Source organism: Symphalangus syndactylus, chromosome 19 (genome assembly GCF_028878055.3).
Source record: "Symphalangus syndactylus isolate Jambi chromosome 19, NHGRI_mSymSyn1-v2.1_pri, whole genome shotgun sequence".
Lineage (NCBI taxonomy): Eukaryota > Metazoa > Chordata > Mammalia > Primates > Hylobatidae > Symphalangus > Symphalangus syndactylus.
The window spans coordinates 64961746-65538461 of NC_072434.2; the positions used below are offsets into that span (position 1 = coordinate 64961746).

The 576716-nt window shown below is 40.4% G+C and overlaps 6 protein-coding genes, 3 long non-coding RNA genes, 4 other non-coding genes and 3 pseudogenes across 27 annotated transcripts; 6 read left to right on the forward strand and 10 right to left on the reverse strand.

Moving 5' to 3' along the window:
- Window positions 1-12617: 12617 nt before the first annotated feature.
- SLC30A10 (solute carrier family 30 member 10) lies at window positions 12618-60187 on the reverse strand. Of its 3 annotated transcripts, none has more exons than XM_055234465.2 (4): window positions 59657-60187; window positions 29949-30026; window positions 20701-20940; window positions 12618-18115 (listed from the first exon to the last, which is right to left on the reverse strand). In XM_055234465.2, exons 1-4 carry the CDS (start codon window positions 60105-60107, stop codon window positions 17616-17618), a joined length of 1269 nt encoding a protein of 422 aa, XP_055090440.1. In that variant the 5' UTR covers window positions 60108-60187; the 3' UTR covers window positions 12618-17615. The 3 variants fall into 3 exon arrangements, with proteins under 3 accessions (XP_055090440.1, XP_055090439.1, XP_063470018.1); XM_055234464.2 differs by lacking the exon at window positions 59657-60187 and adding an exon at window positions 30762-31646; XM_063613948.1 differs by lacking the exon at window positions 59657-60187 and adding an exon at window positions 30762-31058 and having other exon boundaries at window positions 29949-30064.
- Window positions 60188-63020: 2833 nt separating this feature from the next.
- LOC129459005 (small nucleolar RNA U3) lies at window positions 63021-63230 on the forward strand. The gene has a single exon (XR_008649827.1). It is a non-coding gene; the product is annotated as a small nucleolar RNA U3 (small nucleolar RNA).
- A 5669-nt stretch (window positions 63231-68899) lies between these two features.
- Window positions 68900-151099, reverse strand: EPRS1 (glutamyl-prolyl-tRNA synthetase 1). 2 transcript variants are annotated; one of them, XM_055233685.2, is made up of 33 exons: window positions 150772-151099; window positions 144661-144745; window positions 135977-136076; window positions 134555-134711; window positions 133471-133610; window positions 131464-131558; window positions 125938-126064; window positions 125071-125263; window positions 122832-123003; window positions 120492-120725; window positions 119500-119584; window positions 118943-119002; window positions 118620-118640; window positions 111412-111522; window positions 107742-107878; window positions 106649-106856; window positions 105816-105928; window positions 101659-101776; window positions 97502-97861; window positions 89127-89360; window positions 87687-87949; window positions 84757-84808; window positions 83741-83950; window positions 83320-83392; window positions 81925-82004; window positions 81309-81410; window positions 80636-80791; window positions 79964-80161; window positions 79102-79275; window positions 73789-73949; window positions 72610-72688; window positions 69358-69422; window positions 68900-69256 (listed from the first exon to the last, which is right to left on the reverse strand). In XM_055233685.2, the coding sequence occupies exons 1-33, from the start codon at window positions 150815-150817 to the stop codon at window positions 69106-69108; spliced, it is 4560 nt and encodes a 1519-aa protein (XP_055089660.1). In that variant the 5' UTR covers window positions 150818-151099; the 3' UTR covers window positions 68900-69105. The 2 variants fall into 2 exon arrangements, with proteins under 2 accessions (XP_055089660.1, XP_055089661.1); XM_055233686.2 differs by lacking the exon at window positions 118620-118640.
- LOC129459090 (small nucleolar RNA U13) lies at window positions 88056-88159 on the reverse strand. Its single transcript, XR_008649897.1, has one exon. It is a non-coding gene; the product is annotated as a small nucleolar RNA U13 (small nucleolar RNA).
- A 10391-nt stretch (window positions 151100-161490) lies between the features above and the next one.
- On the reverse strand, window positions 161491-197318 carry BPNT1 (3'(2'), 5'-bisphosphate nucleotidase 1). Of its 10 annotated transcripts, XM_063613951.1 has the most exons (12): window positions 196914-197052; window positions 192396-192669; window positions 191011-191087; window positions 183085-183212; window positions 177669-177773; window positions 176569-176676; window positions 173607-173655; window positions 171519-171610; window positions 170270-170314; window positions 166942-167139; window positions 164100-164205; window positions 161491-163408 (listed from the first exon to the last, which is right to left on the reverse strand). In XM_063613951.1, exons 4-12 carry the CDS (start codon window positions 183202-183204, stop codon window positions 163260-163262), a joined length of 972 nt encoding a protein of 323 aa, XP_063470021.1. In that variant the 5' UTR covers window positions 183205-183212; window positions 191011-191087; window positions 192396-192669; window positions 196914-197052; the 3' UTR covers window positions 161491-163259. The 10 variants fall into 10 exon arrangements, with proteins under 10 accessions (XP_063470021.1, XP_055090842.1, XP_055090843.1 ...); XM_055234867.2 differs by lacking the exon at window positions 191011-191087 and having other exon boundaries at window positions 192406-192669; window positions 196914-197250; XM_055234868.2 differs by lacking the exon at window positions 191011-191087.
- Window positions 196873-252474, forward strand: IARS2 (isoleucyl-tRNA synthetase 2, mitochondrial). Its single transcript, XM_055234865.2, has 23 exons — window positions 196873-197263; window positions 198873-198995; window positions 203185-203344; window positions 204829-204977; window positions 205063-205112; window positions 205195-205304; window positions 205387-205477; window positions 206160-206275; window positions 209032-209201; window positions 210200-210290; window positions 213935-214086; window positions 217102-217262; window positions 228027-228129; window positions 229562-229655; window positions 237519-237627; window positions 240509-240611; window positions 241623-241748; window positions 242716-242847; window positions 243986-244092; window positions 245912-246057; window positions 247041-247231; window positions 249602-249746; window positions 251919-252474. Exons 1-23 carry the CDS (start codon window positions 196997-196999, stop codon window positions 252059-252061), a joined length of 3039 nt encoding a protein of 1012 aa, XP_055090840.1. The 5' UTR covers window positions 196873-196996; the 3' UTR covers window positions 252062-252474.
- LOC129459091 (small nucleolar RNA U13) lies at window positions 240864-240966 on the forward strand. The gene has a single exon (XR_008649898.1). It is a non-coding gene; the product is annotated as a small nucleolar RNA U13 (small nucleolar RNA).
- On the reverse strand, window positions 248013-248447 carry LOC129458714 (small ribosomal subunit protein uS8-like). The gene has a single exon (XM_055234871.2). The coding sequence runs from the start codon at window positions 248445-248447 to the stop codon at window positions 248094-248096; it is 354 nt and encodes a 117-aa protein (XP_055090846.1). The 3' UTR covers window positions 248013-248093.
- Window positions 252475-255487: 3013 nt separating the features above from the next.
- On the reverse strand, window positions 255488-379945 carry RAB3GAP2 (RAB3 GTPase activating non-catalytic protein subunit 2). Of its 3 annotated transcripts, none has more exons than XM_055234863.2 (35): window positions 379666-379945; window positions 343884-343948; window positions 324215-324338; window positions 323265-323346; window positions 321331-321378; window positions 321177-321252; window positions 320763-320864; window positions 316257-316356; window positions 312738-312836; window positions 306689-306837; window positions 305742-305821; window positions 305525-305614; window positions 303669-303808; window positions 301504-301720; window positions 300814-300957; window positions 300501-300583; window positions 300145-300209; window positions 296066-296156; window positions 294445-294572; window positions 293126-293343; window positions 292660-292753; window positions 276839-276944; window positions 276095-276255; window positions 275099-275327; window positions 271733-271906; window positions 271524-271630; window positions 268965-269031; window positions 266577-266647; window positions 263773-263808; window positions 262200-262274; window positions 261668-261886; window positions 258356-258445; window positions 257564-257785; window positions 255999-256157; window positions 255488-255800 (listed from the first exon to the last, which is right to left on the reverse strand). In XM_055234863.2, the coding sequence occupies exons 1-35, from the start codon at window positions 379778-379780 to the stop codon at window positions 255645-255647; spliced, it is 4182 nt and encodes a 1393-aa protein (XP_055090838.1). In that variant the 5' UTR covers window positions 379781-379945; the 3' UTR covers window positions 255488-255644. The 3 variants fall into 3 exon arrangements, with proteins under 3 accessions (XP_055090838.1, XP_055090839.1, XP_063470008.1); XM_055234864.2 differs by having other exon boundaries at window positions 292660-292757; window positions 293130-293343; window positions 379666-379935; XM_063613938.1 differs by having other exon boundaries at window positions 324215-324350; window positions 379666-379901.
- On the forward strand, window positions 256889-259055 carry LOC129458715 (uncharacterized). Its single transcript, XR_008649717.1, has 2 exons — window positions 256889-257213; window positions 258818-259055. It is a non-coding gene; the product is annotated as an uncharacterized lncRNA (long non-coding RNA).
- Window positions 311001-311131, reverse strand: LOC129459081 (small nucleolar RNA SNORA36 family). Its single transcript, XR_008649889.1, has one exon. It is a non-coding gene; the product is annotated as a small nucleolar RNA SNORA36 family (small nucleolar RNA).
- Window positions 330924-333679, forward strand: LOC134731999 (uncharacterized). Its single transcript, XR_010114784.1, has 2 exons — window positions 330924-331084; window positions 331570-333679. It is a non-coding gene; the product is annotated as an uncharacterized lncRNA (long non-coding RNA).
- Window positions 372420-379666, reverse strand: LOC129458711 (aurora kinase A-like; annotated as a pseudogene).
- A 39080-nt stretch (window positions 379946-419025) lies between the features above and the next one.
- Window positions 419026-420797, reverse strand: LOC129458710 (X-ray repair cross-complementing protein 6-like; annotated as a pseudogene).
- A 971-nt stretch (window positions 420798-421768) lies between these two features.
- Window positions 421769-422747, reverse strand: LOC129458713 (large ribosomal subunit protein uL10-like; annotated as a pseudogene).
- A 121149-nt stretch (window positions 422748-543896) lies between these two features.
- On the forward strand, window positions 543897-550542 carry LOC129458926 (uncharacterized). Its single transcript, XR_008649773.2, has 4 exons — window positions 543897-544161; window positions 546900-547055; window positions 547201-547503; window positions 550487-550542. It is a non-coding gene; the product is annotated as an uncharacterized lncRNA (long non-coding RNA).
- Window positions 550543-576716: the final 26174 nt, after the last annotated feature.

Here is a 576716-nt window from a genome sequence, read left to right on the forward strand (position 1 = left end):
AAATGAATTAATATATGTAATGCATGCACTGTAGTAAGTGTTCAATCCATGCTAATTAGCATTATTTCAGAATTTCTTTTAAATTAGGCTTTTGCTATGTCAGTAAATGTATTAAAGGGGGAGGTTTTTGTAGCACAACTATGAAATTACAAGTTTGATGTGATAGCTATATTTCCGTAAACATTAAAATAAGTATATAATATTCAAAGAAAAGATATTCAGTCAAGTATCACCTAAAACTCATCTCTCATACACAGGTTCTGTTTTGAGAATATGACCCCACACTAGGCTGTTTTCTACCAGTAGAGAGAATATAGAATGTTGGATATTTAAAGCTTAAAGATAATCCATAGAAAGTAGTTCCAAGCTTACTAGATTTATGCAAAATGAGAAAAAGGAAAGAAAACCAAAGAGGAGAAATGGAATACAATGGAACAGATGCCAAAACCATTTAGCAAAGGAAAGAAAAACCAGTTTGGGCAAGGTTCCTGTTTCCATGGACCCAGCTATCTCGTGGGAAGAGCAGGTCCTGAAAGAACACAAGTAGCCTTCAAAACAGACCTTAGGCCTATCTCCTGACACTGGGGTCACAAAGAGGTCCTGTGTGATGGAACTAAAATGGGGATACGAGTCCAGAAAAATCAATGCAAGAACACAGGCAAAGAATGTAGGAGAAAAAAATCTTTAGACAAACAAACAAATCAGCAGGAAGCTAAAGGGAAATACAGTTAGCCAAGAATAAAATCAAAACACTCATCATGTGCCACAGCTGTACAAACAGAGAAGGATAACACAGCAGAAGAGCAAGAAACACTCAAGACTCTCAAGAATAAGGCCAGAAAACTCACAGCATGAACCATGGAATCCTAGGGTGGACGTGCTGGAAAGGAGATCATTCAGCCCACTTTCCTTATTTGACAGGGAGAAAAGAAGGCCCAGACTGAAAAGACATGCCCAAGACTCAAAAACCAGGGGTTCCTTCTCTAAAGTCAGATTCCACATCCAAAATGTGGCAGCAAAATAGAAATTCATTGTTTCATCTGAGGAAAAAGGAGAAGTCGCCTAAATGGGCAGGAGAAACTCAAGACCTGATTCTTAAAGAGACAATCATTTAATCTTCTTTTTAAGTTTTTACTTCTCAAAAAAAAAAATGGGATTTACAATAAACTTGATTGAAAACAGGCTACACAAAAGTTGAAAGGTTGGAATTAAAATAGGAAGGAAAGAAAGAAGGAAGGAAGGAAGGAAGGAAGGAAGGAAGGAAGGGGGGGAGGGGGGAGGGGGAGGGAGGAAGGGTGGGGGAGGAAGGAAGGAAGGGAGGAAGGGACAGAGGGAGGGAGTGGGGAGGGAGGGAAGGAGGGAAAGAGGGAGGAAGGAAGGCAGGAAGGCAGGAAGACAGGAAGGGAGGGAGGGAGGGAGAAAGGGAGGAGATGACATAGGGCCACATGGTAAAAGATGTATTAAGTAGGCAAAATAAATCCAGGGCTTGTGGCACTTGTTAAGAACTTAAAAAGTTAAGAAAATACTTGAGGCTTCCTAATATAATGCAAATGTTCTGTTATTCCCCCAAGCCTGATTTGCAGTAAAATTTTGCATAATAGTTTTCATCTATTTAAGTCCATTTTTCCACCTGTAAAGTGGATCGAACTCTGCCCACCACCTTGCATGAGAGTTTTAGTATGAGATGACAATGTATACACTGTTTAGCCCCAAGTATTAATGAGGCTATAAAAACTCTTGAACATAGATAGATTTTTCCCTGACTTTCACAGAATATCTTTGTCTCCTTCAATATAAAACACAGAGAAATGATTTTAGATAGATAAAACAGCCTATAATATGGATATATAATATAGATATCAATTTAAAATATTGTGATTCTTGAAATATGACTTGGGCCTGTAATCCCAGCATTTTGGGAGGCCAAGGTGGGTAGATCACTTAAGGTCAGGCATTCGAGACCAGCCTGGGCAACATGGTGAAAATCCGTCTTACTAAAAATACAAAAATTAGCCAGGCATGGTGGCATGCACCTGAATTCCCAGCTACTTGGGAAGCTGAGGCAGGAGGCGGAAGTTGCAGTGAGCTGAGATCATGCCACTGCACTACAGCCTGGGCAACAGAGCAAGACTCTGTCTCAAAAAAAAGAAAAGAAAAAGGAAATATGACTTGGGAATCCGTAAGAATTAAAGACAAGGCTGGAACAATATACACTCCCCATAGGCACTATCAATTGCTAATACAATTCCATGAACAGACTCATGTTTGCTAATGAGGAAATAAGAAAATTACAATACTATGAATCAGTTAGGAATGCTTCTAGCTTCAAGTAACAGAAGACTTTCTAACAATGTATTTAAAAGAGTACAAGTTTACTCTTCTCCTATGAAAAGAAGCCTAGAGATCAGCAGCTGCTGACTGTGGTTACACAGCCCAGCAATATCACAAACTGCATCCCTGTGATCAATTTCTTTTTTTTTTTTTTTTGTCTTTTCCTTTCTTTTGGTCACAAGATGGTTATCATAGCTCTGTACATCTAATCTGCATTCAAATGAAAAAGAAGAGAGAAAGGGAAATAAGAGTTATATCTCTTCTTTTTGTGAAGAAAAAAAATGAAAGCCTTCCCAGCACTCTTTCTTTCCCAAACCTAAAAACTCCTCCATTCTCGCCATCAGCCAAAATTGCCATATGGGAATCCCGAACTGCACGTGAAGCTGGGAGAGTAAGCAGGTGGCCTTTCCAGCCTTTACAGTGGAGGCAGGCAGGAGAAAAGGGAATTGAGAATGGGGATCTAAGTAGCCCAACAACAAATTTTGTTATAGTTAAATGTTTCAGCTCAGTGCAAACTACCTTTTCATTCAAGTGAGGGCTGCATTCTCGAAACGTCTTTAAATGAAGTTAATGTGGCAAATTTGCATTTTTGGTTATTCTTTTGTACCCATGCCTACTTTTTGTTGTCGTTTTTGCATCCTTTTGATGTTATTACTAGTCATTCATAAAACAGAACACTCTCCCTAAACAATGGTGTTGGGTATCTAAAAAGTTTCCGGATAGGAGAACTTTTCAGTGTGGGACTAGAAGAGGACTTGAAACGTTATTTATGAAATTTCAATTGAAGGCAAAGGTGAGAATGAAAGGCCTAGTAAATATTATACATCCACTGAAATAAACCCACAAAGAAAGTGCAAAATATAAGTGACAGTAATAATAGTTATACATCGTAAATAAGTAATAAAGGTGCCATATTTTTTCATGCTATCATCACTTGCTTGCTAGAAAAGGTCCATGATCTCCTTAATTTTGAAAATAAGTTGTTGGTCCATTTTGAGTTGTTTTCTTAAACAGATAGTCCTCATATTGCAATGTGCTTTTTTTCTGAGCCAAATGTTGAATGCTTTTCCAAGGTTAACACATGGCTATGTTAACCCCTGACTTCCAGGACTCACCATTCAGTCTCACCCCAGGCCACACATCTAGCCTTTTATCCCCTTAGCCCCTCTCCTGGTCTCAGCACTTCAAAGTCCCTGACCTTGCCTACTCCTGGCTCCTCTGACGCACATGCAGTCCCAAGGCCAAGGTTTCATTTCCCTCATTTGCTTTTATCTTTCCTAAGAAGTCCATGCAAAGGGCTCTAATTCTGCTCTGTCAACTATATCCTTGTCTCTATTCCAAATACCTAGCTCCCTGTTCTTCCAAATTTCCCTCGCAGGAGTTGACACGCAATTTGCATGTTCTAGAATCCAAATTCTCCCAGATATTAAAAAGGTATACAGAAGCAAATCTTCTTATGTTAGAATTCAGTGGAGTAAGAACTTGTAGTTAAGGACGGATTTACTATATATCTAAAGTACTTAGAGCTTTCATAGAGAAGAGCACCGTGGAGAAAGAGGGAAGACCACGTCTCTGCTGCATGACCTGCCTCTAAATGCGTGACTTGCTTTCCAGAGATCTGATGAGATTGCCATGAGGTGTGGTTGCTTTCATAAAGAGTAGGCTGTTCAAAAACATTAAAAAGTCCAGAGTTTTCGCTTGCCCAGCAGTTCAAAATGCAAGCCCTCTTTTATGACAAGGCAATTATGAATTCTAATAAACAACTTTTAGATAAGGGTGACAACGAATAGGCACCCCACATTTCAATACCAATCAATAGCCTCAGCTCTGTAGGAGTCATTCCCTTGAATCTACTGAGCTTCGGCCTCTGTCTTCCACCATACGTTACTGCTTCAAGAAACCACTTCACCTTTTCCCCAGTTTGCTTTTCTCCTTCCATGTTGTGATCTGTCAAGGCCAAATGCTGAAGAGAATCCAGTGGTTAATAATATAAAAAAAGAAGCATCACTGGTCAGGACATATCATATAGCATTGGTCTTTGAGGAGACTGGCTTGGGTATGCTGACCAGGTTATGACTTTAGAGAAAGTGATTGTCCTCAATAACAGTTGAACCAACATGTTTTAATTAAACATAAATTGTGTGTCCATCCCTGTGTTGGGGACTTCAGTAGATTCTGAAGTGGAGGGCATCACAGAATAGTGAAAAGAGCAGAGGCACTGGAATCAAAAACAGCTTGGTTCTAATCCTGGCTCCACTGTAACTGAGTTGAACAATCCATTTAAATTTTCTGAGCTGGCTGGGTGCAGTGGCTCATGCCTATAATCCCAGCACTTTGGGAGGCTGAGGTAGGCAGATCACCTGAGGTCAGGAGTTTGAGACCAGCCTGGCCAACATGGTGAAACCCTGTCTCTACTAAAAATACAAAAATTAGTTGGGCGTGGTGGCACATGTCTGTAATCCCAGTTACTTGGGAGGCTGAGACAGGAGAATCGCTTAAACCCAGGAGGCAGAGTTGCAGTGAGCCAAGATTACGCCACTGCACTCCAGCCTGGATGACAGAGGGAAACTCTGTCTCAAAATAAAATAAAATAAAATAAGCTCTCTGAGCTTTATTTTCCTCATTAGTAAAAAGGGAACCGACTCTTCAGGGGTTTCGTGAGGATTAAATGAGATCATATGCACAAGTCAAGTACCTCCCACATAGAGGTACTGAGTCAACGTTATTGTTATTTTTATTATTATTAATATATATTTTGTGTTCTCAAGAAGAAAGCTATTTATTTGAAGATATCAAACATATAATCAAATATTAAATGGATTAGTAGTAGCAATAAGTGTCACTGGAATCAGAACTCAAGAAAATATTTATGAGATTAATACTATTTTTAAATAACTTTTTCATGATATTATATAAGTAGTATATACTCATTATAGGAAACAAAAGAGCAAAAAGCATAAAGAAGAAGTGTTTTAAGGACATTAAGACAAAATCCGCACATACCTAATACCAGAAAGTGTCAGAGTTATGCCAATGGTACTTAAAGCTTATATGATTTTCTAAAGGAAGTAAAATTTATCAACAAGAGAGTAGATATTTAAGTTGATATGGCTGCATAATGGAATACTATATAACTGTTAATAAAAATGAGGTAAATCTTTACGACTTGTCTGGGAAAGATCACCAGAATATATTGTTAATTTTTAAAAGCAAGTTGAAGAACAAACCATATGTGTTATCTTGTTAAACAGGTTTTCCTCTGAGATTTGGCTTTCTCTCAGTTTACTTGCTCCTGCACTCTTTTGTTCTATTGCCACTTAGTAATAAAAAATGATCTAAGAAAGGCAAAAAGAACATATAAAGGGAGGTGACAAAGGAAAGCAGGAGATATCACGGAGCCCCAAAATAAAACAAAGAATACTTTCTTATCAATGAGCAAAGAGGCTAAAAACATCTGTTCCAAATGTGATGGCCTGAAATGGATGTGGGTGTGGTAGCCTGAGTCCCAGGCCGTGTAAAGGGAGATAGGAGGCCTGCCCTGCTATGTGCTGTCGCCTCTTGGGAACCACAGATAACTCACTCATAGCATTCTTTCCACTGAAGTGTTGGGCATCACTCAATAACTGTGCAGCAAAGCCCCAGTGGAATGTTGATATCAAAGAATAAAGAAAATACCTGCTTGATGGAATGTGAGATGAGAAGTAAACTAAGCTTCACTGTTTACATTCATTCATTCATTCATTCATGTGTTCAACAAACATTCATTGATGAGTAGATAGCCAGGATGATAACCCGGTCCCTCACAAGCGGTGTGAGCTCCCGTGCTATGATGAACACTGTGGCCGGACTCTCTCTGGCTCTGTTGTTTGACACCATCATAGCAGTAACCATGACAGTAATGGCTGCAGTAACATAAGATTATTTCCTAGAAGTCAATACAAAGGAAGAAATAACCTTATGCATCTGGCAGGCCTTCTGATCATGATACTTAAAACTTAAAAAAAAGGTCACATGATGCAAGGAAATAAAATGAAGCAAAATGAGAGAATGCAGGCAGAGTGCGGTGGCTCACGCCTGTAATCCCAGCACTTTGGGAGGCCTAGGCAGGTAGATCACCTGAGGTCAGGAGTTTGAGACCAGCCTGGCCAATATGGTGAAATCCCATCTCCACTAAAAATGCCAAAATTAGCCGGGCATGGTGGCTCGTGCCTGTAGTCCCAGCTACTCAGGGGAGGCTGAGGCAGGAGAATCACTTGAACCTGGGAGGCAGAGGTTTCAGTGAGCCGAGATCATGCCATTGCATTCCAGCCTGGGCAACAGAGCAAGACTTCATCTCAAAAAAAAAAAAAAAAAGAGAGAGAGAGAATGCATTCGATCCATGTCCTAAAATCAGAAAGCCATGGAGGCCAAACTATACAGAGGGACTCAACAAAAATAGCTAAGTTTTTAAATCACTATTTGTCAGGAACACACATTATCTCATTTAATCTTCACAGCACCCCTGGGAGGCCAGGTATAGACCTCACATATAAAATGTGGAGGATACTGATGCCTCAAAAGGTGAAGTAACTTTCCAGGGTCACACAGCTTATGTGTCCTTTCAGCCAGGATTTCAATGCGCATAGCCTGCTTCATTAAAATGTACCACGAATATATTAAGTACTGAGAACATAATAAAAAGAAAAGTACACCCCTGGCATCTGGAAACTGATACCATACAAGACCTTGGTATTGGTGGGACTGGCCTGGGTCTCACAGCTAAGCCCTTGTATTCTCCTGTGGGGCACAAATCATCTCTCAGAACACCAGCACCAGACAAGAGGCTACTGTGACTGTGATGAAGTGAGGTGAGAAACAAGATCACTCTGTAATACCTTCTAAGCACAGACAAAAACAAGAGCACTGCGCAAATCACTAAAATTCCAGACCCCACCCTGGATAAAATGAGTGACAGCAGCCTCAGCCTACCAAAGTGCTGGGATTACAGGTGTGAGCCACTGCAGAGGGAGGCAGAGGCAGGAAGATCACTTGAGCTCAGGAGTTCAAGACCAGCCTGGCAACATAGCGAGACCTTGTCTCTAATAAAAAAAAAAAAATCAAAAAAACTAGCCAAGAAGTGGTAGTCCAATCCTGTAGTCCCAGCTACTCAGGAGGCTGAGGTGGGAGGATCACTTGAGCCCAGGAGATGGAGGCTGCAGTGAGCTGTGGGCCTGCCACTGCACGCTAGCCTAAGCAACAGAGCTAGACTATGTCTCAAAAAAAAAAAAAAAGTGACAACAGCTTCCAATTAAAACTTGAGCCTTGCTTCATTCCTGCCCGCTTCCCTTAAAGATAGGATTTATTAAGATACCTAGTCAGAGTTATCCCCACTTGCTGACAGCATCCAATCCAAAGCAAAGCGTCATTTCCTTTAACCCTCCCCCAAAATCACTTAACATGAACCCAAATCCTCAAATAAGTTTGTGAACGCCCTCTTGCTGATATGCCCCATGGTTCCCCATGGTGTACCTTCTCCTCTTGGCATCAATTATTAAACTCAACTCATTCAACCACAGGTGTGTTCGTCTCTAGCTGGAAGGCATTGACAGAATGGAGGTTCACCCAGAGTCAGCTGAAGACTTCACTGCCTCTGGCTGGAACCCTGGACTCAGTAGCCCTCTAGCAGTGACATTACTGTTCAGGATGCCACTTGTGTATGGCTGGGAGGTGAGGTCCTGTTGTATCAAGCCCTGGTATTTTGTTGAAGCCCTTCAGCATTGAATTGTGTTTTCTTAGAAATAAGGGCCCTTGGAATTTGGGGGTGGAGATGCAGGGTTCTGTGTCCAGGTCTGTATAGTTCTTTGGTAAAGTCATGTAATACAGCCTCTGCCATTTCAAATCTAACTGGATGCTGACACTCAGGCTAATCTACACCATATATTTTTGACATTTCATGAGTAGTGAGTTAACAATTGGAGTAACTCTGGCTCAAATTGTACTTATTAATTAAAGTTGTCATTTAAAGAGGATTTGTTAATAGCATTCATGGAGCATTTAGAGACCCAGGCTCTGTGTTGAGCATTCCGCGTGGGTCATTTCCTTTAGTCTGCATGACAATCTCATGAGGCAGGAACTCTAATTGCCTCCATTCCACACATGGCACAAATGAGGCCCAGAGAGCTTTTTAAATTCTCTGGCAATTTACTTTCACAGGTCAAATAACTAACAAATAGTAGAGCTAGGATTTGAAAGCAGGCAGATTTCAAGGCCAGAATGTTTAAACCTTAAACTATAATTCATAGTATATATTGATTTTTATAATAAAATCTCTCTGTAAACACTTTCCTATAACTTAAGATTAGTCATACCATGGGTCAAGTCATGTCTCTCCACTCAGGAAGTGTTATAAAGTGCAATTATTTTGTTTTTGTTTTTGTTTTTGAGACAGAGTCTCTCTCTGACACCCAGGCTGGAGTGCAGTGGTGTCATCTCAGCTCACTGCAACCTCCGCAACCCAGGCTCAAACGACTCTCCTGCCTCAGCCTCCCAAGTAGCTGGGATTATAGGTGCCCACCACCACACCTGGCTAATTTTTTTATTTTTAGTAGAGATGAGGTTTCACCATGTTGGCCAGGCTGGTCTTGAACTACTGACCTCAAGTGATCCACCCACCTTGGCCTCTCAAAGTGCTAGGATCACAGGCATGAGCCACTGCACCCAGCCAATAGTGCAATTTTTAACAATAGAAAGTAAATGCTATAAAACATTCTCAATCATCACGCCTTCCAAAACAGTCAACAGCTTTTTTTTCTGAATGCTTTTGGGCATCAGATGACATCTGCAGACTCATGGTCTTCTTTTGGTCCCAGTTTTCTGAGGCAGATAGGAGACCTGGTTGTTATCAGCACCACTGCAAGCCTCTATCGACCTTAGCCACTGGGACAATTTGCTTCCCCACCTTCACCTCGTCCCCACCCAGCCCTGTGGTTATAAATCCCATGCAAATTTACTCTCTCATCTTCAAGCCTAAAAGAATCGTGCAATGTGCCAAATATTTTGGCTCTATATTGGAGTTCATTATTATGTCACAGCCACATATGTGACCATGTGGTGAAAATATGAGATAAAGGAAAATCCACCCTCTTTTTTGCCTCACGCAAGATGAGAGAGGCCACGGCTCTGCTTACGCTCACAGGATATGTCGATATCAGAGTGTGCTCTGGAATCAGGACACTAGTCAAGAAAGGTCACAGTTGGCCATCCACAGGAAGTCAGTTTTGGGGCAAAATGACACACTCACATAGAAAAGGAAGTCAGCCAGAAAGAGAAACCAGAAAAGAAATAACTTGGTAAATGTAATGTAAAAATCAAAAAATTAAAAAAAAAAAATCAAGAAGAAAGTCTTTTGGCATAGAAGAAACACACTACTCTATAATACTCTCTCCCCAGCTCATACAAAACTCGATTCACTAGCCTACAGAGAAAAAGCATCCTTGCACCCTCTCACATTCTAACTTCCTTAGGTATCTTTGTGCTCTGCTTGTCTGCTGAAGAAGATAAACCCTGGGGGGTGCTGGGGTGAGAAGGAAACCACAGTGACAGGCTGGGGGAGTTTGTCCCTCCTCCTGGAGCAGAGGGAAGCAAGAGGGTTGACAAGAGGAAGTTTAGGGGTGGCTGGGAGCTGGCCAAGAGGCCCCTGCAACAGTACAGGCTGAGGTGTTACAGCTGAACCTGAGGAACAGGCAGGAACGGAAAGGAGGCGCTGACATGAGTGGTACTTTGCGGGGAGCATTAGTTGAGCATAATGATGAGTTAGGCATAGGATAAGAGTAAAGGCAGCATTAAACATGGCTGCAAGGTTTGAGCTGGTTTGTAGGGATACGCCGGGGGTAAGGGGGAATCGGGGGCAGCATGCTCCCACTGAAAGGAACAGAGAAGAGTCAAGGAAAGCTGATTTTAAAATTAGGATAGGCCGGGCACGGTGTCTCACGCCTGTGATCACACCACTTTGGGCGGCCGAGGTGGGTGGATCACCTGAGATCAGGAGTTCAAGACCATCGGGCCAACATGGTGAAACCCTGTCTCTACTAAAAATACAAAAAACTTAGCCTGGCATGGTGGCCTGTCCCTGTAGTCCCAACTACTTGGGAGGCTGAGGCAGGAGAATGGCTTGAACCTGGGAGGTGAAAGTTGCAGTGAGCCAAGACTGGGCCACTGCACTGCAGCCTGGGAACAGAGCCACATTTGATTGGCCAAAACTCAGTGACTGGCGCAAGTGTGGGCTACAATCTGGTTCCACTTCCACTAGCTATAGTTCATGATTTACAGAGAAACCTTTAGGCCGAAGTTAAATATGTAAGAAGGTAGCTTTAGGCTAAACTTGACTTAACAACAGTGAGTCCTTCACTGATGGAGCTCAGCATCCTGGGCAGGACTGGAGATGCTAGTGGCTCAGTGCATGTCAGGTGAAACACTCTGTACAGAGCAACATAGAACAGCTGAGGAAGATTTTTGGAGAAAATTGTCTTCTGAAAATATTCTATTCTTGGCATTTCCCCAATTGGCCCTCTCACACTCCTCCCACCAAAGCTTTAAGGGCAATTGCCTAAAGAATTAAAACTAAGCTCTCAATTCGGAAGGTCCTTTCCCTCTTTCTCCACTCGCTGAACCACTCCAAGGCTGATTTCAAATGCCAGCTCTTCTGTGAAGCTGTCCTTGACTCTTCATTCTTTCTTCTTCACTTTCACCCATGTTGCTTATACTACCATTTAGTGCTGTTTAGCATTGATGTTTAATTAATTGACAAGATGGAGTTACCTAGACGGCAGGAGGCAGGATAAGAACAGGAAAAATATAAATGCCAGATTGAAAGTGTGAAAGAATAAGATCCATTGACATTTAAATCTGTTCTCATATGCATCGTCTCCTTTAATTCCTACAACCCTGTGGTAGGTACCACAGGTTTTCATCATTAGCCTCATTTATAAATAACAAGACTGAAGCTCAATGAAATTATAGAATTTGTTCAAAGCCTGTAACTACTAACACCAAGAATTGAAATTTTCCTTCGTTCTTGTGTTTGTTTCATTCATTCATTCATTCATTCAGTAAATATTTATGGAGCTACCACTATGTGCCAGGTACTGTTCCAAGTACTGTGATGGGGCTGAAGAAAATAGTGGTGGATTATATAAAGCCTTATCTAGTGAGGGAGACTGAAAATAAGTAAAAGCATAACTTAATGTTACAACATAAGAGTGGTATGAAAAAAATATTCTGCAGGGTAGGAGACAGAGGGTAGGTGGGATTCTCTGTGGAATAGAGAGTCTGTACTCTAACTCCTGGGTTCAGTTCTCTGCTTCATGCTACAGACTCTTATTGTTGAAAGAATCTGATGGTCATGAAATGTTGTGTAGCCCCCTTTTATTGCAGAGGCTAGCCAGGGGTTGGAATGTGCACATTTGAGCACCAGAACGCATCCAGCACAAGGTTATCTCAGCAATCACAGGCTATACATAGCTGCCCTTAAACTCCCACTAAGTTGCACGGCCTTACTTAACTTCACATGTGGACTATAAACTCCTTGAAGACAAGAATCACTTGCACACACTTTGCAATAAGTGTATGCTGATAAATCAATTAATTGATAAAAGCAATTGAAAAAACTGGAAGACTGTTCCTCTAATCCAACATTTATAAAGATTACAGTCAACCCATTGGAGAGATTTCAAATCCAGAGACCCTCTCCCAAATAAGCCAGGCCTCTCTATCTTCCCTGAATCCAAACAGATTTCCCTTCTACACGAAGCCTACTGAGCCAAATCGGTCAGAGCCCAGGGCCAAATCGGTCTTTCTAGAAAACCAAATCAGGGCGGGGCGTGGTGGCTCATGCCTGTAATCCCAGCACTTTCGGAGTCTGAGGAGGGTGGATCACTTGAGGTCAGGAGTTCAAGACCAGCCAGCCAACATGGTGAAACCCCGTCTCTACTAAAAATAAAAAGTTAGCCGGGCATGGTGGCGAGCGCCTGTAATCCCAGCTACTCAGGAGGCTTAGGCAGGAGAATTGCTTGAATCTGGGAGGTGGAGGTGGCAGTAAGCCCAGATGGTGCCACTGCACTCCAGCCTGGGTGATAGAAGAAGGGGTGTGAAGGAGACTAGCAAAACAGAAAAACAGAAATAAGCCCAAATTATTAAAACCAATCCAAGGAGTTACTGAATAATAAACTTACCAGGGTAAATGACAAAGACAAAATGAGTTCTGCTACTTGAGTTATTTGTTTAATTGCCACAGACATATCTCAGTCATGTTTCTATTTTTTAAAAAAATTTTATTTACAGCACCATTGAACATCTTTGAAAGATATGCTCATGTACATACATTACTGGGGGATTCACATGCAATTATTGAGTTATTTAAACTTTATGTCTTAGAGTTTTGACAGTTCTCTCAAATGTGAGGATTGCAACTCTAGCAAAATTGCCTGTGAGGACAGGAGGAGAATTTTAAGCAACAAAACTCCACAATACTGTAACATAACCTCAGATCTCCAGGAAGAGGTCACTCTCCCTTGAAAATCATCCTTTCCGGATTGTTCTCATTAGAGTGCAGAGTAGGTTCAGTGTCTGGCATGGCTTTGTACTAAGAGGTGACAGTTGATCATCTAGCAAACATTCAAGAAAGTTACATGTAAACGAAAAGGTACGAAATAAAACACATGAAAAGAGAAGCACCAGAAAATGACTTGTCTGCGTTATCTAAACTCCAGATGGGTAAGAACACACAGACTACATTGAGGATTATCGTTCAATGCAATTTCCACTTGAGAAACTAAATTCCTGGTTTGACAACCTCATTTCTACCTGTGGCTATTCGAGGGTAAATAAACTAAGAAGCATAAATAACGCGACACTTTATCAGGTGCATGACATCTATAGAGCAGGCATGCAGTCCGTGATCATTCATCCAAATTCAAAATTCAAATCAGGTCATGTTTCCTCATTTTTTCTACATCAGTTTTTTTTTTTTTTTTTTGCAGTCTTTTACTACAGGAATATGAAGATATATTTAAAAGCCGAATACTTTAAAATCAGGAAATGTATTTTGCTCTCTTGAAGAAAATAGATATGATTTGGCAAAGGATAAAATTAGCCATAAATGATAAAGATTTTTTTAACATCTGAACTTGTCATTAGCACTAAGATGAGCTGCTTACCAGGAACTAAGAAGAAGAAACATCATCAAGTTTAAAATTGATCATTTTAAATATGAAGGAGATTTAAACATCTTAACCCCATGAATCAATTGTGCTGATAACTATCCAGTCTCATTTGATAGTGGGCTCATCAAATTGAGGATATTCAGGAGTTAAAGAGATCAGCACAGAAGAGTGAGACCAAATGCTTTTTCTTCATTTCATTTACTGTTATAATGACTGATATGTATAAAGGGATTTATAAGGGCTTTTCATTTCAAATTACATTTTTCTTTAAATATCCAAAGTTCCTATGTGGAAACAACTGCAATTTTTATGGATAGGCTGGTCTTGCCTTTAAAAATATGTTTTTAAAGAGCAAATTCTGCAGAATTAATTATTAAAAAGACTATGGGACTTTGGAGAGGCTTTCATTAACATTGTCCCTAAACTACCCTTAGTTCTACCCAGTGGCTCAGAACTTGGGGCAATTTTTTTTTTCCCAGGTTATATGTGGCAATGTCTGGAGACATTGGTTGTCACAACTTGGGGGGACAGTACCGGCATTTATGAATAGAGGTCGGGGTGCTGCTAAACGTCCTACAATACACATCCCACACATCAGGAGCAAGAACACATCCAATTCAAAATGTCAATAGTGCCAAGACTGAGAACCCCTGGAGTAAGCCTCACAAAAGCTCTTACGACCTCACAGGGCAGCTGTCTTATTGTAATCCCAAATCTACCTCAGTGATTTCCTGGACATTCAAAACACCTCTTTCTACTGAACTTTAGAGTTCTTGATTTACCACCACTGGAATTTGCTCTGCCAATGGCAAAAAAAAAAAAAGAACTAAATATGGAGAATATTCTTAATTCTTCCTCAAATAATGTCTCCCTACTTTATTGATATTTTATCAAGAAGTTAGAGAGTAATTTTATTTTCTGTCAACAATGGAGCCTGTGGGTATTCATAATGGCCCAATATCATGAAAAAAAATTAATTATATTTTCAAAAACAATGTTGAGAGTCAGAAAATGAAGCAGACATAGTATTTCCTATGGCCAATGCTAAAATAATGTGGAAAGGACTGTTTCTGTAGAAACAGAAGTGCAGTAGGGCCGTGTAGAAGGCCAGGTTAGCACACAGGACAACTGGTCCCTGACCTGACACAGAAAATATGCAGTAGACTTTAAAAATTATGGCAGTTCTGGCCAGGCGCAGTGGCTCACGCCTGTAATCCCGGCACTTTGGGAGGCCGAGGTGGGCGGATCACGAGGTCAGGAGATTGAAACCATCCTGGCTAACATGGTGAAACCCCGTCTCTACTAAAAATACAAAAAATTAGCTGGGTGTGGTGGCGGGCACCTGTAGTCCCAGCAACTTGGGAGGCTGAGGCAGGAGAATGGCGTGAACCCAGGAGGCAGAGCTTGCAGTGAGCCGAGACAGCACCACTGCACTCTAGCCTGGGCGACAGAGCAAGACTCCGTCTCAAAAAAACAAACAAAAACAAAAACAAAAAATTATGTCAGTTCTTTAAAAAAAGGCGGAGGGGAGGGGATTTTCTGTAAATAACCTAAGTATACATGAGCACCAAACTGAGTGCCAGTGTTTTTCTAATCTTAAAGGAAAACAGTGGTGTTTTAAATCTATTTATCAGCTGCTACTGCCACCAAGCAGGGCTGATTTAAAGGGAAAAAGAAAACTCTTGTATTTCCTTGGGAGAATTAAAAGGCAAGACAATTAAAGAGAGAGTGAAACCCAAGTGAAAATAGCATACAGCAGGCATCACAGTGCCACAGGTGGCAAATGCAAGCCACTCAACCCAATACAAAATTATTGCACTTAGCATGATTGGACATTATTAAATGCAGTCAGCCAAACTGTCTTAAAAAGGTATTATTTCACATTGACTCCAGGCCATAATCTGGTATAACTGTCTATCAAGATACTGTTCTGAAGTTAGGTTTAATTACAGTGGAATTAAGTGCCTTTTCTTACCCAGAAAAATATTTTAGAGATTAAAGAACAGTGTTTAAATGCAAACTAATATCCATTCCTTCAGCCAGTTGCACAAAAACTGTGAAATTATAATTTTCCCTTTTAATAAAGGCAGAATGATGTGAAATCAAATTAGACCTTCAGATTTGGAAGTCAGAGAAAAATTTCTTTTTTGGCTCTAAGGAATTTCAACCAATGTTTATGTAGGAGAATCTGGCCCACTGATCTCCATGCTGAGTTTCTTAAGAGGATCCACTGTTTTGTGTGAGTACATGCCACACTTTTAATACTAAAAATAGAAATTCCTACTTATTAACCCCTTTGAGCTTATAAAGTGCATATAACCTAGCCCAATAAGCTCCTAGAAATAAAAATATTTTTAGGCATTTTTCTATTTACCTACTTCACAGCCAATTTAAACTCAGATAAGACATTTTCAAGGAATAAAGAATTTCCTGGCCAGGTGCAGTGGCTCATGCCTGTTCTCCCAGTGCTTTGGGAGGCCAAGGCAGGAGAATCACTTGAGGCTAGGAGTTCAAGGCCAGCCTGGGCAACATAGCGAGACCCTGTCTCCACAAAAAAGAAAAAAATAATAATTTCCTATCCTACGGATCATAGCTGCTTATTTATTTTAGCCTTCAAATTTAGGACGAAGATAAATTGTTTAAATATGATGTTTGTTCTAAAAAATTGTGGATGCTGCCTTCATTATCAACCCAGCACCTCTGATAAATCCTGTGCAGATTCTAAACAGGACTTTACATACTAAGAGATGGTTATTTTCCGACAATCTTGCAGTCTACCAGAGATGATACTAGTTGTCTAGTGAGGCACCTCCCATTTTCTCATACCTGTGAGACTGTTCTGATTTAAATACTGATGTCTGAGCAATGTGTTAAATACATGACAGATGCTTCTCTACTACCAACATAGTTTGGTTATGGGTCTGAATCCGATTATAAAAATTTTATTTGAACTTGGTAATATGGATCAGAGACATGAAAGAAAATTTTAAGTTCCTCAAAAACACATTAAAGGCAGCAATTAAGCTAATTCTCATTTCTCCCTTGGACATCAACTTTTCCATTGAGTTACTAGTTGACAACTATAATAAATACTTCAAATATGTCTAATTAAAGAGAAGGCAGTCTAGCTTATTTATTTCGCAAGAATTAACACTCAGTGTTATGCATTCTGCTATCCCAGGAATACTCTTTTCTGGTAAATGCTGCATAGATCAATGCAATTGTATGAAAGAAAAGTCAAAGGAAATTTGGAAAAATAAGTAAATCATTATCAAAGCACTAAATGAAAACAGCTCCAACTATACTGACTCTAAAAGACAGTATATGAGTATTTGTGTCATACTTAAGGAAGCTTAAATATTCTCTCACTTCCATGTGAAAAAAAATGTATTATATATTTAAGCATTTGAAACATTCTATAGCTGCAGTTCACAGCAGAAAGCAAACATTAGTTTTCTTTCACCTCACAAAATGTAGAGATGGCCAAAGCCCTCCTACTAACCTTTACCTCCTCTAGAATGTTCTGAGAATATTTTCTACCTTAATAGTTATTCATTTTATATTTATTCAAAAATGAATCAAAGAAAAAAGATATTTCTTCAGTGCCAGAAATACTTAACTTGCCTGTTTTATGATCATTAAGGGGATTGGGAAATATACAGCTATTGTGGTACTTTAGTTTTTTCAATGTATTTAAGCTATGATCTCACCTGAGCATTAGCTAGAAGTTCTAATCAGTTTAGAAACAAGAACTTCTTTGAACACTGTATCCGCAGCTATTGAGCCTCAGTCCCAGACTTCAATGTCCCTGATATATACACTAGTGCAGTTTGCTTTAGAAAATGCATGTTCAAGCTGAAACAGTCAAAGAGCAGCATGAGACACCCAGGGGAATGGAAAGGAGTTAGTTACATAAAAATTCACAGGCATGTTTAGCTAGAATTCCAAACAGCCAACCCCTAGTGAACACAGAGCATGCACACTCCAAGTCTGGTCTGAGCCTGCAACCCAGAAAGCTCTTTTTGTGAGCCAAGCTGGTGGTTCCAAAGTGCCTCGTCTATACGGTCTGATTATGTGGGCACCAGACTAAAAATGCGTGCTGTTGACATAACATTGGTCCTCCTGAGTTTTGTTAAGAGTTTGTCCGTGGTCACTCAGACAGCCATCCAAAGACACTTCAATAGCCACTTCTGTTGCATCTCTTCTACTGAGGCCATCACTTCCATATGTGTCTAGACAGGGCCCACCATTGTGCTCAGCACAGCCATTGACGTGGGCCAGAGGCAGTGCCCCGGGGGGACAACACAGCTGCTTAGCACAGCCCTTGGAGATGCAGGGTGAGTTGCAGAGCAACAGTAAGTCCTTCTGCTCCAGGGGTTCCTTCAAGTCCACATTTTCAAACTGGATGGTCACATTGTGGATTCCCGCACTGTGGAAGATTTCTCGAATTTTTGTGCTGGCATCTTGATATCCCCTGTCCTTAGGATACTTGATGTGCAGGGTGGCAATAATCTTTCCACTTACAAGTTCCCAGATGTGCACTTCATGTACACTGCTAATTCCAGGCACAGCAGAGAGTTTACTCACTGTAACAGAGAAGAGCAAACAAAAGCCAAGGTGAGAGCTGCATTTGAAACATGGAACTACAGGAGGGATATGGTCCCGTTAGGCATTCTCACCAAAATGGCTGCATACTTACTAAGAACAGCAGGAAGAAATTAGTTCTACCTCTATGGGTACATTTGCCCTTAACCTTCTTTCTCCACACATTGTTAGCCCACACAAAGTCATTTAAGAAAATAAGTCTAACAACGACAAGAAAAAGGTCCCCAGGGTTGCTGAGTATACAAGGGAATGGACACTTGAATGAACTTCCCATAGTAGTATAAAGTGCAATGCCTTTTCTTAAAAGGGATGATTTGGCAACATGGATCAAAAAAACCTTTTCTAGCAATTCTAGTACTAAAAGTTTAACCTAAAAGAAATAACCAAATATGTATGTACAAGAACAGTTTGGACAATGATCCTTGTATTCATTAAAAAGATGGCACCAACAAGGAAATAGTTAAACCAATTATATAATGGAATAGGAGACAGTTGTTTAAAAGTAAGTTGCATATTTAAGGATATGAGAAAATGTACATAAGGTATTTTTAAGTGAAAAAGCAAATTGCTAAACTGTGTATATGGTATGATCTTTCTTTTTACACTGCATATAGAAGAAAATATTAACAGTGGTAGTTTCCACAGTCAAATTATGAAAGATTTCTATTTTCTCATTTAGGCTCCTCTGTATTTTCTTTTTTTTTTATTATACTTTAAGTTTTAGGGTACATGTGCACAATGTACAGGTTTGTTACATATGTATCCATGTGCCATGTTGGTGTGCTGCACCCATTAACTCGTCATTTAGCATCAGGTATATCTCCTAATGCTGTCCCTCCCCCCCCACCCCACAATAGTCCCTGGAGTGTGATGTTCCCCTTCCTGTGTCCATGTGTTCTCACTATTCAATTCCCACCTATGAGTGAGAACATGCGGTGTTTGGTTTTTTGTCCTAGGCTCCTCTGTATTTTCTATACTTTCCAAAATGAGTATGTATTTAGAGAGATGGTATTCAATACTGATTTGAGCAAAGGCTCTGCAGTCAGCTAGTTTGAATCCTAGTTTGGACATTTACTAACTGCATGAGGTTAGGCAATTACCTAACCTCTCTGTGCCTCAGTTTCCTTATCTGTATAATAGAAATGATAATAGTACCTTTTTGTATTATTTTAAGGATTAAAATGCATTATTATGAGTAAAGCACTAAGAACACTTACATTTCTAGCATGTAGTAAATGCTATGAAAATATTGCTATTGTTATTACTATCTTGCGGGGGGGTGTTTTTGTTTTCTTTTTAGAGACAGAATCTTGCCCTGTCTCCCAGGCTGGAGTTCAGTGGCATATTTATGGCTCTCTACAGCCTCAAACTCCAGGGCTCCAGTGATCCTCCCACCTCAGCCTACTGAGTAGCTGGGACCACAGGCACACACTACAACCTTTACTTTTTTATTTATTTATAAAAAATAATTTTTTTTATTTTTCTAAAAATGAGGTCTCACTATGTTGCCCAGGCTGGTCTTGAACTCCTGGCCTTATGCAATCCTTCCACTTCAGCCTCCCAAAGTGGTGAGATTACAGGCATGAGTCACAAAAAGTAGCCCTCTATTTTTAAAAATATCTGTTTTTAAATATATTACTTTACTAAAAACATATCCAGTATATATCACAAATTTCTTTGTATACGTTTATCTTATTTCCTCAATTGGGAAACGAACTAGCTCCTGGGAAGGCAAAGGCAATGCTGTATGTCTGCTCTTCTGTCTCCTTCCCTCTCCCACCACCTGCTCTGCCTGCAGCTCTGGGCAGTGTTGTGAGAGACACAGTGACTTGCATGCCCACATTAACTAGAAAGCAGGGTCTAGAATATGAATGATTCATGTTTTTAGAATAAGGAGAATAAAATGAAGTTCTTGGCAGAAATGGCCTTATTTGAATTAAAATAAATCTTTGACATGAAAGTAAGTAGCCCAGGAATAGGTATTATCCAAGCATTGCATTCTTTTCTTTTTTTCCTGTTTTTTTTGTTTTTTTTTTTTTTTGAGTCAGAGTCTCGCTCTGTCACCCAGGCTGGAGGGCAGTGGTGCAATCTGGGCTCCCTGCAACCTCCGCCTCCCGGGTTCAAGTGATTCTCCTGCCTCAGCCTCCCGAGTAGTTGGGATTACAGGTGCGTGCTACCACGCCCAGCTAATTTTTTGTATTTTTAGTAGAGACAGGGTTTCACCATGTTGGTCAGGCTGGTCTTGAACTCCTGACCTCAGATGACTCACCCGCCTCGGCCTCCCAGAGTGCTGGGATTACAGGCGTGAGCCACCGTGCCCAGACCAAGTATTGCATTCTTAAAAATTTGCAGTTGAGTCAGAGAATCACGGATTGTAAAGGACCTTTGGTACTTGGAGCTGAGTCATCTTAATAGGCAATAAAACATATGATGACATCTCTACCACCTGGTGATTTAAGGTGTTTCAGAATACATAACTCAAACACTGCTCTTGAATAATGCTTGTCCTTTGGCCTGAATAACATTAAATTGAGAGTGGTTCTGGATCAAAATTCAGTCTACTTACTCAGCTCTTCCATGTTGACTCCTTTTGGGACCATCTGTAGCAGAATGGCAGCAGTCTCCTTGATGAGCGGGAAGGCAGATGACAAAATGATGATGACCATGAGGACAGTCAGGCTGGGGTCAATGTAACACTGCCAGTTACACGGGTCCTCGCTCTTCAGGGGAAGCACATAGAATATGACGGCCGTGATGACCACAACCACGGACCCCAGGGCATCTCCCATCACATGCAAAAGTACACCTGCCGGGAAGAAAGAAAGACTACTGCCACGTGACACTCACTGACTTGGATTTCCGGGTATATGAATATCTGTTACCATTTGGAGATTTTTGGTTTTTGTTTTGGTTAGAACAGTAGGATGAATCAAAATAATGACAACTACTTCTTAGGAAACAAAACCCCAGGCCACCATCTCAGGACTCAGAGTACCTTGGAAGAGCAACAGCCTAGGAAGATTCTGACCTGCAGGAAGAGTGACTGTGCCGTCTCACTGGGCCACATCATTACCACTCACCACCCATCAAAGGGCACCAAGCTGGCAAACAGATTTCTTTTTCTTTCAGACAAGCATCTGTGCTTTACATTGTTTTAAACATGTTTAAGGGGAGAGAGAACAAGTTCTATTAAGAGTGTTTAAAACAAATTGTCTTTCTTCTACCTTGATCCACTTTCCCCTTTCCCTGTAAGCATTTACCTACTTTGCATTTAGTCTGTGGTCATTTAAATGGCATTTGGTTTAAGAGGTGCCCAAGAACAGGGACTCTAGCAACATTTCCATTGCATAAAGAGCCATTTATCACAATAAAATAAAATTAAAATTCTACAGATAATACTAAAAATTGTGAGTGCCTTTAATTAAGGGAATTGTTTCTAAAGATACTGATTATGATATAGAACACATGCATTCCTCAGCAAAGATTTGAGTGCCCAATTGTTAGCCAAAGACTAAATCGGGATTTAGTAAGTAAAGTAGGTAAGAATTTGGTCAGAAAAATTATAAAATATATACACAAAGTTTTGGGTTTTGGTTTTGGGGGATTCTGTTTGTTTTTTACAAAAAGCAACATCAGAATCTTGCAATTCAAAGTATAGTTTGCAAACTAGCAGCATCAGCATCACCTAGGAGCTTGTTAGAAATGATGCATCTCAGGACCCACCTCAGATCTGTAGAATCTGGACCTGCATTTTAAAAAGATGCCCAGATGAGGCTGGGCACGGTGCCTCACTCCTGTAATCCCAGCACTTTGGGATGCCAAGGCAGGTAGATCATCTGAAGTCAGGAGTTCAAGACCAGCCTGGCCAATATGGTGAAACCCTATTTCTACTAAAAATACAAAAAATTAGCTGGGCATTGTGGGGGCATCTGTAATCCCAGCTACTCAGGAGGCTGAGGCAGGAGAATCGCTTGAACCCAGGAGGCGGAGGTTGCAATGAGCCGAGATAGTGCCATTGTACTCCAGCCTGGGCAACAAGAGTGAAACTCTGTCTCAAAAAAAAAAAAAAAAAAAAAAATGCCCAGATGATTGGAATGCACATAGAAGTTTCCAAAGCACTGCTCTAGAAGAAAGCATATATATTAAGAAAGGTCTGCTTTGTCTCTCCATGTATTCCACAGACTTATGCAGTAGAATTAATAATAATCCAAATTACTAACAACTTACTCATGGCTAAGTCTAAACAGTCTCATTTGGAAGGTGCTTTAATTGAGCTAATTCCTCCTCTTGGCAACAACTCCACAATTCTAAATAACATCGTAGGTAAAACGGCATGTGAACACTAAATGTAATTTGAGGCAATTGCCTCAAATTTCCCCCAAAAAAATACGAGAATAAAAAGAATTCCCATATTTCCTTTTGGCTGAGTGTTTACTTATGATAATAAGATCTTGATTCAATATATACATTAACATTCCCATTTTCTAAGGCTGTGCTCCTTTCTCCCAACACCCCACCCACAAAGGAGCTTTTAACTCCGCAGTCCCTGTCCTGAACCACTGAAGGGAAACTCAAAAATTCTTTGTTCCTCTACAAGGAGCTAAGAATCGAAGCTTTAACTTGCTTCCGGACAGTACAAAATGCTACCATAAAAATATGAAAGCCTAATATTTCCTATACACATGTGATGTCATGTTTACTGCATGAGACAGTCTGTTATTCTCTGATTGTCTCATACATGTTAGGTCCATTTTCCTCCGTAAGTAACATGAGGATCAGGGCCATACTCCAAATTGCCTTTGTTTATATAATAGCAATGTAGGCATTCAATAAAACAGTAGCTTCTGGGTGATTGTCATAACTCCTATGACATACAGTAACTCTTGTCTTTAATAATAATAACTATGATTATTATTATGCTAACTAACACATATGCTCCAGGCATTGTTTTAAGCGTGTTACACTTACCCATTAAGTCCTTTTAAGGACTGTAAGGTGGTTACCCTTGTGAAAATAAGTAATGCAAAATCTAAGCTGTTGGGACTCGAAAGTATTTTGAGCCTTCAAGGAATGTGAATTACAGGGCCTGAGCTACGTGACAGGCAGCTGTAAGCTGTTGTATGTCTGAATTCAGTCTTTTTCCTTACCTGCATTGCTCTGTAACATGTTGTAAATGGCAAAGGGCCCCAGGGAAGACCCCCTTCTCTCTTACTGTTGATTTTCATTCTCCCTCTTACCTTTTTCATAAAAGACATCATGGCTATCACAGTCCCTTAATATGGAATGTTAAATACACTCTTTTAAGTTGGAAAGGAAATGAAAACCAGCTATAAAGAAAACAAGCCACATGGAAAAGAAAACAAATTGTAACTAATTTTTTTAACTCCTAAACCAGGCTTGTATACAAAATGTTGTAACCCTGCTAAATTTCTTTGTCTTATATATAAGCAAGAATTTAGCTTTTAACTTTGGAACCCTATCCCCATTTCTCTGGAGTGATGAGTCCCGGAATGGCCGTTGCCAACTTTTCACTTGAATAAACTCTGGAAAATTGGAATCAGACCCTTTTGATTATTTCTGGCTGGTACTCTCTTCATTTTACAAATGAGGAAACTGAGGCACAGAATACATAAGTAACTTGTCCAAAATCACACAACTAAAAAGTGTTAACTGGAGATATCAATCTGGGTGGTCTGACCAGAGATCTACTGTGCATCCCGCCTCATGTAAGTTCTAAAATTCAATTTCAGCTTTTCCTTCTGAGAAATCCCACTATTACTCCCTAAGAATTATATAAAATAGTAACTTTTGAACTTGTTTTTCCCATAATCCACAGTAAGAATTATGTTTTGCATCCTAGCACAGAGATACAAATTGAAACAAATAATTCATGGGAAAGCAAAACTCATCCTTATATATGACTTCTTAATATTATCTATTCTATTTCATTCAATTATAATTAATTTTCTACTAAACTAATTCTAGGGCCCAAATTGTCACAGCCTTCAGTTTGAAAAACTGTTTAAAGCAGTATCCCACTCAATTCCTGACATTCAATAATGCAATGTGTCTTCTAGCTGCCCATGCAAAGATGAAGAAGGCCTGGTCATGACCATTAACTACAGTGCACTGGTAAAATTCTGTGGGGTGTCTGTGAGTGTGCGTGTGTGTGAAAGAGAGAGAGACAGAGAGAGAGAAAAAATGGGGTCTCCCTCTGTCACCCAGGCTGGAGTACAGTGACACAATCATAGCCCACTCCAACTTCGAATTCTTGGGCTCAAATGATCCTCCCATCTCAGCCTCCCAAGTATCTAGGACTACAGTTGTGTGCCACTGCACCGGTTAATTTTTTACTTTTTAAAAGAATTTTTTGGCCAGGCGTGGTGGCTCACGCTTGTAATCCCAGCACTTTGGGAGGCCGAGGCGGGCGGATCACGAGGTCAGGAGATCGAGACCACGGTGAAATCCCGTCTCTACTAAAAAAAATACAAAAAATTAGCCGGGCGTGGTGGCGGGCGCCTGTAGTCCCAGCTACTCGGAGAGGCTGAGGCAGGAGAATGGCGTGAACCCGGGAGGCGGAGCTTGCAGCGAACCAAGATCACGCCACTGCACTCCAGCCTGGGTGAGAGAGCGAGACTCTGTCTCAAAAAAAAAAAAAAAAAAAGAATTTTTTTACCCTTTTTTTTTTTTTTTTTTTTTTTGCAGAGACAGGGGTTTGCTATGTTACCTGGGCTAGTCTCAAACTCCTGGCCTCAAGTAATCCTCTTGCCTCAGCCTCTCAAAATGGAAGATTCTGAGATAAATACATCAATAACCTCCTCAGAGAGGAAAAGAATCTTCCTGTGATGAGAAATCTCAGGAAAGTCTTGTGGAGAGGTAGGTAATTTGGGCAGGACTCTGGAGAGGAGGAAGACTTCAACAGACAACCACAGGTGAAGGCATTTCAGACAGAAACACCTCGCGGGAGTCTCGTGGGAAACTGAAGATGGAGGACATGCTCGTGGGGCAACGCTGGAGGCTGACGCGCTAAATTCGGACTCACAGACCCTGACGCTGTTGCTATGAGCCAAGGACCTTATTATGAGAGTCAACCTCTTGGAGGAGCAAGATTCTCATCTGTGAAATGGGGTAGTGATAATATCTGCCTCACCTCCCTCAGAGGCTAGTTCTGTAGACTATGTAAAAAAATGTCTGAAAACCCTCTGAGAATGACCAAGAGGTGATGATGATGATAACAGGCACCATTTGTTGAGTGGGTCCTCTGTGCTATTCTAACCACCCATGTGATCCGCACAACACAGGGATGTTGGTCCTGTTATCTCCATTATACAGATGAGGGGACTGAACATTAAAGAGATTAAGTTCCTTGCCCAAGGTCACCTAGCTAGGAAAAGGGAGAGGCAGAACTCAAACCAGATCTGCCTGATCACAGGGTCTAAGTGCTTCTCACCTCACTACAGATGTACATTAAATGTTGACGGGTATGCTGGGAGACAGTGAACAGCTGATGGGGGAGGCGAGGCCATGAAGGACTGAAGAGAAGGGCAGAAATGTCTAGAAAGGAGTACTGGCACCAGAACAGCAAGCTCTGAATGTCAGCAGTGTATCCTGGATGCAGTGAAGGATTTGAGCTGACTCCGATGTGATCACATCTATGATTCCGAAAGATAAATCTGGCAGCATTATCTGAGACACAAAGAGCACTACTTAGTAGACAACTCAATCACCTGCTGAGTCACAATGCTCTCAAGGTAGCTTTGAAAGACAGCAAACCTCTGTACTTGGCCTTCACTTGCTGCCTTTAGATTAAAACGAAACCCCCCAAAAACTGGCATATAACATAAATTGGCAATTTGACACAAGTTGAAATCTGATGTGTCCCAGCACTTAGGAAAGCCATCAGTGCTGTTGAATTTGTTGAATGACTGGAAATAGTGCATCTGCACTGGGCAAATGGTAATGAAAAAATGAGCTCTTTCTTATTGGGAAAAAGTAAGAATTACAAAGACGCATCTCATCAAAGGGGATTTCTTTTCAAGGGATGTCAAGATGGCTATTCATCTATTTATGTTTATACCAAACTTTAAAAAGCTAATTGTCTTTCTGACATATTGTTACAACATTTTTAGTACATCATGTTTGATTCTATTAAACAAAATTGACCACTACAAAGCACATTGATGAGAATTTTAAGAGGATTGTGTTTTTACCATACTTTACAGTAGAAGACAGAGTGTGTTCCTTAGAACCCATTTTTTTGCCAGGCATGGTGGCTCACGCCTATAATCCTAGCACTTTGGGAGGCCGAGGCCAGTGGATTACCTGAGGCTGGGAGTTCAAGACCAGCCTGGCCAACATGGCAAAATCCCGTCTGTACTAAAAATACAAAAAAAAAATTAGCCAGGTGCAGTGGCGCGCGCCTGTAATCCCAGCTACTCTGTAGGCTGAGACAGGAGAATCGCTTGAGCCTGGGAGGCAGTTTGCGGTGAGTCGATGTCACGACACTGCACTCCAGCCTGGGCTACAGAGTGAGACTTCGTCTCAAAAAAAAAAAAAAAAAAAAAAACCTCATTTTTTTAATTCCCATTGGAATAAGAGAAACAGTAAAGAAAGTGAAGAAATTGTTTGTGTTCACAGAGACCCCCGTAAGCTGTTTCCTCTGCAGATCTCCAGAGTGGGATACAGTCCTGCTTTCTAAAGCAGTTGCTTCAATGTTAGAAATATAACCATTCAGCCAGGCGCGGTGGCTCACGCTTGTAATCCCAGCACTTTGGGAGGCCGAGGTGGGCGGATCACGAGGTCAGGAGATCGAGACCACGGTGAAACCCCATCTCTACTAAAAATACAAAAAATTAGCCGGGCGTGGTGGCGGGCGCCTGTAGTCCCAGCTACTCGGAGAGGCTGAGGCAGGAGAATGGCGTGAACCTGGGAGGCGCAGCTTGCAGTGAGCCGAGATCGTGCCACTGCACTCCAGCCTGGGTGACAGAGCGAGACTCCATCTCAAAAAAAAAAAAAAAGAAAAAAGAAATACAACCATTCAGTGGACTGTGTACTAGAGAAGCAAGCCCTCTCTGTCTGGAGGCTAGAGGCAATGTGTGATCACGGAAAGGGCCAAAAATGTGATGTAGGAGCCCAGGATTCCAGCCTTGTCTCTGCTATGAGCTGGGGTGACTTGGGGAAGTCATCAAACTCTCCGCACCCTGCTTCCTCATCTGTGAAGTGAAAGGTTGAAATCCATTTTCCCTAAGGTCCTTCCAGTTCTAACATTCTGTGATCCTTCACTGAACTGTGGCTCCAAGATAAGAACACAGCACCAAAGGGGAGGCCAGCCTCACACTTAGCCGGGAATATGGAAAGGCTCCTATTAGCCACAGCACAGGTACTTGCCAAAAGCAGCAGGAATGATCTCAGCTAACACGGAAGCACTGTGGATTGAGCCGAGTAATTCCACCCACTAATTAAACCATAATTGTATCCATTCAGTAAGATTGTTGTGACTACCAGTTCACTTATTCATGAATGGTACCAGGGACAAAGTATGTACTCAATAAAAATGTTAGCTAGTTTTCCTACTATAAGCCTATACACTTTATATGTTTCATTTATTTCAAAGCAATCCCATAAGGTGGGTACTGTTATTATCCTCATTTTAAAGATGAGGGGATTGGAGGCTTACAGAGGTTCAATAACTTGCCCAAAGTCACATGCTTCTTAAGCGGCAGGGCTATGATTCACACTCAGGCAGTTTGAAGCCAAATCCCAACCTTTCAGCCACTGCACTATTCACCTCTATCAGAAGCTAGAGGTGCACTGGTGTCAGTCCCTATAAACCAAAGGCCCAGCCAGGTATAGCAAGGCATTCTACTACTGAAATTTTTCTACCAAGAAACTTCAATAGCTTAGGACTAAAATTTGGCAAGTTCATACAAGTTTCCCAAACAAGATCACTATATCTATGAGGGTCCACTCTTCTTCTTCTTTGCTTCAGTCCACCTACCTATTCTCTTTCTCAACTTTGTAACATAAGAATGAGGATAGTTGGCTGGGTGCAGTGGCTCACGCCTGTAATCCCAGCACTTTGGGCAGCCAAGGCGGGCAGATTGCCTGAGGTCAGGAGTTCGAGACCAGCCTGGCCAACATGGTGAAACCCCGTTTCTGCTAAAAATACAAAAATCAGCCAGGTGTGGTGGTGCGCACCTATAATCCCAGCTACTTGGGAGGCTGAGGCACAAGGATCACTTGAACCTGGTAGGCGGAGGTTGCAGTGAGCAGAGGTGGCGCCACTGCACTCCAGCCTGGGAGACAGAGCAGGACTCCATCTCAAAGAAGAAAAAAAATGAGGATACTTAACAGAACAGGCTTTGAAAAGTTAAAGTCTCTGATGGTGAACTCCACCTTAAAAATTATGTATGTGTGTGTATATATATATATATATATATATATATATATATATATTTTTTGAGACAGAATCTAGCTCAGTCTCCCAGGCTGGAGTGCAGTGGTGCAATCTCGGCTCACTGCAACCTCCACCTCCAGTATTCAAGCAATTCTCCTGCCTCAGTCTCTCCGAGTAACTGGGATTACAAGCACCCACCACCATGCCTGGCTAGTTTTTGTATTTTTACTAGAGATGGAGTTTTGCCATGTTGGCCAGGCTGGTCTGGAACTCCTGACCTCAGGTGATCTGCCCACCTCAGCCTCCCAAAGTGCTGGGATTACAGGCATGAGCCACCGCGCCCAGCCCAATGTATATATTTTTAAACTGGACCTTAAAAAAGAAAGATAAAGGATGATTTTTTTTTCATTACAGATTCTCTTTTAAAAGCTCACTACTAAGCTCTTTCAGAGAGCAAATTCCCCTGTTGCCCTTAAATTTATTTGATTAATTTAGAAATTTTTAGGAGCTCATATGTTATTATTGTTATCTTCTGGATTTTCCCTATAGGTTCACTCTGACAATTCCTTTGTAAAACAGATGTGAGACACTCAAAGCGAAGGTATCTCCTGAATTATTAATTTTTCATTATATTATTTCCATCAAAGCCCCACTTATAGGCTTTCCCCAAACCACAGGAAAGTAGAGGGTTGCTTAATCCTTGTTGGAATTCTCAAAGTCAAGATTGGGGATTAACCCCTTCTGGAATCACTCAGAAGCAAAGTCTGTGCCCAAGAAGTTGGAAAGGAGAGATGTTGGATACAATGGTGTCCAGAAAGAAACATATCTCAAAAAGCCCTGGGCTGACCTTAGTCCAGTGCTTCTGACCTTGACCACATGGTGAGAAGAATGCTAGCTAGGTGCTTGCCTTGGGCCTCACCAGAACACTCCCTTTGGTCCTGGGAGTGGAGGTTTTAGTGAGCCAACAGTCCCTTCACAAAAGCAGATTTCTGACAGAAATAGCTGATGCAATAGGGTCACTCAGCAATGCAAGATAGGGCACAACCTTGGATAGCAGCTCACCTACTCTTTTCCTACCTTTATCAAAATCAATTCAATTAAAATGGGTTGCATGATTTGTTAGCAATACCCACGGACCAGTAAAACCAAGTAAAGTAGTAACATAACATTAATATGTGTAGCTCTGGAGCAGGCAGTATTAGCATGGGTCTAAGTGGAGCTAAGATAAATCATTAGCAACCAGTTTCTCCCTCAGGATCAATGCAGTGATTACGAAAGGGAGTTGGGTCATAGTCTATGCATGTAACTGGCCTACTTTCAAACACACCTTTGCCTTATTAAAAGTCAAACAGAAATAAACAACACAGTCCATATGTGTCATAGAAGGGGATTTCAAATAGGCCCAAAGTCAATCCTACCTCTGATATTCAGAGCTTCAGACTTTTTCTCTTTTTTCATCATCTCTTCTGGCTCATTCTGGGTGTTGAAGGAATCACCTGCATTCAAAGAAGAAACCTTGTGTTGTGTATAAGTTCTACAAACAAACAAACAAAAGAAACCAATGGACTCAAAATAAAGTTTTGTTATTTTAAATTCCTACTAGCTTAAGGGATACCCTTCTTCTGCACACCCACAGCTCAGAACAGTACATTTTGGCCTTGAAATAGCCTTGTGATCCACCTTTGGACTTCATTCACACACCCTTTCAAGTTAAAACAAAAAGAGGGCGAATGGGAGCCCACCTGCAGCCCCTAAACCCGTAACACCCAAGAAGACAAACGGATGGGCAAAGCGGGGAGGGGGGGAGAACAACAAAATTCAGATAGCAAGTAATGAGAGGGAGGAGGGGTTGGAGAGTGCTGCCTGTTGCCCAATAATAATTACTGATTTCCAAGAAAATCAATACTCATATAGAGAGAATAGGGTAAGGGAAAAGACGCCAGGGCTACCCGAGGATCCAGGAGAAAAAAGAAAGGATGGGGAATATGTTAAATTGGCAGAAGAGAAGTAAAGCAGGATTGTAAAGGGAATGGATTTATTAAAAAAAAAAAAAAAAGAAAGAAAGAAAGAAAGAAAGAAAGAAAGAAAGAAAGAAAGAAAGAAAGAAAAGAAAATAAAGAAAAAGAAAAAAAGCCTGCAGAAGAAAAAGAGGGCGTGGGATGAGAAGAAAGGGACCGGGTGGGAGGAGGAAGGAAGGGCCAAGTGGTCCAAAGGATGCAACCGAAAGGCACCTGCTACGTTTGAGAACACGGTCGCCCCCTTCTCCCGCTTCCTTTCCACTGAGGTCCCCCGGAGGGTTACGGCCGAGTCCGAGCCTGGGGCTGTCGGGGCCGCAGGGCGCCGTGGGTCCTCCGCACCCTGAGGCCCCCCGAAAGCGCCGGGGGCGCAGCCCTCCGCCAGCTGCTGCCGCTGCTGCAGGCGGCGACTGCGTCCTCGGAGGCAGCACGCGAACCAGGCGGCGCAGTCCTGGAAGATGAGCAGCCCCACCACGTTGACCAACAGCCCCAGGACGCCGACGATGAGCACCAGCTCGGGGTCATCCACGCGCTCGGGCCGGGCCAGGCGCAGCACGGCCTCCACGAAGATGGTGAAGCAGAGCGCGGTGAGGAAGACGGCGTTGCTCAGCGCACCCACCACCTCGGCGCGGGCGTAGCCATAGGTGGCGCTGAAGCCCCCGGTGGGGCGCCGAGCGATGTAGCCGGCGCTCAGGCCCACGCACAGCGAGATCAGGTCGGAGAGCATGTTGAAGGAGTCGGAGAGCAGCGCGATGGAGTTGCCCAGGTAGCCGGAGACCAATTCTGCCACGAAGAAGGCGACGGTGAGCACTAGCATGAAGAGCAGCCGGCACGTCTTGCCCGAGTAGCGGCCCATCTCGCCACCAGCCCCGGGCGCCCAGCGCCGCACAGGGGAGCGCAACCCGCCCCGCGCGCAGCCACAGGTGGGGGGCGCGACGAGGCGCCACGCGGATCCGTGAGGGCCGGTACCCGCCTCCCAGATTGTCTCGCCGGCCCTGCCCCGCCGCTTTTTATAACGCGAGGCCGAGCGCCGCCAGTCCCCGCACGTCCGGAGTCTAAAGGAGTGGCGGCCGCAGTATCTGAACAGCCCGTGCGCCGCCTCCCGCGGCCCTTTTCCCTCCCTCGCGCCCTGGGCCTGACTTAGCAGGTGGCTACGAGCCAATGTCTCTCTTTCTGGGACAGGACTGTGCAGAGGGGCGCTGCGGAGGAGAGGGGGCGTGTCTGGATGTCAATCTTCACAGACTCCCTCCCCATGCGGAGGTGGGATTCACCCAGACACCGCGCTTCTCCTGGCCCTCAGGGTCGCCAGTGTCCTGTTGACTCAGTGATAAGGGCCTTGGCTGCTGTGGGGTGTGTTGGCTGCTGTGGGGTGTGTTCGCTGCGGTGGACTGGGACACCTTCGCGTACGTGCCCCGAGGCACCTTGCGGTGCAGATTCCATATTAATCAGGTGCAAGGCCCTGGAGCACAGGCTTGGGGCAACTTGCCCTTGAGGGTGCTTCCTGCTTTTCATTTCGTGAAATGTGACCTCATCCTTCACTCAGCCCTCCACTGTCATTCCACTAACCCCAGGATAAACCTATTTAATCCTCTCTTGTTCCTCACAGCCATCATAAATGGTGCAGGATCGTTCCTATTACCCACTCATGGCACAGGATCGTCCCCTTTCCCCTTCAGGATCTTCGCTGTCAAGGCTTCCTTCCCTGAGTGAATCGCAGACAGCCCTCCGGAGAGCAGACCCCACTTCTGTAAGCATGCACTCCTGCCCAGCACTCGAAGGCTGGTCTACTCTGTGGTAGACACAAGTCCCTTGGCCGCCAAAGAAACCAGGGCTGACCTACCTCCTCTGTGTACTTGTCTCATTCTCCATTGAAGAGAATATTCTCCTCACCCCCATGTGTCCCTGACAGCATGACCTGATACGCAGTACAATCGACTGACCTACATGAAGGTTTATTCCAAATAAAGACTCTTTTTTTTTTTTTGAGACGGAGTTTCGCTGTTGTTGCCCAGGCTGGAGTGCAATGGCGCCATCTCGGCTCACTGCAACCTCCGCCTCTCGGGTTCAAGCGATTCTCCTGCCTCAGCCTCCAGAGTAGCTGGGATTACAGGCACCATGCCCGGCTAATTTTTTATTTTTTGTATTTCTAGTAGAGACAGGGTTTCACCATGTTGGCCAGGCTGGTCTCGAACTCCTGACCTCAAGTGATCTGCCCACCTCAGCCTCCCAAAGTGCTGGGATTACAGGCATGAGCCACTGCGCCTGGCCAAGACTCTTCTATTGACAACAGGCTCTGTTCCAAATAAAAGTTATCCAGAAGGTAACTGTCTCCAGGACTCTGGAAGAGGCTGAGGAAGGGACCCTTGAAGAAGGGTGTCTGCTGCTGGTCTCTTCCTGCTGTGAAGGTTTGGGAGGCCTGGCTCCTAGGTTTCTTTGTTGGTTTCTTTTGTTATCTCATTATCTCATCCCATAGAGGATTTGAAGGTGCAGTCTGGTCATCTCTATTCTCCTTCCCCATCCCCAGCCCCTGAACTTTAACCATTCCTGAAAAACACACATGTAGTTTTGGCTTGGAAATGAATAAAAATGTCTTATTCCAAAAGCAACAACAAACAAACAAACAAACAAAAACACAGGCCAGGCGTGGTGGCTTACACCTGTAATTTCAACACTTTGGAAGACCGAGGTGGGAGGATCACTTGAACCCAGGAGTTCGAGATCAGCCTGGGCAACATAGGGAAACCCCATCTCTACAAAAAATAAAAATAAAAAAAATTAGCCAGGCATGTGTGCCTATGGTCCCAGCTATTCAGGAAGCTAAAGTGGGAGGAAGGCTTGAACCCAGGAAGTCGAGGTTGCAGTGAGTCGTGATGGTGCCACTGCACTCCAGCCTGGGTGACATAGCAAGGCCCTGTCTCAACCCCACCTCCTCCCAACCACAGAACATCCTAACCTCTAGCCCTGTTCATTGTCCTTAGCCTTGTAAAACATAACCTTGTCTTTCAGTATCTCTGAGGTCCATAACAGCCATGCTAAAGCATCCTCGATCCAAGTCCCACCTTACACCAGATAAGCCTCCAAACTCAGAGAGCTTATTAAATATTCACACCTCCAGGAAAATATACTGAGAATTAGAGAAAATTGATCATTAGAAGTATTTTCTAAAAATCAATATAAAAATAATAATGTAGAGGTAAGAAGATACAGACTACAGTATTTTTCACTAGTGTAAAATGGGAATAATAATAGTATAGGGAAGATTAAATGAGTTAATATGTGTAAAATGCTTAAAATAGTGCCTGGTACACAGTAAGCACTCAATAAATGTTCTATTATTGTTGTCAATAGTATTAATACTACAGCACATGTGTGATGGAATTACTATTGAACAACAGATGACACACTCTAATAAACAAAAGAGATTTATCAGAGTACTGTACCCATTACAGTTTCTGGCTTAGACTGTCTTCAAACTGTAAAGCTTCTGAAACATTTAATATGACAGCAAGCAAAACAGTCAAAATAAGTGAGGGAGGCCTTGTGGAACTAAACTTGACAAACTAAAGCATTCCTTGCTAATTGCATTTCTTTGTCATTCACCACTGAAAGAAAAACTGAAATCAGCAGAAATGTATCACTGGAGCAGATTGCCCAATTATTTTCCTAACCAAAGGCAGATAAGAATTGTGTCACTGCCCCAGGAGTGCAGTGGATGGAACCGGAAAGCCAGTGGCTGAGGAAGCTGGAGGAGCTGGAAGTGGCAGAGACGGCCTGCCTGGGAGCCCCATTCCTGACTTTAAGAAAAGGTAAGTGTTGCCAGATGGTGTCAATAAAAGGCACTGTAGGAAAATGTTTGTACTAAAACTACACACACACACACACACACACAGTATATATAATCTAAAGTTAATTGATAAAAAATAGGCTGCATTTTATTTTTATTTTTTTAAGACAGAGTCTCACTCTGTCACCCAGGCTGAAATGCAGTGGCCCAATCTCAGCTCACCACAACCTCTGCCCCCCTGGGTTCAACAGACTCTCCTGCCTCAGCCTCCCAAGTAGCTGGGACTACAAGTGTGTGCCACCACACCCTGCTAATTTTTGTGCTTTTAGTAGAGATAGGGTTTCACCATGTTGGCCAGGCTGGTCTCGAACTCCTGGTCTCAAATGATCTGCCTGCCTTGGCCTCCTAAAGTGCTGGTATTATAGGCGTGAGCCACCACACCTGGCCAGCATTTTATACTTAGCAACAAATTGTGAGGTTTAAATAGCTTTTGTTTATTGATCTCTTACTCTGCCCAGCCCTGTGCTGAGAGTTTTATAAGCATCATCTCATTTCATCCTCATCACAGCCCCATAAAATAAGTACTATTTTCTAGGAAAGAACCTGAGATTTTAAGTAACTTATCCAAGATCACACAAGCTGTAAATGATTGATAGATTTGAGATCTGAACTAGGCATCAAACTCTAGAGCTTACACCCTTTACTTCCAGATTATACTAACTCAATCTTTTTTTTTTTTTTTTTTTGAGACTGAGTCTCGCTCTTGTCACCCAGGCTGGAGTGCAATAGCGTGATCTCAGCTCATTGCACACTCCGCCTCCCAGGTTCAAGCAGTTCTCCAGACTCAGCCTCCTAAGTAGCTGGGATTATAGGCACCTGCCACCACACCCAGCTAATTTTTGTATTTTTAGTGGAGATGGGGCGTGAGCCACTGCTCCTGGCCTTTAATGCTTCTTTTGTTCTAAACAAATGAAATGGTTTTTAAAAGTTCTCTTAGTATTGGTGCAAAATTTGATATGCTACAATTCATAAATTCAGAGATTATGACACTAAAAATTATTTTTATACTGGTATTTGACCAGAAATTAACAATTAGTGTGTTTTTTTAGAAACTGTAAAAGCATCTGTTTTTGTTTTTAGTTCTACTTGACAAGAGATGACATTGCCTTTGGAGAAGAGAATGGACATCTTTTCAAAGCACCAAATTCTTATTGTGGATGAAGTCAGCTCCTCATTGGTGAATTTATATAATGTGTACGTCTGTAACCCTTTGTACAAAGGTAATTTTTGTACCCCAAAAGTATGCATATTGACCCTCCAAGTTTTTTAGAATCCATTAAACTTAAGAGATTCTTGACTTGAGTAACCATTCTTTTTTTTTTTTTTTTTTTTTTTTTGGGAGGCTGAGGTGGGCACATCATCTTAGGTCAGGAGCCTGAGACCAGCCTGACCAACATGGAGAAACCCCGTCTCTACTAAAAATACAAAATTAACCAGGCGTGGTGGTGCACGCCTGTAATCCCAGCTACTTGGGAGGCTGAGGCAGAAGAATCACTTGCACCTGGGAGGCAGAGGTTGCAGTGAGCCGAGATCATGCCATTGCACTCCAGCCTGGGCAACAAGAGCAAAACTCCATCTAAAAAATAAAAAGAAGAAAAAAGAAAAATGAGGTAGTGGTCAATACTAATTTGAGTGGGCTATATTTATAAGGGAGTTGTGATTTGCAGCCCACCTAGAAGGAAGCAGCTCTAATATGAATATAAAGCTGTGCCCATCAGCCTGCAGTGTCCTCACCCAAATGCCACCTCCATGGTTTCTTCAAAATGCCACTTATTCTTGCAACAAAAGAGTATGTCTCCTAATAGCCCTGGCCCAGGAAGTGTTAGGAGCACGAGCATAGCATCACATGATACCACCTACTTACTAAGGAAATACCAGACTCTAAATAATTTTAATTTTGCACTCACTTTGAGAAAACTTAAAAGGCAGAGTAGTGCTGCAGTTAATAATTTGAGCTTTGGAGTCGGACAGATTTGGAACTAAATCTGGGCTGTGTTTCTCACTTGCTACTGCTCTTGTGACCTGGGGGGCACGTTCCTTACTAAACCTTCTCTTTCCTCACCTGTGAAATAGGGATAATAATAGTATCTACCTCATGAGGTTGTCATGAGACTTAAGTGGGAAAAGGTATATAAATTGCTTAGGATAGTGCCAGATTCATAAGAAAGGCTCAGTGAATATTAACAAAAAATAACCATCACCTGGAGTTTTAAATCCAAGTTAGAGAGCAGAATATTCTCCTTCACCAAAGGATTCGCTAAGGATTACTTTCAGAGAAAATATACATTTAAGGATTTGTTTACAGCTCCGTCTTGGGAGCAGTGAAATTTATGAAGACATAAGATAAAACATGTTTAAGTTTCTGCAATTAGAAGAGAAGTATAGGCCAGGCGCAGTGACTCACGCCTGTAATCCCAGCACTTTGGGGGGCTGAGGCGGGCGGATCACCTGAGGTCAGGAGTTCAAGAGCAGCCTGGCCAACATGGTGAAACGCCATCTCTACTAAAAATACCAAAAAAGGCCGGGCGTGGTGGCTCACGCCTGTAATCCCAGCACTTTGGGAGGCCGAGGCGGGAGGATCACGAGGTCAGGAGATCGAGACCATCCTGGCTAACACGGTGAAACCTGGTCTGTACTAAAAATACAAAAAATTAGCCAGGCATGGTGGCAGGCACCTGTAGTCCCAGCTACTCGGGAGGCTGAGGCAGGAGAATGGCATGAACCCAGGAGGCAGAGCTGGCAGTGAGCCGAGATTGCACCACTGCACTCTAGCCTGGGCAACAGAGCAAGACTCCGTCTCACAAAAAAAAAAATATCAAAAAAGTTAGCCAGGCATGGTGGCGGGTGCCTGTAATCCCAGCTACTCAGGAGGCTGAGGCAGGAAAATTGCTTGAACCTGGGAGGCGGAGGTTGCAGTGAGCTGAGATCATGTCATTGCACTCCAGCCTGGGTGAGAAAAGTGAGACTCCATCTCAGAAAAAAAGAAGAAGAAGAAAAGTATAGTTTGAAAGACAAAGTTCCACATATACAAAATATAGGAACCGAAGTTACCATCTGTTGAACGCATGGATATAAAAAGATGACATCAATTTTTATATAACACCAGGATGATGCCTTTTTTTCTCTAAGTATTTCAGAATGCATTAAATTTAAGAGATTCTTGACTTGAGGTGAACGCTATTATTTTAGCGGAATGATAAAAGCTGGGTAATGGTTAACACCACTTTGAATGGGCTGCTGATAAAGGAGAAATACTTCCTTGGGCTGTTAGATTCATTTGAGAGCAAAGAGGCCAACTGTGGTATCTGGGGTCAGCTTGTCATTATTGACACTATAGCACTGCTTTCTGTGTTTCTTACCATCTCCAGGTCAAAAGGACAACCCCAGAGATGCACTCACAGAGAAACCCTGTGCTTGGGGTTTGTCAAGGGGACGAGGGTAAGTGAAAACACAAAAATGAAAGGGGTTATGGCTATTAGGAGGAACAGGGGAAAGGGTTAAAGGCAGAACTGGCAGTTTAAGGAACACTTTTCATTCAAAGTTCATCATCATTTATTGGTATCATATGGGGTCTGAATCCTTCTGATGGGTGAATAGTGAGGGGTAAAAATCAGCTTTTAGACTATTTCCAATTCAAATGGAAGCAAAAAGAACTACAAGTTGCAAGAAATAGAGAAAAACTCCCCCTTGATGTTGATTCTAGACCTAATTGTTTTAACTATAAGTTAAATTGTGTTATTTCGTAAGTTACAACAAGGTTTCCTACGTGTTCTTTGGTGCCATCAGAAACAATCCAACACAGATGGTAACCTTCTTCACTGCTAGATTTCGCCTTAAGTTTTAGACTATATGAACATGAAAAAAGTCATTTGCCCAAGAAATTGTGGAAATAATTTTGTGTGAAGGGGAGAGAGGGTCAAAACCAAACATATTAATAAATGTCCTTAACTTTATTTGCCAAATGACCTGGTTAAATATATAGTGGGAGAACACAGGCTTTGGAGCCATGCACATCTAAAATCCAGTCTTGCTTCTGTCAGCTCTTCACAAGTGAGCAAGTCACTCAACTTCTGAGCCTCTATGTTTTCATTTCTAAGCTAGATATAGAGGTATCGCTCTCTCAAACAGTAGTTATGAGAATCAAATGAAAAAGCTTATGTGAAGGGCCTTGCATAGTTCTTTTAGTGGATAATCAACAAACATTGGCTCCTTCCATTGATTTCTGGCTGTCGTCATACCCAAAACTATTGTTGACTTCCAGTTGTGGAATCTCCTTCATAGTTATCTAGAGTATCCTACTTTTTATAAAGTCATGTATGTCCCCTTAATCCAAATAATCTACTTAGCTAATTATCTTAAAACAAATTAGCTATTGACTAATAAAATATTATATGAATATAAAATATTGATTAATAATATGTTACAAATATAAAAATATTTAAAATAAAATCTTTTGTAAATCTAAACCCAAACCCCCTAGTTTTATCATTGACATCCTTGTTTTGCCATCATGACCTACTTGCTAGTCATGTGGCAGAAGAGTAGAAAGAATCAGGGTATCTGGACTGGGAGACACTATTACTATCACAAAATGAGAGGCTATTTTGAATATTGAAATGAGATCTGGAAGAGAACTAAGATTCTTGACCTCTGACATGAAGTTATTGTACAACTTGGACCAGTTACAGAATTTCTGAGCCTTAGTTTCCTAATCTGTAAAATGCAAAGAAGAGCCTCATACTACTTAGTGTATCTAGTTGGTTTGAATATCAAATAAGATAATGAAGGTACAAATATATAGAAAAATAAAAGGCATTATTGCTGTAATTATGAAGCCATGGACCCACAAGCAGCATGAGTTCTAGAAAGCAAGCACTGTATTTGTGGCCACCAGTATTTAAATGGGTCAGCTTAAGTTTCAGATTGCCCAGACCCCTCCCTGAAGCCCTCCCTGCTTTCTTGTGGTAAGAGATCCCGTCCCCTTTGTCCCCTTGGATACAGAGGTAGGCATGTAAGCCAATCACAGTCCCTCGTGCCCTGGTCACAATGCTTGGTTCAAGAGATGGGCACTTGACCCAAGATGGGCCAGAGTTCTTCTTTCGGAATTTTTCAAATGAACCTGGGAGAGAGGTTTCATTTCTTGTCTGGTCATTAAACATGAGGATGTGACTTGGAGCCCCTGGTAATCGTGTCTTCCCCTGCTTCTTTACAATACCCTTCAAACTGCAATAGGAGAGGAAGCAGAAAGAGCTGAGAGGCAATGGTAGAGAACCTTTGCTTTCCTTCTTCAATTATGCTCCTAATTTGACTTTTGAACGCTGCACCCTCCTGGTTTTCCTTATACTTCATTGACAGTTTCCAAAACACTTACATTCTATTGTGTACTTGTAATTCTGAAAGTGGCTTAGCCACAGTTCTATATTTAAATTGATTTGATGCTCACCAACAGTCTTTTCATACCATGGCTTTCCGATTTCTGAGCTCATCTTGATTCACATTTTGGTTGACTGGATTTCATCTAGTCTTTTTTTAAAAAAAAGAAGAGCTCTTGGGTTATCTACATAAATATATTTGTTAATGTCATTATGTTGCCATTCATAAATGAGCAAAACTTAGATTAGATGGGTATGAAATTCATAGGTTCGTGTTTTATTTTATTTCTGAGAACTGTATAGACATCTATCTCATCATTGTATCTTGACATTGCATGTCACTGTGGAAAAATCTGAATACAGCCTGAAATTTGTCCTCAGGCTTTTTCTGCGTAGATGCCTGTGGGATTCTTTATTTTTGATATTTAGCAACTTCTCCAGAATGTATGTATGAATTATTCCATATCAATTTTCCCTTTTGGTATGCAAATTTTTATCTTCATTTAGTTCAGAAAAAAAATCTTCTATTATATCTTCGAATTTCTTTCCTGGGGCACTTGTCTGCTTTCTACATCAGGAAACACCTAGTGTGTATATGCCGCATGTCCGCTCTTTGTTTTCCACATCTATTATCTTTCTTCTAGTTGCTTTAAATTACTTGATGAGGCCAGGCGCAGTGGCTCATGCCTGTAATCCCAACACTTTAAGAGGCCGAGGTGGGCGGATCACTTGAGGTGTGGAGCTCAAGACCAGCCTGGCCAACATGGCAAAACCCCATCTCTACCAAAAATACAAAAATTAGTCAGGCATGCTGATGTGTGCCTTTAATCCCAGCTACTCGGGAGGCTGAGGCACAAGAGTCGCTTGAACCTGGAGACGGAGGTTGCAGCGAACTGAGCTCGCGACACTGAACTCCAGCCTCGGGCAACACAGCAAGACTTAGTCTCAAAAAACTAGAATAATTCCTTAATCAATTTCTCTACCCCGTCTTCTATATCACTGATGGTTTTCAATGGTGCTTATTTTATGCCTCACTGCTTCCTATATGAGTTTCATTTCTGTAATGTTTGTTATTTTTTCCCTGGCCACCGGAGTTCTGACAGTTCATGTTCATTGTTTTATCTGAAAATTTCTTCTGTCGCCTGGGGTAATTATTATTTTTCTTCAATGTATTTTTTCTTCTGCCTTTTTTGCTGATTCCTTTTTTAACTTTTTCTTTGTAGTATCTCTATGTAGTTACTATGTTGGATCTTTGCTGATTATCATGCATCTTTGAGTGGGGCACTTATATCCAAATTTGCTAACAATGGGGGAAGGGGTTGAGGGAGAGACCCAAATATGCTTCTTCCCATCAGGATAAGTCACTCTGGAGATGGTCTACATGGTTCACAATGGAGCTGCCCAGTGCAGTTTTTGATTTGTGTTAGGAGAACGCTCCATTCCCCCAAGCTTCACATTTCCATGAGGGCACCTCCAAAGGCCCATCACTCTAGACATCTTTCTACCACTCCTCTGACTTTTCCCAGAGGCAGGATCGCTTCTCTGTCCGGTAAGCTTGGGAGAAAGAGTGCAGCATGCTCAGCTGTCCTCTTCTGGGACTTCTTTTTCAAATTTGCCTTCCCCGGGGACCTGCAATCCTGCTACATGAGAGAAGCTAACTGGGGCAGGTTTTGCCCTGTGGAGGGAGCCCTGGGACGGGCGAGGAAGTTTAATTCTGGGGTGGACGATTAGGAAGCTCTTTGCCACTACACGTCTAAGCCATATCCTTCAATATCAGTAATCAGGTTAATATTTTATGTTCAACTGTCATCTGTATCTTCTGTATCAGTTGCTTCCAAACATAGGAGAGTAAGAAATGGGTATTGTTTGTGTGTCCCTGAAGCCCTAACATATTGGTAAGTTGGCAAGAACCTTGAGAAAGATAAAGATGAGTATGTAGAGGCCAAAGTAACCCATAGAGATTGAGCCTGTGGTAAGCAGCTGCCAGGTTTTAATGCTTCAGTAAGAGTGAGTCAGGAAGTCAGGCAGTATTTCAACCTTGACAGGTCGCAGCAGCTTATTGCCTACAGAAGAATGCTACTGCCGTAGCTATGGGGCTGTTTTAACAGACCTTAGTAAGCATGAGTTTTTAAGACCAATTTTTATTACATGCTACACTATTACTGTGCAGAGAAAATGAGAGAGAGTAATTTGCTCTCAGAAACAACGGGCAGACTAAGCTAGAGGATTGGAGAGCTTTCTTGGGGCTAGAAAGATACAAAAAAGAAAAATGCCCACATATGTAAATACTCTTAAAAGGGGGATGAATTGGATGAGACTGGGGACTAGCAACCAAATAAATCTTTCAGAAGCAGGAAGGCAATATTTCAGATAGTTGCCTGGGATTTGGAATGCACCTCTACCATCAGAGGGATACAGATCCAGGCAGCTATTAAAAGCTACCCTCTCAAAGCTGTGAATGCCATCCAAAATAAATGCAATTGGGGAATACAACAGTTATTCCATGCCTGTCCTATCATTATATGTTGGGTGTGTGGAGGGCAGGTCATGTGTTTCTTTTTTCTTTCTTTTTTTTTTTTTTTTGATACCAAGTCTCACTCTGTCGCCCAGGCTGGAGTACAGTGGCCATGGTCTTGGATCGCTGCAACCTCCACCACTCGGGTTCAAGTGATTCTCCTGCCTCAGCCTCCCAAGTAGCTGGGATTACAGGTGCCTGCCACTGCGCCCAGCTGATTTTTGTATTTTTAGTAGAGAGAGGGTTTCACCATCTTGGCCAGGCTGGTCTTGAACTCCTGACTTCATGATCCACCCACCTCGGCCAGCCAAAGTTCTGGGATTACAGGTGTGAGCCACCATGCTCGGCCACTTCACAGATCTTCAAATCAAGAGGGAGACAATTCAAGGAGCTGTATCTGAGGAATTGTCCCAGAAGAGCCTCTTTAACCACGGACCCATTCAAGGTGACAAGATCCTAGACTTGGAGCTCATGCCACATGGACTGAGATTTTAGGGATCTTGGGGAGGAGTGAGAGTCTTTTGCATGTGGAAGTGATGAGAATCATAGCCAAGGGGCAAACCGGGCAGATTGTTTTTTCTAAAGATGGCCATAATCATATCTCTACTCCACATTCTCCTAGTCCACATGTTCTTCTACAGGGTGACCTTGATACGCCTTCCATTCAAAGGCCGACTCTTTGTGCTCGACACTCGTTCCATCTTGTCACTTGCTTGCAATCCATAGACTCTAAGGTTGAATCAGAAAAGGCAATGGAACTTCTACCTTGTTCGATGGAGCACTCATGCTTGAAACCCTGAGCCACCACACCCAATGTCCTGAGACCACCCTAGTGTGAGGAAGCCAAGACACAAGGAGCAGTCACGTGTAGGTGGTCCAGCCAGCAGTCCTATACATTGAGACCTTCCAGCCCGGATGCCAGACCTATAAGTGAATGAGCCTTCAAGTGACTGCAGCCTCAAGCCATCAAGTCACCCCTAGCCTTTGAGTCTTCCCAGCTGAGGCCTCAGACATTGTGAAAGCACACAGCCTGTTCCCACTGTGTGCTTTCCAAATTCTAGCCCACTGAACCCCTGGGTTCATAAAACAATTGTTATTTTATGCCAGTACATTTGGGATGGTTTGTTGTACAGTAACTGGAAGGGAGAACCACCATGTGAACGATTGGGAAGCCGTACAAAGAGTCTATAAAGTTTGGAACTATTAGAGATGAGAAGACAATGGATATTGGCATAGAATATTTAGGGTATTATTAGGTGAGCTTCAAAACAAAACAGTTATTGTGGGGCAGGGTTTTCCCATGTCCTGAGTGAACAGATTAAAAAACAGACAGACGTAGAATTCTCCTGATGGGCACAGGAAGGCCGAGACATACTGAATGGGATCTAGGCAGGACAATAGTAGTTTGAGTCCAGGCCTGGGTCGATTTTTGGTTTAACTGGAAAGCCTTTCAAGTGAGACTATCTAACTCAGAGAGGTGAGGGTTGATCAGATTTGTTTGGACAACAGTTGCCTTTGGCAGACCCATAAAACCCTGACTTCATTGCTCTCACTGAGAGTAGAAGAAAAATCTGTTTGAATAATAAATATCTGACCCAGAAAACCATGACAAAGTAAAAGGAAGAAAGTCCAATGAAAACGCCAGCCTACATGAGGTAGAGAAGGAAAGAGACCAGCTTACAAACTTGATTAAACCATTAACAACCTAACTGAGCCTTCCTGAGAGGAGAAGCAGAACACAGAAGGAAATGAAACGGGAGAAGCACGTTCCAAACTTCAGAATGAGACATTCAGTTGAATGATATGCTTGCCACCTTCAAAAGCTGTGGAAAGATAATGTTTGGAGGAGCATAAAGCAGAAACAACAAGACAAACTTGAAGCCTTCAAAACAGCTTCAGCTCAGCAGTTTGCTAAGGCTGAACTTCAGATGGAAACAAATGTGAGCATGAGGGAGCAGCAGGATTAGAAGCAGGATTCACAGGTCTAAGCAGTCCTAGAGCTACAGGCAGTCGCAGCAGTGAGTGTAGACGGTGCCCGAGTGTAGACAGAGCCCGAAGCAGGGGCTCTAAGTGGAAATGGAACTAGGGACCTTCCTTCCCTTCCTTCCTTCCTCCCTTCCCCTCTGTCTTCCTCCCTTCTTCTCTTCCTTCTCTCTCCATTTCTTCCTTCCTTCCTTTTTTCCTTCCTTCCTTCTCTCCCTTCCTTCCTTCTCTTCCTTCCTTCCTTCCTTCCTTCCTTCCTTCCTTCCTTCCTTCCTTCCTTCCTTCCTTCCTCCCTTTCTGTCTCTCTCTCTCCCTCTCCCCCTCTCCCTCTCTCATCTCTTTCACATGCTGATTGGAAATATACCACAAATAAAATCTGCAGCCCAGGATGTCACTGCTGCACATATCTAAACTCTGCAAGCAAGCAAGAATGTTTTCAATGTCACTCACTGGGAAAGGATACCATGTGTTTACCCAGATAGGAAAACTTGGTGCCATAATCGATCTCCTGTTGTGAAAGCTCTGCCAGTGGAACTTAGTACCCAGGTCTTGGCCCTGGCCAGGTCTGGCATATACTGGCTGGTATCTTTGAGAGGCAAAAACCAAGAAGACTTCTTTCCTTTCTGAGTCTCTGCTGTGGCCATAAAAAGCAATAAAGATGGCCTGGTTTATAGTAAGTGCTAAATTGTGGGAATCTAAATTTTCCTATAAGTGTTCTAGCTCTGGGATAAGGCTTCAGACTTTTTGAAATCTTCGGAAAGTGTGGCAGAAAATAGAAAACGTACTCAGAGGCCAAAAATGAAGTAAAAGTCAAAATCCAGAAAGGTAAGCTGAAGTCAGGATCTGATTTAAGAGCATCTGTCCAATAAAGACAAATGCTGTAGCCTTGAGTTTTGACAGCCACATGATCATGGATGGTATAAGAGACAAAACAGATCTATGCAAGATGGAGAGTTGGACCAGAGATCCCCTTACAAAGTTTGATTCCTTGGTCAAAGGTTGAACCAAAATGAAATGAACAGGTTGAACCAAAACGAAATGAACAATCAAATAAACAAACAAAAACCCACTGCCCCAAAGGCGACAACAAGGAAACTTGAATCTGTTAGCCTTGGTTGTGGACATAGGGAAAACTACCTCCCATGGGAAGTTGAAACTATAATGTGGTCTTCATGTGGTAATGCAGTCTAAAGTCATGCTATGTATGTAATAATAATAACTCAGGCAAATAATTTTTTAAGTATTTACAAGTTGATAATGCCCTCAGGCACCTGACAGAAGCAAATGCAAATCTTCTTGGAAAAATGTACCAACAATCTATTCTTCAAAGAATTCCCTTGGAGAAAGCTTTGTTGAACATTAATTCACAATCAAATATCATGAAATGGCTGGGCAAGGTAGCTCACACCTGAATCCCAGAACTCTGGGAGGCTGAAGAGGGAGGATCACTTGAGGTCAGGAGTTTGAGATCAGTCTGGCCAACATGATAAAACCCCATCTTTACTGAAAATACAAAAATTTGCCAGGAGTGGTGGCAGGGGCCTGTAATCCCGGCTACTTGGGACACTGAGGCACAAGAATCACTTGAACCCGGGAGGCAGAGGTTTCAGTGAGCTGAGATTGTGCCACTGCACTCTAGCCTCAGTGACAGAGCAAGACTCTGTCTCAAAAATAAAAATAAAAATAATCATGAAACACACAAAATGTGAGAAGGTAAACCACCTTGAGAGAAGCAGCAAAAATAATAAACAGAATCAGACATGCAAAAATTGCAGATGTTGAGAATACCAGATACATAATATAAAGTAAGTATGTTTAATAGAAGGGAATAAAGGAAGGACTGGAAAGTATGAGTAAAGAACAAGTCATCATAAATGAAAAGTAGATTAGTTAAAATTAAAAACTCAATAGAAGGTGCCTCTGCTCCTTCTAGTCAGGATGCTGTCAGTGAAGTCATAACAGAGACCCTGATGTCCCGCACCTGCTCAGCAGTAATGAAGCACTCCCCATCTCAGGGTGTCAACAGAGGCCAAGTGGGAAACCTGGACTTCCATTCTCATCTTAAAATAACAAGCAGCACCCCTTCCACCAGCACAGTGTCAGAGGAGACCTGCTCAGACAGAAAATTTAATAAGATCGACAGCCTCATAACTCAGAATGTCCAGGATTCAACAGAAAATCTACCATCATAGCAAAGCTAGGAAAATTTTAACCTGAGTGTGAAAAAAGACACTGACATTGAGGTAGCAAAATGTTACAAATTTTCTGGCAAGCAGTTTTAAAGTAGACATCATACAAATGCTTCAACAAGCAATTACAAATACATTTGAAACAAATAAAAATACAGAAAGTCTCAGCAAAGAAATAGAAGATAAAAGGAAGAATGAAATAGAAACTTTAAAAATGAAAACTACAATAACTGAAATAAAAACTCAATGGGAGGCCAGGTGCGGTGGCTCACACCTGTAATCCCAGCACTTTGGGAGGCCCAGGTGGGTGGATCACAAGGTCAGGAGATCGAGACCATCCTGGCTAACATGATGAAACCCCATCTCTACTAAAAAATACAAAAAATTAGCAGGGCGTGGTGGTGGGCACCTGTAGTCCCAGCTACTCCGGAAGCTGAGATAGGAGAATGGTGTGAACCCAGGAGGCGGAGCTTGCAGTGAGCCGAGATCGTGCCACTGCACTCCAGCCTGGGTGACAGAGTGAGACTCATCTCAAAAAAAAAAAAAAAAACCTTCAATAGGGCTCTTGGCAGTGAATACAAAATTTAAAAATTAAAAAAAAAAACTGGCCGGACATGGCGGCTCTCACCTGTAATCTCAGCACTTTGGGAGGCCAAGGCGGGTGGATCACGAGGTCAGGAGATGGAGACCATCTTGGCTAACACGGTGAAACCCCGTCTCTACTAAAAAATACAAAAAATTAGCCGGGCATGGTGGCGGGTGCCTTTAGTCCCAGCTACTCAGGAGGCTGAGGCAGGAGAATGGCATGAACCTGGGAGGTGGAGCTTGCAGTGAGCTGAGATCACGCCACTGCACTCCAGCCTGGGCGACAGAGCAAGACTCTGTCTCAAAAAAAAAAAAAAAAAAAAAAAAATGGATGGGCCCAGTAGCAGAAATGGGGAAGACAGAGGAAAGAAAGTATTCTATCTGAACAACAGAGAGAAAATAGAATAAAATAAGTCTCAGGGACCTGTGTAAGTATAACAATTATAAATAGGAAAAGATAAATGGAGGTAAGGTTTCTACATTTTATTCAAACCAGCAAAGTATTGACAGCATTAGCCAGTGATAAGTTATGTATGTGCAATCTAATACCTAGAGCAACTACTAACAAAGCTCTATAAAGACATACTCAAAAGCACTACAGGGAAATCAAAATGAAACTCTAAATAATGTTCACAGAAGCCAGGAAACAGAAAATAGAGATATAAAAAATAGAAGGAACAAACAGAAAATGAAAAGTAAAATAGCAGTCTCAAGCCCCAACCTTCAATAATTGCGTAAATGTAAATGGTCTAAACACACCACTTAAAAGACAAAATTGGCAGAGTGGCTAAAACACATATCTAACTATATCCATACCATGGAATCCTTTTTAGCAATAAAAAACAACAACTGATACATGCAACAAGTTGGATTAATCTTAAGAGCATTATGCTGAAAGAAAAAAAGCCCATTTCAAAGGTCACATATGTATGATTCCATTTATTTAACATTCTTGAAATAAAATATTATAAAGATGGAAAACAGATTATTAGTTTCCAGGGCATAGAGATAGGGAGTAAAGGTAGGAAGGGTGGCTATGACTACTAAAGGGTACCATGAGGGATATTTTTGTAATGATGATTTTGGTGATGGCTATACAGAACTACACTTGTGACAAAAATCTCACAGAATTACATAACTCATTGTATGAATGTAAATTTCTTGGTTTGGAAATTGTACTATCATTCCATTGGGGAAAACTTGACAAAGGGTACATGAGACCTCTATGTACTATTTTTGTAACTTACTGAGAATATAAAGTTATTTCAAAATAAAATTTTAAAAAACTGAATGGGCAGGTTAATGAGAACCAAAGTTAAAAAGCAAAAACTAGAAATAAATGAAGGTAAATCTGAAAAAACACGTAGAATGCAACACAGAACAACAAAAAAGATAGCAAAATGTGAAAAAAGAAGTTACAAAACATGGAGGACAGAATAAGATGAAATATTATCTAATTAGCATTGCAGAAGAAGAAAGTACAAGGAACAGGGGAAAGCCAAAACTAGAAGAGATGTTTGAAAAATCTTCTGGAATTTATGAAAGACATAAATGCTTAGATTTAATCCTCAGATGGGATTTTTTAAAAAAGAGTCCACATATGGAAATATGATTACAAAACTAAAGAACATCAAAGACAAAGAGAAGATCTTTAAAAGGTGGAGAACATGAAAGTCTTGGTGCTAAACTTATGCAACTTTGGATGCCCTGAAGGAATGGCATCCATTCTAGTGGAAAACAATCCAGACTAAAACTGCTGAAGGAACTCCAACTCCACCAGGCATGAAACTATACTCAAACTGAGACTGTGCCCAAAAGAGGAAGCTTGGGGGTTTTACGGTTTTACTTGCCTTTGGTCTTGCCTTTAGATTAATAACCAGTGGTTTTGATTTCTTTGGCTATTAATGCATAAGTTCAAAGATATTTAATTTTGAAATTTAATTTTCTGTTATAATTTGATATTAGGAAGGGATTCATATTGCTAAAATTTGGGGCATTTTTATATTGCTGACGTTGAATTGTTAGCATATCTTGATACTATCACTTTATGTCACTATATAATTGCCAATGAGCAATATTGAACATTTGGGGGCCTCAGAGTTAATTTAACTAGTATACTTACTCTTCTAACCCATTTCGGTCATTGAGGGTATCTAAATTGCCAAACCTGTTCCAAAGGATGAAATCCAAAGGAAGCAGTGGTTGATATTAGGAGTACAAGCTTTATGGAAATGCAGCAGTACAGTCCTGATAAACTGTTCATCTAGTCCTTCCAGGGGAGCCAGGAGTGAAGGGAACATAAATCTGGAGAGGGCTGGGGGAGACTGCCATTCCTCTTGTCTTGTGTTTCCATGAGACGACCACCAGTGTAGCCTCCATTCCCTCCCCAATCCCCATGTAAGTAGTCACTCCAAGGGTGGAAGGGTCTTCTCTCACTGGCGGGTTAGGTTGAAGAAATGGATTAAGCCTGGCTCAGCCCTTCCTGGGCTTCCTCCTTCCAACTGCCTGCCCACTGAGAATGCACATTCTCTCTGCTCCTGGGCCCACCTCTGCTCTTCCAGTTATTGTGCTCTGCGTGTAAGAAGATAGGTGAGTTTACTCCACAGAATTAGTATTAGGACGCCAATTGTGATATCCAAGCTACATTCTCCAAAACAGCTTTTACCAAACAAACACTGAGCTACTGTTTTCATTGCTATTGGACTTTTATTCCTTATTTCTCAAGCAGTTCCAGATTTATGAATGAAGTTGTATATTGGCCCCCAAAAGTCCCAACAATGTGCTCAATTGGCTCTGGTCAGCATGTGTGGAGCTAGTTGCTAGTTCTCCTCTTTCCTCTCCTTCATGACCTTAAGAGAGTTTCTTCAGGTAAAGAATTCTACAGAAAACAGATGGTCCATTCAGCCAGTTGCCCCTTCAACCTGACTTCTCTGCTGTTCCTCTGTAAGGAGCCAGCCCCTACCTCCCATTGGCCTGATGTAAGCATCAACTTTATTTTATTTCCTATTAAGCTGATACATTTTTAAAGATGTCATGGCAGATGAAGAACAAGAGCATAGGTTCACTTTATCAAAAACCACATCCTCAGGGTGCAGTGGCTCATGCCTGTGATCCTAGGATTTTGGGAGGCCAAGGTGGAAGGATTGCTTGAGGGCAGGAGTTTGAGATCAGCTTGGGCAACATGGTAAGACCCCCATCTCTACAAAAAAATGAAAAAAATTGGTCGGGTATGGTTGGTAGGCACCTGTGGTCTTGGCCTTACTTAAGAGGCTACTTAAGATGGGAGGATCGCTTGAGCCTGGGAGGTTGAGGCTGCTGTGAGCTGCGGTCATGCCACTGCACTCTGGCCTGGGTGACAGAGCAAGATCCTGTCTCAAAAAAAAAATTACCTCCTCAAAATTCTCTAAAGACACCTATTCAGGTGTAAACAATATATATCAGGACATGGACTATGGAAGGCATTCTAAGGATAAGGAATCTCCAGATATTATTGCCTCTCATTAAAAAAAGATGAGGCCGGGTGTGGTGGCTCACACCTGTAATCACGCCTGTAATCCCAGCTACTTGGGAGGCCAAGGCAGGAGAATCACTTGAACCCAGGGGGCAGTGGTTGCAGCGAGCCAAGATCGCGCCATTGCACTCAAGCCTGGGCAACCAATAAGAGTGAAACTCCATCTCAAAAATAAATAAATAAAAATAAAAAAATTTAAAAGATGAAAAACTGGTATATTTCATAATCATCAGAGACAGTTGTACACAATGTTTTCAAAAAGCCACAATGACTATCGTCTCCATCAAAAGAACAAGAAAGAGGCAAAAAATTACAAATATAATGTCTACATCTTGTAAACAGCTGGCCAAGAAGAAAATCAAAATAATAAGCTTACTTTCACCCTACTTTCCTGAAAAATTAAGCTTCTCAGCAAAGAAAATGGGGAGTATCATTATTCACTAGACAGGACTGCAGGAAAATGTTCAAGAGGCAAAGCATCTGTTGACAGAAGAGAGGTGCAGTAATACAAAGTCCAGTTCTAACATCAACTTTGGGTTAGCCATAAAACAGTTGGTGCCTCAGTTTCTTCATCTGCAACTTGGAAATTACAGTCTAGTATATGAGCCACATTTGCATTATTTCAATGAGCTACACATTGACATTGTATTACCATTAAAGCAATTTAAAATATATAGTTTTAAAAGTACAAGTAATGGCCTGCTACAAAATGCCATCTTGAGCACTGAAAGATGGGGAAGCTGACATTTACAAGAGCCTTCTTAAAAATTTGGCCGAGCGTGGTGGCTCACACCTGTAATCCCAGCACTGTGGGAGGCTGAGGCGGGTGGATCACGAGGTCAGGAGATCGAGACCATCCTGGCTAACACAGTGAAACCCCATCTCTACTAAAAATACAAAAAATTAGCCAGGCGTGGTGGCGGGCGCCTGTAGTCCCAGCTACTTGGGAGGCTGAGGCAGGAGAATGGTGTGAACCCGGGAGGCAGAGCTTACAGTGAGCCAAGATCGTGCCACTGCACTCCAGCCTGGGTAACAGAGCGAGACTCTGTCTAAAAATAAGTAAATAAATAAATAAATAAATAAATAACACATAGGCTGGGCATGTTGGCTCATGCCTGTGATCCCGGTACTTTGGGAGGCCAAGACGGGTGGATCACCTGAGGTCAGGAGTTTGAGACCAGCCTAGCCAACATGAAACCCCATCTCTACTAAAAAACACAAAAATTAGCCAGGCGTGGTGGCGGGCCCCTGTAATCCCAGCTACTCAGAAGGCTGAGGCAGGAGAATGGTTTGAACCTAGGAGGCAGAGGTTGCAGTGAGCTGAGATCATGCCATTGTACTCCAACCTAGGTGACAAGAGCAAAACTCCATCTCAAAAATAAATAAATAAATAAATAAATAAATAAATAAATAAATAAATAAAACAAACACATCATGAAGGTGTTGTTATTTGTCAAAAGAAAAACAGATTCTTATGACTCACTGCAGCCTTGATAAGAAGGTGCATCTGTCCTCAGGCTTAGGTGATCCTCCCACCTCAGCTTCCCAACTGGCTGGAACTATAGGCATGCACCACCACATAATAAGGTACTATAGGCATGCACCACCACAAAAATAAGAAAATAATTTTTCTTATTTTTGTAGAGGTGAGGCCTCGCTATGTTGCCAAGGCTGGGCTCAAGCAATCAACCCACTTCGGCCTCCCAAAGTGCTGGGATTACAGATGTGAGCTACCGCCCCAGGCTGTAGAGTGATTCTTTAAAGTAGGTGTAATGATACCTAAGATGAGGCTCAAAGTGGTTAAGTATCTTTTCCAGTGTCAGAACCAGTGGATGAGGAAGGATGTTCCAGAACATGTATTTTTCTTTTTTTAAGTTAATTTATTGTGTAGTTATTTATTTACTTTTAGAAACAGGGAGTTGGGGGCCAGGCGCAGTGGCTCACGCCTATAATCCCAGCACTTTGGGAGGCCGAGGCGGGCAGATCACGAGGTCAGGAGATTGAGACCATCCTGGCTAACCTGGTCAAACTTCGTCTCTACTAAAAATACAAAAAAAATTAGCCGAGTGTGGTGGCGGGCACCTGTAGTCCCAGCTACTCGGGAGGCTGAGGCAGGAGAATGGCATGAACCCAGGAGGTGGAGCTTGCAGTGAGCCAAGATCGCACCACTGCACTCCAGCCTGGGCGACAGAGCGAGACTCCATCTCAAAAAAAAGGAATGGAACGGAAAGGAAAAAGGAAAGGAAAAAGGGAAGGGAAGGGAAGGGAAGGGAAGGGAAGGGAAGGGAAGGGAAGGGAAGGGAAGGGAAGGGAAGGGAACAGGGACTTGGTCTGCCACCCAGGCTGGAGTGTAATGGTATGCTATCATAGTTCTTTGCAACCTCAAACTCCTGGGTCCAAGCTATCCTCCTGTCTCAGCCTCCCAAAGTGCTGGGATTACAGGCATGAGCATTGTGCCCAGCTGAAATATGTATTTTTATTGCTGGTCTATGGTCCTTCTGGTTCATCCCACAAGAGATGCCACTAACCCATCATCAAAACAACACGTGTTTTGTATGGTTTGTAGAAATAGTGATGGATCTGCTGTAACCACATATATGATTAACAATAACAAGAGTCTTGGCAAGGATAAGGTGGGCTGCCAGTTTGTGGATGTGAAATAGAGCAAAGACCTTGTCTGCCGAGGGAACTTACTAATATTTCATTTGTTCCTCGTCCCTTCAGCCCTTGGACAATCACTACCAGCCACCACCACCACCACCAATGTTACCATTTATCGAGTGTTCAGTGTATTCCAAGTACTGTGTTGAGCACTTTACACAAATAATATAATTTCATTCTTGCAACATCTCTAAGAGACAGATATTACCAGCTTTATAGATGAAGAAACTGAGGTTTAGGAAGTTTAAGTAACTTTTTGGAGGTCATCTAGCTACTGGAATTAGGATTCAATTTATGGTATGTTCATTTGCACATTTTAATATGCCCTTTTGTGATTATTGCCAAATAACTTTTCACAGTCCATAACTGTTTTCCTCTCTGAGGGGAGCCAAGTAGAGTCGAGTCTTTAATTAAGGGCCTGGACTCAAAGTTTTAATTTCTTTGTACCCTACTATTAACTAGCTGTATGATTGTGGATTTGTCTCTGAACCTGTTTTCCTTGTCTAAACAATGGAAATAAATAGCAAGTATTCTCTCTAGCTAATTATTTTGTAAAACATGCAGTTCTTCAAATGTATGTGATATGATGCTCTAAGTATTCTCTCTATACTCTGACAAAGACTGACAATGCACAGATGTTAATATAAACTCATTTTTCATTAAAATTTACCTGATATCAGTCATAGCAGCCTCTGCACATTGGGAAAAAAAACTTACTAAGAACAAAGAGATGGTCTCTTTAGCTTCTTTTTTTTCTTCAGTTGAATTTGGTTTCACAAATGTGAAATAGCACCTATTTTTCTATCTTCCTTTAATCTTTCTTATTTACTCTCCATAACTGATCCAGACCCCTTCACGGGGCAACAAGAGAAATGAGAGGTTAGGCAAGCTGTCAGGAACGTAGCAAAAGAGCGGTGAGGGAATTTATTAGGCCTCTACCGTGGGACAGATACTGTGATCTGTGGCGTGTGCATTCTTATCACCGAATCCTCATGTGGAAATTAATTGATCAACAGCTGTGATGGTGCTTGGCAAACAATGGTTGCTGTCAGATATAGACAAAATGCAAAGTAAAGCTTGTGGGAATTAAGCATCATGTTTCTTTAAATTATTTAATAATTATCACAAATTCCCAATCATTACCATTCTGCCTCTGATCTAGAAAGGGAACTCAGGTAACCTATGCCTAGAAAACCTTCCCTTTTCTAGTTTGAAAAGCTACCTTCAGGCCAGGTGCGGTGGCTCATGCCTGTAATCCCAGCACTTTGCGAGGCCGAGGAGGGCAGATCATGAGGTCAGGAGATCGAGACCATCCTGGCTAACATGGTGAAACGCCGTCTCTACTAAAAATACAAAAAATGAGCCGGGTGTGGTGGCACATGCCTGTAACCCCAGCTACTCGGGAGACTGAGGCAGGAGAATCGCTTGGACCAGGGAGGCAGGGGTTGTAGTGAGCCCGAGATTGCGCCACTGCACTCCAGCCTGGGTGACAGAGCGAGACTCTGTCTCAAAAAAAAAAAAAAAGGAAAGAAAGAAAAGCTACCTTCAATTATGCAGTTTCTCAAATCTTATTATTTTATTTTATTTTATTATTTATTTTTGAGACGGAGTCTTGCTCTGTTGCCTGGGCTGGAGTGCAGTGGCACAATCTCGGCTCACTGCAAGCTCCGCCTCCCGGGTTCACGCCATTCTCCTGCCTCAGCTTCCCGAGTAGCTGGGACTACAGGCGACCACCACCACGCCCGGCTAATTTTTTGTATATTTAGTAGAGACAGGGTTTCACCGTGTTAGCGAGGATGGTCTTGATCTCCTGACCTCATGATCCGCCCACCTCGGCCTCCCAAAGTGCTGGGATTACAGGCTTGAGCCACCGCACCCGGCCTCAAATTTTATTTACTCCATAGTATTTGCTACTGGCAGAGAGACAGCAAATTCCCCTTTGCCTCTCCTAAAATTCTTGGCCTTGCCTACTCTGCTTGTCACTGAATAAAATTTCCTTCATGACAAAAGGAAACCTGACTTGTTTCAGCGTCTACAGGACTGTCCACGTGAAAAGCCCCTGTCAGGCTATAGTACTGAGTCTTAACTAGAAGCTTGCATGAGCAACTAATCAGCAGTGTGTTAAAACCTTCTGCAACAATACACTTTGCTGGTTGCTGTGCTGTCACTGCCTCTAGCGAGTTGGTTGGAGAAACATAATGCCAGAACCGTGATTATGAGAAAGAGAGGGAGAGAGAGGGAAAGCAAACACAATTTGGAATCAAAACAAAACTTAGCCGGGTACGGTGGTTCACACCTGTAATCCCAGCACTTTGGGAGGCTGAGGCGGGAGGATCACTTGAGGCCAGGAGTTCGAGACCAGCCTGGCCAACATGGTGAAACCCCATTTCTACTAAAAATACAAAAATTAGTTGTGCATAGTGGCGCACGCCTGTAATCCCAGTTACTTGGGAGGCCGAGGCATGAGAATTGCTTGAACCCAGGAGGCGGAGGTTGCAGTGAGCCAAGATCATACCATTGCACTCTAGCCTGGGCAACGGAGTGAGACTCTATCTCAAAAAAAAAAAAAAAAAACAAAAAAAACTTAAATTCAAAGGAAAGGCATTTTGTTTTTTTTTTTTTTAAGAAAAAAACTTTAAAATAATTAACAGATATTTCTGATATAAATGTATCATTTGTAAATGATATAAATGGCAGGCCCGATCTATCCCAGACAGAAAAAGATGCAAAATAGAGCAGAAGCCATCCTACTAGAAAAGCAAGCTGTACAAGATTACCTTTAGCTTAAAATAAAGGCCACTGTACAGCAAGGTTATTCATACAGTACAAGGCAAGGGCATGGAGGGTTTTAGTAGCTTGATTCTAAAGAAAACTCAGGTCTGAAAAAATAACTAAAAATAAGACTTAAACATGAAAGATAACAAGAAAATCAAGGAAAATCAAATAAAGTAAGCAAGGAATAGGAAAAAGTATAAACGTAACAAATTGAGTCTCTAAGCCTAGAGAAAGATACTGGCTCGTGACAAGTATCTCCTGCGATCTGCACCTACATGTTATTTTCACCCCTTCAACCTTTCCCCTATTCCCTTCCCCGAAACATATGCACACACAAAGCCATCGACCATTGTGGACTTTAACCCTATTTTATTTGTTTGTCTTTTATTTAATGCTTGTGTTTTTTACTTTTTTCACTTTGCCTCGCACTTTAGCCAAAAATACTGGCTCTACCATCACCTGAACTTCCTCACACCTTTTAGAGTCGGGGTGGCCTCCCACCGGCTAGATCTGGATCTAAGACTTTCAAGTTTTCTCATCTCAGCTAAATCTTTCAGACATTCTTTTCTCCCAGGTTTTAAAAATGTTCTGGTTCTGTATGTCTGATTCTCCAGTATAACTTTTTTCATGCATCCCAGGGATATTTAAAGTCTTACCTATATATAAAGTTTGTTCTATTGTATTTAATTTAAAGTTAGTGGTCTTGATTTTTTTACTTTCCATGATCTCAAACATCAAATATTATGAATTCAATTTCTACACCAGATAGATAAGCAGAACAAGTAAAAGATCCACAGAACCTGGGGGAGACCGAAGGCTTGTTAAGCAAAAAACTCTAGTTAGAGATTCCACAAAAGGCGTGATACATTACTGGATTCTGATCATGAAGCCAGGTGGTACCAGCAGTTGTTTTATAGGCACTGCCATGTGCTATAAGCTAGGATTCTAGACTTACAGAAATTCTTTATCCTAAGTTTAGGTTGAATCTTTTGAAATCAAGAGTCTTTTGCTCTCATAGTTTATAACTCCTTTTATAAATATGGATGGATTAATCATATTTGTTCTTAAAATGTGAGCCAATTGATAGCAGGTTAATGTCAATTTATGAGGTTCATCTGATGCAATATTTATTCTTTTCTTTAAACTAATTTAGATGATGGGAAGAATACCAAAATGTATGATTCAGAAAAGGTGATAAATACATAACTGTAGACATAAATGCTAACAAGCCAAACAGCTATCCTAAAGGAACTTGGCAAGTTTAAACACTAAAATTTCTTTTTCTTTTTCTTCTTTTTTAGTGACAGGGTCTCATTCTATCACCCTGGCTGAAGTGCAGTGGTGTGATCACAGCTCACTGCAGCCTCAAACTTCTGGGCTCAAGTGATCCTCCTGCCTCAGTCTCCTCAAGTCTAGGATTACAGGCATTAGCTGCTGGTACAGCCTAAAATTTCTAATAGAAGAATTTAACAACACCAAAAGCTGCCAAAATAATAATGGTAACACAGAACATGAATCTTAAAGCGTGAGTCACATGTATATTGTACCTATCACTTATTTAAAGTAGAACACTATATAGCATCAAATACTTCAAAAGAAGCTAGATACTCTAGAATTAAGCCAGCAGAAACCCATATGGCTGGACCAGACACTGTGGCACACACCTATAATCCCACTGCTTTGGGAGGCCAAGCGGGTGGATCACTTGAGTTCAAGAGTTCGAGACCAGCCTGGCCAACATGGTGAAACCCTGTCTCTACTAAAAATAAAAATTAAAAAGAAGAAAAGAAAAAAAAGAAACCCATATGGTTGGAGTGAAACATTTGTCTTCAGCCTCTTGTTGTTATCTCAGCATAAACATACACATTGGAAAATACCACTTCCCAAACAAAAGCTTAACTAAGATCTATCCAGTAATAATTCAATTTTATAAAAATAGAACTATGGTGTGTACCAAGTTTCATACTGGTCAGAGTCAGACTGTTTACATAAATTGCTTTTGTTATATGCAGGTAAATATTGTATGTCAAGAATAAGGGCAAAATCAGAACTGTTATGTGACAATCAAAAATATAATGGTAATGTCAACACTAATCATTTGAAATCATCTCTCTTGCCTTAAATTTATACCTAGCAATAAAAAATATATATTTGTCTTATATCAAATATGTGAATTTCATGATCTGGAAGCTCTAGTAGTAATTTTCACATGATGATTGACGTAGCCATAGCATAGGGTCTCAAGTTAACAATGAATTTTCCTTTACAAAAGATGAGGCCCAAATTCAGTGATTCATTAACTCAAATAAAAATCTAGACTGTAGTTTCTAATTTATTTTTATGTTTACCACATCCTACAGACACTCTCATAACATATGTTCTACCAATAGGAAAATTGACACAGAGGTAGGATAAAGGACCAGCTCCAACTGACATAATTTATAATGGTAGCAAAGACAGGGAATCAAATAAAAGATGCAACTTGGCCTCTGAGGTCCCCAGACTCAGTTATATAATGGCCCAGCTACTGAGAGAAAACTCTTCAGCATCAAACAAGGAAATATTTGAAATTCTTAAAGATTCATATGAGCTATTAGAATTAAATACTGGATTGCCATGTAGTTTAAAGGCTTGCATTGTGATTTAGAAAATAATTTGTATTTATCAAGTGCCTACTAAATACTAAATAAGTTACTTAGCATTTCTCTCAGTCCTTATTAACTCCATATTACAGATAGGGAAACAGGCTAGGTGAAGTAACTTGACTATTGCCCTGTGCTAGAACCATAATTTGAATCTATTCATGCTATACGACTTATTTATAAAAGAAACACTGAAAATTTCTCTTCTGTAAGAACTTTCTGATACATATGTACTTACAAACACCTCTTGTGGCAATAAATTAAAGAAACATGATTCCATCTAAAAAAAATAAGCATCTTTTAGATATATTGTTCTCTTCCAAGATTTAATTCCATTCTTTTGACAGATAATCCAAAAAGTTTGGTACTCACACTTAAGTCTCTCTTAAAGATTCACATGTAAATTGTCCTGTTTCTCAAACAGAACAGATGTGTGCAATAAATAAGTGCAAATTTTCCTTTCAAAAACTAGCCACATTTACTGGACTATCTTCTTTATTTTTTCTCTCTCCATTTTACATAACATTCCTCAAATATATTCCTAACAGTTAATCAGTGTACCTGATTATCTGATACTGTGCTCTTTGTGAGTTGGTTATGTAGCCCAGTACCTTTAAACATATTTTATGAAGACATTAAATTTTTTTAAAATTCAAACATAGCCATGTCACATATGGGTAAACAACAGTAAATCACTTAAAGGAGACTGCCACATCCACCGTCTTTCCAATTGCTCTCTCTGTGGCTACGATTAGTGCCTTTACTTTCTCTCTGCCTGCCTGAAGACACTTTTTCATTCCCTGAGTAAAAATTCAAGAAATGCTGCCAACATTGAAGCAACCTGCTGCTACCCTACTCACAAAGAACCTCAAACTAAAGGCAACTCTTCTGAGAAAGGTCGATTGTAAAATCACAGGGACAAGAGGCTGACCCAAAGACTCAGGCCCCTTTGGATATCACCACAAAGGCCCCCTCAGACAGCACCCGCCAGGACTCTCACCAAATTTACTGCCACCCTCTGAGTAGCTATTTACCTGCTTCCATGTCTCCCTGGGGCTTGGGTGCTGCGCAGTAACAGCAGTCCAAGAAGATGACATAGTTAATAACATTGAAGAACAGACCAATAATTCCAGCACTGAGAACCAGTATCGGCTCCTCTGTCTTCTGGGGATTGATGTACCTTTTGATGGCTTCAACCAGGATGCTGAACATCAATGCCACCGCAAAAATGGTGTTCCCAAATGCTCCCACAACATCTGCCCGAAGAAAGCCGTAAGTGCTCTTCTTGTGCTGTTGTATGTTGCTGGCCCTTACACCAAAAAAACCTATGATCATGGACACCAAGTGGGAAAGGACGGCAAAAGCATCGGAGGCCAAGGAGAGGGAGTTGCCAACGTAAGCTATCACTAGTTCCATCACAAAGAGGAGGACGCTAACGACGCACATGAGGATTAAACGGAAGCTTCTTCCGGAGTATCGCCCCATGGCGGCTCGGTGACCTGGCAGTTCCTCTCCCTTTCTTGGGAAGGCTGAGCTGCTAGGGGAGCAGCTATAGATTCAGTGATTACAACTCCTGGGTAACTCTTCCCTTCAGCCCTCCGGTGCTTGTCATATTTGGAAATCACCTTTTATAGGTTGCTATAAAGCCATAAAACAGTTTAAAGGGCAATTAAGCAAGAGATGTCACGTGAACCAGGATTTATGGAAATACAAGACACTGGCTTCAGATATAGACTTGAGAGACTGTTTTGTTTGTGTATGTGTGTGTTTAATTACAGACATCAAGAGCTTCTGTGTCCTTGAGTAATGTAGAAGCTCATCAGTGGCAGTGGCCTTTCCAGCTTCCATGCTCCATGTGTGCAGCAACAGCTCAGGTGAAGCAAGTCATTTGACATAAGCAATTACATCTTGTCTACCTGGTGTGCAGTTCTGAATGTCATTTACTGTGTGAAGTACGGAATTTTCGAGGGGTCACCCTACTTCCAAACATTCTCTGTAAGACAAAAGAAATATTCCTCATATTCAGGAAACCTTTAAACTGGAAGAGCTGAAGATATAATTCCAGTTAGTTTCCAGGAAGACAGACAAGTAATAATGATTTCACTGATGCAAGGAAGTTTTTGTTTTTATTTTTAAAAAATCTTATCTGTCAAACACTCATAGCCCTTAAAGGCCTATCAGTTCCAAAATGACTAAAACAGCAGTGGCCTCTAATCTATTGTGAGCAGCCTGACTACTGTCAATCTTTTAAAGAAACACAGAGTGATATTACAATCTCTTTTTCTCCCAAATGTGATGTTAATTTTGTATGTCAACTTGACTGGTCATTTGGTCAATGACATGCAAGACTTTCTGGCTTTGTCTGTGAGTGTGTTTCTGGATGAAATTAACAGTTGGATCAGCAGAGTGAATGAAGGAGATTGCCCTCACTAATGTGGGTGGGCCTCCTCCAATCAGTTGAAGCCTGAATGGAACAAAAAGGCTGAGTAAGAGGTAGCTCTTCCTGCCTGACTGCCTTCAGCCTGGGACATTTGCTTTTTCCTGCCTTCAGACTCAAACTGAAACACGGACTCTTCCTGGGTCTTGAGCGTGTGGGTCTTTGATTTGGGCTACACCATTGGCTCTCCTGGGTCTCTTGCCTACTGATTCGCCATCAATCTTGGGACTTCTTAGCCTTTTAATCATGTGAACTAATTCTTTATAATACATCTCTCTCTATATATATATATATATAGAGAGAGAGAGAGAGAGATGTGTATATATATATATATATATAAAACTATATATAGAGAGAGATGTTTTGTATATATATAAAACTATATATATATAAAACTATCTGTGTACCATGCATACACATTCTCATTGGTTCTGTTTCTCTGGAGAACGCTGGCTAATAGTCTGACTTTGACTAAAACCTGATAATTTAGACAGTAGCCCTAACAGCTTCCATAGTATCTCATAAATTATCTCCAATTCAGTTACTATTCTGACAGTTAGACTTCCAATACAACCATATTGTGAAAATTATTGCTCTAAGACTAGCTCTTTCATCCATTCATGCCACAAATACTTACTGAGTGCCGACACGCTGGACAGAGTTCTAGGCTCCAGAGAGACAGCAGTCAACAAAACAGGCAAAAATCTCTGCCCTTATGAAGCTTGTATTCTAGTGATTGGTGGGGGGAGATAATGATTAATAAAATAAATTATGAAATGTATTGAATATTAAATGGTGATAAGTATGATGAAGACACATAAAGCAGGGGAAAGAGATAGGGATGGATTGTAATTTTAAATAAAGTGGTCAGAGAAGAATTTTAAATAAATTTTAAATAAAATGGTCAGGGAAGAATTTACTAAGATGTTCTTTGAATAAAGATCTGAAAGAGGTAAGAAACTAAACCACACAGACATCTGAAGGAAGATCTTTCTGGGCAGAAGGAACAATGAGCATGGGAATTGAAGGGACACCAAAGAGGTTAGCAGGGCTGGAGAGGAGTAATGGCGGGGATGAGAAAGAGGAGATGAAGCCAGAGAAGTGATGGAGCAGGGGCAGATCATGTGGGGCCCGGAGATGGGAGAATATTGAGCAGAAGAATGAGGAGGTCCTGTATATGTTTTAAAGGAATCACTGGATGTGTTTGAGATTACATGAAACCAGAGAGACCAGTTAGGAGGCTACTGCAATAATCTAGAGACTGTGGTTTAGACAAGGTGTAAAGTGGAAACACCCAGGCAGGACCGGCTACATAATTCATGGGTTCTACTGCAAAACGAAAAAGCAGGCTCCATTGTTCAAAAATTATCAAGAATGTTTTAATTTTTTGAGATAGTCATGCTCTATCGCCCAGTCTGGAGTGCAGTGGAACAATCTCTGCTCACTGCAACCTCTATCTCCTGGTTTCAAGTGATTCTTGTGCCTCAGTCTCCCAAGTAGCTGGGACTACAGGCATGAGCCACCATGCCCAGCTAGTTTTTGTATTTTTAGCAGACACAGGGTTTCACCATGTTGCCCAGGCTGGTCTGGAACTCCTGGCTTCAAGTGATCTGCCTGGCTTGGCCTCTCAAAGTGCTGCGACTACAGGTGTAAGCCACCATGCCCAGCCAATTATCAAGAATTTTTAAGCCAGGCGTGATGGTGTGCATCTGTAACCCCAACATTTTGGGAGACCAAAGTGGGAAGATCGCTTGAGGCCCAGAATTCAATATCAGCCTGGGCAACATAGCAAGGGTCTGCATCTACAAAAAAATTTTTTAAATTAGCTAGGCATGGTGGCACACTCCCTGTTGTCCCAGTTACTTGGGAGACAAGTAGACGGGAGGATTGCTTGAGCCCAAAAGTTTGAGGCTGCAGTGAGCTATGATTGTGCCAGTAAACTCCAGCCTGGGTGACAGAGAAAGACTTTATCCCCCCACCCCCCAAAGAAAAGGAAGAAGAAGAGTTTTTAAATGGCGCAGCCCTGGAATCCACAAGGAGGAGGTTCAGTATTCTCTCCTGAGTGTGAAGTTGGTTCTTGGAGTTGCTTCACTGCAACTGCTATTTGCCATTGATGATTGTTCTTCTCTTTCTCTGAGAGAGTAAGAGGGAGAGGATGCAGTCTGAGTGATTTCTCTTAAAATAAATAATAAATAAAACGGTGCAACCACTATGGAAAACAATATAGCAGTTCTCTAAAACTTAAAAATAGAATTGCCATATGATCCAGCAATTCCACTTCTGGGTATAAAAACTTGAAAAGATTTGACAGCAGGGTCCTGAAGAGGTATGTATACCCCACGTTCATAGCATCGTTCACAACTGCCAAAAAGCAGAAGCAATCCAAGTGTCCATCAACAGATGAAAGAATTTTTTTAATGGGGTCTATATACATACAAGGACATATTATTCCACCTTAAAAGGAAGAAAATTCCAATATGTGCTAAAACATAGATAAACCTTGAGGACATTTGCTAGGTGGAATAAACCAGCCACAAAAAGATGAATATTATATGAGTCCACTTATATGAGGTATCTACAGTCAAGTTCAAATTCACAAAAATGGAAGGGAGAATGATGGTTGCCAGGGGCTGAAGGGAAGGTGACATGGGGCAGTTGTTTAACGGGTACAGAGTTTTGGTTTTGCAAGGATAAAAAAAGATGAGACTGGTTGCACAACTATGTGGATATACTTAACACTATTGAACTGTACACTTAAAAATGGTTACGATAGTAAATGTTATATGTATTTTATCATACTCCAATTTTTTTAAATTATTAATAATTTCAAGACAGCAACAGCAGAGCACTAAACCAAGCACAGAGCCTGGTGCAACTGCTCAGGTCACACACACATGAAGCTGGCTGGTATCCAGGAGATTTTGAAATTAGAGTCAACAGCATGTGCTGAGTAATTAAACATAAGGTAGGAGAGAGGCAACAGTCAAGACGGCACTGGGGCTGGGCACGGTAGCTCATGCCTGTAATCTCAGCACTTTGGGAGGTCGAGGTGGATGGATCGCTTGAACCCGGGAGTTCGAGACCAGCCTGGGCAACATGGTGAAACCCCTATCTCTACAAAAAATGGAAAAATTAGCCAGGCATGGTGGTACCCCTGTAGTCCCAGCTACTCGGGAGGCTGAGGCACAAGAATTGATTGAATTCGGAAGATGGAGGTTGCAGCGAGCCGAGATCACACCACTGCACTCCAGCCTGGCGGCAACAGAGTAAGACTCTGTCTCCAAAACAACAACAACAACAAAGATGGCACTAGGGTTTTGACCTGGAAGAGTGATGTTGCAACTGAGATGAAGGTTAAGACGAAGTTGACTGTTATAGGAGCAGCATGGGGCGAGGGGTGGAAATGATGTTAAGTTTGGGGTATTTATTAGCTATCCAAGTTGGAAGCTAGTTGGGAGTTGAATGACCCTGGAGTTCAGGGGAGGGTGAACTCAGGAGTTGATAATTTATAACATTAAAAGCCATGAGACTGGATGAGGCCACCAAAAAAATGTGAAGAGAAGAAAATATGAAGGGGTGAGAAGGAAGGACTAGAGAGATAAAAGGAAAAAATAGGAGAGTATAGTGTTTTGAAGGCCAAGGAAGAGTGTGTTTCAAAGAGGACGGAGAATCAGCCGAGTCAAGTGCTGAGAGGGCAAGCAAAATGAGGGCTGGAAATGCCGATGGGATTGCACCTTATGGAGGCCATAGGTGATCTTCACAAGAGTGGTTTCTGGAGAGTGCTGAGGGTAAATGAGACGGGGGCTCAAGAGAATGGAGAAGAGAAATTGGAGCTGGCAAGTGTGGATAATCCTTTTGATGAGTTTTGCTCTACACTGAAAGGGATATGGAGTCAAGAAAGGGTATTTTTAGGTTGGGAAAAATAACAGCATGTTTGTAAGCTGATGGAAAGAACCAGGAGAGAAAGAAAACCTGATGATACATAGGGGAGAATTACTGATGTGCCACGACTGAGAAGGCAAGAGGGGATGAGATTTAGTGCACATGTGGAGGGGCTGGCATCCACTCTGAGAACAGACAGTTCACCTGAAACAGCAGAGAAAGTGAAATGTATGGACATGGGTAGGTAAGTAGATGTGGTGGGAGGTCCCAGATGTTCTATCCTTATTGCCTCTGTCGTCTCAGTGAAAGAGAAATCAAGATAATCAACTGAAAGTCAAAAAAAGGAAGCATTCGTATTTGAGGAGAAAAGGGTATGAAATAATTGTCTTGAAGAGTGAGAGAATGAATGAGGGAAATATGGTATAATTACATATTTACCCACATATAAATACTGATATTATCATCATCACCAGCTCCTGTATCCCTCAACCTCCTCATCAACAGGTATTTCATCACAAAATTTGGTTTTGGTGACATACTTCAAATGTATTTTGGAATATCCTTATTACATGATGCTTTTTAAATATTAATATTTTATATCATTTCAGTACTTTCGATGTTCCAAACTCATAAATTTTCCAGTAAAATTGAACAAAGACATTGGTTTAAAATTGCTTACTGACCACAAGATGAATATGGTTCTACCTGTTATTTTAAGCCTGATGGTGTGGCAGAGTAATTTTCCAGGCATTATCTCAACTACAAAGTTCTCAGTGTGTTGCCACTGGTGACGGGGATAATCTCATGATTAGATAAGACCCTCTTAGTCAGGGTCACCCAGTCTATGGCCTCTTACTGACAACACTCAACCCAATTCAGTGCCCCATCTCACTTTCCACCTCTGAGTGATTGCCTAATTTGGCATCTCAAACAGAACTACTGCAAGGAGATACAGCCAAGAAAAAGAAAAATCATGTTTCTCCTTACTCACTACTGTATCCTCTGGCACTGTGCACAGAGCAGGCACTCAAATTTGTTAAATGGCTAGCACTTTCTAGACATAGTAAAAGCGACAAGCGAAGGACCAAATTTATGTTTGAAAATAACAGGGTAGTGGTAGCTACTTCCCCCAACTTTTTGATGGTACTGGCAACCCCTGAACACCACAGTTATATGGCAGATAACTAATATTAATAACTAGAGTCAGACGTAAATAGGGTGATCTGTCCATCTCCAGTCAAAATGCCTTCCTCCTTGCTTGCTTTATGAATATTCTGATGCTGCTGTTATCAAGACTTAAATCCTCTTCACTGGCAAGCCAACTGTTATTGTCCAATTCTCATTAAGGATTCATGTGATTTACTGGCATAATGAAAAACTGTATTAAACACACTCTCATGGATGAACTAGAAATTGCTAAGATGTAATGTCGTACACTGGCCCCAGTGAATGGAGTCAGTAGTAAATATGCCTTGACCTGCTTTCTTTTTGCTGCAATGAACACGAGGCACATAATCACAAACTGTCAGTCATACATCTACTTTACAGCTGTCACCTGCAAATAAAATCGTGTTCATTTCCTTCAGGTTCATGTGCTCTTTTGAAAAGCACAGACACTCAAGAAAATATTTTGATATTTTAGCTGAACCTCAACTTATGAAAAAAGGCCAATGTGCCAGAGGTACATTCTGGGTAAAGGATTCCCTGCTTAACAGAAGTACTTAATGTAGAGTTTCTTTAAATAGTGACTTCCTTTAAAGCAGCAAACTTCAAGCTTTTCTGTCGTTAGTGTTACTCATCTGAAGTTTCAAAACGTAATACTAAGGATTTGTCTTTGCACCAGAGATGGCCACCTCCTCCAAAATGGCCAGTGGCTACAGGGAAAAATGTGAATAATCTCTAATGTACTTTTCGGGCTTTTATCATGGACTGGTTAAAAAAAAGCCTTGTCCCCTAAAAGCATTTATGTTGGTTTGCAGAAAAACAATTAGCAGCTAAAGTAACTACTATAGAATTATATATTAGAAGCAACTTCCAGTTGACCCTACGTAATGGTCATAACCAACAACAGCTATTTATTATGTGCTGGGCATTGTTTTAACTGCCTTCCTCTATGAGGCAGAGTAACTGAGATAGCTGTTAGACTTTTCTCCATTTTATAACTGAACTTAGGCAGTTTATGTAGACACTAAGGATAGAAGGCAAAGCATTCTGAACTTCCATAAATGAATACAAAATTATGATTCTGAATATAAAAATGTGACTATATATTTCAGTCAATTGAAATCAATTTCACTAACTTAGGTATATGAATGCACATATTCAAGACATGAGTCTTGAAAGCATGCTCTATTTAGTCTGCTTTCAACTGAGAATTTCCTACCAATGTTAAGAACAGTTCTTGTGTTCTCATACAGTGTGTACTTTTGTTCTTTTCCATCTCTTGTTCCCTCTACCTGGAATGTCCTTCCTCCTTCCTCTACCTATTGAAATTGTACTCATCCTTCAAAGCACAGCTCAAAATGCAAGTCCTTTCTGATGCATTTTCCTTTACTGGTGTATTTATCACTACGAAGTGTAAAAGCATATTGGAAGAGATTTACCAAGCGGACTGGAAATATTGGTAAAAGATTGACCAAGTGGACTAGAAATGAGGGAGGAAAGGCATTTTCCCAGCAAAGGGCACAGGCAGGAAATAGCCACGTTGTTTACAGGAAACCCCAAATGGTTAGGTTGCAAAGGACTTTGCTGGATTGAAAAGGAAACTAGATGGGCTAGTTTAAATTTCATCTTTTAAGTGATGGCGAACCACAAAGGGGTGTTAAGGGGAAGAAAAAATTCTTAATAAACTGTTAGGAAAAAGAAAAACAACACTGTGAAAATGTGGACTGGAGTCCACTGCAGTAATCAGCACAAGAGGTACCAAGGCCTGCAGGCAATCCACAGGTTTTTGAAAGGGAATACCCAAGAGGAATTAGAGGTAATAGCAACATGTTTTGCTGGCCGAGTGAATATGGATGATGGTGTTGGAGGGACTGCCCAGGGGGGCTCTCAGGTTTCTGGTTTGGGTTATGACGAACATTTTGGCAATGCTAATCTTCCAGGAAGGAAATACTGTAGGAGGAGGTCTGGGGGTAAAGGGCGAAATGAGCTTTTTGGGACATGTTGACCTGAATGGCTGATGGGACACTCAAGAGAATTCAGTATGCAGATGGAAAAGGTCTAGAACTCAGACATACAGATAAAAATATTGGAGTCATTAGCCGATTAATGCTATTTGAAACTGTGGGATTAGATGAGGCTGATTAGGCATGAGAAGACAGCCAAATGTGGAAGTTTAGTAAACCAATATCGAAGAAGCATACCCAGGAAGAAAAGCCAGTGAAAGACATAGAACTAAAAAGGGTCAGAGATGTGGGAGGGCAGGTCACAGGAATAATTTTTTTTAAAAAGTATCAAATGTAACAGAGTGATATGGTAAGACATGAAACTAAGAAGTCAACATGAGCTTTGCTCAGGAGTATCCTTCATGATCTCAGTGAAAACAGTGGTGTGGTGGGGGCAGAAGGGTGAGGAAAAGTAGAAAGTAAAAAGAAGGGAGGAGGGCTTATCACTCTTTCAGACAGAAACTGTAACCCTTATTTCAAAGACCTGATAGTAACTAAAGACAGAAGTTCAAGGGAAATCTTTATTATTGTTGCTTTTTCCATTTGTGGGTTTGCTTTGTTTTTTAAACAGAAAGATTCAGGGCAATTTCAGATTCTGTATTAGGAGCTATGGAAAGAAAGTGCTTCAAGACCTATCGACATAGGGTATAACCGGTGGTTCAGGGTCTGAGACATGTTGGGAGTGCTTAGATCAACAACAGATATCTGGCTTTCAACTGTCTTCATCTCTTTGTAGAAATTTCCTCATAGTACATAATGCAGGTTTTTCGGAAACGAATGCAAAAACCATATTAGTTCATGATATTTATTACTGGGGTTGTTTACAGAAAAGTCTTTTATCCACTGTTAACTTAGGCATAAGAATAATTGTCTTGTGTGACTTCATTTTAGAACTTTTACTCTTTAAAAAATCATAAAACGGTCTGTATCTGAGAAGATACTAATATCAATGCTTTAAAAAGTGAGAGGAGTTGAAGAGGGGGGTTTCGTTCATCCCTCAGTAGCTGCGACCAAATAAGGTGTAGTACTTGGCAGGGTTCTTGCCACAGACACATTTGGCTCCAGGCTGCAGTTCACAGAGTGGTTTGAAGGGGATGCAAAGGCTTTTAGCTCCCATGGATGGAGCACCAGGTTCAAGATCTTGATCCCTGAAATTAATAACAAATAAGAATTCCACTCATTTATGCTGCACATTGCTATTCCTTTCCATTGCAATACTGCAAAAGTTTTATGAGTTAATTAGGTTTACCTGGCAGTGGTCTTTTTGATCCAGTCCTCACAGTCAATTTCCCCACAGAATGGAATCTGAACAATCTAATTATGAAAAGGAAAAGCATTCAGTATTTATAACTCCTTCAATTCTATTCTGTAGAAGGAACATTTGAGTTCTATATTAAACTTGCAAGCAAAAAGGATAGGTCTCCCAGCCTTTTTTCAGGCCATGGTACCTTTGCAAACCTGCTAGGAAATTTGCTCAATTATAAAAGATAGGAAAGAATGTTTTTCCACTATCCAAAACCCATGCTCACAGCACATGACACAACAAACACATATTTGCAGTACCCTCAAATCTCCCCATAAACTGGCTAAAACATAGTGGCTGAAAAGAAGTTGAACTCCAGTTATATCTCCCTCATTTCAAACCTGGACTACACCTGCTCTACCTATCTAAATAGTTATCAGGAGGATAAAAGGAACATCAAAAATAGCAAACTGATTCTTAATGTGTTGTTAACAGTAACAATTAACAATCACACAAATTTCACTTTATGCCACAATGTTCCTAACATGTTATATAGGTAAGCGGATCATTTTTAAAGTCCGAAAATCATTTTGTGTAAGGAAAAAAAAAAAAAACAACCTTTCAATTTTTCTTTCTTAGACTACATAAAACAAAGGCCAAATCAAGATACTTAGGATTTTATTTTAATTTTGAAATTTGCCACGTGTTTGAAAATCTCTAGCTCTGGGTTTTCTTTTAATAAAATGTGGATGTTAGACTAGACAAGTATTAAAAATTTTTTTTTGAGACACAGTCTTACTCTGTCACCCAGGATGGAGTACAGTGGCACAATCTTGGCTCATTGCAACCTCTGCCTCTTGGGTTCAAGCAATTCTCATGCCCCAGCCTCCTAGTGTAGCTGGAATTACAGGCGTGTGCCACCATGCCCAGCTAATTTGTGTAATTTTAGTAGAGACGGGGTTTCGCCATGTTGGCCAGGCTGGTCTCAAACTACTGGCCTCAAGCAGTCTGCCCACCTTGTCCTCCCAAAGTGATGGGATTACAGGCGTGAGGCACCGGGCCCAGCCAACAAGTATTAAAATTTCTCCTAGTTGTGAATGCTAATTTTTAAAGCATGTCTATTTCAAAATCAGGTTTGTCTTCAATAACAATTATATAGTAGCCCTGCAAAATGTTCCTGGAGAGTTAATGAGGGGAATAGCAAAGTTGTGAATAATATCCACATATTAGAAATACAGTATAAAGCAGCTGAAAATCTAGAGAGCTATGGAAGTGGAGACCCAAGAGACGTTGGCAGTAATAGCAACATGCTTCCAGCTTCCTCAGCAGCTTCTCATCAATTACTCCCAGCCACACAGTCCACACTCAAGAGTTCCTTCTGCAAGCCCTTCCTTGCACTTGGGATTTGGTTTAACATGTTTCAAAAGACATCTCTCAGAAGTGAATAGAGATTAGGAAATTACAGAAAAACAAGTAATTCATTAGGTGAACATTAATGCAGGGTGATGGAGCGTTAGTTTTCTAGGTATCTTATGCTCCTTCAGTAAAATGTATTAGCAAACATGACTACAGTATTTCTACAATAAAGGAAAATTTTAAATTCATAATAGAACAAAGAAAATCATAAATTAGAGTGAAAGAAAAAACACAGTGCTACAGATGGCTACCCACTGTCTAGCCTTCTATTAAAAGTAGGAAGTTTGAGGCCAGGCACAGTGGCTCACGCCTGTAATCCCAGCACTTTGGGAGGCCACAGCAGGTGGGTCACCTAAGGTCAGAGTTCAAGACCAGCCTGGCCAAAATGGCAAAACCCCGTCTCTATTAAAAATACAAAAATTAGCTGGGCGTCGTGGTGGGCGCCTGTAATCCCAGCCACGTGGAAGGCTGAGGCAGGAGAATCGCTTGAACTCGGGGGGCAGAGGTTGCAGTGAGCCAAGATCACGCCACTGTACTCTAGCCTGGGCAACAAAGCAAGACCCCGTACCAAAAAAAAAAAAAAAAAAAGTTGGAAGTTTGAGTCAAGTGGAAAATTACAGAACCCAAAAAGGTGAAAAATTACAAAAGCAATAACCCAATAAGGATAGAAGGCTAAATACTGAAGAATTATAGATCTAAAGAGGATTTTGATATTATCTATTTTGTACTCATTTTATAGAATAGTAAAATGAAAGCCAGAGAGATTAATTTTCCCAGCTCAAGAAATGAGACATATTAATACGCTATGACCATAAAAATTAAAGCTTTACATAAATTCATGCTCATTCTCAGCATGAATTTAAAACATAAAGATACAGAGGAAAATGCATTAAACCTAGTCAGAAGAGTGATCTAAATTCTGTATAGTTTGGGGTATTCATTTAGACACTGGCCCCTGGTTTTCTCACTTGTAACCTGAGGACACAGGATTGGCTATATATTCAAACATGTATACCAGAATACTAAAGTCCATAAGTGATTCATGCCAACAATTAAATAATTCTGCAAATCTGAAATTCTTCTTTATGAAACTTTAAAGTTTCAGCTCACAACAACTGCATATGCCCAATATATAAAACCAATTAAATCTTAAAGAGCCATTAACTACCTAATTAGGAAAGCCTAAGGAGTTCTAAGGAGCCAGGTAGCCCCACATTATGAAAAACAGGCTTAGAATAAGCAACACTTTTCTTCTCACTATGCAGAAAGTTCAATCAATTGAGAGCTGAGTGTGAACGGTCAGAGAATGGAAAGAAACTGACTTTTCACCTTGTTTTAGGCAGCCGCATATGACAGCTCTAAAGCTAGAACAATGGTTACTTTAGGAACTTACAAGAAGCTGAAATAACAGAGATTTTCAATAATGAAGAAATAAGGAGACATACAGAATTAATGTTCTTTGGAAAGTAGCATATCAAACATGGTAAAAAAACTTACATAATCAGTTCACAAGTATTACCCCAAAATAGTATAATGTTGTAATGCTTTAGAAGAGCCAGTAGAAAACAAAGACTATATATATATACACACACACACTATATATGACATATATAAATATAAAACAGACTAGATTATATATTATATATAAGACATATATAAATATAAAACAAAGACTATATATTTAGATTATATATTTATACATATATATAAATGTTGAGTAATGTACTATCTTTTTATGTGATTGGCTTAAAAAGGTATCAATACCATGCATAAATTCAATGAGCCTTAAAATACAATTTACTGAAATATTTTTATACTGAAAAGTTTTCAGAATTCTCTGACCTTTCCAGAATCTAGTATCTTCTGAAAGTCTTCCATTGTATTAGCCACAACCATATGAGTCTTAAGGTCTTCAGAAGCCCTACCAAACAAAATTAGAAAACACTACATAATTGTTCTCACAAATATGACAGTTTTATGAAACACATAAGCACAATTTAATGAAAAGATAACCTGGAAGTCAGAAGGACTCAATTTGAATCTCAAGTCTGTCACTTATAGTGACCATCAGTATATCAGAGTTACCTTATCATTGCACTATTGCGAGCCTTAAATGCATGGGAAATTTGTTAAGCACACAACAGGTAATCATAACTTTTGTTACTGCTGTTAAATCTCTAACGACCAACATTCTTTTCCTGGCATTAACACATTACCTATGGGAGTCTGTGTTATTTTTTAAACCTCCCTGGTCTTAAATATTTCCAGATTCAGAGGAAATATATGTAAAAGATATATATATATATATATATATATCTTATATCAATATATAAGTGCCCTTATATAAGATGCAGGCATTACCCTCTCCCAAACTGCACCTCTATCGTCAGTGGTAGTGGGCCTTCCTCTCTGCTTTCTGCCTCAGAAAGAAAACAGAATGCCACGCTAAGCCACTAATCTTCTGGTGCCTCTGCCTTGACTGCCTTGAGATCTGTGATTCCAAAAGACTCTCTCCATAGGTGAGGGCAGCCCTAAGGCCTTCCTCTATCCCTCATTCCCAACCCCAGTCAGGAGGTTCTCAGCCTTGGCTATATTATAATCCCCTGGGGGAGCTTTTAACAGTATAGTTTCCAGGCCCTCTCCAGTCCAATTAAATTAGTATCTCTAGGAAGGCACTGGTAGTTACTAAAGCTTCCCAGGTGCTGCCAATGTGTACCCAGCAGATGACAGTCAATGCCTGAAGCCCTCATATTTATATCTCATAAAAGCCTAGATATAAATTAACCTCAATTAGTCCAGGGGACAGAAACTTCATTGTTGCAAACCTAGTAGGAAGCAGATGGCACTTAGAAAAATAACCATAATACAAGTAAAAAACCCAGAGAGTGGTGAATTAAGTAGCACGGGGGTTCAGAGGGAGGGAACAATTGCTTCCAATTGGGGCAACCCCAAAAATTCCTTGGTAAAGATCTCAAAGGTGGTGGAAGATCTGGAGAGACATAAGCAATTTTAAGAAACTACCTTGTGAAAAGGGTGACCTGGATGTCTTCCAAAATAGCTTGAAGTTTAGTCTCTGCCTCATTTTCAGCAACTGTCAGCTTTTCTCCAGTATCTCGTCTGACAGCTACAAACTGACAGCTCTTCATATCACGTGGCCCAACTTCAAGTCTAATGGGAACTCCCTATAAGATAAAAAAGGCAGTTAAAATGATATATGAATGTCTCCAGTTGAATATACAGATGTAATTCATGGCTTTATCTACAATAAATTATAAGAAACCCAAAAAACAAAGGCAAAGCCAAAAAAAACACAGTTAATACTGCTGAGATACTGTAGAAACCTATTCCAGTAAGAAGGCATAAACCCCAAAAAAAAAATCTACTGCCCCAGTGGCTCTGAGCTAAGGAAGTTCTTCCTGGAGAAACAAAGTAGTTTCTAGATCAGCATTCCCAACTTTTCTCACAAAATAGCATCCAGAAAACGTATTTGCATAGGAATGGGGCTAAACGAAGACTCAGGGGCTAAACGAAGACTCAGAGGCTACAAGCCACTGAGGTGATCAGTAACATGACACATTTTTGACTCATTGCTGATACAGTGGTATTCTCTAGTTGAAAAGTCCTCATTCTGGATACTCTATCTTTAGCATGCATTATGATCACCTGGAAGGATTGATAAAGGACAGATTTCAGGGTCCCGCCTCCAGAGTCTTTTATTAGAGTAGGTTGGGGATGGGACATGAGAATTTGTTTTTTTGTTTGTTTGAAGACAGAGTCTCACTCTGTTGACCAGACTGGAGTGCAGTGGCATGATCTTGGCTCACTACAACCTCTGCCTCCCAAGATCAATTGATTCTCATGCCTTAGCCTCCCGAGTAGCTGGGATTACAGGCACCTGCCACCACACCTGGCTAATTTTTGTATTTTTAGTAGACACGGGGTTTCACCACGTTGACCACGCTGGTGTTGAACACCTGGCCTCAACTGATCTGCCCGCCTCAGCCTCCCAAATTGCTGGGATTATAGACGTGAGCCGTCGTACTTGGCCAAGAGTTTGTATTTCTAACAAGTTTCCAAGTGATGCTGACATTGCTTGTCCTAGGACCACAGTTTAAGAACCACTCCCCTATACTCTTTGGTTTTTCCAAAGCAACTTAAGGACAGACTATACGCAAGTTTAAGACTTGGGAATGTTCAATCTTGTGAATGTGTATCCTGTAAGGGGATTAACATCCTTAAGGCTTAGGGAAACACCACATTTTTAGGGCCCAGAACCTTATCTGAGAAATAGTAGATTTTAAATAATTTTTTTGAATGAATAATCCTCTAAAATTAACTTGGGATTCTCCTAAGTTATGTGCTTCCATGTACAATTTAGATGCCGGGTGGTACACCCCAAAAATGCCACAGGAAAAATTTTAAATATTACTCTAGAAGTCCTTATTTACCCCTAGGGAAGACTTATTTTACAAAATGATATTTAAAAAAACCACAATGGAACAAACTGTTGTATGCTAAATATTACATTATTTTATTGCTTTAATTATTTATCCAATGTATTATACTGGATGTATTACATGCATTTGTAAGATACAGTGCTAAGTGCAATGACATTTACAAGATGAATAAGAAATACATCTTGTCCTCAAGAAGCTTCATGCTTTGTAGGGTAAATAAGGCACACGTATAAACAATAAAAATTAATACAGAAAGTCAGCAGTGAGAGAATATTCCTCAGCTGGAAGAGGGAAGAAATGTTACTGGAAAAGGTAAAAATTAACAAGTAAATTATTCATCCGAATTAAAGAACATTCTATAAAAAACTGACCTATAGTTACAAAAATGCCTATGTCATAAATGACAATGAAAGTCTGAGGAACTACTTCTGATTAAAGAAAACTAAAAGGACATGACAGCAAAATGCAATAGGACTGGATCCTACACTGAAAAAGGAGAGAGCCATTGGTAGCCCACAGCAGGGTGTCTGAGCCTGAGTCAGGCGAGAGGGCATCTGCACATGAGAACAGCTTTGTAGAGTGACAGAGCCCACGAGGGATAAGGAGCTCATTCACACAGAGGAGGGGGTGGCAATGGCAACGAGAGATTGGTGGCATACAGGGTGACTAATCTAATAAATTCATGTACTAAGGATTATTCGAGCTAGGTTTTTCATTGTCAGAAAAGGGAATGACAAGCACAAAATGGAGAAAAACTAGAATGCATCCTGTGGTGGTTTTTGTTGTTGTTGTTTTTCTTGAGACGGAGTTTCGCTCTTTTCGCCCAGGCAGGAGTGCAATGGTGCAATCTGGGCTCACTGCAACCTCTGCCTCCCAGGTTCAAGCGATTCTCCTGCCTCAGCCTCCTGAGTAGCTGGGACTACAGGCATCCACCACCAAGCCCAGCTAATTTTTCTATTTTTAGCAGAGACAGGGTTTCACCATGTTGGACAGGCTGGTGGCGAAATCCTGATCTCAGATGATCCACCTGCCTCAGCCTCCCAAGGTGCTGGGATTATAGGCATGAGCCACCATGCCAGGTCCACCCTGTGGCTTTTTATTGGAATTTAAAGTATAGATACAAACTCTTGGTTTTCAACATACATAAATAGATACGGAAATATGATGGTAAAAGTGTACACCTATCTGTATGTGTATATGGATATCTACATGTATATACATATTCAGTAGCTCCATCTACTAAGAAGGACTGGGAGAAGTGATAGCTCAAAAGCAATGAGCATAACCAGCACTAAATACCATTTTCCACTCAAAAGAACCAGAGCTTCTTAGAGATATGGCTAATTCCTGGGCCAGGGTAGAAAAAGTACAAGATAAGCCTACAACATCTTGTGCCAAGCAGCAAGGAAGTGTTTAAAGAACGATGGAGAATGCCAAAAGGACACAAAAGCCAGCTTTAAGGGATCCTAATGGTCAAGCCGGAGACACTTTGAGCATCAAAACAAATAACCTTAGTACCAGATTCTATAACCCAGTGCTTAATACTGGAAATCATGGATCCATAAAATATGAATTAGCTAATAGAAAGGCTAATAAAAAATGTGCTGTGTCAAGATCACCATAATCAAAGAAAACCTGAGAAATGACTGCAGACTGAAAGAGACTAAAGATACATAATAACTGCATGCAACACATAATTCTGAACTAGGTCCTTCTGCTATAAAGAAACACTAGTCAGACAGCTCCTGAAAGCTGAATGGGAGTCTAGAATTAGACTATAGTAATGTATGAACATTACTATACTGACTTGTGTTGTGTTATGTAGAATATGTTGGTTGTACTATGTTGGCTGTGCTGTGATTATGTAGGAGAGTATGTTTGTAGGGTGATGGAGCATCAGGTTAGCATCTTATTTTCAAATAATTCAAGCAGGAAAATTTATTTGTATTGGACTTGCTTTATTGTAAGTTTGTGACTGTTGCATGATAAAAAAGATTTTACAACCCAGGTAGAAGAAATCGCACAAGTAAAGACACAGAGGTGGAAAAACAGGCTGTCTGTGAAGAGAGAAAAGGGCCTATGAAAGGGGATAATGAAAAGTGAAAGTTGGAAAGGTAATCTGAAGCCAAATCAAGGAGGAGGCAAATATTTTGTTGATAGTTTTTTTCTAAAACTAGTTACAAATTTAACTTTAAAAGATTTGTGTTTTGTTTCGACAGCAACACAAAATTATCTTACTCTTTCCACATAGTAAAAAGTAGTTAATTCACTCAGATTATTTTCCCCTTTATATTTTCATAATATAGGAAGGGGTACCAAAGAAGAATTACAGGAGTTGCTGGGTTCTGGCCTCACAATCAAACTATATTACAGCTCATTTATTAATCTGAATGTTTCAAAATGCGCGTATACATAGCTCACACACTTTGGTCAATCGCTGTCAAATAAATATAAATCCAGATCTCCTAAAATATTTTTTCTTAGAAATTCTTTGACTAAATTTAGGAATTAAAATGGCATTAAAAAGTATAACTAATACCTTCCACTAGATAGTGAACTCTCTTTCTCAATGTTCTTTAACTTGAGGCATCAAGTTTAGAACTTAGGTGCTTTATTTTCTTTCCTGAGGAATACAACGAAGCTGTAGAAGACCCAACTCATACTAAGAATACCTCCCCAACATAGTATAGGCTCACTAGGGTACTAAAAGAAGAGTGACAAAGACAAAGCCAAGACAGTCTAAGGATGAGAAATGAATAAAAGAGGAAAGGGTACAAAGAATTCAGGAATGAATGTGGATGGTTTTTTCTTTTTAATCCCGCTAGTAGCCAGCAATAAATTTCTCCTTTAACATTTTATAGCCCAGGTTAAGTAGAAATTAGTTTAGAGAAACTGCTACTGGCATCACACAATAGCTATTTATAAGTAAGCAAAAAGGAGTGCAATCAAAAAGGAAATGACATGGAAAAAAAATTCATGTTTGGGAGAGCATATAAAGAAGCTGGTATATTACATAAAAGGGAAACAATTGTCAATATAATTACCATTCCTCAGCACAGGAAATTTACCTCAGGGGCCATTCGAAACAAATAAGATGATAAATATTAGCAACTTTGGTAACCCTAGATGTATAAATACTTAATAATCCCAATATTGCTGAGCTTCCATAGTTTGAAAGCATGTGGCTGCAATCTCAATACATTCTCTCATTCCATCGCCTATGATATCAGTTTTTATATTCTCAATTCCTAATTTCTAGATCCAGTAAGATTCCCTCTTTCAGCATAAGAAAAAATGTTATAAGTTTATAAAACAAAATTAAGGGCACAGATAATAATGACAATGTGCAATAAATGAAAGTTATATTACAAACAATAAAGCAGAATTTAGACTGGCTTTAATAAACAAAATAAAAATCAACAAACTGGTATGAAACAATGTGGTGTGAAAAACTCAAGAATAAAATTAATCTCGGATGTTTCACTATTAGCTATAACAAAGACAGCTAAGTGATGTCCATGTACTGTTATTCTGGTGGTCTTACTATGTAAATAACTTATTTATTTTATGAATTCCTGGCATAAACATTTTAGCATACCAGCTACGTGAGGGTAATCATAAACAAGGGCTCGAGATTGTTTTTATTCTAACATAATAAAAATAAGCTTCCACAAAAACTATTTTAAATTTAGGTATCACTATTGCAAAGCTATGCACTGTGTCAGTACTCAACAGTTTAAGTGAAGAAGAAAAAAACTCGCAACTACCAAAACAGAGGAAAGTAATGAGAAACCTCAAGTTTTATAAAAACACGCAGAGGAAAATCTAAACTCAAATTGCAGATGTTGGGGGTAAAAGATAAAACTGAAGAATTTACCTTGAGCTCCCAGTGATTGAATTTCCAACCTGGAGAATAATTATCTCGTAAATCAGCTCTAACGCGGATGTTAACACTGAGTAACCGCCTTCGATAATCATTGCATTTTGCAATCAGCGCTTCTTTGTCTTCTTCAGAAAGTGCATTGGTAATGCCACAAGGAATAATCACCACCTAGAATCCAGCACAATGTCCCAAATTTATGCAAAGAAACAGATATAGAAGTAATGAGCTCTCAGAAGTCGAAACATACCAGTGGCTACATTATCAACACAAATCAGCTGTGTGATTTCTAATCTATATATGTCTACTAATTACCTGCAAATCACTTACCCGTGTTAAATGCATTTTCATCTGACCTACTATATTTCACTTAATCTATTTTACATATATACATATACATATATCTTTTTTCCCCCCAGCCTCCCAAGTAGCTGGGACTATCAGTGCATGCCACCACACCTGGCTAATTTTTTGTAGACTAGATTTTGCCATGTTGCCCAGGCTTAGTCTCAAACTCCTGGGCTCAAGCAATCTGCCCGCCCTGGCGTCCCACAGTGCTGGGATTACAGGCATGAGCCTGCATGCCCAGCTCATTCAACATATTATAAACCGTTTTTAAAAAAAGACTTCTAAAAATGTTTATATAAGTAGCTTAAAAATTAAAAGAGTAAGAAACAATAAATAATGTAAATGATACACATAGTTACAAAACACTAGGGTCCAGACTGCATTCCACGTTGTTTTTATTATCAGAGAAATCTGCCTGAATGATATTCAGAAAATCACCCTTTCAAATTTCCTTTAGTAAATATGGCTTGTATTTTATAAAATGAATGATGAACAGGAATATTTTCCTTACCTGAACACATGCTACACGGGGTGGTAATACTAAACCCATGTTGTCCCCATGAACCATAGTCATAACACCAATAGTTCGAGTTGTCAGGCCCCAGGAGTTTTGATAGGCAAATTGCTTCTCTCCTGGTGTCTTTGGATCTTCAAAAACGATTTCAAACATTTTGGAAAAATTCTGCCCTAAATGATGTGATGTTCCTCCCTAAAATAGAGAGAGAAAGATAAGCTTTATTTTTAATAACCTATTATGCCCTTGAAAATGATTACTATAAGATCACATGCTTTAAAATGGCACTAGACTTGTTTTTTCTCCCTTTTTTTTACATTAAATAAGGTTTTTAATTATAAGCATAATTACCATAATAAGAGATTAAGATTAGTCAAAAAATACTATTTACAAGCATTTTGCTCTGGGCAACCCCTTTTATAGCAGTAATTTTACCCACAACAGTTAAAAAGGAATTCATATTTTAGTAGTAATTCAGAATACATACCATGACTTAACGAACCATGGAGACGGAGGAATGGGATAGATTTGTTTGAAATCATTATACGAAAGTACATGAAACACTTATTTTTTAAAACAGTCTACTTCTGTGATGACAGAAGAAATTATTGGATCTGTCCATGGACTGTGCTTACAGTGACCTATGAATTCTATGTGGCAGTTTGATACCTGGATAGCTCTTCCACTAGCAGATATAAATGCTTCTATTGTAGTTGTATAGTCTCCACCTGCAAATTTTTCCTTTTCTGTCTTTCTTCCTTTTACAACGGGAATTGCCAGGAGTTCTTCATATACCTGAGCATATAAGTCAAGTATCTGCAAGACCTGTAACATTTTAAATGTAAATGGGTTCAAATTTAGGGTACATTTATTCATTAAGATCTACAAAACTGCACCACTTAGGACTCATTGTGTGGGAAAAGCAATTTGAACAATAGAAACCTCTTTTTATGAAAAGGTTAAAGCAGCCAGTGTGAATTTATTAAGAAAGATATTCAAGGAACCAATGTAAAAAGAAGCCAAATAACTTTTTAAAATGTGTATGTATGTTTAGAATATAAGAGAAAATAAATGTTACAAAAGATATACAGTATCAAAATGAAAATTTCCTGAAAAATAATTTTTTCTACACATTAAAGTCCAGAAGTATTTTCACTTAAAAATTTAAAAGAGCCTATTTCCCTTATTAATAATATTCCAATAAGCAGTTACTTAAATCCATGTACATTTGAATTAATTTGATTTTGCTTTTAACAGGTGTTACATACATTTTAAATAACAAAATTGCAAAGCCTGAACAAAAAAATGGAACATAGTTAATATGGAAAATAACTTTTTATACCTCTTCCGCTGCCTCTTCCATGGTAGCAAAAGCACTGTGCCCTTCCTGCCAAAGAAATTCACGAGTACGTAGGAAAGGCTGAGGGTGCTTGAATTCCCAACGCTGGAAGAGGCAAGAAAACAATTTAGTCATTATAAAGAGCTTTTCAATTTTTTTCTGGAGACAGGGTCTTGCTCTGTCCCCCAGGCTGGAGTGCAGTGGCGCAATCATGACTCACTGAAACCTCTGCCTCCCAGGCTCAAATGATCCTCCTACCTTAGCCTCCCAAGTAGCTGGGCTACAGGTGCACGCCAACGCAGCTGGCTAATTTTTACATTTTTAGTAGAGATGTGGTTTTGCCATGTTGCCCAGACTGGTCTCAAAATCCTGGGCTCAAGTGATCTGTTCACTCGACCTCCCAAAGTGCTGGGATCATAAGCATGAGCCGCCATGCCCAGCCACTTTCCAATTTTTATTACCATTTTATATAATAAGTATCAAAAATCACAATTTATCTTAAACACTTCAAAATCAGTTCCATACTCCCAATACTTTGAAAATAAAAACAAAATATGCTTTAAAAAAAAAAAAAAAGAACATGAATAATAATGGAATACAAGAGGGGGTGAATACCTACCACCACATTGCACCACTGATTGAGCTTGATGGGCAGGTCTCTGTGTGACTGCACCCATTTTGCATATGCAGGATACATTACTGAAAGACATGGGAAAATAGAGACAGTCATTTAAGGCTTTATTTCTCCTTTAAGGCTGTAAGAGCTAAACCAGCAAGATAATTAATAGGAATTAAAATGTAATAAATAAATTTGAAAAACAAAACGTATGTTTGTATAAATATATTTCCAACATTTATAATAAGTGAATAGTATTATCTATTTCATAAAGTGTATTACTCAAGGATACAAATCTAAACTTGATCACATTTTGCATTCTTCACAGATTTTACATTTTTCACATAACAGTTAATGTACTTTGATGGTTTTCACGTCTTGTTTTTAAAAACACAAATAAAGGTCATGTTCTATGTTAAGTTCTCTGCATTCATTGATCTGTTCAATTCTCACATTCAACCCATAAGTAGGTATCATAATCTCAGTTTTAAAGACGTGGAAAGCTGAGTTTATAGAAGCTAAACGATTTTCTGAATCCAGCAGTTATGTATGAGAAGCAGAATTAATTTATATCTGATGCATCTATTCAAAGTATGAAAGCTCTTGCAATGAAGTACAAAGTGAAGATACCTGTCTTAGAATAGCCTGCTCATGATCTATAATTAGTAAACCAAAACAAACAAAACTTTGCCAAACAGTCTGAGAGAAAAAAACTGGTATCAAAATATTAATAATGTATTATACAAAAGTATCACTAGAAATATCAATAAGAACAGACAATCCTGAACTCTACAGATGAATGATCACTTTGAAAGACACTGTAAAGCCCAAAACCTCAAATTTTCCACCAGCATTTCCATTTACCGTACGTAATTTTAGAAAAATCATTTAATCTTTCAGAGACTTTTCTTTACCTGCAAAATGGAAATGACAATAACTGCCCCTGCCTTCCTCACAACACTGTTGTAAGAATAACACAAGATGATGTCAAAGTACTTAGCAACCTATGAACACCCTACATGAATGCAAATCTAAATGTATTACTAAAATTTAAAAATAATTATGGCATAAAAATTTGTATTTGCAATATTATAATCAATTCCAACAACAAAAATTATTCTAAGAATAAAATTCCTTGAAAAGTCCTAAAAATTTACAGCATAAAAATGAGTATTAAATTAAAAATCCTATAATTTAATGATAAAGAGCTCTGCAATAAATATTAGAGAATAAAACTCTAGACAACTTAAGTCTGCATTCAATCTTTATCAACACTCATGAAATTTTATATTGTCAACAGAGATTATACCTATCACAAAGCAAAAGCTGAGACTCAACTCTAGAAGCTGTCTCTATCGTTCAGCGAGCATTCTCCTGCACTCCAAGGCCTATTCTCACCTGTTTCACTAGTAGGACGAATGGCGATTGGTTCTGCCAACTCGGTTTTGCCAGATCTTGTAACCCAAGCAACCTAGTAAGAAAAAATCATTTTTCATATATTTTTTTTCAACAGCATTTTGCAGCAACAGTACAAATGCAGGCAAATCTCTGTTTTAATATTTGCTATATCAATTTAGGCAAGTTAAAATAGTCGCTGCTGTTCACTGTGAGGAAAGGTACGCACTTACTGACCTTCTAAATATTAAAAGTCAGTTAATTAATGTAACAAAATCATTACTTGCTATAAAGGTAGAAACAGAACTTTTTAACAAAAATGGCTTTATATTTTTCAAAATTGGCTGTTAAACTCAAAAGTTGAAAATATATTTTTGAGTTTGTCAGAGAACACTGCAAAAAATAAAAAAGCAAGCTCACTTACCTCCGGGGCAAAGTCAGCAATATGAGTCTTCTCTTTCTCTAATGCATTTTGAGACACAAACATGGGGAAGTAGCAGTTTTCAACACCAAGTTTCTTGATCTCAGCATCAAAAAAGTCCTTGATGGCTTCCCAAATGGCATAGGCCCAGGGACGAAGAATATAACAGCCACTTACGTCATGGTATTCAATCATTTCTGACTTTGTGATGACCTTTTTAAAAGAAAAATAGTCTTTAAAGCTTACATTGAACCAAAATTCTAGTGTAAGTGGCAAGAGTATGATAACTGAAATTCAAATCTGGGGGCTTCTACTGTTGATACATTCCCTTAATGTGGGAGGTCATAATGGAAGCAAAACAGACCTGACTATACTGAAAAACAACATATAACAGGGTTCCAAACTCTCCATAAAACTTGAATTCCACCGGGCATGGTGGCTTAGGCCTGTAATCCCAGGACTTTGGGAAGCCAAGGTGGGTGGATTGCCTGAGGTCAGGAGTTCGAGACCAGCCTGACCAATATGGTGAAACCCAGTCTCTACTAAAACTACAAAAATTAGCCACGCATGATGGCGTGTGCCTGTAGTCCCAGCTACTCGGGAGGCTGAGGCAGAAGAATTGCTTGAACCCAGGAGGCGGAGGTTGCAGTGAGCCAAGATCGCATCACTGCACACCAGCCTAGGCAACAGAGTGACACTCTCGTCTCAAAAAAAAAAAAAAACTTGAATTCCAATCCTGCCTCTGCTATTGACTACATCTTTGTGGCTTTGAATTAATCCCTTTACCTCACCATAAAAAAAAAAAAAAAATCAATCACTATCTCATGGTACTACTTTTCAATTCAAGACTTTATGTTAACATGTTGAAAAATAGTGTCATGTTAAATGACTACACTGTGTATTATTAAAGGCATTATACAATATTATTACTATTGCCTTTGTGCCTGTATTTTAGAATCTAAACATAAAGCAGCCATTCAGAGACTTAAAATGTAAAAATCAACTGAATGCATACTCACCTGAGAATACCAATCAGCAAGATTTTCTTCTTTTTTTGCCTCAAGACCCAACCTGCAGGTATGAAAAGTAAAAGATAAATCTCTTCATTCAGCAACTGCTTTCAGGTCGAATGAAAATAAACTTCTAAAGTTCAAAATAGATTAGTTTTTCTTCAGTATGAGTTATTTCTGTATTTGTAATTCTTCTATATTCATTCCCAAGATAACGTTGTTGTTTTCTTGTTTTGTTTTTGAGACAGGGTTTCACTCTGTCACCCAGGCTGGAGCGCAATGGTGTGATCCTGTCTCACTGCAACCTCGTACTCCTCAGCTCAAGAGATTCTCTCGCCTCAGCCTCCCAAATAGCTACAACTACAGGCGCATGTATCTGGCTTATTTTTTTATTTTTATTTTTTGGTAGAGTCAGGGTCTCACTATGTTGCCCAGGCCAGTCTTGAACTCCTGGCCTCATGCAATCCTCCTGTTCCGGCCTCCCAGAGTGCTGGGATTACAGGCATGAGCCACCATGCCTAGCCCCTAAGATAATGTTTTAACCTAAAAAAACAGTAGAAATGCCGGGCACAGTGGCTCATGCCGGTAATCCCACCACTCTGGGAGGCCGAGGCGGGCAGATCACCTGAGGTCAGGAGTTTGAGACCAGTCTGACCAACATGGAGAAACCCTGTCTCTACTAAAAATACAAAATCAGCCAGGCGTGGTGGTGCATGCTTGTAATCCCAGCCACTCGGGAGGCTGAGGAGGAGAATGAATCGCTTGAACCTGGGAGGTAGAGGCTGCAGTGAGCCGAGATTGCGCCATTGCACTCCAGCCTGGGCAACAACAGTGAAACTCTGTCTCAAAAGAAAAAACAAAAACAAAAAAACCACAACAGTAGAGACATCTCTTAAAAAGTTGAGAGATATTGTCCACAAAATCTAGGAAAGCCAAATGTAACAAAAGCTATGATTCTATGCAGACATCTCTTTTACAAGGTTCTTTAGAAGGCAATGTATTTGTAATAGAGACACAGCCTGTTCATACCTATTCTCCCACTAAAAAAGAATTGTATGCCAGTTAAAATTATAGTAAGATCACTGTTTCAGTGAAAGTAACACCTAAAAAGTAATAAAAACAATGGCTATAAATACACACACATGTGTGTACTTATGTGTGCATATTAGCCAAATTTGTGTAAGTTTTTCTTTTTCTTTTTTTGAAATAGTCTCACCCCATCGCCCAGGCTGGAGTGCACTGGTGCGATCTTGGCTCACTGCAACCTCCACCTCCCAGGTTTAAGCGATTCTTGTGCCTCAGCTCCCCCTCCCCAACCCGAGCAGCTGGGATTACAGGTGTGTGCCACCATGCCTAGTTAATTTTTTTGTATTTTTAGTAGAGACGGAGCTTTGACATGTTGGCCAAGCTGGTCTCGAACCCCTGACCTCAAGTGATCCGCCCACCTCAGCCTCCCAAAGTGCTGGCATTACAGGTGTGAACCACTGCGCCCGGCCTCAAGTTTTTCTTTTAACTAGAATAAAAGTTGCAGAGATAGATGCTTGTAAAATAAACTAGGTCTGCAATAAAAAACTATTTCAGACAATAATCATTTTCTTGAAATATCAACAATTATTCAGGATAGAGTATGGTCTCTTTTTGGAGTTTAGAAACAAGGTTTTACTGGCTAAAAATTTTAATGTGTTTGCATTTGCATTCTCCATTGTTTCACTATGACATACCTCAACAAAGTAACTCTATGAAACCTAGCACTTTCACAAGCACTAAGAAAGTAAAAGGTGAGAAGTTCTACATTCTCTTCTACCCTGCTATAACTGTGGTTATTCAGTTTAATAGTCAAAAAGAAAAATAACTGTTTCATTCTCTTGTTTAAGGAGACACTGTGTGTATGACATGAGAGCTAAGAGGCAGCAAAGTTTGATACTCGGCTAAACAAATGTAAAACCAAAGTATCTCAGTAACAGCTTTTTCTTCTTATTAAGCCATTGAGGGAAACCCATCAGAAAGTTCACTCTAATTGTGGAAACAGACAAAAAATTACAATCATGCGTCACTTAATGACATGAATACATTTTGAGAAATACGTTAGGTGATTTCATCATTGTGCAAACATCATAGCTTGTACTTACACAAACCTAGATGATATACGTATATTTTTATATGGAAAACCAAATATCCCAGCAACATTACTGAATACCAATAATTTCCCCACTTGATCTGCAATGCCAATATCAAGTGCCATATATCAGGTTTCCATACATGCTCCATTATAATCTTATGGACCAATGTCATATAGGTAGTCCACTGTTGATTGACACATCATTATGTGGTGTATGACCCTACATTATTCATACAGATTGGAAGATCCTTAAAGAGCCCTCTATCCCACTGTTTTGTCTTTAGTCAGTTTTGTCTTATATTTAAACTATCAATTTTTAAATTGAGAATGAAGCTCTCACTTAGTCCCCACAAAAGATCTTCATTTGAAAAAAATCTGCTTAAGGTGCAAAACAATGTGTATAATTAGGCTACCAATCATGTTTAAAAAGGAGGAGAGAAAATATGTATGTAGGGGTGTGTGTGTGTGTGTGTGTGTGTGTATCTGTATTTACTTGAATAATAAATGAAAATCGCTCAACAGATACAGAAGAAACTGTTAACAGTGGCTACCGACTGATTACGGTGGTGGGGAAAACCGGAAAGATGGGAAACATGCACAGGAACTTCTTATATTCTGAGATTCTTGAGCCAAACAAATGTGTTACCTATTTTTAAAACTAAATGGAAAATCAATAAATGCTATCTGCTGACATTATAGCTTTAGCGTTCTCTAACTTAATGTGATGGTTAAACTAGTCAAAATTTGTTTTAAAAAACATTAAGAGTTGAATTCATTCACAGCTCTGCTTTGCTTCAAATGAATTTCTGCAATTCATTACCTGGTCTGTTTCTTAGGCCCCTGCCCTTCTCCTGCTCCACTTGATGACAGCCCACCTCCTTGGTTTTTAGAAGGATCTTTCCTTTGGGCATCATTTTGTTTCTGAGGCTTATTCTGCTTTTCAGATTTATTTTCTTTTTCTTTCTTCTTCTTATCTTTGTCCTCAGCTCCAGTGGCCGACACAGGCTTATACTCTACTCCTATCAAAGACTTGTACTGTGCCTTTAGCTGAAGGAGTTCTTGTACAGCTATATCTACTTGATCCTTTAGTTTAACAAAAGAGGAAAAAGAGAAGACAGTATTTAATTCAAGTCATTGTCTAAGCACACATAAACAAATACAATGCTCAAAGCTTTCTTTCTTGCCCCAACATCAGATGGGGAATGTGCCCAGGTGGTGATAAGGTTTGAAGGAGGCATATCTCACATATGAGTGTGAAAACCCAACCATCACACTTAGGGACTACAAAAGGATCTGTCCAAAGCTTAAAAGTAGATTTGCAAACACAATTAAAGACAGGGGTTTGGGGACAGAGGGGTCTGGGGTAGGTGTTACACCAACTATTGAAATTATAAAGATTAATAAACAGGGATAGAATTGTGCAAAACTGTGACTGGAAAATAGCACAGTCTACAACTGCATTATCCAAATAGTAGTCATGTGGCTGAATTTAATTTAAAATAAATAAAATTAAAAATTCACTTCCTCAGTCACCATAATCACATTTCAAATGCTCAATAGCCACATGTGGCTAGTGACTACTGTATTAGACAATATTGTTATAGCATATTTCCATCACTGCAGAAAGTTCTACTAGAAAGCACTGGTATCTAACATGTATTCCATAGGAATCTAAGTTCAGAGCCATTAAACTACATAAGTTGAACATTTCACAATTATAAAGAGGAGATAACGGTTATCAAGTTCTAATAAAGTTAAATTTCAAAACTACAACAACTGTCTTCCACTCATGTGAATCTGTACAAAAAAACCTACTCCTAAAAAGATAACAGAATTCACACTTACAGAATTAGCACAAACTACTAAGAGCTCAAAATAAAACTTACTATTTCAGTTTGACAGTGCTTTAGGAGAAAGAATGAAAAACAAGGTAAATATCAAGGGCCTTCAATGCGTGAGCACTGTGCTAGGGTCTAGGTCACTATTCTGGATCTTACAGATTGGAGGGAAACAAACAATTTAACAATTAAAATACAGTCTAAGTACTATGTCAGTGATGGGCAGTGTCATATGAAAACATCCAGTCAAATCTAGTTTGGGTAAGAAACAATCAACAAAGTTTCTCTAAAAGGCAAGGTAAGAGAATTGAGAACTGAAGTATGAGTAGAAGTTAGCCAGATTTGATGGGGCAGAAAACACTTGAGGCAAAGAAAATACCCTGAAACATAAAAAACAAAAACACATAAACTAACACACTAACCTTAGGGGCTTTTTCAGTTTTAAGTTTCCGAACTACTTCTCCCTGAGAAGCTACTTTGTCAAAAAGTACTTTGGCTTCTGGTGTTTCTAAACCAGCAGGCTCAGAATTTCTGGTTGGGCTTGAATCTGAACTTTGAGATAATGGCGGCTGACCAGGTATGTACTCCTTCCCAGTTTTTTCTTTATACTGAGCTTTCAGGGATAGTAAGCATTCTACAGCTTCATTTATTTTAGCCTAAAATAAAAGAGAGAAAGAGATATTTATAACACTTTGGAAATTTCTGGAAATTTCAATGCCATTTAAAAATCTTTATCAGCAAATCACTCCCATAAGTTAATCATGGGGAAACCTATGTTAAATCATCAGCCTAAAATAAGAGATAAAGCTAAAGAAAAATTAAAAACATAAATTATATATAAGCTGAAGAAATAAACAAAAATACAATTCAACATACAACAGTATAACTTTCTATTTTACCTAAGTAAACAGACAAATAATAGAACATCTAAGTAAACTGTCAGCGTCAAGACCTGGGTCTATAAATAGTGAAGTCAGAATTTACAAAATCAGAATAAAGATCAGATCAATGGCTTTGCCTATACAAACCTTATTTTCCACAGCTTATTAAACAGAAATTAAATACAACTTTGGGGAAAAAAGGAAGTTTGGGTCCAACTAACGAATAGTTACATCAATTTTACAAATTGACAATGAGATGAGAAAGCATGTTGAAGTTTTTAGACACTTACCTATATATTTTAATCTCTGATACTTCAACATAATAATAAAAAAGAATGATACACTCAGCCCAACCGAGACACTTGTGACTCTCTAGCAGAGAACGACAGCAACACAGGCAAAGGACTTAAGCTGGACACCTTACCTGAAATGGTGCTACTATCTCACCACAAACCAGTTACCACTGGGAACTTGGAGGTATCAATCAAAATAGATAGGAAAAGTGTCTCCAAATCACCCTATCCAATTTTTACTGCTACATTCAAATAATGCTCCAGATAGCTAAATGAAACCAGGCAGAAGCCATGAAGAATACTCAAATGGGGGTCAGAGGAATGCAGGATACCAATGGTATACCTTCAAAAAATTTGCATCTATGAGGCAGCAAAGCACATTTCCTTGTCCAGCTATGTTGTAACAATTTCTGCCTATTAGAGTGTCATACCAGGCACCACACAAAGGCAGTAAAATTAAGAGAAAATGTACAAAGAGAAGATGAGAGTAGATTGTCTGATTTGTACTCTTGATGTGTCCTTGTTTATTCTGTTTTTAGGAAAGAGTTTTCACAGCAGAAACTACTTTATCTTAAGAAAAAGAGCCAAGTTAATCAGACATACGAGAATCAAGGGGAAAAAAAGGGAAATTTCCACCAGCTAAAATAAAAATGGAAAAGAAGGAACTTCCCTGCAACTATTTCTAGAAAAAGATGACTATTTGAAAAAAGCTCCATTTTACACTATAAGCAGGTATTCATTAGAGCTTGAAGTCAGATGGCACACTTTTCACACAGAAAAAAAAAACCCGTTTGCCAAGATTATAATTTGAAACGTTATAAAGGAGAAAATTAAGGTGAGCAAACCACTGTTATTGAATGAGATACTCTTAATAAAGCTATATATTCATATATTTCCCCGCCCATTAGGAAATGGAATATTCTAGACAACTAAGTAAATTACTCAGGTTATTTTTCCAAAAAGAGTAAAATTATACTAATCACCACTATGCAATCTTCCCTGATGATTCAGAATTTACCTAAAGATTCTTGAGAGAATTTGAATTATAATATGAAAAGTATCATTATCATTTTATGGCATATTTAGTCTGTGCCAGACACTATACTAAGTGCTTTACATGGTATCTTATTTAACTCTCAAAACAACTCTTAGAGAAGTTGTTAAGTTTAGAAAGATTAAGTTCCTTCCCCAGAGTTACACAATAAGTAGTAGAGCTAGTATTTGAATCTCGGGTTTATTCCAGAGGCTGTGATCTTGACCACTACAGTTTGCTAAGGATTACAGAAAACAATGATCTAAATGTGCCTTTTAATCCTACTAACATGCTAGGAAAACTGCTTTTTGAAAGAGATGTTTGACTATTACCTTGAATCTGTCTCTTAGAATACACAATGAAGAACGGATGGGTGGAGAACAAATTATCTCTTAATGCTAGTTTTCTGGATGAAAAGGCATTTACAAAGAGAAATTGGGTGGTATACTGTGATTTAGTAAAATATCATACAATAGAAGAAGCTGAAAGAGCATTGCTAGTACATTTTAAGTTGTTAGTGGACAAAGACTGTTTTAAACTTACCTAATGTATGCCAATACAAACAGAAAAGGTTTTCAGATGATGTGGATTAATGAGAAAAGAAACAACCTATACAAAAGACTTTGGTAAAGGTTTAAGATGGGAATTGGAAATAAGTAGAAGTGATGCTAATGTTATGACTAAAAACTGGAAAGTTAAATAAAATGGAGAAAATGGGCAATTTTTTTATTACATTCTGATTACATTCAGAATGAGTACTCAAACAGCTATTTTTTCAGCAGCCACTAGATGGAAACATTTCTCCATGGGGAAAGGAGTGAACTTTAAAAAAAAAAAAAAAAAACCTGGAACATTATCCATTTGAAATAATAGAACCTTTCAAAATAGCCTGGATATCTCGATTCTAAATGAAAAAACTTTTTTCAAAAAACACTTTTTTCAAACTTGTTTTTTCCAATTTTCTTACCAGTCACTCACCTTTGCTCCTTACTGGCATATCTAGGAGAATTATATGTACACACATTAGTAATGATGACTCCTGAAAGCAGAGATTCTCACTTGGTGGGGAGGGGGATGAATGAATGGTAATCAGAACAGAAAATCCTTCCAAGTAAGTGAGGGAAGAGAGTGATGATGCTTGTATTATATTTTTTAAAGTCTGCTAGGAGATTTAGTAAACTAAAAGTTCACAGGTTTCAAAGAAAGGCATTTTAAGAAAATAACCAATTGTGCGTAGCTTAAGTACCTACACCTGTAAGGAATAACCAATTACTGAAACCTGATTCTAGGAGCCAATACAGCACCAGGTAGAGCCCAGATCCTGATGTCAAACCTAAATTAGAACACAACACCTGTTCTCCTGCTTATCAACTGGGCTGATTCGTTTACCTAAATCACAATTTACCTGCTACTTTTCTCTGATACAAATCAATTAACACAAATTCTCAAGATTTTCCAGAAGATCCCCAAGCTGATGTAAGTCTTGTGAAGTATCCTGAACCATAATCTGATGTAAAATGTATTTATATTTGTTTAGATCAAAATCAATTTTGCATTAAGTACTAAATACAGATATAGCTGGAATTCACTACACACATCCCAAATAAGAATTACAAACAACATCAAGAAAAAGATAGGCTTTTTTCTTGTTTCCTTCCCTGCAACATTTATCTTTTGGCCTGAGACATCTTAAAGCTATTTGGGGTCAGAGTGCAGGGTGGCGGTTTCCTAGAACCACCTGCTTAATGGACAAAGGGGTACAGGGATGTATGTCCTTTCCTGATAAACTATGGTGTGGGTTTTAAAAAACAATAACATTGGTGTAAAAAATAAAAGAGCAAAGACTGGCAAGATGAATTATTGGGGACATAAAATACAAGGTGCCATGAATTAAAATGCTGCAACTACAGAAGCAGATGGTGATTCAACTCCCCTCCACGTAGACTGGGTATGGCATAAGGAGAGAACATTAGTGACAATTGTGAATTGTTTTTATTTAATAATCATTTGATTTTGTTGTTGTTACTTGATTTTTTAAACAACTGTTAACTATAATGGTTCTCAAAACTCTTTCTTCCACGGGGGGGGGGGGGGGGGGATCAGCAAACTTTTTCTGTAAAGGGCTACATAATAAATATTTTAGACTGTGTCTTGGTTGCAACTATTCAACTCTAACTGTAGCATGAAAACAGCCATAGACAATATGTAAACCATGAGTGTGGCTGTATTCCAATAAAATTTCATTTACAGGCCAGGCATGGTGGCTCATGCCTGTAATCCCAGCACTTTGGGAGGCCGAGGCGGGTGGATCACCTGAGGTCAGGAGTTTGAGACCAGCCTGACTAACATGGTGAAACCCTGTCTCTACTAAAAACAAAATACAAAATTAGCCAGGTGTCGTGGTGCACGCCTGTAATCCCAGCTACTTGGGAGGCTGAGGCAGGAGAATCGCTTGAACCTGAGAGGCGGAGGCTACAGTGAGCCGAGATCTCACCATTGCACTCCAGCCTGGGTGACAGAGCGAGACTCCGTCTCAAAAAAAAAAAAAAAAAAAAATTCATTTACAAAGAACAGGTGTACAGCCAGGCCCATCAGCTCATGCCTGTAATCCCAACACTTTGGGAGGTCAAGGAGGGAGGACAGCTTGAGTACAGAAGTTCCAGACCAGCCTTGTTAACACGGTGAAACCCCATCTCTACAAGCAATACAAAATTAGCCAGGCATAGTGGCATGTGCCTGTACTTCCAGCTACTTAGGAGACTGAGATGGGAGGATTGCTTGGGAGGTCAAGGCTGCAGTGAATCATGATCAAGCCACTGCACTCCAGCCTGGGCAACAGAGCAAGACCCTGTCTCAAAAAAAAAAAAAAAAAGATTTGTTTTAAAGTGACTTTAATTTTTAAAGTAACTTAATATTCAGTGTTATTATATCTTTGGTGTATTCTCTGTTATGCACCTCACACTACATCAACTTGATTCATTATTTTATGCAGCAACCTACTGAGCAGGAGAAAAAGAATAGAAGGAGCAAAAGATGGTAGACTTGATGGACTTCAAGTTTTTATTACTTTCCCGTCTTTTTGCTTATACTTTGGCTTTATGCTTAAAAGTTCTTTCATAGAAGCATCTATCTGATCCTGAAGCAGGAAAGAGAAGATTAAAAACAAAACAAAACAAAAAACAGAGCAAGAAAAGTCTAGTTGAAGCTGGTAACCTAAAACTTCAGCTGGTCACCTTCCTTGCCATTTAACATGACATAGTAAAATAACCACCTTTGTAGAAAACTGAATGGTTAAGAAGCTTAGGCAAATTATTAATGTAAAACAAGCACCGACTTGCTAAATAATGATAAACTAGTAAAACTGTAACTGTCTAGCGCTTTCAATGGAATACCCCACTGTCACCACCTCTCAAGGTAAATAACATGGGAATCAGTCAATATTTTAACCTAGGCTTTGCAAATTTCAGGAAGTTACTTTCATATTCAGTTTCTCCTCTATTGCTAAAGCAAGCAAATAGAAAAAGTAGCATTCTTTGAATATTTTTGTACATGGCTCTTGGGAGGACTAAAAAGTGTATAGTACACAGTGTCAGATGCAGGCTAAATGCTAGTTCCATTCCTAGTAACTGGATTCGTTCTTTAGAAGAAACATTTGCTATTATTAGCATTCAGAGAAAAAATATATGCAGTACAGCAGGTCCTTGAATAACATTGTTTTGTTTGATTCATTTCATCATAACGTTGAAGAGAAAAAAAACGTGATTCCCAGCCAGAGCCACTGTCTGTGTGGAGCGTGTGCATTCTCCCCATGTCTGCGTGAGTTTTCTCTGGGAACTCCAGTTTCATTCCACATCCCAAAGCTGGACACGTTAGGTGAACTGGTGAGTCTAAATGCTCCCAGTCTGAGTGTCGGTGTGTCTGAGTGTGCCCTGCAATGGAATGATGTCTTATCCAGGGCTGGTTCCTGCCTTGAGCCCTGAGCTACAAGGATGGGCTCTGGCCACCCAAAACCCTGAACTAGAATAACTGGGTAAATAATTATCTTACTTGTCTTTATTAACCTTTCTTAAATGTATATACAGCTCACATTTGTTTCAATTAGAAGTGTTTGGGTCTTTATTAGAGGTCTGTGTAATGCAAAAATAATAATTTTAAAAAGAAAAGACAAAATATTAAAGAAAAAATGAATACAACAACAACAATAAAAAAACACAAGAAGTTTGTGTAATGCGATGTTTTTGAGATCAGAAATATGCTGTGGTAAATTAATTCTTTTTTTTTTTTTGAGATGGAGTCTTGCTGTCGCCCAAGCTGGAGTGCAGTGGCACAATCTCGGCTCACTCCAAGCTTTGCCTCCCGGGTTCATGCCATTCTCCTGCCTCAGCCTCCCGAGTAGCTGGGACTACAGGCACCCGCCACCACACCCAGCTAATTTTTTGTATTTTTAGTAGAGACGGGGTTTCACTGTGTTAGCAAGGATGGTCTCAATCTCCTGACCTCATGATCTGCGCACCTTGGCCTCCCAAAGTGCTGGGATTACAGGCGTGAGCCACTGCACCCGGCCTACTTAATTCTTGTTTATCTCAATTAGCCTATTGTTGTTATACATCATTTTTCTTAAAGTCTCAGTTTCTAAGAACCTATGTACAACATTAAGACTTACTATATTTTGAAACACAGATATGGTATACAGTAGGCATTCAATAAATGTAAGTCAGACTAAACTGAAGACAGATTTATTTCAGTATCACATTTATTAGTATTAAAATACCTAATAAAAGTACCTGCCCAATTACCAAAGAAATTTAGATCTTTTTACCTTAAGCTGACTTTTTATAACCTCAACAGTGTTATTTCATGAAAGCATGATGTAACCCATTAACCCAAAAGGATGGGTGATGGATTCATAGTTGACTGTCACTCCAAGTACAATGGTTGCTTCTGTTACTATTCCACCCATAATTAAGCTGACCAAAAATTGGCACAGAATCTCAATATATTCTACTTATACAATGAAGAAATTTGAAGACCAAAGCCCTTCCCTTCAAATTACACCTAGAAAGGAGTACATATTTAGTGTCCAACAGATACAGTGCAAAATGCTCCCAACCTCCCCATGAGGTAGGAAACATCGGGAATTTATATCCTAAACTCATACATCCAGCAGCATTTATTCCTCGAAGCAAAGCTGTTTTAGATAATCATGGTTCTGCGGGATCTCAACAAGCTATTTAGGTTGGTGCAAAAGTAACTGTGGTTAAAATTAACGGTAAGAACCACAATTACTTTTGCACTGACCTAATAAAGGATTTCTCACAGTTCACAATGGAGAGACAGAAAAATATTAACTCCTGGGGCAAGACCTCAAAATGTGAGGTCAAACATTCATGAATGAAAGTATCTTAGGTGGCAGGGTTTTGTGTCAGATGCCAGCAACTTGTTGATGAGGTGAGGAACTTACTGAATTCTCCATCCTGAGCCTAGGACCCTGACAGGACAACAGATCTGACATTTTAGAACAAATCCTCTTCCTGCCACATAAGTCAAGCCTCGTGGTGTACCGTACCTCTCTGTGTATGTGCCAGAGCCTAAATTCTACAATTTTTGGCAGCTCATCGGGGCTGAATTGTTTTTTGTTGCAGTACTATTTATCTGATCATGTCTTAGAACTAAGCTGCTGTTTGAGTAGAACTACCTACCTTCATTATTAAATATGATCTTTCAGTCTATGCAGATGCCATTCCCTTTGTCTCTTACCTACATCAAGTAAGCCCATTTCACACTAGGTGCCACACTCACTTGGCTGAATGTTTTGCCTAAGGACATACTGAAACAAGAATATAATTTATACTTCAGTCAAAATTTCATATAATTTGAAGGCTCTGCTATGAAAAGTTGGAGATAATCACAGGTCAAAAACCTCTTGACAATCCATTTGTTATTCCCTGAATACGCCTTGTACCTTCTGACCTCTACCTCTGATGGTACTGTCCTCTACACCAGGAGTTCTCAAAGCATGGTCCCTGGGATAGTAGCATCAGCATCACCTGAGAAACTTTTTAGAAATGCATATTCTCCACATGCTCTGAATCTACTGCAGAAGAAAGTCAAGCGGCAGGGCCTAGCAATCCATATTTTAGCAAGTCAGTAATTCTGGTGCACAGTAAAGCTTGAGAACCATGGATCCACACTTAAAGAGTGCCTTGTTGTGATCTTTGTTCCCCCATAATGGCTGCTTCTACTTCAGGATGATTTTAAATATCCTTTATAAATTGTTTCCGCCTTTGTTGCCACTTAAAAACACAAAACCTTTATATAGCAACTTATACATATCACAAAGGATTACAGTCACATCACACAAGAGTACAGTGAGTCTGTATGTTTCCTTCCCCAGTAAGCCACCCCTCAACTAGATTATGAGCTTCTTATATATATTTTCAGAGCTTGACACATAGCAGGTATCAATCAATGTTGATTATTACATCAAAATATGAGCAGTCTATGTTTTGTAAGAAGATGAGACTACCCTAAGCAGTTTGAATTCACACACTTACTGAAAATGTGGTCTTGACTTTCTCTAACATACTGACCTTAGGGGCTTTTTCAGCTTTTAGCTTACGAACCACCTCCCCTTGTGCAGCAACTTCATCATACAGAGATTTACTTTCCAGAATACTTGCTGATGAATTAGAAGAAATATTCTGTCCTATTTCAGCAGGAGGGTTTCCAGGTTTATATTCCTGGCCAGTTTTCTCCTTATATTCAGCTTTCAAAGACAAAAGCTGTTTTACAGCTGCATCTATATCTTCCTTTGGTGCTTTCTTGGCTTTTAATTCACGAACCACATCTCCTTGAGCAGCCACTCTATTGTAAAGGACAAAGGAATCCTCAGATGTAGTACAATTATTATTCAGAGAAGGTGTTGGTCTTTCCTTAAAAGGAGCAGAGGTCTACAAAGAGAGAAAACCAAAAGTAAAACAATTAATTCATATTAAATGTTTTCCCACAAAATTATTTCAAACTGATTGTTTTATAATGTTTCCAATTAAAAACAGAAACTTTATACTTCAATCCCTTAAAAAGCTTAAATGAATAATCTCATTCCAAAGTATTTATCCTAATGAAAAATGACAGGAGTAAACAAGAATAGAGGTACCTACATACTCACTGGAGCATTTTTACTATAGTAAAAACCTGAAAATACCCTAAATCTTTGTCATTAGGGGACTAAAGAAATTATGGCATATCCATCAAGTCTGAGAATAAATCACTCTCTACCACATACTCACTGTGCAACTTTGAGTTATTTTAAGCTGTTTCCTTACTATAAAAGGCGGATAACCATACTTAACCCATCAAGTTGATGGGAAAATAAAAAGTAATCTTTACCCTTAGTCACAAAGGCTGAGAAAAAGTGAGTATCAATAAGCATTAGGTATCACTATTAATTTTTTCAGGGATGAAATACATCTAGATTGTTGATAAGGCAAGAGCTCCACGAAATTCTGTGATATAATTGTAACTCATTGTTGTGGAACAGTTTCATTTGTGCAAAATTATAAATTTACAGTATCTATTTGTATGTAAGTAAATGCAACAAATCTAGAGCTATGTTCACTAAAATCAACCCTGAAGAGTGAATAAAGATACTATTTTTATTCATGCTTTCTGCTGCCTAGACTACATTCTTCCCTACTGAAACCCTTCTAACATTAAAACCCAGCTCACATTATACCTTTCTTTCAGCTTTTTTCTTTTAAATAAACTGCCACTTAATTTTTCAGAATAATCTTATCCATATTCACAGAGTCTTATGTATAAATTCCAAAAATTTTCATCTCTATTCCAGAATTCTGTCCTGATTCCAGACCCGGCATTTTCAATGTCTTCAAGACATCTTTACCTAGACACCTAACAGGCATCTCAAGCTGTATCAGAGTTGCATTTTACACAGGCATTGGGCTCTCAAAGTGGGCATGTCAGTAAAAAAACCCATCACTCAAAATTCCTTCCCCATAATTCCTTAAATCACTCATATTTATTTTTAGTGAGATTCTATATATACACTCATAAACACTAATATGCATATGTAAATGCATATACATTAAATAAATAATACAATTCATGTAGCCACCCTGTATCAAAAATATGTATTTGTTCAGCTACATTTTTTTTTTTTTTTTTTGAGACAGAGTCTCGCTCTGTTGCCAGGCTGGAGTCCAATGGTGTGATCTCAGCTCACTGCAACCTCCGCCTCCCGGGTTCAAGTGATTATTGTGCCTCAACCTCACGAGTAGCTGGGATTACAGGCCTGCACCACCACACCCAGCTAATTTTTGTATTTTTAGTACAAACAGGGCTTCACCATGTTGGCCAGGATGGTCTCAATCTCCTGGCCTTGTGATACTGTCCGCCTCGGCCTCCCAAAGTGCTGGGATTACAGGCTTAAGCCACCTCGCCTGGCCTGTTCTGCTACATTTAATTTGCAACATAAATCATCTCATTCATGGTTAGTAAACAGGGGAACATATAACACCAAAAAAAAAAAACACACTGCCTTGTGTGTGATTTTTCCCTGTGTATTCAAGTTTTAAGTCAAATAAAGAAGCAGGCAAGAACAAGCTTTTCATAATTAAAGAGAAAACTTTAGAAATACATTGACAACCTGAAGAAAAACCCAAAAACCTTTTGTATAAGTGCCTTCCTTTAATGAGAATGATGCTTAAAAAACATTTTTTACCATAACATTAAGCCCTGGGTGAGAATTTAATTTTGATAGTATCAGCTTCTATTGGAGACAAATATCCTCAAAGATCTACACATCACAGGGAAAAGCATTATTATCCTTCAGGTTTAAAGCTGCAAAGGATCTCTGACTGCAAAGTTGGGTATAAGTGCCAGTCAACTGTACCTGAATTTTGAATTTCTATTCAAAAGTGTGCAGGTTTCAAAGCATGTCCACAAGTTTTCTGACTTTCCTCCCACCAAGAAGGGGGATCTCTGTGCACTTTCCTGAATCTGAGAAAGCTTGTTACTGATTTGACCAACAGAGTACAGCAGAAATGATGCTATGTGAGACTTACAAGTCTAAATCCTAAAATGCAGTGCTACTTCCACCTCATGTACCGGACACTCACTTTTGGAGGCCATAAATGATAGTTAAGAAGTCTTATTACCCTGACACTGCCATGCTAGAGAGGCCACTTGGAGCTATTCCAGTCAACTATTCCACCTGAGCTCCCAGCCAACACCAATATCAACTTGGCATCCAGGTGAGGAAACAATTTTAGAATCCAGCCCAGGCCAGGTGCAGTGGATCATGCCTATAATCTCAGTACTTTGGGAGGCCGAGGTGGGCAGATCACCTGAGGTCAGGAGTTCAAGACCAGTCTGGCCAACATGGTGAAACCCCATCTCTACTAAAAATATAAAAAAATTAGCTGGGCATAGTGGTGCGTGACTGTAGTCTCAGCTACTTGGGAGGCTGAGGCAGGAAAATCGCTTGAAGCCAGGAGGTGGAGGTTACAGTGAGCCGAGATCATACCACTGCACTCCAGCCTGGGCAACAGAACGATACTCTGTCTCAAATAAAATAAAATGAAAATAGAATACAGCCCAATTGAGTCTTTGATGACTGCTACCCAGCCACCATCTGACTGAAACCGTATGTGATACATAGGTTTTTAGTGTTTTGCCTCAACTCTGTTTTTCTTGAAAAATCAGCTGTTATTTTTGGTAGGTGATTTTGCAGAACATGAAGTTTTTCAAGAACACATACTAACTTACAACATAACAGCAGTTATCTTTCTAGGATATGTAAAAAGTGAGAGGCACAGATGGGAACTGGGAACAATGAGGGAAGAGCAACCAAATTTCCCATCTCATGCTTACTCCATGAGTTATTCAATAATATATAGTAGCAATTTTCAAGGTGTGGTCCACAGACACTAAGGGGTATATAAAACCTTTTTAAAGGGGATCTGCAAAGTCACAGCTATTTTCACTATAATAAGATGTATTTTGTCTTTCGCTCTCATTCTCTCGTGACTGTTCGTACAGGTTTTCAGAAGCTATTAAGTCAGATATTAAAGAGATCTGCAAAAATTTAAAACCATATCACTCTTTTAACTAAAAGTTTTATTTTGGAAAAATTTTCTTTAATAAAAACTTTTTAATGTTAACATGTAAATGGATTATTTTTATATGAATTAAATCCTTTTAAAACTTCTCAATTTTTAGTATGATAAATACTGATAAATATAACCCACATAAGCAAATCATTTTTAAGAGTATAAGGGGTCTGGCCAGGCACAGTGACTCATCCCTGCAATCCCAGCACTCTGGGAGGCCGAGGTGGGAGGATCGCCTGAGGTCAGGAGTTCGAGACCAGCCTGACCAAAATGGCAAAAGCCTGTCTCTACTAAAAATACAAAAATTAGCCGGGCGTCATGGTGCACGCCTGTAATCCCAGCTGCTCAGGAGACTGAGGCATGCGAATTGCTTGAACCCGGGAGGCAGAGGTTGCAGTGAGCCCAGATCACACCACAGCATTCCAGCCTTGGGCGACAGAGCAAGATTTTAAAATCTTACATGAAAGGATAACAATCAAATGCAAAGAGCAAGACTTAATTGTCTTCTTCAGTCTCCACTACACGAAAGATAATCATTTGTAAAGAAATATATTCTAAACCCTGGGATCTAAAGACCATTTATTTTTATAGACATATCTGTAAAAGTCATTACTTACCTCATTTTTTGTGGCTTCTACTTTGGTCTTTTCCTTTGACCCTGATGTTGGCATTTCCTTTGTGTGTCCATCAGGAATGTATATCAAAACGCACGGGGCTTCCTTGCAACTATATGGGCTAAAAAGAAAATAAAGGGACAAAATAGTTTATTTGAACAAAATTATCTGAACAGCAATAAACATCGAATTCCTAGATAAATTCAATGGCACTAAGTTAATGCTTTTCTTTCTTTTTTTCTTTCCTTTTTGAGACAGAGTCTCGCTCTGTCGCCTGGGCTGGAATGTAGTGATGTGATCTAAGCTCACTGCAACTTCCACCTCCTGCGTTCAAGTGATTCTCCTGCCTCAGCCTCTAGGTAGCTAGGATTACCAGCCGCACGCCACCACACTAATTTGTGTATTTTTAGTAGAGACGGGGTTTCACCATGTTGGCCATCCTGGTCTTGAGCTCCTAATCTCAAGTGATCCAGCCACTTCAGCCTCCCAAAGTGCTGGGATAACAGGTGTGAGCCACTGCGCCTGTCCAGCTAATGCTTTTTGAAGTATAAAATAGTCCATTGTCTTACTATTCAAATCAGAGGCTCTTCAGAATAGTTTTACAAACAACAAATGCATAAATAAAAATTGACAGTCTTGGCCAGGCACAGTGGCTCACCCCTGTAATCCTGGCACTTTGAGAGGCCAAGGCGGGTGGACTGCCTGAGCTCAGGAGTTCAAAACCAGCCTGGGCAACACGGTGAAACTCTGTCTCTACTAAAATACAAAAAATTAGCCAGGCGTGGCGGCGGGTGCCTGTAGTCCCAGCTACTCGGGAGGCTGAGGCAGGAGAATCACTTGAACCTGGGAGGCAGAAGTTGCAGTGAGCCAAGATCACACCACTGCACTCTAGCCTGCATGACAGAGTGAGATTCTGTCTCCAAAGAAAAAAAAAATCGGCTGGCCATGGTGGCTCATGCCTATAATCCCAGCACTTTGGAAGGCCAAGGTAGGTGGATTACCTGAGGTCAGGGGTTCGAGACTAGCCTGGCCAACATGGTGAACCCCTGTCTCTACTAAAAAAATATAAAAAAATTAGCCAGGCATGGTGGTGGGCGCTTGTAATCCCAGCTACTTGGGAGGCTGGGGCAGCAGAATCACTTGAACCCAGGAGGTGGAGATTGCAATGAGCTAAGACTGCATCATTGCACTCCAGCCTGGGCAACAGGAGCAAAACTCTGCCTCAATGAAAAAAAAAAAAAAAAAGAAAAAAAAAATTGACAGTCCTTATTACAAACTTCCAATCTATGAACTTTCATCCACATGAACAAACTAAGCCCAGGGCAAAATTATATCTTCTATGCCTGCCACTAGAAAGGGTGTTAGTGAATGTTAATGATACTCTTGACTTCAAGAAAATTTGTCTACATACCACACCTAATCTGCTTATAAGTGGAAAAATTTCTGTAAAACATTTATTTATTTTAAAATATTTAAGGGTGGGTATGGTGGCTCACATCTGTAAACCCAGCACTTTGGGAGGCCAGGTGGATCTCTTGAGCCGAGGAGTTCAAGACTAGCCTGGGAAACATGGTGAAACCCTGTCTCTACAAAAAATACACAAATTAGACGGGTGTGGTGGCGCACGCCTGTAGCCCCAGCTACTCAGGAGACTGAGGTGGGAGGATCACCTGAGCCTGGGGAGGTCACGGCGCTGCACTCAAGTCTGGGTGAGAGTGAGACCCTGTCTCTTAAAAAAATAATGAGAAGAAATTCTTAGAAGAATTTCTCAATTCCAAAGGGTATAGTAATTAGCAATAACCTATTGCCACTTTCTGGCAATTATGAATAATGCAGCTGTAAACATTCATGTACATATTTTTGTGTGAATGTGTTCTTTTTCTTTGGCAAATACGCAGGAATGGAATTGATGGGTCAAATGGTAACTCTGTGTTGAATTTTTGGAGGAATCATCCAACTGTTTTTCCAAAGTAGCTGAACCATTCTACAACCCTACCAACAATACATATGGATTCAAATTTCTCCACATTTCTAACCCTTGTTATTGTCTTTTTTTTATTTCAGCCATCCTAGTGGTATGCAATGATATTTCATTATCATTTTGATCTGAATTTCCCTAACAACTAATGATGCTGAGCATCTTTTCATGTGCTTACATGTGTACATCTGCTTGAAGAAATGTCTATTTAAACCCATTGTTAATTGGGTTCTCTTCTGGATACAAGTCCTTTAACAGACATGTGCAAATATTTTCTCCCATTCTGTGACCTATCTTTTCACTTTCTTTGAAACACAATATATGTTAATCTTGATGAAGTCCAATTTATTTTTTTTCTTTGGTTGCTTGTGATTTAGGTGTTATATCCAAAACAGCATTGCCAACGTTACAAAGATTTACACTCACATTTTCTTCTAAGAGTTTTATAGTTTTAGCTCTTACATTTCGGTCTTTGATAAATGTTGAGTTAATTTTTGTATATGATATGAGATAGCACCCAACTTCACTCTTTCATGTGTAGCTGTTCAGTTCTTCTAGCACTGTTTGTTGAAAAGTTCAAAAACTTTCTAAGAATAAAATGAGAACCTACTCTGTTATTTTAGTTGGTGGTACCACCACCTTACTAAATACTTAAGGAGGGCTTAGCTACTATTAGGCACTATGCTACACTGTATGCATGTGTGAGCATATTTGACTAAAGGAAATGTGATATTAAAATGAATAAGGTTACTCATATGACGAAAAAGCCACAAGGCCATTCTAGAGAAAGGCATCAAGTGCTTTTGAAAAGCCCCAGGCAATTTGGTATATACGTTAAACAGAAAGGATCAGGGCGAGAAAACTCCAACACGTATGGCTCAAGAGAACCCATAACATGAAAAATCTTGCATGTTAAACTCCAAAGTTTAGCTTTTACACTGAAACTAACAATAATTTTTTTTGTTTGTTTTTGAGAGAGAGTCTTGCTCTGTCACCAAGGCTGGAGTGCAGTGGTGCAATTATAGGTCACTGTAACCTTGAATTCATGGGCTCAAGCAATCCTCCCGCCTCACCCGCTTGAGCAGTGAGGATTACAGGTGTGTACCACCATGCCTGGTTAATTCTTTATTTATAATTTTTTGTAGAGATGGGGTCTCACTATGTTGCCCAGGCTAGTCTTGAACTCCTGGCCTCAAGTAATCCTCTTGCCTCAGCCTTGCAAAGTGCTGGGATTATAGGCAAGCGTCATAGTGCCTGCCCTACTAATAGAGATTTTTTAACAGTAGAGAAATGTGATAAAACTGTTACTCTTAAATTTTCAGACTGGTGGGCATGTGAAACCTGAAGAGGAAAAGGATGAAATTGGAGGCAAGGAGATACTTGAGAGCCTGTTTTGGCAATCAAGGAAGCAATGCTACAGCCTGAAATAAGGCAGAGCAGTGGATCCACAGAGATGGACCAGATGGGCAACACAAACAACAGAGTTTGCTGAGTGAAAAAAGGGATGAAGGGGAAGAATAAGTCAAAGATGACACCTAGATCCCGGAATTTTGAACACGTTGAGTTTGAAATGCTTGAAAGAATCTATTCAGAGATATCTAAAAGGCAGTTAGATTCACAAGACTAAATCTCAGGAGAGGCGTTTTGACTACACAGTTACAGAGATATCACTTAAAAAAATAGCAGAGACAAACAGAACAGGAACAAAAGGTACAAAAATTTACAGAGTTCTCCTTCTAATAATCCTATTACTTCATGGTTAAAAAAAATACAAATATTGATCATTTTTTTCCCTCTAAATGTACTGTTTGTACCTTTTATCTAGTGAAAATACACTACAAAGAAAAAGATTATGGTAATAATTTTCACCCAAAGATATGTAACATACAGTACTGAAATTTTGTTCTTTATACTTGGGCTACAAGAAAGTTAATTATAAGATGGTTTAATTTCAGAAATGAATAATTTATTAATGTTCAATGTGCATGTTGTTTCAAAGATCACTTGTTAAAATAAATTACTTAAGTCTAAAATGTTAAATATAAAACAAAGAAAACTGAGAAAGAGACTGAGAAAGAAAACTGTTAGGTACGTTATTTTAGTGAAAGTTCAATTTCTAAAATATTACTCACTATAAGAACTTTAAGCATTTTCATTTAGACGTTCAGTTACATTTACTTACCTAACAGGTTCATATGGTTGATCACATATGAAGAATCCTCTTCTCTGGAGTTGTATAATATCTCCTTTTTTCAAATCCTTAAGGCAGGGATCCCCTAGCATTAGTTCTTCATGCTGTAAAGATGATGTAAAACCAAAGTATACTTCTCAAAATCAGAATAGTAAAACAACTCTAAAATGCAAGCAGTTTCCACTAACTAAAATATTCCCATTTTAAACAGATATGTTAAAAAGTTCACTACTTGAGGACACATAATAAAACGGTGAAGTGTTAAATGACAATTCATCACATTTGTAAAAGTTAACGTACATAAACTGGCCTTAAAAAACCTTTTAAATAACTTGATTAGCATTCCTGAAGAAATAATTTCCCTGCTATAAATATGAAATATGATGCAAGAAGCACGTAATAGACTTAGGTGAAAGGCATGCTGGCGTAGCACTTAAACACAAGGGTCAGATTTGAATCCCAACTCTACTATTTACTGTTTGTCCTCAGGTAAGTAACTCAACCTCACTGTGTTTCACTTCCTATCATCTATAAAATGGAAACATTACTTACATCTTTTTTTTTTTTTTTTTGTAGAGACGGGGTTTCACCATGTTGCCCAGGCCAGTCTTGAACTCCTGAGCTCAAGCGATCCACCCATCTTGGCCTCCCAAAGTGCTAGGATTACAGGCATGAGCCACCATGCTTGGCCAACTTACATCTTTTGATTTAAATAAAATTCTACACATCTTAACCATTTTATCTGAGGATCCGAAATATATAAAATTTTTTTTAATTCTAAAGAAAAATTTAAAAGGTGAAATATGGTTTCTTTGGGAGGTTACCTTACTGTTCTTGTTGACATACTGCTTAAAGTCCTCGTCTTTTCCTAGCACTGGCTTTGTGATCAAGTGCTCATAAGTGACACAGATTGCTGGAATAGGAAGAGCATGTGTAGTCTCTGCAAGCCAAGTGATCTTAGTGGTTTTCTTGTAGTCTTTGTTTTCCAAATTCAACTTTGCATCAAGAGATACGATTTTTCCATCTGCATTTCTAGATATAAGATTAAAAGTATTCAAAGAAATATTAACCACAGCTGCCATAAATTCATTATTTTGTTCTATAATAATTATTTTATATTATTATAAAATAATTTATTGTTTTATTTTGTAATAAATGGATGAGAAATTTTCTTTGGAAAAATTCCACATCAAACATTTGAGCTTCTAATATGGCAGACATATATTGGTTAATAAATACAACATAATCACTGACATCGAGATACTAATAATCAACTAGAGAACAATTCACATACAATTGATGAGGAACACGTACATATTTATTAACTTAAAGTCACCTGCATTAAGCATTATAAAATTTGAATTACTATGTTTAAAAACATTCGGCAGTTACTTGCAATCATATGTAATAACTGCGCAATTAAGATTTCAGAGTTTGCATAAATCAATCTTAAGCATACTATGTTTCATTTATAGAATCTGAAGATCAAATTCCTAAGTGTAGCACACTATGGTAACTAGAAAGTCAAATTCATTATTAACCAATCAATTTTAAAGTAAATTTAGTATAAAGATTATGTTATATATATAAATTCTGTCTAAAAGATCCCCATGTCATGCAACTGTATAGAGCCCCTTTTTATCATGTAATTTCTCATTAAAGCATTACAACTACATTTTATATCCAGATGTAGTAATTTTCAACACCACAAATAAAAGACATCTTGATAGCCTGTTAGTAAACTGAAACACATATGGAAAAAAATTTAATTTGCGTCCAGAATTTGCAGTAGCTATGTCTGGGCAGATTTACTAGTCAGCAACATGTATGGGTCTGAATTTGGTAATGTTTAATAAGTAAATACGAATAAAATACTTTTCTTCCATGTTTATTTGAAAACAAACAAGAAGTTCTTACTTGTGTATTTTTGTAATGTTGAGGTTGCCCCAATTTATAAATGTAACCATCTCGCCCTCCGAAAAAGTCTCTGCATCAGCACCTTCAATGAAAACTTTGGGACTATACCACACAGGCTTCAAGCCAACCTCAGGATTCTGATTGATAAAGAAAAGCAGAGTGTCTGTTGAAACAACAACTTATTGAACCCAGTATGCAAATTTATACATTCATTCTATTCTTTAACCATACAAAAGTCTTCTGTGTTACTCAACTGTTAGCAGTTCACTGCTGTATTAGGAAGAAAATGCTTTACTCTTTCTCCATCTATGTATTTTAACATAAACATATTCCCAATTCTGTTCTTAGCATTTAAACAATACATAGTCGGCCTCAATAGAAATCAATAGTTTGAATTCCAGCTCTGCAACATCAGATCAGCAACCTGACCACTAAGGCTAATGGAATTAGATGAGGTAGCCTGCCCCTAAGATTACTTCCAGCCTAAAAGAATCATTCATTGATTTCATAGCTAAGACAGTATAATTTATCATTTAGTATCTCTTCAACTAGAATCTGTTTCCTATCCTTAGAATCCCACTGCTTTGCCGGGTGCGGTGACTCACGCCTATAATCCTAGCGCTTTGGGTGGCTGAGGTGGGCAGATCATGAGGTCAGGAGATCGAGATCATCCTGGCTAACACGGTGAAACCCCGTCTCTACTAAAAATACAGAAAGTTAACTGGGCATGGTGGCATGCGCCTGTAGTCCCAGCTACTTGGGAGGCTGAGGCAGGAGAATCACTTGAACCTGGGAGGCAGAGGTTGCAGTGAGCCGAGATTGCATCACGGCACTCCAGCCTGGGGCAACAGAGCAAGACTCCATCACCAAAAAAAAAAAAAAAAAAAAAAAAAAAAAAAAAAGAATCTCACTGTTTCTGCAGCAAAGGAGAAAATACGTCATTCTTGAGCAGTGGCTATGGGACGTTATAGGACAACAGATGCCACCTTAGCAGGAAATTATGGACCTTTCAGATTTTAGAAGACAAACTTTAAAGAAAGTATTATCTATATAGATATAGATAAGTAAATTTTCGGCCTTTCTAGTGTGTATGATATGGAAAGAAAAAGAGATGCGGAGAATAAAAAGAATGCTATAATTTCAGTTTTTATTGGCAGAATTAAAAAAAGAAAAGTGCAAGAAGGTGTTTTGAAATAAACATTAACCAGCATGTGTTTAATAACTGTTCAATGAATTCACCAATGCATTTGAGAAAAATCAGTATGTTTTAACAACAGATAACATACTAAGCTCAGAATAGAATACTGACAGGCTAAATAAAAAATACTTTGTGGTGAAATGTTATAATGAAAATTCCACAGAGCAAACCGAGTAATCCAGTCACAATTTAAGAGTGTGCTTCCTTAACAATTGGTTCTTATTTTTAACAATGAGCAGTACTTAGTAATTTAATTTTCTAAATTTTATTTGAGGTAGGGTTTTGCTCAGTCACCCAGGCTGGAGTGCAGTGGCATAGTCATAGCTCACTGCAGCCTTGAACTCCTGAGCTCAAGCGATCCACCTACCTCTGAGATTATAAGCATGATCCATAATGCCTGGCTAATTTTTTTATTTTTCGTAGAGACAGAGTCTTGCTATGTTGACCAGGCTGGTCTCGAACTCCTGGCCTCAAATGATCTTCCCACCTCCACCTCTCAAAGTGCTAGGATTACAGGCATAAGCCACCAGCCTACTAATTTAATCTAAATTATCAGACCACAACTGTCATTTTAAAAAATAAACACTATTCAAAACTTTTATTCTCATGATTCAAATTTTAAAATATTCAGAATGCTTCAGATTTATGCTAACTGTACGGTAGGTGATATGGCAGGTCAGATACTACTATTTACCTGGTCAAAACAATCAGATATAAAGAAAGACAAAGCCAAACCAATCAACCAAACGCGCACCCCACATCTTATTAGGATTCAAATCTTTAAAATTAAAAAGTAGCTAATGACATACATGGGAAGACAATCAATCATATAAAGCTACGATTTAGAATATGTATAACTCTTTGCAATGCACACCATCTTATATGTGAGTTAGTCTACGAACACAGCTATAAGCTTGGCTACTAGTATATGCGTTAGTCTGTGAACGTAATTTTCAGTATATAATAAAGTTATTTATAGACAACTTGTAAAGCTGAAATAAAAGAACTCTTTCACCAGCCTGGGCAACATGGTGAAACCCTGCCTCTACAAACACCAGCCTGGGCAACATGGTCTAACCCTGTCTCTACAAAATGAGCCAGGTATGGTGGCATGAACCTGTAAGGTATTCAGGATGCTGAGGTGGAAGGATCACTTGAGCCCAAGGTAGAGGATGCAGTGAGCTGAGATCAGGCCACTGCACTCCAGCCTGGGCACCAGAGCAAGGCCCATTTCAAAATTAAAAAAAAAAAAAAAAAAAAAAATCTTGTTTTGCTTCAAAATTGTCAACTAAGCAGTCATAAGAATCTGGGATGACCACAGCTTAACAAAGAAGTACTCTATGGTACCTGTATTTAAGATTTCTATTCAGGGCTGGGCACAGTGGCTCATGCCTATAATCCCAGTATTTGGGGAGGACGAGGCAAGCAGATCATTTGAGGCCAGGAGTTCAAGACCAGCCTGGCCGCCAACAAGGCAAAACCCCATCTCTACTAAAAATACAAAAATTGCTGGGTGTAGTGGTACACACCTGTAATCCCAGCTACTCAGGAGGCTAAGGCATGAGAATCACTTGAACCCAGGAGGCAGAAGTTGCAGTGAGCCAGAATCATGCCACTGCACTCCAGCCTGGGCCACAAAGCGCAACTGTCTCAAAAAAAAAAAAAAAAAAAAATTCTATTCGGAATTTAGATGGACCCTTCACTTATACTTTCCAAACAGAGGAAATGACAGTGTAAGAGACTCTGAAGTCAAGCTGTGTGTTTTGGCTTAAAGACAAAGGTGACAGGGAATACCCTAGTTAATAGAGAATGCACTTCAGATTCCATATAAAGATAGGAGCTTGAATTATAACTCATCTTTCAGGATTACTCTAGGAAGAGATAAATTCTTATTACACACTAATATGCTAACTCTACACAATAAAAAATAAGCACCAACTGAGCATAACAGTTCTGTGTGATGTACTGTGGACTGTTACTAAAATAAACTTTTTTAAGGCAAAAAATCCACAAAAAGATTTACTTCAATTAGTATCAAATCCTGACAAACAATGTTGAATAGAAAATCACCTCGGCCGGGCGCAGTGGCTCACGCCTGTAATTCCAACACTTTGGGAGGCCGACGCAGGCAGATCACAAGGTCAGGAGATCAAGATCAACCTGGCCAACATGGTGAAACCCCATCTCTACTAAAAATACAAAAATTAGCTAGGCGTGGTGGCGGGCACTTGTAATCCCAGCTACTCGGGAGGCTGAGGCAGGAGAATGGCGTGAACCCGGGAGGCAGAGGTTGCAGTGAGCCGAGATCGCCCCACTGCACTCCAGCCTGGAGACATTGCAAGACTCCGTCTCAAAAAAAAAAAAGAAAATCATCTCAAAATCATGCCACTGCCATGAAAGCACATTTTCCTTTTTATTTCCTGCTCCTTCTTTTAACAGAGAGAAACACATCGGTGAAACTGTAAGAGCGACCTTTGGGTGTTTGGCTACTTCTTTCATCTCCTCCTGAGCTTCAGGTACATTCACTGGGATCACTTCTTTCTTCAGTAATGTAACATATCGTGGAGCCACTGGGTCAATAACCTGCAACAAATACATCCTCATGTTAAAACACTGCAATATCTTATAGAGCGCCATAAGCAAAATAAATAATAGCACAGGAATACTAACTGGCTTTCTTGTTACTGCATTTACTAATTTTTTTTCAACTGTTAACTCTTTTCTGATATTTACCATTAAGCAGAAAAAAGAGAAACAACTGTAAACCAAGACTACATGAAGGATTTAGACTTCTTTCACAAGAATAGCTACTGGCAGGTGAAAAGAAACCAATTAAAGCATAATATTAGAGTTATTTTCAAAATAATTTTAAAATCTCGTATTAGAAGGTAAGGAAAAGTTTTCCAGTGGGGTTGTATCTTAATCCTAAGGGTAAATGTGATATTCAATTTTATAGTTTGGAGAAGTCCATTTTAAGAGAATACGGATATTTTTGTTTCAGTATTGTTTTCTTTCATCAGTGTTAGGGTAACACATCACCATCAAAAGCAGAATAGCATTTGGTCACTATAATAAGGCAATTCTATAGATTAAAAGTATAAATGATATTTCTACTGGTTTACATGCTATATATAGAGGCCAGTATATATAGACCAGTATATTCTCAGTATATTCCCAGTACCTAGCTAGGGTCTGTCTCATATAGGTAATCAATAAATATTTGCAGATTGACTGAATAAATGGTCATACACATTATGGTCTAACCTATTCTACTTTTCCAAATCAGCAGTAGCATCCCCTTCTGGAGCTGATGTATTTTTCTCACTTCACTGTTCAGTGTAAAATTAGTCATGACGACCAATCACAAGAGCAATGTTTAGACACTATATATAAAGCACATGTGAGAAAAATGTAGATGAAAGCAAACAGAGTCAAATAGCTAAGTAACAGAAGTTATTTTTTCTCATTAGAAGAATGCAGAAAACAGTGGCATAATTAAATTTGTTTTTATTTTTCCATTGTTACCATTATTGGGTTGGTTTTCTTGTCAGTGTTGAAGGTAGTTTTCAGCTTCTGAAAAGAATGATATCGTGGAAATTCTGAATGAACTCAGAGAGGAAGCCATCCTCAGAGAGGTCATTCATGCAAAGTTTGGAAAGCTATTTAACTTCTCCTCATCTGCTAATCCTCATCTGCTTATATTTCATGCTAATACTAAATCAGTACCAGCCTTTCTCAAGTTTACTGTTTCATTCCTTCCTTGAAGCTTAAAGGTCATTCTTACTAGTTAAGGATTTCTCCTTTCAGCTTCTACTGGGCTGGAATAATCAAAGATTTAATTCGTGACTGACTACTCAGTTCAGTATTTAAGTCAGTAAGATATAATTTCTTTTAAAAAGCTAAAACTAGACAACCCCGCCTAAGAAACTTAGTTCATTGCAGCTGTTTCCTCCACTGACAAAAGGAACAGAAGGATGTTTCCTATACTTGACTAATTTTAATCATCACTTGGGGCAGTTGTTAGCACAGATTCTGAGACAACTTGGTCTGAAGTAAATTTCAGAAATCTAATTTTTAACAAGCATTCCATAGGATGGTTAGGATCAGGAATATTTGGGAAACTTGGATTAAAGGACTTAAAAGGTATTTTTAGCTCTAAAAATATGCAATTCTAAAAGTCTCTGGATCAGTGGTTTTCAAATTACTCCAAAGAGTCCTAAAGATATCAAAGAGGTGCCCTGGTAGCACTAAGTGGAGGGGGAAGGACCAGAGGGCCTCCAGATCCCCTTCACATACTTCAACCAGGACAGCTATGTTTTTGTTTTATTTATTGGGGTTTAATTTTCAAGAAAACTTTCACTGGAAGGAAGTCTCCTTATTTGTGGAGAGAGAAGTCTCTACACACTTTATTAGCTGGGAACAGATGCAAGGGGGTTGAGATGAGAGTTGGGAAAAACTATATTATACTACTGAAATACATACATTTTAAAACTAAAGTAGTCAATATGGGTTCATAGAGATTGATAACAGCTCTAAAATGAACATCTTAAACCTGTGACTCTTCTGCCTTGACTGAAAAGTTAAAATCTTAACACTTAAGTAAAAGCAAGAAGAAAACTAGTGAGGTTAATGCAAAGTAAGCTCTTGAAATGTCTCCTACCATTATCAAGGAAAAAACTATTTATAGATATATTCCATTTAACTATGATACACAAAAAGAAAGTACTAGTTTCCTATCAAGATGAAAACTCAGGCTAAGAAAACAAGGATCACGGTATTGTCGAAGGGATATTGAGATAACTAATCATCCCACGTCTCTTTCCCCTTCATCCATTTCTCCCTTCTTTTCTTTACCATGTATAATTCACTCCTAAAATAAGGCTCTTTCTCCAAAGAATCATGCAAACAAATCTAGCTAATTTTTTTTTAAAACAGAACCTGCTTTAAAAAAAAAAAAAATGCTAAGTTAGTTAAGAGTAGGAGAATGTCCAAAGAATGATGATTTAGCTCTGCCAGTAACACTTACTTCACAACTCCATGGCACTAAATTTAGTTCACTGATGCTTCACTTAAATCTTACCTGCAGAGCTTGAGAAGAAAGACAGAGCAAGCTAGAAAACAATAAAGCAGTAATTAGAGATTGAGAGTGCCATGAACTCTAAATAAGAGGGATATGTACCTCAAGAGTTGAAGGGAATGGGTTTCAGTGTATGAAGACATCATGAAGGCCAGCAATAGAAACAAAAAGTAATGATCAGAATGATTTCCTTTTTACTACCAGTTGACTAAAAACAATGCTATGTTTTAAAGATGGTGTTTAATGATTAAAGATCTCACAGGATTTAGGAGAAAAAAAGCAGACTGAAAATATTCATCAACTTTCACTCTTTCCCAACCCCCAACTTAAAAGAAATGAAAGGTTTTGTTTTGTTTAAAGGAACAAATCCAGAAGGATTCATATAATAAAAGAAGAGAAGGCTGGGCACGGTGGCTCACGCCTGTAATCCCAGCACTTTGGGAGGCCAAAGTGGGCGGGTCACCTGAGGTCAGGAGTTCGAGACCAGCCTGGCCAACGTGATGAAACCCTGTCTATACTGAAAATACAAAAATTAGCCGGGCGTGGTGGCAGGCACATGTAATCCCAGCTACTTGGGAGGCTGAAGCAGGAGAGGTGCTTGAACCCAGGAGGCGGAGGTTGCAGTGAGCCGAGATCACACCACTGCACTCTAGCCTGGGTGACAGAGCAAGACTCCATCTCAAAAGAAAAAAAAAAAAAAAAAAAAAAAAAAAGAAGAGATAACAGCAACAAAATTCTGGGAGCTGAAAAACATAGAAGCATCCCCTCCCCACTCCACATAACCAGGCAACTGCCTCTCCCCCACCTTGACAAAAGAATGGAAGTTTACTCTGTGAATAAGAGGGTATCTAGATCCTGGCAGATACCAGAAAGAGCCAAAGGAAAGGGTACTGCATGAGAGACAAGGGGAATAAGTGAATGTATGATAGCAGATTTATAAAACCCTCAGCAGTCTTCCCCCTTTTGGCTCCAAAACCTGGCAGCCAGGTCTTCACACTTCAGGAAGGCGATTCAATGAAGCCCCTCTGGGAGAACTGCCTAATCCTTGAGAAAAGATATAAAATTACTGACATGGAATTTCTCCAACAAACTAGCCCAGCCAGATCATTGTATAGTGAAGCTCAGTTGAAAGCCCAACTCTCGTTCTTCAGGCTTCCAATCACGCTTTATTTCCCCATATTAAACATAAGCAGATAACCAAGGCTCTAACCAGACATCTGAGAAATACCTTTAATGTGAAAGAAACCAAAATAAACAAATTGGGGAGAAGAGACACTACTATGCAGAAAACCCTACTATTAATACCATGAAACAAGAATAGAGAGTTATTTTGAAAATTCAGAGAAGAGAAACACTGGAACTATAATAGCATAAATAAAATTCAACAGAAAGGTGGGAAGATAAAAATTAAGTAGATCTGTAATAAACTAAAAGACAAGAAGGAAAGTAAGACAGAACACGAAACAAGAGTACCAGTCCAAGAGGCCCAACATCTTCCCAAGAAGAGTTCCAGGAGAAGAAATACACAATAGAGAAGAAAGAAAAAGAATTCAAAGCCGGGTACAGTGGCACACACCTGTAATCCCAGCACTTTGGGAGGCCAAGGCGGGTGGATCACGAGGTCAGGAGTTCAAGACCAGCTTGGCCAAGATGATGAAACCCCGTCTCTACTAAAGCTACAAAACTTAGCCAGGTGCAGTGGCAGAAGCCTGTAATCCCAGCTACTCAGGAGGCTGAGGCAGTAGAATTGCTTGAACCCGGGCAGCAGAGGTTGCAGTGAGCCGAGATCGTGCCACTGTACTCCAGCCTGGGTGACAGAGTGAGACTCCGTCTCAGAAAAAAATAAACAAAACAAAAAAGAAAAGACAAGAGAAAGAAAATAAAAGATGGAAAGGGAAAGGGAGAGAATTCAAGAAAATTTCCCAGAACTGAAGGAATGAGTTTCCAGACTGGAAGCCATGTTCTTCCAATGATGTGGATGAAAACAGACCCTCACCATGGCCTATCATCATGAAATTTCAGACTAAAAACACAGGTCAGATACAAGGTTTCAAAAATTTTCTTCATCCCATCCTCCCCTTGTCAGGGAGCTAGACCAAGTGTCCAAAGAATGACGTATTACCTTCAGGAAAGCAAGAAGGTAATATAAAATAAAAGAAGATCCAAGAATGGGGCAATGTTCTATAACGTCCATTACAGAACAAAAGCAAAGGGAATTCCTAGGAAGATGATGAAGAGACCTAGGAAGATAGCTGTGCTTCAGAAGCCAATGGGCCATGAATCCAAATCAGGTTACAGAGCAGCACAGAAGGCTCTGGCAGATGTCTCCAAAATGAAACTGAAACTATACCTAAGGCATCTGAATATCTTAGGGGGAAATTTGCATATCTTGTGGAGACAGAAAAGTATGCAGGGGGGCTGGGCGTGGTGGCTCACACCTGTAATCCCAGAACTCTGGGAGGCTGAGGTGGGCAGATCACGAGGTCGGGAGTTCGAGACCAGCCTGGCCAACATGGCAAAACCCCATCTCTACTAAAAATACAAAAATTAGCTGGGTGTGGTGGTTGGCGCCTATAATCCCAGCTACTCAGGAGGCTGAGGCAGGAGAATCGTTTGAACCCGGGAGGTGGAGGTTGCAGTGAGCCCAGATTGTGCCATTGCACTCCAGCCTGAGTAACAGGGTGAGATTCTGCTACAAAAAAGAAAAGAGAAGAAAAGAAAAGAAAAGAGAGGAGAAAAGAAAAGAAAAGAGAGGAGAAAAGAAAAGAAAAGAAAGAAAAGAAAAGAAAAGAAAAGAAAAGAAAAGAAAAGAAAGAAAAGAAGAAAAGAGAAAAGTACACAGAGGTGGGCAGAGGAAAAAAAAATTTAATTTTTCTTTTTTTTTCTTTTGAGACAGGGTCTCACTCTGTCACCCAGGCTGGATTGCAGTGGTGTGATCAGGACTCACTGCGGCCTTGATCTCCTGGGCTCAAGTGATCCTCCCACCTCAGCCTCCCAAGTAGCTGGAACTATAAGCATACACCACCAGGCCTAGCTAATTTTTTTTTTTTTTTTTTTTTTTTTGGAGATATGGGGTCTCACTATGTTGTCTAGGCTGGTCTCAAATCCCAGGCTCAGACAGTCCTCCTGCCCTGGCCTTCTGAACCGCTGGGATTAGAGGCATGAGAACCTGTTTTTTTGTTTGTTTGTTTTTTAACAGAAAAACAAAAACAAAAAAACGAAAAATAAGCAAATGAGAGGGAGAGACAAAGCAAGACAATCAACTACAAGCAAACCAAAAAGGAGAAAAAGTAAAAGGCTGAATTATTTATCTTCCCCCATGGGAAGTCAACTAATATGTCTAAACATAACTAAAAAAGTAGTAACACATATATTTCATTCAGCAATATAAGCAATAGGCCGGACACAGTGGCTCACGCCTGTAATCACAGCACTTTGGGAGGCAGAGGTGGGAGGATCACAAGGTCAGGGGTTTGAGACCAGCCTGGCAAACACAGTAAAACCTCATCTCTACTAAAAATACAAAAATTAGCCAGGCATGGTGGCACATGCCTGTGGTCCCAGCTACTCGAGAGACTGAGGCAGGAGAATCACTTGAACCCGGGAGGCAGAGGTTGCAGTGAGCCTAGACTGTGCCATTGCACTCCAGTGTGGGCGACAGCAAGACTCTATCTCAAAAAAAAAAAAAAAAAGAAAAGAAAAGAAACATAATAAATACCAAAAGAACTATCTAGAAGAGATGAAAGTGCTTTCTCCAGGGAGACTATGAAAGAAGATAGAGGAATGTGTTGTTCATCTTAACAGACCTTATAGAAATATTTAACTGTAGTAAAATATATTTCAGATATCTGAAGTATCCATGTTTAACTTTATTAAAACTTAAAATCAGTAAAAATTGTATTGTTAATGAAAAGTACACCAATGTTAACTTTGCCAGCAAATTCTACTCATATTTATTATTAGTAACTGCAGCAACAGAAAGAACCAATTAACAATTCCTTTATGTATCAAAAACTAAACACGAAAGACCAAAATAAAACAAATTCAAGACACATGCGAAACAAGCAACTATATCTTGAGGCAAGACATCAGCACCATCAAGCAGCAATCCCAAATAAGAATTTACAGAACACAATCACAGAAACCATAATTTAAAACATGGCATTTGAATGGTTTGCCTTATTATAGTGTCCAAGCATCTGCTTTCCAATTAGTAATTAACAATGTCAATAGGCAATGTTCCTCATTTGACTTACAGTTAAGAAACAGTTAAAAAAAAAAAAAAAAGCTGGATTCAGTAAGACAAAGGAACTGTAATTAATGAAACTTCAATACAACTCAATGAAATATATACTTTTAAAATTCTATGTCCTCTCAGCACACAAGGGAATGGGGTAGAATAGAGTTATCCCAATATTCCCTTTGGCACTAAGAAAACCAGAGGACATGGTTTTTAACACCAGGAATAATGCGTTTTCAATGCGTTTGTATAAGCAAGTCTTTTATATAAATGTGATTGTGCTTCAAAGCCATATAACATCTCGTTTTAACATGTAATATGCTAAAAGCTATGTTTAAGGCAAATAAAAGCATTAAGTAATACCTTCTTACAGAGAGCTCGCAGCTTGAAAGCAGAAAAATGAAATGCAGAGTGTTCATAAAAAATTTAAGGAAAAAACTATTACTGTTCCCCATAATTCCAAGTTTGTTTGTTTCAATCATTGTCACTTATTTGGAATAGTTAATAGGCTTAATTAATGCTCTTCATGTATTTAAAAAAGGAAAACATTCCATTTTCCTGAAAGTCTGCAAAATGTTAATATTCTTCCCAAACTTTTCTCTATCATGAGCACAGTAATGACTTCTACTTGTACATTATTTGGGACTTAGGCATGAGAAAAGAAGAGAGAGAGTTAAAATACATACCTTTTTGTTAAACGCCCAGATTTTGTCCCACTCCATGTTCACAACTGAACGTGAAGAGCCCTAAAAAACAATAACAACATGATTTTAAGGGCAAGAAGTATTAATTAGAACTTTGCCTTTATTTCATGCTAAGCATGTTTAGAAAAAAAAAAAAAACTCGATAAATACTTTCAAGTTTACTTCTGGTGAAATATAAAACTCAGTGTATACAAACTAACTTGGTAACCCTTAACAGTTCACTGTAAAGGTTCAGTCTACAGACTGGTCACAGTAAAGTCATATAATTCACTGCTAAAAATACTTCAGCTGCCTTTGTCCAAACCTAGCTTAGGGGTTTAGGACATTTCAATTTTTCACTATTACAAGCAGTGATAAACTTTAAAAAAAAAAAAAAAAAAAAAGTTTGTTTTTTTTAAAAAAAAAAAAAATCTGCCCTTGGATCATAAGGCACAAACAAGGAATAGAAAGAACAATAGAGATAATAAAGACTAAAGGGACAGTAATAAAAGTACCTGAGATTTCAAACAAGACAAGCTGGAAAAGAAACTGTAACGCACCTGAGCAGCAATAAACTGTTTCAGTCCTTCAACTGTCATCCCTCTTCTCAGTACACCACGAACCGTAGGAAATCTTGGGTCATCCCTGGAAATATGTAAATTTTAAGTACCAAGGAAATTTTGTAATGTGTAGATGTTGAGAGTAGAAGATACTTAATGAATAATAAATTATATTCGGCTTGATAAACATTTGGCTAAGAGCTGGTTATACTAATTAGGTAGAATGCAATACTAGTGAGCCCAAGTTCAAGGAACAGAGTAACTGCTGACCTGCCAAATACTGCAGTAAAATAAATGCACTACTGGGAAACAGTAGAAGCACATTTGAAAAAAAAAGACACAATGGTGACATTTTCAAATATGGAAATCCCATGCATTAATACATTTTTATTTATCAAACATTTTCAAGGTCCCTATTCCACACAGGACCATGAGAATCAGAAAAAAGATGGTATCCTGTCATTCACATATGAATATACTTTATAAAGCCCTTTAGAATAAAACAAAAATATATGTAGGAAATTAATATTCTGCAGGGATTTGCAAACCTCGGTAAGTATGCAGTAATACCCTTTTAATGGAGCTCAAGATAAACTTTTACATCTTCACTTCGACTCAAGGGTATTTTGACCTTCTTGGGACCTAACCAAAAAGAAAAACCTCCTCAGCAGAGAGTAGAGATCAGTAATCAAATATACCAAGGACCAGAAAGTCAAAACTATTTTTCTATTAAATGCTAAGACCTGCAGAGAATGTGCCCTCATGTGTGTTTTTCATTCCACGATCCCCAGTGGGCACTCCATTATTTGTGGCATTAAAACAAGAAGGGGGAGCCCTAATGCACTGGCTGAGAAGAAGATAAGAACCAGGAATTCTATAGGCCTACCCATTCCCCCTCCTCCCAGTCACCTTCCCTATCTCTCAAGCAGTTTAAAAATCACTGATCTACTATGTCCTTACTTCTTGTCAATTCTAAGTAACATTAAACATACCATCCATCTACTAGTCCTTCATTGACAAACCATGTGAGTTTTCTTTTGGATAGCACTGTGTTGTTGAGATTTAGCCGACTATATTCCCAAATATATGGCTTTCTTATGCCTAAAGCTTCAATAATCCAGTAAAACTGCTCATCTCTGTCATGGTATTCTGTTGTTCTCAGGGCATGTGTAACACCTTCGATGCTGTCAACTATGGGGCAGGCAAAATCATATGTTGGATAAACACTAGAAAAAAAGAAAATAAAATAAATAAAACATTTTACCCTTTCTCTCTTAGATTAGGCATTATAAACAACAATACTAACTTAAAATGTAATTCTGTACAAGTTAAGAGATTCTTAAAAACCAAAAGGTTTTATGACTTTTAATACTCAAAGTATATCAAAACATTATCAGCCTTTGAGAACAATGAGTCAGTTATCAACTTAGCAGTCAAACAAAAAAGCAAATTTGCAATCTAATACAAAATTAGGTATTGGCTTGGCAAATTGTATAATCATAATATTTCTGTAATGGCCAATGTATAACATAGTAGGAAGCAATAAACAATACATGTAATAATTTTAAGGAAATTTAGCTTTTGAACATCTTTTTTTTTTGAGACGGAGTCTCACTCTGTTTTGAGTAATCCCTTACTCAAGTAAATCCCTAAAAGTCTTAAAAGTAGTAAAACACACTCAAAAACAGTGCTTCATTTACTGTGTAAAAAAAAAAACCGACAAAAGACCAGAAAATCATTAGGTTAAAATTACATTTAAGATGAAATAGTCTTAAAAACAGTTTCTAAGATAATGTATACAATTTACATGTAGTATCAACTTGAATTTATATATATATATATATATATATATATTAGTGCATTATGCTTTCTTTCTTTTTTTTTTTGGAGACAGTCTTGCTCTTTTACCCAGGCTAGAGTGCACCAGTGCGATCTCAGCTCAGTGCAACCTCCGCCTCCTGGGTTCAAGTGATTCTCAGCCTCCCGAGTACAGATGGGATTACAGGCATGCACCACCACACCTGGCTAATTTTTGTATTTTTTTTAAAGTAGAGATGGGGTTTCACTATGTTGGCCAGGCTGGTCTCAAACTCCTGGACTCAAGTGATCCACCTGCCAAGGCCTCCCAAAATGCTGGCATTACAGGCATGAGCCACTGCACCCAGCCAATGCTTTCCTTTTTGTTTGTCTAGAGACAGGGTTTCACTCTGTTGCTCAGGCTGGAGTGAAGTGGCATGATCACAACTCACTGTAACCTTGAACTCCTGGACTGAAGCAATCTTCTTGCCTCAGTCTTCCAAGTAGCTAGAACTACTGAAGTGTGCCACCATGCCTGGCTAGTTTTTTTTTTTTAATTTATTTTTTTGGTAGAGACAGGTTCTTGCTATGTTTCCCAGGCTGGTTTCAAACTCCTAGCCTCAAGAGAGCTTCCTGCCTCACACTCCCAAAGTGTTGGCATTACAGGCATGAGCCACAGTGCTCAGCCATTATACAGTCTAACTTTTAAGATACAACTTGATTAAGATGCTACTGCATATGCTTTGCAATTATTTGATACTGAAAATGTGTATCCAAAGTCACTTTTCCAAATGTATTGAAAGGATTTGCTTAGTAAAACAAGGAGTAATCCTGGGAAAAATGGTATGTATGCACATATAATCACATGTGTGTATTTGTCTATATATGGACAGACATGTCAGCACCCACGAGTTTAAAGTAAGTCACATCAGCTAACCAAGTAATCATTTACATTTACCATTATCTTCAGAAGTTTTAATTCAGCATTTACGTGTAGTACGCTTCTTCAAAGTATTAAAAAAATACATTTTATGATTTATTTTATAAAGTAGGGTTTTTTTTTTTTTTGGAAAAGGTCCATTTAAAACAAAGATTCGTTAACCTACAAATCCACATTGAAAACTAATCTAAAAACATGTTACTTTCTTGTATTGTTCATATTTCTGGAAGTTTTCAATACTCTTAGGAATAAATTTGTGCAAAGTAGACTCAAAGGTTATTACAGGAAGCAAAGTATCTTCACCTAAAGATGTACATCACAGTATACCTAATCAATACAAAAAAAGCAACTCTAGGCAGACTCCGGACTTTCATAGATGGAAGTGATCTTAGAAATAATGTGGTATAACCTTAATTGACAGGTGAGTAAACAGCCCCTGACAGGCTACATGCCTTTACAGAAGGCCACCAGCCAGTGAACCCATGGATGAACAAAAGGCCAGGTTTCTTGACTATTTTGCTTGTACTCCATGTTTAAAGAAGATCAAAACAAAAGTACAGAAGGCTACCTAGCATACTGAAGGAGATATACTTACTTGTATTTATTTCCAGTTCTTGGATGTGGTTGAATTTTGCAGCGATAAAGGGTTGGATCTCTCATGCATCCATTGTTACTACTCATGTCAATTTTTGCTCGCAAACAACAGGACTGACCAAACTGGCTCCCTTTTTTCATTTCTTCCCACATTTGTAGATTCTTCTCAATAGCTATAAAATGATAATTATATTACAGTTCACTAATCTGGTTAAATTCAAATTATTCTCATAGTGCTATAATTTGATATAAATTTTCATGTTCCTGTTTTATAACCACCCTGTGTTAGTTTGAAAACACTGTAATAGTTCCAGTATCCAGTACCAAGAGCAAATGTGTCATTTTTTAATGAAAGAAGTTTCACAATACATTTAGGAAATACAAATACGTTTAAGAAAAGGTAACATCAATACATTCCACTCATGTAGTATCAATTAAGCATAAGAAAAAGTACAAGGCCTGAAGGCTCTGCTCACCTAGTGTTTCCCTTCCCATCATGGCACAACGGGTCAGCCCCTTCTCTTCTCATCTCCCTCAAATTTAACATTCTGCCTTTAAAGCAGAAGCATTCTCTTATTTTGCCACCTCATGCCTAAGGGACAGAATGGTTTGGTCCAGCCCTAAGGTCCCACAGGCATTGGCACTACAGCCCATGCCTATCTAAAGAACACAGCTCAGGTTGACAGTCTGAGTTCATGGGCTCCCTGAAAGCCCCTTCGTCATCCCAATGAGAAGCAGGATACTCTTGGATCCAAGAAAATAAGAGGTGATAGAAAATAGTGATACAAGAAAGAGAAGAGTTTAATACTAGAAAAAAGGACTCTATATTCCAAGTGGCTATGGTTCCCCCTATATCACAATATCTAGCAAAAACCTGCCCCATATGCATACAAACTGTTAAACAATAATTTTCTGTGGAAGCTACTAGAAATGTAAGACACTTGCCCTCAAATAATCAAGATAGGTCTAAAAGTCCATTGGTTAGCCACCTCTGAAAATGTAGACAACCTTTTCAAAATAAAAAAGACTCATTATATAACTATTTTAATTTACTAATACTTCCCAAATGTGACACTCAAGGTTTAATTATAGTGAAGTTCTGACAACATAATTACAGAATGAAAATAGCCCAATTTAGAAGTTCAGCAGAGAAGTCATGAATAAGAAAGATATGCTCTTTAGTCAAGTGATATTTCAGAGACATAGGTTAATACTGAGCTTGTATTATGTATTATATTCACATTTACCCACATGCCAAAAGGAAGACTTGGGTGACAACATTATCATCAAACATTGTATTATAGAAAGGCTAAGTATTTAAAGTAAGAAAACTGTAAAATGTTGCAGAAGGAATCCTTCAAATGGAATGAATACAATGCAAAAGACTACACATAATAAGGGAGATACTAAGGGCATATTCATATGCGGTTGTGATGTTAATAAAATAACAAGAACATAAAGTTAGAGAAAGAAAAAAGATTTCTAAGACAAATGAGTCATACACCCAAATGTGTTTAAACTAGCAGCTTTTGCCGGATGTGGTGGCTCATGCCTGTAATCCCAGCACTTTGGGAGGCCAAGGCAGGCAGATCACAAGGTCAGGAGTTCGAGACCAGCCTGGCCAATATGGTGAAACCCTGTCTCTACTAAAAATACAAAAATTAGGCCAGGCGCGGTGGCTCACGCCTGCAATCCCAGAACTTTGGGAGGCAGAGGTGGGCGGATCACGAGGTCAGGAGATCAAGACCATCCCGGCTAACACAGTGAAACCCCATCTCTACTAAAAACACAAAAAATTAGCCGGGCGTGGTGGCGGGCACCTGTAGTCCCAGCTACTCGGGAGGCTGAGGCAGGAGAATGGCGTGAACCTGGGAGGAAGAGGTTGCAGTGAGCCGAGATCACACCACTGCACTCCAGCCTGGGTGACAGAGCAAGACTCCGTCTCAAAAATAAATAAATAAATACAAAAATTAGCAAGGTGTGGTGGCGTGCGCCTGTCGTCCCAGCTACTTGGGAGGCTGAGGCAGAAGAATCACTTGAACCCGGGAGGCGGAGGTTGCAGTGAGCCGAGATCACGCCATTGTGCTCCAACCCGGGCAACAGAGCGAGACTCCTTCTTTAAAAAAAAAAAAAAAAAGAAAAAAAAAAAAAACTAGCAGCTTTCACAAAAAAGAAATCACATTCTACTAAAGAAGCACAATATAAGAATATCAAGTAAAACATAAAACAATGTGCCTTACAGTTTTTTCTATGTTTAGATTCTATCCTCTGTTCACGTTCTGCTTTCATCTGTTCAGCAGGAGTATCATCCACATAAGCCTTCCCTTCTTGAATTAGCTTCTCTGCATACTTCATTATAGTTTCAAAATGATCCGAAGTATAAGTAAATTGATCTGGTTTGATATGCAACATTGCAACATCTTCCAAGATAACCTGTAATAACAAACCAAAATAACCATCAGTATATCTTTTGCATTTTTTCGTGCATTTTCAACCCTTGATACTGCATTTAGGCAAATGTAATAAAGACCATCAGTCTTATTTAGCCTGAAAATGGTTGTGGAAGTTACATGATATTAGATCAAAAAAGAAAAAAGAGATAGATACTCATTACATTAGCCTCCAAATTTCCAGCTGAGAAAGCTGATCTCACGATGGAGTTTTCCATTTACTTTGGAAAAGCTGGTCATTAGTGGGAGAACTGACAATCATTTGCCCTCTCTTTGAATACACTGCCATACTTCTGAATAAAGATAGAGGCTAGGAAACCTTCACATTTTCCAATACCTACTTAGTGTTTATTTCATTCATAAACTTAAGATTATATGACCAAAAAACCTGCCTCCAGTGACCATTTAATAAATTGGTATTATAGGAAAACATATCATTCAGGTAAATTCTATAACTGGGGAAAAGAAAAATGAATTTTAAGTTTTTTGGTATGGGAGCTTGACATTTCTTGGCTTAGGTCTCAGATATGAAATATATAGATAGGGAAAAAAGCAGCTATGAGAACAAAATTTATTTTCATACCATGAAGGTATTAGGTAATCCTGTAACTTTAATTCACTTTTCTGACAAAGGGTCATCACTACACTTTTAATTACCTTCTCAAAATCTTCCTTTTCTTTTTCAGGATTTGTGTCATCAAATCTCATGATCAGTTTCCCTTTAAAGTTAACCTGGTAGTGCTGGTTCAGAAGAGCAGCTTTTGCATGCCCAATGTGTAAGTAACTAAAACAAAAACATTTCACAAAGAAACTCATTAACATGTTTTAACTAAATACTTAAACTTAACCTTTTTGAGGAGATGAGAACTAAACAAAAGTCCTTCTAATTGGTACCCAAGTCATATTTTATTTTCTAACAAAAAGTACTGTGATAGAAAATCTGACCCTGACAGGAAAAAAAAAAAGACTATACCATACATAAAACAATTATAAGAAACAACTTCATATGTAAAATCTCACAGAGGGGACAAGGTATTTACAAACATTGCAACCTTAAGGAGACTCTCCTTTTTCTTTTTATCAAAAAGAATGATCATTTAAAGCAAAACTGCTTCAAAATTGTTTCCAACGCTACCTTCCAGTTTGTCTTTAATAAGACCTACTACTACTGAGAACTGGGTGCCCACCTATGCCACTGGAGAGAAGCTCTTCTGAGACTGTCACTGTGATGACTAAATGAAAAGAGCACATGACAATTAGTAAAAGCTGCTTCACTTCTCTAGGCTTTGGTTTTCTCAGATGCCAAAATAAAAGTTTTTTTTTTTTTTTTTTTGAGACGGAATCTCGCGCTGTCGCCCAGGCTGGAGTGCAGTGGCACGATCTCAGCTCACTGCAACCTCCACCTCCTGGGTTCAAGCGATTCTCCTGCCTCAGCCCCCCAAATAGCTGGGACTACAGGCACGCACCACCACGCCCAGCTAATTTTTGTATTTTTAGTAGAGACGGGGTTTCACCATGTTGGCCAGGATGGTCTCGATCTCTTGACTTCGTGATCCGCCTGCCTTGGCCTCCCAAAGTGCTGGGATTACACGTGTGAGCCACCGCACCCGGCCAAAAGATTATTCTTTAACTTTAATTTTTTAACTTTTATTTTAGGTTCAGGGGTACATGTGAAGGTTTGTTATATAGGTAAACTCATATCACAGAGATTAAAAATAAAAGAATTTTAGCTAAATAATCCCAAAGGTCTCATCAGCACCAACCCTCAATGAATCAGAATCTACAAAAACACTGTTCTGCTGTTCCTATGAGCAGCTGACAATTGTAAGGAAGAATACAGATCAGAGACACTGTTGATAATATCACACATCAACACCCTCCTATCAAGTACATGAGTAGAAGAAAATATGTTACACTACTATGTTGAAATACATTTGATTGGGCTGGAAACAAGGCATGAAGCAAGGAAGTTTAATCAGCTTTCACCAACTTGTATTAGTTTCAAATTATAATGATGGCAGCAGTGGTACAGTTTTTTTTGTTGTTGTTGTTGTTTTTTGAGACGGAGTCTCGCTCTGTCGCCCAGGCTGGAGTGCAGTGGCGTGATCTCAGCTTACTGCAACCTCCAACTCCCGGGTTCACACCATTCTCCTACCTCAGCCTCCCAAGTAGCTGATACTACAGGTGCCCGCCACCATCCCGGCTAATTTTTTGTATTTCTAGTAGAGATGGGGTTTCACTGTGTTAGCCAGGATGGTCTCAATCTCCTGACCTTGTGACCTGCCCGCCTCGGCCAGCAGTTGTACAGCTTTAAGACAGTTACCTGGTTTCCCACACAGGTTTGATCTCAGTTGATATCAATATGGGAGGGGGAAAAGTACAACCTCTTTTATGAATTTATACTATTTCAAATCAATCAAGTTTTAAAAAGTCATTAGCATCCCAGATCAATGATTCAACTTTAAGAAGAGCTTGGGCCGGGCACGGTGGCTCACGCCACCTGTAATCCCAGCACTTTGGGAGGCAGAGGCGGGCAGATCATGAGGTCAGGAGTTCAACACCAGCCTGGCCAACATGGTGAAAACCCGTCTCTACTAAAAATACAAAAATTGGCCGGGCACGGTGGCTCATGCCTGTAATCCCAGCACTTTGGGAGGCCGAGGCAGGCAGATCACAAGGTCAGGAGATCAAGACCGTCCTGGCTAATATGGTGAAACCCTGTCTCTACTAAAAAAAATACAAAAAAATTAGCCGAGAGTGGTGGCGGGCACCTGTAGTCTCAGCTACTCGGGAGGCTGAGGCAGGAGAATGGCGTGAACCCAGGAGGTGGAGCTTGCAGTGAGCCAAGATCGCGCCACTGCACTCCAGCCCGGGCGACAGAGCAAGACTCCGTCTCAAAAAAAAAAAAAAAAATTATCTGGGCGTGGTGGTGAGTGCCTGTAATCCCAGCTACTCAGGAGGCTGAGGCAGGAGAATCGCTTGAACCTGGGAGGTGGAGGTTGCAGTGAGCCAAGATCATGCCATTGCACTCCAGCCTGGACAACAGTGCGAGACTATGTCAAAAAAAAAAAAAAAAAAGAAGGTTTATATAGAAAGGCTAATGCAAACAAGTACAATGCAACATATTTAGGGCTATTCAAAACTTTATACATATAACAACGGGCTGTAGGCCGGGCACAGTAGCTCACACCTGTAATCCCAACACTTTGGGAGGCCAAGGCAGGCAGATCACCCGAGGTCGTGAGTTCAAGACCAGGCTGACCAACATGGTGGAACCCTGTCTCTACTAAAAATACAAAACATAAATTAATTAATTAATTAATTAATTAAATAAATAAAAATTTTTAAAAAGGGCTGTATGTGATATCCCAGACGAAATCTTAGATCAGAAAAGAGATACTAGGGAAAAACTAACAAAATCCCAAAAAAGGATGGAGTTTAATAACATATTAATATTCGTTCATTAGTAGTGACAAATGTACCATAACAATGTAAAATGTTAATGTTAGGAAAAACTGGGTGCAGGGCTGGCCAGGCGCGGTGGCTCACGCCTGTAATCCCAGCACTTTCGGAGGCCGAGGCGGGCGGATCACGAAGTCAGGAGATCGAGACCACGGCGAAACCCCGTCTCTACTAAAAAAAATACAAAAAAAATTAGCTGGGCGTGGTGGCGGGCGCCTGTAGTCCCAGCTACTCGGAGAGGCTGAGGCAGGAGAATGGCGTGAACCCAGGAGGCAGAGCTTGCAGTGAGCCGAGATCGCGCCACTGCACTCCAGCCTGGGCGACAGAGCGAGACTCCGTCCCAAAAAAAAAAAAAAAACTGGGTGCAGGGCACATGGGAACTTTCTGTACCATTTTTGCAACTTTGTGTAAATCTAAAACTATTCTAAAATTAAAAACTTATTAAAAATAAAACTAAATGAAGGGCCATAAGTTCCCAAGAAGAAAAATACTGTGATGTACTTTTAACTTGAGGGCGTTGCACCCAATAACATGTTATAACCATTGTCAAGAAAAGATTAACAATTAATACCTATTATTTTACAGTTAATGTGCTTGGCTTAAAATACAGAAATTAATTTAAGAAAGGTGATGAGATCAAAACATTATTTCAAAAATGTTATTTCTAAATCTGAAATAATGTGTGCAGGTCTAACAATTCCAAACCTCAAGAAAGCTAAGAGGACTATAAGTCACAAGACAACTAAAATCATCAGTTAAAGAGTGAATCTATATCAGAATCGCTAAAACACACACACACACACACACACACACACACACACACACAAAATAATCATGCTGCATGAGTTAGCACTGATGCTGAATTGGGCTTCTGCCACATTTAACAGATACATTTAGTATAATTTTTAATTATATGGATTCTAGAGCCAGATGGTAGAGGTTTGAGCTTGGCAAGTTACTACAACATATGAATCTGTTTCCGAAACCATTTGTAAAACAGAGGTAACAACAGTGCCTTCCTCAGAAGGCTGTTGGGATTAATAAGTTACTATAAGTAAAGCACGTAGTAGCACCTGTACATAATAGGTGTTATGTATATGTTAGCTAAGAATAAGAATAAAAGGCTAAGCCAAGCCTTCTAGCCTTTCATTTAAGACACAGAAAAGAAAAAATGAAAAAATAGTAATTAAAGAAAAACTCTTTAACAGTATAAGAAGAGATGATGAAAACTACGCATAGTAAGAAAAACTAAATACTGATTTATATCCATAACCCCAAAATTGTCTCATGAGCGTAGTCTCTGACATAATTTACAACAGGTAAATATATCTTATACTGTAAATATACAAACATGGGGAACTTACTATTCCAAGAAGTGACAGTGACACAAAATATGAAAAGATTTAAAAAAGACAAATGTTCAAGTGGCGCAGCTATAAATGGCCACTGCCAAAAAAAGGTGGCTTTTAGAGAATTAAGGTCACTATCCAACAGGACAATCATGACCTCTCATACCAAGTGCACAGTAGCAGAATACTAGACGGTAGGAACCCAAGATGTCTACAGATATTAAACCATGTAAGTTAAGTATCATTTATGACTGAATCCACTTAGTCAATTACCAATCAACCATTTAATGATCAAGTCTGTGAATTTTTCACAGTCATCACTTCTGTTTCAACTCCTTCTATCTACCCTTTATTTCACCTCCTGAATCAGCAAACAGAAAAGCAGAGGCAAAATGTGAAATTCTAAAAGTAATTTTACTGTTAATGATGCTTATGAAATAGTTTGTGAAGAACTATTAAATACATAGCTAAAAGAAAATTGTTTCTGTATCTTCCAGTTTCTACTGTGTACTATAGAAAGGTGAGAATTTCATTATGGTGATGGAATACAAAATCTGAAAAATTAAATTTGGAAATCTTAAATTTGGAAAAAATAATCACCTCAATTAGAAAACATGGCAGAACATTTTCCTAATGGTTAATTTTCTAAGTGAGGATAACTGCTTTAATAAGAGGTATTTTATTATATTAACATCATTGGAAGGACGCTGTTATAAAGCTTGTCCAGTATACTTCAAATAGGATGACAGGTGTGCAAAGACAAAGACTTCCTTCTCAGCCCTGGGGAATGGTGGGCAAGGCCTGCAGCAGCCCCAGCCTGGTGACCACCATACAGAACAGTCTTTTTCTCTAATGAGCTATTCAAATACTACTTTCCATGGGTACCAAGAGATAAAGTGGTTGGGAAACCTAACGGAAAGAAAGGAATAGGAGCAGGCTTTTCAGGACTCCCCTTCCTTTATTGGGGGGAAAAAAATAACTTAAAGACCAATGCTATTATAACTTCAACGGCTAATTAAAAGGACTGCTCAGGGTACAAATACAAATCCAATTAAATGAAAGCCCAAAAATCTAAAAATAAAAATGAAATTTAAGTTTTATTTTTGGATATTTTGTTAATTACATAATTAAAGTTCTGTCAGGATAAAATTAAAATGTTGTCTCTTTTACTAAGTTGACAAACTACAAATTAAATCAACATTAACTATTAATAACATAAAAACTATTCAGATGTTTAGAATTTTAACTCTCACAATTAAAATCTTATGTTCTTCTATATTATTAACCTATTAATACTTTAAGTATTTAATCACTGTTTTAAAGCTTTCCCACTAAATATATTCAATTATAAATGTGAGTTACATTTTCTTACCCACTAGCCTCTGGAGGAAATCTGACGGTAACCTTTCCCATCTCCGCACCTGGTAGCTCAACAAATTTCCCAACATCTTGCTTTTTCTCAGGTGCCTGAAAAACACAACCACCATCACAACAGAAAGTCTTATGGTTAAATGTCTAAGAACACACTCATTCAACAAATGTGCCAGGCACTACACACACTGGTTATGAAAAATACGACGACTAGAACATCGTCCCTACACTTGAGGGTGCAAAATCTGGTTAAGAATATAAATAAAACCAAATACCAGTAATAGAGATATGTTCAGGGTGCTGTTAGAGCACTCAGTTGAAATTAATCAGCAATATCTAGCTTTATCAGGAAAAGCTTAAAAGGAGTTAAGAACCAAGCTGGACCGCGAAGATAAGTAGAAATGTATCAGATGGGGTATATGGGATGCTGGGCACGGTGGTTCACACCTGTAATCCCAGCACTTTGGGAGGCCAAGGATGACAGATCACCTGAGGTCAGAAGTTTGAGACCAGACTGGCTAACATGGTGAAACCCTATCTCTACTAAAAGTACAAAAATTAGCTGGGCGTGGCAGCGTGCACCTGTAGTCCCAGCTACTCAGGAGGCTGAGGCAGGATAATCGCTTGAACCTGGGAGGCAGAGGCTGCAGTGAGCCGAGATCATGCCACTGCACTCCAGCCTGGGTGACAAGCAAAACTCTGTCTCAAAAAAAAAAAAAAAAAAGTATATGGGGTATTCATTCTAAGTAAATAAATAACAGAGTAGGTAAGGCACAAAGGCAGGAAAAAGTAGTGCAATGTCCATGAAAAGTTAGGAATGCATATTGGGTGGGTAGGGAAGGAAGCTGAAATAGATTAAGTCAAAAACACAGAGGACCTTTTAAGTTTGGCTTTTAAGTTTTAGGCAATGAGGAGTCAGTCCTCAGGGATAATAGGACCATGGATTTGTGTTTTCTAAAGTGATACCCTGAACTAGAGAAAGATGAGGCAAAAGGAAGTTTAGTTATGAGATTATAGTATTAAATCAAGCAAGGAAAAATTAGGCCTTAACAAAGTGCAACAGCACTGAAGATAGACAGAAAACAAATCTACACACGAGAAGTCATAACAGGACTCGTTGAGTAAATGTGAAAAACAGTGAAGGATGAGTAAAGATTTGTAGGCAAAACAACTGAGTGGACTGGGCAAAGATAGCCAAGTAGACAGTAGTTTTCAAATTTTACATTAGAAAACCTTAATTAAATCAAAACTTTACGACATATTCCTAAAGTGTAAAACAGATCAAAGTGGAGCAACTCTGGTTGAGAAAAGGAGCTTTTGTACTGTACATTATGTCACATTTTCCTACAGAATCAATGAAAAAGTGCTGCAGAATCCCAGGACTTGATGCTCAATGGTTCAAAAACCAGGAGATTCAGAAGAAAGAAAAAATTGCAAAGGTGTAAAATTATGAGATTTTATTTATATGGCGTTTGGATTGCCTAAGGGACATACACTGGATGATCAAAATCTTTAGCTATATAATTATAAAGATTAGGGCTTTATATAGATGAACAATTAAATGTGAAACCAAGACTTAAAAATGTCAGATTCTTGCAAGAAGATCCTTTTAAATTTATTAAAAGAAAATAAACTTTATGAGTAGGAATAATTGTCTTTTCAGACCTAGTGCCTCAGACAGACTGAAATGTCATTGTTTTTTTTTTTGAGATGGAGTCTCGCTCTGTTGCCCAGGCTGGAGTGCAGTGGCGCGATCCCGGCTCCCTGCAAGCTCCGCCTCCCAGGTTCACACCATTCTCCTGCCTCAGCCTCCCGAGTAGCTGGGACTACAGGCACCCACCATCACTCCCGGCTAATTTTTTTTTTTTTGGTATATTTTCAGTAGAGATGGAGTTTCACCGTGTTATTCAGGATGGTCTCAATCTCCTAACCTTGTGATCCGCCTGCCTCGGTCTCCCAAAGTGTGTTTTTTTTGTTTTTTTTTTTTAAGAAAGAAAAAAAGGCTTACCACTCGAGCTTTGGTTGTTGAAACATCCCACTTGGTACCTACTGACTGGAAGGCCTGCTGGGCTTCAAGAAAGCCAAACCAACGTTTTACATGAACTGGAGCTTTCTTCTGTTTCAACTGTTCTTGCCAGGCAGCATTTCCTATGAGCAAAGATAATTTTAAACTATTCAATAAATCTGCAGCTTCAAAACCAAAGTTCCAGTTGTGACTAATTGAAGTAAATGAGATGGCTTAAAGTTGTGCTTCTAAAGAAAATGAAATTTTAAATATCTGGATATACATTGAACCATGGGTTCCATAACCGTAGATACAACGGACTGAAGATGAAAAATACGCAAAGCTGGGCGTGCTGGTTGCTTGGGACCTGGTGAAGGTGGATGATTACAAAGGGCATGAGGAAATTTTGGGGGTGGTGGATATATTTATTATCTTGATTGTAACCATAGTTCCACAGCTGTGTGTGTGTGTGTGTGTGTGTGTGTGTGTGTGTATACACACATATGTCAAAATTTATCAAATTATACATTTTTAAATAAGTGTGATTTTCTGTATATCAATTATACCTCAAGAAAGTTGTTTTTGAAAAAACTGGCTTTCCAAGTTGGAAAAAGCATATTCTTACTTGTTGCAAACTAGTTGTAGAAGAGGGAAGTGACCTCCAAGAAAAACCACAACTCCACATCATCCCACTACTCCCTAACCTCCCAATCACGCACTCACTGAGCAATAATGGCTTTTTTCAAGTCAGAGACAAGTGTCTGGAGTAAAATAATAACTGAAGTAGGAGAGGTGCTAACATAAATGGGATGGGGACTTCTTTATCAGAAATAAGATCAGCTCCAAAGGCAAGAAGGAAGTTGGGGTTGTGAGACAGACGACGGCAGAAAAAGACAGGGAATTCCTGTAGCTGGATAGGAATAAAACAGCCAGGGAGGTCATTCCTCTGTAATAAAGTCCTAAGTTACTATCTAAACATATATACACACACACATATACATACATGCATACACACAGAAATATGTATAATTCTTATCCAGCAAAATATTAAACAATTAAAACAGAGGATTACAAGAATTATTGATACCTTTTAGGGTGGCCCAAACACATAAATCTGCTAAACTCAAGGAGTTTCCAACTAAGTATGTTCTCAGAGACAGGCAATGATTGAGTTCATTAATTGCAGAAGTAAAGGAATCACATGAAGATAATTTTGTAGCACTGAACTCCAACCAGTGATCAATCTGTCAACATAAAAGATAGAAAAGAAATGCACTCCAACATTTCAACTTATAAAAAGAAAGACCATAAAAAAATTCTAGTTAACTAGAGCAACAGTACACTCTTACTATGCTTTTCCTTTCTCAAATTATACAATTTATCATTATGTGGACTAAATTCTGATTGCCTAAAATCTAAAATGGAGCTTAAATAAATGCCACATTTATTTTGCTATGCTTTCTGCTTTTTTTTTTTTTTTTTACAGGAGTGTGGTGGGGCACTTCAGGAAAGAACAGGAAGATAAGAATTTGAGAATTGGTGGCAGAAATAAGTAACCAACCTGAATGAACTGAAGGGATGGTACCTAGCCAAACAGATTCATTTACTTGAAAAACTTAGAAGTTAGTACTTAGAAACCATTCTGTGTACTTTGAATTTTATGAAATTTAGGAAGGTTAGAGCAGAATACAAACAGGAAAAAAGGCAGCATCTAAAAAGCAGTACTGTCATCTACTGCATAATGACATTTCAGTCAATGACAGACTGCATATATGACAATGGTCCCATAAGGTTATAGTTTTATCTGTGTTGTCTATGTTTAGATACACAAATACGTATTGTGTTACAATTGCCTACTGTATTGAGTATTGTAACTTGCCAGTATAGGTCTGTAGTCTAGAAGGAATAGGCTACACTGTATAGCCTAGGTGTGTAGTAGGCTATCCCATTTAGGTTTTTGTAGGTACACTCTATGATGGTGATAGAATGATGAAACTGCCTAATAACACATTTCTCAGAACGCATCCCATTGTTAAGAGGCACGTGATTGTATCAAAATTTAATTTACTACTAATATAATTAATTAAACAAGGCATACACTTAGAAAGAAAAGAAAATGGGATCCAAACTATGCGTGTTACCCTGGTCAAACTCCTTAACTTTTCTAGGCCTGCTGCCTTATCCGTAAAGTAAGAAAGTTGGATGAGATGATCTATACAGCCCCATCTGGCTATGAACTGCTAGGAATCTGTGAAGGCAAAGATGGCACTAAATGCCCCAAAAGAACAGCTGGTAGGGGATTAAACGTTCAAACTTAGGAATTACAAAAAAAGAATTTTTTTGTGACAACAAAAACAAGATGAGCATTCTGTACCTTGGTCTATATAATTAACACTCTATTAATATCCTTAAGTGGAATAGTTCATAAGCCAACAATAAATGATGAGGTTCCCATAAAAAAAACAGAAGCATAAGACAAAACACACACAACAAAATGTTCATTGCTTACCTCAGTATGTTCCATCAGATTAGAGCCATATAACCCAGCTGTAGTTGCAACTCTAGCCAAGTAGCGAAGTATAGAATTCACATCTGTGAATATCACATTTCTAGAATATAAGCACGAGATAAAATATTACTGTCACTCTAGCAAATCAGTAAGTCATGAGACTTACGAAGAAATGTAAAAATGGAAACTTTATTATATTTACCATGTATTTTCTACTATACTAAAAAAACAGATCTGCTAATTTGTTTGTTTGTTTCAGATGGAGTTTCGCTCTTGTTGCCCAAGCTGGACTGCAATGGTGTGATCTCAGTTCACTGTAACCTCTGCCTCCAGGGTTCAAGCAATTCTCCTGCCTCAGCCTCCAAAGTAGCTGTGATTATAGGTGCCTGGCACCACGACAGGCTAATTTTTTGTATTTTTAGTTGAGACAGGGTTTCACAATGTTAGCCAGGCTGGTCTTGAGCTCCTGACCTCAGGTGATCCACCTGCCTCAGCCTCCCAAAGTGCTGGGATTACAGGCATGAGCCACCGCGCCCGGTCTGCTAATTTGTTCTTTACATGTCTATTCAGAGGTGCAAATACGAAAATATAACTGGGATATTGAGAATAACAGTGATTTAAAATAAATCAAGGCTGGCCAGGCATGGTGACTCACACCTGTAATCCCAGCACTTTGGGAGGCCAAGACGGGCAGATCACTTGAGGTCAGGAGTTTGAGACCAGCCTGGCTAATGGTGAAACCCCGTCTCTACTAAAAACACAAAAATTAGCCAGGCATAGTGGCATGCACCTGTACTCCCAGCTACTCAGAAGGCTGAGGCACAAGAATCGCTTGAACTCACAGTAAGCTGAGATCACACCACTGCACTTCAGCCTGGGTGACAGGGAGAGACCCTGTCTCAAAATAAATAAATAAATAAAATAAATCAAGGCAAAGGAGCCAAGAATATATTGCTAATAAAAAGGCTAAGAAGGCAGATCAAACCTCATCCAAACCCATCACAGGCCAGGTGTGGTGGCTCATGCTGGTAATCCCAGCACTTTGGGAGGCTGAGGCGGATAGATCACTTGAGGTCAGGAGCTTGAGACCAGCCTGGCCAACATGGTGAAACCCCATCTCTTCTACAAATATAAAAATTAGCCGGCTGTGGTGGTGGGCACTTGTAATCCCAGCTACTCAGGAGGCTGAGGCAGGAGAATTGCTTGAACCCGGGAAGTGGAGGTTGCAGTGAGCCAAGATCGCGCCACGGCACTCTAGCCTGGGCAGTGGAGCAAGACTCCATCTCACAACAAAAAACAAAAAACCACACACTGTTGGTGGAGTGTAAATTAGTCAAACCACTGTAAAAAGCAGTATGGCGTTTTCTCAAAGAGCTAAAAACAGAACTACGATTCAACCCAGCAATCCCATTACTGGCTATACACTCAGAGGAATATAGTTCATTCTACCATAAAGACACATGCATGGAAATGTTCACTGCAGCACTACTCACAATAACAAAGACACGGAATCAACCTAAATGCCCATCAGTGACAGACTGGATAAAGAAAATGTGGTAAATATACACCATGGAATACTATGCAGCCATTAAAAAAAACAAGATCATGTCTTTTGCAGGAACATGGATGGCACTGGAGGCCATTATATTTAGCAAACTGACACAAGAACAGAAAACCAAATACTGCATGTTCTCACTTATAAGTGGGAGCTTAATGATGAGAACACATGAACACAAAAAAGGGAACAAAAGACACTGGGGCTTGAGAGTGGATGTTGGGAGGAGGGAGAAGAGCAGAAAAAATAACTTGGATGGCTTAGTACCTAGGTGACAAAATAGTATGTACAACAAACCCCATGACACAAGTTTACCTACATAACAAACCTGCACATGTACCACTGAATCTAAAATACAAATTCTTAAAAGAATAAATTTATTTTTAGCAATGAAACAAAAATACTGCAATCATAAAACAACAGGATACTAAAAAAAGAGTATCCAGAATGTAAAAAAACAGAACACTCAGATACTAAAAATATAATAGCCAAAATTAAAAACCTCAATAGAAAAATGGGATAATACAGTTGAGAAACTTTCCAGAAAGCAAAGGAAAAAAAAAAATGGGCCAGGTATGTTGGCACACACCTGTAGTCCCAACTACTCAGGGGGCTGAAGCAGGTGTATCGCTAAGCCCAGGAGTTGGATGCTGTAGTGTGCTATAATTGCACCTGTAACTATCCATTGCACTCCAGCCTGGACAGCACACTGAGACCTCCATCTCTAAAAATAAAAATAAAGAGGCTGGGCACGGTGGCTCATGCCTGTGATCCCAGCACTTTGGGAGGCTGAGGTGGGTGGATCACCTGAGGTTAGGAGTTCCAGACCAGCCTGGACAACATCGTGAAATCCCATCTCTACTAAAAATACAAAAATTAGCCAGGCATGGTGGCGCATGCCTGTAATCCGAGCTACTTGGGGGCTGAGGCAGGAGAATCGCTTGAACCTGGGAGGCGGAGGTTGCAGTGAGCCTGGATTGTGCCACTGCACTCCAGCCTGGGCAACAGAGCAAGACTCCGTCTCAAAAAAAAAAAAAAAAATAGAGAGAGATGGAAAATGGAGGTGACAACTTAGAAAAATAAAAGGACTAATCCCAACATTCACATAAAGAACAGAAAATAGAGAGAAAAACATTTTTCAAAGAAAAAATGTTTTCAATTTCCAAAAGCAGGATTTCCAAGTTTCCATAATGAAAGAGGCAACCAAATGCCCAGCAGAACCGATGAAAAATAGACCCAAACTAAAGCATATTATTGTAAAATTTGAGAATACTGACTCCTAAGGGAAGATTCCTCCAAACTTCCTGAAGTCACATAGAAAAGTTCAGAAATCAGAAAGTTTCAAAGAAAATTACAAAGCAAACAAACACCAATTATTCCATGGAAAACTAATAGTTTTACATGAAAAGCAATTATACTATGTGGCTCAGCAGTAAATAAAACTTACACGGCCATTATGTAAATACAGAATGGTAATCAAATGACAATTATGGTACAACTACACTGGGAGAAAGGGGGCGGTATAGAGCAGAAGTTCATGAGTATGGGGTGACTGTGTGTATGTAGTGGCAACAGGGATTAAGTGTTTCAGCTTTATCTTTTTTTTTTTTTTTGAGATGGAGTTTCACTATTGTTGCCCAGGCTAGAGTGCAATGGCACAATCTCAGCTCACTGCAACCTCCACCTCCCGGGTTCAAGCGATTCTCCTGCCTCAGCCTCCTGAGTAGCTGGGATTACAGGCATGCACCACCATGCCCAGCAAGTTTTGTATTTTTAGTAGAGATGGGGTTTCTCCATGTTGGTCAGGCTGGTCTCGAACTCCTGACCTCAGGTGATCTGTCCGCCTTGGCCTCCCAAAGTGCTGGAATTAAAGGCGTGAGCCACCACGCCCAGCTCAGTTTATCTTTTTTTTTTTTTTTTTCTTTTTGAGACAGGGTCTCCCTCTGTCATCCATGCTGGAGTGCAGTGGTGCGATCCTGGCTCTACTGCAACCTCCGTCTCCTGGGCTCAGGTGATCGTCCTGCCTCAGCCTCCAAGTAGCTGGGAGTACGCCCAGCTAATTTTTGCTTTTTTTTTATAGAGACAGGATTTTACTATGTTGCCCAGGCTGGTCTCAAACTGTTGAGCTCAAGCAATCCACTCGCCTCGGCCTTCCAAAGTGCTAGGATTACAGGCTTCAGCCACTGTGCCCGGCCCAGCTTTCTCTTTCTTAGTGGAAAGATATTGTCTAAAACTGGAAAAATAAGGAGAAACAATACTAGAATGTTAAAGACAGAAGTCAATACAAAAGAATCAGCTCAAAAGAGTTGAAATGTTTGTTCCTACAGAGGGAAAAATAGAAGATGGAAGGTGAATGACTGGTGCTTTTACTAAAATACTTACAGCACTATGCCACTAAAGTATTTGCATATGTAGCTTTGGTTTTTTTGTTTTATTTTTTAGAGATGGAGTTCTCCCTCTATCACTCAGGCTGGAGTACAGGGCACAGTACTCCAATCCCAATTACACCTGGGATTACAGGTGTGAGTCACGAAGCCCAGCCATAGCTTTGATTTAAAAAAAAAAAAAAAAAAAAAAATTTAATGAGGCTGGGCGTGGTGGCTCACACCTATACTCCCAGCACTTTGGAAGGCTGAGGCAGGAGGATCACTTTAAGCCAGGAGTTCAAGACCAGCCTAGGCAACATAGGGCAACCCTGTCCCTACAAAAAATTTTTTAAACATTAGCCGAGTGTAGTAGTGCATGTCTGTAGTCCCAGCTACTCGGGAGGCTGTGGCAGGAGGATCGCTTAAACCCACGGGTTTAAGTATGCAGTGAGTAGTGAGCCATGATTGTGCCACTGCACTCCAGTCTGAGCAACAGAAAAAGATCCTATCTCATCAAAACTCCCCAGAACTTTGGGAAGCCAAGGCAGGAGGACTGCTTGATGCCAGGAGTCTGAGACCAGCGTGGGAAACAAAGTGAGATCCTATCTCTACAAAATATTTCAAAAATCAGTCAGTTGTGGTGGCACATACCTATGGTCCCAGGTACTCAGGAGGCTGAGGCAGGGGGATAACTTGAGCCCAGGAGCTCAAGGCTGCAGTGAGCTATGATAACACCACTGCACTCCAGCCTAGGCGACAGAGTGAGACTCCATCTCTAAAAAAAATAAATATCAGCCACATCAAAAACTTTTAATAAAAAAAACAGACTAGGTCCAGGTACAATGGCTTATGCCTGTAATGCCAGCACTTTGCAAGGGCAAGATGGGAGGATAGCTTGAGGTCAGGAGATCAAGACCAGACTAAAAAATAACGCAAGACCCTGTCTCTCAAAATTAGCTTGGCATGGTGGTACAGACCTATAGTCCAGCTACTTGGGAAGCTGAGGCAGGAGGATGGCTTGATCCCAGGAGTTTAAGGCAACAGTGAGCCATAATCGTGCCACTGCACTCCAGCCTGGGTCACAGAGCAAGACTCTATTTCTAAAAAAAAAAAAAAATTTTTAATAGACTAGTTTTGTCACGACATTTAAATAACATGATCAAGGCCGGGCACAGTGGCTCACGCCTGTAATCCCAGCACTTTGGGAGGCCGAGGTGGGCGGATCACCTGAGGTCAGGAGTTCAAGACCAGTCTGACCAACACGGTGAAACCCCGAATCTACTGAAAATACAAAAATCAGCCAGGCATGGTGGCGGGTGCCTGTAATCCCAGCTACTCAGGAGGCTGAGGCAGGAGAATCACTTGAACCCAGGAGGCAGAGGTTGCAGTGAGCAGAGATCGCACCATTGCACTCCAGCCTGGGCAACAAAAGCAAAACGCCGTCTTAAACAAATAAATAAATAAATAAATAAAATAAGTGATCAAATATGATATTTGGAACCTTGTAGAAAGACATTAATTTTGAACACATACAAAGTTTACCTTTGCGGCTGGGTGCGGTGGCTCATGCCTATAATCCCAGTATTTTGGGAGGCCGAAGTGGCTGGATCGCTTGAGCCCAGGAGGTAAACACCAGCCTAGGCAACATGGCGAAATCCCATCTCTACAAAAATACAAAAATTCGCTGGCATAGTGGCATGTGTCTGTAGTCCCAGCTACTTTGGGGCCAGGTTGGAGGGGAGGGGGCACTGAGGCAGGGGAATCGTTTGAGCCCAGGAAATCAAGGCTGCAGTGAGGACTGAGAGGGCAAGAGGCACACAGAACATTTAGGTTAGTACTCTGAGAATGCAATTACAGATTAATTTCCTTTACTCATATTATGCACAGTCACCTTTGTGATTATCACTACAAACAGTTTATAAATTTTGTGACCAGCCAACAGTAAGACTAAGTCTGGCAAAGACAAATTAGTGGCTTTCAATTGAAATATGTACCTATTATTAACAGAAGCCAAGCATTTCAGTAATGACTATTTTTCTGTCTTGAGGCAGTACTTTTATTAAGGCAAGAATCATTAGATTTATTCATTAAAGTTAACTTACAACACTAGCCTAATTCCAATCACTGCAGGTAGAAGAAAGTAACATCACTATAGATACTACATAAATAACATCTGGCTTTTAAAAGCAACATATTTGAACTAGTGACATTTTATGTATTACAACTCTTAATAAAACTATACCATATTCAATTATTTTTAGTCAACAAAGAATTATAAAGCATCAGGATAAAGAGTGGTAGAGAACGGAAATCCTCCTCTTGCATTCTTTTCATTTTCCTTTTGAGGCTCAACAAGGGGGACTGCAGTTCTCCAAGTCAAGAAGCTGCATGGCACCTCTTTCAAACCTATTTCTAAGATTTTTTCATGAGAAAATGACACCAAGCTGGTAATACTCTTATTGTGTATATTTTATCCCTTCCCCAATACAAGTATTTCTTATATCAGTTTATTAGGGACCTTTAACATTGTGTTTAAACATTTCAAAATCTGCATCCTGCTTGAAAACATATCCTTGAGCCGGGCGCAGTGGCTCACGCCTGTAATCCCAGCACTTTGGGAGGCTGAGGCGGGTGGATCACGAGGTCAGGAGATCGAGACCACGGTGAAACCCCGTCTCTACTAAAAATACAAAAAAAAAATTAGCCGGGCGTGGTGGCGGGCGCCTGTAGTCCCAGCTACTCGGAGAGGCTGAGGCAGGAGAATGGCGTGAACCCGGGAGGCGGAGCTTGCAGTGAGCCGAGATTGCGCCACTGCACTCCAGCCTGGGTGACAGAGCAAGACTCCGTCTCAAAAAAAAAACATATCCTTGAAACCCTCTTTCAATCTGGTCCAGATTCTTCTATCTGGCAAAGTTTTTTGAGTTTTTTTTTTTTTTGAGACAGAATCTTGCTCTGTTGCCCAGGTTGAAGTGCAGTGGCACAATCTCAACTCACTGCAATGTACGCCCACCAGGTTCAAGCTATTCTCCTGCCTCAGCCTCCTGAGTAGCTGGGACTACAGGCACACGCCACCACGCCCGGATAATTTTTTTTGTATTTTTAGTACAAACGAGGTTTCACCAAGTTGGCCAGGCTGGTCTCGGACTCCTGACGTCAAGTGATCCACCCACCTTGGCCTCCCAAAGTGTTGATATTACAGGCATGAGCCACCGCGCCTGGCCACATACCCTGTTTCATAGGGGAACAGAAAGATAGGGAATGTAGATAATTCTTTTGAGCGAAAGTAAACCATCAGAATAAATGGACCAGGAAGTGGGCGCAGGGAGGTGAGAGAGCAACACTAAAGGAAGATAAGAAACAGAGCGGCACAGGAACAAAGACTGTCTTATTACAGGGATAAAGTCACCTAGGTAATATCTTGAAGCTGCCCTCAGAAGAGCAGGTGAAATCTGTCTGAGCTGGGATTGACCGATCTTTCCAGATTATTTGATGAGATCCCCAAGGAGGGGACTTAAGTCAACTGCATTTCTTTTGGAAAGATGCTTTCTTGGCCAGATGAGGAAATTCTAGAAAGTCCCTCTCTACACGATGGGGGAGGTGGGCATGGAGGGTTGTGAAAGGAAACAAGGTTAGAGGTACCCTGATTCTGAGGTAGTTTCTAAGGCCTCTCAGCATGTCAAAGCGCCAGTCTTTGGGGTATTGCTTTTTGAGGCAACATTCCCGTGTCTGAAACTTCCGTAGAAGTTTCAGTTAAAAGCTGAGTTGGTGGTTGTACAGGAAAAAATCAATAGCTGGGCGCCAAAGGATCCCATTAAACCAGTCACTCATTTCTGGGAATAGGCCAGTCCAATTAAATAACTGTGCCTCATTTCAGGAGCTGGTGTTGCAGATGGGCTCTCGAAGCTGGACCTCTAGTTCCTTTTAAACAGATTACATGGGGAATCAGTTTGCTGAAAAATTTAAGACTCTAGATTCAATTCTTTCAGAATAAAGAAAAAAGAAAAGTATACTTCTTTCTAGGGACAATCTACCTAATTAGTAAGTAAAATAAGCATACAACATTTAATGCTGAATTTTTTTTTTTTTTTTTTTTTTTTTTTTTTTTTGAGACAGAGTCTAACTCTGTCACCCAGGCTGGAGTGCCGTGGCACGTTCTCGGCTTACTGCAACCTCCGCCTCCTGGGTTCAAGCAATTCTCCTGCCTCAGCCTCCCAGGTAGCTGGGATTACAAAAATGTTCCACCACACTTGGATAATTTTTTGTATTTTTAGTAGAGACAGGGTTTCACTGTGTTACCCAGGATGGTCTCGATCTCCTGACCTCGTAATCTGCCTGCCTTGGCCTCCCAAAGTGCTGGGATTACAGGTGTGAGCCACCGCACCCGGCGATGCCGAATATTTCTTTAAATGCCATTCAGAGGCCAAACGTGGTGGCTCACATCTTTAACCCTAGTGCTTTGGGATGCTGAGGCCAGAGGACGGCTTGAGGTCAGGAGTTCGAAACTGGCCTGGGCAACATAGTGATACCCGATCTCTACAAAAAACATTTTTTAATTAGCCAGGTGTGGAGGCATGTGCCTGCAGTCCTAGCTACTCGGGAGGCTGAGATGGCAGGATCCTGAGTCCATCAGTTCTAGGTACAGTGAGCTATGATCATGCCAGCCTGGGCAAAAGAGGGAGACTCTGTCTAAAAAAACTCAAAAAAAAAAAAAAAAAAAAGAAAAAGCCAATCAGTACTGAAAATAAAAAGATGAAAACACTTACTCAGAAACATGAAGAATATTCTCTTTCCCTTCTTCAACGGAAATGCTGACATCGTCTTTCACGTGTTCTACTGCCAGCAAAGCTCCTATAAATAATATGAAAAGATTTTTTATCTTTAAAAGCAATGCAGTATTTATAACTTGAATCATAAAGCAATCAGGATGAGTCAACAAACCAATATTAAGTCCTATAAGGAGTGAACTTTTTTCTCAGTAGTCTGTAGACAGAAAATATAGTCTTTTGTCTCAGAGCAGCAACAAATCAGAATCCAGAATCCATTCACTAGCATATCCAACTGGTTTTGAATTTGTTCAGCTTTCAGTTAGAGACACTGAAATTAATCTGCTTCTCCCTTCGGAGACAAAAAGAAATTAGTATAGTGCCAGCCAGGCATGGTGGCTCATGCCTGTAATCCCAGCACTTTGGGAGGCCGAGGCAGGCGGATCACCTGAGGGCGGGAGTTCAAGACCAGCCTGACCAACACGGAGAAACCCCGTCTCTACTAAAAATATAAAATTAGTCGGTCATGGTGGCACATGCCTGTAATCCCAGCTACTTGGGAGGCTGAGGCAGGAGAATCACTTGAACCTGGGAGGTGGAGGTTGTGGTGAGCTGAAATTGAGTCATTGCACTCCAGCCTGGGTGACAAGAGCGAAACTGCGTCTTAAAAAAAAAAAAAATAGTATAGTGCCTTATATAAAAGCTTTTGTTAATATGTTCACCTTGGATTTTTAAAAAACTAAAAAAAAAAGGAAAAAAGCTATCGTTAATAGTATTTGAGTGACTATTATGTCACAGTCACTAAGCCAAATGCTTTACAATTATAATTTTTCATCTTTGGGGTAACCTGTAGAGTTAGATTCAAAGGACATGATATCTCATGCCTATAATCCCAGCACTTTGGGAGGCTGAGATGGGAGGACTGCTTGAACCCACAAGTTCAAGACCAGCCTGGGCAATATAGTGAGACCCTGTCTCTACAAAAAAATACAAAAATTAGCTAGGCATAGTGGTACACGCCTGTGGTCCTAGCTACCCAGGGGGCTGAGGTAGGAGGACTGCTTGAGCCTGGGAAGTCATGGCTGCAGTGAGCCGTGATTGCACCACTGCGTTCCTGCCTGAATGACACAGCGAAACTGTCTCAAAAAAAAAAAAAAAATGAGAGATACTTTCATCCCCATTTTACAGAATAGGAAAGTAAGGCTTAAAGGAGTTAAATAACCAGCCTAATGTCCTTGACAAAATATATGGCAGTCAGGATCTGAATGCAAGCCTAATGTAGTCCACAGCTCAAACTCTAAAACAGTGTAATACGGCCTCTTGACACTTAATCAATTCATTAATCCTCTGTCCCTTAATTTGGTTAAGATGGACAGGTCAGGCGCAGTGGCTCACGCCTATAATCCCAGCACTTTGGGAGGCCAAGGTTGGTGGATCACCTGAGGTTGGGAGTTCGAGAACAGCCTGACCAACATGGAGAAACCCTATCTCCACTAAAAATACAAAATTAGCCAGGTGTGGTGGCACATGCCTGTAATCCCAGCTACTCAGGAGGCTGAGGCAGGAGAATCGCTTGAACCTGGGAGGCGGAGGTTGTGGTGAGCCAAGATCGCGCTATTGCACTCCAGCCTGGGCAACAAGAGTGAAATTCCGTCTAAAAAAGAAGATAGACAACTAGCACCCAGATACTGGTTTATAAACGCCATGTTCCACTGGAAACAGGGCTGTGGCAAGGAAGGTGCAAAATAAACCTGAAAAATCTTATTGTGTTAGAAAGCAAAGGAGTACTCAAAGATAGAGAAGAGATATGTCGAAAGGACATAGAGTCTCTACTAAAAATATAAAAATTAGCTGGGTGTGGCGGCACAGGCCTGTAGTCCCAGCTACTTGGGAGGCTGAGGCAGGAGGACCACTTGAACCTAGGAGGCGGAGGTTGCCGTGAGCCGAGATCATGCCACTGCACTCCAGCCTAAGTGGCAGAGCAAGACTCTGTCCCCCCAAAAAAAAGGCCAGGCACAGTGGCTCATACCTATAATGCTAGTACTTTGGGAGACTGAGGCAGGCGGATTGCCTGAGCTCAGGAGCTCGAGACCAGCCTGGACAACGTGGTGAAACCCCATCTCTACTAAAATACAAAAAATTAGCCGGGTGTAGTGGCATGTGCCTGTAGTCCCAGCTACTTGGGACGCTGAGGCAGAAGAATTGCTCGAACCTGGGAGGTGGAGGTTGCAGTGAGCCAAGATCATACCACTGCACTCCAGCCTGAGCAACAAGAACGAAACCCCATCTCCCAAAAAAAAAAAAAAAAGAAAGAAAGGAGTCCAGGTTGGAGGGGCTTCCACTGGCAAATCAGGGTACTGACCATCAAAATAAATGAGATGAATTTTAGCACACTCATACAATGAAATTTTATCCAGCAAATAAAAAAGTGAACTACAGGCCGGGCGTGGTGGCTCACGCCTGTAATCCCAGCACTTTGGGAGGCTGAGGGGGGCAGATCATGAGGTCAAGAGATCGAGACCATCCTGGACAACATGGTGAAACTCCGTCTCTACTAAAAATACAAAAAATTAGCTGGGCGTGGTGGCGTGCCCCTATAGTCCCAGCTACTCGGGAGGCTGAGGCAGGAGGATCGCATGAATCTGGGAGGCAGAGGTTTCAGTGAGCCAAGATCGCACCACTGCACTCCAGCCTGGTGACAGGGTGAGACTCCATCTCAAAAAACAAACAAACAAAAAAAAAACAACATCAACAACAACAAAAGTAAACTACTGTCATAGACAAAAAGATATATGCATTTCAGAAGTATTACCCTAGGCACATATGAGAATATAAGAATATATATAATATGATTCAATGTATATGAAATTATAGAAAAAGCAAAACAAGCGTGACAAAAAGAAGATGAGTTGCTATTAGGTGCCAGAAATAGGGAAAGGAATGACTGCAAGGGGGCATGAGAAGACTTTCTGAAGTAATGGAAATATTCTACATGATGATGTGGTGTAGATTACACACTGTATACATTTGTCAGTCACTTAAAATTGGTGAACTTAATTGTATACAAGTTATAATTCAATAAAACTAATTTTTAAAAATAAAATAATTTTAAATAGAAAATGAAAATAATACAAATTGTAACTTCTTGAGTATATTTTGCTATGATTTTTTTAAATGGGAAAAAGAGAAAGCTCTCCTCACAGAAAAATGCCAACTAATACATACAGAAGGAATGGTAGAATTGGAAAGTCACTATTTCACAAACATCAAAAAATCATAAAAATCAAGTTAGGCAGGAAGTACCAACGGATACTGAAACTTGTAGGTGAAGATCTGATGCAAAGTGGAACATTTACATGATTCCAATGAATCTGACCATTAAAATCAAGGTTAGAATCATCAGTAATGGGAAAATTAAATTCATGCACCAACTGACGGGCTGCAATGAAGAACAAGGAATAAATACGCTATTCCTGCCAAAGACACAGAGCCTGAATCTAGACACCAGGAAATATCAGACAACTTAAACAGGGGATATTCTTCAAGTTAAGTGGCCTGTAATCTTCAGAAAGGTCAAAGCTATGAAAGCCAAGGGAAGACTAGTAAACCATTCCAGACTGAAAGAAACTGGAGACAGGTGACAATTAGATGCAAACAAAGCATAATATGGGATTTTGTCTCAACTCTATGGAGGGTCTGGCTGTAACAAATAGTGACAGAACAAGGATGGGGTCTGTGCATTAGATGGAAGCATTGTATCCAAGTGTATTTCCTGATTTGGGTGCTTGTGTGAGATCACGTGGAGTTTCCAAGTTTTTTGGGGATGTACACTGGAGTTATGCTGAGATACTGAAGCCTCATATCTACAGTATGCTCTTGGGTGGTACGGGGGGAAAAGGTCTTTGTTCTAGTCTTGCATCTTTGTTTTAAGTTTGAAATTAAATATATAACATGATGAATGCATATAAAATAGGAAAATTCTAGCAATGCAACCTATTATTTTAAAATGTTTCATCTAATTATATTACTTAAAGATAAAATGTAATTGAATTGAACAACTGGGAATAATTCAATCAAAAATAAAAAGGGGGAGGAGCAATTAGAAAAATGATATATTTGATAACTGGCATATAGTTCAAAACGACAAGAGTTTCATAGAATACTGGCAGAATTCCGAGTTCTGTAATACACTACAGAAACAGGCCACCTTCAGGGTGATTTTCTAAGTAACAAAAAATGTATCAGGAGGCTGGGTATGGTGGCTCACACTTGTGGTCCTGGCACTTTGGGAGGCCAAGGCAGGCGGACTGCTTGAGCACCAGCCTGGCCAACATGGCAAAATGCTGTGTCTACTAAAAAATACAAAAATTAGGTGGGCGTGGTGGTGCACACCTATAAGCGCAATTACTCGTGTAGCTGAGAACAAGAATCGCTTGATCCTGGGAGGCAGAGGTTGCAATGAGCTCGAGGTCTCAAAAAAAAAAAAAAAAAAACAGTATCAGGAACTTTAACTATAGTCTCCTTAACTCTGGCAACCAATCCTATCTGGAAGACATTATTTTCCCTTTCTTAAAACAAGGAAACTATGGGAGAAGCTAAATAAGGAACTTGTCAAGGTTTCACAACTAATAAGTGGCAGCCAGGATTGGACTCAGGTCTGCAGGAACCAAATGTCTTTGCTCTCAACCATGAAGGCACTCTATGCCTTTCCAGCTCAGGAATCAAACCCATTCCTTTTAGAGTTCATTGATTTGTTGTGCGGTTAGTCCATTACTGCAACCAATATGCCAAAACATTATCATCTTTTAAATGTTTAAAATGGCTATTAAGTTGTGTTTTTGTTCAACAACCTTAAAACATCACCAAAGTTGAGAACATAATGAATAATTTCATCAGCCCCACGCAGCCAATTGTATATAAAGGTATGGGCTTCCTGAACATTAGAAAGTACTGTGTGTCTATTATCATATATACGCATTAACAAATATTAGGTCAGGCTGGGTACGGTGGCTCACGCCTGTAATCCTAGTACTTTGGGAGGCCAAATCAGGATGGCTTGAGCCCAGGAGTTTGAGACCAGCCTGGGAAACACAGTGAAACGCCATCTTTCCAAAAAAGACAGAAACACAAAATTAGCCAGGCATGGTGGCACACGCCTGTAGTCCCAGCTACTAAAGAGGCTGAGGTGGGAGGATCATCTGAGCCCGGAAGTTCGAGGCTGCAGTGGGCCTTGAAAGCGCCACTGCACTCCAGCCTAGATGATAGAGCAAGACCCAGACTCTCAAAAGAAAAAAAAATTGGCAAACTACTTAAATTCTTCTGTGTAATTTCCCAAAGTAATGAAAAAGCAGAAATTCTAAGCAATCTACCAACAATAACCTTCGTCATGTCGAAAAAATAATTCCAAACAGAACTTAAGGTGTATCAGTAAGGTGACAGATCCAATGTTTACTCTGAAATTTACTACACATCCACAGGGTGCAGTAAAAGCAACCGCATCAGTCTACACTGTACCTGGGTGTTTTCCCCAATTACCCTACCACCTTTAATTAAAAATAAATGCAGCCTCAGTTGAAATCCTAAATGCTAATATGCTCGTCTGGGTTCTTTCTTCTGAACTCGATAAAACGTAAGGAAAATTTGACTCAAGTGAACTGAGGATTTCTCCCGAGAGGAGAGGACAGGAAAGGAGGTTAGGTAAGGAGTCGGGTGAAAAATGCTAAAAGAGAAGCGACGATAATTGGATGTTAGGTTTAAAAATCTTATTTCCACGAGCAACTCTCGGTCTCCGGGGGAAAAAGGGAGGTGAGTTGACTGGGAGTTCATCCCTCTGAGAAGAAGATCCGAAGCGGAGTCTCGTGTTGCCTAGCCCGGGCTCACACTGCGCCTCCCTCCACGTCCGGGAAAACCATCTTCAGGAGCAGATGCAACTGCCGGGGACAGGGGGCGAGGGGTGCAGAGCCTCCTCCACGTACAATTCTGGGGCGGGGGCAGGTCCAACCTCCCAGATGGTGACCACCACTGCGCAAAGCCGGGGCGCAGCGACCTTCCTCGCCCCGCACCCTCCCTGGCTGATGCAACCCACACAGGTTATTGGCCTCGGCCCCTTACCTAGGGGAGGGTCTCCTGAATTCACGGTCAGACAGAGCGTCGCCATCTCCACCAGTCCGCTGGTCTACCTGTCAGTACGCCTGGCTGGTGCCAGAACCACGCAGGACCCCACGGAAGGAAGAAGATGCAACGTGTGCGCGTACCCGACGCCGCCGCAGCCTTCGCTCCGCCCCTGCGCCGCAGCTACTGCCGACACCGCGCACGCCGCGGTGCGTCATCGTCGCGCGCCGTCTTCGTCCCCGTCCGCAGGCTGCAGAGCCTGCCACCCCGCCTCTTAGCCGCCAGGGATGGAATGGCCTCCCTGGCCTTTTGCGCTGCGGTGGGAAAGACGCTGAAGTGGACGGGACTTTACGACACTTCGTCAAGTCAGCAGGTCGTAAAACAGCAGGTTGTAAAACCATCTTTAAGATGGGATAGGCGTTTATGTGAAGCACGGAACAAAAGCATGCACTGTCTGTATGTAAACATACAGAAGAAAAGTCCTGGAAGCATACACACGATAGCCATGATTACGTTGGGAATGGGAGAAGTTTTTCTGGTTGTTTATTTTATACATTCCCCGCCCCCGTTTTTTTTTTTTTTTTTCCAAAAGAACGTATTTTCAAGAGTTATTTGCGTATTGAAAATAATGGTTAAAGGAAATATAAAAGACTCTTTAAAAATCACTGCAGGCCGGGCGTGGTGGCTCACTCCTGTAATCCCAGCACTTTGGAAGGTGGAGGCGGGCGGATCACCTGAGGTCAGGAGTTCGAGACCAGCCTGGCCAGCATGGTGAAACCCCATCTCTACTAAAAATACAAAAGCTAGCCTGGCATGGTGGTGGGCACCTGTAATCCCAGCTACTTGGGAGGCTGAGGCAGGAGAATCGCGTGAACCTGGGAGGTGGAGGTTGCAGTGAGCCGAGATCGTGCTACTGCATCCAGCCTGGGCGAGAGTGAGACTCCCTCTCAAAAAAAAAAAAAAAAAAAAATCACCGCAGAGGCCGGGAGCAGTGGCTCACGCCTGTAATCCCAGCACTGTGGGAGGCTGGAGGAGAGCGGATTACGAGGTCAGGAGTTCGAGACCAGCTTAACCAACATGGTGAAACTGTAGAGACAGGGGTCTCTATTGAAAGTACAAAAATTAGCCGGGAGTGGTGGCGCGCACCTTTAATCCCAGCTACTCAGGGGGCTGAGGCAGGAGAATCGCTTGAACCCGGGAGGTGGAGGTTGCGGTGAGCCGAGATCGCGCCACTGCACTCCAGCCTGGGCGACAGACTGAGACTCCGTTTCAAAACAAACAAAAAATCACTGCAGATAGGTGCGGTGGCGCGCTCCTGTAGTCTCAGCTATTCAGAAGGCTGAGGCGGGATCGCCTGAGCCCAGGAAGATGAGGCTGTAGTGGCCTCGCCTTGGACTTGCCTGTGAGTAGCCACTACCCTCCAGCCTGGCCGACACAGGGAGAGACCTGATCTAAAAAACAAAACAAAAAAACCTCCCATGCTGCCCCCAATCATGGAGTCCACAAGTGTTTTTTTCAGTGTCTCATCTGATTCTCCCTTTCAAATCCTTTGTGGCGGACGTGTATGTATGAGCTCCAGAGATACTCCAAGGTGTATACACACATTCGTGTGTGTGAGCTGCTGGTGTTAAAGTACGGGGGCCCGGATGGATTCCAAGAACCATCTCAATCACATCCTCGCCTACACTTTTTCTTAACCTCCCCAAGACATCCTTGTTTTCATTAGGGAGGGCCCCTTAGATTACATCTCCCATGAGACTTGAGGCCAGGCGCGGTGGCTCATGCCTGTAATCCCAGCACTTTGCGAAGCTGAGGCGGGCGGATCACCTAAGGTCGAGAGTTTGAGACCAGCCAAACCAACATGGAGAAACCCCATCTCTACTAAAAATACAAAAAAATAGCTGGGTGTGGTGGTGCATGCCTGTAATCCCAGCTACTCAGGAGGCTGACGCAGGAGAATCTCTTGAACCTGGGAGGCAGAGGTTGCGGTGAGCTGACATCACACCATTGCACTCCAGCCTGGACAACGAACGAAACTTCATCTCAAAAAAAAAAAAAAAGAAGCCTACTTTCAGGATAGTGGGACTTACTGCAGAAGGTCTTAGGTCTTAGAGTTACCATCTTGTTGGATGCTTTTACTAGTTCCAATCATTTTTTAGTTATGTTGGATTTTCTAGGTAAATATCATTTTCTTCCTATCTAAAATTTACGTGACCTATATCTTATCTCTTTCATTGGCTAGAACTTCCAGAATGATGTTAAATGGGAGCAATAATAATGTCGAATAAGAGCGTATTTGCTTTGTTCCTGATTTAGTGGGAATGCCACTAATGTTGCATTATCAAGAATAGTGTCTGTGGCCGGGCACGGTGGCTCGCACCTGTAATCCCAGCACTTGGGAGGCCGAGGTGGGTGGATTACCTGAGTACAAGACTTTGAGACCAGCCTGATCAACATGGTGAAACCCTGTCTCTACTAAAAATGCAAAATTAGCTGGGTGTGGTGGTGCATGCCTGTAATCACAGCTACTCAGGAGGCTGAGGCAGGAGAATTGCATGAACCTGGAAGCTAGAGGTTGCAATGAGCAGAGATCACGCCACTGTACTCCAGCCCGGGCAACAAGAGCAAAAAGTCCGTCTAAAAAAAAAAAAATGTTAAAGAATAGTGTCTGTAAGCCAGGTGTAATGGCTCACACCTGTAATCCCAACACTTTGGGAGGCTGAGGTAGGCAGATCACCTGAGGTCTGGAGTTCGAGACTAGCCTGGCGAACATGGTGAAACTGCATCATTTTACTAAAAATACAAAATTAGCCTGGAGTAGTAGTGCATGCCTGTAGTCCCAGTTACTCGGCAGTCTGAGGCAGGAGAGTCACTGGAACCCAGGAGGCAGAGGTTGCAGTGAGCCTAGATGGCACCATTGCACTCCAGCCTGGGCAATAAGAGCAAAACTTTGTCTCAAAAGAAAAAAAAAAAAAGAATAGTGTCTGCTAGGTTGGCTGCAATGGCTCATGCCGGTAATATCAGCACTTTGGCAGGCCCAGGTGGGAGGATCACCTGAGACCAGGAGTTTGAAGGTACAGTGAGCTATGATCGCGTCACTGCACTATAGCCTGGGTGACAGAACAAGACCCTTTCTCTGAAAATAAAAATAAGAAAAGAATAGTGTTTGCCGCTGGTTTCTTATATATTCTTAGGTTAACAGGATTCTTTTTTTTCTTTTCTTTTTGAGACAGAGTTTCGCTCTCGTCGCCCAGGCTAGAGTGCAATGGTGTGATATTGGCTCACTGTAACCTCTGACTCCTGGGTTCAAGTGATTCTCCTGCCTCAGCTTCCAAAGTAGCTGGGATTACAGGCACCTGCCACCACGCCCAGCTAATTTTTGTATTTTTAGCAGAGACGGGGCTTCATCATGTTGGCTAGGCTTATCTCAAACTCCTGACCTCAGGTGATCTGCCCACCTCGGCCTTCCAAAGTGCTGGGATTACAGGCCTGAGCCACCGTGCCCAGCCCTGGATTCTTTTTAAAATCAAGAATGGGTATTGGATTTTCACTCCTTATTATTGTGTACATAAACAGGAGATACATAAAAAGGAGATACAGAGATGAAAGGCAAAGTCCCTGTCCTCAAGAAGCCTTTTTTTTTTTTTTTTTTTGAGACAGAGTCTCACTTTGTTGCCCAGGCTAGAGTGCACTGGCATGATCTTGGCTCACTGCAACCTCCGCCTCCCTGGTTCAAGCAATTCTCTTGCCTTTGCCACCTGAGTAGCTGAGATTACAGGTGTGTGCCACCATGCCCAGCTAATTTTTGTATTTTTAGTAGAGACGGGATTTCACCATGTTGCCCAGGCTGGTCTCGAACTCCCAACCCCAGGTGATCCACCTGCCTCAGCCTCCCAAAGTGCTGGGATTCTGTGCTGGGATTACAGGCGTGAGCCACCACACCCGAACTTTTTTTTTTTTTTTTTTTGTTAGACAGAGCAGGCTGTAGTCCAGTGGCACGATTATAGCTCACTGCAGTCTCAATCTCCTGGGCTCAAGCGATCTTCTCACCTCAGCCCCCCAAGTAGCTAGAACTACAGGCATGCTCACCATGCCTAGCTAATTTTTTATTTTCTGTAGGTATGGGGTCTATGTTGCCCAGGTTGTTCTTGAACTCCTGGACTCAAGCGATACTCCTGCCTCGACTGCTCAAAGTAGTGGGATTACAGGCATGAGCCACCGTGCCTGACCAAGAAGCCTACAGACTTTGGGAGGCCGAGGCGGGTGGATCACCTGAGGTTGGGAGTTGGAGACCAGCCTGGCCAACATGGTGAAATCCTGTCTCTACTAAAAATAGAAAAATTAGCCTGGCGGGCTTGGTGACACACACCTGTAATTCCAGCTACTGAGGAGGCTGAGGCAGGAGAATTGCTTGAACTCAGGAGATGGAGGTTGCAGTGAGCTGAGATTGCGCCACTGCACTCCAGCCTGGGCAACAGAGCGAGACTGTGTGTAAAAAACAAAACAAAACAAAAACACAAGGTAAATAAAAATTGCTACACAGTGACATATATGTAGCAATAGAAATATGTTCATATTAAAAACATTTTGGGGCTGGGGCACAGTAACTCAAACCTGTAATCCCAGCACTTTGGGAGGCTGAGGTGGGTGGGTCACTTGAGGTCAGGAGTTTGAGACCAGCCTGGCTAATATGGTGAAACCCCATCTCTACAAAAAATACAAAAATTAGCTGGGCTTGGTGGCGCATGCCTGTAATCCCAGCTACTCTGGAGGCTGAGGCAGGAGAATTGCTTGAGCCCAGGAGACAGAGGTTGCAATGAGCCAATATCGCATCACTACACTCCAGCCTGGGTGACAGAGTGAGATGTGAGACTCTGTCTAAAAAAATAAAAATAAATTGAAATGAGAGTAAAAATAATAAAGTTTGCAGAAAGTACAAAGATAGCTTAGAAGATGGAAGATGATTATGCATGTTGAGTGAGGAAGGAAAGACAGAATGGTAAAGGAAAGCTTTGGCTAAAAGCTGGCATATTTGGCTGGTAATATACCTGTAATCCTGTATGCCTGTAATTACACCTGTAATCATTGCACTGTGGGAAACGGAGGTGGGAGGATCACTTGAGGACAGATGTTTAAGATCAGCCTTGCTAACATAGCGAGGCCCTGTCTCCACAAAGAAAAAAAAATTAGTTGGGTGTGGTGGTCGAGGCCCTGTCTCCACAAAGAAAAAAAAATTAGTTGGGTGTGGTGGTTTATGCCTGTAGTCCCAGCTACGTGGGAGGTTGAGGCAGGAGAGTCACTTGAGTCCACTTGAGGAGTTTAAGGTTGCAGTGAGCTATGATCATGCCATTGTATTCCATCCTTGGCAACAGAGCAAGACCCTGTCCCCCCTCCCCCCCAAAAAAGTATATTTAAGGGGTGGGGAAAAAAAGGGGTAAAAGAAGAAGAACATGAGCTAAAACCTGAAGTCATGAAGCTGTGTGTACTTGGAAAACTCTGACCAGTTCATTATTGCCAGAATATAAAATCTTTTGGAAGTGAGGGACTAAAAGGCTGGAATGTAGGCAGACTAAATTATGAAGAGTTCTATATATCATGCTGAGGAGCAAGATTTTATCTTATGATAGAATGTTGGTGAAAAGTTTTAGGCAGGAGCAGGAGATATGTTTAGGATCACATTTTACAAGGATAACTTTGACAATAATATAGGAGACGGCTTAGAGTGCACAGAACTGGCATTAGGGAAACCAGTTAAGATGTTATTATAACAGTCCATATGAGAGAAAATAAAAGATGATGGCCTGAACTAAGGCAGTGGAATAAGATCTGAGAATAGAGAACAAGTTTCAGATATATTTAGGAGGTAAAATCAATGACAGATGACATGTTTAGGGGAGGCGATGGTGAAAGAAGCAATTTAAAAATTTTTTTTTCTTTTTGATACAGTCTCCCTCTGTCACCCAGGCTGAAGTGCAGAGGCACAATCTCAGCTCGCTGCAACCTCCGCCTCCCAGGTTTAAGCAATTCTCATGCCTCAGCCTCCCAAGTAGCTGGGATTACAGGTGTGCACCACCACATCCAGCTACTTTTTCTGTATTTTTGGTAGAGACGGAGTTTCGCCTTGTTGGCCAGGCTGGTCTCAAACTCTTGGCCTCAAGTGATCCGCCATCCCAGCCTTCCAAATTGTTGGGATTACACTGCACCCGGCTGAGAAGCAAATTTGCCTAGGTTTATTCCTAGATTTCAGCCGGATAAATGGGTGGATGGTTATGTCATTATCAAAGGAGGGAAGACAAGAGAGGAAACAGAGTTGGCAAATTATTTGGTTCTAGACTGATTTTTTGAGATGTCTGTAAGATATGTAGGTGAGAATATCCTTTAAAAATTGCAGATTATAATAATAAAATCTGGGGCTCAGTTGAAATGTTTTGCTGAAGGTGTGAGTAGTTATTAAAATGGATGAAATAAGCCTGGAGAAGAAGATACAGAGCTATGCTATACAGTGTGGTAGGCACTAGCCACATATGACCATTTTACTTTTTCTTTTTCTTTTTTTTTTATTTTTTTGAGATGGAGTCTCACTCTGTTGCCCAGGCTGGAGTGCAGTGGCACGATCCCAGCACACTGCAACCTCCGCCTCCCGGGTTCAAGCGATTCTCCTGCCTCAGCCTTCTGAGTAGCTGGGATTACAGGCACATACCACCACGCCCAGCTAATTTTTGTACTTTAGTAGAGACAGGATTTCACCATGTAGGCCAGGCTGGTCTTGAACTCCTGACCTCAGGTGATCCACCTGCCTTGGCCTCCCAAAGTGCTGGGATTACAGGCGTGAGCCACCATGCCTGGCCTCATTTTATTTTTTCTAACAGCTTCACTGAGATATAATTCACATACCATAAAATTCACCTAAAGTGTATAATTCAGAGTTCGATCATCACCACAATTACTTCTAGAACATTTTATCATCCCCTAAAGAAACTTTGTACCCTTGGCAGTCACTTCCCATTTCCCCTCAACCCTTAAAATATTTTTTAAAAATGTTTAAGGATATAGATGACTTGATCCCTACCTGCATGCCCAACCTCATTTCTTTTTTATAATTTTTAATACTCAAGTTCTGCCTCAGGATCTATCCCAACCTCATTTTGTAACACTCTTCCCCTTGTTCATTTTACTTCAGCCACTGTGGTTTCCTTTAAGTTCTTTTTCTTTGTCTTCTCAGAGATGTTGTTTGCTTGCTATTTACACTAGAAATCTCAGCTCTTAGTGTGCCTGACCAGACATCATCTCCACGGAAAACATACTCCTATTTTATGTACAGAAGATCCTCTTTCAACCCTCCAACCCCACCCCAGTTGCTTTCTAGCTCATCTTCCTGATTTCCTTTATAGCATTTACCACAATCTAAAATTTTATTTACTTATTATCTGTCTTGTTTCACAAGAACACATGCTCAACAAAGGAACAGACTTATGGTCAATGTTACATCCACTGTTGAATGTTCAGTACCTGGCTGGGCAAGGTGGATCACACCGGTAATCCCAGCACTTTGGGAGGCCGAGGCAGGTGGATCACCTGAGGTCAGGAGTTCGAGACCAGCCTGGCCAACATGGTGAAACCCCAACTCTACTAAAAATTCAAAAAATTATCCGGGCGTTGTGGTGGGCACCCGTAATCCCAGCTACTCGGGAGGCTGAGGCAGGAGAATCGCTTGAACCTGGGAAGCAGAAGTTGCAGTGAGCCTGGGCAACAAGAGTGGAACTCTGTCTCAAAAAAAAAAAAAGAAAGAATGTTCAGTACCTATGTTCAGTGCCTAACACATAGTAGGTGCTCAATAAATATTTGTTCAATGAATGGAGGCCATGGTAAGAGAAAAGATAGTGTTTTAGGGGAACTTTAAATGGTTGAGCATGGCTACAGTATAGGTTAGGGTCACAGTTGATGCTGGAGAAGGAAGAAGCCATTAAGAGCTTCATATATCATTATAAGGAGTTTGCATTTTATCCTGAAGGCAAAGGAAAGCCATAAAATATTTTGAATAAGGGGAATGGCATTACATTTGATTTTTAAAAATCACTTTGGGCCCAGTGTGGTAACTCACGCTTGTAAGATCACAGTGTTTTGGGAAGCTGAGGTGGGCGGATCCCTTGAGACCAGGATTTTGAGACCAGCTTGTGCAACATGGTGAAACCCTGTCTCTACAAAAAATATACAAAAATTAGCCAGGCGTTTTTTTTTTTGTTTTTTTTTTTTTTTTGAGATGGAGTCTTGCTTTGTCACCCAGGTTGGAGGGCAGTGGTATGATCTTGGCTCACTGCAACCTCCATCTCCAGGGTTCATGCAATTCTCCTGCCTCAGCCTCCCAAGTAGCTGGGATTACAGGCATGTGTCACCCATGCCTGGCTAATTTTTATATTTTTAGTAGAGACAGGGTTTCACCATATTGGTCAGGCTGGTCTTGAACTCCCGACCTCAAGTGATCCACCCACCTCAGCCTCCCAAAGTTCTGGGATTACAGGCATGAGCCACCACACCCAGCTTAGCCAGGTGTTATTGCGCAAAGCTGTAGTCTCAGCGACTTGGGGGGCTGAGGAAGGAGAATTGCTTAAGCCCAGGAGGTCAAGGCTGCAGTGAGCTGTAAGCACACCACTGCACTCCAGCCTGGGCAACAGAGCGAGACCCTGTCTCAAAAACAAAACAAAACAAAAAAACCACTCTGGAGATGCTGTGATAAATGGATGAGAGAGAGATGGGTTACAGTGTAGGCAGAAAGATTAGTCAAGACACTGCAGGGATCTAGGGAAGAAATAATGGGGTATAAGGGTATAAATTAATGTAATTAATGTAGAGGCAAGAGTAATGGAGAGAGGATTTAGACTCTTACATATCTCACTTACATAAATTGGGTTTTCATATAGGAACTTGAAGAAAATACCTTCAAAGTTATTTTCAGCCGGGTATGGTGGCTCACACCTGTAATCCCAGCACTTTGGGAGGCCGAGGCAGGTGGATCACCTGAGGTCAGGAGTTCGAGACCAGCCTGGCCAACATGGTGAAACCCCTGTCTCTACTAAAGATACAAAAAATTAGCCAGGTGTGGTGGTGCGCCCCTGTAATCCCAGCTACTTGGGAGGCTGAAGCAGGAGAATCGCTTGAACCCCGGAGGCAGAGGTTGCAGTGAGCTGAGATCACGCCATTGCACTCTAGCCTGGGTGACAGGGTGAGACTCCATCTCAAAAAAAAAAAAAAGTTATTATCTTAGGGCTGGGTGCAGTGGCTCACACCTGTAATCCCAACACTTTGGGAGGCCAAGGCAGGCGGATCACCTGAGGTCAGGAGTTTGAGACCAGCCTGGCCAACATGGTGAAACCCCATCTTTACTAAAAATACAAAAATTAGCTGGGCATGGTGGCACATGCCTGTAATCCCAGCTACTCGGGAGGCTGAGGCAGGAGAATCTCTGGAACCGCAAGGTGGAGGTTGCAGTGAGCTGAGATTGCGCCCCTGCACTCCAGCCTGGCGACACAGCGAGACTCCGTCTCAAAAAATATATAAATAAATAAAAATAAAGTTATTCTCTTGTTACACTTAGATTTTTTAAAAAATTAGGTTTAGTCCACTATTTACAGATAGAGAACTCCATTCGTAGAGGGAAGCAGATGGATTCAGGTGATGATTTTCTAACTTGGCCAATTATCAAGATCACCTCATGGGTTTGTAAAATAATTTCTGGAGGGGTCGGGGCAAGAGTGAAGAACTGTTTAGACATAATCATTCAGACATCTCTGTAAGGCATCTAGGTAGGTTTTGGGGTATATAGATCTAGAGTTTGAGAGTTCTAAGCTAAAGATTTTGGATTAATGAGCAAAAGTGCCACAAAAGTCACACAGGTGGATTAGATCATCTGGTGAGAAAGGAGCGAAAGCATAGGCCAGGTGCAGTGGCTCACACCTATAATCCCAGCACACTGGGAGACAGAGGCAGGAGGATTGCTTGAGGCTAGGAGTTCAAGACCAGCCTGGGCTGTATGGCAAGACCCCATCACTACCAAAAAAAGAAAAAAAAGAAAAGAGAGAGAGACAAGAACAGAATCTTGGTAAACAGTGACATTTAAGGGAAGGAAGACAAAGAGAAAGCAATAAAGGAGACTGAGTAGGAGTGGCTAGGTGAAAAAGAAAGCCAGGACAATGAGAAGAGAGTTACAAGAGGGAGGGCCCAAAGGTGTCAAGACCACAGAGACCTCTTCCTGGTAGATTATGACACTTCTGTAAAATAATACTATATTACCTTATCTAGTGAGTCCTAGAGTTAAATGATTATCAAAGACCCTGAATTTCTTAAAATATATAGAAGCAGGCTGAGCATGGTGGCTCACATTTGTAATCTCAGGACTTTGGGAGGCCGAGGTGGGCAGATCATGAGGTCAGGAGATCGAGACCATCCTGGCTAACACAGCGAAACCCCATCTCTACTAAAAATACCAAAAATTAGCCAGGGGTGATGGCACCTGCCTGTAGTCCCAGCTACTCGGGAGGCTGAGGCAGGAGAATCGCTTGAGCCCGGGAAGTGGAGGTTGCAGTGAGCTGAGATTGCACCACTGCACTCTGGCCTGGGTGACAGAGAGTGACTCCGTCTCAAAATAAATAAATAAATAAATACACACACACACACACACACACACACACACACGGAGAGACAGAGAGAGAGAGAGAAGCAAAATTGTCGGGATAAACTGTGTGAATTTTTATTTTTAGTTTTTGAGACAGAGTCTCGCTTTGTTGCCCAGGCTGGAGTGCAGTGGCACGATCTCAGCTCACTGTAACCTCCGTCTCCCGGGTTCAAGTGATCCTCCTGCCACAACCCCCTAGTAGCTGGGATTACAGGCACGTACCACCATGCCCGGCTAATTTTTGTATTTTTAGTGGAGACAGGGTTTCGCCATGTTGGCCAGGCTGGTCTCGAACTCTTGACCTCAGGCGATCCACCCACCTCGGCCTCCCAAAGTGCTGTGATTACAGGCATGAGCCACTGCGCCTGACCTGTGAATCTGCGTTTTTAAAAAATCTTCCTAGGTGATTCTGATATGCATTGGAGTTTGGGAACTGTTAATTTAAACCATGTGTTTGATTTGAAAACAGATAATTTTAATTAAAAGCAATGGACAGAGACCTAAAAATAAAAATCTACGTATATTAGCAGAATAATTTTGATAGTTTATGTTATAATCTCTCATTGGAAGGAATAGAAGCAAGTACTTAGCTTTCTACAATTAAGCCTTATAATGATGCCACAAGAATAAGCTAATCCCCAAAGTCGAGAATGTATAATTTTCAAACGCTTTTTTAAAAAGCTGGTGAATAACAAAGAGCTAGGATTAAATAATTTACTTAAAAGAAAACTTTTCTCATAAATCTGTTACATCAGCATATATAATAACATCATATGTATTCTTAATTGGAGTAGAAACATTTTTAAAATTACTGTGAAAAACAAGAGTGAGATTCCAGAAACAATTGTGCCCTAAAGAAATCTGGTTTAGGCCAGGTGCGGTGGCTCACACCTGTAATCCCAGCACTTCGGGAGGCCGAGGCAGACAATTACGATGTCAGGAGATCGAGACCATCCTGGCTAACACAGTAAAACCCCATCTCTACTAAAAATACAAAAAATTAGCCAGGCGTGGTGGCGGGTGCCTGCAGTCCCAGCTACTTGGGAGGCTGAGGCAGGAGAATGGCATGAACCCGGGAGGCAGAGCTTGCAGTGAGCTGAGATCACGCCACTACATTCTAGCCTAGGCTACAGAGCAAGACTCCGTCTCAGGAAAAAAAAAGAGAAATCTGGTTTAAAAGATAGGAATGTTGATTGAACATTGACCTAAATTGTCAATTGGAACTAAAGCTTTTTCTCATTTCTCCACCTAAATACAGGAAAACAAATATAACATATTGAGTTTATAAGTTCTCCAGACATCAAAATTGGTCGGGTTGATTAATCAAGTTAAATTATTTAATTCTATTTTCTATTCCTAAATATAACAACTAAATATAAATCACTGCTCAACAATGAATAAAGGTGGAACTCTAATTCTACCCAATTAGTTTTAGAATGTATTATTTTGAGAACGAAGTCTTTCTCCTAGCTAAGTAAATGAAACTTTCAGTATTTTTGGGGTGTTTTTTTTTTTTTTTGGTCTGAGACAGGGCTTACCTCCTGTCACTCAGGCTGGAGTGCAGTGGCACGATCTCAGCTCACTGCAACCTCCGCCTCCCAGGCTCAAGAGATTCTTCTGCTTCAGCCTCTCAAATAGCTGAGATGACAGGCACATGACAGGATGCCCAGTTAATTTGTATTTTTGTAGAGATGGGGTCTCACGATATTGCCCAGGCTGGTCTCAAACTCCTGAGCTCAAGTGATCCACCTGCCTTGGCCTCCCAAAGTGCTGGGATTACAGGCGTGAGCCACCGCGCCCGGCCAAATGAAACTTTCCTTTAAGGAACAAGTGCATTTTTAATAGATTCTGGAACTCGGCTTGCATAGTAGTCATAATTCCTCAGTGTGGCCAGGACTCCTGCAGAGTTCATATGCTTCACATCCTTGTGGTACTGAAGAACATTCCCGTGGATATCGGTTAACTTGCCTATAGAAAAACATCAATCAATCCATTAATCAATCAATCAAGTTAGTGGCTAATTGGATTGTGGTTTTTCTAGTTATTTTTAAGTGCCTTTTGCTTTCTTATCCAATAGTAGCCAATAAATTCTGGATAAAATAATGAGTGTCCATAAAGGTTAAGTTTTAATTCACTTGAAATTTAAGACTACAGAACAATTTTAACTAACTAGAGGATATAAAATTATTTTTTCTCTGATTAAAATTAATTTTATTTAGTGTTTTCTTTTCTTTTTTATTTTTTGAGATGGAGTCTTGCCCAGGCTGGAGTGCAGTGGCACAATCTCAGTTACTACAACCTCGGTTCACTACAAGCCCAGGAGTTCAAGGCTGCAGTGAGCCATGATTGCGCCACTGGATTCCAGCCTGGACAAAAGAGACCCTGTGTCAAAAAAAAAAGGCTATAAATAAGGGCTAAATTCAATTAACTGTATGCAGATCAAAGTTCAGAAAAAGAGACTATAACTAAAGTAAAACTTGCTGAAAGTCTACTCTCTCATCCATCTATCATATGAGGGGTTTGGAATGGATAATCTCTAAGCTTCCTTCTAGCTTTTATATTGTAACAGTCTAAGTAAAATAATATTACTGAGATATTATGTCTTAGCATGATATAATTGTAGAAAAACTATGAATTTCCTAAAATAAAACAGACTAACCTCCCACGGCATGTAAAATAACTTCTGGAGCACAAGTATCCCACTTCTTACAACCAGGACTTGCAAATACATAAGCAGAGGCTTTGCCTTCAATCAGCTGAATAATCTGTAAGGGTAAAAATAAGAATTACCCTTTGATAATAGAAAGAATAATTGAAAGTCATGAAAAGATTGAGGTACAGATAAGAAAAACTGCTTGTTTCTATCAAGGATATTTAATCAGTTCCTCTGTTAAACTTAACTTAGTTAAAGCTTTTAGCAGGTTTAAATTATATCAGTATTATGAAGAAATACATAGAATAAATGCATAATAATATAGTGATACGAAGAAAAAATAATGGTCAAAAAAGCTACAAAGAGGATATCTGAACTGTCTCCATATTCCAAGTTACATAAAGTAACATGTTCCTTTTATTCACATTGTTTGTCTTTTTTAGTGTAAAAGCAATATACATTTACAGCAGAATTAATTCAAGTTTTTTTCAACATCTAAAAAATTGACCATTTATTAGAGGGCTGTGCGTGGTGGCTCACTCCTGTAATCCCAGCACTTTGGGAGGCTGAGACAGGTGGATCACTTGCAGCCAGGAGTTTGAGACCAGCCTGGCCAACATAGCAAAACCCATCTCTACTAAAAATACAAAAAATTAGCTGGGTGTTGTGGTGCATGCCTGTAATCCTAGCTACTTGGGATGCTGAGGCACGAGAATCGCTTGAACCTGGGAGGTGGAGGTTGTAGTGAGCCAAGACTGCAACACTTCTCTCCAGCCTGGGCGACAGAGTGAGACTCTGTCTCAAACCAACAAACAGCACCCCCCTCAAAAATAAAACCCTGACCATTATTAAATAAAGGACAGAGAAGTATCAAGCAGCACCATAATGTATAAATTGTAATAGATCCTAACAGATGTGCAATGTGACTAGTCGAACAAACACTTTCATAAGTCTTGGGATCACACGTATTGCCATTTCACTACCAAAATACAAACTTTTTTTTTTTTTAATATTTGAAGAGATTTATTCTAAGCCCAATGTGAGTGACCATGGCCCATGACACAGCCCTCAGGAAGTCCTGAGAATATGTGCCCAAGGCAGTGGGAAGCAGCTTGGTTGTATACATTTTAGAGAGGCATGAGATATCAATCAAATACGTTTAAGAAATACATTGATTTGGTCCAGAAAGGTGGAACAACTCAAAGCGGTGGGGGCGGGGAGGCTTCCGGGATATAGGTGAATTTAAGTATTTTCTGATTGACAATTGATTGGGTTTGTCTAAAGACCTGGGATCTATAGAAAAGGAATGTTCAGATTAAGATAAAGATTGTTGAGACCAAAATTCCTTTGAAGTCTTATAGTGGCTGTCCTTAGATCCAATAAGTGACAAATGTTTCCTAATCAGATTTTAGTTAATCTCTTTAGGATTTGGAGGGTCTGAAAGAAAAAGAGCTAGCTATGTTAATAGAGACGCTTTACAGATGCAGATTTTTCCCCACATTTGCAGCGCCACAAAATAGAAACTTTTATAGAGTCACCCTAACAATTCCTCTAATACTGATACACAACTGAGATCACTGCTAGAACTTGCATGACTCTAAATGGTAACCTGATATCAAACTTTCATTAGTCAACTGACTTTTTTTGGTTATAGTGTAAAATAATCATTATTATAAAACTCAGACTGTACTAGAAATACAAAAATTAGCCAGGCATGGTGGCAGGCACCTGTAATCCCAGCTACTCAGGAAGCTGAGGCAGGAGAATCGCTTGAACCCGGAAGTGGCGGTTACAGTGAGCCAAGATTGTGCCATTGCACTCCAGCCTGGGCAACAGACCAAGACTCTGTCTCAAAAACAAAAAACAAACAAAAAAAAACTATCCAGAAGATACATAAGTAGGACCGGAGTGATAGGATGTGAGGAAGGAAGGAGTCTAGGATGACTTTCAGGTGTTTGGCTGGATCAGTTAGAAAAATGGTGGTGCCATGCCAGGCACGGTGGCTCACGCTTGTAATCCCAGCACTTTGGGAGGCCGAGGCGGGAGGATCACGAGGTCGGGAGATCGAGACCACGGTGAAACCCCGTCTCTACTAAAAATACAAAAAAAAAAAATTAGCCGGGCGTGGTGGCGGGCGCCTGTAGTCCCAGCTACTCGGAGAGGCTGAGGCAGGAGAATGGCGTGAACCCGGGAGGCGGAGCTTGCAGTGAGCCGAGATTGCGCCACTGCACTCCAGCCTGGGTGACAGAGCGAGACTGCGTCTCAAAAAAAAAAAAAGAAAAATGGTTGTGCCATTAGCGGGATAGTAAAACAGGGAGAGAAACACATCCAGAGGTGGGTAGAAAGAGGATGAACTCAAATTGGACACGCTGAATTTGAGATACCTGAGGGATGTCATCATAATGATATCTAGGGGACAAGCAGATGAGAAGAGATCAGGGCTAGGGATGTAGATCAAATTGTGTCCTGTTTCATAATTCTCTCAGCAGGTTGGAAACCTGGATGAAAGAATGGGGGAAATAGATAGGAAGCGGGCAGGCAGGCCAGATCTTAGAGTCTGTAGAAGATCTAGGAAATAATCTAAGAGAGTCCTTGGGAAAATAAGGTCTTTGGCAAGAAGCATGGAGTCATCCTGATGACTTTCATTAATATTGAACTCTCTCAGATTAAAAAAAAAGAAAAAAAAAAACTTGACTCTTAAATTTATTTTTAAAATTTAAATACTGCTGAAATGTACAAATTATAGTCTTTACTCCCATCTCTTTAAACTCTTATTTCATGTTTTTAAAAGTTGAGTATTTCAATGATTCACTTGGATTTCAGAGCAGATGACAGACATTTTTCATACCTTATTTCCTGCTCCTCCTACTCGCAGCACAGCATCGGGGTTCATAGCAGCAACACAGTCAGTAACCAACTTGTTGCTATGGGATCGAGTAGTTGTGATAATGTGTTTCCCAGCAGGGACTTCTTTCAGCTGAAACCCAAAGGCGCCTAAACCTAAAACTCCCCAGATTGTCCTCCCCAACACAGCATCTGGTCCTGCCTGTGTAAACGAGTGAAACAACAAGACTTGTGGTTATTTGGAGAAGAACGTTAGCCCATAAATGGAATATTCAGTTATATTAGCATCATGATTTAAAAAATAAAAACATGATAGCCGGGCGCGGTGGCTCACGCCTGTAATCCCAGCACTTTGGGAGGCCGAGGCGGGCGGATCACGAGGTCAGGAAATCTAAACCATCCTGGCCAACATGGTGAAACCCCGTCTCTACTACAAATACAAAAAATTAGCCGGGCGTGGTGGTAGGTGCCTGTAGTCCCAGCTACTTGGGAGCCTGAGGCAGGATAATGGCGTGTACCAGGGAGGCGGAGGTTGCAGTGAGCCGAGATCGCGCCACTGCACTCCAGTCTGGGCGACAGAGCAAGACTCCGTCTCTAAAAACATGATAATGTTATAAAGTACAAGAACAATATCACTGACAAAGAACTTTTCCTGAGAGAATCTGCTGATTATTGTCATTACTGTTCTGGTTAACAGTTTCAAAGAACTTTTGGTTATTCCCTGGAATCCTTATAAACTGATTTCTGTTTATAATGTGCTGAAACATCATAAACTGATTACTGTTTCTCTGAATTATCTAATGATCTCTTTGTTGTATTTGAAAATGGCCATTTTCAGAAGGTACTAAGATCCCCAGGAAATGAAATACCATGTATTGATAACTACTTTTCATTATCCAAGAAATATTAAAAATCATGTTGCTACAGGAATAGGTAATGATGACAATGTATTTGGCTGCTATGGAGATAGGGCAACTGAATAGGCCAATACAATATTGAAGAGTAGCCATGGATAATGGGATCAGAGTTAAGATTTTGCTGACAATTGTAGTAGCAAAATGACAATGATAATGCAATCTTAGAATCTATATTTTCCTTTGCAGAACTCAATTTCAACCACATTGTTATAACTATACACTTGATATAGAAAAAAATCTGTATTTCATGGGAAGTAAAACTGATACATAAAATGATTGATGCAAAGTCATCAAAATACAATTCTATTAATATAGTAGACATATATTATAGAGATATACATATTGTACTGAACACCAAACATGTACCAGGCACCATTCTAATACATGTATTAGAATACATGTATTATCTCTCTTTCAATCCTCAAAGCACCCCCATGAAGTAGGTATTCTCATCCTTAATTTAAAGATGAGAAAAATGAAATGTGGAATCATTAAGTAACCTGACTAAAGGCTCTAAGAAGTTCATAACCAAAGATTGGCTCATCTGTCTTCAAAGATGATATTCTTAAACACTAAATTAGACTGCCTATGTTTACTTGTCAAAATGTTTTCACACACATCATCTTATTTGTCCTAGAGCAGTACCCTGGGTGTTGTTATTGTGACATATACTTAGATTGCAGGTTGGGTTCCCTGGGAAGCAGACTCTGAGGCAGGTGGTATGTTTGTTAGGAAGTGCGCTTGGTATCAACACCTGTGGAAGGAGGAGGAGGGTGTGGGCAGAGGGAAGAAATAAGCTGTGATGCAGGTACAACAAGAGCTGACCCTACGGGGAGCTGTTCCTATGCGGGGAGTCTGGAGCTACAATAGCCTTTCAGGGTAGTCCCAAATTGGGATGAGATGTCAGGTCTTTAAATTCCTGCAATACTCAGTCACTGGAAATGGACTGCATTGGGAAGAGGTGTGGTCCTAGGTGAGACAGCTTTCCATTGGTAGGGCAATCCCAGAACAGTCTGATGGCAAATGGGGCAACAAAGGAGCCAAAGAACAAGCACTGGGCGCTCGGTATATGTTAATGTGCTTCCTCTGTTCCCACCTGAGTTTACACTACAGGAGAGGCTTGGAATCTAAGGAAACTATTTATTTTTTATTTTTATTTTTTTGAGACAGAATCTTACTGTGTCGCCCAGGCTGGAGTGTAGTGGTGTGATCTCGGCTCACTGCAAACTCTGCCTCCTGGGTTCAAGCAATTCTCTTGCCTCTCAGCCTCCTGAGTAGCTGGGATTACAGGTGCGTGCCACCATGTCCGGCTAATTTTTGTTATTTTTTTAGTAGAGACAGGGGTTTCACCATGTTGGTCAGGCTGGTCTCGAACTCCTGACCTCGTAATCCATCTGCCTTGGCCTCCCAAAGTGCTGGGATTACAGGCGTGAGCCACCACGCCCAGCCAAGAAACCTATTTATTAATGCAGCTCTCCAGTTATTCTGGAAAAAAATAAAGGAAAGAAAACAGTGGACACAAATATTTTGGGCCCTACAAGGTCATATTCCCTCTGTAAATGAACATCTAGGCAAAAAGGATGGGATCAAGGACTCTAGTGTCTTGGTGTGGTAAATGCAATCCCATGATGCAGCCGGCTTGCCTTCTTCTGTGCTCCTGACTCTCAGGCTCTCGCATTGTCTCTGTCTTTCAAAATCTCCACACCAGTTTTGGGAGGGTAATAAAAGGCGAAAATTTTCTGACAATGAAGCTTCAATGGTTAAGAAATTGGCTTCAGTATGAAGATAGACTGAGTTTCTTCATGCTATTTCCTTTAAGTGTCTACTAGTTTCAGTATATGTTGGAAGCAATAATAAAGTTTGAATTGCTAAGTCTTTTCTCTGGCTCAGGAGGGCAACATAAAGTAATACAGTAGCAAGGTTTGGATTTGAGTTTGAATCCCAGTTCTGCCATTTACCAGCTGGGTGACCACAGGAAAGTTAATTGCCTCAGTTTCCTCTTTAAAATGGGGATAATAGTTTATTTAAAGGGCTGTAGTTAGTATTCAATGAAAGGATACATTTGAAACCCTTGAACCTGGCAGCATACATTAAACTCTTAATAAATTTTAGCTATTATGGTGATGATTATTATCATTTAAAATTGAATCTTTAGCCTGAATACCACCAACACAGCTGAGCAACTTTTCTACTTCCATTTGTGGTAATGAATTTTAAGGCATAAGCAAGAGAAGCAAAAGAAAGGATAAACAGAATGTCCAGAAGGGAAGTGGTACAGAGAGAGGTAATGAAGAGAAGCAGAACTGGAGAAAATGAACTGGTATGTGGGATGCACAATGACCACCTGGGGCACCACAAGTTGCCTGCCTCTTTTCTACCTACTAGTGGAGCCAAAACCCTAGCTATTTTTCTCACCTTTGCTTCATTCCTGTGTTCCCTTAACTGCTGCTTTTCATTATTCTGTGGAAAATGAATACAATTTTTCTAATCTCAGAAAGAAGTGGTGAAAATTATTAACTCCTAAGCACTTAGATTTTTTCTTGATGCAAGGTACCATGCATTACAATGCTTTATATGAATTAAATGCCCCTTTTGAAAGTAATAGTATTAACTTAAAGTTTACATAAAAACCACAAACTTGTGTCTGTACATAACAGTATCAACATTAAAATCATATTTAAAGAATTAATAGACACAAGCAATTTAACCCCAGAGACTTTCTCAATAACATATAACTATTTTGATAAATCCTAAGAAATACATGATTCTTAATAAAATTTATAATCATACAAACAGCAGGAAAAAACAAATTTATATTAGAAATAAAGCTTAACCTTGCTTTTAACTCAGAGTGGAAATTCAGAAGTAATATTGCCCGCTCTGATTACTTTGTTTCTCTAAAGTTCTATCAAGGTCACATTAATATAAATACCTTAACTACTTTATCTCAACAATTTCCTATAAAATTTAATGCAATTTAATGGTACATTCTTGCTTTGAAATTACACTGGTCTCTTGCTTCTATGGAAGGCAATTTATCTGATGTATAATAGAAAATCAAAGCAGATTAGAAGAGACAAGAAAAAAGAATGCAAGAGCATAATAAGTTCTGTTACCAACACTGACTGTAACTTAGGCGCTACACAGTGTTACCTGGAAAACAACATGCCTAGCATCTTTTCTTGGTTGAAATGGTTCATTTCTTGAATGTGCTTCAGGAACCAATCATAAATCAGGTGTCTTGATGCCCAAGCCAATCAAGAACCCTATCAGTAATTCTCTTAACATTTATATTTGAATCATAAGGAATAAATTTAAAAATATATAATTTATTTAGTGTGTCTGTGTACATACACATGCATATATATACATACCCAGTACCAATGCCCCCAGCGATTTTGATTCAATAGGTCTGGGGTATGGCCTGGGAATCCATATTTTTAAAAGTTTCTCATCAGTTAATAGCATAGCTAAAAAAAAAAGTTAAAAATAAATAAATAAATAAATAAAATTTAAAAAATGAAAAGTTCCCCAGATGATTGCATATGCAACCAAGCTAAAAACCACTCGCTTAGGTAACACTATAATTATAAGAATTATAAGAATCAGATAACACTATAATTATTTATCTAATGAAATTACTTTGTATCATTTATAGTAATACCTCATAGTTGTAATATGGCTGGTTAATAACTCCTGCTATGGCTTTTCCTTCATAAGCAATTCCAATAAGAACTGTTACATTGTCAAGAAGACCTGCAAAGAAGAAATAATATCAGTTATATAACTTGCTCATTTTATGACTCATCATTACTACATCAATTGCTCCAAGTTAGTTTTGCAGTTAAGGTATAGAATTTGCAATGATTCATCCGTGATCAATCCTATTTATAGCAAAAGACATAAATGATAAGCAAGCTGGCCAGAAACAGCAATAGGATCTATGGCCACTTAATTGAATTGGCAATCATGGTCTCATTAGTACAATGTGTAAACCAACTAAATAAAGCAGCCATAACTCTGCAGCCATCATCATCAGATTCCTCTATGCCTCTTCCACCATCATCCAACTCATCCTTACCTGCCGAATCACTTTATATTCCTGGATTACACGCTAGACTTGTATTTCAAGCCTTTAAAGCAGAGTTTCTCAAAGGGAGGCCCAAGGACTATCAAGCAGCATTAGAATTAACTGGTGTACTTTTTATAATACAGATCTTCTCAGGCTCCTTCCCAGAACTAGTGAATCAAAATCTGGGAGTAGGGGACAAGACCTAAATAAGCTTTCTAGGTGCTTTTATACACATTAAAGTTGTCTAGAGCTTCCTTATTTCACAATGGGTTCTACAGATGTTTTCAGCACACACACGTACATACACATGTACACACACACTGTGATTCACCCATTATAGAGACATCTCATTCAAGAAGAGTAAAATAGTTTTTTCTAGTAATTATGATAAATTTTTTAAGCCATGTCCTGAGAGGCAATACAAGAAAATTTATGTAGATCTTAATTTAATTTTATCACCATCATCATCATCATTATTATTATTATTTTCTTTTTTTGAAACCAAGTCTTGCTCTGTCACCCAGGCTGGAGTGCAGTGGCATGATCTCAGCTCACTGCAACCTCTGTCTTCCGGGTTCAAGCAATTCTCCTGCCTCAGCCCCACAAGTAGCTGGGATTACAGACGTGCGCCACCAGGCCCAGCTAATTTTTGTATTTTTAGGAGAGAAGGGGTTTCACCATGTTGGCCAGGCTGGTCTCGAACTTCTGACCTAATTATCTGCCCACCTCAGCCTCCCAAAGCGCTGGGATTACAGGCATGAGCCATCACGCCTGGCCTAGATCTTAATTTTTAAAATAAAACTCTAAGCCTAAAACCTAAAACTTGCCAGGCGTGGTGGCTCACACCTGTAATCCCAGCACTTTGGGAGGCCCAGGCGAGTGGATCACCTGAGGTCAGGAGTTCAAGACCAGCCTGATCAACATGGTGAAACCCCATCTATCCTAAAAATACAAAAATTAGCTGGGCGTGGTGGCAGGTGCCTGTAATCCCAGCTACTTGGGAGGTGAGGCAGGAGAATAGCTTGAACCTGGGAAGCAGAGGTTGCAGTGAGCCAAGATGGTGCCACTGCACTCTAGCCTGGGCAATGAGCAAGACTGTCTAAAAAAAAACAAAACCTAAAACTCTGGCTCTGAGCTTGTTCATTCCTACATTTATATAGCCAATTTTATTTTAATTTGTTGCTTTCTAATTGTTCTCATCTTAGATAAGGAGAAATATTGTACTGTGTTTCAAAACCCACCTTTAGAAGGTAAGGCTATGAAATGTGAAAGCAGTTCACAGATTAGGGGAGAGTGAATGGGGAGGGCATGGGATGGTGGTGGTGGCAGAGCCAAGAGCTACACAGTTGTACTCGTTATCGTTTTTCTACCCCAATAAAACTGGGGGTTCAGTATAGTCATTTTGGTAACACTGGTTTAATATGTTATTCTCATCTGGGAGACATTAGAAGTGTGGGGCTGGTGGAGTATGTGGGGGGTGGTATTTGAAGGAGATGAATTTTATTCTCCTGTCTTGACAATCAATGATGTATGATAACCATGAGCACAAATATAGCTTTAGGGGTAAACATAACACATGATAGTAGCTTTCCATACAACATACAAAATATCAAATATTTACAACTAACATCATATCCTTGTCCCACTGCTGTCAAATATGAATACAAAAGAGATATCAACCTTCGGTATATTCCTTGGTTCCATCCAGAGGATCAACCCAGACCACGAGCTAAAATTAAAAAGAGAGAAGGAAAATACCCAAATCAAGCACACAAAATTCTAAAAATAGATTTAAATAGATTAAAATTACTCTTTTTTTCCTGTTTGAAATTATATTATGGATGGCTTAAGTTAATGTCATCTGTTTTGAGATAGTACAAAGACCTTATTCTTTTGTAATCATGGAAAAAGTCCATTTGAATAAGAGAAAAGTCTGATTTAAGAATTTTCAGGCCAGGCACGGTGGCTCACACCTATAATCCCAGCACTTTGAGAGGCCGAGGCGGGTGGACCACCTGAGGTCAGGAGTTCAAGACCAGCCTGGCCAAAGTGGTGAAACCCCATCTCTACTAAAAAATACAAAAATTAGCCAGGCGTGGTGGTGGGTGGCTGTAATCCCAGCTACTCAGTAGGCTGAGGCAGGAGAATCACTTGAACTCAGGAGGCGGAGGTAGCGGTGAGCAGAGATCATGCCATTGCACTCCAGCCTGGACGACAAGAGCAAAACTCCATCTCAAAAACAAAAAAAAAGGATTTTCAACATGAAATGCTTAACTGATAAAAGTTTGTTATCATTTGAACACTAAGCACAATGAATATACTGATCTCTAGATCATGGTACAGGAAAAACTTGTAAAGTGGCATAAAAAATGTTTTGAACAAGCATAGTTGCTACTCATTTTTATACATAAGTGCTGATTTTAAAAAAACAACAGTCTGATTATCTTAAGGACACAGTCCATACAGTCCAAAGAAAAATGAAGAATAAAACTGGCAGCAGATTTAAAAGGAAAATTCCTTCTGTTTAGGACATTTAATATGATTCAGGATATGCTGCCTTTAACCACTACAATGATAACATTATGTGAATTTCTGAGTGAGGGCATGTTTCTGATGGAGGACACCACGTCTCATTTTCTTTGCTTTTTTCTTTTTTCTTTTTTTTTTTTTTTTCGAGACAGAGTCTCGCTCTGTCACCCAGGCTGGAGTGCAGTGGCATGATCTCGGCTCACGGCAACCCCCGCCTCCCGGGTTCATGCCATTCTCCTGCCTCAGCCTCCCAAGTAGCTGGGACTACAGGCACCTGCCACCACGCCCGGCTAATTTTTTGTATTTTTAGTAGAGATGGGGTTTCACCGTGTTAGCCAGGATGGTCTCAATCTCCTGACCTCGTGATCTGCCTGCCTCGGCCTCCCAAAGTGCTGAGATTACAGGCGTGAGCCACCACGCCCAGCCCCACCATGTCTCATTTTCTTTGTTTCCTCCATACCACAGAGCAAAGTGTCTTATTCATAGTAAGTCTCCAACGAATATGCCTTAAATAATTAAAAATTGGAAAACTAAAGACGTTATGGTGGCTATCTGAAGTCACAGATTTAACTTAAGCAACAATAAAAAGCAAGCAGGATGATATTTATGGTCTTCTAAAAATATAAGGTAGCAACCTGTTTCATAGCCTTCTATCCCCAATTACCAATGAATGTTTTACTATCAAACCTACTAAATATCTACTAAATAACAAATTAGATTTTCTTCCTAAAAGTATTTATTTATTTATTTAATGAGACAGGGTCTCACTCTGCTGTCCAGGCTGGGGGGTATGTGTAAAACTGTACAAGGCAGGAACAAAGTAGGACAACTTACACTTCCCAATTGCAAAACTTAATACAAAGCAAGAAAGTGTGGTACTGGCATAAGGATGGACATATAGACCAATAGAATATAACTGAGAGTCCATAATGAAACCCATACATCTATTTCTTTTCTTTTTTTTTTTTTTGAGACTAAGTTTTGCTCTTGTCGCCCAGACTGGAGTGCAATGGTGCAATCTCGGCTCACTGCAACCTCCGCCTCCCAGGTTCAAGCAATTCTCCTGCCTCAGCCTCCTGAGTAACTGGGATTACAGGCCATGCGCCACCACGCCCAGCTAATTTTGTATTGTTGGTAGAGATGGAGATTCTCCATGTTGGTCAGACTGGTCTTGAACTCTCGACCTCAGGTGATCTGCCCACCTCGGCCTCCCAAAGTGCTGGGATTACAGGTGTGAGTCACCGCGACCAGTGTGAAACCCATACATCTATGGCTTGCTGATTTTTCACAAGTGTGCCAAGGCCATTCAACTGGGGAAAAAATAATCTCTTTAAGAGATGGTGCTGGGGCCAGGGGAGGTGGCTCAAGCCTGTAATCCCAGCACTTTGGGAGGCTGAGGTAGGTGGATCACAAGGTGAAGAGATCAAGACCATTCTGGCCAACATGGTGAAACCCCATCTCTACTAAAAATACAAAAAAATTAGCTGGGCGTGGTGGTGTGCACCTGTAGTCCCAGCTACTTGGGAGGCTGAGGCAGGAGAATCGCTTGAACCCAGGAGGTGGAGGTTGTGGTGAGCCAAGATCGCGGCCCTGTACTCCAGCCTGGTGACAGAGCGAGACTCCATCTCAAAAAAAAAAAGAGATGGTGCTGGTTGCAGCCTCAACCTCCATGGGCTCAGGTGATCCTCCCACCTCAACCTCCCAAGTAGCTGAGACTGTAAGTGTGCACCACCATACCTGGCTAATTTTTGTATTTTTTGTTGAGACAGAGTTTCACTATGTTGCCCAGTCTGGTCTCGAACTCCTACACTCAAGCAATCCAACCACCTCGGCCTCCCAAAGTGCTGGGATTACAGGTGTGAGCCACCATGCCTGGCCCTAAAAGTATTTTAAATAACAGTTTTAGAGTGGAAAGGAAACCCATAGGATGAGAAATTGAACTCTAAATCCATATGGTTACCTGATACTTCCATGTTGGCTCTGAAAGATATCAAGTTTCTGGTTGCCCCTATTTTATAACTACCAATTTTTCATCTTACAGGCAAATATTATTTCCTTTACTATGGCAAAAAGCCCAGGTTAATAGGGAGTTGAGTATAAATATGGGTCATACATCTTCTTCTTTAATAGCACTGTACTGCGATGGGCATGGTTGCTTCAGTATTTCTTCCCACTGACTGTCTTCAATCAGCTCTTGATCCACTTCCTCAGAAGGCAGATCCTAAAGCAGAGATAACCCTAATGGTTACTGAGGCCGTTTAGTGTTTACAGAGTATGCTTTGTCTCATTAACAGAAGAAATGCAGCATCACCGTTTTCACTAGTTCTTCCGGTTTACCACTTATATTTAGAGTTTTTAAAGCAAACCTTAAAAATTTGCAAAAACAACCATATGTGGCTCATCAAAATTGACTAAATGGTTCCAGTATCATTATACTGAACAGAGTTTAAAAAGGAAAGAATTTTTAAGTATTATACACTCATTTAAACAAGTGTCTCTGACAGCAGATAGTTCCCTTGTATTACATGAGATGTCAATTCCCTCATTTTTTTTTTTTGAGATGGAGTCTTGCTCTGTTGCCCAGGCTGGAGTGCAGGGGCACCATCTCGGCTCACTGCAACCTCCCCATCCTGGGGTCAAGCAGTTCTCCTTCCTCAGCCTCCTGAGTAGCTGGAATTACAGGCATTCACCACCAAGCCTGGTTAATTTTTGTATTTTTAGTAAAGACAGGTTCAGTTTCACCATGTTGGTCAGGCTGGTCTTGAACTCCTGACCTCGTGATCCGCCCTTGTTGGCCTCCCAAAGTGCTGGGATTACAGGCGTGAGCCACTGTGCCCGGCCTAATTCCCTCACTTTCAAAGTGTTACAGTCTTTGGATAAGTATGCAAATAAGCCTAATTTTAAAAACAAACAACAACAAAACCCATTTTATTCCAAAGTTCTAGATCTCTGCCCATCTTACAGTTTGTATGCTGGGTATAACAGTAACCATATCTTCTATGGTCAATAATAAAGACATCTGGCTTAGAAATAGACCAAAATGTCTTAAAATCAGATATTTCCCCCAAGTCCAAGGAATACAATAATTATTTTTGTGTTTAAAACAATAAATATAATGCTTAAAATCATAACGGTGGTATATAAATCATTAAAGTGTCAGTTATAAATCCATTTGGTAAACAGAGATTTTTAAAAATGTCTGACGACTCTTACCTCTTCCCCTATAATTGTGAGTTTGGGGAATTTCCGGGCCAATGAAGAACATATGCTCATCTGTGCCAATCGGTCAGCTTTGGTCTGCAGGTCTGTTGCACAGGTCTATAATAAAGAATGCAAATTTTAGCAGAGCTGATGAAAAATAAGTTGTCCTCTGATTCCTTGTGCATGAGTGCCTACATAATTTAGATTACACTGCCAGTTTTTAGAGTCACAGAACTTAACACCAAATGAGTTAACTGGTTTCTTGCCTTGGTTTTTCTCAAAGGATTAATAGTGGGAAAGTTTGGAAAGGAGCTTTTAAATAATCTAGAACATTTTCTTCCCTAGTTTAGAAATTCCTTATCTCTAGACATCAACCTTTTGCTTAAATAGATTAAGAGAGAGGAAATGTATAACTTTTCAAGGCAAAGTTAATAGTTATTAGAAAAGTGTTCCTTGGATCTTTCTATAACTTCCACACTAATCCTAATCATAATAATTCAATAGGTCCTCAAGTTGATTCACAGGTACAGAGTAAGAAATCCTATTTGTTTTTTTTTTTTTTTTTTGAGACGGAGTCTTGCTCTGTTGCTGGGCTGGAGTACAGTGGCACGATCTTGGCTCACTGCAAACTCTGCCTCCTGGGTTCAAGCAATTCCCCTGCCTCAGCCTCCCGAGTAGCTGGGACTACAGGCACGTGCCACCATGCCCGGCTAACTTTTTGTATCTTAGTAGAGACAGGGTTTCACCATGTTGGCCAGGATGGTCTTGATCTCCTGATCTTGTGATCCGCCCGCCTCAACCTCCCAAAATGCTGAGATTACAGGCATGAGCCACCGTGCCCGGCCTAAGAAATCCTATTTCTAAAAATCTAAAAGACACGAATATGAACTGCTGTAATATTTAACATATAGCTCACCTATGGCACCCTCACTCAATCAATATGTCAGATAACCATGCTAGTGAAAAAGTTTGCAAGTGACAACCACAACCTCCTTTGTTAGTTTGCTTTCAGAGCCTTATGATATGTTGCAATTTATATATGCCTGGTTAAGTAGATTTACGATTATATCATCTTAGTACAATTTGTTTGTTTGTTTGTTTTGAGACGGAGTCTCACTCTGTCTCCCAGGCTGGAGTGCAGTGGCGAAATCTCAGCTCACTGCAACCTTTGCCTCTCTGCTTCAAGTAATTCTCCTGCCTCAGCCTCCCGACTAGCTCGGACTGCAGGCGCCCCCCACCATGCCTGGCTAATTTTTGTATTTTTAGTAGAGATGGGGTTTCACCATATTGGCCAGGCTGGTCTCAAACTCCTGACTTCGTGATCCACCTACCTCGGCCTCCCAAAGCGCTGGGATCACAGGTGTGAGCCAGTGCACCCGGCCTCATTTTAGTAGAATTTTAACAATACTTTGCAATGAGATAAGAAGTCATTATGAAAAGCAACTGTTTTATGCCTCACTGAGATTTGCTGTATATCTCAATGCAAAGTATTATTCTGCTAGAATGTAAGCTCCACAAAAGGATTTTATTCCCTAAAGAACTGTGTCTGGCACATAGTAGGTGTCTATAAGTATCTTTTGAATGAACCTGCTCAAAAGAATTGTTGAGTTTGAAGATTAGTTATACATCAATCAAGTTTGTAGACCACTGCTGTAGAGAAAAAAAAGACACATTGAAAGCCATTCCACTATCTGAGGAAAGCAATTCTCTTTTCCTCTCTAAGATAAATATTTCCTATTCTATCAACACAGTTCCAGACCTCATCATTGGAACCTTGTGTGATAAACTGATTTTGCTGTTTTTTAAAAATAGGGTATCAACAGAAGGATATAAAGTACTAGAAATGCCTGAGCAGTACAGAAGACAATGAGAATATTATTTTTTCCTGACTTAGCATTACATCTGTGTTCCTTTTTAGCTACCTGGGTTTCAAAGTTGTATGTCTAATATAATCTCAACGTAAGATCAACTTAAAATAAGTGATGTTAAGGAAAAGGATCTGAAAGGAAATAATTCAAAATATTGGCAATGGTGGCATGATGGATGATTTTTGTTTACTTTTTGGCATTTTTCTCCATTTCCTACTTTTCATAATAGAAAAAACTTTATAAAAAATGAGATTGGGGGCAGGCGCAGTGGCTCACGCCTGTAATCCCAGCACTTTGGGAGGCCGAGGCAGGCGGATCACAAGGTCAGGAGTTCGAGACCAGCCTGACCAACATGGAGAAACCCTGCCTCTACTAAAAATACAAAATTAGCCCAGGCGCGGTGGCTCATGCCTGTAATCCCAGCACTTTGGGAGGCTGAGGCGGGCGGATCCCGAGGTCAGGAGTTCGAGACCATCTGGCTAACATGGTGAAACCCTGTCTCTACTAAAAATACAAAAAAATTAGCCGGGTGTGGTGGCGGGCGCCTGTAGTCCCAGCTACTCGGGAGGCTGAGGCAGCAGAACGGCATGAACCTGGGAGGCAGAGCTTGTAGTGAGCCGAGATCGTGCCACTGCACTCCAGCCTGGGTGACAGAGCGAGACTCCATCTGAAAAAAAAAAGAAAAAAAAAAATACAAAATTAGCTGAGTGTGGTGGCGCATGCCTGTAATCCCAGCTACCCAGGAGGCTGAGGCAGGAGAATTGCCTGAACCTGGGAGGCAGAGGCTGCGGTGAGCCAAGATCACGCCATTGCACTCCAGCCTGGGCAACAAGAGTGAAACTCCTTCTTAAAAAAAATAAATAAATAAATAATAATAATAATATTAGTAGCCCTCTGAAAGCAGCAGTATTATTTTGTTGGTTATTACCAAGCATGTCTGTGGTCAACTAAAATCTCTTTTTCAAACAAATTCGAATCAGATTTATCTTACATAACTTGAACATGAATACAGCGCTTTATATTATTCCTGTTATAATATCCTGTTGGATTTGGTCCACTTTTCTCAGAGGTTGCAACTATTTTGAATACTTATTCTGTGATCAAATGCCTTAACTAGCCCGCTCAGCTTTCTCTTATTGACACATTTGATAAGTATGTTTTCTATATCATCTTCCACTTCAGCTAACACATTCCATGTTTTTTAAAACTCTATGTTATTTAATGATTAAAGAGAACAGTATAATGTCAGGAGCAGAGTCCTGTGATCAGCCAACAGTGATCCTTTTCCAGGATGAAAATGACTCATGAATTTAAATTTGTGGATAATGTTATTTATCCAGTTATGAATACACCTAATCATGGCTCAGGATGGGAGATGTCGTCTATATAACTAAAAATAGCTTGAATATTTTCTTAAATAGAAAATGACAGACTATAACAAATGTTTTGCTTAAATCAAGATACCCTCTATTTCCTCTATGAGCAGGCCTATAAATCTATCAAAAAAGGAAATGAGATTTATTTCATTTGTTCTTATGAGGTTTTTTTAAATATTATTTATTTATTTATTGTAGAGACAGGGTTTTACTCTGTTGCCCAGGCTGGAGTACAGTGGTGGGATCACAGGTCACTGCAGCCTCAAACTCCTGGGCTCAAGCAATTATCCCACTTCAGCTTCCCAAGCTAGGACTACAAGCATGTCCCACCATGTCAGATGGGGTCTTGCTATGTTGCCCAGGCTGATTTTTATGTTAACTTTTTAAAAGCAATTACGTTGAATGTTTTATAATGAACTCACGTCAACTTTTTTCTAAGTTGTTTTTTACTCATATATCTCACTTTTTCTTATGGTAACAACCCTAGATAGATATATCACTCATAAGTGAGTGACTTAACTCACTCTATTTTAAATTGTTAAAGTGCTAATGATCAATCATGTCCTATTAATGTTCTCACTTGGAAGAAATTACAATACAATTTTCCTTAAAGGCTATAATAAAGAAAGATTTAGGCGAAGTGTAATGGCTCATACCTGTACTCACACCCATAATCTCAGCACCTTGGGAGTCTAAGGTGGGTGGATCACTTGAAGCCAGGAGTTCGAGACCAGCCTGGGCAATATACTGAAACCCCATCTCCACAAAATAAAAACATTAGCTGGGTGCCATGGTGCTTGCCTGTAGTCCTAACTACTCAGGAGGCTAAGCCAAGAGGGTCCTTTGAGCCCAGAGCTTGAGGCTGCAACAAGCTATCCGTAGGACTGTGCCACTGCACTCCAGCCTTGGGCGACAATGTGAGACCTTGTCTCTTTAAAAAAAAAAAAAAGATTATAATAAAGAATTTAAGGATTAAAAGTCAATATATGAAAACTTATGTGTAAAATTTGTAATGTGAGGTAATAACCAAATCCCAAGGAAGATTTATATATATATATATTTTTTTTTTTTGAGATGGAGTCTTGCTTTTGTTCCCCAGGCTGGAGTGCAATGGCGTGATCTCAGCTCACTGTAACCTCCACCTCCCAGGTTCAAGTAATTCTCCTGCCTCAGTCTCCTGAGTAGCTGTGAGTATAGGTGTGCACCACCATGCCTGGCTAATTTTTGTATTTTTAGTGGAGATGGGGTTTCATCATGTTGGTCAGGCTGGTCTCGAACTCCTGACCTCGTGATCCGCCCGCCTTGGCCTCCCAAAGTGCTGGGATTACAGGCGTGAGCCACCGCGCCCGGCCAGAAGATTGTATTTTAAACTGGAACACAAGCATGGTGGTATTTCTTTTAAGAATTGACTATCAGTATAGACTTTCTGATAATCTATTTAAGTTTGTAATTACTATACCGGGAAAAACACCCTTGCTTTGAGTTTCTTTTCCCTGAGGAAGAAAAAAATGTATCACTTTGATTATAACAAATATTTATGTAAATGCCAGATTTTACAAAACATGTTGAGCTCACTAAGGATTGCATGGCGTTGCATGTAATAGATTATCTAGGATTTGAAGCTTGGTTACAATGCCTTGGGGATGGATATGGTTCAGAAGACTCAGACATATAAATAAACATCTTGGATGTAGAAAGTCTGGAGTCTTTTTTTTTTTTTTTTTTTTTGAGGTGGAGCCTCGCCCTGTTGCCCAGGCTGGAGTGCAATGGTGCGATCTCGGCTCACTGCAACCTCTGCCTCCCGGGTTCAAGCGATTCTCCTGCCTCAGCCTCCCAAGTAGCTGGGATTACAGGTGCTCGCCACCATGCCTGGCTAATTTTTTGTATCTTTAGTAGAGACGGGATTTCACCATGTTGGCCAGGCTGGTCTCAAACTCCTGACCTCATCATCCGCCTGCCTCGGTCTCCCAAAGTACCAGGATTACAGGCGTGAGCCACCACATCCGGCCTTGGAGTCATTTTCAAAGCAGAGATGGAACCCTTTTGAACCAAGGGTCTTGCAGTCTCCCTAAGGGAGCCATCAATTATTTTAACCGATAAAGTGTGTCCACATTCTTACATCATTTAGTTAAACCTCAAGAACAAAAATCAAGTTGGTATGAAATGATATGAGAGTTTGAGTACCTTCTCCACGATACCCAGGTCTCCTTCAGCAATAACACGTCTGACTATCATTCCTGCCTTTTGAGCAATAGAATATGCTGAGGCTACCAACCGCATCAACACAGTGTTACTGGAAGCCATGGTACACTCTAAAAAGAGATCAAGAAAAACGTCTTGTTAGTTTCAAAACCAACTACTGGTTTTATTTACTTAAATCCAACTTAACACATATTGAGTGCTAACTTGGAATTGTTTCCATTAACTGAGTAAATTATTTAATATATATTTACTAAAAGAAACTTGGAAAAAACTCCATTTGGGCATTAACTCTTTCAATAAATTCTATATTTTTTATGTCTCTCTGCAGATGGGGCATGTCAAAGCATAGGAGAAACTGGCCCAGGATGCTGAGCATGTGAAAAAGTTTGTGTATGAGGTGGTGGGTAATGTGCAAAGTATGTGGAAGGTGCTTTGGAGGCTAAAAATATGAGATGTAAGATTTGTGTTTGAGGAGCTAATATTTTGGTGAGTTGTAGATAAAATAATGTAACCTAATATCTGTAACATAAAACTAGGAAGCACCAAAAGAGGTATGAATAGTATAAGGGATGTAGGTGTGTAGAGTGTAATTAAAAAGGGAGGGTGTATTAGTCCATTTTCATACGGCTATAAAGAATGACCCAAGACTGGGTAATTTATTACTTCCAATGGCAAGAACCGCAATTACTTTTGCATCAACCTAATATAAAGGAAAGAGGTTGAATTGACTCACAGTTCAGCATGGCTGGAGAGGCCTAAGGAAACTTAACAGTCATGGCAGAAGACAAGGGGGAAGCAAGACACCTTCTTCACAAGGTGGCAGGAAGAAGTGCCAAGCAAAGGGGGAAGAGCCCCTTAAAAACCATTAGATCTCATGAGAACCACTCACTATCACTGCCCCCCATGACTCAATTACCTCCACCTGGTCTATCCCTTGACACGTGGGGATTATGAGGATTACAATTTAAGATGAGATTTGGGTGGGGAAACAAAGCCTCACCACATCAGAGGGATTGCGTATAACTATAATTATTTTCTGAAAATCAATGAATATTCTCTGCTATTATTTACCTCCATCTTCGTCAGTAGCCAAATAAAGAGAACAAGCAACCTAACAAATTATAATGAAGACCAATCACCTGGAAAAGTAAGGAGTGTCAGAAGTCTCTAGCTCCAATGAAATAAACGGAAAAAGCAGCCTTTAGAATCCAGTACATTGCTTTTTTTTTTTTTTTTTTTTTTTGAGACGGAGTCTTGCTATGTCGTCCAGGCTGGATTGCAGTGGCGCCATCTCGGCTCACTGCAACCTCTGCCTCCCGGGTTCAAGCAGTTCTCTGCCTCAGCCTCCCAAGTAGCTGGGATTACAGGCGCCCACCACCACGCTTAGCTAATTTTTGTATTTTTAGTGGACACGGGGTTGCATCATCTTGGCCAGGCTGGTCTTGAACTCCTGACCTCGTGATCCACCCGCCTCGGCCTCCCAAGTGCTGGGATTACAGGCATGAGCCACTGTGTCTGGCCTGTACATTCCTCTGAAAATATGAATTCAGGCCGGGCATGGTGGCTAATGCCTGTAATCCCAGCATTTTGGGAGGCCAAGGTGGGCAGCTCACCTGAGGTCAGGAGTTTGAGACCAGTCTAACCAACATGGTGAAACCTTGTCTCTACTAAAAATACAAAAATTAGCTGGGCATGGTGGTGCACACCTGTAATCCCAGCTACTCAGGCGGCTGAGGCAGGAGAATTGCTTGAACCTGGGAGGCAGAGGCTGCAGTGAGCAGAGATCGCACCACTGCACTCTAGCCTGGGCGATAGAGTGAGACTCTGTCTCAAAAAAAAAAAAGAAAATATGAATTCAAATCCTGAAATTTTAGTGACTGTTCTGGATGTACCACCCACATTCCCTTCAGGACTGAAGAGCTTATTTCCCTACTTGCTAAGACAGCTGTCAACAGATGGCCCTCAGCTGCCATCTTTCTTTGGGAATATATCTGCTGAGAAGGATCACTTCACCTGAAACGTCACAATAGGGAGATTTAAAGGCCATTTCCTACCCCAAGTGGGCTGCCACCCCAGCATTGAAGGGCTATCCAGCTTCCAAAATACCCTATGGGGTCAACTGAGGCCTTAGCTGAGACTGCATCATAGCCCAAGATACCTTCTCCTACTTTCTTCCCTTCCTCCCCTTCCCTTCCACAAACGATCCTGAAAGCACTCCCTAATAAACCTCTTCCACTTTATCTCTGTCTTAGAGTTTTATGGGGAATTAACCTATGACAAAAACTTCTGACCTCTAAATCAAATCAACATTATTTCATCACAATAAGGGAACACATGATTGTTCCCTAGGTGAAAGGACTATAATATATATATAAAATGTCTGTATATATATTAAATAATATATATATTTTATATTATACATATATATAAAATAATATATATATTTTATGTTATACATATATATATATATTTTTTTTTTTTGAGATGGAGTCTTGCTCTGTCACCCAGGCTGGAGTGCAGTGGCGCAATCTCAGCTCACTGCAAACTCTGCCTTCGGGGTTCAAGTGATTCTCCTGCCTCAGCCTCCTGAGTAGCTGGGATCATAGACACCTGTTACCACACTCGGCTAATTTTTGTATTTTTAGTAGAGATGGGGTTTCACCATGTTGGCCAGGCTGGTTTTGAATTCCTGACCTCAAGTGATCTGCCCACCTTGGCCTCCCAAAGTGCTGGGATTACATGCCTGAGCCACCGCACTCAGCCCTGGGACTATAGAGAACATTATAAACCTCCATTCAGCAATAGTCATTGTTCTACCATGAATTTCTGACTGAATATTTGATTTGATGTTTTAACACCTTTAACATCTTTTTTCTTTTTTTTTTCTGAGAGGTAGTCTCACTCTGTCACCCAGGCTGGAGTGCAGTGGTGCAATCTTGGCTCACTGCAACCTCTGCCTCCCAGGCTCAAGTGATTCTTGCGCCTCAGCCTCCTGAGTAGCTGAGATCACAGGCAACTGATACCACGCCCAGCTAATTTTTGTATTGTTAGTAGAGACAGGGATTCACCATGTTGGCCAGGCTGGTCTTGAACTCCTGACCTCAGGAGATCCACCTGCCTCAGCCTCCCCAAATCCCGGGATTACAGGTGTGAGGCACTGTGCCCAGCCTCCTTTAAATCTTGTTTCTATCATCCACATTCTATTGACAGGAATTATGAACCTAACTGGAACAATAAGTGAAGTGTTTGAAACTCTTCAGAAGGAAGATGGAATTGAAATTTATGGCTGGGCACGGTGGCTCACGCCTGTAATCCCAACACTTTGGGAGGCCGAGGCGGGCGGACCATGAGGTCAGGAGTTCGAGACCAGTCTTAATAACATAGTGAAACCGCATGTCTACTAAAAATACAAAAATTAGCTGGGCGTGGTGGAACGCACTTGTTAATCCCAGCTACTCAGGAGGCTGAGGCAGGAGAATCACATGAACCCGGGAGGTGTAGATTGCAGTGAGCCGAGAGATTGTGCCAGTGCACTCCAGTCTGGGCGACAGAGCAAGATTCCATCTCAAAAATAAAAAAAAGGAAATTTATGTAAGGTAATGAATACCATATTGTGACCAATAGCTGTCTGGAAATTAAGATGAAAATAAAACGGGTTTCTTTTTTTTTTTTTTGAGACGGAGTCTCGCTCTGTCACCCAGGCTGGCGCGATGTCGGCTCACTGCAAACTCCACCTCCCGGGTTCACGCCATTCTCCTGCCTCAGCCTCCCGAGTAGCTGGGACTACAGGCGCCCGCCACCGCGCCTAGCTAATTTTTTGTATTTTTAGTAGAGACGGGGTTTCACCATGTTAGCCAGGATGGTCTCGATCTCCTGACCTCGTGATCCGCCTGCCTCGGCCTCCCAAAGTGCTGGGATTGCAGGCGTGAGCCACCGCGCCGGCCAATAAAACGCATTTCTAAGTGCAGCTGACACTTGAACAACGTGGCCTTGAACTGCACCGGTTCACTTTGTGGATTTTTTCCAACCAAATGTGGATAGAAAAGGTATGTAAAACCTGTAGACAGGAAAGGCTTTTTAAAATATATTTTTATTTTATTTTCAAGAGAGTCTGTGATCTGTTAAAACTGAGTTTTCATCTATGAGTGTTTTGGAGGGCCAACTGTGGGACGTGAGTATGTGTAGATTTCAGTATTCTCGGGGGTTCCTGGAATCAACCTCCCTCATAGACCGAGGGATGACTATATATAAAGTGTTTGTTTTATGATATCATAATTAGGCTAGATTAATTTTCTTGGCATACTAGGAGTTACATGTGGAATAAACCAGTTACAATTACTACTAATTCAGGAGCACTTCAGATAGAAAACAGAGAAATAGGGCCAGGCACAGTGGCTCACGCATGTAATCCCAGCACTTTGGGAGGCCAAGGTGGGTGGATCATGAGGTCAGGAGATTGAGACCATCCTGGCTAACACAGTGAAACCCTGTCTCTACTAAAAATACAAAAAATTAGTCAGGCGTGGTGGTGGGCACTTGTGGTCCCAGCTACTCGGGAGGCTGAGGCAGGAGAATGGCATGAACCTGGGAGGCGGAGGTTGCAGTGAGCCGAGATCACGCCACTGCACTCCACCCTGGGCGACAGAGCAAGACTCCGTCTCAAAAGAAAAAGAAAAAAAAACAGAGAAATAATTTAGTAAACACTTTGCTGGTCTTATTTCTATTCCTTTATATCCATATCCAGACATATATCTGATTTATTCTGCACTGGAAATGTGGTCTTTGGGCAACTGCTTTGTTCTACCCAGATGTTTTGACCATATTTTAATTATGTGTTCGTATGCTCCTTCAATTCCCATGTTATAAAAGAATTCTTTTGTAATAGGAAGATCACCTTCCCTCACTGTATGGTGTTGTTATAACTTTTCATAGATATCATTTACCTTTGAACCAGTTAAGCAACCACTTGACCTTTGTCAGGCTTCATAAATGACTCAACTACTTCCCCTTGTATTTGCCAAGTCCATGGTATTTTCTTCCAAGGAAAAACTTTCAGGCATTGTCTGTCTACTAATTTCCTCACAAAATGATATTATATTTAATAACCACCAGTTAAAGCTAACATCAGCTTATAAAACATAAGAATGGGAAAAATAAGAAATAGAAGAAAATAAAAATGGGAAAAATAATGTTGACGTAAAGCACACAATGATTTATAAAGAGATTCCACAAATCACTTTTAATTGGCAAATAGGGAAATATTTTTACCATTCTTCTTTGAAGTACTTCTCTGGTCCAAACTGAATTGGTAATGAAATAGTACTATGCCCTAGCCTTAATCATTTTCTTACATATTTTTTAAACAGATGAATACAATGTTGGTTCTTGGTTAAAAAAAAAAAGAAAAAATACATAGTCATATTATCAAAACAAAAAATCTATACAAGAGGTCCCTTTTAGCCTTTTTAATTATGCCCCCTCCTATACTACAATGAGATTTACCTTTTGATGATACAGGTAGATTAAGAGCAAGGCCCAAACTAGCTACAGGCAAGTTAACTTTCTTAAAGCAGTTCAAATAACACCATTGTACTTCCTTCTCTACCAGTTTTACATCTTCTGGGCCTTAAAACACTCCTGTGAAGGTGTCTTTTCTGAAAGCCTAATCTAAAACAGCAAAGTGCTTGAGGGCGCAGGTGCTGGAGCCCACTACCTGTGTTCAAATCCTGGCTCAGCTGTGGACCTTGAGAAAACCACTTAAATTCTCTGTGCCCCAATCTGTAAAATGGTAAACACCAAATAATACTGGCTAACCATTATTATGATAGTCCTTATTTTGGTTATTTTGCAGGGACATTAGGGCAGTGTTAAGGGCAAAAAGTTCCTTAGCTTCTCCAACAGTATTCTGACCTTGAGAATACAAAATGATAATCAACATGACCCTCAATCAGAGTATAGTACAGCCTTTTGTTCATAACATTCTGAGCTTGAGGCTTGGAGTAGACAAGAAAAAAAGCTGTATAACACTTAAGGCCATCGACCTAATACCTATCCATTTGAGAAGTCTTTACAACTGCCAAAGGGCTAGTTCAGAAGGATGGAAAAAACAACAGGAATCAAACATTAGTTTCTTCTCATATAACGATTGTGACCATATGAGGATTAGGATCTAAAAATGATGAGTTCCAGGTCAAAATACTAAAATTATTTATATTTCAGAACTTGGCCTGATGATAATGTTCAAGGTCATCTGAAAAAATAAAAATGTAAGCATAATGGAGCAAATTCTGGAAAAAGAACAATGAACAGAGGTATTCCCCTTATCCATTATCAAAACATGATAAAATATGATTTAATCAAAATATGATATAAAAGTTTGGCTAGTGAGGCAAATTAAGGAAATAAATTGTAGAAATAGAACTGAACACACTAAAGGTAGTGTTTCAAATCATGGGGGAAATTCAATTTTGCATAAATGGCAGGGCAGTCGCTAAACTTTTAAATACTTTTTCTTTTTTTTTGATACGTAGTCTTGCTCTGTAGCCCAGGCTAGAGTGCAGTGGCCTGATCTCTGCTCACTGCAACTTCCGCCCCCTAGAGTTCAAGTGATTCTCCTGCCTCATACGGCTGAGTAGCTGGAACTACAGGCACGCATCACCACGCCTGGCTAATTTTTTTATAATTTTAGTAGAGATGGGGTTTCACCACATTGGCCAGGCTGGTCTCGAACTCCTGACCTCAAGCAATCCACCCTTCTCGGCCTCCCAAGGTGCTGGGATTACAGGCATGAGCCACCATGCCCGGTCTGAGTTGCTAAACTTTTTTTTCTTTGAGACAGAGTCTCACTCTGTTGCCCAGGCTGGAGTGCAGTGGCGTGATTGCAGCTCACTGCAACCTCCGCCTCCCGGGTTCAGCCAATTCTCCTGCCTCAGCCTCTTGAGTAGCTGGGACTACAGGCACATGCCACCACGCCAGGCTAATTTTTGTACTTTTAATAGAGATGGGGTTTCACCGTGTTGGCCAGGCTGGTCTTGAACTCCTGACCTTGTGATCCGCCTGCCTCAGCCTCCCAAAGTGCTGGGATTACAGGCGTGAGTCACTCCGCCCGGCCTGAGTTGCTAAACCTTAGGAAAAAAAAATGAGCCAGGCATATTGGCAGGCGCCTGTAACCCTAGCTACTCGGGAGGCTGAGGCAGGAGAATTGCTTGAACTTGGGAGGCGGAGGTTGCAGTGAACCGAGATGGTGCCACTGCACTCCAGCCTGGGCGACAGAGCAAGACTCTGCCTCAAAAAAAAAAAAAGTTGAGTCCTTTTTGCATTCTTTTGATATTTTGATATAAATACATTTTGATATAAATACATTTCAATGCATGGTTTATAAAAGTAAAAAATGAAACCATAAAAGCATGGAAATAAAAATTATAAACTTCATAAGCTTGGTAAATGCCCTTTAAGCATAAAACCAAGAATCCATAAAATATTCTATTGATAAATTTGACTGTATAAAACTAAAAGTTGCCGGGCGCGATGGCCTGTAATCCCAGCACTTTGGGAGGCCAAGTTGAGCAGATGACGAGGTCAGGAGTTCAAGACCAGCCTGACCAACTTGGTGAAACCCTGCCTCTACTAAAAATACAAAAATTAGCCGGGCGTGGTGGCACGCGCCTGTCATCCCAGCTACTAGGGAGGCTGAGGCAGGAGAATTGCTTGAACCCGAGAGGTGGAAGTTGCAGTGAGCTGAGAACATTGGCACCATTGCACTCCAGCCTGGGCGACAGAGTAAGACTCTGTCTCAAAATAAATAAATAAATAAATAAAAATAAAATTAAAACTTCTGCATGGCCAAAATACCATAAACTAAATAAACAGGTACTTGACAAAATAAGAAAAAAATACTGTATCACATACCAGACAAATGAGTTAATTTGTAAAAAAGCTGAATAATCCAATAGAAAAATGAGCAAATAAACAGGAACAGGCAATACCTACAAAGAGAAAAGCACTGGCCATTAAATACATAAATACTCAGCTTCACTAATTATGAAAGAAATGCAAACTAAAACAATGAGAAATGATTATTTTATTTTTAATTTTTATTTATTTATTTATATTTTGCTCTTGTTGCCCACGCTGGAGTGCAATGGCGAGATCTTGGCTTACTGCAACCTCTGCCTCCCGGGTTTAGGCGATTCTCCTGCCTCAGCCTCCCGAGTAGCTGGGATTACAGGCTTGCAAAACCTAGTCTCTACAAAAAAATGCAAAAATTAGGCGGTGTGGTGGCACATGCCTGTAGTCCCAGCTACTCGGGAGGCTGAGGTGGGAGAATCACCAGACCCTGGGAGATCAAGGTTGCAGTGAGACATAATGGCACCACTGTACTCCAGCCTGGGGGACAGAGCAAGACCCTGTCTTGAAAAAAAAAAAGGCCGGGCGCGGTGGCTCACTCCTGTAATCCCAGCACTTTGGGAGGTCAAGACGGGCGGATCACGAGGTCAAGAGATCGAGACCATCCTGACTAACACGGTGAAATCCCGTCTCTACTAAAAATACAAAAAATTAGCTGGGTGTGGTGGCGGGCGCCTGTAGTCCCAGCTACTCCGGAGGCTGAGGCAGGAGAATGGCGTGAACCCGGGAGGCGGAGCTTGCAGTGAGCCGAGATCGCGCCACTGCACTCCAGCCTGGGTGACAGAGCGAGACTCTGTCTCAAAAAAAAAAAAAGAGAAAAAGAAGGAAGAAGGAGGAGGAAGGAGGAAGGAGGAAGAAGGAAGAAGAAGAAGAAAAGAAGAAGAGTTTGTCCTTTGTCCAGTTTGCAAGGGTGTGAAGGAACATGTTCCTGAGCATTGTTGGCAAAGCGGTTAACGCTCTTAGCAGAGTTTTGAGAACGGTAATAAAAGTATAATGTACATATCTTTCGAACCAGCAATTATATTTCCAGAGAAATCCAAATAAATCACGCAAACCTACAAATATGTAGAAATGGCAGTTGGAAGAATATTTGCTATTTAAATAAATTTAATTTTAGGTGCCAAGCAGTTTCTAAATTTGGGTGCATCAACAAAGTCAATGTCTAGGTTTGTCTTGTTTCTACAATATATGGCTATAAAAACCTTCCGGATCGTGCAAATAAAAGCACAGATAAACAATTAAAATATTGACACTCAAGAGTCCAAGTCCGAAATTAGAATATCTGGAGAAGCAATCTGATTCACATAAATCTTTTTTATTTTATTTTATTTTTTAACATAAATCCTATCTACCTGGCTCTTGCCCTGACCAGCAGGAGAGAAACTTACGGTGACAAACCTGGAACAACGTTGGACCAAAAACACTTCAGGACAGCAAAAGCGCGCTATCGTAGACCCAGGTCCCTCGCTGCATCCAATACCGAGATTTCGCACTGTCAGTAAGTCTTTCGAGATGGATGGCATCCCTACCTCAGCTACTGAGCATGCGGGAAACTCCGCGCAAGCGCACAACAGCGATTTCACACTGCCTCTTTAGACCCTGATCCGCGGGAAAATTCCACTTGTCCGTGTTTTCTCCAAGCTCTCCCTAGGTGCAAGTCACCTGTTGTAGTAAATAAAAGCGAAAGGTGTGTCAACTTTCAAAGATTGGCTAAAAAAAAAAAAAAAAGAAGAAGAAGCAAAGAACACATTAAGCCAGCAACAGTGTGTTGAAAAAAAAAAAGATTGGTTTTGGTTTCAGCTGTCTTCCAGCCCACTTCGTAGAGTTCACTGTTTTAAAATGTTCATTGGATTAGTGATATCGCTCTGCGGCTATTTAACTTCGAACCCCTAGCGGTCCGTGGACAGCCTTCAGCAGGTCCACCACACACACTTCCACCTCCCACTCCCCACGCAACAACAAAGCAACTTTATGCAGAATTGTGTCAAAGATGCTTGCTTACATTTTTTTTTTTTTTTTTTTTAAGAGAGAGATAGCTTGCTCTGTCGCCCAGAGTCGATTACGGCTCACTGCTGCCTTCCCACTTCCAGGCTCAAGCCATCCTCCCGCCTCGGCCTTCCGTGTAGCTGGGAATACTGGTGCAGGTGCGCGCCACCACACCGGGCTAATTAAAATATTTTTTTTTGTACAGATGGGATCTTTTACTGGGGGGCTTGGTTGGGTAAGGGGGCAGTGTCTCACCCTGTCGCCCAGGCTGGAGTGCAGTGGCCCAGTCTAGGCTCACTACAACCTCCGCCTCCTGGGTTCAAGCGATCCTTCCTCTTTAGCCTCCCAAGTAGCTAAGACCACAGGCGCGCCACCACGCCGGGCTAATTTTGTTTGTTTGTTTTTTAAGTACAGGCGGGGTTTCATCATATTGGCTAGGCTGGTCTTGAACTCCTGACCCCAGGTGATCTGCTCACCTTGGCCTCCCAAAGTGCTGGGATTACATGTGTGAGCCACTACGCCCAGCCTAAAAAGGCTTTTACTTCTTCATTTGATTTTCACAATAACTCTGTAAGTTAATGTATATTTTTGGGAAGTAGCAAAATATACATAACTTAAATTATATTACTTTAACCATATATACATATATATATATATATATATAGAGAGAGAGAGAGAGAGAGAGAGAGACGATGTCTTACTTTGTCTCCCAGGCTGGAGTGCAATGGCTTGATCTCGGCTCACTGCAACCTCTGCCTCCCAGGGTTCAAGCTATTCTCCTGCTTCAGCCACCCGAGTAACTGGGACTATAGGCGCGCACCACCCCGCCCAGCTAGTTTTTGCATTTTTTTAAGTAAAGACGGGGTTTCACCATATTGGCCAGGCTGGTCTCGAACTCCTGACCTCATGATCTGACCGCCTCGGCCTCCCAAAGTGCTGGGAGCGTGAGCCACTGCGCCTGGCCATACTTTGTTTTTTATAATTAAATTGTATAATTACATGACAAGTACAAATGGCTTAAATAAAGACAAATATAACGCAAGGTAAGCTCAACAAGTGAGAATAGAAATCTGCAGTCATCCTAAAGAGTAGCCATCTCCCAAGTGTTCATTGTATCCTCTCATAGGTTTTACAAGAAAACGGCATAGTTGAATTCAGCAAGTTATGTAGAGGTTGGTTAGGAGAGTTTCTATGTAAATATATCTTTGTGCTCCTGGAAGACTATAGTTGTGATAGATCCCAGATGCGAAACCGTGGGTCAAAGATGAAGTGCATTTTATTTTATTTTTTGGAGATGGAGTCTCCCTCTGTTGCCCAGGCTGGTGTGCAGTGGCCTGATTTCTCACTGCAACCTCTGCCTCCCGAGTTCAAGCGATTCTTCTGCCTCAGCCTCCAGAGTAGCTGGGATTACAGGCGCCCACCACCACTCCTGGCTAATTTTTTGTATTTTTACTAGAGATGGGGTTTCACCATGTTGGCCAGGCTGGTCTCGAACTCCTGAACTCAGGTGATCCACTCGCCTCAGCCTCCCAAAGTGCTGAGGTTACAGCCATGAGCCAACACGCCCAGTTGAAGTGCATCTTAAATGGTGATGGATACTGCTAAACTGCCGTTCGAAAAGATAGTACTTTTTTTTTTTTTGAGACATAGTTCACTCTTGTTGCCCAGGCTGGAGTACAATGACACGATCTTGGCTCACTGCAACCTCAGCCTCCTGGGTTCCAGCGTTCTCCTGCCTCAGCTTCCCAAGTAGCTGGGACTACAGGCATGCGCCATCACGCCCAGCTAATTTTGTATTTTTAGTAGAGATGGGGTTTCTCCATGTTGGTCAGGCTGATCTCGAACTTCCAACCTCCGGTGATCCACCCGCCTTGGCCTCCCGAAGTGCTGGGATTATAGACATGAGCCACCGCACCTGGCCGACAGTACATATTTAATGCTACCATCAGCAGTCCACTTTCACACATTCTCCCAAGCCCTGTGATCAAACTTCTTAATTTTTGCTCTAATCTGGTGGAAAGAAAATGGTATTTTAACTGTCTATTCTCATGACTCCTAAAGTTGAGGATCTTTTTATGTTTATTGGCTGTTTCCACTTCTGTGTCTCTGAGTTGACTGTTCATTTCTTTTGCCTTATTATTCTTATTATTATTTTTGAGACAGACTCTCACTGTGTTGCCCAGACAGGAGTGTAGTGGTGCAATCATGGCCCACTTGTAGCCTTGACCTCCTGGGCTAAAGTGATCCTCCCCCCACAGCCTCTGAAGCAGCTGGGACCACAAGCACATGCCACTACATCCAGCTAATTTAAAAAATTATTTCAGGGACAGAGGTCTCCCTATGTTGCCCAGGGTTGTCTCAAACTCCTGGGCTCAAGTGATATTTCCACTTCAGCCTCCTAAAGTGCTGGGATTATAGGCATGAGCTACTGTGTCCAGCTTCTTTTATCCTTTTTTTTTAAAAATTGTGTTGTTTACATTTATCTTTTTGATCTGTAGCAGCTCTTTATGCATTTTGTATATTATTATTTTTTAACGTGTAGCAAATGTTTTCTTCCACAGTATAGTGTAGGGAAGGCAACATAACATAGTGGCTATGCACACACACTGGAATCTAACTGCCTGGGTTTGAATTCCAGCTGTGCTACTTAGTTGTATCATCTTGAGCAAGATACATAACTCTATGTGCCTCAGTTTCCTTATCTGTGAAATGGTAATACTCATAGTTCCCATCTCACATGTTTTTTTGGTATGCTGTGTCTTCACCTCATCTGGTTTTGAAGATTAAGTGAGTTAATTCAGGTACAGAGCTGGAGTCACTGACTGGTGAAAGGCTGACATTGATTGAGTGCTTTCTGTTTGTCCCTTGGTTTCTCACTTTCCAGTATCTTTTTTTGGTATATACAAATTTTCATACTTGTAGAAAATCTGTCCTTCTTATTCATTGAACCAAATGTTCTGGATGTTGTGTTTTATGATTAGGAAGGCTATTCCCAAGATGTATACTCTACAATGAAATGGTAACAATTGTGAACTATTATGAATTGAACAACCAAATAGAGCAGAACCCGTCAGAAACAGGAGCAGAAGTTGCTATACATACCATAGTATTCTATGAGTGGGATGTAACAGGGATTTAAGAAAATCTTAAAAAAAGGTTAGATTGTTTTATAATATTATTAAAATTTATGGGAAGTCATTGATTTGGACTGAGCTCCTGCACTAGGCTGTTTACTTGTAAGGTCTGCATTCCAGGAAATCAGGAGAGATGATAGCCAAATCCATTAAGCCAAATGGTGTCTGCTTTTCGTTCCCTGTTTCTGTCTTCTTCAACCTTTTCTGCCTATAAACCTCACCCTGCCCCCGCAGCTCATCAGAGATCCTTTCTATTTTGTAGAAAGGTTTAGGAATATTTAATAATAGCCAATTAGATCTTTAAAACTCGATTTGCTGAAATTTTATTATTTTACAATATTTTCACTGAACTTTGTGCTGCCCACAGTGGTAGTCATTACCCAAGTGTGCCTGTTGAGGCCTTGCCATGAGTTTAGCCCAGATTGAGATGTGCAGTATGTGCAAAGTACATGTCAAATTTCAAAGACTTCGTATGAAGAGAATATATAAAACATCTTACTTTTTATTGGCTACATGTTAAAGTGATACAATCATAGCTATGTTGTGTTAAATTAAAAAAAATTATATATATATATATATTTAAAAAGCAGGGCACAGCGATTGGACTATGAGCCCCACCTTTCCCCGCCCCCGTGAATCTGAGCCCGCCCCCCGGCGGCTGCATGGAGGACCCGGAGGTGGCTCAGTCTCCGCGGACTCCGGGAAGGCGGTGCCCACCGCCCCGCCCCCCCTACCCGCCGCTCCCTCCCCGCCCCTTCCGTTCCCGGAGCGCGTGCGCCCTCTTACTCGGCTCTCCTTGGTTTCCTGGGGTCCTGCCCCTTCAAGCTGGGGCGCCAGCGGAGGACCCCGTGCTCAGGGGTTGCGCGGCCATGCGTTGGGGGCTGCGTCCTCGCGGGCCAGGGGCGGCCGCCCTGGCCACTGCCCGAAGTTTGTGGGGGACGCCCCGCCTTCCCTGCAGCCCGGGATGGCAAGGGGCGACGAAGAGGCTTCTGGTGCGGTCGGTCTCCGGAGCCAGTAACCACCAGCCGAACTCGAATAGTGGCAGATACCGGGACACGGTGCTGCTGCCGCAGACCAGCTTCCCCATGAAGCTGCTGGGCCGCCAGCAGCCGGACACGGAGCTGGAGATCCAGCAGGTACGGGCCCCGCCTCGGCGCGGGGCCTCCGGAGAGGCCAGATCCGGCCGCGGGCACCGGACGCTCGCAGGAGCCACACCTCTGCGCTCCACGCCGGTGCGGGTGGGCGGGGGTGTGACCAGATCGGTGGAATTCGTCTGCTTCGCACAAATTTTGTGGGCTGAAAACCTAAGTGAAGAAATCTCTAGATAAGTCCCTCCTTTGTACCAGGTTCCGCAGCGGGACATGAAGGGGTCACTAGCGATGCCCAGATACCAGCATGTATCGCACGTATGTCCCATTTCTACCGTAGGTAAAACAGATCGACTTTGGGCACTTTCCAATGCCTTGTAAAAAGTAAATTCACATGTCTACATGTAAATAAAAACCCAGGCTGGGCGCAGTGGCTCGCGTCTGTAATCCCAGAACTTTGAAGAGCCAAGGCGGGAGAATCGCTTGAGCCAAGAGTTCGAGACCATACTGGCTAGTCACACCCACCCCCCCATCCTTAAAAAAAACTTAAAAACCTCAATTATGATGAATGAAGGGGAAGTTGAAGCCCACTTCTTGGATCTTTTAGATCCCTAGTTGGAATTATGACTCGTTTGAACTCCCCCAGGCTGGAGTGCAATGGCGCGATCTCGGCTCACTACAACCTTCGCCTCCCGGGCTCAGGCAATTCTCCTGCCTTAGCTTCCCGAGTCGCTGGGATTACAGGTGTGCACCACCATGCCCGGCTAATTTTTATATTTTTAGTAGAGATGGAGTTTCATCATGTTGGCCAGGGTGGTCTCGAACTCCTGACCCCAAGTGATCTTCCCGCCTCGGCCTCCCAAAGTGCTGGGATTACAGGCGTGAGCCACTGCGCCCAGCCTAAACTGAACTTTATAAGAGCAGAGATTCTTCTTGTTAGTTTCTGCAATTCTAGTCTTTAAAAATCCCTGATATTCTTGGAATATTGGTTAAGTAAATATACTTAGCCTAAATATTCTGACAGTTATAAGAGTTCATCTAATTTTTTAAAGGCTTTTTAGTCAGTACCTTCTGTATGCCAGAAAGAGTGACAGTTTCAAATGTTTTCTCGTTTAATCTTCACACCAGCCCTGTAAGATGGATTTTAGCACTTTTTTTTTTCAGATGGGAAAGCAGGCCCGTAAGTGCACAGTAACTTGGCCAAGATCACACAGCAAGTGAGGGAAGGGAAGTGAGACTGCCATGCATGTTGTTCCCAGATTTGGGGAATGGCAAGCATTGCAGCCAAAGAATAGCAAGAATATGTGTGTCGGGAATGTGCAGGTCCTTCAACATGTCGGCGGTGAGGACTGAAGCATGGGGAGTGATGAGAGAATGCCCGAGAACTTAGCGGTACTAAATCTTTGTAGGGTCCTGCATATCATATAGAGTTTAGACTTCAATCTGAGGTGTATGGAGAAACTACTGAAAGATTTTAAGAGATGCGTACTTAGACACGCATTTCAGAAACCTCACCTTGTATTTCAGAGTTGAGTAGATTGGAATGGAATAGATTGGAATGGAATTGGAATGGAAATAAGCAAGTGTTGCCTATTATTTATGGTTAGACTCAGGAGTATGTATTTATATAATGTTTAGATATCTTTTTTTTAAACAGAAATGTGGATTTTCAGAACTTTATTCATGGCAAAGAGAAAGAAAAGTAAAGACAGAATTTTGCCTTCATGATGGACCTCCTTATGCAAATGGTGACGCTCATGTTGGACATGCTTTAAATAAGGTAACTGTAATTTAGGTTATGACACTTGAAAGAAAGCGTTTATGTAAATACTCTTTATAAATGTGTATTCTAATAATATGATAATTATGTAAATTTACATTTGCACATAAAAACTAAAACATTTTCATAGAAAGCAATATACAATTTTAGTACTGCATGAAAAAAATTGCTGCTATTTGCTTTGAGCTTAATGTTATATTAGTAAACATAATCTTATTCAGTGCATAATTATCGTGTGAGGTATTGTTCTAGAATCTGGGAATAGCAGTGGACAAAAAAAAGGTATGTCTTGGCCGGGCGGTATGGCTCATGCCTGTAATCAGTGCCTGGTCCACAGATATCAATAATTCATTATTTTCTAAAATGCTTAGTAGTATTTCATTGAGAGAATATGTTAATACTACAATCTGTTCACTCATTTTTCAGTTCTTTATTTTTTGTAGATTTCAGTGGAAATTTGGGGGAGGAAGTGGGCTTAGGCATCTGTAGTTTCAAAACCAGGAATTTGGTCACTGAATGGGTCAATAGTGCTATTAGAGACCAGGCGCGGTAGCTCACGCCTGTTACCCGAGCACTTTGGGAGGCCAAGGTGGGCAGATCACGAGGTCAGGAGATCGAGACCATCCTGGCTATCACGGTGAAACCCCGTCTCTACTAAAAATACAAAAAATTAGCCAGGCGTGGTGGCGGGTGCCTATAGTCCCAGCTACTTGGGAGGCTGAGGTAGGAGAATGGCGTGAACCCGGGAGGTGAAGCTTGCAGTGAGCTGAGATCACGCCACTGCACTCCAGCCTGGGCGACAGAGCAAGACTGTCTCAAAAAAAAAAAAAAAAAAATGTTTTGTGATATAAATACAGAATAAAACTCTATTATTTCAAACCCTTTTGCAAGGAATAGAAGAGCCAACTCTAACTGGATTAAGCAAAGAGAGAGAATTTACTGGCTATTTTACTGTAGAGTCCAGATAGTTTTAGCCACCTGCATAGCTGGATCGGGAATTCAAATAAAATTAAGAATTGGTTTCTCTCTGTCTCTCACTCTTTGCTACTTTGGTGACTGCCCCACCCCAGACCCGCAGCACATTTCCCAGTAGTTTCAGGCTTACATTATTCCACCTTCTCTTTCCCAACAATTCTTTTTTTTTTTTTTTTGAGACAGAGTCTTGTACTGTCGCCCGGACTGGAGTGCAGTGGTGCAATCTTGGCTCACTGCAATCTCCGCCTCCTGGGTTCAAGCGATTCTCCTGCCTCAGCCTCCCAAGTACCTGGGACTACAGGCGCCCGCCACCACGCCCGGCTAATTTTTTGTATTTTTAGTAGAGACGGGGTTTCACTGTGTTAGCCAGGATGGTCTCGATCTTCTGACCTCATGATCTGCCCGCCTCGGCCTCCCAAAGTGCTGGGATTACAGGCCTGAGCCACCGCGTCTGGCCCCCAACAATTCTTATAAAAGTCCTAGAATTGAATCTCATTGGCCTGATTTGGGTCGCACATCTATTTCTGAATCAGTCATTGCAGACTTGGGGATAGAATATGTTAATGGCTACATGTGATCACATGTTCACTCTTGGAGCTGGAGCAGAGGGAGCCAGCTCCATGTGGATTGAGGGCAAAAGAAGAATTGCCTAAAAAACAGTGGCATCTTTTTTTGTTGTTCTTTGAGACAGAGTCTCGCGCTGTCACCCAGGCTGGAGTGCAGTGGTGCAATCTCGGCTCACAGCAAGCTCCGCCTCCTGGGTTCACACCATTCTCCTGCCTCAGCCTCCCGAGTAGCTGGGACTACAGGCGCCTGCCACCATGCCTGGCTAATTTTTTGTATTATTAGTATTATTTTGTAGTAGAGATGGGGTTTCACCGTGTTAGCCAGGATGGTCTCGATCTCCTGACTTCGTGATCCACCCGCCTCGGCCTCCCAAAGTGCTGGGGTTACAGGCATGAGCCACTGCACCCGGCCAAAACAGTGGCATCTTACAAAACTATCTCTCACATGAAGAGAAGCCTTCTTGAAACCCTTAGCAAAGAGCATGGGCACTTTGGAACTAGGGGAGGACCAATTCTTGCTCTTCCTCACACATGCTAATTATGGTCTTGCTTGCTTTTTCCTCTTCCTAGAATGCATCACCAGAATATTCACATGGATCACCTCCTCATTTCTTTCAGATTCTGTTCAGATGTCATCTTATCAGGCTCTCCTGACTTCTCTCTAAAATGCTGCCACCCCCAGCCCCTAAATGTCATTTTCTAACCCTATAATTTGCTTTTTTCTCCATAGGGTGTGATATGTTGGTGTATATTCTGTGTTCCTCCATGAGAAAAAAGACCTTGTCGTGTTTGTTTACTACCATATTCTAGGTTCCTAGAAAAATTCTTGACATATAGTAGGCATTCAGATATTTATCCGTCAAACAAAGCAATGCATGAATATTAGAAAAATGAAAGGAACAGAGATAAATGACTCTTAAATGTATGGAGGAACTTTTTTTGGAGAGAAGGAGGGTGGTGTTTGATACTGAGGAGTTAGTAAAATATTCCTATTATGTTGCTACTATTCTTTTCACTAGAGGCTTCATATATTATATTTTATTATTACATTTAAGAATCCTTATTAGGTACACTGTTAATTATTAGTTCCAGTGATTGATTTCATCCTGTTCATATGACTGAAAGCAACACTATTCAGTAGAAATATAATGCAAGCGGCTGGGCGTGGTGGGTCACACCTGTAATCCCAGCACTTTGGGAGGCTGAGGCAGGCAGATCATCAGGTCAGGAGTTCGAGACCAGCCTGACCAACATGGTGAAACCCCCTCTCTACTGAAAATACAAAAAAATTAGCTGGGCACGGTGGCGTGTGCCTGTAATCCAGCTATTTAGGAGGCTGAGGCAGGAGAATCACTTGAACCTGGGAGGCAGGGGTTGCAGTGAGCCAAGATTGCGCCACTATTCTCCAGCTTGGGCGACAGAGCGAGACTCCGTCTCAAAAAAAAAAAAAAGAAATATAAGAAATATAATGCAAGCTACAAATTTGTGCCACATAGGTAAGTTAAAATTTTTCTAGTGGCCCCAGAAAATAATGAAAAGAAACAAGCGAAATTAATTTTAGTATTAACATTTAACCCAACATATCTAAAATATCATTTCAACATACAGTCAATGTAAAACATTTTTGAGATATATCACATTTTCGTAACATGTTTGAAATCAGGTATATATTTTATAATTTACATTACATCTGAATTTGGGCTAGCACCAAAAATCACATGTGGCCAGTGGCTACTGTATAAGATACCATTGTTTAGAGCATATATGCATCCATGTATTCATGTATTTGATAAATATGTATAGACTAGTGCCAGAAACCATTCGAAAGGCTGGAATTCATGGGTGAAGAGGACAGATGGGCTCTCTGATTTCATGGAGTTTATGTTTTACAGGGAAGAGACAAAAAAATAAGTAAACAATTTCCAAAGAGGTAAGTGGAAAGGAGGCTATTTATGTGATGATTGATTTAAATAATATACCCAGAGTAAAGTGTACCAATCTCAAGTATATATAGCTAGGTCAATTTTTTTTTTTTAGTGTGACAACCACTCAGATCACCAGGCTCCTTCCTGTTCATTAGTAAACAGTTTGAAATTAGAGTTTTTAAAGGGGGGAAAGGATGGGAGTAGAATATAATAATACCTTTTCTACTTTTGATAAGTATGGAAAGGAGGAAATTGTTTTCTGGACTACTGGGCTAGTGGTCAGAGCACTGTTTCCTCTTGGGAAGAAGGAAATTGAGCTTGGAGGCAAATCTATCCTTTGCCTTTGATTCCCCCATTCAACTATGGTAATACATTTTTTAAAAGGCTCTGCTCCCCTCTAGTATCTAAAATGAACTTAAAAAGGTAAATTAGTTCTAGAACTATACCTAATGAAGAGGTCTACTGTTTAATAAGGGTTGTGTCAATGACAGAGTTAACCACAATATTCCATTCTCTGAGTACACTGTAAGTTCTGCAATAGTTCAATGATTTTTTTAGCTCAATATAAATAATATTAGACTATTTGTGTTTTTTTATACGAGTTAATTTATACATATCCGTTCAAATTGCAGTTTTAAAAATGGTATTAAGTTTAAAAAAAGAACATAAATTGTAGGCCAAATGTTTTATGTATGAATGAGAATTATCATTTTATCTTTGCAGATTTTGAAAGACATAGCCAATCGATTCCATATGATGAATGGCTCCAAAATACATTTTGTGCCCGGCTGGGATTGTCATGGGTTGCCCATTGAAATAAAAGTATTATCAGAACTCGGTAGAGAAGCTCAGAATCTTTCAGCTGTGGAAATTAGAGAGAAAGGTAAATAATCTCTATTTCTGTTTTAAAATGATATTTGTAGACACTTAGGGTCCTTGGAAAAGTCAGAACTTTACCAAAGGAACCTTTTGTTTGGGTTTGGTTTGCTTATAATGAGATCTATTGGAAACGCCTTTCTGTCACAGAAAATTCAGATTTTATTTCATTGATTTTTGTAAGAATTTATGTTTGGATATTGAAGGAAAGACTTTGTGAGCATTTCTGATTGCATTCTCAGTTTCTTAATGTTCATATTTTATAAAACTATTTTTTGGTAAATTCTTTTTTTTACTTTCCTCAAGGGGGCTTGTTGACTGATTTCAGGTGTTAAGCCAAAATTCAATTCTAAAATACATATATTTTACATTAATCTCTTATTTGATCCTTTTTCTTCAGTCGACTGGGCCAGGGAGGACTCTCTTTTTCTTATATGTTATACTATTGTACATTTGGATTTAATGTGAAGATATTTTTACTTCCTTGTGAAACCTGTTATCATTGGCTTAGATTTGATATTCTGATTAATTTTTTGTGTATAATGAAATGAAAATTGTTATCTGACCTTTTCTTAAATTAAGAAACAATAAGGAATAATTTTTCCAGTTTATTTGTCCTAAATGTGAGGTCATTGTATAAAGTCTGGAAAATACAGAAGACAGTAATAAAATTTTAACTTTTGCAATTCTGGTTAATTTTAGAATTTGTTGTAGATATCTTCTGAACCCTGTTGACCTTCAAATTATTTTTCTATTAAAAAATTTTTATAGGCCAGGCACAGTGGCTCACGCCTGTAATCCTAACACTTTGGGAGGCCGAGGGAGGTGGATCACCTAAGGTCAGGAGTTTGAGACCAGCCTGGCCAACATGGCAAAACCCCGTTTCTACTAAAAATACCAAATAATTAGCCGGGCGTGGTGGCGCACGCCTGTAGTCCCAGCTACTTGGGAGGCTGAGGCACGAGAATTGCTTGAACCTGTGTGGCAGAGGTCACAGTGAGCTGAGATCTGCCACTGCACTCCAGCCTGGGCAACAGAGCAAGACTCCATCTCAAAAAAAGAAAAAATTTTGTGCTCGGGCACGGTGGCTTACGCCTGTAATCCCAGCACTTTGTGAGGCCGAGGCGGGTAGATCATGAGGTCAGGAGATCCAGACCATCCTGGCTAACACAGTGAAACCCCGTCTCTACTAAAACTACAAAAAAATTAGCGGGGCGTGGTGGCAGGCGCCTGTAGTCCCAGCTACTCCGGAGGCTGAGGCAGGAGAATGGCGTGAACCCGGGAGGCAGAGGCTTGCAGTGAGCCGAGATCGCGCCACTCGTGCCACTGCACTCTATCCTGGGAGACAGAGAGACTCTGTCTCAAAAAAAAAAAAAAAAAATTACGTTCTAAACTGACTACAACATTTGCATTTAGAGAGATACATGCTAAACCATGTTTAATAATTCGAATTCATTGGTTTTTTAAAAACTTTTTTCGTCTTTTTTTTAGCTAGATCATTTGCTAAAGCAGCCATTGAAAAACAGAAATCAGCATTTATTCGTTGGGGAATAATGGCAGATTGGAATAATTGCTACTATACATTTGATGGCAAGTATGAAGCCAAACAGTTGAGAACTTTTTACCAAATGTATGATAAGGTAAAGAAGTATTTTTTCTCTTTGAGTAGGTTTTAGTATGTGTTACCAAATTCTACTTTTAACATCATATTTTTGTCTTTTATAGGGCTTGGTTTATCGATCTTACAAACCTGTGTTTTGGTCTCCGTCATCTAGGTATATAAGCATTTTTTGGTAATTAAAAGGGAGAAATTTGTGAGTCTTCCAAATATTTATGTTTAATATTTTTAAACCTTAGGACTGCATTGGCTGAAGCCGAACTTGAATATAATCCTGAGCATGTCAGTCGTTCAATATATGTAAAATTTCCTCTCTTAAAACCTTCTCCTAAATTGGCATCTCTTATAGGTAAGATTTATTCATAGCTTGAGTGTACTAAAGTTATAGAATTATCCCATTTGCTAACATATTTACAATTTTATTTTCACAGATGGTTCATCTCCTGTTAGTATTTTGGTCTGGACCACACAGCCTTGGACGATTCCAGCCAATGAAGCTGTTTGCTATATGCCGGAATCAAAGTGGGTATATTATTGCATTTTTTGTTTTATACACAAATAGAATCTATTCCATTATTAACATTATTTTGAATTTATTTTATCCTCTTTATTATTTTAAAATTTAATGAATTATAACTTAGTTATTGTGTTCATATAGATTTTATTAACCTTTAGATGATCCTTTTTATGACCTTATCTGGCTTTTCAGGAAAATGAAATAGAAGTATTAAGTTACGAAGTGTTTTGAAAATAGTACAGTTTGATCTTGAAGTCAGTTTTTTCTTTTTTCTTTCTTTTTTTTTTTGGAGACCAAGTTTTGCCTTTTGTTGCCCAGGCTGGAGTACAGTGGCACGATCTTGGCTCACCACAACCTCCACCTCCCGGGTTCAAGCAATTCTCCTGCCTCAGCCTCCCAAGTAGCTGGGATTATGGGATTAGGGATTACAGGCATGCACCACCACGCCTGGCTAATTTTGTATTTTTAGTAGAGACGGGATTTCTCTATGTTGGTGAGGCTGGTTGCAAACTCCCAACTTCAGGTGATCCACCTGCCTCGGCCTCCCAAAGTGCTGGGATTACAGACGTGAGCCACAGCGCCTGGCCTGAAGTCAGTTTTTTCTAAAATGATTATTTAAAAATTAAAATAATATCTGTGGCTTTTCTTGTTTCATTATTAGTAATTTCTCCTAAAATTTTATGTTAGGTATGCTGTTGTGAAATGTTCTAAGTCTGGAGACCTCTACGTACTGGCTGCAGATAAAGTAGCATCTGTTGCTTCTACTTTGGAAACAACATTTGAGACTGTTTCAACATTTTCAGGTGAAGATTTTTAGATATCTGACAACATAGATCAAAGTATTGGGCTGACTTGAAGTTACTACTTTGCTGAACTGCCTATTGTGAATTGAAACAGATATAGCCTCTACCTTTCTAGAATACATTTTACATTGATTACACTAAAGGAGAATATACATTAAGCATGATAGGAGTATAGAAAAATATGAATATTGATAAACGTACAACAGATAAAACTAATTTCTGGCAATATCCAGTAGTTACTTGGTAAAATTTTATGCAAAATTAATTTTTAAAATTGTTTTATCTGTTTTAATAAAAGTAGCAAGAAAGGAAATGAATGTACTTATTTTTCGATATATAATTTTAATAAAGGATTGAATAGGTTCTGAAAATTATTCAGAAAGCAGTTCTTCTATCAAAGGAATTTTATTTTATTTTATTTTTTAAAGAGACAGGGTCTCATGCTGTTGCCCATGCTGGAATGCAGTGGTCCAGTCAGCTCATTGCAGCCTCAAACTCCCAGGCTCAAGCAATCCTCCCGCCCTGGCCACCCAAGTAGCTGGGACTATAGGCACATGCCACGCACCTGGCTAATTTTGAAAAAAATATTTTACAGAGATGAATTCTTGTTGTGTAGCCCAGACTGGTCTGGAATTCCTGGGCTCAAGTGATCTGCCTGCCTTAGCCTGCCAAAGTGCTGGGATTAAATTCGTAAGCCACTCTGCCTAGCCCAAAATAATTCTTTGTGAGCTATAATTTGCGACTTTTGAGGTAGTGACTGCTTTTGAAATATAATTATGGAAGTCTAGGGAAGTTTAAAATTAGCTTTTTGTTGTAGTTGTTCTTTTGTTTTGTTTTGAGACGTGGTCTTGCTCTGTTGCCCAGGCTGGAGTGCAGTGGTGCCATCTTGGCTCACTGCAGCCTCCGGGTCCTAGGCTCAAGTGATCTTCCTGCCTCAGCCTCTTGAGTAGCTGGGACTACAAGCATGTGCCACCATGCTGGGCTAATTTTTAATTTTTTTTTGTAGAGATGAGGTCTTGCTACATTGCCCAGGCTGATCTTGAACTCCTGGCCTCAAGTGATCCTCCTGCCTTGGTCTTCCAAAGTGCTGGGATTATGGACGTGAGCCACTGTGCCTGGACTAAAATTTTATTTTATTTCATTTTATTTTATTTTATTTTTTATTTTATTTTATTTTTTTATTTTATTTTATTTTTTATTTTATTTTATTTATTTTATGTTATGTTATTTTATGTTATTTTATTTTATGTTATTTTATGTTATTTTATTTCATTTTAGAGATGAGGTCTCACTATGTTGCCCAGGCAGATCTTGAACTCCTGAGCTCAAGTGTTCCTCCTGCCTCTGCCTCTCAAAGTGCTGGGATTATAGACGTGAGCCACCATGGCTGGCCTAAAATTATCTTTGATCCTTAGGTATATCTTTTAATTTCTTGCTAAAAAATCAATCACATGAATAAAGATACAAAAACTGCCTAGAAAGACTGCCTAGCTAAATAGGAAAGCCCTGTAAATTAATCAGTTCAGATACAGGCCAATGAGAAGTTTAAACAATCTTAACAAAAATAAAAAGATTTTTATGTCAGAGGCAGGAAAGAAGCTTAAGAATTTTTAAGACCATTCGGTCCTCTTTGGTGCAATAGGATAATAAAAATAAAAACCAAAATAGTAGTTTACTTCACACCCTCTCTCATCGTGTTGCCCAGGCTTGTTTCAAACTCCTGGGCTCAAGCAATCTTCCTGCCTCAGCCTCCCAAAGTGCTGCAATTACAGACATGAGCTACTGCACCCAGCCCCCTGCTCTTTTTTTTTTTTTTTTTTTTTTGAGACGGAGTCTTGCCGTGTCGCCCAGGCTGGAGTGCAGTGGCGCAATCTCGGCTCACTGCAAGCTCCGCCTCCCGGGTTCACGCCATTCTCCTGCCTCAGCCTCTCCGAGTAGCTGGGACTACAGGCGCCTGCCACGACGCCCGGCTAATTTTTTGTATTTTTTTTTTTTAGTAGAGATGGGGTTTCACTGTGGTCTCGATCTCCTGATCTCGTGATCTGCCCGCCTCGGCCTCCCAAAGTGCTGGGATTACAAGCGTGAGCCACCGCGCCCGGCCCCCTGCTCTTTTATAAATGCAGAGGATATTAAAGACTTCATTGTCAAGTTATACGTTATCATAGAAGCTAAAAATCACAAGATTTTTGAAAGCGTTCAGGTTGAATTTAAAGATCTTTTGTCTAGATAGCATAATTGTTTCAAATTCTTACTATCAGATAATTATTGAGTTGCTATTTGAGTCACCATATTGTGGAGGAGTATATATATTTCTTATCCTTGTCAAAATAAGCTGGTGTCATGTAGCTACTACTTATTAAAGTAGTAGGAACATTGAAGAGCTAAAAATGAAGTAATTTGTATGGGGTAAGTTTTCTTTCCAGAAAAAAATGAATTATTTCTTATTAATTACTTAGAGATCTTTTTGGGAGGGTGGTGAGGGAGAGTATTAAGTGGTAGATGCAGTAAGTATCAAAACACTTAAACTACATTAACTCTGTTTATTCTCACAGCAACCCTGTGAGGTGGGAACCATAATTATCTGCATTTTATAGATTCCAGAAGGTCACAGAACAAGTTAAAAGGGAAGCTGGAATTTAAGCCTAGCCAGTATTGTTCTAGATTCTGCACATTTGACCTGATATTCTATTGCTAAGCTTAAGGAGATAGATTTGCCATATAAAATGATTCTTAATAGTGGTTTTCTTTCCCCACAGGTGTAGATTTGGAAAATGGTACTTGCAGTCATCCATTAATTCCTGATAAAGCCTCTCCTCTTTTACCTGCAAATCATGTGACCATGGCAAAAGGAACAGGATTGGTTCACACAGCCCCAGCTCATGGTATGGAAGATTACGGTGTAGCATCTCAGCACAACCTGCCCATGGTACTGTTCCTCCTTTTTCATTTTTAATTATTCATCTTAATAAAAGGAAATGATAAATTCTAACCAACATCTTTATTTTTTAAAAATGATGATTTTTGTCATCGTAATTGTGAAATGCTTAGGTTTGTGTAGTACTCTAAAGTTTCATTAATTCGTACTAATTGAAAAAGATTTCCCAGAATTAGGAGACAATTAGCACGTTAGAATTGAAGTATATATATCATGGGGCACTTTTAAAATACTTTATGTCTAGTATCAAGTCACATACACAAATTACTTTTACTCCCTGAAAAAGCCTGTTTGTTTGTTTTAGCTAAACAGTCCTCTCTACATTTACTTTACATACTTCAGTTAGCAAGTATTTCCATTTAGTTAAAGGGTGAGTCTGAAAGGGAACAACTGTACACAGGCATAGATTTGGAAACAATAGAGACCACTCAAAGATGTTTTAATATATTTCGTTACTTTTGTTATTAAAGTTTACGTATATGCTTCAATAACACATTTTGGCTTTGGTGATTTAAATGAGTAAAATTCACAAATTCCTATTTCTTTTTCTTTTCTTTTTTTTTTTTTTTTTTTTTTTTTGAGATGGAGTCTTGCTCTGTCACCCAGGCTGGAGTGCATTGGTATGATCTCGGCTCACTGCAACCTCTACCTCCAGGGTTCAAGCGATTCTCCTGCCTCAGCCTCCCTACTAGCTGGGACTACAGGTGCACACCACCATGCCTGGCTAATTTTTGTATTTTTAGTGGAAGTGGGGTTTCACCATGTTGGCCAGGCTAGTCTCGAATTCCTGACCTCAAGTGATCCGCCCACCTCGACCTCCCAAAGTGCTGGGATTACAGGCCTGAGCACCGTGCCTGGCCAAGTACCTAGAGTTTCAATGTAGAAAAAAACTAGGCTATAATGAGATGTTTTATATATATTGTTTTGCCAGATATTGTCATAAGAGAAAATGTCTTGATATTTTAATTGTTCAAAATGATACTTTATAGGATTGTTTAGTGGACGAAGATGGAGTTTTCACAGATGTTGCAGGTCCTGAACTTCAAAACAAGGCTGTCCTTGAAGAGGGAACTGATGTGGGTGAGCATCATATCTGTTGATATCATACATGTTTTCTGAAAAGTAGCTAGCAGTAACCTTTGCTACCTATTTTCCCTTCTTATACTTTAACAGAAACAAAAAACTAAAATTATGTCTTGTTTTGCCACATGTTTTTAAATGGAGTTTGGGACTTTTTCATCTTTTGCTTTGAAGCTGCTTTATTTAAGCAAGTCAGGGCAGTCAACAGGAGTGAAGTTATTTTAGAGCTGTGGAGATAATAATCAGCAGTATTACTTTTGTGGAAGGATACAATCAAGATCAGGGCTGGATGTTGACTGTAAATTACACATTCCCCACTCACTTTTTAACCCTTGTAAATAACTGACCTTTATGGCATGGTTTATTTATTAGAATCTTGGGAATCCTCCAGACTTGAATTGTCTTTCTGCCTTTCTTTACAGATTTAGAGACCAGGTGCTATGAAAACATTTCTTTGCCCACACTAAGACTAAGGCTAATTAGACCTGATATATTAGTTTTCTAGGGCTACTGTAAAAAATCACCGTAAACTTGGTGGTTTGAAACAACAGAAATTTATTCTCTCAAGTGCCGGAAGCTAGAAGTCTAAACTGATGGTACTGACAGGACCATGTTTTTGTGAAGGTTCTATGGGAGAATCCTTACTTGGCTCTTTCTAGTTTTGGTGGCTTCTGGAAATCCTTGGCATTCCTTGGTTTATAACTGTGTTACTCACTCTCTGCCTCTCTTGTCACATGGCCTTCTTTAGATCTTACTTGTTTTTTCGAGACTGAGTCTCACTTTCTCACCCAGGTTGGTATGCAGTGGCATGCTCTCAGCTCACTGCCACCTCTGTGTCCTGGGTTCAAGTGATTCTTGTGCCTTAGCCTCCCGAGCAGATGGGATTACAGGCATATGCCACCATACCCAACTAATTTTTTTTTTTTTTTTTTTTGAGACACAATCTCACTCTGTTGCCCAGGCTGGAGTGCAGTGGTGTGATCTCAGCTCACTGCAACCTCTGCCTCCTGGGTTCAAGCAATTCTCTTGCCTCAGCCTCCCAAGTAGCTGGGATTACAGGCACACAGCACCACTCCTGGCTAATTTTTGTATTTTTAGTAGAGATGGGGTTTCACCATGTTGGCCAGGCTGGTCTTGAACTCTTGACCTCAGGTGATCTGCCCACCTTGGCCTCCCAAAGTGCTGGGATTACAGGCGTGAGCCCTCACCGTGTCAGGTCATAATTTTTTTGTTTTTTGTTTTTATTTTTTTTTTGAGACAGAGTCTTGCCCTGTTGCCCAGGCTGGAGTACAGTGGCGTGATCTTGGCTCACTGCAAGCTCTGCCTCCTGGGTTCATACATTCTCCTGCCTCAGCCTCCCTAGTAGCTGGGACTACAGGCGCCCGCCACCATGCCCGGCTAATTTTTTGTATTTTTAGTAGAGACGGGGTTTCACCGTGTTAGCCAGGATGGTCTCGATCTCCTGACCTCGTGATCCATCCGTCTTGGCCTCCCAAAGTGCTGGGTTTACAGGCATGAGCCACTGCACCTGGCCTATTTTTTATTTTTAATAGAGACAGGGTTTCACCATGTTGACCAGGCTGGTCTCAAACTCCCGGCCTCAAGTGATCCACCTGCCTAGGCCTCCCAAAGTGTTGGGATTGGATTATAGGTGTGAGCCACCATACCCAGCCACCTTCTTTAGGTCTTAAATGTCTCTCTGTGAATCCTCTTTTTTTTTTTTTTTTTTTATTGGAGGGACTGGTTCTTTATTTCAAAAAGACATTTGTCAAATATTCAGTATCAAAACAGGTGGACTACTGATTTCTGTTTCTCCCAATTGGCCCCAAAGAGACTATATCAAAGGACAGTACGTTTTAAGCCAGTAAGCCACAGGATGTACACCTGACAGACTTTACAGAAACCTTACCAGAAAGTGGGGATTGGGTAGGGAAAGAAACTTTAAAAGATCAGCAAACTGCCAGCCCAGCCGGGCGTGGTGGCTCACGCCTGTAATCCCAGCACTTTGGGAGGCCGAAGCGGATGGATCACGAGGTCAGGAGTTCAAGACCAGCCCGGCCAACGTGGCGAAACCCTATCTGTACTAAAAATACAAAAAATTAGCCACGTGTGGTGGTAGGTGCCTGTAATCCCAGCTACTCGGGAGGGTGAGGTAAGAGAATCACTTGAACCCGGGAGGCAGAGGTTGCAGTAAGCTGAGACTGCACCATTGCACTCCAGCCTGGGCAACAGAGCGAGACTCCATCTCAAAAAAAAAAAAAAAAAAAAAAAAATCTGCCAGCCCACAGACTGTAGAGGGCTGTCACAGTCAAATTGGGTGGCCAGGGTGCCACAAACCCAAAGAAGCAAAGTTTCAAGATAATACAAAAATTTAAAAAAGTTTTGTACATAAGCTGTTCAAGATTTCTCTAGCATTGACTGATACTAAGCACAATGAGATGGCACTTTTAGAGACAGCAGCTTCAAACCCAGAAAAGGCTAATGAGGTGAGTTTCACATGGCTGAATCAGTGGCAAAAACATAATCTTTCTATCCTCTTCTAAGAACACCAGTGCTCCCTAATGCAGTCTGACCTCATCTAAACTTGATTACATCTGCAGAGGCCTGATTCCCAAGTAAGGTCACATTTACTAGTGCTGGGGGTTAGATCTTCTTGGGGACACAGTTCAACCCACTACACCTGGTTTCTTCCGGATTACCTGGAGACCCTTTTAAGATTCACGGCATGAAAGATTATGGCTCTAAACTTCAAATGTAGAATTCTAGATATAATCTGTTCATCTTTTCTTTGACGTGGAAAGAGGTGGAAGTCACATAATTTGGAGTCTGATTAAGATTTTACAGTCCCTGCTTTTTTTTGCCAGGAGAATCCCAGAGCACACCTTTGATACCTGGAAGGTGACTACTCTTTTTTATTTTTATTTTTTTGTGAGACAGAGTCTCGCTTTGTTGCCAGGCTGGAATGCAGTGGCGCAATCTCGGTTCTCTGCAGCCTCTGCCTCCTAGGTTCAAATGATTCTCCCACCTCAGCCTCCCAAGTGGCTGGGATTACAGGCGCACGCCACTACACCCTGCTAATTTTTTTGTATTTTTAATAGAGATGGAGTTTCGCCATTCAGGCCAGGCTGGTCTTGAACTCCTGACCTCAAGTGATCCTCTCGTCCCTGCCTCCCAAATTGTTGGGATTACAGTTGTGAGCCACCACGCCCGGCCAAGTTGACTACTCTTTTTTTCTTTTGAGATGGAGTCTCGCTCTGTCACCCAGCCTGGAGTACAGTGGCATGATCTCGGCTCACTGCAACCTCTGCCTCCCAGGTTCAAGCGATTCTCCTGCCTCAGCCTCCTGAGTAGCTGGGATTACAGGCACACGCCACTATGCCTGGCTGATTTTTGTATTTTTAGTAGAGACGAGGTTTCACCATGTTGGTCAGGCTGGTCTCGAGCTCCTGACCTCGTGATCTGCCCGCCTCAGCCTCCTAAAGTGCTGAGATTACAGGCATGAGCCACTGCGGCCGGCAAGGTGACTACTCTTATTGCCACCTGTTGCTGCAGATTTAGTATTTTTGGAAGTTTAGAGCATTTTTAGGATTTTCACAGTACTTTTTAATTATGTCTAATATAATTTGGTGTTTTTTTTTTTTAAGTTATAAAGATGCTTCAGACTGCAAAGAATTTGTTGAAAGAGGAAAAATTGGTGCACAGCTATCCCTATGACTGGAGGACCAAGAAACCCGTGGTTATTCGTGCCAGCAAGCAGTGGTTTATAAACATCACGGATATTAAAACTGCAGCCAGGGTATAAAAAGCATCCTGTTTTAAGGGGTTGGGCGTATCATTCCCTCAGTATAAAGGGGCTGCATGTGAGGTTGAGGTGCGGTTTCAGGAGTAACAGGGATTGCTGCTATTATGATTTAGTTTCATAAAATTGTAGAATTTTAGATCTGGAAGGACCTTGGACTTCCATTTTTTCATTATACATGTGTGGGAAATGAGGCATAAAGACGTTGAGTGATTTGTCCAAATCACACTGTTAGTAGATAGACTTTCTTGCCCAGTGTTGTCAAAGTTGCATAGAATTTGGACAGAACTGTGTTACCTGGTTTAACCTGCCACAGCCTCTGTTTCCTCATCTATATAAAGTGGTAATAATGCCTATCTCATGGAGTAAGGAAATACAAGTTTCCAGAATACAGTCTGATACATAATAAGCAGTCAGTAAAACTTTTTGAAACCCTTTGCTTTCTTAAGATTGAAATGCAATCAATTAAAAAAGTTACTGTTCTACTTACAAAGGAAGCATATTAAAAAGAAAAACTAACAATATGAAAAATATACAAAGTTGTTGCTTTGGAGATAACAAATACTTATAACTTATATTCTAAATACTTAATGTATATTTGAGCCCTTTCATTTAATATGTATCTTTCTATGTGGGTGTATATGTGTGTGTGTGTGTGTGTGTGTGTAAACATCTCTCACAACTTGATTCTATTTAATGAAAGAGCTTAAATATATATGTGTTAACCAGGTTGAATATATAGATATTTTGCTTTACATTTTGAAAGATACTACTGTATTTAGCTGGTTCATCTATTGGCCTGGCAATTTGGGGTCCTTGCCAAAGCTTTTTATAGCAGTTTAAACTTTCTATACTTGTGTAATGTGGACAACTGTAATATATAGTGCGTTTTGTTTTTTTTCTTCGTTTAAAGCCTCTCTTCCTTATTTGTCGATGTTAAAATTTGTAAATTGCAGCTCTGCACCGATTTTTGGTTGTAGAACATCTAAGTCTGACACAATATATTTAAGCCAAGTTTTTTTTAAACTTTTTTGTAAAGTTAAAAATTGTTCTTTGCAGAAGTAGTGCTAGAATAGGATAATGTGTTGTATTCCCATCACTCAGTTTCAACAATAATCAACTTTTGGTTAATTTTGTTTTTGTTTACACCCCTCCCACCACCCACTTTTTACCCCTTAACAATTGGATTATTTTGAAGCAAACTCCAGGCATTATTTCTTCCATATTATATATTGTCCCGGCAATATTTTAGCACGTATATTTGAAAGATAAACTCTTTTTTTTTTTTTTTTGAAACAGGCTCTTGCTCTGTCACCCAGGCCAGAGTGCAGTGGTGTGATCTCAGCTCACTGCAACCTCCACCTCCTGGACTCAACCTATTCTCCCACCTCAGCCTCCTGAGTAGCTGGGAATACAGGCCTGTGCCACCACATCTGGCTAATTTTTGTATTTTTTCTAGAGATATGGTTTTGTCAAGTTGCCCTGGTAGGTGTCGAACTCCTGAGCTCAAGCAGTCTGCCTGCTTCGGCCTTCCAGAGTGCTGGGATTACAGGCGTGAGCCAAAGATAAACTCTGTATTTATTTATTTATTTATTTGAGATGGAGTTTCACTCTTGTTGCCCAGGCTGGAGTGCAATGGTGTGATCTTGGCTCACAGCAACCTCCGCCTCCCGGGTTCAAGCAATTCCCTGCCTCAGCCTTCTGATTAGTTGGGATTATAGGCATGCACCACCATGCCCAGCTAATTTTTTTGTATTTTTGGTAGAGACAGGGTTTCTCCATGTTGGCCAGGCTGGTCTCGAACTCCTGACCTCAGGTGATCCACCCGCCTTGGCCTCCCAAAGTGCTGGGATTACAGACGTGAGCCACCACGCTCAGCCAAACTCTTTAAAGCATAATTCCTATGCCATTATCACCACCTTTAAAAAGTAATAGTTATTCCTTAGCAAAATCAAATATCTATTCAATATTCACATTTCTTAGACTTTTAAACCAAGTATAGTATTAATCAAATTGATTTGTAGAGATTTTGCCATTCTGCCAATAGGTGGTGCTACAGAGAGTTTGGGGGAGGGGACTTCTGGTAGTTATGGTGAGTGAGGAAACCATTTAAACCTTCTTTGAAAATGTAAAAATGCTTTTATTAATGGATAGAAAGATTTTTTAAAATGAAGTTAACATTTTGACCTTTTTGGAGACTATTAGTAAACATTTTTGCTATACAATCTTTTGCTAGTTGACACATTAAATCAAATGGTAGCAGTTTTCAACCTTATTTTGGGAGTGGAGGAAGGGAGCTTTCTTGAGAGGAAGTAACTGTTATCCATTTGTCGATAGAGAGAGAGAGAGAGATTTATTTTAGAGACAGGCTCTTGCTCTGTCGCCCAGGATGGAGTGCACTGCCATGCTCATAGCTCACTGCAACCTTGAACTCTTGGGCTCAAGTGATCCTCCCACCTCAGCCTCCCAAAATGCTGGGATTACAGGTTTCAGCCACATGCTTGGGCTTATTTTGAGAAAGTGTTTTCTATATTGTAAACTATATTATGTAAAATTAGGTATATCACAATCTTTTTTTGGCAGTCTACGATAGTAATTTATTTTTTAAGCATTTTTAAAAATGGTGGAAATCAAGTTTGAATTGATTTTAACTATAGTTTAGTGAAGTATAATAGTTCTATGAAAGCTTTTATTACCAGTTTTGATCTAGGGTTGGTGTAAATTAGAAATTGGTATGAAATCTTTTGTAACATTGTTAAAAAATGCAACAATGCCCCTGATATCATCACTGCTCCTGATATTATTTGCCAAGTTCTTTGTGGCTCCATTTTTACTTTGCCTTATTTGCTCTGAAATCTTTTAGTTCTTTAGTTGTTTTTTTGAGGGGAGGGTAAGGGAGATATGTGAATGGCTACAAACATCCAAAAGAAAGAAATGCATTTGGAAAGTTGACTGTTCTAGAATACTTGTTCTGCTTTCTCTCACAAGACTTGATTTATGAATTAATTGCAGGAATTGTTAAAAAAGGTGAAATTTATTCCTGGATCAGCACTGAATGGCATGGTTGAAATGATGGACAGGCGGCCATATTGGTGTATATCAAGGCAAAGAGTTTGGGGTGTTCCAATTCCTGTGTTTCATCATAAGACAAAGGATGAATACTTAATCAACAGGTAGAATGCTTTCTAAAATTTTTTAGTGTTTTAAAATGAATTATTTTTTCTTCAAAAATTGAAAAATAATGTGGTCCATTAAGAACCGTTTATATATGTTAAATAAAATATGCTAAAATAGTCTTTTTGGGGTCTAAAATATAAACTCAAAATGATTCTATCATACAGTTTTATTAAAAACTAGATTTTCTTAAATATTGATACTTAGAAGTAAAGGCTCTGGTTTTTTTTCTATGAGAATTTATTGGGCTATATTAAGGTATCATGGATCCAAAGATGGACAGTGTTTAGCTGGGGAGCCTGAAATGTATTTTTTCTTCAGGAATGAAGAGAATCACTCTCACATTCTGAGTCTGCTGTCCTTTTCAGTGGAAATGGGATTATGTAATTATCTAGATACTTAAAATTTAAGAAATTATAATATAGTTAAATGCACATGATTACACTGATCATTATATTCCCAGTTTTTCTTGTTTCTTTCCTTTTTTTTTTTTGAGTTGGAAAGGTAATAGATGGACATAGTGAACAATTCATAGTAGAAAAGCTTGTACACTGAAAAGTAGGCTTTTTCCTACTCCAGGTATCCAGAACCTTTTTTTGAGGCAGTCATTGTTTACAGCTGTTTCTGAATCTTTCCAGAAAAAATGAATTCTTCTGTCAGCACATACATATGTTTATACAAAAGGGAAAATCTCTATCTTCTGCTCTGTGCCTAGAGTTTTTTTCACTTTGTGTGTTATGGTTTATTCCAAATCACTACACATAGATCAGCCTCATTCTTAAGCTTTATTAAGGCATACTTTACATACTATAAAATTCATGGCCGGGTGTGGTGGCTCACGCCTGTAATCCCAGCACTTTGGGAGGCCGAGGCTGGTAAATCATGAGGTCAGGAGTTCAAGACCAGCCTGGCCAAGATGGTGAAACCCCATATCTACCGAAAATACAAAAGTTAGCCAGGCATGGTGGCGCGGGCCTGTAATCTCAGCTACTCCGGAGGCTCAGGCGGAGAACTGCTTGAACCTGGGAGGCGGAGGTTGCAATTAGCCAAGATTGCACCACTGGACTCCATCCTGGGTGACAGAGCAAGACTCTATCTCAAAAAAATTAAAAAAGAAAAAAATTCATTTATTATAAGTGATTTATAGTAAATTTATTCAGTTTTACAGCCACTATCATAATTATGTCTTAGAATAATTCTTTTATCCCGAACAGCTTCCTTTTGTGCTTTTTGAAAGAAGTTGCTTGGAAATCTGTGAGCTTTGGAGAATGGCAACTGAATTTGAACCCAGACTTTGCCATTCACTGTGTGTGAGACTCTGAGGAATTTACTTAACCTCTGGCTCCTCTATAAAATAGGAAAAACAATGGTTGCAGGTAGACTGTTATGAATACTAAATAATAAATGCAAACTACTTGGTGTAAAGCACAGTATTCCATAGACGATGAGCTATTCATGTATTCACTGAAGAAACATTTTTATGCGGGCGCAGTGGCTTATGCCTGTAATCCCAGCACTTTGGGAGGCCAAGGCGGCAGGATTGCCTGAAGCCAGCAGTTCAAGATTGCAGTGAGACCCCATCTCTACAGAAAAATTTAAAAGTTAGCTGAAGTGGTAGTGTGGGCCTGTAGTCCCAGCTACTTGGGAGGCTAAGGCGAGAGGATCGCTCAAGTCCAGGAGTTTGAGGTTATAGTGAACTATGATCATGCCACCGCACTCCAGCCTGGATGACAGAGCAAGACACTGTCTCTTCAGAACGAAACAAAACAGAACACATTGTTAAGCACTTAGTACGTGTCAGTGCTAGGAACTGCTAGTAGCTACAGTGAACAAGACTGACATGGCCCGTTTTTAATGAGATAATAGTCTAGCTAGTTTATCTTCTAGTAATATTAGGGAGGCTTTGAGTGTTGTTGCTGTTTTTCACAGATGTGGAGAGGGGAATGTTAATTATTCCTTTTAGGAACACATTCTAGATTTTCATTTTCTTTGAGCAATTTCTTTTAATTTGGTGAATGGAATTTTTTCTAAATTATGCTGTTAAGGAGTTTAAACTTTTAAGTAGACTTGAGGAGTAAGAGTATGTTTTAGGAAAAGAAAGTAGAGGCTAGAGACTGGAAAGTCATTGGAAAGCTATTTCAATATTATTATAAGTTGGAGCTGAGGTAAGACTTTAGAAATAATCTAAATATTGTTGCTGTGTTGTTCTTACAGAGCTTGGTCAGATGTAAACTACTAATATCTTAATACTTATATTAAGAATTATGTAAATTTTGTCTAGTTCAGATTATTTTATTTTATTTTTGATACAGTCTCACTCTGTCACCCAGGCTGGAGTGCAGTGGTGTGATCTTGGCTCACTACAACCTCCGCCTCCCAGGTTCAAGTGATTCTCCCTCCTCTGCCTCCTGAGTAGCTGGGACTACAGGCACGTGCCACTGACCTGGCTAATTCTTGTATTTTTAGTAGAGATGGGCTCTTGCCACGTTGACGAGGCTGGTCTCGAACTCCTGGCCACAAAGGATCCATCCGCCTCTGCCTCCCAGAGTGCTGAGATTACAGGCATGAGCCACCATGCCCGGCCTCAGACTTAGTTTAAAAGAAAAAGAATTAAAGTGATTATAGCTGAGACGAATTTCCACAAGCATTTGTTTAAAATTTCACATTGGAGAGTTGGTTTTTTTTTTTGGAAACTTTTACAAGCCATGTCATTGTCTCCTCTTCTTTTTGTTTTTTTTTTTTTTTTTTTTTGAGATGGAGTTCCACTCTTGTTTCCTAGGCTGGAGTGCAATGGCACGATCTCAGCTCACTGCAATCTCCGCCTCCCAGGTTCAAGTGATTCTCCTGCCTCAGCCTCCCGAGTAGCTGGGATTAGAGGCATGCGTCACATGCCCGGCTAATTATATATATATATATATATATATTTTTTTTTTTTTTTAGTAGAGATGGGGTTTCTCCATGTTGGTCAGGCTGGTCTCAAACTCCCGACCTCAAGTGATCTGCCTGCCTTGGCCTCCCAAAGCGCTGGGATTATAGGCGTGAGCACCATGCCTGGCTACTCTTCTTTTCATTATTTAGAGAGCAAGATGTCTAGGGAATTTCACTGAAGTGATTGAGGTGGGTGGGGATTCCTTGGTGAAATAGCCCTCTGGACTCTGAGGTGGATCATATGTATGTATTAGTAAATATAGCAAACTGGTTTAATTGATACATCCTGATAAATGGTACGTAGGTTGACTGGTCAGTGAGTTAGGTGAAATAAATATGAGCTTTGTCAGAAAAACACAAACAAGTTTTCATTAGGTATATTTATGTTTTATTTACTCAATACATTTACATGGTAGTGTTATAGATTATCTTCTGTGTACCTGCCATTGCGTTGGTTGCATGGTGTTAGTCGATTTCTGATATTGAAGTAGCACAGTCATACAGAATATTGGCCTAAAGAAATGACAGACAAACTCAGCTATATTGTCTGTCAATTCATAGGTCATTTTCCTGTATACCATTTCTGAATGATGACTTTAATCCTTTTCCATTATTGGATCTTTTTGGTGTTGCAAAACTTGAATTTAAGAAAATTGATATTAATTCTTAATCATTTGTTAATTTTATAAAACAGGCTGAAAGTTTATCTTTTTTTCTGCCAGAATCAAATGAGAGTCCAAGTGACCACAATTTTCTGTCTTTCTTTATTATACTTTTATACTGTAGCAAGTTGGTGACCATCAAAAGTAACAGCATCTCCACTGGAAATTGGTACACAGTCCACATGGAGTTGCTGTTACACTTGATAACACCATTAAACATATAAGGAGATTCCTTTTGCTCCTCATGGGATCTGTACATTATCTCTAAGTATACTTGTTTCACAGAAGAAAGTCTCGATGTATTCATGTTCTAAATAAGTTTAGGGACTGGTAGATTTGAAACTCTGGTGTTTTGTTTTGATTTGAATTAATAGTGTCATTTGCATTTTAGATCATATTTGTATTTTCTCAAGAAATAATTCCATTTTGACTTTACTGTCATTGGTCATTTTTTGAATCTGTGATATAATGCCATTAGAATTTAGGTTGAAATCTGTTACTAGTCAATAAAAACAGAATAAATAATTTTCAGCATAAAAAAGATAAAATTTAGAAATACTGGCTACCTGGGAAGGAAAAGAAGTTGGTTAAATTTCTTCCATCATTTCAAACAGTTATATCACTTTCATGCTATTAATGCTGTAGTTAACATAGGGAAACTTAGCCCCTAACTTCTGGAAATTATGAGAAATTTAGTAAAAATAGCCAAGGAATTTCCAATATAATTTGAGTGTTAACTTTAGCTACGTCAAATTTTTTCTCAGTTAACAATAATAAACCTTTTGTTCAAAAAGTTTATGTTCATTAAATAAAGAAAAATTTCTCCAAAATGGTTTTTTGTCAGCTTTACAACATAAATCTAGGATTAAATTAAAAATGGAATTTCCCCTCCCAAATTTCACTTTGTTCTAGAATTAAATTTAGTAAACAAATGTGAAACATTTAGCCTCTTACCTTATTCTTCTTCCAGTAAGTTAGAGAAGAAAAGTTGTCTTAATCTTTAATATTTTTGCTTATAAAGGCAAAACACAGAAGACAGTGGGATGACAGCAGTCGTTTCTTTGTTGCTTGGTAATCTTAATGCTGCTTAATGTCCATAACACGCTAAATAAGCCTCATTCCAGTTGATATCGAAGTTCAGAATGATTGGCTGATGTCATAGTTGCTCATGCTACCTAGTGGATTTTCACAGATTGAAACCTAAGAAGGGACACGTAATGCATGTGTTGAGATAAGGCCTTTGAGTAAAGTACAAGGTTTTATGATGGATTTATTGCTTTATGAAATAAAGCATTAAGATGGAAGCATATAGATTACATACTGATAAGAGGTTTCACCCACTTTTATCAGCAGTTGTTTATACTGATCTTTGGGTTATAGGTTAACTATGAGTTTGTGTTAAGTATACGATATTAAAGAAATAAAGGTAGAATTCTTAAATTTCAGACAAATTAGGAATTTTACTGTATTTTTTCTGAAGAATATTAAATATCACAAGGAAATAGTTAGAAAATTGTTTAAAAATTTTTTTAGGAAACAGAAAATTATTTTAAAAATCTTTTAAGTATTATCTTGGTTTCATTATTAAAAAATTCCACTTCTAAGTATTTACCCAAAGGAAATAGGACTAATACCTCTTGTGTGAAGATATGTATATAAGATGTCCAATACAGTTGTTTATAAAGGAACATAATGATATATAAAAGAAGATGTAATTTAATTAGTTATAGAAGAATGAATATGCACCTGTTAAAAATGTCAGCTTAGCTCTTAATGGTTGCCTAGTTCCTTGTGTATGAAAATCAAATGAACATAACATACCCAGCGTTCGGATTTTGTTAGATGTTTGTCACGTCTCTATAATGAGTATCTTTTGAACACTTGTTCACAGTTAACTTTATATACTTTTCTCAAATTATCTTTTTAGATTTTGTTTGAACATTAAATTTATCTTTGTTTTTATCATCATTATACCTAGCTCAAGTTTGTGGGTTATATGTCTGTTTATTTTTATTGCAATTTTTGTTTTCAAAGCTCTCTGTCACACTTTTTTTTTTTTTTTTTTTTTTTGAGATGGAGTCTTGCTCTTGTTCCCCAGGCTGGAGTGCAATGGTGGGATCTTGGCTAACTGCAACCTCTGCCTCCCAGGTTCAAGTGATTCTCCTGCTTCGGCCTCCCAAGTAGCTGGGATTACAGGCTTGCGCCACTATGCCTGGCTAATTTTTGTATATTTAGTAGAAATGGGGTTTCTTCATGTAGGTCAGGCTGGTCTCGAACTCCCCACCTCAGGTGATCCGCCCGCCTCGGCCTCCCAAAGTGCTGGGATTACAGGCGTGAGCCACTGCGCCCGGCCTCTTTTTTTTTTTTTTTTTTTTTTTGGAGACGGAGTCTCGCTCTGTCACCAGGCTGGAGTGCAGTGGCACAATCTCGGCTCACTGCATCCTCTGCCTCCTGGGTTCAAGTGATCCTCCTGCCTCAGCACCCCCCAAGTAGCTGAGACTACAGTCACGCACCACCATACCTGGCTAATTTTTGTATTTTTGTAGAGACCGGGTTTTGCCATGTTGCCCAGGCTGGTCTTGAAGTCCTTAGCTCAAGTGATCCACCTATCTCAGCCTTCCAAAGTGCTAGGATTACAGGTGTGAGCCACTGTGCCTGCCCAAAATTAATTTATTCAGTTGACAAAAATTGCATATATTATGTACAACATGTTTTGAAATATGTATGCATTGTGGAATGGCTAAATCTAGCTAATTAACATATATTTATTGGGTTTTTCTTTACTCTCTCATTTTAAAATTAACTTTATTGTTTTAAAAATATAAATAATTTATCTAGAATCTCATAGTACCGAATTATAGAACATAATGCTTACTAAAGTACATTTAGTAGACTTTATTTAGAACATGATGTTTTCATAATTCACAGTATAAAGTAAGGAAGGAAGTCTTGCTCTCTAAATATTAGTGAGACTTGCTCTCTTAATGAGATAAAGCTTCTTCCCTTAAAAATGTTTCATGTTTCTTTTGGATACCTTGAACACATTTTTCTTTTGTTCTGATTCATATACATATGTAACAAGGAAAAAAATCTGAAGTATGTTGTTTTATTTACAATAGCCTTCTTGAAATTGGATTTTTAAAAATAATTGCAGGATTGCTTTTCATTGGTGTAGCTAATGTGTAGTTACGTTGTTTCTCGTAAGTGTAATTAGGTAAGCTAAAAGAAAAACAAAAAGCTTTCCTCCTCACTAAGAGACTTTTGTCAGTTTTTTAAAAAGTTTTTTAAATTTGCAAATAAAGTATATATAAAACACAAAATTACATTTCTTATGTTAAAATATGCTCTATATCTAAGTAAATTACTAATATTGTTATAAAAAAGTAGCAATTACAATGAATTTTAGACTAGAGGTGTCTGACTAAACTTGGGATTTTACCATTGCTTTAATAACATGCCAACAGCAAAATTGGAATCTTTCTTAATGCTTTTAGTTATATGCTTAGTAGGTTACTTGAATATAGTTAAATAACATTTAAAATGTCATTGAATTTTCTGATATTTAGGAATATGAAAAATAACTTATTTTTATTTTTTTTTAAATAGAGGTGGAGTCTTTACTATGTTGCCCAGGCTGGTCTTGAACTCTTGGGCTCAAGTGATCCTCCTGCCTTGGCCTCCCAAAGTGCTAGGATTGTAGTCATGAGCCACCGTGCCAGGCCAAGAATATGAAAAAGAGCTTAGTTTTATTAAAGTTGAATTTAGGATTCTAAAATATGGATGTGGAGCTGAGTGTGGTGGCTCACAACCCATAATCTCCGCATTTTGGGAGGCTAAGCCTGGAGGACTGCATGAGGCCAGGCATTTGAGACCAGCCTGAGCAACAAAGCGAGATCCCCATCTCTAGAGGGGAGGGGGAAAAACAGGGCATGTTGGCATGGGCCTGTAGTCCCAGGTACTCGGGAGGCTGAGGCGGGAGGATTACTTGACGCAGGAGTTCAAGGCTTCAAGTGAGCTATGATCATGCCACTGCAATCCAGCTTGGGCCACAGAGTGATACCTTGTCTCAAAAAAATTAATAAAATAAAATAAAATGGATATGTTTCATCTATAGTCATAAGGTTACTCACTTTCTTTAGTTATTAGGACTTTTTCTTTTAAGAATAAAAATTTTCACCTAGTCTTCTTCGTCACTTTTTCCAATGTTTATAGAAACTGAAACTCAAAAAATAATATGATTTATTCCTGTCATTTTCCAGTAAGTCACAGTTAGAGGCTGGTCTTTGGACTTAGTGCTTGCTGTGTCAACACACTAATCTCCTGAGACTGCCTAGTTCCTCACTTCATCTCTGATACGCAGTCTTCACTCTATGCCTGGGTAAAAGAGCCTTTCTGCCATTGCTTAGCAAACTCCAGAGAGTAAGAGTGTGAATTCAGTTACAGTGTTGTCTTTATAGATGAGTTAGAGAGGCAGAATAAATAAGTAAAAACAGCACACCAAACTATGTATGATTTAGGAAACACAAATTCAAGCCCTGGTTTTAACTGTTACTTGCTTAGCCTCATAATTTAAGGAACCCTAAGGTGCAGAACAAATCATTTCTCAAGACCCACTGTGTATTTCTGTGAATCCAATTAGTGCTTCGAAAAAGATATGTGGTGTATGTATACATGGTTTTGGTTAATACTCTTTATCCTAACATTTCTACCATATTTGCTAAATTAGTATGAAATTTGAGGCATTTACTTTTACTTCGTTATTATTTTTATGTGTTTTTCCAATACATTTAAAACCGTTTTACTGTTTTATTTTACTCTTTACCTAAACTTGCCAGTCTAATGATAACATTGTAAAAAAAAAAGGCAAAATGACACCCATTTTTAGAATTATTCCTTTTTAATGAGAATTTCCTTAGTATGAACAGTGGTATCGACTGTAATTGTGCGTATATGTCCATGTAAATGTACTTTACTAGTGTCTCTCTTTTATGGTTGTAATCTTTTTGTTTTTTTTTTCTTTTGGTCTTTAGACTTATTCAGTTTTTTCTATTATACCATATTCATATTTTCTTAACTGAAAATGTTCTGGACAAACTATATAAAATAGTAATATGTAACTAAATACTATTGTCATATAACTAGGTAGTTATTACATAAGGTTTTTATGGTCTGATAACATAAAAGTTTATCTTTACTGTTAAAGTCCATCTAAAATGATTCACTGTCTTAGAAACATGCATTTATGCCCATTTTCCTTTCTCATTATAAGTTCTTCGAAGTACATGATGGTAACATTATACTTTTAAAATCTATCCTTCATAGAATACCAACTTAGTGATATCCAGCTTTTATATTTCAAATTTAAATTTATAGAGCATATTTATTTATTTATTTATTTATTTATTTATTTATTTATTTTTTGAGACAGAGTCTCGCTCTGTCGCCCAGGCTGGAGTGCAGTGGCGCAATCTTGGCTCACTGCAAGCTCCGCCTCCCGGGTTCACGCCATTCTCCTACCTCAGTCTCCCAGGTAGCTGGGACTACAGGCGCCCGCCACCATGCCCGGCTAATTTTTTTGTTTTTTTTTTTAGTAGAAATGGGGTTTCACCGTGTTAGCCAGGATGGTCTGGATCTCCTGACCCCGTGATCTGCCCGCCTGGGCCTCCCAGAGTGATGGGATTACAGGCGTGAGCCACTGCACCCGGCCTGTAGAGCATATTTAATTTATACTCATTTGATTTTGCTTTCCACAACAATTTTTGGTAAACACTTCATTTATCTGTGAATTATCAGGCCAGACCTGACATCAAATAATCAGTCTGAATAATGCTTACATAATATTTATTCAAATGTGCCAGGTATTGTTCTATGTGTTTTATATTTATTAACTCAGTTAATATTCATAGGAAGTCTCTTAATGATGCTGTTACTATTTGTGTTTCACAAATGAGGAAACTGAGGCACAGAAATGTTAAGTGCCTTGCCCGGGTTCAAGTGGTGGAGCCAGAAATTAAGCCAAAGCCCCCTGCTGGCAGGATCCATGCTGTTGGCCATTATATGTACTGTGACTAAATGAAAAGCAACTAGAGGAAGCTGTAATAGCAACAAAGCTGCAATAATAAATTCAATATTCTAATAAATCAAAAATATGTTATTTTTGTGAGAAACTATAGTATGAGTTTTTTTCCCTGAGTTTAATTTTCAAATAATTTATTACTGTATATCTTCCCAAAGATACGACCAGTTCTGTTGTTTATTTGATAGGGGTTGATTGGCTTTCTGTCATGTGTTAGGTACTGTACTAAGTTTTACATGTATAGTCTCATTTAGTTTGTAGTTGTTCTGAGGGAAGTGTCTAGGATTACTACAATGTTAAGTTTCATCAGTGGAGGGATCTTGTGTATTTTGCCGACTGCTGTATCTCTAGTGCCTGTGCCCAAGATGGTGGAGGTGTTCAATAGTTTCTGAACAATGAAATAGATTGTTCTTAACAGAAGGGAAAGCTAGGTCTTTAGAACTTGTGCATGGTCATATAAATACAAAGTGACAGTCAGAATATAAGCCTGGATATCTGTCATCACAGTCTCTGCTCTAGTATGGCATTGCATCTTATGCAGATGCCTGTGAGCAGGGAGGGAGTCCTGGAAAGTTTTCAAGCAGAGAATTCGTGTGATAAAAGCAGTTTAGGAATGCATGTATTTCAAGGTCTGTTTTGTAAAGTAAAGGGATGAGGGTAGGGGAAGTACTCTCAGACCATTGATTGCATCAGTTTAGTTTTGAGGGAATGAGGTTGGACTGATACAGTGTCAGTGGGAACCACTGTAATCTTTCAAAGGTAGAACTGAGAGAATGTGTTGGTTTAATTTAGGCAGAAATCAGAAGAGGAAAGATAATTAGGAGGTTTTGAGTATAAGTACCTGGATAGAAAATAGATTAGTAAGAAATAGGTAAATCAGTAATGGAAACGGTCAGAAGAAGCCTTTTTTTTTCTTTTTAAGGATATGTATAATCAATTTTTTATTTATATTGAATTTAAAATGATAGCAGCTTTTTCCTCAAACTAAGGTTTGAGGAAAAAGATAGGAAAAGAAATCACTATTTCTTAATTTTAAAATGTTTGTTATTCATCACAATAGTTAATTGGATAATTCTGCCATGTCCCTCCTGAAATAGCCAAACCATTGAGCATATTGTTAAACTAGTGGAACAACACGGCAGTGATATCTGGTGGACTCTTCCCCCTGAGCAACTTCTTCCAAAAGAAGTCTTATCTGAGGTAAATTTCTGTTTGTATTTAACAGCCTTTGTATGTATTACAGGACTTAATGACAACATGGGAAATTCTTGAGAGTTAAAAAATTATCTTATGTAAAGTTAACAAATTTATTTACTGTAAATTAGAAGCTAATGCAGTTTGAAAGTAGACGTTTTGTTTAACTATAGAAGTGTAGTATTTAAGGCTGGGCATGATGGCTCACACCTGTAATCCCAGCGCTTTGAAAGGCTGAGGCAGGCAGATAGCTTGAGTCCATGAGTTTGAGACCAGCCTGGGCAACATGGCAAAACCCTGCCTCTACAGAAACATATAAAAATTAGCCGAGCATTGTGGCATGCGCCTGTAGTCCCAGCTACTCAGGAGGTTGAGGTGGGAGGATGGCTTGAGCCTGGAAGACAATTGCAGCGAGCCGAGATTGCATCACTGCACTGCAGCCTGGGTGACAGAGTGAGAGCCCATCCCCCTAAAACAAAGTGTATTATTAGGTCAGTCGCAGTGGTGCACACCTGTAATCCCAGCACTTTGGGAGGCCGAGGTGGGCGGATCACGAGGTCAGGAGATCAAGACCATTCTGGCTAACATGGTGAAACCCTGTCTCTACTAGAAATACAAAAAAGTTAGCTGGATGCGATGGCAGGCACCTGTAGTCCTAGCTACTTGGGAGGCTGAGGCAGGAGAATGGCATGAACCCGGGAGGCGGAGCTGGCAGTGAGCTGAGATCACACCACTGTACTCTAGCCTGGGCAACAGAGTGAAACTCTGTCTCCAAAAAAAAAAAAAAAGAAGAAAAAGTTAGCCAGGCATGGTGGTGCAACATGCCTTTAGTCTCAGGTACTTTGGAGGCCGAGGCAGGAGAATCACTTGAACCCAGGAGATGGAGGTTGCAGTGAGCTGAGATCGTGCTATTGCACTCCAGGCTGGGCGACAGGGTGAGACTCTGTCTCAAAAACAAAACAAAACAGCAACAACAAAAAACAAAATGTAGTATTTAATAAAGTAGTGGAATGTGAGGGTCAATTGTTATCTCATTGAGGGCCAGGATTGATTGATGTTGACTGATTTGGTTGACTAAGCTCATGTAATTTACTGTGAGAGAACAGTGCCTAATGTTACATCAGGCCTTTGTAGGATCTGTAGTAGAGTTAGCTGATTGTATCACACATTAAAATATCCAAATTTAAAGTTAATTTCAAGGAAATAAAAACCAATTCATATTACATTGGTAAATTTGTAATTCAGTGGCCACAGATAGTTTTAAATGTGAATGGAGGGAGTTGTAGTTAACTGTGAAATGCTTAAAAATACTGTAAATTTCATCTAAAAATGTGAACTTCATGGTTGCATTTCATTTTCTGAAGACTTTTGGGGTACAGTATTTGTTGTCTATATTGTGATCTTTGTGTACCTAACATGCTTTTACATTATCTACTAGGTTGGTGGCCCTGATGCCTTGGAATATGTGCCAGGTCAGGATATTTTGGACATCTGGTTTGATAGTGGAACTTCATGGTCTTGTGTTCTTCCAGGTAATTTTTAAAAATAGATATATGCCGATCAAGAAGTTTTGAAAATATGGAATTGGTATTTAGAAGGGATCTATAATCAAAACCTTCTTTTGTGTGTGCTTTATTTAGAGATCTGCTATATTTTAGACCTGGAAGGACCCTTAGAATTTACTTAATCCAATGATTTCTAAACCTTTTTCTGTTTTTCTAGATGAAATTTCATTTAGAATTTACAATACAGAAAATAGTTAAAAATGAGAATATTTTTCCTCCTTTCAACCAGTACACTCTCCTTGGCCACTTGGCAACCCCAGGGCACCCAGTTTTGTAAAACAAAGTTTGGAAGTCACTGAAATAGTCTGACCCCATCATTTTTCAGAAGAGAAAATGAAATTGACTTAGAGCCACATTAGGTGATGGTCACATAGCTTAATAGTGTCAAACTAGAAGTCAAGTACCCTGATTTTCAGTTCTCATCTTCTATAGTACATTGCTTTTTGTGGCTTTTTCTCTTCTCTGTACAAACAGCTGACTAACTTTATACTTACTGATAATTAGGGAATGTTTTTGACTGATTGGTTAAAGAGAAATGAGAGACATTGGGCAGGAATTAGAAAGGAGTAGTAGGAGAAGGCACATATTAGAGGATGTGTTTAGATGCTTGAGAGGAAATATTTTTAAGGCAACTAAGTGAAGATAGAGTTCAAATGAAGAACAAGGCTTGTTATCGCTGTAAAGTTGGAGACAGGGATGAGATGTCACGGATGCAGTGATGGATCACACAGTTCCTCACACTCCTACTAAGGGCCAGCTTTGGCCCGAGAGACCCTGTTTGCTTTCTGGAGTAAGGGTGTGTGGGAAAAGTAGCTTGTCTATGAATCGCACAATAGGATTTGTAGTAGGTGGATCGATTTCCTTCATTTAAGCCTTTCTTTCAGCTTAGGAAGTTTGAAAAACAAAATGCATGTAAATTCATGTTTACTCTCTATTACAGGTAAAGTGTGCATAATAATAATGGCCAAATATAAGTTAACATATTTTTATAATTTTTTTGTAGTGATTTTCAGAATTATTATTTCATAATTTTCTCACAGCATATTTGAGAGAAAATACTGCAAGTTTAGGTACTTGGTTTCCCTAAATTACAGTCATGTGTTATATAATGACATTCCAGTCAGTAGCAGACTGCATATATGATGATGGCCCCACAAGATGATAATAAATTCGACTTCTGAACAACAGGGTTCTGACTGTACAGGTCTACTTACATGCAATTTTTTTCAATGAAATGCAGGTGGAAAATATAGTATTCTCAGGATTTGAAACCCACATATAGAAAGGGAGGGCTGACTTTTCATATATGCAGGTTCAGCAGGGCCAACTGTGGGACTTGAGTATTCACAGATTTTGGTACATATGGGGGTGGGGGGCTGGGGGTTTGGTGGGTCCTAGAGCCAATCCTCTGCATATATCGAGGGATGACCACTGTATTTTTACTGTACCTTTTTTGTGTTTAGATATGTTTAGATACACAAATATGTACCATGTGCTGACATTGCCTGCATGATGTGCAGGTTTGTAGCCTAGAGGCAAAACACTATATGCCTTGTTGGCTAGGTGTAGAGTAGGCTATCCCATTGAGGTTTGTGTAAGTACACTCTATGATGTTCACACAATGATGGAATCACCTAAGGACACATTTCTCAGAGCATATCTCTATTATTAAGCAATGCATGACTATGTATTGAAAATGCAGGTCAGTACCACTGCTTAAGGTAGTAGGAGGAAGAGTTTCCTGCTGGCACATTTTGGGCAGCATTCTGAATTTCAGAAAAGAGTATGCCAATTGTGAAACAGTGAGGTATAGTGTATTTCAAAGTTTATTCACTGCTTTAGGCTTTGTGATAATTAATGCTACTACCATTGTTGCTTTTCAGTTTCTGAAATGGTTTTACATTACCAAGTGCAGTAAGCGCACGTTGTATTTGGCGCTGTCAAGTGGGTTAAAATGGGTTAAAATCCATGAAAACTGTCATTAAAATCTATCTGATAGAGTTTAGTCATAATATTTCTAGAGTGTGATTTTTTTTTTTTTTGAAACAGTGTCTCACTCTGTTGCCCAGGATGGAGTGCAGTGGTGTGATCTCAGCTGGGATCCCTCCTGAGTAGCTGGGATTACAGGCATGTGCCACCATTTTTGTGTTTTTAGTAGAGAAGGGGGTTCACCGTGTTGGCCAGGCTGGTCTCAAACTCCTGGCCTCAAGTGATCTATCTGCCTCAGCTCCCAAAGTGCTGGGATTACAGATGTGAGCCACCGCACTTGGCCAGAGTGTGATATTCTTAACCAAATAATTTTCACTGCAACAGAAAAATTTTAAATTAATTCATAATAATTGTACATATTATTGAGTATGTGTAGTGTTTTGATAGGTGCATTCAATATGTAATGATCAAATGAGGGTATTTAAGATACCTATCATCCCAAACATTTACCATTTCTTTGTGGTGGGAACATTTTATATCTTCCCTTCTAGTTATTTTGAAATATGCAATAAATGGTTACTATATTTACCCTACTGTATTAAACACTAGAATTTATCCCGTATGTGTAACTCCTTTTCTATCCCCATTAACCAAACTCTCTTCATCCCTCCCTCTCACCCTTCCCAGCCTCTGGTAACTGTCATTCTACTTTCTACCTCCGTAAGATCAACTTTTTTAGCTCCCACATATGAGTGAGAATATGGAGTATTTGTCTTTCTATGCTTGGCTTATTTCATTTAACATCATGACCTCCAGTTCCATCCATGTTGCTGCTGATGACAGGATTTCATTCTTTTTTATGGCTGAATAGTATTCCATTGTGTATATTTATCACATTTTCTTTATCCATTCATCTTTGATGGATAGTTAGACTGATTCCATATCTTGGCTATTGTGAGTAGTGTTGTAATAAACATGGAGATGCAGGTATCCTGTGGATATGCTGATTTTATTTCCTTTGCATAAATACCTAGTAGTGGGATTGCTGGATCATATGGTAGTTCTGTTTTTAGTTTTTTTGAAAAGAAACCTCTATGATGTTTTTTATAATGACTGTACTAATTTACATTCCCACCAACAGTGTATAATAGTTCCATTCTCTCCACATCCTTGCCATCATTTGTTACTTTCTTTTTGATAATAGCCATTCTGGGCTAACTGGAGTAAGATGATAGATCCCTGTGGTTTTGATTTGCACTTCTCTGATGATTAGTGATGTTGAACATTTTTTCATATACCTATTGTCCATTTATATGACTTCCTTTGAGAAATGTCTGTTCAGACCCTTTGCCCACTTTGTAATGGGATTTTTTTTGTTGTTTCTTGTTTTTGCTGTTTCTTTATTTGAATTCCTTTATAATCTGAATATTAGTCTCTTGTCAGACAAATAGTTTGCAAAGATTTTCTCCCATTCTACAGGTTGTGTCTTCACTGTGTTGATTGTTTGATTGTTTCCTTTGCTGTGCTGCAGCTTTTTCTTAATATAGTCCCGTTTGTCTATTTTTGTTCCTTTACTTGTGCTTTTGAAGTCTTACCCATAACATTTTTGCCTAGACCAATGTCCTGGAGGATTTCTCCTGTGTTTTCCTTAGTAGTTTCATAGTTGGGGGCCTTAGATTTAAGTCTCTCTTTTGAGCTGATTTTTGCATATGGTGAGAGGTAGGGGTCTGTTTCTTTTCTTTTCTTTTTTCTTTTTTTGAGACAGAGTCTCGCTCTGTCGCCCAGGCTGGAGTGCAGTGGCACGATCTCAGCTCACTGCAAGCTCCACCTCCTGGGTTCACGCCATTCTCCTGCCCCAGCCTCCTGAGTAGCTGGGACTACAGGCACCCACCACCACGCCTGGCTAATTTTTTGTATTTTTAGTAGAGACGGGGTTTCACCATGTTAGCCAGGCTGGGGTTTTATTTTCATTCTTCTGCACATGGATAGCCAGTTTTTCCAGCACTATTTCTTAAAGAGGGTGTCCTTTTCCCACTGTATGTTCTTGGTGCCTTTGTTGGAAATCAGTTGGCAATAAACAGGTGGATTTATTTCTGGGTTCTCTATTCTGTCCCATTGGTCTCAGTGTCTGTTTTTATACCAACACCATGCTGTTTTTTACTATAACTTTGCAGTATATTTTGAGTTGGGCAGTGTGATGCCTCCAGCTTTGTGCTTTTTCTCCGTATTGTTTTGACTATTTGGGAGTCTTTTGTGTTTCCGTATGAATTTTAGGATGAATTTTCCATATGAGTTTTTCTGTTTCTGTGAAGAATATCATTGGTATTTTGCATGGAACTGCATTGAATCTTTATTTATTTATTTATTTATTTGAGACAGAGTCTCGCTCTGTCACCCAGGCTGGAGTGCAGTGGCACAGTCTCGGCTCACTGCAACCTCCGCCTCCTGAGTTCTAGTGATTCTCCTGCCTGAGCCTTCAGAGTAGCTGGGATTATAAGCATGTGCCACCACACCCGGTTAATTTTTATTTACTTATTTATATTTTTGAGATGGAGTTTCACTCTTCTTGCCCAGGCTGGAGTGCAATGGCGCAACCTGGGCTCACTGCAACCTCCACCTCCCAATTCTCCTGCCTCAGCTTCCCAAGTAGCTGTGACCTTGCAGGCATGTGCCATCACACCCGGCTAATTTTGTATTTTTAGTAGAGACGGGGTTTCACCATGTTGGTCAGGCTGGAATTGAACTCCCCACCTCAGGTGATCTATCCACCTCAGCCTCCCAAAGTGCTGGGATTACAGGTGTGAGCCACTCTGCCTGGCAATTTTTATATTTTTAATACAGATGGGGTTTCACCATGTTGGCCAGGCTGGTCTCGAACTCCTGACCTCAAGGGATCAGCCCCGCTCAGCCTCCCAAAGTGCTGGGATTACAGGCATGAGCCACGATGCCTGGCCACACTGAATTTTTTTTTTTTTTTTTGAGACGGAGTCTCACTCTGTTGCCCAGGCTGGAGTGCAGTGGCACCATCTCGGCTCACTGCAACCCTCACCTTCTAGGTTCAAGCAATTCTCCTGCCTCAGCCTCCCGAGTAGCTGCGACTACAGGTGTCCACCACCACGCCCGGCTAATTTTTTGTATTTTTAGTAGAGACGGGTTTCACCATGTTAGCCAGGATGGTCTCGATCTCCTGACCTCATGAGCCACCTGCCTCGGCCTCCCAAAGTGTTGGTATTACAGGCATGAGCTACCGCGAGTGGCCTGTTGAGGATTTTTGTGTCTTTGTTCAACAGAGGTATTGGCCTGTAGTTTTCTTTTTTGTTGTGTCTTTGCCTGGTTTTGGTATCAGGGTAATGCTGGCTTTGTACAGTGATTTAAGAAGAGTTTCCTCCTCTTCCATTCTCTGGAGTAGTTTGAGCAGAATTGTCATTGTTCTTTATATATTTGGTAGAATTCAGCAGTAAAGCCATCTGGTCCTAGACTTTTCTTTGTTGGGAGACTTTTTGTTACTTATTCAGTCCGGTTACTCCTTACTGTTCTATTTCTCCCTGGTTTAATCTTCGTAGGTTGTATGTGTCCAGGGGTTTATCCATTTCCTCCAGGTTTTCCTATGTGTTAGTGTACATTTGTTTATAGTAGTCTGTGATGATCCTTTGTATTTCTCTGTTGTCTGTTGTATGTCTCCTTTCTCTTTTTTTTTTGAGATGGAGTCTTGCTCTGTCACCCAAACTGGAGTGCAGTGGCACTGCATCTCACTGCAAACTCCGCCTCCCAGGTTCAAGCAGTTCTCTGCCTCATTCCTCCCAAGTAGCTGGGGTTACAGGTGCCCGCCACCATGCCTGGCTAATGTTTGCATTTTTAGTAGAGATGGGGTTTCACCATCTTGGCCAGGCCGGTCTTGAACTCCTGACCTCGTGATCCACCCACCTCTGCCTCCCAAAGTTCTGGGATTACAGGCGTGAGCCACCGCACCCGGCCCCATGTCTCCTTTTTCATTTCTGATTTTGTTTATTTGGACCTTCTTTTCTATTTTCTTGGTCTAGCTAAAGATTTGTTTTCACTGCATATGCATTTACCTTCTTACATTATCTCAGACTTTCCTGGCTGCACAGACTAGGTTAAACCCTTTATTTTCCTCTTGATAACACCTATCACAGTTATTTCTTTTCTTTTTTTTTTTGAGACAGAGTCTCACTCTATCGCCCAGGCTAGAGTGCAGTGGCACAATCTCTGCTCACTGTAACCTCCACCTCCTGGGTTCAAGTGATTCTCCTGCTTCAGCCTCCCAAATAACTGGGATTACAGGTGCCCGCCACCATGCCCAGATAATTTTTGTATTTTTAGAGATGGGGTTTCGCCATGTTGGTCAAGCTGGTCTCGAACTCCTGACCTCAGGATTTGCCAGCCTCCACCTCCCAAAGTGCTGGGATTACAGGCGTGAGACACCGCACCCAGCCCCATCACAGTTATTTCTTGCTTAACATAAAGTCTACCCTACTAGATGTCAGCTCCAAGAATGCAGAGTCCAGATTTCCCGAGGGTCTAACACAATGCCTGCTATATAACAAGTGCCCAGTAATATTGATGCAATTGAATTGGTTTGATTCAGTTATTTAAATTTTGTTTCCCCACCTCCACTCAGGTAATCTTTCTTACATAGAGATTACAACACTAAATCTTCAATCTTAGGATATAAGGACAAATCATAATTTTACAAATAAAAGGGATTATGGGGGCTTTGAGAGTTGTGAGTTTAGATTTAAAATATGTGTAATCTTTTTTTTTTTTGAGACGGAGTCTTGCTCTGTCGCCCAGGCTGGAGTGCAGTGGCGCAATCTCGGCTCACTGCAAGCTCCGCCTCCCGGGTTCACGCCATTCTCCTGCCTCAGCCTCTCCGAGTAGCTGGGACTACAGGCGCCCGCCACCACGCCCGGCTATTTTTTTTTTTTTGTATTTTTAGTAGAGACGGGGTTTCACCGTGGTCTCAATCTCCTGACCTTGTGATCCGTCCGCCTCGGCCTCCCAAAGTGCTGGGATTACAAGCGTGAGCCACTGCGCCTGGCCAGGATGTAATCTTTATCAAAGATCTCATGTTACTTTTTTTTTGAAAACTCTTTTATTTTGAAAAGTCATAAAGTATTATAAAGAATTACAGCATGCTCTTCCATCTAGATTTCCCAGCGTTAACATTAACATTTTACTACATTTGCTTTATATATCCTCTGTGTGTATATATATGTAGAGGAAAAGATGCATCTTTTAGTAGAGACGGGGTTTCACCGTCTCTTTATATATACTAAATATTTTAGTATATATTTCCCCAAAACATGGATAGTCTCTTAACATAACCAACACAGATACCAAAATTAGGGAATTAACATTGATTCCATACTGTTAACTGTCTATAGAACTTATTCAGTTTTACCCAATAACATCCTAGATGGAAAGAGGAAAAAAAAAAGGACCCAAGATCTAATCTGAGATCACATGTCACATTTAATTGTCATGTCTCTCTAGTTCTTGTTCTGTTTGTTTCATGACATTTCATGACATTTCTTGACATTTATGCAGTACAGGTTTATTTTGTAGGTTGTCTCTCTGGGTTTGTGGGATGCATTGTCATGATTAGATTCACGTTACGCATTTCAGGTAGGAATATCACAGAAAGGATACTGCGTTTATTTCAGTACATCATTTCAGAAGTCACATGATACACCTCTGTCCCGTTACTACTGGTAATGTGTAACTTTGGTCATTTTCTTGGTTAAGGTGGCATCTGTCAGTTTTCTCTATTGTAAAGTTACTTCCCTTCCTCCCCACTAATTGTTATTAGGAAGTATATTCTTTTTCTATTTTAATTAACTTAAATTTCTGGGTTTTTTTCTTTTAATACTTAATTTTGAGGTCCTGACCAAAGAGCAGATTTGTACTTGGAAGGAAAAGACCAGCTCGGGGGTTGGTTTCAGTCATCCTTATTAACAAGTGTGGCAGCAAGGAAGAGAGCACCTTATAAGTAAGTATTTGTGCCTGAACCAACCTGCTGAGTACCTGCCAGTGTGTGAAGCACTATGCTGAGTACTATAGAGATGATAAGGCACCCCTCATGATTGCTTACAGTGTCCTGTAAGAATTTGAAGTAAAAAAAAGAGAAAGGAAAAAGGAGACAACACCAAGGTGTCTTGTGAGTGTGATGCAGATCATAACTCCTTGAAGAAAAAGTCAGCATTGACTGGAGTAGTTGGGGGAACTTACGTAGTTTTTTAAAAATTTTTTTTATTTATTTTTGAGAAAGGACCTCATTCCGTCACCCAGGCTGGAGTGCAATGGGTGTGGTCAGAGCTCACTGCAGCCTCCATCTGCTAGGCTCAAGCAATCCTCTTGCCTCAGCCTCCTGAGTAGTTGTGACTACAGACATGCACCACTACACCTGGCTAATTTTTAATTTTTTTTAGAGATGCATTCTCCTCCCATTGCCCATACTGGTCCCAAACCCCTGGCCTGAAGCAGTCCTCCTGCCTTGGCCTCCCAAAGTGGTAGGATTATAGGCGTGAGCCACCATGCCTGGCCTAGAACTAGATCTTGATCTATGGTAAAACTTGACTAGGAGGAATGTAGGGAAGGATATTCAAGGTTGAGAGAAGACAGCCTGAGTGCAGATATCCTTTATATTTGTAATATCCATAGTGGCTAGTGAACTGAAACATTGCTTTCATCAATTCTATTAAATTAGGTATTCTCATTTAGTACACATAATTACTTTTTCAAACGTGTAGGTGAAAGTACTAATCAGAAAGATTCCTAAATAGCTTAGCTTAAGATTGTGGCTCTCTTAGGATAAAAACCCATCCCAGAACATTTTACATGTTTCTTTTTTTTTTGAGATGGAGTCTTGCTCTATTGCCTAGGCTGGCGTGCAGTGGCGTGATCTTGGCTCACTGCAACCTCTGCCTCCCGGGTTCAAGCGATTCTCCTGCCTCAGCCTCTCAAGTAGCTGGAATTACGGCACATGCCACCATGCCCGGCTAATTTTTGCACTTCTAATAGAGACGGGGTTTCACCATGTTGGCCAGGCTGGTCTCGAACTCCTGATCTCAAGTGATTCACCCTCCTGAGCCTCCCAAAGTGCTGGGATTACAGGCGTGAGCCCCCACACCTGGCCCTTTTACATGTTTTTTGTTTCTTTTTTTTTTTTGAGACGGAGTCTCGCTCTGTCGCCCAGGCTGGAGTGCAGTGGCGCAATCTCGGCTCACTGCAAGCTCCGCCTCCCGGGTTCACGCCATTCTCCTGCCTCAGCCTCTCCGAGTAGCTGGGACTACAGGCGCCCGCCACCACGCCCGGCTAATTTTTTGTATTTTTAGTAGAGACGGGGTTTCACCGTGGTCTCGATCTCCTGACCTCGTGATCCGCCCGCCTCGGCCTCCCAAAGTGCTGGGATTACAAGCGTGAGCCACCGCGCTCAGCCTATGTTTTTTGTTTCTTAACATGGGTTTTAAAGACCAATAAAAGGGCAGATCCTGTTTTTTTCAAATTGTCTTTTGAAAATAATTTTGAGATGATAATCTGTTTTTTTTTTTTTTTTTTTTTTTTTTTTGAGACGGAGTCTTGCCCTGTCGCCCAGGCTGGAGTGCAGTGGCGCAATCTCGGCTCACTGCAAGCTCTGCCTCCCGGGTTCACGCCATTCTCCTGCCTCAGCCTCTCCGAGTAGCTGGGACTACAGACGCCCGCCACTACGCCCGGCTAATTTTTTTTTGTATTTTTAGTAGAGACGGGGTTTCACCATGGTCTCCATCTCCTGACCTCGTGATCCACCCGCCTCGGCCTCCCAAAGTGCTGGGATTACAAGTGTGAGCCACCACGCCCGGCCAATCTGTTCTTTTTAAGACATACTTTTTCCTGGTTTTATTTTTTCATTAAAAATTTTTTTTTATTTTTAGTGAATTATATAGTTTTTCCGCTATCACCACAAAAGGTTTTATAACATTTCCAACACACTAAAAAGTTTTCTCATGCCCATTTGTGGCTAATCTCCACTCCCACCCCAGGGCCCCTGGCAACCACTGGTCTCCTTGCTGTCTCTATGGTTTGCTATTTCTAACCTGGTTAGTTTTAATGATAAAATCAGTACATAGCAGAAGCTCAGAAAATAATCTGTTTAGTGATGAAAATATCTAAAGTTTTCCTTTGTGTAAGTCGAGAGTTAACTATTTAACTATTGTGATACATGAGCTAAGAATGACTTTTTTTGTTTGAGATGGAGTCTTACTCTGTCGCCCAGGCTGGAGTACAGTCGGAGGATCTCAGCTCACTGCAATCTCTGCCTCCTGGGTTCAAGTGATTCTCATGCCTCAGCCTCCCGAGTATCTGGGACTACAGGCACATGCCACTATACCCGGCTAATTTTTGTATTTTTAGTGGAGACAAGGTTTCACCATGTTGGCCAGGCTGGCCTCGAGCTCCTGGCCTCAAGTGATCTGCCTGCCTTGGCCTCCCAGAGTGTTGGGATTACAGGTGTGAGCCACTGCACCCGGCCGAATTTGACTTTTAAGGAAAGGTTTCGGCCGGGCAGGGTGGCTCATACCTGTAATTCCAGCACTTTGGGAGGCCGAGTTAGGTGGATCCCCTGAGGTCAGAAGTACATAGGAGAATCCCTTGAACCTGGGAGGCGGAGGTTGCAGTGAGCCGACATCATGCCATTGCACTCCAGCCTGGGTGACAAGAGTGAGACTCCATCTCAAAAAAAAAAAAAAAAAGAAAAAAGGAAAAAAAGAAAAAGTTTTATTCATAATCAGTCAAGAAAAATCATATTTTTGTGTCATATTTTTAAGCTGTACCTAATCTTCAAAAAGATAATTATAATTGTATTTATCATTAAAATAGCTGATTTGTCCCTTTAGGACAGTGATTGTTCATGGATTTACCCTTGGAGAAAAGGGAGAAAAGATGTCCAAGTCTCTTGGGAATGTCATTCATCCTGATGTTGTCGTTAATGGAGGACAAGTAGGTGATTCTCTAAAATGTATTTTATTTTCTTTTTAAGGATCTTAAATTGGCAGCCAAAGCCCTTAATATAGTTACTTCAATGTAAAACTAAAAACTATCTTTTATACTCTCAAATAACACATGATTGCAATGAAAAAGGCAGAGGCTGGAATTGTGGTCCTTTTAACTTATTTCAGGCCTGACTCTCCAGTTAGGTCCCAAACCACGCTGTTTCGTTTTTAATTGTCTGAGAGCCTTTAAAATGTGTAGATCCTTTTGTGATTCATAAGCGTGATGATCGGGTTTTCGCACTATTGTGTGAGGTGTGCCTCCCTCAAACCTTGTTACAGTGTTGGCACATTGCTGTCTGAAGTGGAAAAAAAGTGTGTGAAGTGTTAATTGTATAGTTAAATGGAAATGATAAAAGGAAAAATGAGATTGCAAGTTCTAAGTGCACATTTCATTATTATATTGTTGAAAATTATACACTTTAAAGCAGGTCCTAAATGTACATCAAATCTGAGGTTGCTGATAATTTGGGGGGGGGGGGTTTGGAGCTGCTTTTGTGAAATAAATCATTTGTCTGTTTTTTTTATTTTTTAACTCCTGTAGCTTTTTACTGCCCTCCTAACATCCTGTAACCATTCATTGTTTTGTGTGCAGAGTTGCTAGGAAATAGTGAAAGGAAAAGCAGTCCTTCCTCTTCCCCTCCCTTATTGTAGAGACCTCCCTGGCACTACTGTGTGTCTAACCACCAGCCGTAATAGATGGAAACAGACATGACCAGGGAAGAGATTAGGTATGAGCATTTGTGCGTTGAACAAGATTGCAGAGCACGCCCTTTTTCCAGTTTTGTTTTTAGATACAGCCTAATTTGAGATTGTTAGCCCGCATTTCATTACAATGCTAGTATAGTTTATACTTACATTGTGCTCAAAAATTTCTGAATAGGAGCTTTACCTAAAACATTTGTTCGGCTAATTGGAATTGAAAGCCATTGTGTTTATATGTTTTTTTCTCAATGAAAAGGATCAAAGCAAAGAGCCTCCGTATGGTGCTGATGTCCTTCGCTGGTGGGTAGCTGATTCCAATGTCTTCACCGAAGTTACAATTGGCCCATCCGTACTCAATGCTGCCAGAGATGATATTAGCAAGGTTAGAACTATTATTCTTCCTATTTCTAAAGGACAAGTTTGTCAAATCATTGTTTTAAAAAATGAGACACATTTTGTTTGGCACTGAAAAAAACTGAATGAAAACAAGTTCTTCATATATTGTGAGATTTTAAGAATCTCCTGTGTTGGCCAGGCCCGGTGGCTCATGCCTGTAATCCCTGTAATCCCAGCATTTTGGGAGGCAGAGGCAGGTGGATCATGAGGTCAGGAGTTCGAGACCAGCCTGGCCAACATAGTGAAACCCTGTCTTTATTAAAAATACAAAAAATTAGCTGGGCATGGTGGCACGTGCCTGTAGTCCCAGCTACTTGGGAGGCTGCAGGTGAATCGCTTGAACCCAGGAGGCGGGGGTTGCAGTGAGCCGAGATCGCACCACTGGACTCCAGCCTGGCGACGGAGCAAGACCTTGTCTCAAAAAAAAACTCCTGTGTAAATTTATTTGTTTCAAAACATTGGTAGTAATACCAGTAATTTTATATAATTTGTATATAATATCCTTTATATTTTATTAATATGTAGAATGTAATATAGCATAGTATAGATTATATTAATTTTGCATACTTTTATATACTCAATAACCTTTCACATTTTTCCATATATCTTTATTTTCACCTGTGAAGCAAGTGAAATAACATTATTCTGACCTACACACATGAATAAACTGGGCCACTGAAAGGTGATTTGCCCCAACGTAATAAAGAAATGTAATGAAAGTTCAGTCCTTAGGCATAAAATCCAGTGGTTGTTCCTATAACCGGGCTACAGGAATAAGAGTTTATTGTGTACTTTCTGTTTTTTATTTTTTTACATTTGTGGTCTTATTTGGAATGATAATAAAAATACCCCATTAAGAAAATGACAAGAGTTAGTAATAAAATAACTTTTCAGTGAAAATTGAAGGCACCATTAAATTTTTTTAACTGCATATTTTTTCTTCCTATGAATAGCTTAGGAATACACTCCGCTTTCTTTTGGGAAATGTGGCTGATTTCAACCCAGAAACAGATTCCATCCCTGTTAACGATATGTATGTCATAGACCAGTACATGCTACACTTACTGCAGGATTTGGCAAACAAGGTAAATGTAAATTAATAAACTTTCGGAAACTAGAAATATCAGCACTATTGTAGGTTAAAATTTTAGTTTTATCTGAGTGGAACAGACCTTGCTGGAAATAGTAACTATAGCACTCTTGAAAAAGTTATACTTGCTAAATTCCACACATTCCCAGGTTGTCCTTCGGTATAAAGTGTTATCATATCTTTCAAGTTTCTCAAAAGATTAGAGAAATATGTCCAGACTTCCCCTCGGACCAGATTTTTCTCTCATGATTAGCTCTATTTTTCCAACAAGAAGGAATAAAGTGGAGTTATACTTCATTTATCTGCAAATATGCTCCTCATAATAAAGTACAGAAATAACCAAAATGGACTATCCTATTTGTCTCATAAGATACTTGCTCATTTTTATATAGACTTAAATAATTTGTGTTTTCTGGCTGGGCATGGAAACTCACACCTATAAATCCTACCACTTTGGGAGGCCGAGATGGGAGGATTGCTTGAGGCCAGGTGTTCAAGACCAGCCTGGGCAACAGGGCAGGAACCTATCTCTACAAAAATTTTAAAAATTAGCCAGGTGTGTTAGCGAGTGCATGTAGTCCCAGCTCCTTGGGAGGCTGAGGCAGGAGGATCGCTTGAGCCCGTGGTTTTGAGGCTGCAGTGAGCTGTGATTGTGCCACAGCACTCCAGCCTGGTTGACAGAGCGAGACCCCGTCTTTAAAAAAAAAAAAAAAAATTGTGTTTTCTCACAATTGGAAATGTGTTTGCATTAGTGTACCCTTAAGTCAGAGGTGTACATACCAATTTGCCCAAATCAAAAATAAATGAGGCATAAATGAAGGAACACTAATGAATTGTTGGTAACTTCCACTGTTTGCTGTTGTTAAAACGGTGTGATTTTGTTGTTTACAATCTCATTCTTTCCTTAATTAATGTCCTTTCATAGTTTTCAGAGTAAAATAGTATTTTCTGAGTGTAGTCAAATGTGTTATCCAGAAATGACATTTGGAAGGTTCCCAGGAGTTCTTGCATATTGCCTGTTTTGTATTTGTCTCTTTGAAATAATTTTTGAAAGGAACATATTTTGCTTATGATGACTTACATTTTCATTTGCCTGTTTCAGCTTCCAAATTTATTTTGACTTTGTTCCCTAGATTACCGAATTATACAAACAATATGATTTTGGAAAAGTTGTTCGGCTGTTACGGACATTTTATACCAGAGAGCTCTCTAACTTTTATTTCAGTATAATCAAAGATAGGTATGTATGACTAAATATTAAAATGCTTGGCCGGGCGCGGTGGCTCAAGCTTGTAATCCCAGCACTTTGGGAGGCCGAGGCGGGCGAATCACGAGGTCAGGAGATCGAGACCACGGTGAAACCCCGTCTCTACTAAAAATACAAAAAATTAGCCGGGCGTCGTGGTGGGCGCCTGTAGTCCCAGCTACTCGGAGAGGCTGAGGCAGGAGAATGGCTTGAACCCGGGAGGCGGAGCTTGAAGTGAGCAGAGATTGAGCCACTGCACTCCAGCCTGGGCGACAGAGCGAGACTCCGTCTCAAAAAAAATAAATAAATAAAAAATAAAATGCTTGACAATGGCCAGGCGTGGTGACTCACGCCTATAATCCCAGCACTTTGGGAGGCCGAGGTGGGTGGATGACATGAGGCCAGGAGTTCGAGACCAGTCTGGCAAAATACAAAATACAAAAATTAGCCGGGCATGGTGGCACATGCCTGTAATCCGAGTCACTCAGGAGACTGAGGCACAAGAATCGCTTGAACCTGGGAGGCGGAGGTTGCAATGAGTGGAGATTGTGCCGCTGCACTCCAGCCTGGGCGACAGAGCAAGATCTTGTCTCAAAAAACAACAACAAAACCTCAACAAATATTTTTTGAGTGCCTACTTGTGTTTGGCAATCGTCGGGGATACAGTGATGAGCAAGATGGGCAGTGTTGTGCAGTTATTAAGATTGGGTTCTGGGCCGGGCGCAGTGGCTCATGCCTGTAATCCCAGCACTTTGGGAGGCTGAGGCGGGAGGATCACGAGGTCAGGAGATCGAGACCATCCTGGCTAACACAGTGAAACCCCATCTCTACTAAAAATACTAAAAATTAGCCAGGCATGGTGGCAGGCGCCTGTAGTCCCAGCTACTCGGGAGGCTGAGGCAAGAGAATGGTGTGAACCTGGGAGGCGGAGCTTGCAGTGAGCCCAGATCACGCCACTGCACTGTAGCCTGGGCGACAGAGCAAGACTCCATCTCAAAAAAAAAAAAAAAAGATTGGGTTCCAGAGTCAAGTCTGAGTATAAAGGTTAGCCCTCCCGCTTACTCTAGCTTTCTGATTTGGGGCAACTTATTCTGTAATCTGTTTCTTCATCTGTAAAATGGCTATAGTAATACTTACCTCGTGACTGAGAAGGAAAAGCAATAATGTGCTTAACGCTGTGCTTGATAAAGTGTTCAAAAAATCATCACTGCTAATATCAGAAGATGAACATAATGCTTGTTCTCAGGAGTTCTCAAATCCTGAGGGGAAGAGAGAGATATATATGTGCAATTATATGGTAACATTGTATAATATTAGCAGAGTCCTTGTAGAAGAGGGCTTGATGCCAAGTCTTCATCTGTTGCTCCAGTGCGCAGGTGACGGTCCTATCTTTATGGTAATGAGTCCAGTTTGAGGCGTTAGCCTCAGCCTGTCAGCACCCCAAGGACCTTGCACATAGGGATTATAACTCCTACTCCTTCCCTTAAAACACTAATAGCATTGTAGTGTGTGGGAGCCACATGTTAAATACCATCAATTAACTTATTCATAGTCCTTTAATACAGTAGTCTAGACTCTAGTTGTCATCCACCTGAGAAACAGAATGAGATAGCATAGCCATGAGTGCTTTCAAGGAGGGGGGTACACCTGGACAGAGTAAAATTGTAGGAGAGTGTATTGTATTCTTTAAGTAGACGATGATTAGAGCCATAGGATTAGCCACTAGGAATAAACTCAACCTGAGGCAGGTCCCATCTTGGTGACTATAATGTATAAAGTATTGTCAACTGCTGAATAAGTTGTTCTTGTTCAGGCTCTATTGTGAAAAGGAAAATGACCCCAAACGACGCTCTTGTCAGACTGCATTAGTTGAAATTTTGGATGTAATAGTTCGTTCTTTTGCTCCCATTCTTCCTCACCTCGCTGAAGAGGTGTTCCAGCACATACCTTATATTAAAGGTAAGGAATACTTCGTTTATTCTCTTAATGAGAAATATCCCTGATAAAGTGCAACTTCTACTTTTATCTGCTTCATAAAAGGGGCACTTACCCATTTACAGTGACTGCTGTGTGACACAGTGTGTCTTGGTCATGTATTTGTTTCTACACCTGTTTGTAGACGAGTAGGGTAAATTTCAGAATTCTGTGCTTTCTGAAATGTATTAGCAGCTTGACAGTGTCAAGAAATCACCTTTTTTCTGAAATACCTTTATAACTGTTCTGAAATGGCTGGCATGGTGGCTCACACCTGTAATCCCAGCACTTTGGGAGGCTGAGGTGGGCAGATCACTTGAGGTCAGGAGTTCAAAACTAGCCAGGCCAACATGGCGAAACCCCATCTCTACTACATGCGCGAGGCATGGTGGTGGTGGGCGCCTGTAGTCCCAGCTACTTGGGAGGCTGAGGCAGGAGAATTGCTTGAACTCGGGAGGTGGAAGTTGCAGTGAGCCAAGACCATGCCACTGTACTTCAGCCTGGGTGACAGAGCAAGACTCTTTCTCAAAAAAAAGTTCTGAAATATATTTTAGGTTATATTGAAACAAAATATAGTGCTTTTGGTGAGTTTTATGATAGTTGTTTTCTTCTGATTGTATTAAGTTTATAAAAATTAGAAACTAAGAAGTGTAGAAAGAGGGGGAAGTCACTTATAATCTTACTACTGATAGCTGTTAATATTGGGATATTTCTATTTTTTTCTAAGCATCCTTTTTTTTCTTTGAGATCTTATTATATATTTTCTCTTTTGTTTAAATGTAACAAATATTTTCCAATGCTGATATAAATGTTTTGTAAATAATTAGGATGGATCCATAATATTTCATCACTTGATTACCATAAATGACAATTCTTATTTCCCATTAATGGTAAGTATTTAATGGTTATCGCTTCATATACATTTTAGGATGTTTGTAAAGCAGTTTACTGTTTTTGTTCTTCTGAAGAGCCCAAGAGTGTTTTCCGTACTGGGTGGATTAGTACTAGTTCTATCTGGAAGAAGCCCGGGTTGGAAGAAGCTGTGGAGAGTGCGTGTGCAATGCGAGATTCATTTCTCGGAAGCATCCCTGGCAAAAATGCAGCTGAGTACAAGGTTGTCATTGTGATAGAACCTGGACTGCTTTTTGAGATAATAGAGGTATGCAGCAATACGTACCTTTTGAAATGGTGTTAGTATCCTAGAGCTTTGCCTGAAATTTGCTTTTAAAATGTGTCTAAATTAATCAAATAACATTGGGTTATGTGTAACTTTACTATGCAATTATTCTATTATGTTCCTTTTCACGTACTTTTTCACTTTTAAATATCTTTTAATAAATTAAGCAAAGTCAATGCACATTTAAAAAAATGTGTCTAAATTAAAAAAAATTAATTTAGAAATTAGGGTTTACGTCTTCTAATCCTGATATTGTCACTGATTCTTTGTTTCCTACTTCACCATATTCTTTTCCATGTCTTGTAAAACATGTTCTGTGCATGTAACACGTACATGTTACCGTGTAGGGACAGGGAAGGAATAAATAAAGTTCTGTTTCAAATGAAAAGCGTCAGGACTATTTAGAAGACAGGTGACATATAAATTGATCGTGATCGTCTTTGAATGTATGAAAATTGGGAGTTTTGTATTAAGGGTCAGGTTTCCTGAGAATTTCATCCATCTGTACCAGCTTCAAAATAAACCCAAAAAGAGTTTCCATTTTTATTTTGTGAAATCTGGAGAAAATTCATTTTCTCCAGCAAGTTACCACATATATTTCAAAGCATTTATCCTATTTTTATTTCCAGAAGGGCCATCAGAATTTTATTCTTGGGAGTTTTAGGGGTTGATTGGCCAGATTGGCTTATAGCTTAACATGATGATGTGATTTTTCTCCAGTCTAAATGCTTAAGAATAGAATTGGCAATGAATATAATTTTTTTTTCCATGAGGCATTTTATTTGTAAATATATGTATTACATCCCTAGAAAAAGAATCCCAGGATTTTCCCTCCTGTGTGTTTTCATCTTGCTTCTTCATGGTCCATGATGCCAGCTGAGGTTGTCAGTACAATGAAACCAAACTGGTGGGATGGAAGCAGATTATTTTGCCATTTTTCTAGATCTTTGAGTTGCACATCAAATCTGGGGCTGATCTCTCCACACTTGTTTAGCCTGCCTGTGAGGTTCACAACAATTTTCCCAGCTTTGTGATCATCAGTGATTTCAAATTCGCCAATGTAACCATGCCTCATCATCACAGTGAGAAACCGGACGATGACTTTGGAGCATGGCCTAATAAGCACCTGGCTTTTGCCTCTCTTTTCGGCATTGTTGATGCTCTTGAGAGCATCAGCCAGGACATTCGTGAGCACCATTGTGGCGGTGTAGGAAGACGGTGGAAAGAGCTATATTTTAAAAGTTTTATTAGTGTCAGTTTTCTAAAAAATATCCATCTTATTTTGTATAAGCTCAATTTAAATTTTTAATGATGTAATTAGCATGATTAAGATTTGAGCTTGAAATAGCTAGTAGGTATAATAGATGAGATGTTCCCATTTTAAAATTTAAAACTTGGGAAGCTGTTCATTTTACAAGTGAGGAAGTTAGGACTGCTGAAGCTGTGACCTAGCCAGGGTAACACAGCCTAGTCCTGGCCTTTTTTCCTACATACTATGTTTCCTTTGACTTCAGGCTTTCTAAGTAATGAACTGAAAAGAAGAACAGCTTGTTTGGATCAATTTTATTGGCAAAGATACTTCGGGATTTTCAAAAACATGAATGTATTTTCCTTAGGAATCTTACCAAGTAGCTGTCAGATGGAGTCCTGGTTCTATCCATTACTAATTGCATAAACTTGTTAAAACCAAATTAATCTCTTTGAGGCTCCTGTTTCTCATGGGCTTTAATTTCTAAAGGAATGTCTGTGTTGGTTAGCTTACAAACTCACTTTGAAGATCAAAATTACAGAGAAAAATGTGTTCATCAGACAAATTCAGTCTACTTCATAAGCGTTCTGCATATTGTTCAGATTGCTACTATCAGTATACATTACTAAAAGCAGGTACCTGTTGAAATAGTATTTTAGCCCCTCACCCAATGATACATGAAAAAAAAAAAAGGCTTTGAGGCTGACAGACCTGGGCTTGACCTGCAGTTCCACCACTTATGGGTTGAGAATCTTGGGCAAGTTAACCTCTCTTTGCTTGTTTCTTCATTTGTAAAGTGAGGATAATAAACACCATATAGGTTTTTTTGTGTGTGTATGTATGTGACAATTAGAAATAAGAGACATCTTAGGGTCTGGCAAAATGAAGTGCCTGGTATTCTCAATAAATACTATTGATGGAAATATTTAGTTAAAACCTTTTATGCTAATTAGGATTGATGCATTTAATGGTGTTTGCTCAGGATGCAATGGTATACCAGAAGGTTCCTCTCTAAATGTGAGATTTTATAGTGTTTCTTTTTATAACCTCAGTTTATGGTACAAATTTAACATAAACTGTAACTTTCACATGCTTCCTTCCAGATGCTGCAGTCTGAAGAGACTTCCAGCACCTCTCAGTTGAATGAATTAATGATGGCTTCTGAGTCAACTCTACTGGCGCAGGAACCACGAGAGATGACTGCAGATGTAATTGAGCTTAAAGGGAAATTCCTCATCAACTTAGAAGGTAAGAAGGAGGTGAAAGTAACAAGTAACATCTGGAGAATTGAGTAATTATAGGTCATCTCCAACTTTCCAGTGGACTAGGTTTATTCTAAAGGTAGATATGTACTTGGAATACATCTTTCTATGGAAATAATATAAACAATTGCCAAGTTTCTAAGCCCACTCTTAAAACTATCTTACCTGATGATCTTGGGAACTGAGGGCTAGGGACAGAAGAGGGAGAGAGATTTTCTTTCTGTCCTTTGAATAAATAATGGTCACCGTATATGAAGTGTATGTTAGTCTGACTTGCTTCCATTTCCCTTTTGCGTCCCCCTGCTTTGATACTTAGTACCCCAGTACTGGCCCAGTCCTGCCCACTGTTCCCCAGTGTTGATTCTAAAATTTCCTATTATGTATACCCCAGATTAAAATATTTAGCCATTCTTGTGAGGGGTTAAGGAGGATGTTTTATTGAGCTCATTCTAACGATGGTATCTCATAAGCAAGCATTTTGTCGGCATTTGTTTTATAGAAGATTTTAAAAGTCAACCTGGTTCATCTTCATTGGTAGAGGTAGAGTTGCATTAATAAAGAAAAATAGGCTGGGTGCAGTGGCTCACGCCTGTAATCCCAGCACTTTGGGAGGCCGAGGCGGGTGGATCGTGAGGTCAGGAGATTGAGACCATCCTGGCTAACACAGTGAAACCCCGTCTCTACTAAAAATACAAAAAATAAGCCAGGCGTGGCGGTGTGCACATGTAGTCCCAGCTGCTGGGGAGGCTGAGGAGGGAGGATGGTGTGAACCCGGGAGGCGGAGCTTGCAGTGAGCCGAGATCACACCACTGCACTCCAGCCTGGGCGACAGAGCGAGACTCTGCCTCAAAAAAAAAAGAAAGATAAGAAGGTATCTTGGCAAAGATTATGCTGCTTGTGTTTTTCATAGCTTTTGGGTACCAGGAGATGGGAAGCTAACTTATAGGCATCAGTTCAAATTTGGGCTTGGCAGCATAGACCATGTAGTAAAAGTTCTGGCTTAATTTACTTTGTATAATTTTTTCTTTCTTTTTTTTTTTTTTTTTTGAGATGGAATTTCGCTCTTGTCACCCAGGCTGGAGTGCAATGGTGCAATCTTGGCTTACTGCAACCTCCGCCTCCCAGATTCAAGCAATTCTCCTGCCTCAGCCTCCCAAGTAACTGGGATTACAGGCGCCTGCCACCACACCCGGCCAATTTTTGTATTTTTAGTAGAGACAGGGCTTCACTATGTTGGCCAGGCTGGTCTCAAACTCCTAACCTCCGGTGATCCACCCGCCTTGGCTTCCCAACATGCTGGGATTACAGGCGTGAGCCACCGTGCCCGGCCATGTAATGTTCATGTACTCTTTGTACAATGACTAGAAAATAATTTACTTTTATATTTTTATCAATCTGAGGCCTAAGAGTATTAATTGTGGAGATATTTTTGGTTCCTTTTTTTTTTTTTTTTTTTTTTGAGACGGAGTCTCGCTCTGTCGCCCAGGCTGGAGTGCAGTGGCGCAATCTCGGCTCACTGCAAGCTCCGCCTCCCGGGTTCACGCCATTCTCCTGCCTCAGCCTCTCCGAGTAGCTGGGACTACAGGCGCCCGCCACCACGCCTGGCTAATTTTTTTTTTTTGTATTTTTAGTAGAGACGGGGTTTCACCGTGGTCTCGATCTCCTGACCTCGTGATCCGCCCGCCTCGGCCTCCCAAAGTGCTGGGATTACAAGCGTGAGCCACCGCGCCCGGCCTTTGGTTCCTTTTGTCCCACGAGATATATTGAGTGAGGACACTGTAGTTGTCACTATAATTTGGCTTTTAAAAATTCTTAGTCAAGTATGTAGCTGGAGAGGCAGTGTCATTCATCAGAACTATACCCAGATTTAACAGCTAGAAAGTCTGCTCTGCCTGAGTAGATGTAGAATTCAGTGACTTGGGAGATGTCAGTTAATCTCGGAGTCACGGGATCTCTAATTCCTCAGCTCTCTTCAGTTATTGAGTTGTATGATCCCATTATCTTGGCTATATATGTAATGGGGCAAATGGGGAAGTGTCTGACTAGCTTTACCAAGGCAGGACAAAAGACTGAAAAAGAAGCCTCTGCTAAACCAATTAAGAAACAGTGTTGCAAGTTGAATGCCTATCAGAAATACTCCTCATGTATTTTTTTATAGGTGGTGATATTCGTGAAGAGTCTTCCTATAAAGTAATTGTCATGCCGACTACAAAAGAAAAATGCCCTCGTTGTTGGAAGTATACAGCGGAGTCTTCAGATACACTCTGTCCTCGATGTGCAGAAGTTGTTAGGGGAAAATAGTATTAACAGCTCACTCGAACAAGAACCCTCCTGACAGTACTGGCTAGAAGTTTAGATGGATTATTTACAATATTGGAAAGAAAGCCAAGATTTAGGTAATGAGTGGGTGAGTAAATGGTGGAGGATGGGAGTCAAAATCAGAATTATAAAAGAAGTATTTCCTGTAACTATAGAAAGAATTATGTATATATACATGCAGAAATATATGTGTGTTGTGTGTGTGTGTATATCTGTGGATGGATATATGTATATCATCTCTTTCTATATATATCCATAATGGACTTATTCAGAACATAGATATGTATTCAGCTTGTTTTCAAATATGGCCGAGCAGAAAATGTTTTATATTTGATAAATCTTTTGACTCCGTATTTAAATTCTATGATACTGAAAATAAAGGCATTCTGGAAAAATACTGACTGATGTTGGTGCAGAAGCTGTGAGTATCAAGTAAAAGAAGTATAGTTTTGAAAGGGAATGGCGGAGGCCTGTTTCCCTTAAGAGGCGAAGGGCCATTTCATTCTTCCTATTAGTGAACATCAGCCTTTTCAGAATAGCTAGTTTTTGGGGTTGCATTAGAAAGAAAAGAAAATAATCACCAAATTTGTTAATCAAGAGAGGAAGAAATCTCTTAATAGTTATACTTATGAATGTTTAGGAAACAACATGAAAGCTGAAAATTTATTTCACTAATATACATAAGTTCACAACAATGAACAGACAGAAAATAGCAGTATATACAGAATTTCACTACTTACAGTACATTACAATAGAGAAAGCATTTTATAAACAGTTCAGTATTGGATTAAAATCTTTTAAGGATGGCTAATTCTATTCAGCAGGAATCTAACTAACTTCTAGACACCCAGCAAACCCATTCCTATCAGGGCGAGAGAGGGCTTTCGCTGTTGCTGTAGTGTACTGTAAAAATATTTGTCCCTTATAAATGAAATGGACCACAGCAATTTCTAAATGAACATTATATTCAGTGTCTCATATTTATTATTAAATTTCAGATTTTTGACTTTAGATCGCAATTGTTTTTAAAAAGCAATTTAAATGTAACAGTGTTTACTTTGACCATAGATGAAGTTTTATAATAAAAGTAAAACTTCTTTTTTTTCTGTTTGCAAAAGTGTGAAGCATTAAGAAGCATGGTGCTGTGTATCTCTATCTACATTTACCCTGGCCCCTCTAGTTCTACATCTAAACAGAACCTGTAATGTAGAAGTTATGATTATTTGAACACTTTGTTTTCCTTTAGCATTATACAATATAATTTAATAAGATAAAAATGCATATTTAATGTTAATGAAGAAAGTTGTGTGAGGGTGGGCGTATATCTAGGAAAACACTACTGGTTACTGGCTTCTCATCAATAACTACAATAAGTGCTTTTTTACAAAACCACCCATTCTACATTAAAATCTAATTCCTTTATCATCTATGGCTCTTTGTTATTATAGAATGTCTACGTAGGTATTTATTTGCCTTTCTTCCTATCAGATTTATTTATTTTAAAAGCCCTTGATAAGTAGTAAAATATTTAACGCTTTTCTTACAAGTCAGAATTCAATTTTAAAATTTTATGAAAAATTTTAGGATAACAAATCTAACTAGAGACTTAATGATTTGTGTTAGGATTCTGTGAGCCATACTTCAGTTTATTATTGTTCTCAGCAATCCCCAGATTTGATTGTCTGTTCTACCAGATTAAGCTTAACCAGTTTTATTATGTAAAATGCTTAATAAGTGCCCCCTCCCCACCAAGTGATGATGGGATTAAGGATTTATTCTTTAAAAATACCTATAACTCCAAGTTTCTTTGACTAGCCTCCTTAAATTCATACTACTACATTCAGCGTACTTGGAAAAATCACAGGAAGAACTAATCTCTTAGAACACATATAACAAGTGACGGTTACTACAGAGCCAGATATGTTTACAAGAATTCTAGGATGTGTGTGGCTGGGGCAGTGGAGACCCAAGCAGAGGCTGGGGGGTTGGACTAGCCCTTTCCAGTGCTGCTACTCTATAAAATGTATGTCTCAATCAGACTCACAGGCCCCCATCCCAAATAAGACATCTTAACCATTTATCTTGTAAGATTTTAAGTCTGATAGTTACTAACAGTAATTACTAAATTTTAGCCAGTTAAATTCTTGTTTGGATGTGCTCTTTTAGCTCAAAAAACAGATTTGTTTTTCTTTATATCCCTGAAGGACATACTCCTCAACTTTGCATGATTACTATAGTTGGCTTCTTAAGGGGAAGTGAAGAAACAAACTTCTGTATCACAATGACTTACTGTGAATAAATAATTGTGATCCATGACAGATACCCATAATTACACAGTATGGCTACATTCTAAAAATATACCATAATAAATACTTGGTATTTGTAGAGCTCAAAGCACTCTTTTACAGAGTTTTGGTTAGTTTGGTTTTTTCTTTTTTTTTTTTTCGAGACAGGGTCTTGCTATATTGCCCAGAATGGCCTCAAATTTCTGGGCTCAAGCGATCCTCCTGCAGCCCCCCGAGTAGCTATAGTTTGGTTTTAATCAGTAAATATTTATTTAGCACTTGGACTGCTCTAGGCACTATAGGGTACAAAATTAGTTGTATTTTATCCTCTCATCCCAGCTGTGAGGTAGGTTTGCTAAAGCTGTAATATCACTAAGCAGTTTTTTCAATACTGTTCCCAAGGACAGGTAACATTAGCAAATCCCAGAAGCATTTCTAAACACTTGTAGGAAAAATAAAGTTGGACTTAAAATTTGTAGTATCTTTGCCTTTTTTTTTTTTTTTTTTTTACATAAGTTTTACAAGATAATACATTTTTACAGTGACCTGATGGGGATACAACTTTGCAACTTGGCAAAAAGCAAATCTTAACTTACATTATAATTAATTTGCTGCATTTTACATACCTCTGATTCTCCATTTTGGCAAGTACAACAGGTTAAGGGTTCTATTTAGTGTCCCCTTCTGATGAATATGACGATCTTGAACCCATTCTTCCTCCTGAAGCACGGTCATCCTCCTCTGATGGCAACAGCAGAACCTCTGGGAAAGGAACCTTTCAGTATCCAGAACTCCCAGGTGGCAGCCCAGTGTGGGATTTGGACCATGACAACAAAGGCATTTTCTCAACATTTACTAAAGGAGAGTGGGGTGTTTCTATACTGATGGGGACTGTACATGAACACATTTAAATTGAATTACAACAACATTGTAGATAGGAAATATAGAATCTTATAAGAACATAATCTAAATTATAACCAATTTTAAATAGCAAAGTTTAACAATAAAGCTACTTGTTTGAATTAGAAATAAACAGTAAAACATCTGTATTAATTATAACAGAGTTGACATTTGTTTATATTTTATCTTCAGTATTAACCAAAGGAGTGGAATTTAGCCAGGGTTGCACTTTTTAAAAGTTGTATATACTTTTATTTATTTTACAAAAGGAAAAAAAAAGACATACTTTTCCCATAAAATTCCAGGTCTTACTATGTAAAATAACCATGCACTAGTTCATGTTATAATCATAATTTTAGACTATTTCCAGTAGGTAAGTGTCATAAAGAAGGAAGAGATATGGCTTCCACAGCTTCAATGAGGTGTAAGGCTAGACCATACTGCCCATGTTTTTCTGGTAAAAGCTCAATTACTTTATTTACTAGTTTAGCTGTTGTTGCAATTGGCACTTCAGTGTTTTGAAGGTCCTGGGGGTCCTGCAAATGGGACACAAAAATAACCTGTTATAGACAACTAAACAATAATTGTTACTGACTTAAGAGTTATTACATAAAAATGCTTTTCTTTGTAACTAGGTGAATTAAACTTGTCAAATTTTCTTCATACTGTTATTAACTAGGCACTCAAGAAAACATCCAATGACCTTTTGCCTGATCTCGTTCTATTGTACTGACCATTGCTTTCAGCCAAGTACACAGTGTGGGTGGAAGTCTGGCAAGCAGCTCCATTCCTTCTTTTGTCTGGGTGTGGAGAAGCGCATGAGCCAGCCTTTGCCCTGTCAGCACCAGCAGCTGAGAGGCAAGGACCTCTTTGTCATGAACCTGTAGAATGGCCTGAAGATAGGAACATGGAGAAATAATATAGTCAGAGCGAGCAGATTTGTTTATTCTATAGGAAAGGGGTTGCCAGTGAAGAGATTCTAGTTGATTTTTGAACTGTGGCCATTTATCTTTTGATTGTATACAACCAAAGATAAATCCAAATCAAACTTAGCATTTAAACCCAAATTTCTGTTCCTTGGTTAATTTTTTTTCTCTCATCACCTAATCTTTCAATTCAATATGGCTACTCAGTGTGCTGTTTTCAAACTTTTGGCAAATAAAGGGAATTTCATGTCATGTCTATTTGAAACCCTCTAATGCCTTTTTTTTTTTTTTTTTGAGATGGAGTCTCACTCTGCCACTCAAGCTGGAGTGCAGTGGTGCAACCTCAGCTTACTGCAGCCTCCACCTCCTGGGTTCAAGCGATTCTCCTGCTTCAGCCTCGCAAGTAGCTGGGATTACAGGCACGTGCCACCGCACTCAGCTAATTTTTTGTACTTTTGGTAGAGACAGGGTTTCACCATGTTGCCCAGGCTGGTCTTGAACTCCTGACCTCAAGTGATCCACCCACCTTGGCCTCCCAAAGTGCTAGGATTACCAGCGTGAGCCGCCATGCCCAGCCCCTCTAATGGCTTCTGAATACACTCAGAATAACCATGGGCTCCGAGACCTAGGATAGGGCCATGGCCCAGCCCAGCCTCCCTGCCTCATGCCATACTTCTTTATTCCTTGCTTACTATGTTTGGTCAGCCATACTGGCCTTTCCAGTCCTGGACCTAGTCATTCTAGTCCCCACCTCAGGGCCTTTGTAATTCTTGTCTCAAGCACTGTTCCCCCAGTTTCTGAGTAGCTGGCTGCTGCTTCTCCTTGGGGGCTCAGTTCAAATGACCACTCTACTGTAGTGGCTCCTGTTTATTCATATGATCCTGTTTCTTTTTTTTTTTTAATTTAAAAATAAGTATTTTTTTCCTTCTTAGAGATGGGGTCTCGCTATATTGCCCAGATGGGTCTCGAGCTTCTGGGCTCAAGTGATCTGCCGCCTGAGCCTTCCAAAGTGCTGGATTACAGGTGTGAGCCACGACACCCAGCCCTCTTTATTTTCTTCATAGCACCTACCATTCAATGCAAAATTTAGCATGCTTTTCTGCTCCTACCAGCAGACTATCAAGTCCATGAGGAAGGAACCTTGTCTGTTTTGTTTACTGCTATACCCCTGTGCGTAGGGCAGGCCTGGCACACTGTAGGAATTATTTGATTATAACTTTATGTTTTAAAAAATATTCTATTGTTCTACTTTTGTATCTAGATGTTCTAACAAAAGGAAGAGCAAAAGGCTTCACTGGAGACTTTACTGTTCTTTATTCCAACTATCAATTTTATAACTTGAGCCCAATTAACATTCAAAGGGTCATGATTACCTCTTCTCCTAAGTGGTCAACTCCATAGTTGTATAGTTCCCCCACATAATGCCTTCTAACAACATCTTCACTAACTTGAAGGTGATGGGCTAAATCCACAGCTAGAGCTGGCCAATCTTGGTCTTTCCCAAAAGGAGTGGGTGTGGCTTCTTCTGTGGGATCTTTGACCTTTGTGGCTGAATGTTGGGCCTGGACAGCTGCACTGACAACTTTCAATAAGAACTTGAAAATGGAGAAAGAGATAGAGCAATGTATTGTTACTGTTTCATTTAAAAATACCTAAATCAAAGTATTGTTAGCTTTTCTGTCACTTACAGTGGCTTTTCCATTAAATTGTTTAGTTATCAAAAAAAGAACACATCATTTAAAGGTAAACAACTAGCTCTCAAGAATACTTTGAAAGTGGTCATTGTTTTTTTAATATTATTATTTTTTATTATTATACTTTAAGTTCCAGGGTACATGTGCACAACGTGTAGGTTTGTTACATATGTATACATGTGCCATGTTGGTGTGCTGTACCCATTAAGTCATCATTTACATTAGGTGTATCTCCTAATGCTATCCCTCCCCCTTCCCCCCACCCCACAACAGGCCCCGGTGTGTGATGTTCCCCACCCTGTGTCCAAGTGTTCTCATTGTTCAGTTCCCACCTATGAGTGAGAACATGTGCTGTTTGGTTTTCTGTCCTTGCGATAGAAAGTGGTCATTCTTTTCAAAAGCCAGCTAGATTTTTCCCTGTTTTTTTTTTTTTCCAAGAAACAAAAACAAAATCTAATAGCTGTAATTTACCTGTTGTCGTACAGAAATAAAATTTGGATCCATTTCCCCACTAGGTAATAACTGAATTGAAGTTAGGTCTTTGAAAAATGCATTTTTTCCCTAGAGAGAAAGAGAGCAAGAAAACTGATAAGTGTGGATTATTAAGGGGGGAGAGGGAGAAAGATTTGTTTAAAACTTAATAATAACTCATAGTTGATTTTTATTCTCCTTAAACAGTAAGATTTTAGAATTCTTCCTTTAATTTTTATAACAATTATCTAGCATGTAGTAGACAGCCTTTAAGATGAACCACAGTGATCCCCTCCTCCTGGTATTTGTGTTTCCTATAGTCTCCTCTCCTTGCATGGAGGCTGGTGACTTGCTTCTAGCAACAGAAGCAGGTAGAGGTGATAGCACGTTACTTCCAAGACCACGTTCCAAAAGACTGCTTCTGCCTCGAGGCACTCATATTCACTCTCACTTGTTCTGCAGGAAGCCAGGTTCCGTGTTGTGAGCTGCTGTATGGAGAGGCACATGTGGCATAACTGAATCTTGCCAACAATTGTGCTCGGAAGTGAATCACCCTTTCCCCATCCCCGTTGAGCTTTCAGATGCAGCACCTTAACTACAGCCTCATGAGAGACTAAGCCAGAGGCACCTAGATAAGGAGAACACAGATTACTGAACCACAACAACTGTGAGATAATAAATATTTGTTATTTTCAGCCAAGTTTTGGGATGATCTGCTCTGCAGTAATAGCTAAGTAATACATATATGTACCCTGAATCCTTTTTTTTTTTTTTTTGAGACAGAGTCTCACTCTGTTGCCTAGGCTGGAGTACAGTGGCATGATCTCAGCTCACTGCAGCCTCCACCTTCCTGGTTCAAGTGATTCTCCCACCTCAGCCTCCCAACCCAAGTAGCTGGGACTACAGGCATGTACTACCACACCCAGGCTAATTTTTTTGTATTTTTCCTAGAGACGGGGTTTTCACCATGTTGGCCAGGCGGGTCTCGAACTCCTGACCTCAGGTGATCCACCCGCCTCGGCCTCCCAAAGTGCTGGGATTACAGGCATGAGCCACGGCGCCCAGCCTCTGAATCGTTTTAAAAACACTTGCTGAATTGTTTAAAAACAGCTTATTTAAAAGAACAGATGTGTGTCTAAAGAGTAAAAACAGAATATCAGGAAACAGGATTTTACAAGTTCCTTAGAAGGAAATGTAATACAGAGCAAAGAGCATTGGCCTTTAAGTTGAAAGACCTGGGTCTAGTCCGAGGCTCACCACTTCCAACCAGGTTGCCTTGGGTAAATGACCCACAATCTTGGGTTACTGTTTCTTCTTCTGCAAGCAGGTCATCCTAGGTATCTTCCAATGTGCCTTCCATACCTAATCATCTGTGATTCTAGGTCATCTATTGTGACTGCCAAGTAGATTAAAGCTACTCATCCTTTAGTGATAAGAAAAACTGGACTTACAGGGCAACCCATGACATTTTGGACATCACTGATAGAAGTTTTTAAAGATTTAGCATACACTCACAATCTGTTACTCAATAGTTCCCACCTGGCGGTCCTAGCTATAGCATCTATAATAGTAGCACTTATTATTCACTACATTCCAGACACTGCTAAGTACTTCATGTTGAATACAAGGAACCCTCACAACAACCATGAGGTTGGCGCTAGAGTCACTGCTACTTTCTGAATGAGAAAACTGAGAGTAAGAAAATCTAAATAATTCTAGTTAGCAAATGGTGGCACTGGGATTGTTTCACTAGACACTCAACCATACTAGCTGTCTGCAGATGAGTGTCACCCAGGTAATCTTGGCATGACATGGGTTGAAACTAAACATTACTGTGCTCGTCCAATTCTGGATGTGTTCTGGTTTCACAAAGGCCTTTTCTGATGGGAATACTGAGCTGGGCACTTTATTTTGGTATTTCTTTCTCTTTTTTAACCTTTAAGTACTCTTATCCTTTATAATCTCAAAGATATACTAACTCATTCAAAATCTATACTTTTTTTTTTTTTGAGACAGAGTCTCACTTTGTGGCCCAGGCTGAAGTGCAGCGGTGTGATCTTGGCTCACTGCAACCTCTGCCTCCCAGGTTCAAGCGATTATCCTGCCTCAGCCTCCCAAGTAGCTGGGATTACAGGCATGCACCACCATGCCTGGCTGGTTTTTGTATTTTTACTAGTGACATGATTTCACCATGTTGGCCAGGCTGGTCTCGAACTCCTGACCTCAAGTGATCTGCCCACCTTGGCTTCCCAAAGTGCTGGGATTACAGGTGTGAAGCCACTGTGCCTGTCTGGGAGTCTCTCATTTAAGGGCGAAATAATAAACCCACTTTCCCACAAGCCTAAGCTGTGTTCTCTAACCCAGCTTCTATCAGTAGAAAGCTAGGTAATAAAGTTGACATTTTTATCTCCAAGAGTTTGTGTCCTGTCTCTCAAAATTTGACACCTGCATGGGGAAGGAAAGGATTTTACTATCCACTGCAGCTAAACTGTGAAGGTTACAATAGAATATGTAAAAACATATTCTACTCACAAGTTTGGACTTGGATCTGCAGAGGAGCCAAAAAAATCTTAGGTATAGAACTAATACAATTAAACCTGTCTCTTAGGAAGACAGCTCTTGCCGCATGGGACTGGAGAGAGAGAAACTGGAGGCAGGCTGATTAAGGAAGGGCTGTTGTAATAGCCAAGGGAAAGATGATCGTGCCTGCATTAGGGGTATAGTCATGGAGAGAAATGGACAGGTATGATCCATGGCAGAATTTACAGGAATGAATTCACAATGAAGAAAATTGGCTTGAAGTAAGGAATTGGTGAGATAACGTCAAAGTTTCTAGTTTTTGCCAGGGCAAAAATGATGACATCATCAATAAAATAACCAAGTCAGGGAATTCAGAAGGAACAGCAAATTTAGGTTAGGGGCAGGACGGAGGTATTGGTTTGCAGATATATTTTAGATATGAGGTGTCTGAAGTCCTATAAGACACTCAAAGAGAGAAGTTCAATAGAAATGCATGCCTCAAACTCTAGGGATTGGTCAGGCCTAGAGATATACAAGAGGGAGAAAATGAGTCTGTCCAGGAATAATACGGAGAATGAGAAGAGCAGACAGCTGAGAGGGCAAAACTCCAAGGGGAGCAGTATGGAAGGTAAATAAAAAGAACGGAATCAAGCAGGGAATGAGGAAGTTGGAACCTCACACCAAATTATACAAGTCACAAAAGTACTGGACAGCTTCTATTAAATATGAAAATCCATGTGTCTGCTAAGCCTGCAACTCCAAAATAGCTCTGAAGTCCTGTGAAGTACTTACCTTACTGTCAAAAAGTGAAAGTGGCTTCACGGTCTTCAGAGAAAACCTCATGACTGCATACAAGATGGAGCACAGGATGGAGTGGTGCTCCACCAGTGGGTAGTGGATGTGCTTCTGCTCAAGGGCCAGTTCCACTATGGAGATTGGTCCTTCCACGGAGAGCCACGCATCCTCAGTATCCAGCACAGGCACCTGTATTTCATCCCTGCTAACATCTGCCTAAGGGTTTTGAGAATAGAGGACTATGTTCAGTAATGGAAAAATAATAGCTTACAAATATCCTAATGAGTTTATTAGCAGCAAAGTGCAAATTCATATTGTACACTGTCCCAAATTGTAATAAAAAAACACAAAGTCTAATTTCAATAAGAATTTAATAAGAAAACATCACTACCTGTTAGGCTTAAGTCAAAATTTAGAAATGAATGAATGAAAAACAACCTCATTAAAATAGTCATTTATTAAATGCAACGGTTTGCAGAATATTTAATATCTTAGGAGGAGTTCAGAATAAAAAATACACCTTTTTTACCTCCATTAAGATCTGAAGAAGATCCAAACAGGAGCCGAGGAAAGATGTCATTGCTGTGTCACTCATTCCCACATCCTGTTTTTAAAAAGGAACGTAATTAGGCCCTGCAGGAAAACTGCTAGTTACTATCAGCAAAACAAGAACCAGGATGCAATACACTTGTTCAGTTGACTTTCCACACTGAATAGACAGGCAAGAATTTGAAAGTCAAGGTATTAGCATATTTAAGTTTCTTCTTTTAGATTATTTACTGTCAACCAATTTTAAAGTCAAGCTTTACAAAGTGGTACAAATATTGACTTTTAAGAAGTAGTGTTCATTGTGTATTGTAAAGACACAGCCTCATCAGTTACTATAAATGGTGGCACTACTGAGCTCACTGTTCAGCTTGCTAAGGCATCTGGTAGCCAAACAGTCGTGGTAGATGGAAGATACACACATTAGAATCTCACCTGGAAAGTTCCAAGAAAACAGCCTGGTCTGCTTTCTGAGCAAAACTAGAATCCTCAAGCTTGAGAACTAAATACCAGATTCATGCTGTGAGCAACAGATGATTCTCAATGATTCGTTTAAAGGGCTTATCCAAGGGACCACTGCATTTGTGTATAATCTTTCTTTTTTTTTTTTTATTGAGATGGAGTTTCACTCTTGTTGCTCAGGTTGGAGTACAGTGGTGTGATCTCGGCTCACTGTAACCTCCACCTCCCGGGTTCAAGCGATTATCCTGCCTCAGCCTCCTGAGTAGCTGGAATTACAGGCGCCCACCACTATGCCCGGCTAGTTTTTCTATTTTTAGTAGAGACGGGGTTTCACCTTGTTGGTCAGGCTGGTCTCAAACTCCTGACCTCAGGTGATCCACCGGCCTCGCCTTTCCAAAGTGCTAGGATTACAGGCGTGAGCCATCACGCCCGGCCATATAATCTTTTTAAAACCAACAATCTATAATTTCCTCACATCCCCGAAGCAAATAATTCAGTGTTTATGGGTACATGCACGCATGCGCGCGCACACACACACACACACACAACTCTAGTCGTACAACCATTCTCAAGAACACACCAGAAAAAGTCTTCAACAATGGAAGCTAGTACTATTAATTTCTCGGGTCAAATGCAAGTCCCATATCCATAAATTAGAATATTAGTTAAGACTAATGTTGTATTTGTATACCTATGTTATTATATATATTATATATATATAGGTAGATCAAATTAACTACTTCATTTGAACCTGCTTCAATTTGATGTTGGATGCTTCTATTATAAATGTCTAATCGGAATTAGAGCAAAAATATGCAGCAATGGTAGCATGTTATCCTGTTCACAGTCCAAAGCTGAACACATCTTATAAAAACCTAGTTTAATATGCTATCTAACAATCTGGAAAAGTAAATTAAAATTGGCCATAGTTCATGACCAGTTTCCTTAATGCAGTATTCTCTTTTCATTTTTCTTATCTCCTCCTGATACGTCATCACAATGGTAAAAGGCAAAGTTCACCCCTACAGTTAATAAAGTACTACATAAAGTGTGGAATTAACAACTATAATTCTAGCTATGGGAGATTCACTTACCCTTCGACATAACCTATCCTTTGGTGATTTTCCAACCTAAAATAAAAAGACAAAATGTTGTAACATTTAATAATTTAAATAAAAAGACATTACTATGGCACAAATAATAAAAAGTAACCAAATTTAAAAACTATAAATGCAGCTATAAATAAATGTGGCAGCCTCATTAATTAGCTGTTGGCTCTACCAATAGTAGATGCAATTAAATTTGTGGTGAAACTTAATCTCACACTGGGCTCAAGAATAACCCTTTTCAAATATAAATTACATATTTCTCAACTATTAAGTAAAAACTCTAAAAATCTGGCCCTCACTTTGCAGTCAAATAACTGTGTTGCCTAAAAACCCAGAGCCTGGGCCTGGTGTGGTAGCTCATGCCTGTAATCCTAGCACTTGGGAGGCCAAGGTGGGCTGATCACTTGAGGTCAGGAGTTCGAGACCAGCCTGGCCAACACGGTGAAGCCTCATCTCTACTAAAAATACAAAATTAGCTGGGCGTGGTGGTGTGCACCTGTAGTCCTAGCTACTCGGGAGGCTGAGGCAGGGGTATCGCTTGAACCCAGGAGGTAGAGGTTGCAGTGAGCCAAGATCGTGCCACTGCACTCCAGCCTGGGCAACAGAGTGAGACTCCATCCCACTCCCACCAAAGAAAAACTTAAAAAAAAAAACCCAGAGCCTAATTCAAGGCCACTAATCAAGAACAACTAAGAATACAGCTTGTTGATAAAGACACAATTGTATGAAATAGAAAGGAAAAACACTCTAAAACAGATGGGAGTTATATTCCTAGCTCAGAAAAATTTCCTTATGCAATAAGTACTTATTAAGATTCTACTGTATATGTCTACAGTGTAATAAGTAGGAGGTAAAAGTTCTGCCCTCAGAAATACTACTTGATAAGAGAGGAAACTCACAGGAGACAGTGGAGAAAAATGTCACTTCACTACCACTTGCTGGGATTACTGCAACAGCCTCGGAACAACCAAGATCAGCTGACCCCAGTCCCAAGATATTTTGTCCGTTGCCAGAATCATCTTTTTAAACACAAATTTGAATATATAATTCCTCTGCTTAAAATTGCCCCAGTGTCTTCAATATAAAATAATAGCTACAATTTACTGAGCCCTTACCACATGTGCCAGACCCTGTGCTAAACTTACACATACTACTAGAAAAATCCAAATCCGCACTCTGCACAGGAAATTCTTCATCTTAGCTTTTCTTTTCTTCTAATATAGCCTATGTTCCAGCCATACTAAGCTACTTACAGTTCTCTGAATCCAACAAGTTGCCTCCTATCTCCAGGACTGCTGGGATACACTTTCTTCTCACCTACTTTTTTACTGGTTCATATATAGGCATCCACCAAAATTTAAGTCAGAAGCCTTCCCCTTGTTTTGTTATTTATTTCCTCCTCTTCTGAGCTCCAAACACTCCCTATTATCTGTTTACCTGGTGTTGAAACTGTGAGCTCTTTGAGGGCCAGGACCGTAACTTCCATTGGTTCAACCACAGAACCTAGCGTAGTCTTGGCACATGAGAGATAACACATTATAATAAAGACTTATCCAATCACAAATTTCCTACTTCCTGGTTTAGGACTATTTTCGCCCCAATCAAAGTAGTGAAGATCAAATATGATTGTGGATGTGAGAATGCTGTGAAACTACAAATTGCAACACACAATTACATTTTATTGTTATTCTATCGAAAGACGAGGGGATAAGAGGTGAAGTTGAATAGGAGAACATCATAAAGGCCAAAAGATGCAAGTTCCAAGAAAGAAGCTAAGCAGTCAAGGAAGATGAGCACAGAGGAAAGAAGGGTTAGATTTAACTAGAAAAATGTTATCAATAACATCAAAGAGAGCAATTTCAAGGGGTGCAGTGGCCTAAAGTTGGGTCTTGGCTGTGGTGCTATTCATGATGCAGGAATGACTGTGACTATACATTTAAAAGAATATGTTATCTTTACAGTGGTAATTCTCTTAGCATCCACTCGTCTGACGCTACCCTAATCTACATTGTTGAGTGGCCTCTAAAACATACTAACTAGTGCCCCTGGCCACTCAGCTGGAGACTAGGCTGCATGCTAGCAGCTTCTGCTCCCACCAGTTGAGTTCTATGTTTACATGTTATGCTTGTTTCCAAAGCTACTCATGCTGGTTGTAGATGTCACTGTAATTATGTAATTTAATTCAATAACTGATGAAATATGAATGAGAAAAAAGGGGGAGTTACTTACATGAATGCTATGTTGAATGCCTGGCAAAGATTTATGGAGGAGAATAACTCCTAGGTCTTTTGGATCAGATACAGAGGGAGCAACTACAAAAATTATAGAAATCTAAAGGTTTTAGACTCAGATTACATAACAACTTTAAAAAAATAAGATCTAGCCATGATAGGCAATACATTATGGGTGAGGTTTATGCAAGAAAACCAAAGGAGAATGCAATCAACTCCATTCAGAGAAAATATCTTGGCCTTGTATCAAAGATTGGTAAGTATAATTTGTACATTTTAATTTAAAATAGAATGCAAATCCTTGCTGGAATCAACTACCAGTCCTAACTTGTTTAGTTAAGAGGCTTTTATAATATATCAGTCTCTTTATGAGGATTTAGAGCTTTTCTTCATGTCATTAAAATGCCAGTACTGGGCACTACATTTAACTGAGTATGAGTAAAATCTAATTATCAAATTAAGAAATAGTCTAACAAAGCCTAATGTGAACAATCTTTCTAATATTAGTCAATTAAGAGAACCAAATAAATAAGAAGTCAATACATGAAACTACCTTACCTTATCCATTAAGTATGTAGCAGCAGAAAATCTTTTAACTAAGAACGTATTCCACATCATCAGTGCAATGCCTAGATAGCAAGTAAAAGTAGTAAATAGAATGCTTATGTATTCTCACTTTTATTACGCATAACAAATTACTGTCTTTCTTAAGCTTATTAAACTATATGGACTATTTTGATTTCATTTTTTATATCTTATGTAATATTTATAAAGTTCATGAAATCTTTAATTTCATTTTAAATCTGATTTAATAAAAATCAGAACTGGGCTGTATAACAGTATGTCTAAATTGCCAGTAAGCATGAAGAAGAGCCACATCATTAGTTATGAGAGCAATATAATGTCACAGTGAGACAGCATTACATAACCACCAAAAAGGCTAAGAACAATTTTTAAATTATAATACCAAGTATTAGTGAGGATATGGAACAAATGGAACACTCATGCATTACTGGTGGTATAATAATTTGGTAAAACCACAGGGAAAACTGTTGGGTGGTAGCTACTGAAGCTAAACATGTGTCTGCTCTATCACCCGACAATTCTGCTGGGTATATACACTAGAGAAATGAATACAGAAGATATGTATGAGATTGTTGGGAACAGTTTTATTCTCAACAGCCAAACACTAGAAACAATCCCAATGTCTGCCAATTGATTTTTTTCACATATAACTACAAACTAAAGTATGTAGTTATATAAAAAAGTATTGAAAACAAAATATATAAAAAACAAACAAACCAGTCTGGACAGGACAGCTTGAGCTCAGGAGTTCAAGATTATTGTGAGCTATGTGTGCCACTATACTCCAACTGGGGTAACAAAGCAAGACCCTGTCACTGCTCACTGAGCTGTGGCATTAAAATTAAATTTCTGAAACAGTTGTCAATTAGGCAATGTAAACATGGCATTTCACATGCTGTTATCACTACCCTTGTAGCTGAGTCTGTCTATGAGTAAGGCCCCTCACAGGCTTTGAGAAGCCAGGAACCCTACTCGATGGGTAAAGGTACAAATAGGTAAAGGCCTGACTTGAAGAAATACTAGTCTGAAGTCAGTTAGTAGCTTAATTTTTTTTTTTTTTTTTGAGACGGAATCTCGCTCTCTCTCCCAGGCTGGAGTACAGTGGTGCAATCTCTGCTCACTGCAAGCTCCGCCTCCTGGGTTCAGGCCATTCTCCTGCCTCAGCCTCCCAAGTGGCTGGGACTACAGGCACCCGCCACCACACCTGGCTAATTTTTTATATTTTTGGTAGAGACAGGGTTTCACCGTGTTAGCCAGGATGGTCTCGATCTCCTGACCTTGTGATCTGCCTGCCTCGGCCTCCCAAAGTGCTGGGATTACAGGCATGAGCCACCGCACCCAGCAGTAACTTAATTTTATCACTAAAGATAGAATAATCTAAACATGATATTTTCTAAGTCAGTCAAGATAAATATATATATATTGGATGAAGGTAAGATCTAAGAGATGAGTAAGTAATTTTCAGGTTCTCTTCAAGTAAAATGGGACATTTTACAATTGCTGAAACTGGATTTCATGTCACCTGCAATCACGTGATAGAGGTGAAAAATATATAGCTTCTCTAGAATTTATCACGGAGACATAAGGTGATATCTCCTCTTACCCAGCCTAACACCAAGTCTCATCATTTACTAAGGTTACTAACTAGCTTAGTGCTGATATCCTCAATTCCTATAATGAAACCCATCTATCTATTAAATGGAATCTGTTTACAAGTTCAATATTTTTTCAAGGAGACATCAGTAGTTGCCAAGGTCTGACAGCTAATGGAGAATATTCACATCCATTATAAGAAGCACAAGATAGTTGCTACAGTCTAATCTTATTAGGCTTTTGGCTACCAAGATTTTTTATTAAGAATTACAGTCCTGAGAAATCCATCCCTCTTTCCTTCACTATCTGTGAAGGGTGTAATGAAGGCAGCTGTTCTGCATCTAGCATTGATTCCCTCTTTCCTTGGAAAGCTAGATGCAGAACAGCTGCCTTAATTACACTCAGGGATAGTAATCAGCTTGGGGAACAGAAGTGGTGATTACTATCAGTTGTTTTGCCCCTTTATAAACAGCACTTTTCCAAGTAGTTAAAATGGCCAGTACTGTTTTTTTTTTTTTTTTTTTTTTTTTTTTAGAGACAGGGTCTCACTTTGTCACCCAGGCTGGATGCAGTGGTGTGATCATAGCTCACTGCAGCCTTGAACTACTGGGCTCAAGAGACCCTTGCACCTCAGCCAATACACAGTAATATGTTAGACTGCAGGATAATCAAATAAAAATTTAATAGGTTGTAAATCTTCAAATTCACATCCTGTTAAGAAGCCTCTTTTAGATCAACCAGTGATGTTTCTAACATCTGTTTACTTACCATTTTGAACATGTGCATTAAATATGTGCTTCAAGTGTTCTATTGACCTAACAAAAAAACGTGCTTCCTTACATACAGGGAGAAAAAAAAAAAAGAAAGAAAAACAGGTATCATTTAATAGGTTTTACCAGTATCAGTGGAGACTTCTTACATAGATTTCTGCATAAAACCACCTGAGAATGTTGCAATAACATGAAATTATTGGGTAAGAAATAACTTTTGATAAACTGTCCCTCTTCAACTCACATTACCTATACAATAATTAATTCCTAGAAGCTCCTCGGTCATATGGGCTAACATATGGATTCAAATTTGCTGGGTTTGAACATCATAGCAATAGTCTCTCCAATAAATACTTGAATTTCATACAGATTTAAAAACAATAAGCTTACTTTTGTAGATACAATTCATTCATTCATCATTCAACAAATATTTATTGAGTATCTAGTATGCACCAAGCCCTATTTGAAGCACGATGGATTCCATAATGAACAAAACAGACCCCAAGTCTTGCCTTCACTGAGTTTAAATTCTAGTGAGGGATCTATATAATAAACATGATAAGTTAATATATTATATTTAGTATGTTAATAGTAAGTGCCAAAGAGAAAAACATCAAAGCAGGAAGGAAATATGAAATATTATTAGATGGGATGTTTGAAATTCAACTCTTTCTAATCAAAGAAGTTTACGTATTAAAACTCAAATACAGTATGCAACACTGATGAAATAATTCAGATCTCTGCTAAATAATTTTGTAGCCTGTACATCATCATCAAACATATCATCATTGCCAATACACACTGTGTTGAAATTTCTCTGAAGGTAATTTTATTGTTTTGAGCCTATAAAATTGTGTGTGTCAAATGGTGGAGCTGAGACTGGTTGGATGGGGCAAGATGAATATTTAACAGGAAAAACAAACAAGTAAAACAACAACTTCTTTTAAATGTAAGCAATACTAATGATACTGATAACACTAGTCAAAATGTTAGGCACTATGCATTCATTTTCTCAAAATATGCAATAACCTTTTGAGATAACTACTATTACAGCCCTCATTTTAGGAGAACATTGAAACAAAGAGTTCAGAAACCGTGTGCTATGATGATTACAAGCTCTATGCAGCAACCATGGGGCTTGACGTCAGCTTTGTCTATGTCCCCTCTGCAAGCTGCCTTTGGTTTATAAACAAATACTATGAAGCAGAATTTTCTTCTTAAATGCCACTTTTTTAGACTTGAATTTGAAATTAATTCAGATTTTAGAAATTATTATTTTCTCATTCTAGACATAACATTCCTTTTTAATAAAATGGAAAAGTAACACATTTAAGTAGAGAGCCTAAATATGATCGCCTTTCAGGCTGTAGTCAACTGAAGAGGGTGATTTGAAGGGCATTAAGAGGATCCTCTGTCCTAAAATCATTTTTTGGTCAAGGTTTAACTGATCAAAGACTATTCCTTTATTTAAATCACTTACTTTCATAATGTCTTCCTTTAACATATAAGTGATTACAGTTTTTTGGAGGAAAGAAGAGTATCATTTCCATTAATATATTAGCATGAATTAGTTCATCTGTGAGAGTTCTCTACAATAGTGCAACCTCATATAAGGACGATAAAGGTAAGAATTTTGATTCGAGAGGAATAATTTACCAGGGAACTGACTAAGGAGGTCTAAGTGAAGGACTGATTGGCAAAGAGGAATATTTACAATACGTTTTTATATCTTATTTGATCATGGCACCTTCATTTTAAAAAGGAGGCGGAAGGAGGTAGAAAATAACAGGCCAGAGATTCAGTGGCTCTCTTGAGCCAGAAGCTTGTCAGCAATTCAGCTGGATCCAAATCACTGCCTTCTGCCTCCAGGCTTGGGGCCTTCCCCATATGCTGCTTCTAGACTGCGAATGCCCTGGTAGAAACAGTGGCTACCAAAAGCAATAGAAAATGACGCCTGAGCAGAGAGCTGAGAGGGCAGCAAGGCTAACCTTGGACTACAGTCAACCCTGGGCATAATCTGCCTCTTTGTTCTTCTGAGGCAAACAGAAGTAACAGACAAATACATATTTGAACAATCAGATACTAGGTTGATCTCAGGACCTTCACTCTTGACTTTATCATGATGACTATAATATTAAGAATATTGTGTTCGGTTGGGGCCATTTCATGCAGGAATTCAGAAGGAAATAAACAATATACTTGTCACAACCTAACTAGGGAGTAGGGCAAAGCACACTGGTTTTAGATAAAGAGAACCCTATGCTTAAATCCTGACACTTACTTAGCTGTGTGTCTGCAGGGAAGAAAATTAACTTCTCTGAGCCCTAGTATTTTCTTCTTTAGAGTGGGGATAATGACAGTATCTATACTTCACAGGTTTACTGGGAGGATTATAAGAGGAAATATGTGAAAAAGGTCTACCCGAGTTGGTACAGAGGCATTACAGTGGGGGAAAAAGCCAGTGTTTATAATAAGCTATTTAATTAGACAGTCCCCACATATGAATAGCATGAACACAGAAGCAGAAATAACATGAAAGAGGTAACGAGAATCTTACCTCTGGATCTTTATTCCACTGAACAACGTACTCCCAGCAGCAATGTGCATGCAACACATCGAGCTCAAGGCTACAAGGAAACTGCTCATAGGCTAAATGCAGTAAGTCTGAAAGTCAGAAGAAAGCAGTGATGTTATTTTTTTCCTTAATGAACACTTGGCCACATCTTTCCAATTTGGATTTCATATTTCTCATTATTTGTGTATCACCTGGTATGGCTCCTAAGTCCATCTCCATCTCTGATACCTCAAGGAAACTTCTGTTAACACCTTCTTTGGGTTCATCTGGGTTTTCTGCATCTCTTTCTTCATTAGCCAGTTTTAATACTTCAGGGCTGAGGTCTTGTTTAAATATCCACTTGGCTACACTGTCTGCAATGCCACCTATAGTTTGGAGACAAGAAAGAAAATACAAATTTACAACACACAGGGCAGTGTTTGCCAATGGGAGCCAATTTCCTTACGAAGAGATCTAAGTGCCACATTCATTTCTCAGCCTGAAGGTGACCCGAAAAAGCCATGAGATTTACAGCAGTGTTCCTACTTACCACGCAACTTGTGAGGGCAACAAGTGGGATATTTACGATGTCAGGGCATCCTTATACTCTCAGAAAATATTAGATAAATATAAAGGCACATGCATATGTCTGTATACCATATGCTTTCTAAGTTCAAAAATTTAGAAGACACTTTACCAGAGACAAAAAAAAATTATACTTAAAACACTTTACTTAAATTATAAGTGAAAATAGATTGGTTAGTATGACACTTGTCTAGGCTCCTAAAGCCAATATAATATTACTTTTTTTTTTTTTTTTTTGAGACGGAGTCATGCTTTGTTGCCTAGGCTGGAGTGTAGTGGTGCGATCTCGGCTCACTGCAACCTCCGCCGCCCAGGTTCAAGTGATTCTCCTGCCTCAGCCTCCCGAGCAACTGAGATTACAGGCGCCCACCACACCCAGGTAATTTTTTTGTATTTTTAGTAGAGATGGGGTTTCACCATGTTGGCGAGGCTGGTCTCGAACTCCTGACCTCAGGTGATCCACCTGCCTCGGCCCCCCAAAGTGCTAGGATTACAGGCGTGAGCCACTGCACCCAGTAAATATTACTTTTTTTTTGAGACAGAGTTTCGCTCTTGTTGTCCAGGCTGGGGTGCAATGGCGCAATCTTGGCTCACTGCACCCTCTGCCTCCCAGGTACAAGGGATTATCCTGTCTCAGGCTCTCAAGCAGCTTGGATTACATGCATGTGCCACCATGCCTGGCTAAATTTTTGTATTTAGTAGAGACATGGTTTCACCATGTTAGTCAGGCTGGTCGCAAACTCTTGACATCAGGTGATCCACCTGCCTCAGCGTCCCAAAGTGCTGAGATTACAGGCATGTGCCACCATGCCCAGCCCTATTACTTTTAATAATCAACTAATTTGCCTATATGAAATATTTATGGGCCTAATTTAGCCATAGCTAATCAACAGCAATATACTATATCATGTCTCAGTCATCAATATAGTACAAAAAATTGTAAACGCATGCTGAAAAACGTTCCAGATATTTAATGAGTCCTGTTTATTATCGAAAACAAATTATACTCCATTGTTTACCAAAACTTTCTCAGTCTTTCCTCATCTTTTGATTCAAATAAAAACCTTTCCACAAAAAGAATGCTTCACAGTAAATTCACAATTATCAGTGAAAATAAATGCGAGCGGTGTGCTGGGTGATCTAATTTCTTATGTTTAGCTTCTAAATCATTGGAAAATTCTCATTCCAGAATTAAGCCCCTGATTCCATTGCTTAGGTTAATATTCAAATGGCATCCTTACCCCTTCACTCGGTGGCAACATGAAGTGTGGTGAGTTTACAATAAAAAAAAGGTCACAAGTTTTATAAAGAATGAGAAAAGAAGTAAACTAAAAATCTATAAATATGTGGGTATTTATAAACCTCACATACAGTCCCTCCAGTATCAAAGGCCCAAAAGAGCTGCTGATAAAAAGTGTGAGCCCCCAAAGACAACTAAAAATGTAAGATGTTTATGTTCCTGCAAGATATAAGCACAGGAACCCAAATGACTCCAGGACAGTAACAAGTGATGCTTCACAACAGAGGAATAACATTCTGTGGATATTAGGAGGAAGAAGAGAAAATTTGCAGTTAGTGAATCGTGAAAAGTTTCCTGGAGGAGAAGCATTTGAGCTGGACCTTGAAAGATGAGTAAGATTTTGATATCCATGAGTGAGAGAGGCAGGGAAAGGGAAGAGGATAGGTCCAGATCTAAGATGGGAAGCACATGGATGCTTCATTTTAACTAAAATCTAGGAAGCAAATGAGAAAGAAATAGAAAAATCAGTTGGATTCAAAGTCAAAAGTTATTGGAGAGCAAGCTTAAGAGTTTATGCAATTCTTGAACTTACTAGTCTCATGATCCCCTTAAAATTACTGGCAACCCCACAGAACTTTGGTTTATGAGTTATAGCTGTCAATCTTTATGGTACTAAAAATTAAAACTGATTAATTAAAAAATATTTTATTAGCCCATTTTGAAATGAAAATAATAAACTGATTACATGCTAATATTTTATGAAAATAATTACATTTGACCCAGCAATCCCATTACTGGGTATATACCCAAAGGATTATAAATCATTCTTCTATAAAGACACATGCACACATATGTTTACTGCAGCACTATTCATAATAGCAAAGGCTTGGAACCAACCCAAATGCCCATTAATGATAGACTGGATAAATAAAATGTGGCACATATACACAATGGAATACTATGCAGCCATAAAAAAGGATGAGTTCATGTCCTTTGCAGAGACATGGATGAAGCTAGAAACCATCATTCTCAGCGAACTAACACAGGAACAGAAAACCAAACACCGCATGTTCTCACTCATAAGTGGGAGTTGAACAATGAGAACACACAGACACAGGGAAGGGAACATCACATACTGGGGCCTGTGGGAGATTGCGGGGCTACGGAAGGGGTAGCATTAGGAGAAATACCTAATGTAGATGACGGGTTGATGGGTGCAGCAAACCACCATGGCACGTGTATACCTATGTAACAAACCTGCACGTTCTGCACATGTATCCCAGAACTTAAAGCATAATAATAAAAAAAGTAATTACATTTCCCAATGCAAGAAAAAAAAAAAGGATATTTGGTGAGAAACATGGCACTACTTTACATATTTGCAAATCTCTGTAATGCCTGGTTTATAACTGGATTCTCCAATCAGCTTTGACATTCAATCTATTGTGCTCTGTGTTTTGGTCGAAGTATAAGAGGAAAATCTGGCCTCATACAGACATGTAGGTGAAAAAAGGAGGTTGACAATCACTGCCAATTTTCTTAGGCAGAGGGAAGCACCTAGCAGTCCCTGAGCATGGAACTGACCAAATAAGACTTTAGAGAAAATTAATTTAGAGGAAGTATACAGAAGGTTATTGTTATTTTTTAAATCTGAGTGTATTTTTCTTTCTCTATTCTTTCCATCATTTCTATTAAAAGAAACCCTCGTAACATAAAAAAATGGATGCAAATGCTCAAATAAACTTTAGCTTACCTTTTCCTCCTTCTAATAACTTTTTAACAGAAAGCCTTGGAAGTGGCTCAGCCTGCAGTGATGACACATTGGAAGCCTGAGTGTTCCCTTTGCTGTGAAGCAGAGTCTGAAGTATGAGACAATCCTCCAGCTGCTTCAGAAGGAGTTTCCAGTACTCAGTGTCAAGAGAAAGTGCCTCCCAGGAATCAGTGAGGGCCTCTGAATCAGCACCCAAAACTGTTTGGGAAAACTAACAAAAAATGCACTGGTGATTCTCTGCCAAAGATTCTGAATCAATATTAACTTGAATGAGCTTTTAACTTGAAAGCTGATGGATACTGAGGATACATCACAAAGCAACACATATATGCTATTTCACAAATATTACTACTTGGCTGGATGAAACATGAGGGTCAGGAGTAGATTGGAGACTCATGGGCAAGGATGGTGAGTTCAGATATTTATAAGGAGTCCTGCACTAATGGCCCTGACTCAACCAGTATACACTTCAAAGCTTTCTGGGCCATCTTTGGCAAGGGCCAAGTTTTGTCTATCAGTACCATCAAAATACTTATATCTCTTCAGAATGCACTGTTCAACCTAAAAAACAATCTGAAATTTCATCTCTCTCCACCATAATGAACATTTCAAGCAGGCAATATTAAATTTAGCCTATAAACAACAGTGACTGACAATGTTAAGAGAATCTCCACAGACCTATTTAAGTGTCTCATCCAAATTAACGTTAACACCCCCTGGAAAAAATTATTTGATCCACCATGAGCTGTAAAGGAAATGTGAGTCCTCAAGAGATAAGAAAAAACACAGTAGGATACTGCCATGTGGCAACTGCTAAATTCAAGTATCCATGGCATCATTCTGAATAAACAAATTAAGGGGAGCACCTCTCATCCCTCCCCCCGCTCCAAAAAACCACCCAAAAAACCCCAGAAAAGGAAAGCATCCCCTTAGCCTACTGGATGTGTACAGATCAAAGCCATACCTTTACCCACTTACTTTTTTCTCTGTCATGTTGTTTGATATCTGTGCAGCAACAGAATGCCCAACATGTGCAGACAACAGAGCGGCTCCATTGTTCTCAGACTGAATACAGGCTGTGCGCATCTGCTGCCACCATGGGGACACAGACTGAGAATCCCAGGTCTCATCGATGGCCACTATAGGGATAGGAGAAAACTGAAAAATAAACTCTTACCCTGTCAATTTTTTGGACTAACCATTTATGTTAAACATAATGTTAAAACTAAGTTCCCTGCTGATGTGTTTTTATATTTCTCAATGAAGTGGAAGTCTAACAATCTATTTTATTCAGAACATTTCTATTCCATTTATTTATGCTCTTTTAGTCATCTTTGTTCTGAATCAATATAAATCCTTATTTGGAATATTTCATCATTACTGAAAACTGTTGAATATTTTAACAGATTAATATTCTGATAGTTATACAAAAAATAACAAGGAAAACATTACCTTCCCCGAAGACCATTCCATTTGCCTGAGTTAAGATGTATTGTTCAAATCACGTTATTTTTTTATGATGATACAAAATATAAAATTTCATAAATTAAAGCATAAGTCAAATGCATTAAGAGTATTCTATTAATACATAAAAGAATCTCTATGGTGAAATGTTTTGGACACTATAGACTCCTTTTGTTAAGGGATCCTATCCACTCTCCCGTCTTTTTGTTACATTTCAAACACGAAGCTTTGTTGACGAGAGCAACAAACGTTGTTTACCTTTCATCTTGCTCAGGAGGGACAGCATGGCATGAAGACAGCAGATTGACTGTGGTTTATCCAAAATATCCTTTTCCTTTGAAAGCCAAACACTCAGGAGCAGAGACTGAAATCAAATTTAAATCTTTTTCAGTCTAAAAAAAAATTTAGCATAGATAAAATCTTACGCTTTCCTAGACAGCAGATGCATGCATATGGATGATGCAGCTTCTTGAGGTGAAAAAATTAGTGGTTGCTTGCTGTATCATGTAATCTGAGAGGGAGAATGAGGTACCTTGTCTACCTAGGAGATTCTCTATAACCTGTTGTATATTTAAACTTCACTGTTTCCAAACCTTCTTTGCGTTAAGCATTGCCTTCCAATCCAAATCTCTATTAAGGAGCATATTACCAGATAGGACTTACTGCTACATGAGCATAGATTTGCTGTTGATGAACGAGGTGTGACTTGGCTGTAGGTTTTGACTGGAGAGAGAGGTAGGATCTGGAGCTGTGGATCTTAGCCTTGTCTTGGCTGTACATTGCAGATGTGGCAGTGAGGAGCAAGTACATAAAAGTATCAAATTCCAATTTTTAAATCACTAATAAGTTATGAAAAAACAGACTTTAAACGAAAAAACTTAAGTCAACATAAGTGACTTTTAAAATGGCTGTAAACCAGCATATTTACTTGAAGCTGAAATATTTTTAAGATTTTTAAAATTGGTTCACAGATAATTCTGGGATAATGAAGTTTAATGAAATGGTGTTACATCTGTAAGTACTGGTATCTCTGAAAGGCCTTGATTAATTATAATACAATACTTTTATGTGAAAAATAGCTCTAAATTAAGACTGACTGTTAGTTTAAATGAATTATTTCAAATAGTTTTCAAAAATTAAGGAGGGTAAAGAGTTGAAGGAGAAGAAGCTCATGAAAGAAGTGAATTTATGAGGATGACTTAGGGCCAGGAGCTGTGATAAGTACGTGACATGCACATCACCTCATTTTATCCTAATAACTTCTGTGGCAGGGATGATGATACAGATTTCAGAAATGATGAAATAAGCTCATACGGAAAAGCTAACGTGTCCAGCACTACAGTTAATGAGTTAGAACTAAAATTGACATGCCTGTAATCCCAGCACTTTGGGAGGCCGAGGTGGGCGGATCACAGGGTCAGGAGATTGAGACCATCCTGGCTAACATGGTGAAACCCCATCTCTACTAAAAATACAAAAGATTAGCCGGGCGTGGTGGCGGGCACCTATAGTCCCAGCTACTTGGGAGGCTGAGGCAGGAGAATCGCTTGAACCCAGGAGGCAGAGGTTGCAGTGAGCTGAGATCATACCACTGAACTCCGGCCTGGGCTACAGAGCGAGACTCTGTCTCAAAAAAAAAAAAAAAAGAGAAACGAAAAGAACTAAAATTCGATCCATGTTTATCAGATCTCAGGTAAATTAAAAAAAAAAAAGAACTAAAATTTGAAAATAAACCTGCCTGATTCTATTAATAACATGCATATTTTCTTTTCTCCTCCTTTAAAAATGTTCACATGTGTATGAGGATATATACATGTACATATAAATGTATATATGCAAATTTTTACACTTATGAAACCACACATATATACACACACACACATACACGCACACTCTTTAATGCCTTCTATTTTTTTTCCTTTTTTGGTCTATTGCCCTTCCAAGGGCCTCCTCATACCAGCTCCTTTTTTACCTCATCCCATATAGACACCCTTTAAAAAACTTTTTGTGGGTACATAGTAGGTAGGTGTATATTTATATGGGGTACATGATATGTTTTGATACAGGTATGCAACACGAAATAAGCACATCATGAAGAATGGAGTGTCCATCCCCTCAAGCCTTTACCCATTGAGTTGCAAACAATCCAATTATATTCTTTAAGCTATTTTAAGATGTACAGTTATTATTGACTATAGTCACCCTGTTGTGCTATCAAATAGAAGGTCTTATTCTTTTTGTACCCATTAGAAACCTTTTTTAAAAAACAAATATATCTTCCATGCTCACAAATAATGACAATGTTAACAACAATAAATGCTAATGGCTACATAAAGGTTACTATGTTCCAAGCCATTAACAGCTTTATATGTATAGATACATATATAGTATTTTTGAGGGAGGATAAGGGGGAGTCACTGTCACAACAACGGGATCATAATTACACCATGTTCCTTCTACTTGCAACCCAATATCCTGTTTAACCAACAAAATTCAGAATGACCTTAGTTTATTTATCAGGGGAATTTCCTCTCTTCTAGACTTCCCCTTAACCTCCATAACCTGACGCTTTTCACCACTAGGTAGGCTGAAAAAATTGGTTGCCTATACAGTTAACAAAGACATTCTATACTCAATCAAAAATAACTCTGTCTCGCTGTTTTATGTGCATGTATACTGGGAAGCAAATCAAAAAGAAATGTTGGGGGAAGGCAGAATTTATTTTATATTTTAGGCTCACTGTTAAATTGCCACTAGATTCACTTTGATAAATTTTACATACAAAATGTCTGACCTGGGCCTGTTATTAAAGTGCATCAGATTTCTTTTCTATTTTTTTTTTTTTTTTTGAGACAGAATCTCACTCTGTTACTTAGGTTGGAGTGCAGTGGGGCGATCTTGGCTCACGACAACCTCTGCCTCCCAGGTTCAAAGTGCCTCAGCCTCTCGAGTAGCTTGGACTACAGGCGCGAGCCACCATGCCCGGATAATTTTTGTATTTTTAGGTAGAGACGGGTTTCACTATGTTGGCCAGGCTGGTCTTGAACTCCTGACCTCGTGATTCGCCTGCCTCGGCCTCCCAAAGTGCTGGGACTACAGGCGTGAGCCACTGCGCCCGGCCAGTATACCAGATTTCTAAACATACCTATAGATTTAATGTCTCTTAAAGCTTGGTTCATTTCTCCATCAACAACAAAGTTTCAAAATGCTCATCAAAATTGGCAGCCAGAAGGTTATTTTATATTAAGGCAGCCAAAAAAATTAAATGCCATGACTTGGACCTCTCTTCACACTATGAATTCTACTTTTCTCTCCAACCAATCTCTCCTCTACCCACCATCAGTTGTAATAAAATTCTGAAACAAACAAAAAACCTGCTCCGCTTAACTTTCCTTCTTATTTCTCCCTAGGTTACCTCCTTCTATTTCCCACCCTCCAGGTAATCTCTGTTTATAACCTAGGGTGTGTTTTTCCTGTTTTCTATAAACATTAAAAATTCCAAACAGTCAAGCTTTTGTTTGTATATAGGAGATCAGTATAAAATAGAGGATGCCAAAGAAACTGTCAGAACATAATGATATAATTTTACAATCACTTATAAGCAATATAAAGATATTTTAAACTGCAGGAAACATTAAGATGAAAGAAGAAAAATACAGAAGTGAATACAGAGATAAATTAAGTTACCATACAGAAACACATATATGGACACATATAACAGGAGAAGACAGTCTAGTGTATAAAGGTAACTACCTCCATAACTAGTAAATACAAAATAAGATATTCTAACAGTCACAACAAAGAATGCCACATTACATTATTCATATGATATTTATATTATGAATTCACATATTAAAATATTAACCATTATTTCACATATAAATATGTTGTATATTGACATATAACCAGATGATGTCTAAATAATAGATTTTGAGTAACAGAAACCTTGAGGTCACCAAGATGGCGGAATAGAAAGTAACCTACTTATATTCTCTCACAATAAGGTGGTTGATCTGTCCCCCTGAAGTGACTTCCAGATTGAAGCCCAGAAACAGCCCAGTCCCCACAAGGGGCTTGGCTACTTCCCTGTTTGCCCATGCTCCTGCCACCAAAACCATTTGCCACGGGGTCCAGAAGGAACTGTACACACTAGTGTTTTGGCAGAAAGGCTAGTGTGCCCGCTAGCATTGGTCTCAGCAGTGGGCTGGAAAGTAGCCTTGTGGTGCTGCCCTCACCTTCCTTAGCTGAGGTCCCAGCTCAGAGTTGCTTGCATAAGGACCCAGAGGCAGACTCACCCATATTTCTCAGCCCAGGACTCAGAGCCTCCCTGACAGGCTCACCAACTTCTATCTCACAGCAGATCCCCCTCAGGGCCCCCTCACTGCAGCTGGAGAACTATCCTATCTGCGCAGGAACTTGCTGAAGACACATGCCTCTCTGAGCCAACATGAGACACACCAGCCTCCATTCCCACAGCTGATTCCAAGAGGGCCCAGTCTCAGCTCAAGCCCCTCCTGTTGCAGTTGAGGAATTACCTCACTTGTGCAGGAACCTGCTGGGTGACACATAACCATCTGAGCCAACAAAACAGGCCCACCAGCCTCCTTTTCACACAGATCCTAAAGAGGTCCAGTCTCACTTCTACCCCCTCTAACTGCAGCTGGGGACCCATCCACCTGTGCAGAGACCTGCTGGGATGCATACCTGTCTGGGCCACCAGGACAGTCTTCTGGACCCAGGTCCCTGGCCAGCATTCCCAAATAGCCTCAGTACCCTTCTTGGGTCTTCCCCCAGTCCATGAAGGATAGAAAGCCACATAAACCTCAGAGCTCTTGAGAGACCCACAGCAAGCCTGGGCTTAGAGTGATGTCAAGTGTTGCAGTGGTCACAAGCTCAAGGAACATAAAAGTCTGTCAGCTTAGAATCCCTGGAAGGCCCTCTGAGGAAGGTCAAGTACAAACAAAGCCAGACTGTGAAGACTAAAGTACATACCTAATATATCAATGCACAATACCATTGTACTTCCACAAGCATCGAGAACATTCAGGGAAACAAGACCTCACCAAATGGACAAAGTAAGGCACCAGAGACAGAACCTAAAGTGAGGGAGATGTGTGATCTCTCAGACAAAGAATTCAAAATGGAAGCTCAACAAACTTAAATAAAATCCACACAATCTATTCAAAAATTTATCAGAGAAATTTTTAAAAGATTGAAATACTAATGAAAAAAATCAAATAGAAACCTTGGAGCTGAAAAATAAATAAAATTAAAAACGCAATATAGAGCATCAATAGCAGAATTGATCAAACAGAAGAAAGAATCAGTGAATTCGTTGGCAGACTATTTGAAAATACATAGTCAGAGGAGAAGAAAGAAATGAAATGAATGAAAAGGAATGAAGAAGGTCTATAGGATCTATAAAACAACATCAAAAGAGCAAATATTGGGGTTACTGGAGTTAAAGAGAGAACTGAGAAAGACAAAGGAGTAGAACATTTACTCAAATAAGTAATAACAGAAAACTTTCCAAACCAGAATATACAGGTACAGGAAGGTCAAGGGTCACCAATCCGAGTTAACTCAAACAAGAATACTCCAATTTACAAAGTCATAAGGGTCAAAGACAAAGAGAGAATTTAGAAAACAGCAGGAGAATAGAAACAAATAACATATAAGATAGATCCAATATGCTTGGTAGCAGATTTCTCAGCAGAAACCTTACAGGCCAAGAGGGAGTGGGGCAATATGTTCACAGTGTTAAAGGAAAAAAACTGCCACCTAAAAATACTATATGTGGCAAAGTTATTCCTTAGAAATGAAAAAGGGAAATAAAAGATTTCCCGAGACAAACGAAAGCTGAGGGAATTTACTGCTATCAGACCTATCCTATAAGAAACGTGTGATTTCTTAGACACTAAAGGGAGTTCTCCAAACCGAAAGAAAATGATGCCAATGTGATTGTCGTACTAATATTGTAATCGCGGTGTTTAAACCACGTATATCTTTAGTAAGAAGACTAAAAGAAAAAACTATCAAAAAAATGACAATTTGTTAAGAGACAATAACATAAAATTATGACATCAAAAATGCTAAAATAGGGGGAGAAGAGAGTTAACGTGTATAGGTTTTCTTTTTATGGTTTGTTGGTTTTGCTGTTTTGAGATCAAAGTTAAGTTGGTATCAGTTTTAAATACTTGTTGTAACTAGATTTTTTTTGTAAGCCTCATGGTAATCACAGTGCAAAGCCTACAATAGATACATTAAAATCAAAAGCAGCAAATTGAAACATACAAGAGAAAATCACTTAACTATAAAAAAAAAAGAAAAAAGGAGTTACACAGCAACTAATAAACAAGTAACAAAATGGCAGTAGTAGGACCTTGCCAATCAATAATAACACTGAATGTTAAGTGGGCTAAATTCTCCAATTAAAAGACACAGAGTGAGCTGGGCACAGTGATATGCACCTATGGTCCTGGCTGACCGGAAGGCTGAGATGAGAGAATAGCTTAGGCCCAGCAATAATAATAATAATAAAAAGACACAGAGTGACTCAACAACATACAAGTGTATACTGCATACAAGAAACTCACTTCGAGCCATTTCCTGATCGTGGAGCCAAGATGGCGGAATAGGAACAGCTCCGGTCTCCAGCTCCCAGCCCCAGCGACACAGAAGACGGGTGATTTCTGCATTTCTGCTTGAGGTACCGGTTTCATCTCACTAGGGAGTGCCTAACAGTGGGTGCAGGACAGTCGGTGAAGCGCACTGTGCGCGAGCCGAAGCAGGGCGAGGCATTGCCTCACTCGGGAAGCGCAAGGGGTCAGGGAGTTCCCTTTCCTAGTCAAAGAAAGGGGAAACAGACGGCACCTGGAATATCGGGTCAGTCCCATCCTAATACTGCGCTTTTCCAACGGGCCTGGAAAACGGCACACTAGGAGATTGTGTCCCGCACCTGGCTCGGAGGGTCCTAAGCCCACGGAGTCTCGCTGATTGCTAGCACAGCAGTCTGAGATCAAGCTGCAAGGCGGCAACTAGGCTGGGGGAGGGGCGCCCGCCATTGCCCAGGCTTGCTTAGGTAAACAAAGCAGCCAGGAAGCTCGAACTGGGTGGAGCCCACCACAGCTCAAGGAGGCCTGCCTGCCTCTGTAGGCTCCACCTCTGGGGGCAGGACACAGACAAACAAAAACCCAGCAAGAACCTCCACAGACTTAAATGTCCCTGTCTGACTGACAGCTTTGAAGAGAGTAGTGGTTCTCCCAGCACGCAGCTGGAGATCTGAGAAAGGACAGACTGCCTCCTAAAGTGGGTCCCTCACCCCTGAGCAGCCTAACTGGGAGGCACCCCCCCAGTAGGGACAGACTGACACCTCATTCAACTGGGTACTCCTCTGAGACAAAACTTTCAGAGGAACTATCAGACAGCTGAATTTGTGGTCTCACGAAAATCTGCTGTTCTGCAGCCACCGCTGCTGACACCCAGCCAAACAGGGTCTGGAGTGGACCTCTAGTAAACTCCAACAGACCTGCAGCTGAGGGTCCTATCTGGTAGAAGGAAAACTAACAAACAGAAAGGACATCCACACCAGAAATCCATCTGTACATCACCATCATCAAAAACAAAAAGTAGATAAAACCACAAAGATGGGGGAAAAACAGACCAAAAAAACTGGAAACTCTAAAAAACAGAGCACCTCTCCTCCTCCAAAGGAACACAGTTCCTCACCAGCAACGGAACAAAGCTGGATGGAGGATGACTTTGATGAGTTGAGAGAAGAAGGCTTCAGACGATCAAACTACTCTGAGCTACGAGAGGAAATTCAAAACAATAGCAAAAAAGTTAAAAACTTTGAAAAAAACTTAGAAGACTGGATAACTAGAATAACCAATGGAGAGAAGGGCTTAAAGGAGCTGATGGAGCTGAAAGCCAAGTTTCGAGAACTACGCAAAGATTGCAGAAGCCTCAGTAGCAGATGCGATCAACTGGAAGAAAGGGTATCGCTGATGGAAGATGAAATGAATGAAATGAAGAGAGAAGGAAAGTTTAGGGAAAAAAGAATAAAAAGAAATGAACAAAGCCTCCAAGAAATTTGGGACTATGTGAAAAGACCAAACCTACGTCTGATTGGTGTACCTGAAAATGATGGGGAGAATGGAACCAAGTTGGAAAACACTCTGCAAGATATTATCCAGGAGAACTTCCCCAATCTAGCAAGGCAGGCCAGCATTCAGATTCAGGAAATACAGAGAACGCCACAAAGATACTCCTCGAGAAGGGCAACTCCAAGACACATAATTGTCAGATTCACCAAAGTTGAAATGAAGGAAAAAATGTTAAGGGCAGCCAGAGAGAAAGGTCGGGTTACCCACAAAGGGAAGCCCATCAGACTAACAGCTGATCTCTCAGCAGAAACTCTACAAGCCAGAAGAGAGTGGGGGCCGATATTCAACATTCTTAAAGAAAAGAATTTTCAACCCAGAATTTCCTATCCCGCCAAACTAAGCTTCATAAGTGAAGGAGAAATAAAATACTTTACAGACAAGCAAACGCTGAGTGATTTTGTCACCACCAGGCCTGCCCTAAAAGAGCTCCTGAAGGAAGCACTAAACATGGAAAGGAACAACCGGTACCAGCCACTGCAAAAACATGCCAAACTGTAAAGACCATCGAGGCTAGGAAGAAACTATAGCATCTAATGAGCAAAATAACCAACTAACATCATAATGACAGGATCAGATTCACACATAACAATATTAATGTTAAATGTAAATGGGCTAAATGCTCCAATCAAAAGACACAGACTGGCAAACTGGATAAGGAGTCAGGACCCATCAGTGTGCTGTATTCAGGAAACGCATCTCATGTGCAGAGACACACATAGACTCAAAATAAAGGGATGGAGGAAGATCTATCAAGCAACTGGAAAACAAAAAAAGGCAGGGGTTGCAATCCTAGTCTCTGATAAAATAGACTTTAAACCAACAAAGATCAAAAGAGACAAAGAAGGCCATTACATAATGGTAAAGGGATCAATTCAACAAGAAGAACTAACTGTCCTAAATATATATGCACCCAACACAGGAGCACCCAGATTCATAAAGCAAGTCCTCAGTGACCTACAAAGGGACTTAAACTCCCATACAATAATAATGGGAGATTTTAACACCCCACTGTCAGCATTAGACAGATCAACGAGACAGAAAGTTAACAAGGATATCCAGGAATTGAACTCAGCTCTACATAAAGTGGACCTAATAGACATCTACAGAACTCTCCACCCCAAGTCAACAGAATATACATTTTTTTCAGCACCACACCACACCTATTCCAAAATTGACCACATAGTTGGAAGTAAAGCTCTCCTCAGCAAATGTAAAAGAACAGAAATTATAACAAACTGTCTCTCAGACCACAGTGCAATCAAACTAGAACTCAGGATTAAGAAACTCACTCAAAACCACTCAACTACATGGAAACTGAACAACCTGCTCCTGAATGACTATTGGGTACATAATGAAATGAAGGCAGAAATAAAGATGTTCTTTGAAACCAATGAGAACAAAGACACAACATACCAGAATGTCTGGGACACGTTCAAAGCAGTGTGTAGAGGGAAATTTATAGCACTAAATGCCCACAAGAGAAAGCAGGAAAGATCCAAAATTGACACCCTAACATCACAATTAAAAGAACTAGAAAAGCAAGAGCAAACACATTCAAAAGCTAGCAGAAGGCTAGAAATAACTAAAATCAGAGCAGAACTGAAGGAAATAGAGACACAAAAAACCCTTCAAAAAATTAATGAATCCAGGAGCTGGTTTTTTGAAAAGATCAACAAAATTGATGGACCGCTAGCAAGACTAATAAAGAAGAAAAGAGAGAAGAAACAAATAGATGCAATAAAAAACGAAAAAGGGGATATCACCACCAATCCCACAGAAATACAATCTACCATCAGAGAATACTACAAACACCTCTATGCAAATAAACTAGAAAATCTAGAAGAAATGGATAAATTCCTCGACAAATACACCCTCCCAAGACTAAACCAGGAAGAAGTTGAATCTCTGAATAGACCAATAACAGGTTCTGAAATTGTGGCAATAATCAATAGCTTACCAACCAAAAAGAGTCCAGGACCTGATGGATTCACAGCTGAATTCTACCAGAGGTACAAGGAGGAACTGGTACCATTCCTTCTGAAACTATTCCAATCGATAGAAAAAGAGGGAATCCTCCCTAACACATTTTATGAAGCCAGCATCGTCCTGATACCAAAACCTGGCAGAGACATAACCAAAAAAGAGAATTTCAGACCAATATCCTTGATGAACATTGATGCAAAAATCCTCAATAAAATACTGGCAAACCGAATCCAGCAGCACATCAAAAAGCTTATCCACCATGATCAAGTGGGCTTCATCCCTGGGATGCAAGGCTGGTTCAACATACGCAAATCAATAAATGTAATCCAGCATATAAACAGAACCAAAGACAAAAACCACATGATTATCTCAATAGATGCAGAAAAGGCCTTTGACAAAATTCAACAACCCTTCATGCTAAAAACTCTCAATAAATTAGGTATTGATGGGACGTATCTCAAAATAATAAGAGCTATGTACGACAAACCCACAGCCAATATCATACTGAATGGGCAAAAACTGGAAGCATTCCCTCTGAAAACTGGCACAAGACAGGGATGCCCTCTCTCACCGCTCCTATTCAACATAGTGCTGGAAGTTCTGGCCAGAGCAATCAGGCAGGAGAAGGAAATAAAGGGTATACAATTAGGAAAAGAGGAAGTCAAATTGTCCCTGTTTGCAGATGATATGATTGTATATCTAGAAAACCCCATTGTCTCAGCCCAAAATCTCCTTAAGCTGATTAGCAACTTCAGCAAAGTCTCAGGATACAAAATTAATGTACAAAAATCACAAGCATTCTTGTACACCAATAACAGACAAACAGAGAGCCAAATCATGAGTGAACTCCCATTCACAATTGCTTCAAAGAGAATAAAATACCTAGGAATCCATCTTACAAGGGATGTGAAGGACCTCTTCAAGGAGAACTACAAACCACTGCTCAATGAAATAAAAGAGGATACAAACAAACGGAAGAACATTCCTTGCTCATGGGTTGGAAGAATCAATATCGTGAAAATGGCCATACTGCCCAAGGTAATTTATAGATTCAATGCCATCCCCATCAAGCTACCAGTGACTTTCTTCACAGAATTGGAAAAAACTACTTTAAAGTTCATATGGAACCAAAAAAGAGCCCGCATCGCCAAGTCAATCCTAAGCCAAAAGAACAAAGCTGTAGGCATCACGCTACCTGACTTTAAACTATACTACAAGGCTACAGTAGCCAAAACAGCATGGTACTGGTACCACAACAGAGACATAGATCAATGGAACAGAACAGAGCCCTCAGAAATGATACCGCATAGCTACAACTATCTGATCTTTGACAAACCTGACAAAAACAAGAAATGGGGAAAGGATTCCCTATTTAATAAATGGTGCTGGGAAAACTGGCTAGCCATATGTAGAAAGCTGCAACTGGATCCCTTCCTTACACCTTATACAAAAATTAATTCAAGATGGATTAAAGACTTATATGTTAGACCTAAAACCATTAAAATCCTACAAGAAAACCTAGGCAATACCATTCAGGACATAGGCGTGGGCAAGGACTTCATGTCTAAAACACCAAAAGCAATGGCAACAAAAGCCAAAATCGACAAATGGGATCTCATTAAACTAAAGAGCTTCTGCACAGCAAAAGAAACTATCATCAGAGTGAACAGACAACCTACAGAATGGGAGAAAATTTTTGCAACCTACTCATCTGACAAAGGGCTAATATCCAGAATCTACAATGAACTCAAACAAATTTACAAGAAAAAAACAAACAACCCCATCAAAAAGTGGGCAGAGGACATGAACAGACACTTCTCAAAAGAAGACATTTATGCAGCCAAAAAACACATGAAGAAATGCTCATCATCACTGGCCATCAGAGAAATGCAAATCAAAACCACAGTGAGATACCATCTCACACCAGTTAGAATGGCCATCATTAAAAAATCAGGAAACAACAGCTGCTGGAGAGGATGTGGAGAAATAGGAACACTTTTACACTGTTGGTGGGACTGTAAACTAGTTCAACCATTGTGGAAGTCAGTGTGGCGATTCCTCAGGGATCTCGAACCAGAAATACCATTTGACCCAGCCATCCCATTACTGGGTATATACCCAAAGGACTATAAATCATGCTGCTATAAAGACACATGCACACGTATGTTTATTGGGGCACTATTCACAATAGCAAAGAGTTGGAACCAACCCAAATGTCCAACAACGATAGACTGGATTAAGAAAATGTGGCACATATATACCATGGAATACTATGCAGCCATAAAAAATGATGAGTTCGTGTCCTTTGTAGGGACATGGATGAAACTGGAAAACATCATTCTCAGTAAACTATCACAAGGACAAAAAACCAAACACCGCATGTTCTCACTCATAGGTGGGAATTGAACAATGAGAACTCATGGACACAGGAAGGGGAACATCACACTCCGGGGACTGTTGTGGGGTGGGGGGAGGGGGGAGGGACAGCATTAGGAGATACACCTAATGCTAAATGACGAGTTAATGGGTGCAGGAAATCAACATGGCACATGGATACATATGTAACAAACCTGCACAATGTGCACATGTACCCTAAAACCCTAAAGTATAATAAAAAAAAAAAAAAAAAAAAAAAAAAAGAAACTCACTTCACCTATAAAGGCTAATATAGACTGAAAGTGAAGGAATGGAAAAAGATATTCCATAAAAATTAAAACCAAAACAGAGCAGGAAAAGCTGTACATATATCAGATAGAATAGACTTTAAGTTGAAAACTATAAAAGGAGACAAAGGGGAGGCTGAGGCAGGAGAATAACTTGAACCTGGGAGGTAGAGGTTACAGTGAGCCAAGATCATGACACTGCACTCCCGCCTGGGTGACAGTGAGACTCACTCTCAAAAAAAAAAAAAAAAAGAGACAAAGATGGTAATTATACAATGATAAAAGAGTCAATTCAGCAAGAGGATCTAACAATAGTAAGTATATATGCACCCAACAATGGAGCACTCAAATATATAAAGCAAATATTAATAGATCTAAAGGGAGAGACAGACTTCAATACAGTAATAACAGAGGTCTTCAACCTCACTTTCAGGAACGGACAAATCTTCCAGGTAGAACATCAACAAAGAAAGATCAGAGTTAAACTACATACTAGACCATATGGACCTAACAGACATTTATAGAACATTTCACTTGCTGCTGCAGAATACACATTCCTTTCATCAGCACATAAAACATTCTCCAGGACAGACCATATGTTAGCCACAAAACAATTCTCAACAAATTTTAAAAAGTCAAAATCATATGAAGTATTTATCTGACAACAGAATAAAAGTAGAAATCAGTAACAAGAGGAACTTTGGAAACTGCACAAATACAGATATTAAACAACATGCTACTGAACAACCAATGAGGCAAGGAAGCAACTAAAAATAAAATTTAAAAATTTCTTGAAAAAATAAAAATGGAAATACAACATACTAGAACAATGGGATGCAGCAAAAGGAGTGCTAAGAGGGAAGTCGGCCGGGCGCGGTGGCTCACGCCTGTAATCCCAGCACTTTGGAAGGCCGAGACAGGCAGATCACAAGGTCAAGAGATCGAGACCATCCTGGCCAACATGGTGAAACCCCGTCTCTACTAAAAATACAAAAATTAGCTGGGTGTGGTGGCACACGCCTGTAGTCCCAGCTACTCAGGAGGCTGAGGCAGGAGAATCGCTTGAACCCAGGAGGCGGAAGTTGCAGTGAGCCGAGATCGCGCCACTGCACTCCAGTCTGGTGACAGAGTGAGACTCCATCTCAAAAAAAAAGAAAAGAGTGTCTATAGTAATATACACCTCAATAAAAAGACTCCAAATAAACAACCTAACAATGCACCCCAAGAAACTAGAAAAGCAAGAACCTAAAAATTAGTAAAAGAATAAAGATCAAGCAGAAATAAATGAAATTGAGACTAAAAAAATTACAAAAGATCAACAAAAAAAGTTGTTTTTATTAAAAAAGATAAACAAAATCAACAAACCTTTAGTTAGACTAAGAAACAAAGAGAAAAGACTCAAATAAATAAAATCAGAGACAAAAAAGAAAACATTACAATTGATACCACAGAAATACAAAGGATCATTAGAGACTATTATGAACAGCTTTATGCCAACAGCAGTAGAGAAACAGAAAACCTCAACAAACCAGTAATGAGTAATGAGATGGAAGCAGTCATAAAAAGTCTCCCATCACAGAAAAGCCCAGATCTGATGAATTTCCTGCTGAATTCTTTCAAACATTCAAAGAAGAACTAATATCAATTATACTCAAACTATTTCACAACATTGGAGAGGAGGGAATACTTCCAAACTCATTCTAGGAGGCCAGCATTACCCAGATACCAAAACCAGACACATACATAATAAAAACAATACATTAAACCATCAGTAAGCTCACAGAGGTAGAATGCCCAAATCCTGGCCAAAATGTAACATGTAAATGGGGGTATGTGAAAGAGTATGCAGTTGGCCCTCTGTATTCACGCATTCCACATCTGTGGATTTAATCAACTGTGAGTCAAAAATATTCAGGAAAAAAAAGATGGATGGTTCCATCTATATTGAACATGTACAGACTTTTTTCTTGTCATTATTCCCTCAATGGTAGAGTTTTAACAATTTACACAGCATTTACATTGCAGAAGGTATTGTAAGTAACCTAGATATAATTTAAGGTATACGGGAGATGTGCATAGGTTACATGCAAATACTACACCATTTTAACTTTTTGGTTTTTTTAGAGACAGGGTCTCACTCTGTCACCTAGGCTGGAGTGCAGAGGTGCAATCAGCACATCCTTGACCTCCCTGATTCAAGGGATCCTTATGCCTCAGCCTCTTGAGTAGCTGGGAATACAGGGACATGCCACCATGCCTGGCTAATTTTTTATTACACCATTTTTTATCAGGACCTTCTGTATCCATGGTTTTGGAATGGAGGGGGAGGTTCCTGGAACCAATCTTCCATGGGTGCTGAGGGACAACTGTGTATGCATGCATGTGTAGGGGATAGGTAATAACAAAGAAGAACATGGAAAATGGGGTAACTTTCCTTGTATTTTTCAGAAAGCGCAAAAATTTAGTGTTGTATTTTCTCCTTGGATGATTCTTTTGTTTTATATTTGTTATATTAGAGATTACATTATAATATATATTCAAAGTTTGAAAATGTTTGGTAATAATTCCACATTGCTTTATGGGAAGTTTATTTTGTTTTTAAGATCTTTTTCATTGTAACATGACAGTTTTTTACTGATGATCCAATTCTATTTAAATGCATGCACATAGGTGCATGCATACAGATTCTAAACTTATTTTAGGCCAACTATACAATATGCTTGTTAAAATTTACAGAAAATTGGCCAGGCACGGTGGTTCTTGTCTGTAATCCAAAAGCTTTGAGTGGTCAAGTGGGGAGGATTGCTTCAGGCCAGGAGTTTGAGACAGCCTGGGCAACATAGCAAGACCCCCATCTCTATAAAAGTAAAAAAAAAAAAATTTGCCCAGCATAATGGCATGTGCCTGTAGTCTCAGCTACTCAGGAGGCTGAGATGGGAGGATAGCTTGAGCCCAGGAGGTTGGGGCCGCAGTGAGCTATGATCACACCACTGTACTCCACTGTCCAGACTGGGTGACAGAGCAAGACTCAATCTCTCTCTCAAAGTAAAAGAAAAAGAAAAAAAAAATTTACAGGGTATAAGAAAAATAAAATAATATTACTCTATCAAATATGGTGATTAAAAATTTCTTTGATCATTTTTAGAAAGTTTTCATGGACATTCTATGATATCCTAAACACAATAGTTAAAAAAAAAAAAAAGAAGACTGACACTTCTGGGTGACATTCACAAGGAAGAACAGCATCCAGCAACCAAAAAAACCTTACCAACAACAGCTGAGGGCTAAGTCCAGCCGACTCTAAAGTGTGACACATATCCTCAGTGGAGCTTTCTCCATGCAAACACTTCCAAAAAAAGAAACTACCTGGTAGAACAAAAACAAAGCACATTAATCAATGACTACTTACCATTTGGACCAACAATCTTATTGAATCACAATCTGGAATTACAGAGAAACAAAACATTATGAAGGAAGAGAAATTAATGGTTCATTTTGCTGAATTTATTAAAACAGAAAGCAAATCATGATCTAATATTGTCTCTTTAGTATACTTATTAATACAACCTGTTGACCAGAGTATCTTTTGTTGGCCAAAAAATACAGTACATTAAATCCTTTCATTATTTAAATTTCAAAACAAACGGAATCTCTGAGATGCTGTATGTTCCTACCATGTTTTCTTCTAAAAGAAAAGGGATGCAAAGACCACAAAGACCAGTGTATTATTTTACCTACCTAAAGCCACATATTCCTCTTCACTTATCTTCTTTACATTGAGCACATCCTTTTCATATTCTAAATATTCCAAGAATGTTTTTACAGGCAACACACCATCTTTATCATCAGAAAATCGAACATTTGTCCTGGTGTTCTCTTGCTTATATTTCTCTAGTAATGCCTGGAGCTTAAGCAGTTCTTTTTCATCAAGTCTTAGTAACACAGCCAAGTCCTTTAAAATAGAAAACAAAAACAAAACAACATTCCATATCTATCAACCACATTATCTGAACTGAAATTCAAGGCTGTAAGCAAAAATTGACTTTTTAATTAATATAATAGCTATTATGTATTCTGCTTAAAACTTTACTTACAAATCACATTTCATGAGTAAGAGGTTATTTAAATAAAGTAAACTATAATTTTGAAACACTACATGTTTGGTACTAAACCAAACATGGTACTAGAGGGTAGGTACTAAAAGAAATGGTACTAAAAGTACCATTTTAGCATATTTCTTGAGGGTACTTTATTATCTTCTAGAATGTTAGCATTTTTTTTTTTTTTGAGATAGGGTCTCACTTTGTTACCCAGGCTAGAGTGCCTTGGCATGATCATGGTTCACTGTAGCCTTGACTTGTTGGGCTCAAGCAATCCTCCTGCCTCAGCCACCTGAGTAGCCAGGACCACAAGTGTACACCACCACATCCAGCTAATTAAAAAAATTTTTTTTGTAGAGACAGGGTCCCACTACATTGCCCAGGTTGGTCTCGAACTCCTGGGTTCAAGTGATCCTCGCACCTCAGCTTCCCAAAGTGTTGAGATTACAGGTGCGAGCCACTATGCCTTGGCAAATTCTAGAATTTTAATAAACATGTATTACTGTATAATCAGAAAAAAATTGAAAAGAGTGTCAAATGCAACTCTTACTATTCTGAGGAAACTAAATATTGAATTTAAATGCTTAATTATGAAGCAGTGTAAACACTATAAAATAAAAACATAGAAAAACAATTCTCATTGTATCTACATATAAGTCTTGTATGTAGTTCTCAGGGATACAACTTGATAGGCTTTCAAACTATTTTTATATACTATGTACAAAAACATATCGTGGCTGGGCATAGTGGCTTATGCCTATAATCTCAGCACTTGTATAAATAATATAAATATAGCAGCAAGGCACGGAGAGCTAGCAGGGGGCTTGGTAAAGAAAATATACCTTTAAAGCTTTAAAAAAATTCTTAATTTTCGACTTCTGTATGATTGATTTTAAAAAGTAAAACAAATCAGAGAGATTATTTTATATAATATAAAATGTAGGATTACTCACATTATCAGAGAATGGTGTGTCTAAATGAAAATCAAGGGAATTTAATTGACTGACAGACTCATAGAGTTGCAGCAATTTTAGTTTATTGGCACAAAACTGTAGCAATCCTTCGTCAACAGACTCAAGTTCTAAAAGGCAGAAGGAAAAGTATATATAAGAGTTATATTTAACAGACTCATAAACAGGCTTTTCTTTCATTAAATCTCTCAATATTACATAATTCCCTGATGTTCTGATGTATTAAATATTGAGATGCTTAGGCTATACCAGATTTTGAAAGCAAAAATAACTTTTCTGTCATGACAAAATGTCTAACTTTTTAAATAAAATAAGATGTTCTAAAAGTAGGGGGATAAAAAAGAAAGTGGAAATATCTTCATCTAATACTTAAAATTTAAAGAAATTATCTGGAAATACCTTTGAAAATATTTTCCCTGACTACATAATTCATATACTGTATGAATATTTATATCTAATATAAAACAAATATTTATTCTTTAAAAAGGGAGACACTGATAATCCCCTCAAAATCTTATTTGAAATACAGTATCGTGGAATATCATTCAAGTTCTTGTAGCCATAACAAAACTGACCATACAAAATAATTGAAGTTTTTAGGAATCTTATGTTTATGTAGAACTTGAAACTGATGATTTTATGGAACTCCAACAATGGTGTTTGGTTTACTACCAGGCCAGTGAAAGATAACTTTTCATTTAATAAATTTTGGGATTTTGCTAATGCCTTGAGGGGTGGGAGGGCTTTGTAAGTACACTATGCTTTTTAAAAAAGGTATTTATTTCTGAGAAGTGGTGTACTCTAAAGGAGTTCACTATTTGCCAATGTCAGTTTTATGTATCTGTCAAAAAAAAAAGGTTGAAAAAGAGTCTCAAAATTAGCATGTTTGAAGCCCTGAAAGAACAAATTATAATTTGTTTATTAAGCCACTTTAAGCTGGCTTACACGTAGTTAATACACAAAGCTGGTTTTACATAATTAATATGACAAACAAAAGTCACAACTAGATGACACCAGTTTACTGCACACTACAATTTAACTAATGTTAGGAATTCAGAATAAAGTGAATTTTTACTAGTTCAGTTGGATGGAATATGGTGTTACAATCCCACAGTTTCAAGTGTAACCCTTTTTCAAACAAATACGTTTTGACGGACTGATGGATTTTAAAGAACAATGTGATAGTACAGACAAATTTTGAACATCAAAAAATGACCAGAAAATTCAGAAATGATAATCTGATTGTTGACTGTGATTCTGGAAGTCCTTACTCTGTTCATGAGGGAAACTGATGGGAAACCGATACACTGATAGAACATTAATACAAAGCTATACCAGAATAACCACTTATCATTCTATCCTGACATCTTTCCTCACAATTAAAAACAACTTCCCAATAACAGTCAATACATTCAAAGACAGCTTAGATGAAGATCAACTACATGTATTAAATAGGGAATAAATAAGATTCTTAATTTCTTATATCTATATTACTTCCACATTAAAGTAACATGATGGTATCACAAAGTCAATAGCTTTCTATAATCAGAGTTACAAAACTTGAGTTAAGAACATAACCTCTAATCAGTATAAACCCTATTACCTTGATTTTTTAAAGTGTCCATTAAAGTCTGAGTGATGTTTCTAAGGCAAGAAAATGGCAAACGTTCACTTGCCAAAATGCTTTCCAAAGCCTAGAAGAAAGATATTGAACAGTTCTAGTAATTATAAGGCAATGATTTTGTTTTTTAAATCTTATATTTATGCCCAAACTTTCACTACCCCAAATTTCAAAGGGAAGCTCTATATTTAAGATGTTTTAGTGTGCATATCTTAAATCTCAAGTTGCATTGTTAAGTAATATACAACCAACTTCATGTCATGCCAAATATGACATAAATGACAAAAATCCAGGCTGAGAATAAAACAACTAGAAGGCAACTGCTACTTAACAGAATAGCCAAATCAAAACAGAAACAAAGATAAAGCTATTTACCAATAAGAAGAGTTTGAATATGCCTATACTATATCTAGGCATAAATGAAAAGCAGAGGTTACTGTCATGTCAATAACAAACGCTGCCAAAAACTTAGTTATAGCTTAATTATTGCATTTGTGCATGGCAGGCAGAATCTATAGGCTCTGCTAGATAGATACAGTACCCACCTTCCCTACCTCCCTCTCCCCACCCCCATAGATATTTAAGATTCTTCATAACCAGTCCCAATATATCTCTTCATGCCTAAAGTAGCAACTATCAGAGACATCAATGAGTTAGACACAGCAGTCAAAGGTCATATTTATCCTTTCATATTAGCACATTAAATTGGGTTTTAATTAATGAGATTAAATAGTTTAAAAAGTAGGCTGAGAATGTGGGATAAGACAAATATCCGATCATAACACAATAACCTCTGTGTGTTTGTGGAGGAGAAATGGGCTTAGAGGATGGCTCAAGATGTTGGTCAGGCATATAATGAAGCAACTACCAGGAAGCAATAAAGAAAGTGACTGTAAGAGGCCAGAACCCAGGACAAGCATAACCTGCTCCAGTTCTGCCTATGATTACACAGGCTAGCAGCTAGATTGCTTTCTTCCCCATTATTCAGTCTCCCAAAGCCTAAACTGGTTTCGTCCCTACCTTTAGTCAGTCCTATAAGACATACAACTTTTGTTATTGGGTTTTCTAGCATTTTTTATAAAATTCACAGCTTCATACATGATTCAAAAGTATCATTAAAAAACAGAAAATCAAGAAGACATTTTGCATTATGCTGGTTTCCCAATTTTGTTGTTCTATGATTTAAGAAGAAAGATGGCATCAAAATGAGAAGAACTGTGTGGGTTATGACCCTTTCTACTACAGATTTCTCAAACTGCCTCTCTAGATGCCCACTTTGTCATCATCATGTCATCTCTAATAATGGAGACTTTACCCTGAGGAAAATGAAAGCAAATTAGCATTGTCAGTAGAATGGAAGACACAATTAAAAGTCACAAAGGCTTTTCTGTTCTACAATAACACAATAAAAAGAGTTTTAAAAATGGACTGCAACAGAAATCACTATTCACTAAATTCTCCCACGTATCACTATTCATTAAATTCTCCCATGTATGTAGCTATAAAATAATAAGAAATATACATATTGGTCTATGGCCTTAGTACCTGACACAGAGTTCCTATAATTTCTTGAACAATGGGGGTGCTAGGAGTTTCTTTTGTTCTAGTGTTTGGTCTCTGCCCTAGTTCATCAGTCAGAGCCCTTAATCCCTTTGTAGACAGAGGTGCTAGGAGAACCTTTTGTTCTAGCATTTGGTCTTTGACCCCCGTTTCTGATGGGGAGCTTCTAAGACCTCTGTAATTTCCTGGCTGATAGAAGCTTCTTTTTTTCTAACGAGGCCACTCATGGCAGGCTCCTGGAGAGCTTCAGAATAAGGGGTTGGTTACCAGTGGAACCAACCATGTATTTGAGGATTGAAACTTTTAGCCCAGCCCCTGACCTCTGGGGAGCCAAGAGGAGCTGAAGACTGAATTGATCACCAATGGCCAATGATATAATCAATCATGCTTATATAATGAAGCTTCCATCAACACCCAAAAGGACAAGGGTTAGAAGAGCTTCTGGATAGCTGAACATGTAGAGGTTCCTGAATAGTGGCTTGCCAGGAAAGGGAATGGAAGCTCTGCAACCCTTCCCATATGATTTACTCTATGCATCTCTTCCACTTGGCTGTTGATCTCTGCCCTCTGTAATATCCTTTATAATAAATGGGTAAACGTTTAAATAAAATGTGTCCCTGAGTTCTGTGAGCTGGTCTAGCAAATTCATCAACCACAAAGAGGGGGTCACAGTAACCCTAATTTATAGCCAGTCAGTCAGAAATATAGCTGACAACCGACTACTTGTGACTGGTACCTGAAGTAGGTAGAAGTCTTGTGGGACTGAGCTCTTAACCTGTCATGATGATCTCATGCTATCTCCAGGTAGATGGTGTCAGAATTGAACTGAATTAGAGAATAACCAGCTGGTGTTAGCTGGAGAATCTGCCAAAGAAATTGATTGGTGTGTGGGAAAAAAAAAACCCTACATCTAGTGGCAGAAGTGTTGAGTGACTGTGTAAGAGAAAAGAAAAAACCTGTGATACAGTTTTTTCTTACATTTTCACAGTAGCATTATTTTAGATGCTGTGAATTATAAAAATCAAGTATTTGGTAAGGTTCCTACTTGAAGGAGCTTAAAAGACCTAAAGAAAAAAAGTCGGGGGAGCTATGATTAACATACATGAAATAATTAGAAAATAAGTAGTCATTAACCATCCAGTTTTGATTGAAAGTAGAGTAGGAGTTCAGAGTTACCCATGGGGATCGAAGCATTATGTAAGAATTTGTGGAGTTAGGACTTGAATAGCATTATGAGGGGTTTGGATAGGAGGAATGGGAGTAAAAGAAATCACCGATGGTGACCATATTATAACCATGAGTATGGCAAAAAGTAAAGGTCTGGCAATACCATGGAATGTTGAGGCTGTGGAGTAACAGGGACTCATACAGAACAGGTGGGAATATAAATTAGTACAACTATTTTGGGAAACAATTTGCCATCAACTAGTACAGTTGAAGAAGCTCACACCCTAGCAATTCCACTCTTAGGTATAAACGCCAGACTCTTGCATATGTGAATGAGGAAATATGTACATGGATAAGCATAGCATCGCTTGTAATGTCAAAAATCTGGAAACAACCTAACCGTTCACTGACAGGAGTGTAAATAAATTCTAGTCAGTGAGCAGAATTTGTATGACATAGTAAATGAATCAATTATAACTATAGCTACATACACCAATATGAATGACACAGAAACATAATCCTGAAGGAAAAACTAAAGTCACAGAAGACATAGGGCATGACTCCATTTATATAAAGTTTGAAAAGGCAGGAAATGCATCAACAGGTTTCAAAGGAGCCACACAGGAATGATGTAACTATAAAGCAAAGAAAAAGAAAGAACCACGAAATTCTAAATTATGGTTACCTTAGGGATGGGAAAAGGGAATGGGACTGAGGGGGGACACTCAAGGCTCTTTAGAGTTCCTGGTAAGATTGCATTTCCTAAGGTAGGTGGTCATACACACATATTTACTATTATATATATAATGTAGGGATGTGTAGGTGTGTGTATATAAAACACACTCAGATGTATGGTAATATTAATTTTTTTTTTTTTGAGGCGGAGTCTCGCCCTATGGCCCAGGCTGGAGTACAATGGTGCAATCTCAGCTCACTGCAACCTCCGCCTCCCGGGTTCAAACGATTCTCCTGCCTCAGCCTCCTGAGTAGCTGGGATTACAGGCACCCGCCAACACACCCAACTAATTTTTTTGTATTTTTAGTAGAGACGGGGTTTCACCATGTTGGCCAGGCTGGTCTCGAACTACTGACCTCATGATCCGCCTGCCTCGGCCTCCCAAAGTGCTAGGATTACAGGCATGAATATTAATTTTTTTTTTTTTTAAAGAGACAACAGGAACTTCTACATGAAAATATAGAAAGGGATAAACAATAAAAATGTGAAAAGAAGACTTCAGCCTCTCATGTTTGGGGGAAATAGGAAAATAAAGATTTTCTTAAGAAGGATGTATTATAGCTACTAGCAGGAAAGTTCGTGTATTATATACACTTACTTGTTTTTTGGTTGCAGGGTATTTAATATCAAGAATTAATTCCTTTATTTCTGTTTCAACCAAATCTATAAAGAAAAAATAAAGTAAAATTTTAATTTTTATAACAGTGAAACATTATTCTGAAAGAAAATGAACATATCTGTACTATCAGTGAGTCTAAAGGATTTTTGGGTTCTCTCACATTAATGTTTTCTTGTTATGAATTATAACACCCTCTAGATGGCACACTTCAGCCTTACAGAGCAATTCCAATAAGCTCATCCATGCCTTATTTTGATTGCTCCATTCAGAATATTTTATTGATTTAAAAGATGATAGAACAGTATGCTTTATTATTTGTATGAGAGAATACCTACCAAGATTGGGAGACTTTGTTTTCAGTAAGGCTGCTAGTTTCTTCACTAGGTGCATATCCTTGGCTCGTTCACTCTTCTTATCACTAAACCAATAAATATAACAAATTATTACAGAATGTGAAATTATTTTCTTCCTAATTTTGACACACTCCAACTTTTTTTTCCTTTATATGTTTCCTATTTAACTTTAAAGATATCAGTCTAAAGGCAAAGGAAACAACAAAATAGCAACTACAAAAGGGAGTACAAGAAACCTAGGAACTAGGAAAAGTTAGCAGAGGAGCGTCAATCAGCAACAATGGACACACCTTACCTCAGTGCTAAATGGAAGGGAACGTTCACTGTTTTCACACTTCCAGACACTGGATCAACAAGACAGATCTGATAAGTCTGTGGCTGCCAGCTCTGACTTGTAACATTATTTAAGCCCATTATTTTATAGCCAGGATACAGCAGCCTAAAGAAATCACATAACAATATGGTAAAAATATTAGAACAAGGAAAAATGCCAAAAGGTGCTTTTATTATAGCTAGGAAACCCAACATTATTATCAATTTAGGAGCATTAATAAGGCAACTAAACACCGATAGCAAATACATAAGTAAAGCAGGGCTCAACTAGCAGAGTTCTGCCTTGTTGAAAGATTCTAAAAAATTAAATGAACATAATCAGGCCCCTGTTTCAATGGCAAAGAAAGCATTCACCTCACTTACGACTAGGGCAAGCTGAAGGAACCTTTCCTTTTGAGCCTTCACAGCATAAGTAAGGGACAAACATCAGCAACAAGCTAACTTTAATTCAGCAGTGTATCATGGCATTTTTAATTTTTTTTTTGGTTATTAAATACTTAAGTACATGCCAGGCACTCACAGGAAAAACCACAATAAAGAATACTGTAATTCTCAAACTTGTAATCTAATGAGCAGCTTTAGTAATAGCTTTAATAAAAGCATTCCTGTATTTCATTTTGTAACCAGCACAATGCCAGCATTTGCAGCTTACCTGCAGTGCTTCCCCACATTGAAAGCTCCTACTCTTGGTCCCTGCTGTGTGCTCCACACTTCTAAAATTCCCCTTCTTGGTGCATAGATCACAAGGAATTGAGCTACTCGACTTGGACCCTGAGAATTTCCAAAGGGGGAAAAATCCGCCTTTTCTGGCACTCTTTCATGGAGGTCCTCTACAATTTGAATCCATCCAATTTGTGCATCACGGTACCCTTAGAGACAGAGGGAAAGGGCAGTTAATTGCTTAATCTAGGTTCCATAGTAGCCTCCTGAAGCACTCTGGAATAGTGGGGGTGGGGGTGGGGTAAGAAAAGCTATAAAAGTATATTTTTTATTATGGAATATCTTAAATAAAAAATGATAATAAATAATAACCAGTCTATCACCAAGCCTTATCAAATCTTAGTATTTTGCTATATTTACTTCTGATCACTTTTTCTCTTTAAGAAGAAAATATTGGCTGGGCACAGTGGGTCATGCCTGTAATTCCAGCACTTTGGGAAGCTGAGGCGGGTGGATCACCTGAGATCAGGAGTTTGAGACCAGCTTGACCAACATGGTGAAACCCTGTCTCTATCAAATACAAAAAATTAGCTGGGCATGGCGGCACATGCCTGTAATCCCAGCTACTTGGGAGGCTGAGGCAGGAGAATCACTTGAACCCGGGAGGTGGAGGTTGCAGTGAGCTGAGATCGCACCATTGAACTCCAGCCTGGGCAACAAGAGCGAAACTCTCTCAAAAAAAAAAAAGAGAAAAGATTATAGATATAATTGAAGCCACCTAATTGCCCCTCCTGCTCTCATTCCCTTCCCTTCCCATCCAAGCCTTCTGGTGACATGCAGATAGAAAATATGGGTTACAGGGCGATGGGAGGAAGCTCTTGCATGGGAGAAGTAGCTGATGCTGTTTTCCATTTTAGGGTGGTCCCTCACATAGGCAATTGATCCTTCTTTCCAAGGATACAATGGAAAGAAAAACTGGCTGTACCAGCTGCAGAAAGACAGGCAATGATGCAAGGAATAAGATTGCCATAGTGGATTTGGAGCAGTCAGTACAGCTTTGTCTTCTGTATTTTAGAAAAGTCTTGCTGAGAACATACCTTTGATATTGTTTCAGAAGACAAACACCAAGGAGAAATGATGTATCTGCAGTACTAAAACTATTTCTACAGATACTGAGACATGTAGTAGGTAAAGACTGCCTCTGTCTGTCACTGCAGGAGTTCTTTGGCAAGAAGGTGATAGTGGCTTCAATCTGGTCCAGAGTAATTGAATGACCTCAGTCCATTACTCCTCACATTTTACAGGATAGACAAGATTGCACCATAAATTGTGGTCTATGCTGACATGTTACTATTCCAGATGATTCTAAATAATGTAATCATCCCTTCTTTCTTAGTCAGGGAGATATTATTCACAGTGTGCCTAGTTAAAAGATATTTTCAAGTCTCCCTTATAGTTAGATGAGGCCATGTCACTAAGTCCTGGCTAATGTAGATAATGGTTGAAGGGACTTTGGGGAATATCTTCAAAGTAGATTGACTCAATTGCCAGGAGAAGCCTTCTTCCTTTCTGCTTCCTTCCCGGAATGCAGATAAGAGGGCTGTCTATGAGAACCTTGAGTGGGGAAGCCACAAGGAAGAAGACTGGGTTCCTGAAGATACTGTGGTCTGTTACTCGGGTTTGTTACTAATAGCTGAAGGAAACTCCTAAGTGACATATTTATTGACACACCAGGTGGATTGGCCCAAGCATATGGATATAAAAGTCAAGTCAGCGAAGATGGGTTTTGCTATCTTAAATCTGAAAGTCTTGGCATTATAGATTTCAGGAGAACATTTGGCTCAAGAATGGCTTTGTGAAGGGGAATAAATGTAGCAGGGGCAAGAAACTGAACTCAGAAATTGACAATAACAGTGAGAATTGAAAGAAAGTGCATAAGGTAAAGTTAAACATGGCTATGAGGTGATCAAACCTAAAAGATGTATCAACTGACTACTGGATCAAGTAGTTGCTGATCTGAGTTCATGTCCAAAAAAGAAAATGTAAACATAAAAAATTAAACAGAGTTATCAACCAGAAGCTAAAGGATGATAACATTGCTCAACTATTGGGGTAAAAAGTGAATTAATTGTTTTTCTGGATTTTTGTAAGAAGTACCTTTCCACATGCGTATTGCAATTCCTCTAGCTACATCCAATAAAATAACTCTGCCGAAATCATCTGTTACTGCTGCCAGTGTGTTACATGGAGACAGACATATGCTTTCACCATGGCGTCTAGAATCTGGAAGTCCAAATCTGATATTTAAAAGAAAATAAAAACTCAAATCACATTCCAGTTCAGAAACATATAACAGAATAATGAAATGCATAAATGAAATAGGCTGAATCTGTTTTTATATAAAGAAATATGAATTTTGCCTGGATTAATAGTTAATTTATTAATCACAACTGACATATGTAATATAAAATACATAAAAGAAATAAAATAAAACCACAGTCCTACGTAGGTTTTCAATAGATAACCACAACCTTATACCGTTAGAGAATATAAAGTATAACTATATTTGATTAAAAGGCATGTCACAGAAAACAATGTCCTCACCATCAACTAAATTTTAGAATATGCTCCCACACAGGCATCTTTTGTCTGCTTCAAATTCTTCCTCTTAATCTTTCTCTTTTTTGCAAGATATGACATCCTGCTGACACCAATCTGCCTGAAGCAAAAACCTTCCTTTTTCTAAATAGTTATCTCTAAACTGCTGTTGGTCTGTCATCAACCTCATTAGAATTGTGACTAAAATAAAAGAGTTACTAAAAGAGGTACTAAAAGAGAACTAGGAAAGCTCACTTAGAGAAAAGTCCCTGAAACAAAGGCGCCCAACCTTTGTTACATCTATTTCAGATGCACAGGGCCATTTGGCTAATTTATTGGCTCTTGATATTAGGAAATGTGATATGTTACAATGTATTTTTTAAAGATAAAAAAAAACTTAGAAGCCATACTTCGATAAATTTTAAAAATTAGTTGGCTCTTTTTAGGTGAAGAACATCCATAAATAGGAGGTGTTCTATTTCCCTTCATGGTGGTACTTTATGTTAGGTAATAAAAAATGATTTTAAAACAAAACCAAACATTAGAAAAAATGCTTCTGTCTAAAAAAAAAATGAAAAAAACAAAACAAAACAAAAATCATGCTCCCTCCACCAAAAAAAATCTCACCAATATACTAACACATTCTAAAGCACTACTGAAGGAAACAAGGAAGCACAGGCCAGGAGTCTGTCTAAAGAGTGCCTGAATACAGGACTCCTGCTTTTACTTTTTTTTTTTCTTTGAGATGGAGTTTTTCGCTCTCGTCCCCTAGGCTGGAGTGCAACGGTGTAATCTCGGCTCACTGCAACCTCTGCCTCCCGGGTTTCAGCAATTCTCCTGCCTCAGCCTCCCGAGTAGCTGGGATTACAGGCACATGCCATCATGCCTGACTGATTTTTATATTTTTAGTAGAGACAAGGTTTCACCATGTTGAGCAGGCTGGTGTCAAACTCCTGACCTCAAGTGATCCGCCCACCTCGGCCTCCCAAAGTGATAGGATTACAAGCGTGAGCCACTGTAATCCACTAGGATTACATTTTTTTAAAAGAAATCACTAAGTACTTTTAAAGTTTACACAACTTAGTAACAAACTATCTAAACTTTTAAAAGAAATTCAACAGCTATCACTAAATTAATTCTCTTACAACTAAGCTAATTTTATTTGTTAAAAAGCACACTCAAGAAACATATCTTGAATACCTAGTATATAACAGGGATACAGCTGTGAACAAAACAGGTAAGAATCACTCTTCACATGGAGTTTTACATTCTAGTGGGGGAAAAAAATCCACGGCAATGGCTTTCGGAAGTTCCAAAGACGAGATCAGCAAATCAACCAAGCACACGGAAAGACCATACACATTTAACAGTACCTTTCTAAAAGGACTAAAATTTAGGAAGCATGACAGACTTGCCTTACAGCTAATGGGGTAGCTGGCTCAACCTTCGGCTTTTGCTTTTGGACAGCTTCTTCTTCGTGCTTACTTTTCCAACCAAGCCAGCCACTGAAAAGAAAGAAAACTTAGAATAAAACTGAGCTTCCAGGGTTTTAAAGTGCAGACTATCAAAATATAAGTTAAAAGCAAGCTAGATACAAATGAGATACTTTTTATTTAATTGTTAAGTAATTACCTGGCAGCATTAAATAAAGCAGAAGTGAGTTTACTTGCAACTGCTAGTGCAACATGTGATAATAATGGTTGTGTGCTTCCCTGAAAAACAGAACGTTTGAAAGAGGAAACTTAGTAGCTTACAAAAAAACAAACACACTTTCTAAATAAAGCTTACTTTAAAATACTTTGAAAAGTTGTAAAGACTGGACTAGCAACTCAGCTTCTTTCAGAGTAGTGAAAAGTTTATTTTAGGCGCAATATAAGAAAAAGTTTTAACTCTATAGTTTAAAAATAAAATCACAATTAGTCTATTTTACCATTAGAATTTCCCTCTTTAAATTGTAATTTCATTAAAATAAATTTTAAACTAGGACATTATTACACTATTCTAGCTGGACTATGGATTTCACATCTACACATAACTGGCTCTTTTCTCTCTTTATATATATATATATGCACACACATATACACACACACATTTTTATAAAAGTAAAAAGATATTTTGGACAACTCTGAGAGGCATGCTTTTTAAGTGAGAAACAAGAGCTGCCAAATCTAACACTCAACTTTCCACTATTTTAGGAAGCAATTTTCACCACTTATAACAAGTATAGCTGGCAGCTTGTTCTGTCTTTACAATTCCTCATTTACTCAAATCCCTAGTGGGCTGACATTATTAACAAGCCTGAGCTCCTGACTATTGCACCAATATTTAAAGACATCTCAGCTATCAAAGAACTCAGGGCTTCAGAAACAAAGAATTTTCTTTTATACTGATGGTAGAACCTTTTCAGTTAATCTAAAGAATTTAGAAGAAAGCTAGTTGAGATTAATTTTAGTTTCAATTGAAATTTAGAAATGTAAACTGCTTAATCTTCTAAGGCTAAGCAAGTTACCATATCCAATTTGTAGACAAATTGTAAAATCAAGAACAGCCTTACTCATGATCATCGATAAAACTCATACCTCTAAAGCATAGAAGAAGCCAGTAAATGGATTGGACCCTACAGTGATATACTGAGACATGGCAGGTGGACTATTTTTAATTGCTGCATTAAATCCACCTATATTGGAGGCAGTCTTCATTTGATCAAAGGGGGACAGAGTCATAATACCTAATAATAAAAAAAAACAACGTGATTTGAATGTACAATGTTATTTCGATCATTACATTTTTACTTCAGTTCCATTCTAAGATGCTAAATGTTTAGTTTTATTTAATAACCAAAAGTCATTTTAAAAGCTACAAAGCTCAGAAAATATTCTGCCGGGCATGGTGGCTCACTCCTATAATCCCTGCACTCAGGAGGCCAAGGCAGGTGGATCACTTGAGGTCAAGAGTTTGAAATCAGCCTGGCCAACATGGTGAAACCCCACATCTGCTAAATATACAAAAATTAGCCATGCGTGGTGGTGGGTGCCTGTAATCTTAGCTACTTGGGAGGCTGAGGCAGGAGAATTGCTTGAACCTGGGAGGTGGACGTTGCAGTGAGCTGAGATCACACCAACTGCACTCCAGCCTGGGCAACAGGGCAAGACCCTATCTCAAAAAAAAAATCAAATATTAAAATTTCCATCTATAATCTCTATAACCTATAGAATATCATAAAAACAAAATTTAATTTTTTGAACAGATACGAAACTCAGAGGTACCAGAAGTATACAGTCCACTTATATCCCCAAATACCAATTCACTTCTTTTTTTTTTCTTTTTGAGATGGCGTCTCACCCTGTCGCCCAGGCTGGAGTGCAATGGTGCGATCTCAGCTCACTGCAACCTCTGCCTCCCAGGTTCAAGCGATTCTCTTGCCTCAGCCTCCCCGAATAGCTGGGATTACAGACACGCACCACCATGCCCAGCTAATTTTTGTATTTTTAGTAGAGACGAAGTTTTGCCGTGTTGGCCAGGCTGGTCTCAAACTCCTGACCTCAGGTGATCCTCCAGCCTCAGCCTCCCAAAATGTTGGGATTACCGGTGTGAGCCACTGTGCCCAGCCAATATAGGCATGTGCTGCTGTGCCTGACCTTACTAATTTTCATATACATGTATTGCTTCCCCTTTGCCTGAAAACTGTCAAAAAATGCAATCATCCTTAAGATGTGTCCTAGGAAAGGAAATTCTTTGAGTGAGTTCATAAGCAAACCATTCACTGGATTTACAGGAATTAAAGTGATCAAACAAATCCTTGGACTATTTTAAAAAATAGTCCCCCTCCTGGACTATTATAAAAGATCAGAACACCTGTCTCATAGTCATGAATGAATCCATGATTCAGTATACAAAATGTTTTCACTACATTACAAAATTTGCTTAAGTTTTGCCTGACTCCACCAAAACACGATCAAAGGGCAAATTGTATGGCATATAAATTGAAATTTAAGTTTTAAAACAGATTCTTTTCAAACTCCCATGCAATACACACGGGAGTATAAATTACTAGACAGTAATCCAGAGGACAATTTTGCAATAGATATGCAATTTTTTCAAAGGATTCTAATTTTTTGTAAGGAAATAGCTGATCAGTCCTTTCCATCCTTGCTACCAATGATGTTTTCCTTCCTATAACTTAAATCATCCATTTTCAATGTCACACTTTAGATCCTGTCATCAGCAACTGTAGATTCTTTGTAATTTTGATTTCAAGCATAACACACTTAGACTACCACCTCCTAGCTTTCCATCTCAATTACTCCAGAAACTCCCTGCAGTAATTACACAATTTTGAGTTTAAATTAATTAATCCTACTATTTTTTCCACTATTTATCAAGTACCTCTTGGGATCACTTCCCTTTCTATCTATGTGTTCCATCATCATCGCTTTCTTGCAAATATCCACAACCTCCCTACACTCGTTTCCCCCTACACACATACTCCTCTGGCTAAATCTTAACCTTGGTTGACCTAAACTTTCTGCATTCTCTACTCTTGAAGCAAAATAGCTGATCATTGCTAAGAAAAACAATACCTCTGGGTTTCAAAGTAAGGACCACAAACAAATGGACATAAAGGTTGGTCCAAAATCCTTCTGACCTCCTCAACCCTTCCTTCCCGTCCTCGATCCTTTGAAATCTATTTGTTGAAGAAACAAGGCTGTTTGAGACTAATTTCCCAGTCTACATTTTGCTGACCACATTCCTATGGTATTATTTAAAGTGTTTTTCTGCCCTCTATATTGCTACACATTGGTACTGAATTTAGGGGGCTGTTATCTTTTGAGTCACCGATTTTAGCACTATTTTTCATTAACTTAAGATGGTATGGCTTATTTACATCTCTCTTTCTCTCCCTATATCCTTCCAAAATATTTGTATCTCAATTTTTTATTAAATTCACTGTTTTTATTATTAGGAATGATATAAGTATTCCTCACTGCTAAGACATGCTACTTACTGTAATTACATTTCCTTGGCTGTGCATTCTTTTTTTTCTGGAGTTATTATTACCTTGTCATTTAGAGTTTTCCCTGAGCATCTGAGGCCTTTCCACACTTTGAAAGACATCAAAGTCTCTCTCAATATAAATTTCCATAAAGTCAAACTCATTGGATAATTTTCTAGGCCTAGCAGAGTGACTAAAGAAGGCCTCTTTGACAACGTGATATATAAAGAGACCTGAGTGAAGAGAGGGAGAAAGCCATGTAACTAGCTAAAGTTTTCCAGGCAGAGGGAGCAGTAATTCTAAATGCTCTAAAGTAGGAATATGCTTGCTGTGTCTGAGGAACACAAAGGAGATCTGCTTGATGAAACACAATGAACAGGGAGGGGAACCCTACAGGAGACAGCGTCAGAGGTACCATAAGCCAGATAAAGTTGGGCCTTGTATGTCACGGTAAGGAGCAACCAGAAGAAGAAAGATGATGTAGAAAAAAAAAGGAGGAGCAAGTTTGACAGGAGGAAATTAAGAATTCGATTTTGGATATGTTAAGTTTGATAGCTAGGTAGAAATTATTCAGTAGGGAACTGGAGAAATGAGTGTGAGGCTTCAGGAAGAGGTCAGGACTCCATAAAAATGGAGATACTGGGAATCTATTTCTTATGCTCCTTGTTTGTGATTTTAGACAGCAGGGGGTGAAAATATTTATTCTTAATACTATATTAATTTGGCTTTCATCCTCATCATTCTACTGTAACTTTCATATCAAAAGTCAGTAAATAACTCCATGTTGTCAAATCCAATGGACCTTCTTCTTGAATTCTACGAAACATTCCACAGTAAACCACTCCCTCTCAAATTTATATCTACAATCCCAGCTTCCTCCCTGAACTTCCAACTCTCATGTCCAATTCGTATACTTGATACCTCTACTTGAATGTTTAACTGTGTCAGAAGTTAACCTGTAAAAACATAACTCTTTATTTGCCTACCTTAAATCTCTTCCTCTCTCCTTATTCTCATTTCAGTAAACAGTCACATCATCCACCCTGTTGCTCAAACTTAAAAATTAAGAAACCTTTAATTCTTTCCTTCCTCTTGTTTCTCAAACCATCCCTGAGCAAGTACAAAAGGTATCTCAAATCTGTCTACTTCCTTCCATCTCCACTGCCTCCACCATAAAGCCATCATTCTCTCTTGTGTGAATTATTGCAATAACTGGTCTCCTTGCTTCCTTCTACAAGCATCTCTCTACCCTAACTGGTCTCCTTGCTTTCTTCTACAAGCATCTCTCTACCCAGCAAACAGATATGTTTAAATGTAATTCCCCACTTAGAATCCATCAATGACATCCACTGCATTTAGAATAAAATCAGATCTCCTTATCCCTACGTGATCTAACCCGTCTGCATCTCCAACCTAAACTTGTCCTGTTTTCCCCTCACTCTTTACGGTCAAGTCACACCAACCCCCTGTTTCTTGAACACTCTGAGGTCTTCAAGGCTCCCAGGCCTATATCCCTGATGCTCCTCTGCCTAGAATGCTCTTCTTACACCTCTTTCCATAGCTGGCTCCTTCTCATCCTTCAAGTCTCAGTCTGAATGTCACGTCCTTGGAGAGGCCTTTCCTCACTAATCTACCTAAAGCACCCTCTTCCTTTACTCTCTATCATAACCTTCTACTTATTTTCTTCATGATGCCCACTAAGAGTTTGATATTATCATATTTATTCATTTAGTTTAATGTTTGTCTCCCCATCACCAAAACGTAAGCTTTATCAGGGTGGGGTCCTATCTTGTATTTCTAGCACAAATATTAATCGGTACTCATTTATTTGTTGAATAAATTAACCAGACCTCTACATAAAGATGTACATACAATAAAATTTATTGTACCTTTTTTCATTTTGTAGGCTGGGGATAAATGAATAGAATAATAGTTTCTATCCAATCATTTTCCCTAGCCAGTTTCAATGTTCCAAAGTTTAATTAACAGAGCAGGGAAGCTACCCCGAACTGAACTCAACACTTTGGAATTTTGTAGCATTTTTATGCTAGCAAAAAAGTAGACACACTGAAACGTTTACCAATAGGTTTTTATTACAGAGTATTCCATATAAGAGCTACACAGTAAATAGAAAGACGGCCTGTGTGTCAGATATCATTAGCCTCTTTAGAGTCACTCTCCTTCCTGTTCTCCTTGCTCTTTCTCTCCCAGTGTCCAGTTTGCATAGAATGAGTAGAACTTGACCAAGTGAACAAACACAGAGGAGGCATTCTAGCCAACATGCACATAGCTCTAGGGATAAAAGTGTATAGTGTGCTGGAGAAACAATGAGTGTGTCCTCCTCTGCTCCCACTACAGCTGGTCCCCTTGTCTGTTACAATTATTATATTGTAGTACTATAGCCATTCTCATGTGTTTGTTCTAACTAGACTCCTAGACTCACACTTTCAGACAGCAGAGAAGCATGTCTTTACATCTCTATACCCTCAATACCTAACACAGTAAGCTCTCTTATACTAGCTGCAGGAAGAAATCTGCTTTTATCTATATTTTACTAGTTTAAAGGTTACTTTTTTTTTAAGCGATGGGGTCTCGCTATATTGCCCAGGTTGGTCTTGAACTCTTGGGCTCAAGAGATCCTCCTACCTCAGCCTTCTGAGTAGCTGGGATTACAGGCACAAGCCACCACACCTGACCAAGGTTATATTTTTAAAAGACTGACTTATATGGTCATTATATAGACCAAATTTGTCTGTAGAAAAATTAGTCAAACAGTGAGTGATTTAAAACTGTACAATACTGTGGCAGAGGGCATAATTAAATCTTTATTAAAACTGCTACAATTTATTTTTGTTTTGTTTTGCTTTCTTGAGACAGAGTCTTGCTCTGTCACCCAGGTTGGAGTGCAGTGGCGTGATCTTGGCTCACTGCAACCTCCACCTCCCGGGTTCAGGCAATTCTCCTGCCTCAGCCTCGTAAGTGGCTGGGAATACGGGTGTGCACCACCACACCCGGCTAATTTTTGTATTTTTAGTAGAGACGGGGTTTCACTATGTGGGTCAGGCTAATCTTGAACTTCTGGCCTCATGTGATCCACCTGCCTCGGCCTCCCAAAGTGCTGGGATTACAGGTGTTAGCCATCATGCCCGGCTTTAAAGATACATGCCTATGATGATCTGAATCCGAACTAACTTCCAGATGTCCCACTAAAGGCAATGCATTTTTTCACGTAAGAATAAATGTTGGCCGGGTGCAGTGGCTCATGCCTGTAATCTCAGCACTTTGGGAGGATGAGGCCGGTGGACCTCTTGAGGTCAGGAGTTCAAGACCAACCCAGCCAACATGATGAAATCCTGTCTCTATTAAAAATACAAAAATTAGCCAGGCGTGGTGGCGCACTTGTAATTTCAGCTACTTGGGAGGCTGAGGTGGGAGGATCACTTGATCCTGGGAGGCGGAGGTTGCAGTGTGCTGAGATCATGCCACTGCACTCCTGCCTGGGTGATACAGCAAAGCTCCATCTTAAAAAATAATAATAATAAATAAAGAATAAATGTCCATTTCTAATAAACGAGATACTTCAATAAAAAGTATAAGAAGTAAATTCCAAGAGAATTTGAATTAGTAATACTTACCAACACTAGCATGATCAATAATAGTGTCAATATCTTGTAGACCCCATTTCTTGTAAGCTAATGGTGGTGGTTGTATGTTCTCATTGCCTGATGCTGCAGCTACCAAAAATAAAATAGACAATTCAAACTTAATTATTATGGATAAAATGAAGTTTTACAAAAAAACATTAAAACCATACTAATTTCTTATTCTAAAATTTCAGCTATTAATGAGGCAAAGTAATGAAAACAAGGCATAAAGTGAGATTTATTCACACCAAGACAATGCACATAAAATGCAAACATTTAAAAGACTAAGCTGGCTGTCACAAAAGATTCTGGAACACTCCAGTAATTAAAGAAGGCTATTAAAAATCCTAGACTACGTCGGCCAGGCGCGGTGGCTCACGCTTGTAATCCCAGCACTTTGGGAGGCCGAGGCGGGCAGATCACGAGGTCAGGAGATCGAGACCACGGTGAAACCCCGTCTCTACTAAAAAATACAAAAAAATTAGCCGGGCGTGGTGGCGGGCGCCTGTAGTCCCAGCTACTCGGAGAGGCTGAGGCAGGAGAATGGCGTGAACCCGGGAGGCGGAGCTTGCAGTGAGCCGAGATCGCGCCACTGCACTCCAGCCTGGGTGCCTGGGTGACAGAGCGAGACTCCGTCTCAAAAAATAAATAAATAAAAAAAAATAAAAATAAAAATCCTAGACTACTACTAAAAATCAAAGTGAATTCAGGCCGGGCATGGTGGCTCATGCCTGTAATCCCAGCACTTCCGGAGGCCGAGGCAGGCAGATCACTTGAGATCACAGGCAGATCGCTTTGAGATCAGCCTGGCCAACATGGTGAAACCCCGTCTCTAGTAAAAATACAAAAATGAGCCAGACGTGGTGGTACACGCCTTCAGTACCAGCTACTCGGGAGGCTGAGGCAGGAAAATCGCTTGAACCTGGGAGGTGGAGGTTGCAGTATGCTGAGATCACGCCACTGCACTCCAGCCCGGGTGAGACAGGGAGACTCCCTCTCAAAAACAACAAAAGAAAACAAAACAAAAACAAAGTGAATTCAAACTGCAAGTGATGCCAAGTAAGCAATTTCTCCCTCTTGACAAAGTGGATAAAATCCTGGGGATAGGAATCAGTGCTTTACTGATTCAAAAACTAAAATCCTGATATACCTGGGAGAGCACACATACAGCAAGGTCTCTAACCTAGGTATCTGAGGCTAGACTTGATAGAAAGATATGTTAAAAGCAACAGCACTGTCAAAAAAATGAATGAAATGCCAATCTTTAACCTCAGTCCCTTCACCCAGTGAGTAAGAAAAGGAAAAGCAACAGTTAAACACCTCTTGCCATAGATTCATGCACATCCCATGAATCAGTAAACGTCCATGCTACATATTAGAATACTGCTGAGTTCTGGCTGTTTATTCAGGAAAGTGAAAAAATAATAATAAAGAAAAAATATAACCTCTAAATATTGCAGATTGATAGTAAGGCCAAGAAAAGATAATTTTCTTATATGCCAAAATAAACATCACAATTTATGGCTAAGTAACCAGAACTCTTTTTACAGCAACTTACAACCCAAGGGCACTAAGTGGCTTAATTCCTTACTTCCTAGGAGACAAATGGCTTTATGGTCTCATACACAACAAACAAACAGAAATTCAAAAATGGTGAAAAATTAAATGGCTGATATACCAATTATAAAATAATTGTCTATTTCTAGTTTATTAATAAACTTCTTACCCACAGGAAATTCCCTTTTGGCATATATATTAATGGTGAGTATTTTAAATGTTCTCAAGATAATGAAGCTTATGGCGGGTTAAATTTAAATAATTTAAAAGATTATGAAAATAGGTATAAAAATTTAAACCAATTGTAAAAAAAGAACCACACAGCCAAGACTTCAGAATTTTACCAATCATATCAACCTACTAAAAAAGACAGAGAAAAAATTTTTATTGCAATATAAGATGCTGCATTTAGACTAGATTTAGAAATAATTTCATATCCCAGTTTTAGAGTTGTTAAAATATGTAAAAGAAAAGTCTTATAATCAGTGAAAATATGAGTAGTGGCGCTGACTTCCCCTTTTCTTCTGGGATTGAGTAGAGGAGACTTAGTGGCCCCAAAACAAAGTTTAACTCCTAAATGGTTGAGACAGCTTCCTGAAAACATAGGCTAATTAGGATATGTTTACTGCTTCATAAAATTGTTTCTAAACCTAGTCTAAATCCAGCATCTCATATTGCAATCAAAAATTTTTCTCTGTCTTTTTTAGCAGGTTGATATGATTGGTAAAAATTCTGATGTCTTGGCTATGTGGTTCTTTTCTAGTAAATGCTTTTTTACTAGGTCAGAATTTGTTTAAATTTTTATATCTATTTTCAGAATCTTTTAAATTATTTAAATTTAGCCCACCATAAGCTTCATTATCTTGAGAACATTTAAAATACTCACCACTAATCTATATATCAAAAGGCAATTTTCTGTAGAAGTCCATTAATTTAATAAACTAAAAATAGGCAATAATTTTATAATCGGTATTATCAGCCATTTAATTTTTCACCAAAGTTAAACTTTGTTTTGGGGCTATTAAGGCTCCTCTACTCAATCCCAGAAGAAAAGGGGAAGTTAGTGCTACTACTCATATTTTCACTGATTTTAAGACTCTTCCATATTTTCACAACTCTGAAATTGAGATCTGAAAATTGATGGTGTGTCTTTCACTGGCAATAGTTTCTCTTCTTAGTGGTACATAAAATAATAGTGTATCTTACAATCAATGCCATGTTGAATTTGATGAAATATCTCTTCCAAAAGATGTAACAGCATCAGAATGTAAACTATAGGTAGTAAAAGTAAGAATTCTTGATTATTTGGGCAGTTTTCATCCCTAAGTCACAAAATAATGTCGTTGCCCATATATATATTAAGTTTAGGCCTCTAGCTTTTCTCCATTCTGAGTGTTCTGAGTTAGCAAAAAGCAGCTCATGTTGACTCCCTGCTGGGTCCTGCCTACGGTGATATCTGTAGGATCTTGCATTTCCCTTGCACACAGTCATAGCTTTATTCTCAGGGAGGATGGAAGCAATGTAGAGTCACCAGATTTTAGGATGTTGGCCTTGATCAGCTGCTGATCTAGTGAAAATCTGGTACCTCAGCCACATGCAACTAAATTCTTTACGCCAGTGTTAGTTGTCAATACTAGGGTTGGTTGTCAATGTTGGTTGCAAATCTAGCTAGCCAAGACATACTGCTGAATTTGTGAAGAAAGCCCCGTGTTCCTGTGCTGACCACACTCTCCAAAGGCAACATGTGAAGAGTGTTTATGTTTTAGCTCTTGTCTCTACCTTACTAAGCAATCTACTCAACATGCTCCCCTTTCTCTACAGAAGGCAGGTTTTCCCCATAAATCTAGTTCAGAAGGCCTTTTTTACTTAGAAGACATACTTAATTCCATAAGCAGGTGAAATTAAATAAAACAAACATTAACAGAGGTTAAATATTTCTTGCCAAAATGTTACCTTTTGCTACCTGATTTCGACAAGCACGAAGAGATTGAAAAAGGCTAAATCCATCAATAGTCACAATGGCAGCTGGATATAAGATACTCAACTCTTCATTCTATTTAAGAAATTTAAAAAAAAGTTCTTGAATAGATACATCAAATAAGCTTATCTACTTTTTATTATACTGAATTTCACGAATAATGTAAAATAAAAAATACTGGGACTAAACCATCAACCACCCAACACCCAAAGCAGTATCAGGCAGAAGAACAGTAAAAATAGACAAAAAATTAATTTCAGAGTGCCTTTTTGCCAAAGACCTAAAATTCTTTTCAAATATAACCTTTTGTATATGGTGAATAATTATCTCAAAGATGCTACGAGTAAAGAAAGAATTACAATTTCATAAAAAGTAAATATACTCATTGCACAGATACAAACAGTATGTAAAAACAGAAGAATACTCACCTGAAATCCCAGACACGTCTCAATACACATCCCCAAATATATTCATACACATTTGCATAAGGCTATACCACATATAGTATCCTAACATGTTTTTTACTACTCAATAATATGTCAATGATATTTTTCCATTTCAATAAGTGAACAAATCATTTTTTGTTGTGGCTGCACAGTCTTTCATTACATGTACCCGATTTTACTTAACCAGTTCATATTGACGGACATTCGGTTTGGCCTCCTGCTTCCACTCTTGCTCTCTACAATCCATGCTCCACACAGCCAGTGTGCTCTTGGTGAGACATAGCAGATCAAACCAATCTCCTGATTAAAACTCTTCAATGACTCCCTTCTGCATTTAGAATAAAACCTGAACTCATTAACCATGGCTGCAACATCTGGCAAATATGAGAGGTCATCATTACCCTCAGACCTTTGCATGTGCTTGGACCTTCTCCTCTCAGATCCTCACCTGCCTAATTGTTCCTGTCATTCAGGTTTCAGTTCAAATGTTAGTTACCCAGAGAGGCTGCTCCTGAACCTCCATCTCAAACAACATACCTATTCTCTTGGCACATTGCTATCTTATCAACATGACTTCCTTCACAGCACCTAGCAGAGATTGGAATCACCTTGATATCTCTAGCTGCCTACTGTTGGTTTCCCTCCACCATCCCCAAACTGTAAGCCCTGTGAAAGCAGGAACCTCGTATGCCTGTTACACCAGTGAATCATCAGGGATTAGAAGTGAACTGGGCAAATAATAGGCAGTAAAGAATATTTATGAATTAATATATTTTCATCTTTATAAACATCACTGCGATAAACATTCTTCTGTCTGTATCTTTTCATGTTAGTAGGATATTACTTCAGTGTAAATTCCTTCAAGTGGGTCTGTTGGGTCATACAGTATTCACAATTTTCATTCTCATATATATTAAGTTGCCTCAAAAAGTACGTATCAACTTATATTTCCACCAATAACACATGAGAGTGACTGTTTCTGTATATAGTCATCAAAAGTTTGTTAATCTTTATCTTTGCCAATCCAAAAGGTGAAAAGTTGTCTCACTGTATTTTCTTAGAGTTCTTAGATTATTATTAAGGTTCAAAATTTTCTTATATGCTTTTGGGCCAATTTCTTCTCTTGAGATCTGCCTTGCTCCTTTTTCTACTGGACTGTCAGGCTGTTTCTCTTTTTAAAAAAGACTTCTGGGCCACAGTGGCATAAGCCAGTGGAGAAGGAACATGGCATGTGTTCTCACATGACAAGTTCACAAGGCTAAGCATGCATGGCCCAGTGAGCACAGCAGCAGGGAGACAGCCTCCTCACTGACTTTGGGGAGCTAGAAAACAGAAAAGACCTAATCACTAGCAAGTCAATTTCTCCAAAACCAGGTAGTCTTCCTGAAGAAAACAGTAATACAAACACCAATGGCCCCAAATCTGTAGATATTGTGCTAGATGACAGAGAAGATCTTTTTACAGAAGCTATTATACAAAAGAAATTTCTTTGAAATTCCAGGAGATTTTTCCTCTCTTTAGAATCCTCTCCTGCAACGAATGACCTGCTGTCACCCGTACTACACTCATTGCTCCTAGAACTGAATTAGAGGAAATATGCTTCTGTGATCTCTGACAAATCTGGGAGTATATTAAAAAGAAGCAAATAGAAGATATCTTTGATATATAAATTGACCTGTCAGATCCAGAGCTGTTTAACGTAGCATCCAGAGTAACAACAAAGACTTCCTTCTTGATAAAAATTTTGAGATGATTTTCTTGGTTTGTACAGCAAATAGCAAGGAAATATTTAAATGTTAGTTATATTTTTCCACCAGTTCTAAAAAAAAGAGTATTATAGACATGACCAAATTTAATGCATTTTAAAAAGCTTCGTCATCCAGTCAATTTTTAGAAAAATGAAAAACATCTCTGGAAAGTTATCTTCAGTTCACAGATTATCTTCTTTGATTTCCAGCTGTTTCTTGTTTCCTTTAATAGTTCAATTTCTCCTATCTCCTTATGATGAGTATTATTAGTTACTAAGACTTAAGTCTTCAGCCTGCAGTTTTATTTTCCTACACTCTTTACTTGAAAGAATTCATTCATTATCTATGACTTCAACCATCATGTCCAACCTAGTCTCTGTGCCTATACAGCAGTTTTGTATCATTACATGATACCAGTAACTTGATTTTATTTCCTACCATCGCCTCAAACTCAACATGTACAAAACTTCATTTAATAACATTTACTGCCAATGTAGTCCCCATTCCAACTTTGACAATGGTACTCCTCAGGATAAGTATCTTAGAGACATCTTTAGCTCATTTTCAAAAAATCGTACATCTCTACACAATAACCAGGTCTTATTAATTGCTTCTTCAAAACAATTTTTTTTTTTTTTTTTTTGAGATGGAGTCTCGCTCTGTCATCCAGGCTGGAATGTAGTGGCGAGATCTTAGCTCACTGCAACCTCCGCCTCCCGGGTTCAAGCAATTCTCCTGCCTCAGCCTTCCAAGTAGCTGGGACTACAGGTACATGCCGCCATGCCTGGCTAATTTTTTGTATTTTAGTAGAGACAGGGTTTCGCCGTGTTACCCAGGCTGGTCTCAAACTCCTGAGCTCAGACTATCCGCCCACCTCGGGCTCCCAAAGTGCTGGGATTACAGGTGTGAGCCACTGTGCCCAGCCCCAAAACAATTTTTGTACTGATCCTCTCTTCCCATAGCCATTTTAGTCCTGGCTCCCAGCACTCCACATCTGTTACAGATAACTTAAAAAACCAGATAACTAGCCTCCCTAATTCCAGTTTATCCTGAAGAAAGAAATCTTCAATATTCCTTTGATTATATCACTTCCTTCTCATAAATCTTTAGGAGTTTCTCTCATTTCCTGAATCAATTCTAATTTTTCACTTGGCTTTTGAATTTATACAAAATTTGGCCACTCTGCTTATTTGACAATTTCTCATTATTTTATAACATGTTTCTTTGTTGTTGTATATATAGTTCCACATTCGAATCTTCTCTCAAATTTTCTCCTGATTACCTGAAACACTTTCCCCTCTTTTCTGTTACCTAATTAAATTCTACACCCATTATTCAAGGCTTAATGCAAATCTCGCCTCATCCATGGAATTTTCTTATTTTCCTGGTTCAAATTGAACTCCTCTTTCTCTAAGCTTGTGCAGAATGTATTCTGTCCAAATAAATTACCAATAAATTAGGTATTGCTTTATATTACTGATTAATTCATCCATAGATATTATTAGATTTTAATCCTAGTCTCTCTTACTAGATAGTTAAGATTCTTTTACAGCTCCAGTCCATCTCCCATGCAAATTAAATTAACAAATGCATACAGTATATACATCTGTTTACCTGAAATCTTTTGGAGGCCAAGTAGTACAGCAAAGGGAAGGCATATTACATAGTTTTTGACTATGCACTCTGCCAAACAAATAAAAGCATATTGGTTTAAATGGCCCTACAATTATTTTTTGACTAAGACAACCAAAATGTTACAAGGCACCTAAGAAGTTAGAGCCTTAGATACCAAACAGTATTATTTTCTCAGTTAAAATCTTCAATGAATAGATGTATTTTCCACTATGAACAAAAGCTTACTAACCCCTTTTCTGAGAAACAGTTAAGTACAAGGTAGTATCACTAGTAACAAGAAGGCCAAATTTTTTTTCTTTTACTCTGGGTAATTTTGGCACCTAAATCCAAATAAAAAAAGATATAAGGTTATAAAATATCGTATTTTTGCCTTAAGTCACTATTAAATTCTAAAAATAAGAAATTTTCTTGGCTTCTAACTAAAGGGTTTTACTTTGTTGTAGAATGAAACATATAATATTTCATTAAATAAGTAAAGGCAAGACTGGTATTCTTTACTCAGCTACCAATAGATTATATTTCTAGACTATGATAGCAGAGCTAACTGTGCCACAAGACAAATACATCTTTTAAGTTTCTACCCAAAAAAGAGGAGAGAAACTGCTTCAAAGTAATGCCACTGTTACTGTTGGAACACAATTTTTTACACTACCTGCTCAGTCACGCCGGGATGTCGTGGTATTTCATAGGTTCTGCATTTAAGTTGAAGTACTGGGTCCTCATTCAAAAGCTGTGCAAGCAAGAGCACACCATTCTAGGAGGAAGCACAGAGAAGGGCCCTGCTTGTTTTCTTACCAATATACCTGAGCAGGTATGGCCAGGCAAAGAGTACCATTTCCACAACAGTTTTCCAGAGATACCAGGTACACTCTTTTCAGAATACAGCTCCTCTTCTCTGTATCTTCTACCAGAACTTGCCACGGCCTATCCCGGCCTCTACCCCCATAAAGCATCAACTACACATTTTCAAGCAGCAGGTAATAAAGTCACAAACTAGTATAAAGGGGATGCATAACCAGATATTGCAGTCAACTAGTGTTTTCTAGCTGTTGAAAACTCAACTCACCTCAGTGTAGAAGCGCACATAACCTGAAGTAAAACCCACCACAATGCAGGTCCAGTCAGGACGCCCAGTGGAACTCCTGTCACAAACAAAATTTATTATCTTAACAACTCATAAATCAAAGCAAAGAAAACAGATAACTCTTATTTATCCTTACCTCTTTTGGCTTGCTAGTGGGATACATAGAGCACTGGTTACACATTCCCTAAAAACAAAAACAAAATCATATGCTTACCCACTGAACTTACCAATTACTTTTATTTCTCTATAATTGGATGTTAAAGGATAATAACTGGAAGATGACTTCTGTGAACCAGTTTTATTTGATGCATAAGTAAAAATACAGTAAAACTCCACCACCGGTAAGGTTCATAAAATTCATTCACACAAAATGTAATGCCACATGCATTTGAGGTTAATAAAAAACAGAATTTTTCACTCTGTATTGTCATGAAAAACATGAGAGTACAGAAAGCAAAACTTTACTTACACAACTGACTGTATACAGAACTGAGCAAAGCTCAAATGATCCCCACACAGCCATTTCCTATCTCCCTCCCTCTCCTCTGCTTCAGCTAAGAACTTCAGCCTGTCTCTTGTTCGAGATCAGGAGCTGGGCAAATGGTTGAGAAACTGCCAGTCATTTTACATGCAAACGGTATTCCTGCAGGGTACATTATTTTAGGAACTTACGTATTTTAACTTGCTCGGTTTTCTTTTCTATTTTGCAGAAACTGCTCTGATCATCTATTTCTAAGCACATGTTAGGTATGATGTTATATAAAAAAGACTGATATTTTTTTCTGACATGTAGACTTGAAATATTTGTCAGGAGCTCAGAAACTAAGTCTCAAAATCAAAACAACTCCTACCCACTGACTTTTGTTAAATCTGTCAAACCTGAGGATCATCACCAACTTATCCAAGAAACTATAAACACTTCTATGCCATACATCATACTAGGTAATTAATGAACAAAATTCATCTTTGTGTTTGTTCGCTGTTTTTAAAGTATTATGTTTGCTTTGCATTTCTGACAGAGATCAAATGTCTTTAAAACACTTAGGCTAAATGGTGTAAGGAGAAATATTACCATTTATTTTGATAATAGTAGAGAATATTTCAAATATCTACAATGTGCCAGGCATGTTCTAGGCACTTCCACTTGGTTGCCTTTTATCTGAATTCAAAGTCTGAAGGATTTTCTTACTCATTCTGATCAGACAGTTTTCAGTCATAAAAATTTAATTGAAAACCAGTTTTGGGTTCAAGGTTCTAGGCTAGCAGCTCCATCATGTAACCATACTGGATATCATGGTTATAAAAACTTTACTGGGTCAGCAGGAAACCAATGTACCAACTTGCATTTCTGAAGTAATTATGAGTTCTAAGAATTAATGTAGTACTGTACCCTTCAAGTATAAGCCCAATATCAGCAAAGCAGAGAAGACAATGATTGCCCTTGACTTTTTCGATGAATAAAATTAGTAATGGAGAACACAGGGAAAAGACAAAATGTAAAAAGGATTTTATGAGATTCTTTTTGAATTCTTCCTGAAATCTTCCAACAGAATTTTTTAAAAACATAATTACACGATACATAAAATTTGCTGATCGAATCATTCTCTACAATCTATAAAATTAGGATGCACATACATTTACTAAACATTTCAAATAATGAAATTTCTTATTTTAAAAAATTATTATTATTTTTTAAGAGACAGGGTGTCACTCTGTTGCACTGGCTGGAATGCAGGGCATGATCATAGCTCACTGCAGCCTCAAACTCCTGGGTTCAAGCAATCCTCCTGCCTCAGCCTCTCGAGTAGCTGGGACTACAGGTGTGCGCACCACGTCCAGCTAATTTTTAAATTTTTTGTAGAGACAGAGTCTTACTATATTGCCCAGGGTGGTCTTGAACTCCTGGACTCAAATGATCTTCCTGCCTTGGCCTCCCAAAGTGCTAGGATTACAGACGTGAACCACTATGCCCAACCAAATAATGAAACTTTTTAATAGATTCACCTACAAGTCAAATAATTTCATACATACATTTAACACACAGAGAAACAAAAATTAACTGGCACCTACCCTTCTTCGACATTTAATGAACCACTCCAGCCAACAGCAAATTGCATTTCTTCCTTTCCTTTATCACTATATTTCCATTTTGCTGAAAGAATTAAGATATCACATAAAATAATTTTAGCTATAATATACTAAAAGAGTAATTTATAAATTTTGCTCTTTCCCCTTAGAATATTATTACAAAATTTAACAGTTGTGTATTAACTGACTTGGGTCTTTTTTATAGGTAAATATAAGATAAAAATGTTTATAAGATTCTTATAATACACCTAGTCTCCTGGCCTTCAGCCTCTCCTTCCCCCAATTCAACCTGTATAATGTCATAGCTCTTGTAGAATAAACTTATTAATTCCTATGCCCACCCTGCCTAGTTTAAGACTACTTTTATCTTCAGATGACGGAGAAAATTTTTCTACTAGATCTTTGCTACTTGAGGGTAAATTTGCTTTGTAAGACCATTCTATACACATTTTACACATAATCTTACTTTGATCAGTAAGGTTTGGAGATCTACAAGATATGAAAAAAACCTCAATTTTAATCTTCAACAAAAAATTATGAGTTAAAATGTTATGCCCAAAACAGAAATCTATAATATTATGGGTTTTCAAATTAGAGTTGAAAATCACCTAATTCACATTGTTACTAAGAAAAGGTCAATGACCTTTTTAGCTCTGACTGTCCCTTGCAAGAATTGAGCAATGCACAGTACTGCCCCTGAGATACCATACAGAGAGCGCTAAGGTAGCTACAGACAAGAAAGAAAAAAGGGAGAAAACAAACAGAATGGAAGGGGGACAAAGAGGGAAATGGAGAGAGAGGGAGGGAGGGGGTGGAGGGGGAGAGAGAGAGAAAAAAATAAATAAAAAGTGTTATATTCTTTTCACCTAATCCATTTTCTCTTCTATCCAACGCGTCAAAATAAAGGTCGCTGAAAATAATAGGATACTCACGCACTAGAAATACAGCTTTCTGCTCTCGAGCTATCACCATAAGATCATTGGTTGGAGATAAGGATAAAACACAATCTTGGAGCCAGGAAGTTTTTTGTGTTTTGCAAGTATTTCCTTCTTCTTCCTGTGGGTAACACTACAATTACTGCATATGCAAAAATACCGAGAGCATTCAAACTCAGCTTGCCTGCCTCAAGGGGTGAGGGGGAAGAAAAAAACGGAAATATTTCCAACTCTCATACAGTTTCATAATATTCCTTATCAAAGCATGCCAAAGATGATTGACAAACAAAACACCCACTATAAACAAATCTTCAGTTTTGAATATTAATGCAAAAAATTTAAATATAAACAAATATAAACTAGCAGGGCATTAAAAGAATGTCACATAGTGGCCAGGCATGGTGGCTCACACCTGTAATCCCAGCAGGTTGGAGAGCCGGGGCCAGGAGGTCAGGAGTTGGAGGCCAGCCTGGCCAACATGGTGAAATCCCATCTCTACTAAAAATACAAAAATTAGCCAGGTGTGGTGGCACGTGCCTGTAATCCCAGTTACTCGGGAGGCTGAGGGAGGAGAATCACTTGAACCCAGGAGGTAGAGGTTACAGTGAGCTGAGATTGCACCACTACACTCCAGCTTGGGCGACAGAGTAAGACTCTGTCTCAGGAAAAAAAAAAATGTCACATAGGAATCACTCCAGGAATAATTCAGCATTAGGAAATTTAGTGAATAATCCTATTTACAAAGAGATAGCTAGACAGCAAAGAAAAAAAAATCTGATGTTTATTATGGTTATAGGATCTATAAAAGCATTTGATATAATGTTATGCTTCTTTCTTTTTATTTGGCCTACAGGTGTTTTCTCTTTTTCATTAGATGTTTATGTATTACATAGGTAAATCCCCATGGTTAAAAATTCAACAGCTATAAAAAGGTGTTCTTTGAAAAATCTCTTATACTCCTGTACTCTAGCCATCTAGTTGTTAACTCTAGAGACAATGCAATCAGTTCTTATGGGTATTTCCAGAGATACTTTATGTACATTTACTACCCTTTTCCTCCCTTTTTCTTACAAGAATAGTAGCATAATATATGCATACTTCTATACTTCACTTTTTTCTCTTAACATATTCCTTAGACTTCATTCCACTTCCACATGAAGTTTCTTTATTCTTTTTAATGTCTGCACAGTATTCCATTCTATGGATGCACTATAATTTATTTAACCAGTTCCCTATATGCGTGGACATTTGTATTGCTTACCATCTTTTGCTGTTACCAACTATGCTGCAATAAATATGTTTATAAATTTGTCAGTTTGTGTGGAAGTGTATCAGTAACCTAAATTCCCAGAAGTAAAATTACTGGGTCAAAGGGAATGTGTATTAGTAAATTTGCTGAATATTCCCAAACTGTGTCCCACACATGTTGTATTAATTTGTAATTCCATCAGCAATGTTTGAAAGTGCTTGCTTTTTTACAGGCATTTCAAAAAATATTTTAATGGTGGATCTCTGTCAATTTAATAGGTAAAATGTAGTATCTCAATATACTTTTAAACTACATTTTACTTATTAATGAGAATTTAGGCATTTTCTCATATACTTAAGAAAATTTCTCATTTTTATATAAAGGAAAGGAACAAACTGCATAATTTTCTATGAACAGTTTGTTCCCTTCCTTTGTAGATTTCCTGTTGGGTTGATGCTGTTTTTCTAATTGCTTTGTATAAGCTCTTTACATACAAAAAAAAAACAAAATTGGCCCTTTGAACATAAGTGATGCAAATAGTTTTTCCTATTTGTGATGGCTTAATTTTTTCCATGTAGAAATTTTTTATTGTCATGTAGCTAAATTATCCATCTATTCTCTTACAGCTTCTAGGTTTGATGTCATGTAGACTCCTACCTTACTTAGCCCTACTTAATGTCTTTTAGATTCAATTATTCAAAAGGGGAGGGAAAGGCAGGGGAAAGCTATGCAGGTTATTTTCCTTTTATAAAAAAATTATAATTTCATGCTTTTTAAAAACTTGTAATAAGCATGCATTACAAGCATTATAAAATTTAAAAGATTTTAGAAACAGAAAATCATCCTAGTCAGAAATGTTATAGTAGTATTATATTTCTAGGAATAATAAATTATTTCTTTCTGGGATACCATCAAAGAAATGTTTAAAACACAAATAAAATATGGGTTATAGGGAATCTTTAGAAATACCCCAAAATGAGCCTGAAACCTCTGGGAGAGTCATGCAATTATTTTTCTTTTGCAATGGGATATTAGGAAACAAACAGATTTGGAACTTTTTTCTCAAGCAAAATAAGCTAAGGAGGCTGTACCAACTCCCGAAAGATAGGGAGAACATAAATTGGCAAAATCTCATTTTATTAAAGCTCTACTTTTCTTAAGGAATTCTGTATCTAGCTTGTTGTTTTTAATGTTTGTTTTTCTACAGATAAATTAGAAAATTATCCCCCAAAGATAAAAGCTATGAAGGTAAAACTTAGTTGTAATTAAATTTTTCCCTGGTTCCACAACTTCTGCTGTAGGATAGTCTTTGTTTACCCAACACATCACTCCTCATGATGGCTTGCTGTAAGCTGAGGACAACATTACCCTATGGTTTCCTCCAATAACTGAGACTCCAATTATACCAACTGTGAGGTACAGGACCTTCTAAGTGATTAGAGATCCACTTTCAGGTAGGAGCTTAGAAGAGGACAGCTTATATAGGAATATTATTTAGGCATTGTGTTTGACAAGAAATTAGGAGGGTCCAAAAATCTTTGATTGGTCTCTGACTCTTATCCTAAAATCTCCATCTCAATGCAATAAAAAAGAATCAATATAATGCTTCAGGAAAGGAATACAGCCCTTATTTGGGCATGTTCTCAAAAAAATTTGTTTTAATAATTGAGCATCTATATAAATAGATTCCTTCCTCTTATCACACTTCCAAAACTATGTTTAATCAGTAAATCCTAAAAATATTATAAAAGTTGCTTTTCTTTTTTTTTTTTTTTTTTGAGGCGGAGTCTCGCTCTGTCGCCCAGGCTGGAGTGCAGTGGCGCGATCTCGGCTCACTGCAAGCTCCGCCTCCTGGGTTCACGCCATTCTCCTGCCTCAGCCTCTCCGAGTAGCTGAGACTACAGGCGCCCGCCACCATGCCCGGCTAATTTTTTTTTTTTTTTTTGTATTTTTAGTAGAGACGGGGTTTCACCGTGGTCTCGATCTCCTGACCTCGTGATCCGCCCGCCTCGGCCTCCCAAAGTGCTGGGATTACAAGCGTGAGCCACCGCGCCCGGCCTCTTTTTTTTTTCAATAAAGAATACTGTTCCTATGTTTCTGTCCCACGTTTTCAAAGTAACGCCACTAACAAGGATTAGATCTGATGTTTATGTTCACAGAAAAGACAAAGAGTCAAAGATGGAAGACATTTAGACGCCAATTGGTCCAAAATCTAATTTTAAAATAAAGAAAACAGAGTCTCGGGGAGGTTAAGGGATGTGCTCCAGCCATGGAATTAGTGTCAGAGCCCAAACTAAAATCTAGGCTTCCTGATTCTTAATTCAGGTGGTCTTTCCATTCTATCACCCTGCTTATCCCTGTGGGTAGCTGTACTAGCTCTTTGGAAGCTTGTCTTTACTTGAGATTTGACTCTAGTCTCATACAATGAAAACCCTTTTCTCCAAAAGAACTACTGTGTTGTCACTTTATTCTGGCCTAATCTCTCTGTAGTTCTTTGAGTCTATTTAGAGCTACAAGATGACCACTGTATTTGAATATGTGAGCCAGAGTATTCTTGAGGTATTTCTTCATGAACTCCTTTAAAAATACTTTCCCTCTCCTTTCTGTCTTTCCATCAGAAGTTCCAGTTCCTCTGGCAAACCCATCCGACCCTGACTCCTAACCGTCTTTCAAACTTACTGCAATTAAAAGTCTTACTACTCCCTGCTACCTGTTTATTCTTTTTATTATTATTATTATTATTATTATACTTTAAGTTTTAGGGTACATGTGCACAATGTGCAGGTTTGTTACATATGTATCCATGTGCCATGTTGGTGTGCTGCACCCATACCTGTTTATTCTTGACTGCATTTCTCCCACACTAGATGAGACACCCTCTGGTTGGCAAAGCCTATGGCTTATATTATTTTTCAACTCCACATGTAGCACAGTCCACTAATAGAATATATGAGTAAATAACAGCATTCTCTATCTCTTGAATAATATATTATCTATTCTTACACCTGAAACTGTATGACAATGAGCAATCAACCTAAAGCTAGTCCTTAGTAATGTTTTTTCTTAAGTAATACTAAGATTTAATAGTTCAAGATTCTGGCTGACATATCCATGGTAAGTACAAGTTAAAGAGATATAATAACAGAATACCACTGTACCATAGTCTTCTTAGTTGGGCCTAAAACTCGGTGTCAGATTATGATGAAGCTGTCTGCTGCTACCCCAACAAATGGACTATAAGCGATCCCAGAAGCAAACACGAATTTTGTCCCAAAAGGACTAACCATGACAAAAGCATTGGAAATAAATGTCACTTGCTTGGAAGCAAATTCAGAAAAATGATTCTGTAATCAATTGTGATATCCCCAACCTGCTTAGCCATCTTATACATGTACATTTTTATTTATATGAAACTTCAGAATAAAACTTGATGTGGATTATTAGCACTCTGGTTTCACCCACTGAAGATGGGGGAATAAGGAAGCAAAAAGCCAAAATCTTCCATCATTCTTTACTGCAGTTTATTTTCTATGTCCTTTCTACTTCAACTTTCTGTTACTATGGTACTAAAAATATATCCTCCTAGTTTGCCATGGTAAAGTTGGATATGTACAACTGAGCATTACATATTATAAAAATAGGTTAGAAAATACGATAATATTATTATATCATCATTAGAGTTTGATGTGCCATAAAAGTCTAGATCTAAACTTTTAGTTGTGCTTCTCAAGAATGATGCTAACTTGTCACATCATTCTGAGCAAACCATCACAAGGATAGAAAACCAAACACCGCATGTTCTCGCTCATAGGTGGGAATTGAACAATGAGAACACTTGGACACAGGGTGGGGAACATCACACACCAGGGCCTGTCGTGGGGTTGGGGGAGGGGGGAGGGATAGCATTAGGAGATACACCTAATGTAAATGACGAGTTAATGGGTGCAGCATACCGACATAGCACATGTATACATATGTAACAAACCTGCAGGTTGTGCACATGTACCCTAGAACTTAAAGTATAATTAAAAAAAAAAAAAGAATGATGCTAACTGGTCACAAAAATGCAATGGTATTGTGCTCTTAATACAAGCTCCACAAGCTCTTTGGATCCACAACCACATGGGGGAGCAGCTGTATACCTATTGCAACTGCAAGCTCCTGGTCACATGTAATTCTAAAGTAACTTCTTTGTGACTAAGGCACAGTATTCAACATATCAGATTCAATACAAGGACAAAAAGCCTCTAATGACAATAACCCAAACCAAATAATATCCTTAAAATTATAAAGAGGTAAAAATGTATTGTTTCTCCACAAGCTTAGCTATAATATTTTGCCCCCAGCCAGAGTAAATTTTACCATATTATGAAGCAAATTCAAAACAGAAAACCGGTGGAGGTGTGGATGGGAGAAATCCTCAGGTAAATCAAATTTCTTTTAATAAATCTACAAATTAAGAAACTGTAGTACTAAGTGCAAGACAATGTTATCAAAGATCCTAGAACTGCTTGTCTGTACAGATCAACAATCTCCTTCTTACACTTGTCATAATCCTCTTGAAGCCAACTAACAGGATGATTCAATCTTAAACAGAAACAGAAGGAACTACAGGAATCATTTGAGTGAAATTCCTCATTTTCCAGAAAAGAAATCAAGCTCTAGAAAGAATAAGTGGATTTTTACTAACCATACCATAGCTAATATATTTAAAGCAACATACATTCACACAGTCCCTGGACAATTTACAGAGGAACTCTGGTCCTTCACTTCTAAAATCAGGGGTCTGAGGAAGAACGAGGAAATGGCCTGTGGGTCAGAATCCATGAGAATGACTAGACCCTCAATGTGCTCACATCTCTCTCTCTCTGCTTTAATGTATCCTGTACAACACTGCCACAGTATTGCTCCAGAAGTGCTGCAGAAATACAAACCAAGAACAAAGAGGGTGAGTCCATCTGAAGTGACTCCGGTGCTAGATTTTTCAGGGAAGTCTCAAGTCTAAGCACAAATAACTTGATGACAATATTGGTATAGTGGAGATTAGGAAATCCCCTCTCTAGGCTGGATCACAATGAACTAGTATTCGGTTTTACAACAAAATATGATTTCCAGTGCCAGTTCCAGAAAGCTCAGGCAAGAAATAGGACTGTAAACAACAATGCTCTGGGAAGCCTAATAGAGCATCAGCACACATTCAGTGGCTGACAAGATGCAAGCTCATCATTTTGTTTTGTGTCATAAGGGCATTTGCCTACTAATTAGGGTTTTGGAAAACTTCCCCAACAATAATGGGGCCTACAGTCTCTAACACTGCCCCCTTGAAGCTAGTGATCCAAAAATAATATCATTTGACAAGGTAATTTCCCAAGCCACGCCTGAAATGTAAAACAAAAAAAGCACCTCACTGCTTAAAGGTGCTCCACCAGGGACCTTGGGTTTTCCACAAAACTTGCCTCCCCCACCCTGTTACTAAAGTTGACACTGAATTTGCGTGCAGTCTCCCCCATCGTCGTCGCTGTGGTGGCTGCGCTAAGCTCCACGGCTCTCAGAGCCAGCCCGTCCCCTCCCTGCCACTGTGAAGCGGGTGTTCAGAGAGGATCGCTCCTGGAACACAGGTGAGTGGAGTCCCTTAAGATCCGCGCAAAACAGCCCGGCCGGTTCCAGCGATTATGAAAAAGTCCAGGCTCTCAGACCACTGACCCTGATAAGTAGAAGTCCTTGGTGCCACCTGGTATTCTAGTGGCTCAGTCCATGTGCATCATCACGAGTAGGATCCAGCTTCCTGCTGAAAAGGCCTCTGTCCCGTTTGTGGATAAGACAGTGCAGCCCAACCATGGGATAGCTTTAGGAGGAGGCAAAAGCTGAAGATGGATTTTTGTACCTGGCTGATATGGTTTGGCTGTGTCCCCACCCAAATTTCATTTTGAATTGTAACTGCCACAATTCCCACGTGTTGTGGGAAGAAGCCGGTGGGAGGTAACTGAATTATGGAGGTGGGTCTTTCCTGCCCTGTTCTGATAGTGAATGAGTCTCACAAGTTCCAATGGTTTTAAAAAGGGGAGTTTCCCTGCACAAGCTCTCTTCTCTTGTCTGCTGCCAGGTGAGACGTCCCTTTCACCTTCCACCATGATTGTGAGGCCTCCCCAGCCACGTGGAAGTGTAAGTCCAATAAACCTCTTTCTTTTGTAAATCGCCCAATCTCAGGTACGTCTTCAACAGCAGCATGAAAATGGACTAATACACTGGCCTACACGGAGAGAGCACCCTGGCTTCTTCTGAGGGCTGCTGCTGGGCTAGGTGCACCATTACCACTTGAGTATCTTGAAAATAGCTGGCAGTTTTCAGTTATTATACCACAACCTCTTCTCACAGACCTATTAGTGCATCTGAGACTGGGTTTATTTCTTCATATACTGGAAACTTTTGTTTCCTTAGAATAGAAAATTATCATACAGAGTTTTGAGTTTTTCTTTTTATGCACTGTGCTCATGGCTATATTCTCCAGGGAGCATGTTCTTTTGGAAATCATATTTAATGAAGATATTTCCATATTGAAGTGAGGTGGGTGTGGTATTAAAGTAAAAAGGAAGGAGATGAAATATTTATTCTGCATTATGTTTGAAGTGTTAGATGGCTAAGTATTAAAAGCAACCAAATTAAATCCCCCAAATTAAAGCAATCAGAACACCTGCTTCACTAGATTTTGCCAGCTGCCAATCATGTTGGACTGAGCTAATCTGTTCCTCTTTCTAAAACTACTATGGTAAAAAACAATAAAACTTGCTTTTATAAAGGCAAAAATGAATGAACGAACAAATGCACCTATAAAACATAATCCTAGTTGTTGAGGGGAGGGAATCTATAATTACATTTTAGTGTGGCCTAAACTTAAATAATTTTTTTTAATTAAGACCAGTAAAAAAGTTTTCTTAATCTACAAAAATACAGAAGCCACTAATGTGCATTATGAAAAGCAATTCTTTCTAAACAACTCTATATGGGATAGAGCATATGCTTTAAAATTTTTCTTTCTTTTGATTTTAAGCACACAATGCAGGCAGACAATAAAACTGTAGTAATTAAATCAGCCTTTCAACTATAGCTGGCATTATAGGGACTGGTAATTACTGGGTAAACACAGTGGCCAATGTTTTTTGGTTTTTCAGCTATTGTAGTACTTACGTAGTCACTGAAGTAGCCAGGAGTAGTTTTTCAAAGCTTTCAACTTTAGTACGATAAGTCCATCATTTGCAATTTATGTTGTTACTGTCATTGTGCTAACTTTCACAGATATTTATACATTTTAGTGGTACCAGTAAGATCCAGTGTAATCTAAGGGCTCTCAGCACATTCTCTGTAATTCTCAGCAGCTTACTGCCTAAGCCATAGAAATAAAATACTCATCTATACTTTTAAAGCAAGACACATAGTGCTTCAGCAATTTTGAAACACAAAAAGAAAGTAAACATCACTGTATTACTAATCACTAAGGGTTTTTTCTTTTTCTATTCTGCTACTAACTATAAAATGCTCAATATTTTTCAAACTTTCTTTTTTTAGACAGCAGAACTTTTTATTCCCAAACAAAATTTTTTACAAAATTTCAATATATGAAATAAAAGCACGAATGAGGAAGCTACACAGCACCTCTGTAGAACCTTAGAGCTCTCTCACACATAGCATGAAAAGTACTAGTCTAGGCCACATTTCAGATCAGAGAATAAATTCTCAAATGAAAGATACTGAGATCTTTTCAACATAAGGAAAGGCATGAACTCTTTCTAAATTTGATTTGAAGGGGCCCAAAGGAAAATTCTCACAAATAAATTAATCACAAAAAACTATAACTTCAATCTCAATTTTAAAAATTACCTTTCTTTCTAGCATTAGAGGAACTTTAATTCAGTAACTCTTATTTACTTCAACTGTCAATTCAAGTAGGAATAATTCTGCCATTTATTATTAAATTGTGTATATAATATGATCTCATTTTCATAAAATGTTCTTTATGCCCATTCATCTGCCCACTCAACCTTCTATTCATATAGTGCCAAAGAAAAACCCCTAAAGACCCCTTTATTTGTATAGAGCCATGCAGAACCCCTTGAAGTTAATAATGATAATCATTTTTAGATGTTAGGGATGGATTATTTTATTCTTTGTTTTTTTCTGTAATACCTGAATTTTCTATAATAAACGTGTCAAATATATTTTATTACTCATACAAAATTCATTTCATAAACAATTACAATGGAACTCCAAAACTAAAAAGTATACTTCTCTATTGCCTGAACAACTATTTATTTGTTTTGTTCTGTTTTTGTTTTTTTTGAATCAGGGTCTTGCTCTGATGCCCAGGCTGGAGTGCAGTGCAATGGTGCAATCGCAGCTCACTGCAGCCTCTACCTCCTGGGCTCAAGCGATCCTCCTGCCTCAGCCCCTGAGTAGGTGGGACTATAGGCAGGCACAAGTCACTTTGTCTGACCACAACTGTTTAATACTACATACTAAATCTAGATGCCATGGAATAAAAGAAAGTGACAAAAAAATTCCTGCTCAGAAACTATCATCTAGTTGGATAAACAATACTAGTAAATAAGAAATAACTCTCACTTAATATAAATCAGAATAAATTTAATAGCTAAAGTAAGTGCAATGAACCTTAAATTGCTATTGGAGTTTAGAAAAAAAAATAAGATAATGGTATGCATTCCCCAAAAGAATTATAAGTGAAAAACATATGAAAGGATGACAAACCTTACCCATAAATTTAAAATACAGATTAAAACACTGAAATGGCATTTTACATTGATCTGGTTTAGCAAAGACTAAAGTATGATAACATACTAGGAGTCAACAATTTCAAATACCTGAGAACGACAAGAGAAAAGCACATTCATCTCTCACAGTCTTGTTTCCCAATACAGTATTTATTAAAAACATGGGTGGAGAGAAATATTTCACTTAAAAAAATAAACAATAGCACACAGCCAACGATAATAAGCAACTGGCTCAGAGCTGTTTTTATTTCTGTAAACAACAAGTAAAGAAAGGTACTCTCATACACTGCTATTTGGAATACAAATTGGGTAGCCCTTTAGAAGCACCATGCAACAGTTTCTTTCAAAACGTAAAATGCAGCCAGGGCAACATGGTAAGACCCCATCTGTAAAAAAAAAAAAAAACTGAAAAATTAGAGGCCTGGGAGGTCGAGGCTGAAGTGAGCCATGATCGTGCCACCGCACTCCAGCCTGATGACAGAGCAAGACCCTATTTAAAAAAAAAAAAGAGGAAAAAATATATTCGATGGAATAAGGCTAGCTAACATTTATTGAGCACTTACTATGCTCCAGGTACTATTGTAAGCATATATCATTTAATCCTCATGGCAACACTATGAGTTTGGCATTGTTATCAATACCACTTTAGAAATGAGGTAACTGAGCTTAGAAAAGTTAAATAACTTGCCCAAGGTTTCATAATTAGTAAGCGGCAGAGTTGGGACAGAAATTCAGGCAGTCAGACTCTCAATTATGACCCTATGTGCCAACATGTAACCAAAGATGAACGGCAGACATAAAGGTGCTTATTGCAGCATTGCTCATTATAGGAAAAAAGAAAAGAAAAAGAGCAAAGGAAAACTAGATGCCCTTCAGCAGAAGCGTGATTAAATAAATCACAGTACAGCTATATAATAAAATAGTATTCCTTGAAAATAGTGAAATAATTTACATATATGGAAAAACCTCCAAATTACATTAAATAGAAAAAGCAAGGAGTAGAATAATGTGTAAAATTAAAGTCTATTTGGTCTCTAGGTAAACAGGGTAAATTAAACACATGAATTTAATTCTCAGTCTCCCCAGCACCACTAAGAACAATAGTAAAAGAATTTTTTTAAAGGCAAAACCAGTAAGAAGAAAAAAACTTTCCTCCAAAAAACATATGAACAAAAACAAAGAGAAAAGGCACAAAATGTGAGAGCTAGAAAGCAAAAGAACAGGTGGTAACTGAGTTTACAGTTCCTAGAAAGCTAACTCCTAAACTGATGGAGAAGAAAGCTGAGAAGCTACCCTAGTTGAATTGCAAAATCACCAGCAGCCTTAGGAATTGGCACCAGGTCCCCCTAGAAGTAAAGGATGGGGCTAAAAGCAGGCTTGGTTGCAAGTGTGTTTAGCCAGTAGTCAGGTCCCAGGCTCCCTTTCCCCACTCCACGCAGCCAGATACCTGGTAGAAGACGAGAGGCCCCAATCACCAAACCAAAACTCACTTAACAGAAGCTACTCTATGGGAATGCCTAAGGAGTGCAGATTTGAACTAAAATTAACAGTTATAAACAAGAGAAAGGAAAAGCTGCAGCTGACTACATGGAGCTTAAGCATTTAGGCATAAATAATGCCACAGAGACCAAGCCTGGACAACTTGTTGCTCTGGCCAAAGATCCAAGAAGAACTTAAATTAACTTTTGTCTCCTGGCAATTATTTAGCTACACTTTTCACAACAGCAAATCACTTCACCAAACTCTACTAAAATTAAATTAATGATCTTATAGATCAAATGCTCTGAAGGTCAAGAAGTTTTGGAGAACAAAACGGGGAAAAGGCAAAAAAGACAGACTGGGAGGGTTACATTAAAAGCCATGGGCTAAATAAATGAAGATCTCTCAATCTCAGCGCTATTGACATCTGGGGCCAGAAAACCCTTTGTTCTGTGCATTGAAAGATGCTTAGCAGAATTATTGGCCTCTACTCACTAGATGCACCTCCCTCAAGCTGTGAAAGCCAAAAATGTCTTCAGATGATGCCAAATCATTGCTAAATATCCACTGAGGAGGCAAAAATCACCCATGGTTGAGAATCACTAGGCTAGACCAAGCTCGTATTAATGTAGACAGGAAGATCTTCGGCAAAATGAGTGTTTCTAACAATCCAAAGTCCAAAGTCCTAATAAGAAACGGCCTAATGAGAAGGAGACCCTTGCCCAGCCTGAGAGGATAACCTAGGGCATATCCTTACAGTGTAAGTGTTCTCCTTCTGCTTCTGGCCAATCTGGTGCTCATGTCTCCTGTGTGGCAGGTGGCATGAGAGTTTAATGAAAATAACAAAATAAGGCAAAATATTTTCCAGTATCATCCCAGATTATTAATGTTCTAGGAATCTCCAGTCAGGTCGTGCTATATTCCACTTCTCAGCCTGTAAACAAACATTTCTCTGGGGCCTCCATCTGACCAGTATGCTTTTATTCCCTGTTAATCTGCTAAATCATAATTCCGTCTCTAAACTGTTAACAACAGTTTCTGTAAAACAGATGGAGCACATTTCAAAGACTCTTTTGAATGGAAATTTTCCATGCTGCCTACCTTAACTGAAGACCTTGACCCAGAACCTTCCTGTGCTTCCTGATCCAGTAACCACTACCCATTTACCACCTATTAACTACTATCTATTTACTATTGAGCAAATCCCCAAGTCTATACTTCCTACTGTTGGCCTTAATACACCAATGAAGGAAAGTCCATTAAATCAGTCTTGCCACGAAATTAAATTAAGCCTTTCAAGCTTCTTCCCAAACTGCCTCAATTCCCTTTACAGCATAAGGCTGAACAAAATATTCTCCTCTACTTACTTCTTTCTCATAGCAAAAAAATTATAATACCAACTAAAAACCTTTATAATACTCTTAAAAAAAAAAAACAGCAAAGCTATTTACTATTTGTTATAGGATCATCAGTCAGTAGATGGCATCTACCTTCTTTTCCAATGTCCCCAAGCCAGCCACTATCTTGTCATCATGTCACTTAAAATCAAGTTAGTATAGCGGAAGATCTTTGTTTTACCTTTTCTTCTATCCCAATCCATCTTTCTTCTATCCCAATCCATCTTTCTTCTATCCCAATCCATCTTTCTTCTATCCCAATCCATCTTTCTTCTATCCCAATCCATTTTAAAAGCTTGTTCTGCTTGCCTTTTCAGTCTCTTATTGTATTTACTTATAGGCAAGTAGAAATTCCTTAACATTACTTTTGTCACTTGCCCAATTCAGTACACTTGCCAGTGTACTGACTTGTGTCCCCTTGCCCCCACCCCAATTCATATGTTGATGCCTTAACCTTAAAGTGACTGTACTCGGTTGGACATAGGGCCTTTAAGGAGGTAATTTAGGTTAAATGCAAATGAGCTCATAAGAGTTGGATAGGACTGGTGTCCTCATAAGAGGAAAAGACACCAGAACTCGCTCTTTCCCTCCCAGCACGTGTACACAGAAGAAAGTCCAAATGAGGACACAGCAAGAAAGCAGTTGTCTGCAAGCCAGGGAGAAAGGCCTCACGAGAAATCAGCCCCGATGGCACCTTGATCTTAGACTTCTAGTCTCCAGAACTGTGAAAAAATAAGTTTTTGTTGTTTAAGTCACCTAGTCTGTGGTATACTGTTACGGCAGCCTGAGCAGATGAATACAGATGTGACATAGCTATAGCAGAAAGATGTTTGTCTTCTATCACAGAAACCATTAAAGCTCCTAGGCCTACCAGTGTCATAGATGTACACTTCCTTGGACATAGTTGGCTATGGCCGATAGTGTATATTAAAATATGCTTTCTTCACTAAGCCATTATTATAGCTAACACCTATAAATCAGAATCAGAATCAACCTAGAGTAAGAAAAAAAGAGGCTTTCTCCTTTCCTAAAAAAGCCTTGTCTAGATCCCAGTACTGTCACTCTGAACATAAAAGTCATTTTCTGCCATAAAAATAAGAAACTACTCTCAAAGAGCTAACACAATTGTGGAGATAAAAAGCACTGTGGAGTTTTTAGGGTTTTGCCGAAATCAGTAGCAGCCAGTTGGCCTCCATGTCAGCATTCCGTGGCAGTGGCTGCTGCTCCTTTCCTCTTTGCTTCCCCTCCTGTGGCTTATCTACACACTATCACAGCACTCCTGAAGAGCAAAACATACCATCTCTGTAACACCTGACTAACACAGAAGAAAAGTTTACCCTCTTCTGGTTATAATAACCTCAACCCAATGGCAACTGGTGAAGAATCCTATAATTGTTTTTTGTTTGTTTGTTTGTTTGTTTGTTTGGAGACAGAGTCTTACTCTGTTGCTCAGGCTGGAGTGCAGTGGTGCAATCTCGGCTCACTGCAACATCCGCCTCCCGGGTTCAAGCAGTTCTCTTCCCTTAGTCTCCAAAGTAGCTGGGATTACAGGCATGTGCCAACACACCCAGCTAATTTTTGTATTTTTAGTTAGAGACAGGGTTTTGCCACGTTGGCCAGACTGGTCTCGTACTCCTGACCTCAAGTGACCTGCCCTCCTCAGCCTTCCAAAGTGCTGGGATTACAGGCGTGAGCCACCGCGCCCGGCCTCTATAATTATTTTTATAATTATAATGCCTTGACACAACTGTAAGTTGACTCCAAGACATTCCACTTCTTCCAATCCTGGTTCCTTCTTTAACGTGGATAAGACTCAGACTCTCAGAGGAGGTAAGTTTTGAGCTTGGTATCTGTTCCTAATAAGAGAGAGTAAAAGGTTCTCTTTCCACTCCTCTACATTCTAACTAGGCAACTAGAGCATATACTTTTACATTTCACACATCTGCCAAAATTTATTCTAATTCTTGCCTCTGGAGCTGGTTATAGTTCTGGAGTTGTTCATAATCACAGATGGTAGTAGAAATCAGTCTCTTACTTCAGTTGAGTAGATTTCTAATAGTCCTGGTATAAAACATTTTGCTCAGCAAAACTTCATAATAGTGCTATATATGGAAAGTTCTGGTTGATGCTGCTGTTCAAGGGAGAGGTCATAGTCCTTACTCTGGCCATAGTGCCATTTTTGTTCCCACCCACCAGTCTCCTTTGCCAAAGATGTCTTTTAAGGAAAGGATCCAAATTCAAAGAGGCTCTCTTGAACAACCAGGATAACTTGAACACCTAGATAACGAACTTCATTGTACCTGCCTACTTTTACTGTCACCCAGATGCATTCTCCCTCACCATGTACACATGACCCATGACAAGGTACAGGTGTTCAGCTAGAAATAATTGATACACCAAAATTGTTGTGAATGAGGTCTATCAACAATTTTCACTTGCTCTGTTTGTCAAGTCACAGTATGAGCAAACCTATCAAGACAAAGAACACCAAGCTACTCTCATCCATTAGGGCCATTTGTAAATATCCCGATTTTATCCAAATGAAGAAATGTTCTACGTGTCAGTATTTTTATGTGTTTTTAGAATGAGTAGAAGCATCTTTCAGCTTTTAACTACATCAGTTAAAAGATCCTTACATTTATCCCTAGAGATCCCTCAATTTATGTTATCTCTAGATTTAGTATATCCTTGCTGAAAAAAGAAGACATGCTTTACAGGTCAGATTTAAAGGAAGTGTGTTAACACTTATGCATTCTCACTATGCTATCATTGTCCACGTCACTCAGAATCAGCTGCAACAGTGGCACATCAAAATGAAATGCTGCAAAATAAAGAGGCCCATGACCCTCATGAGTATGAGAAATACAGCTAATTAAGAAGAAAATAAAAGAATAATATAGCTAATTAAGAAAAAAATAAAAGGAAAACTAACTACACCTATTCCACAGAGCAGCTAAGGTGAGCCTGAAAAACCAGAAATCAGATAATGTGGTTTCTGATAATATTTAGAATAAATTCCAAATTTACAAAGCCTTATATCAGGCCTACTTGCTTCTCTGACCCCATTGCATAGCACAGTTTCCTTCTTTTCTACTCATTAGGTTATAATGCCATAAAGCGGCACACCCTTAGGAAGGCACATTTTAGATGAGCCAAAAAGCAAGTCTGTGGCACACTATGACTAAACTAACCCACTTAATACTATCAGGGAAGAATTAGTAGATATCTTTAAGGACAACTTGCCTCACACACAAATGCCTAACTATGTCATTCACAAATATTAACAAAAATCCATTACAGAAAAAGCCAAGTATGTATCAGTGGGCGCTTGAAGATGTGGCCATCTGGGTCTGAAATAAATATTATACTATAGCTCAGCACCAGTATTATTTTATATATGTAATAACAACTGTCACACTGGAACCTCTTCTGAAATTATAAATGCATGTGTCCACTTTAGTATGCAATGCCTGTGAGGTTTATTCCAGAAAACCTCAAACTTACTTGGAAGTCTCTTACATTATTCACAGTGGTAACTTAGCTACATGATTTCAGAAAGCAAATACTAAAAGTGTACCAAATACCACATGTAAGGTAACTGCCATTTACACTATCCCTTTCTGGGAAATTCTCAAAGCACATCCCTTTCTGAAAGGTTACTTTCATAGAATCATGAAGAATCTCCAAGTTTGTTTACACAAACCCCCTCCTTTCCTTCCCTCCCCTCCTCTCCTTCCCTCCCCTCCTCATTCTTGACATAGCAAATTAAATTGCTGATGAATGCCTGACCAGGAGGCAGCAATAATAGAGCTGCTGATGTCCCATGAAGTGGCCTGGTGTAAACAGTATGTCCACCTCCCCAAATATCCTATATTAGGTTGTAATCCACAGACTCAGTAAAATCTTCATATGAGCTCTGAATGTGAAACAAAGAAGGAGAAATAATCTAAGACAACCACAAACAAGAGACATAGCAAAAGCCATGCAATAGTTTAAATCCTGAGTAAGCAGAAAACAGTCAGTCTTAGGAAAAGCAGAGTAGCTGAGGCTCCATTTTGACATAGCATTAGAAGAGGACCAGGTGTTGTTCGCGGAGGTGCTGCGGTAACCAAATTCCCTGAGCTGCGTTTTATCCTATTCAACACATCGTAATTCTCCTAGAGGTCTTCTGAAATGGTTTCCTGTTCTTAACCTCCTCATGGAGTTTTTCCATAAATCTCTATTACATGAGCATATCTCTACTTCTTAGCACATGATGCTCTCTGATTTCTCTGCTAAAGCTGTTCTTTTCCTCATCTTCCCCAACTTGGTATGACACTACATCCCTCCAGTTATTCAAGCCAAATATCTGGCAAGGTTTTTTAAAAACTTCTTATTATGGATATTTTAAAATATTAACAGAAGTAAACAGAATGGCATCTATTGCTGACCTTTTGAGAATATCAGCCTTTCGACAATCATGTTTTATCTATTTCACACCACACCCCAGATCAAAGAAGTTATTATTGATTTTTCACTTACCTCTCATCCTTCATAACCAGCTCACTGGAAAGTCTTATCATTACCTCTGAAAATTATCCAGAATCCATCCATTTCTCATTTTCACTAATACCACCTTAATCAAAGCCACAATCATCTCTCAACTAAGCTACTGCAACAGCCTTGTAATTGGTCTTCCTGCTTCTACTTTTGCTCCCTACTTCAACCTATTCCAAAGAGCAGCCAAGGTGAGCTGTCAAAGTCAGAAATCAGGTAAGTGTGGTTTTCCATTGCATTTAGAATAAACACCAAATTCACAAAGCTTGACATCTGGCCTGCTCTCTTCTCTGCCCCATCTTGTAACAGTCTCAGTCCTGCTACATCACACTGGCCTTCTTTATGTTCCTTCATACTCTCAAGCCCATTCCCGCCTTGAGACTTTGCATGAGCTGCTGCCCTGGCCTAGAATCCTCTCCGTCAGATTCTCACGTTGTTGACTCCCTGTTGCCTTTTAGATCTCAGTTTAACTGTCATAGCCTCTGAAAAGACTTCCTTAACCACCCAATCTACAGCAGTCACTTGGTCACTTGCTATCACATTACCATTTGAATTCTTTTTCATCCATCTTTCTTTTTTATGTCTCCCTCTCACAGAGTGTAAGCTCCTAGAAATAGGACTGTAAAAAGACCTATCTAATATTCATTCTTCTTTCTTAAAAAAAAATCCTGATTTTGTTCAGGTATCAACTCCTTCCATGTGGCCACGGGCCTCAGGAGAAGCTGATCCTCTTATCCTCTAACTCCAAGGAATAATATGATTCAACAATGAATATCTCATATCCCTTGCCAGTGATTAGTTCAGAAATGAGCATGTGGCTCAATCCTGGCCAAGAAGATATAAGGAAAAGTTTGCTAGAGACGTCTAAGAAAGTAGCTCCCTAATTCCTGAAAGAGTCAGGAAAAGCCCGAGTCTTTTTCTCCCTCTAACCATTAATGAAGAAACATGTTGTTCACACTACATCTGTGAGTGAAACAGACATTAGGATGAAGCCAACACTGCATATACAAAGTAGACAGAAGGAAAGAATTTGACATATTTGAATTGCCTGGTCAACCAACCCAGGATTCCATTCTATCTTTGGACTTCCTTCTATGTAAGCGAATAAATTTTCTTCGTATTTAAGCCAATTAAAGTTAGATTTTTATTACTCATATGTGAAAATATACTAACATATATAGGAACTTTGTCTGCCTTGTTCCTTGCTATACTCCCAGCACCTAGAAAAATGCCTAGAATATAGTAGGTACAGCAAATATTTGAGTGAATAGTGAAAGAATATAAAATAATAATTTTTGAAAGATAAAGAATCTTAAAACAATTATTCTCCATTTAGCCCACTGCTGTGGTTTAAATGTGCCCCCAAAGAGCATGTGTTGAAAGTCTAATCCCCAATGCAACAGTGTTGGGAAGTGGGGCCTGATGAGAGGTAACTAGGTCATGAGAGCAGAGTGAATAGATTAAGGCCATTAATGAGGGAGTAGGTTCCTTATTGTGGGAGTGAATTTGTTATAAAAAGAGGAGTTTTGGCCCATGTTTTCTTCCCTCTCACCCTCTCCACCACCCTCTGGTCCTATCACCTTCACTGTATTATGATGCAGCAAGAAGGCTCTTGCCAGATGCTGGCCCCTGATCCTGGACTTCCCAACATCCAGAACTGTGAGCCAATCAATTTCTGTTCATTATGAACTACCCAGTCTCAGGTATTCTGTTATAGCAACATGAATGAAGAACACCCACTTTAGCTACAATGTCATTAAGTTCCTTAAGAAGAAGTATCTAGTTAAGTACTATTAAGTAAGCACAAAAATGTTCTTGACATCCATTTTTTTTTTTTTTTTTTTTGAGACAGAGTCTCACTCTGTCACCCAGGCTAGAGTGCAGTGGCGCGATCTTGGCTCACTGCAAGCTCCGCCTCCCGGGTTCATGCCATTCTCCTGCCTCAGCCTCTCCGAGTAGCTGGGACTACAGGCACCCGCCATCACGCCTGGCTAATTTTTTTGTATTTTTAGTAGAAACGGGGTTTCACCGTGGTCTCAATCTCCTGACCTCGTGATCCGCCTGCCTGGGCCTCTCAAAGTGCTGGGATTACAAGCGTGAGCCACTGTGCCTGGCCCTTGACATCGATTTTAAAATGTCAACCTGACACTGAAATATGTCACCATCATTACAAAAGGAAAATGCCACTATCAAAAAACATGCATATATTTGTAAAGACTTACAGGTTCTTGTGGTTCAGTTTCTTCCCATGCTCCCCAACCATCATCTTCCCAGTCTGTTGATTTACCTGTTTTTAAAAAGATGAACAATGCTTGCATGAAATATAGGGCTTTAAATATCTTTAAAGCATTTTTTCTAAACATCATAGAACCAACCCCCTGTATAATGCTGATGTTAAGAAAGAAAATAATAGTAAACTGTGTTATACCAGGATTTTGCTATATGTAATAACAATCAGAAAATATTTGACCTACTGAATTTCTAAATTTATGTATTAGCAAAATTGTGTGCAAGTTATTAGTAAAATTGTGTGTGAGTTATCTGGATCTTAAGATATTAGACATCAAGTTAATTCACATTCAAATCAAACTGCAAAGGTGAGGTTTTAAAAATCTAAAAATGACAAATGTTTATTACTCAAGATACTAGACAAATATACACAGTGAATAAAAAAAATCTAAAATTTCACAGATGTCTTAAAAAAGTAACTTGTTTTTTGATAAGACAAACCATCAATGGAAAATAAAACTGAATTTTGAAACAAGACAAACCTACTATTCTGCACCCTTTTCTGATATTCTGTGATTTCTTATATGTTGGAACGTCCTCTCAGGGGAAAATAAGATGGTCAACAACAATGCAACAAGCAGTGTAAAAGCCCAGATAGGTTTGTACAGTATGTTCCCTTACAAGGCCTAGGTGACTGGTTTTTACATAATCATCTTTTAATTTATCAGAAGAGAAAAAAACTATCATTTTTGAACAACTACTCTGAGACAAGCATGAGATACTTTATATGCATTAATAAAGTGCAAATAAAACTTTAGGCCCCAGAATCACACTGCCTAAGTTTTATTTGAACTTTAACACCTTTAAAAATTTAATTTGAGGCAATACATATAAAGTGTGTGTGGTTTTTTTTTTTTGAGATGGAGTCTCACTCTGCTGCCCAGGCTGGAGTGCCATAGCGCAATCTTGGCTCACTGCAACCTCTGCCTCCTGCGTTCAAGGCATTCTCCTGCCTCAGTCTCTGGAGTAGCTGGGACTACAGGCGCCCGCCATCACGCCCAGCTAATTTTTGTATTTTTATTAGAGACAGGGTTTCACTATGTTGGCCAGGCTGGTCTTGAACTCCTGACCTCAAGTGATCCACCCACCTTGACCTCCCAAAGTGTTGGGATTACAGGCGTGGATCACCACTCCCGGCCTTGAGGTAATACGTATAAAGTATTGAATGCTTGTTCAAATCCTGGATCTAGCACTTACTGTCTCTGTGACCTAGTGCAAATTGCCCATCTAAAGTTTAGTTTTTAATCATAAAGGCGTGGAAAACAAGACTACCTCTATCTAGTAGGGCTGTTGTAAGGACTTACACCAGATAGCATACTAAAGTCCTCAGTGCCTGACACATACCAAGTTCTCAATGCTGGTAAAGGTGTAGCTAAATAAAATATTATATTTAAGCAATCAGCTGTAAAACTCTGGGGGGAAATCAATTTAAAAGATGGGACTGATCCTGATGGCTTACAGTAGGAAGGAAGCAAATAGATTCACTTATATATGAGGTTTTAAAGGTTGCTGAAATCAATTACATACAGATGATTAAAGAATTTGTTATAGTCTAGTACTTGGAGTCATTGTTCAATTAGCTTTGTAGTAACAGTCTAATCTTCTGTACTTAAATGCCAAATAATTACTTCCTAATAGGTATATATTAAGTCCTAAAATAGCACTATCATTTGATTAACATTGCACAATTTATAGAAGAGTTCCATATACAAGTCAATTAGCAATTTAACAAATACTCTATTAAACACCATGTGGCAAATCCTGTAGTAGGAGCTGAGAAAAATACAAACATACTCCTTGCCCTTGAAGAATTCATGATCTCTTGTAGAAGGCAGACAAACATGGAACCATAATATATGGTGAGTGCAGTAATGGACTACTAATGGGAACTTGGATGAGAGAGTAAGAGATGGGAAAAAAAATACAATGAATAGTCAACTTAAACTCAGTCCTTAAAAAGTAGCTAGAAAGGCTAGGGGAAAAAGTCAACATGAATGAAAGAGGCAGAAAGATGCAATGTATATGACAACTGACATGTATTAAACATTTCTGTATGCCTAAATGCTTTATAGACATTATTCGTTCATTTAAACATCACAGGATCCTTTATTGTCCCTATTTTACAACGAGAAAACAGATTTCTTGGAGAGTTTAAGTAGTTCGACCAAAATCACACAGGAGTAAGTGGCAGAGTACAGCTTGAGTTCAGGTTTGAGTTCCAAAACCCATGCTCCTAAGTATTCGACTATATGTACTCCTACTATTCCTCATGAAGGGTAAGATTAGGGAAAAGTGGAGTTTACAGTTAAGGCCAAAAGTAAGAAGGTTCTTATTTAAAAATAGAAACATTTCCTTGATATTGAGATTTAGAGTTTTTTTTAAACTTGCAAAATTAGTTTGTTTTTTGGCAATTTAATTCAATTAAGCAATCTCTTTATTTTGCTAATTTTTCCACAGCACCAAAAACAATTGCCTTATTGTGGGTTTAAGGCAGGCAACAAGGCTATCCCATTTAAAGTTTCATAATATGTATTATCTCTTATATTAGAAAGCAAAGAATCTAAAAGAGCTTATTACTATAAAGTTCATGATTCAATTTTTAAATTGCTATAAAAATAATGTATATATCAAATTACCACAATCTCGGAAAGACCATGCAGAATTTAGACTCTTCAGGAAGGCTGTAATCATTCATGCATTCAACAAACACAACATCTTTTATGTTTTGGGCACTGTGCTAAGTGCTGGAAATATAAAAGCAAATAAGCCTTCAAAGAGCTTAGTTTGTGCACATAACCTCTGTTGAATGTGTATAAAATAAAACTATAAAAAGTGTGTTATTTCTCCTCCATATTGGTATAAAAAGCACCTGACTCAATTCACAAATGACTCATATAAGCAAATAGAAGACAGCAGTAATTTGGATTTCCTACCCCTGCAGAGATCCAGTATCTCTCTATGCCACAATTCAGAACCTCCAAGAAAAGAAAGACCTTGAGAAATACTTTATACAGATTATTTAGATTTATGAAGGTTTACCCATTCTCAATGCCCCTGACTAGAAAGCTTCTTTCAACAAAAAGGAAAGAGAATTTAATTGGGCATCTTCTATTATCATAGGAATACATTTTTCCCAACCAAGTCAAGATAAAGGAAGGTGAAACAGCACTATTATTCAGGTAAGTTAAAGATATTTTTTGTAGGTTGCTCTAGAAGACTAAGCCTATTTATGATACCATGAGAGAATGCATTCCAAATTATAGTCAACTTAAAAATGGGAAATGTTTTGCCAGTGGGGGCAATACCCTTGTGGCTATCTCTTTTTATTTTTTATTTTATTTTATTTATTTATTTATTTATTTATTTATTTATTTATTTATTTATTTATTTATTTTGAGACAGAGTCTTGCTCTGTCACCAGGCTGGAGTGCAGTGGTGCCATCTCGGTTCACTGCAACCTCCAACTCCCTGGTTCAAGCGACTCTCCTGCCTCAGCCTCCCGAATAGCTGGGATTACAGACATGCGCCACCACACCCAGCTAATTTTTGTATTTGTAGTAGAGACGGGGGTTTCACCATGTTGGCCAGGATGGTCTCAAACTCCTGAACTTGTGATCCGCCCACCTTGGCCTCCCAAAGTGCTGGGGTTACAGGAGTGAGCCACTGCGCTTGGCCCCTTGTGGCTACTTCTACTCAGTGCCAGTGATTTAATTTTTGTGGCCTCCTATGTCCTGTTGAAAATCATTTGAGAATATTTTGCAAGGAGCTAGTGGACAGCTATTTTCAGCTATTAAAGTGTTAGAATCTCAGCACTTTACCAAAGTTATTTCTTACGCCTTCGGGTTATGCAAGCAGGTCAAGCACATTCTTTAGGAAAAAAAAAAAAGGTATATATTGAGAAAATAGCTGATGAATGTCTAATAAAATTGCCACTCATGCAAAGAATTCTGTTCAGGCACAGTACTTCCTTCTGGTAACCTTTCTAAGAAGGATGGTATTCTTTAATCAGTATCATTAGTATTTTTTAATTGATCATCAGTCAAGAATGTAGGTAGCCAAAGCAATGTTCAACATAAATTTGAGAACTATGCATTGTTTTAGGTTAATATGGAATATTACTATAAGGCTTTGAGGTTCATAAACTCTACGTCATCATGAAGAAATAAGACTGATTTGCCTAATTTATTATCAATTGCTTCTAAAAAAAGCTAAAAATGGCTCACCGTGATTGTCTCTTAGAAGAATAAGTACCCTGTCTTACAATAGCTTTTGTAAGACAGGGTAATTTGAAAGCCCTAAGCTCTGGTATAACTTAAAAAGGCAAATCAGTTTAACAAAATGTATCATGGAATTAAGGACACCAAGACAGTCAACTTCTTTAGGACAGTCTAGATCCAGTGTAAAGATTCCAAACATTCCACCAATCACCAAATCCCATAGCCAGAGCTAGGTGGCCCTCATTTCCATGAAAGGCTAGACTACAAATTATATGGCAATTTAAACTGTTACTTTCTCTATTTATTAAATAAGTAGCAACCACCCAATCTCCAAAAAGCAATTCTTTAAATGACACTGTTATCAACTGCCTATGTCTTTCCTTTTACTGTAGTCCAATCCAACAAAATTGGTCAGAAAATTAAGAAAACAGCATTCACATTAATTGTCTTCATAAAACCAGCATTATAGTCTCTCCTGCAGATCCCCCTTGATGGGTAGGCCTTAAAACCTTTACAATGAAGAAATTAAAATAATGAGTTAGGGATGACTGAAGTTTTAGAGATGGCCCTACTCTCAGAGATTCTGTTTCAGGAGGTCTGCAATGGATACAGGAATCTCTATTTAACAACTTTTCCCACCCTAAAAATTTGAGGCAGATGGTGCATGCATGGATCACCTCAAGGATAAACCTAAGTGCTGGTCTAATTTAATCCTAAATACTGTTTTCCTTTGCCTGTCATCACTCTTCTATTCTTTCACTCCAGTTGGACTGTTCATTCACTGGTATGCAATCTTGAAGAGCACTGTCTAATAGAAATATATCATGAGCTACCCCTATGTAATTTTAAATTAACTAATAGCCATATTAAAAAGTAAAAAAAAACAGGTGAAATTAACCTTAATAATATAGTTGATCAAAATATAACCAGAATATTGTTTCAATGCATAATCAATGCAAAATTATTGGTGAGACATTTTACATTCATTTTTCATACACACTCTTCAAAATCTGATGAGTATTTTTTTAGTTTAGTTTAGTTTTGAAAACGGGTCTCTTTGTCACCCAGACTGGAGTGCAGTGGTGCAATTACAGCTCACTGCAGCCTCAATCTCCTAGGCTCAAATGATCCTCCCACCTTGGCCTCCCAAGTAGCTGGGACTACAGGTGTGCGTCACCAAGCCTGGCTAATTTTTTTTCTCTTTTTTTTTTTTGTAGAGATGAAGTCTTGCCATTTTGCCCAGGCGATGTGTGTTTTACATGTAGAACACATCTCAGTTTTTCCTAGTCACATTCCAAGTGCTCAAAACTACATGTGGCTAGTGGCTACAGTATAAGACAGCTCAAGTCTAGAACACCAATTAAATCTCAGGTTTAATTGAGTTGTCAGGTTGCATTGGATTGGTTGCCCAGTTTTACCTTCTAAAGAGTTATATGATCTTGGGCAATTTATTTAATTTCTTACTGCCTTGGCTTCCTCTTTAGCAAAAATGGAATTAAAAACTGCACCTATCTCATAGAGTTGTTATAGTTAAAATATGCAAAGCACTTTTACAGTGCTTGGCATATAGACACCCTTAATAGCTGTTATAATTACCACTATCCAAATACAACATTCTCTATTACTCTGCCTTTGCCTATCCTACAGCCATCAACTAAATGCTTCCCATGTGACTCTACCTCTCCAAATCCAACTTCTCCAGACTAAGGTTAATCCTTTATGAAGTTTTCTTGCATCCACCAATGATCTTCCCCTCTTGTGAAACTACAGCATTTGACTGTGTTTCTTATTCAGAACTTAATTATATACTGTTTTGAGTCATTTGCTGCATTGTTCGTTAACATGTACTTATCTGATTTAACATAAATGTACACCCTGTCTACACAACTATTAGGCCCTTGGCAGAAAATGTGTATCCTGTGTATGTGCACACGCATACACATACATAAAAGCATAATACTTAATATTTGCTAAATGAATAGTAAGTGAAAATGACATTCTTACTCAAATGCTTCCCCATATACCCCCATAAAAGCAGCTGTATTTAAATTAATATTTTATAATATAATGAACAAATCAGCAGTTGTTTCTAAACCTTTTACACTTCAAAAGAAATACAACAAATACAAAAGATTATGTTTTATAAACTTTACATATACAGACTTTATATTCAGGATCCAAACCACCTTTTTCAAACAACTTTTTTTTTGTGGGGCTTGGGGGAGGGACAAGGTCTAGCTCTATTGCCCAGGGTGGAGTGCAATGATGTGATCCCGGCCCACTGCAGGCTCAATCTCCCGGGCGCAAGCAATCCTCTTACCTCAGCCTCCCAAGTAGCTGGGACTACAGGCATGTGCCACCATGTCTGGCAAATTTTTGTATTTTTTGCAGAGACGGGGTTTCACCATGTTGACCAGGTTGGTCTTGAACTTGTAAGCTCAAGCAAGCTGCCCATCTCTGCCTCCCAAAGTGCTGGGATTACTGTGCCTCCCAAAGTGCTGGGATTACAGACATGAGCCACTGCACCTGGCCTTCAAATAATTTTTGTATGTAACATTATAATATTAATAATTTTCTCCCATTACATTTTAATAGTGAGAAAAAATAATTAAAAAGTACCATTTCTTAGCTTTAGTTTTGATTATGAAATAATAGGAATAGTATAGTATTTTGTTTGAATTCAAGTCTAAGAGGCAGAATTTGATTAAATCTGAAGATCTTCTAAAAATCTAGTTCAGCGTAGATGGCTTGATATGCATTAAAGGATTTTTATATTTCACACACACAAACGTGCACACACAACGTATTTTTCAACATTTCAGAACAAAATTTGTATCATTACTAACAAAACATCCTACATCAATAATGGAAAACCAATTTGCTCAATTACATGGGACTTTCAACAACCTGATTTCATGGTAGGGCTAGAAGAAATAATTATAAAAGCCATTGAGTTCCCAAATAAACACCATGCCATTTTGAAGATTAAAAAAAAAAACAAAAAAAAACCACCACATCATTCTTGTGTCTATAGTCTATTATGCAAATATTCTTTTTGCCAACAGTGACTAAAACAGCTTATACTAAGAACAGTTCAAGAATAGCAAATATTGCTTACTGGAGAAATCTAAAAATAGATGATGAGAATGCTTCTCAGGTCTTGTTACTTTCATGCTACGATTCACATCCATAGGAGAGGTTTAGGAGATGTTGCTCCAAAAGTGGCCATGTTACAACTGTATTACATCAGGACAGCATTCCAGCAATAAGGAAAATATTTCAGATTCATGTTTGTAACTGAGCTTTCTCAGCTCATTTGTTGTACAATCTACTGATAAAATAGCATTTCAGGGAATACAAGATACTTCTACTTTGTTTTAAATCTTTTTTTTTGTCAATCCTTTCTTAAAGGGTGAACTTCCTTTAAAATTTATTCTGTTTACATTCTTATCCATTTTTTTCCTTAAAATTCACAGAAAATCAAAGATTGCATTAAAGATTTCATTTGGGTCTTTCAAGAAATTTGTCGTCTTAAAATATTTTGTTTGTCCACCTCAGTTGCTGAAATTTTCTTTCACTCTGGTTTATATCACATCTTGAATCATATCCTCTCTCTAAATAAGATTAATAAGCTGATCTCCAACCAACTTACATGATATGAAGAGAAATAAAGAGGAGCGAGATAGAGTTACAAATAATAGTAACAAAAAAGCAACTGCATCCTCATTGATTAGTAACCTGACTTTTCAATCTTTAACTTTTTTTTTATACCTATCACTGAACAGGACTATTTGAACTATTAATATCTAGAATAATCAGTAACATAACCATAAACTCCTGTTCTTACCCTCACCAAGTTAAATGTTTTGACTGAATAAATAAAACCAATGACTTCAAAATGTAAAATGTAACCACAATTCCCTTCTGAAGAGAATTTTTTCCTTGAAGAGATTAGATTATACTAGTATGAAAAACCTGTTGTGTCTCTCATTTGATAAATGAAACCTTCAAACCATACAGAAAACATATTTTAATCAATCATCAAAAAAATTATAGATGTCTTGTTTAGGGGTATTTCCAATCAATGAATTATTCTAACAACAGAAGCTTAAATAAGAAATTCAACTTCTGCTTTCCACAGCTCTATTTAATTCCTAAAATACATTATCCTAATTTGCTTCTGAACAGTCTGTCCTCATAAACTGAGTGTATGTTTTTTTCATTTAACAAGAACCTGAAGCTAGAAAGGAAATTGAATTCTAGAAGTAGGCAATTGATTTGACAGTATTTGCTTTTTCCAATATGAGTATGTCAAGTTCAAATACTAAATGAGAAACTGAAACCATTAAATGTTAGGAAAAGGAAAATTTAATTTAGTTTCTGTGGTCTAATAAAAGATCTTAGTACAGAAGTAAATTCATTTCTGTTCTTCTGAGATGAGAAAAAAACAGAGATAATGTACTTGCTTCTATAAAAAGTAAGAACCTCTATAACCTATGACTTGTAAATAATTCAGGGGATTCAGCAAATTTTACTTGGCCAAGGCAAGAAAAGCATCACCCAGCAGTACAAAGCTAAAAGAAAAAAGAAAAGTCTAAAGAATAGAGAAGCTGCCTCTTATATTCCTATACATCAGAATTATTAATTTTTTCCATTTCTAGGGAAATGGAAAATAGGAAAATAAATTTCATATTAGCATGAAATTTCATATTAGCAAGAAATACTAATTTGAAAATAATTTTCATATTAGTCACTTAGTCACTTACTAAAGGGTTATATTACATACATTAAAAATGTACATGTCTATTATAATTTTGTTTTTTTAACAACTTCATATTTATATATTATTTATTTTTTATATCCAAAGCAACAGAAAAAGTTAAGCATGTCTAAAAAGGTGAAGAAGGGTGCAACATTATGAAATGTAGGTAAAGGTATGTAAAAATTGCTAACTAAAGGTAATTTCTGCATATTCTAGAGAAACCAATTCTATATTTTCCTTCCTTAACCTACTCTACTATTTGACTACTGTCCCTGAGAAATCTCCTTATATTTAAATTAAATCCTTCCTAAACCAGCCTAATTTTGCTATTGCTGTTTTTCTTCAAAGTACACACAGAGAAAGTCTGATAATAATTTTAACAATATCACAGGATAACATGGAATATTTTGGTTCCATAGTAAAGAAAAAAATGTAGATAGCATATTTATTATTGTTTTATTTCATAGTTAGCATTCCTAAAACAAGGACAAACATCCAACTCAGACACAATCCAACACACAACAGACATTTGTTCATTATTAAGTTCCTACTACAAATCATCTGTGTACCAATGCTTGGGATATAAGAAATATATTACTCATTCCCTGGCCTAAAGTGGTGTATAATTTAGTGCAGAATATAGAGACATCGACAAACGCAACACAAGGCTGATATTATCAAAAAAAACTGGAAACTAAGGAAAAAAGTTAGCCACATATGCTGAAATGAAGGTATTCCATGCAATTAATATAGATATAAGCCATTATTCTTTCACAGCTCCATATTATACCACTGTGTCAATGTAGCATAACTTAACCTTCTAGTATCAGGTATTGTTTTCAACTTTTTTGCAGTTATAAGCACTTCCTTGTAACATAAAACTGTATACTGATTTTTTGAGTTTACAAACTTTCCAACCTTGCTAAACAACTTTACAAACCATTATTTTTTAAATGAGTAAAGAAAAAATGACTTCAAATATAAGGTAGTCATCTATTTTTCCAAACAGAAGATCCAAAAATACAAGTTTTTTGGGCAATCTGAATACTATACATTGTAAATGTGGGCACTTAAATGACATAATCAAACGCCTACATGTGACATTTAATTATGTCACACATCATATAACATTAATTTAGAGATAAAAATGTTCAAAATCCCAATGACAGAAAATACACTGACTTAGAACTCTTGCCTTTATTCATTTTCATTTTTCAGGAAACAAAACCCTTTCACATGCACCTTCAACATCAGCCTTTATTTTTTTAAAAAAAGACATAATAGGCTGGGCGCGGTGGCTCATGCCTGTAATCCCAGCACTTTGGGAGGCCGAGGGGGGCAGATCACAAGGTCAGGAGATCGAGACCATCCTGGCTAACACAGTGAAACCCCATCTCTGCTAAAAATACAAAAAATTAGCTGGGCGTGGTGGTGGCGGGCACCTGTAGTCCCAGCTACTCGGGAGGCTGAGGCAGGAGAATGATGTGAACCTGGGAGGCGGAGCCTGCAGTAAGCCGAGATCGCGCCACTGCACTCCAGCCTGGGCAACACAGCGAGACTCCGTCTCAAAAAAAAAAAATAATAATAATAATAATAAACACATGTATTTACTACATGCAAAGCATTGCTCTAAGCACAACAGCTTTCCCTCTGAGGTATGTACTACTGTTACTTCCATTTCAAAGATGAAATTTCTGAGGCAAATGGAGATTACATAACTCGCTCAAGGTCACACAACTGACAAGTGGCAGAACTGGGATTCGGACTCACGCAGGCTAGCTCAGATGCCATTTTCTACCTACTTTTTGAGTCAACTAACAGTTTTCCAGAGTACATCATCTTCAGTGCCATCTCAGTTATCTAAGATAGTCTTTTGAATCTGGTATGATGCTGTCACTGGTCGTTTTAAGCCCACTCACAGTCTCTATTAGCATAACACATTAAACAGCAATACAACGAGGGGCTGCTATGGAGATCAAAGCTATAGAGCTATACAGAAAATACCTTTGCCCCCTACAGAAAATAGTTTTTTCTTATGCCCAAAGTCTATTTACAAATATTAATTAGGTTACTGCCCAGAAAGCAAACTTTGATACAACATCCCAAAAGCAGAAAACACAGGCACGGAAGGGACTACCTTAAAGTAATAAAAGCCATATATGACAAGCCCACAGCCAACATATTGAATGGGAAAAGTTGAAAGCTTTTCCCCTGAGAACTAGAACAAGGCAACTTTTACCACTTCTATTCAACATAGTACTGGAAGTCCTCACCAAACCAATCAGACAAGAGAAAGAAATAAAGGCCATCCAAATTGGAAAAGAGGAAGTAAAAGTGTTGCTGTTCACTGATGATATGATCGTATAAAAAATCCTAAAGATGCATCCAAAAGGCTCCTGGATCTGATAAGTGAATTCAGTAAAGTCTGCAGTTACCAAATCAATGTACACAAATCAGTAGCACTGCTATACACCAACAATGACCAAGCTGAGAACCAAATCAGCAACTCAATCATTTTTACAACAGCTGCAAAAAAATAAAACACCTAGGAATATACTTAACCAAAGAGGCAGAAGATCTCTACAAAGAAAACTACTAAACGCTGCTGAAAGAAATCACAGATGACACAAACAAATGGAAACACATCCCATGCTCAGGGACGGGAAGAATCGATATTGTGAAAATGACCATACTGCCCAAGCAATCTACAGATTCAATGCAATTTCCATCAAAATACCATCATCATTTTTTCACAGAACTAGAAAAAAAATCCTAAAATTCATATGGAACAAAAAGAGCCCGCATAGCCAAAGCAAGACTAAGCAAAAAGAACAAATCTGGAGGTATCACATTACAGGACTTCAAATTATACTACAGGGCTATAGTTACCCAAACAGCATGGTACTGATGTAAAAATAGGCACTTAGACCACTGGAACAGAATAGAGAACCCAGAAGTAAAGCCAAATATTTACTGCCAACTGCTCTTTGGCAAAGCAGAATGACAATGGATCCCCATCTCTCATAAAAAAATCAACTCAAGATAGATGAAAGACTTAAATCTAAAACCTGAAACCATAAAAATCCTGGAAGATAACATTGGAAAAACTCTTCTGGATATTGGCTTAGGCAAAGAATTCCTAAGACCCCAAAAGCAAGTGCAACAAAAACAAAAATAAATAAATGGGACCTATTGAAACTAAAAAGCTTCTGTACAGCAAAAGAAATAATCAGCAGAGTAAACAGAATACCCCCAGAGTGGGAGAAAATATTCAAAAACCATGCATCTGACAAAGGACTAGCATCCAGAATCTACAAGGAACTCAAACAAATCAGCAAGAAAAAAACAAACAAAAAAAACTCATTAAAAAGTGGGCAAAGAACATGAATACATATTTCTCAAAAGAAGATATACAAACAGCCAACAAATACATAAAAATTGCTCAACATCACTAATAATGAGGGAAATGCAAATTAAAACCACAAAGAAATACCACCTCACTACTGCAAGAATGACCATAATTAAAAAGTCAAAAAACAATAGATGTTGGCATGGATGTGTTGAAAACGGGACACTCTTACACTGCTGGTGGGAATGTAAATTAGTACAATCTCTATGGAAAACTGTATGAAGAGTCCTCAAAGAACTAAAAGTAGATCTACCAGGTGATCCAGCAGTCCCACTACTGGGTATCTCCCAAAGGAAAAGAAGTCATTATATGAAAAAGACACATGCACACGCATGTTTATAGCAGCACAATTCACAACTACAAAGATATGGAACCAACCTAAGTGCCCATCAACCAACAAGTGTATAAAGAAAATGTGGTATATATACACCACAGAATATCACTCAGCTATAAAAAGGAATGAAATAATGTCTTTTGCAGCACCTTGGATGGAGCTGGAGGCCATTATTCTAAGTGAAGTAACTCAGGAATGGAAAAGCAAAAACCGTATGTCCTCATTTGTAAGTGGAAGCTAACCTATAAGGACAAAAAGACATACAGAGTGATATAATGAACTCTGAGGACTCGAGGAGGGGAGGTTGGGAGGAAGGTGAGGGATTAAAGACTACATATTGGGTACAGTGTACATTGCTCAGGTGATGGGCGCACTAAAAATCTGAGAATTCACCACTAAAGAACTCATCCGTGTAACAAAAAAATCACCTGTACCCCCAAACTGTTGAAATTTTAAGAAGCAGAAGACATACAGACTATACTTTCCAATAACAATACAGCAAAACAGCAATCAGCAATAAAAAGATAACTAAATGAAAAAATTTAAAAAAGAACCACTTGGAAATTTTTTTAGTATTACTTTTCTACAGATCTTAGACAAATGAAAAAAATGAATAAAGATGAAAACAGAAATTAATTAGAAACTTTGAAAAATTAGACTTGATAAAGAGAACTAAATGTAAACAAAAACCAATAAAATAATAAATTTTAAATAAAAATGTTATGAGATCCAGGTCATAACCATAAATTTAATAAAGTAACTAGACACGCAGATATATATTGAAGTGTAAGATTTATATGAGAAGCAAAAAACTTTGCTAAAAGATGCAAAAAAATGAATAAAACTCTCTAGACAAATACTGTATGATCTCACTTATAAGTGGAATCTAAAAAAGTCAAACTACTAGAAGCAGAGAGTAGAAATAAGATGTCAGTCAAAGGGTAAAAGTTTTCAGTTACAAGATGAAGTTATGAGGACCTAATGTACAGCATGGTAAATATGGCTGATAATACTGTACTGTGTACTTGAAATTAGCTAAGGGAGTAGATCTTAAGTGTTCTCCCAACCAAAAGAAAAAAAAATTAACTATGTAAGGTGATTGTAACAATCATTTCATAATGTATATCAAATCATCATGTTGCACACCTTAAATATGTACCATTTTTATTTGTCAATTATACTTCAATAAAGCTCTAGGGGTAGGGGTAGGGGTTGGGGAAATAGACCTAGAGTTTGGGAAAATGTCAATCCTTCCCAAATTAATATACAAACTTAAAACAATTCTCATTAAAATCCCAGTATAAATTGGGTTTGGTTTTTTTTGGAACTTAAATTAATTCTAAAGCTCAATGGGAAGAAAAATGTGTAAGAAAAACCCTAAGACTTTTTTTGAAAGAAGAGTAGTGATATGGCTTGTGTCCCCACCCAAATCTCATCCTGAATTGTAGTTCCCATAATCCCCACGTGCCATGGGAGAGACCCAGTGGGAGGTAACTGAATCATGGGGGAGGTTACCTCCATGCTGTTCTCATCATAGTGAGTTCTCATGAGATCTGATGGTTTTGTAAGGGGCTTTCCCCCACTTTGCTCTCACTCATTCTGCTTCTTGCCACCATGTGAAGAAGGACATGTTTGCATCCCCTTCTGCCATGATTGTAATTTCCTGAGGCCTCCCCAGCCATGCTGAACTGAGTCAATTAAACTTCTTTCCTTTATAAATTATCCAGTCTCAGGTATGTCCTGATGGCAGCATGAGAACAAACTAATACAGTAAATTGGTGCTGGAAGTGGGGTGCTGCCATAAGGATACCTGAAAATGTGGAAGCAACTTTGGAACTGGTTAACAGGCAGAGGTTAGAACAGTTTAGAGGGCTCAGAAGAAGACAGGAAAATGTCAGAAAGTTTGGAACTTTCTAGAGACTTGGGGGGCTCAGAAGACAGGAAGATGTGGGAAAGTTTGGAACTCCCTACAGACTTGTTGAATGGCTTTTACCAAAATGGTGACAGTGATAAGGACAATGAAGTCTAAGCTGAGGTGTTCTCGGAAGGAGATGACAAACTTCTTGGGAACTAGAGAAAAGGTCACTCTTGTTATACTTTAGCAAAAAGACTGGCAGCATTTTGCCCCTGCCCTAGAGGTTGGTGGAATTTTAAACTTGAGAAAGATAGTTTGGAATGGGAATTTGTGTTTAAAAGGGAAGCAGAGCATAAAGTTTGAAAAATTTGCAGCCTGACAATACAATAGAAAAGAAAAACCCATTTCCTGAGGAGAAATTCAAGCAGGCTGCAGAAATTTGCATAAGTAATGAGGATCCAAATGTTAATCACCAAGACAATGGGGAAAATGTCACCAGCGCATGTCAGAGATCTTCATGGCAGCCTCTCCCATCACAGGCCCGGAGGCCTAGGAGGAAATAATGGTTTTGTGGGCCCAGGGCCTTGCTACTTTGTGCAGTCTTGGGACTTGATGCTCTGTGTACCAGCCACGGCTAAAAGGGGTCAACATATAGCTTAGGCCATTGCTTCAGAGCGTGCAAGCCCCAAGCCTTGGTGGCTTACATGTGATGTTGGGCCTGTGGGTGCATAGAAATCAAGAACTGAGGTTGAGGAACCTCTGCCTAGATTTCTGAGGATGTATGGAGATGCCTGGATGTCCAAGCAGAAGTTTGCTGCAGGGGTGGAACCCTCATGGAGAACCTCTGCTAGGGCAGTGTGGAAGGGAAATGTGGGGTGTGAGCCCCCACGCACAGTCCCCACTAGGACACTGTGGAGCTGTGAGAAGAGGGCCATCATTCTCCAGAACCCAGAATAGTACATCCACCGACAGCTTGCACCATGCACCTGGAAAAGCCACAGACACTCAACACCAGCCATGAAGGAAGCCTGGAGGAAGGCTGTACCCTGCAAAGCCACAGGGGTGGAGCTGCTCAAGGCTCTGGGAGCTCACCTCTTGCATCAGTATGACCTGGATGTGAGACATGGAGTCAAAAGAGATCATTTTGGAACTTTAAGGTTTAATGACTGCCCCCATTGAATTTTGGACTTACAGGGGCCTGTAGCCCCTTTGTTTTGGTCAATTTCTCCCATTTGGAAAAGGTGTATTTACCCCATGCCTATATTCACATTGTATATAGGAAGTAACTAACTTGCTTTTGATTCTACAGGCTTATAGGTGGAAGGGACTTGCCTTGTCTGAGATGATACTTTGGACTTGAATATTTGCATTAATGCTAAAATAAGTTAAGACTTTGGGGGACTGTTGGAAGGACATGATTGTATTTTGAAATGTGAGGACATGAGATTTGGGAGGAGACAGGTAAAATGATATGGTTTGGCCATGTCCCCACCCAAATCTCATCTTGAATTGTAGTTCCCATAATCCCCATGTGTTGTGGGAGGGACCAGGTGGTAGGTAATTGAATCATGGGGGTGGTTACCTTCATGCTGTTCTCATGATAGTGAGTTCTCACAAGAACTGATGGTTTTATAAGGGGCTCTCCTCCAACTTTGCTCTCACTCATTCTCCTTCTTGCCACTATGTGAAGAAGAATGTGTTTGCTTCCCCTTCCTCCATGACTATGTTTCCTGAGGCCTCCTCAGGCATGCTGAACTGTGAGTCAATTAAACCTCTTTTTTAAATAAATTACCAGTCTCAGTTTATTTCCTTACAGCAGTGTGAGAATGGAGTAATACAAGTACGTTGGCAGAAACTGTCTCTACTAAGCATTAAAATGGACAGAAATTGACAAATAAATCAGTGAAACAGAAGAAAAGCCAAAAAAGGAGGAAAGTATTTCTGACTAGTTAACATGGTAAAAATAACATCTTGAATTAGTAGGAAGTTGATGAATTAGTTAATAAATTGTGTTAAAACAATTGCATATCCATTTGCAATAAAATAAGGATAGGGTTCCACCTCAAATTTCACACTTAAACACACATGCACACAAATGTGATATTTAGATTAAGATATTTAGATTTAGATTAAAATCTAGTAGAATGCTTTACAAGCTTAAGATTGGAAAGATCTTTCAAAGGAGAATATGAAAAAGAAGCTAAGAAGGCAAAGGTCAAGAGATATGATTATATAAATATTTGCAAAATATAAACACAAGATATGATAAACTTTTGTAAAACAACAGAAAAAGTTTAAAGATACAATTAAAAAGTCAGCAAAAGCTGTGAAAAGTTAATTTACAAAGCAAGCTCTACTTGACTGATACACATTGAAAATGCTCAACTTTTCTCAATTTTAAGAAGTATGAATTAAAGCCATGATATACCATTTTTCATTTATTAGAAGATCAAAAGTCAAAGACACTGATCATATTATGATAATAAGTATATGTGTAGATAGGCACTGATTATCATAGATAGGACTGAACCTGAAAACCAATTTTTAGAGTAATTTGGCAATTGTGACCCACATGTATAAGGATGCTTAGTGGAGCACTGTTCTTACAGCAAAAATATCAGAAATAACCTTAAAAATGTTCATTGATCAGGCAATTATTAAACAGAGCATAGTGGAGTCTTCAGTGGAATATTATGTAACCATTAAGAACATGCTATAGACGGGGTGTGGTGGCTTATGCCTGTAATCCCAGCACAGAAAGCCGAGGTGGTGGGATTGCTTGAGCCCACAAGTTCGAGACCAGCCTAGGCAACATAGTGACAGCCCCATCTCTATAAACAAATAGAAAAAATAGCTGGACATGGTGGCACATGTCTGTAGTCCCAGTTATTTGGGAGGCTGAGGCAGCAGCAGGATCAATTGAGCCCAGATGGTGGAGGCAGCAGTGAGCCATGATGGCACAGCCTGGGTGATAGGCTGAGACCCTCTCTCAAAAAAAGAAAAAAAAAAAAAGAGAAAATGAAGAAAAAAAACAAGCTAGAGCTATATATACCTGGAAACTATAAATGACTTGGAAAGATATAGATATTATATAATATATAATTAAACTCCAAAGGTTGCAGATATGCATTTTATAAAAATGAGATCACAATATAAAATTACAAATAAATAAAATTCCCAATTAGCTTGTGTGTATCTGTGTGTTAATTGAGCACAGAAAGTCTGAAAGAAGTCTCAGACCTGAAATGGACGATTAGAAGCAGCTGTGGTCTGTGGCGCTTATGGAGAGGAATGAAAAGGGGCAAGTGAATTCAGAACCTTCAACTGAGATACCCAGGTTCTTGCACTGGGACTGACTGGACAAACAGCTTGACCCAAAGACAATGAAGAAAAGTACGAGGGAGTGGAGGGGGCGACGGCCCACCTGGAAGTGGCACGGAGCCAAAGAAACCGTCACCTCCAGCCAAGAAGCAGTAATTGTGCTACCCTGCCTGGGAAACTACACTTCTCCCATGGATCTTTGCATGGATCTTTCCATGGATCAGGAGATTCCCTCATGAGCCCACGCCACCAGGGCCTTGGGTCTGATACACAGAGCTGTGTAGAGTCTCGGCAGAGCAGCCACTTAGGCACACACAGAGAACCATGAGTTTTACATACTATAGCTGGGATCCGTGGCAAGGCAGGAAATCTGTCTGTATATATCCCTAGGAAGGGGGCTGATTCCAGGGAGCCAAGCAGCATCGTTTTGTGGGCCCCACTTCCATGGCACCTCACAAGTTAAGACCCACTGGCTTGGAATCCCAGCCAGCCAATGGTGGCAGATTGCAATCTCCCTGAGATGGGTCCAAGTTCCCAGGGGCAGAAGGGTGGCTACCATCTTTGTGGTTCGGTAGACTCAGGCACTCCAGCCTGCTGGCCGTGGAGAATAGACAGTTTATGAGGAAGGTTCCCCAACAATGCAGAACAGCTGCCTTGTCAGATTGTGACCAGACTGCTTCTTTGGGTGGGACCCTGATCCCATTCCTCCTCACTGGATGGGACCTCCCAACAGGGGTCTCCAGCCACCTCCTACAAGTACATGCAGGCCAGCAACAGGTCAGTACTCCACCAGAATGCAGCTTCCAGAAGAAAGAGCTGGCTGCCATCTTTGCTGTTTTGTGGCCTTCACTGGTGATACCTCCAGGTACAGGAGAAACTGAGGCAACTGGGGTCTGGAGCAGATCCCCAGTAAACCGCAGCAACCCTATGGTGGAGTGGCCAGATTGTTAAAAGAAAAACAACCAGAAACCAACAACAACAACATGAACAAAAAAAACAAAAAAGACCCCACAAAAACCTCATTCAGAGGTCAGCAACCTCAAAGACTAAAGATAGATAACCCCCAAAGATGAGAAAGAATCAATACAAAAGCACTGAAAACTTGAAAAGTCAGAGTTCCTCTTCTCTAAATGACTGCAACACCCCTCCAGCAAGGACACAGAACCAGGCTGAGGCGGAGATGGCTGAATTGACAGAAGTCGGCTTCAGAAGGTGGATAATAACAAACTTTGGTGAGCTAAAGGAGCATGTTGTAACCCAATGCAAAGAAGCTAAGAATCATGATCAAACAATCCAGGAGCTGATAGCCAGAACAGCCAGTTTAGAGAGGAAGATAACTGACCTGATGGCGCTGAAAAATACAACATGAGAACATCACAATACAATCACAAGTATCAATAGCAGAACAGACCAAGTGGAGGAAAGAATCTCAGAGCTCGAAGACTATGTTTCTGAAATAAGACAGCCAGACAAGAATAGAGGGAAAGAAAATGAAAAGGAATGAACAAAACCTCTGGAAAATATGAGATCACGTAAAGAGACCAAATCTATGACTGATTGGGGTACCTGAAAGAGATGGAGAGAACAGAACCAAGTTGGAAAACATAGTTCAGGATATCATCCAGGAGAACTTCCCCAATCTAGCAAGACAGGCCAACATTCAAACTCAGGAAATGCAAAGAGCCTCAGTAAGATACTCCACAAGAAGATCAACCCCAAGACACATAATCATCAGATTCTCCAAGGTCAAAATGAAAGAAAAAATGTTAAGGACAGCCAGAGAGAAAGGCCAGGTCACCTGCAAAGGGAAAGCCATTAGACTAAGAGCAAATCTCTCAACTGGGGGCCAATGTTCAACATTCTTAAAGAGAAGAATTTCCAGGCCAGAATTTCATATCTGGCTAAGCTAAGCTTCATAGGTGAAGGAGAAATAAGATCATTTTCAGATAGGCAAATGCTGAAGAAATTTGTCACCACCAGGCCTGCCTTTCAAGAGCTCCTGAAGGAAGCACTAAATATGAAAATAAAAAACCATTACCAACAACTACAAAAACACACTGAAGTACACAGATCAGTAACACTATGAAGCAACCATATAAACAAGTCTGCAAAATAACCAGCTACCATCATGATGACAGGATCAAATTCACACATAACAATACTAACCTTAAATGTAAATGGGGTAAATGCCCCAATTAAAAGACATAGAATGGCAAGCTGGATAAAGAGCCAAAACCTTCAAGGACCCACCTCACATGCAAAGACACATAGGCTCAAAATAAAAGGATGGAGGAAAATTTACCAAGCAAATGGAAAACAGAAAAAAAGCAGGGGTTGCAATCCTAGTTTCTGACAAAACAGACTTTATGCCAACAAAGATTTAAAAAGACAAAGAAGGGCATTACATAATGGTAAAGGGTTCAATTCAAAAAGAAGAGTTAACTATCTTAAATATATATGCACCCAATACAGGAGCACTGAGATTCACAAAGCAAGTGCTTAGAGACCTACAAAGAGACTTAGACTCCCACAAAATAATAGTGGGAGACTTTAACACCAACTGACAATATTAGATCATGGAGACAGAAAATTAACAAAGATATTCAGGACCTGAACTCAGCTCTAAAACAAGTGGACCTGACAGATATCTACAGAAATCTCCACCCAAATTCAACAGCATGTGCATTCTTCTCACCACATGACACTTACTCTAAAATTGATCACATAATCAGAAGTAAAACACTCCTCAGCAAATGCAAAAGAACTGAAATAACAGTCTCTCAGACCACAGAACAATCAAATTAGAATTCAAGATTAAGAAATTCACTCAAAAGGCTGGGCATGGTGGCTCATGCCTGTAATCCCAGCATTTTGGGAGGCCAAGGTGGACGGATCACGAGATCAGGAGATCAAGACCATCCCGGCTAACACAGTGAAACCATGTCTCTACTAAAAATACAAAAAATTAGCCAGGCGTGGTGGCACATGCCTGTAGTCCCAGCTACTTGGGGGGCTGAGGCAGGAGAATCACTTGAACCTGGGAGGCAGAGGTTTCAGTGAGCCGAGACTGCGCCACTACACTCCAGCCTGGGTGAAAGAGCAAGACTCCATCTCAAAAAAAAAAAAAAAAGAAAGAAAGAAATTCATTCAAAACCACCCAACCAGAAGGAAATTGAACAACCTGCTCCTGCATGACTTTTAGGTAAACAATGAAATTAAGGCAGAAATCAAAAAGATCTTTGAATCTAATGAGAACAAAGAGACAATGTACCAGAATCTCTGAGATGCAGCTAAAGCAGTGTTAAGAGGGAAACTTATAGCACTAAATGCTCATATCAAAAAGCTACAAGGATCTTGAGTTAACAACCTAACATCTCAACTAAAAAGAACTAGAAGACCAAGAGTAAATAAATCCCAAAGCTTGCAGAAGACAAAAAATAACCAAGATCAGAGCTGAACTGAAGGAGATAGAGGCACAAAAAGCCCTTCAAAAAAAAAATCAATGCATTCAGGAGCTGGTTTTCTGAAAAAAATTAATAAAATAGATAGAACTCTAGCTAGACTAATAAAGAAGAAAGAAGAATCAAACAAATACAACATGAAATGATAAGGGGAATATCACCACTGACACCACAGAAATACAAACAACCCTCATAGAATACTATAAACACCTCTGTGTTTATAAACACAAAGAAATAAGGTAGAAAATCTAGAAAAAATGGATAAATTCCTAGACACATACATCCTACCAAGACTCAACCAGGAAGAAACTGAATCTCTGAACAGACCAATAATGAATTCTGAAATTGTAATAAATACCCTACCAACGAAAAAAAAAGCCCAGGACAAGACGGATTCACAGTGGAATTCTTCCAGAGGTACAAAGAAGAGCTGGTACCATTTCTACCGAAACTACTACAAAAAATTGAAAAAGAGGGACTCCTCCCTCATTCTATGAGACCAGCATCATCCTGATACCAAAACCCGGCAGAGATACAACCAAAGAAAAAAACTTCAGGCCAATATTCCTGATGAACATCAATGCAAAAATCCTCAACAAAATACTGGCAAATTGAATTCAGCATCACCTCATAATGCTTATCTACCACAATCAAGATGGCTTCATCCCCAGGATGCAAGGTTGGTTCAACATATGCAAATCAATAAATGTGATTCATCACATAAACAGAACTAAAGACAAAAACCACATGAATATCTCAATAGATGCAGAAAAGGCCTTTGATAAAATTCAACATCCCTTCATGTTAAAAACTCTCAATAAACTAGGTATTGAAGGAACATACCTCAAAATAATAAGAGCCTTGTATGACAAACCCACAGCCAATATCATACTGAATGGGCAAAAGCTGGAAGCATTTCCCTTGAAAACCAGCACAAGACAAGGATGCCCTCTTCACCACTCTTATTCAACATAGTATTGGAAGTTCTGGCTAGGGCAATCAGGCAAGAGAAAGAAACAAAGAGTTCTCAAACAGGAAGAGAGGGGTCAAATTGTCTCTGTTTGCAGAGGATATGATCCTATATCTAGAAAACCCCATCGTCTCAGCCCAAAGGCTTCTTAAGCTGATAAGCAACTTCAGCAAAGTCTCAGGATACAAAATCAATGTGCAAAAAATCACAAGCATTCCTATACACTACAATAGACAGGCAGAGAGCCAAATTATGAATGAACTCCTATTCATGACTGCTACAAAAAGAATAAAATACCTAGGAACACAGCTAACAAGGGAAGTGAAGGACCTCTTCAAAGAGAACTACAAACCATTGCTCAAAATCAGAAAGGACACAAATAAATGGAAAAATATTCCATGCTCATGGATAGGAAGAATCAATATCAGGAAAATGGTCATACTGCCCAAAGTAATGTATAGATTCAATGCTATTCACATTAAACTACCACTGACATTCTTCACAGAATTAGAAAAAAAAAAACTTTTAAAATTCATATGGAACCAAATAAGAGCCCAAATAGCTGAGACAATTCTAAGCAAAAAGAACATAGCTGGAGGCATCACACTACCTTATTTCAAACTATACTGCAAGCTATAGTAACCAAAACAGCATGGTACTGGTATTATAAGGACAGATACATACACCAATGGAACAGAACAGAGAACTCAGAAATAAGACCCTTACCTACAATCATGTGATCTTCGACAAATTTGACAAAAACAAGTAATGGGGGAAGGACTCCTTATTTAATAAATGGTGCTGGGAGTACTGGCTAGCCATATGCAGAACATCGAAACTGGACCCCTTCCTTACAACATATACAAAATTTAACCCAAGATGGATTAAAGACTTAAAGGTAAAACCCAAAACTATAAAAACCCTAGAAGAAAATCTAGCAATACCATTCAGGACATAGGCATGGGCAAAGATTTCATGATGAAAACACCAAAAGCAATTGCAACAAAAGCAAAAACTGACAAATGGGATCTAATTAAACAAAAGAGCTTCTGCACAGCAAAAGAAACTATCGTCAGAGCGAACTGATAATCTACAGGTGAAAATTTTTGCAATCTATCCATCTGACAAAGTCTAATATCCAGAGTCTACAAGGAACTTAAATTTACAAGAAAAAACAAGCAACCACATTATAAACCGGGCAAAGGATATGAATGGACACTTCTCAAAAGAAGACATACATGCAGCCAAAAAACATATTGAAAAAAAGATCAATATCACTAATCATTACAGAAATGCAAATCAAAACCACAATGAGATACCATCTTATGCCAGTTAGAATGACTATTGTTAAAAGGTCAAAAAACAACAGATTCTGACAAGGTTGCAGAGAAAAAGGAATGCTTTTACACTGTTGGTGGGAGTGTAAATTAGTTCAACCATTGTGGAAGACAGTGTGGTGATTCCTCAAAGACGTAGAGGCAGAAATACCTTTTGGCCCAGCAATCCCATTACTGGGTATATACCCAAAGGAATATAAATAATTCTTTTATAAAGATACATGCCCACATATGTTCACTGCAGCACTATTCACAATACAATAGTAAAGACACAAAATCAATCAATAGTAAAGACACAAAATGCCCATCAATGATAGACTGGATAAGGAAAAATGTGGTATATATACACCATGGAATACTATGCAGCCATAAAAAGAAACAAGATTATGTCCTTTGCAGGGACATGGATGGAACTGGAGGCCATTATCCTCAGCAAACTAATGCAGGAACAGAAAAACAGACACCACATGTTCTGACTTAAAGTGGGAGCTGAATGATGAGAACACATGGACACATGGGGGAGAACAAAACACACTGGGGCCTGTTGGGGTGGTGGGGGGGAGGGAGAACATCAGGAAGAATAGCTAATGGATGCTGGGCTTAATATCTGGGTGATAGGGTGATCTGTGCAGCAAACACCATGGCACACATTTACATATATAACAAACCTGCACATCCTGCACATGCATCCCTGAACTTAAAAGTTGAAGAATAAGAAGAAAAAAGTCTTACTAAGGCAATACTTCCAATAGAACTTTCTGTAATAATGGAAGTATTCTGTATCTGTGCTGCTCAATATGGTAGCCACTAGCAACATATGGCTTGAGCACTTCAGATGTAGCCACTGTGACTGAGGAACTGAATTTTTAAAAATTTAATTACTATTGATTTAAACTTAAATGTAAATAGCCATATGTGGCTAGTGGCTACCATGTTAGACAGCACAGTACTGAGGTTTTAACGTCTGAAAGGTAGAGTATGAGTAGCCAGGTGGTGGCTTTTATGTCTGATTTTACATACCTTAAAAAAAGGAGGGGCAATGTGATAAGTAATGTCTACTCTCTTGACCTGATGAGATTCTCTCTTCTGGGGAACTTGTATGTGAGACTTAGACTCACATTGTACAAAGAAAAGTAATCTATGTTCAAGGGACCATTTCTGGCCTCTTTTTTAAAGGCAAGATATGGTCACAGCAGATACCTAAGAGTTTCAAGAATTCTCTCTATGAGGAAGGTTCAACAACTTACTCTTCATTCAAGGTCTCAATAGTCCCAAATTGTATTAAGCATAGTACTCATTCAAAAATACTTGTCATACTTCCAGGATTGTCACTGTGTATACTATAAAATAACCTCTTAGGAAAACCATGCTAAGGAAAAGATAATCTCCTCTTTTGCAATACTGCAATAGCCTCCTAACTGGTCACTCCACTTCCACTTTACCCATCACTCCCATCCATTCTTCTCTTTGCTGACAAAGAAATGTCTCTAAAATATTTGTCTGGCTATCCTATTTCTCAGCTCAAATTCTAATAGTCTCAGACTCCATTGCCATTGCTATTACCTTAGTTCTGCCTTTATGGGCTCTAACTTGGGCTTCTACAACTATCCATCTAATGGTCACCTGCCTCTAGCTTTGAACTGCCCAATCTATTCTCTTTACAGCTACCAAATATATCTGTTTAAAACTCAAATCTTAAAATACTTTTGCTATACTTTTACTTAAAACCATCAATGGCCACCCTCTGCCCATAGCAGAGATTCTTAGTATGCTGTAAATGGGTTACAGGTGAGCCAAGATATTGATCCTTGTAGCAGTAAAAGCAGTCAGGTAGGGCCTGGAACTATTGGAACTTATGTCACTTTCCATCATAAGCAGCTTTGTCGCGTTTTTAAATAATCTATTTATTATTAATCTAATTGATTGACATTTTGTATTTTGGTTAAAAAAAAAAACACATAGGCCAGGTGCAGTGGCTCACGCCTGTAATCCCAGCACTTTGGGAGGCCAAGGCGGGCAGATCACGAGGTCAGGAGATTGAGACCATCCTGGCTAACACAGTGAAACCCCATCTCTACTAAAAATACAAAAAAAAAAAAAAAAATTAGCCAGCCGTGGTGGCAGGCACCTGTAGTCCCAGCTACTCGAGAGGCTGAGGGAGGAGAATGGCATGAGCTCAGGAGGTGGAGCTTGCAGTAAGCCGAGATCGCGCCACTGCACTCCAGCCTGGGTGACAGAGCAAGACTCTGTCTCAAGAAAAAACAAACAAAAAAAAACACATAAAATTTATCATCTTCACTATTTCTAAGTGGACAGTTCAGTAGTGTTAAGTGTACTCACATTGTTGTAAAAAAAAAAAAGATCTCCAGAACTTCATCTTGCAAATCTGAAACTCTGTATCATTAAACAATTCCAGTTCTTCCTTTCCTCAGCCTCTGGTAAGCACCATTCTATTTTTTGTTTCTATAAATGACTACTTTAGCTTCCTCATGTAAGGGGAATCATACAGTAGTTGTCTTTTTGTGACTGGCATATTTCACTTAGCAAAATTTAACAAGGTTCATTCATGTTATAGCATGTGACATTTCCTTGATTTTAATGGCTAAACAGTATTCCATTTTGTGTATAATACCACATTTTGTTTATCCATTCATCCATCGATGGGCATTTGGGTTGTTTCCACCTCTTGGCCACTGCGAACTATCTATGAACATGGGTGTGCAAACATCTCTTCAAGACCCTGCTTTCAATTATTTTGTATATACACCCTGAAGTGAGATTGCTGGATCATATAATTGTTTTAAAATTTTTTTAGGAACTGTTATTTTTTCCATAGTGGCTGTACCATCTTATCATCCCACCAACAGTGCACAAAAGTTTATAATTCTCCACATCCTCACCATATCTTGTTACTTTCTGTTTTTTTGATAGTAGCCATTTCTAATAGGTGTAACATTTCATTATGTTTTGGTTTGCATCACTCTGATGATTAGTTATATTGAGCATCTTTTCATATTCTTTTTGGTCATCTGTGTATCATCCTTGAAGAAATGTCTACTTAAGTCCTTTGCTCATTTTAAATAGGGTTGATTTTTTGTTGTTGTTATTGAGTTGCAGGAATTCTTTATATATTCTGGATATTAATCCCATATCAGATACATGATTTGCAAATATTTTCTCCCATTTTGAAAACTGCCTTTTCACCCTGTTGATTGTGTCCTTTGATGCACAAAGTTTTTAAGCTTAGTGTAGCCCCATTTGTCCACTTTTGCTTTTGCTGCCTGTGCTTTTGGTGTCATATCCAAAAGCATGCAAGTCCAATGTCATGAAGCTTTTCTCCTATGTTTTCTTCTAGAAGTTGTACAGTGTTAGGTGCTGCATTTAGGTCTTTAATCTATTTAATTTTTGTATATGGTATAAGATAAGGATTCAATTTCATTCTTTTGCATATGGATAGCCATTTCCTCTAACATCATATGTTGAAGAAGCTGTCTTTTCCCCCAAAGAATGCTCTTGGCACACTTGCTGAAGATCATCTTGACCATATACGTGAGGGTTTACTTATCAGCTATCTATTCCATTCCACTGGTTTGTTTGTCTTTATGCCAGTATCATACACTTTGGGTTATTATAGCTTTGCAATATGCTTTGAAATCAGAAAGTGTGAATCTTCTAACTTTTTTCTTCTTTTCCAAAATTGTTTTAGCTGTTTGGGGTCCATATCTCATTTTTCTTATGTACACTATTATGCCAACAAAAAAAAGAAAAAAAAAGACTGGGAATCACTGAGTCTTACAGGAGAATGGCCTTCAAATTTTTGGTTCATATATGCCCCAAAAGAATTTTTTAGTATGTATCCCTTGCAAAAAATATGCAATTTCTGTTATACTATAAACATGTACATTTAAACATAAAACTATTATTACTTTTTAAAACTTAGTGGATTCTAAACACTATAGGGAAATGATACCTACCGACATCCATTAAAAAAAATGCTGATCTTCTCAACAGTTTTTACAAGTCCTTTATTCTCCTTGAATACTTATTTCTATTCTACTTCCTCTACAGAATGCTATTCTAATAAACATAGATTTTTATTATTATCAGTACAAAACTTTCTCTGCAAAAAAGGATATGAATTAAGAAAACATTTTCCTGTGATAAGACTCTTAAGTATTAACATTTTTCTTCTTGCTTGAGTTATTACAATTATTATACATAAATAAGTGAGGAAAACAACATAAATATGTCATAAATCTTGATAATTAAACAAAAAGTAAAATTTGGAAAACTAATAATAAAATGAATGGAGGAATTTACAGCACTTTGATTAAAGGGGAGGTTTTTTTTACACCTTGAAGCAACTTACTATAATAAGACTACAAACGTGTCAGAGGTAAAGTGGGAGAAGGCAGGGTGAGAAAGCAGTCACTTTCACAGGTACATGTGGAAAATGATTTACTTAAAATCATCTGTTCCCAAGCAACCTTTTATAAATTTCCATGATCCCAAGGTACTCTTACTTCAATCTAAAGATGCTGCTACTGAAAAAAATCTAAACTCCTTCACCAACCTCTTCAATTTCACCTCTTACCACATCCTACCCTCCCACCACAATTTACTGTTTGCAGCTTTCTGAATTCCATACTGTTTCACATCTGTTGTCTATTTTCTCTCCATCTGATGGACATCTTTAAACTATTAATGTGAAAATATCACCTCCTATATGAAGACTTTCTGGGTTTCCTGTACAGACTAGATCAACACTCCTTCATTCTCCCCCATCATGTGCCATATCATAGCATAACACCTCTAACAATCGTTTCACATATGTGTCTTCTTTTATTAGCTGAAAATTGCTTGAGGGACTCATTTTATTTATCTTTAAACTCATTTTGTGCTTAGAACATAGTAGATGCTCAATAAATACTACCAGAATGAAGAAATTGAAAAACACTCAAATCTTAATTTCCTCACTGGTAAAATTTTATCTGTATGATCCTCTTCCAATTTTAAACAAACCCAATAACTCTATATATTTTCTGAAATCTCTATAAATGTTCTATTTTCAGATTATTTTCTCTCCTAGTATGATCTCAAACTAGAGAAAAAATTTTTACTACATATAAAAAATAGAGTATTTTATATCATTTTTGATAGCCCATTATGCAAAGTGATTCTATGATTTTAGATTATCCTAAATAAAGCACATTTTTCTCAGAGATTGCTTAAAAACATGAATTGATTATTTCAACATAATTCCCTACATGCTTTATATTCTGGCTGGTAAAAGAGGCAAGAAGGAAAACTGTTCTACATTTTTAGTATGTCAACAAGAAATTATTTTACTATTAGGTAAATCAAGAAATACACAATATTATAATACCCAAATTATCTCCAACTATTCTGGTTCTCCCTCTTTATTCATGTATTTATTTATTTATACTTTTGCCCAACTCAGCTGTAAATTTCAGAAAGTTCCGGTCTAGTCATTGGAAATTATGTCACTGTAGGTTAAATGGGGACCCATAAAGTGGGGACCTAAACTCCACCCATCCCTGCAACTTCAAAGTAATAAATCAGGCAGAGTGGCTCATGCCTGTAATTCCAGCACTTTGGGAGTCCAGGTGGGAGGATCACTTAAGCTCAGGAGTTCAAGACCAGCTTGGGCAACACAGCAAGACCCTATCTCAACAAAAACCAAAAAAATTATCTGGGCATGGTGCTGCATACTTGTAGTCCTAGCAACACAGGAGACTGAATCCAGGAGTTTAAGGCTGCAGTGAGCTATGATCATGCCACTGCACTCTGGCCTGGGCGACAGAGTGAGGCCCTGTCTCTAAAAAACAAAAATAAAACAAACAAAAAAGCCACAAAGCAGTAAGACCAGACTTCATGTCTTAAGTAGATAGTATTTACTTTATAAAAACAATTATTAACAGTTGTCATTAACGTAAACATTGGGAACGGGTAGCGTTCAGCATCTTTTAAAGCTAAAGAGGACAGTTTTCTTTTGTAATTAAATATACAAAGTAATATAAAGTCATACCTTGATAATTCAAATATAGAAGAGAGTGGTATCATATCTCCAGCAGCTGTCCATAGTAAAATAAAAAAGTACTTTTTTTTTCTGTACAAATATCTTTATTTTCATACTTGAAAAGAATCACATACTCAGTCCAACAGCTTTACCAGGCTTGGCCAACCCAGTAAGTTACACTCACTCAGGTACTTGGAAGGTTATTGGACAGCTCCTTAACCGATCGAGTCAGGACAAAGTGGTCACTTTCCCCATAGCCAGACTCTGGATTTGCCTCCTGGGAGGACACCATGCCTGGCACAGGCTGATGGGGTGGCTGCAGTCGAACCTTGCCTCCAGATTATGAACCAGTATAAGTAGCACAATTCTCATGGCTACTTTCACTTCAGAGTGTCATGTTTATTGACGTGGAGCTTTCTGAGTAGGGAGGTTAAGGCACACCTGCTCAGTAAAACAAATATTTCTTGTGGTGTTCTAGATTGAGGGCAGCAGTCAATGGTAAAATAAATTTCGGTAGCATGTTCCTGACAGGTTATACGGCAGCCCTGGCTCAAGGATTTCTCCCCCTGCACGATTCCTAAGAATGCTTGCTAGTTGATTCTTTGTTTTGGCAATTTGATGGTTTTGATGAATTTGCTGTGATCCAGAGGTATTCAAGTACTTCTCTGAGCATTGGCCTCTGGCTGGGATCATGCTTCAACAGTCTTGAAATGAGGTCCCTGGCTCCCTCTGTTACAAAGTCAGGGAATGTGAATTCTCAACCCGCGATATTCTTTTGTAGGTCTCTTGGTATGTATTTGCTTCAAAAGGAGGCTTCCCAACTAAAAATTCACAGCAAAGAACTCCAAGGCTCCAGAGACCCACCTTCTCATCATGCATCCGACCTTCAATCATTTCGGGGGGCAGGTAGTCCAGGGTGCCACAGAGAGTGGTCCTCCTGGAAGATGGAGCATGTACTGACCACCCAAAATTTGCAATTTCAAGCTCTCCAGCTGATCCAAGAAGTTCTCTGGCTTAATGTCTCTACGAATAACTGTCTTTGAATGACAGTAAGACAGGACACTTGCCAATTATGTGATATAAGTAGCAGTTCTCTGCTCATCAAACTTTGAAAGTTTCTGAAGTTCTCTACTGACTGTTTCAAGTGGTGTATATTCCAGAATTAGGTAGACTCTGGTGGCATCATGGAAATAACCAAACAGTCTGATTATATTAGGATGTTGAAGGTGGGACTGTATTTCTACTTCTCTTCTGAGTTGATGCTCCACTCCTGCTTTCTCCAGCTGAGCTTTAAATAACACTTTAAGAGCCAGAATAAACTTGCTTTGTTTTTCTCTTGCCAAATAAACATTACCAAACTTTCCTTTACCCAGAGGGCGACCAATTTCAAGGTCTTCCAAAGCCCACTGCCTCTTTTCTGATCTTCATTTTTCTGTTTTGATGCCAGTTCCTCCTCAGGATTATTTTCAGGTGCCGACAGTGGGGACTGCTTGCTCTTTTGGGTGTTATTCAGTGGCCTGGAGACAGGATGAGGTACACTGGTTGCCTGCAATTGCTTCTGCTTCTGATTCTGAACTGGCTTGTGACTGGAGACAAGCTTTTGTACTTGCAAAGGAACACGCTGGGAAGAATTTGAAGGACACAAGACCCACTGAGCCTGGCCACTATTTGCAGGTAATGGATTCTGACAAGGAAATTGCTGAGTCATGAGAACACGTTTTGGACCTCCAACCGGAGCTGTAGCCTTAACAGGCCCTGAAATGAAGTTTTCTTTAGATTGGTCCATGATGCCTGTGACCCAAGGACCTGAGTCTTCCAAGAGCTCAGCCCAATAAAAGTACTTTTAAACCAACTGATACACCTCTATAATTCACAAGTAATTGAGGTGTTTTATGTTTTTACATATCCTCTAGAGATGAGCTGGGTTAAGAAATTAAAACTATATCAGCTAAAAAAATTTAAGATGATCTCATGATTTCTGCTTCTCAATAAACATTTATAACATTAATAAATAAAGTGAAGAAAAGCAAAGGCAAATACCATCAGCAGTTTAAGTCAGGTCCTATTTACCTGCTCTGCTAATTTCATTTTTTCTCTGTAAAATTTCACTGTACAGAAGTTTACATTCAAAACTCTTTATATTATGGCTTGGCCTAGTCTAGCTTAAAAGTGCTCAGAACACTTAAATTAGCCTATAGCTGGGCAAAATCTTCTAACACAAAGTCTATTTTATAATGAAGGGTTGAAAATATCTCATGTAATTTCTTGAATACAGTACTTCTTGAATACTGTAGAGTACAGTCTCTCATATTTGCTGCTGCTACCCACCATCACAGAAGAGTATCTTACCCATTGTATCACTAGCTCTGGAAAAGATCAAAGTGCAAAATTTGAAGTATGGTTTCTACAAAGTACACATTGCTTTCACATTACCGTAAAGCTAAAAAATTGGAAGCCAAACCATCATAAGTCTGAGATCATCTGTATAAGTTTTACAAAGGGGCTCACTGGTGAAGAGGTCCATTCTGTTCATTTTCTACATGAATTGATCATAGCCGCAATAATATCAACATACATAAACTCAAGAATTTGATTTAGAAGAGAAATACATTAAACCATATTTATAAATCTATAGTTATAGTGCAAATTAATCTAGATGTTTGGGGTGTATTTATATCCCCAACTGCCTGTGTAACTCGGACAAGTATTCAATCTGTATGTACCTGAGTTTTAGCACCTATAACTGTGCCATAATATACTATAGCCATTAGCCACTTTGGCTACTTAAATTTAAATTAATTAAAATTAACTTGAATTTTAAAAATTCAGTTCCTCAGTTGCGCTGGCCACATTTCAAAGGCTCAATAACCACATGTGCCTAGAGGTTACCATACTGGACAGTATAGATATAATGATGAAAATAAACAGAATGATATGATTGAGAATAACAAGTGGGAACAAGGGGGTTGTACTGACTACTTTAGATCTAGATCAGGTGGTCAGAAAAGGCTGCCCTGAGTTGACATTTGAGCTGAGACTTGAATAACAAGATGCAACTAGTATGCAAAGATCTGCAAAAAGCATCCAAGGCATAGACAACAGTGAGGGCAAAAACCTCAGCCACAAATGTGGTTGGCTGATTTAACAACAAAAAAGAGTGTCTGAAGCATAAGAAATAAGGGGAGAGGTGTATAAGGTCCAAGAAATGGCAGGAAGCAGAGTCTCAAGGGCCTTATACACCATTTAAGAACTTTGGATTTTATGTTAAGTGCAATCAAAAACCATAGAGGGTTATTAAAAAGGCAATGTTAGGCTGGGTGCGGTGGCTCATGACTGTAATCCCAGCACTTTGGGAGGCTGAGGCAGGTGGATCACAAGGTCAGGAGTTCAAGACCAGCCTGGCCAACATAGTGAAACCCCATCTCTACTAAAAATACAAACATTAGCCGGGCATGGTGGCACATGCTTGTAGTCCCAGCTACTCCGGAGGCTGAGGCGGAAGAATTGCTTGAACCCAGGAGGTGGAGGTTCCAATGAGCCGAGATCATGCCACTGCACTCCAGCTCGGGCAACAGAGTGAGACTTCATCTGGAAACCAAGAGCAAAAGCAGGAAGATCTGCTAGAAGAAGACACATATCATATCATAGCCCAGGTTGAGAAAAGATGGTGGCCTGGACCAGGAGAGTGGTAGAGGGATAAAGAAAATCTGTTCCTTTTTTCTACATTCCCTATCTACAATCCTGCATCTGCTATCCTTCACAGCCAAGCGCCTTGAAATAGTATACTTCACTTTTTAACCCCTTATCCTATAAATATGCTTTCTGCCTCCACTATCCTACTGAAACTGTCCTAAGGTCCAAGTTACCTCCACCTTCCCAAAACCAATGTGCATTTTTCTATCCTTTTCTTACCCGACCCCTGCTGCATTTGCAAAACTGCTGACCATTCCTCACCTTCATCAAGTTCTTGCCTTCCTCAGCTCCGAGGGCCTTACTCTCACCTGATTTTCCTCTTTCTTTTACTCCTTCTCAGTCTTCTTCCCAGTAACCTCTATTTGACTTTTAAACACTAGTGCTCCTCTAAGCTTACAGCTTTAGTACTCAGTGCATTTCACAACATACATAATCCTTGAGACTGAACTGACACGTTTTACTGTTAGCTCCCCAATTAACATCTCTGGCCCAGTACTCCCTATTGTTTAGACTATCTATATCTGGTGTTCAACCAGATGTCCTTACTTGGGACATACCGTAAACATTTAAAATGCAAAAGGTTGAAAATCTGTATCCTTCATTCTCTTATTATATATACTTGCCCAAACCACAAGCCAAAGACTTCCTAAACTCCCCCTCACTTGCTAGTAACAACGCCCATCACCAGACCTTCACAAGGTCCTGCAGATTCTAACTCCTTTAAGTCTTTCTAATCTAGTCCTTCATCTTCATCCTGCTAAGATTCTTAATTCAAGCTCACATAATTTCTTGCTTGGATTACTGGAAGAGCTTCCCAATCCATTTCCCTTCTTCCAATCTCTCCTCCACTTTCCTACCAGAGCACATTACAGGTCTTCAACAAGTGTTGTTGATTACATTAAGTACAAATCTGACAATGTCATTTCTCTACTTAAACTTTCAGAGAAACGCCACAACTTTCACAAGGCTTCTCATGGTCTAGCTCCTTATTACTATTACTGCCTCATTGCCCCAACTCTTCCTCTCCCATCCTCCTCTCCAGCCATTCAGCTTTTCTTAGTTCTCTAAATACCATGCCATTTTAGGCCTCCCTTCCTCTGCACATGCTATTACTGCTCCTTTACTCCTCTAACTAGTACTTCAAAGGCAGGCTTAAGTATCACCACTTCAAGAAAATGCCGCATATGTATCTCAATCACACTGAATGGAAGTTAATGATTGGTCTGTAAACCATAAGTTCCCACAGCAGGGTCCACCAACCTTATTTGGTTTGTGGCACCAATGACTGGCACAAAGTATGCAATCATTCACAGACGGGTTCGATTTGATATCTTCTAAATTTTCTAAAAAAGGGAGAGGAGCTTAGTGGGCTTTGTATCACCATTCCGGTATAGCACAAAGTGAGAGCGCTGTACTACAAAGCCAAAAGTGCTTCATGTTGGAAATGCAAAAATAAAATAAAATAAAACACAAGGCACACCCTTTCAAAAGATGAAATGTATGAAATTCTGAAAGCCTATGTAGTATCTAATAAACCAGGCTTGGAACTTTATACTACTTGGGGAAAGGCTTATTAAACACTTTGATGATAAAAATAGGTGGAAGGCTTCTCATCCCAATAAAGCAAATTAACCTTTCTTGGCTATGTCACTGTAATTTTAGTTCCTAATGTAGATTCTTGTTCACTTCCTGACAGGTTATTTTCCTTCTTTGAGAGAGTCTTACCACCTCAAGAGTCACTCATTTGTCAGCCATTTGTTCTCAAAATCTGAATGAGGGAAACGCAGATGAAAGAAGGAAGAGTGTGGGGGGATGGATGATCAACACTTTCGGAATGGGAGGTGGCAGAAGGCCACAGTCTCCGGGATGGAAGAGAGTGGGCGCTGGGGCAATACCAGAGTGGAGCGCTGACATGTGGCAAGGAACGGGGAGGATGCGATCACGAAGCAGGCAACATGAAACATGGAACGACCCCAGGCTGAAGATGGGAGACGGAGAAGATACTTAGAAAGAAAGCTAGGAATGTGTGGGGGTGGGGGGAGGGAGGGAGGAAGCGGTGATAGGCAGAGGCGAGAGGAAACAAGACGCAATTTTTGGCCAGGGGTCAGAGGGGCTAAGGAGAAAAGCTGGGTCGAGAGGACGACAACACAAATGGGGCTTCAGGACGAGGTGGGCAGGGGGTCATCCCGGAGCGGAGGGGAGGCACGGGGAGAAGTGGGGGTCCAGAGGGCAGAGGCAGGAGGCGCAGAGCGAGTAGGAGACCCGAACCCGCCGAGCAGAGGCCGCGGGTGACGGGGGAAGGAACGGCGGACTTACTGGGGTCCCTCCGCAAGGCGCCGCTGAGGATCTCCTCCCGCAGGTGAGGAAAGAGGAAGTCCCGGGCGGCCTGGAGGTCCTGGAAGTAGCAGAACTGGACAATGGAGCAGGCCATGGCTCCGGGGAACCCCACTACGGCACTCACCTTACCTCACCACGCCCTGCCCCCCTCCACCCCACTGCGGCCGCCACTGAGCCCCAATAGCTCTAGCCAAGCAGAAGGCGGAGAAACCAAACCGGAAGCTGTCACTGACACGGGTCCGCGGTCTCGGAGTACTGCGCAGGCGCAGGCTGGCCCAGGCGCCTAGGGCTGGGAGGCCCGGGTAACGTGACTACGGCGCCGGCGCTGCAGGTGGAGCCAAAGTCGACGTGGAGGCTTGGGGCAGATTTTTCAGTCCCAGTTCTGTGTCTACGCCGAGGCATGAGCCCGTTCATTCATTCTGGCTTTTAGCCAGAGGTGTTCTAATTGGACTTGTCCGCGCAAGCCTTTGACTTATTCAATCTTATTGATGCCCTACTATTGGCACAATCCTGATGTTTCACAGAAAATAATTCGTTTTAAACTAGTGGCAGGCCAGTGGGGGACCGTATCCTGCAGGAGTCGGATTTTGAAAAGATTAATTGCTCTTCCGGAGATTAGCCCCGTCAAGCCTGGCTTTAAATGCTCCTGCTATGAATTCCCATAGTACTATGCAAGCCCAATGTAGTACCTGTTATAGTGTATTATACACTTATGTTTTCATTATTCATTTGGTTTTTCATTCATGCATTCATCCATCCATTCAACAAATATTTGTTAGTCTTTTAAATGCCAGCCACGCAGGGTGCTGAGCATTAGAGAACAAAAGAGAAGAAATACGTTTTCCCAGAAAGCTAGAATTCCAGTGACTGATACAGGCAGTAAGCAATTAATTACAGCAGTTCCCTTTAATCCAAGGGGATATGTTTTAAGACCCCCAGTGGATGACTCAAACCATGGATAGTGCTGAAACCTATGTATTTGTATTATGTTTTTACCTATTCATACATATGATAAACTTTAATTTATAAATTAGGCACAGTGAAAGATTAACAATAACTAATAATTAAATTGAATAATTATGTGGAAAATGAACCCATGGATAAAGGGGGGACTACTGTACTTAACTATCTGAAATTGTGATCATGCTAGTAAGTGCTTCATAAATATTTGCTGAAGAAATAAATGGAATGTGTACATAAAGTAAATAGAATAACTTGTTTCTTTTACAAAGCACTATTTTTGAAAGTACATTGTTCATTTGGATAGTCACAAATGCCATCTAAAAATAGTGTCTTATCCCATTTTTTAAATGAAGAAATTGAGCTGTCTCTGAGCAGACTTTATTTTTCCAAAAAGTAAAAACAAAAAAAAATTATTTTAATGTGAGCACAAAGGCCTGTAGGCACTTACACATTTCCCAAAGGAAACCTAAAGAGGCCATCCACTTTGTATGAGAAAATGGCACAGGAATAAATGGAAGGCAAGTGGATGGGGTCCAGAGCATTCATTTCTGTCAGGCCCGTGGACATCCCACACTTAGTCCTAATAATATAACAACTATAATTTAGTGCCCAGGTTTCTACTCCATTATTTCCTACTTCTAGAGTAGGATGATTTTCACAAAATAGGATAGGCAATTTCTATGTTATCAGGTTAACAGGAATCAGTTCTTCACCTATAAAAGGCAGTTGAATCACATGTGCTGTAAGGTCCCTTTAAGAATCAGGGACCTATACTTCTGTAATCAAAGCTTTCAGAAAAGGCAAGCTGCCAGTGCTCCCTTCTTCTATCTGAAGAAATGCAATGTTTCTTCAGATCATCACTAACTAGAATAATCCAGTTCTGATAAGATTATTCCCTAAAGTCCAGCACCAATCCCAAACTAAACTAAAATTTAAATTTAGATTCTTAGTGTTACTGGATGAATAACGAACACATGACACTTTCTGGAAGGAGACTGTCATTCCTTGAAAACCATTCAAGTTCCTATTCAGGTAAATGCATTTTGTGGAAGTAACTGCTGTTGGCTGATTCTGCTGGCCTTTGTTCTGCCCTGAGGCATTCATATGTCTCCTGTGGTGGTCACTGAATTTCATTACTGTGTTGGCTCAGTTTTAATGGTGAAGTCCCTGACTTCCTTCCAAGTACTGTTGAAAAGGATCATTCATGGATGTTTTTAAGGACTTTAGATACCCTTCACAGAAATTACAACACATTCATGAACTGAACTCTTCCCCCAGGAAGTTGTAACACTGCAGGGGGGTTGCCTCTGGAGTTCTGCTACCATGGTTTCTGTGGCATGTGGGAGGATTGCATCAGACAGTGAATATCACTTATTCCACAGTCATAAGAAAAGTACATTGCGAAAATGTGCAGGCCTTACATATCCCAGCATTGACAGTGACTCTCTGAGGTCTGGGTTCAGGAGGTAGGAAAAGCACTGTGACCAAAATAACAACAGGATGAGTCCAGGTACCAGTGGAACTTCCTCCAGTATCCATTAGTGTGAGTCAGAGCACTGATGACTGTTAAGAGTGAGATGTGTTACTGAGGAAGATAAGCAGCAGCCCCTCGCCAATCCTTAGCCACAGCCTGAAGCGAAGGGGTTGAGTTGCAGGATGGGCACTAAACGAAGATGTGAGAGAAAGAGAAAGACTTGGAATCATGACCTTGGGGAATTCATGTTGCATTTCTGGGACTTAGTTTCTTGGTTTATAAAATGAAGAGGCTGGGCTCTAAAGTTCATCTCAGGGATATGTAGGTTTTGGTAAAAGACTGGAAATAGCAAATTCTGGGAGTTGGAATTGCTTAAAAGGAGTGGTCTATGTAAGCACCCTGGTAAGAAGCTTGGGTCAGCAGGAGAAAATGTGAGGGTACTGGACATCTCTAAGGGAAAGTAAGGGGAGCATAGCAAGGGCATGGAGAGTCCTTGAAGCCTTACCTCATAGCTGTGCTAAGAGTCATCCTTGAATTGAAGATTGAGTGAGCAGAAGCAAGGGCTATTTACAATTATTATTCCACAAACATTTATGGAGTGCTTTTTACATTAAAGATACTGTAGTAAGCACAGTAAGGCAATAAGGACAAGTGATCCAGAGATTCACTACCTAAAAGCAGACAAACACAAATACTCTCAGAGCAGAGTGTGATGAGTACCATGGATGGCTTTTGTATAAAGGGCAGTGGGACAAATAAGGGAGAGATTAATTTAGATCCCTAGGGGTGTCCCTTGGAAAAGAAGTAGTGTGGAAGAGGTAGGAAAGGCATTAAACAAATTGGTTCTTGATTATAGAGAACCTCAAAATCCAAATAGTGAAACCGGCTTTGCAAAATTATGACTGAGACAGTGAAAGAGATGTAACTTAACCGACTCCATCTTGCTTCTAACCTCCAAGCTGTCCTTGTTCATTCTTGGGCATAAGCTGAACTAACTTTGAGAGAAACTTAGTTTATAGTGTAAAGAAAGACAGTAACAGCCTTTTCCCAAAGCAGACCTCCTTCTTGCCCGGGGACTAGATTGCCTTTATAGGACTAACATTAGCCACAAGATTAAAAATTATGGTTTAGGAATCATGCAGCTGGAGACTCTGACCCTCCCTAAACTGCTCCTAAGATCAACACTTGAACTATTTTGCAGACCCCGCACTTGATGGATCAGCTGGCACCACCCAAATCAATAAACTGGCTCATCTGACCTTGTAGCCCCCACCCAGAAACTGACCCAGCACAAGAAGGCAGCTTCGACTCCCTGTGATTTCATCCCTGACCAATCATCACTCCTGGCTCATTGGCTTTCCCCCACCCACCAAGTTATCCTTAAAAATTCTGCTCCCCGAATGCTCAGGGAGACTGATTTAAGTAATAATAAAACTCCGGTCTCCCTCACAACCAGTTCTGCGTGAATTACTCTTTCTCTGGCAATTCTCCTGACCTGATGAATCGGCTCTGTCTAGGCAGTGGGCAAGGTGAACCCCTTGGGCAGTTACAATAGTATGGTCTGGTCTTTTTCTGTGTGCAAGGTATAACCAATTGAAGATATTTTAAAGAAGATGTAGAAGTATGTGGGATTACTGAAGGCAGATAGACCCCTCTAGATGTCACAGCAATATTCTAAATGAGAAGTAATAACAGTGGAAAGGCAGTGCCTCTCTTGCGGCTGAATCAATAGAATTTTGGTATACAGTTAGATATAGGTGTGGGAAGGGAAAATATGACCCAAAGTGATGTTCAAGCATTCAGTCCAAAGAATTGGAAAGGTGGCAATGTCATGTCAGCAACCAAGATAGAGAATGTAAGAGGAGGAATGGCTTTGGGGCAAACAAGAATAGGATGAGGCTGGGCACGGTGGTTCATGCCTGTATTCCTTGTGCTTTGGAAGGAAGAGGTGGGAGGAATGCATGAGGCCAAGAGTTTGAGATCAGTCTGGGCAACATACAGAGACCCCATTTCCACACAAAATTAAAATTAAAATTATAATTAAATTATCTGGGCCTGGTGTTGCATGCCCATAATCCTAGCTACTTGAGAGGCTGAGTCAGGAAGCTTGCTTGAGCCCAGGTTTGAGGATACAGAGAGCTATGTTTGTGCCACAGCCCTCCAGTCTGGGTGACAGAGCAAGTGAGACTGTCTCCAAAAAAAAAAAAAGATAAATGGATAAATTCAGTGTTGGATTTGTTAAATTCGAAGTGCCCATGGAAGAGCTAGGGTTTCTTTTTTTTTTTTTTTAAGTTATTTTTATAAACTGAAGTTAGAAATTAGGATTGGAGAGGCCAGAGCTAGAACCTACCTATGGAAGTCTTCCACACAGAAATTATATTGAAGGGAGGAGATGAAAGTGCCAGTGGATTCTAGATGGGGTGAGAGCAGTGAGAGCAAGATTGGATGAGGAAAATAAGCTGGGAGGACTATCTTTTTTTTTTTTTCTGGCAGAGTCTTGCTCTGTCACCTGGGCTGGGATGCAGTGGCATAATCTTGGCTCACTGCAACCTTTGCCTTCCAGGCTCAAGCGATCCTCCCGCCTCAGCCTCCTGAATAGCTGGGACTGTAGGTGTATGCTACCATGCCTGGCTAATTTTCGTGTTTTCTGAAGAGACAGCATCTCACTACGTTGCCCGGGCTCATCTTGAACTGCTAAGCTCAAGGAATCTGCCCTCTTTGGCCTCCTAAAGTGTTGGGATTACAGGCATGAGCCACCATGCCTGACCAACTGTCTATTTTTTTAGAGGGGGATGGAAAAAGAAGCTGTAGTAAAGGAGATAAAAAACATTGTAGTCAAAGAAGAAAACTGTACATGGTAGGACCATGTTACAAAAGCCAAGTAAGAAAGAAGACATTTTCACGAATGGGTAAACCTATTGTGTTGAATTCAATAAAGAATTTAAGAAAGGAAAAGCCAAGAAGAGATGATTCCATTTGGTGATTGTCCAGTGTATAGAACAGCCAAACTCTGTTTCTTTCGCAGAAAATTTGTAACCTTTCTTCAGAAGTTGATTATTTTTCTGATAGCCAGAGGAGCAATGGTCATCTTTTTCTTTACAACTAAAATAGAGATGGAAAGAAGTCTCTTTTTTTTTTTGCTGGCATTGACCAGTTAGGAAAAGAACTAGCTTCACTAAACATTGTGTTTTATTGCTTTTTTGAATCCAAGAAAAAATATTTATATTTTCAGTATTTCCCAAAATTTATACCTTTATTGGGCCAAAACCTACTTTATTTATGTATTTATTTATTTATTTATTTTTGAGACAGAGTCTCGCTCTGTCACCCAGGCTGGAGTGCAGTGGCGCTATCTCGGCTCACTGCAAGCTCCGCCTCCTGGGTTCACGCCATTCTCCTGCCTCAACCTCCGAGGAAAGAAGATATTAACACAGTTAGCTAACAAATATAAGTGCCATAGTGCTTTTAAGTCTCCATCTTCTTAATTTTAATGTGTTTAGGACTTGTCAGGTTAAGTGAGCCACCAAATGTCAATGAGATTTGGTATTTGTGGAAGAGATTACTAGTTGCTCATTATCCATTTCCCCTTTTGCTTTAGCAGGAGAACCCATATATTACTGGGACACTTATGTGCCCAGATTTGAAGACAAAGCATCATTTGTCTTGACTCAACGTATCCATACACTATGTTCAGGCCAATGAAATAGAGCACAAATTGTTGGAATGATTGGGAGGGGTTTCCAGGAAGTTTACTTACAAGAGAGACAGCTAAGAAAAACTCTTTTGACTTCTCCTTCCCCTTTCCTGTTTCCTACCTAAAATTCACCATGGCTGTAGCCCCAGCATCCTTTTTAGACAACGAATTGACCTAAACTGTGGTGGAGCATGAAGACAGGAGCCTGAGTCTCCTCCGCTTTGTGGAGCTGCCACGCCAAGCTTGGACTGCCACATCTGGACTTCTTTCGTGTGACAAAATAAATCTCTGTGTGTTCTAGTCACTGCTATTTTGAGTTTTCTGTTATTGCAGGTGAACCTAATCCTGACACAATATGACCTAAGTAACAAGACAAACTTTTGATCAAGGAAATTTTGTCTATTCTATGTATCTTGTTTAAATAAAAGCATTTTTATTTCTCTGATTGTCTTTTTCTCTAGCATAATTCAGATGAGATTAGACCAATTACCTGGATATTTTAAATTGTTTAAATATTTTTGGCTTCATTTGGACATAAAAATATGCCCCAGGTGACCAAGTATTTCTTGTTTTCTTATTTTTAGCACAACTGAAATAGACTCTTAAAAGATTCTTTGAAATAAAAGAATGCCCCCCCCCCGTGTTTTTTAGCAGCCGAGTGATAAGTTCCAATCAACAATTTCATAATGGAAAATCAAGGGAAGGTTAGGAGAAGGGGAAACTGCTGGTTGGAGTTGTATATAAACTAAGACCACAAATATGAGAAGCCATTGCCTTGTGATTTGTGAATAAAATAGCTCCGTCCAACACCTTCCTTCACTTCCCTGTGTTTTCCTTACCCTGGACTACACTTTCTTTACAGTTTTCCCAAACCTTAGCTTCAGTGAAGCTGCAACCTCCTGATCCCCTTCTTCCTCTTTGATCTTTTTATTTTCTGAATATGTTACTATCTCCTTGTTATCTTTCTCTAGTACCTTGTTACAGACTCTTTTCTTTCTGTTAATGGTTATCACATTTGGTGGATAAGCTACGAACAGAAAGGATAAATATTCTTTTCCTCTGCTTGTTCACTAGTCAGCCACCAAGTTCTATTGATTTAACTTCCAAAATATCTCTTGGATTGATCCTCTCCTGACATCCTCATTTCCACCTCCTCATTGAGCTGTTTCGTTAGCTTCCTCAGTCTTCCTGCCTTTGCGTCTGGCTTCCCACCTCAATCATCCTACACATGGCTGCCAGATTTGTCTTCCTGAAGCATAATTCTAATCATATTACTTAGTAAATCTCCCCATAACACTTTTGTTTCTTCTTTAATTTATTCACTCATTTAAGAACCATTCTCTGGGTACCCATTAGGTGCTATGAATGGCTGGAGGCCCTAAGAACATCAGTATAAGTAAGACCCAGTACTGGTGAAGGTAGAGGTTACCAATACACAAGCAGGAATAATTACCAGGGAACAGAGCAGGAACAAAAACCATGGCCTTGGGATTCAGAAAAGACTTTTAAGAGGTAATATCTGAGCTGAGTCTTGAAAGCCGTATAGATTTTAGCTGGCTGACAAGGGCGTAAGAGAGAAACGACAAAAATATCCTAGCAGAAAGAAAAATCATGACAAAAGGCGTGGGGGGCAGCAGTAACTTGTGTGTACAGAGAAACACAAGCAGCTGTTTCTAAAATGTGAAGTGTGACACTACGGTTGGGGCTGAGTCTAGAGAGGTGGCCTGAGTGATTTTAAACTTTCTCAAATTTCATTTCCTGTAGAATGTAAGGACTAAGCAACATTTCTTAGTTTGCTTAAATATGAGAAATGTTTCCTTGGGTTCATTTTCTTCACTGATACCACTTTTCACACCTTACTTGCAGTCTAAGGAGCTGCAGGGGAGGGACAAGGGTTTGTAGGTCCGGAGTCAAGATGTGTTCCCAGCCCAGCTCCCCCTGATGCACTTGATCATTTATACTGGACTCTAGATTTGTGTTGAAGGTTGACTTTCTGTTCCCCCTTGGTGAAACCTTCACAGACTACTAGATGCCATAGCAGGAGAAGATTCCCTTGAGTGCTCTGCTCAGTGTCTCCCTCTCTTAAGCTCTCCAATTTACCCTCCTTACATTGACTGGCATTAGGTGACTGACTGTTTTATTCTTCTTGTCATTTCTTTCCAGCAGATGTGGTCAGTGTTAATTGTCCTGCTAGTAGCCACTAATTTGACTTATATATAATCCTTGCATTTTAAAATCTTTTTTTTCAAATTCAATCCTTTCTACTGTTCTAGTTACTTGGATCCCTCATTTGTGGCCATATTCTATTCTTTTCTATCTTTCTTGCACCGAAAGGCACTTGGAAGATTTGAACCACTCAAGACTATAGACCTGCACAAAGGCATGCTGGAACATTCTAACGTAGTTAATTACGGAGGATCTGCTGTCCTCTTTTCCACTGAGCAAACTTTGAAATCCTTCTAAACACAGTTCGAATATCACCTCCTTTGTGAAAAGCCTGACTCTACCAGGCAAAATTAGCCACTTTGGACCCCCATAGCTTTTTCTTTTTTCCTTATAGAGACAAGGTCTCGCTCTGTTGCCCAGGCTGGAGTGCAGTGGCATGATAGTGGCTCACTGCATTATTGGAGCCTTGAACTCCTGGACTCAAGTCATCCTCCTACCTCAGCCTCCTGAGTAGCTAGGACTAGAGGTGTACGTCCCACCCCCCAACCCATAGCTTTTTAATATATGTGTCCATTCGGAAACTTAACACCTTGACTTCCTGTATTATGGTTTATCTGCATTACTGTCTCCCCCACTAGATGGTGATATCCTCAAGGGGAGGAATTGTGATGTTTACCCTTGTGACATTCATTCATTCAACACATTTTGAAAATATATACTGTGTACCAGGAGCTAAACATACACATGACTCATACTCAATACAAAAGAGACACATATGTGTACTAATAGATAATACACTCCAATGACAGATAAACAGGCAATTATACTTCATTTTTGAAAATGCAATGCTGGGAACAGTACAGAGGAACAGATAAGAAGGTCACCTCACTTTAGAGATCAGGGAGGGCTTCCTGTAGGAAGTACCATGTGAGCTAAGACTAGACCAAAGCCAGAAATAAATGGGATAGAGAGTAGAATGGAAGCAAGGAGGCCAAGCATTCTTAGATACAGAGGAAATAGCTCAAAACTCCAGAAGTGAGAAGACACAGTGTCTTTAAGAATTAAATATCGTTTAGCCTGTCTGGAGCTAAAAAAAAAAAGACTGTTAACATGAGACTGGAGAAGCAAGGAGGAACCAAAATCGTCAAATGACTCAAGAGCACAGACTACGGTTTATTTAAATTTCTTCCTCTCTCCTGTGTTTGTACTTATCAAATAGGTGATTGGTTAATAAATGTTCATGGAAGGGAGCAAAGAAAAAAACAAATGGCCCAGCACTCCAGTGGGTAGTATATATTAGAAATAATATGAAATGCAGATTTTGTCTGCCTTCAGTGTCATTGGATAGACAAGACGTTATCTGTCAACATTGGTAAATACTAGGTCCCATTTGATTTAATATCCAAAAAGAGTGGTACACACAAGTGTGGTTACGTCTGGAGAGATTGCTGTGACCAGAGATTGCCAAGGGAGCCTGCCTCAACGAGATGGAACCTGAACTGCATCTGTAGGGTGAGTATGGTTTAAGAAGAAAAGAATAAAAAGGCATTCTGTGATCTTTTCAAAAGTATTTGAAGTGAATTAGTTAGTTTGTTGGAATTAGCATCTCAAGCTATACTTTATTCGGACTTGCCGGTCAGTTTGTATAAAATCACAAGTGGAGTTTATGCTAATAACTTATTTTTTAATAATCATGGCCTCTCCTCTCCCTAGGCATTTCCAAATTTAAGAGTTTAGGGAAAATAAAAAACATTTCCAAAATTGTGAGAGTCAAGGTAAATTATTTATTGATAACAATACTATCTAAGTCCAGTTTCTGTTACTAGAACAGATTAGCACACACCAGGTAATTTATACAGAAAAGAAGTTTATATCTTACAGTTCTGGAGGCTGGGCAATCAAAGGGCATGGCTTTAGCATCTGGTTAGGGTCTTTGGGATGCATCATCCCATTGTGGAAAGATGGAAGAGCAAGCGATCATGTGCAAAAGAGAAAGCATGAGGGGCTGGGCTCACTTATTAACAACCTACTCTCAAGATAACTAACTCACTCCCACAATAATGGCATTAATCCATTCATGAGTATAGAGGCTTCATGACCTAATTACTTCTTACAGGCCCCCACCTTTTAATATGGTTAGACTGGCAATTACACTTCAACATGAGTTTCAGAGGACAAACATATAAACCATAGCAAACAGTAACACAGAACTAAATATTTGGTTCTCTCTTGTCAGTTAGATAATTTATGTCTTATTGGAATTACAGCCATTTTAGTAATACATCTACCTGCTAAAGGACAAAATTTAATTGTGACACTTGTGACCAATAATCAGGAATTATGTAAACTATGAATTCACTATGTTCAAAACACAATTGTTCCACAGATAATTTATGGTAGCTCATGGCCTTAGTCATACTAACAAAGTCTTAAGCAATTGAACAATAATGTACATGGTAAAAAATCTAGGAGGCAATAAATGCTGCTTTTTAAAAGGTCAAAAATCTAAGCAAATTGAAGAACCCAATTCGCTGTAGAAATAATTTATCCTGAATAAACTTTGTATTTGAACAGACAATAACATGGACAATCATTTGTAAGCAGCAAAATAAGACATAATTTGTTGTTGCAGAATTTAAAAAACAAATGCCATAACCTTTAGATTGTCCAGTAATTTCTTTTGAGACTAGTAATTTTAATAACGTATCTCTCAAACAGCTTTGCTACTATTACCAAATGCTTAATGAATGATCATTTATATAGAAGAGGAATAAAAACAAGAAACGTTTATTATTTAGTTTATGCTTTAAGTAACTCTAGGGGTCTCATACACCAGATGTCTCTTAACCTTTGGGATAAGGAAATGATTTGCTATTTAGTCAGATAAAAGACCCTAATTTTGTGGTATATATAACAACTGTCAGCTTAAAAAATTATTATCATTAATGATTATATGAAATCAGTATAAATTTTATGTATGGAAATGAGCCACCCACATTTTATTTTTTTTTAAAAAAGTGTAACCTTATCTCACATTTATTAGCTAATTTAGCTGCGTAGTATTAATCCTTTGGCATCCATTTGCATTCTATTTTCATTTACCTATTCTGTTCCTCCTTCCTCCCTCCCCACCATCACATCATCCTCAAACACTCATTGTATACTCTGTGTGTATGACACTGCACTACGATATGCAGGCTTGCTGGATCTCAGCCATTCTAGCTAAATCACATTCCCTAAAAAATCTTACCCTTTGGAGAACAATATTTCTTGTGAGGTATGACATTAAACTCTGTATACTAGCAAAATCCATTTGAGCTTTTTTTTTTCAAATAAATTAAATTTCAAAAGTGCTGAGATGTTAAGCAATGGATAAAACAAGGGAGTAAATTATTCATAAATGTATTAGTAAATATTTCAGTGCTAAATGGAGTCCTGGTTAACGTACATTAATATCTTAGTAAGTGAAATTCTTTGAATGTTTTATATGTTGCAGTTTAAAGTAGTTAGTATTATTGACCATGAATCTATAGATAAAATATTTTACAAAAGTCACTAATAAATATGAAAAGGGCACTTTGGGAAGTTTTAATAAATGAACTCATTAATAGTGCAAGACATTTACAGGCAAAGATACTTATTTATCGTACCCTAAATCTGATTTTATTGTATGATTAGGATTCTTTCCATTTGAAATAGGTTGTCAAGATGAATTCTGAACACAAATATTAAGAATATCATTGCTGTTTCATTAAATGCACAGACTCTCACCACATTGTACATATGTCCCTGAAATGTTTTTGAATGCACTTTATAAACTCAAATTGTAATTTTATTATTTCAACTTTAAGCAAACAGTGCATTTTCAAAAGTTTGACATTTTTGCATAGGTGGGATGAAGAATGTATTAGTCCTGTCAACCACAAAACTGTTACTTTGGTCACTCACTGCACACTCGTGATAATATATAGCTGCTCACATTTAACAGGAACATTAAATAATTTCACTAATTTTTATGTATGCAGCACAGTAGAATATCCTTTCAGAAAATGTTCTACAGCATGGCACTTTTGACATTTTGGGCCCGATAATTCTTGGTTGTGGGGCTGTCCTATCCTGTGCATTGTAGGACATTCAGGAGTATCCCTGGCCTTTACACAGTAGATACCAGAAGCACATTCGACTAGTTGTGACAACCAAAAATATCCCTAAACATTGCCAAATGTCCTCTGGAGGACAAAATCATCCCCTATAAAGAAGTTCTGTTTTATCATAACATGCTTTACAGAAGGAATTTAAGCTTAGGAGTCCTAACATAAGGAAGTCTCGAAAATCCTTTATCTTAAATGACAGATATGGTCGGCAGTCTGCAGTGATCACTCTTCTATAATCAACTTTATTGAAGTATAATTTATATACCATAACATGCAGATGTTAAGTGCACAGTTTGATGAATTTTAATAGACGTACCCATGTAACTTTAACCCCAGCTAAGATATAGAACATTTCCATCACCTTAAAAAGTTCCATTCTACTACTTTGCTGTCAATCTGGCTTACACTAATCCAAACCCTGCCCCAGAAATGCACTGATTTCCATCCCAATAGAGTAGTTTTGGCTGCTGTGGAAATTCATATAAATGGAATAAGAAAGTACAGGTGTATACCCTTTTACGTCTGACTTCTTTCACTCAATCTAATCTCTGTGAAATTCATCCATATTGTTGTGTATATCAGAAATTTGTTCATTTTTATTTCTTAGAAATATCCATTTGTTTGATTACGTGACAATTTGTTTATTCATTCACCTGTTGAAGGACTTTGGGTTGTTTCCAGTTTTGGGCTATTACAAAACAGCCATTTTGAACTTTCACTCACAAGCATTTTTATAAACATGTGTTTTTGTATCTCTTGGGTAAATACCTAGAGCTGGAATTACTGTATCATAAGATAGATTTTGTTTATCTTCACAGGTAAATGGATGTACCATTTTACACTCTCACTAATAATGTGCAAGAGTTCCAGTTGTTCCACATTTTCACCCACACACTTGGTATTGTTATGATCTCTAGGGGTATCTCATGGTGATTTTAATTTACTTTTCCCTAATGATGTTGAATATATTTTCGTGTGCTAAGTAGCCATTCATGCACCTTCTTTTGTGACTTGTCTGCTTAAGGCTTTTGCCCATTTTAACTTGGGTTATTTTCTTGTTGAGTTGTAAGAGCTCATTATATATTCTGGACACAAGTCCCATACTTGTGTGTGTGTGTGTGTGTGTACATATATACAGTTAATATTTCATCCTAGTTTATCAATTATCTTTTGGGAACAAAAAAACAAAACCACTGTCAAGATTGCATTTAGAGGACCTCATTGTTGAAGTAAATCCTTATGAGGTTATTTTTATAAAGCAACCATCTAACCATGAGTTTATTCTATTTTCATGTAATCGGTTTGCTTATAGGAAAGCTTCATAGTTATAAATTGTAGTACCTATACATACAGAGTACTCATTCTCCAGTACAGTTACCAACAACTCTGTAATCATTGTAATCAATTTTTTTACAAAACAACATTTACTTTATCAAAGGTTCTGAAGTGTTTTCCCATAAGGAGGTGTGCTTGTGTATGGCTCAATGTAAACTAACTAAATAAACTGATATTAACTCAGTGTAGAAGACTGATGTTGGTAAGTATAATGCAATGCTCTGTTACATTTCTCACACAACATATAAAATTTGAATGAAATTCCTTTGGCTAGATAAAACTGTCATTTAACAAAAGGTGATTAAGTAATTATGCACTTTATTAGAATCATAGAAATTTAGAGCTGAAAATACAGAGACCATCATAGTCCAATATTCTCCTGTCACTGTTGTATCAATGGAGACAGAATACCGGGGCTGTTTTAGAGCTAGAGCTACATGGAGGAATTGGCCTTTGTTAAATAAGGCATGCATGGTGAGTATGCAGCAAATGTGATGGAGATAGGATGACTAGGGCGAAGAGGAACATTCATACTATTCTTTAGTAGCTCTTTCCCCAGGGAATCTTGTATTTTAATATACCACATCTCCTGGCAAAGAAGGTGCTGTGGTGTATAAATGAAAGGGCTATCCAGGTGGGGGTTCCAGGTTAGCTCACTTCCAACTGTGGTATTTCCTAATTAGTCTGTAAAATTTTCAGGAAATTTTTACTGATTTAGTCCAAAGGAAAAAGGGAATAAGTTGCAGTTAGATCCCTTGGAGGGCCTACAAAGAATGAGAAGTTTGGAGTTAATGTAGACAGTTCTCAGATTTGGTTGGTTCTACCCCCACTGTTTTACGTTTCTGGCATTCCATCACTTTCCCAGATACTACCACTTTGTGCCTTGAAATAAAGCAAGCAGATACAAATGAACTTACATCATCCTTCCTTCCTTATCTAATGGTGTCACTGCCTTGTTTCTGAATGTCCCTCAGTACACAGACAGTGAAGCTCAAACTCCCTTATATTGGATGTGTGTCCCTTCCAAATCTCATGTTGAAATGTAATTCCCAATGCTGGAGGTAGGGCCTAGTGGGAGGTATTGGATCATGGGGCAGATCCCTCATGAATGGCTTGCTTCTGTCTCCGTAATAGTGAGTGAGTTCCTGCAGGATCCAGTTAAGATTGCAGCACCTATTTCCTCCCACTCACTGTGCGTTCCCGATCTGGCCATGTGATGCATGTGCTCCTCCTTCACCTTCCGCCATGATTGGAAGCTTCTTGAGGCCCTCACCAGAAGCAGATGCCAGCACTATGCTTCCTCTACAGCCTGCAGAACCATCAGCCAATGAACCCTCTTTTCTTTATATATTACCCAGTGTCAAGTATTCCTTTACGCCAATGCAAGAATAAACTAACACACTCCTTAAATGAGGGAATCTATGAAAAGCTTCTAGCCGTGTGTTTGGCTCAATAAATTGTAGTCCCCAACCTATCATGGCATAAAAGGGCCCTTCCAAATTGACTTCTCATTTATAGGACTCTCCCATCCTCCTTCACTTTTCACTGCCTTCTCCAAAATATTCCAGTGTTCTAGAACACTGGGGTCTTCTCTGTTCTGTGCACTATCCAACTGCTCTATCTTTGTCCATGTCATTACCATGGTCTAGAATTCACCCCCACACACACTGTCAGCCTGCAGAATCCCCACTCTTCCTTTAGAATCAAATCCAGTGTCAACTCTCTGAAGCCCCTGATTCTCATTTTCCTCAGTACCTCTTCCTCAGAAGGAATTGCTGCCTAATTTTGATTTCGTACATAGCTCTATCATAATACTGGCCACAATATGGCAGTTATTTGTTTATGTATTTGCTTCTTCTGATAACGAATGAGGTCTTGAAAGTAGAGACTGTGTCTTACATAACCAACCTGTAGTGCAGCGCCCAAAATGTGGTGAGGGTTTGGTGAATGCTTGCTGATTTGAACAAAATTGATATGTGGGCCACATTTGTTTAAAACCACAGCCCCAGGGTCATTGGTAATTTGCCTCAAGTAAGAGAGCAAGAAGAGATGGTGTATAGTGAAGCTGAGCAGATCGAGGAAAGGCAGGAAAACTTTCTTAAGTAGTAGACCCAGAGATAATTTTTACCTACAGTTTCATTTCTGTTAAGTACATTTAAAAAGAGGAGCTATATAAATCAAGCAATCCACCAGCTTTGGAAAAATTGTGTTGCCTCCAAGGGGTTTATTCTGAGGAGAATACACATGTTTGCACAAAAGTTATTTTATTTGTCAGAAAATTATGTTCATAATCTTATCCTGCTTAAATATTTGATCATCCCTTAAAATGCCTGAGAGAAAAAAAAATATGATTCTGGTAAGGGCTGCAATTCACTGTGAAGGCAAAATATGGGACTTAAGGTGGGTAGAAAGAGAAGTGATTTGTGTATTTGGATTTAATTCATTATTTAAAAATTAGAAAAACTTATTTAACACTTCACACATATAGAAATAGTATGGCAGAAACCATTGTTTTTCAGATTCCTCTCCTTCCATCTGCATTAAATTTTCTTTTCTTTTCCTTTTTTTTTTTTTTTGAAACAGAGTCTCACTCTGCACCCAGGCTGAAGTGGAGCGGTGTGATCTCAGCTTATGGCACCCTCTCAGGTTCAAGCAATTCACCTGCCTCAGCCTCCCGAGTATATCCCGAGACTATAGGCATGTGCCACCACACCCAGCTAATTTTTTGTATTTTTAGTAGAGACAGGGTTTCACCACGTTGGCTAAGCTGGTCTTGAACTCCTGACCTCAAGTGATCTGCCTGCCTCAGCCTCCCAAAGTGCTGGTATTACAGGCGTGTGCCACCATGCCCAGCCAATTTTCTGTTTCTCCTTTCTTTTCTTTTCTTTTCTTTTTTTTTTCTTTTCTGTTTTTTTTGAATCAGAATCTCCCTCTGTCGCCCAGGCTGGAGTGCAGTGTCACGATCTCAGCTCAGTGCAACCTCCGCCTTCTAGATTCCAGCGATTATCTTCTCTCAGCCTCCCAAGTAACTGGGATTACAGGTGCACGCCACCACACCCACCTAATTTTTGTATTTTTAGTAGAGATGGGGTTTCGCCATGTTGGCCAGGCTAGTCTCAAACTCCTGACCTCAGGTGATCCGCCTGCCTCGGCTTCCCAAAGTGCTGGGATTACAGGTATGAAAAGTGCATTCCTAGATAGTATTTTTCCTTGTGGATTCATGAATGTAGATCCTTCAGTGTTTTCTGACAATGTCTTAGTATCATTCTCCTCTTAAAGAGTATATAAAGTTGTTATAGTTTCTTAGGTTAAGAGTTACTTTACTTTATCATTAAATGGTATTACATTTTCTTCTGTCTCCTGTATTTGATGTTGAGTAGACTGCTGGAAATTTTTCTTCCTTTGAAGATATTTTTATCTTTTCTCTGTGGTTGCTTTTAGTTTACCTATTTGTTTTTGGTGTTCTGAAAATATTTTTTGTGATGTTTCTATGCATAAACTTATTTATATTATACATTTCAAAATTCTCTTGGCTTCTTGAGCCTGGGTATTCATGTCTTCTCATTCATCTTAGAAAATTCCTAGTCATTAATTCTTCATTTGCTTTTCAAAATTGCCTCTATCTCCTTTTGGAACTTTTATTTAACATATGCTGGGTTTTCACTTTTCATTCTCCTGTCCTTTTTTTTTTTTTCTTTTTTTAAATACCTTTCTTTAGTTTGAGCTGTAGTTTGGGCAGTTTTCTAAGACTTACCCTTTAGTTCACAAATTCTCTCTCTAGCTGTATTTAACTTGCTATTCATCCTATTTATTGTAATTTAAAATTTTGATTACAATGTTTTTAATTTTTAGAAATTCATTTGGTTCTTTCAAAAAATCTTCCTTTTTTAAACAGTATAATTTTATTTTTTATGTTCCAATCTCTTACTCTCTTACTTTATATCTTTAATACATTTAAATATACTTATTTTATAATTTCTATTAGATTGTTCTAATATCAAACATTCTTGGGGATCTTATTCTGCCTCTTATTCAGGGTGGATTGTTTCTTCATCTGTTTTGTAATTTTGGACTGTTATCTAATTTTTAGAAGAATTTATGTGTGGGAACCCTGTGCAGCCTGGGTTGAGGGTGTGGTCTTTTGGAGTAGGTTTTGGTTTGCCTTGGCCAGATGTTATAAGAGTATCAGAAGCTTGAACCAGTTTATATGTTAATTATGTGGCTTGCTTGACAGGGTGGTGAGGAGGTAGATTCCCATGGTTAAATTTTCAGGGAGACTTTTTCCCACACAGAGCCAGGACTACTCAGATGAGCTCTTTTATTAACTCCCATTAACTCCTGGGGCTGGAAGGTGAATTGTTTCCTAAACTATTCTTTCACTAATGGAGCAGCCCTTTTAGGATAATGGTTTTATGAAGGAGGTTCTCAGTTCCAAACTCTGTTTTGGGTAAGCTTAAGACATAAGTGCCATTTTCCAGATGGGCATTAAAGCTCCCTGCATTACAAAGGCTGAGACAGCCTGTTACTCTGACATGGTCTCTGTCAACCCACAAGCCTGCTTCTCTGTTTTTCAGTTTTCCTTTTTTGTTTCTATCACCTGTGATGTTCTCTTCGTTTTGGTGCCCTTAGCTATGATTTAAAAGAGTATGTGTTATATTTTATCCAGCATTTCTACGTGCTCATAGCTGAAAGTTTGTCAGATATTTGTAGTTTTCCTTGTAGCTAGAACCAGAACTCTCTCAAATTTCTTTTTAAGAGCTTTAAATTTTGCTTTTATTTAAAATAAACTTTCAGGTTTTTTTTTCCTTTGAAAAAAATATAATGAAAGAGCAAAGCACAAAAATCTGAATGAAAATTAAATCAGTACATGTGTTTAAAAGACACAGCATCCTTGCCTGCTTTTTGTATTAATCAGCTTGCTCTTCTAAGTGCTAAGGAGACATCATAATGTGATTGAAGGAAATAGATTTTGCCTTCTGGTTTTAGTCTTTACCCTCTCTGTTATTCTCTATTTAACTCTGGATATGTAATTTATCCTCTGACATCCATAGTTTTCACCTGTAAATAGGAAAAATGATACTTGTTTAATTACTTCTTAGGGTTATTAAGAAGTTCAAATGAAATAACATATAGTTGGCGACAGCTTTCTGTAGACTGTAAAACATGATGCAAATGATAGTTACTGCTAGGTACTCTCAAGTAGTAATGGGATTGGTAAATTGCACTTGCTTTTATTCCCTGAATTTGAGTGTTTCTGAGAATTGTGGGTCTGGCCCACTCATACTCTTATATTTGAATCCCAGAACTTTTTTTTCTATAAAAGAGAAAGGTGAATTAACCCTTCATAGAATCCTAAAACTATAATTTTTAGGAAAAATCTTATTCCCTATATCCATAAAAAATAAATTCCATTGAATTAAAGAAAAAAATGCCCCTTCTTTTTCTCATTCAAGAGCGAGGACTTCTACAATTTCAGTTGTGTGCCACAGTTTTTATCACTTGTCTCTGTACCAGGTGGTTTCACATTCTGCGCAAGATACATGCCAAGGAAGTTGAAAATCTTGCCCACTGCTGTGTACACCAGGAAAATAGTATTAAGTAGTACTAGTATTTTTTAAAGTTATAATAAAATACTCATAACATAAAATATACCATCTTAACAATTTTTAAATGTACAGTTCAGTAGTGTTAAGTACATTCACATTATTGTGCAACCAATTTCCAGAACTCTTTTCATCTTGCAAAACTGAAACTGCTTTCCATTGCAGCTGAACCATTTTACAACTCTCCATTTCTCTTTACCTACAGCCTCTGGCAGCCAACCGCCATTCTACTTTGTGTCTCCACGAATTTCACTACTCTAAGCACCTAATGTAAGTGGAATCATACAGTATTCATCTTTTTTGCGACTGGCTTATTTCTCTTAGCATAATGTCCTTGAGGTTCATCCATGTTGTAGCATGCGTCAGAACTTCTTTCCTTTTTAAGGCTGAATAATATTTCATTATATAGGGACATTTGTATTACTTCTACCTTTTGGCTATTGTGAATAATGCTGCTATGAGCATTAGTGTGCAAATATCTGTTCAAGTACCTGCTTTCAATTCTTTTGGGTATGTGCCCAGAAGTAGAATTGCTGAATCTTGGGTAATTCTATTTTTTTTTTCTTTTTCGAGATGGAGTCTCGCTCTGTCGCCGGAGTCTCCGCTCACTGCAAGCTCTGCGTCCTGGGTTCACACCATTCCTCTGCCTCAGCCTCCCAAGTAGCTGCGACTATAGGTGCCCATCACCACGCCTGGCTAATTTTTTTATTTTTAGTAGAGACGGGGTATCACTGTGTTACCCAGGATCCCAGGATGGTCTCCATCTCCTGACCTTGTGATCCACGCGCCTCGGCCTCCCAAAGTGCTGGGATTACAGGCGTGAGCTACCATGCCCGGCTGGATAATTCTGTTTTTAATTCTTTGAGAAACCACCCTATTGTTTTCCATAGTGGCTGTAGCATTTTACATTCCCAACAGCCTACAGGGACCTACTTTTCCCACATCCTTGCCAACCCTTGCTATTTTCTGTTTTTGTTTTTTTTTTAATAGTAGCTATCCTAATGGGTATGAATTTGTATTTGCATTTTCCTAATAATTAGTGATGTTCAGCATCTTTTCATGTACTTTTCTGGCAATTTGTGTATCTTCTCTGGAAAAATGACTACTCAAGTCCATTGCCCATTTTTTAATTAGGTTGTTGATTTTTTTGTGGTTGTTGAGTTGTAGGAGCTCTTTATACATTCTGAATATTAACCTCTTATTGGATATATGATTTGCAAATATGTTTTCTCATTCTGTAGGTTCTCTTTTCACTGCTGATTGTGTCCTTTGATGCACAAGTTTTTAAGTTTAGTAGAATATTATTTGTCTATTTTTGCTTACGTTGCCTATGATTTTTGTGTCATATCTAGGAAACCATTGCCAAAAGTAATATTTTTGTATAGTTTCACAATGGAATCCCACATGAGGAAGAGAATAATCAGTATTGCCTAGAATTATAATTATTTTAGGATCTATCTAGAATTCGCATTGGTTTGGTGGCAAAAAAGAAAAGGAGTTGTTCATTCTTTTAGGCAACTCAGTACTTCCACCCCTCTCTATGTTTGGGCATTTTCATATCTTATGAATATTGTGGCATGTGGAGTCTGTTCCCCACTCTAAATGCTGATTAGGCCAGACACTTCATTTCTCAAACTGCCTTTCACTGGGGTGTAGGCATATGACCTTGGCCCTGCCAATCACATGCACCTATACCAGAGATCCTTGCAGTGCCAAGGATTATAGAAAACCTGAGTTCTTGGGCACTAGCAGGGGCAGCAGAGGTAATGGTAGTGCTTTGTGTCTATGCCTGCTATGTGTGGCAGAGGTTGCTGGTTGTCTATTCTTTCCTTCATCCATAGTAATGAAACCTCTTCTTCTTAACTGGGCACATGCCATTCAGGATAAAGACTATATTATCCAATCTCCTTGGGGGCCAGGTTTGGCTAATTCTGGCTAATGAGCTATAACTAGAAGTGTTGCCTGACCTCTTCTGGGATCTTCCTTTAAGGACAGATGGAGTTTCATCCGTTCCTCTTTTCTTTTGGCTTGAATGTGGATCAGGATGGTTGATGCTGGATTAGTGCCATAAATGATGAGATAACTACAGTAGTGGAGGCCCGGCATGGGGGAGCAAGAAAATAGAAGGGATCTGCATCTCTGGGCTCTCCAAGCAACAAAATTTACCTATCAGTCCTGGACCTGATAGGTAAATTTTGAGAGAGAGAAGTATACATCTATCTTATTTAAGGTCGGTAATTTTGGGGTCTCTGTTACTTGCTGCTGAAGTTAATCTTAATCAATGCATTGTCAGTGGTGCAAGCTGCAATGTGAAGGTGTGCAGGCTGCAGGGGGCCAGTTCTAGGGTGTGATTTGAGGCTTCATTCCTGATTCATTGCCCTGGACTGGTTTTTCAACTTGTGATTCTATGACATACATATCGTTTTAATGAATTCCATTCTCTTTAAATCAGTTGGAGTTGTTTTTGATTATTTATAATCAAAAGTCCTTACTGATATGAGGTGAAGATTTCTTAGAGGTCTTTTTTAGATAAGAAACTGAAGTTTGTTTTTCACCACAAATTTCAGCCTTAAAGCTCAGCCACGTTTTCAGAAACTCAAGGTGAAATTTCACACAGATCATCAGTTAGAAAAAGTTAATTGTGAAAAAGGGATCATCAATGGCCATCCTTTAAATGATGAGACCTCCTGTATGTTTTAAATGATTTGATTTCCAACATATTCTCTTCTGATTCTTTGCTATATGTGTTGACTCCATGAAATAAAGTCTAAGTGTGAAGGGAAGAGGGATTTTAATGTTTATTCTATCTCAGCACCTTGCTAAGTGGTCCTCAGCCCAGGCATTGCTGAGCTGGGGCTGGATTTCTTCATCTTTACAGTAACAGAAGAACACATTTACCAGCGTCTGAGTTATTGCTTATAGACAGGAAGGTTTCAAGCCTCAGATGCTGAGCAGTGAGAATGGCCAACAAAAAGCATGAAGTTAATTGTGCCTCAAATAAAAGATTTCTTTTGATTCTTAAAATCCCGTCAGGATCTCATTCGGATCTCTGAGGGACAATTACACTTTCTCATCATCTAGTTGTTCAACACCAGTTTGAGCTATTAGTGTACTCATTCATTCAACCATGCCTTTCGCAAACGCTTTTTAGTACCTACTCTGTGCCAGGCGTTACTTGGCCACCACTTTCTCCCTGCCCCTTGTCTCAATATCCATTCCACATTCTGAATGAATTCAATGGATGAGGCTGAAGAGTCTGAGGGAAGCAATGTGATTCATTTATGCATCATGTATCAAGTACAACATGCGGATGCTGGGACCTGGCACTTGAGAACACAGGCTGCCTCCCTTCCTCAGCTGTTGCAGGCGTGCACTCTGTCAAAATGCATGTCCAGAAAGGTCTAAGTCCCTGAAGTGTGGTGTTTATTAAGAAAAAGTTCGCCTTTTATATCCTCCAACATTTCTAGTAAAATCATAACCATCCTCAATTTGCAACCACAGACTTCTGGGAATACAGCTATTATTGGCTCCAAACCCTCTCCTCTGCCATTCATAGATTGTTATCTGTGAGAGCAAGAACTTTGTATTTTATTCATCTTTGCATCCCCAGAGCATAGCATGTAATAATAGTTTATTATTTATTTATTTTTTATTTATTTTTTTGAGATGGAGTCTCACTCTGTTGCCTAAGCTGGAGTGCCGTGGCACTATCTTGGCTCACTGCAACCTCCGCCTCCTGGGTTTAAGCAATTCTCCCTGCCTCAGCCTCCTGATTAGCTGGGACTATAGGCACCCGCCACCACACCTAACTAATTTTTGTATTTTTAGTACAGTCAGGGTGTCACCATGTTGGCCAGGCTGGTCTCGAACTCCTGACCTCAAGTGATCTGCCCGCCTCGGCCTCCCAAAGTGGTGGGATTACAGGTGTGAGCCACCGTGCCAGGCCTAAATAATGTTTACAAAAAATTTAAATTATTTCTCACAAACAAGGTGCATACAGTTTGTTCTCTTTACTATCTACCCCACGCAACTGACCCGGTACCCCCTAGTACTCACATAATTCAGCTTAGAGATCAGTTCCTCAGGGATACCTTCTCTGATACCAAAGCTAAGGTCTGGGCCCCCCTTTATGAGTTCAGAGAACACCTTAGGTTTAGGTTTCCACTTTATAGCACTTATTATACTTTTATTTATGTAATGTTTGTGTTCTGTACTGGAATAAGAACCCCAGGAAGTCTGTAACATTCTCTTATCCTCAGTGCTATTATTTATAATCAATGCCTAGGACACAATAGATGCTTAGTAAACATTTCTGGAATAAATGAGTTTTGATCAATAGCATTTTTGAGACTAGTCTCTCTCTTTTTCTCATCCTCTACTCTACATAGTGATTTACATCCTTTCCAAACTGGTATTTTTTTGTTTTGTTTTGTTCTGTTTTTGTGGTTTTTTTTCCTACCATCACTTTCCAATTCTTACCAACTACTGGTTGAACCCATGATGTCTTGGGGAGTAGATGTCAGGGTGGCTACACATTTCCGTTTTGGAGAGCAGTTTCTTATTTTTAGCACTTCTCCAGGGCTTGGACTGATAAGGCAGTGGAGTCCTTCTGCCCTCAGAACTTTGCCTTTTAACTTCATTCCTTGGGAATGTGCCTGTCAGGCTCTGTGGAGAAGTTATTCCTCCTTTTGATGAGAAATTGAGACTACCTCCTTCCCCGCTTTAAATGAACCACTAGAGGAGGCAGTGACCTGCTCTGCTGCTGCACCTGAATTGTACCTGTAGGATATTAGGGTTAGATGGATCTTAATGACTTCCTGTGCCACCTTCTCCCATTTTCTAAACAAGTCCCTAAGGCTACAGACTTGGTCAGTGACAAAACTAGGCTTAGAACCCAGATCTTGTGCTTTCTCCTCCAGCACACTGCCTCCTCCTGCCCTGCAGTCCTTGAAGGACTCTTGCAGGGTCTGCTCTACGGATATGGATCAATTTTTTTTTTTTTTTTTTTTTTTTTTTGAGACTGAGTCTCGCTCTATTGCCCAGGCTGGAGTGCAGTGGCGTGATCTCAGCTCACTGCAACCTCTGCTTCCCAGGTTCAGGTGATTCTCATGCCTCAGCCCCACAAGTAACTGGGATTACAGGGATCTGCCACCACGCCCGGCTAATTTTTGTATTTTTAGTAGAGACGGGGTTTCACCATGTTGGCCAGGCTGGTCTCCAACTCCTGACCTCAAGTGATCCACCAGCCTTGACCTCCTAAAGTGCTGGGATTACAGGCGTGAGCCACCGCACCCAGCCAGCTATGGATCAGTTTTGACAAGACTGATTAACTCACGAAGAATTCCTTGGACCACCAATGCAATTATCCACATTGACTTATGAATGGTCCATAGGTACGTGTGTGGGCTAAAGGGAGGAATAGCAAGAGGTAATGGAAATTACGCTCAATTCCACCATTTTCCATTGTGGAAAACAAGATGTAGTGGATGTTGCTAGCTATTGTCTTTTTGTTATCCAAGCAAGCTTTCTCATCACCCTTTATTCTGGTAACTGCCCTCCCTCCTCCTCAATCCCTTTGCAGAGGCAGGGGCCAGTATCAGGTCTGGCTAATCACAGCTCTCCATTACTTCCCACTCAGTAATGGTTCAGGGGAAGGTATAAACTCAAGCTGACTTTATTAGAGTCCTTCCCTGAGATTTCTGTGTTTAAAAACAAGAGAAGCAGTGGTGTTTCCTCGGGGTCATGGTACCATAAGGATATGAAGTTAGAAGACTGTGACTATCTTTGTAACCAAACAAAGAAGACCTGCTATAGGAGCAGATCAGAGAGTTAAGCAGAGACTCAGAGAGAAAAGCTGGATGTAGAATTGAATCACGATCTCAATTCTTCAGCCCTGGAGCCAACATCTTTTTTCAGGTTCTTTGAGTTACCCTACTTTATTATGCCTGGCTACATGGGCCTATCAATTCCCTTCTTTTGTTTAAAGATAGTTGGAATTAGATTTTTATCATTCACAATGAAGAATTTTGACGAGAAATTCTAGAGACCAAACATACCAAAAAATACCCCCTGTTTTAGGTTAACGGTTTGTCTGTAGTCACTGTGGGTGTAGGGTAATATCGCCTTTCCTCTGACCCTAAACTAAGGACAGATAAGCCTGAAATCAGTCTTTCAGTATAAACCTCATGGGTGAGTAGTGATCAGCTTTTTGTATTTCCTCACTATTGTCTGTCTTGGTCAGCTCATCCAGGAAGGACAAGTTGCTACTGAGGCCAAGAGCACAGGTCAGGTGGCTTAGTTAGTTCTTTGCTATCTACAACACAACACTTATTCCCCAAATATCCAGCTGTTTTGCAACCTGTACCTTTGAGTGATGTGAGCTAGTGTGGTGTGTCTACACTGACTCTGGAAGGCAGCATGGGGTGATAGAAAGAGCACCAGACCGAGCCTTGGGAGAGAGAGGTCCAGTCCCAACCCCATTCTTCTCTTATTGGAAGACCCCCAGCTGAGACATTTGACTTCTCTGGGCCTTAGTTTATCAGGTTACAAAAAAAGTGATACTTGGACAACATGATCCTAAGATACCTTCTGGCTCTAAAATTACATTATTATCAAAGAACAACTCAAATGCATCCCCTATAAATGGCATTGACCTCTCCGTTCTTATATCAAAAAGATATCACAATTTAACTCACTGTTTTTTCATTAGTCCTTAGGGCAAGCCACGTGCAGTATCATTAAGTATCTTTCAAATAGAAATCTCTGCTTCTGGCACAGAGGAACCCCTGCCCTCCTTAGCAAATTATTTGTTACCCTTAGGCCTGTTACAGCTATGCCAGGGAAAGCGAATCTCTTCTTCTGAAATATTCATTACTGTGAAGCAGCGATTCTGTACTTCAGGGCCTAGAAGGGGAGAGATTTCTTTGCATTCTCACCTCTGCCGCCCAGACTCCCTTTGACACATCCACCTCCCAGACTGCAGAGCGGAGGGTTGCTAGGAGACCAGGGTGGCAGACAGGCAGGATCCAGAGGGGCTCAGCTAGTTGGGAAAGCTGCAATGGTGAACACAACAGTTGAATGAAAAAGGAAACAAATACTTCCTGGACTCCTGATCTAGTTTTAAAAGACTGAGGTAAATACACATGGGGTTGGGCTGGGGATGGAAAGAGAGGAAGTTTCGGGGAAGAGCATATAGATCAGAGGTGGGGATGCAACATGAAGTGCTACAGGAGGTGAGCACTGCAGGAGGCTGTGTAGATGGGAGACACCAAAGGCTTATTGCTCAGAGGAGATAAAAACAAAAGTCATTTTGATTGACAGTCCTGGTGAACCTGAATGAGATTAATAGTCATCTGCTTTCCTCAGGGCTACCATGATGGCTGGGTGCCTGCAGGACTGCTAAGATCCACTGACTGTCTGATGCCCTCTCTCGGGCCTGAGTTTGTCTCCAGGAAGCACTGATGCAAGCGCAGCTGCATTTGAATTGCTCTGAATAGCAAGGGGGTGATCCAGTAGAGCTCAGTGTTACTGCGTGGGGAGCAATGGTCAACTGGACCCTGATGGGACACCCCTAGGACACAAGGTTAAGAGCGCTCTAAAGCAAAGGGCACTCTGCTTAGTCATGCTGTTAGCAAGGCCACGAGTTTGCTTGACACAGTGTCTTGGCACATGGTAAGAGCTCAAGAAATGGTTGTTTTTAAAAGTGTTATTGTTATAAGGGTGCTTACCGATGGGTATTGAATATTCCTCTACTCCCTTCACCCCTAAGATTTTGCTTGTATAATTATTTTGAAGTGATATGAATTACAAATATCTTTTTTTTTTTTTTTTAACAGGGTCTTGTGCTGTCACTCAAGCTGGAACTCAGTGGTGCAATCATGGCTCACTGCAGCCTCAATCTCCCAGCCTCAAGCAATCCTCCCACCTCAGCCTCCCGAGTAGCTGAGACTACAGGCACATGCCACCATGTCCAGCTAATTTTTAAATTTTTAGTAGAGATGAGGTCTTGCTATGTTGCCCAGGATCGTCTTGAACTCCTGGCCTCAAGCAATCCTCCTGCCTTGGCTTCCCAAAGTGCTGGGCTTATAGGTGTGAGCCACCATGCTCAGCCATAAATGCCTTGTCTTTTTTTTTTTTTTTTTCTGACAGTCTTGCTCTGTCGCCCAGGTGGAGTGCAGTGGCACAATTTCAGCTCACCGCCACCTCTGCCTCTCAGGTTCAAGAGATTCTCATGCCTCAGCTTCCTGAGTAGCTGGGATTATAGGTGTGTACCACCACACCCAGCTAATTTTTTTTGTATTTTTAGTGGAGACAGGGTTTCACCATGTTGGCCAGGCTGGTCTTGAACTCCTGGCCTCAAGTAATCTGCCCACCTCAGCCTCCCAAAGTGCTGGGATTACAGGCGTGAGCCACTGTGCCCAGCCTGCCTTGTCTTCTTTTAATGGCCCTCTATGGGTTTCATGTCCCGTTCATATACCTATGAGAATTACACACTCAGGGTCAGTTTCCTTCAGCCAATCAACAGGCACCATTCACAGGCACATTTGCCCACATAATGCGAACCTGACATGCCCAAATATCTAACTCAATAAAATATGAACTACATGTTACCATATCTTGCCAGGAAAAAAATCATCATCTTTATTTCTGATTTTTAATTATGAAATATTTTATTCATGTTTAACGTGGCGTGTGGCCTGCCCCAGAAGTCACTGCATTTTTTGGGGGACAGCATGATCCTCAGGTGCGTCTATTGCTGATCTGTACAAAGCAGCCTCTGCCTGAGGTTATGGCTTACTGCTCATAGCAGCAGGAGCAACAGCAGCAGCACAATAACAGCAAGCTCTGTGTTAAAAGGAATCACATCCTAGAATGATGTAATGTTTCCAGACGTGCGATGGTTGGGTCACATGAGGTCTGACATCATCTGGAGCAAGGAGCTTCCAGGAATGCTGCCGCTAGCAACTTTACCGGGCAGACACTGGAGCACAGCTCTTTCAGGAGACAGAAAAGAAAACAAAGCAGAGGAAAACAAAAGCTATGTGCCAGCTTCAAAAATCTGAGTAGTCAAATCACAAGGGGAGAGAAAGAGAACTGTAATACTTACTCCAGAGACTCTAAACCTTCACTTTTCAGCACTCAGACAAATTTGTAATTGAAAGGAACTTGGGAGGCTTTATCTGGTTCAAACTTCTGCCTCTAAGGAAGAGTCTATCTAAAACTTCAAAGCACATAAAAACCTCCAGGAGAATGATGATGCAGAACCTCCTTTGGTAAGTGGCTCCAATGTCACTATCTTTAAGGCAGTGGACTGGCTCTAAAGACTCAGCCGGCCTAGCCCCATGTCTGGAAGGGGTGGCCACAGGGGAGGGTTTGGGCATGTCCCTCCAGCAGAAATTCATATGCATTCTTGTGAGAAGGGAATTGGACTCTTGGGGAGAAAAATGTAAAGGTCAGTAAATAAAGCTTCTATTGCCTCTTGGATGGACTAAAGATGTTTTTTAAATTCAAAGATTTGCCTTTATTAATCATGATGATATTTTTAATTGTAAAATTTCAAATTTGTCAAAAAACTGCAAGAAAACGAAAGGAAATACCAATATATATCCTTCACCTAGACTCACCAATTAACGTTTTTCCATATTTGCTTTATTTTTCTCTCGTTAGTGTGCATGCATGCATACATACACACACACACACACACACATACATACCTAAATGTCTTTAGGTAATATTGCCTAAACAGACACACACACGCACCTTTAGGTAATATTACATATACATTACATAAAAGGAAAAATAAAGCAACCTGCCTATCAATTTTCTGAAACATTGTGATAAAATGTACACATTTTTTACAACCAAGGTCACTTCCTCCTCTTCTTTTCAATCCTCTCACCCATGTTGAGAATCTCTTCTTTAGAATCAAGAGGTTTGTTCTTGTATTTGGCTTTCTCACACTTAAAGATAAGCTACATAATTTTACCCTCTCAGTATAAAAAAGAAGACAGCTGTCACTACCAGAAACATACTGTCTGCCTCTTGATTTTCACCAAAGAAGAAAGGCAGGTGCTGAGCATGTAAAATGGCTTCTCTGGAGTCCTGGCCAAACAGGACAATGGCCAGGATTCAAATACTTTCAGTTTCCATCCATTTTTACCAACCACAGATGAGTAGAAGTTGTTCTGTGACACTGAGTTTTTTTGTTCTGTCTCATATTCAGCAAAGGTTCCTTAAGGAACTTCATGGGCAGAGTACTCAGCTGTTCAACTCTGAATCCTTCAGTCACTTCTCTGCCATCTGACTCCTTCGATGTGTGAAGCTTTTCATATAAAAAGATAAGCTGTAAAAAGACCTTTCTGCAAACCCCTTCCTAAACCCCCACCTTGCCTTCCCATTTCTGCATACTGTGTCTTCAAACACTCAGCATACTCCAAATATATATGCATGTGTGCATCACCACTAAAGTTAACAACTCAAACCAACAGTGGCCTATTGAGCATCTACTATGTTTCAGGGTTTGGTCCTGGAGATCTCTGGCATGATTCCTGCTCCCCTGGAGTTTAAAATCTAGCAGAGAAAACAGATATTAAATATTTTCACTTGCGATGCCTGCTATATTGAGAGAAGCAGGCCAGGCATGGTGGCTCTCACCTGTAATCCTAGCACTTTGGGAGGCTGAAGTGGGCAGATCACTTGTGCCCAGGAGTTTGATACCAGCCTGGGCAACATAGCGAGAGCCCATCTCTACAAAAAACGTAAAAATTAGCTGGGCATAGTGGTGAGTGCCTATAGTCCCAGCTATTCAGGAGGCTGAGGTGGGAGGATCACTTGAGCCCGGGGGGTTGAGGCTGCAGTGATTTGCGATTGACCACTGCAACACAGGTTCTTACGGGACTCAACTGCTTAGAGACTTAAACCTAGTCTATCTAGGTCAAAGAAGGTTTCCCTGGAAAGAGATGTTTGGGTTGAGATCTGAAGAAAGAATGGGAGTAAACCAAGAAGGATGAGTTGGGGATGGGAGTTGGAGTGAGGATTTGAGAGGCAAGAATATTTCTGTCAGAGGAAACAGCTTCTATATAACCCTGGGGGCAAGAGAGAGCAAGGCACTGCCAGGACAAGAAAATCTGGTAGGTGAAGTTGTCTATGGTCAATTGCCTACATGGAACATAGTGGTTTACTACTCAGTGCAGGCATGAGGCAGGTGTATGTGCAGGAGATCAGTGTCTATCTCTCTCTTCTAAGAGAAAGAGGTTTGGCTGGGCGCGGTGGCTCACGCTTGTAATCCTAGCACTTTGGGAGGACGAGGCGGGTGGATCACGAGGTCAGGAGATCAAGACCACGGTGAAACCCCATCTCTACTAAAAATACAAAAAATTAGCCGGGCGTGGTGGTGGGCATCTGTAGTCCCAGCTACTCGGAGAGGCTGAGGCAGGAGAATGGCATGAACCCGGGAGGCGGAGCTTGCAGTAAGCCGAGATCGCGCCACTGCACTCCAGCCTGGGTGACAGAGCGAGACTCCGTCTCAAAAAAAAAAAAAAGAGAGAGAGAAAGAGGTTTTTTTTTGTGTGTGTGTGTTCAAAGACATTTTCAATTCTTTTTTTTTTATTATACTTTAGGTTTTAGGGTACATGTGCACAATGTGCAGGCTTGTCACATATGTATCCATGTGCCATGTTGGTTTGCTGCACCCATCAACTCGTCACTTAGCATCAGGTATATATCCCAATGCTGTCCCTCCCCCCTCCCCCAACCCCACAACAGTCCCCGGAGTGTGATATTCCCCTTCCTGTGTCCATGAGTTCTCATTGTTCAATTCCCACCTATGAGTGAGAACATGCGGTATTTGGTTTTTTGTCCTTGCGATAGTTTACTGAGAATGATGGTTTCCAGTTTCATCCATGTCCCTACAAAGGACATGAACTCATCATTTTTTATGGCTGCATAGTATTCCATGGTGTATATGTGCCACATTTTCTTAATGCAGTCTATCGTTGTTGGACATTTTGGTTAGTTCCAACTCTTTGCTATTGTGAATAGTGCTGCAATAAACACACATGTGCATGTGTCTTTATAGCAGCATGATTTATAGTCCTTTGGGTATATACCCAGTAATGGGATGGCTGGGTCAAATGGTATTTCTAGTTCTAGATCCCTGAGGAATCGCCACACTGATTTCCACAATGGTTGAACTAGTTTACAGTCCCACCAACAGTGTAAAAGTGTTCCTATTTCTCCACATCCTCTCCAGCACCTGTTGTTTCCTGACTTTTTAATGATGGCCATTCTAACTGGTGTGAGAGAGGCCATTCTAACTGGTGTGAAAGAGGTTGTTAGCAGACCCCTGTCACTGGTCCAAGCACTGCCTCTAGATAGTGATGGATCTTTAGTGCCAACAGCTTGGCAGGGCAGAAGCAAATATCTGAAAGAGTGGTGCTTTCTACCATATTACTGGTGAGGAACCAACGCTCAGACAGGGTAAATTGCTAATGGACACACAACTTATAGGAAGCACCTGGGACTTGAATACTAGTTAGTTTAGGCCCAGCATTCCCGTGCTGAGAGACTATCAAGTTCTAGATTCTCAACACCTGAGAAAGGCAAGACCTGAATCCGTAAGAGTGTAAGGAGTATACTAATAACCTTCAGAACCACAGAAGTGCAGACTCAGGCTCTGCAGCTATTAGAAAAGGAGCCCAGCTGCTGTTTATGTCCGCAGCATGTATTAGAGTATAAATAAATAAGCTTTTCTTTTGAACATTGGTTTTCATTGTCTATTGGTGCTTTCTGGGTCCAACAAATTGTTTCACTAAGCTAAGTGTCAGAATTACAATAGAAAATACCACTATGTATATATTCTGGCAGAATCTTCTCTCCATTCCTAAGTTGGGAACCACTTTATCTGGAGCTAATGTTAAAAGCCTCTGGGTAGCCAGTGAAGGTAGGAATTTAAGCCTGCCTTGGATTATTCCAATGACAAATATACTTTTTACCCATGCCTCACTTTATAGTGAGAACTCAATATGCTGTGTTTATATCACCTACCCTCAGTTAAAACCTCTCACTTTTTCCTATCCTGATCACTAAATATTGGGGGTGAGGAGTTTTAGAACTGATAACACTACAAAAATTATCCCTTTAAAAGTGTTGAATTAAATTTTATTATATATGCATTGAAAATATAAAGTCAAAAATGAAAAATTCAGTTAATCAGACTTTTAGTTCCAATTATAATGAAGTAGCTGGTATGGATTTACCTTCCTACAGCAAGTGACTATAAAACTGCACAAAATATATGAAGTGATTTTTCTGTTACTAAACATCAAACACTGCAACACTAAGCTTCTTGAGAAAAGGAGAAAATGCACAGTAACCTCCACATTCACTCTGGATGTCTGCTTGGGAATCATTTCCAAAATATGCCATAAGGAAAGGGAGCCAGAGAGTGATGAAAACAGAAATTGGAATTCAGGGATGAAATAGCTGAAATATGTATGACAAGGTACTTGGGAGGGAGAAAGCTGCACGCAGAGGGAGACCTAGAATTCTGCAAGGGAGTCCTCTTCAATCTTTGGTCAAATACTAAGCTGCACATGTGAACAGCAAGACTCCATGAAATCGACTGGAGATCCTGGAGGATACACAGTGCTGGGGAAGCATTTAAATTCTAACCAATCAGAGTGAAGAGACCATTCTATATACTCTGAATATTTAGATGAGATCATAGAAAGGTTACACTTTAAGGGAAGGGCTAAATTAGTCCTCAAGTAAAAGTAACTCTTCACCTGGCCTAATACATAGTAAAACTAAGCTTCCGCAGGATTAAACTAAATCACCCATTAACTATCTGCAAGATCAATATTTAACAGTGTTAAAAGAAGACAGTAAAATCCATTGTGTTATCTATAATGTCCAACTTGCAATAAAAGGAATTATTAATATATAAAGAGATTAGAAAACAGGAACCATAATAGGGAGAAATGACATTCAGCAGAAGCAAACCCAGATATGGCACAGGTGTTGGAGTTAGCAAAGACTGTAAAATAGCTTATAAATATGTTCAAGGGTATAACAGAAAATATATAAAAAATGAATGATCAGATGGGAAATGTAAATACAGAAATGGAAACTATTTAAAAGAAGCAAGTGGAAATTCTAAAAAAAAAAGAAAAAAATTTATTGACTGTGGTTAACATTAATTTGACCACTGCAGAAGGGAAAAAAATCAATAAACTTTAAAACACATCAATAGGAGCCAGCAAAACAGAAGCACAGAGAAAAAAAAATGACTGCAGAAAAAAAGAACCAACTTCAGTGACCTTTGGGAAAATATTGAGTGGTGTAACATATTTGTAGTTAGAGTCCAAGGCAAAGGAGAGACAGAAAAATGTATTTGAAGACATTTTGACTAAAAAAAATTGAAATTTGATGGAAAATATCAAACTAGAGATCCAACAGGCTCAACTTACCTCAATCAGGATAAACACAAAGAAAACCATACCATGCCTATCATAATAAAATTGCTAAATCAAAGAAAATCTTGAAAGCAACTGGAGTGGAAGAAAAGATGTATTAAATGTAGGACAACAGTAATAAATATGACTGTTGAACTTCTCATCAGAACGAATGCAAGACCGAAGACAACTGAATGACATCAATTGTACTGATGAGAGAAAAGTACTGAGAGAAAAAATAAACTATTAGCCTAGAAAGAAAATATCCTTTAGAAATGAAGGTAATAAAGATATTTTAAGGCTGAGAGTGGTGGCTCAGACCTGTAATCCCAGCAATTTGGGAGGCTGAGGCAGAAGGATTGCTTCAGCCCAGTAGTTCTAGACCAGCCTGGGCAACAAAGAAAGACCTGTCTCAAAAAAAAAAACAAAGAAAAAAAAAGAAAAGAAATAAAAAAAGAAGATATTAAAAAAAAAAAAAAAAAGCTGACAGAAAGACCAGCCTGGGCAACAAAGAAAGACCTGTCTCAAAAAAAAAAAACAGCCGGGCGCAGTGGCTCACGCCTGTAATCCCAGCACTTTGGGAGGCCGAGGCGGGCGGATCACAAGGTCAGGAGATCGAGACCATCCTGGCTAGCACGGTGAAACCCCGTCTCTACTAAAAATACAAAAAATTAGCCGGGCGAGGTGGCAGGCGCCTGTAGTCCCAGCTACAAGGGAGGCTGAGGCAGGAGAATGGCGTGAACCCCGGGGGGCGGAGCCTGCAGTGAGCCGAGATCGCGCCACTGCACTCCAGCCTGGGTGAAAGAGCGAGACTCCGTCTCAAAAAAAAAAAAAAAAAAAAAAAAAAAAAAAAAAAAAAAAAAAAAAAAAAAACAAAGAAAAAAAAAAAGAAAAGAAATAAAAAAAGAAGATATTTAAAAAAAAAAAAAAAGCTGACAGAATATGATACCACCAAACTTGTACTACAAGAAATGTTACAGTAAGTTCTTCAGGATGAAGGAAAATGACATAAAACAAACTCAAACCTAAATGAAGAATACTGTAAATAGTAAATATGTGAGTAATTATTAAAAAACACTTTTTTCTTGTTCCTTGAGGCCAGGAGCTGTGGCTCACGCCTATAATCCCAGCACTTTGGGAGGCCAAGGTGGGTGGAACATTTGAGGTCAGGAGTTCGAGACCAGCCAACATGGTGAAACCCCATCTCTATTAACAAAAATACAAAATTAGCCAGGCATGGTGGCACACACCTGTAGTCCCAGCTACTGTAACATTGAGGGGGAAAACTGTTTGAACCCAGGAGGCAGAGGTTGCAGTGAGCTGAGATTGCACCACTGCACTCCAGCCTGGGCGACAGAGAGAGATTCTGTCTCAAAATAATAATAATAATAATAACAATAATAATAATAATACTTTTTCTTGTTCCTTGATATTCTAAAAGACAATAGATTGTTCAAAGTGAATATAATAATAATGTATTATGAGTTTTATAACATATGTAGAACTAAAATTTTTGACAAAATCAACACAAGGAACATGGAAGTAGGGTAAGTGACAGCATTGTGTTGTTAGCTTTTTACATTACATGTGAACTGTAAAATGTTAATTCAAGGTAGAACAAAAACAAGAAGCATAACTAAAAAGGCAATAGATACAATTAAATATTTTATTAAATATATTGTATTAATATAGTGTATTAAAATGCTGTATGCTTTAATATTGTATTAAAGTATTAAATAATTCAATAGATATCAGGAAAGGAGGTGTAAAAAGAGCAAAGAACACACTGGATGAATAAGAAACAAACAGCAAGACTTAAATCCAACCATATCAATAATTACAATAAATGTAAATGAACTAAACCCATTAAGAGGCAAAGATTGTCAGATTGGATAAAAAGATCACATTGTATTTGTTTGCAAGAGATGTACATGAAATCAAAAGAAACATGTAGGTTAAAAGTGAAATGATAGAAAAGATATATCATGCAAACACTAATCATGAGAAAGTAGAATAAATAAGAAGAGAGATGGTTAATGAGAGAAAACAAAAACAATGAACTAAAAGGAGCATCCAACAGGTGCAATATTTAATTAATAGTCATTCTAGATAAAGAGAACAGAGGAAATGAAAATATATGATCAAAGAAGTAATAAGAGAACTTTTCCTAGATTTGAAGGACATAAATCTCCAGATTACAAAGGCCCACAAGTGCCTGATAAATAAGGAATCAAGCCAACTTTTACAACACCAGCGATAGAACACGCTGTAAATCTTCAGAGAGAAAAATAGAAAAATAGAATATATACATAACTTCTGGAATAAGAATGGGACCAGAGAAAAAATTTGGCCTCCAGTTTTCCAGATGTAGGTAGATTCTGTCCAAAACAGATATCATTTAAAATTTAATTTTAAATCCGTTGAGTTCTTCAAAAGAAGATATTTAACAAAATGTGGGAGCTGATGACAATTTTAATTATTTACAATGTAATTTTCTCAGTAAAATGAGCCATGCTTCAAAAGGGAAAATACCAACAATTTTCCAGGCATTGTACCTTCTTTAATTTTCCAGGCATTGTACCTGCCACTAGAGTGCAGTGGCACCATCTTTGCTCACTGCAAGCTCCGCCTCCCGGGTTCACCCCATTCTCCTGCCACAGCCTCCCCAGAAGCTGGGACTACAGGCGCCCGCCATCACGTCCGGCTAATTTTTTGTATTTTTAGTAGACACGGGGTTTCACCGTGTTAGCCAGGATGGTCTCGGTCTCCTGACCTCGTGATCTGCCCGCCTTGGCTTCCCAAAGTGCTGGGATTACAGGCGTGAGCCACTGCGCCCGGCCTCCTTCTTTAATTTTCATAACCACTGTGCGGAGTGGTATTATTATTAGTGCTCAAACGGGCTCACAGAAGTGGGTAACTTAGTCAAAATCACTTAGCCATTAAGTGGTGAAGTTGGAATTGGAACTCAGATGTGTGTGACTCTAATTTTATAGCTATTCCTCTACACTTGGAATTTTGGTATCTTCATTGTTGTAGAAGAATGAAGTTAGCCACCACTCATTTTGTTGACAGATTGACCGTATGGCCTTCCTAGAAGTGATCATTGAACTGATGGTATTAGCTATTTCTCCTCAGACTTACTGATTGATTGCCTTTGTGTGCAAAAAGCTCTGTGTTATGACAGAAACACTAAAGAATAGCAAAGAAGATCTTTACTTTCCAGGATATTCAAATCTGATTGGACGAAGAGAACATGTAAATAAAAACTATATATCACCAGGTACTAATTAATTAGTCAGAGACAACCTCATGTCTCTTCTATGTTTTTTTTATTCTAAAGATAATAACTGCATATTGCAGGAAAATCTCCTCTAATCTCATCATTATTTCTTCAACTCTTTCTTTCAATGCACACGTATATTTAGACATTTAATTGGATGCTATTTATAAACACTTTTATATCCCATTTTTTATTGAATATTGTATTATGAGCACCCTTTCATGACATTATATTATTCCAATGTATAATTTTAATGGCAGAATAATATCATAGTATTTTAATTTATAATGTCTTCTGGACATTTAGATCGTTTCTAATATTTTTAATTTTTTATAAATTATATTGCATTGAACATCCTAGACCACAAATCTTTTCTCATGTCTCTACTTATTGACTTAGGATAAATTTATTCAGGAGGAATCGAGAATAAATTTCTGGAGATTCCTGATATATGTTGAGAAGATATAAGATAGAATGGAGATCCCTCAACAGATTTCAGGTGCACCACTTTAGGCACCACCATTGTGGGCACCAGGCCCTAGAGGCTAAATTACCACATTATATCTCCAATTCATTCACCAGGTGGTCTATATTCTTTGCTTCTTTGATTTCTCTGAGTAGAGCTTTCCATTCATTTGAAGGGGCACTTTCTGGTGGTGCCTGATGGCATTTTGCATTAAATTTTATTTACTGCAAAATAAATTTTATTTAATGCAAAATGCCACCAGTTGCCATTAGAAAGTGCCTCTTCAAATGAGTAGAAAGTCTCCTTTTGTGATTGGAGTATAGTTTGATAGAGTTAGAATTCTTTTTTTTTTTTGAAAATATATGCTTTTATTTTTCCGTGATTACAAACACAATTGAATATCAAATGCACAAAGTAAGAATTATACGGGGAAAAAAAATCAGATACGTTCATATATATATATCACCTTTTCAAGGTTATTTCCATCCAGAATAACCTTGGTTTGCCAGGGCCAATAGAAAGAAGTCACAAAATCGCCTCTAGTCAAATTTGTGTGTTTGCTTTCTTCTGTAATTCCAATACCTCCACCATCAATGACTTGAGATAGCTGCCAAGGTGTTATATAATCAGTGCCAGTGTCTACTTCATTCTACAACGAAGGCTGTCACTTCACACTTGGAAGTTTGCACAGCTGCCAGGCAGAGGCGCTCCTCACTTCCCAGACGGGGCGGCCGGGCAGAGGTGCTCCTCACATCCCAGATGATGGGCGGGGGGGCAGGGGCTCGATAGAGTTAGAATTCTTGGCTGTTTTCATATTAGCTACTTAGGATCTATATAATCTCATTGTAACAGAAATACCAGAGTGTCTTGAGGCTGGCTGACTGGGGCCTTATATCTAGCGTTCTAAGAAGGTGCAAGAGAAAGAAACTAGCACTAGATGAGACTCATGAGCATAAACCCCTTCAAATTGAGAGAGATGTCTGCATTTGCAGCCAGACTTCTATCATCAGCCCTGATTCCTGACATAATGAGTTGTGAGTTGTCATAATCATGGAAGAAAAATGGCTTGAGAGGGTAACATGGATGATGTGATTTGAGGATGAGTTCAGTATAAACTTTTGTGAAAAATCATTCTGATAAACTGATCTTAAGACATCATGCCATGTTTGATGGCTCATGCCTGTAATCTGTAATCCCAGAACTTTGCAGCACTTTGGGAGGCTGAGGCGGGCAGGTTGCTTGAGCCCAGGAGTTTGACACCAGCCTGGGCAACATGGCAAAACCCTATCTCTTAAAAAAAAATACAAAAAGTAGCCAGGCATGGTGGCTCATGCCTGGAGTCCCAGCTACCTGGGAGGCTGACAGGGGAGGATCACCTGAACCGGGGGAAGATCTGAGCCATGACTGTGCCACTACACTCCAGCCTAGGACTCTCTCTCTCTCTCTCAAAAAAAAAAAAAAAAAAAAGGCATCACATTGTTTACTCCCTTGTGATGCTGGCTGGAGTGACACTTGGCATCAGGAGGGCAGTATAGTCTCTCTTTTTTCTTACAGTACAAAGTTAGGGCTCTTCATTCAGGCAGTAGAGTACGGAACAGCAAAGTGGGAGGGCTACACCATTGCCATGGCAACAGAAAGCCTCCTCTGCTTCTGTCAGGCAGGCTCTTCCTAGATCAGGAGACACCTGTTTTCACTGGCTGAGAACAAGGCCAGGCAGCCTGTGGAAGGGCAGCTGGACGCATGGCCTCTGGTCAGTTCTGGAAGTGATTGGTGAGGGCTTCCAGTGGCTCCTGCTTCTTCAGCCTGCTCTTCAGCCCATACCCCAGCAGGCCTCTGTCAGCATGGGCACAGCAAACTTGCCCAGCGTGCTGTTGCTTATGTGGGTCTTCAGCTCCTCTTCTGAATACTCCACCTTGGGCCTTTTGCTTCTGAAACCTTCATTATTGTGTTTTATGTTGCTAACTTTCCCTTCAGGATTGTAATCTGGTGGGTAGAGAAGTTCCTTAAACTTATCCACCAGTGGGGAGCCCAGTCTTTTATTCATTGCTTCAACCTCAGGCAATGTCAGGTCCACTGCTTGTTCAGGCTCCATCAAATCCAAGGCCAAGAACTCCAGGTTCCTGGAGTGCTGCTGCAGCACAGAGTTCTCAAAGCTGTCACTTCTGTATTTGAATCGGAGCTTCTGAACAATAGCCTTCACCTTGTCCACCTGCTCTGGGGTTGCCGTGACTTTTTTAGTAAAGGGCACCTTCCCTTTATTATCAGCATAGCATAAAAAGACCAGCTGGAAGCCTGCAGGAGTCATCTGAATTTTCTGATCATCCAACTCCTCTTCCTGTGGCACCAAAGCCACAAAATAAGGGGGGATGTTCCTGCAGAGTATGTATCTGCACAATGCTGTGACCTCCTTCTCCAGACACTTGATGAGTAGAGCACTGAACAGGGTTGAGCTCCCATTCATCAGCGACTCCTCAGAGTACACAAACAAGGAGGGCCTCAGGTAATGGTGCTTCTTCAGCTTTACCAAGGGCTTAAACCCATGAGAATCAAACCTGGTTCATCAAACTATTTTAGCTCTTCTGTTTCCTCTTTCTCCAGTATAATCTGATGCCTTCCATAGATCCGAGACCTCTTGGTATCTCTAGGCAGAAGCAAACTGTCTGTATTTACATTAAATATCCGGGTCTTAATTTTCACTGATTCATCTATTTCTTGTTAGGGCTTTATTGGAGGAGGCTTGAGAACCTTCTAGATCAGATTATAAATGCCCACAGAGAGCACTATATCTTTGTTGAGCTTCAGCTTTAACCTGCTGAGTGTTCACTTCCTGATCTCCTTGGCTGAAACCTGCCTCAACAGATCTTCTAGCTTGCTGGATTCCTCAGTGAGCCCTGGGGTTCTCATCCTCTGCTATGCTGATGATATCTCTGTAGAAGAAGAAAGATGTGTCAAAGCCCTCAGGTTTCTTCAGGTGCATCAAGTTAAGGAAGATGCCTGTATCTCAGTGATTATTGGCTTTGGTCCTGGCCCAGCTGGCTTTGGCACTGTCATTGCCATGGGGCTTATCTTCATTGGTGAACAACTTGGCTCCTCTTGTACAGTACATTGCTAAAGAGGTTGTTGTCACAGACTCACAGCACTTCACTAAGTGAGTAGTCAGATCCATGCCCATCAGGTCTTGGAAACGTTTTTGTCCCTGCTGCCCCTTAAACCGGTCAAGCTCTAGAATTCGTTTTGCACTTGGATTATCCAACTCCTGGATGCTCATGTCAAAAGGAGTCAACTCATCTGCACTCTGAGACTCAAACATAGCTCTGGAGGCATCAACCAAAAAATCAAACTATTTATTCCTGAATATTTATAGTCTCCACTTGCTTCACATGATTCTCATGGGTTTCAAGCCCTTGGTAATGCTGAAGTGCTGTGGATCTGTGCCAACCTCTTTAGCGATGTCCAGTTCAAAATGTTCTTCTTCTGCTTCTTCATCGCCCCTGGTTTTGTAATAAGACTTTCACCCTGACATGTTGCTTACTGCTCACTTTGGTGCAGGCTAGAGCAGTATGATTTCTTAAGATTCTCTCCGCCAGTCTGGCCTTTGCCTCACTACATTATTTCAGAGACCCAAGAGTGTTCCAAAGGAATGTTCTGTTATTGGTAACAATACGTATCATCAAATTGCTCTCTAGAAATGTATAAATTTACAACTCCCTCGTAAGAGTATGTAACAGTGCTCCTTACAACGTATCCTCACCAGCATGGAATATTATCTTCTAAACATCTTTGATGTATTATTAGTTGTTTTTGTGGAGTGCTGTGACTCAGGCTTTTAGAAGAAGCCTAGGATAACACAAACATAATTCTGGTTAAAATTGATCAGCAAAGATGAGTGGTGCTGGCAATGACTCGTCTTGGCTGACACTGGGGAAGATAAAAGGTTTAGCAATGGGAAAAGAAAGTGATAAGTTTGGTTTGAGATCAGTTAAATTTGGATTATCTGTGGGACATCCAAGAGGTGATATGTGGTAGGTCATTGAGTATCTCTGTGTGGGGGTGTGAGATGTAAATAAAACATGAAAGTATTAATATATGGTTAGTAGGTAAAATCATAAATGTAAGTACTATGGTTCAAGGAGAATTCAGAGTGAGAAAGGAGTTGAATATGAAATCTTGGGGAATATCAACATTTAAAGGGTTGCAAAAGACACATAAGCTAAAGGTACTTTTTTAAAAATTTTTTTTATTTATTTTTGTTTTTCTTAGAGATGGGGTCTTGCCCTGTTGCACAGGCTGGAGTGCAGTGGTGCAATCATAGCACACTGAAGCCTTGAATTCCTGGGCTGAAGCAATTCTCCCACATCAGCCTTTGGAGCAGCTAAGACTACAGGCACAAGCCAGCATGCCCAGAGGAAGGCACCTTTTTTTTTTTCTTTTTAAAAAAGCCTTTATTTCCTTGTTCTGCAAATAAAGCTGGCTGAGTTCGTTGCTTTTTGGTGACTAGTCAAAGAGACCAAATCCCATATCCTTGTCCAATTCCTCCGACTCCTCCTTGGCTTCAACCTTAGTTGGGGTAGCAGCAGCAGCAGGAGCAGCCGTGGCGGCAGTGGCCACAGGGGCAGCAGCCATAAAGGCAGATGGATCAGCCAAGAAGGCCTTGACCTTTTCAGCAAGTGGGAAGGTGTAATCAATCTCCATAGACAAAGCCAGGACTCGTTTGTACCCATTGATAATAGAATGGGGTACTGATGCAACAGCTGGGTAGCCAATCTGCAGACAGACACTGGCAACATCGCAGATACTCTCCAGGAAGTGAGAATGCAGTTTCCTCTGTGATGTCAAGCACTTCAGGGTTGTTGATGCTGCCATTATCGAACACCTGCTGAATGACCAGCCCAAAGGAGAAGGGAGAGATGTTCAGCAGTGTGGTTTCACTGGCTCCCACTTTGTCTCCAGTCTTGATCAGTTACACATCACTCAGGATTTCAGTGGTGCCCCTGGAGATTTTAGTGGTAATGCCTAAAACCTGGAGAAAGGAGGTCTTCTCGGGCCCCAGACCAGTGTTCTGGACTGGCATAGTGACTTCACATGGGGCAATGGAACCAGCACGGGCCGCAGCTGGCACCTTGTTGGCCAGCAGAAGGTCCCTGATCTCAGTGAGTTCCTCCCTGATGAACACAAAGCCCACATTCCCCTGAATATGAGGCAACAGTTTCTCCAGAGCTGGGTTGTTTTCCAGGTGCCCTCAGATGGCCTTGCGCGTCATGGTGTTCTTGCCTATCAGCACCATGGCCTTCCTGCAGAGGGACATATGGATCTGGTGCATCTGCTTGGAGCCCATATTGTCTACTCCCACGATGAAACATTTCGGATAATCATCCTAAAGTTGGATGATCTTAAGGAAGTAGTTGGACTTCCAGGTCACCCTGTCTTCCCTGGGCATCACAGCAGTGCATCAGGGATTGTCACACAGGGTTTAAAGACGATGTCACTTACACGAGGACACCTGGTGAGAGGAGGCACTTTTTATGAATAGCCACAGAGGTAGAAAGAAAACTCAGAGAGTACTGTCATTGAAGCAAAATAAAGAGACTTTCAGAAAGGAGAGAATAGCATGTCACAAAGAAAGAAAATTGATTAAATATTAGTGATTGGGAAATGGTGATTTGGTGTGTTTTGTGCTGCTATTACAAAATACCTGAGACTGGATAATTTATAAAGAAAAGAAATTTATTTTCTCACAGTTCTGGAGGCTTGAAAGTCCAAGATTAAGGTGACAGCAGGTTGTGTTTTCTGGTGAGATCTGCATCCCCCAGAGGGAAGGAATGCTGTGTCCTCACATGGTGGAAGGCTAAAGAGCAAGCCAGCTGAGTGCTGCATGAAGACTCTTTAATAAAGGCCTTAATCCCATTCATGAGGGGACAAGCTCTCATGACCTTATCATCTCTAGAAAACTCCACCTCTTCATACTATCACATTGCATTAAGTTTCAACATCTGAATTTTGGAGCAGACACATTCAGACTATAGCAGATGAAGTTTTAATGGCAATAATTAAGGTTTAGCAACCAAGAAGTACCCTCATTCTTCCCTGCTTGTTAATTTCTACCTTTCAGATTCCCCAAGGAGTGGTACACATAGGAATATCAAATAATGACCAAATTGCAATTTTATTAAGGCCCAAGTCAATGTCAATAACACTCAATGCAGCTTTGGTGGGGATAGGTGGACCTCTGGTTTAGGCTCAACGCATAAATGAGATTTTCTACCCTGTGTTTCCATCCCCGTTCCCCACTATGGGTCAAATCTAAAGCTTAGGATCTTACCTACCTGTGGTTTGCTGCATGCTGAAAGGATGTCAAGGTAAGATCTGACAGAGCCTCCTGGGAGAAGGCCTGAATTCACTTATTTATCACGCCACATGGAGTAGGAAACAGAGCTCAGAGAAAGACTGTGTGCCTGTGTGACCCCAAGAATCCTATCTTTTGGCCGTGCAAGCAACTCTGTCTCCTGGGCAGGTGGGGAGGTTCTTGAAAAACTAGGAACAAAGGCTGTCTGCTGCATCTTGTCCCTTTAATAAGAGGAAGCAGATTCCTTCTGCACTCTAGGAACTTCACTTAAATACAGCTCGGACAATAGCATTTGAAAAATTACCGTCTTCTAAGAATAGACCCCTTCACTCATGAGGATGTATTCTAGAGCAGAGCCATTCAATAGAATTTTCTGTGATGATGAAGATGCTACTTAAATCTGTCCTGTCCAGTACTGTAGTCACTAACCATGTGTGGTCACTGAACTTATGATTAGTATTTAAATTTAAATAGCCCCATGTGGATAGTGGTGATCCTATTATACAGTGAAGCTCTAGGAATTTCAGGGAATTGTGAAATCTGCTGATACTCTCATGATAGTCTTGTTTTCTCTTTTCAGCCTCTCCATCTTTATTTGATTGATTATTCCTGGTTATTCTAGGTCTGCTCTTAAGGTATGGATTAATATTCATGTACAGCTGATACAACTTATGGAGCCTCAGGTTCTCGATCTATGAAATGGGAATGCCAATTACCAGGGTTCCACTGTGGAGATTAAATGACATAATTAAAACCATAAGTTCCAAATATGCAAATGGCTTTCTTACTTAATTGCAAATTGTCAGGGTTTACCCAATGCCTGTACCACCATTGTATCTTGGAGGTAAATAACTTGTTTTTCATCTTACAGGCTCATAGCTGAAAGGAACTTACCTTGAGTCTCTAATGAGACTTTGGACTTTAGACTTTTGAGATGATGCTGGAATGAGTTAAGACTTTTGGGACTATTGGGAAAAGATAATTGTATTCGCAATGTGAGAAGAACATGAGTTTGCTGGGGGGGCAGGAGTGGAATGCTATGGTTTGGATATAATTTGTTTGTCCCCACCAAATCGCATGTTGAAATTTAATCCCCAGTGTAGCGATGTTAGGAGGTGGGGCCTATTGGGAAGTATTTGGGTCACAGGAGTGGATCCTTCATGAATATATCAATGCCCTTCCACTCTGGAGTGGTGAGTTCTCATTATGTTAGTTCCCATGTGAGCTGGTTGTTAAAACAATCCTTGCTTCTCCCTGCCCTGCCCTCCTCTCTTAGCGTGCAGCCTCTGCACACACCGGCTTCTCTTTGCCGTCCACCACGAGCGGAAGCAGCCTAAAGTTTTACTAGATGCAGATGCCCAATCTTGAACTTTCTAGCCATCCAGAATCATAAACCAAATAAACCTTCTTTTTCTTTATAAATTACCCAACCTCCAGTATTCCTTTATAGCAAAACAAAACAGATTAAGACAGTCAGTTTTCTGCATTGATTTTTGTGATTCAGGGTTCCAGCCCTCTGGTGGCATCAATAAATCACTGTTCCCAAGTTAAAACAAATCCCCATGAGCACTGGGGATGTGCAGATAGTGAGTGCTGGTGATGGTGAGGTGCAACCACGATCTTTTTTTTTTTTTTTTGAGATGAGTCTTACTCCATCACCAAGGCTGGGGCTCAGTGGCATGATCTCAACTCACTGCAACCTCAGCCTCCCAGGTTCAAGCAATTCTTATGCCTCAGCCTCTTAAACAGCTGGGACTAGCGGTGTGCCACCATGCCTGGCTAATTTTCATATTTTTATTAGAGATGAGATTTTGCCATGTTGGCCAGACTGGTCTCTAACTCCTGACCTCAAGTGATCCACCTGCCTGGGCCTCCCAAAGAGCTGGGATTATAGTCATGAGCCACCTCACCCGGCACCATGTTCGACTGAAGGGAGAGATGGGGAGGGAACCTCATTACTGTATTCACATGATAAAGCTCCCATAGAAACTCAGAGTCAACTAAGTCAATTCTAGTTTTCATTCTACGAACAGACCTCCGTGCTCTGGCTTCCTGAAGGGTAGGAGTGATATATACAAAGACGTTTTCTGTCAAGTGGGTGAAAAAAACTCCACCTGTCCCTCAGAACGTGGAGAACCTCTTTAAAGTTATGGGGCTGAAGACTGATGCCATCCACTGATCAGAGCTCCCCCAGATATGAAAGGAGTAGAAGACTTTTTCAGGGTGGGGCATTAATGAATTTTCAGAAATAAAGAAATAATTGATTAGTAATGGTTCTACTCAACATGCACTGTTTACTAACACCACAATCCTACGTATTCCTAAAGCTGAGGATGAACAAAAGTTCATTACTTTGAGACTCTAATGTACACAAAACTTGAAGCAAATCAGTGATGAAAGAAATCCTGCTAGCTCAGCAATCTTCCTGTGGTACTTGTGTGTGTGTGTTTGTGTGTGTATGCGTGTGTATATTTGTGTGTGTGTGTGTGTGTGTGTTTTCACTGTCCCCATGGTGGGACTACCTTGACCTCTGAGAGCTAAATCCTTTTAGCATGGCTAAATGATAGGTCCCTGGATGAGTCCAGTGGCCGTGTTCCAAGCTGGTTTCTTTGTTTCATTGGCCTATAGTGAAGTTCCTGGAGAATACAATGAAGTCTCTGAAGGATGCTTTTGCCTTAAGAAATACACTTATTCACATATTCCAGCTCCATTTAGACCTGGAAAAGGCTTTAGAAATGATCCAAATCATTTCTTCTCCTATGGAGCTGATCGTTATAGGGATTATTAGTGAAACGTTCAGGGCCAGACCCCAGAGTTCTTGCCACGCAGTAGTCAGTCTTCGGTGACTTGGGAATTGAATTTTCCCTTCCTGTTTTCTTTTCCCCTTTGCTTTTTCCTGTTTATTCAAACGTGACGTCTTCATTATAGAAACATTGGAATGTATAGAGAAATGCTAAGAAAAAAAGATAAGTAGGAGGAGGGGGAGGAAAATGGAAAAAAACAAGGAGAAGGAGGAGGAGGAAGAGAAGGAGAGAGAGCTAAGGAAGGAGGAGGAAGAGAAGGAGAGAGAGATAAGGAAGGAGGAGGAAGAGGAGGGAAAGAGAAAGATGAAGGAGGAGGAGGATGAGAGAGAGGTGGTGGTTGTGATGGAGAAGGAGGAGGAGGAAGACAAAGAGAGTTGGAAATTCCTTGGTGTTTCTTAGCAGATGTGTTACAAAGAAAAAATATTTCCCTTGTGAACCCAAAGGAGGTGGGGGCAATGGTTTCTCTTGATTCTCCTTGCTGGAATGAGATATTTCCACTTGGCACACTTGTAGGGGTGTCCCACATGGAGGGACTATGCATAAATCTGTGTAGTGCTGGAGTAGAACGTACCATCCCAGGGTGCATGGGTTAAAGGCCCTAGGACAGGTCAGCAGGAGGACCCTACTCTGTCCTGGTGCTGTCATGGGCACGGACCTTTGGTGCTAGGATTAGAGGCAGGTTGCATGGCTGCCTGTGACCAGCTCAGGACACCCTAATGTTCTCATGCCTCCAAGTGGTCAGGGCAAAATAAGCAGGTCTTGACAGGCAGATTTGCTCACTCAAGTTAAGTCACCATGTGGAAACTTCCCTGGAAGTAGAGGAGTTACCTGCAGAGTAGGCTTGGGTTCTGTTCTTAGGTGTGCTGGTGCCTGGAATACTTGGGACAACACGTTTGGTTGGTGTCTAACATCTAATGCTCTATCTGTACGTGTGATGATCATCTACTAGTGGGAATAGATTTGCACAAAATCACCCACAGTTTCAAATAGCCTCTTTCTTGCCCAGGTTTTTGCAAGCTGGCCATGACATAGAGGAAGACTAGCCAGCTCCAACACTCAATCTGTCTTTGATCTTGGACCCAATGTCTCAGGGTTCTAGTTAGCTGAATAAAGCATTCACACACTTAACGACAAGTGTCTGTTCACACACCTAACTTTTCTGCTACCCCTCTCTGTTATTTATTATGAATGGTTATTCCCTTAGTAGTGAAAAGTAGGATTTATCTCCGCCATTCCCCAAGGTAAACAACTGGGAGATTCATTCCTAGGGGCACTCTCAGTTCCCCCACCATCCTCATCTGCTTACCAGACTCAAGATGCACTGATCTTCTTTCATATCCTCAACACCAGACTCCTTTCTGTGTGTGAGCCTTTGCACATGCTGTTCCCTCTTCCTGGAAGGACTGCTCTCTGTATCCCTCTTCTGTGCATTCTAATCTCTTGCTGCAGTGTAAGTATTAATTACTTTCAGGAAAGTCTTCGCCCACATTCTCAGACTTGGCCAAGTCTTCATTTGTATACCTCTGTGGGTTAGCTTTGTATCACTTCGCACTGAGAAGGAAGTAAATGAATACTGTTAATTTTTTGTTTGTCTCAGATATTTTCAACAGTAGTGCCTTTGCAGCACAGATCTGCCTGTCTTCCTCTTTCTTATGCCCAGTGCTTAGCCCTGGGTCTAGCAGGTACTCACAGTCACTGGGATGGAGGTACCTATGGTAGGGGGGCAGGAGGTAGCCACAGCTCTCTGATCTTCCTCCAGGACACATCAGTAGGTCTGCTCTACCTTGACAGAAACCATATAACTATGCCACGTGCAAAATTAGCACTCCTTCAGTTACTCTGGAGAAACTAGGTGTAGCTCTAGAGAGGAAATTTTTAAAACCTCTTTTTTTTTTTTTTTTTTTTTTGAGATGGAGTCTTGCTCTGTCACCCAGGCTGGAGTGCAGTGGCGTGATCTTGGCTCACTGCAACCTCTGCCTCCTGGGTTCAAGCAATTCTCCTGCCTCAGCCTCCCGAGTAGCTGGGATTACAGGCATGCGCCACCACACCCGGCTAATTTTTGTATTTTTAGTAGAGATGGGGTTTCACCATGTTGGTCAACATAGTCTCAAACTCCCGACCTCGTGATCCACCCACCTCAGCCTCCCAAAGTGCTGGGATTACAGGTGTGAGCCACCGTGCCCGGCCTTAAAACCTCTTAATGCCTAGATGATGTAGCTGAAGAAAACTGTACTTGACACAAAACAGGGATGTCCAGCCTTGTGTTCATTAAGCCTCTTTTTCCTTATGATAATTCTTAATGCCTTACTTTGCGTAACAGACTTGATCTGGTTTCTAAAACTATTTCATGAACATTATTTTATTTACATAAATATAAGGCTTTCACAAGTGTCATCTGAATCACAGAAAGCAATGCTGCTTTTATTGACCAGAAAAATCTTAAAGGGAGAAGGCGGGGGTGGAAAGACTGGAGAGTTGGCAAGGGGCTTAGGCTGTGGTAGCTTCCACCAGAACCTCGGGATGTCCCTTTGGTTCTCTCAACCGTATCTGAACTGACACTGGACTCTGGAGAAGTGGTGCCAAGAATATATTCATTCTTAGTTGAATATGCAGGGAATGTGCCTTTGCCAAGATGTTCCCTGTTACAGAGGTCCGACTGTACATTCTCAATGTTATTCGTGGCAATAGCAAGAATAGATACTGTTACTGGGCACTTCGCAGTGATTATTTCACTTAATCTTCACTACAGCTCTGACAGGGAAGTGGTATTATCCCAATTTTCCATATGAGGAAACTGAAACAAAACAAAGCTAAATAATTTGCCCAAAGATCCACGGTTAGTAAGCAGCAGAGGCAGGATCCGAACCCAGGTCTTAAATCCTCTAAACTTACAAACTCCTCTCCTGGCCTCACAACTTCCCATTGGATCTTCTCTTTTTTGGTATTTTTGTCCCATTCCTCAGGAGCTTCCTCCTGGACTATTCCTGGAAAGTCCAAATTCTTCTTTCTTTCTTTTCTTTTCTTTCTTTTTTTTTTTTTTTAATGTGTATACATCTTGTTTCTTTACTAAGCAAAGCTGAGCAGACCCCGCAAGAATCTCAGGAAAACAAGAGGACTCTCCTGTCATAGATCCCTCTGCTTTAGAAAGCAATTGTGGTAGTTTATAGTGTGGTTGTTATTTTTCTCCTTTACACACACATTATCTCAATATTCAGTACAACCCTATGAGAAAAGTATTATTATTGTTCCCTTTTGCAGGTGAGAAAACAGTCACAAAAGAATAATTTAGGCTAGCATGGTGGCTCACACCCGTAATCCCAGCACTTTGGGAGGCCGAGGCGGGCAGACCACTTGAGGTCAGGAGTTCGAGACCAGCCTGGCCAACATGTTCAAACCCTGTCTCTACTAAAAAATCCAAAAATTAGCTGGGCGTAGTGTGGTGCATGCCTTTAATCCCAGGAGGCAGGAGAGTTACTTGAACATGGGAGGTAGAGCTTGCAGTGAGCCAAGATTGCACCACTGCACTCCAGCCTGGTTGACAGAGCAAGACTCTGTCTCCAAAAATAATAATAATAATTGCCCAAGACTGCAGTTTTTAGGTAGTGGAGACGTAATTTCTAAACACATCTATTTGACTCCAAAACAACTGTTCTTCTTTGCTATCCTCTTATGCATAATCTTGAAATGGCCCAGAAATTCTAATATTTATATTTCTAAATCCTGGTCCCCTCAACGGACACCTACCTTTGGGAACTATACAAAAATCCTTTCTCAGACCACATGTCTTGAGTTTTGGTTAGAGAAACAAGGTCAAAGACAAGAAGCTTTGTATCCAGACTCTCCCAGGAATGAGCTGATATTCCTCCCTGTTCTTCTTTAGCGGTGAATTTCTCCAGTTGGCAGGTGCCCCAGCAGGAATGATAGCTGGTGGTCTGGAGTGGCCTTCAGCCCCTTGGTGAGCTAGGCTAATTGCAGCTTCAAGGGAGTGCAGCCCTTTCTGAGTGAGCAGATATCAAAGCCACAGAGGCAAACAGGCAGCTGCTACTCTTTATTTTATTTTTATTTTATAGCAGTCTGGAGGCTTTAGTGGAGAGGGCAAGACTCTGGAAAGAGAATACGTGATGGGCACTAATGGGACCACTAAGGTGCCTCCAGCCTTTGTATTTCCTTTCTTGTGGTTTAGCTCCTGCTGTTGGGCTCTCACAGCCCAGAAGCCACGACTCAGCCGGGGTTACTGCTCAGCACAGCCCTTTCTTGATGAGGGTGAGTTCAGCTATGGGGAGATGCTCCTTACATTTTGTGATACTTGTGGATGCTGCCTGACAGATGTTCAATCAGCATTTCCAGCAGGCTGAGTAAGGAGCTTGTGCTGAGAAATGGCTTCAACACACCAAGCACCCAGTCCAGCCCCACACAGCAGGCCATCCTTCCCTGGCCTCTTCTTCCCTCACCTTTCTTCAGATCCAGGGGGGCTGGAGAACCAGTCAGCCAGGGAAACAGTCATCTGAGTCATGTAATTCCTCTATTGGGCAATTATAGGGATGATATTCTCAGAAAGGCTTGCAGAGACACCAGTCATACATTTACCTTAAACTGCATGGCCATGTGCAAACAGCAGAAAATCCACTGGAAATCATAATTTTATCATGGTCTTGGTTTCTATTTTTAAATGAAGAATAGTTCAATTATTCAAACTATTTAAATGAAGAATAGTTCGATAGTCATCATCTCCCTTGCTCTCCTATAGCAATACAGGCAGCTTCAATATGTGTCAAAAATTTAACCTAAGTCCCTGGTATGCTTTCTGCGCCAGATTATTTACACTGTGGGTGATAGAAAGCATCCACTTAAGAGTTAATGCCTGGAAGACAGGTCCATCCAGTGGGTCTTTCTTAGAGTTGAGGGCATTAAGGAACAAGAGCCCTACTTAGACTAAAACTTAGAGCATGCAGTAACCTCTCGAAGGTGACATCTTGAAAAAGACATGGCAGCCTTGGAAAGTTATCACAAAGTGATAACTGCCCTCTGGTTTTGATCCCTGCAGTCTAATCATGGAGTGGAAATATCTGTGGATGTCAATGCTTGCGGACCAATGGCCTGTGAGAAGAATCAGGCACAGTGGTCACATATTCTTGATTCCCAGAATAGTCCCATTGTGGTAAACTGTTCAGTAAAAGTTGTTCACAAAATATGGAAGTAAGGTTCAATTTGTCTTCATGAGAACTTTCAAACAGAGAAAAAATATGCCAAAAATATAATGTTCTTAGACCACTGGGTTGTATTTTCAGTTTCAATAGGTCCAAGTCTGACAGGTGAGGGAAGAGCTGTTGTCTGGGCTCTGGACGGAGAGGGGTGATGTGGGTTGCCTGGGAGCCATTTCAGAACTGTTTTTGAATGAAGCAGGTTCAGACATGCAGGTTTAAGATTCATTAGAATGATATCGCGGCAAGCAAGGTGGAGATCAGGCCCAGCCTAGGGAAAGTATGAGCCACATCCCTGAACCGACTTCCAGCTGGCCCTGCTGATCCTGCTACTTAGAGTTGCTGCTGAAAGCTAACTCTCTCTGTGTGCAATGAATCATTCCTTAACCCGCCTCTCAAAAATATATGTCATTTGCCATTTACTAAAATATACGCATGAGGGAAGGAGGAAGGGAGTGAAGACCAGTCAGACTACTCTCACATCAGCTTTAGGATCTGTTTTATTTTTTATTATTTTTATTTTTCTATTTTTTTGAGATGGAGTCTCGCTCTGTCACCCAGGCTGGAGTACAAGTGGCATGATCTCAGCTCACTGCAACCTTTGCCTCCCAGGTTCAAGCAATTCTCCTACCTCAGACTCCAGAGTAGCTGGGATTACAGGCATGCGCCACCACTCCCGGCTAATTTTCGTAGTTTTAGTAGAGACAGGGTTTCACCATGTTGGCCAGGCTGGTCTTGAATTCCTGACCTCAGGTGATCTGCCTGCCTTGGCCTCCTAAAGTGCTGGAATTACAGGTGTGAGTCACTGCGCCCAGCCTAGGATCTGTTTTATACATAAGTACAACCCAATATTCTCCTGATCATTCAGCCTTTCCAGGAACATCCAAGGGAGGGAGCCCCTTACATCACAAGTGAACAAACTTCAAAGATTTGATGATAGTATTTGAAGAGGAGTTCAAGTAGACATTCGGAGACGAGGAGGAGTGATAGGAAGCATGGTTAATAAACCTCTGAAAAGAGATTCAAAATATGTATTTTGTAAAGCAGGGTTGTCGCAGTAAACAAGGTAAAATACACATCTGAAAAGAGATTGAGATATATTTGAAAAAAAGAGAGTCACAATATTTGAGCTGAATGGCACAGGGGATGGAGAGAATATTTACTAGGTTTGTTCATTGATTGTGGGGGAATGGGGTGCTGCTGTCTCCCATCAGTTCCACCTCTTGGGATGTACAAATCCACACATGTATACCTGCTTATTTATTAAGATATAGTGACACTTTTCCAAGGATTGTGATTGTTATTTTTGTGACAAGTGACTCCAGAGGGTATGAAAATGGTGACAGGCAGGGAAGGAGGGCTTTGGGTGGGCTGCTGAAAACAAGAACTGTGATGAGGCTCACATTTAGGACCTGAGCTCCTCCCACCCTTTTCTGAAAAGTGGGCTTTTTTTTTTTTTTTTTTTTTTTTTGTAAGAGCAGTTTTAGGTTTGCACAAAATTGAGCAGAAAGCACAGGAAGTTCCCGTACACCTTCAGTCCCCGACAAACACACAGGCTTATTCATGGTCACAGTGATGCATTGGTTACAGTCCATAAACCTGCATTGACACGTCATTATTACCCAGACTCCATGATTTTCATTAGAGCTCATTCTAACCTCCTTATTTTTCATAAGGGGTATAAGGGGCAAGCTCAATACCAGGGTCTGCACCAGGTCCCTTTCCTCTTGCATCTTTCCAGTTTCCCTTTTCTAAAGCCCTTATGCTCCCAACAGTTCCTTCAGTGCCTATGCCCCATGGTGTCTGAGATCCCCATTTTATGGCCTGCACTGTCAGGGCATGTCAGGGTTTGTTGTTGTTGTTTTCAGCTTCCTCTCCACACCAGAGCTTTTTATTACATCTTATTTTCCTGGGAAGAAGTTCAGTGCTTTTCAAGGTCACATCTAGTTATTTATACTCAAATATGAGCTAAGGTGATAATGAGGAGTATTGGAGGCAAGAGAAAGGCATGGGAGACAAAGCTCATCCAAAGGAAGCATACTCAAATTCTGTGAATTTCAAAAAGCAGGCTTGGGCAAGCCAGAGGGGTAGATATTTCTGGGCTGGCTTGCTTCGGAGTACCTTTCAAGTCGTACCAGATAGGAGACCACCTGTTCTACGTGTGCAGAGTGAGCCCTGCGTTTTCCATCACTATCATTTTCTTCACTATTTTAGACTTAAAATGCAAGAAGTAGGATTGTCTGGAAGTAATTTCTCTCCCTCCCTGTCTCCTTTCTTCCTTCTTTCCTTCATTTCACAGGTGGGAAGATTAACAAAAAACTCAATTCAGGTGTCCTAGGGTTGTAGCTCTTCAGACAGTGGTGTTGTGGTGGTGTTTAACAACTGGTTTGCTGAAAACAAAAGTAAGTTTACAAGTTTGTTATGGATTTTACTGACTTAAAGGGTATGTGGCATGCAAGTTATTACTAACAAAATACATAACATAATTCATTATAAATTCCATATAGCCAATTGACTCAAAAAATGCTTTTATTACTTTTTGCTGTTTTCATATATCCACAGCCACCCTATGGCTACAATCCCACTGTGATATGACAAATAAAGATGTACCCTTCAATCTTCTAAATCTTTTCCCAATGAAGTCATTGTCTTACATCTGTTATGTAGTCTACAGTTTATTTACTATTTATCACTCTGTTACAAATTACAATCATTAAACTGAGACATCTCTCAGTTCTACTAATATTTATAATACAATTTATTTTCCTAAATAATAATTTGGTTAAGAACTGGCTTGCAAAATTCCTGACAATTTAACAACTGGCTATCGTGAGCAAAGCCAGCTCCAGCACACCTCTGCCTTTGGGGCTGGCAGCCACCTGGCTTGGTTCTCTTCACATCTTCTGCAGAACAGAGCTCGAATGTGAGACTTAGTAGCCAGAAGCAGGAATGGTGTTTGCTCTCTGTGGTGCCAGACCATGGGAAGTCTGCCAACATCTCCATGGCCTTACATTCTGAGACTCCTAGAAAGCACCTAACAGAACACACGGGGGCCTCTGGTTAAGAACTTGAGCCCCTTTATGAAGTGACACCACCTCTCACCTGCCATGCCCTTTATTTCCCAGCTCAGGTAGAGATGCTAAACCCTCTCCTTGAGGAGAAAGCATGGCTGGGAAGGGGAGAGGGTAGGAATTTAAAGCAAGTGCTTTTTGGTGTATCTTCTTCAATCCTCTTGTCTTTCTACACACCTGCTTGGCGCAGCGTTAGTCATACGGACAGGGTGACTCTTCATGGATTGGCAGGACAATCACCACCCAGCCCCAGCCCATTTTCTGCCCTTCAGTCATTATTCTTCACCATCTAAATCTGCTTTGCCATGAAAACCAGTTCTGGGAGGTAAGGGTTTTTTTAAAAAAAAACCAGCAAGGCCTGTAAATAACATCAATACACTTTGGGAGGAGGGAAGGAGAAGGGACCCAGATAGCAGTTTTCACTCTTTGTTGATTAATTTCTCATGTAGGAACTTGTAATTCTATGTCTGCTTCACGCGGAAGAAGCATAGTCTCCCCTGACACTTCACTAAAGAGCACGTGATTTCCACTTTCAGATTTTCTATTGATTCGGCAGAGTCAATTGTCCTAACGTCGAGTTTTGTGTTTTTGCCAGTCGGGTGGCAGTGAGTTGCATTTAATTTCTAGTATTGTTAATACTCTCATTATTATACTACTACTTGAATAAGAATGAATAGGAGACAGAGCAGGAATGTGTGTGCCAAGGAAAGCCATAAAAACAATCCAGTTTTTTTTTTCAATCGGGATTATTTTTTAAGGTAAAATTCACATAACATATAAGTCACCATTTTAACCATTTTAAATTGTATAAATAAGTGGCATTTAGTACATTTACAATGTTGTGCAAACATCATCACTATCTAGTTCCAGAAACCCTGTACCCATTAAGCAGCCGTCACTCCCCAGCCCCCTCTCTCCCTCCAGGCCCTGGCAACCACTAATCTGCTTTCTGTTTCTATGGATTTGCCTATTGTGGACATTTCATATAAATGGAATTACACAATATGTGGCCTTTTGTGTCTGGGTTCTTTCACTTTCATAATGTCTCCAAACTTCATCCATGTTACAGCATGTATTGTAATGCATAATTTTAAAATAGTTTTAAAAAAATTAAAGAAGGGGAAAATGTCACAGGCCAGCTTCACATGGCTGAATGTCATCCCCTTCTACCCAGTTTTGCTTGACAGGCTGTGAAATAATTGCCATTGCAAACCTCTGACTGAGTGCCTTATCCAGATCCCAAGGAAATGGGCAAAGGGGACTAAAAAAATAAAGTGCATCAGTCCCAGGTGAACTATGTCTTGAGTTTTAGTTACATTTTGATTTGTAGCTGCTTGTGGACTTGTGTTAGCATTGTGTTAACAAGATCTTGGTTTAGTAATAACTGACCTAGTATACTGTCTCTTTAATTACTTTTGTTTTCCCATAGTTTCAGGAAAGTAAAATACAGTCTTGGTAATGCAGAAATAAAGGCTACAAATGAAAACCTATGACCTGATCAGAGACGAAAAAAAAAATGAAGGTTTCTCTTAATTCAAGGGTAGAATTTCAATGACTTTACCATCTTAGTAAAACCAGCTCTTCATTCTTGACAGTTCTGTCAAAGGAATAATATAATGAGAATCTTTATGTAAACCTTTTCTGGGTGCTCTGTGCCTCATCACTAAAATCTACAACAGGAAAACAAAGTTGTTTATGAGGTTCCTGCCTATCCTTCTATTGTCACTTTTTCTTTAAGCTTCTTACTGGACTGCAAACTCTTTGGGGGAAGGATGTGGGTCTGATTCATGTAACCCAAATCTCTGACCATTCAAAGGCCCTCATCTGTGTAATGATAGGACTTCAGATATCTTTTTATGTTGCCGTATTAGAGTAATTAATGTTAGTTGCAGTAACAAACAACCTCAAAATCTCAGTGGTTTAACACAATAAATGTTTATTCTTTGCTCCCATCACAACTCAAAACTGTTCTGGCAGCTCCCCTCTAAGTGATGACTCAGGGATTCAGGCTTCTTCTATCAATGGAGCTTGCTGTCTTCTACAGCCTTTTTGGAGTCCTCTGCATATCATCCTCAATCGAGCTGACCAGCAAACAAAGGGAGATTAAGCAGAGGATGCATGCAGATTTTAGGGTCCAGACATTAAAGTGTCTACACCCCTATATTGAAGGGTCTACATCCCTTCCGGTCATGTTCCCTTGGCCAATGCAAGGGGATGGAAGACGTAGTCATCTGTGTGCTCAGCAGAGGAAAAGGATATCGTTGAGCATCTAGCCAATCTCTTCTATAATTTGTCCTTTCCCTCAGGCATGCTCAGCAGGATATGGATGGGGGAAAGTTGTCTCATGATGGTTCCCAAGTCAGTCGCGCCACATCTATGACTCTGCTTTGCCTGATTCCAGACTGGCAAACTCCACTCTACCATGGACCATCATTCACTTCTCTGCAGGTCACTTGATGCAGTTCCAGAACATTCTACCTCCCTTCAATCAGTGCTGCTACCATAAAGCTGACCTTGGGATGAGGAAAAGCTGCACCCCCTTTACCTTTCCATATAGCGCCTTCTTTTACTTGAAGCTAAGCCAAGACCAGACTGTAATAAAACTTTACTGAAGGCTTCAATTCTGCAAGAGGAAATTACAATCTAGAGAAATGTAAAACTGATATTAGATCTGACTGTTCTCAGGGTGGACTACTGAGGCCTGCATAGTTTCTGGCCTGCCTCACAGTTGTAGAGGTCAACTTCTTCCTACCATAGGAGGAAGACCTTCAGTATGTCCCCCGTTCTGCTGAGCCCCAGGCCTCATGTCCCCATATCCCCCAAAAGGTAAAAAGTTCCCTGCCTCTGTGTCTTTTCTTTCTGACCTGGATCTGTCCATTCAATATGATAGGTTCTGGAAATTTCTATTTCCTTTAGGAAAAAGTGCAACCTTCAACCCATGGAAAGTGCTCTATACTCAGAAGCACAGTCCCTTTAGCGCATAATAACAGGACATCAGTTGTTTTCTCAAATGAGTTAGAATAACACCACATAAGAGGCATAATCCATCCAGTCTAGGGCAAGCATTGCTAAACTCAGTCCAGTTTATTTTCAGTTTTATTATCTGTTTGAAGTAACACCCATGCCTGCATATCCTTGCCACCATCTTGAGGTCTCAGCAGCCAACCTCCTTGAGCAATTGCATTTCTAAGAACAAGCAATGATTTGTAGGATGATGTGTGTAAGTTCATCTTTAACCACCCTCTCCACAGTGAAATAGAAGTTTAGGACCATGCAAACCAACTGAACATTTTGCAGCTGGAGAGTTACAAACCGTACATCCCACAAGAGGGCCTCTGTTCAATTTTTTTTTTTTAAGTCTAAGGCTCTTTTGATGACAAATAAGAAGACTCTGCTAAATAACTTAAGCAGAAGAGCAGATGTGTGGAGGATTTATTAGAGGGCAACAGGACCCAAGAGCAGGAGCTGAGGCTGTTTCACAGGGACTTAAGCCATTAGCAGCCAGGTTCATTCATGTTCTTTCTCACTGTGCATCAGCTTCCTCTCTCACAAATTGCCCACTGCTTGTCCGTGCACAAGGTGGAAAGAAGACTGCACAGTATCCAAGTTTATATTGCTTCAATTCAGGCAGCCATCACTAATTTGCGAGTGTCTCTTAGCCCCATTTTTATTTCTATAGAGAAATTTGTTCATCTTACATGGCTACTCTTTCTCTTATTAACTATAGTCAGGAAGAAAGTATCATGTGGTATAAATATCTGTGCCAGTGTGTACCTTGTAAATTGAGGTGTTATTTCTATGAAAATTAAGGATTCCAGGGCAAATGAATCCTTGTCCAAAGGTAATTTTTTTTTTTTTTTTTTTTTTTTTTTTTTTTTTTTGAGACCGAGTCTCGCTCTGTCGCCCAGGCTGGAGTGCAGTGGCGCGATCTCGGCTCACTGCAAGCTCCGCCTCCCGGGTTCACGCCATTCTCCTGCCTCAGCCTCTCCGAGTAGCTGGGACTACAGGCGCCCGCCACCACGCCCGGCTAATATTTTGTATTTTTAGTAGAGACGGGGTTTCACCGTGGTCTCGATCTCCTGACCTCGTGATCTGCCCGCCTCGGCCTTCCAAAGTGCTGGGATTATAAGCGTGAGCCACCGCGCCAGGCCCAAAGGTAATTTTTATAGTCTACTGCCGATAATACAGAATATGCTCAAAAGTTTGATCTAGGCTGAGGTGGGAAGATTGCTTGAGGCCAAAAGTTTGAGAGCAGCATGGGCAACATAGATCCCTTCTCTACAAAAAATTAAAACATTAGCCAAGCATAGTGACATGCCCTGTAGTCCTAGCTACTTGGGAGGGTAAGGCAGAAGGATTGCTTGGACTCAGGAGTTCGAGACTGCAGTAAGCTATGATTGTGTCACGCTGCACTCCAGCCTGGGTGACCAAGGTAGACCCCATCTTTTTAAAGAAAAACAACTTTGATTTGAGATTTTTCTGGATTTGATTATCTTCATTAAAGTGTCTGGGATCATTAGGTTCAAGTTTGGTTTGAAGCCCAAATTCCTTGTTTTTCTCCCTCTCTGTGGAATCTCTGTAGAAAGGAAACATCTTCCAAGTATAGAGCCTCGGAGTTAAAGCTAGTCCTGAGATGACAGCTGGGAAAGGTCTATGTTCCCCTTTCACATCTAGCTCCAAGTGTCTTGGTCCTTTTTTGTAATACTTGCATCAACCCCAGGCCTTGGGCAGTTCTTAGTACAAAGTAGGCCCTGAATTAATACTTACAGAATGAATGGATCATTGGTTGATTTGAACCATTCCATTTGCTGGCTTCCAGAAAAACTGCCAGTTAACTGGTGGTTTGCTCAATGTCCCAAGCTTTTCTTTCTTTTCCATACTGTAAATCAATAGACTTTTAGTTGAAATTTTTTGTCTTTAGCTTTCTGGAACTTTCTTAACTCTCTTGACAAGCAAAATTGTTACTTCCTCTATGCTATGATACTAACTGGCTTACACTGTCAATAAATCTTTCATCATATTGAATTTCAGTTACTCACACTCAGATCTGCTTACCCAACTAGATTATTAACTGCTTAAGTGTAGGCATTCTAGTTCTATATGTCTAGTGCATGTTAAATGCTCAAAATATGTTTTGTGAAAGTATGAATCAATCAATCAATAAGCTATGTTTCTTGGGATATACCAGCCTTCAGGTAAAAACTGAGTCATTGTAACAATCATCAAACAATTCTTTTCTGGATATGCCATTTTCTTATTACACATCCATCAAATTCTAACCAGATATTTTTTATACTGTCCTGGGGTGAGTATCGTATATTTTCTCATATATTCATTATTTCACATACACACACACACACACACACACACACACGCTTTTCTTTGAGACAGAGTTTCGCTCTTGTTACCCAGGCTGGAGTGCAATGGCATGGTCTCGGCTCCCTGCCACCTCCTGTGTTCAAGTGATTCTCCTGCCTCAGCCTCCTGAGTAGTTGGGCTTACAGGTGCACACCACCATGCCTGGCTAATTTTTGTATTTTTAGTAGAGATGGGGTTTTGTTTGGCCAGGCTGGTCTTGAACTCTTTACCTCAAGTATTCCACCTGCCTCGGCCTCCCAAAGTGCTGGGATTACAGGTGTGAGCCACTGCACCTGGCCTATTTATTTTTTTGAGATGGAATTTCACTGAGTGCAGTGGCACAGTCTTGGCTTGCTGCAACCTCTGTGTCCCAACCTCACCCTCAAGTGATTCTCCTGCCTCAGTATCCCGAGTAGCTGGGATTACAGGCACTGTCACCAGGCCTGGCTAATTTTTTGTATTTTTAAAAATAGAGACAGGGTTTCACCATGTTGGCCAGGCTAGTCTCAAACTCTAGGCCTCAGGTGATCCACCTGCCTTGGCCTGCCAAAGTGCTGGGATTAAAAGCATGAGCCGCCACGCCTGGCTACATATATATTTAGATGTCTGCTAAAGCCAAATAATGTACCGGGGCCTGGGAATGCAGTAATAAGGATTGATGATGTTGATGATGATGATGATGATGACAATGATTCCTATAGTATTTGAGAGTCTTAATAAAATAGCACTTCTTGTTCCTGAGTTATGAATCAATCTAGAAATAAGCCAAAAGAACCAGCATATAGAGTCAAAGTTGTAACATTTAAAAAATTACTGATAAAGCTTATATGGGAAAATGAGCCTTATATCTATGGCCAAAGGGTCTTCTGAATTCTAACCCCCCAGAACTATTTAGACTCACCCACTCAATTAAGGCAGTGATTCCTTACATGGTCTGTCCTAATGAGATCAGCCAGGGACAAACAGAATGTATACTATCTGGGGGAAGGCTAGCTCCCAAGAGAGAGGGGAGGGAAGAATTAATTGATGGAGCAAGATCCTCCTGGTTACCCCATGGCTATTGCAGTTTTCTTGCCAGCCTTGGTTCTTGGTTTTCATCAGCGATCATTCTTTATTTTTTTATTTATTTATTTTTTTTTTTTTTGAGATGGAGCCTCACTCTGTTGTCAGGCTGGAGTGCAGTGGCACAATCTCAGCTCACTGCAACCTCCGCTCTCCGAGTTCAAGCGATTCTACTCCTTCCCGAGTAGCTGGGATTACAAGCGCCTTTCACTGCACCCGGCTAATTTTTTGTATTTTTAGTAGATACGGGGTTTCACCTTCTTGGCCAGGCTGGTCTTGAACTCCTGACCTCATGATCCACCCGCCTCGGCTTCCCAAAGTGCTGGGATTACAGGCGTGAGCCACTGCGCCCGGCCATCAGCGATCATTCTTACAACCAATACTGAAAGCGACGGTCCTGTTGCCAATATGCCTGGAAGACGCAGCCACTGCTGGTGTTGGCCAAAGGCACCTCCACTGCTGTGATTGCCCAGCAACACCTGTGCCAAGGCTACTGACGCCCGGTCAAGGCGGTAATGTCTGAGCTGACTCCCGTGGTTGCCAAAGTCAACAAAGTTGCTGAAGAAGTTGTTGGCACCAGAAGGTTTGCATGCTCAGCGCCTCTCAGAGCTTAAGCGCTCTTGTGGTTTCTACTTGCTATTTTCCTGCAGCCCCTAGGCATAGATTTCAGGCTGGGTCAGTGAAGGCTGAGCAGGAGGACACTCTGAGGGACAGACACAGGCCAATGACAGAGATGAGTCCAAACGAGGTTATTCATCCCATCTCAGAGAGATGCCACCTGAACTGAAAGAAGACAGCACTCACCACACAGCCCTTTTCTTGTGTCCCTATATTGGACTACATCACTATACTAAATTATCAATTACTAATACTTCTAAATCCATTCATGATCTTGTGAATAATACAATTATTTGCAATGTGTTTTGTGTTGATGTTAAAGACATTAATATGTTAAATGTAAATTTGCGAAATGCCTCTTTATATAACCCAGTTTTGGTATTTCTTAATGTAATATTTCAGGAGTCTCAAAAACAAAAGGAATTTGGGGCTCCTTCAACCTCCAAGGGGGTCCCCATCTCACTTCTTTTGCCTTTTTACCCCTCCTACTCTGGACCACTGTCCTTGTATCAAACTCGTTTGCCTTAGAGCTCTCTTTCCTAAGAAAGGTTCTTCCCCAGGAGGTTCTTCTACCTTTCTCACAAGTAAGTCTCTGTTGCTGACCCATGAGTTTTTGCAGCAAGCCTTGACATGCCTGAGTCCTAGAGTGAACCCAGCTTAGGCTCATGCTGGGTTCTCTATATGCATAAGGAATGAATCAGGAAGGGCTTACCTACATTAATCCAGGAGCTTAATTAAACTAACAAGAGCAACCATCACAGGGTGGATATAAAGAAGACCTTGTTTCTTGGATTTGTTTCCATTCTTCCTCCAACTTTAGCAACTGTTCAATATTTAGCCCTAACTAAATCAGCACATTTCAGTAGTCACACCTATAAATCTTATGAGTACATGCAGAATTTAAGGAATGTTTAGAAAAAAATTTTGTTGGGGACTTGAATTAACAAAGCTTGCTGGGGAGTTCTGGATCTTCCTGCATTTTGTTTCCCTCACAGGTGTTCTTACTTCTGTTTATGTTTAGGACTCAAATGTATTATTGATTTGTGTTCCACTGAATTCCCTAAGGAAGATGCCTATTCAAATACCTGGCTGGGCCCGGTGGCTCACGCCTGTAATCCCAGCACTTTGGAAGGCTGAGGTGGGTGGATCATGAGGTCAGGAGATCAAGACCATCCTGGCCAACATGGTGAAACTCCGTCTCTACTAAATATACAAAAATTAGCCAGGGCTGATGGCGGGCGCCTGTAGTCCCAGCTACTCTGGAAGCTGAGGCAGGAGAATCGCTTGAACCAGGGAGTTGGAGGTTGCAGTGAGCTGAGATCATGCCACTGCACTCCAGCCTGGGCGACAGAGCCTGACAGGCTCGTGGCAGTAAAGAGTAAGTAGATAAAACTTGCGTCCTTGGTTGAAAAACAAACACAAACATGTAGCTCTTTATGAATGTGTTGACATAGCACACTTTGCCTGCTGTCCTGCTCCTGACCAACTAATCTAACCAGCTTCTCTTCCACATGCAGCATCATCCCACATCTCTGAGTCAAGTCCACAATTAATGCGATTCTTTGGGTGGTTGTTGCCATCGCTGACTCACTGGCTGTTTTAGCTACAATGCATCATCAGTGTATACCTGCCTCAGGCACAGACGGAATGCTGGGTGGCCTGATGCTATCTTAGGTAACTAGAGCATTGCTTCTGGAAGTGAGAAGCTGCCTTTAAATTATTCAGTGAACCTTCTTCCGGTTCACAGGCCTTTCACAACAGTAGGGAAAGCAGCAGCAAAGTGCCATGATGGCCTTGAAACAGCAGGATTTAAAGGGAAGGCAAAAATAGGGGAGGAGGATTCCACAGCTGGAATATGTCAAGCATAGACTATAGTGTTGCAGAGCCTGCACCTGCTCACCTCTTTTCCAGGTGGGAATGTTGGAAGAGAAGTGGAAAGGGTGTAGTGGCTCTCAAGCAGGGTTACTGCCACCTTGGTGACATTTGTTAATTTGCGTGTTAATGTGTGTATTTATTTATTTATTTTTTAGCACTCTCTGATAAGGAGATAATATGTGTTTTGTTCATTTGTCTGATTCTTGTTAGACTATTTTCTACTTGAGAGTCCTATCTTATTTATGTCATTGCAATGTTACACACTCAACTCTGGCACTTAGTTACTCTTAATAAACTTATATGGAATGAAATGTGCTCTGTTTGAACTTCTCCTTTTAGCTCTATTTATATGCTGAAAAAAAATCACAAAATAACTCTAGTTTTTTCACTTTATTACTTAGTTCTCAGTCCTGCATATACTCGAAGTCAGCTTTCTTTTCTCTGATTTGAACAACCACGTCAGATGCCTGGTAGTCTCAAAGGGATTGAATACTTGAGGATAAATCCTTAAATATTCTTGAAACAACAGAGATTAAAGCACACACACACAAATATATATATGTGTGTGTGTGTATATATATATATATATATATATATTTTTTTTTTTTTTTTTTTTTTTTTTTGAGACAGAGTCTCACTCTGTTGCCCAGGCTGGAGTGCAGTGGCACAATCTTGGCTCACTACAACCTCCTCTTCCCAGGTTCAAGCGATTCTCCTATCTCAGCCTCCTGATTAGCTGGGATTACAGGCACATGCCACCATGACTGGCTAATTTTTTTATTTTTAGTAGAGACGGGATTTCTCCATGTTGGTCCAGCTGGTCTCGAACTCCCCACCTTAGGTGATCCACCTGCCTCAGCCACCCAAAGTGCTGGGATACAGGCATGGACACCGTGCCCAGCCAGCACTCCCAAATTGTATTGGCCACCATGTTAAGTGCTTCTGGGCACTACAGGTCTACAGATCTGCTACAGACTCTCTTTTGTAGGGAAGGGAAAACTTTTCCTCTAGCCTCCTTAGTGACAGAGTAATGAGTGAAAAAAAGTTTTATTTACACACATATGCATGGTTCTGGGTAAAGTAAAATGTGGCTCAAGGAGGCAGCCAGAACTTAGTGTTTACATACCTTCTTAGGCTAGTTAAAGAAAAAGTGGTTTGGGGCCTGCTGAGGGGGTAAGTTATGCAAGATGACCAAGGGCTGTGTGGAAACAAGAGTTGTTTATCAAGGTTTGTTATGCAGATTTCAGGTGGTGCCTTCTCCATTGATAGGAGTTGCAGCAGCCATCCTCCTCCTTCCTGGTTTGGGAGAGGGAGACACTTTTGCAAATGTAAATTTCTTTTATAAATGTAAGCTTCCTTTGAGAAAGGGAAATTTATGCTCTGCTTCAGAGCTTTTTCTGGGTATGATGTTCCTCAATTGCCTTCAGCTCAGAATAATCCTTATGCCAAAGAGACCTATTTTGGGGTGGCATATTCTGGTCTCCTTCACTATTACAGTTCATTCTACATCAGGATAGATTTTGAAAAGTAGTTGTGCTTCCCTATTTCATGCACATCCGTGTGAAGAGACCACCAAACAGGCTTTGTGTGAGCAACATGGCTGTTTATTTCACCTGGGTGCAGGTGGGCTGAGTCCGAAAAGAGAGTCAGCGAAGGGAGATAGGGGTGGGGCCGTTTTATAAGATTTGGGCAGGTAAAGGAAAATTACAGTCAAAGGGGGTTTGTTCTCTCGTGGGCAGGAGTGGGGGTCTCAAGGTGCTCAGTGGGGGAGCTTTTTGAGCCAGGATGAGCCAGGAAAAAGACTTTCACAACATAATGTCATCACTTAAGGCAAGGACCGGCCATTTACACTTCTTTTGTGGTGGAATGTTATCAGTTAAGGCGGGGCAGGGCGTTTTCACTTCTTTTGTGATTTTTCAGTTACTTCAGGCCATCTGGGCATATACATGCAAGTCACAGGGGATGCGATGGCTTGGCTTGGGCTCAGAGGCCTGACATTCCTGCCTTCTTATATTAATAAGAAAAATAAAATAGTGTTGAAGTGTGGGGGCAGCGAAAATTTTGGGGGAGTGGTATGGAGAGAGAGAATGGGCAATGTTTCTCAGGGCTGCTTCGAGTGTGGTTAGGGGCGGCATGGGAACCTAGAGTGGGAGAGATTAAGCTGAAGGAAGATTTTGTGGTAAGGGGTGATATTGTGGGGTTGTTAGAAGAAACCTTTGTCGTGTAGAATTATTGGTGATGGCCTGGATACGGTTTTGTATGAATTGAAAAACTAAATGGAATAAGAGAAGGAGAAAAACAGGTATAAAAGGTCTAAGAATTGGGAGGACCCAGGACATCTGATTAGAGAGTGCCCAAGGAGATTCAGCATAGTCCTGCCATCAAAGATTATTTATTTACTTCAAGAGTTTAGAGTTGCGGTTTGGGGATAGCACCACGAGATATCAGCTGTGATGGCTTGGAGAAACAGTGTAAACTGGCAGTGTAAACAAGAGCAGGGCATGTATGAGTAGTTGAGAATGGTGAATAGGAGTATGACTAGACAGAAGATAGTAGGGATGGCAAGTTTTTTGGGGGCATAGTCTAAGTTGGTCCGGTGTCTGGAATGAGACTGGGGCCTAATAAAAAGGAGCTCAAATGGGCTGTACCTTGTAGCATTCCGAGGACAGGCCTGAATTCTGAGAAGCGAAAGTGGTAAAAGTATTGTCCAGTCCTTTTTAAGTTGGTGGCTGAGCTTGGTGAGGTGTGTTTTTAAAAGACCTTTAGTCCCTTCTACTCTTCCTGAAGACAGAGGACTGTAAGGGATATAAAGGTTTCACTGAATACTAAGAGCCTGAAAAACTGCTTGGCTGATTTGACTAATAAAAGCTGGTCTGTTATCAGACTGTATAGAGGTGGGAAGGCTAAACTGAGGAATTATGTCTGACAGAAGGGAAGAAATGACTGCGGTGGCCTTCTCAGACCCTGTAGGAAAGGTCTCTACCTATCCAGTGAAAGTGTCTACCTAGACTAAGAGGTATTTTAATTATCTGACTCGGGGCATGTTGAGTAAAGCTAATTTGCCAGTCCTGGGTGGGGGCAAATCCTCGAGCTTGATGTGTAGGGAAGGGAGGGGGCCTGAATAATCCCTGAGGAGTAGTAGAATAGCAGATGGAACACTGAGAAGTTATTTCCTTGAGGATAGATTTCCACGATGGAAAGGAAATGAGAGGTTCTAAGAGGCGGGCTAGTGGCTTGTACTATACCATAGCCTGCCTTTGCTGGTGTGTGGCGATTAGGCCTGGTGGAACTGCCATCAATAAATCAAGCGTGATCAGGATGAGGAACAGGAAAGAAGGAAATATGGGAAAATGGGGTGAATATCAGGTGGATCAGAGAGATACAGTCATGGGGGTCAGGTGTGGTATCAGGAATAATGTGGGAGGCCGGATTGAAGTCCGGGCCAGGAACAATGGTGATTGTAGGACTTAACAAAGAGTGAGTACAGCTGAAGGCACTGGGGAGCAGAAAGTATATGCATCAGGTGTGAGGAAGAAAATAGATTTTGAAAGTTATGAGAAATGTAGAGAGTGAGTTGAGCGTAGTTTGTGATTTTGAGGGCCTCTAGAAGTATTAGGGTGGCAGCAGCCACTGCACGGAGACATGATGGCTAGGCTAAAACAGTAACGTCAAGTTGTTTGGACAGAAAGGCTACAGGGTGCGGTCCTGGCTCTTGTGTAAGAATTCTGACCGCACTAATCATGTCTAGGAAGGAAAGGAGTTGTTGTTTTGTAAGGGATTGAAGTTTGGGAGATTAATCGGACACAATCAGCAGGGAGAGCACATGTGTTTTTATGAGAATTATGCCGAGATAGGTAACAGATGAGGAAGAAATTTGGGCTTGACTAAAGTAATGGGGGCTGTCTGTGAAGCCTTGCAGCAGTACAGCCCAGGTGATTTGCTGAGCCTGATGGGTGTTAGGGTCAGTCCAAGTGAAAGCGAAGAGAGCCTGGGATGAAGGGTGCAAAGGAATAGTAAAGAAAGCATGTTTGAGATCTAGAACAGAATAATGGATTGTGGAGGGAGGTATTGAGGATAGGAGAGTATATGGGTTTGGCACCATGGGGTGGATAGGCAGAACAATTTGGTTGATAAGGCGCAGATCCTGAACTAACTTGTAAGGCTTGTCTGGTTTTAGGACAGGTAAAATGGGGGAATTTTAGGAGAGTTTATAGGCTTTAAAAGGCCATGCTGTAGCAGGCGAGTGATAGCAGGCTTTAATCTTTTTAAAGCGTGCTGTGGGATGGGATATTGGCGTTGAGTGAGGTAAGGGTGATTAGGTTTTAATGAGATGGTAAGGGGTGCGTGATCGGTCGCCAGGGAGGGAGTAGACGTACCCTATACTTGTGGGTTAAGGTGGGGGGATACAAGAGGAGGATGTGAAGGAGGCTTTGAACTGGGGGAAAAGGTGGCAATGAGGTGTGGCTGTAGCCCAGGAATAGTCAGGGAAGCAGATAATTTAGTTAAAGTGTCTCGGCCTAATAAGGGAACTGGGCAGGTGGGGATAACTAAAAGGAGTGCTTAAAAGAATATTGTCTAAGTTGGCACCAGGGTTGGGGAGTAAGAGGTTTAGAAGCCTGGCCGTCAATACCTTCAACAGTTATGGAGACAAGGGAAACAGGCCCTTGAAAAGAAGGTAATGTGGAGTGAGTAGCCTCCATATTGATTAAGAAGGGGACAGACTTACCCTCCACTGTGAGAGTTACCCAGAGTATCTGTGATGGTCCTGTAGGCTTCCGAGGCGATTGGGCGGTGTCAGTCTTCAGCTGCTATGCCAAGAAGATCTGGGAAGGAGTCAGTCAGAGAGCCTTGGGCCAGAGTCCCAGGGGCTCTGGGAGTGGCTGCCATGTGAGTTGAACAGTCCGATTTTTCAGTGGGGTCCCACACAGATGGGACGCGGCTTAGGAGGAATCCTGGGCTGTGGGCATTCCTTGGCTCGGTGGCCAGAATTTTGGCACTTGTAGCAAGCTCCTGGGTGAGGAGGTCCTGGAGGAACGCTTAGCCGCTGCGGTTCAGGCATTTGGAAGTTCTTGTGTGCTGGAGATGTGGCTGGGGTTTGTCTCACAGTGGAGGCAAGGAATTGCAACTTTTTTCTATTATTGTACACCTTGAAGATGAGGTTAATTAAGTCCTGTTGTGGGGTCTGAGGGCCAGATTCTAATTTTTGGAGTTTTATTTAATGTCGGGAGCAGATTGGGTAATAAAATGTATATTGAGAATAAAACGGCCTTTTGACCTTTTAGGGTCTAGGGCTGCAAAGCGTCTCAGAGTTGCTGTCAAACGAGCCATGAACTGGGCTGGATTTTTATATTTGATGAAAAAGAGCCTAAACGCTATCTGATTTGCGATAAAGAAAAAGGAGCATTAACCTTGACTATGCCTTTAGCTCTAGCCACCTTTTTAAGAATAAATTGCTGAGCAGGTGGGGGAGGGCTAGTCACGGAACGAAACTGTAAGCTGGACCGGGTGTGAGGAGGGGAGGTGAAAAAAGGATTATAGGGTGGAGCAGCAGATGCTGAGGAAGAATTGGGACCTAGCTCCGCCTGGCGAGGAGGGGAGAGGTCAGATGGGTCTGTAGAAAAGGAATATTAGAAAGACTCAGCGACGCTTGGATTTGGGATTGAGGGGACAGGAAGGAGGGGAAGAAGGAAGATTTGGGAGGAGTTGCATTGGGCACAGAGACTAGGAAGGGACTGATGTGTAAAAGAATGCTTGGATGTCAGGCACCTCAGACCGTTTGCCTATTTTATGACAAGAATTATTTAGATCTTTTTTTTTTTTTTGAGATGGAGTCTCACTCTGTCGCCCAGGCTGGAGTGCAGTGGCGCAATCTCAGCTCACTGCAAGCTCCGCCTCCCAGGTTCACGCCATTCTCCTGCCTCAGCCTCTCCGAGTAGCTGGGACTACAGGTGCCCGCCACCATGCCCAGCTAATTTTTTGTATTTTTAGTAGAGACGGAGTTTCACCATGGTCTCGATCTCCTGACCTCGTGATCCGCCCGCCTCAGCCTCCCAAAGTGCTAGGATTACAAGCGTGAGCCACCGCGCCTGGCCTGAATTATTTAGATCTTACAGGATGGAAAAATTCAAAGTGCCATTTTTCTGGCTATTTGGAACTACTGTCGAGTTTGTATTGGGGTCAAGCAGCATTGCAGAAGAAAATAAGGTGCTTAGATTTTAGGTCAGGTGAGAGTTGAAGAGGTTTTAAGTTCTTAAGAACACAGTCTAAGGGAGAAGAAGGAAGAATGGAAGGTGGAAGCTTGCCCATAGTGAAGGAGGCAAGCCCAGAGAAAAGAGTAGAGACACAGAGAAGGGGTGGTGGGTTCTTGCCCTCCAGAAAAGCAGAGAAGGGGTCGGGGCACAGAGATAAGAGGTCAGGGTGTGGAAATAAGCGATTGGGGGTTCTTGCCTCCTAGAAAAGCAGAGAAGGGGTAGAGACACGAAGAGAAGGGGTTGGGGTACTTGCCCCTTCCCCAGAAATGCGGGACTTGCCGCTAAGGGTGAAGGACCAAAGCAGGCATCCCTGCATGGTCTGACACCTCTGAAACCTGGGTGAATCATCAGAGAGGCATCCCCGCGATGATTAAACACCAAGGGAAGGCTGCCTTCCTAGTCCGTGACCGGCGCCGGAGTTTTGGGTCCATGGATAAAACATGTCTCCTTTGTCTCTACCAGGAAATTAAAGGAGTTGGAATTAAGAGAAGGGAGAGATTGAAGTGTGGCGCCAAGATTGAAAGGAGAAAGAGTTTGAGGGATAGTGAGGGAGGTTGGACAAGAGAGTAAAAAGAGGCCGCTTGCCAGATTTGAAATTGGTGGGATGTTTCTTGGGCTGGTCGGTCTGAGGACCTGAGGTCGTAGGTGGATCTTTCTCACAGAGCAAAGAGCAGGAGGACAGGGGATTGATCTCCCAAGGGAGGTCCCCTGATCCGAGTCATGGCACCAAATTTCATGCACGTCCGTGTGAAGAGACCACCAAAGAGGCTTTGTGTGAGCAACATGGCTGTTTATTTCACCTGGGTGCAGGCGGGCTGAGTCCGAAAAGAGAGTCAGCAAAGGGAGATAGGGGTGGGGCCATTTTATAAGATTTGGGCAGGTAAAGGAAAATTACAGTCAAAGGGGGTTTGTTCTCTCGTGGGCAGGAGTAGGGGTCTCAAGGTGCTCAGTGGGGGAGCTTTTTGAGCCAGGATGAGCCAGGAAAAAGACTTTCACAAGGTAATGTCATCACTTAAGGCAAGGACCGGCCATTTACACTTCTTTTGTGGTGGAATGTCATCAGCTAAGGTGGGGCAGGGCATTTTCACTTCTTTTGTGATTTTTCAGTTACTTCAGGCCATCTGGGCATATACGTGCAAGTCACAGGGGATGCTATGGCTTGGCTTGGGCTCAGGGGCCTGACACCCTATACACAATCAACACACTTTGGAAGCAATAATACTCATTTCTCTAGGTCTCTGGGGTTGCTAGGGTGCTTCATTGGGCAGAGTCCAATAACCTCAATTATGGAAGCCTTACTCTATGTCTTAGAGTAAAATCATTTTCACCCTTTCATGATAGGCAAGCAATAGGCTTAGGCTCCATTGCACTTATCTCAGTATGCGGGATAGCACAAAGAGGAAAGAGAACACGGCAAGTTAGAGGAATAGAGTTCAATATAACTGGAGTATTGAATGCAATCTGAGCCCAGGAAGAGCTAAGGGTCAAAACCAGATGTAATGAGTATTTTATGTGTGCGTCCCTGGCATCCAATCCTTCCTTTCCTGTCAATAGCCCCTTTTTTCATTTTGGGATTCATCCCTTATGCATTTCATTCCTTGTGGTCTAGATGGAGCTCTAGGTCTGGGGGTGGAAATTGGATTGAGGCCTGAGTCAACTGGCATACCATATTTTCTTGGCACAAGAATGGGATCTAGACTGGTCTTATCTGTGTGAATTTCTGGACATTTCTTTTTCTTCTCTTTTTATTTGTATATATATTTTTGAGACGGAGTCTCACTCTGTTACCCAGGCTGGAGTGCAGTGGCACAATCTTGGCTCACTGCAACCTCTGCCTCCCAGGTTCAAGCAATTCTTCTGCCCCAGCATCCCAAGCATCTGGGATTACAAGCATGCACCACCACGCCCGGCTAATTTTGTGTATTTTTAGCAGAGATGGGGTTTCACCATGTTGGTCAGGCTGGTCTCAAACTCCTGACCTCAGGTGATCCACCTGCCTCAGCCTCCCAAAGTGCTGGGATTACAGGCGTGAGCCACCACACCTGGCCTGGACATTTCTTAAGAATTCTGAATCAAAGACACCCACTGTTTTCTACCAGATTTAAACCTAGAAATAAGTTGTTCCCAGAGCAGGTGGCAGCCATTCTGAGGCCACAGGGAAAGAGCCCATCTGAGAATGGAATCAGTACAGCAGTTGAGTCATGGGACAGACAGAAAATGGGTCCTGGAAATATCATTTGAACCCCTGCATCATGATGTGCCTGAACTTCTGAAATTTCCAATCACATGAGCCAACACATTCCCTTTTTGGTTTAGGCCAGTTTGGGTTGAATACTCTGTTATTTGTAACTGCAAAAGTACCAGTGTGTATACTGGGTTAGCCAAATGCCTTCATCAAGTCCAAAGAGTGAGCACAGGATGAAGACTGAGAGAAAAAGCCAAAGCAATTGTAAGAGGACACTGGAAAGGTCCATGGAGTATGAGTGACAGCTGCCATGAAGTGAGAAGATCTGTGATGATGGCCGTGAGGGACACGCCAGGGGTTGGGTCACCAGCTGATATCCTACTTATCTTCCAATTCTTTTTTTTTTTTTGAGGCGAAGTCTCACTCTGTCACCCAGGCTGGAATGCAGTGGTGCGATCTCGGGTCACTGCAACCTCCGCCTCCTGGGCTCAAGCAATTCTTGTACCTCAGCCTCCTGAGTAGCTGGGATTACAGGCAGCCACCACCACGCCTGGCTAATTTTTGTGTTTTTAGTAGAGACAGGGTTTCACCATGCTGGTAGTCTTGAACTCCTGGCCTCAAGTGATCCAGCCACCTTGGCCTCCCAAAGTGTTGGGATTACGGGAGTGAGCCACCATGCCTGGCCCAATTCATTTTTTAAGTTTAATTTTTTTGATAAGTCCCAAACATTCTCATTTAAAACACAGCTTTAGTCCTCTAAATATGGCATATAAACCTTCCCAAGGCCTACTGACCTTCTGAGAAGTATTTGAACTATACAAACCAAAAATAAACTAAGTCCCTTTTCTAAAAGTTTCAACCATCTGAAAATCAAAAAGAGGCATAGAATCCTACATTTCAATTTACTGTGAGTCTTAGTTACCAATAGCAACAGATAGTTATTTTGAACACAGTCTCTAACATTGCTCTCTTTCTTTTTATTCTTATTGGCAAATGTATAGAAAAATCTATAGTAACCTCCCACAGAATGAATATGGGATGATTCCAGATAGTCACAGACACATGATATATTATCTTTCAACCTCTAACAAATACTCAGCATCTATAGCTTCGATTCCATTATTACTTTTCATGCTTGCTGATTAGAACACAGGGTTCTCTCATGGTGAGAGGTTTCGTTTAACCTATACAAAAATATGATGCTGATGCTCGAGTGAATAGTTCATGAAGAAAAGAGAGTATACAATGGATTTCCAAAAACCACTGCTGTGAGGGAAGAGATGATTTGGGGCTGGCTGAGAAATTTAACTGTCACATTCAAATGCCTGCAGAGTCTAAACCTTTCTATTGCTGAAGAGTAGTGGTTTATTCTCACAAATCCTTTTCATTCATATCTAGGAAATTTTATGTATCATTTCCAAGCATAGAATGCATCTGTGACCCATCTTCAATCTAATTATTTGTACCTAACGACAAGTCAGCTAGTGACAGGTGAATTAATATGCATACTTTTGTGTGGAGGTCATTTTAATGTTGAAAACACTGAAGCTTTCTGTTCTTTGAACATATAGTCCAAGTAATTGAGTACTTCATTATTGCTCTAAAGGTTTCATGTATATTATTTTTGTCTCTTTATCTGGGTCCCATAAGACAGGAAGAAAAGTCCTTCCTCTGGGATGGAGAACAGTTTTCCCCATACTTCTAGCCCTGTTGAGCTCCCAGGAATGGGTGGCCACCATGTGGTCTCTGCTCACCTACCTGAAAATGTGTACTGCCCTCTTAAACCTGTTGGCTTGTTCCCCTTCACTTGAGTTCCTCTAACTTTAAACATCATGTGTTGAACTCTTCAGCTGCCTCTGCAGCTGAGGCAGGTATCTCCAGCCCTCGCCCCTCTTAATTTTAGCTTCTTGTTCTCAGTATATTCTTCTTCACTGACTCAGGCTGCTGAGGCTTAGGCGTACCCTTAACTAGAATTCACAAAGTTATGACAGACCAGATTAAGAAAATGCAATAATTATTAGAATTACTGTCTACTATGTGACTATATAGTAACTTATGAATATTCCCATTACAAAGTTGAAACTTTGCTGTCCTACATCAAATTGTGAGTAAAAAAATAAATAAAATGCAATAGTGTATCTGTTATCTGTCGCTACCTAACAAATCACCCCAACACTCTGTGGTTTAAAATAACATTTATTGCTGTGCACAGTGGCTCACGCCTGTAATCACAGCACTTTGGGAGGCCAAGGTGGGCAGATCACCTGAGGTTGGGAGTTCAAGACCAGCCTGATCAATATGGAGAAACCCTATCTCTACTAAAATTACAAAATTAGCCGGGCGTGGTGGTGCATGCCTGTAATCCCAGCTACTCGGGAGGCTGAGGCACAAGAATTGCTTGAACCCAGGAGGCGGAGGTTGCAGTGAGCTGAGATCACACCATTGCACTTCAGACTGGGCAAGAACAGTGAAACTCTGTCTCAAATAAATAAATAAAATTAAAAATGAATAAATACATAAAATAACATTTATTCTCATAAATCTATAATTTGGGCAGAGCTTGGCAGGAGCAGCTCATCTCTGTTCCTCCTGGTGTCAGCCTAGAGTGACCCAAAGACTGGTGTCATCTGAAGGCTGTCACTCACTCACTCACTCACTCATGTGCCTGCTAGTTGGTGTTGGGCTGACTCAAACAGCTGGGGCTCCTTGAGCATCTTGTTCTATTTCCATGCAGCTTCTCCATGTGTTCTCTGTAGCATGGCAGCTTCTGAATAGGCAGATTTCTCATGTGTCAGCTCAGGGCCCCCAAGGCGTGTGTCACAAGAGAGAGCCTGGTGGACAATGTATTGCTTTTTCTAACCTACCCTCAGAAGTCATGTGGCGTCACTTTTACTGCATTATATTCACTGAAAGCGTGACTAAGACCAAGATAATTAAACTCTACCATGTTAGGTGTATCAAAAAGTGTGCAGACTTTTTTTTTTTTTTGAGACGGGGTCTTGCTGTGTTGCCCAGGCTGGAGGGCAGTGGTGTGATCTCGGCTCACTGCAACCTCCGCCTCCTGGATTCAAGTGATTCTCCTGCCTCAGCCTCCTGAGTAGCTGGGATTACAGACATGTGCCACCACACCCAGCTAATTTTTTTTTTTTTTTTTGAGATGGAGTCTCACTCTGTCACCCAGGCTGGAGTGCAGTGGCACGGTCTTGGCTCACTGCAACCTCTGCCTCCCAGGTTCATACCATTCTCCTGCCTCAGCCTCCCAAGTAGCTGGGACTACAGGCGCCTGCCACCACGCCCAGCTAATTTTTTGTATTTTTAGTAGAGACGGGGTTTCACTGTGTTAGCCAGGATGGTCTCGATCTCCTGACCTCATGATCTGCCCGCCTCGGCCTCCCAAAGTGCTGGGATTATAGGTGTGAGCCACTGTGCCCAGCCAAAAGAATGTGCAGACTTGTTTGAAAACCAAGAGATGTATGACTCATCTCCACTCTGTGGAGTGCGAACCGCTCACTTATGTCTGCGTGTCTCTTTCCATGTGGTTTCTCATCTTTAAGATGAAGCAACCCTGGGCTTGTTCACATGGCATCACATTCCAGAGGGGAAAGAGTGGAAGCTGTGAAGCCTAGGCTCAAACTTGCAAAATAACATTTCTGCCACATTCTATTGGCCAAAGCAGGTCACAAGGCCAGTCTAGCTTTAAGGAGTAGGAAATACACTCTACCTTTTGATGAGAGAAGTTGAAAGAATTCATAGCTAGTTTTGATCTTTCATATGTGGTCATCCCAACTTCTTTCTTTGAACAATAGGAGTTAAAGAACAGAGTCCTATGATTCAAGAAGGGTTAGCTACACGATCTTAAACTTCTCTGATTTTGTAGTGAAGTGGCACAGGAAGCTGTGTTGAAAAGAGTTTCTCAGAGTATTTTCTTTCTAGGTTGCAGAGACTGCCTCTTCCTTTTTCCATAGGGAAAGATTGCCTATGAATCCTTCCTTTGTGCATGACTATGCAGAGAGAGTCATGAATCAACTAACTCTCTACCTGAGAGACAGTAAGGCCTTGAGATGTGTAAGGAAGGGGAATGCAGTCTTCAGGAGATGACTGAGGGAGTGCTCAATGCTGCCTTTTGTGTCCTCCCTAAAACTCACACATTGAAATGTGAATGGAGGATGGAAGAAATCAAGTGTCCCATGAAAGCATTATGGAGGGCAGGATGAGGAACTGAGTTTATTTTGGGAATTTGCTTCCTTATGTGGTACAAGGCTGAATGAGGCAGGATGGGCTGAGGGCAGTGCTAGGCCTCACTGAGCTGTCTATCTTTCTCTAACTCCATCTCCCCAGTCTTCCACATGCTCTTCTGACATGAGGAATACTCCAAGTCCCTCTTTCTTCCTGGGGGCACACTGCACCTCTTCACAGGTTAGAAGATCCAAGCCCTGTTCCCTCTTGTGTCTTGTGCACTCAGCCATCTCAGGCTTCAGCTGGACATCAGTGGAATCTTCCCCAGGGGCTTCTGCTGGCTCCCAAGAGAGGGGTGGCTGAACTTAGCCTTTATCTTGACCCATGTGGATGGGGTGTGGTGTGGGGGAAACTCTGAGTGAGTCAATACTACCCCATCAGCAAAAACCATGGCTAATTTCTCTCAATTACCTAAAAGCAGTCATACCACGGCAAGCCCCAGTTTTGCTCTTTCACTGACCTTCTTTAACATGACCTTGACCCTCCTTCTTATGAAATAATAGCCCTAGCTTTATTCCAGCATCTTTCTGTTAACCAGAAGAATGATTCAGAACTAATCAAAATACCTTACTCTGACAGGTTACGATACATGTACTCCATTTTTTAAAAATAAGTCAATTATAATAGTAAGAAGAAAGGATCATTTTCTCTTCAAAATTTTTTCATAATGAATTAATTACAAGTGACACTGACCTTAAATGATAGCTTGATAATTTCATGAAGAAGCATATTTTGTTCAGTAAAGAAAATTAGAGGGCTAGTTTCTTTGTGTTTGTAGAAATTCACTAATTTATAAATGTTATAATTAAGGGCACTAATGGTTCTTATTGCTGCAGTTCAAGAGAGAGGCCAGAATACATGGCAGAATCTTGCCCAAATACCTATTACCTCTTGATCTCATCTTATACATTTTTCTCTGCCTTCTCTGACCATAGTTTTGACCCATTTGATGATTTGAAAGTAAAAATGAATCCTACTTTCTGCTTTGAGAGAGATGTAGGGGATCTAGATTTAGTTCATTGATGAAGTGTGTTCAAGATGTAGACGGAGTCCAAGAAGCAATGGCACGAATCCATTGTGACTTGATAATACATCAAGGGGCTTTGGGTCAGAAGCTCTTTTATCTGAAATCTGCCTGATAGTGTGAAATATAAATTGGAATTGAGATCCATGGCACAACATTGCACTTATTCTTGCAATGATAACACGGCAAAACATGGGCCAAAACATTCCTTCCTGATCCTGCCCCTCCTGAGTGGTATCACAATTCAGCAGTGGCCACCCATGGTTTGTGGCAGCTGTCTCACTTGTCTAACAGCACTTGCTGAGCAGGCATTTCATCTTGACAGGATTTGCATCTGCGCAAAGCTAAGGAATGGGTAAGGTGTCAGACTTCCAGGGTTAGGGGATAGGAAGAAAATGGGTGGCTTAGACTATGTTTTGCCTTTGAGTTCTCAGGAAGATGCTGATGTAGAGTTGGAAACATAAATTCAATCTCCACATCAACAAACCAGAGTTCTCTAAATGTGGGATTCAATTCAGCATGGGGAAAAGCCAAATATTTTGTTTAAAAAATCGGCCCTTAACACATATTTTTGTGATTATTTCATATAGAAGACCAAAGGCAAACAATACAAAAGTGTGCTTTCCTTTCCTCACATAAAGTGATCTTCTTGGGCCGGGCACAGTGGCTCACGCCTGTAATCCTAGCACTTTGGGAGGCTGAGGCGGGTGGATCACAAGGTCAGGAGTTCGAGACCAGCCTGATCAATATGGTGGAAGCCCATCTCTACTAAAAATACAAAAATTAGCCAGGTGTGGTGGCGAGCTTCTGTAATCCCAGCTACTTGGGATGCTGAGGCAGGAGAATCGCTTGAACCTGGAAGACAGAGGTTGCAGTGAGCCAAGATCATGCCACTGCACTCCAGCCTGGGCAATAGAGTGAGACTCCATCTCAAAAAAAAAAAAAAAAAAGATCTTCTTAAGAATGCTGAGCAGGGCCGGGCGCGGTGGCTCACGCTTGTAATCCCAGCACTTTGGGAGGCCGAGGCAGGCGGATCACGAGGTCAGGAGATCGAGACCATGGTGAAACCCTGTCTCTACTAAAAATACAAAAAAATTAGCCGGGCGTGGTCGTGGGCGCCTGTAGTCCCAGCTACTCAGAGAGGCTGAGGCAGGAGAATGGCGTGAACCCGGGAGGCGGAGCTTGCAGTGAGCCGAGATTGTGCCACTGCACTCCAGCCTGGGCGACAGAGCGAGACTCCGTCTCAAAAAAAAAAAAAAAAAAAAAAGAATGCTGAGCAGGGGTACCTGAGGTCTAAAGGTAATTAGAAAACACCTGTTAGCAAAGCTGCCCCCCAGAAGCAGAAAGTGTTGCAGCTAGAAAATTGTCAGAGAAGCGGAAGGGTTGGATGGAGGGTCTCATCAAGAGGGGGACTCACCACGTGTTTACCCCCATCTGACAGTCACTTCTGCTGGCCCTTGGCTCTCTGGCTCTGTTCTACTCCAGCCTAGAGCCTCAAGCATTGTCTTTCCCTTCCCTTTCCTAACTCTGACCATTGCTCTGAAATTGATTCTGCAATGGGAGCCTAACCTCTCTTTGTGTCACTGACTTTGCTGCCCGTTGATGGCTCTCTGCATTCTCCCAGTCTTCTTCTGCCTGGCAACCTGATCCTTAGATATCCTTCATGGTCTGGTTTGGATGTTCCTGACCTTGAACAGTATTCAGATTTTAATTAGTCATAGCCCTTCTAGCAGAGTTTTAGCTTTTTCCTTTGGCACAAATTTCAGCTTATTCGAAGTCGGGTAAGTTAGGCGAAGAGTCTCTATATCTGTCTGTGGTTCTTTTTCCATTTTTTTTTTTTTTTTTGACTCAACACAGCTCAAGGATTTGCCCAATCCCATGAGAAATAGTATATCCCGAAAATAGTGACTGCACAGAAGTGGATAGAAGAGAAGATCAAGCAAGCCTTCCTCAGGGTGTATCAAATTTTCCCAGAGTGGGACGAAATCTTACAGTAAAAAAATCCATCAGGGCATGATGGCTCATGCCTGTAATCCCAGAACTTTGGGAGGCTGAGGCAGAAGGACTGCTTTAGCCCAGGAGCTTTGGAAGTTACATTGAGTTATGACCATGTCACTATACTCCAGCCTGAGTGACAGAGCAAGACCCTGTCTCAAAAATAAAAAAGTTCCCCTCTTTTGCCAGATGCATCTGATGTACCTCCAGAGGAGTAAGCCTTTTTTCCATACGTGTTTGTTCTTTAGAAATCACTGCTAACTAAAGGCCAGAGGAAAGACGCCTTGCAATGGGACTGGCCAGCATTCTGGATTTCTGCAATGGGAACCAGAAATGAGAGAACCCAAGGTGTTACCAGTGGCAAATATCCAAGTTTCACCACACCAAATGTTGGCAGTGGCAGGTATGAGTTACCCTGGCGGCGTATCCGTGTGGGCCTGCAGCAACTTCATTTCTTGTCTCCTCAGAAGAAAGAATTTGATTGAGGGCCATAAAGCAGAAAAAGAGACCAAGGCAGGTTTCAGAGCAGGAGTGAAAGTTTATTAAAAAGCTTTAGAACAGTAAGGAAAGAAAGGAGGGAAAGGAGAGAAAAGAAGGAAAGTATAACTTGGAAGAGGGCCAAGCGGGCGACTTGAGAAACCAAGTGCACAGCTTGACATCTTGACTTAGGGTTTGATTTGTTGGCATACTTCTGGGATTTTATTGGGAAGCTGCTGATCAGTTTCAGGTGTTTTCTATCTATCAGGAGACTATCTTCTTCTAGCGCTGGCTGTAACTACTTATTACTTTAGAGAAACAGTTAACAACTGCCTGACCATCACTTGATGGTTGCCCAACACTCCTGGTGTGTGGGGGGAAGCCCTCTCCTGCCCTGCTCATACCTGACTAGCTACCTACTGTAACAAACAGTCTATGATTTGGAGCCAAATCAAGTCTCCCTCCCATCGGCACAGGACATTCAGAGTGTGTGTGTCTGGGTCCCAGGTTTGTTTTTTTTTTTTTCTTTTTTCTTTTTCTCTTCCCAGAATATATAGAAGCCAGTGAGAGCAAGAGTGAGCATTCACTCCTCTTAAATGCCACTTCGATTTTCGTGAATGAATTTTCCCTGTATCCTCTGAGCCAAGTGAACAATCTGGAAAGAAAATACCATGCGAGAGAGTCTGGCTGTGATGGCAGCGCAGCGAATTGGGAGAGGGGCAGGGGAGGGAGGGGAGAGCTTTAGAGAGCTTTCTTCTTGCTATCCATGTCCCTGAGTTGTCATGTCTCTGGGCAATTCTCTTATTATTTCTGACTTTTCTATTCTAAGATACATTTGAAGCATAATGAGATCCTTGAGCAATAAGTGGTAGCACTGTTTCCTAATAGCACAACTTCCTAATACTTCACGTCCATAAACATCTTGCTGACTGCTATGGATATTTTATTAAGGTTGCCATCAGCCCTAGGGTTTGGTGGGAAAAGTTATTACTATGCATTGATTGTCCTACTTTTCAAGAGAGTGTAGGTATCCCATAGCAGTGTCATTTTTCAGAGTCAAACCAGTCTTGTGATATAATACACACTTCCCTACAACAGAAAGAAAGACAGTCAAGCTTTAATGCTCTTTCTATCAGGACATAAATGCATGTAGAAGGAAACCCATGATGCTGCCTTTAGCATTTCATTTTAGCAAAGTACAGCCAAGCTCAGTTTTGGTTTCTAAAGCTAATATATTGAAAGGGGCCGGACGGAGACCAAACTACACAGGTCGCGGTCAAGAGATCTTTATTGGAGATATCGAGCGGCACCACGCAAGGAGAAGGAAGAGAAGAGAGAGAGCTGCTGGTGTGCTGGGTTTTTTTTTTTTTTTTTTTTTTTTTGAGACGGAGTCTCGCTCTGTCACCCAGGCTGGAGTGCAGTGGCACAATCTCGGCTCACTGCAAGCTCCGCCTCCCGGGTTCACGCCATTCTCCTGCCTCAGCCTCTCCGAGTAGCTGGGACTACAGGCGCCCGCCACCACGCCCGGCTAATTTTTTTGTATTTTTAGTAGAGACGGGGTTTCACTGTGGTCTCGATCTCCTGACCTCGTGATCCGCCTGCCTCGGCCTCCCAAAGTGCTGGGACTACAAGCGTGAGCCACCGCGCCCGGCCGGTGTGCTGGGTTTTATATCCCTTGGGCCTACGTGGGGCGGGCCCAAAGGAAGGCGGGAGATGCTTCTTTCTGATTGGCCCTCCTTTGGTGGGTTCAGTGCCCGGTCAAGGGGGGGAGAAGAACCCGGAACCGGCGCCATTAAGGTACCCCTGTTACCTAACATTCCTCCCTTTTTTGTTTCTTAAGAAGTGGGGAAATGGGCGTTGTAGTTCATCTGACTACTTCCTGCTGAGCGGGGGCGTCGTGGGGGAGGGGTATGGGAGGACTGTGGGGGTTGCGTACGGGGCACAGCAGGAGTATAAGGCCAAGCAGTAGGGCGCTGTATGTGAACACCTCCTCAGTTGTGAAGTCCATGAATGTTCCTTGTAGCCAGCCAAGGGGCAGGGAGGGGTCTGTGATGAGCTAGCAGTCTTTGCGGAGATCGTCTAGGAACTGGTGGAACCGAGACATGGCGCTCAGAGTCTGTCTCTGGAGTCAGCCGCTTCTTCGCTGGTTGCTAGGAGTTGCTAGTGTCTAAGGAGAAGCTGGTTAAAGGTTTGGTTAGAGATGGATGAGACTTGCTGTCTCATGAATTTGAGAAGGCATGGAAGGAGAGCACAAGAGGACCCATGAGAGGGCCTAGAAATGGGAGGATCCAGGCTAGGAGGGGGTCTTAATGTGTCCCACAATGATGAGTACGAGTTGGCCCCTATTAGTTTCTTCCTAATGTTATGTAAGTTTTAATGTTTGTAAGAAGATGCAAGTACCGCGTTTTTCAGAGGTGAGTAAATCTGGAGCTCGGCGGTTTGAAGTGTTACCCCTGCTAGGGATGTGATTTGACGTCGTAAAGCGGAATCTTGAGATCAGAAACCTGAGACACGCTGTAACCTAGGGAGGCAGCCCCTAGTCCTGAGCCTAGTAGGGAGGTGGTGAGGGATAGCCCGAGAATGAATGGTAGGAAAACTGCTCTCTTGTGTCGGTGTGCTGATGAGCCTTCAGAGAAGGGTAATAGGGTGAGTTGGGGAAAGAGAGTGACGGGAACACAGGGGCCACCAGTGGAAGAGTTGATAGACTTGTGTAGGGAGCCATTGCACCAGCCTTCGGGGGCTGGGAAGTTTAGAGGAGCAGTGGTGTAGGTGCAGTTGGTGGGGGGCCGGCAGGCGCTGCCGGGAGGGGCGTCTGGTTGATCTGGGCCGGCGGCCGGAAGGTAGAGCGGAGGGTGGTGGTATGGGGGGGGGGCTCGTCGGCTGGGTCGAAGTCGGGAGAGGAAGGAATGAGGGGGGTCGGGGAGGGTGATAGTTTGAGGGCCTTTAGGAGGAAAAACCCATGGAGGTACGGGATCTCTGCCCATTTTCCTGTTTGCTCACAATAGTTATAGAGATCCTGGAGGATATCAGGATTGAGGGACCCATATGGGGGCCACTTGTTTTGGTTATCTAAGGGGTAAGTGGGCCAGTCTTGTGTGCAGTATTTAATTAGACATTTTGGTTTTAGGTCGGCTGCTAAGCCTAGGGCTGACAAATTGTTTAGGAGGCATCGTAGGGGAGAGTCGGCCGGCAGGGATGCGGAGCCTCCCATTGCGGGGCTACGAGAGGATATGCAGTGAGGGCTAAGTAGGGCATCCCCTAATAGCCGAACACTGTGACGTGACTCAGAGCTTCTGGTTTGGTCGTCACCAAAGCGAAAGGACTGAGGGGCCGACTATGGCCGAGGACCGTGGGCCACCTGGTACCAGGATTTTTGAGACGAGAAAGGTTGGGGGCCCAGGCCGGAGACGCGAGGAGAGGGAGAAAACTCCATTCCCTGCAGGCCGAGTCTAGAGTAAGATTTACGGCGGCCGAGAGCGGGCGGCTGAGACGGGAGTTGGTCGGCTGGTGTTGGACACCAGGAGGGGAGACTTACCGAGATGAGGCCGGTGTTGGGTGGAGAGGTCGGCGAACAGGAAAATGGGCGAAGACTGGCTGGGGTCTGGACCGAGCCCGAAGAGGGATCGGGATCCCACGGAAGGGTGGGGTGTTCCCGATCCGAGTCACGGCACCAATGAAAGAGGCCGGGCGCAGACCAAACTACACTGGTCGCGGTCAAGAGATCTTTATTGGAGGTATCGAGCGGCACCACGCAAGGAGAAGGAAGAGAAGAGAAGAGAGAGAGCTGCTGGTGTGCTGGGTTTTATATCCCTTGGGCCTACGTGGGGCGGGCCCAAAGGAAGGCGGGAGATGCTTCTTTCTGATTGGCCCTCCTTTGGTGGGTTCAGACAGTGCCCAGTCAAGGAGGGGAGAAGAACCCGGAACCGACGCCATTGAGGTATCCCTGTTACCTAACATATATAGCCCTAGTATTTGGAGAAAGTCATGCCACCAATATATGGCAGGATAACTATGGCATATCAGCCAAGAGTAAGCCTGGCAAAGATGGTCTATTGCAAGGCATGCTATTACCTGGTCTGTTAATTCTTGGAACCAAAATCTTGTCTGCAGTTGTCACAAAAGTCTATTTGCTGTAGGTATATGTATTAATATACATATTTAAAGAGATTTTTTAAAAACACTAGACTATAAATACAGCACAAAGCACTAATTCAGAATGACTAAATTTACATATAGACATATAGCTTGCTTTTTAATGAACTCAAGCATAATTATCTGCAACAAACTATAGATACTCTCTCTTATGGCTCATATAACTAACCTCAAATTCCTCCACAGTAGGGATTATTGAAATATTTTTTCATATGTGTCTAGGAGAATTGTCTTTGTTTTGATATCTTTTGATCATTTTGGTCTGGTTCTGCAGATCCTCTTATTTTTGACTCACACTGTTTTTCTATCAAGGTCCTTATTCTATTGACAGAGAATTTTCAGTCTGTGTTATCTGCAATGGCACAAAGTTTGGATTCTAAACACTGCAAATTTATCAACTGCAGTTTAGCAAAGTTTCCAGCTTCTAGTCTTATTTGAAAAAAAATATCTATTACTAGGTACATGTTACTCCCAAGGGGTTTCTATCTATATTTTAGTCATTTTCCAGTTTTTTTCTCTAAATGCTTTCTAACAGCTGCCTACAAGTTTTGCTACAGGCTGCCAAGCAGGAGGAGGGAAGACAGGGCAGTGGGAGTCGGGGAGACCTGCTTTCTAGCCCCTGCATTTTCAGTGGGAAAAAAATGTGTGTAGTTCCAATCTGAACTGAAAAGGCCTGTTACTGGGAAAGAGTCAAAGATGCCAGGAGCAACACTAGTTCAAAAAGAGCTGTGGCGGCCATGACCTGGGATTTTACTTTTTAACCATTTCACACTCAATTTTGGACAGGCTGCAGAATTGTCTTTCAAAACAAGCAGAAAGCAGTCTGGAGTTCTGGCTCTTAAGAGAGCCAGCAAACAGAATTTGAAGAGGTAGTTTAAAAACTTGAGTTTTTAGAGAAGTTTTTTTAAGAATTAGGGTTTAGGCCGGGCGCGGTGGCTCACGCTTGTAATCCCAGCACTTTGGGAGGCCGAGGCGGGCGGATCACGAGGTCAGGAGATCGAGACCACGGTGAAACCCCGTCTCTACTAAAAACACAAAAAATTAGCCGGGCGTGGTGGCGGGCGCCTGTAGTCCCAGCTACTGGGAGAGGCTGAGGCAGGAGAATGGCGTGAACCCAGGAGGCAGAGCTTGCAGTGAGCCGAGATTGCGCCACTGCACTCCAGCCTGGGTGAAAAAAGCAAGACTCCGTCTCAAAAAAAAAAAAAAAAAAAAAAGAATTAGGGTTTAAAGAAGAAAGTATTAATGAATCTTGCCAAATTTCAGTATGACCAAATTCTTTTATCTGCTCATTAACTTTCTGCAATGAAGCTTATCTATACAGCTCTTGGGTCAGACAGCTTGGCTTTACATACTGAGAGCTATTCTCCCTGCAACCCTGTCCACTGTCACCCCCCATCTCCTTGCTTCCGCCAAACCTCTCAAAACTATAATTCAGCTGCCTAACCAGGTCTCCTATAAGACACATTTCCCAACAGAAGTCTGCAGAACCCCATTTCCCAAGCCGTTAGTAAGTGTGTTGTGAAGACACTATGCTAGGCTGAAAAACATATGGGAAATGCTGAATTAAATTAAGGAAAAAGGTTCGTTTGTTTCAGGACTGCTCAGGATCTTTAATATGTTAATGGACACTGTAACTTGGAAAGAGAGTTTGTGTGATCATGATGGACTATTTCATGGTATGTGTATGTTAACTGTAAGAGTTTTCTGTGTATCCAAAAGATGGTTTGGGAAATGCTGGCCTAAGAACATTATCCAAACAGTATTCTGAAATATATCCTTATGTTAATTAACCCAAGTGTTATAAGAAATAACTGCCGGGCGCGGTGGCTCACGCTTGTAATCCCAGCACTTTGGGAGGCCGAGGCGGGCGGATCACGAGGTCAGGAGATCGAGACCACGGTGAAACCCCGTCTCTACTAAAAATACAAAAAATTAGCCGGGCGTGGTGGCGGGCGCCTGTAGTCCCAGCTACTCGGAGAGGCTGAGGCAGGAGAATGGCGTGAACCTGGGAGGCGGGGCTTGCAGTGAGCCGAGATTGCGCCACTGCACTCCAGCCTGGGTGACAGAGCGAGACTCCGTCTCAAAAAAAAAAAAAAAAAAAAAAGAAATAACTAAGGAATATAAAACCAGTTCTATTTTCTGCCTTCATATTATAGCTGAGGGCCTGTACCCAACCTGACATCTGTGAGTCAGTTTTGACACCAGCTCTTTCACCTTCAGATCCGAATCCAGCATTCAGGGTTCCCCACACTATGTCTCCAAACCACCTTCTGAGTTTTTCTACCTGACATTTGGGGAGGGACTGTACACAAACAAGGCAATAGTTGCATCTCTCACTATCATCCACATATACATATGGAAATATTCATCCCTTGAATCAGTCCCTAGAATCTCCCACCTCTGCACTTTTCTCATTCCACCTTTTATCCTTTAACTGTCCCTTCTTCCCATCTCCACTTGTCAAAATCCAACCTGTCCTGTTAGGGCAATCTCAACCTCTTTCAGACGGCCTTTCTCCATCAACCCTTTCCAGAACAAAAAGTTGTTCCTTCTCTCTTCTTTGAACTGTCATAGTCCTTTGACTGTTTTTGATGGTACTTAACATTGTGCCAGAAATGATTATTTACCATGGGTTTTGTTCTTATCTTCTTTAATACTACTAAATTCTATCTGTTGAGCACCTACTGCATATCAGGTACTTTTGTTAGGGGCTTCATGTACCTTTTTCTTACTACCTGAAAAGTTAGCATTCTTACAGCCTTTTACAAATTAGGAAAAAACTGAGTCACTCAAGCATCCTAGCTGGTAAATGGTGGCTGGAATTGTCCTTAGACCTAGACTCTAGTCTGCCTCCTTCCAAAGCCCTTTAACTGAAAGAAGTGGTCTTTACCTCTTAAGGAAAGAATTCTGTAAAGGGTTCTACTACCCAATTGCACAAACCACAAGCACCAGAAACTTCATTACAATAATGAAGTAGACTCCTAAAGAGGTTTTTAAATAAGAGACTTTCCAAAGACTTCAGCAGGATTACTGAGAAGGACTAAACCATTCTCTGTAGTAAAAATCAGCCAATTGGTTGTGTAACAGATTCTGATTCCCCTCACTAATGCCTTTTCACCGTCAAGCAGTGAAATCTTAGGGTATTCCCTCCTTCCCAAAATAGGCTCAGTTTTCCTGTGGATTCTCTTTTGGTGCCTATTTTATTTTAGTAATATTATGCCCCCTCCGGAGAATAATAATAGTAACTTCTGTACTGAAATAAAAATAATGATAATTATAATGGTAATAAATATATAATAAAACATATTTATTCAGGGCCTACCACTGTATTAGCTAGGTTATGTATTAGTTGCTTTATATATATTATTTAATTGTCACTATCACGTTATATGTCCCATTATTCTCATTTTACCCACGAGAATACCCACGAGAAAACTGAGATTCAGGGAGACTAAACAGCTTGCCTAAGCTCACGCAGCTACTAGTAATGACAGCTCTGGGATTCTGATCTATACACATATCACTTATTGCAACACCAAACTCTTCTATTCAGTGGTCCTCTAACTGGAGTACACACCTCAAAGGGTGTGTATATCTTCATACATTTTTTGAAGGTATGTAGTGTGCACTTCTAAGAAAATCAGTTGCTGGATCTTCAACCCTCCTCCTTGAGATATTCCTTCCTAGAGAACAGACCTGTGTTCACAATAGCTCTTCATATCCCTCACCTATTTTAAATCTTACTATGGGCACATTACCCGAGGATGCAAAAACCTCAAAGAGCCAGGCAAAGGGAGGGTTTCCTTTGATGGGTAATGATGGGACCATGAACCCTAGGCTTCCTGCCTTTCCTGGCATTATTCTTCTATCTATTAAAGGTGGAGAGTGGCATTCCCTATGCTGGGAAGTTCTGATTTAGATACATGGTAGAGTGGGGTGGCGGGAGAAGTGATACTTTTTTTTAATGGCCTGGCCTCTTTCATTTCCTGACTATTGAGGGAGAGTCTTATAAAAGAAAGCAGAAACTGTCCATAAGGAATATAGAATGCTAAAAATAGACTCAGTAAGACATTTAAATGCAAACTTTTCCCAGTTATTTTCAAAGGAGTATTGCTTACTCCTTTATAGCTATAAAGCAGGTCATGTCTGAACAACAATATAGGGTAGGGATGATACGGGAGGAGGGCAGAGAAGTGCTGGGAGAAGGAAGACAGGGTCCCTGGTGAGGGCTCCACCTCCGGGCCTGTGGGCACGGACATAGGTGAGGACAGGCATTTCTGTTTTGGGGCCCAAATGTTGCATTTTCCAAGACCATCCTGGCCCGCCCCACCCCCGTCCTGTGCCCATGAAACCCCCGAGACCCTAGTGGGCAGAGACACAAGTGGGTGGATGTGGAGAGGAACACACTGGCCGAAGAGCACACCGACAGGCACCAGCAGACGCTGCCAGGCCATTGACCGGCTAAACGACGTGGAGTTGGGCCGGGATGGTGGGGGGAGACCCCAGCCGCTGCCCGACCCGACTCCACAGGAAAACCACCTTCCCACTGCATACTCCATACCCGTTGTGGCTCCCCATCCATCTGCTGAGAGCTACTTCCACCACGCAATAAAACCTTGCACTAGTTCTCCAAGCCCACGTGTCATCTGATTTTTCTGGTACACTAAGGCAAGAACACAAAGTCCACTGTCCTTGAAATAGGGCAGAGGGTCTAATTGAGCTGATGCACACAAGTTGCCTACAGACGGCAAAAACTAAAAGAGCACATGGTAACACATGCCCGCCGAGGCTTCAGGAGCTGTAGACATTCACCCCTAGACGCTGCCTTGGGGTCAGAGCCCTCGCTCCCCACGACCTGCCTGTCTGCCTGCTCCCCCTAGGGGGTTTTGAGCAGCGGGGCACTGAAGAAATGAGCCACACCCTCATCGCATGCCCTGTGAGGGGGACGAGGGAACTTCTCCTGTTTCAGTGACACTAATTCTTTTCATTGCAACAAGAAGCTTTTTCAAGATACGTTAGCAAAAACACAGATGAAACTTTTATGTGATTTCTTTTTCAGATCTGATAGTTAAAACCTATATGATAAAGTCATATTATGAAATATTACAGTTACAACCAATCCTTATTTCATCCTATAAAATTTTAAAATTATTTAAAACTCATTAACAAACAATAAAGATATGTGCTAGTGACCAAATCTATATACAAGAAAAGATCAAAATTGATCATGATTCATATTTATAGAAAACGTATTCCCTGTATGATTTTATATGTTATAATCAATATTTATAAAAATATTTATTTGGTTGTGATCATAGTTTCAATGCAATTCAATATTTTGAAAAACATTGAACACTTTAGGTCACTGGAAATAAATCAAACATTTTAATTTCTAAATTTTAATATACTTTTTAAAAATTGTAGCTATCATGAGGTGATCAAAGAAGTTAAAAGACTTTTGACCATAAAACATATTAGGATAGATTTTTTTTGTGTGGGGAAGCAGAAGAGAAACATGAATTTAAATAGGACAAAGAAATATGTTAAATTTCCAAATGTTAAAAAATAAGCTTTCTTATGTTTTTAAAGTGAATGATGGTGGGTATCAAATGGTTGTGATATTACATTTTATTGGATAATGTAACAGTTTTATGTTTAAATGTCATATTTAAATATACCAGCAAATGTATATATGATTTTTATATGTCAACGTTAAAATCTGTGAGAGGGTATGTAGTTTTCAAAATTCTTGGGAATGCAAGCAAGAAATGCAGAAGACCCCTATTCTATATTATACATCTTCATTTTTATAATAAGCCTTTGGTTATTAGTCACAGAATGATTTTGCCTAATATTGCTCAAGATATAGTCTTTGGTTACAAAGTCTTTTTTATTTTTTGAGACAAGGTCTCGCTCTATTGCCCGGGCTGAAGTGCAATGGTGCCATCAAGGCTCACTGGAGCCTTGATTTTTTGGGCTCAAGTAATCCTCCCCCCTCAGCCTCCTGAGTAGCTGGGACTACAGGCATATTCTACCACACTCGGCTAATTTTATTTTTATTTTTTATACATACAAGGTCTTACTAGGTTGCCCAGGCTGGTCTCAAACTCCTGAGTTCAAGTGATCCTCCTGCCTCGGCCTCCCAAAGTGCTAGGACCACAGGCATGAGCCACCATGCCTGGCCAATTAAGTTTCAGTTTCCTCAAAATGTGCAGCAGGACTCAGTAGGATTTTTAACTTTACAGACATGGAAGGAGATATCCTTAGATGTGTGCCTACAGGACAGCTATCATTGGTGCTGGCCATTGAAAATACATGCTTGATAAGAGCAGAGGTATGGGTCAAAGTGAACTTGACTGTATTCAGTTTATCACTACATAAAGAAGAAAAGAATTTACTAAAGGCCATGGGCAGTCCAGAAAGGGATCATTAGAAAAGGAAACAGTAAAATAGCCTACTATATCTTGGTACAGAAAGAAACACGTCACTGTTAATTTTTGTTAAATATTGATAATATCAGTTCAATTAGTCCAATTGTAGTTATGTTCTGTTATGTTAAAAGCCTTACATTTATGTATCTTAAGAACACACAATAATATAGCTTATAGTACTTAAGAAGTGGCCAAGTGTGGTGGTTTTGGGCTGTAATCCAAGCATTTTAAGGGGCTGAATTCTTGAGGCCAGGAATTTAAGACCAGCCTGGGCAACATAGTCAGACCCCATCTCTATAAAAAATAATTTTGAGGCCGGGCGCGGTGGCTCACGCTTGTAATCCCAGCACTTTGGGAGGCCGAGGTGGGCGGATCACGAGGTCAGGAGATCGAGACCACGGTGAAACCCCGTCTCTACTAAAAATACAAAAAATTAGTTGGGCATGGTGGCGGGTGCCTGTAGTCCCAGCTACTCGGAGAGGCTGAGGCAGGAGAATGGCGTGAACCCGGGAGGCGGAGCTTGCAGTGAGCCAAGATCTCGCCACTGCACTCCAGCCTGGGTGACAGCGCGAGACTCTGTCTCAAAAAAAAAAAAAAAAAAAAAATAATAATAATAATAATAATTTTGAAAAATTAGCTGGGTGTGGTGGCACATTCCTGTAGTCCTAGCTACTCAGGAGGCTGAGACAGGGGGATTGCTTGAGGCCAGGAGTTCAAGGTCACAGTGAGCTACGATTGTGCCACTGCACTCCAGCCTGGATGACAGAGCAAGTATCTTTCTCTAAAAACAAAACAAAACGAAAATTGAAGAGTTAAAATACATTGCTGTATTACAGTAGTCCCCAACCTTTTTGGTACCAGGGAACAGTTTTGTGGGAGACAAATTTTCCAGGGACAAAGTTGAGGGGAGCAGGGGAGAGGGCGGATGATTTGGGCATGAAACTGATTCTCATAAGGGGCATGTAGCCTAGATCCCTTACATGCACAGTTCACAACTTATATGCTCCTATGAAAATCTAACACCCCCGCTGATCTGACCAGAGGCAGAGCTCAGGCAGTAAAGCTCACTGGAAGCTGCTCACCTCCTGCTGTGTGGCCCGGCTCCCAACGGGCCACAAACCAGTAGTGGTCTGTGGCCACTACTGTGGGGACCCCTGCTGTATTAGACTAAACACTATAAAAATATTTTTATATTTTTCTCACACATATTTTTTGTTTACTTAGTCCTACTCTTAATTGCTGCTAATTTGCCCTAGCTAGTTCTATTATTATTTTGTGTAAGTAATAGCATTTATGTAACAGAAAAGCAAAAAATATAGAATAACACATAATTTCATATAAATGCCCATTTTCAAATTTTTATGTTAATTTAGTAATAATATGTGAATAATTTGTTATATATGTTATATTAAGATTTTTTGGATGTGGTATGCCTGGGTCCTTATTTGTCTCTCTAAGAAACTGATTACCTAGGAGAGACAAGGACTCAAAACATAGCAGGGCCAAAGAAATGAATGTAACTTACATGGTTGACAAGACTTTTATACTTTTCATACTTTCCGTCCCTTGTGGAAAAACACCTCTAGCTTTCTGAGATTAGTGGAGGGAACCTTATTTATTTATTTACTTTGAGATGGAGTCTTTTTTGTTTTTTTTATTTTTTTGAGATGGAGTCTCGCTCTGTCACCCAGGCTGGAGTGCAGTGGCATGATCTCAGCTCACTGCAACCTCTGCCTCCCGGGTTCAAGTGATTCTCCTGCCTCAGCCTCTCCAGCAGCTGGGATTACAAGTGCCTGTCACCATGCCTGGCTGATTTTTGTATTTTTAGTAGAGATGGGGTTTTGCCATGTTGGCCAGGCTGGTCTCGAACTCCTGACCTCAGGTGATCCACTTGCCTCCATCTCCCAAAGTGCTGGGATTACAGGCGTGAACCACTGCGCCCGGCCTGGGAACCTTATTTTTTAAACAGATATTGATATTTGGATTCTGATACTTTCTTGGCTATAACTAAAGATATATATTTTTAAATTGTTACCCTAAACAAATCTCACTAGTGAGTTAAATGGAAATGTACATGTGGGTATAGCATGCTGTGTTTGTAGGTGGTGAGAAGCTAAGAACCCAATCACTGAGATACACACATCCTTGTCCTGAATCTTGTTCCTTTTCATACTCTCTAGGACTCTCCGCTCTGACATTTTATTTCAGGTTAACTTTCTAAGGCCTGAATAAAGATAACATCCTGGTTTTAATCACACACACATAGACATTCTAAAATGAGCACTTATGCATGTACTCTGTCAAGAATGGTGACCAGCATATGCATTTTCTCATTTCTCTTACTCTGTTATAATAAGGTGAGATGTGGGTGCTATTATTATACCTATTTTCCAGATAAAGAAACAGAGGTTTGGTGAGATTATAAAATATGCCCAAGATAACCTAGCTACTAAAGAGTGGAGATACAATTTGAACCTAGATATTTATAACTCCAAAGACTGTGACTTCATCTTCATGAAGGCCTAGAGTGGGTCTATTTTTGTTCCCCATTGAATCCCCAGGTTCTAAGCAGTTCCTGGCACATGGTAGGCATCCAGCAACTATTTGATAAATGAAAAGCCATACTGCTGTGTGGTCAATTGAATCACATGCATAAGGAGCCTAGAGCCCTGTGGCCACCTTTGCTGGGGCACTATCATAGCACTCCCTGCATTGGGCTCAAGCAGCATTCATTGACTCCCTCATTAGATGTGTGAATTCCTTGAGTGCAGGACCTTGCTTTATTGCTTCTAGTAAAGCCCCACAACTAGCATAGAGAAATAATGCCTGAATCATGGTAGGTCCTCAGTAAGTATGAATGAATAAAAGCCTGAAAGATAAATCAGAATCTTGAAAATGGTGGCAAGATTTCTAGATTCTCTTTTGACTATTGCTTTAACAATCGGACACCTACATGTGCCAAACCTTGTGGTCTTTACTTAGGTGGCAAAAAGGCAAGAACAATGTTGCTAAGTCAGGGTATATTTTTCGTACCATTTTGGTGAATTTGTCAGGATAAGCAAAATCTAAGTCATTGTGAAGAGGGTCAATGACCTTGCCACTCCAATTCCAGAAGCCACACCCTTACTCTGTGAACCCAGTGAGACTGAGCCCCTTATTCTCTGACACACACGATCCTGTGTGTTCTTAAGAAGGTACCTAAATGATTGTCATGAATCTTCTATGATTTGGTGTGAAGCGGGACAGCAGAAAACTTGTGAATGATGAACTGGGTAAACCTACAGTGCTTCTCCTGGGATCACATCAGTCAGTGGATGAATGGAGGATTTAAATTCCGTGTGGGAAGTTAATCCTTTCCGGGTCACAGAAACTGGAGGTGGTGATTTTAGTTAAAACAGAATGAAAGTGAGCCATACCTCAGCCTTGATCTCCCTCACTTTCTGTGTGATCATGATTGCCACTTTAGGTTGCTCCATTTACTGGGAGGTATCTGCGAGGAAGACACCAGCAATCTCTTTTTTTTTCTTTGAGACGGAGTCTCGCTCTGTCGCCCAGGCTGGAGTGCAGTGGCGCGATCTCGGCTCACTGCAAGCTCTGCCTCCCGGGTTCACGCCATTCTCCTATCTCAGTCTCCCAAGTAGCTGGGACTACAAGTGCCCACCACCTCGCCTGGCTAATTTTTTGTATTTTTAGTAGAGACGGGTTTTCACCGTGTTAGCCAGGATGGTCTCAATCTCCTGACCTCGTGATCTGCCCGCCTCGGCCTCCCAAAGTGCTGGGATTACAGGTGTGAGCCACCGTGTCCGGCAGACACCAGCAATCTCTTTCTAGCAGTGCCATGGCAGTTATCCTGCTGCTTGACAAACCCCAGACTCAAATGCTTCTCACCAGTGCTTTTTGGTCAGTAATTCTTAGAGGTCAGGGTTGAGGATGTGAAGCCAGAGGTATGTTTGCCCAGCAGTCACACATTTATGTTGATTGATACACTCCTAGTTTATATAGCACTTATAATTTTATGCAAAGCTCATCACATGTTTCTTCAGAAAAAAGTTAATATGCACTTCATGTGTTCTTTCCTTTAATCCTACTACTCTGATATGGTTTGGCTGTGTTCCCACCCAAATATCATCTTGAATTGTAGTTCCCATAATTTCTACATGTTGTGGGAGGGACCCAGTGAGAGATAATTGAATCATGGGAGTGGTTTCCCCCATACTGTTCTCATGGTAGTAAATAAGTCTCACGAGATCTGATGACTTTATACGGGGAAACCCCTTTTGCTTCACTCTCATTCTCTCTCTTGCCTGCCGCCATGTAAGCCATGCCTTTCATCTTCCATCATGCTTGTGAGGCCTCCCCAGCCACGTGGAACTGTGAGTCCATTAAACCTCTTTTTCTTTATAAATTACCCAGTCTCAGGTATGTCTTTATCAGCATCATGAAAACAGACTAATACACACTCCCTTACTTAGGATTTATATTTGTCTATGTCTGTGTTTCCTCTGTAAATGCTGTGGGTCACTTCCATAGTATAGCTCTTCCTGGATAGTTTGAAAGCACAGACCCTTGATATCTATGCTGGTGTATGCAGCAGAAAGAGAAGTAGTGGTGATACTGAGATTTATAAAAAGTTACTGTGTGCCAAGGAGTGGTCTATGCACTTTTTATGTGTTATTTAATGTAATTTTAACAAATGGAGCTCATCTAGAAGGTTAAAGAGATCATACAAGTTCTCTTGTATAATCCAGCATTTGATGGAGCTGTGACTCAGGTCCAGATCAGCCTGATTTCACTGGTCTTCCAGCATTTCTTATCTCCATGAATGGCACCAGCATGCCCTGGTGTGGGAAGCCAGGACCTGGGGGACAAGGTTCACCTCTTCTAATTCCAGAGCATTGCTGGGTCCTGTCGCTCTTTCATCCTCATAGTCCTTGACACTCTTTCTGTCCATCTTCTGTGCTCTGCTCCATTCTTTCCGTCATTTCTTCCCCGGCCTACTGTACTGCTTCCTACCTAGACTTCTCAGGTGGACTTTGGTTCCCTCCAATCATTTACCCACATCACAGCCAGAGCAATCTTTAAAAACTTATAAGTCAAACCATGCCACTCCCCTATTCTCATTGTTTTTATAATAACGTAGCTATACTGGTCTTGAGTATCTTTGGATTTTGGAGGCAACATGTACCACGTATGGGTGTGCTGCGCAGCCCTTTGCCAAGCAGCCTAATGGGCTGACAGTTTAGCATGGGGCCAGAGTGAGAGACGGCTCTGCAATAGGCCCAGGTTGTGGTGTGAGCCACCTTTCCACTTAGGCCTTATGATCAAAAGATTCAATGGAGTTCAGAATGTTAGTGGAAAATAAGAATTCTCTCTTTCTCTCTACAGACTTCTCTTGATAAAGCCTCTGGCCAGTCTAGGATTTGGAAGCAGAGCCATGTGCTCCTTTGTTGATTCTCCTTTTGAAAAACATCTTCTGCATTGCTTCTGGACCCCAGGAGAGACTGAACACATTACCATGGCATAGCAAGTGACCATGTGACCTAAGCTGTCCATCCTAAAGTGGGCACTGTTTGATTCACCAGACCATAACGTGTGCAGCACAATTAATTGTCAAGTGGAAGTGGGATATATAAGATTGGGTTTGAGCATGTCTGGAAAGCACTAGCAAGTTCCATGAGCCAGTGGCCCAGACACTCACAACATCTGCTGCTATAGATGGGGCTGCTCAGTATGCTGGTCCACCCAGAGTGGACTGTTGAAGCACACAGGACCAGCAGGGGTGGCCGTGAATTACAGCAGTGAAGATCTTCCCACTGGGTAGGAGTTTTGGCAGTACAGCTGGTTGGGCTCCTCAGCATGGAATTCTCTGCTCCAAGGCCGATTTGACTACCTATTACTGCTTAGTGCCCAACTGCCCATATCAGTGGCCAATGCTAAGCCTGGACATGGTCTCATTTTTTGGAGAGTGGGATGGGGGAAACTAACCAGCCACCTGAAGGCAAATTAATTATGCTGAAGCCTGTTATGGACTAAGTTGTATCCTCCCTAAATTCATATGTTGAAGTCCTAACCCCAAGTACCAAAGAATGTGATTGTATTTGGAAATAGGGTCTACAAAGAGGTAATTAAGTTAAAATAAAGTCATTAAAGTGTGTCCTAATCCAACATGACTGGTGTCTTTATAAGAAGAGGCAATTTGGGGCCGGGCGCGGTGGCTCACGCTTGTAATCCCAGCACTTTGGGAGGCCGAGGCGGGCGGATCACAAGGTCAGGAGATCGAGACCACGGTGAAACCCCGTCTCTACTAAAAATACAAAAAAAAAAATTAGCCGGGCGTGGTGGCGGGCGCCTGTAGTCCCAGCTACTCGGAGAGGCTGAGGCAGGAGAATGGCGTGAACCCGGGAGGCGGAGCTTGCAGTGAGCCGAGATTGTGCCACTGCACTCCAGCCTGGGCGACAGAGCGAGACTCCGTCTCAAAAAAAAAAAAAAAAAAAAAAAAAAAAAAAAAAAAAAAAAAAAAAAAGAAGAGGCAATTTGGACACAGACTTATAAAGAGGGAAGTCCATGAGAAGACACAGGGAAAAGACAGCCATCTACAAACCTAGAAGAGAGGCCTCAGAAGAATCTGCCACTGCTGACCACTCGATCTGGAACTTCTACCTTCTGGAACTCTGAGAAAATAAAATTCCTATTGTTTAAGCCACCCGATTTGTGGGACTTTGTTACGGCAGGCCCAGGAAACTAATACAGAGCTTTTCCATTGCGGAGGGCAAAGCAGTTGGTTCTCAATGGAGTAGACACTCATTCTGGGCATGGGCTTTCCTTCTTTGTCCACAGAGATTCAGCCAGCATCAGGTAGGGAACTCTCTGCCTGGTGCAGGTACTGGCTGATCTTGGGGTCATGGCTGAATGATGGTTTCCTTCTTTCACCACACATTTCATGATATCCTCGCCCTCCACAGGAGCTGCATCAGGACCTGATGGAGAAGACTTCATATCACCTGGAGACTTGAGATGAATACAAAGACTGCTGAGACTTTCTTCTCCCCTTGTAGGGAAGAGGAAGAAGCATCTTGTTTGTATAATGGTTAGTGCCTCACATTAGGAGGAAGCAGGAATTACCATAGGAGCTGGCCTGCTACATAGATCCACAAAGGTTTGAGCTTCCACCAGGTGAGTCCAGACCCTGGGCTGCAGAAACACTACCCCTTTTTTTGTGCCCCCCCAGACTAAGGCTGAGAATGGCTTCCTGCTGTTGCTAATTTTTGGGTTCCCTCATCATCCTCTTTCTTTTCAGCTCTTTCTTCACCTGTAAAACTAATGCCTTACCTTGTTTTTTCTCTGTTTTAAATGTTCAGAGTGGTTTCTATCATTCTGCTTAAACTGTCACTAATATGGTGGCCTAAAGACCATGATCATTTGGTCTCTGCCAACCTGTCTGTCTTTCCAGACCACTCTTGCTAATTGCTTTTTGGGTGTCTTCCATATTATTTTCCCCCATTTCCTTGAATGTGTTAGCCTCCTTCTGCCAGAGAATCTTTGCACACGCTGTTCCTCTTAGAAAGAGCAGAAGAGTTCTTCCCTTCCCTGCCAGTTAACTCCTCTCAATCAAAAGATCATGTTGCAAATGTCAACTTCTCAGGAAAGACTTTCCTGACTGCAAATCTACATCAGATACTTTGTTATATTTGCTCTTAGAACCACAATCTTTCCTCCAGAACACTTAGTATGTTTTAAATGACATATTCACTATGTGGCTAATTAATCTTCCCTCATTAGATGGAAAATTCCATGAGATCCAGGATCACGATGTTTTTCAGTCACCTTTTTATCTCTAGTATCTAGTGTGGTGCCTGGCATATACCGAAAGTTCAATAAATACTTGTTGAATGAATGAATGAACAAATGAATATACTCTTTCTGGAGTAGCAGTTCTTTTTTTTTTTTTTTTTTTTTGAGACGGAGTCTCGCTCTGTCGCCCAGGCTGGAGTGCAGTGGTGCAATCTCGGCTCACTGCAAGTTCCGCCTCCCGGGTTCACGCCATTCTCCTGCCTCAGCCTCTCTGGAGTAGCAGTTCTAAACTTCAGCTGCATGTCGGAATCACCTGGGGAACTTAAAAAAGTACTGATACATGAGTCCCACCCCTAGAGCTTTTAACTTAATTGGTCTGGAGTGCAGACTAAGTGTCAGGATTTTTGAAAGCTCCCCAGATACTTCTAGTGAGCGTCAAGGTTGTCATAGACGGCGAGTTACAAGAATCTTAGCATGTGTGTGTATGTGTGTGAAGTGTGTGAACATGTGTGTATGTGTGAACATTTTCACATAGACACATTTTTACTTGTGGAGGGTTTGGAATGTATTCAATAGGTCTTTTTTTAAAATCAGTATTTATACAGAATAGCACTTCATCCTCTTTTACTGAAGTTCAGTTTCTTTGGGGGCTGTAGAAGGTGACCTCTTGATTGGTTAGACCAAATCACTTCTGAGGTCCCTTTCAACCTTGAGAGCTTAGCTTTAAAAAAAAAAACTTTATATTGCTGCCAAGTAAAGACAGTTGGATATTAAATCTTCTTTATTTTTTAGGTGGAAGAACTATTTTCAACTCTGGAATCAATGCACTGATTTGCAGCTAACAAGCTTTGACATTCTACAATCCTTGTAGAAAATCTCAATGAATTAAAATTCCAATCACATAGATTCCAGTGTTGTCTCCCCATCAAAATACCGCCTAATGGGAGATTGCAGCCAACCCCCTCCGTTTCCTAAATGTTTTCAGCTAATGCATTGCCTGACATCTGTGATGACTCACTAAGCTACTGTTTGAAGCAAATCTGCTATTTGCTCAGTAATCCTTTCAGGTGGAGATCAGACATCTGTTAGTGAAATAATTTTTATGAGGCAGAGGTAAATCTTTCCAGCACCCAGCTGGTTAATGCAAGCAGATTTTCCTGTGGACTCCATTGCTTGGAGGTCAGATTTCTTTTTTTTCCCCTCCAAATGCTGAGGCTTATGTGCCGTGGGCAGACGGAGGGCCCTGCAGCATTCTCTGCCTTGCTCTGTCCCTAGTGACCTCACCAAGGATAGGTGCAAACTCAAGCAGTGGTTCTCAATGACTGAAGAGTCATCTCCAAGCAAAGCCTTCTCACTCACTGTGTTGTCTGCTAATGCATATCAATACAGAGATTTCTGTGGAGCTTTGCTCTCAGCAATTTGTATTAGTAAACCAGAAGCACATTGAACATGCTTTTGAAAACCAGATGTTATCTCCCCTCTTGAGATTTTAATACTATCTCCTCCTGTGAAAGCATCATTTGCTTGCTGCAGTGTGTGTGTGTGTGTGTGTGTGTGTGTGTGTGTGTGTGTGACGAGTGACAGGTGAGACTATCCCAGTGATTTTAAACCACCATGGGGCCGATTAGAACCACGTGACCCATATGTCCCTCCAGACTCAAGCAGAACATCTCAGGCCCTGAAGAGGACAGACCTCCATCCAGTGCTCCCTGGCTCTGAGAGCCTTCTGGGTGGAACAGTGATGGGAACGCTTCCAGTTCCCATTAAGTGCAGTTGTTGGCTCTGTGACATTTTTTATCTTCTCAATCTCTATTGTAACATTCACTTTGGTTTAGAAAACTCCCTTATGATGACCTTTAATGTAAGGTCAGATTGACCATTCCATCTGCTTCATTATACTTCCTTAAAGGTGTAGTGAAATACAGTGTGTGTGTGTGTGTGTGTGTGTGTGTGTTTCCCAGAGTAATCCACCTACACAGACCCTTTTTAATGGAGTGTAGTTTCAAATGGGGTCAAAAAAAAAAAAAAAAAAAAAACAAGCTGGCCAGGTACAGTGGCTCATGTTTGTAATTGTGCTGAGGTGGGCAGATCACGAGGTCAGGAGTTCGAGACCAGCCTGACCAACATGGTGAAACCCTGTCTCTACTAAAAATACAAAAATTAGCCGGGCGTGTTGGCGCACGCCTGTAATCCCGCCTACTCAGGAAGCAGGAGAATCACTTGAATCCGAGAGGTGGAGGTTGCAGTGAGCCGAGATCGCACCACTGCACTCCAGCCTGGGCAACAGAGTGAGACTCCGTCTCAAAAAAAACCAAAAACAACAACAACAACAAAAACCAAGCTAACTTGTAGCAAATAGAAGTCTTTCTGCTTTCGATACAGATTAAAGTGCTGTAACTTACAGTTTTTGGAGTTAACTTCCTTACTTCTACCTTTGTTTCTCATATTCATTTTTAACCAGATCATTTCCCCATGATCAGCTTGCTCCAGTGTCATCAGCTACTTCCCTGGAGGCACTCCTCATTTTCCACACAGGATGTTGAGATGAGCATTTGATTTTGTCCCTTTGATGTTCTATCAATTTGTTTTGTTTCCTGGAGCAGTGTGGATGCTCTATGGGGGCGCATTTCCAGGTCCCATTAGTGGAGGACAAAGGAAATAAGAGGAGGCGCTGGAAACAAGCCCCAGGAGCAGAGCTAGGCCAGGAAACAGGTGTGATGAGCCATAATGGAGGAGGGAAGTCAGAGCTTAGAGCCACTGGGGCAAGTTCAAGGTCATAGCCTGACAGCAAGTTTTGGTGGTCTGGGTTAGAGGGAGATGGGGAGCAAGTCTGGTAGAAGAAGTTTACAATCATCTTGAGCAATGAGGGTGATGTCTTCTAATTTCATAAATTTTGGAGCTCATCATCAGGAAAGAATCCCAGCTGGGCACTGGAGGCAACTCCCTAACGGGCCCATTGACCCCACAAGCCTGTGAGTCATGCCTGGGTAAGAGAGTGTTGGTGAGGGTCGTAAGCTGTTGTCACAAGGTCAGGAGCACCTCTGGAGTCGTCTCCCTCTGAAAGGGAAGGCTGCCCTCCACCCCCCCAATCCTCCCTATTTACCTTATAATTTTCTGCCCTCTCACTTGTAGAGGATCTTCTACTGCTCTTTTATTTGGACATAAAAAACATACATTGAGCACCTACTATGTGTCAGGCACTGCTTATGCACTGATAATACAATAGTGAATGAGACAGACAGCTCTGATTTGTTCAGTTGTGACAATGAGACAGTGATGTGATTTATGGTTATTGATATGATGATACCAGAAGCTACCAGCAAAGAATCTGTTTTCTCTCTTTCACATAAAGGTTGCAACTGATCCCACCCAGAAGGACAGCTCTGCAGAGATAGAATATGGTGGGACTCCAGTCAAGGTGGCAGTTTTCCTGGGTTTCTGGTCCTGGGGGGCCTCAGCAGCTGATGATTCTCATATGAATGGATCAGACTGGAAGGTGCTGGGAGTTGGTCCTCCAGGACCCTCCCAACGGTGCTGGAGACTGAAACTGATGTATGCTTGTCCACCAGGAGCAATGACAGGGAGCCACCTTGGGTGTTTTGGTGCACTTGCTGCAGTACTGGGTGGAGTGAAGTCCAGTTTCTCAGAGCCTGTTTCCTGGGCATCTCACCCTTCCAGCAGACATATGCTTTAGGCCTGCCTAAAGTAAACAAGGAAACAAATAGATGTATAATTTAACATCAGGTGATGAAAAACGCTACTGAAACATAAAGTAGGATAAGGGGATCGTGAGTGAAGATTTGGTGGCTATTTGGGGTAATGAGAGGAATCCTTTGAGGAGGTGACATTTAAGCAGAGGCTTAAAGGAAGTGAGAATAAGACAAGTGCAAAGGTTTGGGGAAGAGAATTCCAGGCAGCAGGAATGGCAAATGCAAAGGCCTGGAAATAGGAACTGGCTTGATGGGTTCAAAGACAGCAAGAAATTGGGGGTGGCTGGAGGATTGTGAATGATGGGAGAGGAGGAGTGGGAGGTGAGGTCACAGGGGTGGGAAGAGATCAGATCCCAAGAGGCCTCAGAGCTCAGGTAAGGAGTTGTTTTTTCTCCCTTTCCCAGTAGCTGGCATGCAAGGGAGCGAGGAGAATATACCAGATCTGAGAGCCAGCTTTGTTGTTTCTAGGGGAGCTGAGGCTAGGTGGGTGAGTGCAGGCAGGAGCACAGCCTCTGAGGGGAAAGTCAGTGGGGTCACCCTTGCCGGGCCAGCTGCTGACAAGAGGATGAGCCTCAATTCCATGACTGCCTAGGATGTTTATGGAAGTCCCTAGAGTGGTACCTAGTAATATAAAAATTATATTGTTGTCTTACTGAGGCATCTGTCTTTCTAATCAGTTTAGCTATGTTTCAGAGAAGAAAATGCGCTTTCTTAGCCCATCCCTTAACCGGAACCTGACTTGTGTAACTAAACCCTTGTCCTTTGCTTGAAAGGAACAGGGTGGGGTCTTTTTCATTTAACCCAGGTATATCAGATTTTATACTGGGTTCCCCCACCTTTTTTTCTGTTTTTGCTAATTGTGCCACTGTGCATCATACTTATAGTAGACATACAGCTCTTAAGATTATTTTAAAGTTTATATCCCAATTCCCCTTTCTAAAAGTTTAAGATGGTGGTCTTTGTCAGTTTGGGCTGCTATAACTAATTACCATAGACTAGCTGGCTTAAATAACAAGTTTCTTACAGTGCTGGAGGCCAGAAGTCCAAGATTGAGATGCCAGTATGGTTGGTTCATCCAGGTTGCAGACTGCTGACTTCTTGTTTTATCCTCACATGGTGGAGGGAGAGTTCCTTAGCCTTCTGACCTCTTCTTAATCCCATCCGGGAGGGCTTCACCCTCATGCTCTCATTATCTCCCAAAGCCTCCTCCTCCAAATATCATCACAGTGGGGGTTAGATTTCAAAATATGATTTTTTTGGGGGGCACACAAACTTTCAGTCCATAATAGATGGAGTTAAGTCATTTTAAAGGTTAGTCGTGGATATATCTTAGATAAAAGCAACTCTGCAAGATTTGAAGAATTAGAAGCAGAAAAACACTCCCAGAAATCAACTTGAGATGAACATGGAGGACTCCTGGAAGGTTCTGCAAGTTTGGTAAGGCATTTTGTTGGGGGCAGCACTAGCCCTATAAAATATTACAAACCCACATGTACCAAAAACACACTCTTGCTAGGCCTATACAATCTCAGGATGTATTACTAGCTGAATATTCTCACGTGTGACCTCTATATCATTTTAGGGATCTGTTAAGGTTGAAATTAACTCAGCCTCCTTTGGAAATGTTTGTTTGTGGTACAAATGTCATAAAGTAGGCAATGGAATCAAGAGTCATCTAAACCAAACTTCTTCTCTATGAAGCAATTTCTTCTACAACCTTTTTCTCAGATAGAGTTTGAAGGACACCTGCTCAAATTGGGACAGGTCTCTCACTTTCTTCACAAAATGACCCATTTCCTTGTAGGATGGGATGACTTTAGTCTAACATTCTCAAGCGTATTTCACAGAGGACTTGCTTCAGGAGACATTAAGAGATGAGTCATGAAAACTAAATTAATAAATAAAAGAAGAGATTGATTCTGTGGTCAGTTAAGTTTGGGACAGCTTCTTGGAGAAATTTAAAGCATACTAACACATTAAAGGATTTGAGGAATCCAGCAATGAAGAAACCTGCTTACTTTGACTAACTCTAATATCCCTAGACTTATCCATGGCTATTAGCATTCAGCTGGAGAGTAGCCCGTGGGGAAATAATCTAGGGGAAAGCTGTCTTAATTGTTAGAAATATCCTCGTTTATTGCATAAAATTAGTCTCCCTGTAACCGTCACCCACTGGTTCTAATCCTTCCCTCAGGAGTTACTATGAATAAGTCAAATCCTTGCTCCAAAGGTCAGCCCCTTGGCTAGAAGAAGCTAACATGTTCCTCAAAGGTCCTCTCTCGACCAGAAAACAAAAACAAAACCCAGCTTCAGTCACTACAACTGCACCTTATCTAAGCTCACACTATCCTCTGTAGTTTGCCCCAGCCCCCTTAATGTGGGCTGTCCAGACCTAGGCACAATTCCCCAGATGTGGTTTTACAAATGCAAAATACGTATTCTTTCCTCTTGATCTGGATACCACACTGGGGCTGGTGCAGATTGTATTTGCTTCTGTAGCAGCCCTGTTAGCTGTTGTTTCTTTTTAAGTTAGTGGTCAACTAAAAGCCTCCCAACCTTTTTCCCTTGACTGATTGCCAAACCAGTTCTCCCTCATTCTCTATTCATAGGGTGGGTATGAGGACATACTGCTTCCTGCCTTGTCCTTTCTCAAGCTTCACAAACAACCAAGGCCACTTAATTCCTAGTTGCTGGCTCAGCCCCTCTCTGTATTCTAAAACCATTTCAGACCCTGCATGGAGAGACATCTGCAGACCCAAGATCCATCACTTGGCAGCGTTCCTCAGCCTTGTTGCTGACCTCACTCTGATTTGTCCTCTAGGGACCAAGCCTTTGGCTCTTGCTTTTTTGAGACCACATATCAAGTCCCAGAGTCACTGCCTGATTTCTTTCCAGAATCCTGTCTTTCCTAGCTACTCTTGGATACCTGACTGGTGACTGCTGAAGAGCAAGCTGGGACCGCCAGCAGCGTGCATACTTTCCCAATGCCACGTGCAGCTGCCTTCTAGGCAGGCACTTTTCATCCTGGTTAGACCTCTCTGTTGCTGGCCACATATCTATCTCAACCTTGGCCTGTTTTCTCATAGGAATCCTGCTCCCTCTCTCTGCCACCTGTGGACTTCTGTTGTGAATGGCAAATACATAGCACATCTGCCATCCTTCCCCTCTCCTGCATCCATCACAGATATTGGTAATCAGCCTCAGCACTCTTTCCAATTCAGCCTGGACACTGTCTCAGATACTTCTGTAGCACTGTGTTCCAGGTAGCCTTGCCCTGTCAACTGGAATTGTTATGCACGTTGAAACCTATTTGCTATCCTGGGCTGTATCATTTGCCTCCAAAAAGTAGGCCTATCCTTACTGTGTTAGTACTGTTTTGGATATAACTTGTTTAGTATTTTCGTAATTTCTAGCTTAATCTAGAAGGCTTTATGCATCCTGGTATTGTTCTGTCAGGACTATGCCTCTCTTTCATGTAGGTAATGGTTAAAAGCATGGGCTCTGGAGTCACACGGTCTAGGTTCAAATCCAGATTTGGGAAATCTACCAATTGTATGACCTTGGCCAATTAACCTTGTGAACCTCAGTATTCTCATTTGTAAAATGGGTGTAATAAGAGTACCTACTAAATATAGCTGTCTTAAGGATTGAATGTGGAAATGTTTGTAAAGAGTTCAGCATGGTATCAGGTATACATTAAGAATTTAATGCAGCAAATATCAACTAAACACACACACACACACACACAAATTACTTGTCCCAGCCCCACTTAAATCATCATTGAGATTGTTTGGGATTACATTATTAGAATTATATTTAAATTATTCTGAAAACTTTCACCTTCTATTAACCATTATCCTCTTTAGAACTTCCGGTCATAGTATTTTCCTTCTGTTGTCTCTGAGAGCCTGACTTCCGTTCTCCCTGCTAGGCTATCCCCAAGCGTTTCCTTCCTTGATTCATGAACTCTAAGATGACTAGATCACCAGGTCGGCCCCAAGTATTATCTGCCGTATCAGCAATTTGGCCATGTTTGAGTCCAAATACTGATTCCTGTCTTCACTCTTTCTGCCTTCTCATTGAAGCCACCCCAAAAAAAGAGAGCAGTTCCCTCAGGGCAGATAGATTTGTGCAATGTATGTGTAGTGCAAACCAAATGTTAGGATCAGGCCCAGCCACTCTGGAGCCCGTTTGTCAAAAACAAGCAAGACTTGAGGCACTTTCTCTAAAGCATAGTAGCCAAGCCTTCCACATGGAGTCAGTTTAAGCTGAGCGAGTGGCAAGTGCTAGGAAACTGCATTATCCCAGGCTGGCTAGATCTGTCTCTCCCTAGGTTATTTTCAGCGGTCTTGGCACTTCCAATTAAGGGATCATTGCGAGTGCACTCACTGAGTGCATGTGAAAGGGATCATATTCCCAAGATGAGGCTGGGAGAAGGCATTAGTCAGCAGCTGTGAGAGCGGCTAGCAGGCTCACAGGGCTGGGAGCACATGTTACTGTAGGATTCATCATGCCACCAACCCTCTCACCTCACACCCTCTCAAAACACCCACACCAGGCTCTCTTTTTTTGTCTCTGATTCTAAGAAAGGCTCAGGATTAAAGGAACACAAGCTGATTAACCAGAATCCTGGTCATTCCAGGTCCTGGGAGAGGGAGTGACAAGCTTTACTCAGAATGGCATGACATGGGCAGAGATACAGGGAAGACCAGGTCCCAGTCATCAGAAACAGGACCCAGAGTGGGCACTGGTCTTTGGAAGTGAGGCAGAATTTTAGGTCTCGAAGTTGGACAAGTGGTGAGTGTGAGCGTGATTGGTTCTGACTCTTGATTAGGCTGAGATGCTTTAAATCTCTCCTACTGCAGCATAGGCTCTGCAGATGGAGATAAGCCTGAGCCAGGTAAGAATCAAAAACCCCCTGCTATGGGGATAAGAGGGGACCCCAGACTAGGAACTAGGCTGGACCTCAACTATGGTACCCTGGCCTATACCAATTCATTTTGCTATGTCTTGTTTGTGTCAGCCCAACTGACTCTTGGAGGGCAAGGGACATTTTTAATGTTGGCTGACAGGCACCTGTCACTCTATCCCTCTCCACCCCTCCAGGTTATACGGCTGTGATTAAAAGTAGTGTGAGGCCAGGGAGTCTGAGGATTCACGTGAATTTAACAAAGTCAGGCAGGTAGTTATCTGAGGTGACAGACAAATATGCTGAGAATCCAGGACTCGAAAAACTGAAAAGATAAGACAGATGGGGTAGGTAGAATGTGGCAAGTCCAAGGAGAATAGCAAGGCTCAGTGGTCTTAGCTATGTCTGTAAAGTTACAGTGGCCCAGAGGCTCAGGGTTCCACAGGTAGAGGGGTCTGAGGCAGTGGTCCCAGAGAGCAGGAATACGAGCAAGCCCTGATCGCAGGCAGGATGCAGTGCTCTTCTTTCATGCTCTCTTACGATTAACCACAAGGTGGTATAGGTGGCCCTGAGTGTAGGTGGGTGTAGGTTGCCCTGGGTCCTTGGGTGAGAAATTGCCAGAAACATGTGAGTGCACCCTGCTTCTGAAGGAATAAAGACAGAGGTTCCAGTATAGCTGGAAGGTCTCCTATAGTCAGTGTGTGACTGTTGTTAGACTAGATACAGAAGTCCTCTTGGCCATGGAACATTTTGTTTGCCCAGGCGCTAAACTAGTATATGACAGTGGATCAGTCACCTGGGGGCCCAGGGGCTTTGTTCATATTTGTAAGAGGTTGATGGAGAGGCCCTGAGGTGGGAACACAGGCTGGAGACTCTATGGACTTTGGGATTTCATCAGAAGGATCATGGGATATGGAAAGCACTAAGGAGTATCTGTGCAAAGCTTTGAACTCTCCTTTCATTGTCCTTATGTCAAGCATCACTGTTATTTAGGAGCGTTGAGATCCCCAGATGAGAGTCTTTTGTCAAGTTAAAAGTTAGAAAAATAGTAATAAACACTGCTTTTGGGAAAAGTTGTGGTAATGTGAAGAGCTGCTGATAAAATAGTTGTCATCTTTCCGTTCTCTGAGCCCTATATATTAACTGGCTACTTCAGGAAAATTTGCACCAAGTATGGAAGACAGCAATCTGAACATCAACTTCTACAATTTAGAACTTTCTGGAACTTTCTCTTCCCATCCATTAGTGGTTTAGCTAACATTGTTGGTTAGTTCCTTATACATATTTACCAGAAATAAAAGGGATCCAGAAACTTCTGAGAGGGATTATAAAGCAGGTCTGCTGTCTCTCCTCTCTCCTGTAAGTTGAGAATCAGCTGAGATTTCCCAGAGGAAAATTAATTCCATTTTTGATGCTTCTGAGCAGCCATAATGCTGGAAGTGTGAGTGTGCTCATCTGAGACGAGGTCAAGCCTTGCCCCTTCTCATGTGCCCTCCTTTAATTCTTCAGTGGAGCCCAGGATTTCAGGTTCTGGCTGACAACAAGTACCCTTAGTCTCCCATGCCTTGCCTCTGCTTTGAGCAAATAAACCTAAGCCGAGCTCTGCACCTGACCAAGCTTTCCCATCAGTGGCCACTTTTTCTCACCAATTTCATTTGTATAACCCCTGGATCTCCAGAGCATGGTGTTGTGCTTGGGGCTAGTGATGCTGGTAGATCAAGGCTGAGCTGCTTTTGTTATTTACATTCAACTGAACAACCACTTAACAATAATTAATCTCTGGGTTTTGGGAAATGATTAAAATGGGGTCATTGTCCTCATGGAGCTCATGACCTGACCCCTGTTGATAGCATCTGTGGCTCTGGCCACAGGAATGTGCATAATGGTGCTATCCCTGGGCTGCCACTGGGTGTGTTCTGTGACCTCCTTTGCTGGCACTCCTGGAGTCAGAGGTACCATGTGTAACTTTCTGTCAACACGGCCTCACCCGTGAGAACACTAACACCACCTGACCTTGCGATTACTTTGTTCCGGGCTTTCTCCTCCTTCTTCTAGGGTTCGAGCTTCTCAATCTTTATCCAGGGCCTCAGCTCTTGAATAGCCCCTGTGGGAAGCTCCTTTCTGTGTTAGCAGACAGCTCACTTTCTCTTGGAATGTGTTGGTAGAGGAAGGGTTTAGCAAGTAGGAGGGAACCCTCGTCATGTTACTACATTTCTGTGTCCATGATGTGACTTGAAATATTAATCCAATTTGTTGTGCAGGAACCCTGGATAGCAACTCCTAATCCTGCCTGAATTTCAGTAAAATGTGGGGGAACCCGGTGATCCCATATAGATTGATGGCAAAGGGCTTATCAGGTAATCTCCTAATATCCAGGCACTGGCCCATTGTCCCTTAGCATCTAATCTCTTCCTTGCTCCCAGGATTCAAGGAAATATTCCTGAAGATATCTCCATTTTCTCTTCCTCCAGGTGGGCAGTCCTCTTCAAAAAGCTCATAGGCAGTTCTGGTTCATAGGTGTCTTAAAATTGTAGCATTGCTGAGTTAGCAAAGAATTAGAAACATCTGTATGCCTATCTATAGGAACATCCTTGTCTTAGTCCATTTTGTACTGCTATTACAGAATGCCACAGACTGGGTAATTTATTATGAACAGAAATGTATTGGCTTGTGGTTCTGGAGGCTGAAAAGTTCAAGATCTAGGGGCCAATATCTGGAGAGGGCTTCTCTTGCTACATCATCCCATGGTGAAAGGGCAAGAGAGGGCAAGAGAAAGATTGAGAAGAGGGCCAAATTCATTTTTTTATAAGGAAACTACTCCAGCAATAGCAACATTAAATTCATTCATAAGAGCAAAGCCCTCATGAACTAATCATGTTTTAAAGGTTCCACCCCTTACTTAATACTTTTACAATGGTGATTGAGTTTTCAACACAAGCTTTTTGGGGTACGGATAAAAACTATTGCAATGGTTAAATTCAAAACAACCTATAAAATAATATGCAGCCATTTCAAAGAGTGAAGTAGATCTATAGACACTGATGTGGAAAGATATTATGGTTATGTTGTTAAAAGTAAACAAAGTTTTATAACAGTATGATCCCATTTTGAGAAAATTCTGTACATCAAACTGTAATTCAAATGTACATCAAACTGTATAATGCAGTGATTATTTCTGTAAGAGAGATGAATTTACCAGAGACAAGCATTCTGCTTGGTGTATATTGCTGTATTGATTGAGTTTTATAAGCATGTGTTAGCTTTATGATAAAAAACTCAACACATCTGAAATTATGTCAAAATATGATGTGTTCTCATTTCATTAAATGAATAAATGAATAAGCTATGGTTCATACATACATAGAAATATTCCTTCCATATACAGAGAAGAGGTCTCTGAAAAACCAGTGAAAACTGGGCATGTTGAGTTGTATCAATTAGGGTTTTTGGGTGAAAGTAACAAAGACCCAACTTAAATGAGAAACAGGAATGTATTGGGAGAAAACTGAAGGAAGGGTTGACTGGCCTCAGGGAGAACTGGACTGAGGTCAGTTGCTGGGATCTCAGTATAGGAGCCCACAGACCATCACTATGCGTCTAGGGTAGTAGGAACCTTGGGACATAACCACTGCATGACTCAGTAGCAACAGCACAGAAGTTCTGTGTCCCTAATCGGGATCCAAATTCCCAGGAAAGAGGATCTGCTTGGCCAAGATTGGATGTTTCTACCCTGTTAACCCAGGTGGGTGAAGAGGACTGTGATGTGTGGCCCGCCATGGGACTTCATGCATCAGAAAGGGAGTTCCACTGAGGAAAGAGCTGCTGTTTCCATAAGGTGAGATGAGATGTTGAGCAGATAAAAATCAACAGATTTCTACTGTAATTATTATTTTGAGCAATGGCATAAAGTTGTACTGAATCAGCCATATTCTCTTGCCTGTTGTGACCCATAGCACATATTTTTGACAGAAAAATGAATAGAGAATAATAATAATATCATCCATGACAAAATGATACAACGGACATCAATTAGCTCATGAGACTTAGAACCATGACATTGGCATCATTAATATTGTGCTTGAACTGATCTCGTTAATCATCCATGGATAATATGCCCCACACACATGCTCCCTGGTGGTCCCTGCTCCCCACAGGTCCAGCAGAACAGAGCAGTGCTCTAACACTGGTGTCAAGCTGGTAAGAGGCTACCTCCCAGGGTTTCCTTCTGACCATTTAATGTCAGGCAGTGCTCAGGAGTGTAAATGAAATCAGGCAATTTTCACAGCTATAAAGTAATGGGGTCAGATCACATGATCTGCAAATTCTTACCCAGCTCTGACGATCATGTTTAATTCCTCAAAAAGTTGTCAGACTCATGAATCAGAGCTGTATTAAAAGTAAAATGCCATTCAGCATATCAACCTCAGATTTCTTTTGGAGTTTGATGCAATTTTATATTCACATTTTGCTGACTTTTTAGATCAATTTTCTGAACATTGGTTAGATAGCGTATGTTGAGATAACATATTGCCTAGAATGGATTTCAATGATGGCTTCTTGAGATTAACCATCTGAGAAATCTGCATCATTATTTATTGTGTTCTTGTCTTAAAGATGTATTCGTTAAGGTTCTCTAGAGAAGCAGAACCAATAGGAGATATATATGGTGAGAGAAAGAGAGAGAGAGAAAAGAAGGAACTGACATATGTGATTATGGAGGCAGGCAAGTCCAAATCTGCAGTGTGGGCTGGAAGCCTGGAGACCCAAGAGAGCCAGTGGTGCAAATGAAGTCCAAAGGCAGTCTTCTGAAGAATTCCCTCTTGCTTGGGAGTGGGGGCACTTATTTCGTTCTAGTCAGGCCTTCAACTGATTGGATGTGGCCCACCCACTTCATGGAGGGCAAGCTGCTTTACCCAAAGTTCACAGATTTAAATGTTAATCTTACACAAAACACTCTCCAAATTGACACATAAAATTAACTATCAAAAAAGGGCTGGGCGTGGTGGCTCACACCTGTAATCCCAGCAATTTGGGAGGCTGACGCAGGCAGATCAACTGAGGTCAGAAGTTCAAGAGCAATCTGGCCAGTGAAACCCTGTCTACTAAAAATACGAAAATTAGCTGGGCATGGCAGTGCATGCCTATGGTTCCAGCTACTCAGGAGGCTGAGGTAGGAAAATCACTTGAACCTGGGAGGTGGAGGTTACAGTGAGCTGAGATTGCACCACTGCGCTCCAGCCTGGGTGACAGAGCGAGACTCCATATAAAACAAAACAAAACAAAAGAACTAAGTATTGTATTCATCTCAACAGACTGATTCTTCCGTGTGTGTGTGTGTGTGTGTGACAGGATCTCATTCTGTTGCCCAGGCTGGAGTGCAGTGGTATAATCATGACTCACTGCAGCCTTCACCTCTTGGGCTCAATCGTTCCTTCCATCTCAGCCATCTGAGTAGCTGGGACTACAGCCATGCACCACCATGCCTGGCCAACTTTTGTATTATGATTAATTTTTTTTTTTTTTTTTTGGTAGAGACAGGGTTTCACCATGCTGCCCAGGCTGGTCTTGAACTCCTGGCCTCAAGCAGTGCACCCACCTTAGCCTCTCAAAGTGCTAGAATTACAGGTGTAAGCCACTGACCCTGGCCTTGATTTTTAAAATTTTGTGTATAGGACTAGCTATGGGCTACCTCATAAATATTTCTTAAGTATTTACCAAGTGCATTCATCTTTTTATATCTCTCCAGATACCACCTTAATCCAGGCTGCTGGCATACCTCCCTTAGATAGCTCTGACAGCCTCCCAGCTGGCCTTCCTGCCTCCAGGCTTTTGTCCTTTCCATTTATTATCTCATATTGCAGCAAGAATAATCCCTCTAAAAGCAGAAATAGGTGGCATTTATCCCATGAGTAACATCCTTCATTGGCTTCCTATTGTATTAAGAAAAAAGTTCAAACACTTTAAGGTGGCTTCCCTGTCCTGCTCTTAAATTTTATCTATAGAAATTTCTTGAACCCACAAAACTGTCTCCCAATTTTCTATTTCTTATGCCTGCAACTCAGCTGCTTCTCTTCTTTGCCTATGTCCTTTTCCTCCTTTATATCCTATCTTTTTTTTTTGTTTTTGAGACGGAGTCTCGCTCTGTTGCCTGGGCTAGAGTGCAGTGGTGTGATCTCGTGGCTCACTGCAACCTCCATCTCCCAGGTTCAAGCAATTCTGCTTCAGCCTCCTGAGTAGCTGGGATTACAGGTGAGCACCAGCAGACGTGGCTAATTTTTGTATTTTTAGTAGAGACAGGGTTTCACCTTGTTGGCCAGGCTGGTCTCAAACCCCTGACCTCAGGTGATCCGCCCGCCTCGGCCTCCCAAAGTGCCGGGATCACAGGCATGAGCCAGCACACCCAGCTCATATCCTATCTTAAATGTCACTTCCTGCTGGAAGATCTCCCAGATATGCAGTGCCCAGCTCCTCAGTTAGATGGGCGCTCCTTTTATTTATTCATTCATTCATTGAAAAGATGTTTATTGAGTCCTATTGTGTACCAAATACTGATCTAGGTGGTGGAGATACATCAGTGCGATAAGAAAACACATAAATCCCTGTCATGCTATGTCTTCCTATACTGTACTTCTCTATGTTTTCATATGTTATTACTATGGCTTGTTAATTGTCTTCTTATGAGATAGGGTGACTTTTTCACACTTGTGAAACTCAAACAATTACTGGGCATAACAGATATTTAATAAGTATTTGATGAGTAAATACATAAACGAGCAAAGTTGTATAGCATTTTCTTGCTGAATTTCCCCCAGCATCCTGGGCCAACATCCTGGTCCTGACCTTCCCTCCCTTTTTGATGATCCATATTTCAGATATCTAGAGCTCTCAGGTTCTCTTCCTTGCTTCCCAGACTACCACTAGCTCCATACTTACTCGTACTCCTTATTAACTCTTGGATTCCTCAATGGCAAGAGCCAGTGCTCCTCTGTCTTCATATTCCCAAAGCTTTGCTCATTACCTGGCATATAGTAGGTGCTCAATAAATATTGAGATGGGTTGTGAAGCAGCAACTCACACCAAGAGCTTGAAATCTTTGAAGGTAGCTGACTGGGGAAGGATTTCACCATACATAGGCTACTATCTACTTTGCTTATGGACAAACTTGGACACTCTAACCAATATATGTTTTGTGAAAACCATTCTGGATCACCCAGAAATTCTTGGGAGATCTAGGTCTCTGGTGGGATTTAGTCATTTGCTACTTAAATAACATAAATATTTTAGGTCAAAAGCATATGAAATGAATAATGGTCCTCAGTAAACATGCTATATTTATTAGCTCAAGAATAAAAAGTTCTGGGAATTAATTTCCTTAGAATCATACTGTTACCAAAAGCAGAGTAGCTGCTGCCTACACATATTGTGTTTAGAGTTAATTTAGTCACTGTAGTTTGATAAGGCTAGATTATTTTATTGGATGAAAAACCAGCCTTGATCTGAGGCCTCTGTGTAGACACACTGCTAAGTATTCCAATAGTTTACCTGTTTTCCTGGCTCTGGGTCTGCACACTCTTTTTGCAGTAGATGGTGCCACCAAAGCAACTCTCTATAAAGATTTTGCACTGATCCAAGATCTCTGGGCCAGGCAGTCCGCACTAAGCCAGTCTCCTTGTTAATCCCACTCTGATTTTGACTTGTGTTCCTCATGACTCATGCTGCACTTCTAGTTTTTTTCCTCTCTATTCCTACATCTAAATGCTGCCCTGATTCCTTGTAACATAATTCCTCTGAGATGGGGTCCTTTCTTGCCTTTCACTCCCCGTATAGCTCATTAGGAAATGAGATCCTCCCATTTTCCCTAGTTGCCACTGAAACGGGAAAACTTCCCTTGTCCCCTTCACAGGGTGTATGATGGGGGTGTGGCTCGCCTCTTCAGTGCTCTGCTGCTCAAACCTCTAGGGGGAGCATGCAGACGGGCAGGCTGTGGGACTTCGACCCCACAGCAGTGTCTAGGAGTGAATGTTTACAGCTGAAGCCCCAGTAGGCGTGTGTTACAGGGTGTTCTTTTAGTTTAACCATCCGTAGGTGGCTTGTGTTAGCTCAATTAGACCCCTGCCTTATCGTAAGGACAGAGGGCTTTCTGTATCCCGGGGTTCTTACCTTGGTGTACAGGAAGAATCTGATCATATGTGGGTTTGGAGAATGAGTACAAGGTTTTATTGAGTAGAAGCAGCTCTCAGCAGGTGGGAGAGCCAGAGGGAGAAGGTGTTCCCCTGGAGTTGGGCGGCAAACTCCTCAGGGAGTTGGAGGAGACTCCGACTGCCGTGGCCAAACTCCGCTTCATTCCACCAGTCGATGGCCTGCCAGCATCTGTCGTGTGCTCTTCCACTAGTGTGCTCTTCCACTAGTGTGCTCCCCTCCATGTCCTCTCCACGTCCAGCCGCTTGTGTCTTCGTTCGCCGATGTGTTCCTCTCGACGTCCAGCCGCTTATGTGTCTGCCTGCTAGGGTCTCAGGATTTTTTTTTTTTATTTTTATTTTTTGAGACGAAGTCTCGCTCTGTCGCCCAGGCTGGAGTGCAGTGGTGCGATCTCGGCTCACTGGAAGCTCCACCTCCTGGGTTCACGCCACTCTCCCGCCTCAGCCTCCTGAGTAGCTGGGACTACAGGCGCCCGCCACCACGCCCGACTAATTTTTTTTCGTATTTTTAGTAGAGATGGGGTGTCACCATTCACAGGATAGTCTCGACCTCTTGACCTTGTGATCCGACCACCTCGGCCTCCCAAAGCACTGGGATTACAGACGTGAGCCACCGTGCGTGCGCAGCCGGGTCTCAAGATTTTTATAGGCACAGGATGGGGGCGTGGAAGGCCAGGTGGTCTTGGAAAATGCAACATTTGGGCACCAAGGCAGGAGTGCCTGTCCTCACTTAGGTCTGTGGGCACAGCCTGGGGGTGGAGCCCTCACCAGGGATCTGTCCTCCTTCTCCCAGCACTTCCGTGCCACCCTCCTGTATCACTATGGCTCAGTCTTTCCTACTTACTGCTGAACTTCCTGTTGACAACTTACTTACCTATACATCTGCCTTTTAGGTGATGCCTGAATTCTTGCTATCCCTGGTGATATGGTTTGGCTATGTCCCCACTCAACTCTCATCTTGAATTGTAGCTCCCATAATCCCCATGCATCCTGGGAGGGACCTGGTGGGAGGTAATTGAATCATGGGAGCAGATTTTTCCCATGCTTTTCTCTTGATAGTGAATAAGTCTCAAGAGATCTGATGGTTTTAGAAAGGGCAGTTCCCCTGCACATGCTCTCTTGCCTGCCACCATGTAAGATGTGCCTTTGCTTCTCCTTTGCTTTCTGCCATGATTATGAGGCCTCCCCAGCCATGTGGAACTGTGAGTCCATTAAGCCTCTTTTTCTTTATAAATTACCCAGTCTTGAGTATTTCTTCATAGCAGTATGAAAATGGACTAATATACCTGGGGTCTTTAGGATTTGGCTCTCCCCTATGTGGGATATTTTACTGCCAACCTAATCCAGGTAGGAACATCTCCTTCTCCCTGCTAGTCACCTCTTTGCTAGGCTTGGAGAGAGACTAAGAGAAAGAGAAAGAAATGGGGGAGGGAAAAGGGGAAAAGAGATAAAGAAATTGGTTTGTAAGTGGAATCATTTTTACTCCACCTTCTCAGGTGGCTAACAGGAAATAAGCAGAGGAAAGACAAGTATAAAAACAGATGTGATATCATCATGAACTCAGAAACACTGGCCAGCTTTTCTTGCAGGAGGTCATCTGGGTCCCTACTCCAGGATAAAATCTATTTCCTGAGATTTACTGTTCTAGGAAGTCTCATCATCTTCTATCCAAGCAAAAGAGCTACATAGCTCAACTCTCAGGCTACTAAAGAAACTTGTGTTTAATGTTATCTGAAGGTTGAAACTGCAACTCTGTGCTCTTCAGAGATACATGTGTCAATTTCTGCCGTCTGAGTCTTCACTTATCTTCCAGGCCACTCTTTCATGTGAAAGCAAGTTTGTATTTCAGTTGCTGTTTTCTTTTAAAAGGTCTGTGCTGACCAAACTGCTCACTATCTTTCAATCTTTGTGATCACTGGAAATACTAGTGAAGTTACCATTCTGCAACCCCAGCCACCCAGTCAGAGAAAGCTAATTGAATTCACTTACAGGTATTTCTTTCTCCACATTCAGTTTCAAATGAACTAGCTCAGAACTTTGGGTGTTTTAGAAATACAATGGACTATCAAGTATAACGTGAGTTGCTACTATTGAGCATTTACTGTGAGATAGGCACAGTGGTGTGTTAATAAACTGCCTCAGTGAAACTAAAAACAAAGTCCTGATTTGTGTTGTTGCCCAATTTCCATGATGTAAATACTCCCACTGTGGCCAATTTCAAGCTACCAAAGTTGGGAAGAGTTTAGAATCAGAATTTGAAAGAGATATTCAGAAGAGAGATGCTCTCTCAAGCCAGTAACAGCTGTTTGAGCACACTGTAGGCATTTTACAAGTGCCATCTTTTTCAGTTCCCATTACATTCTCATGAAGTGGCTACTATTGTAGCAGGACAAGCTGCACACAAAACCACTCAGACACCGAGTTAAAGAAGGAAGGGCTTTATTCGGCTGGGAGCTTCGGCAAGACTCACGTCTTCAACAACCGAGCTCCCTTCCTGTCCCTTTTAAGGGCTCACAACTCTAAGGGGCTCCACGTGAGAGGGTCATGATCGATTGAGCAAGCAGGGGGTACATGACTGGGGGCTGCATACACTGGTAATTAGAACAGAACAGAACAAGGATCTTCACAGTGCTTTTTTATGCAAATAACCGATTAGATCAGGGGTCGATCTTTGACTACCAGGCCCAGGATGTGGCGCCAGGTTGTCTGCTTGTGGATTTCATTTCTGCCTTTTAGTTTTTACTTCTTTCTTTGGAGGCAGAAATTGGGCATAAGACAATATGAGGGGTGGTCTCCTCCCTTACTATTATTATCTCAATTTCACAGATTAGGAAACTGAGATTCAGAGAGATTAAGCAACTTTCCTGAAGCACACACTGAGAAAGGGGAATAGCAGATATTTTTATCTACATCTGTATACCCCAAATCTATGTCCATCAATGGATGTAAAATATCCAAGAATCTGTTCACGTCATTCCTTTATTTGCATGGAGCAAAGGAGAATCCTGAATCTACAACATCTATTTTCCTTAACTTTAAACCGTTCACAAAAAGATATTCTACCTTCCTACAGCCAGAGGAAAGCCAAGAGTACTTTCCTTTGTTATGCTTCTCCATTTCTCAGAGAAATGCACTTTATAAACCTTTTCCTATGGAAGGACACAGAGATGATGGAAGCGGTTGAGTGAACACTGCTTTTTGGCTTAGCTGATATTTTGTGATCCAGTCCCTTCCTGAGCTTAAAAAGTATTGTCAAGTTCATTGTATGGTCTATCAATTCAAAGTTAAATTTTCTGGTACCACAAATCCAATGTCTCCACTTACTGCAGAGGCTTCTTCTCTCTGGATGAAGTGTGTGTTTCATCTTGCACAGAAATACTTATTTGCAGGGGGTGGGGACAGACTTGTACTCACCAATCAGGTATGTTTGTATTGTTTGTTACATACAGAAGAAAGGGCTTATGAGTCTCATTGAGGGACACACAAACACAAACACATACACACACACACATTTATCCACTAATTAGAGCTTTGTAAAGAGTATGTTAAAAATAAGCTAAACCATTTTCTTTCTTTTTTTTTTTTTTTAATTTAATGGCTTTGTTTATTTGCAATGGAATGTTACACAGTAATGAAAATGGACAGGCTCTAGCTATATGTACAGTCATAGCTAAATCTCACAAATGAAAAGCAAAAGAAGCCACACATACACACACACACAAACACATACACACAGACAACTACATACTATATGATGACATTTATATCAAATTTTAATTTTTTTTTTTTTTAATTTTTTTTGCATACAAAAACAATAAACATTTTCTAAAAATACATACAAACAAAAAGATGCGTATCAAACATATTAGGAAGGTTGCACATGGGAAGTCGGGGAATAGAAATGGGGGTGGGAGTTAAAATAAATGAGAGAGGGACTTTATATGGATCAGTGATAATAACTCAATCCTCTATTTGACAAAGAAGAGGGAGAAGGAAGAGGAAGAAAAAGAAAGTGGGATAAAGGATCAGAAAGGGAGGAAAATAGAAAAAATTAGAGTATGACTCCAGGGTAGACCTGTTTTGTTGTCATTGAGTTGGTTGGTTGGTTTGTCTGTTGTATTCTTCATGTTTCGCCAAGTTGGCCAGACTGGTCTCGAACTCCTAGTCCGAAGTGATCAACCCGCCTCGCCCCCTAGAGTGCCGGGACCACAGGCGTGAGCCACCACGTCCAGCCCCCACATTGCTTCTGGCCTCCGTGGTAGACCTCCCAGACGGAGCGGCCAGGCAGAGGAGCTCCTCACTTCTACCCAGACACGGGGCGGCCGGGCAGAGGGGCTCCTCACTTCCCAGACGGGGCGGCCAGGCAGAGACGCTCCTCACTTCTTCCCAGACGATAGGTGGCCGGGCAGAGGTGCTCCTCACTTCCCAGACGATGGGTGGCCGGGCAGAGGCGCTCCTCACTTCCCAGACGATGGGTGGCCGGGCAGAGGCGATCCTCATCTCCCAGACGATGGGTGTCCGGGCAGAGGCACTCCTCACTTCCCAGATGGGGCAGCTGGGCAGAGGCGCTCCTCACTTTCCAGATGATGGGTGGCCGGGCAGAGGCGCTCCTCACCTCCCAGACGATGGGTGGCCTGGCAGAGGCGCTCCTCACCTCCCAGACGATGGGTGGCCGGGCAGAGGCGCTCCTCACCTCCCAGACGGGGCGGCCGGGCAGAGGCGCTCCTCACTTCTTCCCGGACGGGGCGGCCGGGCAGAGGCGCTCCTCACTTCCTCCCGGACAGGGCGGCTGGGCAGAGGCGCTCCTCACTTCTTCCCGGACGGGGCGGCCGGGCAGAGGCGCTCCTCACTTCCCAGACGGTGGGTGGCCAGGCAGAGGCACTCCTCACTTCCCAGACGATGGGTGGCTGTGCAGAGGCGCTCCTCACTTCTTCCCGGATGGGGCGCCCGGGCAGAGGCGCTCCTCATTTCTTCCCGGATGGGGCGGCCGGGCAGAGGCGCTCCTCACTTCCCAGACGGGGCGGCCGGGCAGAGGCGCTCCTCACTTCTTCCCGGACGGGGCGGCCGGGCAGAGGCGCTCCTCACTTCTTCCCGGACGGGGCGGCCGGGCAGAGGCGCTCCTCACTTCTTCCCGGACGGGGCGCCCGGGCAGAGGCGCTCCTCACTTCTTCCCGGACGGGGCGCCCGGGCAGAGGCGCTCCTCACTTCTTCCCGGACGGGGCGGCCGGGCAGAGGCGCTGCTCACTTCCCAGACGGGGCGGCCGGGTAGGGGCACTCCTCACTTCCCAGACGGGGCGGCCGGGCAGAGGCGCTCCTCACTTCCCAGACGGGGCGGCCGGGCAGAGGCGCTCCTCACTTCCCAGACGGTGGGTGGCCGGGCAGAGGCGCTCCTCACTTCCCAGACGATGGGTGACCGGGCAGAGGCGCTCCTCACTTCTTCCCGGACGGGGCGGCTGGGCAGAGGCGCTCCTCACTTCCCAGACAGGGCGGCCGGGCAGAGGCGCTCCTCACTTCTTCCCGGACGGGGGCGGCCGGGCAGAGGCGCTCCTCACTTCTTCCCGGACGGGGCGGCCGGGCAGAGGCGCTCCTCACTTCTTCCCGGGCGGGGCGGCCGGGCAGAGGCACTCCTCACTTCTTCCCGGACGGGGCGGCCGGGCGGAGGCACTCCTCACTTCCCAGACGGGTGGCCGGGCAGAGGCACTCCTCACTTCCCAGACGGTGGGTGGCCGGGCAGAGGCGCTCCTCACTTCCCAGACGGTGGGTGGCCGGGCAGAGGGGCTCCTCACTTCCCAGACGGTGGGTGGCCGGGCAGAGGCGCTCCTCACTTCCCAGACGGTGGGTGGCCGGGCAGAGGCGCTCCTCACTTCCCAGACGGTGGGTGGCCGGGCAGAGGCGCTCCTCACTTCCCAGACGGTGGGTGGCCGGGCAGAGGCGCTCCTCACTTCCCAGACGGTGGGTGGCCGGGCAGAGGCGCTCCTCACTTCCCAGACGGGGCGGCCGGGCAGAGGCGCTCCTCACTTCCCAGACGGGGCGGCCGGGCAGAGGCGCTCCTCACTTCCCAGACGGGGCGGCCGGGCAGAGGCGCTCCTCACTTCCCAGACGGTGGGTGGCCGGGCAGAGGCGCTCCTCACTTCCCAGACGATGGGTGACCGGGCAGAGGCGCTCCTCACTTCTTCCCGGATGGGGCGCCCGGGCAGAGGCGCTCCTCACTTCTTCCCGGACGGGGCGGCTGGGCAGAGGCGCTCCTCACTTCCCAGACAGGGCGGCCGGGCAGAGGCGCTCCTCACTTCTTCCCGGACGGGGGCGGCCGGGCAGAGGCGCTCCTCACTTCTTCCCGGACGGGGCGGCCGGGCAGAGGCGCTCCTCACTTCTTCCCGGACGGGGCGGCCGGGCGGAGGCACTCCTCACTTCCCAGACGGGTGGCCGGGCAGAGGCGCTCCTCACTTCCCAGACGGTGGGTGGCCGGGCAGAGGCGCTCCTCACTTCCCAGACGGTGGGTGGCCGGGCAGAGGGGCTCCTCACTTCCCAGACGGTGGGTGGCCGGGCAGAGGCGCTCCTCACTTCCCAGACGGTGGGTGGCCGGGCAGAGGCGCTCCTCACTTCCCAGACGGTGGGTGGCCGGGCAGAGGCGCTCCTCACTTCCCAGACGGTGGGTGGCCGGGCAGAGGCGCTCCTCACTTCCCAGACGGTGGGTGGCCGGGCAGAGGCGCTCCTCACTTCCCAGATGGTGGGTGGCCGGGCAGAGGCGCTCCTCACTTCTTCCCGGACGGGGCGGCCGGGCAGAGGCGCTCCTCACTTCTTCCCGGACGGGGGCGGCCGGGCAGAGGCGCTCCTCACTTCTTCCCGGACGGGGCGGCCGGGCAGAGGCGCTCCTCACTTCTTCCCGGGCGGGGCGGCCGGGCAGAGGCGCTCCTCACTTCTTCCCGGACGGGGCGGCCGGGCAGAGGCGCTCCTCACTTCCCAGACAATGGGTGGCCGGGCAGAGGCGCTCCTCACTTCCCAGACGGTGGGTGGCCGGACAGAGGCGCTCCTCACTTCCCAGACGGGGCGGCCGGGCAGAGGCGCTCCTCACTTCCCAGACGGTGGGTGGCCGGGCAGAGGCGCTCCTCACTTCCCAGACGGTGGGTGGCCGGGCAGAGGCGCTCCTCACTTCCCAGACGGTGGGTGGCCGGGCAGAGGCGCTCCTCACTTCCCAGACGGTGGGTGGCCGGGCAGAGGCGCTCCTCACTTCCCAGACGGTGGGTGGCCGGGCAGAGGCGCTCCTCACTTCCCAGACGGTGGGTGGCCGGGCAGAGGCGCTCCTCACTTCCCAGACGGTGGGTGGCCGGGCAGAGGCGCTCCTCACTTCCCAGACGGTGGGTGGCCGGGCAGAGGCGCTCCTCACTTCCCAGGCGGTGGGTGGCCGGGCAGAGGCGCTCCTCACTTCCCCGACGGTGGGTGGCCGGGCAGAGGCACTCCTCACTTCCCAGACGGTGGGTGGCCGGGCAGAGGCGCTCCTCACTTCCCAGACGGTGGGTGGCCGGGCAGAGGCGCTCCTCACTTCCCCGACGGTGGGTGGCCGGGCAGAGGCGCTCCTCACTTCCCCGACGGTGGGTGGCCGGGCAGAGGGGTTCCTCACTTCCCAGACGGTGGGTGGCCGGGCAGAGGCGCTCCTCACTTCCCAGACGGTGGGTGGCCGGGCAGAGGCGCTCCTCACTTCCCAGGCGGTGGGTGGCCGGGCAGAGGCGCTCCTCACTTCCCAGACGGTGGGTGGCCGGGCAGAGGCGCTCCTCACCTCCCAGACGGGGCGGCCGGGCAGAGGCGCTCCTCACCTCCCAGACGGGGCGGCCGGGCAGAGGTGCTCCTCACCTCCCAGACGGGGCGGCCGGGCAGAGGCGCTCCCCACCTTCCAGATGGGGCGGCGGCCGGGCAGGGGCTGCAATCCCAGCACCCTGGCAGGCCAAGGCAGGCGGCCGGGGCGTGGAGGCTGCCGCGAGGCCAGACCACGCCACCGCCCTCCAGCCCGGGCAACACCGAGCACTGGGTGAGCGAGACTCCGTCTGTAGTCCCAGTACCTCGGGAGGCTGAGGCGGGCAGAGCACTCGGCGTCAGGAGCTGGCGACCAGCGTGGCCAAGATGGCGAACGCGTGCCTGCATCCAAAGGAGAAAAGGCAGGCAGCGGTGGCGGGCGCCGGCAGTCCCAGGCAGTCCGCGGCGCGGGCAGCAGCAAGCCGAGTAGATTGTAGCCTCCGGCCGGATTCGCGGGCTGGCACCTCCCCTTCGCTCTGTGCCTCAGTCGCCATCTTCGTCAGCAAACTTCTTTCCTAAACCATTTTCTTGACCATTGTAGTGATCAAACCAATCGTGTGTGCAGAGAATGTTTCTGTCATTAGATCAAAGTTTAATGTTTTTTCTTTGGGGTAAGTGTGGAGAGGGACCAAAATTTGACTTTTATAAAAATCTAATGGCCTTAGATTTTGTAAAAGTCAAATTTGTTGTGCATGAACAGCCCAGAACAGGATACGTAAGTATGGAAAATAAATTCACAAAAGGACAAAAAAGACAAGTGGATTCACTCATGCTAATGCCTCCAGATGGTGCTGAGCACAGAGCACAGCCCTGTCCTTGACATATCTTGCATATGTATGTCTCATGTTTCAGAGCGCTTATGAATAGCCCTCCTGTGTTCTTGAAAACTTCCGTGTAGTACAGTAATTCCTAAGACCTTTACATCACAGAGGGAGTTGGAGCCATCTCCTCTAAGCTGGGCCTCTCTTCACTATTTGCAGTTACTTTTACTTGTTCTCTTCACCAGTGCCAAAGAGAACACTTACGTGCTGAAGATCAGTGACAGGTTGAGAGAGTATCTCTACAATCCCTGGGGATATGTTGTACCTCAAACAGACTCCTTTTCCAGCTGCTCTTCCAAATTGGTAACCAGAGCTGGGCACCACCACTGCTCCTCCATTTCCACTCTATTGCCCGGGTCTTCAACACTAGCTTCTGATGAACGGTTTCCACGGCAACTCGAGTAACACCTCCAGCCTGCCACCTCCTAACTGCAGAAATGAAAAGGGTAAAGGAAATAAAAGCTAAGGAAAATCAGTCTTCAACATAAGAGTTTAAAAGGAATGGCAGCTTAATCATCAATAATTATTTAATAGCAACATCTAGATTGAATGGTCAAATTTTACTTCACCTTTGATGGTTAGAATTATTTTATCTTTTGGCATCTCTGGCAGATGATCTATCTTCTTTCTTTTGTTGATTCCAATTTCTAGATAATAACGGCCTAAAATAGTGTTTTTCAAGCTGGAGGTTGGGACTTTTCAAGCGGTCTTAGGTCCCTCTGATACAGAGAAAGGACAGAGAATGGAAAACTGCAAATTCTCAAACAGAAACAACTAGCAGTCACCAGAATTTCTTTCCTCCACTTTCTTCAGCTTTGCTTTTTTCTTTCTTAACTTCTTCACAAGTCAAAATAACATTGAATTGTGGTTGACAGAAAGATGAGCAAGGTAAGAGATACTGTATAAGAAAGGATCATGGGGAAAAAGGTGGTTTTATACTACCATTTACTGCTGCCTTTCAAACTTTACCTAATCACTGAAAGCTTGTCACTTATCTCTGAGAAATCCTGAGCTGTAGACCACATGACCTCTTTAGTGTCTGAGTTTTATTCATTCATTTAGCCAATATTTATTCTAACTTTGTATGCCAGATATACAGAGAGGAATATGACAGACAAGTTCTCTTAGAGATTGTAAAGATATCTTAGCTTTTTCTTCTCCAGCCATTTGCTTACTTAGGGAGTTAAAATAATCTTGGTCAAACCAAGATAAGGGCGATAGCAAAGTGAACAACTTTGCTAAAAGTAACTAAGATTAGGAGTCTAGCTGTTAAGTAGGGTCTCACAGGATACATTCAGAAGAGTATATTGTCCAGACTAGAGAAGTCTGCTGGGAAAAGTAAAGCAGGTATTCAACAGAGTTAGAGAGAACACCATGGGTAGACAACAAAGTATGTAAGCTCTGATTCTGGAGAAGAGGTTCTCTGCTTCTTATTGTTTTTACTGTTTGCTACCTCTCGGTGGCCTTAGTCTCACAGGCCACAACTTTGGCAAAAAGGATATCCTAGATCTACACTGGAACCATGATCCTCCTTGGGGATGGGAATGAGAGGCATTGGGATCATCTTCTTTAGTGTTATAGTTATTATTTTATGCAGACAGTTCTCTTAAAATAAAGAGTAAAAATATATTTATACTGTTTCATATTTTCCCACATAATTACTTCTACTCTTCCTCTTAATTTTTTTCAAATGGAATTGGGTTACCATCTTGTGCCATTTCTATTCAGCCTTTACCATTTCTTATAAGGCAGGTCTGCTGTCCATTAATTCTCTCAATTTTTACTTACCTGGGGAATCTTTTTGTTTTTTTTGAAACAGGGTCTCATGCTGTCATCCGGACTGGAGTGCAGTGATGTGATCTCGGCTCATGGCAATTGCTACCTCCTGGGCTCAAGCAATCCTCCCACTTTAGCCTTCTAAGCAGCTGGGACTACAAGCGCACACCACCAAACCCGGCTAATTTTTGTATTTTTTGTAGAGACCAGGTTTTGCCATGTTGCCCAGGCTGGTCGCAAACTCCTGAGCTCAAATAATCTATCGACCTTGGCCTCCCAAAGTGCTGGGATTACAAACATGAATCACCGTGCCTGGCAGGAAATGTGTTTATCTTGCCTTCATTTTGGAAGTATAGTTCTGCTGGATATAGAATATTTGCTTGACAGTTTTTTGTTCTTTTAGCCTTTTGAATATGTTATCCCACTGCCTTCTGGCCTCCATTGTTTTTTATAAGAAGTCAGTTATTAATCTTATTGGGGATTCCTTGTATGTGATGAGTTATTTTTCTCTCTCTACTTTCAACATTTTCTCTTTGTCTTTTGACAATTTGACCATGATGTTTCTAGTTGTGGATCTCTTTGATTTTATCCTACTTGAGAATTGTTGAGATTTTTGAATTTGTAGATTAATGTTTTGTTAATCAAATTTGGGACATTTTCAACCATTATTTCCTTGAATATTTTTCTTCTCTCTCTCTCTCTCTCCCTCTCTCTGTTCCTCCCTGTATTCCCACCATGTGGATATTGGTTTGATTAATGCTATCTCACAGGTCTCTGAGATTCTGTTCATTTTTCTTCACTTTTTTTTTTCTGTTCTTCAGGTTGGACAAACTATCTCCAGACTTGTTAATTTTTTTTTTCTTGCCAGTTTAAATCTGCTTTTGAACACCTCTAATGAAATTTTCATTTTAGTTATTTTACTTTGCAACTCCAGAATTTTCATTTGGCTTTTTTTATAATTTCTATCTTCCTATTTATATTCTCCAATTGGTGAGGCATTGTTGTCATACTTTTATGTAACTATTCAAACATGGTGTCTTTTAGTTCTTTGAACATATTTATAATAGTGATTTGAAATCTTTGTCTACTAAGTCCTACATCTAGGCTCTCTTGTAGATGGTTTCTGTTGACTGCTTATTTTCTTGTATATGGGCTACATTTTCCTGCTCTTTTGTATTTCTGGTAATTAAAAAAGCTAGACATTTTAGATCCTATTGTGGCCACTCTGGAATTTGATCCTCCCAAGGAATTTATTTTTACTTTTATTATTTTTTTTTATTTTGAGACTGAGTTTCACTCTTGTTGCCCAGGCTGGAATGCAATGGTACAATCTTGGCTTAACGCAACCTCCACCTCCCGGGTTCAAGCAATTCTCCTCTCTCAGCCTCTCAAGTAGCTGGGATTACAGACCTGTGCCACGATGCCTGGCTAATTTTGTATTTTTAATAGAGACGGGGTTTCTCCATGTTGGTCAGGCTGGTCTCAAACTCCCAACCTAAGGTGATCCACCTGCCTCAGCCTCCCAGAGTGCTGGGATTACAGGCATGAGCCACCGCGCCTGGCCAGAATCTTTATTTTTGGTCTTTTCTTTGTTTGCTTGTTTAGTGACTTGCCTGAACTGATAGAATCTCTTCAATGTGTGGCCATTGAAGTCTCTGATTAGGTTTTTAGATTTTTTAAATTATTGTTTTTATTTTTGAGTAGGCTTCCTAATAGTCAGACCTGAGCCAGCATAGTTGAATGGTCATCCAATGATTGCTCAGAAGTTTACCTAAAACACCTTGAGTTAACAAGGTTTCCACTCTATGCCATGGGATCTATGTGTGGGATGGTTTACACATTCAAAGTTTAGACAGTTCACAATTCTACTTTGACTTTCACTTTCTGCTTGCACAGAGTCTTATGGTCAGCCAAAGGCCCTGGGGCCCTCTTTGGTCTTTCCTGGGTGTAAATGCAATCCTGTGCATGTGTACAATCTTCCAGATCCCCAGGAATATATCAGAGCTTTTCAAAATCCTCATGGCTGTGTCATTTTCCCCCTTATGCCTCTTAAATTCTGATTGCTCTTTTGCTTATCCTTACCAGCACTGCAGCCTTTGGCAGTTGGCTTTCCCAGTGATGGGTTTCCCAATTGTTTGTCACTGCTTGCTATCAGATTTGACCATGTCCCAGGCTTGGGGCTTTTCTGGGGAGTTTCAAATCAGATCAACCCCCTCCATGACAGTGAGGCTGCTAGCCTTCATTGACTACTGTATCATTGACCTAGAGGGGAGGGATGGGAAGAGCTCCAAACTAAAATGTCACAGATCCCATTGTTTCTACCAAGACTCAGTAGTTTTTCTTAAATAAATGTGTTTCAATTTATCTATGTGTTTGGTTATTTTCAGAGTTCTGAAATGACTGCTTTTGATAATTTTGCTAGTTTTATCAGTGCTTTTTAAGGTAGGATTTGCCAATGTCCTCACTCCACCATTCTGAAAGTGGCTAGCCCTCTCACCACCTTTGGCACTTGGTGCTATAATTAATTATAAGAAAACTCCAGCCACAAAAACCAGGTGAATGACTGCTTGGTATGGCAGCAAAATAATTGCAATTAAAAGTCTATTTGCATGACTTAAAAACTAATTAATTCAGTGTGAAACATATGTAAGCAAGAAGTTTTCTAGATTTTTCACCAAAAAGTGTTCAACAACTAGCCTCCTTTTGGAATTCCTATGCTATTCTTTTCATATCTCAGTCAGTGCAGTCACTAAATTATTTTCTAATAATCTGTTTACGGGTCTGTATTCTCCACTAAGCCATACACTCCTTGAAAATGAATTGTGTTTTAATTATCTGAAGGGTCTTGCAATGTGTGGCTAGTGATTCTAGTAGGTAATCAATACATTTTTGCTCAGTATTGTTGAACATTGTAGATAGAGGTGACCCAAGGCTGAGGACAATGCTAATAGTGTCTAAACTGTAGAACAATCTGGACTTTATTTTCAAAAAATCAACCTTTGGCATATCAATTTTAGCAATTAATTAGAGTTGTTCTTTTATACACATTCTGCTATTAATTATCTTTAACCTAATTTAATATCGACTTTTGAGACATCTTCCTTTCAAGTAGCACATTCCCTAAAGTAAAGTGCTAAAAACTTTTTGGGTATTCTGTTATGTTTAATGGCACCTCTGTGAGTTGTGTTAACTTCTGATGTATGTTTCTAATCGCTTGAATAAATTACAGTTATCAAACATGTCAAGAATACCTGACATATAAAGCGCAGCACACTTGTTAATTAGAAAGTAATTAATTACAAAGGAATTAATATCACTTTCTTTTTAGTACCAAATTGCCAATGTGTACTCTGGCTGACTCCTTCAGCTCCCCAAATCCCTCATGGGATCACCTCTATGCTGAGTTACCATCATTGTGATAATCCTTCTGAATGTAGGGACAAGGGTATTGGTCTCCCTCTCTTCTCTTCATCTGAAGTACGAGATTGACTTTCCACCTAATTTTATATGATACATCAGGCTGCTACAAGTAATGAGAGTTTATTAAAATTTGGGTATAATAAAAAGGAAATAACTACATTGCACAAGGCCAGAGTGTGTGGGGTTCCCACCTCACACCTGCTCTCTGCCTCACATGCAACTAGCATTCATGTGGCCAGGGGAGTTCTCCTTCCACCTCTGGAATTGCTATAGGCATCTCCATGTCTCCAAGCCTGAGTCCTACTCATTCCTGGCTCTAAAAGAGAAAAGGATTTTTCCCTTCATGCCAAACTAAGGCCTTCCTTCTGAATCTTCATTCCCTGACCCTGGATTTTTCTCTTTTCCCACCATTAAGCAACCTGGATATTTATCTCTTTTGAAGGATCGTTCACCTCCACCCACCAGAGTGTGGTCTAATCTTGTGATCTGTAACAGGACAATCCCATGAATATGTAGCATCATACTATTTTTCAAAGCCAGGCTCAGTTCTTCAAGAAAAGCAGTTATTTATACAATTGTTTTAGTTCCTTCTCATTAAATATTCATAAAAACTGGAGATCCAGTCCTACATACCATCAGTTTATCACATGCTAAGTGATCCAGGCAAGGTGATTTTCTAGGTACCATGATAGTCACAAAGATGGTCTAGTTAAAATCCCTCAAAATATATGATTGCATGTGAAAAATATTTGTTGTTAGCTAACAGTTGATAATTGTTAGGCCAAGTTTGATGATCACATATACAGATATGGCCATAGAGGAAAGAGAGGTCCATTACAATAGAGGATAGAGGTGGAGGATGTAGATCAGGGAAGACTTCATGGATAAGCTGGTATTTGAATTAAATTTTGAGGTATAGGTAGAATTTCAACAGATGGAATTTGAGAGGAAGCACTTCTGATGGAGGGAGGAAGTTGCAAACACAAAGACTTTGGAGTAAGAAAGAAGTGAGCATGCTTGGGGAGAGCTGAGCTACCGTTGTCATAACTACAGCCCTTGTCATTAGGCAGAGTGGCTGGAAGTGTAAGGAGGCTGCAATGACCATCACAGAGGGCCTTGAATATCTGCTAAATAATTTGGCTAACTTTTCCACAAAGAGGAGAGAGAAGAAAATGATGAGCAAATCTCTTAGATTACCAAAAGAGGATTGTGCAACCCTGTGGAGTTTTCATTTGTTTCATCTGTTAGATTCATATTCTCCACGTCAATGACAAGTTCAATAGTAAACTGTTGTGTTGGTTAAGGTTACAGCACCTGGCAAATGGATTTCCTGGGGTGAGTGAGCAGAAACATCTGCCAAGCTCCTAAAAAGTGTCATTTAATGAAGTGGATGGTGCCAAGTATTGCACTTAAGGGAAGGGGATGGGAGGAGTGAGTTTAAGTAGGAATGTTCTCTGGGAGTTTTCACAAGAGTCACGTTCAAGTACTTTGGAGTGTAGGGAGTGGTGAAAAGGTCATTCCAGATTATGCATATAAGTTATATTTTTTATTGAATGTGCCAATATAGGCAATGCTGAAACTCTGAAGATGTTATTCTTGTTTTAACATTTGCTTTTCTTTATCCCACCCTACCACTCCCATCAATGACCCAACATAGTGCATATTACAATGGTCTCTGCCCAGCAAGCTGATAGCTTCCTATGAACCAAGGGAAAGGGGAGAGTTTCCAGGAGAGGAAATTCACTCTTCCCTTCTCTCTATCCATAGCCTGGCCTCCAAATAGAGGTATGTGATGTCTTAGTCAGGTTGTGCTGCTGTCAGAAAATATCACAAAATAGAAATTTATTTTTACAATTCTGGAGGTCAGGAAATCCAAGATCAAGGTGCTGGCATTTGGTGTCTGGTGAGGGCCTTCTTGCTGCATTCTTACATGGCAGAAAGGGCAAATATTGTGTCCTCACACAGCAGAAGAGAGGAAGGGAAGAAAATAAGCCCATTACCTCAAGCCCTGTAGTAAGAACCCAAATCCCATCCAAGAGGTTTCCACCCTCATGATTTAATCACCCCCTAAATGCCCCACCTCTTAATAATATCACATTGATTATTAAGTTTCAACATATGAATTTTGGGTGACACATTCAGACCATACATATACAGTTGGTGGGTTGTGGTCTGCTATGGACTGGATGTTTGTATCCCCTTCCCCCTAATTTTATATACTAAAGTACTAATCCCCATTGTGATGGTCCACTTCTTTGGAAGTGGGGTCTTTGAAAAGCAATTAGGTTTAGATGAGGCCTTGAGGGTGGACTCTCCATGATGGGATTAGTGCTGTTATAAAAAGAGGAAAAGGCACACAATCTTTCTCTCTCTTTCTCTCTGTCACTCACTCACTCTCCATATGTACACCAAAAGAGAGCCATGTGGGGATTTAACCAGAAGAAGGCTCTCACTAATAACTCAACCATGTGCAACTATGCTGGAACTCGGACCTTGGACTTCCAGCCTCCAGAACTGTGAGAAATAAGTGTTTGTTGTTTAAGCCACCAAGCCTATGGTAATTTGTTATCACAGCCCAAATGGAATAAGACATGATCCATTTCTAGATGCAGGCAATAGTCTCAAAGATGTAGTTTGGTTTATAAAAAGTTAGAATTTCCTGCAATTTTGGTTGTTTATGGGGCCACAGTAAAGAGTACTGGAAATTAGGACTGACCTAGAAAGTCTGAGTGGTGCCAAGGATGGAGAAGAGTGGATTGGGCAGAGTGGGGAGCAAACTCAGCAACTCAGCAGACACTGGCCGGGAATGCAGACACTAGTTGGCAATACTGGTCCAGAATACTGGCAAAGGCTGGCCCAGAATTCTTTATTTTCTAACTCCTCACAACTCTGTCTTTTATACTTCTTCACTGTGTCAAAGACCACAATAGGAAGTCCAGCAGGGAATGGAGCACCAGCCTCTAACAGCTGCTTGTTTTTTCATGGAATAAAGCTCTCTATTTGGCCTGGAAGATTTCCTTCTCTTTCTCATGTGTCCTAACATATGTCAGCCCCTCATATTGACACTGGACCCAGCTTCTCCTCTCTCCTCCCATTGCAGTGGTGTATGATTTCATTAGAGAGAAAATATTTTCCTTAGCACACCTCTGTCACCCAGCTGCTAGGCTCAGTCTGTTAAGGTGTTTCACTTTCCCCGCACAGAAAGCTTTTGTTGTTTTTAGGTGAGTCCTACCTTAAAGAAAGAGCAAGATGCCAGGTTGTGAGAAATGCTGGAAGCAATTCCTTGAGTCCTCTTTGAAAACACGTTTCTGGGAGGGTGCCAACCCCATTTTGCAGGGATGGCAGGGCTGCAGATGGAACTTGGAAATAAATGATTGCCCTGGGCCAACTCCACAGACAAATGATGAGCTAATTTCTGCTCAGTAAGGGTGTTCTGTATTTGCTGGTCAGAATCTGCCAACAAGTTAGAGTTCATATGCTTAGCACTGTATCCCCCTTATGTCTCCTTGGCTCCATTGAATGTTTAAATAGCCTATTTCATTGAGCCTTAGGCAGAACAGTGTGGTCTCATTTATTCATAGCTGAGGTGGTAATCAAGCTAATGAAGGAAGACACAGGAAGGAGAGACAGTCAGCTGAATTTAAGGGTAAAACATGGTGTGGTTTGGTGCATGTGCATATATGTGTTCAACTCTCTATTATTCACATATTGCTCTTCCTCTTTGTAGATTACTTGAAATACTTTTTATCCCTAGTTGACTTCCCATTTAGAAAATGTCTTGCCCATCTCTTCTTGTATGTCTTTTTTTTTTTTTTTAACTTAAGGATGATACATTTATGTTGTCATCTAGGCAAAACATAATTAGAAAGGGGTATTGGCAATCTCAAAATTACTGTAATGTCTTTTCTTTGTTTTCTTTTCTTTCTTTCTTTCTTTCTTTCTTTCTTTCTTTCTTTCTTTCTTTCTTTCCTTCCTTCCTTCCTTCCTTCCTTCCTTCCTTCCTTCCTTCCTTCTTTCTTTCACAAAGTTTCCCTCTATTGCCCAGGCTGGAGTGCAGTGGTGTGATTTTGGCTCACTACAACCTCTGCCTCCCAGGTTCAAGTGATTCTGCTGCCTCGGCTGCCAGAGTAGCTGGGATTATAGGTGTGGGCCACCATACCCAGCTAATTTTTGTAATTTTTAATAGAGATGGGGTTTCACCATGTTGGACAGGCTGATCTCGAACTCCTGACCTCAAGTGATTCGCCTGCCTCAGCCTCCCAAAGTGCTGGGATTACAGGTGTGAGCCACTGCACCTGGCCACTGTAATGTTTTCTAGAACCAAATATGAATGTTTCTGAATTGTTGCCTAACATTTTGAAACGATCTGTTTCTGTTCATTTCCACACCAAAGATAACCAGGGATCTAAAGTACAAACCAGCCTACTGTTAGAATAAGAGAGACCAAATTATATTTCCCAACTTGCATGCTGTTACAATTTCTGTTTTAATTTAATTTCTGAGATATAATTTACATAACATGCAATTCACCCATTTAAAGTATACAATTTAATGGTTTTTAGTAAGTTCACAGACATGGGAAACCATCACCATAGTCAATTTTAGAACATTTTCTTCACCTCAAAAGGAACCTCTGTACCTTGTAACTATCATTCCCCCGAGCTCCCTAATCCCCAATCACCCAGCTCTAAACAACTACTGTGCTACTATCTGTCTTTGTAGATTTAATGTCCCTGTTCTGGACTTTTCCTATGAATGGAGTCATAATATTTGGTCTTTTGTGATTAGTTTCTTTCACTTACCATGTTTTCAAGGTTTGTCTATGTTGTTATATTATGTACCAGCACTTTATTCCTTTCTGTAGCTGAATAATATTCCATTGAATAGATGTACCACAATTTGTTTATGTATTTATCAGTTGATACACATTTGGGTTGTTTCCACCTTTTGGCTATTATGAATAATACTGCTGGGAACATTTGTGTATAAGGTTTTGGGTGGACATATGCTTGCTGTTATAATTTCTATTGTCAACTGTAACTATTGTCATTCATCCAGCCACTCTTTCATTCATTGTCTGTGTCAGAAATAACGGACACTGTTGGTGTCTTGCCCAGTGCATACTGATATAAATAAATGATTGAATAAATAAATATGTGTGGGGAGTAGATAAATCAATACAGAAGATTTCCAAATAATATTTATAGATATTCCACATATATCTACATAGAACCATAACTTCCCACTCCTTAAATGTGGGCTGCACATAGTGACTTCCTTCCAAAGCATACAGTATGGAAAGGAGGAATAAAAGAAATTTACAGTGTAGAAATCTGATAAACACTACCTCAGCCAGAGGATCAAGGTTAACATCAACAGTGATAAATTGTATTGGTTGTATATACCCCGATAGGATGTGGTGAAATGGTATTTGACTTATGTACTCTTCCTCCTAAAGACACATAACCCCATATTCTAATCATGAGAAAAACATCAGAGAAGTTCCAGTTGAGGAACATTCTACAAAATACCTAATGAGTACTTCTCAAAACTGTCAAAGTCATCAAAAACAAGGGTGGTGTGAGAAAATGTCACAGCCAAGAGGAGTCTAAGGAGACGTGATGACTGAATATAATGCGGTGTCCTAGGTGGGGTCCTGAAATAGAAAAAGGACATTAGGGAAAAACAAAGAAAAACTCAACAAAATATGAACTTTAGTCAATAATAATGTATCAGTATTGGTTTATCAATTATGACAAATGTACCACTAATCTAAGACACTAATACTGGCAAAACTGGGTGTGGGGTGTATGAATCTCTGTATTTTTCTGTAAATTGAAAACTATTCTCAAACAAAAATATTTAAACAATAGATGGAGCTGTTATTTTTAAAAAACACAGATTCATTGGTTTCCTAATTTTTATTGTCTTTTGTAGATAGTAATTTCTCTTCAGCCAGAGCATTAGTGAATACTGCCTGTGACAGCTTCTCCAAGGTAGAGAAATCAGCTTGATGATCCCCACCCCTTTTTGCTTTATTTTTGTCTGACTGGAATAGTTCAAAAACCAGGTTTTCAGATCTGAAATTCTTTCTTCTGCTTGGTTCAGTCTGTTGGTAAAACTTTAAATTGTATTTTGAAATTCCTTAAATGAGTATTTCAATTCCAGAAGCTCTGATTGATTTCTTTTTAAGATGTTTATCTCTTCCTTCCTTTCCTGAATTGCTTTAGAAGTTTCTTTGTGTTGTCTTGGATCTCATTGAGCTTCCTGGAAATCCATGCTTTGAATTCTTTATCTTTTATTTCCATCATCACTACTTAGGAGCCATCTCAGGTACTATTTCTTCAGCCTGTTTGTCTGGTCAGCATGTCTACTTGCAGGGGCTTCCCAGCAGTTCTAAACAATAGAGACTATTTCCTTTGAAAATCAGCACTTTATTAATGTACTGAGCTTGTGTCAGAAGAAAAAGGAAACTTTTTTATGGCAGGGATAGAAAAGTAAAGTTTGTGGGAAAAGAAAATACCAAAAGTCAAGATGCTGAAACTAGAACCTCATCTGCATCAGGGCCACACATCACAGCTTCCTCTAGTTTGGTTCCATGTCCTGGTGTTCATTAGATCACAGAACCTCAGAGTAGGTTGAGCTATTGAAGATTTCTCAATGTTTCACCCTTCCCTCTTACACCCTGATGGCCTGGTAAATATTTCTAATCCCCTCACTTTCCTCTTATATCATATGGCAGGAAGCAGAGTCATGTAGTAGAAAGACTATGGGCTTTGGAATCAAATTGATCTAGGATTGAATTCCATTTCTGCTATTCTGAACTCTATAATATTGGGCAAGTTGCCCATTCCTGTCTCAGTTTCTTTATTAGGAAAATAAAGATAGTAATAGCTACATTTTAGGGCTTTTGTCAAGAATAAATGACAAAATTACCAAGTTTGCTAGTATAATATTTGGCACACAGGTGTTCAATAATGGTTCTTAGTATTTTCTCCATCTCGAGGCTGATTTTCTTTTGGATACTCTACTTTATCAATGCCCTTCTGAAAGTAAGTAAAGCCTAGAATGAAACAGAATTCTGATACCATCTCAAATATGGATAAACACACACAGGCTTGTTATGCACAAGGAACTGCGCTAAATACTTTGCATGCAATATCTTATCAAAACATTAAAGAAGTCTTTGAAGTGGTATAATGTACCATTTATAAATGAAGAAGTTGAGATTCAGAAAGGGTATATCTCTTGCTCAGGGCCACATGTAGTCAGCTGCGGGGCAGGTAGCTCAGGCTGAGGATTGGCTTCTATGGGCAAGGAGCTGGGGTGAGGGCCTACCTGAAGTACCATTGTGTGGTGGAAGTGGGGCAAGGAGGTAGAGAGCCAGGAACCCAATCCTGGTCAGAGTGTTTCCGAAAGAGCTGCATTTTAAACCCTAGCAGCCATGTGCAAAATGCAAGTACACAGGGCCAAGCAATATTGGCTGTCTTGGGACCTAAACAATAGTATTTGGGGGATAAACAGGATGGTAGTGTTGGAATTGGGATGGAGATAGGGTTTCCTGGGCTAATTGTGTGACTTTCCTGGGCTAGTTGTATGGGCTGGTGAATGCATGAATAAGTGAGGATGAACTGAAGGATCTGCATCAAGGCAGACATGAAACGGGGCCTCTCACAAATGTCTCTTTATTTATTCTACATATCCTGTGTGAAGTTCGATTTAGATTTTTCAGGGCCTGAAACAGGATGCATCTGCCATATGGGGAAAGTCTGGTCTCCTTTATGCTCACAAAGCTCTCTACAAGGATGATGATGCTGTCTTTGCCACAATCAGAGATATACTGCTACAGAAGACTTCTCTGCTTCCTTATTTTCTTCTAGGGCTAGGCCTCCCAAGTGAGTGGACAGATGATAGGAAATGCTCCTACTGCAACTTGAAGGCCAATGACCGTTGTAATGCAGGTCTGGTGACTCAGTATTGATGACATCCAGGTTCGGTCTTGGAGGCTCTTTCTTTTTTTCTCTCATCTTTTTCTTTGCAGCTCTGTCACTGCTTAATGGCCCTCCACCTCCACTACCACCAAAGTCCTGGGAGACATAAAAGTTAGGTCTAGGATATGGAACTAAGCTGAGGAGCTAATTCAGTTCCGTCCAACAACTGGTTAATTCAAATACATTTGGCTGAGATTGTAATAGCAAATCGAGCTCCCCGACCTCGATGGGGTACTTATTTCACTACTCAGCCTGCTTTTCAGGTAAGCTCTACCCCGATCAAATATGCTTTGGTGGAGACATCTTTACATTTTATTTCTCAATTTTGTTTCTATAAAGACACAAACTATGCTTCTTTCTAAAATGATACTCAAAAAAATTTGGCATGACTTTAAATATTTGGTATCAGTAAGTATATACATGTATGTAAGATATGTGTGCGTGTGTGTACAAACACACACACACACACACCCCTTGATATTTTATAAGTTCCATGTGAGTACTTAGTTGCTTTCATATTGCTTGGAATTGCTGGCATCAGGGAGAAGCACTCTCTTTCATTACAAAGATATAATTATAAGAACTACTGATGATTTGCAACCAAGAAAGGACTGACAGTGACAAGTCTAATTAGGCATTGAAACAGAGTGATGATCCATATTTAGCTGATTTTGACTCTTCCTGAATGAGAATTTTTCTGAACGCAAACTATTCATATTTACTTAAATATCAAGGAAAATTAAACTGGATGAAAAAAGCATGGGCTTTGTTGTTCCCATGATAAGAATTACACATATATATGTGTGCATGTGTGTGTGTTTGTGTGTGTGTGTGTTTCTGTGTATGCATCTATCTGTTTTATTTTTGTTTTTAAGACAAAAGGTGATCGGAAAAATGGAATGAACATATTTTTCAGTATGTCTTACACTAAGTGCAACTAAAAATCCCGAACATTATATATAAAACAAACATAAGATGAGTCTGAAAGGTATGCGGAAGGCAGACTGGCTAAGGACCTCAGGACCCAAGGAATGACCGTGTTTTCTTTTTGAATCTGAAGAAGCTGGCAACCCAGAAATGCCAATAGGCAGAGATAAAAACCAAAAGCTCTAACAAAAGCCTACTTTCGCTAACCAAAGGACTAGGAAAAGGACAGCCTGGCAAGACAGACTTTTAGACAAGAATCGCTGCACTCCACCTTAGAAAACACTGTGGCCCCACTCTGCTTATGCCAGCAAAGGCCAAGTAGGGGGCCCAGATTTCCACCCCCAGCAGGCTATAATGAGGTGCCCTAGCTTCTCCCCCATGATGGGGATGCTGCCCCAGAAGGTGTGGTAGGGAACTGAAATCTTGATTTCTGCTTGGTGATACCAAATGCATCCCTCCCCCTCCCTCGGGAAGGTGTCAGAAGAGGCCTAGGGGACAGTCCAGGCTTTTACCACTGCCTCTTTTTTTTTTTTTTTTTTTTTTTTTTTTTTTTTTTTTTTGGGACGGAGTCTCGCTCTGTCACCCAGGCTGGAGTGCAGTGGTGCGATCTCGGCTCACTGCAAGCTCCGCCACCCTCCACCAGTGAAGGCCACATGGGGAGTAGGAAGGAAGCACTCCAGTGCCTCCATCCCTGTAACTAGGAGCATCCTAGTTACTCCATCCCCACCAGTAACTAGGAGCAACCCCTTGAGTGCCAGCGGAGGCCAGAGGGAGAACCTGGACTTCTATCCCTAGCTGGCAGTAACAAGGTGGTATCCCCACTTCCCTGTTGGAGCAGGATCAAAGAAAGCCCACTAGACCAGAAGGTTTAAGTAAGATCTGGAGTCTCATAACATAATAACTGAGATGTCCAGTTTTCAATCAAAAATCACCTGTCATACCAAGAACTTAGAAGATCTCAAACTGACTGAAAAAGGGCAATCAGTAGGTGCCAATAGAGAGATGACAAAGATGTTAGAATTACTTGACAAAGATTTTAAAGCAACCATTGTAAAAATGCTTCAGTGAGCAATCATGAACACACTTGAAACCAAAAAAAAAAAAAAAAAAAAAAAAAAAAAGGAGTTAGCCCCAAAAAGACTTGGGTAAAAAACTTTATAAAGAAAGTATTTTAAAAAATTGTTGTGAATTTCTACAGAGGTGACAATAAGCTCAAGGTTTTATTCTAACTTTCTTGGAAATCTCCCCATCAGTAACAGACAAGTTGAGAGTAAAGAGGAGTGGTCAGTCAGCATCCAGTCTTGGCTCCTGGAAGGCTAATGTGGCCAAGAGGGAGAAAGACTGAGGTGTGCATCAGGCCCAGCAGGTGATGTGGGTGAGAGTTTGACAGGTCAAGAGTAGATAGTGCTGTGTTAGTATCAAAGTCCAGAAGGGAAGACAAAAACAGAGTTGGAGAGTTATGTTCATCTGAGGGATACTGGAATGGACATTGCCTCTAATTAAACAGCCTGGGGCTAGTGTTCAAGGTAGCCAACCAAATAGGAGGGGATTCTAGATGGAGCAGTGCTGGGAGTGTTTCCTAAAACAGAGACGTGGGCAGGGCCAGAGAGGGTGAAGCAGTTAATCTGAACTAAATCATAAAGCTATGTAACTCTTGTGCAACTGGGAGTAGGCAAAGGGAAGTTATTTAATGAGAAAGCCACTAATAATCTTCCTTATACATAGAACCATAGGTTTTTACTCTGTCATCCAGAGATGGCAGAGGACAAAGTCTGATACCTCCCCTGGTGTCTCAACTATCTAATACCATGCCCATTAAGTCCTGGGCATGAAATTTTCCTCTTTGCTTCACATATTTCATTATGCCTTCATGCCATTTTCCTTTAATGGCTTGTGTTTTTACCTCCTAGAAGGGGGTAGTAGGTGGTGGTGGCAGAGGAAAAGGCACAGGGCCAGTGATGGACTGAACAGGCAGCTCACCTCCTGGCGCCTGTGGCTGTTCCATCATTGCACCACACATTGTTGGACCCCCTTTGACATGGTTATTATATATGACCACTCATGCTGATCTGTCTTCATTGTTGTTGGTACAGTTTCTTGCTTTTGCAGAATTATTTGGTGTACTCACAGTTCCTTCTATTGATTCTTCCGCACTTATACCGCAAGAAAGAGCTACACAGGTAAGCTTTTTGTTTGTTTGCTTGTTTGTTTTTGAGACAGGGTCTGGAGTGCAGTGGTGTGATCATAGCTCACTGAAGCCTTGACCTCCCAGGCTCTAATGATCCTCCCATCTTAGCCTCCTGAGTAGCTGGGACTATAGGCATATGACACTGCATCTGGTTAATTTTCAATTGTTTTGTAGAGACAGGGTTTCACTATGTTGCCAGGGCTCATTTATAAACTTTTTAGACAGAAATATATTGGGCAGAAGAAAGAGAATTAAAAAGATACCAAGTTATACTCTTACCTTATACCATGCACCAAAAAACTATTCCAGATAAATTAAACATTTACATATTAATAAAAAGTGAATTTAAAAATGCAGGTGATTGTAAGAAATATATTTCTAAGAATAACAAGAAAGATAAAAATCATAAAAGAAAATATTGAAATGATTTGAATTACATTAATCATAAAAATGTCTGCAAGTCTTAGTTATCTCTGGGTGGTGATATTTAGGTGAATGTAGTTCACTTATCTATTGTTTCTCTGTATTTTACATTTTTTGAGTAAATATATAAAAATTATCTTATATGTTCCATACAATAAAACAATATTGAAAATCAAACATCAAACTGAGGAAAAATAATTGCAACATATAGATTACCTTTCAGCATATAATATGTAAAGAGTTCTGACACATCAATATGAAAAACACTCAGTTCTCAATAGTCAGTTCCTCACATGTTGTTCATCTGAGGACTATGGGTAAAAATATTCACAAAATAGAGTATGCACAAAAGAGGCACTACAATGGGCATTCAAAAGGAATAGTGCTCAGTGTATTATCTATTTAAATAAATGCAAATTAAAGCACTAGGATGCATTCTAGTGGGTGCCTGTCAAAATGCCAGAGATTAAAAATAATTTCACACATAGCTGGTGGCCTTGTAAATTGATATAATCTTTTTGAAAAGCAATTTGGGGATGAGTAAAAAACATTTTGTTTACTTTTGAATAGCAAATTCTACTGCTAGTAATTGATTTTCAGAGAATTATCATAAATGTGTTAAAAATTCAGATTCTATCCAAAGAAGTTTTTCCAACAACAAAAAATTTAATGTCTTCAAAATAGGGAATTGGTTAAGTAAATTAGGGTCTATTCATAAGGCCAAACAAAAACAATGCTTTATAAGTGAATTTTCAGAAAAATATCTGACATGAGAAACATGCAGAATATTTTGCTTTAAAAAGTACTATATAAAACAGTATTTTTTTAAAAAGAAAAATCACATATAAATAAGAGACGAGATAGACACATCAAGTGTGAATAGTGGTTACGTTAAGTAGGGGAATTAGGTTTGATCCTTTCTGCTCCTTTATTTGGCTTATTTATGTTATATGTATTTTTTCAATAGCATATATTCTGTGGGAAAATATTTAAATGGTTTTTTTAGAAAGTTGGCAGCCAGCATGAGAAGATAAAATAGGCCACACTCTTTGTGTAGCCTGTCAACCCTTCACAAAGGACTGATATTATTTTGCTGACAGCCCTGAAGACCACTCAATCTCACATTGCAAATCTGTCCATGATCAGAACCAAATCCAGCTCAAGGACTCAAGGAGAGAATTTCAAAACGTAACTAGGGCGAACATTTTCTTCTCCTCCAAGCTCAGGGGGACAAATGCAATTGTCTTCTGTGCAAGAGGGAGGGAAAAGCTAAGGCTCAGAAGCATAAATGCTGCAGTAATATTTTTGTCCACAGATTGAGAGAGAAAAACTCACCCTAGGAAAGACATTCCCTTCGTTTGTGCATTGTGAATTTCTTAGAAAACTTCAGGGAGGGGAGGGGTTGGGGGTTCCATGTGGTTGGTTTTCACTGAATAGCATCAATCCAAAAGAAAGTCCATAACTAATTGGCCCTGTGGGAGGGGGAAATGCTATCAAGACTTTTTTCTTTTCTTTTTTTTTTTTTTAAGTGCAGTAGGCGCAGAGACGTGACACTGCATGTTGTGGGGGTAGTATTGGTGTTCCAGCCAATTCTCTCCTGGACAGAGGAGCAACTAGAATAGCAACTGAGATTAGCAATGAGTGACCAACATTACATTTGCATCTGAAAGTGCCCACCACAAACAGCTGAGGCAGCATTTGTGCAGGAGAGGAGGTTTGAACAAATCCTTGAGTGCTGCCTGCCCGAGGACTCTAGCCTCAATGAGCGAGGCTTCTGGATTTAGAACTAACATCTCATGTCAAAGGAAATAGCCCCTATCACAGGTTAAATCATCTATTCACGGGATTGCAGTATCCACATTTTCCGTTCCTCCATCCTCTCCGCGTACGTTGTCTTTCTCTCTTCTTTCCTGCTGGGTTTGTTCCACCTCATTCACCAGACAGGGGATGTGGTCTGACATTACTTTGTTTCAACATTTGAAAATATGTGAGGAGAGAATAGTCCTTGAAATTAGACAGATTAAATGTCTCTGGCCCTGGGAATCTGATTAATTTTTTTCGCTCCCCGAGGATATAAATGTAGTGTCCAATTATTATCTGAATTCTCTGAATTATTCTTGTACAACACTCTTTCCTCTGTCGGGGGAAAACAGCAGGGACAAAAGAATAGAATTCCACTTTCTTCTAGGGGAACAAGAAAGGATTGAAATTCAAGTTTTCCCAGGCTTCTTGTGGGACGCCAAGGAAGACTGAATTGCATAATTTCACAAAAATGTGAGATGTGACCTCTGCCTCCATGAACTCTAATAATAAATAGTCAAGGGATTAGAGAAACTAAGAAACACATGCACTATTTCCTGACCTGAACACAGTTAAAGATCTCGATTGTAAAATGCTAAGTGCCTCAAGACCAAAGAACTACAGACACAGGAAATGTAATTCACCACGGAGGAATCCTCCTGCCACAGAGGTTTCTTTTAAAATAGCTATTGGGGAGAACCTGGAGGTAACACTTTAGTGTTTGTTGCATTGCACAATAAATTCAGAAACTCTATATTGGAAACCTTGCCCATTCCTCCAATACAGATTGTATCCAAAGGCAAAGATAGATTTTAAGATATTGCTATTTAACGATTTCCTTCTTCCAGGCCTAAGGCTAACTTCTTGATACTCAACTATATGCATTTGTTTGTGCTTAAAATGGGTTGATCGCTTGCTGTACAGCAAGTTGCTCAGTGAGCCTGGGCTAAGAGCAGAACTGCTGGGCTTGGGACACTAGGCAACTGAGGCTCTGAGGTCTCAGTTATACTGTCCCAGTGGTGGCCCAGGCCCTACCAATGGAAAGAAGACTGAGTATCTGGGCTGGCAACTCTGGAAAGAAAGATGCAGAGGAAGCAGGGTTCTATTAAATTAAGCAATTGTTTATTGGGCACCTACTTGTGCTGTGTACTGTGTGAGAGCTATACACTGGGAATGCAAAAATAAATAGGACACTATCGGGGAATCTGCCCTGATATTCACGTAGGTTCTTTTCTATTTTTCCTAAGCGTTGGCCGGCTTGAGAAATAAAGGGACAGAGTACAAAAGAGAGAAATTTTAAAGCTGGGCGTCTGGGGGAGACATCACATGTCAGTAGGTTCCGTGATGCCCCACAAGCCGCAAAAACCAGCAAGTTTTTATTAGGGATTTTCAAAAGGGGAGGGAGTGTGCGAATAGGTGTGGGTGACAGACATCAAGTACTAACAGGGTAATAGAATATCACAAGGCAAGTGGAGGCAGGGCGAGATCACAGGACCACAGGACTGAGGTGAAATTAAAATTGCTAATGAAGTTTCAGGCACCACTGTCATTGATAACATCTTATCAGGAGACAGGGTTTTGAGATCAACCGGCCTGATCAAAATTTATTAGGTGGGAATTTCCTCCTCCTAATAAGCCAGGAAGCGCTATGGGAGATTGGAGTCTATTTCATCTCTGCAGCCTCGACCATAAGAGATGGCTACGCCTAGGGGGGCCAGTTTAGAGACCTACCTGCAGGCGCACATTCTATTTCTCAGGGATGTTCCTTGCTGAGAAAAAGAATTCAGTGATATTTCTCCCATTTGCTTTTGAAAGAAGAGAAATATGCCTCTGTTCCACCTGGCTCACCCGGCGGTCAGAGTTTAAGGTTATCTCTCTTGTTTCCTAAACATTGTTGTTATCTTGTTCTTTTTTCAAGGTGCCCAGATTTCATATTGCTCAAACACACATGCTGTACAGTCTGTGCAGTTAATGCAATTATTACAGGATCCTGAGCCCATATACATCCTCCTCAGCTGACAGGATTAAGAGATTAAAGTAAAGACAGGCATAGGAAATCACAAGGGTATTGACTGGGGAAGTGATAAGTGTCCATGAAATGTTTACAATTTATGTTTAGAGATTGCAGTAAAGACAGGCATAAGAAATTATAAAAGTATTAATTTGGGGAACTAATAAATGTCCCAAAATCTTCACAATCCACATTCTTCTGCCATGGCTTCAGCCGGTCCCTCCATTTGGGGTCCCTGACTTCCCACAATAGGACACAGCCCTTGCCCATAAGAATGTTACAGTCTAATAGGAAAATATACCTAAAATAGTATATGCTACATGCTAAATTAGTTATATAAACACCACTTTTAAAATTAGTAATATGAACATCACTTTTACCCGCAAACTCAGAGATAGAAAAAGTCCTTAAAAAGTCCTTCAGCAAAAATCATGGTCCAAAAGAAATTTATCAGGAGTTATTTCTCTTTTTTTTAATATGTCTTTTTTTTTTCTTTTTGAGATGGGGTCTTACTCACCCAGGCTGGAGTGCAGCGGTGTGATCTCGGCTCACTGCAACCTCAGCCCGCTGAACCGCTGGGCCCAAGAGATCCTCCCACCTCCGCCTCCCGAGTTCCTGGGACTACAGGCATGCATCACCATGCCCAGCTAATTTTTGTATTTTTAGTAGAGACAGGGTTTCACCATGTTGGACAGGCTGGTCTTGAACTCCTGGCCTCAAGTGAACCATCTGCCTCAGCCTCCCAAAGTCCTGGGATTACAGGCATAAGCCACTGTGCCTGGCCCATGGAGTTATTATAGGGATGTTCTCTCTTGATTCCTAAGTCAGTGGTGTCCAAAGTAAGTATGGGTACCTGATATCGTTTGGATGTCCCCTCCAGATCTCATGTTAAGTTGTAATCCTCAATGTTGGAGGTGGAGGCTGGTGGGAGGTGTTTGGATCATGGCGGCAGATCCCTCATGGGCTTGGTGCTGTCTTGGCGATAGTGCCTTGAGTTCTCGTGAGATCTGTTTTTTTAAGTGTGTGGCACCTCCCTCACACTCTCTCTCTTGCTCCTGCTTTCACCATGTGAGGTGCCTGCTCCCTCTTCACCTTCCACCATGAGTAAAAGTTCCCTGAGGCCTTCCCAGAAGCCAAGCAGATGCCGGCACCATGCTTGTACAGCCTGCAGAAGCATCAGCCAATCACACCTCTTTTCTTTATAAATTACCCAGTCTCAGTTATGTCTTTACAGCAATGCAAAACAGCCTAGGATAATACTCTACCAGGTGCACAAAGTAATCATGCTGATGCAGAAATAAAATATTATAACAAGTTTATATTTTTAGTGTATCCTTTTACATTTTATTTTTGCATATATTTTATAACATATGACAATGATTCCATAGTAAATGTTTATATTTACAAAAATAATGTATTTTATTGGGGGTGCATGCTCAAAAAGTTTTAACACATGGATGTGAAAAAAGGTTTGAAAACTGTGTTCATTTATCCCCTATCTCTAGGCCCAGGCTCCTGGATGGTCTTTGTTCCATCTTTGGGCAGTTTAGATATGTCTCAGCAACTCTAAGCTCACCCAACTTTCTCACTCCTCATCCCTGTTCAGCAAAGAGAGGACCCTCAGATGACCTGCATCCTTCCTTCTTAAAAGGTAGCCTGCAATTATATGATATTTTTCCCCCTTTTATGTCACAGATGGATGAGGAGGCAGACACATAGGTGAAGTAATTTGTCCAACATTATAGGACTAGTATTACTAATGTGCTTTAAGAAATAAAACAAAACAAAACAACCATGATATTGGCTGATGTGTTTTACTAGTAAGAAACTGGCCAAAGTTTTTAGTGGAAAAGCAAAAATTGACAAAACCTGTTGTTACAAGAATAATTAAAGCCATGAGATACACATAACAGGGTAAATGAATCAGCATAACCAATGACTACTCATGGAATTTTGTAGTCATGTAGGCCCTAGTTAAAATCCTGACCTGGGACCAGGCATGGTGGCTCATACCTGTGGTCCCAGCACTTTGGTAGGCCAAGGTGAGAGGATTGCTTGAGGCCAGGAGCTCAAGGCCAGCCTGGGAAATATAGCAAGACCCCATCTCTACAAAAAATAAAAAAAAATGTAGCTGGGCATAATGGTGTGTGCCTGTAGTCCCAGGTACTTGGGAGGCTGAGGTGGGGGTTGGCTTGAGCCCAGGAGTTCAAAGTTTCAGTGAGCAATGATCATGTCCATGCACTCCAGCCTGGGCAAGAGAAGAAGACCCTGTTTGAAAAAGAAAAAAAAAAAAAATCGTGACCTTGCCACTCCATAGCTCTCAGACCTAAGCAGTTACAAAAACTTTTTAAGCATATCTGGTGCTGTTCTTGAATTGCAAGGAATAGAAACTAGCTCTGGCTAACATAAACGCCTCCAAAAGGAATTTGTTGGGAGGGAACAGGGCCATTCACAGAATAAAAGGAAGAGCTGAAACTCAAGCTGTGTAAAGAGACAGAGTCTAGGAAATTTCCAAGGATCTTGATAGTGACATTAAGCCTCTTATATCTTTAGGATACTCAGCTCTGACAACTCCACTGTAGCCGCTTTTGAGTCCTGGGATGCATCTTCATTCAAATTTAAGTTCTCAGGATAGGGATTCTACTTGGCCTGTTCTGATCATGTGCCTATTCCCGTGGTCCTGTGTTTTGATAAAGCTGAGATGGAAACCCTAGTGGTTTACAGATTAGGGGAAAGTCTGGTTCTCAAGGGAAGGAAAGCTAAGCAGACCAAAATAAGTCCTGTCTACAGGTGTAGTTGTTTTATCACACTTTGCTTTGCAGTGCTTTGCAGATTTTGCATCCTTCACAAATTGAAGATTTGTGGCAATCCTGTGTTGAGCAAGTTCTATCAGTGCCATTTTCCAACAGCACATGCTCACTTTGTGTCTTCATGTTATATAAAAAATTTGTGTTTGTTTATTTTATTTATTTATATTATTTTAGAGACAGAGTGTCACTCTGTCAGCCAGGCTGAGATGCAGTGGCACTATCATAGCTCACTGAAGCCTCGAATTGCTAGGCTCAAGTGATCCTCCCATCTCAGCCTCCCAAGTAGCTAGGACTACAAGTGTGCACCACCATGCCCAGCTAATTAATTTTTATTTTTATTTTTGTAGAGATGGGGTCTTGTTGCCCAGGCTGGTCTTGAACTCCTGGCCTCAAGCAATCCTCCCACCTTGGCCTCCCAAAGCACTGGGATTATAAGAATGAGCCACCCACCCAGCCTCTGTGCCACATTTTGGTAATTCTAGCAATATTTCAAATTTTATTATTATCTCTGTTATGGTAATCTGTGATCAGTGATTTTTGATGTTACATTGTAATCTTTTTGGTGTGCCACAAACCACATTTATATAAGATGGCAAATTTAATCCATAAATGTGTGTGTTCTGACTTCTCCACCAACTGGCTGTTTCTTTACCTCTTTCCGTTTCCTTGGGCCTCCTTGTTCCCTAAGACCCAACAATAATATTGAAATTAGGCCAATTAATAATCCTACAATGGCCTCAATGTGTTCAAGGGAAAGGAAGAGTCACATGTCTTTCACTTTAAATCAAAAGCTAGAAATGATTAAGGATTGTAAAGAAGGTATGTCAAAAGCTGAATTTGTGAAACCTAGGCCTTGTGCACCAAACAGCCAAGTTGTGAATGCAAAGGAAAATTCTTGAAGAAAATTAAGGCCAGGTGCAGTGGTTCGTGACTGTAATCACAGTACTTTGGGAGGCTGAGGGTGATGGATCACTCTAGTCCAGAAGTTTGAGACCAGCTTGGCCAACATGGTGAAACTCATCTCTACTAAAAATACAAAAATTAGCCAGGCATGGTGGCGTGTGCCTGTAATCCCAGCTACTCAGGAGGCTGAGATGGGAGAATCACTTGAATCCGGGAGGTGGAGGTTGCAGTGAGCTGAGATCATGCCACTGTACTCCAGCCTGGGTGAGAGAGCAAGACTGTGTCTTAAAAATAATAATAATTATTAAAAGTGCTACTTCAGAACACATGAATGATAAGTGAAACAGCACTATTGCTGATATGGAGAAAGTTATAGTGGTCTGGATAGAAAATCAAACTATCCACAACATTCTGTTAAGCAAAAGCCTAATCCAGAGCAAGGCGCTCACTCTCTTTAATTCTATAAAGGCTAAGGGAGGCAAGGAAGCTGCAGAAGAAAGGTTGAAAGGCAGCAGCGCTTGGCTTATGAGGTTTAGGGAATGAAGCTGCCTTCACACCGTAAAAGTGAAAGGTGAAGCAGCAAGTGCTGATGTAGAAGCTACAACACATTATCCAGGAGATCCAGCTAAGATCACTGATGAAGGTGGCTACACTAAACAACAGATTTTCAACATAGACAAAGCCTTCTACTAGACGAAGATGCCATCTGGCACTTTCATAGCTGCAGAGAAGAAATCAATGTCTGGTTTCAAAGCTTCAAAAAGCAGGCAGATATACTTGTTAGGGGCTCGTTCAGCTGTTGACTTTAAGTTGAAGCCAGTGCTCACTTACTGTTCTGAAAATTCTAGGGCTCTTAAGAGTTATGCTAAATCTACTCTACCTGTATTCTATAAATGGAACAACCAAGCCTAGATGACAGAATAGCTGTTTATAGCATGGATTACTGTATATTTTAAGCTCACTGTTGAGACCTACTGCTCAGAACAAAAAGATTCCTTTCAAAATATTACTGCTTATTGATAATGTACCTGGTCACCCAAGAGCTCTGATGGGAAAGTACAATGAGATGAATGTTATTTTCATGCCTGCTAACACAACATCCGTACTGTAGTTCATAATCAAGGAATAATTTTTACTTTCAAGTCTTATTATTTAAGAAATACATTTTGTAAGGCTATAGCTGCCATAGATTGTAATTCCTCTGATGGATCTTCACAAAGTAAATAGAAAAGCTTCTGGAAAGAATTCACCATTCTAGATACCATTAAGAATATGAGGCCGAGGCGGGCGGATCACGAGGTCAGGAGATCGAGACCATCCTGGCTAACACGATGAAACCCCGTCTCTACTAAAAATACAAAAAAAAATTAGCCGGGCCTGTTGGCGGGCGCCTGTAGTCCCAGCTACTCGGGAGGCTGAGGCAGGAGAATGGCGTGAACCTGGGAGGCGGAGCTTGCAGTGAGTCGAGATCGTGCCACTGCACTCCAGCCTGGGGGACAGAGCAAGACTCCGTATCAAAAAAAAAAAAAAAAAGAATATTCATGATTCATGGGAGCAGGTCAAAATATCAATATTAACAACAGTTTGGAAGAAATTGATTCCAACCTTCTGGATGATGACTTTGAGGGTTTCAATTCATCAATGGAGGAAGTAATTGCAAATGTAGTAGAAATAGCAAGAAAACTAGAATTAGAAGTGGAGCTTGAAGATGTGACTCAATTGCTGCAATTTCATGGCAAAACTTGAACACGTTGTTAGTTGCTTCTTATGGATGAGCAAAGAAAGTGCTGTCTTAGATGAAATCTACTCCTGGTGAAGATGCTATGAACTTTGCTGAACTGAAAACAATGGATTTAGAATATTACATACACATAGTTGATAAAGCAGCAGCAGAGTTTGGGAGGATTGACTCCAATTTTTAAAGCTCTACTGTGGGTAAAATGCTATCAAACAGCATCTTCTGCTACAAAAAAGTTTTTCATGAAAGGAAGAGTCAATCAATGTGGCAAAGTTCACTGTTATCTTATTGTAAGAAATTGCCACAGCCACCCCAGCCTTCTGCAACCACTACCCTGATCCATCGACAGCCATCAACATGAAGGCAAAACCCTCCACCAGCAAAGAGATTACAACCACTGAAGACTCAGAGGATTGTTAGCATTTTTAGCAATAAATTATTTTTAAATGAAGGTATGTACATGATTGTTTTAGACATAATTTTATTGCACACTTAATAGACAAGTAGGGCCGGGCGCGGTGGCTCACGCCTGTAATCCCAGCACTTTGGGAGGCCGAGGTGGGCGGATCACAAGGTCAGGAGATCGAGACCATCCTGGCTAACACGGTGAAACCCCGTCTCTACTAAAAATACAAAAAAAAATTAGCCGGGCGAGGTGGCAGGTGCCTGTAGTCCCAACTACGCGGGAGGCTGAGGCAGGAGAATGGCGTGAACCCCAGGGGGCGGAGCCGGCAGTGAGCCGAGATCGCGCCACTGCACTCCAGCCTGGGTGAAAGAGCGAGACTCCGTCTCAAAAAAAAAAAAAAAAAAAAAACTTAATAGACAAGTATAGTGTAAACATAACTTTAGTATGCACCAGGAAACAAGAAACATTTGTGTGACTTGCTTGATTGTGATATTTGATTTTTGCAGTGGTCTGGAACTGAACCTGCAATATCTCTGAAGTATGCCTGTACTATATTACAGTTTACTTACCCTCATCAGGAAAATGGGACTTGAAATTCAGATATCATAGGGTTGTTGTGAAGATTAATTGAACAAGTTAATGTTTGCAAAAGTACTTGATACAAGGCCTGCCACTGATTAAGTATTCTATAATGGTAGCCAGTGTTATGAATTATATAAGATAATATGTTATTATTAAAATGTCAGGCTCTCATTCTTATGTAGAAGTGGCTTTAAGTATGGACATTTTCTATAGGGATCTATTTGACTGAAGGCCAATGATGGAATGAATATTTGGAAAGAAATGTGATAATATAATTAATTCAATTAGAAATTTAGATTATTTGTATCCCTGCTTGGTGCATGGAGACCCACTCCTCTTCATATTCTTATTATTTTATTTATTTATTTTTGTGATGATGTCTCACTCTGTCACCCAGACTGGAGTGCAGTGGCGCAATCTCAGCTCACTGCAACCTCCGCCTCCCAGGTTCAAGCGATTCTCCTGCCTTAGCCTCCCAAGTAGCTGGGATTATATATGCTAGGCTAATTTTTGTATTTTTAGTAGAGACGGGGTTTCACCATATTGGCCAGTCTGGTCTCGAACTCCTGGCCTTGTGATCCGGCCACCTTGGACTCCCAAAGTGCTGGGATTACAGGTGTGAGCCAACGTGCCCGGCCTCATATTCTTAAACTCTCTGATTCCAAACACAAATTTGCAAAAAATAAAAACATCAAAAATAAAGCATTCTTTTAAATTACCTCCCTCCCCAGTTACTCTTTCCATAGATCTTGATGTTCTTTTCTTAGTTTTCCTGAACTCTTCAAGGTCTCATGTCTGGTTTGGGAAGGAGGAGTAAATCCTCACTGTGAGGATAAACTACTCACAGGAAGTGTCAATATGGCACTAAAGAGCCAGTCAATTTTGTGGAAAAAAAAAAAAAAAAAAACAGTCAACCCTGGAGACAGAATTTTAGTTAATCAATGGAATTTTTTAGTCATTGGACTGAATTAAATGCATTTTTTAAACATCACATCAACATAACCTCGGATTTGACATTAATTTGTTTCAGGGTTGGTAAACAGTCTCCAGTTGCACAGTTATTACCAGCGAAACATCTTTCTCCCTGCAGTTCATAGTTTGTGATGGACAATGAATATGCATGGAGAGGGAAGTGGTGGAGATGAGCCTGGAGCTTGTGAACGTGCAGAATCAGCACAGGTGGGATGGGCCGTGGCCCCACTTCTGCTCTGGCTGCATATTTATTTCCCTAGCAAAGTGCTAATCTGTGCTCTGGGAAAAGTTATTCCAGAATAGAAAGTCTTGTGGGAAACAGCCTTGAGCTCGAACAGTTAAAGGACTTGTTCAGGTTCAAGATGACCAGAAAAATATTCATAGAAGGGCCAGCTGTGCCAGATGCAGAAGAAACAGATGGCTCTTGCATGCGAATGTGGGCGGTGCTTATATGTATATGGGAAAGGTTCTTGCTGACAAAGCAAAATGGGAAACTGGAGCAATGAGCTGGGTAATTAAAACAAGAGACCCATTTTTGTCTGGTTTAGCTGAGCAATTCAGAAAGGTCTAGAAGTAAAACAGTTCTGTGATCTGTGGAGATCCTCTGAGCTGGATTTAGCAATCTCTTTCTCCCACCAGCAGGTCATTGCCTTGAACAGCCTCTCCCTTCCCTCCCCATTTCACCCGCTCACTGAGTCCTTCAAAACAGACAAACAATACCTCACATAGACCTCCAGAGAACATCCAGGCAGTTCTTTCTCTCCTCCTTCTTATACCCTTAAAAATAAAACACACTTTCACTAGACATTTTACACATCAGGTATCTTGCTGACAGTAGCTTATGTGGGCACGAAGTAGATGACAATGAACTGGTGTCTTCCTGTCCGAAAATATGTCAGATATTTAGGGCAGTGGTTTTTACTGTCTTCAGCATTAAACCCTTGGAGAGGACAGCAAAGCAAGAGTTTAGTAAATGGTAAATTTAGTGAGTGAGTAAAACACAGTTGTATCCAATTTTAAGCCAAGACAAATTTACTATTTACACACATACCCACACTCTCACGGACACATATATTAATACACTATATACGTGTGTGTGTATTCAGTAGATAAAATGTTTAATAAGGGATTCTTTAAATAGAAAAGTCCCTGAAAACATTTAAAATATGATTTGATTTACAACATGTGACTGAACACAATCTTTGGGGAATGCATTCTTCGCATAAATTGTGGCAAATGTACAAAGATGATGTTTAAATGATATCAACATCTTTGGCTGACGAGCAGTTAGCCACATATATCTTTGGTTTACAAGAAGCTAAACATCCCTAATGGTTTCTAAAATGTATTTCTAAAAGAAAAAACAATGTTTCTCCAAACAGCCCCTTGGCCCGTCATCCTGGGTGTCCATAATTTGGCCCAAATTTTACCTTTCAAACCTTATTTCTCATTCCTCTCCACCAGTTTTCTATTTCTGTTTCTTACAAGCAAAATGGCTGAGGATTTCAAGGTGCACAAGACATTTACAAAGACCAAGGAGTCAAGGACTGAACCTAAGGATTCTCTGCGGTTCTGAGGCTGTGGGATTGGAGGAACTGCAGAAATTGAGGGCCCCCATGAGAGGCCATTCTTCTTTTCTCTCTGTCTCTGTCTCTGTATCACACACACACACACACACACACACACACACACACACACACAAGCAGAGATCCCTATACATTTGTAGAACATATCAGTACCACTGGGTACTGGTAGCAAGGGAGGAACCCCACCTAATCTGATGCTGGGGAACTAGAACAGACGTCATATGCAGGTCCTACTTTTAAAGATGTTTTAACCAAGCAGATCTCAGGGGTCATTGGCCTGGGTCTTGTGTTAGGGTGGCAGCAACACGGTTTCTGTCTGCCTGAGTTATTGAAGCCTGCCCAGTCTTCTGTTTAGGATCCCCTTTGTTGGCTGATCTGCATGGTGCCCACACTACCTTTCAAGCTATCTTGAAGATCAAAGCTTGAATTCTATGTTTGACCATGACACAAGCTCATTCTATCTGTCCAACCACACCTTTGTCCTGGGGCAGCGCATCTCCACTGAAATAAACTCTGCCTTACTGACTGAATTCCCATGTTCCTGTTCAAAATCCCAATATCCAGCCATCCTTCTGTGAAACAACCACCTCTACCCCGGATTACAACATCTAGCATGATACTCTTCATAGAAGGGAGTCAGGGAATACTGAGGTAAATAAAGTGGCCAATAATTATTTGAGTGAAGAAACAAAACAAAAAAGTATTGTAAAAAATTATCTATGGCCAGCTCATGCCTGTAATTCCAGTGCTTTGGGAAGCTGAGGTAGGAGGATTGCTTGAGCCTAGGAGTTCGAGACCAGCCTGGACAACATAGTGAGACCCCATATCTAAAAAAAAAAAGTTTTAAAAATTAGTTGGGCATGGTGATGCATACCTGTATTCCCAGCTACTTGGGAGGCTGGGATGGGAAGATCGCTTAAGCCCAAGAGTTTGGGGCTACAGTAAGCTATGACTGCACCACTGTACACCAGCCTGGGTGACAGAGTGAGACCCTGTCTCAAAGAAAACAAAAAACCTATGTGATAAGTGAATTTTTATATTTTAATTCAAATATGTTAAAGCCACACAGACCAGTGGTCTGGGCTGCATCTGTGTTCCGTGTTCCTACCTCCCAGAAGCATGTTGAAGAGAGGAAGTGACTTTTGGCCTCTGCTGACTCCTCCTTTGCCTCCCTGGCAAAGTCAATGGGTGTGAGATTAGGGTCAGGAGCTTTGGGTGTGGGTCTAACACTCAATGGAAGCTTTGTGACCTGGGTCAAGTTAAATTCTGTGAATCTCAATTGCTTCATTTGCTCATAACACGATTTTGAGGATAAAAGGAGATAACTATGTGAATTGGCTTTGGACATTGTCACTTTCTGCATGTTTTTGTTTTTTTTTTCTGCTAGTAATACATAAGCACAAAGAGCTGAAGCTATGGACATCTGAGGGGTCAAAGGGTATAAGTTCTTATGTCAGGCAAGACTAAAATCTAAACTGTTCAAGATGATGGCCCTCTGTAACCGTGTGTTTTGCATCCCTGGATTCAACCTACTGTGGTTGGAAAAAAATGGGTGGTTACATCTGTACTGACCACGTACAGGCTTTTTTCTTGTCATTATTCCCTAAACAATATAGTAAAACAACTATTCACATAGCATTTACATTGTATTAGGTCTTATAAGTAATCTAGGGATGATTTAAAATATACAGGAGGATGTGTGTAGGTTATGTGCAAATAATATACCATTTTTTATCAGGGACTTGAGCATTATGGATTTTGGTATATGCAGGATTCCTGGAACCAGTCAATCCCCCATGGATACCAAGGGACAACTGTATTTGAAAGTTTCCATAAGTGGAAAATTCACAAATATCTTTGGTAATGTGTTCAGAGGTTTCGTTACTTGAATTTTGGAAAGGCTTTGCCTGTAACATAGTTTGTGCTGCCTTTAGGTCCTATAGCATCTATCAAAAAACTACCAATTAACTCCTAATGTAAAGAAGCCTCTCCCTTTTTGGTCCAAAAGGGTGTGTCTCTAGCTATCTCTTTGGAGGGGCCAGGGCAGTCCTGCGGTAAGGGGGAAGGTGCAGTGCCAGATGACAGGCTATGGATGGTCACTTCTTGCTGCCCCATGGTCCACCATAGGGGTTGTACCCATGGAACAGTGACAGGGAACACCTGACTTTCCCTGGGGTAACCCCACACTGGACCTCAATAAGATGCAAGACCTTTTTTTTTTTTTTTTTTTTTATTTATTTTTTTTATTATACTTTAGGGTTTTAGGGTACATGTGCACAATGTGCAGGTTTGTTACATATGTACCTATGTGCCATGTTGATTTCCTGCACCCATCAACTCGTCATTTAGCATTAGGTGTATCTCCTAATGCTGTCCCTCCCCCCTCCCCCCACCCCACAACAGTCCCCGGAGTGTGATGTTCCCCTTCCTGTGTCCATGAGTTCTCATTGTTCAATTCCCACCTATGAGTGAGAACATGTGGTGTTTGGTTTTTTGTCCTTGTGATAGTTTACTGAGAATGATGTTTTCCAGTTTCATCCATGTCCCTACAAAGGACACGAACTCATCATTTTTTATGGCTGCATAGTATTCCATGGTGTATATGTGCCACATTTTCTTAATCCAGTCTATCGTTGTTGGACATTTGGGTTGGTTCCAACTCTTTGCTATTGTGAATAGTGCCGCAATAAACATATGTGTGCATGTGTCTTTATAGCAGCATGATTTATAGTCCTTTGGGTATATACCCAGTAATGGGATGGCTGGGTCAAATGGTATTTCTAGTTCGAGATCCCTGAGGAATCGCCACACTGACTTCCACAATGGTTGGACTAGTTTACAGTCCCACCAACGGTGTAAAAGTGTTCCTATTTCTCCACATCCTCTCCAGCACCTGTTGTTTCCTGATTTTTTAATGATGGCCATTCTAACTGGTGTGAGATGGTATCTCACTGTGGTTTTGATTTGCATTTCTCTGATGGCCAGTGATGATGAGCATTTCTTCATGTGTTTTTTGGCTGCATAAATGTCTTCTGTTGAGAAGTGTCTGTTCATGTCCTCTGCCCACTTTTTGATGGGGTTGTTTGTTTTTTTCTTGTAAATTTGTTTGAGTTCATTGTAGATTCTGGATATTAGCCCTTTGTCAGATGAGTAGGTTGCAAAAATTTTCTCCCATTGTGTAGGTTGCCTGTTCACTCTGATGATAGTTTCTTTTGCTGTACAGAAGCTCTTTAGTTTAATGAGATCCCATTTGTCGATTTTGGCTTTTGTTGCCATTGCTTTTGGTGTTTTAGACATGAAGTCCTTGCCCACGCCTATGTCCTGAATGGTATTGCCTAGGTTTTCTTGTAGGATTTTAATGGTTTTAGGTCTAACATATAAGTCTTTAATCCATCTTGAATTAATTTTTGTATAAGGTGTAAGGAAGGGATCCAGTTTCAGCTTTCTACATATGGCTAGTCAGTTTTCCCAGCACCATTTATTAAATAGGGAATCCTTTCCCCATTTCTTGTTTTTGTCAGGTTTGTCAAAGATCAGATAGTTGTGGATATGCGGCATCATTTCTGAGGGCTCTGTTCTGTTCCATTGATCTATGTCTCTGTTGTGGTACCAGTACCATGCTGTTTTGGTTACTGTAGCCTTGTAGTATAGTTTAAATTCAGGTAGCGTGATGCCACCAGCTTTGTTCTTTTGGCTTAGGATTGACTTGGTGATGCGGGCTCTTTTTTGGTTCCATATGAACTTTAAAGTAGTTTTTTCCAATTCTGTGAAGAAAGTCATTGGTAGCTTGATGGGGATGGCATTGAATCTATAAATTACCTTGGGCAGTATGGCCATTTTCACGATATTGATTCTTCCAACCCATGAGCAAGGAATGTTCTTCCATTTGTTTGTATCCTCTTTTATTTCATTGAGCAGTGGTTTGTAGTTCTCCTTGAAGAGGTCCTTCACATCCCTTGTAAGTTGGATTCCTAGGTATTTTATTCTCTTTGAAGCAATTGTGAATGGGAGTTCACTCATGATTTGGCTCTCTGTTTGCCTGTTATTGGTGTACAAGAATGCTTGTGAATTTTTGTACATTGATTTTGTATCCTGAGACTTTGCTGAAGTTGCTAATCAGCTTAAGGAGATTTTGGGCTGAGACAATGGGGTTTTCTAGATATACAATCATGTCATCTGCAAACAGGGACAATTTGACTTCCTCTTTTCCTAATTGAATACCCTTTATTTCCTTTTCCTGCCTGATTGCTCTGGCCAGAACTTCCAGCACTATGTTGAATAGGAGCGGTGAGAGAGGGCATCCCTGTCTTGTGCCAGTTTTCAGAGGGAATGCTTCCAGTTTTTGCCCATTCAGTATGATACTGGCTGTGGGTTTGTCGTAGATAGCTCTTATTATTTTGAGATACGTCCCATCAATACCTAATTTATTGAGAGTTTTTAGCATGAAGGGTTGTTGAATTTTGTCAAAGGCCTTTTCTGCATCTATTGAGATAATCATGTGGTTTTTGTCTTTGGTTCTGTTTATATGCTGGATTACATTTATTGATTTGCGTATGTTGAACCAGCCTTGCATCCCAGGGATGAAGCCCACTTGATCATGGTGGATAAGCTTTTTGATGTGCTGCTGGATTCGGTTTGCCAGTATTTTATTGAGGATTTTTGCATCAATGTTCATCAAGGATATTGGTCTGAAATTCTCTTTTTTGGTTATGTCTCTGGCAGGTTTTGGTATCAGGATGATGCTGGCTTCGTAAAATGTGTTAGGGAGGATTCCCTCTTTTTCTATCGACTGGAATAGTTTCAGAAGGAATGGTACCAGTTCCTCCTTGTACCTCTGGTAGAATTCAGCTGTGAATCCATCAGGTCCTGGACTCTTTTTGGTTGGTAAGCTATTGATTATTGCCACAATTTCAGAACCTGTTATTGGTCTATTCAGAGATTCAACTTCTTCCTGGTTTAGTCTTGGGAGGGTGTATTTGTCGAGGAATTTATCCATTTCTTCTAGATTTTCTAGTTTATTTGCATAGAGGTGTTTGTAGTATTCTCTGATGGTAGATTGTATTTCTGTGGGATCGGTGGTGATATCCCCTTTTTCGTTTTTTATTGCATCTATTTGATTCTTCTCTCTTTTCTTCTTTATTAGTCTTGCTAGCGGTCTATCAATTTTGTTGATCTTTTCAAAAAACCAGCTCCTGGATTCATTAATTTTTTGAAGGGTTTTTTGTGTCTCTATTTCCTTCAGTTCTGCTCTGATTTTAGTTATTTCTAGCCTTCTGCTAGCTTTTGAATGTGTTTGCTCTTGCTTTTCTATTTCTTTTAATTGTGATGTTAGGGTGTCAATTTTGGATCTTTCCTGCTTTCTCTTGTGGGCATTTAGTGCTATAAATTTCCCTCTACACACTGCTTTGAATGTGTCCCAGAGATTCTGGTATGTTGTGTCTTTGTTCTCGTTGGTTTCAAAGAACATCTTTATTTCTGCCTTCATTTCATTATGTACCCAATAGTCATTCAGGAGCAGGTTGTTCAGTTTCCATGTAGTTGAGCGGTTTTGAGTGAGTTTCTTAATCCTGAGTTCTAGTTTGATTGCACTGTGGTCTGAGAGACAGTTTGTTATAATTTCTGTTCTTTTACATTTGCTGAGGAGAGCTTTACTTCCAACTATGTGGTCAATTTTGGAATAGGTGTGGTGTGGTGCTGAAAAAAATGTATATTCTGTTGACTTGGGGTGGAGAGTTCTGTAGATGTCTATTAGGTCCACTTTATGTAGAGCTGAGTTCAATTCCTGGATATCCTTGTTAACTTTCTGTCTCGTTGATCTGTCTAATGTTGACAGTGGGGTGTTAAAATCTCCCATTATTATTGTGTGGGAGTTTAAGTCCCTTTGTAGGTCACTGAGGACTTGCTTTATGAATCTGGGTGCTCCTGTGTTGGGTGCATATATATTTAGGATAGTTAGCTCTTCTTGTTGAATTGATCCCTTTACCATTATGTAATGGCCTTCTTTGTCTCTTTTGATCTTTGTTGGTTTAAAGTCTATTTTATCAGAGACTAGGATTGCAACCCCTGCCTTTTTTTGTTTTCCAGTTGCTTGATAGATCTTCCTCCATCCCTTTATTTTGAGTCTGTGTGTGCCTCTGCACCTTTCTAATGAAGGTCTTTAAATGGTCATTCCAAAGTTGCATAGAGTGGGAAAGAGGATGGAGGAAGAACTAGCATTTCTCCCACGTTATTTCTATGGCCCCTCTGGATCACACAAGGTGCCAGGTCTCATCTGCCTAGGCCTACATTACCTTCATGTTTCCCAGGCAATTTGAGGGTACCTTGCAGATTTCTCTTGTTCCTAAAATCTCTATTTACCTCCTACTTCTAAGGGTCCTTGCCCTTTCAATCCTCCCCACGTTCCCTCAGGATACCTTCCTTATGGAAAATAAATTCCAGGTCTTCTCTCAGGTATTGTACATTTCATGATCTTTATCACTGAATGTTAATGGTGGCATGGTGCGACATGTCTGCCTGCCCTATGTCTGCCTGTCCCTTATGATCTGACCCATGAATGGAGAGGTGGAAACTAGTGGACTTCTTCTCCAGACTGGCTAGTTTCCTTGAATGTATTGCAAATCAAACACCACAATGAAGATCAATTTCTTTCCAACTTCCCTCCTTTTAGTCTGCAGGGGAAGTTGTTATTCCTCCTATTGTTGTAGCTTTGACTCTCTTTCTTGTGAAATACTTCCATTAGCTTTATTAAGTTGAGGGAGAGCTGATGGCTCCCTCTCTGCCCGAAGTTATTTCACAAACTGTCTTAAATAAACTTAACACTGAAGAGCACCATGTCTAATTACTTCTTAAATTCTCAGAGGAGTAAAAATAGAGCTATCATATGATCCAGCAATCCCGCTACTGGGTATATACCCAAAAGAAAGGAAATCAGTGTATTGAAGAGATACCTGCACTCCCATGTTTGTTGCAGCACTGATCACAATAGCCAAAATTTGAAAACAACCTAAGTGTCCATCAACAGATGAATGGATAAAGAAAATGTGATATATATACAAATGGAGCTCTATTCAGCCACAAAAAAGAATGAGATCCTGTCATTCACAACAGCATGGGTGGAACTGGAGATCATTGTGTTAAATGAAATAAGCCAGGCACAGAAAGACAAACCTCACATGTTCTCACTTATTTGTGGCATCTAAAAATCACAACAATTGAACTCATGGATCTAGAGAGTAGAAGGATGGTTACCAGAAGCTGTGAAGCATAGTGGGGTGTTGGGGGGTGGGAAAGGTTAATGGGTACCAAAAAATAGAAAGAATGAAAAAGACCGAGTATTTGATAGCACCACAGGGTGACTATAGTCAATAATAATTTAATCGTACATTTAAAAGTAACTAAAAGGGTACACCTGGATTGTTTGTAACACAAAGGATAAATGCTTGAGGAGATGAATACCCCACTCTCCATGATGTGATGATTACACATTGCATGCCTGTATCAAAACATCTCATGTACCCCATAAATGTAAACACCTAGTATATACCCCCAAAAATTAAAAATAAGAGTGAAATAAAATTTGTTTTCAGACAAACAAACAAAAACATCCTCAGAGGTGGATTTGGTGGGTTGTAAGAACAATCTCCATTGGCCCCACCGTAGTTATCATTATCATGTGGCTATGTGTCAAATATAATAATAATCATTATTATTTTATTCTAATAGCTGTCACTTTTGATTGCTTACTATGTGCCAGGCAGTGACCTAGGAGCTCTACTTGTATTATGTGTTAAATAAAAAGTATAGAAGGCCATTGTTTTGGACTAAGCTCCTGCACTAGCCCTCAACATGAACCAGACTAAAAGTGAAAATGGAGTCATGCTAAAGTTTCATGTCATCATACCTAAACTAAGTTGTTATCTGACCTTGGGAGAAATCAGGAAAGAGATAACAGCCAGTTTCCCAAACAGGCTAGTTTCCACCTTCAATCAGCGTAAGGAAGTTCCTTCTGTTTTAACCTGAAGTAACCTAATGTTAACCAGCCAGTCATCATCTTTTTGTTGTCCTGTTGCTCTGTGCAACATGGACAGTCATGGAAAGTCACTTTGAAATGACCAATCCACTTTTAGTTCTTTGTTTCCGCTTTCTTCAGTCCTTCTGGGTCTATAAGCCAACCTCTTTGTTCAGCTCATTGGAACACTTTTTCTATTTTATGGAATGAAGTGTCACCTGATTCTAGAATTTTATATAAAGCCAGTTGAGATCTTTCAACTAAATTTGTTGTAATTTTATCTTTTGCCATATGCTACTATAATTCATGATAACCCTGTATGGTAAATACTATTGTTACCACCACTTCACAGAGCAGAGCACTGGAGCACAGGGACTAAGGGGTTGTGTCCATGGTCATGACCAACAAGAGGTTGAACCTATGTTCAAACCCACATCTGATTAACTCCAGTGGTTTATCTGTGACTCTGACTATAGCTGGCATTTCCTAAGGATGGTCAATTGATTGATTTTCAAAAGAACTTTTAGATCCTTGATATTGAAAATACAAGGTGTAGTTATGTGCTTTGGTTAGTGTTTGAGCAACCACAGCTGTTTACAATAAAGAGATATGGGCACGGTCAGTTGAAATTTACCCTAACTAAAATGGTGTTATTTTAAAAGCCTCCCTTTCTGACTTGCTAAGTGAATTTAATGCTCCAAATGGGTGCCAAATTGGCAGCCTGCAGGATACATTCCACTATTTATGCAAGAAATGGACACAGTGGCCTTGTGCTTCCACCCTATCCTTGAAGGACCTCCTTTGCAGAACACAAGGTTAATGCGCCCTTCACGTCTTATTCCATCTTGGCCCCCATGAGCTCTACTGACGTAAGTGTTGGGCCAACAGTTGTAATTGTAGTAGGAGTTTTGGGGCTGTGATTCACCAAATCTGCTTGTATATCAAAAGTACCTGGGGACTTTAAAGGTATACAGATTTCTGGGCAATCTACCAAACTTTCTGAGTCAGAACCTGGCCAGGAATCTGTACTTTCCAAATGCCACCCCAGGTTCGAGAACCACTGCCTTGGGGAAAGTCCTATCCTCTGTGGACTATTCCCTGCTTTTATCCTGCACGGTCATTAGCCATCTGCTAGCTTATTTACCCTTCCATCTTCACGCATGTATTATGAAGCCAGTGTCTTACTAGTGTCAGAAAAGCTGAAGGAAATGTCAGGCTTTATCGACTGAAGTCAATATTTACTTGAGAAACCTTTTGGCACATCTGTGTTACTAGCAAATGTCTTTCCAAAACTGCTGAAAAAACTAAACCTTAACCAGCGGGCTATATTTAATTATAGACTCGACTTCTAAGATGCATTCACATTTTTCTGAACAGATTTTCCTCATTACTTCTTAGTGTGTTCTATTGTTTATTTCTTAGGAATTATTTCCAGAGACTAGAAGGCAAAGAAAATGAAGCATGGCTAGAAACAGGTTGGAAAAAAAAAATCCCAGTCCCTTTGATAGAGACTCAAATAATAACTTATTGGCAGTCGTTTAAAAGAAATATTAGTACAGTAGGATAACCTTGCAGTGATTGCTGTAGAACTGTCAATTGTCAGTGTTGCAAATCTGTGGAGATTACAGGCAAGAAGGAAAATGGAAAACAAGTGGCTCAAATTCTTCTTCAGGTATGCTGAGGAGAAGAAAAGGGAGGATATATATAGAAAATGTGCCCCTGATCTTGATTTTGGATGCTCTTAATATCATCTTCTTCCTTATTGCCACACATTTTTATCAATTGTGTATAATCTATTTGTGAAAGAATTCCCTAGTTATATTCTGTAGGTTTTCACACTAGCTAGAGCCAAAAATCTGGAAAAATACACTCTACAGAACATTCAAGTATTTTCTTATAAGGACTTTTAACGTTAGAGAAAGATTTGATGAATAGGAAATTGCATCAACAGACCTGAGTTCTACAATATGCCTCTGTGTTTCCCAGTCTCTCAGAAGTATTACCCTGACATCATTGCTTTATTTGGAGTTTTAAAGAAATGAAATTATTTTCTTCCCATACGTAAATTTTATTCAGAACGCCAATATACAGGACAGATATGAGCTATGCTTTTCAGGTGGAAACTGGAGGGCAGAGCACCTGCCATGCAGCCTCCTCCACCTGGGCACCTACTGGAAATTTTGAAACTCCATGAAACAAGATGACTTTGAGTCAAGAGATGACCACTGGGCCCACAGGGCTCTCTCCTGACTGCCAGAGCCGCTGCTCTCCTGCTCTTTTTTTCCTGCCTCAGGTCAGCTTGGGACTGTCCTCCATGAAGGGCCTTAATAAGGTGCTCCTTTATGAGTATGTCCTCTGTCATGGCTATCATCCGTATGGGGGACCTCCCATGCCAGGCATGGGAGGTTGATTTCTCAGGATGGCATCCCCTACCCTCCCTCCCACCTCATTCATCCAGGGCTCTGATCACATATTCTGACTCCAATTCTGACTATGCAAGAGAACTACCTCCCCTTGCAAGGGGTTTCTTTTTCTTTCTAGTGTGGAGTGCAATACCTAAGAATGCATACAGATTTGGGGGCTAAATCTTATAACATTGGAGAGGAGGTTAATCTTTAAGAAAAATGTTACAAGTGGACAAATAAAAATTGCTAGGGTCCCTCTCAGAAACTTGAAAGCAGCCAAAGCAAGTGAGAGGCCCTGAAGCTCAAGTTTGATTTGCTTCACAATAATCTGCTTTTTATAATGCTGTTGTGTCTTTCCAGATCAACTCTACCAACTCCTCTTTTGGCACCTAGTCCCACCTTTGCTCCTGGGATCATGAGTGAAAGAGATTCATCTCATTCCTGAAGAGACGGCTCCTCTTCCTATAAAAGCTCACCTGTGGACCCAGTCTGCAGAAAAAGAAAACAAAAGATTCAAAATGTACCATGGGTTACATAGATATAAATCTAATTGAATAAGTCCCAGTGTTGATGATGAGGAAATGGATTCTATCCACAGACTGAAAACAGTGGAGTCTTGGTCTTCTAAGTTTAAGACCCAAGTAAGGCCTTCTTTAAGCTGTCAATCCCGTTAACTTAAAGTTCATCAGATCCTGGCTATTAATAATGTATTGCCATACAACGAATGTGGAAATTTTGGAGAGGCAGAATAACAATGGCAGTCAGCAGTCTTGTGGGAAAGAGAGTGGGGAAGGTTGTCCTCTTAGGATGGGGTGATTTTTGTCAACTAGGAAGTTGAAGATGTCACTGGGTTTTAATTGATCCCAGATGGAGAGAGAATTATCAATTTATTTAAGATTTTCCAGATATTAATGACTATACGTGGGAGAGATCTGGATACATACATCAATTTATTCTTCATATAATAATGTCTTTTATTTAATATTTGCTTAGTAAACTTTCCTGTTGAAAAGGAAATGCTTTGAAGATGTATTGGAAATGATAATTTTAATAAATTAAGAATGTTTTTAAAAAGAAAGTAGTATGAGGTTCAAAGTCTAAAATAAAGATTTTTGAGGAGGGGTTATAAAATAAAACAACAAAACAACAGCAACTTCTCAGAGATTGTTGGAGGATACCAAGTTGTATTAAGAATTGAAATTAGTAATTATGATGACAAAAAGGTCAGAAAAAACACTGCAGGGGTGTGCGTGTGTGTGTGTGTGTGTGTGTGTGTGTGAGAGAGAGAGAGAGAGACCCTCACCTAGTAATGACCTGAATGTCAAAGGATTTCCTGAAAAACAATGTCGTGTTTATATAGGTTAATGGGTGAGGTTCTGGGTCACAGCCTTTTAGACATTGAGGTAGTTAAGGCGTGGTCCTCAGTGATTATAGCCAAAAAGGTAGAGAAGTGAACCAGAGTGAACTGGTTGAGTGTGGTTATCGGGAAGGACTGGTCCCTGGGATTGGATTGTGCATTGGTCAATAGAAGGCAGGTTCTTCTCCTGGCCTGGGTGGGGGTTGCTTGTTTCACATTCGTCAGGCATTCCACTATGAGGCAGGAATGTACATGGTTAGAACAGAGCTCTGAGGGAGCCAACAGCCAGGCTTGACCCAGGCCCTAGCATTTTAACTAAGTGACTTTGGGCAAGTCTCAGATTCCTTAGCTGTAAAATAAAGTCAAGAACAGTTACTATTTAATTGGATTGTTATAAAGAGTAGTTAAGATAATATACGTAAAGCGTTTAGCATAGGGAGTAGGACTTAGTAAGTACTCAGAAAATATTAAATTGTATTATTACAGTGTTATTTTTGGGTGAATGAGGTAGATTCATTCATATTCTGTATTATTTAATATATTTTTTTAAACAAAGGAATGGTTAAAAATTTTTAAGTGTAATAATAGTGCTGCAATGAACATGGGAGTGCTAATATCCCTTTGAGATCCTGCTTTCAGTTCTCTTGGATAAATACTCAGTAGTGGCTGGATAACATGGTAGTCCTATGTTTAATTTTTTGAGGAAGTGCCATACTGTTTTCTCTATTGAGCACTATCATCAGAGGCGGTCTGCCCCCCGGCTAGCCTGAGACTCATGAACAGGAAAACCAGAGTGGCACTAGTGATCACAGACCTCTGCAGGCTCTGCGCTTCTAGAGTTCTCGTGTCCTGTTTTTCAACTGGTGAAAATAAAAGAAAATCAAGCAGGTGCCTGGGAATCAGCCTGGCCAAGGAAGTATTTCTGTGGATTCTATTGAAAGAAGCCATGGACCTCAAAACTCATATCACATAAAGTTCTGGCCCTAAGTTTCCTCCACTCTCAGCCACTCTACTTTGGGAAATAGATCTTTTAATAGGAAGGGGAGGACATGTGTTCCTAGCATCCCAAGTTGGAAACTTTGATGTATTTTCCCACAGATATGGTTATATGTGGTGGCTGGAGTCTAATAATAGTAACAATTTATATTTCTGGAATATAAGAATGTACATTATTAACACATTTTCTTTCTTTTTTTCTTTTTCTTTTTCTTTTTCTTTTTTTTTTTTTTTTTTTTGAGACAGTCTCGCTCTGTTGCCCAGGCTGGGATGCAGTGGCACGATCTCTCAGCTCACTGCAACCTCCATCTCCTGGGTTCAAGCAATTCTCCTGCCTCAGCCTCCTGAGTAGCTGGGATTACAGGTGCCCACCACCACACCCAGATAATTTTTTATTTTTTATTTTTTTTGGTAAACATGGAGTTTCACCATGTTGGCCGGGCTGGTCTTGAACTCCTGACCTCAAGTGATCTGCCTGCCTTGGCCTCTCAAAGTGCTAGGATTACAGGCGTGAGCCACTGTGCCCAGCCTATTAATTCATTTTCACAAGAATCTTGTGAAGTAGATACTTGTATCAGTTAGGGATACTTGTATTAAGTCAGACATACTTGATACTTGTATTAAGTCAGGCAGGACCACTAGGAGCCACACAGAATAAGGAATTTTTATGGGGATTTAGCCTTATGCAATTGTAGGATCTGGTTAAACAATGTATGTGTGACTGTTTTTTGTTTGTTTTTGTTTTGTTTTGTTTTGTTTTCATCTGGTGCTGGGTCCTGAAGTGAGTAGGGCAAGGGTTAGGAAACTGTGGCTGTCAGCCTCTATGATGGCCCCAGTGATTCCTGCTTCCTGGTATTTACACCCTTGTGTAGTCCCCTCATATGGTACCAGTAGCAATCTGTGTGACCGACAGATACAGCAGAAGTGATGGCATGTCACTTCTGAGATTGAGTTGTAAGATAAATTGTGACTTCTGTTTTGGTCACTCTCTTTTGCTCTTTCTCTGTCTCTCTCTCTCTCTCTCAGATCACTCATTCCGGGAGAAGCCACCTGACTCATTGGAGCAATGCTGTGGAGAGACCCACGTGACAAGGAACAAAAATCTCTGGCCAACAGCCAGCGAGGAACACAAGCCAGCTAGCAAACACTGGGGGAGCTTGGAAGTGGGTTCTCCGGGCCCAAGTAAGTCCACAGCCCTGTCCAAGAATTTGACCAAGACCTCATGAGAGACCTTGAGCCATAATCACCCACTAGGCCTCTCTCAGATTTCTGGCCCTAAGAATCCATGTGAAATTATAAATTTTGTTGTCTCAAACTTCTTATCTAGGGTCCTTTGTTGTCCAGCAACAGATAGTTAATACAAGAAGAAAAGCGAGACATGAAGTGGAGAAGAACAAAGACAATCTGAAACCCTTAAGGCTAAGCTGGAACCAAAGGACAGACTGGAACCTGCAGGGGTCTTAAACTCCTTCGAAGCCTTCATCCATGATGATGCACGATCTGCAGGAGAAACTGGGACCTTTCATCACAAAGCTAAACAAGCACATGACTCAGTTGCTGGAGAGGCTGAAGGAAGATTCAGCAGGAGATAGAGTGGCTACAGGCCTGGCTGCCACACTATACCATCAAGGTGAGCCATCAGATCAGCTGTCACAAAGTACATGAGCTACAACAGCGCCTGGTGCCTTGCACCAAACCTGAGCCTGAGATGAACATGGCTTCTGCTTCACTTCTGCCTTGCAAATTGTGCACAGAATGTCTCTTATGGCCAAGCTAACCTAGAACTGTGCAGAGAAAGAAATTCTGGGAAACATAGCTTTAATTTAGCTAAATTGACACGATACAAATCCACCACGGTATTATTTTATTTAATAGGTATAAGCTTAGAATCTGAAGGTTAAAATGATTTTTTTAAATGCCACACAGTTGGCTAGTAGAAGAACTAAAATGGAAAACCAGGGCTATCAACTCTTATCATTACATCTATTTGAATCCTTCTAAATTAACTGACTAATGGGCAAAATAGCCTTTCATGGATGGACCTAGGGAAACAAACCATTGTCTTCCAAATACATAACAAATGAATGGTCCAGGTCCCAGGCTCTTTGTACACAGCAATGGTGGTGTGTCTGTTCTCTCATGCCCTCTGCTCACATTCTGGGCACACAGCTGGGGGCTCAAGATTAATCTCTCCTCTGAGTGGAATTTCTAGCTCAGAATTTCCGCAGTGTGTACCTTTTCTCTTGACATCTATCCTCTTACTGTGGACCACAGTGAAGCCTGCTGTCCTGGCTCTTTCTGTAGAATGACTTTCTGTGGGTTGTTCTCACTGGTGTGACTCTCTCTATTGAAAGACTTTAAAGCCTGTGACTTATAAACTTCCTAGAATAGCCCTATCTCTGAGGCAGGAATTCACCTTTGGTAGATTTTCTTTCATGACGGAGCAGTTGAGTAGTTGAGAGCTTAACAATTTCAAGTTAGATAGAGACATCTTATGCAGAATGTTTAATTTCAGCCAGCATTGAAAATGTGCATGATAATAATTAAAAATAAGAATATATATTGTGCATGTACTGTGAGCCTGATGCTGGACTAAGTTTTTTACATACATTAGTTATTTCATGTAATTCACACAACATCCATTCAGGTAGATATTATTATTATTCCCATTTCACAGATAAAGTATGCAAAGACTGCTTCATTATCAGTTATTTATCAAACCACTTCTCTTTTCTCCCTGGGATACAGAAAAATTTCACAACCCAGGCTGTCTTGCAGTTAGATAAGGCTAGGGGATAAGTGGTGTACTCTACTGGCCCATAAAAACCCCTCACCCAATCCTCCAACCCTTTGTCTCTTTCCTTCCTACTGAATGAAGGCAGACTCCAATAGAAAACTCCAAGGCCTGGGAACTCCATGGGAAACTTAGAACCACTAGAAAGAAGAAGCCTGAGTCCCAGGATGAATGTGTGAAATAGAACACACTCTGGCAATATAAGCAAGAAATAAATATTTATTCTGGTTGTTGTATTAGATAGCACACTTATATCGATGCCTTGAAGTATGGGGGTCTTTCAAAACAAAACTCCAAAACATGTGACATTGGCTTAGTAGTTGAGTAATGGACACCAAGAAAACTGACATCAAAGGCTGGAAAGATGGCAACCTACATTACGCAGTGGTGAAACATTTGGTAAAACTGTCACCTCGCTTAATTTGCACAGAGTTTACATGTGCACTGAAGCTGTAGCTCCAGGAGAAATAGCTGGAAAATAACAGAGTGTTAGTGAGAGTATGACTATTATTAGCTCTCCTTGACAAGGTACTACCTAAAAAAGAAAAAAGAAAAAAAGGTAAGCTAAACAAACTGGCCAGTTTACGAGCCACAGTGGAAGAGCGTAGAAGGAGTCCAGAAATTTTGGACATCAGGTGTGAAAGAATTAACTGCTTCTTGATCCTAAAAGGTAAAATGTATACAGACCTTGAGTGACAAAAATCTAGTAACATTCCTCAGCTGAACAGAGTGACTTAGCCCTTTCACAAAAAAGTCAGTTTAGGTGTGTGTCTTTCCTTCGTCTTGTTTTGGACAACTTCAAGGTGGCCACTGTTAAGGAGAGAGAGAGAGAATAAATCATGGAGGTGAAGAAGGAGAGGAAGAAACCAGGCTTGAGGAGTACATCTAGGAAAGAACTTTGGGTGTTGTTACTGGCCTGTGGTACTGACTGGTGGAAAGTACACTGGAAACCTAGGAAGTGTTTGAAAGCATTGTATTGCCAAGGAAATCATGAGCCTGGACTTTCCAAGGTGCAAAACAACACCTGGACTTCCAGATTTGCCTCACTCCTATACAAGCTCCAAGCACATAAACTCCATAAGCACATATACTCCAGCTCTCCAGACTTCAGACAGGGACAGAGAAATTATTAGCTAGAAAAAACACCACAAAGGGCCAAACCAGGGGCCCTAGAAAATGAAGGACAAAGGAGTTCTTCCCAGAGTGCAGAATTAGAGTGTAACTAAAGTACTTCTTCTATCCCAGGGGAGGGAGCCTTCTTACTGACTGTCTAGATAAGGGCCAATGTTGCTACATCTGTCTTCTATCCCTTTCTAAATGAGAGTTTCTATTGAGAATACCCTGCCCCTAACCCATCATAGTATATTGGGTTTATATGGAGGAGGGGGAATGGGAAGAAGGTAAATTGGTTTTTTAATCCAAAGTAACAGATCTCTAGACTAGAAGAGGTCACATCTAGAGTTGATGGAGGGGACCATGCAGCCCTTGGAGATCCTAGACTTAATCTGGGTGCAGAGACTGGGTGGGGCTTTGAGGGACTTTGGGGTTGTCTCCTTTGGATTGCCTACAAGAGGAAGTTTACACAAACATTTGATGACCAGATTGGGGGTCTATGGCAGAGATTGAATAATTGTTTATTTGATCACTCATTTTCCTCCTAAACATGTAACCAGATGACAATTTTCTATCTTTCCTTGTGGTTATGGGCAACCATGACACTGAATTTTGTCCAGTGGACTATGGCTGGATGTAATGCATGCCATTCTAGGCCTGACTCATAAAAACTTCCGCACAATCCTCCATGCTCTCTCTTTTCCAGCTTGGCTTAGAAAATCTAGCAGAGAACTCTGAGGAGAGCATGGAGCCCGATGGAAGGAGTCTGGACCTGCGTATCCATCTGAGATGGAACCCCCTTCCAGCCTGCACTGTTTTGTGATATGACTGAGAAATAAATCTATATTGTGTTAAGCCACCAAGATTCTCAGAGTGCTTTTTACAGCAGTTTGCCTACTCTCACCAATGGAAATAGATTTAAAGCAATTAAGTAATCTGCCCAGGTCACACAGCTATGGAGGGGTAGAGCAGAAATGCAGTGAGGAGTAGGTCCCAAACTTAGGTCTGTAGAAGAACACAATGAGAATCACTTGGGAACTTTCTCGAAATACAGATTGTTTAGTTCTACTCCAAAAATGCTGCTGTTGTAGTTTTTTGGGGGGAGGTGAGTGACTGGGGCTTTAAATCTATTTTTAACAAGCTCCCTGGATAATTCTGCTGCCTAAACCAGTGTTGAGAGGCACCAAATGCCATCAGTTATTCTAAAACATAGAAGCTGAGTTCCTGGGGAGAGATGTCAAATGAGTAGGCTAGTCATCTAATTTATCGTCCAATCTAAGACACTTCCAAGAGTGAAAGAGGGAGCTATTAATAATCACACTTGAGCACCAGGCATAAAATAGGACTTTCCCAGGCAAAGTGGCATGTAAGAGCCTCTATGTATGACAGCAAAAGACGGGACGGCTGTGTTCTCTGCTAATAAAAAGTGTTATTTCCCATTAAGAGAATTTTCAGTTTTTCTAGAGAGTGCTATCTGCCATCTGGGTGGGACAAAAGTGGCCTTCAAGCTAGAGGCAAAGCTGCATTCTGGAGAGAAGTTTTGAGGGGTACCCTCAGAGACTTGGTGTAACAAAACGAAAGTGTCTTATGGAATTGGAGAAATGACACCTGAGTATTGGCAAAGGCTCACACAGACCCAGGGACCACCAAAGGCTTAAAGAGCAAGCACAAGCATAGAAAAGGATGGGAACAATCCTCACTGAAACCAACAGAAGCTTAGAAACAGGCAAAGTACAGAGCCAGGGTTCAGACTAGGATGGGAGAGGAATTGTCTTGATAGATTTTCCAAGAAAAGATTTTGTGCTCTCCTTTTGAAGGCGCTGGAAACAGGTAGCACCTGGCACAAATGAAGCTAAATTTGGGCCTGGAAAGGTGTATGGTAAAGGCACCTGACAGCAATAACTTAAGCACATCCTAAGCAGATGCACATGAATGTGTGTTGAGCTAGGGAATCTGGGAGTGGCCAACCTGGAGATTCATTCCTTGTCTATGAGGAACAACTAAACCCCCATCCCATCCCAGGTAACATGGTTGTACAGGGGATAAAGTCCCTGAGTTTTGGGTTAAATGAAGGTTGCTACATGGAGGTCATTAAGAGGAGGGTGTTAAGTGAAAATGCTGTATAAACTGCAGGTTGTGTGCAAGTTGTTGCAGTTTTCCTGCCCAGCCCACCACCCCTGGGCCATGCAGTTATCTTGGCGAGCCCACTGCCACTGGACAATCTCCCCTGTATGAAGCCCCCAGTAAAGCCCCATGTCTCGTTTGCTGGTTCTGGGTCTCTTCTTTGGCCTCTTGAACCTGGTACCATCCCGATTGGAGTTAATAGGGGTTTGGCATGACAAAAGGAAGTTCCAGACTTTGGCTAATATCTACTCTTGGGACCACACAAAAATAATATTGCTGTTCTCAAGTAATTTGTCATCATTCAGCCACTTATTAGCTGATTAGTACCACCTTAATCCCTCTGTTTCTCACCACCCCAGTGGGGAGACTTCTACCTCTCTCAGCCTACCTCATAATGGGTAAGTGGGAGGATCAGGCAAGATGATATGTAAGTATTAGGTTGGTGCAAAAGTAATTGTGGTTATACTATGGAAAGTAATGGCAAAAACTGCAATTACTTTTGCACCAACCTAATAGTAGTTCTTCTGAAATAGCAAAGTCTTTTGAAAGGAAAGATAGTACTGTTAGTGATATTAACAATAAAGTATAACAAATAGCATCAGGTAATAGCAAGTTTCCCAGCATGTGTTAACATTTTCTTCACGAATTGAGTAGGTTCTTAAGTGAGCTAGTGTTCTCCCTTATGTAAGTCGGGTGTGTGTGTGTGCCTGTGCACTTGCACACTTGTTTGTGTTCCCTACATCTCATATATCAGCATCTCCTGGGGCTGCATGCTAAAAATGCAGATTCATTTCAGGTTTGCTGGATCTCTGCTGGTGGGGCCCAAAAGTCTGTAGCTTTAACAGGCTTCCCAGGTGATTCTTATGCACCTTTTTCTGAAATTAACTGCTTTGAGCAATGGGGCTCTAAGAATCAGCTTCCTGTGGCTTGGAGGCTAATTGGTTATCAAATACTACTGTAGTTTGACCCAGGAGGAGAAAATAGCCAATCTATCAATCTATCAGTTCCTCTCTGAAGCTAAATTCTCCAACAGGTGGACCAGGTAACTGCTGTATGTGGTGTGATGTGTTTACGTATCTTCTTTGAATTACCAAATGAAGCCAACTGTGGATCATGGCACTTAATTGGTCACAGAGAAATAGAAGGATGGAAAAATTTCTTGCCTCAATTTGCCAAGAGAAACCTGAAACCAGCCATTTGGAATTTACCATCTATTTCTCTAGGTTTTCCTGGAGCTTAAAGAGATAGAGTGAATTTCAGGTCCAGAAACTGACTGTTCCTTAGACAAGGTCTGATTCAATGAAAGGGACAGCAATGAAAGCACTTCTCACATCTTAGATGTCAAAAAGGTTTTGATCATTTTGGACCAATATTTATTTCATTCCTTCAACCAGTATTTATTTCTCACTTGTTTTATACTATGGACCCTACTAGATGATGAGAAAAAGTTGATGAACAAGACAAACACAGCCTTTCAGGATAAGGCAGCTATTGATCTCACTTTTCAGACTCGTTTTCTTATTGCAGATTGATCTTGCATATTCCTGTGATGGTTAATTTCATGTGTCAGCTTGGCAGGGACATGCAGTGCCCAGATATTTGTTCAAACATTATTTTGAGTGTTTCAAGGAGAGGGTTTTGAATGATGCTAACATTTAAATCGGCAGCCTTTGAGTAAAGCAGATTGTCCTCCAGGGTGTGAGTGGACCTTATCCAATAGTTGAAGGCATGAATGACAACAAAAAAGACCGCCTTCCCCCAAGAGAGAGAATTCTTCAGCAGACTGCCTTCAGAGTTCATCTGCAGCATCAGTTCTTTCTGGTTCAAAAGATGTCTGCCTTTGGACTGGAACTAGAATCGCAGCTCTCCTGGGTCTCCAGCCTGCTGGCCCACCCTGCAGATTTTGGATTTGGCAGTCACCATAATCATGTTAGCCAACTTCTTATAACTCATCTCTTTCTATCTCAGTTCTTTTTCTCTGGAAAACCCTGACTAATACAGATCCCCAACGCAGTCACTAGATCCTGTAACATCCAAAAATGCTCTTTTACATTCTCCATAGCAGTTACTTGCTTAACTAGGATGGCTATGAAGGAAATATGGACATAGAACAGGATCAAGGCATCAGGGTACCAGGGTGAGCTGCGATAGGTGAATAAATGCATCTTCTGTTCTTCCCTTGGGAACCCCCAATCTGAATACACAGAGCATTAGAGGAGTAAGCAGTAGGGAGACAGTGAACCTGACTCTGTAATAGGGCTGGATAACTACAGAAGGCCTAGTGCTCCACCAGAGTCTTGCCACTCATTGATTACCTCAGGAAGCACAGTTGACCCTCAATGACACCTCTCCAATCCCATGGCATAGCAAGAGGGTGGTGGAGGGAATCCTGTCCTACCTCCTCCATATACTCATTCTTCAAATATTTACTGGAAAGCACAAGTACTGTGGGGATGGGGAGAACCAAAACTGAAGAGTGATGCATGCTTTGCTCTTTTTTTTTTTTTCCTTTTGAGATGGAGTCTTGCTCTGTCACCCAGGCTGAAGTGCAGTGGCATGGTCTTCGCTCACTGCAATCTCTGCCTCCTGAGTTCAAGTGATTCTCCTGCCTTAGCCTCCCGAGTAGCTGGAATTACCCGTGCCTGCTACCACACCTGGCTAATTTTTGTATTTTTAGTAGAGACAGGGTTTCACCATGTTGGCCAGGCTGGTCTAGAACTCTTGACCTCAGGTGATCCACCCACCTAGGCCTCCCAAAGTGCTGAGATTACAGGTGTGAGCCACCATGCCCAGCCTGCTCTTGATTTGCCTAAAAGCTATTTGAAGAGAGACCAAGCTCTGCATATATTAGAAGGAGTCAACAGTTCCATGTAGCAACCTGTAGCTAAATAGCAACATGTAACTAAATGGATGATAACAAACTCTCAGTTTATAAGTTGAGTCCATTAGCTTTGGAATCAAGCTGATCTTCAATATGCCACTTCCAAGCTATGTGACCTTGAGGGAAAACTGCTCAACTATTGAGTCTGTTTCTTCCTCTGAATGATGAAGGATACCACTACCTACCTGATAGGGTTGTAATGGAGATTAAGTACAAATCCATGTAAAGCCTTCAGCACAGTACCTGTTGAGCTAAGCTGCCTCTAATTGCTTCTTACTGTTGATATCCTCCATGAAGAATTAAATAATAGGAAGTTTCTGTGAGGAGGTGAAATCCTAGCTCAATCTCTGATCTTTATTTTCTTTAAAGATATGACACGGTCATTTGATTTTTGTCTTCAAACATTTATGGCTAGAAAAAAGAAATTCCCTTCTGAAACTATGAGGAAAGGGAGATGGATATCTTGAGGCCGCTGGAAAGTGGTAGGTTTTGTGGCAGATATGAGATACAGATCCCTAAGCTGTGAAGTATTAAATAATTTATTACCTCTTTTAGCTCACAGAAATCATTGCAACTTTTTCTTTTAAACTCAGACCACTATTTGCAATAAGAGTTTGGACTGGATTTTGCACATTTAGAGGACAGCTTTCAAACTTAAGGATTTATTAGAATGACCTGGAAAGCTTGTTAAAGCAGACTACTGGATCTTACTGCAGAGCTTACTTCCTGGCAGATCTGGGGTGGGACCCAAGCATTTGCATTTCTAACAAGGAGAAGCTGATGCTGCTGGTTCAGGGACTACACTTTGAGAACCAATGTAATTAATGATTAAAGAGATAACAGGTAAGTACGAGAGTTGCTGATGAGAAGAAGAAATGGTTCATCAGCATGCTCGCAATGTGTCTTCCCTGACCTCCTATGGCAATTATTGTCTGCACAATACATCTGGGAATTAACCATGTCTTGCCTTTTGACAGTTCTCTTTGCCTGAATGCTGTTTACATCTTTTTGTTGGGTCTATGCTTAAGATCCAGGCAGGAAGAGAAGCCAGCAATGGGACAACCAGTGGGGGAAAGAGGAGGGGAATTCAAGCCCAGGAGGAAGCAGGAAAAGGATAATTGAGCAGAGGATCTGCCTATGGGAAAGTGGAGTTGGAGCTACTCTTAACACAGGAGGAAGAAAGCAAGGAAGCAAATTCATGCAGCTTTTGGAAGGTACAGTATGGAAATGACAGGCAGGCACCAGAGAAGCCATAGGCTAACCTCACAGATAAATGACCCAGCTGCCAAGAGAGATTAAGGGAGAAGGGGTTCATGGGCACTGTGATATCCCCTGAAGAAGGAACCCAAATCTTGTGTGGCATTTTCCTTTATTCTCTGCAGAAGAAAGGAAACTGTGGCGGTGAGGAAGGTGCTGATGTGTGTTGTTTGAGGATGAGGAGGGTGGAGCAGCATTGCTTCCTACTAGGAGACCCAAGCAATTTGGATGGGTAAGTTCCAGGAAAATGGATCACGGCCAAATTCTCGGGAAAGTAGGCTATTTTAAAAACACCAGACGAAGAGGAATGGAGCTAGTGCCTCAATCAAACGAAAACACAGATTGTGGGTTGGTTTAAGAGAAACGGAATTGGGTTCTTGAGATGGGGTGGTCAGTTTTTTGTTTACAATTGCTATACTCCTCCTTTTCGGCCATTCAACACCTACTTGCAAAAGGCAGCCTTTCTCTCTTTTTTTTTTTTTTTTTTTTTTTGAGATGGAGTCTCACTTTGTCACCCAGGCTGGAGTGCAGTGGCGTGATCTCGGCTCACTGCAACCTCCGCCTCCCAGGTTCAAGCAATTCTCCATGCCTCAGCCTCCCGAGTAGCTGGGATTACAGGCACCTGCCACGACGCCCAGCTAATTTTTGTATTTTTAGTAGAGACAGGGTTTCTCCATGTTGGCCAGACTGATCTTGAGCTCCTGACCTCAGGTGATCCGCCTATATGGGCCTCCCAAAATGCTGGGATTATGGGCGTGAGCCACCGCACCCGGCCATCTTCATTTTTTCTGTGATTTTTTTCTCTCTGCTTATTTCATCCTACATTCTAGGCAAATCTTTCTACTTTTACATTGTGTTGAAATTGTTAACATTTACATTTGCTTCTGCACAAAAATCAAGTCTTCTGTGTTGAGTCTATAGTTGGCTCTAAAAGGTAAAAATCAATACATGTTTTAAATGACTGATTGTTCTATGCTATGCTGAGGGCTGGGATTACATTCTTTTCTGGGAGTCCAGTGGAAACATCCACAGGCTAAATAAAATAGAATGTTCTTAGCTTCAAGGTCAAATGGCTATTCTCTTTTAGGTTGCATCAGTTGCTTAAAATCTCAAGATGTTTTTGTTTGCTTAGTACTTGATCTATGTGTTTCTTGGATAACTTTCTGTTTTTCCTGGAATCGATAATTTTCTGTTCCATTTTCTTACAATTTATCATATCTTCAAGTGTTTCCAATCTTTAACTCATTTTATCTCCTCTATAGTATCTTTTCCAGAGACCAGGACTCCTCTTGGAGTCCTTGATCCAACTTAAGCTAGCTTCACAGCTGGTATCTGAGAATTCTCCTCTTTGCTTTCCTGAGTTGGGTCCCCTGGATTCCATGTCATGTCTTTCTCAGTTTACCCTTTGTTTGCTGTGTTTATCACCAAGTAATTTCCTAGGGAAAGATTTTTTTTGTTGAAAATACTTTTTTCTCCCCTCACACTTGCCTGATAATGTGCTGTATACAGAACTCTAGGTTAAAAACTATTTTGAAGACAAATATTTGAACATCCAATGTTGCTGGAGAAACTTGATGGCAAACCAATTCTTATTCTTTTCCAGATGACTTGTTTTATTTTCTCTGAAAGCTTTAATATCTCTCTTTTGTCTTTGGTATCTTGAAACTTCATATAAAAAGGTTGAAGCATGAGGATTTTTATTGTTTTCGTTAATTATGTTGATGCTCAGTGGACACTTCCCCTCTAAAAAATTATATCTTTCAGCTGGGCGTGGTGGCTCATACCTGTAATCCTAGCACTTTAGGAGGCCAAGGCAGCTGGATCACCTGAGGTCAGGAGTTCAAGACCAGCCTGGCCAACATTGTGAAACCCCGTCTCTACTAAAAATACAAAAGTTAGCCAGGTGTGTTGATGGGCACCTGTAATCCCAGCTACTTGGGAGGCTGAGGCTGGAGAATCATTTGAACCCAGGAGGCAGAGATTGCAGTGAGCCAAGATCATGCCATTGCACTCTGGCCAGGGGGATAAGAGTGAAATTCCATCTCAAAAAAAAAAAAAATTATATCTTTCTTTACCTTTGGAAAATTTAAATTTATTGCTTCTTTAAAGATTTCCTTCCTTTTATTTTCTCTGTTGGTTTCTTCCTAAGATTCATATTCATCTGACCAGATCTTTTAGATTGTGCTTCTATTGTTCTAAGGAGATCTTCTTGATTTTATTTGTAGTTGTTATATTGAAAAAAATATATAGTCTTCTTTTAATTTTGTTTCATTATTTTATAAATATTATATAATATTTCAAATCTTCTGAATATATTAAGCAGAAAGGTTTTTTGTTTCTAGTTCTTTTGTGTTTCATGAATTATCTATGCTATCTCTAGAGTCTACTTTATGTTTCTTTTGGCAATCTGCACCCAGGCTGCTTTTTATATCACATACCTGATCAAGCTACTTGTCTTTGTTTCCTTCTATTTAGGAAAGAAGGACAAGAGCTGATCTGTGCCAAAACACCTTTCAGAAGCTTCACAGGAAAGAGTTCATGGAACATACATTTTTCAAATGTTGGCATGACTAGAGATGTCTTTATTCTACATTCACCTTTGAATGTTAGTTTGATTTGAATGACAAAATGTTATTTTGACAGTCATTTGTTTTTAGAAATTTGAAGGTATTTTCTCATTGAAAATTTTGTTCATTGTGTTAAAATAAACATAACATGAAATCCACCATTTTAACAAAACTGTACAATGCACTGTCACTAAGTACATTCACATTGCTGTTCAACCATTACCACTATCCATTTCCAGAACATTTTCATCATCCCAAACAGAAAGTCTGTCCCTATTATATAATAACTCTCCACTTCCTCTCTCCCTTTGTCCTGTGGTAACCACCATTCCACTGTGTTCCTATGCATTTACTTATTCTAGATACCGCATGTTGCCGGAAGTCAGGGATCCCGAATGGAGGGACTGGCTGGACCTGCGGCAGAGGAACATAAATTGTGAAGATTTCATTTTAATATGGACATTTATCAGTTCCCAAATAATAATATTTTATAATTTCTTACACCTGTCTTTAATCTCTCAATCCTGTTATCTTCGTAAGCTGAGGATGTACGTCACCTCAGGACCACTGTGATAATTATGTTAACTGTACAAATTGATCATAAAACATTTGTGTTTGAACAAATATGAAATCAGTGCACCTTGAAAAAGAACAGAATAACAGCGATTTTTAGGGAACAAGGGAAGACAACCATAAGGTCTGACTGTCTGCAGGGTCAGGCAAAAAGAGCCATATTTTTCTTCTTGCAGAGAGCCTATAAATGGACATGCAAGTGGGAGAGATATTACTAAATTATTTTCCTAGCCAGGAATATTAATATTAATACCCTGGGAAAGGAATGCATTCCTGGGGGGAAGTCTATAAACAGCTGCTCTGCGAGTGTCTGTCTTATGCGGTTGAGATAAGGACTGAGATACACCCTGATCTCCTGCAGTACCATCAGACTTACTAGGGTGGGGAAAAACTCCACCCTGGTAAATTTGTGGTCAGACGTTTCTCTGCTCTGGAACACTGTTTTCTGTTGTTTAAGTGTTTATCAAGACGATAAGTGCACCTCTGAACATAGACCCTTATCAGTAGTTCTGTTTTTGCCCTTTGCCTTGTGATCTTTGTTGGACCCTTATCAGTAGTTCTGCTTTTGTCTTTTGTCCTGTTCCCTCAGAAGCATGTGATCTTTGTTAGACCCTTATTAGTAGTTCGGCTTTTTCCCTTTGAAGCATGTGATCCTTGTTAGACCCTTATTAGTAGTTCTGCTTTTTGCCCTTTGAAGCATGTGATCTTTGTACCTACTCCCTGTTTTACACCTGTGATCTTTGTACCTACTCCCTGTTTTACACCTGTGATCTTTGTACCTACTCCCTGTTTTACACCCCCTCCCCTTTTGAAACACTTAATAAAAAACTTGCTGGTTTGAGGCTCAGGTGGGCATCACAGTCCTACCAATATGTGATGTCACCCCCAGCAGCCCAGCTGTAAAATTATTCTCTTTGTACTCTTTTTCTTTATTTCTCAGCCAGTTGACACTTATGGAAAATAGAAAGAACCTACATTGAAATATTGGGGGCAGCTTCCCCCGATAACCTCACATAAATGGAATGGTACAATACTTATCTTTTGGTGCATGACTTATTTCACTTGACATAATGTTTTCAAGGATCATAAATGTTGTAGCATGTATTAGAATTTCATTCCTAAGACAGAACAATATTTTATTGTATGTATATACCACATTTTGTTTGTTCATTCATTCATCAATGGGCACTTGGATTGCTTCCCCATTTTGGTTATTGTGAATAATGCTGCTATGAATACTAGAACACAAACATCTGTTTGAGTCCTTGCTTTTAATTATTTTGGGGATATACCTAGAAGTGGAATTGCTGAATCATATGGTAATTTTATGTTTAACTTTTTGAAGAACTTCCATAGCAGCTGTGCCATTTTACATTTCTACCCTCATTCCAATTTCTCCACAACCTCATTGACATTTGTTATTTTCTGTTTTTATAATAGCCATTCTAATAAATCCAAAGAGGTATCTCATTGTGCTTTTGATTTGCATTTCCCTGGAGAAAAGTGATTCTGATAATTCTTTCCCATACTTATTGCCCATGTGTGTATCTTCTTTGGAAAAATGTCTATTCAAGTCCATTGCCCATTTTTAAATTGTTTTTGTTACTGTTTTGTTGTGGAAGTTCTTTATTCTAGACGTCAATCCCATATCAGATATATGATCTGCAAACGTTTTTTCCCATCCTGTGAATTCTCACTCTACTGATAATAACATTTGATGCACAAAAGTCTTTAATTTGATTAATTTATCTATTTTTTCTTTTGTTGCCTGTGCTTTTGGTGTCATATTCATGAAATCTTGCCAAATCCAATGTCAGAAATCATTCCCTGTTTTTTCTGAGAGCTTTATAGCTTTAATTCTTACATTTAGGTCTTTGATCCATTTTGTGTTAATTTTTGCATATGTTATAAAGTAAGGGTCCAAATTCATTGTTTTGTATGTGAACACCTAGTTTTCTCAGTACAATTTATTGAAAATACACCATCATCATTTTCTCATTGAATGGTCCTGATATCCTTGTCAAAAATCAATTGATCAAGCCTGGCATGGTGGCACATGCCTATAATCCCAGCTACACAGGAGGCTGAGGCAGGAGGATCACATGAGCTCAGGAGTTCAAGGCCAGCTTGGGTAACATATAGAGAGCCCATCTCAAAATAAAGAAAAAAAATTTATCATATATACTCTACTGTCTTTTAAGTACCAGTGTTGCCATTGTGAAACTTGCTGACAGTCCGATTCCTGCTAATTTAGAAGTGACCTATCTATTAAACTTTTTTGGAAGATTTTAACCTAGTGGTGGGAAATTTTGTGATAACATGTCTTTGTATGTCTCTTTTTTCTTCTTTCATTTTGATGGGCATTTGCTAGGGCTTGTTTGGGGAAATTTTTCTTGAGCTATTTCTTAGATAATTTCCTTTCTTCCATTTTTCTCTTTTCTCTCCCTCTGACTTATGGTGTTAGGTTTCTTTTTTCTCCTGTTTTTTAGGTTTTTCTCTTTTCTGATCTACTTTATGGAAAACTTATTCGATTTCTATCATACAACCCTTCTATTGCGTTTCAGAAAAATTAGGCTCACAATTTACTTTTCAAGAACCTTTGATAGTGTTCTGATTGTTTCTTTTCATAACATTATATTCTTGTTTTAGGAAAGCAATATACTCTTCCCTTTTAAATGGTTTTTGACATTTCCTTCTGTGTTCTTCACAATTTCTATATGTTTGTTCTACCTATTTGTTTATCTTGGGTTCTTTCCTTGATGTTAGAAATTGTTCTTGAATGACTTGTGATTGTTGGTATTTACAAGTAAGGTACTAAAATATTGATCGAAAGCACAGTAACCGGGGCAGGGCTTGTCTTTTGGTGGGCTTTGTTAGAGGATGATCAGGTAAGCTGGCTTCTTTGTTGTGGGATCTCAAGAATCAGTATGAGATCTTTTTATTCTCTTTCTCCTTATCCAGACCACAGCTTCCTGAATTCTAGAGACCTTATTTTATAATTTTTGTATTCCTTTCAAATCCTATTGTTTCAATAAATGATGACTGTTTATTGATTTGATGCTGCAGTAACAGAAACAGTGGGAACTTCAATTAATCAAATAATTGTTTTGTTTTCTCAAAACACAAAGTTTGGCAGCTCCCCTCCCGCTCCAATTGTTTGCTCACATTTTCAGGTGCAGAACTGGCCTAATATGTGTGTGTGTGTGTGTGTGTGTGTGTGTATATATATAATATATTATATATAAATATACTTTATATATTTATATAAATATATACTTTTTATATATACTATAGATAAAGTATATATAAAGTATGTATATAAAAATATATAAAAAATATGTATATATATTTTTGCATTAGAAGCCCACATCTGTATTTCTGAGTTCTACCTTAAGGAGGGTGGGCAAAAGTGAACAGGAGCAGTGGCCTGAGAGAGAGGGCCAGCAGCCACTGACCAAATTCACACAAGGGCATAAAAAAAATTCTTGGTCCAGGAAATTTTAAGAATTCCAAGGAGGTGATGGAGGAGGGAGTGGGTTGGAGATGAGAAGGGTGAGGGTGAGTTGGTCAGAAAATAAAGCAGAGCTTCTGAGTATGTGAAGCAGAACAGGTACACAGGGATCAGGTACACAGTTCTGAATGCAGATATTGGAAAAAGTAGAAATAAGACCTGGACCCCAGAAAAAGAGAAGACAGAACAAAAGACTGCAGTTAAATAATTAGAGTAGTATCTATACTGCAGTTAAATAATTAGAGTAGTATCTATACTGCAGTTAAATAATTAGAGTAGTATCTATACTGCAGTTAAATAATTAGAGTAGTATCTATCTATGTTCTGTAGAGTTGGATCACTCTCATGAGATGGTCTCCAGCAAAATATGGACTATAGAAAAGATGATTCTAAGGTTAGATACTATCCCTATTGGATGTTTGTAAAATTTAAAAGCAGTTTTTGAGCTTAAGAATCTATGTGGTGAACCAATCTTTCTTATTTTGTCTAATCCAGGCTTTTGCCAAATTCATTAACCTCTCTTTATTACTGGTCTATGGTATACACTTCGGGAAATGCTCAGCCCTCCCTAGGCCAGACCTCCGCAGCCTTCTGGTTTCTTTCCTCACTCTCTAAAGCACCTTTAGCTCTGGGTAGAAAAGGGCAATACTATACACAGCAGAGAGCCTGAATGCCTCTGTGACAGAGAAAAGTCCGTCTGTTATCTGTTCTCACTTTCTGTGGCCACTCTGCTTAAGACCACATTTCCCAGTCTTTCTGAAAGTGGGCAGAGCATGTGACTGGATTCTGACCAATGGGTAAGTAGAAGTTATGTGTGCAACCTCTAGGTTTTGCCCTTAAAATGAAAGGAGCATAATCACATGGTGACTGCAGACAATGTGGATCCCATCAAGCTGGTTGTCTTTCTGCCTGCCCTGTGTCACAAAACGGAGATTCCTTACTGCATTATCAAGGGGAAGGCAAGACTGAGACATGTAGTCCACAGGAAGACCTGCACCACTGTCGCCTTCACACAGGTTAACTCAGGAGACAAAGGAGCTTTGGCTGAACTGGTGGAAGCTATCAAGACCAATTACAATGACTGATACGATGAGATCCGCTGTCACTGGGGAGGCAATGTCCTGGGTCCCAAGTCTGTGGCTTGCATTGCCAAGCTTGAAAAGGCAAAGGCTGAAGAACTTGCTACCAAACTGGGTAAAATGTACACTGTTGAGTTTTCTGTACATAAAAATAGTTAAAATAATACACATTCTCCTTCAAAAGAAAGAAGGAAGGAAGGAAGAAAAAGAAAAGAAAAGAGAGAGAGAGGCACACACTCTCTTTTCCTTCTCATGTTCCTGAAGGTCGAATGTGAATTCAGGGCAGGGAACTAGAGCAGCCACCTTTGACCATGAGATAGAAGCTGTATGTTGAGCAAGAAGAGCAACAAAGAAGGAAATAGCCTGGGTCCTTGCCACCACGGGACCTCCATGTCCAGACGTGGCTGCTTACTCTCAGACTGTTCCTGAGAGAGAAAGAAACCTCTCTCTTAACTGCTTTTTTTTTTCTATCCTTTGTTTCAGCTGCTGAACTAGTATTCAAACTGATACAATGGTATCCCAGAACTTGATTCCCGATATCATTAAAGAAATGCCAAAAGGATAGTAGCCCAAAATGGCCTCTAACAATGGAGACAGCAGAGCAATAATTACTGATGCACAGCTTGGTGCATCCTTTAGGCCCTATGAAGGAGAGGAACACCCTAAAAACGATGCCAGGTTCACTGGGTCCCGCCCTGCAGAGCTTCTTTATGTCACTCACTCCCTTTCCCTCACCACACACTAAGCGCCTCAAAAGCGGGGGCATTCAGCACACCGTTGGAGGCATGGCATTAATTTCTGAATCATCTTCCTCAGCCAGGTTCTCCCATCCAACCAGATCCTGCTTCTCACCCTCATCCTGCTGGCAACCCCTACTGTTTGTTTTCCTCTCTTGCTTCTTGCAGTTGCACTTCACACTGAGATCCATTTCTAGAGCTCTGACCTTGGTTCACCTCTAACATAATTTGGCCAATTTATCTTAGTTTCTTCTCCCATCCCAGTTCTGCCTCCTGAAAGGTAACTTTGCTGATTAGCAGAGGTTAACATTTTTTTTTTAAAGGCAGAGGTGGATACAAGGGTATGATTGTTTGCATGCTTTGATTCCTATTAAGGAAAAAATAAAATAATTCACGCTTCGTGATTGGCGTTTGAAAACAAAATGGCTTAAAACACTCGTGTGATAAAATAGATTTTAAAGTTATTATTTTTAGTTAAAAAGAAGTTTTATAGACTAGATATAGTATTAAACACAAACTAAGACGTGGAATACTGTAATAATTTTGTATATATTTTAAAAACAGATTATTTGTTCCATAAATATTTATTGACCGACAAGCCAAGAAGCTATCATCTGTCAAGCATGTTGCTAATGTGAGAACAGCTACAAAGGTAAATGAATATAATTCCTTTTCTTCAGAAACATGAAACTAAGTCAGGCAGAAACACATGAAACCAAGACACTATAGGCTATGATAGAATGCAATAAATATGGTAAGCTCATGAACCTGATTTTCCTGAACAGTATCCATTTAAAATACTGTCCCTCATACTTTCCAGAATATATGCACCAATTTCTGGCTTGGGAAAGATGGTCTTTTTGGCTGTAAGATTATGTACAAAGCACTTTGTGAACTCAGAGGAGGAAACATCTTTCTGCCAGGGAGAATCAGGCAAAGCTTCAAAGAGAACATTATATTTAAGTCTGGTTTGGAAGGGTGAAAGAGGAGCTTGACAAGGGGCTGAGGGGAGAAGATGTGCATGATAGAGAGAGGAAAATACAAAGATAAAGATTCCTGGAAGGTCATCACTTTCCATTAGTAGTTTTCTCCTCATTCGTAAGTGATGTCAGACATTAATTCATTGGAAGCTCACATCTCTATGAGCTGTTTTGATATATTATTATCCCCAAACCCCAGATAACCATGTAAAGAAGTCTCTGGGAAAATGCTCCAAAACCTTGAAATTTCTCCAGGGTCTGCCTCCTACACACAATATTAAGTAAGCTTGTCTGCCTGGGTAACTCTAGTTTCCATGTTTGGCTTCTGTTTCACTGTGCAGCCTTGTGGCTAGACAAATTGGTTGCATTAGATTCTGACTTTACTTCCAGTGCTGTGTTTGGCATTCCCTTGGCTCTGTGCTCTGTAACTCTCAAGTCAACCCCATTTCAGCGGGAGTATCTCAGCCCCAAGCCCAGAGCCAGATCAATTCTAAGATTTAGCCTCCTTCATCTCCGCTGCAGTTAATTATGGGTAGGGATTAAAGAGGTAAGAATGGTCAAGGAGGCTGCATTTGGATCTGTGTGTGTGGCCTCATATACCTTGCTGTTGAGTTTACAATGAATAAACATTGTAAAAGTGACATGGTAAGATTGTTTGGTCACCACAGAGTTAGAACAAGGGGCAATGGTTTTATGATCAGAGGCAATTAGGAGCCTGGGGCTTTGTCTCCGCCATAGAGGCATGAACCTCAGGGCAATAGATCCTTGCACCAGTGTGAAGAACTGCTTTCTTCTCTACTCAGTGCTTGAATAGGAGCTGCTAATTTCTGACCCTAAGTTGCCAATCACCTAACATGATATGAAGCAAGTGATTGTCACATTTGCATTTCAGTATTCCGTTCCTAAAATCACTTCACTTGAGAGTTCATTGACGGTCTCTTCAGGACCCATTTATAGTTAATCTGCAACCTTAACCTCTCTTTCCTTCCTTTCCTGACATTTTCCCCTCAAATATTCTGCATTCTGGCCAGACTGGACTGTTACTTGTACCTGGACGCTCCCTGGTTTCCACCTGTTCTCTTTGGCTTATGCTTTTCTGCGGTTAGAATTCCCTTCTCTCCATCTCTGCTCTCCATCCTCGAGAGTGTAGCTCCAGTTCACTGCTTGCCTTAAGCTTTTTCTGATTCCTGCAGTAATTGTGATCCCATCCTCCACTTAGCCCAGTGACCTTTATCACCCTCTGCCTTGGGCTGTTATTGCTGTTTGCGTGTCTGGATACACATTGAGCAAGGACAAGAAACTTTGCCTTTGATCTCTCCAGCAGCGCCTGGCTCTAGCAGACTCTCTTCTCTCGAAGTATGTGAATCTATTTAAACGTTAGCTAACCACTCTGTGTATGCTGATGGGAAATTGTATCTGAAAAAAATAGATGTTGGTAGGAACAGTTAACAAAAGACAGTGTTGACAATCAGTTGGAATAAAACATTCCAAACCAAATATAAGGAATAAGATGAATTGGCCAAATCCCTTCAGATGTGAATTAAGGTTATAGAGCTAATAAATATCTATACATAAAGTATTTTTTACGAGAGAAATACTCCTCAGCCAGATACGGCAGAGAATCCCTTTAATTTGGAAAAGGCAAGCAATGACTTCAATGTTTGTTAAAAAGAGAAGTAGCAACTGAACTAACCGCTGGATTCTTGCACAAGCCGTGAGTGCTAGAATCTGAAGCAGAGACCGAGTTGAAGTTTTACAGAAAGCGTACAAAAAAAAATATTGTAGAATTAAGAGAATAAAACAGAGGTTGAATAAATTTATATCATTAATTTGTTAGCTTCCTGCGCTTGGTATTCTCAGTGAGTAACTTAGATAGCGAGTTAGATTAAGTTTAATTCTGAATATTCCAGTTTGTTTGGTCATGGCTCTTAAATATCTGGACCTGTCTAGAATCTGTTGTTAGCAATGCATGAGATCTGTATTGAAAAACATTAGCTGAATTTCACCAACCAGTCAGCATTCTCTCAAATCTTCAAAATACTAAGATATTATGTCAGAGGCTTTCTAGTTGACCTAGCCCCAAATTCCTCTTTAGTTTTCTCTTACCCCTACTTAGAATCCAAAGAAAGGAACTTTTGGCCATTCACACCCCAAACTTCTTGCCTTTCAACACCACCTGGGCAGACGACATCCCTTTCCATAAAAACGGTTGTATTTACCTTTCAAACCTCTTCATTAGCAATTAGAGTCTCCTTTGCTCTAAAGACATGATATATCCCAGCCCAGTATGCCTATCACACTGGAATACTAAAGAAAGGCAAAATTGTATAATGGTTCTCTCTGCTGGTCCAGCACAAAAGAAGCACCAACCGTTCAGGGAAATTAGAATCACTCAGGGTCAGCAGATTCAAATTGTACTTGAGGGTCAGAACAGATTTTTGCTTTGGAAGCAGCAGAAGGGAAGAAGACCTAGAAGAATCATTTGTATGATTCTCGCAGAAGCATGGGTAAAACAAGGTGGCATTTTCATGAGTTGGGCTCTGCTTGGCAAGCAGGGCTCCTCACTAGAAGACCAGGTTTAGTTTATGCCACCTCCTTTGCTGCCAGGGCATCCCACCAGCATCTCAGTATTGGAAGTCAAGTGAATTTTTCTAATAGTTAAGTCCAGTGTTTGGTTCACCTCCTTTTACCACAGAGAACGCTGTTTATGCTCCATTTTTTGACCAGTCTTCTTAAATATAACACTTGCTCCATTCGTCGTAAACTCCAAGGACATCACCATCACAAAATCTTTACAGAGTAGCTGTAAATCTGTTGGGTTTGGTCATCATCCTGTGTTAATTCGAACTTGGGAATGATCATTGCAACAGGATTTATCAGGGAGTATTTCTCTGAGCTATCATCATCTTCTGTCTTTTGTGGATGAGAGGTGTTTATACTTCCTTACTGGTACAAGAGAAACACTGGAGGCAGGTATCCTGCGTGCTTGAATTAACATACCCTTTTATTTTTCTGCATTCATTTTTGCCTTTTCCCCTTCTTCCCTGTGGTTCTTCCGCCCTTCACATGCTTAACAAAGCTACCACTGTTCCTGCCTCCTCTGGGAGCTGAAAAGAATACCATAAATGTTTCCTCTGTGAGGCACACATCAGGTTACCATCCTCTCTCCTCCACTCCCTGGAAGAATGGTGTTCCAAGAGTGTTTGGATATTCCAGTGAGATCGCAGGAGAAAAGTCAAATCTTCTTCTTTTTCTGTTAAAATTCTTTCATTATTTTTTAATTGTGATAAAATTCACATAACATAAAATTTACCATTTTAACCATTTTTAAGTGTACAGTTCAGTGGCATTAAATACATTCACATTGTGCAACCATCACCGCCGTCTACCTCCAGAACTCTTTCTATCTTGCAAAACAGAAACTCTGTACCAGTTAAATAATAACCCCACAACCCAGCCACAGGGAATCTTTTTACTTTTTGTCTCTTTACTTTCTGACAACTCTATGTACCTCATATAAGTAATCGTACAGTTTTTGTCTACTGGGGACTGGCTTATTTCACTTAGCACGCTATCCTCAAGGTTTATTCATGTTGTAGCGTAAGTCAGAATTTCCTTCCTTTTTAAGGCTGAATAATATTCTATTGTGTGCATATTTCATATTTTTATTTATTGATCAACACTTGGGTTTCTTCTACCTTTTGGCTATTATGAATAATACTTCTATCAACAGGAGCTTGGATCCCCTTCTTTGGAGAATGTGTAAAAAAGGGATGGGAGAATGGGAGGATTGTTGGGAGGAAAAGTTCGAAATAAAGTAATTTTGTTTTTGAATATATATCATAAAAATTCAAGCAACTCTGAAAATGTCATTCTAAATTCTACCACTGGGAGAAAATCACTGGTATTATGGTGACGATCTTCTTTCTAGCTATCTCTTTATATGTCCGTGCCAAATATATCTTATATAAATGAATCATATCTTTCATATTGTTTAATAAGCTGATTTTTAAATTCAGCTTTATGATACGAACCTCTTTCCATATAAATGTACTTTTATACCATCATTTTCATGGTTGCATACTTTCATCAATGTATCATAATTTATCCAATCTTCTATTGGTGGAGTCTCTACAAATTATCATACTTTTATCAATGTATCATAATCTATTTATCCAATCCTCTATTGATGGAGTCTCTACAAATTATTCTCTTTATTTTTTAAAAAAGTTATTAACATAAAACAGTGTGGTGACAATTATTATTTTATATGTTATCTTTGTGTTCTTGTTTCCTAAGCCTCTAAAACTGGAAGTGAGTCAAAGGATTTAACTTGACATTTTATTTACCAAGCATAATTCATATGTGTGAAAATCCTAATATCTTAGATCTCCTATTCTTATATATTTATCTATGCCAAAATACATATTTCGCATCATAAAGGACAGAGTGAGAGCTCTCTATAGCTTTTCTGGGGAATGTTCTATGTGAAGAAGATTAGAGACATTGAGTTATATCAAAATATTATACTGTATATGAATGCATGTCAATGCAAAGTAGTAGAGAAGGTTGGTTTTACTATCCTTGTTGGTTCAGGCAAGCAATGTATGTATAGTCATTAGGAAAGGAAAAACAATCTTGAAATGAGCCAAGTAATGGCTATAAATTCACTTATAGCTTGGCAGCTTCAAAGCCAAAGTGGTGGTTGGATGTAAAGTGGAATTTTAATTGGCAGAGGAGGCAGATGGTGAGAAATGTTGATCCAATAATAATGTGAAGTCCAATAATTTGTGTTAATCCAGAATGCAGGTCAAATCCAAAACTGGTAGCCAGAAGCTCAAATTAGTGTCTAAATGGTTTTTGTGGCCAGTTCTGTTACTAAATGGGGTGCAGTGGTGGAGTTTCTAGGCAAGTAGAATCTTCTAAACCTTACAGGTGATGGTATTATTTAAAAAATGGTTTATCATCCCATTTACTAAGGGTATGGGATATAGGATCTGTTAGCGGTGGTGAATCCATACAGGTCTGCAGAAATCTCAATCCTTGCCTCTTCAGAAGATAGAATTCAACCGAGGGGAGTATGGCAGAACGAGAAACTGAGGCAAGTTTTAGAGCAGAAATGAGTTTATTAAAAAGTTTAGAGCAGGAATAAAAGGAAGTAAAGTACACTTGGAAGAGGACCAAGAAGTACACCGTTTGACCTTTGACTTGGGGGTTTTATATGTTGGCATGCTTCCAGGGGATTGAATCCCTTCTCCCTTGATGCTTCCCTTGGGGTGGGCTGTCTGCATGCGCAGTGGCTTGACAGCCACTGGGAGGGCTGCATTGGGAGCGTGTTTACTGAAGTTGTACACGTACTCACTTAATGCGTTTTTCCCTTTCCAGTCGAGTGTTCCTATAAGGTCATATACCAGTTAAACTCCACCATTTTGCCTCTTAGTACACATACTTAAGCCCACCCACCCAACTCCTGAGATCTTATTGGAAAGCTGCTGATCAACAGTTTTGGAGTTTTTTTCTGTCTAATGGGAGACTGCCTTTCCCTGGCGCTGGCTGCATTCAATTACTATTTTAGAGAGACAGTTTTACAACTGCCTGACCATCATGTGATTGTTGCCTGACATTCCTAGTGGTGGCTGGGGGTAGGTGGGGAAGGCTTTCCTGCCCTGCTCATGTCTGACTAGCTACCTCCTGTAACAGAGTGAACTATTTGTGGGAGAGGACAGGGATGGTCTTCACAGAGATTATTATCACCAGCCATGTCGGCTAAGATTTGAAGCAAACTCTAGATTCAGGTGGATCACTGGAGTGTGGGTAGCACTGTTTTATTATAGGACAAGTTTCCAGGAAAACAAACTAGGATGAAATTTTGCACGGAGGTAGTTTATTGGAGAGTGCTCTTGGGAACAATGCTTACAAGGATATGACGGAAGGATGAGTCAGCAGAAGGAAAAGTGAAGTTGTAGTGCCTTTGTAACAGAGGTCTCACTCAATACCATAATTGAAATCTCATTCAATTCATAGAGCCCTGAAACTTGAATGGTTGTTCAAAGATGTCCAAATGAGGCAAGAAGACTTGAGCTTTTGCTACGATGCTGATCAGCTCTTGGATATGGGCTACCCCCCAAAGAAAGGCTGTAATCTTGGGCAAGGCAGCTCCCTTTGGTTGATGGCCTTCCTGAATGGAGGAGCTGGGTGGCACACCATAGCACCTTCTATGGACTATAAGGCAGAAGTTCAGCTATATGAATCAAGCAGACAATATCTTGAATAGACAACCATAGTTCACTCTAATAGTATCAGATAAGAGCATCTAGGCTAATTTTACATCTTCCCTTAACACCCTCACTTCACTCCATTCCATTCCACTTCGACATACTGTTGATGAAAAAAACCCAAACTGAAGTATTTAAAGAGGCTTACTCTGAGCCAATTTGAGTGACCATGTCCTAGGGAACAGTCTCAAGTGTGCCCGAGGTGCTTGACTTACAGTTTAGTTTTATCTATTTTAGGGAGACAAAAGTTATAAGCAAATCCGTAAATCAACACACCTCAGGTGTACATTGGTTTGGCCCAGAAAGGTGGAACATCTTGAAGGAGGGTGGGGGGTGTGCTTACAGATTGTAAGTGGATTCAAATATTTTTCTGAGTAGCAATCGATTGAGAGAGTTATGCTTTGTCTAAAGACTTTCAGTCAGTAGAAAGAAATGCTTAAGATGAGAGGGGTTGTGGAAACAAAGGTTCTTGTTATGTAGCTGAAGCCTCCAGGTAACAGCCCTCAGACAGAATAAATGGTAAATGTTTCTTTTTGGACCTTAAAAGTTGTCAAACTCGGCCAGATGTGGTGGCTCACATCTGTAATCCCAGCACTTTGGGAGGCTAAGGCAGGCGGATCACAAAGTCAGGAGTTCAAGACCAGCTGGGCCAACATGGTGAAACCCCATTTCTAATAAAATGCAAAAATTAACCAGGCATGGTAGCACATGCCTGTAATCCCAGCGACTCAGGAGGCTGAGGCAGGGAATTGCTTAAACCCAGGAGGCGGAGGTTGCAGTGAGCTGAGATTGCGCCACTGCATTCCAGCCTGGGTGACAGAAAAAGACTCCGTCTCAAAAAAAAAAAAAAAGGTGTCAAACTCTTAATCTCTGCTAGATCCGGGAAATGCCTGGCAGCGTTAACGGAGGCTCTCTATAAATGCAAATTTCCCCCACAAAAGATGGCTTTGCAGGGCCGTAACAAAATACATCAAATATATTTTGGGGTAAAATATTTTGATTTCCTTCAAGGTCTGCTGTCTTTCATGTGATGCTATACTAAAGACAGGATGGAATTTGGTACAGTCTGCTTTGTCAGTCTTTTGATTTCTATTTTAATGTTAGTGCTGGTCAGTTGTGTATAATGAGGTTTGTCCAGCCTCTCTTCCAGTCATGGCCTGGGATTCAGTTTTTCAGGTTTCTATGGGATCTCACTGGCCAAGAGGGGGTTTGTTCAGTTGGTTGGAGGAATTAAGATTTTATTTTTTGCTTACAAAACAAACACACATGCTGATGAAAATGGGATTCCAGTATGAGTTCAGTTTGAGTCAGTAACTAGGCAGGGTTAAATGTTGAGGATGCAGGTCTTTCCTGTTGATAGATGCAGGAGACAGATAAGGGAGAGGGTCCCCAGAGAATCTCTGACCTGCCTGCACACTGGGAGAATGGGGTGGAGCCAGGGCAAGTTCATGCCATGTACAGGGGTGAGGAGCCTAGCCCTTCAGCTCCTGTGGGTGGCCTGGAATCAGTCGGTGAAGTGGGAGGCCTTGTTAGCAGGATCCCCTCTCGCTTTGCTGCAAGTTTTTTTCTTCTTTTCCTTTTTCACCCAATAAATTTCATTCCCTTCACCCTTCAATGTGTCCGTGTTCTTAATTCTTCCTGGTCATGTGACAAGAACCCAGTTTTAGCTGCACTAAGGAGCAAAGTTCTGCATCACTATCTGCAGCTGAGCAGAAGAGACAAGGCAGTCATGGACTCCAGAGAGCAAAAACATTATCATTAAAAACCAGAGATTTATAGATCTGAAATGTGGAGGCCATATAAATTATGTTTCTATTTAAATAAGAAATTCCAACTCCTTATCAACCCCTTCAATTCTATCACTCATAGAATTACAGAACATTCATTTATTCATTCTTTAAATATTTCTAAATTAATTATTATATGCTAGGCACTGAGCTAGAGTCCAAGAATTCAAAAAATAAAACATAGTTCCTGCTTTTAAGGGCTTTGCAGCTAATGGGGAAAACAGATAAGATAGGACTGTGGCATGAATGCTGGTTACTGGGTTTGCTAGGGTCATGGAGTGCACTTTATTAAATAGACTATAGGGCTTTCCTGTCTGCATTTCTGTCAATGTTGCATTTAACAGCAGTTGAAATGGGCCTTTTTGTGCTTGGAGTGGTCTACCATTTAAACTTAAGATCTGGTTAAAATTGTCTGACTTCAATTTGAAGAGAAAAAATTACATTATGGTATAAAAGACAGTAACTGTAGTCAATGATTAAGCAATGTCCCTCTAAAATTATCCAAGGGCTTATTTAAGTGCACTGTTAAAATATTTTGGAACTCTAAGAATTGCTGAAACAGAGCATGTCTTTCCAAGTTTCTATCTTTGTCCTCATGTGTTCTCTTTTATGTGTGTTTGCCCTGGGGCTTAAGAATGAAGTAACTTTTTTAATGTGAGTTAAGAATGAAGTAACTTTTAAAATGTGGTTCCAGTTAAAAGGTATGATTCCTGATTCCCCAACATTCTGATTTTTAAAATCTGCATTTGTTTGTATCTTATTTGGGATGGAATTTATCAGATTTTCCATAGCACACATAATTTTCTAACATGCTATATAATTTACTTATTCATTATATTATTTATTGTCTGTATGACCTTGCTGGAATATAAACTCCGTAAGAACAAAGATCTTTGTTTTGCTGAATGTTGTATCCCTCCTTCCTAAAAAATACTTGGCATGTGGCATAGATTAATATTTCATAAATATGTGTTGAATAAATGAAATAAAAGATAAAGGAAGACCAGGTCCACAGACCATTGATGATGATGTGCTATGAATGGAAGAGTATAAATAACACAATTATCTGCCCCCACTAAATAAATTACAGTACGTTAGGAAGCTCACCATTTGTCTTCCCATAGAATGACCCATCAATAGCTCCTGAACTTGGAGTTTTTCCTAATAGTATGTCATCTTAGTTTTCTAGTCCAGACTTCTCTGGTCAGGCCCATTTCACCATGTGTATCTTAGGCCCGTTAGATATGGTTCATTTCATATCACATGGACCCAGTATAACTCCTTTGAGATTATCTGATACACATAAACCAAACCAAGTTAAGGCAGAGGGAGGCTTGCTTCATTTGCATGTCTAATACCACAGAAAAACAACAGACTTCTTCTGAAAATGTGTAACTGGCAAATGGAAATACTTCAATTTTTCCACTTTACTTGCCAGAATTGAGTTAATCTTACCTCTAGTTAGAGTGCAAAGGCAGATTACTTCAAAAGTATATTTCTTTGATAAGGACTACCTTGAAATTTTGACCTCAAAGATACAGGATTATTAAGTCTTTTTCTGTTCATTAAATGTTCTTTTTGAATATCCAATATAGTTGAATGAAAGTGATGGTACAATGGTTTTACTCTCTGAAGTTCAAGCAATGCATGACAATCCTACAACGATAAGGTGCATTTTCACAAATAGAACCCACTTGAGAATGGAATAATCCATTTGTGTTTAGGGAACAGGACTGTCCCAGTGCAAAGATGTGGCTTGCTTCAGAGCTAAAATTCATCACGCTGATCCCATTAAAATAGAACTTACGTGAGAGTAATGAATTTTAAAGCCCCCAAAATAATTTTTTGAAGTTACAAATAGAAGCAAACAGTGAGTTGAATTATTGACTTTAATAAATTTATCATCATAAAAGTATGTTTTAATTTGACTTCAATGGTTTTTAGCCCTGGATTCAAGCCAGGATGCTGTCATCCAAAAAGACGATCCGTGATCAAGAAAGAAACATGTTGGGGTTTAGAAAACTGGGAGTTCAATACTGTGGAAACAGTTTTGAGACTCTAAATCTGAAAACTGAGAAATGTTTAGGCATGAGGAGGTGGTAGACAGTGCCATCGTATATGCATTATATCAAAGGATACCATTCTGAGTGCCCCAGTCCATGCCGGGCAGAGGCTCTGAGGATAGGGCAGCAGCTGTTGGAAAGTCGCATGGTATGAGGATGCTGCTGAGCTTCGACTAACACGGGAAAGTTGCTTCCAGTGTCTATGTTCCATTTTGCTTATATGCCTGCTGGTCTTGGAGCCTCTTGACGAAGAAAGCAATTAAAGGTAGGCAATGGAGATATAAAGCACAGACTTTGGAACCAGATGACATCCCTCATTAGAGATGACTTAATTAACGTCTTTCATAGTTATGGAGAGGCGATCTCAGCACCTCTCATGGCAGATTTGAGATTCCCTTTGATTATGGCCACCTCATATTTCCACTAGTGAATAGAATAGTTCTCACCAACTGTTCTCTCGGCTTCTTCATGTTTGTTCTCCAAAATTACCCAATACCCATCTCACCCCTACCTTAAGTGGCCCAGTGTAGTTTTACCATCCTTTAAGACAAGTTCCTTTCTTTAGGCCTCAAGCCAGCTAGGTGAACTCTCAGTGTGCTTATTCCTGAGGACAAGAGTCTTCTCAGGCTGGTACACAGCCTCAGCCTCACAGTTGAAGCTAATCTTACAGACGACCCAGTAGGTAGCCTAAGAAAATGCTTGATATACCAGAAAAAGTAAGGCAATACATTTTTCAAAATATTTGTTAAAACTTTGCTGATTTCTATATTTTACTTGGCTTTGCATTAGTATTATTTTTTATTAGGAATTTCGTGTGGGAAGAATGTTGGAGCACCTCCTAATCTTTTTCGGTGCTTAAGGCCTGCAAAAGTCTTTGTTTGGTTCCCACCCCAACCTGAAAGTTCTTTATTATCTTTTCTCTGGATCATGCACCCACATTTTCTTAAACTAGTCTGTGTTCTTTTAACTTGAGGCAACTGACCCAACCTCTGCTGCCATTTTCTCAGATCCTGCTTTTCTCACTGCTCTCAATTTTTGCCTCTTTTTGATGTCACTTCCACTGCCCTATCTATAGAAGCTACAAACACCCCTATAAAATCTG

What these genes read in the sequence shown, in the direction of transcription:
- RAB3GAP2 (XM_063613938.1), bottom strand. Translation starts at nt 379,780, where the DNA reads ATGGCCTGCTCCATTGTCCAGTTCTGCTACTTCCAGGACCTCCAGGCC. An exon ending in TGCAATACGCATGTGGAAAG is followed by an intron (nt 301,721 to 303,668) that starts GTACTTCTTACA and finishes TCTGTCTCTAAG; the next exon opens with GGTACCGTGATGCACAAATT. An exon ending in AATGTGGGGAAGCACTGCAG is followed by an intron (nt 300,958 to 301,503) that starts GTAAGCTGCAAA and finishes TGATTTCTTTAG; the next exon opens with GCTGCTGTATCCTGGCTATA.
- BPNT1 (XM_055234867.2), bottom strand. Translation starts at nt 183,204, where the DNA reads ATGGCTTCCAGTAACACTGTGTTGATGCGGTTGGTAGCCTCAGCATAT. An exon ending in TCACAATTATAGGGGAAGAG is followed by an intron (nt 176,677 to 177,668) that starts GTAAGAGTCGTC and finishes TCTCTGCTTTAG; the next exon opens with GATCTGCCTTCTGAGGAAGT. An exon ending in GTGCTATTAAAGAAGAAGAT is followed by an intron (nt 173,656 to 176,568) that starts GTATGACCCATA and finishes TTTTAATTTTAG; the next exon opens with CTCGTGGTCTGGGTTGATCC.
- LOC129458714 (XM_055234871.2), bottom strand. Translation starts at nt 248,447, where the DNA reads ATGGTGCTCACGAATGTCCTGGCTGATGCTCTCAAGAGCATCAACAAT.
- EPRS1 (XM_055233685.2), bottom strand. Translation starts at nt 150,817, where the DNA reads ATGGCGACGCTCTGTCTGACCGTGAATTCAGGAGACCCTCCCCTAG. An exon ending in TGTTTGGGCCACCCTAAAAG is followed by an intron (nt 133,611 to 134,554) that starts GTATCAATAATT and finishes CTTTGCTCATAG; the next exon opens with GAAATGCTGCCTGGCAAGAA. An exon ending in CAACAACCAAAGCTCGAGTG is followed by an intron (nt 131,559 to 133,470) that starts GTAAGCCTTTTT and finishes TGTGTTTTTCAG; the next exon opens with GCACCTGAGAAAAAGCAAGA.
- IARS2 (XM_055234865.2), top strand. Translation starts at nt 196,997, where the DNA reads ATGCGTTGGGGGCTGCGTCCTCGCGGGCCAGGGGCGGCCGCCCTGGCC. An exon ending in CAAAAGAAGTCTTATCTGAG is followed by an intron (nt 228,130 to 229,561) that starts GTAAATTTCTGT and finishes ATTATCTACTAG; the next exon opens with GTTGGTGGCCCTGATGCCTT. An exon ending in ATGGTCTTGTGTTCTTCCAG is followed by an intron (nt 229,656 to 237,518) that starts GTAATTTTTAAA and finishes CTTAATTTTGAG; the next exon opens with GTCCTGACCAAAGAGCAGAT.
- SLC30A10 (XM_055234464.2), bottom strand. Translation starts at nt 31,401, where the DNA reads ATGGGCCGCTACTCGGGCAAGACGTGCCGGCTGCTCTTCATGCTAGTG. An exon ending in CGTGTTCTCAAACGTAGCAG is followed by an intron (nt 30,027 to 30,761) that starts GTGCCTTTCGGT and finishes CTTTGAATGCAG; the next exon opens with GTGATTCCTTCAACACCCAG. An exon ending in AGTCAACATGGAAGAGCTGA is followed by an intron (nt 18,116 to 20,700) that starts GTAAGTAGACTG and finishes TCTCTGTTACAG; the next exon opens with TGAGTAAACTCTCTGCTGTG.